The following is a 576,716-nucleotide window of genomic DNA, read 5'->3' on the forward strand; positions in this document are numbered from 1 at the left end:
TGGTGACGGTGCAACATCACAGCCTACTGGACGAGTTTACCTTTGCTTTGATTTTTAAGCACAAACGCAATTTGTTAAGCTGTGTCCGTGTAGTTTCTAATTTAAAATTATAAACAAAAAAAGTTAAAGAAAATGACTGAAGAAAGCCACACTCTTAATAATTAATTATGAACACATCATACACCTTCAAAACAGTGCGACAGTGTCGACTGCAAATGTCAAAAAATTTCAAATAAATCAAGATAGCAACATAAATGTCACGTTGGACATACTGCATTTAACTATGACGTCATCTCACTAAACTATGACGTGATTAACTATTTGACCATAGTTATGCGTGGTTAAATATGACATTGACATTTTGTGTCTTCAATCTAGGCAGGGAAATGCACTTTTCCAGACGATTTAGACGAATGGAAAATCAGTTTTTCTAGAAAAGAATATACCAAGGCCATAAATTTGTGAGCGCCATCTGACGAGGAGTAGCCAATCTGTTCAAATTGTTACAGGTATTTCATTTAGAAAAATGAATTAATCAAATAAATGTCAAAATGTATGCAAAATCATCAGTCTCGTTGTGAAAATTAGAAGCAGAGATTACAAGTCTATTTTAATTGTAGCTTATATTTATCGAAATTTAAATGTTGCCGTAGTGATCTGTAATCAGTCTCTCTTTGAACAACTATGTCGATAATACTCGACATAGATGGCTGTAAAAACTTGACAGTTCAGGAATTTCAAATTTCGCAAGAAAAATTCATTAAATATGTGATAAAAAAAACTATCGATGACTTTGGTGAGCTAAAAGTAAAGATCTTTGGTATTTACAATAACAATATGCAAAATAAGTTTCACCAGAACGATGATGCGCCCCGCACTTTCAGAACCCGAACCAGAAGATGGAGACGATCAAAACGAAAAAGAAGACGAAACAGAACAGCAAGGAGTTCTCAAAAGGACTGAGGAGAATAAGTTGAAATATATTTTTCTTCCAGAAAGAAAGACTTCACATTTAGTGTCTGAGAGGCCAGTGGAAATCAACATCTTTTGGTGATGTAGACATCTCAGATAACGGGTGACTATTAAAATTTTCACTTGGAGTTGGCTTTGAATGAGTTTTTATTTTTTCTGTTAAGTACTTTAGACACACGCAAGAACGAACGACAAATGTCAGTCAGTACAATTGAAAACATTTATTGAAATGTCAAACTTGTCAGTGTTTAAGGTGCAACGAAAAACAAAGAATGATCATCCATAGCCAACCCTAAGTGAAAATTTTAATAGTCACCCGTTATAATTTTTTTGATTATTGAGAATTGATAAGGAACAGATAAATTAAACACCTCAACAAAACGACACGTATTTTCAATTCACGGCCCTTTGGCAATCATTTCAAGAAGTCAAGAATCAACGGTCCTTCGAGAAAAATTCAACATTGACATTATACGTAACATAGACGACATGGTAAAAGAAATAAGTTTTCCTGGTGTAGACACTGTGATTTTACATAATTCATAATAAACAAGAATTTTCATCCTATAAATACAACATTGCTTTTAAATTAGTGAAATTGTAGATTAACTACGATTATTACTGTTGTAACAACCTAGATCCGATCTGTAGAATGGTCTGAATCGGATAGTTCAAGGCATTGAATGCCTTTTCTCCTAATAAACAAGCTTGAAAATGATGTTCATGACATCTTTATTTAGATTAAAAGTAACGATGAATACTGTGGAAGCCAGTTTTACTAATTCTAACAAGATTTCGTTTGCTGTTGTATCCTTCTTCGAATTTATTTTAATTCCCTTCTGTGCAAGTACAAGTTATTCAGTTAAGAAGTTGACTGTAGGCATCATACAGTATAATGAAATTTTAGTTTTTTATTTTAATTGTGGAGGACGTATTAAAATTCCGACGCGTTTTATTTATGTCATTTTTGCGTCTCCGGCTTTTAATTAAACATCGTAACTTTCGCAATGTTGGGAATAACGAAATTTTATTGAAAACATCAAATGGTAACTTTATTGTACGTACACAATACAAAATTTCTCTGTTGTCCTAGGCATCTGCAATAACATCAGCCTCGGGCACAACGCGCAATTACCTTTGACGTTAATTCACGTTTCCATCAATATCAATCGTAAAAATTGCAACACGAAAGTCGCGCTGATTCTCACCCGTCAGCCTCGAGTCTCCTCAAGTGTCAGACACCGGTTAAAGTTTAATTTTTTGATTCTCCGCCCTGAGCGTCATAATCGCCACTTCGGAGGAATTTGCGGAATATCATCGAGGGTGGTGGAAGTTCTCGCTCTCTCTTTCGCCCGGTCCATTTTTAATTCATCGACTTCCGACGAAATTTTATGTTGTGTTGTCGGCGCATTATTCTCGTAAACGTAAACTTTCTTCGGTTGATGGAGAAAATTCGCAAAATTGCGCTGTTTTGATAAACGAAAACGTAACAGTGAAATGAAATTCCGGCGCTGTAGCGGCACGTTAAACCGCATTTAAAATTTAAACGCGTCCAATTAAGTCGAGCAAATAACTTTATTGGCCAGGAATTGCGAAAATTCGCGACGTTATGGAATTCAGAATCTGGGCTGTTATAACAATGGCGGTGCGACGTGGTTCTTCGCGTTCGCCTTCGCTCCGATGGAAATTAATGTTTCTATTAATTCGGGTGCTAATATATATGATCTGACACCGACGGGAGGGCGCGCACAATGCCACATTGTGAAATCCTCGAATGAACATTGTTTCCCTTGACTTATTCGATCCACTCTGTATGGTCGAATAGTTTGTTGATATTGCAACAATAGGTCCGAATGATTCACTGGAGGCTTTGTACTATACGTACTACGGGTTACATGATTAATATTCGGCCAATCGCCTCGCCCCATTTGCTCTAATTATACGATGCTACACTAACAATGGAGATCGTTTTACAAAATTACGGCGTGCAGGGGCGGACTCGCCCCCGCACTTTCCATCTACGCAAAAAACACCACTCGCTTAATTTTTCACATTAAAAACGCACCCGTTCCGATAGCAATCCGAACATTATCCCCCTGGGAAAATCACGGAAAATTTCTTTTTAATCTGAGGAAATTACATGTTTTTCCTGATTTACTAAATATTCCCAAATCAGGACACCTACCGCTCGCTGAAATTTTATTAAAGATTTTTCCTTGGAGCACGGCGCATTTCTTTTTTAATAAATTTCATATTTATTCGGCGATTTTATTGAATTTAAAATGACTTTCCCTGATATTTTATATTGTATTTTCCTAGTTTTCCAGCCCGACGCATCTCTCACAATCAAAACTGATCCACGTGGCAGGTATTTAAACATTCAATTAATTACTGACGCTTTGATGTCTCTTACGTGAGGCATCGCTGATTTAGTTTCATTTACTAATGGATTAGTGGGCTCACTGAATAATTGAAAGCTTCTGTAAAACCAACTTAACAATCTATTTGAAAAGCTCCACACACCACCTACTTTAAAAAACCAGGTATCCTTTTACGAGATGCATCAATAATAAATTCCAACATCAAATTAACACTCGCAATGTTTTAATTTTCTTTCCAAGTAATCCTGAATACCCAACAATAATATATTTTTAAAACTGGAGATTTTCAGTTGAGAATAGCCATTCATATCACTTGATTTGATTACACCAGACATCGAGACATTTAACAAGCAAAACTTGTTCCATTATTTCCAATCACATAATTCTCAATACCAACAATTTTTTTTTAGAATAATCCTACGGCTCGAACGCAAATCGTCCATCAGTGTCATCCGATCTGAGTACAATTGACATCACATATTATTCTAATAAGTGAGATTATTAAGAGGGCTCAGGGCCCGATTTCAAGTCATAGTGGCAAATAGGTGGTGCAGTGCAAATGTGTAGCTATCTTTGTCCTACACATTAATTACCAATATGCGTCATCTTTCTCTATTGCGCCGTTACCATGACAACAACAAGTGTGACCGTCGCAAGTCAACTTGAAATCGACCTCTCAGATAATTTTTAATATTTCTACAAGCTTATTACGAATGAACGCTTTATTTTGCTCTACAGGCTTTCCGATTCCTGATTACGTAACATAAAACAGCAACTCCAAACAAATAAAAAAATAAACAGTTTTATTCCTATCCCCCACTTCTTTCCTTCTCAATCTTTCCCTCCTCTTCGCTTCTTCAAAGCTATTTCGAGATGGTCCGACTCTACTCTTTCTCCTATTCTAAATTCTTCTACTCTTTCCCACGCTTCTTCGTTCACTATTCCGTAGTCTATCAGTCTATCACTGTTTCTCCCCTGCTGTCTATATAGGTCCATTTCCTTTCTTCGTCCCCTTGTTGGTTCCCGTTCAATACCTCTCATCCATTTTCTTCGATCTATTCCATCAGTCTCTTCCCCTCTGCATTTTCCACCTTGTCTTTGGATTTTCTTTTCCCATTCCCCCTTTCCTGTTTCCAATTTCTTTCTCCTCTTTCTCCTATTATCCCGTTGAAGTCCCCTCCAAAGAGTATACAATCTTCTCTGTTTTTTTTTCATTGCGTCTTCTTCTTGTCTTTATCTCTTTACTGTATTTTGTCATTATTTTTCACCATTTATTGCATACATGAACTTTTCTTTCCTTGCATCCTTCTTCTTCTCTCTTTTCCTGTCACTTTTATTTAATTTCCAATTTCACCCTTGTTATTATTTCCCCGGTAGTTCTTCTTTTTTTCTTTTCTCTTTTTGCCTCTTGACTTTCACATTTGTATTCTTTCGATAGCGACTTTCCCCTTTGTGCTTCTTTTCGGGTTTCCGCTTTCTTTGTCCATGTACCTTTTTTTTACCTTCTCTTTATACCTTTTCTCGCCGGTTTGTCTTCCCTTCTTCTCTTCTTTTTCTGAAAATGTTTCTTTAGTGTCTTTTCTCTCTCATCCTATATAAACCATTCCCCGTTTATCTGTATCTTCCGGTATCCTATTTCAACCCTTCTTCCTCTATCTCTCTTTTCTCTAGCCACCTCTCTTAACTTCTTTTGTGTTTTCTTTTCTTTGTTTGTCAAATCCTCTCACCTTTTCTTTCCTTCAACTTACTCTTATTTAGCATACCTAATGTCCTTCTTCTGCTCCAAATTTTCTATTTTTGCATCTTATCTTTATTTATTTTAAATGCTTCCTTTACGTTCACTTTCATTCCTATCTCCCTTTCTAACCATTCTTTGCCCCTATCCCGGTTATTATAACATTCCCTCTCCTTCTTTTTTCTTTGTTCAATCTTTGCCTCTATCATTTTCTTCCTTTTTATCCAATTTGCCTCCTCCGCCTGTCATTTTTCTTCTCTTTCTCTCATATCTTCTCTCACTGTCGCTAATTCCTTTCTTAGTGCTTTATTCTCCTCTCTTATTCCCGCCGTATCCTCTCTTATTTCTCTAATCATGGTTTTCATTTCCTTATCCATTTCTTTACTTTTATTTCCTTCTTCGCTTCTACTTAGGGATCTTCCCGCTCTGGAACTCTTTCTAAATGGGTTCCTACTTTCTTCAGACGTCCTACCCTCCTCTCTTTCTTGCCCGCTGACTTCTGCTTATCACCTCTCACTCACACGTCACTGTAATCTGTAATCTCTGTACTTTTTTACCACTATCGCTGCCAGACCAGGAATCCCCTAGAAGTTTATTATAAATGTAGTTGGCGTAGAAAACCACACACATTTTGGATGTGCCGCTAGGCTCATAACAAACAGGCTATGATCGTAAATAGGTTGTCATGTGACAATGTATGCAGTATGCATATAAAGCGGCACACCTAAAATGAATCACCCACCCAACTACGATGTTAGAAACATTTTTTGAATTTTAAAATAACTCTGTATCAACTACACGCAGAGTAATTAACACTCACTAAAACACATTAATCATAAAATTGGTTTAAAATTCAGTAGTAATTGTGTTAACAACTACAATATCCTCTTTGGTTTAATCTAGTCGGAAATCCATTCCAGATATCCTGACGAACAATTTAATAACAATTGTTGGATGTTTCGCATTTTACTGACACTTTTCTTGTAGGTGTATATTTAAATTTAATCTGAAAAAATGAAGGTTTAGCTTGAGTGTAGATTATCCAGCCTCGTCTATGCATGATGGAGGAGTCGGCAAAACTGCGACAGTCGGAAATTACTGCTCCAGTTATTGAACCGTGCAGGAAGCTGGTGGATGGTAAACCACGAAACGCCTATCCCGTATAGTGTCCCAGTTTAGCCATTTTCGGTTTATTCACATCTGAGACTTAATCAAGTTTCTACGTTTCCACTTGAGAGATTCCTCAGATAAAGATCTAATCACAGTTGTCTTTTTCACTCAACAATATGGATCGAAAGAAAACGTTTTCCTTTTGGGTGGTCGAGTACCTTGCGAAATTGTTTTCATAGACGCTCCCAATTAATAAATCTAGAAAGTACTCCTGGGAGAGTGGCGATGATTTAATGGTCCCGTTCGAGACTCGTCCTGAATCGCATCATCATTCCAGGAGGGAGTCGGGAGAGAATATCGGACGCATCTGAATTTCTAGAGAAATGTGGATTTTCCGTAGAGGCTGTTTAATAACACGGACTGAATCAATATTGTGTCGTCAGTGCTCTCTCGTTTCTCTCCGGTCTAGTTTTTATTACCTTGTTACGAGTTTTCATGATCCTGGAAAACGCGCTAGGGTGGTGGTCGTTGTCTGTTACCATAAGTTTTCCCTGATCCGGCGTATTTAAAACAAGCATAAATAAGAAAATTAATCGTCGCTTCGGCTCCGCGGGCGTAATTGAATTGTTGCCTCCATTTCAATGCGCAAACTTTTCCGAAGAATGGAGAGCTTTTTCGTTTCGGTCCCGTTGTGATTTATTGTCTATACAATTATTAATCTTCCTCAAAACGGTAATTAAAAGATTTGCGGCAAAATATGCACATTTATTTAAATGAATAATTTCATTACAATCCGTTTGTTGGTAATCTCGGAGACTTGAATGAGCCGGGGGATTCATAATTTCTTTGTAATCCGAATAAAATATGAGGGTCTGCCTGAAGCTCAAGACTTGACTCTTATAAATGTAAATATTTAATGTTATTAAATCCGCTTACGAAATTTCCCCACGACGATACAAACAAACGATAACAATTATTTTACTTTACCGTGGCAGATTCAAATCGCCAACGCTGATGTCGTTTGGCGGAAGTTTGCCGCTTTATACGGGACCGCCTCTCATTTCTTAAACTTTTCTCCAAAAGCTTGACGGAGAGTGGGACTAAGGCGGCTTTTAAAAGCGCACGCACCTGCTCCGGATTTTCAACGAAAAAGGATCGATCGATGGGAAAGACATGGAAGACCTATGACCTGAATTAACTCGAACGCGATCCTCCGGGTCAAGAGAATCCCCGAAAAGAAAGGACTGTGCAGGATTTAGGTCAAAACAAAAATTCAGACAGACCAGTTTTAGTTCTGGCAAGATGTAGAAAGTTCTGGAACATGTCTGTTCTTAATTCATTTCTACGTCCGTTAATCGTCCTGACCGAAAAAAGGATAAATTGCGACGTGGCGTCAGCTCAGCTTACCAAAGAAAATTTCTTTTTGCCTCTTCTTCTCGTCCTAATCTCTGAATGATTAATTCTGTTTAAGACAATGTCAGTCTTATGAAATTAGGCGAACGGTGATTTAATATCACAGCTTCGTCAAGTGAAAGGGGTGGAACTCTCCCCGTAATTACTCTGTTCAACTAGTCACCATCGGAACAGATACAAGAGGGTGGCCACATTTCAGTCGACCGATCCTGAGCAATTTCAAATCCTGACAGGACAAATGACTTGTTCCAGTCAAAACATTTTCGTCGATTTTGTTGGCAATAATTTAAACGGGACAACAATACGACGGAGCGGCGTCCATTTTTCACATATCGGGAGGATTTATCGGCGATTTGTTTTCGGTAGTTTTCGAATTAATTCAGGACAAAGTGGGTGTCAGTCTAAACAGTTAATTGCGGAGGAGCTGAAATAATTAATCTCTAAAGTGATAACTGATGTTATATTTATGCTGCAAACAAATTAAACTCGTCATCCACTGGCTCGAATTTATCGGTTGCTATAAAGCACATCCGCACTACGTTATCGCTACCATAATTGCTTCATACATTTTCGACGGAATGTCACAATTGCATTTGTACATCCTTCCATCAACATGAATTCTTGGCCGTCTTTCCGGATTATCTAGTCGTGTCGGAGCAACCAGGTATTCCCGTTTCCGAACAGCTCCGGGACATTGTCGGGTTTCCACCTATTATGAGATTTAATTAAATTCCAAGGTTGTCACTTTAAATTTCGGCCTGGAACATGATTTACCTGTCGTTTGATCTCGACTCATAAAGAATTAACTACGCCCACCAGGCATTAATTAGGAAATGTGCAAATCTAATTGGCTGCTGATTACCAATGGATGACAAACAACAAAGCAGAATGTCGTCCAAAACGGGAATCCAATAGCAATTATTTTTGTCTTCTGTTATTAGGATTATAATGGATGGAAAGCATGTCTGTCAAATGATGAATGCGTGACCGCATTACTTTTCAACAAGTTTTATTTCATGCCAATTAACGGAGATTTAAGTAAAGCGGTTTTATTTACCATATTTGCCATACAAATTTTTTTCAATTTTAACAAAAATTATAATACCCCCTTATAATACATATCATTTTTATTGAAAACAGTTTTTTTTTGTAAATTTTCTAATACTAATACAGCTGTCATGTTTGTATTCGCTTTCAACACAATTTTTTACGGTTTTCCTTATTAACATTGGGTTGTTGATAGAAGAAAGAAATATTATTCTTTTCATGATCAAAAAAGCCAAGAAAATACTTCCAAAAAAGATTCAAAAGGAAAATATCTGCGATGTTGAACTTTTTTAGAAGAAACTTTATTTGGTTTTTCAGGTAGCAGATCATGAAAAAATCGTAGTTTCAGTATGCAATTTTTCTTATTCCTTCTGAAATACATACCAACATTTTTTTAATTCACTTAATTTTATAACAAAGATTTCGAGTGTTAATGAGCCCGATGAAATTGAAAATGCAACCCATAATACATTGGGAAGATAAAGCAGGATTTTTACCGCTTCTATATCCAGCTTTACGTTCCAAATGTATTGTGGGTTGCATTTTTATTTCCTCGGGCGTCAGTCGTGATTCGTGAAATACCCTGTAGTGTTCAAACAAATATATTTTACTGGAAATTATTTGGGTTGTAGCATTTTCTTGTTTAACAAGGGTCAAACTCCTATCGATAACGATGTTTGTTGGACTTTCTTAATTAGATTTGTTAAAATGTTTTCCTTCCAAGTAGAAATCCATCATATCTTGTTAGAAGAGGCGCTTTATAATCTATGAAGAGTTTTTCTTACAGTACTATAGTTTTCAAAAGAACATCTTTTGCTGCAAATTCTTTGGTTTTTAGTATTCTTCCACAAAATTGATATCGCGCGTTCAAATGAAATCCTGGGCTGAGTAGGCGTTGGAAAAAGTAAACCGTTTAGAACAGTGTAAAGTTTGAATTTCCCGCCGTTTGACACAAACGACATTTGTTTATGTTTAATCGGGACATAATTAAACATGTTTGTTTTCAGCAAAAGGTGCCCTTAAGTAATTCTATTTTAATGTAAAACATTGCAAAGAAAGAAAGATTTTCGGCTCTAAATTTTAGGTTAGCTGTCAACATGCTCTAATTAATTTACGCTTTAAAAAAGCACAACAATTGACGGTTTCTAACGCCTTCCCACTTTCTTAGCTAGACCTATCCTATCTTTCTAAATAGAAATCCATTCTACTTTGATAGAAAACAAAAAATATTTATTAATACGCTTTCTAATTTTCAAAGAATTTTCCTCATAGGGTTGTAATTTTCAAAAAAACATTTTACTTGCAATTTCTTTGGTTTTTGGTACCTATTCTCTAGTAGATAAGTATTTTTTGTTTTCCATTATTGATACTAGAGTGGACTTTCTTTCAGAATAGAAATTCATTCTATTTTGATAGAATTGGGAGCATCTCTAGAAGCTTTCTAATTTTCGAAGAATTTTTCTTATAGTGTTATAGTTTTTTACATTTTCTAGTAAGTACTTCTTTTTTCACAATGTCGATGCTACTATCTAAAAAGATTTTTGTTAAGTTTTCTTGATCAGATTTGTTCAATAGTAGGTATATTTTCTTGGTAAATAGAAATCCATTCTTTCTTGGCAGAAAATTAAGAATCTTCACAAACAGCATCGAGGTGCTTTCTAATCTACGAAGAATTTTTCTTTCTTTTATTACCCACGTACCAAGACCAAAATTTTCTCCAGCTATATGTTAGTAAAATCTGATTTTTGCTCCATTTTCTTGCCACCCATCGTTTATTATTTTCAAACTGTCTGTATTTTTCACCGCTTTCTTAATAACAAGACGCAAGACGAGGCTTCAACCTCTCTTCTAATAATATTTCGATACATTTTTATTACAGTTTCTTTCATGCTTCGTATTCAGACGGAACTGTTTCACTTTTTCGATTTCCAATTAGCTTGATTTTTTTTAACAACACTCAGGTGTCAGATTTCAGTCACCCAATTCATCTAAAAATTGAGACTTCTGCCAATTTGGACTTCCGCTTGGCTGCAGCGGTCGCTTCGCTGCATTCATTGATAATGAGCACGGCATATCTGTAACGGCTTCCTTTCTGCAATCTAATCTGATGGCAGCAAATGTAGCTTGTATTTCCGCCTAGAATGTTGCTGCAATTTCTCATAATCGATAGAGCGATATTATGAGATTTATGAGTATTAAGGATTTAAGGGTGCACTAAATTCTGCGGTTAAAAGTTTCCGGTTTATGTAGCCGGACTAGGTCTGACACCATAAATCGGCGAGTTAAAAGTTGGAAGGTACCAATTGGTAATATCGGCGATAACATTGTTTATGAGGTATTTTGTCCGGGTTCTGCTTTTTTTTTTCACGTTTCACAACGGGAATTATACGTTGTTGTTTGCGAAATGCCTTAGGCGTAAATGTGATGTGACACGAACTACTAAAACTCCACCGTTGAATCCAATTTGTTCTGCCTTAAAATACCTCGTTTCTGACGCCTGAATTTCTATTCCGCTACAACTATAACTTCGTTTCAGGGACGCGCAGTCGACTTTTCAGGAACAAGATATTTCTAGATACTTAACGCACAATTTCGTTTTTGTTGTGTCAGTCTTAAATCAGATTTTCTTATGTAATAAGCCATTGTGTAAAAGGACAAGAGTTACACAAGTTTATTTCTGCTGAAACACCGCCACTCGAGAATAACTCACACTCTTTGCTTCACCCCAATTCTTGACTCCCTCAAACTGTGCTAAGTCAATTAACCCCACTATCAAAGTAATACTCCGGACTTACCCGGGAAGTTTATCGCAGCCACCGCTTAACACCATATATGTTAATTTCCCTTCAGCCCTCACACTTTCTAATACTTATTTTCACTGTCAATCTGATTTCAAAACTTCACAACTTGCCAACTCCTTTGGCGAAACTTCGTTCTCGTAAACATTACTATTTTTCTGCGTCTCTTATTCAGCACAACTTTCTTCGCACTTCCACAATAACTAGTTAAACTTGGTTCAACAAAAACAGATTGTTTTTTATTTACCATATTGATCCGAGTTTCAGTTTTAATGTTTCAGCCAAGTTTAATTGACACAGAGAGAGACGCCATCGCAACTATTCGCTACGGTTTACACAAGATGAAAATTTTAGTATCACGAATACAATTGATCGATAGAGCTTCCCGTAGTAGCTAAGCTGCATTAATTATCCGATTTCCCAAAATACGTCTGCTCTCTATGCCCTCAATATGTACACGCTTGTCAATTCTACTCAAAATTGCAACACAGAGAATCGGGAAATGTAAATGAGAGTCGGTGCGAGAGCGTCCGATTCGCAACGGTTGGGCTTCCGCGGAGGGACTTGTTATTTAAATATTTCATTTTGCAGAGTGTATGACTAGTCAGAAACTCGACTAAATCAAATTCTCGTATTCTCTACTCTTCAGAAAGACAATCCGTCTTATTACAAAAGACGTTTTGAAATGTGTGTTATTAAATAATATGATGAATGTGAACTGAAGTAAATCTCAAAATTGGAACGGAACTTGTTGCATTGATGCAACAACAGAGAGAAAATCCTTTAAAACTGTTTAATGTTTTATTTACTTGTTAATTCGTGTTTACAGATTGGTTGCTGCAGTATTCTGACGTCACAAATCGATACAATTTAAGATGTTTGTTGTTCGTGTGTTGCATTAAGGAGTGCTTCCTGTGATCAATCCAAGAAATAAGATAGTGTAACGGGATTACAGGAGTACCACTCAGTCGGTTACAGCTTTTAAAGTTTTTGAAATTATGTCGGGCTTGAACGGAACTTCGAGCGTCTAATCGGATCAAGCTTTATTGATGATGAAAGAGTATAAAAAACAAACTGACTTAAAAAGTTTTTAATATAAAAGGCGAGGTAAATTCTACAATGTTATTAATTTTAATTTAAAACAATTTCACAAAACAAGTTCAAATGAAATCCTGGGCTGGGAAGGCGCTGGAAACCGTCAATTGTTGTGATTTTTTAAAGCGTAGATTAATTGGAGCTTGTTGACAGCTAACCTAAAATTTAGAGCCAAAAAAGTCTTTCTTTGCAATGCTTTACATTAAAAATAGAGTAACTTAACGATTTCTATTCTCGAAGCAAATATCTAAGGGCACCCTTTGCTGAAAACAAACATGTTCAGTTATATCCTGATTAAACATAAACAAATGTTATTCGTGTCAAACGGCGGGAATTTCAAACTTTACGCTGTTCTAAACGATATGATATAAGCATAGAGAAGACAAATCAATATTTTAATCTCCGTTTTTAAATATCACAAAATTTCATCGTCGTTAGGAGCAACGCCCGCCGTTAAGAGCAACGGCCGCGAAATTGGAATTCGCGGCCTGTTTCTGGGTACGCGAAATGCACGTTTCGCGTACTGTTGTACAAAAAGATTTTTAGACTTTTAGGCTTATGCTAATTGTTTTGCACAATTTTGACATTTTAATTTCGTCCTTCTAGACTGCGCCAACTCTTGTAAAGCTTGACAAAATTAAATAATTTTTCTTTGGAAACGGGATGGTTTCAGTCTTGACAGAAACGCGCATAGATAATTCTTCGATCGATGCTCGTTTATTTTCCTTTGGTACGAGTTTGAACAGATCCCATCTCATAACTAGCAGCTCTGTATTTGTTGTCTTTGTGTTTGCTTTGGTAGGAGGCATGTGAGCTTTTTAACGAAATTAAATCGAATACACCACTAAGTGTATCCGGGAGAACCGCATAACGTAAATAGAACGGCGTTATTATGTAAATTTATGTGAAAAGTAAACAAACCGTATCATCCCTGCGTAACATAAAGAGTTACTTTACACAATGCAAATAAAGTATGGCACCGAAATAGGTATAGAGAATCAGGAATGGGAAAGCTCTCGGATATCTCGAGTTCCGTATCCGGTCGGTCGTAACCACGATAAACCCCTAGATGTTACACCTACGAGCGACATGTGCCGTTGCCTCCCCGAGTACCCACATGAATACAAGACTCTTATCGTCAGGAAAGTGTCACAGTACATGGCAGCTTGTTATTACCTCCATAAATCAGCAGCCACCTTCTCTGCATCCGAAGATGGGGCTTAGGTACGGGCGCGTTCCCTGTTTATTCCAGGAATGTGCAAAATTTCGGCTCCGCGCCCGGATTTCGGACCGAATCGAAGGTTCGATGGCGGCGGCGCGCGTCCGGAAATTTCACTAAATATTTATCAAATTATTTGACGAGAAATTTGCAATTCAAGTGATATATTAATGGTCATTAGCATGCCGGGGCGAAATTATTGCCTGCCCTCGCCACTCCATGTGTCTGGGGGTCGATGCAGCCTGCAGGGTGTTTCATCCCTGCTCTATAAATAGCACCGCATATAGTTTATCGGACGCGGATTCGAGCGCCATAATAATGTAAGTTTAGCGCTTTGTTATGATGAGCTTTAGGAAATCCTGAGATAATCTCTGGATTTGTCGGTGGAATCCTGATGTGGAGTGGAAAGTCGAATCCGAAAAAATACGAAAAGCGTCAAACTACCCCATTTAAGCCGTAAACGTCAGCTTTCACTGCACCGCATTGTCGAGCTTCCTATTTCTTAAAGTACAGTCGATTCATTGTGCTTTCGAATGTCGGCGACTGTCATTTCATTACAAAGCTTGCGCGCGACCAACGCGGAATTTATTTTACTTAATTGCGTGGAAAAGGAAAAAAATACTCGGCCCTGGACTCGCACTCTTTCTTGTCCTGCGCTTTTTGTACAACAAGAATTCACACTTTTGGTATTTTCTTGGCAAATTTAATGAAACCGAAACAATTTATTGCCGCAAAAAATCATGTCAATAATCCCTACAATCTAATTCGTTTCATCTCGCCGTGTTTAATTAACATTTTTCATTATTACCCGGCTGATAAACCTCATTACGCCCTCGAGGGGGGTGTCGGGTATTAATTAATTTTGTTGGAGAGACGGAATCGTTTAACGTTCTCTACACCCTGACTGTGGAGTAAATGAATCCCGAGAGCCCCCACATGTGCCACTTGCCTCCTTCGTCCCACTTTTCCCACCTTCCCCTGATCAAGTCCCGATAAGCCTCTTCCCAACTTATTAATTGCATCCAGGAGATGACCTGTCCACCGGGACATCACTTGACCAGGTGCTGGACATCTTTCCCAACTTTCAAACCCGAGCACCATCAATCTTTGTAATTGGAAGCGGCCTAAAAAAGATGGACACATTGGCAAAGTTACGACGATTCATTATTCACATGATCCTGACGTTTTGGAATGTGCCGTCGAAATTGTCAACAAATCTGAACCTTCATACTTAAAACCTTGGAAATTGCACGTGCTTTTATTAGGAAATAAAGCTGAAAAATAAGCTTTTGTTACGAGTCCTGAACGGGTAGGAATGTGGGCGATAAAATTTCAGATAACATTAATAAACGTGTCCGACACATTAGCCATATGGGACGCGATCCAGATAAAAACAAATAGGTGAGGTGCACTGAAATGTACAAGTTAGGGCTGTAATAAGCTCTATCGTGGCGCATTTGCGGCGAAAATACTACGGAAGAGGAGCAAGACAACGCCGAGCTTTGATTCGCTCTAAAATGTCTAATTTGCGATCTGCTCGCTTCTATTTCCAGAGCGAGAGCCACATTGTCTAGCAAAATAAAACATAAAAACCAGCGACTGGACGTCTGATTAAAACGACGAAGACACAAGAGCTTTCGCTCGTTTCACCACTTGAACTCTGTGAGATTCAAGTCTGGAGTTGTTGACGGTCGTGCTTGCGTTTTTATGACGATGTTGCATTGTTGGTTTGGCAGCTCCGGGAGATATGTACTCACCTCCGGAGTTTCCGGTCGGTTGCGATTGGAGCGGCGCGTAAAAGCTCGTTTTACCCAAGTTACTTAAAACACTAACATGGGTATTAGGTTGCGTTTGGAATCACGTTTCCAAGACGCAAACATTTCCTCGCGGAGAAAATATTCGTCGCCAAGAGGAGATCCAGTGACAGGAGGTGAAGCCCCGGCGGTGTGCTTTTTTGTGGTCTGCCCCCGAATACCCTAATTGTACGTCTCAACCCACTTAATTAATCATTGTAACAGTGGCGGCGTGCTCTAACGACTCCACATAAATTATGTAAGATTCTTCACTGGCGGTAAACGGCTGCATTTGCAGCCTGAAATTTTTAGGGTCCGTTAAAGCCAAGGTGCGAGCTTCGGTCGTGCAGTCCGTGCACGATTCGTGCACTAATAAAACCCGAAATTAAAATGTCTACTGCCGTTGTGAATTACGGAGTGGCCATCAAGCCGTAATCATTACGAGATGTTGACGCTTTAAAAAAAAACACCCAAATATTATATGGAGCGGAGCCACATACGCGCAAAATTACTTTTTAAATTTTATTTATGGACGCGCGATTGTCAGTGAAATGCGGCCTCGGTGTGAATTTTAACAACACTTCTGACTGGGTTGCGATGCCATTTTTTTCCAAAGCGGATAAATTTTATTTGATCTTCGGAATACGGTGTGGATGCGAGGCAAATGAAATTAATCGTTTAATGTTGGCTTTCGGGGATAAAGATAAAGCTTGAACTGTCCAAACTTTGGCCAAAATAAATTTATGATGAACGCCACGAGCTTAAACACTGTTTCACGCACCGAAATTACACGGGTACCATGACATATTCCGCAACCTCCATCAGAAAGATGCTTCAGAAATTTGTTGTTGTTCGCTAAGAGCATTAATGTTTAATAGGATCAGACGCAAAAACGATAACGTTTCTTGACGAGGAGATGCAGACAAATCAAACAATACCTGTAGGGTGGTTGAATTATTTATTTTTGTACGGTTGAGTTTCGCTGTGCAAAACTTTGTGCGTCATTGTTTCGAGGAGAAGCGTGTTTACGCTAAACAGGGTCCACCCCAGATAATTTATTTTGCATTAAAAGACCTCACAATCGAGATAGCCGAAACGACCAAAATCCAACGATAATTTAATAATAGCGCAAAAAGTTTCGTCTTGATGGTGCAATTTACGGAAAAAACTTCATAAGCGAAAGAGAACGCGGAAAGTTAATTAAAAACTCATTTTCTTCAATCAATTATTGTTGTTGTTGCGGCCGTCATAAATTCGACGAGAAAATAACATTCTCCGACGTCCCCTCTGCAGATTTATTTTGAGGAAAATATTAAAAGGTATGTACACCGAGTTTTAATTGCAACATTAATTTTGCGAGTTTAGTGGTGTTTAAGTTGTGTGCACCTGCGATAGCAGCGCTTTTATGCTTCTTTAAACGACCTGTCACGTAAACTGCCAATTGAAAAGCTTCAGCCCCACGTTCGGGACTAATTTACGACGATAAATTAACTACCTATTGACAATTGCGTTTGCGTTCTTATTTTCTAAGTTTGCTGAGATGTCGAGGAAAGTGGGTGCGGGCCCGATCCAATCAATAACTGTGACCTTTCGTCTAGTCCTCCAGCGAAGAAAAATTAGCGAATTTATTCGCAATAAATTTTATTTATGACTTTTGTAATTTGTCCTGTCCGTTGCGATCTTGTGTAATCGGGACTGTTTAATCAATTCATTTAATCAGCTGTTGGGACACATCAAATAGACCGACATTTTTATGGACGCTATTAAAAACCTACACAACATGTTGAAGCTCTTGAACTAAGAGAGTGTGCTCGCGTGGCAGACAAGCCCAAAATAATCTAGTTACAATGGCTAATTAATTAGTATGCAATAAATTAAGCTCGACGGTGATGTTTGCATGAATGTTAATCTGTTAGAGATCTGTCTTGGAGTGCTGCGGTAGGTGATGTGATTATACAGAGTGTCCCAGAACTCGCGGATCATAGAGTGCGTTTTCCTTGGTGATAACTGAAAGCAATGGCGTTTAAAAAAAGTACAGGGTATAATCGATTTTTTGTAATAAATAACACAGGCCTACAAAACAAAACTTTTTAATCGTTGTTTTGATTTTGATAACTGATTTTGTATAATATTGGGTAATCTTGCATTTTAGGCACCTGAATCACTGCGCATGTGCCAAACTCGTGGCCTTCACTGTTCAAGCGTATGAACATGTCTAATTTAAGTCATGTTTAAATTTAATAAGGGTGTCGTGATACGGCTCAACGTATGTGAAGAATAAAAACAGGAGAAACGTGATAACAGTGTACCTATTTTGTGATTTTTGTGCTCGGTTCTCGCCCATGCGCAGTACGCATTTATTCAGGTCCCTAAAATGCAAGATTACCAAATTGGTTGTGATTCCGATTCACTTCACAGGCCGTGCACATTTATTTCACTTTTTACTAAGATTTTTAAGGTAGTAATATTTGTCACTTGACGCTACGTCGCCATTTTACCTTCCATCAACAAAGATTCAATTCATCATATGCCTCCCGTCAATTTGCCATACCCCTCAAGGATACAATTGCTCTGGAAATTTTCAGTCATAACAAACCATATTTCATTCATTACCGGAAGAAGAAACTTCAGAAACTTCTTGCGTTCCCTGGTGAAGATTCTATACATTTTTTTCTCCTGCCTTTGGCGAAATTATCCCAGTTTTGGTTATTTCAAAAGTAGCTGTCATTTTGACGTCTGTTCCGACCAGTCGACCAGATAAATATTGAAAATAATTTTATTATTCATAAGAATTACACGTTGGTTGGCAATTCAGGGAAGGTACTCTTTCTTGTAAAAGGAAAATTAGATCGAGCTCAATTGGTCAATTTGATTAATTCATAACTAAAAAGCACGGCCTCCTAGATATGACAAGAGACAAGTCTCTTGTGCGGCCCTGCGCGTCAGCAAAATCTTTGTGATTTCAAAATGACATTTAACGGATTAACGGGAGCACCTGAGCTCCCTCTTTTGAAACGAAGTTAAAAGCACAACAATGTGTAATATTGGTTGCATACTTATTTATACTCAAATCAAGCAATTAAACCCTCGTTAACTGTTGTTAACCTCTTTTATTAAATTTTACATTTTGTAGTTTCCGTTGTTCTTGTTTTGTAATTGCATAGATGGGAAAAAAAAATTGTTAAAAAAATAATGCTAGTAGACAACCAACTATGCACCGTACCGCAGCGCACCCTCAAAAACAAAAATAATGCCTTGAACTACGAATGCGCAATGCGCACGGCCGGATAGACTAAAAGTCTATCGTTATATCTAGGAGGCCGTGCTAAAAAGCTCCTTCATTAGCATCAAGGAAACCGCACTCTAAGTTTGATCCGCGAGTTCTCGGACACCTATATTTGAGCTTTGTTGGAGGTTGTCGAGTTGTTATTGTTGGAGCGGTGTCGTAAGTTTCTTTGGGTTTTTTAAAAATGGGAATTGGTTAATTTAGCGGCGAGCAAAGTTGTGTCCCCGTCGAACATCTGCGAACGCAACAATACGACAGAGTTTCAATATTCAAATGAAGTTAAGTTGGCAAAAAACGCTAATGATGACGGATAAACGCAAGAAACTTCAAATCCAGGCTAATTCTGTTTAAGACATGGGGTGACTTTTTGCGGCATTAAGACACCGAACGAAATTCATTTACATAAACGCCCCTTTGTCACTCGCATATTCAATTCCGGGAGTACCGGAGCTTTAATAAATTCGCACGGCTACCTTTGCGGTGGCGGTCCCGCAGACGTGTTGCATTTTTAAAATGCAGGGTCGGTCATGATTCGACTTTGGGGCGGTTTGATCGGATCAAAGCGTTTCCTCGTTGAAAAACGAGCGGCATTGTGTGTAAATTCCGGCGAAATTACCATCAAAAATTCCATTCCTATATTAATAAATTTCGGGGAAATGTTTGGCAAAGTCTCTTTAGTTGTAACGCCTCCATTGTGCCCACCGGCGTAAAAGAGGAGGGATGTCAAAAGCAGGGCCGCGCATTGTTTCGCTTCGGCCGACGTATGAAATATCGCTACTTCACAAAGTGAAAATTGCTCTCATGAACAGAGCTTAACGCTTGCCTATATGATCGGCCGGAATGGGCGACCGCAATATTTTGCCGCGACGGAAAAAAATTAATTAAACATAACGAGACCGGAGGCAATTACGGAGCATACGCGCCAGGCGATGTTAGACTGATTACGGAGACTTCACTCGAATGAAAATGGCCGTTTAGGCAGTTTTCATTTTGTATTCAGCTTGGTCGCTTCGGCTACTAATTACTCCCTGGACATTATGAGAGCTCGTGATTCTAAACAAAATTGCTGGGCCACGTATGACAAACGATCGCATCATACGTCCGAAACTGACACCGATTATAATAAATCAAAAAAATGGGAAATCATCGAATTTGCATTCGGGAGAGAGTCAGCTCTCTACGTAGAAATAAAAATTTCATTCCGGAGAGTTTCGATTATTCTGCTCTTGCCTCCGATTAATCCCCGCAGAGGAAATTGTTTTGGCTCGGGGAGATTGCAACTACCAACTTAAGAATTTATAGTTGTGCATAGCGGATTAAGAGCAATTACTCCATATGATCCTATTACTTTTGTCTGACTAACTCCACGACTTCTCCTATTGCATAATACGGAAATCACAGTTCTGACACATTTATCAAATGTCTAGGAAAGTCTAAGACCGATCTGCGACAAATATAAAATTATTACTTATGCCAAGTGTGTATAATTTTTTTTACAAGTGGGAAGTTACACGCACGAGCGCAGCGATTGTGGTAATCCCACACGTAAAACAATGCTTAACGCACAAGTTGTATACAGAATTTTTTTGTGAAGGTCTTTTTGTTGCTGAGACCTCAACTTCGTCTCGGTCTTCAATCTCTGGGCTTACCACAAAAAGACTCACTTCTGCTCTTAATGATATAATCTACTATTGCTACAATTCTTTCCTTAATCGTCTTCTACTACTTCTTTCTTCATTACACTAACGATTTCTGTAGAAATTTGTCATTTGTGTAATTTGTAAAAATTTCCAAAAGTTAAAATTATCTGAGTTTATTCTGTACAGAAAATTAAATAATGTTGAAGATTTCAGTTTAACAACGATGTTAAGTGACTACCTTTTTCTCTGATATTTCGGGCACATGGCCCCCCTTTTTGCTAACACAAGAACCGCAGTAAAAAAATATCTGGGCCAATTATGATGTTTACTTGTTTTGACCTGGCGCCTCCGCCATTTTGCACAATCTCTCCTGCCGCGTCTCATTCCTCCACCCCGTTTGCGTATTTCTTTCAATCTCTTTTATTGTGCTTTCGCTCCGGCAATTTTCATAAATAATTTATAAAAATATCATTGTATCCTCGAAGGACAGTGCGGGAGTAAAAGGTCGCAGCTAGACTAGTCGCCGCCGCCCCCATCACCTCCAAACAAATTGGCCGATAAAATCGGCATCTCTGTTGATCGTCTGATTAAAACTTCCCATTGAATATTTCAAATCTAATTCGATGACAGTCGGGAGGATGGCGTGACGTCTGCTCCAGCCATCCATACATCTGCATATTTCCCTTTGTTCCGGCATTAATCCGGGCTGCTTTCTGTTTAATCATTCGCCGAAGGAGATGGTGTTGCGATGTTACGTCAGAAATGAGCGTCTGCACGTTTTGCTGATTATGATGAGTGCTTCCTGAAACTGAAGACAATGTGCTCACCGCAATAAAGCGTCTTAAAGCGCCGTTATGCACATCGGCTAATATTTGATGGTGAATACGCGACACTCTTAAATCAGGGCGGAGGCGTTTCTATTGTGATGAAGGGTGGAGTGTGCCCTTTTTGCTGGGGATGCGTTCTTCCGTTTGCCAGACGCGTGTTCGAGCAGAAGTCAAATATTTATCCGCGATTTTGGTTATTGAGTTGGTGCTTACGCTGTCACAATCGAACGACAATCTATTCTTCACGACCCTTTTCGAGCACTCGACTCCGCTTTAATGCCGCAAACTTCCCACTTATGTCATCCGTGTGGTGCAGATTATGGCCACCAGGTCATAACTCAAACGCATGAACTGCGAAGACGGCGAATTTGTCTCCGGATATTAATTGATGATTCACATAGACGTTTCTAAACAGAAATCGCAGATAATATTGTTTCTCGACACGCATCAATCTTAATGGACTGACAGATTTCACCTCGAAGCTCTTATCGTTCTTGCTCTGACTTAATACGATTTTTTTTTACACTGTCAAGTTGTTCCACACAGAGAAATCACATATTTAACCTTCTCTGCCATATTCTAAACACACAAAAAAAATTCGTAAGCTCTCTCCTTTGAAAAATGTATTTTACAACAAATACAGTTGGTTTCGAACTAAAATCTATCGGAAGTTTTTATTTAAGAATGATCACACTGAAACAAGAGAAGAAAAAGCAGAAGCTTTAACTGCTAACATGGATTAAACAAGGTTACGAATACAATGAAAAAGGGAATAACTGAGCGAAAATAATATTTATTTACACTACGAGAGACGAAGGCAAAGCTTTCGTTCACGCGAATTGCACAGCTGAGTGGACGATGCAATTTAAGTGAACGAAAGCGGCCTTACCCTCGAGTGCTGTATTTAGTTTTGTTCCATAAATAAATAAATCACATGTAGATCTGTTGCCACAGAAAAAAATTAAAAACAAAATAAATAAAGTTCGGTAACATCAATAAAGTGATTCTGTGCACGTTGTGGAAATGGATGATGATGCAAGTTTTTACTGGAAGCGGCGGACCAAGAGTAGATCCTTCAGAAAACGATGATGGGCATATTCGGTAGCTAAATTATGTAAAATGATGAATTGTTAAACAAATTTTTACCAGTTATTATTTTCAATACATAGATATACAAATTCTTTTCATAAAATTTCAATTATGCGTGAGCGAAAGATAATGAGCGAAAGTGAAACCTTCACCCACTGGTAAATATAGATACAGACTCACTTTCTAGGGAGGTATCGAACACATTTCATTTACACCTAAAATAAAAAAGAAAAGAGATGGAGAAGTTGATTTAAATAACGGGAGAATATTATAATAAAGAAAAGGAACTGAAATGTGTAATAATCCTTGACCTTGCCTGAAACCTTCACAGACAGGCACCCGGGAACATTGTAATACAAAACTAATATTTAGAGAGTGCTGACAGACAAAACGTTGTCACGCATCTACTCTCTTGCATAAAATTTGGTTGCTTGAACTATCTTAAGGCCTCATCAAACTTCCTTGATTATTTCATATATTTTATGCCCGAGCCATTAGACCCTCCATAAATTGCTAACATTGTGGCCTGCTTTTGACAGGTAGTTAAGCTTCACGTAGCTTGTAGATTTGGCGCGATCTGGCACAAAGGTAAGTAACAATAATGGGACAAACTCGTTCGGAACTTTTTTAACCGAGTTAATTAAAACAAAGACCAGAAGAAAAAATAGAACACTTTCGCTAATTAAAACACCTCCAATTTTCCTGAAAGATTGCGACTTTCGCCGAGCTTTATCGGCCTTTCAGCGAGATTAATTTCGCTCCTCGTCCGAGTTAAACGCCTAATAAAAGTGGATATTCGCGTGGGCGGCCGCAATTTGTTTGCGTGTGTTTGTTTAATTTGAATTTGGTAAGTCGGTCATATTTAAAGCCTGGTTGGTGGCGGCGGAACGAGCCTCTCTGCAAAGTTTTTCTTATGAAAACATCAGATCCCAGCTTTATCAATTTCGTCGCTGAAATATTAGCTGTCACTGTGTCGATTCCGCATTCTCGTACGGAACGGCTCAAAAAATATATCAATATAAAGTGTGGAATAAAATATCCTTGGCACGTCCTTCCGCAGATGCCGTGTTTGGAATAACATGCGGTTTAAAGAGAAAAAAAATCACAAGGATCTGGTACGGAATTAATGGAGAGTTAAGAGAACTGGATAGGAAAACGATAAAAGGATATAAAAGATAAACTGTAAAAGTATTAAAAGGGGTCGCACATCAATAAACCCAAATGGAAACGTTTGAATACCTCCGGGGTCACATATAAAATGCACAAACGAGGAAAAATGCTCAAATGACGCGTTCACGACTCGGAAAACATCTTTTAGCCCATTTTCGCAACGATTATTTATTCATTATGTCGTCGTAAACTAAAAATTAGCCCGCTTTCGAACGCCCCACTCGAGTTTTCAACAGAATTATGATTTCATAAAACTATAAAAGTTGCACGAAGTAAAGGCGGCACGGGATGCGACGTAATGGCTACGAAACGGAGGTTTTACCGATTTTACGCTGCCTTCTTAACACACCTTTCAAAACCTGAACACTTTGTTTCAACTTTAATTCTCACCGCCAATTTTTAAACCTTCAAGCGTCACTCCACCAATCCCCGTGCTCCAATTTGGCGCTCCGCACGCACTGACCAATCGCCGTTCGTCGCATGCGTTGACCTTGATTCAAATCACGCCCACATCCTAACACAACGCGGGCTGGATTTGTCCAGACTCTGACTTTTTCATTTTTGGAATTAAATCATGAACATGCGAGTGAGTTTTTAATAAATCCGTTTCAGCGTGTTTGTTTAATAAATTAAGTTTGTTTCAGTGATTGGTGTACACAGCAGCGTCAGAGAACCAATTCCGGCTTTAATTAATGGCTTTGGTGTCCACAGTATCATAAATAATTAACAAATCATTAATAGATGTTTCGATGTGGAATTGACGTGTGCCGTCAGCAGATGTTGACCTGTGGGCGGCTGGTCTCCAATTCGCATCAATCAAAAGCAACGGCGGTTTATGAAGGCGTACAAGATCCGCCAAATTGAAGCCTGTCTATGACATCTGTAAATGAGCGTCCAGTATAAATAATCCTTGCCTGTGTTTTATGGCGACCGCGGTCGTTTATGTACTAGTCGCGTTTTCATAGCGTCCTCTTATGTGGACTCTCTTCTTGATGTTTATTGGTAGCTGCCAGTGATTTACGACAGTTAGGAGTTGAGTTAAAATAAAAATTGTACGATTCCCGAAAACTTGGAGTTTGTAAAGTTATTTTTGTAATAAATTGGATGTCTCGCAGGGATGATTCACGATTTTATTTCCTACATTTTGAAATACGAGGTCTGAACTCGCCGCGTCGGTTAAGAGCTTGTTAACATGCCCTGGCCAAAAATTATCCGTCTCTGTTTGCGTTCCGGTCATGTCCAGTTATTATTTTTGGAAATTGCAGGCGTGCTTTTCCGATAAATATCCCGGAGGGAAATTCCGACCCGGATCTCAAGGACCGGACCAGTATCGACCTCGGATTGTAATCGGACTTGCGAACTTAATTTCGTATTAAACACGAACTACAAGAGCAGCGAAAGCCTTTTACCGACCAACGGAATTGTGCTCACCTATAAAGTAGTTTCGAGCCTGGCTAGAGATCAGAATCGATATTTTTGTCTCGCGAAAGCCACCTAGCGATACGACCCGGGGCTTACAAACACACGAGCTTTATGAAACAAAACGGCAAAACGAACTCTTAAATTCGGAGAAGCTTCCTAGAGACGACACCGCAATCCCCGGATCCGGTCGCGAAAGATCGACTGACTGACACAAGACCTAAACAAGAAGCAAAGGATAGAGGTTGCGAAAAAAGCTCAGATTTCAGCAGGAATGGAAGTGTTGCCAAATTTTTTCGCCCAAAGAGGCGACTTCACATTTCAGTTAAAATTTAGAAACTGTACTTCAACAAATCTGAAACAAGAAGAAAGCCATTAGCAGTACTACAGAAAGCTCAGCTTGTGGCAAGGAACTAAACGAACACCCCGTTACTTCATTTAGTAAGCTCTTAAAGTGATTTTTCTGTGCTTACAAGCGATGTTCCATTTAAATAAGATTTCTAGGAAGCACCGGAAAAGCACAGCTTTTAGCCACAACTACAAATAATTTAAAACAAATTTCGCAGTATAATTTCGACACCTCCTTTCTCGTCAGCGACGTTCTCACTTCACAGTCTTATTATCACGTCACGTTTGCTCCAAGGAGTGCGGGGTCAAGTGTTGTTGCAGGTAATGATAGTGCGAAAATGTTTGCATATGGTGGTGTTTAGAATGGGGCGGTGCCGGGAGCCAATATCCGGGTCTGTTGCTGGTCAATATTTCGTCTTTGTGAAATTGAATTGGAAAAGCTTCAGACGGGCTTATTGAAAGACCCGAATGCCAAGCAAACCCACGTTAAACACACTGTCCCTGTATACTCTTGGATATGAATTTTCTTTTAGTCTTGTCGGGGCGAATAATCGAGCAGAGCTCTTCGTAATAGAGCGTGAAGTAAAAGCGTGACCTATCAAGTAATTAACCGAGCAAGTTACGTAAAATCGGCTGTTGTAGTCGACGATTGATCGAGAAGAAAGTGATGACTGATGGAAATCGGTTAAAAAATGAGAGGTTGCAAGAGATTACCAGCAATTGTGGGATTATCGCCACTAATAAAAACAGACGAGGTAATAACGATGTTGAAATTCAACGAGTGCTTCAACACCAACCGAGACGTAATGACTAGGAAACGGGAGTTTTAACGATTTTATGCCGTTTTCGTAACACACCTTAAAAAGATGACTTCTTTGTTTCAACTGTAATTTCCACCGCCAATTTTTAAATGTTTCAACGGCGATCCACCAATCCCGGTGTCTCAATTTGGCGCTCTACTCGCACCGACCAACCGTCGTCCGTCGCATGCGTTGACCCTGAGTCAAAACACGCCCACCAAGAATGTTAATTATGTGACTTGCACTCTGCAAAATTTTTCATAACTGGAAGCGATTAAGGCATTTGTTATTTATACATCGGTTGCAACATCGTTTCAACACTGCTGTTGACGTGACATTTAGTTTGGTTTGGTTGTCTTGTTTCCAAAGGAAAGAATTAAGCAAAAAATTGTTATTAAGGCCCAGTTTGTCCGATTCCCATTATCATTTCGTAGGAAGAAGACAAGCGGAAACGAAAACAAAAGTTCTTGACGGAACCCTTCCCTCGACGCCAATCCTTGCAGAAAATTTCTTTGTGTTTTTTTCCTCGGAAAACGTTTAAATAAGAGGGACCCGCCGTGACGAGAGCTTTATCCGAAGAGGAGGTAAGTTCGCGTTGTCACCGCCGTAATCTATTAAGCTTCATTACTCCGGAACTTAATATCGACGGTGTCTGCTGTGCATTTTAATTAAAGTAGCGAATTGATTTTGAGCATCTTTTAACCGTGTCGCTTCAGTATTCAAATCATGAACATTGTTCGAAAACTTATTAGAGCCCCACCTATTAATATGATCAAAATTTCAATATTCTCCCAATATTGGGGTTTATCATACTAACTTTATTAATTCACCTCGAGACGAGGGACTCGTTGATGAGCCGGAACACTTCATACATCCTGAAAAACTTGCATATTGATCGTGTCATTCGATCAAAGAGGAACTCATTGAATACGTGCGCTATCTCGCTGTTCAACCACTTCCTCTAGTGGTCTCCAGTTTTAGTTTCACTGCTAAATTACACACGTTCCGTATAGGATTACCTAATTTTTGCGATGCGATCTCAAGGTACGCCGCACATTTAGTTGCGTTTGGATCGGGTTTAAGCCGTCTTGAATATTTTACGAACGTGGGAGATCATTTCGCAGATAAATATAGAGCTCAGCCGGATGTGAACTTTGTTCTTTTACCACCGAGCTCTGGAGGTGGGCAATTATTTCATTAAAATCTCGAGAGTATGCGGTGCATTTGCACTTTTAATAACCTTTCGGCTTAATGGCGTTTCCCTCAGTTACCAAACAGTTTCGGGCGATTTTTTTTTAGTTCGCTGCATTCCAAAAACCTTGTTACAAGTTATTTATTTTATGCCGTTTTCCGGACTCCGAAACCTCATCATTTATCTTTCGATGCCCACGTTGTGAATTTACTCCAAATACCAAAATAAACGTTTTGGTGACTCGAAATCGCTAACCCAGTTACTGGCTGATCGCATCAATCTTTGCACAATTTTCGTGAATTAATTTTCATGTATTCAGTTTTTCACTAGTCCTGTGGCACTCGTAAAAAATCGAACGATTCATTTTATATCGTGCAAATATTTTTTGGCAGCGGGCCTATCAAAACACACTGTAATTCTGCTGCAATTCTTTTACAATGTACATTAATCACAATCATTTGTGTCGCTTGGAACCAACGATCCAGATAATTTTAGACGTTTTTACATTTGTTCCGATTTTAATAAATGTATCAGAAACGAGACCGTATTTAGTTACAGGAGTTCAAAGTAGTTCAGGATAGAAATGAAATTCAAGGGAAAATTAAGTCTCTTCTAGTGTGTACTTTTTAAAGTAATTGCTTGTTAGTAACGGATTTAGTTGAAGTATGAACGAACGAGACACGCAAATAGTAGCTTAGAAAAAGAAAAATTAAATTACGAAGACTGCAAAGAGTAAACAAGAATATTTTTAAAAATCGTTGGGAAATGAATTATTACAGAAAATATTTTTGAAATGAAATGTGTGAAAAATATTTGATGCTGAAATGCAATAAAACAATATTTATCGAGAAAGTTTTTAAATGGGTCAACTTTTGTTTGTTTGAAAAGTTATCTCATTTGTACCTGCCGCAGTTGAAGATGAATAATTGCAAACTTTTATAACTTTTGTGCTGTCCCTAGGGAAAATTGATCCAGTGTCGTAGATATTAATTAAAAGGTAGAACTATTGATTCAGATTTGCACATTTCATAACGAAAAAATGAACAGACTTCTATGTTCACAAAGGAGATATTTTTCAAAAATTTTAGAGACACATCCAATAAAAATCTTGTTATCCTATTAAATAACTCAACATGTAGTTGTAGTTGGTTGAAAATACATAATTTTTCTTTGACAGCTTGACATTATGTTGATGAAGTTCTTTAATCTATTATTAATTATATCGTATGTTCCTAACTCCCCGAAAATTTGTTTTAGCACGATAGAATTCGATTTCGTTCTTAACAGGTGACTATGAACTCTTTTTCTGAATGCGAAAGTAAAATATTCATAGGTTCTGAAAAAATGCTTTTTTCTAATTCAGTTACGAAAGGCAACCATTGTGATATCTCATTTTAGTTGTCAAACGTGCTTCATTTAACAACTAGTGAAAAAAAGTGACATTATTATCACTAGTGTTAAAAAGTGACATTATCCCGGAAAATTATTGAAATAGCAGATTTAAACAGGATTTTAATCAGAATGTGTGCTTTTCGTAACTAAATTAGAAAAAATCTTGTATGAAACACGTAGCAAAATGGCTATTTTTTGCACACGACATGTTGGACCACGAGTGTCTAGTGCTAAAAAAACGCTCATTTTGCAACTCGTTGCATAAATAGCTATTATCACTAATTATTGTTAACGCTGCTAAATTCTTTGAGAATAAAATTATACAACTGTTCTACTGTGTTTACAAATAAGAAGAAAGAGAAGGTCTCTGCTCAGACAACGGTAACATCATTGGAAACTATGTTTTCCCGTTTAAATCGTTACGATATGTGATAAAACAGTTAAATAAAAGTCACTGCATGTCAATTTTCGATATTTTTCTCTAGTTTACAAGTGTGAAAATTATCGACAGGTTGATAACCACGAGGGATATTTTGGTAGACTTTTTCCTGGAAAACATTAAAACTTATAAAAAAATTAATGTATGCATTAGTACGAGTACATTATTTTTTAATCAAATTTTTCATTTCTTTCCTTCACTAGTGCATTCGTTACCAATGTCATTTGCTTGGCTGAAATTCAAATTCACGTAAGATGACGACCTGACCTGGAAAAAATGCAACCCAAAACACAATTTATAAAGCTATCTCGAGTACTATTACATTATCATAATGCACATAAAACCTAGATAGCTTTTAACGTCAGTCTAATGAATAAACAGACAAAAAATAGCTCTCTCAACAAAGTATGATTTAATAACAATAATAAGTAATTAAAATCGCAAAGTAATGGGTAAATAGGATCATGTTGGTTCTGTCATCGTTCGAAAACATTTTAAAAAAATTCAAACTAATAAAATACTTGCTTGGATTCCTGATTTAATTTTTAAATACCAAAACACAATACTACACTATGTCCAAAAAGTCTGGAAACACTCAAATAAAAACGTAACGCATAATTTTTGAAAAAAATCTAGACAGGTAAATTAGTGTTTTAAAAAAGATTTGTGGTGATATTTTCTTTTTTGGTCTTTTCGATGACCTTGAAAAAATTATTATATAATAAAAAAAATTGTTATTTTTCAGGAAATTTCTTATGTAAATTGAAATTTTTTAAAGTCAGTTAAACAGCAAACAGATACCATCAACAGAAAGCTTTTTGAAAACGCTAGTTCACCTGTTTTTGCGTTTTTCTCGAAAATCATTGGTTTATATTTTATAGGGGTGTTTCCAGACTTTTTGAACACACTGCACATGCTTTGTAAAATGTATTTTGGGTTGCATTTTTGCCTGGTCAGGCTCGTTATTTTACGTGAATAATCCTGTACAGATATTCGGCATTATAACATACTAGTAAAGGTTACTAGAACTGTTTAAGTTCAATGTTGTTTTACGATTACAATTTGCTATCTCAATATTGTATCAAGGAACCTCTTTCATTGATTGTTCTTTGTAGCTTTATCAAAACATGTTTCAGCAGGTTTCTCGCTGTTTTTAAGCTACTGTAGATGACAATGAATGGTCTTTGAGGTATGTCTTCGTTATTAAGAATTTTGTAATGTTACTTTGTCGAAAATCAAATTTATACCCACCAATGTCTCTATAAAATTTGTATAACGGAGAGTGGAATTACCTGTTTATCAAGAAAAAATAAACAGAAGAAGCAGGAAATGACTACTTTTCCGATAAAGTATTCTGCAAAATTGTTACTGCACCTTGGTTTTTGTGTATTTTTTTACAGAAATTCAGTTTTTGTCTTCGAGTACATGAAGTTTAGAGAATATTACTGAAATTTTTTATATTTTTAACATTTAGATTAATATTAAAGAATATTTTTCAGTCCAAAAAACGTCGTAGACATAAGTATTGTTTTATAAATATACATATAAATAAAATAATTTTTGGAACGTATTATAAGGAGCGTTCAAAAATCTGTCGGCAAGCCGTCCATGGCTGTCTCTCTCTTTTACAAACGAAATTCGACGAAGCCGATATGCTTCGACATTTGGGAACATAACCTCACTTCCATCACCGGTTTATTGCAAATGAATTAAAGCAAAATTTGTATCAAATAATTCCAAAAAAACCAGAGAAACACTCGTAGGTAAGGTCTTAACATAATTTTTCGCAAAAGAAATGATTCCCACCGAGGAAATGACGTTTAACACGTACGGCTTGATGAAACGTGAACGAAACAAAAGCAAGCACCATCCCCCTTGATCACAAATTTTTTTGAACACTTGAGCCAGAATTTTCTCTTTATCTTTTCAGAAAGTTAGCGTGATCCCTGAAAACAACTAGACCCGAATCGACTCATAACCGGATAACGCTCCTTGCTTGTCAAATTATGAAGTGGAAACCCAGCCCCCGGTCCATTGATTGACAAAGAATGATGCAAGGGAAAGAACCGTGCGATGCGATAGTGGCGTGTCAGTATATCTAATGTCAGAATTTATTGCGTGGCAAAGTTCGACGTGGATATGGGTAGTGAAATATCGACAAAAACGAAATTTGCATTTAAAGGAAGATAAAAGGGGCAAGACAGGTGATATCGAATCCTTATTCGGTTTATACAGTTGATGCAATAAAAGCGGTATGAGTCGGCCGGGGTGGCTAATTCTTTTATCGGCGATAGGGATGAATGGGCGTATCGGCGAGTGTCATCCGCACGCTTGGTGTTAATGGTCTCGTAATTGTGTTATTGAGTGGAAAGCAGCCAGATAAGAATACAATGCCGACTGCGCCGGATCATCAATTATACACCTTTTTCGAAATCATATCGCTTTGTTGGGTAAGCACTAACGACTCGCGGACTCCATTAGTCTTATCTGTGCGTACACGTCCAATAATTAAATCATGCTAATGGCGAAAATTTTGATAATTAAATTAAACAAGATTTTTCGCGGAGTACCTCAAATCGATTTCCAATAATTCCAGGATGGAAACAGTTACGTATGCATGAGAACAAGATCATAATAAACTTCCACTCAAGTGCAACAACTGTAACTTAATGAGTATCTTTTATGCGACCAGTAATTACAGTACTGACAAAAACCGACCCCATTTACATAGAGGAATGCCTTTCATAACTGGACTAGACTGACGACCTCATCAGTTACCTCATCCACGAGTTTTCTTCCATTGTTAAGTGAAGCTGATGTATTGTTGTTAAATTTGAGTCCGGTGTAATTGACGTGCGACTAATACCGCAGCCGAGTTTCGGCTAAAGTGTAATCTAATAACAAAGCCGAGAAAACTCGAGTTGGTAAAATATTTTATGTACTTAAACTTTGTTAACTTGGATAAGAACTTTTCTGTAGATACAGTCGTAAAACCACTAAAACGAAAATAAAACAATGGGAGCGGCGCAAATACCTTAGTCGCAGAGACGGCTTCCGTGGGAGCGCCCCGTTTTTTGTCGGGGGCATTGTTTAAATAAATTTTATTTTAGAAAAATGGGCCCCGAGGATTTAAACGCTTAACAATGGAACCGCCAGTTTTGAAGAAGCTCACCTGCTCGTGCCGTAATTAATGAAGCTTTCAGAATTTTTCCAGCTCGTTTGTTATACATAAGAATGCGTTTTTTAATCGATCGCGGGTCACAATGACGGTCGTTAGGAAGTTTTGCAAAGAATCGCGACGATTCCAGGACGAGATGCCGTCGCAGCGCAACACTACAGCCGTGAAATATTGCAAACGACAATTACCACTCTTAAATAAAATAAAGAGCCGGCTCCCAGATAACGAGGAAGTTAGTACTTAGGCCTCCAATCAATAGACCCATTGTGTTACTCGAGACGCTCGTTGAATAGTCCTGTCCTTTCCAAGGAAGTAAGGATGATGCTCGACGTTAGCACCTGAAAATTCGTCGGCACACAAATAAAGAGTCCCGACGTCTTATTACGGCTCGTATTTTAGGCCGAGGATGTCGTTTGAAGTCTGAACGCGAACCAAGAAAAAACACGTATCGATTCAAGAGACTGTATTTTTTCCTGCAAGGCTTTGAAAAGGCCACTCGGAGATGCTTTCCGCACACAGGCGGGAGTTGACCTAACTGGGATTATGAGGTCCTGGGGTAATTAGCTGTTGACCATCGATCAATCCAGGATTTGCTCCTCCTGTCAGGAAATTTCGCTGGCGCATTAGCGGTCGGAATCCTGGAAATCAGCAATAATAATAAATTATTATCAACCAAGCTACCTAACAAGAATTAAATTATTGTTATGAAGGAATCTGCAAGCTAGGAAGTACAAATTTCGACACACAAACTACATAAACACCGTTCACGTTGTTTGGGCATCATGCGAGGCCATGATTTATTTTTTTAATGTTGGAGACACTGTTTGATTTCCGTGCGGACCTATCAAAATGAACATAACATGTTGCTCAATTTCCCGCGATGTCTGAGTATTCTGCTATTGCAAACTAGTAAAACTGACAACAATGCACTAGACACTATTTATCACCTCAAACTTTGAAAAACATAACCTAATTCAACAGACAGCTTTACTACCAAATTAAATGCAAAATTTCCATGACCTCCCATTATGCCAAAACAACGTGAATGCATTTTATAATCTCTAAAATTGGAGAAATTAAAAGAGAGTCATCATTAGATATGTATTGTTATGGTAATGAAAATAACACATTTGATGTGTCACGAAGAGAAATCAAATTTATATGGCAAAAGAAAGAGAACGTTCATAACCTCTAGTGGGAAGTTAAGACTATTAATAGTACCGATTAACAATGCAAGAAACTCAGTCATCAACTACATTATGGTTAACAAACAAAAAATAAAGGATCGTTATGGAAAATAAAACTTGTGAAAACGTGCCGTGTAGGTTCAACCATAATAACAACTACGAGGAGAGCTTTTCTCGAAACAAATAAGGTCAACATTTTCTTTGATCCCGTTTCGTACATATTTTGTATTCTCCAGTGAAAATAATTATGTAAACAAAATTCGCGTAAATGTCAATATTGACAGGTGACAGTTTATTAAGTTACGCCACATGTTTACGGAAATTTTGTTTTCGATAGTAGTCCATAACAGTATATTATGTTATGAGGAGCAAAAATGAAGTTTTATGTGCTGCGGCTGGCAGACTGGCCAAAACACATAAAACCATTTTTGCTCCGAATAACATATATTGGGTGATTCAAAATGATTGTGGCCAAGTATGGCAACTATGTACGAAAATTTATGTGGCAACTGTGTGGGTAGGGTAGAGTTGATATTTCTTTGACAGTTCATAGTCGCGCAATTTTGAAAACTGTCAAATCAATGTGTAATGATATCAAAAAAATCAAATGCACGCTTATGAAATGTCATACGAATTACAACTCTACCTCATCCACACAGTTGCCACATACATTTTCCTACATAGTTGCCATACTTGGCCACAATCATTTTGAATCACCCAATACTATTTTTTCTTCAAACCTTTATAACAAATTATTTAAGACATGTTAAGAAACAAGGTAGGAATTTCAAATAATTTAGCTAGTTTACTTTACAGCCGCTCATCAGCGGAGATAATAACTTCACGGACGCCCTCAGCGGAGATAATAACTTCACGGACGCTCCTCAGCGGATATAATAACTTCACGGACGCTGGTCAGCTCGTTAGATGCCATGACAATGAAGTGATACTTTAGCATTATCAATACAGCAGTGCAAGGTCATATTTTACGGACGTTTGAAGAAAAACTCTTTTTGTTGATCATATTGTTTAAATTTTTAGACGATGAGCATACAATAATATCTCAGTTAACAAAAAAAAAAGAAGAGGAGGGTCTATGTTGGAACCTTGAGCAACCCCTGAAAAAATTAATGAGAAAAATAATGATGATCTCGAACATATTGTGCGCTACGCAATATGTGTTACTCAAATAATTTAACGTCCACAGAAGCCGAAACTGTCAGCTTTTTTCTTCTTTCTCAAAATCCAGTGTTATGCCTTTGATTACAGACGTAACTCATTAGATTTTTATTTTTATTTTTTTAATATGAAAGGAAAAAGAGTAATACGAAACAACAGAAATAGCATTAATGTACACTTTATTTATTTCTTATTTGTACAAAAAAATTAAATAAATGTGTGATAGTCTTAGCCAGTCTTGGTAAAAAGAATCTTCATTTTATTTCTTATTTTGAATTTCTTGCAACTTGCAATAAACTGTCACTTCATAAAATAAATATTACGTATTGACCTATTTATAAAATACGAACACACTTTCTGACGTAAATTAACCACACAACAGTTTAATTATATAAAATAACGCTTTACAAAAGCTCATTCTCTGTCCTATTTCTCTCTATACATTTTCCGTTACACTTATTTTGTGCTAACGGGTGTTCAAAAACTAGCACATTTCAAATTGGCTGCAATGTAGAATACGTTTGTCGTTACTTAATTTAAAATTAAACTTATGAATATAAACAAAACGCCAAGCTTGACTTAAACGGAGAAACTTTCAAAAATACAGACTACCTACTCTAAGCGTATTCTTTTCTGAACACAGGTTAGAAAATTAATTTACTCTGTGAATGTTTCTTCCAAGTAAAAGTAAGAAGATGTCCCTTTATTTTCTTTTTTACTGTCTTAGATGACGACGTTGAGCGATAAAATTGTTTGAAATTTCTCTTTTTTATGCGAGAGACTGATGAACCTCCTTCATAGAGAAAATCATTTTCAAGTTTTCCTAAGTGTCAACCTTGCAACATTCAGTTTTTTATTTATAACGAAGACGGTTTGCAATTTATCATCATTTTTAAAGCCAACAGAGTTGAAGTAATGCACCAACTTGCGTATCGTTTGTGAAAGATTTTAAAAATAAGTGCAGTCTTCTCGTTACCAAAGGTGAGGAAGTATTTTTCACATTTTACAAACACTACGTCATTAATACGCAAATACATTTTCTATACCTACTTCCTTGTATAGTTAGTATGTCGAGTTCTTATCTAATGTTTTCTCCCAACAATAACAAGGGTGATAAACAAATCAAGAGTGCCACCTCATCTTTTGTTTTATCGAAACGTCTTTCTTAGCTTGATCGTACACATATGTATACTCGTACTTGCTGTACACAGTCGTTTTATTGGTTGCCTACCTCTCGAAATATCTATTATTAATTAATGCTTTATTTTAAATGGTATCTTCATTTTACCACTTATTCTGGAATAATCGTTGCTTACAATTAGGTACAGGAAACGTTCGTAAACTTTGCCGAAATCGAAAACTATTTTCAAAGTTAATATCAACACCGTTGCTTTAAAACTGACGTTTGTTTGACATTCCACCCAAGAATCTGCTCGCCAGTGGGGTCGCGTTTGGCAATAAAACTGGTAAATTACTTAGTCTTCGAATGTAAAATGTTACTCCTGTTTATTCTATAAATTCTCTCCATTATCAATAATAATCAAATGCACAATTTTAATTCCAACGTATAAAATTCATGAGGTATGATTTATTATAAAGTAGCGTTTGAGACCACAAATCGTCTACGCCCATGCATTGATCGCTTATTTGCATAGGATTCCGCTACGACGTGACCGATAATTTACTCTGATTTGTTTTCTTTTCGATCACTTTGTATAACGATGTCCGTAGGAATATTTTTTTTTATGTTTCTAACACTACTCCTTATCTTTCACCACTTCCACTAAATTCTAATATATTACATTTTGTTTGAAACACTTTATTCCAGTTTTCAACAAGACCAACAAAAGATAAATTTATTCAGGAAACATTGATTTATTCATTTAAAAAATCGCACAACTGCAATTAGTTACGCTTTGAATTATTCATCGACTGTGCATTTTCCAGTAACAGTAAATCTAGGAAACGTTAATTTCATATATTCAGAAGTAGATTCTTCATTTTTACTGAACATTAATTTTACTTCAGTGACTACGTTTAGGTAGAAATTTTTTCCTTTTCATCGCTATTTATTTAATTTCTCCTTATCTGACCTACCAAGGCTGTCAACTCCCGCTGTAATCAGTTGATCATCCATCAATCTGCAGGATTTGCTGTGCGCTTCAGTAAATTCCACTAGCGACACCGGAGCCAGAAAGCTGGAAATCACTCTCCTTCATAATCATAGTCGCTGTAAAGTCAACGAGTTTTCATTAATTTTAATTGTGCCGTGTTCGCATGCCATTATTTTCCGTGAAAATATAAACTGTCCTGTGGAGTATTCATTCCATTATCTGGTGCTGACCGCTTTATGATTTATTGCTTCAAATTTTGCTGAAGTGTTAGCTTTAATTGGTTTTTATTGGTCGCGGCCACTAATTCGCCACTGATTTAATTTGCAACTAATAGCTTCCCCCAATCGATGCTATAAATTATTCAGAATCGTCGCATAATAAATCGTCAACTCGCTGCAATGCAAATTCAACGTTCTTACTTGACCCTTTGTACTTGATGCGGTCAAACAAAAATTAAAAAAGTTTTGATTTTTCAAATTGCGTCGACTTGTCGTGCACAATTGACGACAGAAACGTCGGCAAAGCCACTGTCCCCATCATTATTGTCATTAATCACGACATCCAGCGCAGACGGTCGTCGACTTCCACCTCTTGTACGTCCCGCGATTGAAATTCCCTTTCTCGTTATGCACATATTTGCATTTTAAACGCCAGTCGTGATAAGATCTGCGATTTTATGATAATGCGGTGTGGCAGTACCGCTTCGACCTTGCCACTCGTTGCGGAGATGAACTCGAGAAAGAATTCGCTCATCTTTTCCGCATTAGTGTTGGCATGTCGGTGGAAAGCTCGCCGCTGACCCGTTAAAAAGGAAATATCAGCTTGTCACGAACAGCCAGTTGGAAGAAAGCTCGAACATTCCCCGAAACGATACAGTTTTTATATTTCCATGTTCCCGAATCGTTTGCAATTTATTTTCGGTGGGTAGTTTTAGTTGGCGGTGACAGGTCTTGGTACGACTCGAATTAACATCGATAACGCCGCCGCGGCGTTTACGCTCCCCGTGCTTTACGTCGGCGGCGACGACACAGCTTTAATGCTTTCCGCAACATTGATTTATCCAATCATACGAGACAGTTGCATCCGATCGATGCTTCGCAAAAAAGCTCGCCTGACAAACTTGCCGGCTACGTTTTAGGAGTGGCGAAGTTTTACAGGAATTTACTTGGTGTGCACTCTCTGCTTTTGACATGTTTGAAACTGGATGAAGACAATTCGCATTGTGACTGCTGTATGTTCGCTCCACTACCGCCAACACCAACAGAATGTTAATGAGTATTGTATCAAGTTCAACTAACTTCGTGCATTGTAATTTGATGTTTGGCACTACACAAATTTTGCATTAAATTCCGACATTAAACAACATGAGTCGAGTTTAAATTTATTAAAGTGTAACCGACACTTACCGGGTTCCGATCTGACGCTGTTTGCCTCCTGAATTTACTAATGAACCGACACCACCACAGATAACATCTAAATAAACACAGGCCCGGCCCCACACGAGCACAACAAACATAAACAACATCACGGCAACAGAATTATTATAATAATAAGTCAGATAAAGATAGTTTTGTTCGATACCTCCCTAGAAAGTGAGTCCCAGTGTGTGAAGATTTCTCTTTCGTTCACTACACTTTCGCTCATCGCTTTTCGTTCACTGTCGCTGGTTTTCATTCTCTCGCAAATTTTTCCAATTCTTTCCGATAACATAACCTAATTTTGATTTTTTAGGCAATATTTGGTACCTCGCGGTACTTGCCTCTTCCAGGACATCATCAGGGACATATAACTCTTCATTATCCATTTTCACAATTTCCACAACGTGCACACAACCTCTGTATTGACGTTACAGCACTTCATTTATTTTGCATTGCAGATCCGTCCAAAATTGTGATTTATTTTTATTTAAAATTTTGAATACAAAGTGACAGACTCAATTTCTAAGGCGGTATCGAAAAAACCAAATACAACACTTGAGAGTAAGGTCGCTTTCGTTCACTTGAATTGCATCGTCCACTCACCGACGCCTCGTGGACGGACACGCAATTCGCGTGAACGAAAGCTTTGCCTTCCTCTTTTTGCAGATCACCTGTTTTGGATGATTTCCTTCATCAAACTCTTAAATTGTTGATATCTTTGCCATCTTATGTGTCTGGAAAAGGAAACGTCTGAAATGATTTTGGAAAGTTATATTTTGTGCGAGAATTGTTGCTCGAGGACAATAGCGGCGTTGCATTATCTCTGGCTTCGCCATGTTTTTCTCTGGGCGCTTTACCTCGTTTGCATAAATGTTAGATGTCGGACTTAAATTCGCAATTCTGGCCGTAAAATAGACGTAAAAGCGCATTAAATAAGAGGCAAACCTTTGAAACTCGCATGATTTACTTTATCGCCGTCCCTTGGAGCACATTTCCTCCGGAATTAAATTTATTTGGGTGCATAAGTAGTTCTTCACCGCCGCAGCTCTTATACTCGGGGCCAAACCGAAATCAATTTTTCTTCGACACGTAATCCGGTCGGGTGTTCGCGAAATGTTTCGTCGGTGGGCCTTTTACGGTATTCCGATATGTCGGGCGGGTATATGGCATCCTTTATCCGTTCAGATCGCGACAATATTTCTAATTTCATTTCGGTTTTTATAGGTAAAGTGGGAAGTGCGTGATCTTTTCGCCGCCTCCTCTTTATGTTCCGGACGTGCCTTGTCAACTCGAAGGAGGCGGAGGAGAATGATTAAAACTTAGGCCTTGTTTACATTTTCTTATTGGTTTCTTTAACGGTGCTTAGCTTGGTAAACAGCTGGACTTTTCGGTAATTTATATTCATTAGAGCTAAGCGCGGGAAGAGTCCCGCGAGACTTCCTCTGGAACTTCTACAAACAAAAGCGATGTTTTTCTTCGGCGGAGCTCGCCGCTGCCATTTTACTTATTGACAATTTATTTAATTGCTCTGTCCCATTACTCCATTCGACAAAACTGATTTGTTCCCTCTGTTCAACTTTGTTAAGGTCTCATCTGAAGACTGTAACTTTATCGTCGTAATTTCTAGTCGAATTGCGATAAAATCTTCTGCCAATTTATTTTACAGCAAGAAACACGTTTGCAACATAAAGGATTCCGCTGGAGCACAGATAAACTCTCACATAAAAGAATTGCATTTCAACACATATTTCACCAAATTGTAGACAACTCGCACACCGATGCTCAAATTTACATTCACATTTAAATTATTCCAAAACATTTCAGGAACGCTTTTAAAAACTGTTGAACTTTTTTCTTAAATTATTCACCAACGCATCAAGACTTCGGTAGCATGCTCCACTTTCGTGACTGGAAAAATTTGAATTTATTTTCTATCTATTCAGGTTTTTCAACTGGCGTTTTCATGTTTGCAAATGAGTTCCTGTTATAATTTAAACATCAGATTATATTTCATTGTAGTTTACATTGTTAATGCATATCGACGTTTCGCTCAGGCTAAACTGATTATCCCATTAATAATTCTTTTCCAGTTATATTATTATTTTGAACATCAAATAAATATTTATTAATTAACCTACTAAAATATGGAAAACCAATATTTAAAAAACAATTACCTCAAATAACATTAACATCAAAAACAGCTTCTATGTATTTCTGATGTTGAGAATAGACAAAAAATCTGCCCAGGAAGAAAAAAATTTATTTACAGTAAGAGTGCGAAAGGCAAAGCTTTCGTTCACGCGAATTGCGTGATGATGCAATTCAAGTGAACGAAAGCGGCCTTACTGTCGGGTGCTGTATTTCGTTTTGTTCCATGCCTCCTTAGAAAGTGGGTCTGTAACTTTGTAGGTATTCAAAATTTAAAAAAAAATGAATCACATTTTTGATGGATCTGTTGCTATGGAAAGAAATAAAATACAAAATAAACAAAGTGGTTGTGTGCACATTGTGGTAATTGTGGAAATGGATGGTGATTATGATGATGAAGATTTTATGTTACTGATGATGCCCTGGAAGAAGCAAGTGCCGCGAAAAAATTATGAGTGAACGAAAACCAGTGAGTGAAAGACAGTGAACGAAAAACGATGAACGAAAGAGAAATCTTCACTCATATTGGATACAGACTCATTTTCTATGGAGGTGTGGTACAAAAGATAGATACCATCTTTGTCTAATTTTCAAAAAAAAAATGTTTTGGATTTAAATGATTATTTTATTCAAAAACCTGAATGTGATAATTTTTTGATATTTTGAAGGAATAATTTAATTTCAAAAATAGGATAGGTTTCTTGTGTAGGACGTATTGGGCTCTTATGGAATAATATCTTTGAATGCAATTATGTCGTTAAGTCAGCCGATCGTTTTAGCCTCCGCGCTCAGTTTCCTTCTTGAGATTTTAATTAACACGATACTAGCCAGACTTACGAGCCCATTTGCCATCGCATTCTAAACCGGTGTGAGTGATGATTTCCTTTATTTACGCGGACGTCTGAAACGATAATTGAAAACGAAACGTCAACCTTTACAGTATTTGATGCAGTCACAATTCGGCATATTCCACCTGAATAACGACGGCCGTAAACGTTAAAACATGTTGAAATTACTTTTAAAATGAGCGTAAAAGGCGCATTATTAGTCTTTTTATGGGTGAGTTGTGATTGATGCGTGCTGTTCTCTGCAATATCGCACGCACTTACTAACCCAACCTTGTAATTCAGTCGGAGATTATGTGATGTGAATTATTCAACGTCCTGTCGGTAACTGTTCTTCGACTCATTTTCCAGAAAACTCTTCAACATCATTAATACAAATAAGAAAAACACAACTTTTTCCGATCTTGTAACTTGTGGGACGAAATGTGTTCGGGGAAAGTTGGAAAGTTGTAATGGTCCCTGCGGATTCTGACAAATCAAAAGATTTAGTATTCGCTTGACATTCGCCAGACAATATTATCAAATTCAGAAGTCGCCCCTAATCCTGTTTATCTCGGAAATAATTCAGTTAAATTTAAAATAAATCTCGTTTAATAATCTCCGAAAGCTCACTAAAAATACGTGACTGGTTGAAAAGTTTCCTCCAGTTGGGTTGCACAAGGATAATTAGCAAAGTTTACAATAACATGAGTCTTAAGGGTTCAACAGACCGCCACGTGATTTCCCTTTAGATTGTTACGCGGAGCCAGACGAGAAACTAAAAACTCAATGATTTCAATGCCAAACAATCCCGGCTATTTTTACCAAAAATAACGAGGCTTCCCACTACAACACAAATCACATCTAAGTTACTCGTGTCGGTTTTAATGTTGGTGTTTTGTAGACAAAATGGATCCGACAGAGCTTACGAGCTGTGACGGGTGCTATTAATTCAACGGAACAAGTCTCGCCCTGAATTTTCGAAAATGGTTTGTAGTGTTTCGTGGTTTCCTTCATCAAAGAGAGAAAATGAATTACGTAAAGTCACAAACATGTTCAATCTAGAATCAACCGTATTTTGTAGGAGAGTTCGCAGTTTTCGTTATTAAATTCAGTTACGATGCAAATAAGGTTTGCAGGTTTCAGAGTCTGTTATAACGTTATGCAGATGCAAGTGCGTTTGTATCTTTAGAGCAATTTCAAGAGAAAAGTAATCTTGAAAGCCGAAATAAACAAAATTAAATTTTACGGAAATTGGGTTTTCAAGGAGAGTTGTGAAATTGCACAATCGACGGATTTTGCAGGACAGTGAAAAAGGAAGCGAAAAAAACATTTTACATTTTAAAAACGCAACAGAAAAACTACCTCTTCTAGCAGGTAGCTCGGTGGCCGCATGACTCTCGGAGACAGTGCTCCGAGGTCGCGTTCCCGGCGCTAGTGGGTTCGAATCTCACCGAAGGGGGAGGATTTTTTCCAAGGAAGGAACCTCCGCCGGGCCATGGATGTGTGTGTATGTCTTTCAGGGGCTGACGGTAGGGTGGTGGAAGGAAGAGAAACACTCTTCCGGCCACTTTCGCGAGGTCAGCAGGGTTCAAATCCCGGCCGGATGGGCCACCCATGGATGTTGTGTTGTGTGTGTGTTGTGTTGTGTTGTGAAAAAAGAAGAAACGAGTGGAGAGGGTAGGCATGAGTGGCCGGGGAAAGTACTTAGCCGATCGCAAGGTACCCGATAGACCAGGTGAAAGGGGAAGGCTGTGGGGAAAAAAACAACTACCTCTTCTACCTAAATCTAATAGGGATGGTGGTAGCAACCAAAGGCATAGATCATACGTTTGCTTGATAGAAGGTACTGAGGGAACATTAGTAACGTATGGACAGGGCCTATCCGCTCTCACGCTGGCATTGGCGGTCTTCTTCTGCGGTCAAATATTGAGTGGTTAAGGCCCTTGGGCAAAAACTAAGCCTTACATATGTATTTGCAAAGAGAAAAAAAATGTTTACCTACCGAAATAATGATTGGACACAGTGGAAACAACTTACTACAGATATAAATCGCAATTCGTAACATTTCAAGTGAGTGGGAGCCCAATATAACTTTTCTTGAGAATGAAGTTGTTATTTTAATCTGTCGAAACATAGGACTCGAAACAAAGCTGTAAAGTAGTAGCATTTTGTCTTTGCGCATAAAAATCAGATTTCTCTTGGAGAAGTGATTTAGCACGCTGTGTCCGATTCAAGTCCGAAATGAGAGTTTGGCCGCACCCAACCTGCCAATTCGTCGATTTTTCCCAGATGAATAATTTATATTACGAGCATATCTGCGTTGACCTCTTTCAAAATTATCTCTGGTGTTCTATATAGGGCCGAAGCCTTGGCCAAACTGCGAAAATTGTGGGTGTAAAATGATAAATGAGTGGACGCGGGTCGGCTAACCGGTGAAACTTTTTCCCAATAGAACTGCGTACTCCGATAATTGTAATTTCCCGAAACCGTTGTTCCCCGCAAACGGTCGTTAAATATATAAAACTCGTTAGTCCTGATCCGATCCTTTAATAAAGGACGTTCCTGCCCCTGACGAGCCCTCCGGTGTTCTTATATCGAGTACAAGAGATCGGCGTGGCCGCTGCGGGATTAATCTTTGAAAATACCGTAATCGAGGGGCGTACGTCGTTTTTGCCCCCGGTTTTGGCCGATCGCCAGTGGCGGGCGTCGCGGTGGTACAACCAGGCGCCGGGACGACAAAATCAATAAGATGCGGTCACGGTGCGCCCTCCAGACTCGCGGAATACTAATTGTACGACCATTGCCGTACAAAAGAACAAAAAATCGAGATTAGAGGGACACTGAAAGCCGAACTAGACAATAAATACAATGAACCGTAACAAAAACGTTTGGGGGAGTGACGGTTTTTTATTCTTTGGAGGGTGTAATTCAATCTCGATCCAGAAAAGGCGCGCACAATGAGGGAAATAGCGGCGAAGAGGTTGCCATTCTTTAAAGCTTATTCTAACAAGTAATTATAGGGCCGGGATTTCCTAATGGCCGATTTCGCAAACGCTCAAAGCCTCGAACAAATCGCGGATTAGCTTAGTAAATACGCCTGAAATTGTCCGTTCTTTAACTTCTTCGCGGCTCGCACAGCTCTTCAAAGCTCTACTTCTGCGGCTCAGACAGATTTTCCTACTAAAGCACATTAAGACGCAGTCTCACTTATTAATTTTCAAATCGTTTTATAAGCTTTCCTCCTTGTTTCCCTCAAAATGCTTTGACCTTTTCGTTATCATAACTCCTGAAAGCTCGACTCTGGAGAGTCTGAAAAAAGGACAAATGGGACTTCTACTCGAGTATTCGGAGGCACATTTATAAGGTAAGTTTTAAGTGATTGTAGAATTTAAATAATTGTTTATTAATTCAGTAAAAGCTCAAACTTTTGTCGGGTTTTCAGCTTGTGTAACATGACCTCATTCAGTAAAAAGTAAATTCTGTTGTGAGTATGTTCCCTATTAACTAATTTTGCAAAAACTTTTAATGGACCAGGTTCTTCTTCCGCTTCTAAAAATGCCGGAAAAATAATCATCTACTCATTTTATTAATTTTGAATTATTTTAATAAATAGCCAAATTACCCTGAGTTGATTTCCAACTAATTCAGTAACATGAGCTTATTTCCTAAAAAACAATTTTCAAAATTTAAGAGGTTAAACAAATTACGAATTAGTTTAGAAGATACATGTGCTAATTGACCTTTAAATTTTCTTGAGATTTTTACAGCTTTTGAAAGCTCTACTGCAAGAATTAAATTATGTAGATATAACATCATTTTATTAACTTCATTAACCTTCTTATAATAAATAGATTATATTATATAATTTGAACTTATTTCCTAATGACAAAAATCTCAAATTTTAAGATTTATTCTTTGTTTAGCTTTTTCATGAATTGATAATTTTTGCAGCTTCTGAATATTTTCAAAAATATTACATAAATGAATGAGGTGCAGCCCGATTTAAAATTTGAAATTGTAACAGAAATTTGATGGACTCTCTGTTGAACACCATTATTTGGTGTAATATGAATGCAGTAACGATGTAAAAGCTTTTGAAAGCTCCACTGTATAAAGACCTGAAAAAGTAAAGAACGCTGTGCACATCACATTAAAATCTACTTTTACCCTTCTACAGACAGCCTAAATTATCACTTTTCAAATTACAATCCGTTGAAATCGTCCATTTTACCATAACAACTACTGAAAACTAGAGCTAGAGGATTCGAGACTTATACCATTAGAAAATCTACTCAAGTATTTGGAAATACATTTCTACATTAATTTTTGAATTATTGTAAAAGTTACATAATTATTTGTGGCTTATTTGTATTAACTTCTTCGAAGCTCGCACAGCTCTTCAAAGCTCTACTGTGGCTCAGACCGAAATTATTCCTACTAAAGCACATTAAGACACTCCTAATTATTAATTTTCAAATTGTTTTAAGCTGCTTTTCTTGTAGCCTTGGAAATGCTTTGGTCGGTTATCAAGACAACTCCTGAAAGCTCAACCTACTACAACTTGAAAAAATGCTACAACATACTGAAGCATTTGAAGACATATTTCTGCATTAATTTTTCATTTGTTTGTTTTAATTTATTTGTGGCTAATTTGTAGCTTGTTTCCTAAATCAGTTTCGCCAAAGCTCAGACTTTAATAAACTTAGAAATTGTCGGTTCTTCCCCTTGTTCGCGCTCTTCTTTCATTAATTTCTAATTTTTGTAGGATTTAACCACCTAATTGTTCTCAATTTATAACCGTTATCTTGTGTAACATGGTCGCGTTAATTAAAAATTAAATCTGCAAGTTTCAAAGCTGAAAGAAATTTTAAGGTCTATTTTGGCAAAATGCGATTTCAAAATTTTATTTTCTATAAATTAATTGTGCAAAAACTTAAATCATTAAATAAAATTCGTTCTTTTTCAGTTCCTCCACTCCACTCTTCTTTTCTAAAAGTGTTGAAATATTTGTTACAATTAGGTGGATTATTCTCGGTTGATGCGCATCAATTATGTAAGACGAGCTTATTTAATAACGATCAGTTTTACAAAGTTTAAAAGCTCAAACAAATTACGGATTGATTTAGTGAATGTACTTTCCCTTTGTTGTGGTTTTTGCAACCCTCGAAAGCTCTACCACGGGATTTAAAGAAAGTTCAAGTATCGAAGCATGACATCACTTTATTAACTTTAAGATTAACTAGATTATTTGTAGTTGATTACGATTATTTATTCTTTGTTTAGCTTTTTTGTGATTTTTGCAGCTTCTGCAAATTAAAAAAATACATCAACACTGCATGGAGATACAGCTTCACGAGTAATTTTGAATTTGTAACAAAAATTAAATGGGTTCTTTTCATTATACGAATTGAGTCGTTATTTGGCAGTGATGATGTAAAAGCTCTCGAAAGCTCTGCTGTGGAAATATCTGAAAAAAATGACTGAAGCCGTGCGTGCTACGCTAAAATATTCGCTTCAATTTATTGAGGCAGAACCTCATGTCCAATTAAAAAATTGTTACAGAAATCAGGTGGGCTATGAGCGGTCTGTAGCGATTACTTGGTGCAATATGAGCTTCTCGACGTGGAAAATTAATATCGGTCGACCATTACGGAAATGTAAAACAATAAATCTGAGGCTCCCGACCAAACGTAACTAATTTATTCTGGTAGGAGAGTGCGTGCAAGTTGGGCCATTTTAGTTTGGTATTATTTTGCAAATGATGTATGAAGCGGTTCAGGTGGGCGAGTCGGAACCTAGTTCAATTTAATCTCTAATAATACAGTACGATCTGTTATTATTAGACATCACCCACACAGACAAGCTTGTTTGTTTTCACTTTTGTGACAAACATTGACTAGATAATAGGCTCCTTTACAACGCTAATAAATAATCGGGTCTTGGCTTGCATGTTAAAAGCCACACATTACGCCGTTACACACCAATTTATCATCGCGAGCTGAATGGAGGTTCTCGAGGGATTACTAGGCCAAATGTGTACAAAGAACCGCAGGGCCTAACAAAACACCACTTGGTCTAGGCCCAAATTAACTATTTGGCAAATTCTGTTGCGACTCGACGTGACAAAAATCGAAAGCTCAAAGTTGATTCTTCAAAGCTCGATCCGATTTGGAGTAGTAATGGAATAATGGTCACTTCCGTCGTTAATTCTGGACGAAGATCGTTATCCAATTTTCTATTAATCCGATTCCAAGTTAACAGGTAACTAGTTGGTGAACTTGGCAGGTCAGTCGCTGTGAACTCCGAGCAGATATTCCTGGAGCAATTTGTGTCGGTTCGATTACTCCTACAGCGACTCTCCTTTCATCCATTCCACATTTGCAATGGGGGACACAAGCAAAGGCAAATATTTAATTTGCCTAATCAGCCGGAAGTTTTCGATTTGGAATAATGAATCAACAACGGGAGTGGCTCGCCTAAAAGGATAAAGACCGACGAGTTTATTTATAATTTGTGAAAGCTCACTCAGACGTGATCTCGCTGAAAGTTCCCCAAAAGTAAAACACTGCCTTCTACGCAGTTTATTTTGATTCGCATTTAAATATGTTTATTTATCGCTGGATTATTGTTTCGGCGGTTCATCTGTGTGGGTTCAATTATTCTATTTTTTTTCCATTAGGTGTTCAATTAAAATTCACATTTTACCAGTCCCAATCTCCATAAATTAACGATTGGTTTCTTATCGCCGCGAGCTACAAAACCAAAAATAATTCCTACCTATTTGCATTCGGTAAAAAGCGGAACTTGTTACCCCCAAACAACCTCATCTCTTTTTAATGGCGACCGACTATTAAAACTTTTAAAATAATGATCATAATTTTGCAGACACCGGATCGGCTGATTTAAAATGATTTTCTCATTAAATCTGACAGGACGTGAACAAATTGCAGGATCCCGTCTCAATTTTTAAAGCAGTTCCACAAACAACCCTTTATCGACTGAACTTAACCCAGAAACTAATGACTGGGAGTTAACTTTATGGATGACTGTTCGCATTGGCCGGCGATAACGTCAAAAGATATCGCAGAGCTTATCCAATCAGGAGGGGAGTTTATTAATATGGCTTCTGACCCATTGCAGACGATCCGAAAAACCCTCGCCTGGATGTAAAGCAAAACCTAATGAAATCTCATAAAAGCGCGGGCTAGGTTACACAAAATTAAGATCAGCAGGAAATGTTTTCATTTTGTTTGAGGAAAAGTATCGAACAAATAAAATCCGTGTGAGAATCGTCGTAAAAACGGGATCACTTTCGCAGGTAAATAGTAATTGGGAATATTGTTCCTTGTTTTGAAGAGACCGTATTGTAAAATGGCTCCAGCTTCGTGCAGGAATGAAAGGAGATTGTAAATGAAAAGCAAAACAAATACCCTGCCAGAAACAGCGGTCGTATTTTACTCCCGAGGTGCGCTTTGTTCGTGGACTAAGCATCGGGAAATGCGGTTTGCATGAAACCGTTCAAATTTAATGCACTTTCATGGTCAATTTAAGTCCGGACCTGGAGCCCTTCTGCACTTGGCCCTCGGCGACTAATACAGTTCGATTTCTAAACGAATCCAAGTGTGGATAATGTGATTTGCATTTGAATATAATGGTGGAGCGTGGAAACGCGACTCGCCTTAAGACTCCGTCAAGTTTCACAAAATAATCCGAGTGTAACAATCTTCATTCAAGCGCATTGTTGTACCTTATAGACGCATTCGCAGCTTTCCGCAAATGGAGTCGTAACGCTGTTCAATGTTTCGAACGGAATTTTTCCAACTTAAGCTGTATGAGCGGGGGAAACGTCATCCTGGAGAATCTCGCCACCAATTTATTAACTTGTTGCTGTTTTCAATTAATCCAGATAAGGACACAATGGAGGACTGAGCTTGCTAAGCGACACCTAATCTGGGTCTTTCATGCAAATGACCAAGAAAAATATGCCAATTTGTTGAAAATACATGGCCAAGAGAAGATCAGGACGCGTCAGGATTTAGACAGTTTCGGGACCTCGAAATTAATTGTTCACATAAACGTATACAGGGTGTTTTTGAAAGTTGTGCAGATATTTTAATCCCGAGCTACTGGCTTCATGTAGAACTCAGAAAAAATATTTTAAAAATTCAATTATTCATTTATTTTTTGAGCTACAATCTTTTTAATTGCTTTTAGTCTTCTACGTTGTCAAACAACGTCGTAGGTAAAATTTCGGCACATTTTAAAAATACACCCTGTATATCGTATTTTATAAAACGTACACCAATGCAGTTTCCTTGTTTTAAAGCATATTTCCTATAGGTTACTTCACATTGGCGTACATTTTATAAAACATGATATACAAGGGTGTATTTTTAAAATGTGCCGAAATTTTACCTACGAGGTTGTAGGACAACGTAGAAAACTAAAAGCAATTAAAAAAAATAAATGTCATTTTATTTTTTGACATAATTTTTTAAATATTTCTTCCGAGTTCTACATGAAGCCAGTAGTTCGTAATGAAAATATCTGCACAACTTTCAAAAACATCCTGTATGTTATTTAAATGTCTAAATAGATTTCCAGGCAAGACAAAAATATTTTTACTGATGAAGCTTGGTTTCATGAAACTTGTGAACATGGAGTGCACACTCGGAGGAGTCCTATTTACACCCCGAGATATACCTTCTACAATAAAATACCATAAATTACTTGCTCCATTCCCTAATATAACAAGCTTTAATTTTTATTTTTATTTTGGGCGAAATAAAATTTTTATTTATATTCCATGTTTTGTTTTATTACTTTTACTACCCATCTTTATACTGGTACATTAGATTTTGTTTTAAATACAGAGTGTCTATAAAAGAACATACATCAAGAGTGCTGTGGAACTCGAATATATTTGATTTTTGCCGCTTTGTAGCATATTGTGGTACCAAATAGAAAAAGAGGTTATGTAACTTCATTAATGACAGGTTTTTCGATTTTTAAAATAAATTTGTTAGGTACAGAACACACCACATGCCATTGTATCTATCTTTCATTAATTACAGTGTTGTCTGAAGAATGATCACTTCCAATTTGTAATACTCGATGGACTAACAATAATTCACATTTTTATTCGGTATAAACTATCAAAACATAACTTCTGCAGACACCTCATAATGAAGATTCGGGGTAATTAAAACAAACACATTTTGGGGGTTTATGTCTTCTCTATTTCAAGAGTACTATTACGACCCAAAAGGCGGGCCGGCCACAAACAGATTTCTGGTCCTGATTGGAGTACGGAAGGGAGAAAGAGATGCCAAAGTTCAAAAGACAGCACAACATTTATTGGGTCCTGAAATTACAGGGGCGGCTTGCCCGGTCTCTGCACCGCGCAGGGTGCGATATTGCGAGTACTGGTCACTCCTCGTTCGGGCTTGAATGACGTCGCGTGGTTCAGTGGGGCCGAAGGTGGCTCGAGGGTGGACAGTAATAATTCGTCGGAATGTGTGTGGTAGCCGCCAACGGAGCTCCTCCGGAGTCGGGGCTCGCTTCCTCCCTGGTTGGGCTTCACTGAGGGGTGTCTCCACGAGGTGGTGCGACTGGAGAACTGAGTGGTGGAAGTTGAGCGACTCGAGGGAGTCGTGGGTGTTGATAAAATTGAGAGTCTCGATGGGATGTTGATTGAGACTGAAATAGAGTCCTGGAAAGGAGAGTCCTGCTGGTCACCTGTGGGAACAGTGAAAATTTTCTAGCTGCGAGAGTCACCATTTTGGTTTCGAGGTCGTACTTACTTGCGACTCTAGTACCGAAATTTCTCCGTCTTCGACGTTTCCGGTTCCGATCCCTAAATGGTCGCGAGCCTGTCTTTTCGCCGATTAATTTAATCGGTCCTTTGACCTTCGCCTCCGAGACGTTATTACACTGAACGCTCGGACACTAATTTTAACTCGGCGAAACGGTACTACGTGTTGTTCGGTGGACCTGGACCTTTGCACGGAAAAGAGAACGATTTCTTCCGTTATTCGTTGCGGGTTTTGCGTCGGCGCTCTTCACTAATCAGTGGGGACGAATTTGCGGGTGGTTTTACCGACCGATAAAATCGTCACAGTACCTACCCAATTTTACAGAAATTGTTGAAAGTGGCCCCCATTATGTTCTAAACATTTCCTAATTCGTTTCTTTTTATTGTTAAAGATATTGTGCAGCATCTGCTGGTCTATAGTGTTGCAGCAGTTTCTTATTTCCTCCATAAGTTCCTCCAAAGTGTGCATTCTGCTTTTAAAAACTTCATTTTTTATATGGCCAAATATACAAAAATCTAACGGTGTTAAATCTGGAGAACCTGGGGGAAATTCAGGATTTAATCTATTACTTATAATTCTATTGCCATAAAATTGTTGAAGATAAACCAAATTCTCTTGTGTTGTGTGAGCTGTAGCACCGTCGTGTTGAAAGTATCCATTCTGCAATTCTTCATCATCCAGCTGATTAATAAATATTTCTAAAATTTGTTCCCGGTATCTAGTGGCATTTATAGTTTCATGGAAAAATATCTGTCCAATTAAACGCCTTCGTGAGACAGCAATCCACACTGCAACCTTTACAGGATGCAATCGGGTTTCTACAAATGCATGTGGATTTTCTGAACTCCATATTCTATAGTTTTGTGAATTTACATATCCAGATAAATGAACCCATGCTTCGTCCGAAAAAAAACTGATGTCTAATAATCTGCAAGCAAAGTTAATATTAAAATTGTTTAATTCAATTCATCATTACAAACCTGTCATCATTCAAATTGTTTAAAAACCAATTGCAGTATTCTAAGCGCCTCTCAGAATCACCTGGTCAAAGGTCTTGAAGTGTAGTGATCTTGTACAGAAATAAGTTCAGGTTTTTTCTAACAATTTTTTGGCAAGTGGAAAGTGGTACATCAGCCTGAAGCGATAACTTCCTGAGAGATGTTTTTGGGCTTTGTTCAATTCATTGGCGTAAATCTTCAACAATTTCTTCATTGACTGGCGGTGTTCCTACACTTTTACCCTTTTCAACACTTCCAGTTGCCACAAATCTATTCACAATCCTTCTAATGTGTGCAATTAAATTTGCTTCCATGATGTTGCAATTTGGAAATTTTGCAAAAAATTCTTCCTTGCAAGCGTTTATCGAGTAAACCCATTCTCCATTCTGCAGGGTACCATTTCGGTAATACGACATCACAATGAAGGTGTTTTGCTCTAGCGATAAAACCATTGCGGTTTACTGAAAAGATTGCTTATTACTTACTGTAAACGTACGAAAATAACTGTCTTACCTTCGCAACTCCGTAACTTGTTTCTGGTATTATTCACAATTCACGCTTACGCGGAAAATCGTTTTAGTCTTGATAAAGATTGTTGAAGAAAATCACAAGGAAAACAACTAAGACACGGAATTCACAACTGAACTAAACTGAGAAACTGACGCTCTGAGTTTCTGACGCTAAAACCAAAACGTATTTATTTGACATTTGTCATTTGACATCAATGATATCTAATTTACCGGCTTCAACGGCTTGACATAGTTCGGTCAAAAAAAGTATAAAGCCGCACAATTCCACAGCACTCTTGATGTATGTTCTTTTATAGACACTCTGTACATTTTTGCTTTCATTAGGTTTTTTTAGTGAGTCCCCGGGCCCAGCAATCTTTCTGCTGGGGCCCCAATTTGATTTTGTGCGTCTGAACTGTCTCTTCCAGCTTTGGGTGTTGAATTTGCGAGTAAAAGTGTGTTGGTAAATTTTTCAGCAATGATATTGTCTGCAAAGCTGCAAATTGCTCAAGTTTAGTGCCGCCATCAATCACCATAATTAGGCATAATGTATGTGTTCCATTGCCAGTCCGTGAATAACTCATGTGCCGCTTAGTCCGGCCGTGTTCCGAGCTAAATATCCAGTCCAAAGTTGTTCATTTTAAATTAATACGGCTCGCCAAATGCGGTAAATAATCCCGGGAGTGAGATAATAGCCGTGCGGAATAATTAAAATTTGAAAGATTTAATTTCGGCAATCGCCGGAAATTAGTCGGAATATGGAGATGCAGCGATTCCGGTCAAAAGATCGGCGGATTCGGCGAGAATCTGTTGGTACAGTGACAGTTCGGGATGGATCCGGTGAAACTCCGGTCCCACCTCCGGAGCCCTTGGCTGTGTACCAGTTGCCGCTTCCACGTTAATCGATTTAATTTCGCTCGTCTGCTCGCTCTCTTTGAGGCCAAAGCACTTTGCTTATTTAGCCAGATTATAAAACCCAATTTCCATATTACATCAGTTTAAAATGTTTTTTTAATCCGTCAGTTTTGTTATTAAAAAACGGACCGGCAAAGGCGCACCAGGGGGTGTCTTATTTATTATTTAGGACAACTGGAAGAGTGACATAATTAAGTCTTATCGATGCAGAAGCAGGAATTTCACTTGAACAAATAAAAGTACAAAGCTAATCAAAAGTTTGTCAATTCCGATGTTTCACTCTTTCCAGATGGAAAGTGTTCAACTTGGATATCGATTCTGCTCAAGTTTTGTCCTAATTATAACTGCCGTGGATCCAGATAAAATTTTGCCAACGGTTCCAACCTTTCAAACGAAATCGTTTCTTTCAATTTCCGACGAATTTCCATTAATGGAGAATAAATGAACATCGAGGAGTTTCGACCAGCTTTCAGCAATTTTTCAAACAGACGTTGAAGAGTTAAAAACAAAAACAAAATACTTAGATTAAAGAGAAAAAAAAGTGTGTGCTCAAGACCGCACGACAAAAGTGAAAACTTCTATGACATTCGTAATTGATTTTAAGTAATAAATATTATTATTAAATACTACATCCATCTGTGAATTTACAATGGTTGTCGTTTCTTTATCATTTTTATATTATGGCTATTTCTGCAGCTCTACATTCGGCTAAACTCACTCCCCCGAACTTACTCGCATGAGCCTTTCACATCGGAGCGTGTGACGCGTCGTGCGTGACGGTTGAAAACTAATTCACTGCCCTGGAACAATAATTTATGAGTGCCCCTAAAGACGTTTTCACTTCAAAAAGAAATACGCGGCATTTGGTATTCAATTGTAAACGAAATTGTTGGCTGGTGTGGCAATTAGGAAGAGTCCTTGGTGCGTATATTATTTAAATTTTATGGAGCACATTATCCACATCAAAGGATTTGCCATTAGTGATGTTGCAAACTTTTATAACAAGTCTCACTGTTGGTTTATTGAGAGCTACACATCAAGCACAATTTGTACGTTGTAAAAGTCCAAAGCTCTCGATAATGTTGGGAAAGTTTGCAAGCTCAAGTTTGTAACGAATATGAGTCTTCAAGTGCGTAACATCTCAAGACAAGAACATTTTTATTTTTTTGGATGTAATGAAAAGAGAACCGAGTTAACCGCCATCCAATTTCGCCGCTCCTCACTAAATTATTAAATTCACATTCGACATGAAATGAAACGGAGGTTTATTTAACATTGTCGAGTTTACTCGAGCCTCTTCTGTAATAATGAAACCTTGAAGAACCGCGCTTCTCACTTTTCGAAACGCCGGATTTCATGTTACACGCGAGATTTTCCGCAGACTGATGAAAGCTTTTAATATAAATCTGAACGAAAGCTCGCACTGAAATTTTAATAAATTCGCTATTTGTACACGTTGGGTCACAGTTTGGAAAAATCTACTCTCATAAATTATTTCTCGGGGATTATGGAGGTCAGAAGTGTAAAATAAACCATCTCGGTCAGTAGCAGTAAACTTGGAGCGGTAAACTGCCACTTATCTCACAGCCTACATGCTGACATAAATTTATGAAGCGACCATTCGATAGTAATTGTATCCGAGAAAACGAAAAATACGATTTCTACTTGTTCCATTTTTAAAAAGTTGTCAATAGCGCTCACGACACTCTCGTAATTTATTAGAATGACGTTGCGAAACGACCTTACCGGCATTGTTTAGAGGAGATCAACCTCAGATCCGACCAAAAATGTTTGCTTGCACCGAAAATGAATGGATACATGCGCCACAAAAAGATACCATTAAGTTATATTGGAGTGATTGATGACCTCTCCACGTACGTATGCGAAAGGAAAATGTAAATATAACTTGAAAAGCTATTACTCATCCTGGTTACATGATATATCGAAATGATTATTTTTAGGAGAAAAATCGTTCGCAAATTCGCGATTTGCATTACCGAGAGCGTCACACAAAGAACAACTCTTGGACCTCTCTTGTCTCGCGATCTCGCAATGCACGGACATTAATCTGTGCAATAGAAATCGAAGTACAACCAGTTGATGTGATTTATTGTGGAGTCACGATAAATTTTATATGTAGATGTACATGACTGCCCACGCCGATATTAGATAGGTGTTTAGGTGGGCCTAGTGAAACATTAGCTTGTAAACAATAGGGAAGCAATAAATTAGCCACTGATGTACTGTTTTATTGGACATAATAGTTTGGGAACAACACAATTATTGACAATTTGTTTGGACAGAGAAACCTTCAGTTCAGATCTCACGTTTCAAAATGAAGATCAAAGCTCCCAAGAGATATTTTCTGAAGCCTGTATTAACATCGCTCTGAAGTAAATTAGTTGGTTGATCGACAGCTTCAGAATCTGCCGACAACAATTTAGAAAAGCGAACGAATTGCCAAATTGCACACTGCAAATGCTCGTATATTCTGCTTTAATAAACAGCGTGAGAGAATATTCGTGTATTTTTAACCAACAGGGAAACCTTGAAAGGACGTTAACATCTTATTAACTCACAAACGTAAAATGTCTAAATACGTTTCTGGTCGCTGAAGTCCTTTGACACAAGTTTTGTTTATTTCACCTCCAGTTTAACCTCCAATGTCTTGTTTGCGTCAGGGTCATTGTTTTTTCATCATGTGTTGCATTTTACCTGAGAAACATTTCTTTTTCAAAACTAAGATGCTTTACTCAACTGAGCAAAACATTTATTTTCGTCACGGTGGTAAGGTCAACGATGAGTGGTCGTGTTCAGCGCAACATTGTTTGCAAACATTCCAGCTTCAATTTCCACAAGTTGTTGATTATAAACAATTTCGGGAAAGTGTGAAATTGTTTCGACATCAACAACGATCCCACACAAAGATTTTAGTTTTGTGAATGGTTTTTAAACATCCTGCATGATGATGATGCAACTGTAAATAAAACTTTTTTACAGATGAAGCTTGGTTTTATTATAATTGTTTATTTTTAGCGAATTTCTTTTGAAAATGTTCATTGATTTAAAGCCTGTTAAAAAATTTAGAAGAGTGGTTAGGAGTTAAATTGTTAATCCGTTAAGTGCACGATCAGGCATTTGTATTTGAAGGTTTATTAGCGATGTGGTGTTGAAAGTGGGTCAAAGCTTCGGTGAAAGAAACCATGTGGTAGTAATTATCGATTAAATGAAAAGTCGTCGAATGTATCTAGTAACGAAGTATCACCCGCGTCATCATATTTCTCCTGAATCCTTAGAAGAGTTTAAGGATATAAGAGGATTAAGTAATAAGCGATGAAGTTACGAGTGAAGCGCGCAAAGTAGCGACGAAGAAGTTAATACGTACGTACGTTTCCTGGTCTGATCCGCGATAATACGGTTTCACCCCTCCCCACTTACCGATTTTCACAATTTTCCCTGCATATCGCCACACTCACATTAAACAGCTTTCATGAATATGTAACGCGGCTGAAGAGAAAGTGCCGAGTCGGCTTAATTGCGGAGGATCTCAAAAATTGATAAGATTTCAACACTACTTTTAAAAAAATTCAATTCCGTACGTGTTTACTCTGCTAGATATTTTATGCGGTCGTATTTTTATGGGGACACCCTGTTTCATGGAATTTTGTGTTCGTTCAGACGTTAAAATGATAACGCTGCCGACGACAAAACGATGCTTCCGGCGTGGTGCTGGCACCCACTGATTTTTGTTTGGATAACTTTATGGGACCGTAAATTCCCTGCAATATTGATATAGTTGTGTTATGGTGTGTTTTTCCTCGTCGCTGTTGTAGTAGCGAGTTTGCTGAATTTATCTCGTTTTGTAAACACGTGGCATTATTCAGGTCGGTCCTGGCGTCACCTGCCTCCAGGATAACCGCCAGATGAAATAAATAACAACAGATAAATATTTACCCGAATTTACTGGATGCATCAATCTCACATAAATTACACACATTGTATATGCAACACTTCAGTTGCAACACGTTTCTTCTTTTTTTGTTTGTTAAAATTCATGCAGCAGCTTTGATGGATTTATTTTCAGGACATCAAAGATCCAGCAGCTTACCTCCACCCACATTTGTAGGTTTTTTTTTGTAATTTTGCAAAAACGCCCACGAGGTTAAACATCGCCCTGATTGAAAAACTTCATCAATAAAAGCAATTTTTCCAACAAAGAATTAATATTTGATCTGTCAACTGTGCCGTTGCCCTTTGCAAAATGTAGTTGATTTAAATATTTGAAACATTAATGCACCACCGCTCGTGATCAAATGTCATATATTATAAATAGCACAATCTCCAGCTGTATGAAAAAATAAATTCGAAAGTGGCAAGTTGTGTTGTGGAGCGACGGATCGAGGTGGATATTTTTATTTCAGGAATTATCAGAAAATCTAATTAGACGGTTGGTTTAAAAAGCGCTTATCAAATTCGCTAAATATTTAAAACTGTGTCGACACGATTTCTGATGTAAATTTGTTTTGAAGAGGAAGTATTTGTTTTGTCGCACGATTAAGGGGAGATGAATAGCATAAAAGAAAAAAGTAAAATATTATAAATATAAATTAAACTTTTTGGAACAAATTCAACTACAACGTAAATAGTGCGTCTTATAAATAGGCATAAAATCCATACTGTTTTAATATTAGCTGCTACGTAAAATAATGTCTTAAAATAAATGTTGTAACGTAAATGAGTCTGTCATAACGTCTGCTATGGAGACTATTAGCACTGTTGTACGATTTATTTACGCACTGCATGCACTGACGATTTCGGGGATTAAAAATAAAACTGAAATCGAGCGGAGAGTTGATACAAAATGGACAGCAAACATATTTAGATTGGATCAGAACACAAAATTGGACAAGTCTATGTTTAATTTATTAATTAAAAAATACAGAGTCGATTGTGAACGCACCACTCGTCACTCTGCAGAGTAAAAGCACAAACAACGCAAAAAGTGAGGTTAAATTTAAACACTTAATCCGTGATCTGTAATCCATGGTGCGTTCACAATCGACTCTTCAACGCCCACTTCGAGGATAAATTTTTAAATGAACACCTGATATATCATACTTATACTTTCATAAACAACAAGTTGTATCTGTAGTAACAATTTTTTTATCTTTCAATATATCTAGAATGTGGTAGATTTAAATTAAATGTACTCTAGGAAGGAGTTCAATTAATTACGACCTCATTTATGCAAATAGTAGATATGTTTAAAATGTTCGCTGTCCTAATTCGCTGCTCCCGTTTGAAAAATATTTAGCTAATTAATTAAAACGTACCTTGAGAGTGGCACAGTTCAGGAACAAGAACCCGTATTGCCATTTTTCATCTAATCCAGTAATTGTCGTCTGTTAGTTAATTGATGTAATTTGGAAAATGCGCAGCTCGTAAAATTTTTATTAGTTCCATAATTATGAAATCGTGGGCGAATTACACTTAATATGAACGGTCGTTATAAATTTACAATATTTATTCGCGGTATTATTAGAGAAATATGTTAATCTGCATTACCATAAATAAACAACAGGAAAGAAATTATCTCATCGACAAGACATTTTCATGTTAGTGTGTTGCGTTGGTTCGTATTCCTGCATTATCATAAATGCATAACGAACAATCATAATTATAGTTGTTTTGGTTGAAAGAAAATTAACATACTGGTGAAATTTCCCCTCAGTCTGAATATTCATTTTTCAGACTCGCTCAATGACAGCGAAAGCGATAAAAAATTCTCTTCGTTACAGGATTCCAAATCAGATCAGAATCCCTTAAAAACACGTCAAATTGATTTTGATAAAAAGTTGAAGGCCTCGCTGTTGAAACATAAAGAAATGAAATATTCACTCGGCGACGCGATTGGTTGTCGTCAACACATAAATTTGTGCAGAATGTTTGAAATTAAAACAAGTAAATTGACGGTAATGAGAGAGGCAGTCCCGAAATGTCAAAGCTTGTGTTCGTCTGAATTAAAATTATTGCTGTTGATAGCATCTGTGTCGAAATTAATTAGATTTTCCACCGAACCAGTTTAATTATACACAATTTTAATTAAAAAATACTCGTATCATAATCAATCATGGATTGTTCATTGTTGTTCAATGAAAATAAGAGATGTCGTGTGGGCAGCTTATTAAGGCGAAATGCAAATACGCTCGAAAATCCTGACTCATGCCTGTGCAACTTACATATCATGGCTGACATTAATTTGTTATAATAACGCAAAATAATTATATTATTGCGCCCACTCTGCATTCCTCACGTGACTCGGCAATTTGGCTGATTGTCGTGAGGAGAAAGCTGAGATGATTTACGAAGACAATTCATTTCGCAATCGCAGCAGGAACAAAATTCACAAAAATATTTGGAACCTAAAAAAAACAGTATTTGAGAAATCATCCGGTTTTGGCGTAAAGATTGCTTGCAGGAACAGTGAACCTGTCGAGCTTAAAATTCCTGCCAGCAGGAACAGTATTCAAGAAATTTTTCGCCGTTTCGGGGTAAAAATGTGCTTCCAGGTACAGTAGTTATTCGAGGAAGCTTTCAATGTTTTCGAGCTTAAAAATTCCTGCTAGCAGGAACGATATTTGCGAATTTTTCGTTGTTTTCAGCGTACAAAATCTTGTAGCGTGAAGAGTATTTGATGAATTTTGAGTTATGCGCAATCCTGCTGGCAGGAACAGTACTAGAGAAAATTTTCAGTGTTTCGATGTGAAAAATATTGAGGAATTTGCGCGGCATTCATTCAGGTCTTGTTGCAAACAAAATAATTGTTCGCTCTTCGAAACTTCGTATTAAACCTTGTTAATCCAGGTGCATAACAAGTAATAATAACCAGGTTCGCCCGAGGCCTCAAGACTGGAGCTTTGTGTGGTTCTTTTGTAAATTCCAACTATGTACATAAATAGAGTATGTGCATCTTGAGCGGTATTCGCTTCGGTTAGTGAACGCTAGCGTCTACATTTTTCTGGCAGAAATAGCCTCGACCCTATCTAAACATCTAGAGATAAGCAGATGTTAATAGGGCCTCTATTCCGCTTCGCCATTAATTGGCAATTATCTTCGTGCTCTATCGTCAATTACAATCTCGATTGTTCGCCGGACAAAAAATATTGCTGAAGTTGCGGATTAATACGTCTGGAGCTGCACTTCCGTAATTAAAATTCTCAGCTGAAAAACACCGGAATTATGATTCATGTCCTCGACCGCGCCGCCACCGATACACATTCCTGCCGGTAATTCCCGGAACATTTTCTCCACTGCATATGTGGGCTTCGCAAATGACCGCAATAAATAAGCACGACTTCGAGTCGTTAATTACGTTGTGTGCAGCAGGAGATCAGGAAGTGTCCTGCTACAAACACTGCATTTTTACGGCGGCGTCGTAGGTGGAATATCAATGGAGTCATTCAACAAATTTCTCTTCGCACGGAAACCACTCTTGCAGTGTGTTATCGCTTGCAGAAAATTAATTTGTGTTCTATTTATGTAAACATATTTGCAGCGATCAATCAGGAACCCACATATACAGGGCGGGGCAACAAACGAGAGCCCTTACTAATTGAATAAATTACCATATGACCTCTTCATCACAATAACTCGGTACATTATCGTGTCGATCTTTCATTTCGCCCATAATGGGAAATGGGAAAGTGACGCTAACAGGTCCATTAATTAGATAAGTCTGGCACGTGGGCCCACACGTCAATCACCTATTTATCTGGGATTTTTTTCATTTTTATTATAAATGCAAATCAAATATGTGACAACAGCGATCTAAAATTCTCTACCTACAACAAATAAAATTTGAGTCAAGAGTCTGCAGCTTCTGGCACTTGAGATGCAGACACCAGCGCGATATTAACAGGTTTAGTTGTCTACAGTATGTACCAAGTTAGGAAACTCGAGGTGTAATTTACAGTGTTTCAAACAAGTGTGAGCGACTCCAAACAATGTACACTTGGTACATAGTGTGAGTAATGAACACAAACAAATTTTACAACCTCAATAAAATAAACGCACTGGAGAGCAATGTTTCTTGGTTGTTTCATGGACACTTAACTGCTGCGTTAATGAAGCAGCTCTTATCTCTTTGCTTGCACTGTATGGATCGTTTTCTAAGATATGTCAGGATTTTCATGACTGACATCAAAGTAGATCTGCTGCAAAAATTATCAATAATAAAAACATTCGAAATTGGTGACTCACGATGTTAGCACATGTGCTTGAGACGACATTTTTGGTGAATGTTGTCGTTCCATACAAATGTGACGATTCGCTGTTAATAACATTTTTATCAGTTGAATAATCTAGGTTTGAGTAATCCAGATTTCCACTGAAATTCCAGTAAACGATAGTTATATATAGATGTCAAGATAATTATGTTTATATCTGTGACATTTATAGCTAATTAGTTTGTAAATTAAGATAAAGATGCTTCACCACGATACAAACACAAATCGGCACTAAATCTTTTTCTATTTTTAACTCCCCACAAAATCCTAAATTTTAAATTTTCTACCAGATTTTTTTTTAATTTATGACTGAGCTTACATTGTTTACACATTTACTAATTTCTTTGTTAAAACGTGTAGTGGTTTACGCACCTGGAATATTGTGCTTACAGAATGAAGTGTTCTTGACTAATAACCACATACTTCTTGGTGAAAAGGCAAACACCCATCATAAAACCTAAGGAAAACATTTTTGTTGTTTTTATTAATTAAAAAATAAGTGTTGTTAATGAGCCTGTTCCGTTTAAGAGTCAAAGATGTTTAATTATATATCTACACATTTTTTGAAACTGTTAAATATGCTGTTAAAATGATAACACAGAAACACCAACGACTAGATTTAACACAACGATAATAAGATTGTTAAAGTAACGTTTGCTTCCGTTTAGTTTTGGCTTTGCCGAAACCGTAAATTCACCCCTTCTAATTAGTACCAAGGTGAATAAATTTTACATCAAAGAAGTGACCCTAACAAAAGTTTAAAATGAATTTATAAAGACACCGAAACAAATTTCGTTTGAACCAACACAATAAAAAATTTAACAAAACTTCATTGTTTGTATATTATGTTACCATAGTCACAAGGAGCAGAGAATTTGGACGAAGTCTACTAGTTTCGTTATTGTTTTTAAGACTCTTCTGCATTCATCATTTGCCTTGGAGACTAAGGCATAAAGCGTTCATTAATCAATTAGTTATTTCAGTCATAATAATAGACAAATCGCAGATAAAAAATGACACATTCGACTGTGAATATGTAAGCTACAATGTCCTAATGAAAAAGATTTAAATCTTGTCCTTTTTCAGGTTTTTGGACCCGGATGACATATCGATAGACTCTTTAAAGGTGCTCTGGTACGGTGGTTTTCATCCAGTCCTTAATCCAGTCTGGACAAGTTTCCTTCTGTTCGTAAATGTTTCACTATGGTCTCTGCTTCTGGTGTTAGCTCTAATTGGTGTTTTAACTTCTTACAAAACCGACCTCTTTTTTACAGCCGAGTGCTTGCAAACATGTATTTTAACAGTACATGTAAGTTTCCCAAACAAATTTCATTAGAAATATTGAAAATTATTTGTAGGTGATTGGAAAATTTTCAGTTTTGCACTTTCGCAAGAATACGATTTTGAATTTGTTGAATAAAAAATCACAATTTTGGAAAATCGGAGAGTTTGATGGACAGGTATACATCGACAGTTCAAAAGTGTCCCATTTCATTAAAAAAATGATCCGATATTATTACTGCTTGATATTTTCCGTTTGTCTGTTTTTTGATTTGCAACCGTTCTCCACTGGGCGTTTACCAACTGTATGTTATGTACCACAAGGGTGGTTCAAGTTCTTGACTGTTGCCATCTGGTACTTATCTTATACCGTCGGTCTAAATGTGGCAGGAACAGATGGACTGTTTTGTTCACTTGGAATCTCTCTCATCGTTCAGTTCAAGTTATTGAGCCATAAATTCAAAACTGTCAAGTTTTTTGAAAACGAATGCGAGACCAAATTGTGGAGTGAACTGAAAAATCTTGTTGACTACCACAACTTTCTATTAAGGTATTATTTGCACAAATTTACTGTTTCCCGAGACTCATTTAGATTTCAGCTACTGCAAAGAATTGAACAGAGCATTTAGAGATGTGTTTTTTGTTCAGTTCTTCATATCAATAGCTTCTGCTTCTGTATCGGTCTTTATTTTCATGCAACCGTAAGTGACTCTATCTTGTCAGACCGCATTGAAAAAAAAAACATTATTTTAGAGGTAACTGGACCAACAGAATCAAGTTTTTACTGTATTTTGTGGCGGAAATGATGGAAACTGCATTTTACTGTGTTCCGTTGGAATTTGTAGTCAACGCCGTAAGTGATGATGAGTTTAGTACAAAAATAGAAAGAAGTCAAATGTTTTGTAGGCACATGAAGTTGGTAAAGCAGTTTACGAATCAGAATGGTACAAAACAAGAACAATAGGTGTGAGAAAGTGTTTAACAGTTGTTTTAGCAAGAACTCAAAAAGCAATGATCTTTAGTGGATACGGATTAATTGACATTAATCTTCGGACTTATCTTCAAGTAAGACATTCAAAATCAATTGTTGATTTTAAGTTATAAATATTTTCTTACTTTGTAGATCTGCAAAACAGTATTTACTTTTTACACTTATCTGAATTCCGCAAAGAAGTTATAACTTAACGAGTGTTAAATTTTTAAATTTTTTAGTGGACAATGGATGGATGGATTAGTCTAGATACACTGCTACACTATTAGTTGTTATTAAATTATTCACATATTGGATTCTAAAGTTTCCAAACAATATTTACTTACCTGAATTCTGCAAAAAAGCTCTAATTTGGACGGGTTAGCTCTGGATATATTAAATATATGATATTGATTGTTTAAAAACAAGAAAATCATGAATCTGCTATATTTATACTTGATGCTTAGATAGTAGTTGTTTATATTACTAGTGGTATAAATGTATTATTATAATACGAGCGTGAAAGTTGTACGAGGTGTCGTAAACCGAGTAATTTAATCACACTAGTGCTATAATAATACCTTATCCCACGTGTGGCATATACAATTTTATTTTCGAATGCTTAAGATTTGTAGAAAACATTTTGCTTTTTTTTGTGAATATCAAGTCGCTTAATAGTTTTGATTTGAAATCAAGGGAACAACATAGATTTGTTCAATATTTGAAGAATCAGCCAATTTTGTTAATAACAAAGCTTCAGTTTTTGTTAGAGTAACTGTTAATTGAAAATAAGGGGCAGGTTTTCCATTAAGTAATACCAAATATGAAAACAGAAATTTCTCGAGAATTCTTCTAACGGACTAAATATGGTTGAAATAATTCGAAAGTATTTTGCACCACGCCCTAACCATACCGATCACGAACGGTTTCTTGTCAGATATAGAAATGGCAAATGTATTAAACAGCCTGTTGCAATAAATACATTTGGGAAGGTGCCAGAGAATATTGCTTCGTTTCTTAAATTATCAACTCCCAAATAATATACAGGGCATTGTTTCCGGAGATCATATTTCTGGGAGAAAAGAAAAATATAGAAACTTCAACGAGCATTAGCAATCATCAATTGGATATTGTTAAGAAACATTTGTCAGAGGTGACCTAACCCGGCATCAATTTGTGTAAATACAAAATCATTGAATTGAATTGAATTTAAGTTTTGTGTTATTTTCAGGTACAATTTGTATTTTTGTGTGGTTTAAATTTCAAATAAATTTTATAATTTTATTTTTTCAATTATTTGCGTAAATATAATGAATTCTGTAATTAATTCAATACCTTACTAGTGTGATAATACACTTCCTTACCTAATGCAAATGAACGTTATACCTTATCCAAGCCGCCTTAGGTAAAGTTTCTTCTCAAAGCCCATTTCACGAGAGTGCAAGTCAAAATTCATCACGATATAAAGGACAATATAGCTTTTTCATTATTCCACTTTCATTTATTGCAAGGAGATGAACGTCTTCAGTGACCCATTTTTTATTTAATTTCCAGTATCTCTGCTTATCCTTCGACTCTCGTCACGCCCGAGTTTACACGATGCAAAATTTAATTATCCTGGAGGTACCGTTAAATACTAGAGTAGAAGAGCTTTCATTTAAAAATTATCAGCTTATGCAAATTGATAAAGTTTTTGTGATAATCGATCGACTAAGGCAACTGGGTGGTAGTTGAAAAACGATATTCCTAATACATATCATTATCTGCATGAATTACCTCAGTTCATTTATTTTCAGTTAAAAGTATACTTGACTGGGGCGTCTCATTATGGAGTTTATTTAAATGTTTTAAAAATAACACAAAAATCCATTTAAATATTTTTAAAATTGTATTATACTCCTTATTACTGTATAAACATTGTACATTTTTTTTAAACAACACGTGTACGTTAATATACAAAATCAACAAAGAATATTTTTAATATATAATTTTAAACAAACACATTGCGCGATCCTTTAATCTGTTATTTAATCTGGCCTATAATTCAATTCTTATTTGTTAGTATTCCACGGATGTAAAAATTGTTCAGTCGTCCTTTATCGCTCTCGTGCATCTATATAATTCTTTCAGCAGAATTTCGCGGAAGTAGTCATTACCAGGATGACATCTAATTGCGTTAAAATGCAAAAAGCTGCACTCAGAAAGCTCTTCATCAATGTTTTAAACTTGTTTTTACTGTACAATACATTAACAAATGAGGACATATCTACCATTAAGGATAAATTTCAAGTTAAGTAATTTTATTCTAAAATCCCTCTCGTCAGTGCTGAAGTGAGTTTCTCCACGACACTTTTGGTGAATACTTTCGTTCGCTACAGACAATAATTTTCGTGTTAGTAATAATAATAACTATCACTATTATTATCTTTTGTTGAGTTTCAGTAAATGCTTCATTGTTGAATGTATGTATACATAATTATTTTTAAAACTATAACATTTAAAGCTAAATGATTTGTAGATTAAAATAAAGATGATTTACTGCGGTACAAACATAAATTTGCACGAATAGTTTTTTTTATTTTTATCTTTATTACAAAAACCTACAATACGATCCTACACCAAACACCCAATAATATTTTACTGAAACTTACAGAAATTTATTTACATGGAAAATCAAGCGTGTATACCATGAAGTATATTTTTTTAACAATTTCACATTGTTAAATACACTATGAAAATGATAAATTGAAATTGGTAATGTGATAATGCACTAACAAAAACAGAACACCAAATTTTATCAAGGACAGTACATTCCAAACGTCAACACAGAAACTTGTAATAAAAACACCAACGACTATATTTAACTCCGAGTTAAATTTAATGATAATACGATTGCTGTTAAAATAACTTTCCCTTTCGTTTAGATTTTGCTTTTCCGAAACCGTAAATTCACCCCTTCTAATTAGTACCAATAAATTTTACATCAAAGAAGTGACCCTAACAAAAGTTTAAAATGAATTTATAAAGATACCGAAACAAATTTCGTTTGAACCAACACAATAAAAAATTTAACAAAACTTCATTGTTTGTATATTGTGTTACCATAGTCACAAGAAGCGGAGAATTTGGACGAAGTCTACTAGTTTCGTTATTGTTTTTAAGACTCTTCTGCATTCATCATTTGTCTTGGAGACTAAGGCATAAAGCGTTCATTAATCAATTAGTTATTTCAGTCATAATAATAGACAAATCGCAGATAAAAAATGACACCTTCGACTGTGAATATGTAAGCTACAATGTCCTAATGAAAAAGATTAAATTCTTATTTTATCTTTTTCAGGTTTCTGGACCCGGATGACATATCGATAGACTCTTTAAAGGTGCTCTGGTACGGTGGTTTTCATCCAGTCCTTAATCCAGTCTGGACAAGTTTCCTTCTGTTCGTAAATGTTTCACTAGGGTCTCTGTTTCTGGTGTTAGCTCTAATTGGTGTTTCAGTTTCTTACAAAACCGACCTCTTTTTCACAGCTGAGTGCTTGCAAACATGTATTTTAGCGGTACATGTAAGTTTCCCAAAAAGATTTCAGTTGAAATATTGAAAATAATTTGTAGGTGATTGGAAAATTTTCAGTTTTGCACTTTCGCAAGAATACGATTTTGAATTTGTTGAATAAAAAATCACGATTTTGGAAAATCGGAGAGTTTGATGGACAGGTATACACCAACAGTTCAAAAGTGTCCCATTTCATTAAAAAAATAATCCGATGTTATTACTGCTTGATATTTTCCGTTTGTCTGTTTTTTGATTTGCAACCCTTCTCCACTGGGCGTTTACCATCTGTATGTTATGTACCACAAGGCTGGTTCAAGTTCTTGACTGTTACCATCTGGTACTTATCTTATACCATCGGGGTAAATTTGGCAGGAACAGATGGACTGTTTTGTTCACTTGGAGTCTCCCTCATCGTTCAGTTCAAGTTACTGAGCCATAAATTCAAAACTGTCAAGTTTTTTGGAAACGAATGCGAAACAAAATTGTGGAATGAACTGAAAAATCTTGTTGATTACCACAATTTTCTATTAAGGTATTTGTACAAATTTTCTGTTTCCCGACACTCACTTAGATTTCAGCTACTGCGAAGAACTGAACAGAACATTTAGAGATGTGTTTTTTCTTCAGTTCTTCATATCGATAGCTTCGGCTTCTGTATCGGTCTTTATTTTCATGCAGCCGTAAGTGACTCTATCTTGTTCGACCGAATTGAAAAAAACATTATTTTAGAGGTGACTGGACCAACAGAATCAAATTTTTACTGTATTTTGTTGCAGAAATGATCGAAACTGCATTTTATTGTGTTCCGTTAGAATTTGTAGTCATTGCCGTAAGTGATGAGAGTTTAGTACAAAAATAGAAAGAAGTCAAATGTTTTGTAGGCACATGAGGTTGGTAAAGCAGTTTACGAATCAGAATGGTACAAAACAAGAACAATAGGTGTGAGAAAGTGTTTAACAGTTGTTTTAGCAAGAACTCAAGAAGCAATGATCTTCAGTGGATACGGATTAATTGACATTAATCTTCGGACTTATCTTCAAGTAAGAAATTTAATTGTTGATTTTAAGTTACAAATAATGTCTTACTTTGTAGATCTGCAAAACTGTATTTACTTTTTACACTTATCTGAATTCCGAAAAGAAGTTATAATTTAACGAGTGTTAAATTTATAAATTTTCTTGTGGACAATGGATGGATTAAATTAATAAACTAGTCTAGATACACTGCTACACTATTAACTGTTATTAAATTATTTATATATTGCATTCTAAAATATTTACTTACCTGAATTCTGCAAAAAAGCTCTAATTTTGACGGGTTAGCTCTGGATGTATTAAATATATGTTAACACTCCTAGCTTCTCATAATTAGCGATTATTAATTTTTATTTTGTTACTTGTGTTTTCTGTTTAGTTGAAAAGTTTATTTAAAAGATAGGAACTTTTAAATTTCCGATAAATCATAGATTAAAAATATTAATTGTTTAAAGACCAGAAAAATATTAATCTGCTATTTTTATACTTGATGCTTCGATAATAATTGTTTATATTACTAGTGGGATAAAGGTATTATTATAATACGAGCGTGAAAGTTGTACGAGGAGGTCGTAAACCGAGTAATTTAATCGCAGCAGTGTAGCATATAAAATTTTATTTATGAATGCTCAGGATTTGTTGAAAAACGAATTTTTTACATGAAATAATGTATGACATTTTACCTTTTTTTGTGAATATTAAGTCGCTTAATAGTTTTGATTTGAAATCGAAGGAACAACATAGATTTGTTCAATATTTGGACAATCAGCCAATTTTGTTAATAACAAAGCTTCCGTTTTTGTTAGAGTAACTGTTAATTAAAAAATAAGTGAAATTGAAAATAAGGAGCAGGTTTTTCATTGAGTAATACCAAATATGAAAACAGAAATTTCTCGAGAATTCTTCTAACGGACTAAAAATGGTTGAAATAATTCGAAAATATTTTGCACCACGCCCTAACCATACCAATCACGAACGGTTTCTTGTCAGATATAGAAATAGCAAATGTATTAAACAGCCTGTTGCAATAAATACATTTGCGAAAGTGCCAGAGAATATTGCTTCGTTTCTTAAATTATCAACTCCCAAATAATATACAGGGCATTGTTTCCGAAGATCATATTTCTGAAAGAAAAGAAAAATATAGAAACTTCAACGAGCATTAGCAATCATCAATTGGATATTGTTAAGAAACATTTGTCAGAGGTGACCTAACCCGGCATCAATTTGTGGAAATACAAAATCAATAATTTTTTGTGTTATTTTCAGGACAATTTGTATTTTTGTGTGGTTTAAATTTCAAATAAATTTTGATAATTTTATTTTTTCAATTATTTGCGTAAATATAATGAATTCTGTAATTAATTCAATACCTCACTAGTGTGATAATACACTTCATTACCTAATGCAAATGAACGTTATAATAAGACCTTATCCAAGCTGCCTTAAGTAAAGTTTCTTCTCAAAGCCCATTTCACGGGAGCGCAAGTCAAAATTCATCTCGATATAAAGGACAATTTTTCATTATTCCACTTTCATTTATTGCAAGGAGATGAACGTCTTCAGTGACCCATTTTTTATTTAATTTCCAGTATCCCTGCTTATCCTTCGACTGTCGTCACGCCCGAGTTTACACCATGCAAAATTTAATTATCCTGGAGGTACCGTTAAATACTAGAGTAGAAGAGCTTTCATTTAAAAATTATCAGCTTATGCAAATTGATAAAGTTTTTGTGATAATCGATCGACTAAGGCAACTGGGTGGTAGTTGAAAAACGATATTCCTAATATCATTATCTGCATGAATTACCTCAGTTCATTTATTTTCAGTTAAAAGTGTACTTGACTGGGGCGTGTCATTATGGAGTTTATTTGAATATTCTAAAAATAACACAAAATTCCATTTAAATATTTTTAAAATTGTATTATACTCCTTATTACTGTATAAACATAGTACATTTTTTCTAAACAACACGTGTACGTTAATATACAAAATCTTTAATCTGTTATTTAATCTGGCCTATAATTCAATTCTTATTTGTTAGTATTCCACGTATGTAAAAATTGTTCAGTCGTCCTTTATCGCTCTCGTGCATCTATATAATTCTTTCAGCAGAATTTCGCGGAAGTAGTCATTACCAGGATGACATCTAATTGCGTTAAAATGCAAATAACTGCACTCAGAAAGCTCTTCATCAATGTTTTAAACTTGTTTTTACTGTACAATACATTAATAAATGAGGACATATCTACCATTAAGGATAAATTCCAAGTTAAGTAATTTTATTCTAAAATCCCTCTCGTCGGTGCTGAAGTGAGTTTCTCCACAACGACACTTTTGGTGAATACTTTCGTTCGCTACAGACAATAATTCCGTGTTAGTAATAATAATAACTATCACTATTACTATCTTTTGTTGAAGTTTCAGTAAATGCTTCATTGCTAAATGTATGTATAGATAATTATTTTTAAAACTATAACATTTAAAGCTAAATGATTTGTAGATTAAAATAAAGATGATTTACTGCGGTACAAACATATAAATTTGCACGAATAGTTTTTTTTTCTCTTTATTACAAAAACCTACAATACGATCGTACACCAAACACCCAATAATATTTTACTAAAACTTACAGAAATTTATTTACATGGAAAATCAAGCGTGGATACCATGAAGTAACAACTATGTACTTCTTGGTGACGAATCAAGTAGCGAACAAGAGAAAGATTTTTTTTTTGTATTGATTCGACTAAGAAAAAATTGAAAATTATTTAATAAGCTTGCTCCGGTCAAAGACATTTAATTATACAGTTCCTGACTTACTTGAGTCTTCCCATTTTCTCACATTGTTAAATACACTATGAAAATGATAAATTGAAATTGATAATGTGATAATGCACTAACAAAAACAGAACACCAAATTTTATCAAGGACAGTGCATTCCAAACGTCAACACAGAAACTTGTAATAAAAACACCAACGACTATATTTAACTCCGAGTTAAATTTAATGATAATACGATTGTCTGTTAAAATAACTTTCGCTTTCGTTTAGATTTTGCTTTTCCGAAACCGTAAATTCACCCCTTCTAATTAGAACCACAGCAAATTAATTTTACATCAAAGCAGTGACCCTAACATAAGTTTAAAATAAATTTATAAAGACACCGAAATAAATTTCGTTTGAACTGGGACAATAAAAAATTTAATAAAACATCATGGCTGTTTGTATTTTGTGTTACTATAGCCACAAAGACCAGATAATTGGGGCGAAGTGAACTAGTTTCTTTACTGCTTTTAAGATACTTCTGCATCTGTTACAGTTCGTCTTGGACACAAAGTCGAAGTGGTTTACGTTCAGTAATTAATTAAATATTTCAGTCAGACAGAGAGTGGTATTGCAAATAAAAAATGACACCTCCAACTGTGAATATGTAAGCTGCTCTATCCTCATATAGAGAATTAAATTGTACTTTGTGCTTTTTCAGGCTTTTGGATCCAGACGACGTTTCGATAGAATCTTTGAAGATGCTTTGGTACGGCCGTTTTCATCCAGCCCTGAATCCCTTCTGGACCAGAATTCTTCTCCCTATAAATATTTCAGTTTGTTGCCTGTTTCTAGCGTTAGCTCTACTAGGTGTTTCATTTTCTTACAAAAGCGACATCTTTTTTACAGCTGAGTGTCTACAAACATGTATTCTAATGATACATGTAAGTTCCCAAAAAACCACCACGTTAACTACTGACAATTATTTGTAGGCTATTGGAAAATTTTCAGTATTACACATTCGCAAAAAAAATATTTCGAACTTGTTGAACCAAAAATCGAAATTTTGGAAAATTGAAGAATTTGATGGACAACTATACGCCGACTGTTCAAAAATGTCTCATTTCATTAAAAGGATGATCCGTTATTATTACTGCTTGATATTTTCCGTTTGTCTATTTTTCGATTTGCAACCTTTCTCAACTGGACGCTTACCATCTGTATGCTACGTACCAGAAGGATGGTTCAACTTCTTGACTGTCGCCCTCTGGTACTTATCTTGTGCCGTCGCTCTAGATGTAACAGCAACAAATGGACTATTTTGTTCACTTGGAACCTCTCTGGTCGTTCAATTTAACCTATTGAGTCACAGATTCAAAACTGCCAAGTTTTTTCTAATCGAATCTGAGACAAAATTGTGGAATGAAGTAGAAAAACTTGTCGACTACCACAATTTTCTCATAAGGTACATATTTGCAGAAAATTTCTTCAATGACTGACTTGGTTTTCAGCTACTGCGAAGAACTGAACACCACATTTAGAAGTGTGTTTCTTCTTCAATTCTTCATATCCATAGCTGCTGCTTCTGTGTCGGTCTTTATTTTCATGCAGCCGTAAGTAACTTCGCCTTGTCGGACTCCAGTCAAGATTTTTTTTAGAGGCGATTGGACCAATAGAATCAAATTTGTACTGTATTTTGTGTCACAAATGACTGAAACTGCATTTTATTGTGTTCCTTTGGAATTTGTAGTCAGTGCCGTAAGTGACGTGAGTATAATGTAAAAGCAAAAAAAAAAAACAACTTTTCAGGCCCATGGAGTTGGAAACGCAGTTTACGAGTCTGAATGGTACGAAACAAGAGTCATGGGTGTACGAAAGTGTTTAGTTGTTATTTTAGCAAGGGCCCAGAAAGCTATGATATTCAGCGGATTCGGATTAATTTACATGAATCTTAGAACTTTTGTTCAGGTGAGATTTTTAATCGGTTATTTAACGATGATATAATTTACAGCATTTTATGTTTTTTAGATTTGTAAAACAGTGTTTAGTTTCTACACTTATCTGAATTCTGCAAAAAAGCTCTAATTTTAAAGAGTTACCTCTGGATGGACTACATACATTGCTTAATTTTTGTAATTCACTCCTAGCACTGTTCACTATTCACCGTTATTAATTTCAAAATATGTGAACTATAGATATTTAGAACCATTGTTATACAAAGTAAGGAATAAAATTTCTTAAATTTACATGTTTGATTTTTGCTAAAAACCCTGGGACAGGTCAGTTTGTTTTGCTAAATTGTCATCTTTCAGCATATATCTATTACACTTTTCTGTTCCACCCAGTAAGTAACAGCAGAGTGGGACCAACTTAGTAATCTTAAATGGCATCAGATGAAAAGTGTTATATTTTTTGAAAGAAATTTTTAAATTTAAATTTGTTACATTGTGTAATCGATCCACGTGTAAATTAATTGGTGGTAATTGAAAGACCCTAGAAAATAATTATTTGCATAAATTACCTAAGTAAATTTACTCTTTTTCTCAAGAAGGGTACTAACAAATTCAATTTTAATATTCTCTTAAATTTAGTTCACTTCTTGCCGTAACATGTTTAAAGATTACGTAAAGGACACGTGTATGTTAATCTACAGAATCAATAAAGAAAATTGCACGAAGAATATATTTTAATATTTTATTTTAAACGAACAGTTATCAGGAAAACTCAATTTCTTAATCTATCATTTAGTCTTTCCAATAATGCAATTTTTATTAGCTAGTATTCCACATATGTAAAAAAATGATCAGGTAATCTTTACTCTTCATTAATTTTTGAAGAATTTCTTATGGATTTTATAGACCTATGTAATTATCAGAATGACAACTAATTGTGGTCAGATACAAATAACTGCACTTAGAAAGCTCTTCATCTATGTTTCAAACTCAGCTTTACTATATAATGCTTGATTCAACACATGAGGACATCTAGTGCATAACACATCCACACTAAGCGTAAGTAGGGCACAGTACAAATTAAGTAATTAAAATCCCCCGACATTAGAACAACAGCACTTAACATCTTATTGTCTATTCTCTCCGCTAGAGTATAATCTGGTACACACTTTTGGTAAATAAATACTTTTCCAAAAAAAATTATTAGTTAAATATAAATTAAGACAAAGTGGAAACGATCTGAAACTTTTTTAGTTCTATTATTTATCAAAACACTATTTGTTAATTGAAAAAATATATGTAATTTTTCTAATAACCATTAACTAATGAAAAAGCAAAAATATTGTATAAAATTTAAGATTATGAATAAACTAGCATCCATAGGTTGTCTCCAAGAGTTCCGCGGTTTTGGAATATGACACCACCTGTCGTAAATATGTAAGGTAAGTTTTCATCCATAGAACGAAATAATAATTTGTGTTACATTCAGACTGTTGGACCCAGACGACACATCAATAGAATCTTTAAAGATGCTCTGGTACGGCGGTTTCCATCCAGTCTTTAGTTCCTTCTGGACCAGTTTTCTTCTCCTCGTAAATGTTTCAATATGTTCCTTGCTTCTGGTGTTGGCTCTAATTGGTGTCTCAACTTCTTACAAAACCGACCTCTTTTTCACAGCTGAATGCTTGCAAACATGTATTTTAATGATACATGTAAGTTTCCCAAAAATATTTAAGTTGAAATATTGAAAACCATTTGTAGGTGATTGGAAAATTTTCACTTCTGCACTGTCGCAAGAATACCATTTTGAATTTGGTGACACAAAAATCACGATTTTGGAAAATCGGCGAGTTTGATGGACAGGTGTACGCCGATAGTTCAAAATTGTCCCATTTCATTAAAAAAATGATTTGCTCTTATTACTGCTTGATATTTTCCGTTTGTCTGTTTTTTGATTTGCAACCCTTCTCCACTGGACGTTTACCCACTATATGTTATGTACCACGAGGCTGGTTCAAATTTTTGACTGTTGCCATCTGGTACTTATCTTATACTGTCGGGCTAAATGTGATAGGAACAGACGGACTGTTTTGTTCACTTGGAATCTCCCTCATCGTTCAGTTCAAGTTATTGAGCCACAAATTCAAAACTGTCAAATTTTTTGAAAACGAATGCGAGACAAAATTGTGGAATGAATTGAAAAATCTTGTTGACTACCACAATTTTCTATTAAGGTATTTGCACAAATTTACTGTTTCCCGACACTCACTTAGATTTCAGCTACATTATTTTAGAGGTGACTGGACCAACAGAATCAAGTTTTTACTGTATTTTGTTGCAGAAATGATCGAAACTGCATTTTATTGTGTTCCGTTAGAATTTGTAGTCAATGCCGTAAGTGATGAGACTTTAGTACAAAAGTAGAAAGAAGGCAAATGTTTTGTAGGCACATGAAGTTGGTAAAGCAGTTTACGAATCAGAATGGTACAAAACAAGAACAATAGGTGTGAGAAAGTGTTTAATACTTATTTTAGCAAGAACTCAAGAAGCAATGATCTTCAGTGGATACGGATTAATTGACATGAATCTTCGGACTTACGTTCAGGTGAGAATTAGAATAGATGATTTTCATTTATAAATAATTTCTTACTTTGTAGATTTGCAAGACAGTATTTAGTTTCTACACTTACCTGAATTCTGCGAAAAAGTTATAATTTAAAGAGTCATCTAATATGGATTACGGATGGATTAAATCAACGTTAACTAATCACTGCACTATTAGTATTAGTTGTTATTTGTTCATTGTTACTTGATATGTAATTTGCAAATATATAAAATATAAACAACGAATGTGTTTATTTTTAGCATTAACGAAACGTGGCAACAATGTTAAAACAAAACAATGTAGACGAAATTGTTAGTAAATCAATAAATTAATTAATTAGCATATTAGTAATAAACAAACAGCGCAAAAACCGGTCAGTTGAAATTCAAATTCATATTCTTTCAATTATTTTTACATTATTTTCATAAATTCATTCACACAAGAAATTAGTATTTTTATTTGTATCGTTGTTTGCCCATTTGTCTCACAATTGATAGTTAACCTTACATTTTCATGAATATTGACTTAGTAGGATAGACACATGGAAGTTATATAATAAATAACGCAAAATATAAAATTATTTAATTCATTATTAGACAGAAATAATAATTTTTCTTGAAGATTTTTATTCGTTAATAACAGAAGAGATCAGGATTTAAATTAGTAGACACAGCTTATGATTCAGTGCTAATAAATTACAAACTTGGTGTGAGGATAATGCAATTTAACTTGGGAAAAGATTTAAACTTCAAGTGCTTTTCAGAAAATTTGCATTAGAGTACGTACTTATCGTACAGAAGATTTTTCAGTGGTTTCACTCTTCCCATAACTCAGATGTCTTAATCTTTATCAAAATTTTTACATAAAATCTTATGAAATTGATTCTTTAAAAGTAGAATTTCCCCATTATCGTGAATTCTTGTTCCCATATTTTCAACATTATTACGTTACATCTCTTTCTCAAATTTCTTTGTTAATTAACTCTACAAAATTGGAAGATTAAATTAAAGTAAACTGAAATAAGTAATATGAATTCATACGACCAACTACAACTTATCAGTCCAACCATTGACTAATTCGAAACCTATAAACAGATAAGTTAAAAGTTTTTTCTCTCCCTTTCGAACTCTAATTCACCCCTTGTAAATACAATCAAACCGAATTAATTTTACATCAAAGCAGCAGTCAAATTTTAAATAAATTTATGATAAAGACACGAAAGTTAACTCTTTAATTAGGAATACAAAGCGTCCAAAACGCCGACATAAAAATTTAATAAAATCTGTTTGTATTATAAGTTGCTATAGTCGCGAAAGCTCACAACTTGTAAACGATTCTTGAAACCATCTGACCACTTTTTCGTCTGGTCTGCAATACTCAGCTCAAAGTAGCGATTACAGAAACGTAAGTTGTTACTAACTAACTTATAATAACATATAATTATTATCATAATTCCAGGACAAAATCCAAGTAAAACTTGGCTACATTAACGTTTTAAAAAACTACAAAGGATTCTCTCATTTTATCCTGTTTTTAAATTTACTGAATTGACAAAGCAAGAACATGAGTAGAATGGACATGTCAGTTCCTATTTTGTACTTTTTGCATGTTTGTAATTTTTCTTTTTAGGTTGTTAGACCCAGAGGATGTCTCCATCGACTCATTAAAAGTACTCTGGTATGGTCGTTGTCACCCTGCGCTAAAATCTCGCTGGACTACCATTCACGCATTTTTAAATTTTTCTGTCTGTTGCCTATTTTTGTTTCTGGCATTAAAAGGTGTCATCGTTTCCTACAACACTGATATTTTCTTTATGGCTGAGTGTTTGCAAACCAGTATTTTAATGATACACGTAAGTAGAAATTCCACATGAATAGATTTGCAAAAATTAATTATTACAGACAATTGGGAAGTTACTTTTCTTGAACATCCACAAAAACGAGCTCGAGAAGCTATTAAAACAAAAATCAAAGTTTTGGAAAATTAAAGATTTTGGCGGCGAGATACACAAAAAGTGTACAAATATATCCGACACCGGTAAAACAGTTATTCGCTATTACTACTGCTTGGTCGCATCCGGTTGTATTTTCTTTGACATTCAACCCTTCTCCACTGGGGCACTACCAACAGCATGTTACGTTCCTCAGGGCTACTTCACAGCTCTGACCGTTGTTCTCTGGTACTTGTCTCTCGTGGTTGCTCTCTGTATACCAGGCACAGATGGCTTCTTTTGTTCACTCGGAACTTCACTAATTGTACAATTTGAACTTCTCAGTCACAAATTTGAAACTATGAAGTTGTTCAAAAACCAAGAAAAAATGTGGAGGGAATTGAAAGAATTAGTCAACTACCACAATTTTCTGCTAAGGTACTTTATCACAACTTTTCGTTTGTCATTCCAACAAAATTTTTAGCTACTGCAACGAACTAAATGCGACGTTTCGAGGAGTTTTTCTCATTCAGTTTGTCATATCCATCGCATCTGCTTCTGTGTCAGTTTTCATTTTTATGCAACCGTAAGTGAAAATTATTTTCAGTGGCTTCAATTGAAACGTTTCGTTTGTTAGAGGAGCTTGGACCAACAGAATAAAATGTGTGATTTATTTTCTTTTCCAAATTATTGATAGCGCTTTTTACTGTGTTCCGTTGGAATTTGCTGTAAATGCAGTAAGTTCTTCCACATCTCCAAATCGAGTCTTCACGATGTTTATATTTTTAGGCAAGCCAAGTCGGTGATGCTATTTATAAATCTAAATGGTACGAGATCGACGTCGTCGAATTAAAAAAATGTTTAAGTCTTGTTTTGATCAGAACGCAGAAAGCTGTTATCTTCAGTGGTTATGGAATAATTTGGATCAATCTGAAGACTTTTGTTTCAGTAATAAATTAATTGAAATTATTTATGTACAAATAACGTTTGCTTTTCAGATATGCAAGACAATATTTTCCTTCTACACTTACTTGAATTCTGCAACAAAAATAAATCAGTAGTCTATTTTAACGCATTTTCACTGAATTTGTTTCCACTATTAGATGTTTGTGTCCTTGGCAATTAAACTATTACAAAATCTGGAATGTTCTACTTTATTAATAAAAGCATAAAATGTTCAATTTACAAAACAATTTGTCTTCACAGGACTGGATTTCGCCTTGTATAAATCTTAGGGGTTGCTATACTTTAATTCAGCAAACTCATTTCAATTTCCTAATTATCTCCAATAATTATAAAATCTTTGTATCGTTCTCTCCTCTTCCATTACCATTTATTTATCAAGAGATTCTCTGCTTTCTTAGAAAACAGTAATTCATCCACTTTACTTACAATCGATTGGAATTCATTTTAAAGAAATATGTACCAAAATTTTAAATAAATTATAATCAAGACACCAAAGTTAATTCCCTAACTTAAGAACATAAACTTCATTTAAACCGAGCGTCATAAAGAATTTAATAAACCTCGTTTGTATCGTAAAGTATATAGCCGTATATAAACTCTATAGCTGCAAAGACTTTTGGAGAGAAATCTTGCATTGCTTGCTATTATTTTCTTGATTAGTCTCATTCAAGAAATTTGTATTGACACACATAGTAGTAAAGACACAACTTGCTTAATTGCAGTTATCATTTTTAGTATACCGTGAGTTATCTTAGCTCCTTTTACAATAATTTCTTTATTAGTTAATACAAAAATTAGTTACCAGTTGTAAATATTTCTAAAAACAAAAATATAAAATAAAAAAGGGAAATAGCATTCTCTTTCGAGGAGTTTCTACAACTTTTTTTTCACAACCCAAGTAAAAATAAAGACGAAAAAGTAGTTTTTTCAAAACTTATATATTATGTAAATTTAAAAGATCGATGTCGAAGACTTTTTCACAGAAGAACCTGAAGAAATGATTGAACCAGCAAGTACGGCAATTGCAGTTTTGATATAATAAAATTAATAAACATGTAAAATTGCTTAAAATTTTTGAATTTTATTTAACACAATGAATTTTTTGAAAAATGTAATACCTAAGGAAGACTTTGATATTCGTGTAATAATTCTTGTATCTAAGAAAAAGACTGCTTTCTCAATTGTGAAAACAAGGAACTACATAATCCACATAATACAAAACGAAAAATAATAGTTATTTATTATATCTACAAGACGATAAAATTGTATTTTATCTTCGAGAGCGTTTTTTAGTTAATTAGGCTCGAGAAGAGAATTAAATTTTATCGTCGTGTATAATATTCTATTTTCTTCTAAAGCATTTTTATTTTATTGTTAAAACATTTTTTTTAATCATTGCTAATCGTGTCAGGTTTTAAAATCTCGTTAGTATGAGCGTTGTGAGGGTAATAAAAAAAAAATTACTTTATCCAATATTCAATAGTAATATCGTGTTTTACTAGTTAGTTTTAATTAAGTAAACTGGGCTATAACTAGTCTGTTTGTTATAACCCACGTTGTCATTAGCTCCGTGGGTTATTAACATCCATAACCCATTGTTTATCTTATAGGATGAAATAAAATTTAGGTACATATTCTGAACACTTTATTAAAGATACATCAAATTTGAAATTATTTTTCAGAATTCTGTGCAAAATAAAAATGAACATTTGAAAGTGAATTCCAGCAATCTCTCTGGACTCAACGACTTGCGAATCAGAAGCTTCATGTTTTAATATTACAGAATCACCTGTACTTGTGCTGGCCACCGAATTCTCATGGTATATTTTTCACCTTGAAACAAATGTTTTGGTTAAAGTTTTATGTAATCTTAATTTTAAAATTTAAAATAGAAAATATAGCTAACCTGGCAAATCATTGAAAGATCTATTGATTCCTATAATTGTCTTTGCTATCTTTATTTTACTGTTGTTTGAATCGGCAACATATTCTTCAGCTGTTTTAGAAGATCGCCATCCACCATGTCTTTTAAGATTAATGATATCTGCTCCACCTTCTGCAAGTAACGTAGTGGAGGATCGCCTTAAGCTATGACCTGTGTAGGTTTCAGGGTGCTCTAATTTCAGGTACGATGCGATAACATTGGGAATGCTTGCAATTTTATTAATTCCTACTGATTGAACGATGCATTTGCCATTTGCATAACGTAGAAAGAGTCTATTATGTTTGATGTTGGCTGGACGAAGAGAAATATACTTCTGATATAAAGCAATGGGATCTGCTGAACAACCTTCTTTAACAATGACGAACCGACGAGGTTTGTCCGTTTTCGTCATCGGTATACCTATGCTTAAATATGTACCAACCTCTTTAACATCATCTACACTAATTTTTACCAACTCGTCGCATCGACACGCTCCAAATATGCCCATTATTAAAACAATCTTCATCATTAGGTACTTGTTGTTATCAGCTTCACCCAAAAACTTATCAATATGTGTAATTTCAAGAACATTTGCTTTTTTTGCTCTATGATTGGAAGATTTTCTCTTCAAAAACGCTTGTAGCTTGGAAAATCTGAAATGTTTTATGGCTTAAAGAAAGCACTGCTTCTAACAGAATCACTTACCTCGATATATCCTCTTTTTCCTCAATCTTGAAAGTACTTTTTAGCATAGAGTACTTACACCATAAAGAGGACCCCACACAGGTATCAGAAAGGGTTCGAAAATAAGTCAGAAGAATGTCCTCGTTTGTTCCACGAACTCCTCTTGCTTTTCTCCAGGTAACAAAGTGGGCAAATTGCTTTTCATACTTTTCATGCGACTTTGCCGGTAGTAAATTACCAGCCACTTCTTGAGCCTCTTCTAACACATCTTCTGGCACAAATATTTCCATTTTCATGCCTTGTTTGTTGTTTATAAACAAATAACATCGCAACGGTTGTCATGTTTGACTTAAAATACACACTAGATTCATTAATCATCATAACCGAACACGGGAGCAGATTTTCGTTAATAATGTTATTATCTAAAATTTTTTGGAATATTGGATAAAACGTTGTATGGCATACGTGGGTTATTAAGTATTACCCACATGAGGTAATAACCTACTCGGGCAAGCCCTCGTAGGTTACAAATACCTCTCGTGGGTAATATCTTAAATAACCCACTTATACCATAAATAACTATTATCTACCCTTGCTGTTAAAGTAGCACTTTATCTACCCTTGCGGTTAAAATGCTACTTGACCTTTTGATTTGAATAGAAAAGCACACTTTAACATCTGCAATAAAAAAAGCTCTATTCAGACTACCCTTTTTATTTTAAATAATTGTTCTCGTATGGGATAAATACATGAGGACAACGCATGGCAATAGGACAATTTTTAGTAGACTAAACTGCTGTTTAAGTCAATTCAAAAGGATTCCCTGAAAGTTTTTCTTATAATAAATTGCAGACAAACTATTAATCACAGCATTATCTAAATCTGTCAGGATGTTTAAAAATATCACTTCCATTTTGTATTTCTGTAAATAGTTGAAAATGCTAAATTTTAATTCTATTAAAAAAAATTGACATTTTTGTCTGACTGTTTTATTCGACGTGAACTAAAAGAAAGCATTTTTATGGAATAAACGCGAAACATTTACAAAGAACGGAATTATATTTTGGAACAATTTAAAATAAATTGGAGTCTTCGTTCTTTTTTTTTTTCATAAAGAAACAGACAAAAGATGACATTTACAACGAAAAAAAATTAAATTATATTCGCAGCTTTTCGGTCATAGACCTATAAGTTTTACGACATATTCTGTTTTATTTTATTTTTCATTTTCTTGCAGACAACAATTATTTTTGTTCTGCAATGTAATGTACACATTCGCTCAAATATTATTTTGTTGTGATAAGAATAAAAAAACTTACCAAAAATAATAGAAATAAATAAATCATAAATATTATTACAAAAGTACCTTTCTTAAATTTGTTGCAACTAACTGATGTTGAAGTTGAGTGCTCTGCACAATGCACATTGATACATTCACTCTATATAGAATAGGACGGTTTAAATTGGAGAGTTTTTCTGCTTTCCTTGAAAACTATATAGAATTCACCCCTTTTAATTAAGATCAAATCGAATTAATTTTGCATCAAAGAAGTGATCAAATTTTAAATGTATTTATGGTAGAAACACGAAAGTTAATTCCTTAATTTAAGGACAAAAACTTTATTTAAAACGAAGGCATAAAGAATTTAACAAATGTTTGTATCAGAAGTTACTATAGTTGCAATGGTTTAAAATTTGGAGAGGAATCTCGAATACCTTTCCAATTAGTCTGCGACACTTACTCTTGATTACACCTCACATTACACCAACTAGATAAAACAGAACATATGTCGTGATGTATTCTAGTTACCAGTGAATAATTCTTTAAAATTTACTGTTTCTTTAAAAAGAGAGAGTTTCAGATGTCAATTATTGTAAACACTTGTAGAAATAAAATACGAAAGCAATAGAATTAAAGATCTAACTAAAGAGAAATAAAAAAGTTTCGTGAAATTATTGTAGATATCTCTCACAATAAAATCATGAGCCGGATAAATATGTAAGTTCTTATTTTGAATGTGTGTATTTTTTATTAAACACGGATTTCTAGGTCACTAAACCCCGACGACGCCGCTATAGACACACTGAAAGTGCTCTGGTATGCTCGTCTGCATCCAACTCACAAGTCTCGATGGACTCGTGCTCTTGCATTTATGAATTGTTCCCTGGTTTGCCTATGCCTGTGTTTGGCAATAAAAGGTGTTCTAGTTTCTTACAACAGCGATCTTTACTTTATGGCGGAATGCTTACAAACTTGCATTTTAATGCTCAATGTAAGTAAATAAATTAATTCAAAGTGTGTACATAAAACATGCAAAATATTACGTAAAAATCCTGAAACACGTCAATATTATTTTATCGTTCATTGTGCATCTTTCGCTTGATATCATTTAGATATGGCAAATCACCATTTCGGTTATGACGACCTCAACATTTATTTAATTGGGAGTTTGTATATTTATTCACTTTTAAGTGAAAAGTGGATTTGAAAAACCTACCACACTTTGTTGATAAGTTGGGTGCCAAGAACATATGAAAATGGAATAGACTAGCTTGTCAATACTGTTGTATCCGAAAACAAAACTTAGAAACATTTCTCTCATTTAATTATTATTGGTTTGTTAATTGTCAATTCACAGAATAAAAACACAATAAGAAGTATGAAGTATTTAATACTAAATGTTCAGAAAGATCCATAGGTCAATTGGCAGGGAGCAAAATTGAAAAAAAAATCGAGAAACCAGTCAATAGGTAATTTATCAGCTGTTGACGAGGATATCAAATTAAATATTTTACTGGCCATGGGAGGGAATCCATACAATAGGGTTCGCCAAGTTGGTCGAGATTTCTTTTACGTCTGCCCAGACAGTATTAAAACTAGAAAAAAGTGGGATCCTTTTGAAATACGAGTATAAATGTACAAGAATTATCTGAGATGATTTAGACATAAATATTTAAAGATATGTGCAATGACATATTCCTGACGAAAATTCATGATACCAACAAGATGGTGCAAATCCGCATCATGTGTTAGGCCACCAAGGTCACCGGACACCATCTTCTTAGATTGGACCTATGAGGTTAACTAAAAAGCACAGTGTACAAGAGTAAACTAGAATTAAAACAGAATGCAATAACATTTCTCAAGATATTGACAAATGGTGTTCAGGAAAAATTTACTAACCATTAAGGATACTATTAGGCACAGGAAGGACTTCAATTCGGACATTTAATGGAATAGCTAATTTGGTATGGTTGCTTATACTGGGTTATTTATTATAAATGTTTCTAACATCGTAGTTGGCGGTAAAATCTACCACCAATATCGCCACCTATCTGCGATACTAGTCTGTCTGTTACGACGCTAGCGGCACATCCAAAATTTGTGTGGTTTGCTACACAAACTACGATGTTAGAAAAATTTATAATAACCTTGTATTATTATTTATTGTTTATAAACCTAATAAATATTTAAGTTCAAAAAGATATTTTCAAATATCTTTAACTCCCCAATAAAGAACTTCATATTTTAAGTACATATAACTACATAGAACTTAAAATAAAAAACATATACAGGGTGTTTTATTAAGAAAAAGTTGGTGACGTCATAACCGAAACAACGGCGATGTCATAGGTAATAATATGAGATAAAAGATGTTCGAGGAATTTTACGAAACACATATTTTTATGTTCCGGACTAAAGAATTTATTGCATATTTAATATTCACTGTGTAACATTATTGACTAATTATTTGCAGACGATTGTAAAACTCCTTTTTTTCCAAATCCACAAAGATGCACTAGAAAGATTGTTAAAACAAAAATTGAAATTTTGGAAGATCAATGATTTCGATGGTACAATACAAGAAAAGTGTACAAAAATAACTTACTTTGGAAAAATGATTATTCGCTGTGCCTACTTTTCAGTTTTGCCGGGTACCCTCTTTTTTGACATGCAACCCTTCACCACTGGAAGTTTACCCTCAAGATGTTATGTACCTGAAGGGTGGTTCACTGGTTTAATTGTACTTTTCTGGTACGTGTCGTGCCTTTCTACTACTTCTATGCCAATGGCAGATGGACTATTTTTCTCATTTGCTGTTTCTCTGATCGTACAATTTAAGTTACTCCGTCACAAGTTTAAAAATATGAAATTGCTCAAAAATCAATCGGAGGTCAAGGTGTGGAATGAATTGAAACAACTCGTTGATCATCATAATTTTTTACTAAGGTACAAAATCACCAAGTTTCTGTTCTTCATTTTAACGACACTTTTAGTTATTGCAAAGATCTCAACGCAGCTTATCAAGGATTGTTTCTTGGGATATTTTTCATAGCAATAGCTTCTGGTTCGCTCTCAATTTTCATTTTCATGCAACCGTAAGTTAAATTTCATTTGGTGTTTTAATTCACATCCTAAATATAGAATTATTTTTTTAGAGGGCCTTGGTCTAACAGAGTAAAATTTGCAATTTATTTTGTACTTCAACTTTGTGAAATCACTTTTATTTGCATCCCGGTGGAGTTAATAGTGACCGCCGTAATTATTTAACATCACGAAGAGCAGAAATTTTAATTTGTTAACTTTTAGGCAAGCCAACTTGCCGATGCTGTATACAAGTCTCAATGGTACGAGACAAACATCAACGAGTTCAGAAGATGTTTAACTGTGGTTTTGATAAGGACCCAAAAAGCTATTCTATTCAGTGGTTATGGAATCGTCCACATCAACCTTCAGACTTTTGTTGTGGTAATTCCGTAACGGGAATCTCTACGTACAAATAATTTTTGTTTTTCAGGTGTGCAAAACAATGTTCTCATTCTTCACTTATTTGAATTCTGCAACAAAAATAAAACAATAAGCATTTTCAGAGTTTCGTCACTGTATTTTGCACTAATGTTTGTGTGTCTTCAGCAATAAATGCACAAGAAAATGACATTTGTGTCTTATTTCCTATTATATTATGTTATTATATATTTTCTTAAATTGAGACTCATTTAACAGAGATTATTTTCACAAAGTCTCCGATTTACGTAAATATTGTATTATTATTTATGCTTAAAATTAATATGTCGTGCAGTATGTTAAAAAAAATTCATCAAAAACGCCCTTAGATTTATAACATATCTTTTCTAAATAGAATTACAATGAGCAAGTGTCTTGTAAAAAACATTTTGCAAGATGGACAGCTTTAGAAAGGGTCCTTAAAGTCTTACAAACATGGTTCACCATAACAATCTGTTTTGAAAGTTTCTATTTGTGAAGTCGAGTTGTGCTTTAAGTAAATATATCAATAAAAACAATACAAAGAGCATAAAATTTCGAGGAAGTAAATGACAGCAAATGTTACGTTGTTATTTGAACATAAAACATTTACATCATAACTGAATAATATCTTGAAACAGTATTAAATGAGGGAGAATTTCCGTTCTGTTCTTTTCGTAGATCTAAATTGATTTTTTTTTCTTCAGTTATCAGTAAAATATGACATTAAACTGCAGGATTGATAATGCTAAAGTGTTACTTCATTGCCATGGCATCTGACGAGCTGACGAGCGGCAGAAAAAGTTAGCAAGCTAAATCATTTGAAATTTGTAACTCAAATTTTAACAAATTCGCACATACAGGGTTATTCACGAGAGACTTCCGATGAAAATTTCGTTATATGCAACCCAAAATACACGAAACCCCTAGAACTTGATATTTTGATTAATTCGAAAGTTAGCAATCCAAGTAGCTTGGCGAATAAGATTAATCATGACACTTTCTCTTTATTGAGGTTATGAGCAAAAGTTAATATAAATGTGAAAACTGACATAACAGACAATAAGGGCCAGCAATCGTTGATTTCAGTATTACTTTTTATAAATTTAGGAAGCTAGAAGCCATTGGAAATTGTAGTTGTAGCTGAGGTAAATAAACAAGGTTTAATCAAGAAACTTGCAAAACATACTTACAAAATCTATCCAATTAAATTAATTAAAACGATGAATAATTATAAAATAAAAATCGGATTTTGTTCACAGCGTCGCCTATACTAGTCATAGTCATAGTAACGTTTTGCAAAACGAGCTTAATTAATTTATCAGTCTACCCACTCTTCTATGTATCTTAAAATAATTCCTGGTTTCTTAACATCTACTACCCAGCCTCAGTACAAAAAACTTTATTTTTGCTCCTAATAACATAATATGCAATTAATTAATCATTATTCTACTGTACGAATAAAATTAAGAACATTATAAAAATTCATTTATAATATTATAATGTCCTTGGATCAACCGTTTTTTGTTAAATTACATTTTTGGGGTTGATATTTTTGATATTATTTTCCTACACATATTGTTTTGATTAAATTTTATTATCAGGATCGTGTAACAATGAATCTGTTAGCTCTACTTTTAAGAACTTACCCAGAATAATAATTATGTGCGTAAATAGATTTAAAATATTATTTTTACATCAGTAAAAAAAATCTATAGATATTATTTTAGTATTACCTTCTCTTCATGCATTATGAACAACTGCATTCTTATGATAATGATGAATGCACTACACACTGATTGTTCATTCACTAACAGACTCTAACTCTGTAAGAGGATCATTTGTCGGAAGGTTTTTCTGCTTCTTTAAAAACTATAATTCACCCCTTGTAATTAGAATCAAATCGAATTAATTTTACATCAAAGAAGTAACCAAATTTTAAATATATTTATGATCTAGACACGAAAGTTAATCACCTGACTTAAGAAAATGAACTTCGTTTCAAACGAATTCCATAAAGAATTTAATAAAATTTGTTTGTATCATAAGTTACTATAACAGCAAAGCTTTAATATTTGGAGAGGAATCTGAGCACCTTTTCGAGTAGTCTGCGACACTTGCCCTGAGTATTTCCACTTTAGAAATTTTATTACAACTAACTGCATAAACTGTCTGTTGTATTTTCCTTTCAATACGTTCTCTAGCACCTTTCAGGTGCATAAAAGTAAAATATAAAAATAGCAAACTGAAATAATAATAAATCAAATCTTTTTCAATTATCATACTACTGAAGTATAATAAAAACATGAGCACAATGAATATGTAAGTTATATTTTGAATCTGTGTAATTTTTATTAAAGTGTACTGATTTTTAGGTCACTAGACCCCGAGGACGTCTCTTTGGTTCCACTTAAGGTTCTTTGGTTTTGTCGTTTACATCCGGCTCTCAAATCTCGATCGAATATTGCTTTCGCATTTTTTAATTGTTCCTTGCTTTGTCTGTATATAGTCCTGGCCATAAAAGGTGTTCTAGTTTCTTACAACAGTGATCGCTTCTTTATGGCTGAATGCTTACAAACTTGTCTTTTAATGCTACATGTAAGTACCTAAGTAAAATATATGCTACACAATTGACAAAATTCTTGTAGGCAGGTGGAAAACTCGTTTTTCTTCAAATGCACAAGGACGCAATTGAAAATTTATTAAAACAAAAGTTAAAATTTTGGAAAATCAAGGATTTTGATGGCAAAATTCACACGCAGTGTACAAGAATATTTTACGTTAGTAAAATAATTATTCGCTATTTCTTCTGGTTAGTTTTCGCCGGGTGTGTGTTTTTCGATATGCAGCCCTTTACCACTGGAACTTTACCATCAAGATGTTACGTACCCGAAGGCTGGTTCAGTTCTTTGACTGTTTTACTCTGGTACTTGTCTTACGTTGTTAGTACCAGTATTTCAGTAACAGATGCAGTTTTTGGCTCATTCGGTATTTCCCTAATCGTGCAATTTAAGTTACTCAGTCACAAATTTAAAAATATGAGTTTTGTCAAAAACGAAATCGAAACCAAAATGTGGAATGAATTGAAACAACTCGTCGATTATCACAATTTTTTGCTAAGGTACACACTCAATCAAGTTTCTCTTTGTTATTCTAACAACATTTTTAGTTATTGTGAAGAACTCAATACAACTTTTCAGGCAGTGTTTCTTCTTCAGTTTCTCATATCTATAGCTTCTGCCTCCATCTCTGTATTCACTTTCGTGCAACCGTAAGTCAGAAGGCATTTTAATATTTTTGATCGATTGTACAATAACATTTGCACTTTTAGAGGGCCATGGTCGAACAGAGTGAAATTTCTAATTTATTTTCTTCTGCTAGTTAGCGACACGGCGTTTTACTGTATCCCGATGGAACTCGCAGTAAATGCTGTAAGCTCGGTAACACAAAAATGTGCAAATTCATGAATTCAACACTTTTAGGCAAGTCGAGTTGCCGATGCCATATACACGTCTCAATGGTACGAAATGAACAATAACGAATTCAGAAAATGTTTAGTCGTAATTTTGATAAAAGCACAAAAAGCAATTATTTTCAGTGGTTATGGAATCGTCTACATCAACCTCCAGACTTTTGTTGTAGTAAGTTTCTGATGCAAATCTTTAGGCACAAATGATTTTTATTTTTCAGATATGCAAAACAACGTTCTCGTTCTTCACTTATTTGAATTCTGCAACAAAAATAAAACATTGAGCAGTTTCAGGGCATCGTCGTTGGGTGTTGAATAAAATAAATACACTGTTGCACTTTAATGTTTACGTATTTCCAGCAATAAATATACCTATAGGAACATTATCACTTGTGTCTTATTTGGAAAAATTTGAACATAAAATGTTTACGCTTTAACATTTATTTTACAGAGAAACCATAGCCACAACGATAACGTAATAGCCATTTTTGTTCGACACTCAGAATTTCAGAATTTTCTCCTATGTGAACGGATTTTGATAAATGTCACAACTTGTCAAAACGAAACGTCAAACAAGTTTTAAAGATTTTAAGCGATTTGTAGCTTTTAAGGGGCTCGTCGAACAAAAAAACGTTGTATTCAACTCCTTCGTGTGTAAATTGGGCCACTAACGCCATAAAGAGTCCAATTTACTGTCGCGAGCAATAAATTTTGGTCGTCAATGTCATTTTAAAATTTGGTTAGATTGTCACAAATTTAAAAAATTTCCCTGTCTGATTATGTCCATGTCAACCAAGTGTCAAAAAAATGAGAAAAAAATGACAATTAATGTCATACAACGTGATGATAAGTTATGATATTTACGACTGTTTTACAATGGAACATTTTCGATTGCGTCAAAGAATGACCTTGACGATCAAAATTTATTGCTCGCAACTGTACATACGAACTCGTTGAATTCCCTAAAATACAGATCTTTTGTATTTTCACCATTTAGAGAACCAAAGTAAAATAAAACGTTGTAAACATTGTATATACGGTCGGTGGACAAATAAAACTGGGAAACTTAAAATTTAATCTATGTAAATTAGACCATTGATTTCTCAATATATTTGTCAGTGTCTATATAATATGTCATATCAAAGTTAACCTATTTGTGATAAAGCCGTAATTAAACGATGCAAATTTGTAAATTTTGACTTATGTGATTGTCAATTTTGTCCCAGTTTTATTTGTCCATCGACTGTACCACTTGCATAATTACGATTACATTACAGCCATATAGGTATGCAGTGCAACTTAACAATGGATATTAAATGAAACATTGAAAGATATAAAGTTTATATTTTTTTGTCTTTATATCTGTTATGCAATATGTTCATTTTTTTTTCCGTCAAAAATGTTCTTGGATTTATAACACGTCTGTCACTCAATGTAGCAATAATCTAAGCAAGTGTCATTAAAAATATTTTGCAAGATAGACAGATTTGGGAAAGATCTTGCAAGCAAAATTTCCATTTCTGAAGGACTGTAATGGTTTAAGCAAATGTATAAAAAATAATACAAAGAGCATAAAATCTGAAGGAGCTGGGTCGAATTATTATTTGAAGCAGCATTGTTTTTTTTTCACTTATAATTACACGAGAGCTTTTTTTGTCGAAGTAAACTTGACATTTCAATGAGAATTTTGTTGCCTGGCAATTTAACGAAAAAAACTACCTCTGAAAAAATTACGAGTCCGTAGGACGAGTAATTTTTTTCTGGCAGTTTTTTGAGTTTAATTACCAGACAACAAAACTCGAATCATAGATGTCAAGTTTACTTCGACCCAAAAAAAAAGCTTGAATGTAATTCGGTAAGACAATTTAATGAATACGTAAATCTCTATGATCCAGACCTACTAGAATCAGACGCTTTCAAACGTTAGGTTCCGTTTTGTCCCTGGAAAAGTTAGGGCAAACTTTTTTCGCTGTCATAGTGACAAAAACACCTCTGCTTATGGGATTTTTAGTGTATGAATTAAATTGTCGACATAAAATAATTCGATCATAACCGAATAACATCTTGGAACTGTTTTAAATGAGTTGGAAATTTCTATTCTGTTCTTTTCCTAGACATGAAACAAAATATACAGGTGTCTCAAAATTCGCGAATTCCGAATTCAGAGTGTGGCAGGGAAGGACCCAGTGGAGCCCGAAAAATACTTAGAAAAAAAAAATCGCTCTTCCTGAAAAAGATAAAAGCACTTTAATTTTATTCAATACATAGCAGCCTCACATCCACTGTGACAAAATACTATTCTAGCTACGTTGCCGTTCCATTTTTAAGAAAAATTACAAATATTTAAGACACCCTGTATATTTTTTTTTCAAATCTACTCTACGAATAAAATTAACAAAATAATATTCACGCCATAAACACGTATCTATAATATTGTTGAAGTTCTTGGATCAATAGTTTCTTTTCAAATTACAGTTTTGACATTGTGTTTACAAGTTTTCCTACACATTTAAATGTTGTTACGAATATCGTACAACAATCATCTTTTCTTCACCAAAATGTACAAAGTATCTATAAAAACCGTACATATAACAAGAGTCCTATGGAATTCGAATACATATATTTGATTTATGCCGTTCTGTAGTGTATTGTGGTACCAAATAGAAAAACAGAGATTATGTAAGTCCATTAATGACAGGTTTTTAACAAAGACTGTTGTAAGATGAAAAGTAATTAGAATATAGAAAATCTCAAGAAACTGACTACCATGACAACTAAGACGTCGAACTCACAACTGTCATAATTTTAGATTTGACAGTTGACATCTGATTTGAGGGCTTTAACGGCTCGATATAGTTCGACACAATAAAATTATAGAGCCTCACAATTCCACAGGACTCTTGATGTACGTTCTTGTATAGACACTTTGTAGCTTTACTTTTAATAAACTTATTCAGCATAATTATAATAATAGTACGTAAACATTTTTACATAAGTCAAAAATAATTTATGGCGATATCTGCAGAGCTTGTGGGCAATTAAATAAAAATCATTATTTTAATATTACCTTGTCTTAATTCCTTATGAATAACTGCATTCTTATGATAAAGGTGAATGCACTACACACTACTTGTTCATTCTCTAACAGACTCTAAATCTATAACGGGATAATTTGTCGGAAAGTTTTTCTGCTTCATTTAAAAACAACAATTCTCCCCTTGTAATTAGAATCAAATCGAATTAATTTTACATCAAAGAAGTAACCAAATTTTAAATATATTTATGATCTAGACACGAAAATTAATCCCTTGACTTAAGAAAATAAACTTCGTTTTAAACGAACTCCATAAAGAATTTAACAAAAGTTGTTTGTATTATAAGTTACTATAGCAGCAAAGCTCTCAAATTTGGAGAGGAATCTGAGCACCCTTTCGAGTAGTCTGCGACACTTTCCCTGAATAATTCCACTTCAGAAATTTTTATTACAACTAACTGCACATAAACTAAGATAACTGTCGTGTTTTCCTTTCGATACGTTCTGTACTCATGCTCTTCTAAAAGCACCTTTCAGCTACATAAAAGTAAAATATAAAAGTAGCAAACACAAACTAAAATAAAGGACATTTTTTTAATTATCATACTCCTGACGTATAATTAAAACATGAGCACAATGAATATGTAAGTTATATTTTGAATCTGTGTAATTTTTATTAAAGTGTACTGATTTTTAGGTCACTAGACCCCGAGGACGTCTCTCTGGATTCACTTAAAGTGCTTTGGTACTGTCGTCTACATCCAGCTCTCAAGTCTCGATGGATTATTGCTTTTGCATTTATTAATTGTTCTTTGCTTTGTCTGTACTTAGTGTTGGCCATAAAAGGTGTTCTAGTTTCGTACAACACTGATCTTTTCTTTATGGCCGAATGCTTACAAACTTGCCTTTTAATGCTACATGTAAGTAAATAAAATATACATTACACAATTGACAAAATTCTTGTAGGCAACTGGAAAGCTCCTTTTTTTTCAAATTCACAAGAACGCAATAGAAAAATTATTAAAACAAAAATCAAAATTTTGGAAAATCAAAGATTTTGATGGCAAAATACAAAAACAATGTACAAAAATATATTACGTTGGTAAAATGATTATTCGCTATTACTTCTGGTTAGTTTTGTGCGGTTGCCTATTTTTCGATGTGCAACCCTTTACCACTGGAACTTTACCCTCAAGATGTTACGTACCCGAAGGCTGCTTCACTTCTCTGACTGTTGTTCTCTGGTACTTGTCTTATGTTGCTGGTACCTGTATTCCAGTAACAGATGGCATTTTTTGCTCATTGGGTGTTTCCCTGATCGTGCAATTTAAGTTACTCAGTCAAAAATTTAAAAATATGAATTTTGTCAAAAACAAAATGAAAACCAAAATGCGGAACGAACTAAAACAACTCGTCGATTATCATAATTTTTTGCTAAGGTACACACTCAATCAAGTTTCTCTTTGTTATTCTAACAACATTTTTAGTTATTGCGAAGAACTCAACACAACTTTTCGGGGAGTGTTTCTTATTCAGTTTCTTATATCTATCGCTTCTGCCTCCATCTCTGTATTCATTTTCATGCAACCGTAAGTCAGAATGCATTTTAATATTTTTGATCGATTGTACAATAACATTTGCACTTTTAGAGGGCCATGGTCTAACAGAGTGAAATTTCTAATTTATTTTTTTCTGATAATGATCCAAACCGCGTTTTACTGTATCCCGATGGAACTCACAGTAAATGCCGTAAGCTCGATAACACAAAAATGTACAAATTTATGAATTCAACGCTTCCAGGCAAGCCGAGTTGCCGATGCCATATACACGTCTCAATGGTACGAAATAAACGTTAACGAGCTCAAAAAATGTTTAGTCATAATTTTGATTAGAACACAAAAAGCAATTATTTTCAGTGGTTATGGAATCATCTACATCAACCTTCAAACTTTTGTTGTTGTAAGTTTTTGATGCGAATCTCTAGGCACAAATAATTTTTATTTTTTAGATATGCAAAACAACGTTCACGTTCTTCACTTATTTGAATTCTGCAAAAGTAAAACATTGACCAGTTTCAGAGCATCGTCGTTCGTTGTGTATTGAAATAAGATAAATCCACTGTTGCACTTTAATGTAATGCAATAAATGTGTAAAAAAAATGTTACTTGTGTCTTATTTGGAAAAATTTGAAAGTGAAATTTTTACCCTTTAACGTAGAACACATTTTCAAAAAAATTACATGTTCCAGATTTACCTAACTAATCCGTTCTAAAAAATTTTAAGTTAGAATTTATCCTTGTGGAATTTGCCCTTCGTCCCCATCATAAAAAATATGCTAGACTTACAACATACAGTGTGTCCAAAAAGTCTCGAAACACCCCAATAAAATAACGAATGATTTTCGAGAAAAATGCAAAAACAAGTGAAAAGCGTTTACAAAAAGTTTTCCGTTGGTGGCATCTGTTTGCTGTTTTTGATGACCTTGAAAGAGTAATGATGTCATCAGAGGTTTTTTAAAATGGCAATGTTGTATTTTTACTACCGTTTTTAATAGATCTTTTAATTGTCTACCCGACGGTTAAAAAATTTTCAATTTAATTTTTTTATAACATATTTAACTTTTTCAAGGTCATCGAAAAGACCAAAAAGAAAATATCGGCAGAAATCTTTTTTAAAACACTAATTGACTTGTCTTTAAATTATTTTCAAAAATTATGCGTTACGTTTTCATTTGGGTGTTTCCAGACTTTTTGGACAAACTGTATAAAAATGTTCCAAAATGTGTTGTGGTAGGGTGCTTGAAACGGAACAACTAGTTTTCCACCTTTCAACGATTAGGTCCCGCACTACACTACACCAGACATAACCTCCAAGTCGCTGGCAAGTGTAAAATATCATTTTTGTCATTCATTGCCTGTTGTCAGTATTCAAAAATTCACAAGAAAGTAAGCTGATGCCTCGAGTTTACCAAATGAAATAAAAACTGGTGAAACCATTTTATTATTCTAAGGAATTGTAATTGGTTTAAAACTATTACAAACTGAATTAGTTAATATTGTTTGGTTAATAAACTTAACCTCTCTTATAACTGTCAGTTTGACGGTTGTTGATAGTTAGTATCACTTTTAATTTCTAGTATGCGTCAAAATTCAAAACACTCAAATTGTCAAAATCTATTACGATACCACAATCATTTTGGAACGCTTTGTATAAGCATTGTAAAGTGACAGACCTATTAAACGAAATACACATTTCATTTTTATTTTAATATGTCATAAATTTGTTTATTTTATTTTGGAACCATAAGCTTGTTTATTGGTCCTCGATAGCGGTGGTAATATATCTTTTATGGTCCTGAAGCTTATAAAGTTGCTAAGCAGCTGCTTACATTTTTTGCACATCGTCACACACAAAACTTCTCCTACTCCTTTTGACCTTTGACTTTACCGGAATTAATAATTCCTGCGCGACTACAAATTCGTTCAGAATTTCATTCGACTAAACTGTGGCATTGACGTGCTCGGCTTTTTCCCTTTTTATGTCAAAACTGAAATTGTTTGTAAAAAAACTTTTAGACAGAAATTTAATATCTAAATAATGGTATAGTATACAACAAGATTTATAAGCGGGACTTTAGTCACTAGTTTTATTAGGGACGAGCGGAGGCGAGTGTTTAATAAACGAGTGTCTAGAGAAGTTTATACACGAGTTGCATACTATACTTTTTCTACGACCAAATAAACAAAACAAGTAACTTCTTTATTAAACGTTAATTTAAACATAAAATTCGAAACTGACAAACGTCAATTGACAAGTGACAACTAACTTGATTTTAAGTGTCAGATGATTTTTGCGGTTACAATAGCTGGAGCTAACTTTAGCCCGCGACTAAAAAGACCGTTGCTAACTTCACGTCGTGACTAAAGTGCACAAAGTCACAGCTTGTCAAGGTGTATTTAAAAGATCACGGAAACAATTATGATTTTAAAAACTTAAGAAAACAACTATAACATAACACTTACCTTTACCCTTAGTAATAGTAGTAGGACACCGATGTTACTGCATACTTTAGCTATTCAATTAGCAAAATAATAAAAATGTTGAAACAATGACCCCATGAGCATTGAGTGTACGTAGAAAACGTCCTGTAATAATAATTATTATCAATTATTGATAATATTAAAAAAATTCAAAATTATCTCTGTACACAGTTAAAAAAAAACATCGCTGGCATTATTTAATAAATTAATAAAGAACAAGTCATTCACTGTTTAAATATACTCGTAGTGTAGAACATTAATTTGACGCCATTATTATTTACAATGCAAAATTAAAATTTTATTTGATAAATTAATACAGCTAGTTAAAAATTTCCCTCGATAAGACTAGCTACCCTTTTTCACAAAAATAAATATAGATCTAATTATAAATTTCTGGAATTTCAACTCTTTATAAAAGCAACTTAATTAAAAAAAATCAAAATTCCACATTGCGTATTGATTTTTATATTGTAATAATAATTCCACATTATTGCAGATATTATTTTTAAACGTCAATTAACTACATATTTTCCACCCACAGAATCATAACTGCAACTCACCCGAAGTAATCACTCATTGCACTTGCACTTTCGTCAACACCTCATTGGAACAGACCATTCCTCTACTGAACGTTGGTCTATTTAAGAAATGGGTCGCTTGGTTAAGTTTTTTTTGGCTTTTACACAGCGCATCCACCCCCTTTAATTAGAAACCGAATTAATTTTACATCAAAGAAGTGACCAAGACCTAAAATTCTAAATAAATTTATGATAAAGCCACGAAAGTTTGACACTTTTAATTCGCCCGAATGACTTCCATTCTAAATTAAACACTAAAAAATTTAATATAAAACCTATCCCCGCTTCTATTTAATGTCGCTGTATTAGTCACAAAGAGCATAAAATTTGAAGGGGTGTACAACTGTCCACTTACTGTTTTACCTCTGGTTCAGTCGCATTGCAGTTCTATTCAATTTATTTACATAAACTAAAAGAAAATTTTACATCTTTGTGAACAAAGAATAGTAGTCTGCATTTTAATAGAACAAGAACTTGAAGGCACTTGAAATAAATTGCAATTTTTTATACATCGTAAGTTACCTCGATTGCGTTATTATTTTTAATATTCTTTAACATTCTAGGAAGCAAAATTAATTCATTTCTTTGAAATAATTTAAAATACACAAATGGCATCGTCTATCAACATGTAAAGCGTCGATTGGTAAATCTCCAGTAAATCACAGTTTTAGTGAATTTCAGGTCTTTGGATCCAGACGACGTGATCATCGATACGTTGAAACTCCTCTGGTATGGTCGTTTCCACCCAGGCCTTAATCCCCGATGGATGGCCATCCTCATGCCAATAAATTTAACAGGATGTGGCCTTTTCCTGGCACTAGGAATAAAAGGAGTTTTAATTTCGTACAACAACGACATTTTCTTCACAACTGAGTGTTTGCAAACATGCATATTAATGTCGCATGTAAGCCGTCTAAAAACCTGATTGTACGAATTGTTTATAATAATTTTCAGTCAATTGGAAAATTGCTTGTTTTACGAATTTATAAAAGCGCTTTTCTGGTACTGTTAGAAGAGAAATCGCACTTCTGGAAGATCAAGGACTTCGACGGCTTAATATTTACAGAGTGTTCAAAAATATCTGACTTTGGTAAACAAGTTATTCGCTATTATTACATCTTGACCATGATGGCTACCCTCTTATTCGACATTCAACCCTTTATAACTGGACAACTACCCACAGCTTGTTATGCCCCTGATAAATGGTTCAATTTCTTAACTGTAACACTTTGGTTCTTATCCCATCCTGTCCCTTTGAGTATTATAGGGACAGATGGTCTGTTTATTTCATTGTCGATTTCTCTCGTCATACAGTTTCGCTTGCTGAGTTACAAGTTCAGAAAACTGGTCAAGAATCAATCAGAAATACAATTGTGGACCGATTTCAAAGAACTCGTCGATTATCACAACTCCCTGACAAGGTATTTTTTAACGATCTTAGAATGCTTTTTAACACAAAGTGAATTTTCAGTTACTGTGAAAAACTCAATCGGACATTTCAAATTGTCTTTTTTATCCAGTTTCTCAACTCGATAGCTTCTGGATCTATATCTGTTTTCATTTTTATGCAACCGTAAGTTACACACTCTCTAAAATTATTTATGTCTTGTTCTGCCTTTAGGGGATCTTGGAGTAATCGAATAAAAACTGCAACATATTTCTTGTTGCAAATCGCTGAAGCTGCTCTCTACTGCTTCCCTAGCGAACTTGTAACAAATTCTGTAAGTCATAAAGTCTCCCTGTGTTTTGGATTTTGGATTTTTTCTTTTAGGCGCGAGATGTAGGTGATGCAATATATGAATCTAAATGGTACAACACAACTGTCACGCAGTTCAGAAAATGTCTGACTGTCGCTTTAGCCAAAACTCAAAAAGTGATGCTTTTTAGTGGATTTGGGATAATTTGGATCAATCTCGGAACCTTTCTCACGGTAATGTTAATGTGTGTTACATATCCAATAAATGTTGTTTTGGTTTTAGATTTTTAAAACGGTATTTAGTTTCTACACTTATTTGAGCTCTGCGGAGAAAATAGCAAAATAATGAGTTAAAAGTTGTGAGCAGGAAATATTTTTAGAAGTGTATTGGTTTTCGGAAATGGAAGAAGCAAGGAGTTGTGTTTTAAAGATGAACCCCATGGAGCTCCGGAAATGTTTGAATGTTATTTAAATAAAAACTTAAAGAATTTATAATTTTAGTGATCATGAACTGTGTTGGAAATATTGTAAACCATTTACCTTAAAAAAGATTTCTTATTCGGTGGAACTTACAAAAAAATAAGTTGTAGAATTTAACAGTTAAATGTTATATCATCCTCATGATTATTTCTTGTCTGTAAACATAATCTTTAAACTGAAAAGATCTTGCAATGCACCCTTAGAGATTTAGAAATACATACTTGAAACAATAAAGCACTGATAAAATATTACTCCTATTTATATCTTGTTCTATTCATCATATACCTTTCGCAAAAGTTAATTTTTCGAGTCGATCAACATTGCTAAATTAAACAATGTTTGGTGATTTAAAATAATTAGTTTGAAAAAGAACTGAATCTTCTATAAATGTGTGTAAATTAATTTAAAAATAAATATAAAAGTGTTATAACATTATTCTTCCTCTCCTTCTTTTCTCTCTGTTCCATCTTTTCCTCTATCATTTTCATCCTTTTCATCCAATCTGCCTTCTTAAACTGCCCTTTTTCTTCTCTTCCTCTCATCTCCTCTCTCACTGTCGCTAATTCTTTCCTTAGCTCCCCATTCTCCTCTCTCACTGCCGCTAATTCCTTTCTTAGTGTTTTGATCTCCTCTCTCATCTCTCTTATCATGGTTGTATTCAGTTCCTTATCCATTTCCTTGCTTTGATTTTCTTCTTCGCTTCTATTTGGTGATCTTCTCCTTCTGGAACTATTTCTGAGTGGGTTCTTGCCTTCTTTCGACGTTCTACCCTCTTCTCTTTCTCTCTTGCTGCTTTCTTTCCTTACTTCTGACGATTTCAGCATATCCCCTCTTTCTTGCTCTCCCTCCTTCTCTCTCGCTGCCGCTAATTCCTTTCTTCGTGCTTTGATCTCCTCTACTATTTCCGCCATATCCTCTTTTATCTCTCTAAGCACTGTTTCTATTTTCTCCTCTATTTCTTTGCTTTGATTTCTTTCTTCGCCTCTACTTAGGGATTTTTCGGTTCTGGAACTCTTTCTGAATGGGTTTATGCCCTCTTCCGACATCCTACCCTCTTCTCTTTCTCTCTTGCTGCTTTCTTTCCTTGCTTTCGGCGATTTCGGCATGCCTTCTCTTTCTTGCCCGCTGTCTTCTGCTTATCACCTCTCACTCACTCGTCGTTGTTTACGTTTGTTATCGCTGAACTTTTTCCACGTCTGCTCGCTATTGCCGCTAAACCAGGAATCCCACTAGACGTCTTATATCCTTTCTGTATTCTTCAAAAAATTTCTTACTGTGAAAAGTGATGAACACTGGCTTTGTACTGTGTTACATTAATTGTCAAAGGAAAGAGGAACTAAGTAGAATCGAGGTGTCCTGTTCAATTAGAGCAACATTACTTCCAGATCTGACCCCAAGTGACTGACTACTTTTTAATCGAAGATGTTTCTTTTACTCGTAAGAACATCAAATCACTTCCGCATCGTTACAAAATTATGTTTCACATGAAAATGTTGGAAAATAGAATTATTTGAAGTCTTCTGCTTCTGAGTCAATGGTAATAAAACAATGATGAAAATAAAGTTAGTTTGTTTTGAAAATAAGAATTGTATCGAAATGTACATTCATTAATAAAGTTAATAAAAATGCTCACGAACATATAACATAGTTTTTTTTAACAATTAGCAAAGAACAAAAAACATTAAAAAAAAATCCTTGAAGAATCTAATAAAAATTGTTTTTGGTCTCCTCAACTCTTAAATGACATGTTGTCACATTTTGAACAGCTACAGTATCTTGATTCTTACACACTATCTATTATTTTACCGCACGGAGTGTATTAAATAACACGAACATTTTAAGCTTTCAAGACCTTCCAAAAAAAATCTTAGCGTATCATAAATAAAGTTCATTTATACTAAGACAAGATACCGCTATCATTGATCCGTTGAGTTTTCAAAAATGAACATAATTTAATTGTTTTCGTCTAACCAAGGTCGGTATAACTGACTAATTTGTATGGTAGGTTGCTCCGTTGAAAATTGGGGGGCGGGGGGAAAAGTATCTAGTGACGTAAAATCAACCCAGAAATTTTAAGTGTTCCAATAGAACCCAAGCTTTATAAGCTCCGCGGGGTTTATTGGGTGGTTTTTTGGGTTTTATTCTAGTGAGGGAACACCTCTGTAGTAGAAGTTTAGTGCATTATGACATCACGTGTAACTTTTGCGGGGAGAAAAAATTCAAACTATTGTTTTAAATGGGAACGAGGCAATCTACTATACAAATCAGTCAGTTCTACCAACCTTGCGTCTAACGTCTGATGGCGCCATCTTGTGGTGTAAATCGTAAGCATGTCAGTTATTGGTGTAGTAGATAACTTTCTGCCATTTCATTGATCAAATGTCAGTCTTTGACAGGTTTTGCAAAATTATTGTTTACAACACATTTCAAATTTGAGAAAAAGACTAATAATGGATAGTGGGCTAAAAAGATTAATACATTACTAATGCGGTAGGCATTTTACATCGCTCGCTTTACGGTCGTGTTTCAATCTAAAATCCTCGCGCTGTAAATATAGCCTACCGCATTTGTAATGTAAATAACTATTAGAACAGTTGTACTCGTAAGGTCACAACTCCTATTTTAATTTCTTTGTATAAAAACACTACATTTCAGTTTTTGTAACTAGTAAAAAAAAAAACAAAATTATTGAATTTAAGAATAGGAAGAACTGAACATGTTGGCAGGAATCATGAAATCTTCCAAGAGGAATAATTTTTTGAACGAAATTATATGAAAAGAGTGGAATATTTCGTAGTTTCCAGTAAATTATAACTTTATAAGTTTAGGAAATTAGATAAATTAATAAAAGAAATGTTTTTCTTTACTTTGCTTCCAGCTCTTATTACAAAACACATATCTTTATTTAACTTTAACTCATGTTTTGGTTGCTTACTAATTTTCGACCCCAAAAGTAAAATACGTGTTTAAACTTTGCTCTGACATTAATTAAGATGTTTTAGAAATGTAGTTTGTTCAGCGAGAGATTGAATGATACAAATACAAATCACTAAATTCCACACAAAGAAAGTACTACCTAGCGTAAATTATTCATTTATTTACCTTTTCCCTGAAATAATGCTCTAATTAATGTATTCTAGTGCATTTTGTAGCGTTAGGTTACAAGCTTACAATTTAAAATCTCCCAATCTTTCGTTGGACGAAGTATAGCAGTGTGATTTTATTTAAATCTTATAAAACTCACCTTACACCTAGCAATATGATTACCCTAAATCACTTTCTTTAAAGCTTTTTTGAAGTTTAAGACTCAGAATGAGCTTAATCTGTTCATTACCAATGTCACACTAACCAAGGACTGACTAATTCAGTTAAATTTTTTACTCTCTTAAAACGGTAAATCCACCCCTTCTAATTAGACACAAACTAAATTAATTTTACATCAAAAGAAGTGACCAAGAACTAAAATTTCAGATAAATTTATGATAAAGGCAGGAAAGTTTAATTTCCTGTTAAATACTAAAAAATTTAACAAATCCAACCCCGCTTGTATTTATTGTTACAAAGAGAAGGGGTGTGTTGAAAGCGTTTGATTATTGTTTTAAGTAACTTACTGCCATTCACACGAACAGTCTTATTCATCCTAATCAATCTAGTAAATGGAAGAATTATTATTATTACTATTTTATTATTGTTCATTTCATCTTGTAAATTTAATGATTCAAAATAACAAACAAATTTTCTTTTTTTAATCGTTTTCATCATTGAAAACAATGACGTCATCTACGATCACGTAAGTTGTTGCAAACTAATAACCATTCCACAGGTGTGTTAATTTTAGGTCACTGGATCCAGATGACGTCTTCACAGACTCATTAAAGATACTCTGGTATGGACGCTTTCACCCAGGACTCAACCCCCGATGGACTGCTGTTCTTGTTCCCATACACCTTTTTTTCTGCAGTATTTTACTAAGTTTGGGAATAAAATGTGTTTTGGTTTCGTCCAGCAGCGACATTTTTTTCACTGCAGGATGTCTACAAACATGTATTCTCATGATTCACGTAGGTTACTAACAAAATTTTCCTTGTTGGGGCCTTCAACACAATTTTCAGGCTATGGTCAAGTTTGCTCACATACACCTCGCTAAGAAAGCATGGCTGGCACTGTTACATCAAAAATCAAAATTTTGGAATATCAAAGATTTTGATGAAGACATATTCAGGGATTGTTTTAAAGTATTCACCCTCACTAAACAAATTCTACGTTATTATTTTTTTCAAACAGTGACCAGTTCTATTATGTTCGACGTTCAACCGTTTATGACAGGAGAATTACCCACAGTGTGTTATGTACCACACGGATGGTTCACTTTTCTAACTGTTGTTCTTTGGTACTTGGCTTGGGTAGTTATCATGGCTTTTATGGGAATTGATGGTCTGTTTTGTTCATTTGCAATTTCTCTGATGGTACAGTTTCGTTTGTTGGGTCACAAGTTTAGAAATCTGGTCGCGAACCAATCCAAAGAAGATTTATCGAAGCAACTGAGAGAACTAGTCGACTATCACAATTTCTTAATAAGGTAATAAACTCTTGACCATATCGAAGAGTTGTGCAAAAATGAATTTTTCAGCTGTTCTCAAAAATTGAACGACACTTTCCAAATCGTTTTTCTTATCCAGTTTCTCATTTCGATAGCTTCTGGTTCTGTGTCGGTTTTCATTTTTATGCAACCGTAAGTAGAGATTTCTTGAGTTTCATGTCAAGCAAAATAATGTTTTTAGGGGACCTTGGGTGAACAGAATGAAATGTGCAATCTACTTTGGATTTCAAATTTTTGAAACGGCACTCTACTGTATCCCTGTAGAATTTCTGATAAATTCCGTAAGTAAACACATACATGTAAAGATTACTATTACTTAAAACAGCTGCGCTTGTGCGCGTAAACTTCCCACTTCAAAGGAGTGGTGCTTTTTACACATGTTGCATTAACAACTATTGCAAATTTTCAGGCAAGAGATGTGGGCGATGCTGTATATGAGTCAAACTGGCACGAACTACCTGCCGCAGAATTCAAGAAATGTCTAACTCTCGTTATAGCGAAAAGTCAAAAGATATTTATTTTTAGCGGATATGGTATAGTTTGGATCAACCTTCGTACTTTTCTCCTTGCAAGTTTACTAACTCACACTGTACGATAAAAAATAATTTTTGATTTGTAGATTTGCAAAACAATCTTCACCTTCTACGCTTATTTGAATTCGGCAAAGAAACTTTCGCAATAATTTGCTGGATTGGCTAGTTCATTTTTTGCATATTGATTATGAAAGTTGACTTTTTTTAACGAAAAATGTAATGAAAGCAGCACTTTTTTTAACGATCAATCATAATGAAAGTAGTACTTTTTTAATCATTGTATTCAATTCACTCTCAAAGAATACCTACTATGCATTTCTGTTTTTTTTTTACATAAATCCTTTTAGGCCAAATTTCTCAACATACAACAATATGCAAAAAAATGTCGTGTACAACACGTTATGAAAGTCTCTTTTTTTCACTCATATGCTTGATTAACTCGGGCTCCGCCTTCGTTGATCAAACTGCAAATTCATGAAAAAAAATATGACTTTCATAACTACTTATAAAATATACTATTGTAACACGGGTATAAATATTTATGAATTAGAAAATAAAGGTTAGAAATGCATTGCTTTGTCTATTATTTTAACATAAAAAATCAAGAATTAATGTGGGTCGTGGAAAATTGGAAAAATGTGAAAGTTTATTGAATGTAATTTGATGTTAAATAAATATTTCTGACAGAGAAAAATTGCTAAAAAGAAATATAATTTAAATTAATGGTTAAGGGAAAAAAGAAGTAAGTACAGTCGAGCTATGCTGTTCAATTAGGGAATTAGAGCAACATTACTCTCCAGATCTGACCTCAAGGGACTACTTTTTGATTAAAGAGATTTCTTCTAAGAACATCAAATTACTTCCTCACAGTTACAAAGGTATGTTTCAGATAAAAATGTTGAGAAATGGAATTATTTGAATTTGCCTAGTCTTCCGCTTCTAAGTCAGAGAAAATGGGTAATAAATTAATTAATCATCTCATATTTCATCAAAAATCAAATAAAGGTAGTTTGTTTTGAGAATAAGAATTGTATCGAAATTAATTAATTAACCAATGTTAATAAAGACCCTCACTAAGATATAACATATATCGTGCGATCCATTGAATTTTAGAGTTGGCGCTGGAACTGTCAACGCATGTCTAACTTTGAATTACCGCGGCAAATGTCACATTGAATGACAATTGTAAAACAGAAAATGGCGAATTAAGGATTCGAGGGATTAAGAGAAAAATTACAATGGTAATGTTTATTTTATTAAACAATGTTACAACAGATGCTGAAAGTGTTCACCATTTTGTTCTAAGCACAAACGGGCCTTTCGTTTGACTCCATTTATAGCATTTTGTAACATTAATTTATACACAAATAAGTGTACCGATTCCAAAAGACCTACGGCTTCAGTTCCAGAGCCAACTTTAATAACAAATTCAATGGATCGCTCGATATTTCTTAACAATTAACGAAGAACGAAAAACACAATTCTTGAGCAATCGATTAAAATTTTAGTACTATACCTACGTTTTAATATCAGTAGGTACTCGTATATTGTAAAGTTTTTAGTTAAGTATGTTGGTTTTACGTTTTTTTGCGAAAGTGTTACTCCCATTTTCATTATGAAAGTTGACTTTTTTTAACGAAAAATCGTAATGAAATTAATACTTTTTTAGCGATCAATCATAATTGCTTTGCGTAAAAATATTACACTTGAGTTTTCGTATTCCACACATTAACTAATATTCCAGAGAAGTCAAATAAGGCGATGTAGTTAATTTGAAACTTATTGAACTTTGGAATTGAAAGAACTGACCACATTGGCAGGAAACATGAAATCTTTGACCGAGAATAAATTTCTGAACGAAATTAAAGGAAAACAGAGCAATATTTCGCAGTTTGCAACAAGTTGTACTCGTAAAAGCTATTATAAGTTTAGGAAATTAGATAAGTTAATAAAAGAAACGTAAAAAAATTACTTTACTTCCAGCTCATAAGAGAAACTACATTATCTTTATTTAACTTTAATTCATGTTTTAGTTACTTAATAATTTTCGATTCAAAAGATAAATAAAATACATTTGAACTTTGCTCTAATTAAAGTGTTTTAGAAATATAGCAGTGTGATTTCATTTAAATGTTATAGAACTCACCTTACTCTTAGCAATACGATTACTGTAAATCACTTTCTTTAAAAGCTTTCTTGAAGGCTAAGACTAAGAATGAGCTTAATCTGTTCATTACCAATGTCACACTAACCAAGGACTGCTTACTTCAGTTAGATTTTTTACTTTTTTAAAACCGTAAATCCACCCCCTCTAATTAGATCCAAACTAAATTAATTTTACATCAAAAGAAGTGACCAAGGCCTAAAAATTAAGATAAATTTATGATAAAAGCACGAAAGTTTAATTTCCTGTCAAATACTAAAAAATTTAATAAATTCTACCCCGCTTGTATTTATTGTTACTATATTAGTCACAAAGAGCATAAAGTTTGAAGGGGTGTGTTGTAAGCGTTTGATTATTGTTTTAAGTAACTCACTGCCTTTCACACGAACAGTCTTATTCATCCTAAGCAATCTCGTAAACGGAAGAATTATAAAAATAAGCCAAGAATTATTATTTTATTATTGTTTATTTCATCTTGTAAATTTAAAGTTTTAACAAATTTTCTTTATTAAATCGTTTTAATTGTTGAAAACAATGACGCCATCTACGATCACGTAAGTTTTTGCAAATTAGTAACCGGACCACAATTGTGTCAATTTTAGGTCACTGGATCCAGACGACGTCTTCACAGACTCCATAAAAATGCTCTGGTATGGCCGCTTTCACCCAGAACTTAACCCCCGATGGACTGCTGTTCTTGTTCCCATAAACTTTTTCTTCTGTAGTATTTTACTAGTTTTGGGAATAAAATGTGTTTTGGTTTCGTACAACAGCGACATTTTTTTGACTGCAGAATGTTTGCAAACCTGCATTCTCATGATGCACGTAGGTTACTAACAAAATTTTCTTTGTTGGGGCTTTCAACACTATTTTTAGGCAATGGTCAAGTTTGTTTACATCCACCTCACTAAAAAAGCGTGGCTGGCACTGTTACAACAGAAATCAAAATTTTGGAATATCAAAGATTTTGATGAAGAGATATTCAGGGATTGTTCAAAAGTATTCACCCTCACTAGACAAATTCTACGTTATTATTTTATTCAAACTATGATCGGTTCTGTTTTGTTCGACGTTCAACCCTTCATGACAGGAGAATTACCCACAGGGTGTTATGTACCACACGGATGGTTCGCGTTTCTAACTGTTATTCTTTGGTACTTGGCTTGTGTAGTTATCATAGCTTTTATGGGAATGGATGGTCTGTTTTGTTCATTTGCAATTTCTCTGATGGTACAGTTTCGTTTGTTGGGTCACAAGTTTAGAAATCTAGCCACAAACCAATCCATAGAAGAATTATCGAAGGAACTGAGAGAACTAGTTGACTATCACAATTTCTTAATAAGGTAATAAACTCTTGACTATATCGAAGAGTTGTGCAAAAATGAATTTTTCAGCTGTTCTCAAAAATTGAACGACACTTTCCAAATCGTTTTTCTCATCCAGTTTGTCATTTCGATAGCCTCTGGTTCTGTGTCGGTTTTTATTTTAATGCAACCGTAAGTAGAAATTTCTTAAGGTTCATGTCAAGCAAATAATGTTTTTAGGGGAGCTTGGGTGAACAGAATGAAATGTGCAATCTACTTTGGATTTCAAATTATTGAAACGGCACTCTACTGTATTCCTTTAGAACATCTGATAAATTCCGTAAGTAATATGACACAAACATACAAGGAGTACTACTACTTGAAACAGCTGCGCTCGTGCGCGTAAACTTCCCACTTCAAAGGAGTGGTGCTTTATACACATGTTGCATTAACAACTATTGCAAATTTTCAGGCAAGAGATGTGGGCGATGCTGTATATGAGTCAAACTGGTACGAACTACCTGTCACAGAATTCAAGAAATGTCTAACTATGGTTATGGTGAAAAGTCAAAAGATAGTTATTTTTAGCGGATATGGTATAGTTTGGATCAACCTCCGAACTTTTCTCCTTGCAAGTTTACTAACTCATAAAGTACGATAAAAAATAATGTTTGATTTTCAGATTTGCAAAACAATCTTTACCTTCTACACTTATTTGAATTCTGCAAAGAAACTTTCGCAATAATTTGTTGGATTGGCTAGTTAACTTGTAACATGGGTATAGATATTTATGTATTATAGAATAAAGCTTAGAAATGCATTGCTTTGTTTATTTTAACTTAAAAAATCAAGAATTAATGTGGGTCGTGGAAAACTCGAAAAATGTGAAAGTTTATTGAATGTTTTTTGATATTAAATAAATAATTCTGACAAAGAAAAATTGCTAAAAAGAAATATAAAGAAGAATGTAAATATGACGACAAATAAATGTAAAATGTTTGAGAAAAAAATTAAATCTGATTTAAATAAATTTTTAATTATTATTAGTACGAGCACGTTGAAGTTAGTAAAACCAAAGTTTCACGTAATTACAAAAAGAAATAAACAATGAACCATGAGTATTTTCCTTTAAGAAAAATTAATCACACACAACAAATAAATACACAGGTTCGTTAATAAATCCTTGCTCATGAGAAAAATGAAGAGAAAAAATTCAGTTTTACACTGACAATTTAATTAATCAACTTAAGTGTGTACATAACATTTTTGTTTTACAATACAAAAATTTCCGATAATAATGTGGAATCTGGAAAAGTGCCCCGAATGCTTGCAGCGTTCCACGTTGAATGGCAAGGGAAATCCTCTCAAAAAGGAATTTCTTTGATTTTGAATCGGCTGATTCAGTAATAAATCTGGTTCCGATGACATTAATGAAATCGATGGCTTGTTTTGCACCAAGGGTCTAAGGTTTCAAAGGCTAAACCTTTAAATACGTAATTTGACGAAATAATTGTAGTATATTTGCGTTTGCAAGACATGTCAGCGGCAAAACCTGAAACTTCAGAAGTTTTCAAAACGTAACTGTCTACAATAGTAACGTCCCAAACTAAAGGTTGACCTTTAATCCATGGTACAAAAGTCATCCCATCTGGGGTTTTTCCATTATCCCGAGACAATCCGTTCAGTTCTAAAGTTGAATTAACATGAATAGAAGTCAAAGACCGATTGATAATAGAATTAATTTCAGTGTGTCTGGAAAATCTGCCACTGCTTTTTGAACAACTTAGAGCGTGGATGCCAATTTCGTCAACTTTCGCATTGCATTTGCAATGTGTACAAAGATTACAACCCAATCTTAAACCAATACAAACTTGGAAGGAAGTGTTATCTAAAAGAGTACCAATATTAGGAGAAGGTATTGCAGGTAACCAAGATCCTGGTTCTCTGCATTGCCAAGCCTTAAAACGAGCCAAGTCTTTAGGTGAATTAAAGATTAGGTCATTGGCAATTATTCTTTTTATATTGATATTATCCCAATTTTTCTGAAATTGTGGGATTGTTGGTCTTTCGTTCTCATTTACTACATCCCAGACTGCTAAAGCTTCATCATAATGGTGAATAATAAGCTCATTATCCTTTGAATTTAATAATGGAGAAACAAGCTTTTTAACACCATGAATTAAAGATAGGAAAGCAGGAAGGCAAATGACGGAAATGCGGCGAATTCCCAGTCCACCAAATCTAATCGGTAAAGTGGACTGACACCATTGTAAATCAGTTAAACGTAGATTAAGTATTCTTTCTAAAGAAGACTTGAAAGAAGGATCAGTTGAATTAACATAATTAGAAAATTTCCAAAATGGAGTTGCTCTTAATAAAAAATTAAATTTTGGAATGAAAAGACAGTTCTTGATTAAAGTATAAGCCACGTGTCTGCTAAGAAGTTTAGCTTTGTTTAAAAGATTTTCAACTGTAATTATAGTTTTTTTCGGCAGTGTTTTTGAAACCTTTTATACATATTTGTACTCTAAATGTTTTGTATTTTCTTTTTACTTTCATTTTTGTTTCAGTTTATAGAATATGTATTTCTGAAGAAAACCATTGAAATTACTTTTGCGTTATTCTTGAAAAATATTTTTATTAACAAATAAATATTCAGCAGAAGTATTCGGAGTGCATGTCAGTTCGAGCACTTGGGAAATTATCGAGAATCTAAATTTTAAAACAATTTAAAATTGAATACGAAAATACATTACCAATTCTGCAAATTTTCCTATTATATTTTTCATTGAGAAGTGGTTAAATGATTCACTATTTAAATGTTGGGTTAGCAAAAAGAAACAGTTATCCTAAATTATTAAAGTGATTTTTTCTGTAATATTTTTCATTTTTCGCTTTAAAAAGTTGTCTAATTAATGCACTTGTACAATATTTAAGAATTGCTTGCACTAGTGCAATTACCGATATAATCTGCTTATCATTGGCTGAAAGTCAAATTTGGCAGCAATATGGTTGGATAAATTTTTTAAGAAATATTCTTAAATATGTATCATGGTATATTTTTTGTTTTACATTATTTATACGTACTAATAATTTAGATAAACCTTGTGGCAGTTGCTTTATTTATTTATAACTGGAAATAGGAGATATTTAAATAGTTAACAACTTACCAATTTTTTTGTTCAAGAAACTAAAACAATCACTCTTAATGATTAATAAAATACACCATCCACATCCGTAGACGTCTAATAGGAATAATCACAAATGACATAAACTTCCCCAAAGAAAATAAAACCATTACGACATTTATTTCTTTAAGTCCAATCCCTTTTAATTAGAACCGAACTAAATAAATTTTACATCAAAGTCCTGACTGGAAATTTATCATAAAGACGCGACCCTTCAATTAGAATTGAATTTAATTTTTAAAACAGATTGGATCAACCCTGATCAAAAATTTAACAGAACTTTTCGCTTTGCCTCGTGCTATTGCATATAACTAGCAGTCACAACGACTTGACCATCATTACGAATCAGTCCTCTGATACGCAACAAACCCAAGATGTGAGCAGAAATAATTCTTTGACTAATTTCATCCACTTAACAATGTTTTAGGGATATGGACGACATTCTCTCCGATCCTTTGAGAGTTCTCTGGCTGTGCCGCTACCATCCAGCCCTTAGTCCTTGGTGGACCACTGTAATGACTCCCATTAACGCCTTACTCTGTTGCTTAATTGTAGTTTTGGCAATCAAAGGAATTTTAGTGTCCTACAATGATGATTTGTTTTTTACAACTGAGTGTCTGCAAACGTGTATTGTGATGGTACATGTAAGATCAACGAAACGTGCGAAGCTCATTAATCATAAAGAAATTTTCAGATCATCGTTAAGCCAATTATCATGCACGTGCACAAGCACACCATGAGAGAATTACTAGAGCAGGTGTCAAAATTTTGGAAAATTAGTACTTTTGACAAAGAGCTTTTCACAGAGTGCCACTTGATTCTAAAAGTAGGTAAACTAATTGTTCGGTATTATTTTTATATGGCGTTTATTGGTGCTCTACTATTCATGGTGCAACCTTTTACAACCCATCAAGTACCTGCAGTGTGTTACACACCCGACGGATGGTTCATCTATCTGACTGGTATCATCTGGTACTTGACGTGTATTTTAATTTTTTTGACAATGGGTACAGATGGGTTCTTTTGCACCTTGGCTACTGCTTTAACAGTGCAGTTTAAGCTCTTGGGTCATAGATTCAAAGTTCTCAAGATAAGACCTGGACCCAAAAATGAACAACAAATGTGGGACGAAATAAAGGAACTTGTTGATTATCACAATTTTTTAATCAGGTACTTTTCAACAGGATCATATTTCAATAATTATCTTTTTCACCACATTCCTATTTGTTTATGTTTCGCACTTACTGAAAATGATAAAAAATGTTTGCCTTTTTCAGTTTCTGTGGCAAACTGAACAAAATGTACAGTGGTGTATTCCTAATCCAGTTTCTTGTCTCGATAGCTTCAGCATCTGTGGCAGTTTTTATTCTCATTCAACCGTAAGTATAGCAAACATTCCACTTTCTAGGATTGTTACACTGGGAATTTTAGAAGCCCGTGGGCTAATCAAATGAAATGTTTATTTTATTTTATGGCAGACGTTATGGAAACGGCTTTTTACTGTTTTCCGGCAGAAATGGTTGTGAATGCTGTAAATAAATTAATTAATAATGGTTTGTGCACTTGATGAAAACATATTTTAGGCCAGTCAAGTCGGCAATGCAGTTTGTGAGTCCAGATGGTATGAAAGCTCTCTCATCGAGCTTAGAAAGTGTCTTTGTCTTGTGCTGGCAAGGACTCAGAAAGGAATTCTTTTTAGCGGTAATGGTTTAGTTTGGATTAATTTAAGAACCTTCTTATTGGTAAGTTTGAAGCTTGCAATTCATAAAATTATTATTTGGAATTTTTAGGTGTACAAAACTGGTTTTAGTTTCTACACTTATTTAAACTCTGTGAAGAAAATAAATCCGTAATATTTCAGGCACACATTCCAATAAATACATTTATTTGGGTACAATAAACAGTGTTTTATTTATATTTTTTAACCCAGTACGACAACTTGTGTTCCTTGCAGAATTCTTTGTAGGTATTCAAGTACGTCCAAGAACGAGCAATTAAGGGAAACCATATCTTTCTGTCAAGTAATGAAAAAAAAAGAGCTTACAAAGTGAATTTCTCTGCGTAAGCGCATCATTTGTAGCTGTGAAAACTATAAACAAGTTTCTATTAATTAGGGTAAGACTAATTTAATTTTACACCTGACATGAGCAAAACCTACCGTTAAAATTAATCAGCGCTATTACAAAGACAGGAAACTTGGATTTCTCATTAGCTGGAGTCGATGGAAATTTGCTACAAATGGCCACACAGCTACTACAAAAACGTAAAACAAAAGACAAAATTTCGTCTGAAGGAATTAAAGATATTCTAGAAAATATTACAAATAAATTAGTTATTATAATGATCTTTGAATAAATAGTGTAAATTGTCAGATACGAGTATAATGAGCAAAACATTTAAAACACACCACAGGTTTTTTTTTTAAACCAACTTACTGACTTTCTTATCACACCAAAGATAAATTGGGATACATAAATTGTATAATCTCCTGAGTAGATTTATACTAAATGTTTCTAAAACTACATATTTTCCATTACCTGTTTACCTAGTTTAGTGAGATTTTTTTTATTTCGTTCGAAATAATTTTGAAAAATTTTTGATTTGCATAATTTTTGGCATAGAAACTTTAACTTTAATTTTAACTCAAAATGTGAATGACTTAAATTTCTATAATTTATTTCATTAAAAAATCTCACCTCTAACATACTCTGTTATTACTCTAAAATCTAGATTATCCTGTTTAATACTTTGAGAACCGGAGAATTACCTCCAGGTTGTTATGTCCTTGACAAATCCGCAGTGCTTTAGTATCTGCTGTTGACTTTTGTAGCTTCAAGTTGTTTGTTCATTTCATTTGCAGTTCTTGCAATTAATTTGTTGTTTCCAAGATGATTTGTCATACTTAAATAATTCTTTATTTAACAAACTGCTCAAGACAAATACGGGGTCATTATAAATGATTGTCTCATCGCAGTAGGCGTTGGTGACGTAGTTGAATGTGCCGCAAGCTTTATAACATGAGTGAGACTAGTATCGCCGATAGGTAGTGCTACTGGCGGTAGTGTAAATTTGTCTACTAGTTAGTCTAACGTTGCGAAGCTAGCAGCACATCCCAAATTTGTATGGGTTTTCAACGCCAACTGCGATGGAACAATCATTTATAATGACCCTGTATTTTCAAATACTGGATCATATTTACAACACTGCCAATTGTTTAATTATATTAATTTAATTGAATTAATTTAATTTTAACTGTTTATTTTTAAAATTTCCATTTTAATAAGTAATCGACTAAAACAAAAATTACAATAAACCCCAGAATAACCCATTGGGGTACTACTATTATAAAATAAATGCGCACTTTCAATGTTAGCGTTAATGTTAATACTGCCTATTACCTTAAATAAATGTTTATTCTCACCATTGTTTTTATTCAACCTAGCAACAAATTTTAAGAACCATTACATGCCGCGTTTCTTAAAACTCACAAATTACATCTCGTTAACTAAATAACTGTCAAAAGTAATTTACATTGCAGCAGAAATATATCATTTATACTTTTAAGGCCACACACATTTACCTATTGGTTCTAATCGAACCAAATTAATTTTGTGACTGACAAGCAAAGACACGAAACTCCGATTAGTGGTTAATTTAAAAAATAGTTCAAACAAATTGAAGACATTTGCTTGCACGATCTTTTTGTTGACAAAATTTTAGTAACCAAGATTCCAACGACATTCTCTTCGATTCTTTGAGAATTTTGTTGTTGTGCCGCTACCATTCATCTCTTGGTCCTTGGTGGACTAAAGTGTTGACACCCGTTAATGTCTCGTGTTTTTTATTTATTACAAGTTTTAGATTACTGCAAAGCAAATCATTTTGCACAAACATAAAGACACCATGAAAGAACTGCATATTCACAAGAGAAAAGAATATTCCAAATGTTAGCAAATCAATAATTTTAAGAAGAAGCTCTTTACAGAGTGCAGTTTCTGGTTTCTGTTGCTGCTGTGGTGTTCTTAATACAACTTTTAACATCGCACCAGTTCTTTTGCTCCGTCGGTACCTCCTTGATAGTACAATTTAAATTCTTAGGTCAAAAATCAAATTATATATGTATTTGAAACTAGACCTAAATACATTAAACAATATCAAATATGGAAATGACGAAATTTATCAATCATCACAATCTATTTAATTAATACTGATAAAATTACTTCTTTGTATGTAACATTTGACAAATAACTATTATTTGTTTACAAAACATTGTTGATGACTAATTAATTTAACAAATATATAAAATCACATAAAACATGTTCACATTTCAATGATCTCATCATAGACGAATTAAATTTCGATCTTTAATTTTTGTGAAAAAATTTAACAAAATGTCCAGTGGCGTGTTTCTGGTTCAGTTTTTGGTCTCAATAGCCTTCACAGCTGTCGCAGATTTTATTCTTTACAACCGTACATTTACACTACACCGCTTTCCAGGATTACAAATTTTACCCAATTCAGAGGTCCATTGCTTAATCGAATCAAATGTTTATTGTATTTCGTGGTTGACATCGTCGAATGGCATTTTACTATTTACCGCTTGAAATGGCTGTAAACTCGGTATTACGCAAATCAGTAACGAATTGCAAAATTAATGAAATCGTATATATTTTAGGCCAGCAAAATCGGTGATTCAATGTATTAGTCTCGCTGGTATGAAAGCTCTATAATTGGATTTAAAAATTGTTTAACTGTCGTGATGGTCAGTCAGAAAGCAGTTGTTTTTGATTGTTATGGCCTAATGTGGATCAATCTACGTACATATGTACTTTCGTGGTGGTAAATTTGAACAAAAGAATCAATGAAATTATTATTCAAGTGTTTAAGTTTGCAAAACCACGTTCACTTTCTTCACTTTTTAAATTCTGTGAAGAAAACATGTTCGTGAGTAAGGTATCTGGACAATTTCATTATGTAGGTGCATCATCTGCAGCTCCAAAAAATGTAAAGAAGTTCATTTAATTAAAACTACACTAAATCAATTTTACATCTGCCAAGAGCAGCATCCAGATTTAAAATTAGTTAATTACAATGCAATTACAAAGATAGGAAGCTTGTATTTTTCATTAATTGGTGTTCACGGTCTGGCATAAAATTTGAAGAGGTACTAAAGATAATGATTCAATATTTTGCAACTGTTAATGTAGATTCTACAAAGATCTTGGAAGCATCTTAATTTCCTTTTGTTTTAAATGCCAGGAAAAACAATGTAAATTTTTAATTATTCCATTTTCATTTTCTGCAAAGAGATAAATTCCTCGGTGATGCGTTTCTTGTTAAATTTCCAGCATCTCTGCTTTTGCCACTGGCACAACTTTGTTCACCACACAAGTTTACACGATGCAAAATTTAATTATCCTCGAGGTGCAGTTAAATAGTATTATTATTTTGTCGTAATAACGGAAATGGTTTTAGTTACAAATTACCAGCTTGTGTAGTAGATATATGCAAATTGACAAAGTTTTTATGATAATAATCGATCCCTATGTAAATGACTGATGGTGGTTGAAGGAAGCTAGAATGTCGTTATGTGTATGAACTACGTCAGTTAATTTATTTTAAGTTAAAAAACTATTTAATGAGGGTTATACTCGTATAATATAAAATTTGTTCTTTGTGAATCTTTTAACGCTAGAATAATTTTACATCAAACGTTTGGGTAAGAAGCTGTTGCGAGTTTATGCAGACAATAAACATTTCCCCAAAAACTCTTCGTTTTGTCACAATTTCATTTAACTAATCGAACGACGTTTATGTCAAAATTTACGAAATTGCATAGCTAACTATGTTTTATGTTTTTAAATCAAAAAACAAATGTCCACGTTAACTTTGCAAATGTATTGTGGGTTGCATTCCGTCGAGCTCATTATCACTCGTGAAATACCCCCTATACAAGTACACCATCAGCAAATTTTTGGAACAAATGTGAAAATTATGGAAAGCTGAGGAGAGATTTTCCTTTTATTTCTTTGGTGTTGGTGCTCATTTAATTTTCTTCAGGGGGGTATTGCAAAGGAAATAGGAACACGTTTTTGTTACACATATCTTGACAACTAAAAGGAATGTTGCGAAATTTTCTAGTTTTGAAAAAATCGTAATTTCCCTGGAAGATTTAGCACCGCTATTCCACAACTTTCATTATACATTCCACAAAGTTGCGAAGTTATAAATGTATAATTTACATCTCTGCACGATATAGACAAAAACATTTGCTATGCTTGAACAGATATTAGAATTATGACTCCACAAAGTGCACTGAATTCTAAAATTAAAAAATTAACTGTTATACAACAAAATACTGTTGGATGTAGATTAATATTCTTGACTGAAAATTTATTTGAATTTACGGTCATATTAATGCTTATTTCTTTTCAATCTCTTCAGCTCTACATTTTTTAACAGGGAGGAAGTTTACACGCACGAGCGTAGGCAATGAGTGAAAAAAAGACACTTCACCCACAATATTTTTTTACGACTATGTATAATGCAATTAGAATAACAATCAAATCAACAAACAATTAATTTCAAGTGTTTTAATACACTCTTCTGATTGGACTATTTCAGTGTATATTTGCGCAGTAAAAGTAATACAGTTTTTGTAGCAGTCATAGACATTTTTTTTATTTCTTTGGTGTTAGTATTTATTACCCAGTAATATTCTTTATTATTTATGCAACTTGTACAAAAAACACTATACACCCAAGCGTAGCGAGTTGTAAACCCACCCATAAAAAAGTAGTATAATTATATTAATGGTTATCTCTTTTCTTCATTCACGGTAAAATGACAAATTTAATTTATTGTAGAACCCAAAACGGTTCTCATTTTAAATGACACAGAAATCTATTATTTGTTTATGAAACGTTGACCATGAGAGAATGAAAGAGCTTTCTTACTTGCGTAGATATTTGAATAATAATAACGGTAGTTACTACTTACCACCCTAGCACTTGTGATTAGAATCTTTCCGAAATTCCTCTTAAAAACTGTCAAATCCAAATTTTTACCGTTTTTGTGAAGCAAAAGTGCAAAACTGATAACAATTTTGAGCAAGCTGACATTAATGCAAAGAAACTAGATTTGTAAAAGCAACGAAACAAAACAACTCAGTAACACATCAGCCCGCAATTAAATTTTCAGGAAAGTACCACAACAAGTGTTGAACATTACTAAAAACCCTGACACAAAAATAACGAAAGATATTTAATTTAATAAATTACAAGGCAATAATATATTAGTCCCTTTTAATTAGAATCAGACGCGATTAATTTTACATCAAAGAGTGGCAACCAAAGTATCGTAAGGACATGAAACTCCAATTAGTATTTATTAGGTCAATTTCCAGCAATGCTGTTAAAAAATTTAAGAGAACTTTACCTTTTGCGTCATAACAATGTAACAACCATAACGAGTTTAGCTTCATTGGTAATCACTTGTGCCACTCACCACTTTATTAAATGTAAAAAAAGAATTTTTTGTGACGAAATTTATTCAACATTATTTTAGGGATGAAGATTTCGACGACATTCTTTCTGATTCTTTGAAAATCCTCTGGATATGCCGCTACCATCCAGCTCTTAATCCCTGGTGGACCACAGTGTTGATGCCTTACGTCTCCGCATTATCCTCCTTATTTGCTGGTTTGGCAATAAAAGGAATCTTAGTTTCTTACAAGGACGATTTGTCTTTTGCTGCCGAATGTTTACAGACATTCATTATAATTTTACATGTAAGTAAAAAAAAAGACATGAACAAATTAATCCGTCGAAAAATTTTTAGGGCGTTGTCAAGCAAGTTATCTTACACGAATATAAAGACTCTATAAATGAATTATTGCAAGATAGGTCAAAGTTCTGGAAGATCACTGGTTTCGAACAAGAGATTGTTACTGAGAGCTATTTCATTTTAAAATTCGGCAAAATGATTGTTCGTTATTTTATTTGTTTAGCTTGCCTTGGGGGATTAATTTTTTTCGTACAACCTTTCACAATGCACCAATTATCTGTGGTTTGTTACATACCTGATGGATGGTTCGATTATTTGGTGGTCATCTATTGGTGTTTGATGTATTTTACATTTTTTTCGGCTATTGGTACAGATGGGCTTTTTTGCGCCCTCGCTACTTGCATAATAGTACAATTTAAACTACTGGGTCAAAAATGCAAACTGCTTGACATTAGAACCGAAGATCAAAAAGAAAGGCAAATCTGGAACAAAATTAAGGAACTTGTCGATTATCATAATTTTTTGATCAAGTACTTCGAATCTTTCAATATGACTAGAAATGAATTGAAATTTGTTTGTTCCAGTTACTGCGTTAAATTCAACAAAATATTCAGTGGTTTATTTTTGGTACAATTTCTTATTACAATAACTTCAGTGGCTGTGGCTGCTTTTACTCTCACTCAACCGTACGTCTTCGGCACCCGATCACAAAATTACCAATTTCAGAATGTTTTAGGGGTCCATGGGTGACTCGAATTAAATGTTTAGTGTATCTCTCAATTATGATCACCCAGATGGGTTTTTACTGCCTGCCGGTGGAACTGATTGTAAATTCTGTAAGTATCTATAATAATCTACGATTTGCAAAACCAGTGGGATTGTTTTAGGCCAACAAGATCAGCGATTTAATGTTTGAATCTCAATGGTACGAAAGCTCTGTCAATGAGCTTAAGCGGTCTTTAACGCTTGTCTTGTCAAGAGCTCAAAAGTCTATCGTTTTTAGCGGATATGGTTTAGTATGGATTAACTTAAGAACTTTCCTTATGGTGAGTTTAAAAGAAAACATCAGTACAGTTATTATTTATTATTTCTAGGTCTACAAAACGGCGTTCACTTTATACACATTTTTAAACGTCGTGGCGCAGAAGAATTCCTAATCTACATAATATTTGGTGATGGAATAATTATAGTTTTGGTTGTTGAAAATATTTGAAAGCACTTAAAATATAATATTGGCATGTACCTACTAAGTTTTTCATTCTACCAAAAAAATTCCAGTGACGTGTCAATTAATTGTGAGTCATTTTTTAAATCTTCAGAGCAGTTCTCAATCACTTGAATTGAATGTGAAAATTCGCCAAATATTTCATTCATATTCTTATGTATTTCAAGGATTCCGCCGTTTTTAGAAAAATGTTTCTTTTCTCAATCTTGAACAATAAACACCATAAAACGATAAAGACGTGTTTTTTATTCAAATGATTCCATAATTTAGCGTACACGCAATGAGTGATATATAATTAGAATCTCTTTTTCCATTTATTTAAATTTATTTGAAGCAATAAAAAGTTTTGTATTCTTGAGGAGACCCGGGTCAGATGCAACATTTTGACTCTGAGGACTTTTAACTTACCGAACATGAAAAAATAATGTTACCCATTTTTGAAAAATCCGGTTCCGGATCAGTGGAGTTAACACACATGGGACTAATAAATAATATTTTTCTGTTGATGTAAAATTAATTTTTCGCTTTTGTTGCTTTATTTTGTATTTAAAAGACATTTTTTCCACTAGAATCAATATCGCGAAGCTAAAAATTTTATATGAAAATCGTAATTTTTACTTACAAAGTTATATTCCATAAAACTGTGATTAACTGTAAATTCATTAATTTTTTCCCACTGAGTAGAATAGGAAAAAGGATTTCCTACTTATCAATATACTCGTATGTATTAATGCACACTACGTTACCACAATTTTTGTAAAACCAATGTATTAAACAAATCAATAAAACTGTCACTAAGAAAAATAACAAAATGTGTTTGGCTTAACGTCTATACGGTTTATCTTATAAAAACTATAAACCAGTTTCTCTTAATTAGAATCAGACTAATTAATCGATTAATTTTACATCAAGGAGTGAGAACTCAAATTATCGTCAAGACACGAACCATCAATTAGTATTTAATATTATTTAAAAAGTAATTTGGAGGAGCGCTGTTAAAAAATGTATTAGAGATATCAAATTTGCCCTCTTGTACTCTTCACTCCATTTACAAATAAAATCAGCAAATAAAAAAAATTAAGAAAAGATTTCCCTTTGACAAACATTATTTAGCAATATTTTAGAAAGGATGATTCCGAGGATATTCTTTCGCATGCTTTAAAAGCTTTTTGGTTGTGCTGATGGACTTCCGAGTCGAACTGTTTGTAAATTCCGTAAATAAGTAATTTGGAAATTCTTCGAAAACACCGAAAATATAATATCGCCTATTTTTAGCGGGAAATTTCTTTAAAGAATTTTAATTATTACCATAAATTTTGTACGCAGAACAATCAATCGACGAAATAATAAATTCTTTCAATCAAGCAGTGAAGAAAGACTCCTTAAATTCGGCTCATTAAAACTTTATTTTATTACAACCAAACAATAACAGTGTTACTTCCAGAAATACTCAGCCAACTTTTAAAAAACAAACAAAACAAAATATGGATTGTGTTTAATTGCGATGTACTCGTATTAAGAAATAAAATTGTTTAATTTTTTATAAAATCAAAATTTTCTTATTTCTAAGATATGTAATTGATTTGTTTTCTTTAAAACACTAATAACTATATGACACAATTACAATATGCCGTGTTTGTAAGACGCTTACAGTTTGTTACTTAATTTACAAAAAATAAATTTTCAGAAACTCTGCTGTACAGTGTTAATAGTAGATTACATACCGAGGTGGGAAGTGTTTCATTCCTGTCGAGAGCTAAGATAGTTTACCAAGGCGTAGCCGAGGTGAACTAATGCTCGAGACAGGAATGAAACACATTCCCACCGAGGTTTGTATACTATTTTATTCGGAATCATTACATTTTTAACAAATAAACAATTAATTTGATGCAGTTTCATTTCTACTGTTTTTCGACATTCAGTAAGTACGCCACTGGAAAAACCTTATAATAGGGCGGAAAGTGGCCTATTACTGACCAAGAGAGGGAAGTAAAGATAAAAAGGAATGGTTAACTTTCCGCCCTCGTAGAAGGTTAGGAATGTGCATATTACAATACGATTCCGAATAAAGTAGTTTATTTCATGATACATATTTTTAATTCTACACTTATTTGGAATTAGGGTTACATTGATGACTACTTTTTCTAACCATTAATTGGTGAATGGAAAACTCACAATTTGCCATATTCATTGTCAATAACAATAATTATTCCAAGTAATTGATCTCAGCTTAAAAGACAATATAAACTTTTTTCGTAAACTGGAAGTTTACTACAGTTAGGTAAGTACTAAATACATGCAATATCACACGAATTATTCAAGTGGAAATTTGTGTTTACCAGCTTGTGTAATGCTTTCAAAATGTCACTGCTTTTAAATTGTTATGTTATTAAATTAACTAAATAACAAATGATATTTTTGCACCTTATTCAAATGAACTTATACAGCGTGATGTCAAAATTTAATACATGTACTTTCGATTCTTTTCTTCAGACTAAACACTAAGAACCGTGTGTACTCACTTATTCACATCATCTTGATGTTTTTTATATGGAGTGGCAACCATAAATTTTACATTCTGTTTTTACACCTACTCGGACTACAATCATTTATAATAACTCTGTATTTACAACTGTGTACGTGGTCAGAAATCTTTAATTTAAAAAAATATGTTTCTTACCGTAATACGATTTATTGGAGGAGTTACCACAATATGTCTTAAACAAATATGTAGTTATAATAAGTTACTAAAAACTTTTGCCAAGAAAAATGATAGGGAATATTTAATTTTACATTTTACAATGTGTAAATATAATTTATTTCTTTAAGGTAACAAAGCAGTCCCTTTTAATTATACCAAACCAAATTAATTTTACATCAAAGACTTGACTGACAACAAGTTATCGAAGACACGAAACTCCAACTAGTATTCAATTCTACTTTAAAAATAATTTCGGGAAATGCTTATAAAAAATGTATCAGAACTTTTAGTTATGTCTCAAAGCTATACACTAATCACAACGAGTCGCCGATCGTCGGTAATCAGTTGTGCTCTCAATCGACAGTAAAAATGTAAGCAAACATTTTTTTAACACACTTAAGTAATTCAACAACATTTTAGGAAAGGCAAATCCGACGATATCCTGTCCGATTCCTTGAGACTTTTACGGTTGTGCCGTTACCATCCAGCTCTCAATCCTTGGTGGACCACTCTGCTTATACCTCTCAATGTTTCATTCTGCGGACTGTTTGCTGCTTTAGCACTAAAAGGAATTTTAATTTCATACAATGACGATATATTTTTCACGGCTGAGTGCTTACAAACGATAATTCTGATGGTGCATGTAAGTTAAACGAAACGTGAATGTAGAAATTAATCTATCGACGAATTTTTAGACCGCTGTCAAGCAAATCATCTTACACGTGTACAAACACTCCATGAACGAATTGTTGGAACAAAAGTCAAAATTCTGGAAAATTGGTAGTCTAGAAACAAACATTTTTCTTGAATGCAATTTGATTTTACAAACTGGTAAAAGAGTAATTCGTTATTTTTATTGTTTGGTTGGTTTTGGTGCTGTCCTCTTTGGCACACAGCCTTTTACAACACACCAGATACCAGTAGTGTGTTACATACCCGACGGATGGTTCGCCTATTTAACCGTCACATTTTGGTATTTGATGTATTTTCTTATTTTGTCGACTGTTGGTACAGATGGATTCTTTTGCTCTCTTTGTACTTCTTTAATAGTGCAATTTAAGTTGTTGGGCCATAAATTCAAACTGCTTGAAACTGGAATTGAACACCAAAAAGAAAAACTCATGTGGAAAAAAATGAAACAACTTGTTGACTATCATAATTTTTTGATTAGGTACATATATACACCTTCACGAAGAATGCGTTATCTTTAGAATAAAAACCTTTGCGTTTTAGATACTGCAGCAAAATGAACAAAATGTTCAGTGGCTTGTTCCTCGTTCAGTTTCTTATTTCTATAACTTCTGCAGCTGTGGTTCTCTTCATTCTAGGGCAACCGTACGTCTTCACAATCCTACTTTCCGGTATTGCTGATTTTAACATGTTTTAGAGGTCCATGGGTTAATCAAATCAAATGTTTGATATATCTCTCAGTTCTCATCGTCGAAATGGGTTTTTATTGCTTACCAGTGGAATTGGTTGTAAATTCTGTAAGTAAATAAAATAGAAACAATTTGAAAAATTACTGAAATCATTTCAGGCCAACAAAATCAGTGATTTGGTGTTTGAGTCGCGATGGTACGAAAGCTCTGTCATGGAGCTTAGGAAGTCCTTAATTATTGTGTTGGTGAGAGCTCAGAGAGGTATTGTTTTTACCGGGTACGGCTTAGTGTGGATTAATTTAAGAACTTTCTTAGTGGTAAGTTTGTATTAAAGTATCGATAAAATTGTGATTTACAGTTTTTAGGTTTACAAAACTGCTTTCACCTTGTATACATTCTTAAACGTCGTAACAAGGACACAGTCGTAAACACACATACTACATGTCACTAGCAACATATACATTTGATCTGTATAATTTGTAGAATTAAAAAAATACAATATCAACATCATCGAGGTAATTTTCAAGAGTTCTTTCCTCGGAGTCGTGAAAAACTACAAAGGAATGTTTAATTTTGTCTCGTAAGCATGTCATGTATAGTTGGGATAACTGCAAATACGTTTTCTTTAATTAGAATGAGCCTAAATTAATTTTACATCTGGCAAAAGCATAATCTAAAGTTAAAATTAATCCGTTTCACTGCTGTTATAAAGTGAGATTCTCATTAGTCGGTAAATCAACGTTTGATATGTACAAACTTTGAAACAATGCTCAAAATTTACAATTAACAACGACATTAACAAACAAAAAATTAATTTATTAGTAAAATGTTCTTTGGAATGCACTGACTGAATTGAAACTTTCAATTTCTAGAAAAAATTATTATTAAATCTACTGATTAATAAATAATTAAATACATATTTTTCTCGTTTCATGAGAAGCATAAAACAATTGTTTTTACTCATTTTTAAATTTCTGGTTATACAATTTAAATTCCTTCGAAGAGAACACGTTTCTTGTGGGTTGTGGTTAAAAAAAATTCGATTGTCACAGTACCTTGAGGCAACTTACATAATAATGTACAAATTACTTTCGTAAAACCGAAAAATTAATTGGCCCACACAAAATGATGTTGTGTGTTGTAGGCTGACAGTGAAATGTGCATATTAAGGAAAGCGTAAAGGAAACAATTCCTTACAAAGAATCAAATACAAAACGATTTTCATCAGTTTATTTTGGTTACAAAATTATAATTTATGGATATATTTACAATATTACAGATATTTTTTTGAGGATTTCTGAAACGCAGAACACGAACATAATTTATTTCTGCAGCCCTAGTTTATGTTTCAAATTCTCTAGAGAAAGCAAATCATTATTTTCAGTGTCATGGTCAATTACTATTGCTTTTATACAGTAGCGTGATGCTAAGAGACATGCACATGTCTATCGGAAGGCACTGTTTTGCAAAACCAGAAACTTTTCTCCATTTCATCATTCACCTTCTTTGTCTGAAATTCTTTTGAATTAGAATTTGTAGAACTGTGTTAAATTTAGTTCTAATCGATCTCGTGAAACATAAAATGTAAATCTTCTGCTCAGAAATTATTAAATACACTTTTAAGGAATTTCGTCTCCGAATTATGATTTAAGCGAGTCTACTAAACGTTTACCAAAAGATATTTTATTTTAATCTATTTATGTACAATGTTTGTTTAACTCCTTGTCAGGATGTACAAACTGTAATAAAGATACAATTTAGGCACTAGAAAGATATTCCACTGTCCGAATTCTGTCTTTATGTATTTCATATCTTGGACCTAAGAATAATTGGTTATTGACCGTGATGACAGGTTTCAGAGAACGAAAATAATTGTGACTAAACTGCCTTTGACAAAGATGACGCGCAGAGGCAATTGCTTTTTGCTGTTGTCTCTTAAACTAAATTTAAAACACAACAAAGCCCGTGGTTCACGATATTCCCTTTTCTTTTTGCACATTTAAATTCAGTCAAGAAAATATCTGATTACGTGAAAATGCAACAGCCCCAGCAAAGAGCTCACTCTCGGATGCACAAAGCGCAACAACTTTTGATCTCCCGAATAACGAGTCGCCCGTCTGCATTTATATTTACCATGACGACGAAATACTCTTCCGGCAATACCGACAATTATTTTTACGTTAGTTGTGCAAAAAACAAGGATCGTGCATTACCTCTTATAATTGAGTTCGTTACGATTATGTCTCATTATGAATATGTAAAGATACTTCCGGTCTGCACTCCCAACCGACTAAGTAAACCCGGAAACTGAAGTAAATTTAGTGAAACGCTTTTAAACACCTGCACCAGCCCATCTAATTTTTAATCATGAGATGGTTATGGATAAAGTTTCAAACAGACGAATCCCGATACGAGTTGGTTTTACGACGATAATAATCAAAGCGGCTGGCACAGATACAAATGTCATTTAATTCTGACAGTTTGTGTTGTTCGCAAAACTGAAAGGAAGTGTCGTAAACCGGTACGTAAAAAATTATTCATTGCTTCTTACATGCACTACTAGTCTTAAGACTCCAAAGATTGATTTTGTGAAAGAGTTTGGTATTTCGTTGCTACTTGGAGGTGCATTTAGAGTGCACAACCCACGTTAGGCGATAAATTAGTTTCTTTGAGTAGTTTACGTTGTTACGGGTATGTAGAACTCTACGTTTTGTTACAGGTAGTGTAGATTGCTGTTGTAGTTAACACGTTATAGTTGCATTTGCTGTCGCCATGCCTAAGAGAAGTTACACGTAAGTTACTTTCATTAGTGTTTTATTTGCGATCCCATTACGTAATGTTCAGAGCTTTACCGTCGCCTCGACCACTTCCATACTAGGTTGGTAACGTAAAGTAGTTATTTATCGTTTGGAAATTTTAACTCATCCACCCTTTTACCACTTGCAACGTCACGAACGTCGCTCGCAGTCGACGTTTGCTCCTTATCGGAGATGCAGTCCGTTTGATGACGTCGCTTTGTGCAAGATGTTTTGTTCAAGTCGTGATTAAAAGAGTTGTAATATCGGAGGGAACGAGTTGTCTATCTGGTGATAGGTTCCCTTCGGAGATGCTGCGTAATTTGGGTGCCAGATCTTCGTTTCTTGGTCGTTTTCCGGTGACCGGAAAGTTGGTTTTCCCCGAACGACTGTAGCTAACGTTCTTTGTTCCCTTTCATTATCGACAAGTTCCGATTGAGTGCTTTCGCGACAAACTCGTCTTCTTGAGAGCTGCAGCGGTGGTCGTTAACGTCTGCTCGTGGCCTTGAAGGTCTGCAATCAATTAACGAATGAAAAAATTTAATCACAACTGAAACCGAACACCACAAGAAACACTTTGTCCGATAAATCATTCACAGCACAGCAGACTTTCTTTTAGCATTAATATCCAAAAAATGTATACCTTCACCTTATCTTTTCCTTCTTTTTCTCTAAAACAACCCACAAAATCTATTCTTAACGCTAGAATACTACATTTTTAACAATAATAATAATACAGCAGCCCCACTACTGTGAAAACACTATCACCATTCAATCAGTGAAGTTAAGCAATGTCGAGCTTGGTCAGTGTTTGGATGGGAAGAAACCGCTTTCCGGTGTAACTTCAATATTTCGTAGCTTCATTTCGGTACGTATTGTATTTTAAATTTATCTTCAAAGTGGGCGTTGAAGAGTCGATTGTGAACGCACCACTCGTCAGTCTGCAGCGTGAAAACACAAATAACGCAAAAAGTGGTGCGTTCACAATCGACTCTTCAATGCCAACTTTGAGGATACATTTAAAAGAATACCCGATGTGATAGTACCGGGTGTTTTTTTAAATTTCACCTCATAGTAAGCGTTGAAGAGTCTATTGTGAACGGACTATACAGGTTTCGGATCGCGGATCAGCTGTTTAAATCTTACGTTTTACACGAGTGGTGCGTTCTCAATCGACTCTTCAACGCCTACTACGAGGTGAAATTTAAAAAAACCCCAGATATAAATAGTGGCTGCAAAGGAAATATCATTGCTTTATAGAAATATCTGTAATGATTATTGCCCATCAGAAGATTTATTTCACAGGACATTTTAAAGATAAAAGTAAATAAAATAAAATACAAAACAAGTTAAGTACATAATAATTACCCAAAAAAACATTTTTAAATATTGCTTGTTAATATAACAGGTTAAGCAAATTAGCCCATGGCTATACTTCGCTTGTTTTGTTCTTCCTTTTAATAATTTTATTATTATTATGTATTATTAATTATTTCTGTTCTGATATCCAGTAAACAACAAAACCTTAATTAAAACATAATTTAAAATCACATTGTGGAATAATTGCCTGAGTTATATCTTACAAGACTTTGCTCTGTTATAAAATACCTCTTACTTAAAAGACAAATCAACGAAAGATACTGCAGACTTGTCTTGTATTTTTTTATATTTATGTTTTGCAACTCCTCTTGGGCGTTCATCAAATATTTCAACGACTGTTGCAAAAACGGTTGTAATTAAAACCTTGAACTTCAGCCGTTTTACGGCTTAAGCCGATCGTTGCCTTCCGAGTTGAGGTCAACTGTTGGCCTTAGTTTTTTGCCTAGTGATGATTAATAGTTAATAAGTTTAATAATCCCGTCGTAACTACCGACAAGCATACCTAATATAGAGCACATGACGGTGACAAGCAAAGAAGTGCAAAAAGGTGTTTGTTAGCTGTTTACGCCATAACCTTGACTTAAGTCGTCCCGATTGTTACGCTTAAAAAATTCGCGTTTTGTCGAACCACCTGTTTAAAGAATATTATTCTTGTGTTTTTCGTCCAGGCGATCGGTGGTCCTTTGTTCCGACGACATTTTCCACACAAGGAGTTGTCACTTTCGCTTTCTTCTTCTTTTGCAATGACGGTGTGGGCGTCGTTTCGGGCCAAGATGAACTTAGTCATCGGCCTAATGTGGCATAAATAAACAAAATCCTTCGATGCGCATTCCGAAGAGGTCGGAGAAATTTCAGACCCTGAGTTTCCTTAAAAGATTCATCCCTGAACGTTAAACGATCTCGCGTTCGGGTTAATTAAATTCAAATTGTTGTAAAATATGAGCTTATTCATATTTATGTCAACATAAGCTTAAATTAAACGTTCTGGCAAGAGTGCGACTGCGAGAAAACATGTGGCGAACGCAGGAATGAGTGCTTTATCTGGAAACTTATATACCTCTAGTTGCGTTAATTATTATTAATGAAATTCGTGTCATTGAGTCATAACGATTTTCTGTAAAAAATTGTGTTGTTGTTGTCGCTTTTGTTGCATTGACCCAAATTCGTCCGCCTTTGAATTTATGTATGTACTCGTATTTTGGATCAAAAGTGTAATTTTCAGACGATCCAAAAACAATAAACATTGTTTTAATTTTGTTTGGCTCGAATCGAGGTGACACTATTTTCCACTCTGACTGCAGTTTAATCTTCAGTTTTCCAGGAGCATCTGGATGTCCTTATTTTTTACTCCGAGGAAAGTCAATAACGTCGTTTACTTCTCAAGATTTTATTTCTCATTTCTATTTGCACAAATGAAATAGTAATCTGGATAACTCAAACTCATTTCCCAGTTTCACTCAGAATTCATTATTGGAAAAATTATTAATTTGGAATTTTTAAAATCGGATGGGGAGATGCAATTTCGGCGGAGGTTCATTTAATACCAAGAATTTAATTTTGTAATCTTGAAATAAATTTTATTCGGGATCTTGACGCAAACTCAAGCGAGCAAACAGTGTGCAGAGTGATTATAGAATTTTAGCGACTCCACAAACTACTTATCACATTAGCAAACATTTTGTAAAATCATAAAAGCATGTAAATTTGCAATTATTTTGTTTACACAAAATTTAATTCTACTTGACGAATCAAAAATAATGACAGATAATTTGGGAATTACAGCTCCAGGGTGTTCAATAATTTAGAAAGACTGTAAAGCTATAAAACCACATACCTGCTTTTTAGTTAAATAAACTTTTGGTTTAAAAATAGATAATCCAAACAAACTGAAAAGTTAAATTTTTTTTTTGTTCGACACTGTCAAAATTTGAGAATTTTCGCTTGTGTGAACGGATTTTGATAAATTTGACAACTTGTCAAAACGAAACGTCAAGCTAATTTTAAAGATTTTTAGCGATTTGAAGCCTTTAAGGGGCTCGTCGAACAAAAAAATGTTGTATTCAACTCGTTCTTGTGTAATTTGGGCTTTTTTGGCATTCGTGGACCTTTAAAACTCTCGTTCACTCGAGTTTTAAACTGGTCCACTCATGCCAAAAAAAAGCCAAAATTACACACGAACTCGTTAAATAAATAACTATTATCAAATGTAGAATTTACACAACTACTTAACTTCCATTCTATTCTAATGTAATTTGTGGGACACTTTTCGTTCATTAAATAGCTGCGATATACCGCAGCAATCATTTTGACAACCAGTCTCGAGGTAATGAAAGGCCATTTAAGTTAAAGGCCAGCTAAATTACCATGAATTATTTTTAAATGAGAATTAACTGGACGTGTTTAACGTTGATACGAAAATGATCAGATGTGAAAGAGAAGTTGCGTGATCGGTATAAATTTTTTTCGAATTAATTCCGCACAATTTTCTGTTTAAAAATAGACGCAAAGTGTGAACACGGTGCAGTATGTTGCATATTTAACACACTCGTTCAGGGATCGATCCACCAGAAGCAACTTTGTGGTGAAGCTGTTACTTGCAGGTCCTCTAAATGCACTTTGCGAATTTGCGTTTTTACTACTGGATTAATTTTTGGATTGTCTTATCAAAGTTTGCCCAAATCCATTCGATTTCACTCATCTGCCAACAATAATTTGGAGAGTTTGCCAGCGTAACGCGATTAAGTTGACAGATGTATCTCTGGAGACGTTTCGGAAGCGAGCACAATTCATCTTCGGTCACGTAATCGTAATGATATGGATAGTGACAATTTTTACGACGCAGATTTCTAAAAACGCAGTCTAAAATTATGTCACATAATTTCCTTTGAAGCAAATCAAGGAGTTGTAGAGATTATACAACATAATTATAATAACAAAACTGCAAAACAAAAACAACATGTCCTGACGTGTCCTTCAAAATGAATGAACCTATAGGTGCAAGTATTGTACGTTCATTTAAATGCATGTATTCTCAAAGTTAGCGTTGAAGAGTCGATTGTGAACGCACCATTCGTGTAAAAACGTAAGATTTAAACAGCTGATCCGTGATCCGTAATCCGTTCACAATCGAGTCTTCAACGAAAGCTTTGAGAATAAATCTAAATGAACCCACGATACGATATCGGGCGTTCAAATGAAATTCCGAGCTGGGAAGGCGTTGGAAACCGTCAATTGTTTTGCTTTTTTAAAGTGTAGATTGACAGTAGCAATTAGAGCATATTGACAACTAACCTAACATTTCTAAACAAAAAAATCTTCCTGTTTTTTTTTTCTTTGCGTCAAAGGGCACCCTTTGCTGAAAACAAACATGTTCAATTATGTGCCGATTAAATATAAACAAATGTCATTCGTGTCAAACGGCGGAAAATTCAAACTTTACACTGTTTCAAATGGTTTACTTTTTCAACGCCTACTCAGCCCAGCTTTTCATTTGAACGCATGTTATTTTTACTTAAATTCAAGTAAATATCTAAGAATAATTCAATATGGACAGTGGTAGCTTCAGACATTCTCTAATGGAGTTTACTAGTTCTATCACATTAAGATTTGCCTGTTAATTTTTTTTGAAGAAATGGTCTATATTTCTAGAGATATGTACCTACATTTTTGAATTTTTAGGGTTCTGTTCTAAACCTTTGATCTATTTTGAGCTAGTCGTGTGTATATTGGAATCGTGTGGTCCGCGTGAAAGTGAAAACTTTGTGTTTTGGGTGGCGCTTTTAGAGTTGCGGGGCAAGATCTCGGTCCGATTGTGGAGAAGCAGACCGGGAGGAACGTCGTTAGGTCCTCCGGTAATAAGTTTAGTGTGGCTTTTTAAGTCTCCCGGTCCCCGCCAATACGTAATTCAGTTTGCGGAGTTGCCGGCTTAATAAACTGGAGTAATTTGTAGTGGGAAGAAAGTATAATGCGGAGTCCGGAACATCTGCGGCTCCGGTCCCGCCTTGTTGTGTACATGTAAAAGTTGTCCGCGGCCCGCGGATTCTGCCATTGTAATGAGATCCGCAGCCGCGGGTTGCGCGCGCGCCCCCTGGCGGCTCGGCCTTCGCTCGCACACAGGAACCAGAACCAGATCACTTGAAGTCGTTCACTTGACTGCTGCGGTTCAACGTCAGGCGGTTTTTCCGTTCGCAGAGTGTGCATCTCACGTGGCAACGCAGCGACCATCCAGCATCCGCGACAGTGCCATGGAATACCCGCAGTATTGTGTCTCAGTGCTCGGCTGGCTTTAGCGCAAGTGAAGTACTTGGTGGGTGAGTGCCGGTCAGTACTTCGGTTCTTCGGATACTCCGGTACCACAGCGGGCTCCCGGACTGTTCCCACGCTCTGCATGAGAGGCTCCTGCGGCTGACGCGTCTCGCCCTCTTCGCCGGTAAGTCCACAGGTGGCACGGATGCACCCGGAGTTGGCATGTGCTCCTGCATTCGCGTCCTCTTTCTCCGCAGAGGCTCCTGCTTCTCCTGCTCTCGACGATCGATGCTGCCGGTGCTTCCGCACGCAGTTTTCCTGACCCGCAGCCGACTCGCCTGCTTGCTCCTGCCATAAAACCGATCCTTTTACTTTCGAATGGTCGTGACTTTGATTCCGTTGATGTGGTGGTGCTGTCTTTGCCTTGGGTTAATAACCCAACACGCTGACATTCTTGACATTGCTGCTCCGGTACCGGAGCCGACACCGACTCACGACGGTACCACCGAAGCACCCCTTCTACATCCCACGTATTCAGATTAACTGTCGGTTTATTTTCAACCCAACGCCCCGACAAAGGATCCTGTAAATGTTGCCATTTTTCTTTATCTTAATTGAGCCAAGCACTCGCCAAGACGTATCGGCCTCATCATTCAAACAATTTGTAAGCAGTTCCTTGCGAAATAAAACAAAACGAAATCGATTTTTTTTCTGTCGGTTTGTAATTGTACAGACCGAGTCAGCAGTTTACAGATCTGGTTATCACGAAAAAACTCGTTCAAATCACTGTCCAGTGATGTGAAAAATACGAAATAAATGGCCGACATGAAGATTAAAGTTGTGCCACTCGTCTGCTTTGTGACTGTGGCAGGCAGTCTTTGTTATTGTGTTGTTACAACTTGTGACACGCCATTATTTTCGGTTGACTATAAATTACAAAGTGCGTTGTTTGTCCACAACTTACTCCCAAAAATACAGGGATTTGGGAGTCGAGTGTTTCGAGATGAATTAGTTACAGAAGCGGAACGAAAATGAAAACAACCCTCGTTCCTCGTTTGGCAGGGTTGCTGTGTTTTTCTCAGATGTCGCTGCACAAATTCTACAACTTTCTCCATTAAGTACTGCTTCGACTTTTTTCTGCTGTCTTTTCACAAAAATTAATACACATCACTGAGTACTCGTGTTTGCCCCAGCGCGTGAACCAAATGAAGTTTTATTTACTCCTAGATAAATACGTAAACGAAATTTTCTTCCAAAAATTTCCTATTTATATGAAATGTTTCGAATTCACTCCTCTTGCACACATTTCACGCCTCCGACTGCTAATCAAGAAGTGGACGCCAATTTATCAGCATTACTCGTTTTGAAATATTTAAATTTTATGACCGTAATAGCATAATATTGTTTGCCACCGCGAATAGCCTCACCTCCATAAAGCCGCCCCGTTTATTATTAAACCCCCAGTACGAAAATGTGGGTCGTGTCGGGTTGCAAAGCGAATTTTTTTCGTTAGGTTGCGAGGGGTGTTTATCTAAATCTGGCCGATAAGTATGCTAAACCGATGGGATTTATCAAAAATCGACGGAATTTTCAATTGCCAGCGGAATAAAATTACGAAAATGTTGTTGCTTGAGCAAACGATTTTCTGCTTGTTTTGTGTCGTTGGTGCAATTGGTTGTAAATTAATGGGACACTGAACCGCATTTATGACCGACATTAGATAATAAATCCCTGGCAGTTAAACAACCGAATTAATTGATTTGCGCAAGACTGTGCGTCGAAATAATACCAATTTGGGGAGGTTTTCATCGGTTTTGTATGGATTCTCCAAATGTACCGAGTGGGGGCGGCGTGTAGTGTAACTCGAGTCTATTCAATTTTGCCTAGATGGGGTATTAACGAGTGCTTTGAGGCCAAAGCTCTGAAAATGATTTCTAGACAGTACCGAATATTCAGAAATTCAAGACGGGATTATCTTTGTGCGCACTTGAAAAAATCCAATTTTCGTTTTTTTTACCAACACAATTTTCACGTGTTTACATTTTATTCGCACGTTGCCCAGAGCGAAGGTCTCAGACGTCGCTCCCTCCATCTAATTAAGTTTTCAGCAGAAGAGTATCGATTTTGTAAACAACAGTCGAACGAGATGTGGTCCATCAGGATCGTCGAATTTTTTTATCGAGTGCCGTGTGAAAAATACGGAAAGTTTTCGAAGAGTGGCTCCAGATGCGTTAATCTTTTCGACATTGAGTAATTTTGTTTAATAACAACACCGCATCACTCGTGCTTCGACAGACGACCGGTGAAGTTTCCAAAATGAAATCTCATTAAAACCCGGAGGATGATTTTTTCTCGGGAAGCTTTTTGTGCGAGCGCTGCCTGTTCGGACACGTCCTCAATTATGGAAGACCCATTCGTGTGCAATTTAACGTTGAGTTCTCATCACTTCCTTAAAAATAACTGTCAACGAGCCGCGCGCATTTCCATCTGAATATTTCATGCGCTCGTGCGTTTTCCGGAAAAAGTACGAGCTATTCGTCGCATTCATTACGACGCCCTCGTCGCTAGAATTCTCCAAACATACGAATACCGAAACTAAGCCGTAATTCTGTAATGCTGCGGAGCGCTGATGACGTTCAGAGCGAGAGCAAAACGTCGCCGCGTCAGTTAATTTCACCAAATATATTCGGAAATTCACGACTGTGCTCGTGCTTCTGTGCAGATTTATGGTCTCTTGATTGTCGAATTAATTTTAGTGGAGTCGTGTGGATCCACTAAATGGACCATGTACCATATGGGTTTCTATTTCGGTCGCTCCGTTTCCAATCAGGGAAAGTGTGCGTTATAAATAATATCGGGACGTGAAAGCTCCAATTTAGAGTCCTGCGCCGTGCCCTCCTCGCGGTAGCTTTTTCATTACCAACAATAAATTAATTACATTATCACGTTCGGCTGTTAAGGAAACGAGAAAATTGTTCCATTAAGTCGGAAGGAAATGTGGTGTTTTCCTGCGACGGTCATGGGAAATTCGAAAGCTCAGCAGGATCGATCCTGCTCGGATGCGTTTCTTGTTAATACTTCATTCAGATTTGGAAGGTGTTCGTTCGCGAGCGTCTTTTAAACTTCGGTTATTAGGCGAGTTCCATCTTTGAAAAATTAATGACCGGAATGGAGCCACCGAAGCCGGGGATATTAGTTTTAATGGAAGTTCGATGTAAATTATTAAATAATATTTAAGTATTCGTTAATTCGAGTCGTTGTCTCTCGCCGGGGTTATTAGCGGGCCTAATGGAGACGATATAAAAATTCCCTCGGGCCTCCGTAATTATTCTGACCGCTCCTTGTTCTCGTCCTGCTCTACGCCCGGTTGAAAATCGGGCTAACGATTTTACTGGATTTTATCGTCCAGTTCACTAATGTCCGAATAATCCGTTTAGGAAGTTGCGAACTTGGGGTTAGAACTTGCTGGAAGCCGCCGCTATTACAAGAATCCCTCGCAAATTCGGTAACATCTTCGATGGCCGGCCAACTATGTGGCAACTGTGAAGTTTTCCGGGGCCTCTCTTAAATTCCGGTTTTGTTCCGGGGGCGCCTGATCGAAACCGGAACCCGCCGAAATCGACTTTTTGCGGCATGCGAAATGTGTCACATTTGTGTATGCCGAAAGGGGGGAAATCCCTTAAGTAAGCTCGACCGGGTTAATTCTGGATTTGGCTAATTACCCGATAGCAATCTGTGTTTGTGTTTGAGCTTGCTCCAGAAGCAAAGACAATGCAGTGGATAAATAAAAAATTTATAATTCAAAGCTTGCACCGTGATCGCTCGGACTTACTCCGAACGGGCCCCCAAGGATTTCACACTCGAAACCGGTAGATCAGAGACACTCACAAGCTCAAATCCTTTTTGCGCTTAAAGCTCGGTCCAGTTTTGGCACCGAGATTAGTTTTTATTTGCGCCCAGATCGACGTATCTGTGAGGTCTCATCTGCATACATTAAAAATTCTTTTGATGGTAAAGTGTTCTGGAGCTTTCGGTCCGGGCCACATTTTGATACGCTCTGACGTTGGCCTTTAATTAAGACGGGAAAACGTTCCGTGAACGTCAAAAATATCACGTGACACGTGAATAATAAGTCGCCGACAATTACTCCCTCGTTGACATAAATTAAGATCGAAGGGAAAGATAGGTAGCGCTAATTAAAAAAACAAGGCGAGGTTTTCGGTCGAAACGTCAAATTTGACAGGTGCGTCTTCCGCGCAACGGATTGGAGCGGAAAATTGATTCGTTATATATAGAGTCGCTCGTTATTTTACCGAATTAGCGAGACCATTAATAACAATAACGATGCAGGGACACTCGCCGGTGGAAACATCAAGGTGGCGGGGCGCGGCATCAATTTTGTCGTCAACTGTACTGTTATTTATGCAAGTTCTGCACTGGGCGAATGCAGCTGTGTTTCGTAAATCACAAACACGGACGATTTGGAAAAAATTGCGATGTCGTCGGGTTTGGAAGAGGTAATTACGAGGCGAGATGTTATGATGGAAATTTTATTTAAATTGCCTTTCTCGGTCACATTTAATAAAACGATGTTAATTAAAGTGTGAAATTGTCCATTGTTGTGTCGGTTATGTGGATCGAGTGCCCAAACGAATGGTAAAATTTATCTGGAACAATAGCGCCGCTTTCGTCTGAACGAGGTGTTTACTTGCTCGTCGAAACGTGGAACTTTCTTGGACCAATTTAATCCCGAGGAGATTTTTAATTCGGGTGAAGCGTCCATGGAGATTTTTTCAGGAGACGACGCCAAGACGTGGGTTCGACTTGCAATCGACTTGACCCGATACAAATCTGCGTCGGATTATTTGCTGACAAACGCCGAGGGGCCCGCCGGACTGGCAAAATGTCCGTTTTCGCTCCAGTTTGTTGCGACGACAAAAAGTTAATTTAAAAGTGAGACCTTCCGTGACCGCTCCAACTATTTTAATTGGTTGTCGCAAGATTTTTTAACGAGATTTTTTCCAGATCAAAGTGTGACAAGTTTTCAATTTGTCCGCGTTACGAGAATACTCGGGCGGGGGCGGCGTAAAACCGATTTCATTGCGACACGCGAAAAATCGCTTTTATCACATTGAAATGCGTGCGCTTATTTGTTTAGTCCTGAGCTTGAATGTCTCTCCGAAGCTCCTTTCGTTGTTGGTAGCTCTCAATTAGTCCCGTTTCCTCCGATAATTAAATCACACTTTTATTTGTAGCACCTCTTTGTTCGCGGGATTGCGTTACCGGAAAAGGAGTTCGGCTGTAATTGATTACGGACATAAAGACATTAACTCCGGGCAAAAAACGTGATTAGAGGAAGTTACGAATGAATTGAAGTATTGTGGAGTTTGGGGCGATCTCTGCACGGATCCGACTTTTTCCGATGTCTAATTGGAGTCTGATTTTAATGATTCTCAAAGCTCTGCACGTCCGCTTTTCTGGCAGAGTTACGGTCAAGAAACGTCTAATTTCAGTCATTTCCAAACTTTCTGGATGTGTCTGCGAAGTGCAGGTGGACCGGAATCTTCCTCCTCGAAAATAACTCGGTAACAATTCCGAACACGTGTTCCTTCTTTATTCTTTTAGTTGTAATTCGAGGACGTGCCGGAGGATATTCCCGGTTCCAAATTGAAAAGTACAAAGCTCTCTCAAATGTGATTTGGTCGACATTCCTGTTGTTCTTTGATCAACTTGTCGCAGGTCAGGCTTCGTCGTAATTTTTCCACCGTCAGGTGTGCCACTCGACTTGTTTTTCTCTCCTTTACGTCACTCGGAACGTGTCGTGATTTACGCAATTGATAACACCCCGAGCAGCTGTCCTGCAGGCTGAAAGAGATGCCGTGACAGATCATCGAAAAGATTAGCAGGAATGCTTGCGGAAATAGTAACGAGTGCAATACAGAACCGAAATAGACGGGGAAAAATCGCTGCTGTAATATGTCATAATTCAGACGTGACCAGATGTTGCCATTTCTCCGGTTCAGATTGACGGTTTTTCTGCAATCTCACTTTGCACTAACGAGCCCAGATTCGAGGTTTCAAATGTCACAAAAAATCTATTTTAAACATTTTATGTGGATTTTGCTACGAGTGCTAGAACATCGTCAGAAACCTTCGAATTTTATCAAGTTTTGATGAAGAAAACGAGTCAGATTTTGGTCTCTTCTTTTGTAGCACATCACTATTCCTATTAGGAAGGAGGTCAACGTCAAGAAAAAAATAAATTGCATTTTCTAAATAGATTAAATTTAAATAATCTACATAAAAATCATATTCTTAGAACTTTCTACAAGATCTTGGGATATTGTTTTTAAACCAAAAGTATGTACATCCATATAAAATGGAGTAACTTTTGTTGAAGCATAAAAACTTCTTCGTTTTCCTTCATCGGGTTAACCCATAAGGGTACACTGGTCGAGTGTTGGATTTTCTCATGGGCTATGAGTCATATCTGCGCAAACGAGTATCGGTCTCAAGTAGGCGCTACAAGCCGACCGGAAAACATCGCCATTCATTATGTTAGTGGCGTCTCTCTCTCGTCTATGTGCGTGTAAAGTAGTCGACGTTTTTAGTTTTCATTTACAGATGTTTCACTGGTTTATCGCTCCGCCTTCGCGCAGATATTTCCAAGGTCAAAGCCCATGAAAGAATCAAATACCACTACACTGGTAATCATTATGCGAAGGGGAAGACAGTGTTGAATGTAATATGTTTAGAAACAAGCCTTAACTATTTTCTTACATTCGGCGTTATTCCACATTAGGAAGGTGTTCCATAATAGGGTCATGTTGTCTCCATTTTTATTGCCATTTCCAAAACGTAAATTTTTTTTGAACTCAAAATTTTTATTTCATATAATATATGTAAAATAAAACTGTACATTAAATCGTAAAATCCTCACATGCAAACGATAATAAAATTAAATTACGACCAACCTAAATTTTAATACTAATATAAAAATGTATAAATAAATCTTAAATTCCACAAACAAATGAGATAATGAGAAGGCTGATTGAAGAAAAAACTGAAACATGTAGATGAATTTCTCTGGCTTGTTTTTCTTCTGCACTTAATCTTCATCTTGCACATGTTTTAGTTCAAATTATTAATTTAATTTCACCAAAATGTCATAATTTTTTTGTCTCTATGTTGTATCTCAGTGGATTCAAAACTGAGGAGTAACCTCTGAAAAAGAAGCATGAATAATAATTATTTAAAACTCTCACTAAATATTCTCTGGGCAATAAACAAGAGTACAAACCGGTAGTAAAAAAAATGTTATAAAATCCCAGAATTTAGGATTCAATGTAACATAATATTCACAGTGAAGAGAAATAGAAAGAAGATAGCAAGGCCGCTGAAAGTAAATATGATGCCAGATTACTGTTGGAATTTAAAAATGAATGTGGGTGTAAAGTGTAAACAGTGAAGAAGCAAAAGCAAAACGTGCAACACAAAGGCATTGTTAAATGTTTCCACAACGTTTATTCGTAATTGTTGTTGTTTTTCTACTAGAAAAAGATACATAATGTGACCCACGTTAATTAAAATATTGCATATGTTCAAGTGTTTTCTTTTTTACCTCGTTGTTTCCACTCTTTGCGTGTTAAAAAAAAAGAACGTAGGTAGACGTTCTATAAGGCGCTATAAAACATTCTAATAGAGATGATTTAAAACCCCATTACTGAGTAATAAAAAAAAATTGCATTATCTGAAAGCTCCTTGTATTTAGGCAACCAAGCAGTCACGTGGATTTATCTTTAGTAGTATTAGGTTTACCTGAATTATATGTGGCAAAATTCCACAGCACACAACAATGTTAAAAGTAAAGAATGTACATCGTTGGATGATGCCTGGATTGATTGATGAGGAGTGGGCACCTTTTGGATGGAAAGCGTAGACCAGAGGATGATCGGCGGTCCAACGGCGGCGCGCATGCCGTGTTCACCTCGGTATTAACGAGGATTAGATTAGTGGTTGGCGGCATCAACTGCCCCATCCCGAAAGGTGTAATTGCGGCCTGGTCGGCCTTAATCGAGAGCTGCGACCCGAACTTTTCGAATATCCCTAATTTCCGATTCCGGCCGTCACCGGCAAACACTCGAAACTGTCGAAATTGTGAGGTGGGACCGTGTCGGAACAAAAGTTGCCCTAGTCCCGACTAAATTAAGCCCTCCGACTACTCGATTCGGTCGGGATTCAATAATCCGCAGCCACCACCCCGCACGGTGCGTGAAGAAAGGGGGACTTGATTAATTCCGGCTGATTTACGACGATCTTCAATCGAAATTTTGATTGGAAACCTCCGACGAAAGTCATTGTGGCGGACACCGAATTCGAATGTCCCTCCGACCCTCGACCGCCACTTGGAGCAGGGGTGCTAATGAAGATAAGAAGTTGATTTGTCACTGTCGTTTCGTGTCGGGGCGGTGATTTAATTAGCAGTTTTATGTACAACCTGTAGTATGCGGGTTGTTATCTAGATGGGGACACAAAGAAGTCCAATATTTTTCGCAGATAAGGCACGACCCAACCCTAATAACATCGGGGGACATCAATTGGCGCAGTATGCCGCATTAAACCACGCACAGGGTGGCCACACGAAATTCAAAAGTTTTTAAACTCCCCATCACCGTATACGTTTTATTTTTGGCGACTCGTGGTCACAACCTCGTGGAAATTATGTCGTGACGAGTATTTTTAGTCTTTCGCACGCGCTTTACGCTTTTTTTAACATGTATTTCGACGTTGGACACTTGTTCCTATGGCACTTTCTCATCTGCTGATGACTTCCCGCTGACCTGAAAAATTAAAAATAGATTGATTCATTCCTATTTATTGAAAACTTCAGCCGCGAGTCTTGGTCGCGAGGGGCGGCGATTTTAATCTCGTAATTCACCGCCTTTTCGGTTTAGCTTTCAATATGATTTATCGTGTTTGTACAGTTTATTCTGCATTATCTGGTATTTGTGTTCAATTTTTCAAATGTGCGGTTTTTTTTCTAAAAAAATCCCCAACACTTTGATCTACATCGAAACAGATCTATTAGGAGTGTCACAACAATCATTCATGTTATTTTTACGGCGCAACGTGTTTACAGGTTGCGAACACATTTTCATATTCGACAATTTTTTTTCTGAAGAAAATAAAAAATCAAATCCTGCTTTATCGCTTCTCTTGTATCCGAGATGATTTTTTTTCCATCGGGACGTCATATCGTCAGGTGTGTGAACTCATCACCCACAGTAAATATTTTATGAGATGTAGTTGTCAATAAAGCTCAACATTCGGAAGTGTTCGGTGTGCTTTTCTGTGTACCCAATAAATTTTACGAGTCACAAATAGTGACTGCAGAGAATAATAAACTTGCCGGTCTTAATAGTTTCCGTTTTTCGGTATTTGCTGCAATTAAATTCGAACGAGGACTACCACCAGTCATTTAATGGACTCACAACAAATAAAAGCTCTCCAGTCAAAAATATTCTCCACGGTGTAATTTTGTGAAATTAACAGCAACAATTTATACAAGTTTCAGCTTAATGGTCTCGGTAATATTTTCATAATGGTAAGATAAGGATAGTCGAGAAATTAATGTTTCACGTTCGTTGCACTTGCACCTTTTACCATTCCTCACACTGAATTAGCATTCTAGAGGCGGAAATAGTGTGCACAGTACATAAATAAAATAGGGAGACCGCTGATAAAGATAATTGACATTCAGAAAATGGACAGTTGGGATTGTCAACGATTTTATTTGAAATGTGGCAACCTAGATTGTACTAGGTGCGGCATTATTTCATCTTTCACATCATTAAATAAAACTATATAAATTTTACCATTTTGTCATAAATTGTACCATTTTGCCACAAATTGTACCAGTTTGCCACAAATTGTACCAGTTTGCCACAAATTGTACCATTTTGTCACAAATTGTACCAGTCTGTCATAACTTGTACCAAAACACAAACTAATTAAATTTGTGTAATTTTGATTGCTGAATCCATCAAATGAAGTAGATGGATAAATAAACAGGTTTTACTAAAAAAATCGCAAAAAGTGCTTCCGCCATATGCATTAACGCAAAATTATAAAAACACGATGCCCTTTATCATTATGTGTAGCATTTTGGGTTAACTTTATTTAATTAGAAGTTGTGCTTTTGGAAGTAAGACTTGCTGCCCCTAGTACATTGGTAAACAATTGTAGGTCTTGACGTGTTAATGCACCACTTCTTTGCCTTACACAACGAGATACTTCGAGTTTAGGAAAGTGGAACGCTTGAATTAATGAGAAATACTCGTTTCGATATTTTATTCATCGATTCTGACGCTCGAACCGATCTGATTTAGAAAATCTGTGGTTCGTCCAGGAACTCTTTTCATGTGAAGTGTCCTCAGTAGCTCGAGGAGCTCTCGGATTATCTGTAGGTCAACATCCAGGTTCCTATCGGTCGCCCTTGACACGTCGCAGATGCGGAATTGTAACAAATTGACGATTCTTGAACTTGATTGCATTTTTGCATCGGTCGATAGATCGGTCGGGATTCCACAACATCTGCCAAGAATGTCGTCTTGAATTTTAATTAAAACAAATTATTCGGCGTCGACACTAAACGTATGTACCGAGCGATAAATTCCGGCCGTGATAGTTTTGCTTGGTTTGCATTTGCTGTGTTTAGTTCGGGTTGAAGCTGAGCAATTTCCCAATTACTTAAATTTATAGGTGTAGTTAGGTCTTTATATTAGGAGCCATTATTTGTTCTACTTATTGATTGCGTTAGTGATTTATCGCGGGGCCCGCAGGCCCCAACGACCGTTTTTCTCGAGCGTTATGTACACCGTCTCCCAAAACAACTCATTGTCTCTTAACAGTCTGTTAAATGATGATGGACGATTATGTTTTTGACAGTTTTATCAACTCGTTTTAATGGACGATCTCGGTTATTCTTAGAGCCCGTCCTCCTTTCATCGTCCTTTTGATTGTGCGACTCGAATGAAAATTGGAATTACGTTTTAATGGCGCTTAATCGAATGAATTTCATTTTCCTCTGTCCCGAAAAACAACAACGAGACGAGTGTAGGCGCGATCTCACGCAGCTTCCTAAATCAATAAATCATTGTCCGTTTTCAATTAATGCTGCTATTACAGGTAGAGATTAACTCGACAAGGATTTCGTTGCGCAAGCGGATCGGCTCGAAACATGATAAACACGGAATGAAAGATTTTCGAACAAACATTTTTATCCACGGGAAAGGTTGAAGTGCGCAGGAGGGATGTGGTGAAATGCAAAACTTTTACGTGGTGATTTAAAGAGGGATTGGGATACATTATATTATCGCAAACATTTCAGTTTCATCGTGCAGTACGAATTGAAATACGTTTTAGTTGTCTTTTCAATATTAAAATCTCGTTGAATTTTACATAATAGAGGGACGATTCTGACGACTCAATTCCATCTCATCATGTTGTGACACTGACTGTTATTTTTAAATGTATTTTTAAATTTCATTGGACTTTGTGCACCATGCGATTTCAGTTTAAATTAAAAGACACTATCTGATCTGTGTGTTTAGCTTTCAAGAAACATATCGACTGTTCATTTAAATTTATCCTCAAAGTTGGCGTTGAAGAGTCGATTGTGAACGCACCAGTCGTCAGTCTGCAGAGTAAAAACATAAACAACGCAAAAACTCAAAAAGTGAGGTTAGATTGAAACAGCTGATCCGTGATCTGTAATCCGTGGTGCGTTCACAATCAACTCTTCAATGCCAAATTTGTTGGCATAAGATATCTTTTTGAATTTTTGATTGCACTGCTTTCTTCATTAATCAGAGTTGACAGGAAGCAATACTTATTTTCGGGGCCCCGTTATTACTGTTACCTTTTTGAGTTGTCTTGATGAGAATTAATTTTACAATTGCAAATGTGACGAAACGTCCATTTTGTTTAAAGTGAATTGACGTTTCCATCTGTCTACAATCTATATCATTAAACAGCAACCTTACCCCTACCTAGTTTCTGCTTCAAAGTAAAAACCACCGCGTACGGGAAATCTTTATTCCCGCACTCCGAGGACAACCGAGAAATACCGAGACCATGAGTACAAAAAGCTTTGTTTGCAATTTTTTCGACGATTTTATCATTTTATCACTTACAATGTTTTTCCTAGAAATCAATTTATTTGCGTTTTTAACTTTGATAATTTGTGAAACTTAAATTGGATACTTTCTAGACCCATACTGTGTTGAGAAGCATAATTGGATTTGTTGATTGGTAATGAAGGAACGAATTTTTTTAAATTGAAAAAATTCCAGAGGCTGTGTTATTTGCCATACTTATTCTTTATGATCCCACTTGATTATATTTTTTATGTTTTCTATGTTGGAAACAATCCAGAATCTCATCATACAAAAAACTTTTTCAATATTTGTTGCTGCCAAGGAGATATTAGGTTTAAAAAGCATTTTCTTTATTGCAGAACTGTTTTCTTTCTTTTTTTTTGTAATCAAATACATATTTCTGTAACTCTTATAATAACAAACTTCCGTATCATGATATTTCTATCTTTTTCTGTCACAAGTAACTTAACTTATTCACCCCTATTGTAGGTCTTTATCTTTCTGTCGTGGGAAAAATCTTTCAATTTTACGATTAAATATTGAAATCCAACTGTTTCCTTTAAATCTTACAGCTTTTCAATATTTTCTGTTGCTTATGTTTCATGGTAGGTTTCAGCCAGATACTTTGGTAAAGAAGTTATTGGAAAACGGGAAAACACGGCAAACTCAGTTAATTTTAGAATTCTCCCGGAAGGATGTGTTGAGGGTTGAGACTGATGCGACATAAAAAAAAATTGAAGTGGAGAGTTCCTCAGTTGAGTGGGGGTGTTTTGGCGGTAGCTGAACCGATACCTTCCTAGGTACATTATTACTCCTATTATTATTAATTATTTACAAATAAATAACTGGTTTAATAACAATCTGGCGGTGAGCGTAATTGGAGTGAAGTTGTTTTGTAACTTGACGTCGCTGGAATAGTACATATTAGCTCAGCACTAATGACGTTGATGCTTTAAATATAAAACTAAACCAATCGCAATAAAACTTCAAACATCGATTGATTCTTTGTAGCTTCAAATTGAGAACCAAGGAATAGAATTTCACGAGATCGACGAATCAGATCTCAGCTATAAAAGTTTTTTTTCACGATCGGGAGTAGAAATCAACTTTTCGGATGTCAATATCGTGACAGAAGTAGAGCATTTTCTCCCTAGGGAGCAAATATTTGCAAATACTTGCTCCCTAGGGAGTTTTCATTTTTTTGACAGTTGTGACAAAAATCTAATGGGAGTTTTCATTTTTTTTGACTGTTGTGACAAAAATCTAATTGTGTTGTCAAGGCAACTACTAATTCCATTAAATTCATCGAAAGATGACAACTCATTTGTCATCATTTTTTTATTCTTAAAATTTGAGATTTTTGTGCTGTTTCTACTCCCTACCGTGAAAAAAATAGTATATATACTTCTGGAGAGAATGCTCATTTTTCCATCGGTGCTTTGTAGCCCTCGGACTTCGCCCTCTGGCTACAAACTGCACCTTAGGAAAAATCATGCATTTCTCTCCCTCAATATATAATATACTATTTTCATTCATTCGAAAATAAAAACAGATCGGTCAAAAATTTAAAGTAATAAATCAACAAACGTTGTCATTTAAATGTAAATTGGCATTAGAATTAATCCTGCATCGGATTAGCCATTCCTGCTGGTTTGGACCGCACCCAAATGCATGCAAAAGCTCTACTCGCAACAAAAGTTCTATTTTTACAATGATTTGATCAACTTTTTGCTTGTAACAATTCTCTTGGAGTAGAGTTTTGCTTTTAAACTCGACAGTTATGAAACCTGAAATGTTATGCTTTCTACATCCAGTTTATGTTCAAAATGAACAGCCACAATTGGATTGGTCGATTGTAAACTACCGAACTTTTTCTTCTTTTATGTTCAGTGTTCCAAAGTTTCTTTTGACGGCTGTCACACTTATTCTTTATGCCACTTGATTTTTAAATCAAATTTTATTCCCATGATGTTTTCATGTTTTCTTTCACTGACACCAACTTTTTTTTTAATATTTGTTGCTTCCAACGAAATATCAATTTTCATTTCAATAATAGACACTTTCTTTTGACAATTTTATAACACACTCTTGTATCATTTGATTTTTAATTAACTGTTCTTTTATCATTGATTAGTGATTAAACTCTGTCTTCAACAATTTCCTCTCTGCAAGATTAAATTTTTTATCTGTTTCAACATCAGTTTGTCGTCTGCAGCACTAAGAGCTCTTTTCAACCAAGCTTTTCAAATCTTCCTTCTACTAGTCTACATCTTTGTTGTCTGATGCAGAACCGTTGCCCGAGCGATACTTTGATAAAAAAGTTATTGGAAAAAGAATCATTATGAAATTTATAATAATATGTAGTTATAATTAAAATCCCTGTGGTAATTTTTCCTGCAAAAGCTCTCGAGCTTTGGCCCTGTTCCTGTCTCCCTTGCAGCTCGGCATTTAAATCTTTCCTTTTCGCGATGTCGTATCAAATCCCTCGAGATTGGCTCCCTAATCGCTCAAACACATCCGTATACTCGCTTTATCAACCCTAGCAAACTCCAAATAACTGTAAATACCGAAAGCTTTGCAGGATCGCTGGTTCATAAATTAAAAGCATCTCAGCGTTAGATCTTGTGTATTTAGAGGTAAAAAGTGCCGAAATTAATTACGCTCCTCGTTGACACTCTCTAATCCCATCGGTATATCAGCGGTGCAGATTAGCTGCTCCTTGGTGTTGGCGCATACCTCCTCGTCCCACACTCTTGCCGGTGCTTTTTTCGCGCCGCCATTGCCCACGCACAAAGGATCAGCGTGCATTCGGCATTTCAAAAGACGGGTTCGTTAAGATATGCATCCTTGCAGGAGAAGAAAACGTTGGCCCAGTCGGTCGCTCGGTCAACGGCGGCGGCGACCATGCCTCTCTGTAGCCGGTATCGATGAAGGCCAACCACTCCCGACCAGTTTGTTTTTGTCCGCGACGGTGTCGCTCTTTGGAGTTGGGTTAGGAGCACGGGACGGGTGATTGACTCGTCGATCCTCGCCGAAGCCTCGCCAAAAACCTAATTGACGTTAATGATAACAAGTCAATCAAAACGTACAGAAATACCGAGTGCGTCGGTTCAAATAATTGGCTCCGGGTCCGGTGGAGCGTGGGCAAGGGATTCGGCATTGTTTGAATAATCGCAGACGTGTTTATTTTTCAAACAGTGCCAACAAACTACCGAGCAAATAGCAGGAGAAGTGTTAAGTTTGACAAAAAAAGTGACGAATTGCGCCCACGCATCGTGAAAAATCTATTCCCAACGGCACGTGGCGTTGTTGAGGAAAAATTCCGGAAAACATGGAAGCCAGCGACGAAAGACGCGCAGCAACACTCGCAACTTCTTCGTTGCGACATAACGTGCTGTGGCTAAAAAACACTACGTATAAAGCCATGTGTTGATATTGTTATTGCACAAACTGTGGAGTAATAAAAATTGTTTAATGGAGTAGCTTTCTTGTATATTTACAACACATCAAAGGTTTACATAAACAGTCGGGATTTGCAGTCATAACAAATAAGTGGAGTGATCAATGGAAAGCAGAAGGAGGAGATCTTCTGCCGTCTAGGTCTGCTGCACGATCTTTCAACAAGAACAATAGCGATAACAAAAATTTAGTATTTTTTTAATGGGCACGATAAAAAATTATGCCTGTTGCCAATGAATCATTGTTTTATTTGGCTTTTAATTAAACTACCTTAACCAGAAATTGGAACCGTAATTAATTCTGAAAATAATGGAGTTTTATGGACACAACATAAACCAATAATAATTAAAGGCAAAACTGCGCACAACTTCGACCACTCTAAATCCTGCATAGCATACTGCAATGGTATTAATCAAAAATGTTGATTTTTGCCTACTCTGCAAAATACAGAGTGACTTCGAAGGTTGTGCAGATTAACCTGTGATAGAACCTCATAAAAATGGGTCAAAAATAAATCATAGTAGACTTTTTTTGTTGTCATTTAATTCAAAATTAAGTCACTTTGACAAGAACATCAATCTTAACCTCAATTTAAATCACAAAAGTCTTTCACCAACCTGGAGAAAACCGATATGGTTTTTGATCTATTGCGAAGCTTGTGGACACTATTTTATCATAAATTCACGACGAGACTTAAAAAACTTAAACGATAAAAGTCAAACATAACCTCGAATGTCATAAAAACTTGACTTTTTAGGTTGGGCGTTCGACAAAACTGCCCGCCAAATTTGAAATTTTTCAGCGTTTCCCAAAGTGGTTCCTTTGATTTTCTTGTAAACTATTAATATTTGTATAAGGCAAGTCTGGTTATTTTACCACAACCTTTATCACTCTGTACATTTGAATTTCTAGTCAGAACAGTAGTTCGGTAATTGTGGCTGACTTTGGTGTAGATTTTCATTTAGCTGTTGCAAATAATAATTTATTCGTGCGTAGAAGTCATGTGAAAGGTGGGCGTATAGCAAAATCAATGATAATAAAAATGTATCCGAAATGATGAATAAATCCGGCCTCGATGTGTGCCCCACCCTAATTAATTTATGATTGCTAAAAATTACAAACATAATTGTACACTTGTCAAAGTAAATAATTGACAAAAAATTAATTTTATGATTTTATCGACTGAATAAAATGCATTTTCGATCAATCGAGTTTTTATTTTCTTCGTAAAACGAGTTTTCAGTACATAAATATCTCTGTATCAATTGGTCCTACGACTAAAACTCTTATTATCAAATATGTAGATAAATTAAGAAATTGGTTACAAGTTCAATAATTTTTTTTCGCACATTACTTGACACATGTATTTGATAATAAATGTTCCAATAATCGGATCAATAGATAAGATAATTTATCCAAAATATATTTTTGATAGTTCTCATGAGCTATAAAAAAATGTCCGTGTTATGAATTGATCGGTACTTTTGATGTGTTATTTATAACTATGAAATGAAAATCCATGTCAAATTTGAGCTAGCACTCCAGTGCTGTAGCAGCTAGACTAACAGGTTCTGTTTCCTTGAGAGATTCCCATTTGACTGTTTAATTTCATCGAGAAAAGCTTCAACACCCCTTTGCCCAACTCGTGTTGACTTATCAGTCAAGTTTTGGAAGTTTTGAAATTGAGGTGATGCGGATCCGGTTGCTTTGCTTAAACTTCCGGGCATTTCTGTCGATTCAACCAACCGGACCGATTTGACACCCGAGCGAACTTAAAATAATCACCGTTCAGCTTGACTGTTGTACGGTTGATTTTCGAGAAAAAACTGAATCAATTAAACGCGGTTCTATTCAGCAGAGATTATTGACCTCGTCGAAGACACCGGATCAATCCGGTGGTCAGACAAGTGCAAATTCGTCCGGGTGCATTAGCAATGCGCGTAGATCTCTCCGATCATTGTCCGTATTTAAATGAAGCGCCCCTAAACCGAGACGAAGTCGTCGCAACCCCGCACGCAATAAATTATGTATGAGAGGAGATCCGAAGCTTTTTATGTGTCTTTTGCGGATCCCCCATAGGTGGCGGTGGCGGTTATTGGCGGAGGTCATAAATTGTGAAATTCTATCGGATTTTCGGTCTAATCCGTGCAACTATTCCGTATTTCATGCACGTTTATTTCCTTTATGTAACTGCTCTTAAAACTTCGACATGAGCCAAGATTTACAGCTGAATATGAACCAGTAATGCGGCGTAACCAAACTGTTTATAAATCGTCGTGTACGTTCGTTTACGATCCATTAGCTTGTTGTTTTTCACCAGTAAAAACAGAAATTTCTTGGCCCTTCGACGACTTCAATCGCAACAGATATGGACACACCGCAGACGTACATCGTCAACATATAAATGCAGCCGTAAATGTTACAGATGCGGTTACAAGTCTAAAATTAATGTGCAGCTCTGGCAGAGCTTCCGATTATGGTGTTTTTGTTTTTCTTGGAAGTCGAGCCAAGCGGAAACGTCGAGGGACAGTACGAATCCACCCCCACCATTAACTTAAACCGCTTACCGATGCCACCAAACACAAACATAACGTCCATAATTAGCAATAGTATCGGCGATCACGACCGCAGGTTATTTCCGGTCGCCATAACATCTTTCGGATTGGTGTTCATCGGCGGTACAACATCAAACAAAATTGACCCGTCGAAGTTCTGCAATCTCCGGAGTTCAACAACTGTTCAAAATTCCAACTGCCCAATTGTTGTGCGACCAAAAGCACGTTATTGCTGACGGTAGATCCAACAACCCCGAACTGGAGAAGCTTTGGGCCTCACAAAACTTATACAACCCGTCAAAATTTGACTTTGTAAAGAGACTTCAAGTAATCTATTTTGCAATGCTTCATAGCTGCTCGGAGAACGTCCAGGTACCTTCTTTTTTGTATCCCGCAAAACGTGCCTTTTCATCTCTCGTGTAATTATAGCCCTCGCTGCGAGCATGCAATCCATTTTATACACTACTATTAAGCCATCTTTTTTACCACGTGCTTTGCCATTCACAAAGGAACTTCTATCAGGCAACTAATTAACTTTGATTGAGACAGATTAAGCAACAAATTAATAATAGATATTTATTTTTCCAATTTCGTTATATTTTTAACTTTTAATCAAAGGCACTTGACAACAGGTCTGGTGAATCAGACCCTAGATTTATGTCGTCCTGTGTTATCAACGATGTTTCCAGTAAATTCGCACCATTATCCTGCACATACTTGAGTTCGCTCCTGTGAGCCGTGACGAAATTCAGCTTTGTTAGTTTCCGTGTGTTCCGTGTTGTTGTCGAATCGATAACAACCCTCTCGTCGCAGATTGTTTGATGTATTTTACCGAATTTTATAATTCGTATTTGCGACCCGGTGCGATTTCACGCTCGCCGGATTTTCTCCTCTCCGGTCGGTCCGGCTCCGGACGAGCCTTTCTAAATATAGAGGCGCGTGTTTGTTTGCATCGGGAAAGGGTGTGTTGTATCGATAGGTAAGGAAGGTAATCGACCGAGCGGCTTCGAATTTTTATTTAACCCGAAACAGACGTCATTTAACGCGTTCCGTGTTTTCGTGGCTATCGGAAAAATGAACAGACAACAATGGAAACGTTTGATCGGGGAGATGATGTTTCACAAAAGCTCCGCACGAGCGAACAATTTCAATATGTGCGCTAATTAAATCGATGCAAAGAGTCGGAGGAATGCGCTCTGGCCGTCGGAGCATGTAAGTGTGGCGATAAATTCACAACTGGACCATTTAGTTGTCTGTTTGCAGTCTTTGATCAAGTGATTTTTAGAGGCACGTGTTGCTCCATTAATAAACGCAGCTTTTCTCCCGTGTGAAATGGCAGGTTGGGTCCCATGGGTGGCGGTCTCTGAAAATAAAAGCGACGATCCGTTCGATTGTTTCAGTGGCAGAAGGCAATTATTCGATTTTCCGTTTTTGGAACGGTGGAAAATGTCAAGTCTATAATTTGTCGAGGGACAGATGGAACGACCTTTTGTATATTCAGAGATTTGAATAAATCCGTCGTGTTTTGGACGAAGAACTAGTTCTCCAGATCGTTGCCAATTTTGCTTTAACCTGTTATAGGTGTATACAGTGACACGCTACATAAAATATTCACTATATATACCATTGACCTTGTTTCTTTGTTCATAATTTATGGAAGTTATTTTGAAGGTTAGAACGGTCTTTGTATGGTGGCCCCCAAGTAAACAACCTTAAACGGTGCTGGCCGAGGATGTTAAGAATTAATTGGTAGATAAGCGAAAAAGGACCGATAAAGCTCCACGCTGCAAGGATAAGCGTGGCGACCTGCGGGGATCAAATCCGAAACTACATTAATTAAAATCTAGTTGTGTGCAGACGACATACTTGGAACGTTTTGGTTGTTTTAATCTCCTGGCGTGCAGGGAAATGCAGCATTTATTGTTCGTCCTGGCATTTCAACCTATCGATCCGCACTATTATCCTGAGGCTCCCCGTGATGAATCATCTCCTATACGTCACCGGTCCCGATAGTTTCCGTCCTTATCCTGGATATTGTATCGTCCAGAATCCCCACGGTTTGTCGCGTAGACCTTTTCGATTTGCCGTCGATATTTTGTCATAAGTCTGCGTGACGGTTTACGACGCTCCAGACGCTTTTCAGTCGAGCTCTTCCCTTTTTACGTCCGCCTGAAAACACTATTCCAAGCAGAATGCTTTACGACCGTAAACTGAAATTCTCTTAACATTTTTGCCGTAATGGATGAACCTTCGCTTCATTGTTGTCGGATCCGGACGTTTTACATGATTGCGCAGAACTGGGGGCACATTTCGTACTAATTCGTCACGTTTTGGCTCTTTTGTTCTTCGTTGGTCCGGCGATTCTGCACCATCATGGATTTTTTCTTCGGTTCTGGGAAGTCCGACGCGACCTTGAATTCGGACGTCTTCAGCACCAGCAACAGGTTTATCACAAGCGCATTCTTCTTCGGCCGTTGGACAAACATCGCGCCACAATTCCCCATCGCAAGACGCGCTCCCCGATTTTATTTTCTGGATGAGTTGTGCGTCTCGAATATCGGGCCGCAATTCCATGCAGGATTCCCTAATGGCGACATTTAAACTTTCGCAGGACATTTGCGCCGTCGAGATTTCAATCGATCGTAATATACGGCGCGCTGATTCAGACCGTTTTCATAAAATATTTAGATGATGAGAGGCGGCGAGTCATAAGCGAAAGAGCTGTTAATAGTTTGGCGACGCTCCGAAATCATTTATTTTTATCATGAGGGTATTTACAATGCAAAACTGACATTTTATCGCCTCGCCTCGACGCACAATGTTCCGTGCGGGGTTTCTGCCTTTTGTCAAGGCTTTTTTTGTTTAAATATGATAATGATAACGTCAGTTGGAATGAGAGAAATTTGTGTTACTGCCAGGTCGCACACACAAAATACTAAAATTGATTTTGGCGGTAAGGAAAATATGTTAATTTTAGAATTGATCCAAAAGCAGGTGTTCGGGGTTTGGGAGTTTGGGACTGTGACGATGTGGAAAAAGTTAAATTGAGGTGGAGTGGGGGTGGGGAGGCAGCTGAACCGATACGTTATTAATTAATTATAAGGTATAAATAAACAAGTATGTAGTTTAATTATATGCTGGTAGTGCGTGTAATTGGAGTGAAATTGTTTTTCTCTGAAGTTTTATGAAATACGTCACTGCACAGAAATTAGCACAAAAAATACTTTTTTTCAACACTAGGTATTTCTGGATCGTTGTATTATAATGACAGGTTTGAGTATGTATACATATGTATACAAGTCGTAATAATAATTCGGTCGATTTTTTAGGTTTAAATAGAAATCTATAGAGTCCCTAAAAATGTACAGTAGCCGCTCGATTTTGTGAACTGTCCTTTGCTTTATAGTTCGTGCGGTCCCCTAAAATTTTTTACGTGCACCTCTGCCGAAACGTGCCTTTTGTCCTCTCCTGTTTTCAAGCCTCGGCTGCGCCTCGGCCAGAAAACTCAAACTCGGTCGAAAAAGATGCACTTTTTGGCCTTGGTACACAAATAACTATTATTTTAGAAATTAAATCGTAGACTTTAGATACAGCAATTATTATAAATGGTGCTTCTCTAGACGTCAAGCTCTTTGTCTAAACGTGTTTCTTCGTAGAATCTACAGTGATTTGCGGTCCAGATATTTTGATCGCAAGCTCTTTTTGCTACCAAATCCAACTTTAGTAACGGATGGATCAACTTTTTTCTGGGTTTCCTATGAAATCAATTTATTTTCAAAGTTTGATAGTTTATGGGTCCTTAAATTGTATGCTTTCAACATCCAGTTTGTGTTCAGTATGAAGAGCCACAATTAAATCGGTTGATGGTGAGCCACTGAACTTATACCGATTTTCAAAGTCTCTCTATTTATGACAGCCATTAATACTTACTATTTATGATTCTATTTGATTTTTGAAGCAAATGTTATTTTAATGATCTTTTCTCTGATGCAAACAATCCAGAATTGCACTGATCCTTAACTTGGTTACTCTCAACGACATATTAATTTTAAAATGTATTTTCATCGTGCCTTTTTTTTTGTAACGCTTTATTTCACATTTTGTGACAGATTGCTCTATCATGACGTTTCTGTCTTTTTGTGCCAGTAGCCATTATTAAAATTCAACGACTAAAGAAATCTTTCTACATATTTTAATTACTCAAATATTTTCTTTTCACAAATGTGTCAAATCTTTCTCTTCAAAACTAATACCATGTAACAACTGGGTGTGCTGTTTTTGAACGTATGTCTCGCATAAGCCGCAGTAGACGTTTTGTTCATGTTTGTAAGTTTAATCTTAGGACTATGTAGGTTAAGTAACGATAAACGTCTTCGAAACCACAGCCGCCTCCAAACGGGTTAGTTTTAATAATTAATCTCATTTTAAACAAAAATTTTATTTCACACCAGCTCAATGATATTTTTATGTTTTATCTGTTGGAGACGATCCAGAATCTCAATGTTTTCAAACTATGTTAATATCAACGAGATATTCGTTTTAAATGACATTTTATTTGCAGGTCTGTTTTTTTTTGTTTGTAGTTAACATTTTATTGAACGATTTGAACAGATTGTTGTATCATGACGTTTCTGTCAAAAAACAATGTTTTTTTTTTCTCAACAAAGCGTATCAAAAACCAACCAAAATTAAACTGTTTAGGGAATAAATTGTGTTAACGCATGAATTGTTCTTTTGCATGAGCCATGGAAATTGAGTAATATTGATCTCCATCCCACAGCGATGATATGGAGCAGAAAAAAAAACAAGCTACTTTAGAAGGTTTCCTCTTATCTATATCGGTAAATCAATGTCTACACTTTTCGATGTATCATGTCATTTTTCTACAAAATGGACGAGTTATACCAAGAAGACTCGAAAAGAAATCTGGGAGTTGCTCTGGCGTGTATATTATTAGAACCTGTACTTGGTTACGTTTTTTAGCAAGAGAACCAAAAAGAAAAGTTTGCACTTGAGCCTGAATGTCTTGGCGCTCCTCAAAGAACTGGCACATAGACTTGGATGAGTAATCTGTGCTGGATCTGGTTGTTGCTGTTATTCCAAGTTTCTCACTAAATAAATGTGAAATTTTGATGATAATAATAATTGTGTCCGTACACCTACATGTTTGTGTTAACTTCTCTACTGTACTCCGGGAGTTGGGCACGAGTTGAGCTCCACCGCAGATAACCAAGGCGACGTTTCCTTTGCCCGCGCCTCCTGATCCGATTGTCTTTATCTGTTGGACGCCTGCGGCAAGAGTGAGCCTGTTCTCCTCGATTCCAGCCATTGTGGGTGGTTGTTAAACATAAATATTATTGTGTACTCGCGGCTATTATTCCCGTTCATCGTGCACATCTGTATCGTTCTCTCCTTCCTGCTCCTTTACCCCTGTGACGGATCCCGCTACCTATATGACGAGTTCATCCCGTTCCGAATTCCTGGCTTCCGCAACACATCCAATTGTTTGTTCAGCTGATTGATGTCGACATGTGGTTTGCAGGATCGATCGGGAATTCGAGGCTCACATGGCTGTCACGGTTTACCCCAACGTTAAACTCGAGTGGTAAGTAACAGAGGCGGTCCTTCTTAACAGCCGCAACTTGGAATTCTCTAACTTTCAAAATAACGCCATCAGTTTTAACAACATCCGTCACTGGACACACACATACACAGACACGGGACGGGGTTGATGCCGGCCATTGGGAATGCGCAATTTGTACAGGAAGGAACGTACCAACTGAACAAACGCATCGATCAAATGGACAACCAAGTAATGAACATGCTTTGTTACGTGCCGGAAGCATTTTTGATAACGTTTAACGTCATTAATAATGGCGGACGTTTAAATGTACAAGAACAGATTAGGAAGGTCCGTGACTGTTTACCTAGGACATGGGATTCTGGGAATTTATTAAATTTGCTTAATAAATGGCGTTTGGGGCACTCCCTCGCAACGGGTTAACCTGAGACGTGACGTTTAAAACCCGACGCTCGGCAAAATTTGCCCAATATACCCAGCCAGGGATTCTTTCACGACCTAAATTATTGAAAATGACCCAAATCCTTTCACTTATATAACCCAAACTCGTAAGTTACTGTCGACTTTGAGATATCAAAAATCTAATATGCTGTCGAAAGAGATCATGGAATCAAAGAATGTACACACCACACACATAAATTTTACTTTGGGATTACAAAACATTAATATTCATCTAATTAATTTTTCAATCAAATCAATACGCTCGAAACACCTGTGGTGATATCGCCACGAAACTACTATATCGTCATCTCGGAAGTATCTTCAATTACATATTGAGTTTTAAATAAAAATCAGGTGAATGTGGAAATGTGGTATAAAATTGTCAAAATCCGGTGAAATAACCAAGACTCGCTAATGCTGCGAAAGTATGTTGAATATCGAATATCTCAAATGAGATCATGATGTGTAAACATGAAATCAGAAGTGTTTGGAGTAGCTTTCATTGGTTGTTTAGGTATCACAGTCACAAATTTAAATCACTGAACTCTACTTAAAGATGCTTTCTAGACATGTCATTGCTAAGCTACTGCTCGGAATGTTTGCTTATTATTACTGCTTCCAAGGCGATAAATGGTTTGTCTTAAAACTTAAATTATAGGAAAATGTAACTATTAGTGCAGACCTCATCAAAATCTGCTCAGAGGTTCTTTAGTTATAAGCGGGCAAGTGATACATACTTGCATACAAATTTTATAATTTATAATATTTTACCAAACACTAAAATTCATAGTTATTGTGTTTTTTATTTTCTATCAACTGTATTATCTTTAAAAAACATTTTTTTAGTTAAATTTTAGTTTAGACATTTCAAACGATGAGACGGTATTTTTTTTTTCGGTTTTTGTTAAGCTCTTCTATACAAATTTAGCAGTAGCATCTCTTTCTTTATTTACTTTTTTTATCTTAAATGGTAAATCCAGTTTAATCTGTAGTTGTAAATTGTACTTTCATTTATTTTAACAATGGAAAAAGTTCTATCATTTAGAGGGATAATCTTTATACAGTAGAGTCTCGATAACGTGAACCAATTAACGCAGGCGGTGTTCACGTTTCCGAAAAGTTCACGTTATGGAATACACAGACAAATCTAACCTCACTTTTTCCGTTCTATGTGTTTTTAATCTGCAGTTTGAAAAATCAGTGTTTTTAAGACGAGTGGTTCCTTCACAATTGACCCTTAAATTAAAAAAAAAAAAACACCTTTATGTACGTATGTTATTATAGGTATCAGAACATACCTACTAATTTCTGGAGAAAAAGTCCAATAAATTACTTTGCCGAAAAGTTTGTTTAGTTGAGAGTATGGTGCCCTTTTCACGTAAATTTTTAAGAGCCTAAACTTCTTCAAAGTCGGTATCATTTTTTTATTGTTCATGTTTTAGAGTATGAAAAGCCTCGACGTTCACGTTTTAGAATACGTAAATTTCAAACCTTCCGTTCACGTTTTTGGATGTTCACGTTATGGTATGTTCATATTATCGAGACTCTACTGTATATTTTTTTAATTTTGTGTTTCTTCGGTTATTGTTGAGGTCTTATTTTGGAGTTGCAAAATTAATATCCTCGAAATTATTTTAATTTTTCAATATATGTACTCCATTTAAAAATAAATACACTCGAAACACCGATGCTAATACTGCCACGAAATTATGTACTATCTTTTCGTCCCAGAATTGTCCATAATTGTCGAGTTTTTAAAAAAAATCCGGTGAAGCTAGATCTGGTGAAAGTGACGATGGGGAGATAGTAATTTTTTTTTTAAGGAGAAAATGTGGAGTATTGGCTTTCTTGGTGTTTTTTTTATTAATATACTTTTGTTTTTGTAGAATTTTTCCAAGACGATATTATTTTTCGTCAATTAATGTTGAGGTTTTTTCTTGAGAATAAAGCAAATCACCTGTTATAATTTAATTTTTTATTTTATAATAATTTTCATTTATTTTGCTTTTGGTTCAATCTTGTACAGTTGTTTGCAAAAAAAAAACGGGAACTGTCAGAATAAAATTGACACATTTTTACAATTTTTTCATAGTGTGAGACCTTCTTACGGGAGATAGGTTAGAATTAAAGTCAAAATTCAATGACATTTTTTAAAATGATTTGATAAGTATTGTCAAGTACACAATTAATTGACGAATGGACAAAATCTAATTTACATTAGGAAAATTTTCGTTTCCTGTGGAAATTTTGCATTTGATTTGGTAGTAAAGCCGTCTGTTGAATTAGGTCGTGTTTGAGGTTATACATAGCGTCAATGTCTAGTGCATTGTTGTCAATTTTACTAGTTTGCAGTACTCAGACTCAGACAACGCGGGAAATTCAGCAACATGTTATGTTCATTTTTATAGGACCTAGCGCATGTCAGTCACTTTAGTGACGGAAATCAAACAGTGTGTCCAACGTTAAAAAAATAAATCATGGCCTCCCATTAATCTTAATCTGAAATGTACCACTGTCGTACACAGTAATTTAATTTTTGATTGGGACTTATGCCCTGTAAAACTAGAGAATATTTCTTTTTCTACAAAATGAGACCGATCTTAATTAGTTTCTTGGTGAAAATTTGAAATACAATAATTTTCCTGAAAGGATATACATATAAGACAAAGCACAAATGAAACCACAATTGCACTATGTATATGTTTGGGAGTTATATTCGCTTCGAAACTTCTCGAAGAGACAATAGCTATGGATGACACGTCTGAACGGTGTCTTTTATGTATATTGCTAATATGTTCTGCGTCTCTACAAATATGTTCCGAAAATGCGACTTAGAGAATAAAATAGATTAAGTTTGCCAATACCTATTACAAAGTTGGATGTTTACCGTACAATTCTTTGATCTCGGTTCGCTCAAAGACAGCAAATTACAAGAGAGATTCGTCAGTATTTCGGGATGTTCCTTGATGTTGTCGGACGTTGACACAGCAAACATGTAAATCAATTCATTTTTGAAAGAGTTTGGAACTTCGTCAGTTGGTACGGATCCTTGGAAGTGTGTGTATGTCAAATTTCCAGTGGCCCATCGATCTCCGTCGACGAAATTTTATGTGACTTAACTGTACTCTATTATGTTATATACCGATTAATATTTTGTTGGCATGCTCAATTAATACATCACAGTTTTCACATGTAGCTTCCTCTATTATTATTATATTTTGGTCTAGATAGAATAGAGAGGTGCAAATGATGTTAAGACCATTGGGATAGTCACTTTATTGTACGTTATTCTCCTAGATTAGTTTGCACAATTAGGTTTATAGTTGATGGGAACTCCTTTGTATTTATTAATGTTATCGACTAACTGAGAAAACCGTACCCGGTTAATGACCATTGAAGAAATGCAGTCATTACCATCAATATTGATCATTCCCGTGAGACCGCCCGACGCAGCAGCGGCGGCTCGTCGGGCGGAAACTCCCCGTCTACTTCCTTTCCAAACAATAACAAAACTGATCCACACACTCGGTGAAGACGTTAGAAAACGTCCTATTGCCATCCGTGTTTTTATTAGTGTTAATCAGAGCGATAACGTCGTGCTCTGGAAACTTCGGCGAGATGACCGGCCGAAGCATAAACGACTTGTCTGCAAGTTGATTAACACTTTACGAGTGATCTTTCGACATTTCTCGCTTTTATTAAGTCGGAAATTGATTTTCCGAGCATTTTTCATAACGGTCCATAAAAGAAAAGCTCTCCGATTGGTCGGTCCTCCTCCAATGAATAATTCCGAAACTGGCGCTCCAAAGACAAACACTCCGTTCGCTTTTCCGTTTGTCTAAATTAAATGTTTTCGAGATACGTAAACAATGGCAAATCGAGCATGTTTCGTTGCATTTTCCGTGTAATTTCTGTTCGTATTTTAGTTGTGGATCGTTGACTTTCCTGTCAAAATGTCCCGATCAAAGGGATACACGTCGGAAGTCCGCAGGGAAAATATCTCGCTTAATGCGCGTGAAATTGTTTGCTTATACGCTCTTTTTTTATTTGTTTAAAAACTGTAAAAATTACCGATTACGTTTGGTTTAATGCTCCGACGGTTTCGCTCTAAACTTAAACCGGTTCATTTTCACCGTTTCCCAATAGTCCACTCACTATATTTAAAAAAGCACTGAAGGCAGGAATTTTCTGACAGCTAGGTGAAATTTGGTAAATATTTTCATTTAGTAGTTAAAAAGAATATATCAAAGGTATCCATCAATCCATCGTGCAAAAAAAACTTTACAACGCATAAAATCCTTCCACATTTTTTTTTTTGTAAATACCTATCTCATCTATTAATAGAATTAATATAAAACCAAAAAAGATCTATCGCCTTTTTTGGTCCGTTCCGAACTACATTTGTCAAATTTGACAGTTAAAGAAGGTGTACTGAGCATTGACAAAACGTCGCTTATGTAAACAATCAGTAAGTTAATCACAATAAAACAGTTTTCAAAATGCAAAGCCAGTGGTGTGGATGTTTGTGGATTGAAATGTTGCTCCTTATTCATTCGTGGTATGACTAATAATCGATGATATGACTCGTGAAACCGGAGCAGCACATCCAACTCTTACGGCCTCGTTGAATCTGCAGCTCGATTTCACTCACTTGATACCACTTGTTATATTAAAGCTGATACCAATAAACCAATAAATGAGAAATTTACCAAAAACATTGTTAACTTTCCTATGCTCTGCAACATTTTTTCCGTACGATGTATTTATGGACACTTTTGACAGATTATTCACAAAAATTAAATGAAAATATAATCCAGAATTCAGTTAGCTCACAGAGTATTCCTAGCTTCGATGATTTTTTTAAACATAGTCACTGAATGGTTGCGAAATAAATATTTTGTATTCAAAATCAATTAAGGGCTTTGATTTTTCTGTCGAAAAATCGATATTAAAATCTCCACTCCAAATCTAACTGTTTCTCGCTCTCTCGGCTAAACTCGGCTCTCCCGAACTCTCTGGAATGAGCCTTTCACCTCGGAGCGTGTGACGTGACGACGTGACGGTGAAACTAAATTCACTTTCCGGGAATAAAATTGCGGTGCGCCTAAAGAAGTTTTCACTTAAAAACTATACGAGTAGAACCTGTTTTGTGGGCAATTTGTTTTCTAATCTGCATCTATAACAATAACAATTGTAGCCCTAAGAAAATTCCTAAGGTAAATGTCGACGTTGGCGGCGTCTGTCGTTCACCACCCCAAGAAATTCCGGGTTAATTAAAATTCTGTAGCTCCATTTCCCCAAATTGATTAGCACGTGTGACTTGCGTGCCAGGGGGTGTAATTATATGTGTCAAACGAGCAGCGGCACAATAATGAAACCGTAACTTAGAGCTGGATGTTAATGAAAGCTTTTTTTATTTTCCCTCATAAATCAAACTAATTACAAAAACAAAGTCGACGTAGTTAGCCCCGCGACTTTTACCGTCCAGCGTTCAAGGATGCGCCATGGTAGCTGATTGAAGACATTTCATTTTGACGAACTTGATTGTGTATTGTGCAAAGATTGTGCGGTTGGGTGGTTGGTAGTCGGATTTCGAGCCATTGTATGTGGAACAGTGGGCTAGTTAATGGTTTAATTGAGGCATCGGAATTTAGCATTACGTGGACGACCTGAAAGACCTGTTTAAAGTCGGATCCCGACCATTGAAGCAGAAAATTGCTTTCTTCGTGGCCGTGTTGCCCGTGCGGTGCACTCCCGCTGTGGATATTTCAAAATCCCAATTCCTTCCCTTCATAATCCTCCGTCCAAATTAAAATTATCCCGGCACAACAATAAGAAAAAAATCGCCGACAGACGAGAAATCCAATTATTTTCCGCCGCTCTATTTGTCGCTTTCCTTTGTTGCCGTTTTTGTCGCCGCGCCATTTCTTGGACTCGCAAGAATTACGTTCCGCGATAAATACACCAAATGCAAGTGAAAATATTGACTTTATGAATGCGGATATCCTCCCGAAAAAACAAACTATCGTGCAGATTTCGTTGCGGCGCTTTTTTGCCGGAGTATTTATTCGCGCCGGTTTATTTTCGAATCGGTTTGTAAACATGGCGGCCCGCAGTTTAAACACTTTTCCATTAAAAGTGTTTATTACGGAATAATACGGAACTTGGCGCAAGAAGTGCTGATTTCACGTCGGCCAATGCAAGGACCTCGCTTCCTATTTCGCGTTTTTGTCGAAAAACCGGAGAAATCCGTGTTTGGCGCTTTTTCGAGGCCGACACGCCAATTATCCTGCGCGCGTTGTCTTATCCTTCGCATGCTCCTCGATAATAATTCTTTCATAAATATTAATACTTGCCGGTTCAGGTCCGGTAAGGATTTAACCTGGAAATCACACGAGGATTGTGTTGCTACATGAATCCTTGCTTCTAAACAATAACATCTTGGACGTTTGTTTGGACAGTCCTTCGGAGAGGCCCCTACAGGCCTACAGGAGCTTACCAAAATTACACAAAAGTCTTTAAAAACAAATTTGCTTCAAGCCTACCGACCTTGCCCACATTACAACAATCGTTCTCATCAAAGTATATTTGCTAATTCCAGTTATTTTAGAGAATCATTGAAATCGAACGAAAACACAAATCAATATTGATGATTTGCACGAATCAAAGAAGGGAACGCGCCGCTGGTTTCACACTTTGCTCATTTACACATTTATGAACTAGGGCCATCAGACTTCCAACAATAACACATAATTTGTTTACGTTCACATTGACCTTCAACTCTTTTGTGGGAAGCTTCTAATCTTAGAATTCTGCGAACAATTGCTGATAAAATGTAGACATTATTTCCGGTTTACCCTAAATTCGATCACAAAACGATTTTTACCACCACCAGGAAATTCCCAAAAAAAATTCTAATTTAAATAAGAAAAGTTGCTTCAGTTTTTTGAGTAAACACCTGCACGATTTATGACGAAGTAGTCGGCTCTACTCAACAATGGGACTTACTAATCATAATGGGCCTCCTTGGAACCGCTTATTACGTTTCCTAGAAGAGAAAACCGCGAACGTCGAGTAGTATCCAAAGTCATGTTTTTTAACCGGTGTTGAAGAAAAATAGTACCGTTGGGGTTGTGAGAAAATGTCGGTCAACTTTTGAGGAGGAGAGTTTAAAGAGACCGAAGCCGATCACTATGGTGGAACAACAAGAAAGCAAGAGTTGCTGCAGGAAGAGTGGTTACGGTATTTAATTTAGAAATTCTAAGAATCCACGCAAGTTGGTTAAACTATGCCGAAGGTTTCCAAACACCTGAAGAAGTTGCGAGTTTGGTTTGAAGGTCGCGTAATACTTCGTGCAAAGAGTGCGGATTTGTCGGGTGGATCGTATTTGAGTTTCCAGCACGACCAAAACCAAACAGATGGGCCTTCAAAAGCAGACTGACAATAATCTGGACGTAAACGTTTCGACCTCCTGGCCTAATTGCCATCTGCAGGTCTGGACAGACCTCCGACACACGATCCGAATCGGAGATTGTCCTGCGGGCGTATCGCTACTTGTTAATGGAAGTGGCGTAGGCGCGCCCAAAGTCGGTCCTCGACTGGTAATCAAGTTGAATATTTTAATAAACGTTGCGGAGAAGGGGAAGCGCCGGTAAAACCGTGATCTAATTAACCACCCACCTCCGAACGAAGACAATTAAATTCGGTATTTGCACCGGCCGCGGATCCCACGGCTGGCTCCCTTGCAAACAATGCAAGTAATAATAATTTTTAATTAACAATCGGCGGGAGCGAGCGTGTGTGGGCGGCGGGGCCCGTGGCGAGCGTAATTTTACCATACATGTTTTGACAGTAATTTTGCAAAGCGATCCGGAGGGCGCCGGTGGTGAGGTTCCCTGGAAGCTCTCGCGCGACGCCTTCATAATCAACTCCGATAAATCAAGAGGAAACAAAACGATCGAGGAGGTGACGCTGTTTATTACCTATAACGAATGACCCAAATCCCGGAGACTGACAGGTTTCAGAAGCCAACAGGAGGATCAAACACGGAAACCGTAGAAGTGGTGCGTTTCCGGTGTTTCCAGATCCGTAGAACTGGGGTAGAAGAGTTTTTCTTTTGTAGAGCCCTGACCGACAACTCTCACTAGTTCAGTATCATATCAACAGAAAAAATCGTATGTCGGAAATTTGTTTCTAATTTATCTAACTGAAAATCAATATGTTCTGTAAAAATCTAGGTTAATTCAGTTTTTACTTCCCAAAAATACAAACAAGAATTGATTTTCTGCCGATTAGATTCTGGCCGATTAGAGACAACGTAACGTGATGTTTGGTCTGGAAATACAACATTTTTACTTTGAGGAACTCATTCCTAACAAGAAATTTTAAAAAAATTACAGTTTTTTTCACTTTGTACATATTTTGAAGCATTTCTGAAGCCTTTTAGTAAGTGTACTCATGGTGGGTGAGGCGCTGCTTCACAAGTGAATTGGATTGGAGCGTTGTTCTGCCTCAGCTCAATACACCCTATAATAGAACAGTGGCGCCATGGGTACCACAACCGAGCACTGTGGCCAAGCGCCTAGCGCGCCACTTTGCATTCGAGAGGTCACGGGTTCTAACCCCGGTACCGCCTGATCTGTAGTGGGTTTTTTTCAAGGGTTTCCCCACTACATCACATCGGTGCATGAGCACAAGTCTCATATCACAGATAAGGCGAATGCTGGGTCAGTATGGTCAGTATTTACCCCTCAGTACCTTCCTTCCGCACCCATCCTCACCGCACCCATTCCGAATTTCCCGTCAGTGTGGCTGAAAAGGCTATGGAAAGCCTCAGCAGCCCGCCCTCCTGCGGGGGGGATGAAGATGTATCCTTTCCTTGGGTACCACAGATTTCAAAAGGGCACGTGGGGAGGTGAGGCATATTTTTGAGCTGCCTCTAGCGTCGCTCGTTACGATTTTGCAGATCCTCAAGATGGGCTTGTAAGTCACGTCGTTGGCAAAGATTTTAGGTGTCGCATTCGTCGTCCTGTCCGAAATTCGTTGTGAGATGTTTAGTCTGTTGGCACAAATTGTCGGGGAGCGCCTTTCGTTTTTATTCGTTCAGTCCGAGCCGTCGTCGTGTAGGGCGAGAGAAGAATCCTCCCGGACCCAATCAAGAATTACAAGTTTTGACAGTGACAGATGAAACGGAATTATTAAATAAATTCAATTAATCGTAGCCGCGTCCTCGTTCTTTTTCCAACGTCCGTCCGTTCAACCGACGCCTTTGCTACTAATTTAATTTGCCCGAAGCCAGGTTCGGCAATAAGCCGCTAATTTAATAACACTCACCTCAGTGAAACTTGCTAAAGCAGCATTCTAACCGAAACACAATCGAATGTAAGTTCGCAAACACCGCAGAATATTAAAATGTTTTCAGGTGGCAGGATTAGCCGGCAGGAACGAGCCCCGGAGCCGACGTCTGCCAGCGAATTCACTCGATTCTCATTTTTCTCGGCTTTGTGTCGAGCTCGCGAGGTCCTCGACGGCTTTAATTATTGCATGTTGGAAACGTTCATTAGTGACTCGCATATTTACAGGAACTAGAGACTCGCAATTGTTGACGTTTCCTTCCAAGCTCCACGTCGAGCTCACCATAAGTGCAAAAAACTCTCTGCTTTTTTGGATCGAGTTTCGTTTGGTTATCAAACAGTGTCCAGCGGAGATTTTTGCGTCAAGTATTTTACGTCAAAAATGTCAGGTTGGGGTGAATTCCCAGTTCGATTTGATCCGCCCTCGCAAATCAAACAGCGAAATGATTACAGCGAGTAAAAACGCTGGAAATATTGGAAAAGTTGTCGATCAAAACGGTGCCGGTTTGGATAATTTAAAATGGGGATAATGGGGATGAAACTGCTATTTTCTCTTTACAGGGAGGCTTCCAGCGTTGACATTTCATTGGCCGGACTCTAAGTCGAGTTTAATACTTTCTGAAACTAAACTAGCACAAATTGATTTTTTTTTCTACCACTTAAAAAATCTTGGGAGGGGATAATGATGAGTCACAAGTAACCTTTCATGAACAGTACTCACCGGACTTCTTACCAAACATTATTAATTATTAAGGGTGGCATTAGATATCAAGTGGTATTGACCGGACAGTTCCGTCCCATTCAACTGGAATAATTTATTTGCAAGTTGTTTCTGAAAAGCTCCACCACGAGGTATAAAACGTACCTAGTCGGGGTCAGAGTTTCGTGGAGTTGGCAACTGCCAAGTTCCAGCGGAGCATAATCGTGCCACATCTTCTGGGATGATATAGTTGCCGTTTCGTGAGTAGTTGAGATGGAGAGCTTTGAGTGACAGATCTGATCCTATTGTGGATGTTTACGTTTTCCATTACGCAAACGATCCCCGTCTTATTAGCTATGCAAATTCCGAAGCAATTATCCTATTTATTAAAATGACATTTCGTAACGTGATTCCGAATCGGTTCAACGTTGGCTTCTGAATGTCTAATCGTGGGCGTAAATGGGAGAAATGCGATCTTATTATTGAGAAACGTACCGATTCCGCTGTTCATGAGGTCGCCCAGAGTTCCAAACATATCGCAACGTAATAATTGCTCCTTTTGTCATTTTGAATAATGAGAGAAATCGGTGGTGCGACGCATTCACGATCCGCGATAACAAATAATTGGTATGGAGGGCGTGGGTCGGTGTGGTACGCCGAAAAAAACCCATCTCCATTCGCTATCTTAAAAGCTACAAATCTTACAAACATCATCCACAATGCCGTAATAAAAACATCACACGCAACATGAATAACTCGTTATCTTTTTTCGTACCGCAAATGACTAATAAATTTTTGATCTGTTTGACATTCCCGTGTATGGTCGGTATTGATTTTGATTTGGCGGAGCTTTCGTGACTTCATTTCCCACCGGCAGATAAATGTTCACGTGGATCGCATGCAAGAGCGATTTTAAAAATTTGAATTCGGTCGGTTCTTCCCCCGAAATAGATTATTGATACAACAGTGTAGAACATGCGATTCCAAGTTCAAGGGGCGAATTTTTCCTTGCGGAATTGGGTCGCTCTGGTGCCGCTTTGGTGGTGACCTCCTCTTCCTTCCGAATAAGAAAACACACTGCGGGGTCGTTGATGCGTGGAATCTACATAAAACGATTCTCTCTTGCGGAATTAGACATACAGTCGCCCGATAAAATATAAATGTATCAACAACGACCACCGAGGCCGTTATCTTGTCGTTTCTTTGCGTCCGAAGAAATTTTATTTTTCTCCGGGCAATAAAAATGAATAGGTGGTTGCCGCGCCCTTAACTGATGAGCGCTCGTGAGTTGTCTCGATGCGTTACACTCGTTGAACACGAAGTGTATGCATGAGAAGCTAAGAAATGGACGACGGATTATTGTGGAAGAAATCTTGATTCGATGTGAAAATACTTTGTAGTTAGTTTTCCAATGTGTACGGACCGTGTTTCCTCTTCGGAACCAGCGGGATGTGAAATTGTGCCGACCAAAAACTATAAATAAAGAAAACTTTCCTTCGACGTACCGAAATCCATTACATCCGAAACTGTGACAACAGACATTGTTGAAGATGGAGTGTTCGGTCTAGATAATGACGCTTTCTTCGGCATCTGTAATGTTGGTTGCAGAGATCGGATCGGCTCCATGGCGGCTGTAAATTTTTATGGCCCGCTCTAAAATCGACGGAACACATTCACGGTTTAAAGGATTCCGTATCGGAGGTGGAATCTTATTGAGAAGCTGTTACAATTACCGGGAATGGAAAGGTTGCGCGGTCGGAATTCGCGATTTTTATCACCCGGTAGAAATGTGTTTATCCATATATCCGGATCGTTGACAGACTCGACGGATTACTAGTTCTTGGGGTTAATCACCACAGTTGGGGGCTTCAGGAGGAATGTGTGGGTCCAAACAATTCATATTTCCGGTCTTGAATGATCAAAGATGTTGAAAAAAAATTAAGAGAAAAGTGGCTTTGCAATTCAGGATTTATTAACAAAAATCATTGTTTTTGAATGTTTTTTTAAAGTTTCAAAAAACAGACACTGGGAGCGGTTCAAAAGTCTCGAATGATTTGATATTATTATTACCGTAAAATGTTCTGAAAACATTACTTTGCTTTTGAAAATTTTCTTTTTTCTCCAAACAAGACAAATCTTAATACTGACACCTTTAAAATATTTTGGAAACGTTAGATTCCTTTTAAAAAAATATTTCATCATCAAATGGCAAGCGTTAGATTGTTCAAAAAATGTTGTTTCACGTTCAAGTGGCGAAAATCTTATTATTACTACCATAAAACTATTTTGAAGCCGACAAATTGCTTTTAACATTTTCTTTACATGTCCAAATGTCTTGCTTTTATCACCGTCGAAATATTTCGTAAGCGTTCGTAAACTTTCAAAAATTCAATTTCTCCTTCAAATGGCAATAAATCAAGTGCATCACTGTAAAAATGTTTTGGAAGCTGATATTTTAGAAGAAGAATCGCATATTTTCGATTGCTTTTGAAAATTTTATTTCACCCTCAATCGACAAATTCTCACTATTACCTACCTAAAAATATTTTGAAAGTACGAGTACATAATATGTATGTGATTGTTTTCAAAAATATTATTTCATCTCCAAATTGCAAAAGCCTTACCTTTATCTCCTTCAAAATATATCCTGAGTGCTAGATAGCTTTCAGAAATTCAATTTCATCTCGAAAATAACAAGAAAAACAAGTTTTTCTACTCCTATAGGATAATACTGTAATTATTAAAGTGTTTTTCATTGGATAAAAGGATTCATTACCCACGGCCCGTTGAAAAATAATTTCAAAATTCACTGCAAATATCTAGTACATATACAAAATATGTAATCATTTTAAAACGTCAGTTTCATTTTGTCTAATAATGAAACTTATTTATCAATTTCTCTTCATAGTTGTAGAAAAAAGTATAATATTCTCGCGGATAATGGCTATTACTCTCTCGGATGAATTCCGTAACTCGCTTACGGCTCGTGACACAAAATCATCCTCATGAGTAATAGCCATCATTATCCGCTCATTGAATAATATACTATTATCACTGTAAAGCGTGATTTTGTATCTAAAAATTTTATTTCAAGTTCAAATGGCACTAATCTTACTATTGACACCTTAACAATACTTTGTAAACGTTTTATTACTTTAAAAAATATACATTTTATCTTTGAATAGCGAAAAACTTTCTATAATGGCCTTAAAAATATTTTAGAAGTTCTAGGATTGCTTTCGAAAATTTTATTTCACATCCAAATGGCAAGTCTTACTATTATCAACGTGAAAATATTTTGGAAGCGGTAAATTGCTTTTAAAGTTTTTTATATCTGTCCAAATGGCAATACTCTTGCTTTTATCACCTTCAAAATAGATAGTTCGCAAGAGTTATGACCAGATTTATCACCCTAAAAATATTTTGGAAGCGTTATCTTGCCTTTAATGGCAAAAATCTCGCTGTTATCAACGTAAAAATATTCCAGACTCTCCGGTCTGCCAACAAGACTCACTAGAAAATTAAAAACTCCTTTTATTTTTTTCTTATTTACATTTATGAAATGACTCTTTTTTAGCTTGTTTTTTGTGTTCTGGAGCCGGCCCTGACGCAACTAATGGATTACAATTGGCAATACCGTCGGTTATTTTTAAAAGCGCATTATTCAAATAACCCATCATTCGGAGCTTTTACTCCAACGACTTGAATAAAATAGATTGTTCTGTTGGAAAAACAGGAACAAACATGCCCCAACACCATTAAAACTGCTACCTCAATTGTGTTTCGTCTTGGAAGAAATTTTACATGGTAGAATCCGAAATGCTAATGGAGCGCGCCTCTCGAACTTCATGATTGATAAATTACGTTTTGTAGCCATCCCTGGGCTGTACGTAGGCGGTTAAATACTCGGGATTCCATCTCTTTTATCCTCAGCAGCAACGATCATTTACTTGGTGCTTGAATAAAATTTATTGACGCTATCGATGTCACATTCAGATTCCCGTCGGGTCGTTCTCGGTGTAGTCAACAAACAAACCACTCGACCCAACGTGTTGATTAAATGCAAATGTTGCACTCGATTCTGACGGTTCTGGTGGCAAAATGGCAAAGTAACGAGGTGGTCGGTGTTGGCTGGCCCGGTGAAGTGACGTAGTGATTGACGGATCGTCGTGGCGCTGTGATTGGCTCGATCGACGTGCGAGACGGCGTGATTGGTCGCTTCCGGCACGTCCGTCAAAATTCGGACGAGTTTTTACGACAATTAGAGCAGGATTCGGTCCGTACGGACGTAAATTTCCTGCAACGATCTGGCCGTTTGCAGTTTTAATACGATTATGTAATTATCCGCGCGTTCGGGTTGCAGCAGCACCGCAGGACAACCCACAACAGATGCGACACCCCAGTCAAGCCTTTATTTTTGTCCGATGGAAAACAATTAAGTTCGATTAGCAGGCAGGATCATCTTTTTGGATTTATCCGAAAATTTAATTTCCTGTCTGCCGGTAGATGACGCGAGTTGAGAGTCGATATTCAATCAGCCGTTCGCGTTTTATCCCGAACATTAATTTTGTTTATCGGGGTAGTTTTAGAGTCCTCCGGCGGCGAATCGAGCAAAGGATTTTCCGGGATTTTCGCAGAGCACGCAATTATTCTCGTTTAGGTCCGAAAAACCGGCCATAAATCATAATGTGATGGCACGTCCGGATTCCGGACTCTCTGCATGCATGACCACCAGGTGGCGTACGCTCGGGGAGCACTCCGGGTTCCCTGCAACGAGTACGGACCGCGCCGGATAGGTGACAGCACCAACATGTCGCCGGAGAATATTGGGGGGCGCGGGTTTCACACCCAGACGTTTATTACACGGATCGGCTCGATCTTAATTTATTTATTTTGGTTAGTGTTCAACGGGAACACAGTCGATGATTGATAGGCACGTGGGATCACCGAATTCCCACAATGTTTGAACTTGTGTATATCGATTTAAGGGGGACGCAAGCGCGCCGATGCTCTCATTCGCCGATAAATTGTTACATTTATCTTTGCCAGATGCTGACAGCTCGAGGAAGGGGCACCGCTTAACCCCATCCCACGGTGATGTCTGTTTCGATGGTGCGAAACGGCCACCGATCGGACCAATAAACGACCAATTTTTCCCAAAAGCAAAAAGAATCAAGAGAAAGAAGTCAAAAGCCGTGAAAAAATTGGCAAGAATTTTTAAAATTTAGCAAAAAAGCTTCCCCTAGAAATTTTCGTCGTTTGATTCATCCAGACCAGGAGACAGTTTTTTATCCAAACACGAAATAAATCGAGTAATTTGTGATTTGGCTTTATCCTGAAAATGAGAGCCGAGTCTTGAGCGAGTTGGCGTTTTTGACAAGAATTTACCATTAGTGTTCTTTCTCAAGAGATTTGGATCGCAATAATGCGAAAGACAGAAGTGCAGACTTATGTTTGGAGGTATTTTTAAACTGGCAATGAAGAAATACATTTGGCGTGTTTGCGTTGTCCAAGTGCGCAACCACCACCGTCTTGCGACAACGAATCTCTGGGGACACGAGGAATTCGTATTATCCGGTTCGAAATAATTTGGAAGAATTCGATTTTCCGCGTGAACATCATTTCCTCGTCCCCGGAATTACTTATGGAATTCGCAACTCGCCCTAGATTAATTCTGTGAAATCCCAGCAGGAGCGGGACGTGCTCTATGAATATGCTAGGACCGGGGAACCCCCGAAATTTTCTTGCCGCCAGATCTGACAACGCCGTGTAAATAATTCAGATCGCTTATTTATGGTAATATCCTGTAAATAATGGAGACGAAAAAGGCCGGACTCCACGCCGCCCCCGACCTAATTCTACAATAGTGCGTCAGATTTAACGGCACCTGGCGGAGAAAAGTCTGGTTGGCGGCGATTAGAGGCGAAAATTGCCACATACATAATAATCAGCGTTTCGAATCGACCGCTTCCGAATTCCGCACATACCGAACGGATAATTTTTCCGGGATGGATCGGCTGCCGTCGAAAATGATGTTTTCCCTCTTGAGCGTTATGCGGAACATTTCGCCATCAAAAATTCATAATTTAGAGAGGATATCGGAATTTCAATAAATCCCAGCTGGGGACTGTGCGCGATGGCACCGACAGCAACCACGTGTATCATTCCCGGAGTCCCGGAGACGACTCGGAGCACGCCAACGAGCGGCGGTCACGCGAATTTCGACACGATTCCGTATAAATTTCCACCGGATCCATGTCCTGGCACGAACAATTGCAGACACCTCCGACGTTTACGAACAAGGCGAAAATTCATTTTTCGAATCGCATTGTTCTAGCCGCACAAACCAGTTCGTAGATTAGCTTCGTCCGGATGAAACGCAAATACTCTTCCAGTCCAGATTATTTATGGCAGCTTCGAGTTGGCGGACTCCAAAAACAGTTGAATTAAGCCGATTCCCATCGGTGCTCTATATCTTGAGCAACGCTCGTTTAAAAAGCGCACTATCTAGAGGCGACCGGAGGGCACACTACACACTGACGTGAAATACGACTCGTTTACCCATTTTTATTGTGTTCGCACGGCCCATGTGAACCTTAATTATGTACGAACAGGATGTTATCTACGACATTTTATAATGTGAATACAACGCGACGTGTGTATATTTATGGACACCATCTTTTAATGTGGGAAATGTAGATCACCGCTTCTGCTGCATTAAAGGAATTTCTTGGCGTTCTTTGGAGCGGTTTTGGTTTGATCGAGCGTAAACAGTCACGCGAATCGGTCGAACAGGCGTGAAATAACACACTCGACAAAAAATATAATTTTTCTGGGTATCAACCCCATACCCTTGAAGTAACTTCCGCAAGTTAATAAACCAAACACTCTGACAACTCTAGTTCAACGATCTACGACCCAAAAAACACAAGTCTGTCGCTGCGAACTTTTTAATTGTCCCTCCAACAAAATATTTGCATAGAGACCAACATCACAACGCACGTATTTTATCATTATTGTAGTGTTAAACTTTTGCCAACACAGTTTCTAACTAGTTTGTCACCGCTCAAACTCATTTGTGTTTTATTTGAGCTGCAACCAACAATACAGCGTTCCTCATTTTTAGTGCAATGTCAATAGTTCGCGTGTACAGTCCGCCCAAGAACTAATGATGCATATTAATAATGTTCAGTGTAATTTGTTTGCGTTTATGCCTTCAGTTATTTCGAGTCGAGTGTGTTAGCGTAGCTATGGCGGCATCTGTAGAACTCAATAATTCGCGTGAAATTAGCTGGAACTAAAATGTTTGTAGGTTTAACAACGTCAACAAATCATTCGACTTGGGGGACCTGACACTTTTGTAACATTTTACATAATTCTCGGCGAATTTCAAAATTTACAAAACAAGGCGGAACAGAACGATAAATTCTGGTGTCTGGTGCGACACAACACATTTAGTTGTTTCTCGTTTTAAATTTGCCGCGCGCCCGTAGCGCCGCGAGTTTTTTCCCTCGTAACTAACCATGTCGCATCGGATCTCATATTCTTTTACAACTTTCATAATTGTTGTGTCTTTGCTGCCGTCGATTGAGGATCATGGTTTCGTGTTACCATTTGACAGGTGGTGATTCAGGGCAGCTGTCAAACGTTGCAGCGTCTCCTTAATGGATTAGAAAGAGAGCGCCCGTGGCAATTCCTTTGCTCACCCCATGGAAACACCCCGTGCCAACAAAGGCCTCTTTCAAAGCGACATTTGAGATTCTCATCTCTTTGGAAGCACATTTGCATAGGCGCAGATCGTCGACAGACCGAAGGAAGTCCTCTCTCGACGCTGTCCACACTAATAACGTGTTTGCACAAATGCCAGCCAACAATTTCGATCTTTCTTATTGGGAGGCGAAAGAAGTGCGCCTGAGAGAGCAAATGAGGGATTTTGTCGGGACTTGCGATTAATGATGGTGCCCTCAAGCTCGCTCACATCGCGCCATACTGTTCAATTTTTTAGGCTGTAATTGGTTGCTTGTGAAGTAACAGACGCAAAAGTGCAGAATCTATACCATATCGATCGTCCAGAATAAAATCTTCGCCTTCATCTCTCAATGTTTTTTGCCCATCCCAAACGACTTCTTTACTTCTGTGTTTAAAAGCCGCCCTAAATTTCCACCCCAAGCGTCCGCCATTAGTTAACGTTAACAAATACAGAACTACTTTTACCGTTTACGGAGATGTATTTCGAAAGCAGTTTTAATCTCTCCATTTTACTTCACCGCTCAATTCTGTAGCTCTTGGTTAATCTAAGATGATAATGAAAGTGATTTCCGGCGTTGAGTAAAAATAAGGCTGACATCATAATCTTGATGGAGTTTGTGGGGCACTAAAGACATTTTATCATTATTGCTTTATCAGAAGTGGATTAATAGAATTATAAGGCGCCCTCTGGTTGTAATATAATTTTAAAATTACATCTCCGCCAGTCCTAAAATAGTCACACTTGAAGTCAGCTTTCTGATGAAGCCCCTTACTATTTTAAGATCTTTTGCCACACATGTGGATGGGGGGCTAAGTGAAGAATTATGCTAATGCGAAATAAGTGGGGCTTTGAACAGAATCACTCGGAGTTGTCCTGGGGTACTTAGCGTAAATTGCACAGCTACATTAACTTGCGTCCAGCTAAAGTTTGATGGGAATGATCAGAGTTTGCAAGGAGTCCCTGGGGACCTCTGCTCTCCGGACGCTCGTCTAGTTGAGAATACGGTATTTGGTTGTGTTGTGTGCACCACCTCCGCGTTGAAAAATACACAGGTGTGTCATATCTAGACGATAATGAAGTTTGCCGAGAGAATTCAAGACATTTTTCATTTTCCAGCTTCCGAGTTTGCGGTATTTCACCAAAAAAGTGCAATTACGCTTTTTCTGTCGCGGAAAAATTCAATACGTTTCTGTCGTAATTGTGGAATTCTAAGAGTAGGCGTTCACTAGCCGGCGTTGCACGCAAAGCACAAATAAACATTGTTTGTACCGCACAAATTTTTAGAGATTATTTTTGTCTTCATATTTGTAACATCTTATCTTTGAGAATGATGAAGGTGTGACAGTCCAGGTGTCGCGTTACCACTTTTTGTACCAGTTCCGCAGCAGTCGTGCTGGTTAAATTTACAACCCATCGGAATCATTTGAATGCTAACTCACTTTGCACCCTTCAAGGGTGAACCTTTCAACTGACCGAAGACAGACGAAACCGGATTATTGTCAAAATGAAATTAGGTCAAGAGTCCGGGGTATCATTCGACAATTCCATTTTGTTTTGTTGTGTTGTTTTCTAGCCGATTGAGTTCGTCTCGCTTTGTTTCCACTCCGGCACTGAACCGTACAAGAATTTTCAAATGTGTTTTGTGTTTCTATAGATAATACATTATATTTACCCATCTGGATTATGTCAAGTGTCGCGATAAGCATGTGGATGTCTGCATTACGTTGTTACGTCCTCGTCTACACACACCACTGTGTGGAATTTAATAACAATGAAAAACCAGAGGCGTCACACGGTGCGATCCGCGAGGGAGCAATGGTGAAAGTTTGTCGAAATGTTAAAAGCTCGCGGTATTTTTTTTAGCTCTCAAGTTGCCCAAAAAATTGTGTTGGGCAGTTTCATGGTCGTGATGAACAAAATGGAGACTCCACCTGAAACGTTATTTTTGTCGGAGAGAGTAAAAACGAAAGTGTTTTGTTTTAATTAGTTCTTGTTCTGGACAAGAACAAGAAAAAACAGTTTCTCCACAAAAAAGCTTTCTCTGGGAGTTCGTGAAGTGGTTCGCGATTAATTTCTGCGGTTGTGTCGCCGACAGGAAAGTGTCGCACGCTCCAACAGCTTGGCAAAAACCGAATTATTTTCAAACATGTTTTCGAATGTAGACTCGGATATCTTATCGTCATGAAAAAATATTACTTTGTTGAAAAATTTGGCATCTGCTTTGTGTAGAAATGCGTGTTTTTACAGTTTTTACGAGTGTAGTTAAATTAGAAGAACGTGTAAGCTCTGAAATTAAAAAGAACTGAAAGCTTTTTTTGAAAGAGATTTTAAATCATGATAATTTATGAAAGAGAGCGAAGAAAAAACATTTTCCTTCAAATGTTATTTAAAATGTCAGTTTTAACAACATAACACAGGCCTACATAAATTATTTTGTATGTAAATATTTTTTTGCCAAAGGTTTCGGACAATGAACTAAAAGATCAAATATCTTTTATTAATTTTGTACTTAATTAATCATTGTGAAATGTGGATTTGATTGGACAAACAAGAATGCCCTAAAAGAATTTACATAATCCTAGGATCAGAAAATACAATATATTAAAATTCAATACAACAGAAAAAAATATTATTCTTCACACGAACTTGGTTTACTGAAACAATTTACAAAGGCTTTCAACAAACAAGGTTTGTATTTTAGGTATTTTTGTCAATTCTAAAATTTAACTATCACGAAACTAGAAGTAGGTAATCATTTTTGGAAAGCATTTAAAACTGTTACTAAACATTTTCTAGACAATCATAGGTAAAACCCTTCATTGCAAAATGTTAATAGAAGAAATGTTACAAAAATCAATGTAAAACTAAGAATAGATTTTTTATTTTCACTTTTGGACCACTTTGCTCAAAAATCTTGGGGCTGTCAGTGAAGATATCAAAGAAAAGAAAACATTACCGCTGAAACGTAAATAGTAAATAGAATCAGATTATTGTTGGAATCTAAATATTTGCTAAAAGTGGAAAAAGTAGTGTTAAAACGCTTGTTTTACAAAAAGAGAAAACGTGCTACAACGAGGCATTGCTAAATGTTTACTTAACGTCCGCATGGTTGTTACGAACGATGTTTCTGCAAAAAAAAAAAACAAGACCACTGCTAATTAATTAAGGTAGAGTTCGGATCATTCGAGATGAGCTTGTTATAAAATTGTGCAGTGAATTTGGACGAATTCAAGTTGAGAATAAGGGAAGTCAGTGCATATTCGATCAGCGGTGTTGCGGGTTGCAGCTTGGTAAAATCATGTGTTGTGTCCACGTGTTTTTCTAGTATGTCAAACTAATTATTAACTTGTCCACCGTCATTTTCAAGCTAACAATCTCTGCCCCTGCAGTTTACGTGACCCACTGGACGCACAGAATGACCACGCCCACAGGTTCATCTCTATTGAGTCGTACTCTACCTAGACATTCCGTAGACAACGATAAAACCATGAAAAACCGGCACTTTCTAGAAGTGACAAGAAACCTCATCATGAATAATGAAATGTTCTAATCTACAGCTGAAAGGTTTTTTTTAGTGGGTTAATTTTACAAATGAGTGGAGGGTCGCCTGGTATATTTTACAACGAAAATTTGTTCTTCTTATCACGTTAATCAACACAACAATATTTCTGTGAGGGTCAGGGACGGGACTATCTCGACGACCTTGCCGATAAGATTCGCACATTCGTATTGAACATAAATTGGCACCTTTGTTCTGCTAGAAGTTCCACCCATGCCTCGAAAGCAAACCGCCATTCATGAACCTCCTGGCGCAGGAGGCGGTCTTGCTTTATCCGTCGATTGATCGTCGAACACCTCTTAATTTCCAATTCCGTCGCCGTCGACACAGCGACGGTTTCCACGTTACCTACATTCATAGACGACCGTGGTCTGCGGCCCCCTCGTTTCTGGGAAAGTCCTACTTGTCGGCGCCTATGCTCCGGTCGGAGGTGCGCTCGATGGCCGTCTAGTGGAGTGCATTGATAATGACCTTGAACCGGGATCCATTGGCCGCGACGACGTTGTCCGCGGCTCTCCGAGACTCCTTTGTTTACTACATGCGTTGTGTGGATGTGTAAGAGTGCAAGGAACAGTTTAAATCCTCTCCGACGAATGCAAAAGCGGACGTCGGTTGTATTTCTAGCGGCAGAAATGAAACGCGGAGGGGCGACAGCCGAACAGGGCCGCATTTAGGTGGTTTTCGATCGGCCTTTACGACCGCTCCGGCGTCGAGGTCGCAATGAAATTCTGAACTGAAAGAAATTCACAATTTGCTTAGGTGACGCTTGGGGGACTTTGTCGCTTTATCCACAAATTCTACCTTTCAGGGTGTTGCCAAAAAGTATTCATTTTGAATTTTTCTAATAACGATCGGTAATCGGTGACAGCTATCGCGTGGTATTAATTGTAATTAATGTGCCGCCCAAAATTGGCCACTTTCAAGAGTGTTACTGAATGGTAGCTAGAACTAGGACAAGTATCGACCTTTAATGTCCTTCAGATGATTAATTATTTAATTATTAAGCCGGACCTGTATTAGTGTACGAAATATAAACTTGTGGTTTTTGCAAATAAATACATATGTAATTGAAGTGCGTTGTCAATACGAGAAATGTAAATAAAGAAAAATAATCTTATTGTTATTGTTTTCGAAATTTGTTTTTCTTGAAAGAAATACTATATTTTCCCATTGTAAAATTATTGTTGTGTGTAGAATCCACAATTTTCAAAAAGTGACCTCGATACGTTTAAGCTTTTCAAAGTCCTGTACAAAAAAATTTTCAAAATATCTAGACAAGTTGATTTTTATTGTTGGATTTGACAGCTCGAAGACAGACAAATAAATATTATTTTAAATCTAGAGTTGATGTTGAGCTAAAGGACACGATTCCAAAATAACGAAAGTCAATATCTTTTCATTTTCACTCGTTTTCCCCGAAGCTATGAATTTGGTTTTCATTGAAGTCTTTGTGGATTCAACTCGTGCTTATTTGAAAGTTTTGTGTTTATTTGGCAATAAAGGATTGATCAAAACGATCTATCGCCGGAGGTTCGCCTCAAGCAAAATGTTTTTGTGCAGCAGTTCCCATTTTTTATTCGACGTGACCTCTGTTTAACTTAGACCACTGTCAAGAACGTTTTTTTTTTCTTAATTTTTAACACAATTTTAATAGTAGGTCTTGGTTGTTGGAAAAAACGTTTGTGGAATAAAACGGTATGTTTGTTAATTGTGTGTTTATTTGTCATCAAGGTAGTAATTAAAACAGTCTACGAACCCCAAAAGATCGCCACACGCGATCTGAATTTATTTATCAATTTCTGAATTTTTGTTGCAAAGCGTCAACCTTGTTTAAATTACGTTAGTGTCAAATTAATTTGGTTTTTTGTATAATTAAGCAAAATATATTGGACAAGTGTGTATGTTTAAATATGAGTTAAAATTTTTTCAGAGTATATTTAGAAACATCACACATTGTCAGATTGTAAGAATTTGGCCTGTCCTTAAAGTTGTTCACAAAAGTTTGCCAGCTTCCTGTAAAAATTTAGAAAGCGATATAATTTGAGGCATCGACTTAAAATTATTTCAAAAGAAGATATTTATTTAATGTTCTGTTACAAATTAGTTTGAAAATTATATATTTTACAAGTAGAATTTTACTCTTCGAAACGGAATGTTACTAAGTTAAACTAGCAGCAATTATTATTGTGTTGAGCAGGTAGCAACGCCTTTCGTAGAAGGATTAACAAAAGTACAGTTTTGTTAAACGTAACTTGAAGAAATCAAGATTTCAGTACTTAGTTTCTATTTAATTTTAATTTGCAAAGGACAATTTCTTTGTTTTTATTTTTACAATTTTCATGTAGGTATCCGTTAAAAATTATACATTTCATTGTTCTGTCTATAGTATTGCCGTTATAACTTTTTATCTGCTCCGCCCACATAAATTGACCAATGAGAATCAAAGCCAGATTCAATGGGTATAATTTTTCATCACATTTGCCACGTAAAAAAGTTAAGGTTAGAATTTTGCTGTCAAGTCCACAATTATTGTTTTAGGTTTTAAAAAATAAAATGTCATTAAGACAATTCGAATGTCAAATTTTTTTTTTGTGTAAATCAGATCGTCTTAACAACCTATGTATTTAATTGGTAACTAAGAAAATGTAATGGGCGGGGCAGATAAAATGTTACGTTGTCCTTAGTATAGTAAGAAGGTTTTTGAAAATTAAAAACATAAGATCGAATCTTATGTCGTGTAATAAAATATATCTTCATCTTGTCGTCTACTATTGTTCCTAAAGACTTTATTTAAAGATATAGCGGATTAAATTTATTCAAGATAACTGTGATAGAAATCAACATAGAGGATAACGTTATTTACAAAATCTGACAAAATGTCAGCTGAACGAGAAGACTTTAAACAGAAACTTCTTTTGTTATTGAGAATTCTCGAGTTAACTTTTGCAGAAATTATTCAAAATTTCTCTCTGATCTTTCCTAGTCAAGGATTTTTTCAAAAATTATTGGATATATCGGCTGTTCATTTAAATTTATCCTCAAAGTAGGCGTTGAAGAGTCGATTGTGAACACGAATTACAGATCACGGATCAGCTATTTAAATCTAACCTCACTTTTTGCGTTCTGTTTTTATTGGAGACAGGCGAGTGGTGCGTTCACAATTGACTCTTCAACGCCAACTTTGAGGATAAATTTAAATGAACAGCCGATATAGTACAATGTAAATATTATGTAATGACTTGTTCACTGTTCGTTTAAGAAAAATAGTCAAAGTCAAAAGTCATATGAATTTATCAAGAAAATGTCATCTGAATTCGAAGACTTGACAATTCTGGAGAAATCATGGAATATTTGTTTTGTTCTTAATTTTACATTTCTTTCTCAGGTCTTTCCTAGTGAATATTTTTTCAAAAATTGTCGAGTACATAGTACAGTAGAAATTTATAAATATCCGAATTATGAACATATTTATAGTGTTCTGCTGTCTAGTAAGGTTTTTGAACATTAAAAAACTTTAAATTTACTTAAGATAAAGGAAAAATTACATCTGAGAGGGTTAAGCTTTTTTTTAAAATCTCACAACAAAATGTCATCTGAATTCGAAGACTTGAGTAAAAAAAAAAAACCTTCTTTTCTGGGCACCCTTAATGAAAACGGTAATTTTTCATACTCACAAGCGGACGAAAAGCAACTCTTTTTCGTACGCTGACCGTGGCGCCATCTGTTGGTCTGTTTGGTAAGTTAGCAACGAAACCGCCACAACCGATAATGGTCCTGTCACCAAAAATTGTCTTATTGTCCGTACTTTGGAGTTTTATTTGTTATTTTTTTAATCGTCCTTTCTGGCTAGATAAAACATTACTCAGAAAAAACGATTCCAACGACTGAAGAATACGACAATAACGTCGAATGTTTCACTATTTGTCGACAGATTAAACGTGAACAAAACATTCATGATAGTTGTTCTAGATTTGTTAAACACGAATCACAGAGTTTCGATTGAACCCGAGTGTCATAAAAAGAGCGCCATTTACGGGGGTGGAGCGACGTAAAAGTCCAATTCGGCAAACGTGTACTTTTAAATTCGTCGATATCACCTCGACCTCTAGCTTTCCGTAAGCTCGGATGTGTAACGCAACGCGGGCCCCGATGGAGACCCTCGAACCTCGTCGAATCCGATCCTGCATGCAGCGTCAGGCGGGCAAGCATGTGGTGTGGTGGGTCGTGTCGTCGGTCCGCACGGCACAGCCGGCAGAAGGGCACAGCTGCAGTCGTATTCCAGCCGGCGAGGGTGATTTAACCAACCAGTTCGGTGGTATTCTTCGTGGGGTAAAGTTCGTACCGCGTTATAGTGGCTGTGAGACGAGACCATGCTTTTCGAGAATCCGCCCAGTGCCCAAATGTTCCCCGCATACAGCGTACCGCCCCCGATCCTGCCGCTCGCGCCGCCGCCCGTAGGGTAAGTCGTCGGAAAAATCCATCCATCATCCTCGCCTCTTAAGACGCATGTTGTGTTTACGCGAGCTTTTTCTCTGGAACGCGATGTGCGTAACTCGGGATGTAAGGGTCTAGTTGCACCCCGGTCTCTCTTTGTCTGGGGTGCATCGGCGAGGAGGCGACGATTCTCACAATGACTGGCGGTCCCCTTTGTCGCCGTTTGTGCAGACTGTACCTCGACGGTTACGGTCGTCTGAAAACCAGCATCTCGCATTGCGATTCACGCTCAACTTTCAGACTTCTCTTCTACCTGCTTGGTTGTCGGGTTGGGTGCCCGATGGATTCCTCCTTTGTGTAAAAATAATCCCTCAGTCCCTAGTCCCTTACCACCGTTCTTTTTTCCCTCTCGAAATATGTAAATATTGATTTATGGAGAGGTGTCTGGTTTGTTTTGTTGTTTTCAAGGTATACACTAACGTAACCTCCACTTACACCTAATCACTCTCATTCCTTCTACCGACAATTGTCGCTTCACTAATTGACCACTGATTAGATAAATAAATCGGGCACCGGAATTTTACCCAAACATTTCAACTACCTACCATTGTGTCAAATCCAATCGAATTCTTACAACTCCAACGCGATATTGTTAATCTAACCAACCGGAGGTGGCACACAAGTGACATGACACCCTGTATGTCATTACAAATTTATTCTTTTACGTCCGACCACTTAATTAAATAAATTGCGTTACGCAATGTCATTATTCATTATCAACAACACCTTACACTATGTAGATAATGCAATACTTCTTAGATTATGTTAATGGAAGATATATTACAATTTTATAAATAGATATAACAGTCATGGCCGAGTCCCAACTACCAACCACACTTCCAAGAACTGCCTCAATTGCTCATCTAACAAACAACACAAATTAGAACAAAGAGACTGGGATCAGGCTTAGACCTCTATGGAAACGTTCCACCTTTTCAAATCATCTGCAAAGCAACTTTTTAACATTATTTCCCTAGTTGTGGCGAGACTTAGACTTCAAGTTAAACACTGTTCTAAACGCCTCTCGAAATTGGATTTTAATTTTTAATTATGCAACTCGCCACTGAAGTAGTTAGAATGGAACAAAAATTTAATTTCCAAGTCGCAGTTAGATCTTTTTTGACGAGCATCTTGACACATTTGTTTATTTAATGAATCTAACCTCAAAATTTTCTCTTCAGATGCAAAGCTAGCACTGCCGCCATGTTGCTTGTGCGATCAAAAACAAATATTTTTTCCCATTAACGTTGATCGTTTAAAACTAGATTGTTTCTTGATGGACTTAAACATGTCTTCGCCGCTGTCAAACTATTAATATTTCGTAGGCGTCGCTCGTATTTTAAGTCACGATAATTCATTTCGTTAAATCCGGTCGCGTCTGCTCCTTCGTTAATTTGCATCGTTAGTCGTATCGACAAAATTTCTTATTACTTTTTTAATTATCGGAAGCCGGGTTTTTATTTTGTGTCATCTGGTGGTGACAGTTTTATGTGAATCGATCTACAAACGAGTCTAAACTAATTAGTAGCGTTCCCGGTTAATTGTTTCGCCTTTTATTCTTTGCCTCCCGTTCCAGACAGATCGAAACATTTTCCCAGCAAATTAATCACACTTTTTCATTCAAAACAATGGTCTTTGATAACCCACCAGACGGAAAACCAGTTCAAAATTGAACCTTTGAACACAGAACGGTAATAATGGTACTGTGCACCACCATTTTAATGAAGTTTCTCTTCTGCGAGCCTGCATTTGTGCTTCATTATCTCAATCAGTCGTTGTTCTGATTGTTACGTAACGGATCGGATTGCATTTTTGCCATATCCCAGATAGTAATGCATTCTTAGCGGAGCTGAGCGTTATTAAAAATTTGTTTCGGTTATTTTAATGAGCGTAACATCCATATTTTTCTTGCGTTATGAACACGACTTCGGCATCACGGTCCTTGCCAAATTAATTAAACGATCGAATTAATACGCTCGAAAATAAATTTAGCAGCTTAAGATGGTGGCGGTGTATGTGCCAGGACAGAGGCGAAAAATATTAATTTTAGAAAAGCGAAATACCACAGTCGATTTTGAAATGATCGATTGGTCGAGGTAAAAACGCGATTGCTTTTTTTTTCAACAGACACAAATAGATTTGACACGTTACATTCTAGTTGTAACAGGAACGTAGTTGATGCGGACAGAAAAATAGTAATTTAAATGAGATATTTTTATCTTTTCCATTTTTTAAACCTGTCGTTTCATTAGCCCACCTTGCTTTAGAATTTTGTTTGAAAAGGAATTAACACAGAATTTTACTCAACTCTACATTGACAGAAATACACTAATCAACACAGAAAATGCAAAGAACGCGTCATTTATTTTGCGTTGAGATTTAATTTAAATTCCGGTGTTAAATTTTATCAATAAAATGGCGTGTCATTTGCACGTTCAGGTTGTGCTAAAAGGTTTGCACAATAAGTAACGCGTTCTCTTTTATATTGTTCTGACATCTGTTCGCAAATCCATTAGGCTACTGCTATTTAATACACTAAGACCATGCACACACGCTCTACCTTAACACAGAATTTATTTATGGATTGTTACATATATTGAATCTTTACATGTTTCGATAAATGCCAACACATGCAATTTGTGTGCCTCACATGCATTCAAGTTTTGTTTTGTTGTTGTTTTTGCTGTTGTTCTCGTTCCATCTTCTCCTCCTCTTCACACTCTTTCATGGCTTCGTATAGATCGTACAGTTCTTGGTTCGGTTCCAACACTTGCGTAATGTGTAGCAACTGAAAAGAAAAAACAAATTTGAAAAGTGTTGATCAGATCGATCTCCATGTATGTACAGTAGTGTCATAATTATAGTTGTAGTATGTAGAATGCGTTCATTTGGTGGTAATCCTTTAAACGAGCGATTTTAAACGACTGGATCATTTTTCTTTTCGATCGAACGTCTATTTTTGTTTACCCGATCCATCGACATAATTCCTCCGATAACAATGTTATTGTTTGCGTCCATTATTCGATTACGAATTTTATATAAAGTAGAGCCCCGTTTATAGAAATTTATGTGTAGGTCCCCCGAATTATTGTCATTGTAGTTTATTTAACACTGTTCTAAAAATAAACTAATTTATTTTTTAAAAGTCCGAATATAGAGTTATTGTAGTCGATATGAATAGTTGGTAGGTTTTATCGAGTTGTGCAGATGGACGGTCGTGTGTGCTTCCGACTTCACTTCTGAAAGCATTGTCGGTCGGGGCGCTTTTTAATCACTCTCACTAGTACAAATCCCCCCAACAGTAACGACATTTTGGAGTGACTGACGAAACTAGTAGTTGGTGCGTTCGGAGGTGACGATCTTGGGACACTCGACTAACTTTTATTCTTGCTCTGTTATTAACAAACTCGATAAGGTACCACTATTAGATTAGTCCGGGAGTAGTCGATACTTAGCAATTTGTAAATGTATTAATATACCTCGATTATTTTAAGTGTTCATTGTTCGTAGTTCTTATTTTTTCCTAATTGTGGTGTGCGGTACTTTCCCGAAGGTCACAACTTCCGGAAGGGACCGTATCGACTCCTGTAAATTAATTGTAAAGATAACATGATTTAGTACTAAACTAGTGTTCGTCGCTGATCTTAGACACGAAAGATTTGTAGAAATCATCATGTTCATGCTACCACTTCTACTGACTGCATCACTAATCCGCCTTGCGTAGAATGTTGCACGCTCTCGAATACTGAATAAAGTCTCATGTGATTTTTTACTTCAAGTGTCGCAGACGTGTCCGGTTTCACAGTGATGAAGCCATCCAGAAAAAGGAGTCTTCCGGTACGGCAAATCGACGTCCTCCTGGACCGTCCGGCTATGAAGGTAACACAACGAAGTCTCCAAGTAGCAGAATGTAGAGCGTAGCGGTTCGGAAGTGTAGCCCATTGGTCATACACTGCCTGTTTTTTTAATTTTATTTGTATGTCTTTAGGTTGCCGTTTCTTGACCATCTCTTTTGCCTTGTAAATCTCGTTGTTCATGTGCCTACTACTAACAGACGGCAACCACGTGATTAGACTCTTAATTTTTTTCTCCACCACTCTCTGTTCTAGCAGGTTACTGAACATTGACCACGGTGACTACCCCCTCGAAAACTTTCCAACACGCCTAACACCAAGTGCATGTATTGATCGAACATTGTAATATTGTTCCGTAGAAGGTCTTCTCAGTTGTCTAGCTCACGCACCCCTTTTTCCGCCGGTTTCACTTTCGACAGCCGCCCCCGGCAGACGAAGAGGGGTGCGCGGGTGCGAATTTACGTGGCTTTTTGTTTTTGTTGTTTGTTTTTTTTTATTCGATCTGACGATGTAAGAATTGTAGTTGTCACTAGTTTTTAGTTAACTTAAGCGAGGAGATTAATTTATTTTCAGGGTGTTTTTTTTTTGTTGTTGTATAGACTTGTACCTACACATGCTAACTAACTACTTACTAACTAACAAGATAACGGAAGCCATTCAATTGTTCTGTGATGATAGTTTTTGGTGTAATTACGTCGGGGAAAAATCAATGTTTGCTCGCCCTCTCCCCCTCTCCCAGACAAATCGCATTGTTTGCCGCCCCCATCATCTTTATTCCGTTCGCATCCCCGTTCGGTGGTATTTCGGCAAGTCGCCGCCAGATGGCTCGACTTGACGTGGCGGGTAAGGGGCGCCGCGATGTTACATCCGCGAACTAAAACTGTTTATCGACCGGTCGTCACTCCCTCTCCTGAACACAATGAATTCGAGAAATGCCATCAGATTGTAATGCTCCTTTTATTTCGACACTGAATAAGATTACATCGAGTCAAATAATACAGAAATATCAGGTGCTACATACTACAACTATACATCTAAAGCGAGATTGTCTCCTTTGTAGCTGTCTATAGACGGCCAAGTGCAAAAAGAAATTGTGCAAACAAAGGGTTGTACAGTTCCTCGGGACGTACAGGACAATCGATACTGTTGATTGCTCTACTCTATCGTCTAATCTCTATTCTAATTGCATGATGGTAACAGCTAGAGGTGGACTAGGTGTACATACACAATCATAGTACTAAGCTAACAAGTGTCTACGATTAGTATCTACAAGGGGGCCGTGTATATACTGGGATAAGCAGCACCGCCATGTGCGTTCCCTTCCTCGTGGGGCAGCCGGGGCACCGTTCACACACTGCTGGTGGGGTCGTGGCGGCGGCGACGGCGGCGGCCCGGCCGTGGTCATGTCCCGAGGCAGCAGTAGCTCGAATCAGTACTGCTGTGACAGGACAATATCACGGCCGGACCGGGTGGGACGTGGCAGGAACGGTCGCGACGCGGACACTGACTGAGTCGAGGGGAGATGAGCAACCCCTCGCTCAATCGCCGCCATGGTAACCGGCCTGCGCCGCCGCCACAGCCGCGCCCCACATCACTAATGTATACACGTGCACGGGGCAGGGTATTGATCGCGAGTCGCGGTGCTGCGCCCTCTCCACATACACATTGCCATTCTGCTGTGGATAATACTCTCTTACCTTCCTGTCGCGCGGATGGATGAGCAGTTCAGTCATTTCGCCAGGCGTCCTGGTATTTCGAGTCCTGCAACACACCGTTATTGGGCACGGCGCAACGAAGGGCGCCGGTGGCGTCCCTCGAAAACATCCGCTCATTTTCGACTTGTTTACTCCCGCCGGACTCCCGGCGGGAGATGCCGGCTTGCTCGCTGCGGCAAACGGACCAAAAGCAAAGAGAATAAATTCTAATCACCGTGATGACGCGAAAATTTAATTATTTACAGAAATGAACTCGCCGAAAGCAACAAATGACTAGGAACGTGTGGGGAAACCAAGCTTGATCTCTTTAAATTTCTCTCGCACACATTATTCAACTTTTCACCGGTTGATCAACCATTTCGGAACCTCTCTTGGTCGTAAAAAACAAAAACCGACTCGTAGATTGACTCGTACGCCCATAAATGTCAAAATCACAAATGTCACTAATAATTTAGTTAGTTCATTAAAATTTTAAACAAAATTCTGTCGATCTCACGCCAGTATCGAAGCCAACACTCGTTTCTCTTAAAAAAAATCTTAATAAATATTAGGTATATGTAGTTCTTTTTTCAAAAATACAGTGAAAACTCGTCCTTAAACTGAATTAATGATCACTGATCCTCCCCTTTTGTGTTCCACCTTAGCTGTTAATTTTTTGTCAACAGATCGAAATCGGATAAATGAAACTAATGGTTGAATACGCAACAGTACATGCTTTTAGTGCATGTTTTAATCACTCGACGCTACGGGGCGTCATTTTTGTAGTTCAATATGACACAAACTAAAGTCGAGAAAACACTTGACTGTAATTAAAGCTGTCTGAACTAATCTACGAGTCCACTTTCATTTTTCACGACCGGTTGAGCTTCCGAATTTGTTTGATCTAGTGTTCGTTGTTTGTATCTACCATGTTCTTTTTCTATTGAACGTGATCTACTGTACTATGTTGGTGTCGCTTACAATATACAGTCGGTATTGAAGAGGGTCCTGATTGGCCAAAAAACCATCATGCAGACGTCCAAGATGCAAATTGAAAGTATCGGGATGAGCTGAAACAAGGAATGTTCGTTAAAGATGATTAACGTTTGTGTTTTTTTGACAGTTCCGCAATGGGAGAAGGCAACGGCCTCATCGAACACGACCTCCACGGTTCCTTGGTACCGATGAACGGTAGCCATTCTGGTTCCTCCGGTCGTAGCACTCCCAACAACTCGAACGATCCGGCACCTGGAAAACTGTTTGTCGGTGGTTTGAGCTGGCAGACCTCCAGCGAAAAACTGAGAGAATACTTTGGAATGTTCGGCAACGTCACCGACGTTTTGATCATGAAAGATCCCGTCACACAGGTACGACAAGTTCGGGTTCGTCTCGACGAAGCGTTGACATGTTTTGATTTTTTGCAGAGGAGTCGGGGCTTCGGTTTTATCACATTCTCGGAACCCTCTAGCGTGGACAACGTGCTCAAAGTGCCCATCCACACGTTGGACGGCAAGAAGATCGACCCGAAACACGCCACGCCCAAGAACAGACCGAAACAACCGAACAAAACGAAAAAGATCTTCGTCGGCGGCGTCAGCCAGGACACTTCTGCCGACGAGGTGAAAGCCTACTTCAGTCAATTCGGCAAGGTGGAGGAGACCGTGATGCTGATGGACCAACAGACGAAGCGACACCGCGGCTTCGGGTTCGTCACTTTCGAGAACGAGGACGTGGTGGACCGCGTCTGCGAGATCCACTTCCACACCATCAAGAACAAGAAGGTCGAGTGCAAGAAGGCCCAGCCGAAGGAAGCGGTACAGGCGAGCGCCCAGCTGCTCGGCAAACGTCTCATGCTCAGCGGTTTGGGCATGAGGATGGCCACTCCGACGGCCGGCGCGATAGCCGCCGCCACCAACCCGTTGGCCGTGGTGCAAGCCCAGGCGCACGTTCAGGCGGCCGCCGTCGCCGCCGCGCAAGCACAGACGGCGGCCGTCGCCAGTTACGGCAAGTTGTTCGGAGCGTACCCGCCGCTGGCGGGCTACCGGTACTCGCCTTATCCCATCCCCGCGGTGGGCGCCGGGGTCGGCGCGGCGGCGGCCGGCGGGAACCCCACGCCCGCCTCCGCGGCCGCCGCTCCCACTCTCGCGCCCCCCGTAGGCGCGAGTCCCTACCAGGGCTACAACCTCACCAACGTGGACATGTCCAGCTTCCAGGGGGTGGACTGGGGCTCGATGTACGGCGTAGGCATGTACGTCTGAACGTAGTTGACACGTAATTTTGCTCACTCTCTCGTTTTCTTTTTTGGGTTAGTTTTTATTTTGTCTTTTTTTCGATTGAATGTTTTCAAATGGGCCGCCGGCCCGCTGGACTTCCAAACGAAACATTTCCAATTGTCAATGGCGGCGTCTCGTGCCTATTTTGACTGTGCGTTTTGATATTTCGATTGAAAAAACAATGTGTACATAGATAGAATCTCATTTTGCATTAATGCTATGGGCAGTACAGAATAGCATCACACCGGCTTGTTTATTCCTCCTGATTGAACCGATGCCGCCTCCTGCTCATTTAGCATTTAGCAATAACTCGCAATAATCAGTATTAAAACGGCGTATAGACGGCGTTGAAATTTTCCCGTGTTGCTCTGTCCTACCTGTGTATTCCTCCTCAATGGCAATAAATTTTAAATTGTTTCCCTTTTCATTTTTTGTTTCGTTTTTGTGTCTTAATTCGTTTGTAGCAAGCGCGCCTATTTTGTCATCATGATCGGGTTGTGTTTTGACTGTACTTAAATTATTATTCGTAGGTACTTAATAATTTATTACCGACTTGACTGAAACGGCGATACTTTATTTATATTTTAATAATGCAAAAAGTGTAAGATGGTTTGTTTGCTATTTATTACTGTTATACTCTGTCGATAGATCTCATTGATGATAGCGAATAAGTTTTGTCCGGAACCGCCTCTGGAATTCGTTCCGCGACGTCGCACCCTCCGACACATCTCAATTATTAGTTTTGAGCGAAGATATTTTTGAATTTTGGTGGTGCAGCAGCGTGAGCAAAAGTTTCTCATCGTCGAGTTTCAGGGGCGAGTTCGCGACCCGTTTTTACTTGAACGGTTTAGTTTACGTTTAGTGCAGCTACGCCATAGTTTGCCCGTTCGTTCGATTCTGCAGATCTAGTCAAGGCGATGTCGGCCTGATTTTCACCACTCCTCCACACACACATAGACAGACCTGCCTACATTCCGTAGTAGCTGTGCATCGAGTTTCTCTCATAGTGTGATTCGCGGACCAATGCGTCTATCGGGTGGCCTTGTCTAGCCCCACGACGCAGCGAAACTAAGAGCACTAGCTCTCTGGCTCCCGCGGGGCCAGTGCAGCGTGACCGCCTCCGTTCACTCCCATCATCCCCGCCGTTGATCTGTTCAGTATTGCAAACCCGACTCTCGACTGACTTTTTTGCTCTTGGTTTCGCGTCGCTCATAGTAATTTTAAAATGTTCATACTGATGATGTTTTTATAATGTAAAATGCTTAGTATTAGGACTGCCGAAGGGACGGGCGCCGCTCGGCCTTGTGATAGTTGTTGGGCGCTCGCGGGGCGCCGTCCCGGCACTGCCGCGGGCAGGAGTCAGGCCATGGTCGGCGGTACAACCTCGACGGGTGGTGTGCGTTGGCGGCGGCGGATGTCGACGTCCATGGTCCAGGTGAGGCTCGGCCCGCGGCGACAATAACTTGTAAATTATATCCAGTTGACAGCAATAAGCGTTGTGAGACAGAATGAACCCTCTATTTTTGTATTCAATTATAAATGTTAAGACAAATAAAGTTTAGTTTCACTTGTTAAGTGAACCCTGCTGAGTATGTAAATACTGTAGTATCGAGAGGGTCTGTTTGAGTATGGCAAACTAAACGGTCAAAGCAACTACTTAAGCGGCACGGCGGAAATTCTGTGTTGCGCTGCCGCTCTGTTACATAGACATTTATGTTTAGCTGTTTGTCGTATGTATTTTAAAGTTACTGTAGCTACATAAGTACTGTATAATTTCATAGTTACTAGACTTAGTGTTTGTAGAATGTATCTCTGTGTGTAGTGTAGTGCGGCCGAGGTCGCGATTGCACTGTAGTAGAGCCGTTACGAATAAAGTAGTTTCATAAAGTAGAATGCTGCTTGATCAATCCTGACGATGCCGGACCGGCGTGATTGCTATTAACATAGTCTAGTCTAATCACCGCTTTCTGTGATAACAGTCTGGTCACTCACTGCACGGTCTGTGTCTGTAGCTGTTTCCGTGCCTTACCGCGTCGCGGTCCCCCCGACAATACGCCCCGAAGAGCGTCACCGGAACTCTGTAGTAGGACTTGGTGGTAGAGAGGTAGGACTGGCCTGTTGAATGTGTATGCAGTAGCTGTTTGTATACATCGTTTGGTAGCGCCCGGAACGTCGCCGCCGCAACTCCGGGGCCCGGGGCAGGGCTTCCAAAATCCCAAATCCATATCACTTACTTCCGTCGGGCCTCGAAGGTCGGGGGCGCGGCTCGGGCGCCGCGACACCACTCGACAATGATACGTCTGCTAGTCAGACTTGCCTTGTTGTCTTCCTTACTCGGAGTAGCCTGCAATGATTTGCTAGCTCGTGTGGGTAACATTCAGAATTTTTCATTTTCATATTCATAGGTGTGTTAGTTGTCGTAGTTGAGACAGGTCCACGTTAGATTTTACATATCTTCAATGGACTCTAATTATTTAAATGACGATGTAACTGGGCACTTTCCGATGGATCAATATATTTTCCAAAATTCTGTATATATTTAAAATTGCATATTTATATTCGAGGATTAAGATAGTTGTTATTTAAGCATTCCAGGAAAAAATGTAACTAATGTGATGTACAAATTTACCTTATTATTTATTAATATACAGAAATAAAAAGGACAATTGTTTATAAGAGTAAGCATGTCTTGTACTACTTGCGATTCGAAAAAGCTCAAATATTCAACAAGTCAACCTCCTCCAAACAAACCTCGATTACCCCAAGAGCACTCTTTCATACTTTCGCAATTTTATTCTGCGCCGGATTAAGCTGATCTACAATCTAATAAGAACGAAAGCATAGAGAGAAAGGTAAGTGGAAATACTGAAAATAAATTTAATTACGGCCATGTTACAACACTCACTTCAAAATTTTTCAAGTAAAATGCAGGCGAAAATGGATTTCTCTAAAAGAAAATTTTTAGTTTATTCAATTTGTTTGGTGTCTTCACTTTGTTACCTTTGTGTACTTGCAAAAGGGCCGGATCATCTTGACACAGAAATTTTGCAACACGTTTCACGAAGAATTTATTTGGGATAAGTGACGTGCGGTAACTAGGATAAAGCGACTCCTGTCACGGCTGATGAATTTCTCGTTTCTTCCTTATTTGTCATTCCTGATTCTTACCACCTTAAAAATGAAATCTTTTTGGAAGCAAAGTGAAAAATGTTCGGTGTCTGTCGTGTTAAAGAAGGCAGGAAAATGCGTGATATTTTTAAATAAGTTTCAACCAACTCGGAGAATTTACGTTTAAAATCAACAATCAATACCAATTCTTTTCAATTGTAAACAACTTTCGATTTCGTGTTAAAAAAATTAAATCAAAATAACATGTAAAGAAGCAAATATTAAATGGATAATAAGCGCAGCAGCGGAAAGTTTTCGAAAATTTTTAAATTTTAAACTGCTACCTAATAGTTATTTATGTATTAAGGGCGTAAGAGGGCTTTTATGGCCTGAGGTGTGATTTTGAGCCCGAGTGATAACGAGGGCTAAAAACACGCTGAAGGCCATAAAAGTCAGTTCACGCCCGCAGTACATACACTATTTTATGCACGATTAAGACCTAAAACCCTAACATTTAACAAAAATTAATAAATAAATGTCTGCCCCACACCACGGGATGTTTGCATCGCGTAGTGCTCCCGTCAAATTTTTAGTTTTGCGCGTAACCTTGGAAACAGTGAAAACACCCGTATGCCAATTGCAATTTTCGGTTATAAATTCATTAACGAAATGATAAACGAGGATGAGAAAACGGCAGAAATGAGTGTCCAGTATCGAGTAATCCCCATTCGGGATTAGGTAATTTACGTTAAGTGGCAATTTTTTCCCTAATTTCACCAAAAATGTTTTTGACTTTTATTTGACATATCTTTATGGCCCACGGGCATAAAGTGATCCGTGGGCCATAAAGAGACGTTTATGTCAAGAAAATTTGTGCATAATTGTCAAATTATAATATAATCGTGCATAAATTACTATAAAAAGCGTAAATTTTCCAAATTGACTGGTCGTTGCTTGTTTGAAACGTCATTTTGTCAAATTACTCTGCAAAACAATAAGAAGCTAGAAAGATGTACAAAGAAACCTCTCCTTGCGGAGAGTCTATCTCCTTGTCTCCACCTACGCATTCCCTACAGAGAATATTTTCTTAAATGGCTTAAATTGTTTAAAGTGTCGTCTTGTTACGGACCGTCTGTGCACCCTAGGGATCAAAGAAAAGGGAATTGTTTCAAATTCAAACATTCTACTTAATTAGATCAAAATAATTGTTAAACATCTAACAGTTCAGGGCACTTCATTAAAGTTCCCAGGAAAGACCATCGAAAGAAGTCTAGAAATTCTTTAAAAGGTGTCTTTTTTGTAAGTTTAAAGGGTTGGATAAGATCGATTCTTTCAAATCTTATTGGTTAATGACGGTAAATTAATACGACGTATGTATTTAGTAAAATTTGAAGCAGAAGCAGAAGACAAATAATTTACAGGATGGATAGATCCATTAGCTGTCAAAATACGAACGAACTAACGTGAAAACATTTTTTTAAGGTGATTCGGTATTCTTGAACAAAGAAGTGTGGTGTAGGGAAAATGGTAGAAAATTTTGAAATCTCCAAGACCTAAAATGTATTCTAAAAGCAGAATAAGACAATTAGGGAAAAATTAGTAAAGGAAAGTAGAAAGAAAATTAAATTAAAAATTGTATTATAAGCACGTCATAAAATTTCTTCCGAAGTAATTGGACAATAAAACAATGAAATTGTCAAATGCATTGATAGAAGGCAAAGGCATCATTACCCTAAACCTAAAAGTCATCGTCTAGATGTGAAAATCACAGCAAAAGACCAAAATGTTTCCGCAGATGTGGTGAAATATTGTTCTGGACACCATTTATCGTTGAAAAATCTGAAAAGATTTTAGGTTATGTTGTAGTTAATGATATACCTATTTTATTATTTTGTTCTCGTTCTATGAGAAGGTACTTCGTCTTACATAAAAGAATTAGGTAATTGTCGATAATAACGTTAATTTACGATGTCGAAAATAATCTAAAGTTGTAAAAATGTAGAAGCCTTATGTTCCACGAATGTTTTTAAATAAAAAGGTCATGGTGGTTAGAACATTGTTAACGATTGGGAAACGTGTTTAGAAGAGAATATTTCACCTGCTTTCTCTAAACAAAGCAAAATCAAAGACTTAGGTGTGTATAACATATGTGAATAAAACATTTATAATAAAAAAACAAGTAAAGAGACTCAAGAAAATGTGTTGTTTTTTATTTCTTATACCTAAGAGAAAAGTTTGGACTCTTTCATGGGACATTTGTTCTCTTTAATGTTGGTGATAAAAAAAGTTCCACTACAGTTGGTTATGATATGAGAAATATTTGCAGAATCCGTTACTTACAAGAATGTTTTAAAAAACATTTAATTTGACACATTGAGATAGTGCAGCGTCAAAAGAAAAAAAAAAACATTAAAAAAGCACATATCCAGTAAAGTGAGTACTGAAAAAATAAATTACTTTGCGCTATGTGAATTTATTTGCGCTGCTCGGACGCAAATGAAACATTTGCGGCGCCACTGGTTTATTAGACGAGAGCGTCGCCCAGCACATGCGTCGCGACGTCTTCCAGTCTCTAATCGACCGTCTAGACAGCCACATATTTACACAACAAACCGAGGTAAGTTTGTCACAATAACACCACTCCCAACTCGACTCATTCGTTCTAGAATGGTCGACTACCGAAGCACCTCTCCAACCTCTGACATATTTTCCGACGAGGTCGACTCGATCTCCATCCGAGACAAAGCTCTCCTGAAGCGTTCAGTTTCCAAACACCACAACAACAACTTCAAAGCGGGTTACGTCCCAGTCCATGAACAACACCTGACCAAGACCGGTCTGCGAGGCCGCAAAACCTTCGCATTTTGGACTCTAGTAGCTCTGCTCTTTATTCTCGCAGTTGGCAATTTGCTTTTGACAATAACAATCTTGGGGGTTCTGCGCTTGGGACAAGGAATGGAGAGCATCGAACTGGTTCCGGAAGAGTACGCCGTCAAGTTCTTCGGCGACACCGACTTGGGCCACATGTACAAACGCGACGGCAGAATTGAAGGCTTCAAAGACCAACCCGTGGAAATATCGGCCGATGAGAGTGCAATTCTGTTAAATCTGATGTCTTTACGCAACGGGCGACCCAGCAATCAGTTAAGAATCAACAAGAACGGAACTAGTTTTTGGGGGTTCGAGTCTTTTGACGTCAGGAACAAGCACGGAGCTGTCATATTCTCGACGAACTCTCCGCAGTTTAACTCTCTCACTGGTGCCAACTCTCTCAACGCTAAAAATGTCTTCACCAATCGCATCGCCAGTCCTGTTCACGGCAAGTTGAAAGTGGAGGGACGAATCTTGTCGCTTAAAGGCTCCGAAGGGACTAGAATGGACGGGAAAGAGATCGTGTGGAGTGCCGACCAGGACATTTACTTGAAGACCAACAATGGCTCTATTGTTTTGAGTGGAAGTGATGGGACTCTCATTGACGTCAAGCGGATCCCGATAGCCACCACGAGGAACAATAACTACGTCACTTCGCAGTATAAAGTGTGCGTTTGTATGCCCCAAGGTAAATTGTTTCGGATTCCGGTGCCCAGTGGGTCCAATCAGCGGGTCTTTTGCCACCACATCAACACTTCTCCGACGCACAATCCATGCATCTAAGCCAGCTTCCGGGTAGATATTAGCCTAACAGAATTGTAGAGAGAAATGTTTTGTTACTGTTATTGTGTAACCCTTCGCGACTTGTTACAATTACAAATAAATTTAAAACGGTGCCGCGACCTGTTGAAAGAAAAATATGAAGATCCGCAGAAGTCTTTATCTTGAGTAGCTAGAGTTAAAAAACAGATGTCAGTCGGAAATAACAACAAACTTGGCCTTCCTTGTTAAGAATTTATTACTCTTCAATATACAATAAGAAAAATTCCGTTATTCGGACGAGTTTCACTCGAATATGACGAACCTAAAGCGAACTTTCAATTCCAAAAATGATCTGGCCGCCTTCAGTTCTCGATTGTTTCCATACTCTCGTCTCCCTCCGCTTCCATGTCTTCATCTTCTTCTTCTCCCTCCTTCTTCTCGGGGGGGTTCTCGTAAGCCTTGTCAAGCGGCGACACCACCACTCCGTCCCAAACTGACATTTCTTTAGCTACTGACGCATTTCCTTCCAGTCCTAAGATGTGTTTGTACCCGCCGTGCGACAACACCCTCAGCAAAGTCTGAGCCGTCAGGCAACAAATGTCTTGTTGTTCTAACGTCATCGCGGTGTGTATTCGCAAGCTGACTCCCTCGCAGGGGTCCGTGATCCCCGCTGATCCCGGCAAGAACAATCCCGCCGACAACAACTGGAAAACTCTTCTGAACGCGACATTAATCGGTAACGCCTGTCTACTGGGATTGTGCATGATTGCGAAGTGCGCCAATAGATCGAGCATCCACGGGGTCAACGGCTCGAACCCTTCGAATCGAGTCCTGATGTCGCGCAACAGGCGGATCAGGACTTTAATGGAGGAGTGATGGGCGTTCTCTTCGAACCAACGGCTGTGTCGAATGGCCGCCAAGTGGCTCAACATTATTTTCTGGTCGAGATGGATTTCTGGGTCCAATTTACGGATGTTGTGGTGTAAAGTAGTTACCATTACCCGCACGCACGCGAAGCTGTTGCTTATCTCGATACCTCTTTCGTTGGTGGTGTGCGTCAGTTGCTCGCCTTTTGTCACCACTTCGCTTTTCATCAAGCTTTTCAAGTCTTCTTTGACTTTGTTGCCGAGAGCCTCCACCGCCTCTCGGGTGGGCAGCGTCTTGAGGATGACGACGATGTCGGCCACGTTGTGTCCCGTCACCATTGTGCCTTTCTTGAATGAACCCACCTGCCTCACCTCTTCTAATTGCTGCAGAAATTAACAATTTTTTATTAGTATGAATCAAACAAAAAATGTAAAAAAACACGTTCCAGTTTCGCTTTAGTATTTATTTATCTCATTTCGTGTTGTTTACGCTTTTATCTTCAATCCCATAACTTTTTATTTTAATATACCGACAAAAAAAATCAAGTCGACATAACCTCACTTTTTATAAACAAAACATCTAACTTTTAAATAAATATGGGCGTTTGAATTGTTAATCTTAGAGATAAGCGTTACTTACGCAAGCATCAAATGCTCCGGGGGCCACAACGAGATTGTCCAAAACTGTTTGAATCTTTGTGACGAGATTCAGAATCGCCGTTTGTTCAGCTGGTGTTGGGGACAGGTCCACATTACGTTTCAGCAGAGCTTGTGTGAAGGCAGTTTCGTCGGGGGCTGGCTTAACACGTGGAAAAGAGGACTCACAAAGGGCCAGATCGAAGGGATGTCTGGGTAAAAACATTTTCACTTTATATGGGGGTCTTCCAATGCCACGATTCATTCCACCTCTTCCTCTGATCCCACCTCTTGCCATTATATAACCTAAAACGCTACATATTACGCTTTTATGACAAAAATTGTATCAAATAAAATTACGATATCGACTTAAGACCGCACAAACACCGGCATCAGACGCAGACCAACAATCAAGTTATCGATTTCAGCGATGCCAACATGGTGACGGATAAATACCCAAGTGGAGGCGGGAAATTTGAATTAAAAAATACACAGTTAATTTATTATAAGTTTTAATCGAACCGAGGATTAAAAGTAGCTAGTAGGTTTTTTGCCGGTTTAACCATCATAACTACTTTTCTCAAGTGATATCCTTTCATATAAATGCCTATATCGTAACTCCCCCGCGAAAGAATAATCTTACGAAACAAACGATTGAAGTGCCATTCACCGCATCTGAAATTAAACAGTTTATATTTTGTTATGTCAAATATTTGTTCTTGATCACCTGCTGTACCACCAACCTTCATCGTCGCGTACCTTTTGCGTACAGTCTTCCGTTCTTCGGATATGATGATTTCTTTTATCAAAAGTACTGAACAAGGACCCATTACTAAATGGATACAAATTACTTGCGTTTCCTCTCAGTCCATCAACAATTATCTGATAATTGTTTTCTTCGGACAAAACACGAAACGTAGAATATTCACCCCAATAGTGACCTCCCCAAACATTGTCCACTTCAAATCGCAACATTAAATTTTTTTCTTGAGACAATCTGCTAATGAAGTCGTTTCCAAACCAGAAATCTTTGTTGAGATCGCCGAAACCGTTCTTGTAGTCGGACCAACTTAAATTGAAACTCTGCGGGGACGTGAACGCATCTCGTCTTTGAATAACCGTCCAAGAACCCTCATCTCGAATCTCACAGTATTGCTCATTGAATGTTCGATTCATTACATTAAATTCAGTGGGGTTGCCAAAAATGTAAATGCCGCTGTTGTGGTCTCGATCGAGGTCTTCACATCCTAATTTACCTGACTTGATCAACACAGCTCGTTTAATCTTTCCTCCACCACATCTAGTGCGACCCTCAACACCGCACGGAAAATTTCCCAAATACGTTTCTCGTCTGGCAAAATACTTGTCCACTAAAATTTCCATTTTTCCCTCGATGTCGTGCAGGCGGCACTTCTTGGACAGTCTGTCAAAATTCTCATTTGTCTTGTCCAAAATCTCACGCGAAATATTTTCGATTTTTGTAGTTTTGTCCAAAAGCTCTTCAATTGGTTGATTGATTGTTTGGTGGGTGCGAATCGCTCTCTTCCGTCTTTTCTTGTCGTTGCTACCAAGAGACGCTTCACTGTCGCCACTGCCATCAACGTACTCATCAATCCCATAATCATTCACATTTTCGTCCTTTCCGCTAATTCGATCAAAGATCACGTCAACCTTCGACGATATATCGTTAAGAAGTTCCTCCACGAATCGCGGAGTGTTACACTTTATTGTCAGCTTGGGTCTTTCATCCCCCATTTTACCCCGAAGTATCGAATTTTCTTGGGACAAAAGTAGGCGATCTAATTTTTTCTCAACCATTTTGATCGTGCTCAGAATGCCTCTAGTTGCGAACTCGCCGAACAGAATATCATGGTTTTTGTGGTCGCGTTGATTTTGTGTTTCTTCTTTTAAATTCGACAGACCTTCCTGGACACTGTCGATTTTTGTAAGAGCCTCGTCGAGCTTATATTCCATGTTAGCGATCGTGTTTATTTTTGAATCCAGAGCAAGAATTTTTTCTTGGCCCCTTTCAACATAAAATACAATCAAAGAACAATTCGAAAGATGGGATTTGAACACTTACTTGCTGATTATGTCGGCTTTTCGGTCCAGAGTGGCCAATTGGTCGTTCCAAGCTGAGACGTGCAGTTGAAACGTGTCCCAGACGTGAGCTCTCTCTTGTAAATTATTGATGTTGCTGTCAATGTTGGCCAAAGATGTTGCTGTGGAAGCCATCCGTGGCTCCAACATGTTTAGGAACAAGTTGTTCCATTTTTCCAAATTGTCTACAATGCAGTAATCCAAAAAAAAAATATATATTTATGGCTGACGCTCACCTGACAAGATCTTTGTTAGGTGCTTCAAGGTGTTGACTTCTTCGTGGTGCGTGTTGCGTGGAGTCTCTTCAGTAGGAACCAACAACACACATTTTGGTAGTAACAAGACCAATAACAGCACAATGCAGGTCATAGTTGTGGGATAAAGTGTATATAATGGCTGGATTTGGTACAAGAGTGACGCTTCAACAAAGCGTAGATATATGAACTAATAGGCGTCAAGGGCACATCTGCAGAGGCACAAAAAACGAGTTTTGTTTTCCAGATGTCGTAGTTGATCATAACATCGTTTCAGATGTTGCCGACGTCGCCATCAGGCACTTATTGACGTGATTTCTGTGATTTTTGCACGTTTTCCATAACAGACAGTAGAATAATAACAGTTCTTTGGGACCGTATCTACACTGATTTTATTGTTTTATGTACAGTACAATGAGTATGGTGCACTTATAAACATTGTATAAAATAATTATGTTATAATATGGAAAAAGATTTATTCAATAATATTATGAGCAAACTACAATATTTTATAAATGAAACAGCTTCAACATTATAATATTATTGATTTATCAAATACCGAGAGAGATGAGCCGTTTTCTGTTGTGTCAATAAAAAAACTACGTCAACATCATACGGCTCACGCCCAAGTACCATATATAACATATTATAACAATTACTATGTTAATGATTATCATCGTTATCTCAACTGAAGTCTTAATGGCAACAAATCCCTTCGATCGGAGGGACCTCAGTTTACAATTCTTCCGGTACCATTTTCAACAGAGCCATTTTCTTCTTGGCCACTTTCGAAATGAGCACATCTATGGGTTTTGTGGTGTCATAAAGTGATGGTGCATTGAAGATTATAAGTCCCGTTCCGACAACGCAAGCCAGAGTGAAGATCCACAAGAAGAGTCTGTCGAGTACCATCGCTACGTACTTCCAGTCTTCCTCTACCTGCAGAAAGAGAAAGATCACCGAAAGCAGAGAAGAATCTGGGGTACTTTACGTTTTCAAAAGAGTCCTTGTTTCTGACGTGCTGCGCGATGAACCTGGAGTCAGCTATCGTCCTCTCCATGTCGTGCATGTCCAGCTTGTCGAAGGATGGACTGGCGTCGCTGGTTCCGTCGAAGGTGTTGGTTCGACAACTAGCCGGACTGTAGAGATCTTCGTCGCCCCCTGAGAGTGGCATCGAAGGGAAAGGGGGTTCTCCGAAGCAGGGACCCATGCCTCCAGAAGCGGCTACATCGAATCTAGAGGGAGGCGGAAGACCCAGATCGAAGCTATCGAATGAAGTTTTCTCGAAGGGTTTACACTTCTCCATGATGGGGACTTGGATGACGTCGGTCAGCATGCTGTCTTGACATTTGTTGTCGTCATCGTCGTCCTTCTTGGGACGCTCGATGAAGAGGAACTTGGGGAGGATGTCGATGAAGAAGACGCGAACCCAAGGGGCGAGTTTATGCGTGACGGGTGAGCGAAAGTTGACGTTCAAGACGGCGATCGTGATGACGACGGACAGAGTGCACAACAACATTGTGAAGAGCAAATATTTACCTAACAGAGGCACTGTTATGGAAGTAGGAGGAATGATCTCCACCAACAGCAGGAAGAAGACGGTCAAAGAGAGCAGAATCGAAATGCAAAGTGACACTTTCTCGCCGGAGTCCGAAGGCAAGTAGAAGACCAAGATGGAAAGGAACGATATGCCCACGCAAGGTATGATCAAATTGACCGTGTAAAAAAGTGTTTTTCTTCGTAAAGTGATGTTGAAGATGATGTCAGGGTAGGGTTCTTCGCAGCAACTGTAAAACTTCTCGTTCCGCACCGCCGGCACCTTCATTATGTCCCATTCCACTGATATGTAATAATCCTGAAGATCTATGCCTACATCGATCTTGTTGGAGTCTTGTACTTGCGACAGATGGCGCAAATCAACCTGCCAGACACGTGTAGTACAGCTGTGATTAATTTATTGCCCTTTACCATGTATCCGTCGTACGTCCACGAGCCGAACTTCATGAAACAGGTCTGCTCGTCGAAGGGGAAGTACTCGACGTCTATCTCGCAGAAAGACTTGTAGATCGCCGGGGGTTTCCACACTACTTTACCCGTGTGATGCAGGATGGCTTTGGTCATTATTGTTACTTCGTAGTTGCCATCGGCGCTGAAAAATCACAAATGCCCATCCACTTACATTCTCCTCGTGTCGCTCTTAACTCCATTATGCTTTTATTAAGTCGCTTTGATCTCTATCCGCGGAAAATTGCATGCAGAACACGAGATAAAGACGCTCCTATTATTAGATGATATTAAAGTTGTTTTACAAAGCTGCGTACGTGGCTCCCTCTGAATAATTTATCCTGCGTCCTGAAGGAGGCGTGCGGGGCGTGTCCTTTCATAATTAACTTAATGATGGAAATGTACCAAATCACAATATTTCGCGTTATGTGGTAATTAAAAACAAACATTTGGACAAGCGATCCAAAAAAAAAAAAAAACTCAGGACGAAACGTGAAAGCTGAGCTTTCATCAGGCGAGATTCTTGTTGTGCAAGTCAAGGGTGCGAAATATATTTGTACAAACATAAAATCTGTTGCAATTAACGCAACTGGCATTTTTATGCCATCTGGATGTATAAAAACGTTAAAATAGTCACAGTTTGGGGTGCGTTTATCGCCGTAAACGTCACCATAAATTGTTGAATAATGTTCGGTTTTTCCAAATTCGTTCGCCTTCCTTGAGAAATATTCAAAGAGAAATGAGTTTCGTATTTTTTACGAGCGTGTTGTTTTCGGACTAATGGCCCTATTATCAAAACAATTTTTCTTGATTTTGTTAATTGCCCCGTTTTATAAAAAATCGAAAGTGGATGTATTTTTTAATAAGATGCCGCAGTGCGTCGGATCTCATTGTCTCGTTTGAGGCGTCGGCGCTCCCTTGTTGGGGTAAGCGGCCGTCACAATCATCCCTTAATAAAACGAGTGAGCAGAGCCGCTGCAAAATCACTCACTTATTGTAGAGTACAATATCTGGAAGCCAAATGTGTTCAGATGGAACATGGAGAGTTTCAACGCCGTTGTAATCGTCCGGATTCCACTTCAGCTTATAATCGTTCCATTCCTGAAATGCACAGCTGCGGATTTACACCTGAAATTGGACACGAACAGGTTCATACCTGTTCAACCCAAACGTTCGTGGTCATGATCTGATTTTTGAGGTTCTGAAATGAAAGGAAGGAGTTTTTTGAGACGTTGGATCGGGTGCTATTCAACTCACCACATCGATTAGCTGGGAGAGTTTGAGGCCCATTTTGACGGTGAGTCGGTCGGAGTTGTTGCCGACGGGTCTGATGAGGCGGTTGTAGTTTGACAGAAGATCATCGTAGAGACGTTTCGCGTCCTGGTTGCCAACAACGACCGGGCTGAAAGCTCCCAGTATCAACCATGAAAGGGCGAGCAACAGCTCCATCGTGCCCTCCTGCAAGAAATTGACTCGGATATTGCGTTAAGTGAACTGGTCAACTCCCTAATTGTGCGATCATAATTTATCATCCGAAATGTCAGTGCAAGGGTGGCTCGAAGGTAATAATTAATTAAGGGCCGTCTCGAAATTTACAGCCTTCTAACATCTGTCACAACTTTATTATAGATGAATTACGTTATTAATTTGTCTTAGTCGAACAATCTACATCCGCAACAATCCGCCATGTCTTGGCCGCAGCGTTTCATTTACTTCACACAAGAAAATTTGCCCTGTCATGACAGCACGTAAAAAATTACATCTCAAACTCCAACAACCAACATTTTAAAAATTGCTGAATATTTCATGCGTTTTTTTAATTGTTTACTCTCCGAACGAAATGTTTTAATTCTTCCAAGAAAATTAATTTTTGTTTGCTTCCGCTACAATTTACAAGACAAAGCTTAAATAAATCTCCTGGAGGCCTATATTTATGACAAAAGGATTTAAGACGCCGATGGTATGCTTCATTCGCACAAAAGAAAAATTCTACGATCCGATTTTTCTTCTGTAAGAGATGTACAGCTCTAATTTATTTCGAGGAAGGTGGAAAGAGCTGCAATATTTGATTATAAGTAAAGGAAAAGTGTGGGGGTGTTCTTTTTGCCTAATCCCCAGATACAATTTCTAAATTCAATTTTTAGTTGAAAAAGTTATGAATAAATTACGCGAAACTTAATCAATTAAACTAGATAATGGACTGGTGTAAACTTTACAAAATTCAATTTTAGACTGGTGCAAAACGCTGAATCAAGTTTTACACGTTTTAGCACAAGAGAAGGTTGTTTATTTAAACTTTTACATTCTCAACTGGAATAGTTGTTCAGTTGGAGATGTACTGCAAACTATGTTAATAAAAATTTAATCAAGCATCCGAGTAGTTAGGAAAGTTTTATTGAAATTCTCCCACTAGTTGAAAGTAATAAGAGCAAATGAAAAGTTCCTGAATTGACTAGCTACCAAGTGTCTAGACTTCTTGTAGTTTCGTCTCGAAAAATAGCAAAGAAACAAATAGCTGTATCGAGTAAAACTTGCGGATTAAAAATTATTTTTAATTTTACAATTACGAGTATCTTTTGTGGAAATCTCCGAAACAAAGAGTACGTTCCACGCGATTTAAAAAATGTCTTTTCTTGTTGCCGTTGTCGTTTGAACTTCCACTTAATCTCAGAAACGACTGAATCGGCTACAATCAAATTTTCCACGCAATTTATTAACATACAAAGACATAAAATAGTTTCCCTTTGGAACAGAATGTGTTTCAAAAAACTTAACTCAGGAAAACCAAAATATATTTATTGGTTTTTCTGTCTGAGTAAGTTTCAATTACATGTCACGTAAATAAACAAATAAAGAATTTCACGTTTCTTTTTTAAATGTGAATCGAACTGATTTAAATTTATTCAAACCAACCGATGGCTAAAGGCTGTTATTATTTCCAAGGCGAAATCACAAGAATTGGATTTCATTGCGATGCTTTTCCATAAATATTGTTTCAACAAGCAGTTTTATTTTTCTATGAAAATCATGTTGAAAAACGAAACGAAATCTTTGATTTGGAAGCAGCAATCTCCTGTTTTATTGTTCAAAAGTACAGACGTATTAGTTTCAGGTCGCTGAGTTGGTCAGATTGTTTATTTTGTGGAGCTTAGTTCTGCTCTGAACTCGGTCAGCTAAGCCAGATTCTGCAAATGAGAGTTTAATTGTGAAGCTCTTACAAATTTCTTTCTATTCAACATTTAGGATAATGCAATAAAATTAAATGTTGGCTTGATATTTACTGATAATTACTGTTTTAATCATTTTCAAACAAAGGAAAAAAAATAGTTGTTTTTGCATTCCAATAATAATAATCGCATGGCAAAATAATAGTATACAGGGTGTAACAGAAAAAAGTACATTAATTTTAACTGGTAATAGAACTCATCAAAAGCAACAACTTTTCTCTCTGCCATTTTGGCGAAAAACGTTGCGTAATGGCTTAAAAAAATACGAAAAATTTTCCTAAAACCGTTCATATCTCCAAAACTAAGCTACCTAAAAACGTGAAACAACCAGATTCTTACGAAATGGATTTTTTGCTATACGGGTAAATTTGTTTGAATTTCGATTTCGGCGTTTAAACACGTTTTCTTGATGAAAATGGACGTTTTTTTCATATTAGCGCTGATCTCAATTAGCCATTGCAGTATTTAGTGGCGTAGGGCTATTTTAGTGAAAAATCTCTTCAATTTTTTTTTTTTGGAATTAAACATCGCTTTTCGGCAAAATGGTAGATAGAAAAGTTGTTCCTTTTGACGAGTTCTATTACCAGTTAAAATTAATGCACCTATTTCTGTTACACTCTGTATGTATTACGAGTATGTTATGAGGAGCAAAAATGAAGTTTTATGTGCTGCGGCTGGTAGATTGGTTGCCGAACACAGTCAGCGGAGATAATAACTTCACGGACGCTCCTCAGCGGAGATAATAACTTCACGGACGCTGGTCAGCTCGTTAGATGCCATGACAATGAAGTGACACTTTAGCATTATCAATGCAGCACTATATATAATGTCATAATTTACGGACGTTTGAAGAAAAACAGATTTCATCAAATATTCACTTGGGGGTTTTCTTTTGGATTCTTCACGTGTATGTGAAATTGCCATACCTTTTTCCTCGCTTGGCACTTGTGCTTTCGCTGTTGCTCAGCAATGAAACACTGATCTGCGACTCGTGCTTATTCTCACAACGGTAAAAGCTTTCGTGAGCTCAGAAAAAAATTGTGAAAGAATTCACGCTTAGGAGATTATAACTGAAAAAAATAGGATTGAAGTTTAATTCGACCAAATTCATTTTAATTGACTAATATTGTATTTAAGCATAGTTTTTTATTTTTTCATGGATGTCGTGCTTTCGAAAATTATAAAATTAACCTTAATTAAGTGAACTGAACATGATCATGATTGTTTATAGTTTATTCTTATGTGCTTTCAGTATTTCGCAAAACGATCTTTCAACAAATAATTTGACCAGAGATGAGAAAATGTTTCAGTAATTGATAAAAATCTCGTCAACTTGTGTTGCAGCCAGTTCTTTGTGAGCATTTATTTATTTTGTTCGATAATAATCTCTCTTTGATGGTACAATTCAGAAGCGTGAAAAGAATTGGCAGAATTCAATTTGTCGCAACAAATTTATGTTATTGAATCTCTATTTCTCGAATCGAAGCGCCAGCAATTAAAGTTGGTGGGGGTTGTTTATTATCATATAGATCTTCCAGGACGCAAAAAAATATCTCGTCTAACGGGGGTAATTTTAAAAGGATCAATCTTCGAGAGCGTCCGAATTAATCAGGATTTGAACACAGCTGATGGAAAACTATGTTAATTAAGAATTGATCGGCGCTGATGCAAATTTAGTTGCGACTGAACAAAAAGCTCATTCGTAAAATTTCGGAATGAGATTGTTTTATTAAAAACAAACAGAATCGAAGACTTCTTTATGTAAATGGAAGAAGTAGCGTTTGTTAGAAGTGGAGTAAGTCGCTCAGTTTTGAGAGTTTGAAGTGGCGATCGAGTTCCAATGAAAATGTTAATCTTTGCAGTGTCTCGACGCATCAAGATCTCGAACCACAAAGATTCAAGATGACAAAGACCACTCGAGTCGAGCTTTTGTAAGTCAACTAGTGAACGCCCACTTTCGAATCTAAACAACAATCTGAAACGTGAGCTTTCGACCGGAAAGCGATTATCCATTTAAATTGGAGGCGCCACTTACCTCTTACATGATCTGCCCGTCGACTGTAAAAACGCACGTTGTCGATGTGGTCTTCATGTTATCACGCATCACCGTCACTGCGACGTGCTTGTGTTAGAGTCCTGCTGTCGGCAGGGCATCCCTAGCTACTGGGGTGCAGCATCCCTTAGCAGTTCTTTGATACGACGGAGGTTCGCGAGCGGATCCGAGGAAAGCCAGTCAATACCCGGTCGGAGACTCGATCCGGAGGGCGGACCGGAATTATCGCTAACACCATGAATGAAGGATTCACCAACAGCAATGCGATATGCCGCACCACTTCGGATTGATAACCACATTAATTAATTATGAAAAGTCGCCCCGACCCACTCGTTAGCCGCAACCGGAAGAGAAATTGATGGTCCAGGGGGTGAAATTAACATCCTGCGAGATGCTTCAATGCAGACTCCGGTGTGATTAAATCGCGACTTTCTAAAGCGCGCCCCTTAGATCTAACTAGGAATATTACACAAAATGGAGGGCGAATATTAGTTTTTCTTGGTAATTCGGGATAGGTAAATCGCGGACGGGAGATTTCGCTCGCAAAATGAGAAGAACTTTACATTTCAAATGAAATGACTTGGTGTACTTTGCCGTTTTCATCTTCGCCGGAGCGAGCTCCTGAATACTTTTGCACATTTTAGACCCAGTATTTAGGAGGCGGCACTTCCCATTTACAAGTGACTTGATATTCCCATCGCGATTTAATAAAAAACTTTATTATGATGCAGAACTACTTTAACGACTTTAGCTGAAGTTTGTAGGGCGAAAAATGGGGCGGTTTTTGCGCGTTTGGTGGAGGCGCCGGTTACTCGATCGAGTCTCTTTTTTACGCAGAACCGCTCAAAAATAATTCGCAGAGGAGAGACGCAAATAAAATAAGTTATGTGGGATTTTCTTATTTTTCATTTTATTGATTAGGAGAACGAGAACATCCCGTTCCAGATAGAGTGTTCGCATGTTGGATACATTTCAGTGCAATTATGTTGTTTGTTTGCTGCCAAGTCGTACTCATCCTTTTCTTCGTGACCTTCGTCTTCGTGATGTCTCACTCTGAAAACAAACATTGGAAAAAAGCTCTTGGGCAATTAGGCGGCGCCGCTTCGCGCCACACAATCTCGTAAATTTTCATAAAAAATAACGGATGCAACCCCTACCTGAATATGGCCTTGATGATTTCCGCCATGAAAGTGCCCCTGTCTCTGGTTGCTTTGCTGACTTCGCAAACGGCTTTGAGCAAACAAGCCTTGCCATCTTTGCTTAGTCTGTAAATAACTTTTGTTTAAACAAAGACACTCCCGAGGACAAACAAGCTTCTTATTAAATTACCCTCCAACTAGCAAATCCGAATCTACGTCCGTATTGACCCACTCGAATTGAAAAAAAAATCTCTATAATAATATTACTCACGCCGTGAACAATCCTTCGATTTTAGCATACAAGTCCCGTCTCGTCCTTCTGTAGACCTTGTGGTAAACAGGATGCAAATAAGTCGTGACGGGTTCCTTTCTCCTTGACTGCCCCCGAGCTGTTTGTCCTGTCCCATACCTGAAAAAAAAAATCTCAAATCCTGACCTCCAATCCACACAAATTCATCATTACTGATTGCGATTTTTGTTGGTCCGTCCAGATCCCTCGTAATATCTGTTCTTGGTTTTACTCTGAGCTCTGGTAAATCCTTGTGGCGCGAGCTTTTGGGAGAATTTGCTGATGGTGGTGTAACCAATTGGTGGCGGTTTATTGATGAGAAACGGATTGTAATAGGTTTTCTTGTAAGTGACAGGTGCCGGCGATTTGGTATTTTGTAGCGACCAACCGCCGGATGTGTGCTTTTCGGGCTTGTCAATACGGTGGAGCAGTTCAGAAGGCCTCCTGAAAGGCACGAAAGGATCATGCGGTAACTCCCAAGCCAACGCCGCAGTCGCCCCGACTGTGAATATTTGACCCACCCCTACGGACGGCATGGTGAAGCAAAATACTGCAACAAATATGATTTATTAATCAGGCAATTATCTTCGAATTAATTAGCTAGTCAAAGCAGACGTTCCCTATTCTTAGAAGCCTAGGATTATAGCCTCGTTGGAAATTCATGACAGTAAAGTGGTGATTTTCGCAACTATAAAAGCTTGTTTGCGATTACTAAAATATTAGCTTTGTGTCATTAGTGTTTGTGCAGAATTTTAGCGCTTTGAATAAGTCTAATTAGCACTTTATGCGAGAGGAAAATATGTCAGTGATAATAAAAATATTATAACAGAAACAAACAATCTAAATCCTGCCGGCGTGACTTTAGCCACGTTTCTCATCATGAAAATCTTTAATAACATAAAATAATATCTGTGGCGGTCGTGAAAAAGTAGGTAAGTCGAAAATGTTAATTTTTCAGAGCAACGATTCAAAATTCCACATCATTCCTAAAATCCTGTAATTAAATAGAAACTTCTATCTACCTGTACTTGCTTTCAATATAAGTAAATTTTAAACTGTGAAAATTTGAATTATTTAATTCCATGATTTATTATTAAGGTGTAAACATCGTTAACTCATTTTTGAAATTATTTGACTTACCTACTTTTTTACGACCGCCACAGATATGTTCTCTGAATTTAATTAATTTAATAATTTCCCAATTATATTTGGAATTAAGCGTAATAAATATGTCTTTGCGAACTTTTTTTGGTAAATCCGTTAAATGGAGTTGGTTCTTCATTTATTCCACCTTCCTGTTAATTTTTTTTTTAATCATACAGGTCATCTAGATCATTGTGTTTTTTTATGTCTTCTTGCACAATGGAAAGTTTTATATTTTTCTTATTTTATAACCTTCATTAAAATTTTCACAACAAGCCTACAAAGCATTTTTAAACTAAACCGCAAAATGGGCACAGCAAAACCTTCACTTTAGAGACGCTAGTACATGTTTCCGTTTATTTATGAAAAAAGCGCCTCATCTGTCAATACCCGGAAGTCCCAGCTTCTTCCAATAGATTTTTCAAACAGGAACAGGACAATTTATCTCTCCCGGCCTTTGACACTTGTTGTTTTAATTTTCCCGTTCCTTTTTAACAAATCAAACGGAATACTAATTTATGATTCAAAGCGATCGTCGCCAATTTGTCACTAATTTATCTGAAACAATTTCTTTGGTAGACTGAGATGTCTTTGAGAGTATTGGTGGAATTGTACAAAATTCTGAGGATGCTAACAGACGTTTTGAAGTAGCTTGAAAGTAGAACAAAAGCTCGAAAAATATTTCAGAAGCTCTTTGTACATTTTACACAAAACGAACGCCCCCACCGGTGAAGTGTAATAAGTTTAGCTTTATAAAAATAAATTACCTTCTTGTGTTTCAAGGTAATGCCTTATCAGTGTCGAGTTACGCAAAGCTCACGCAGTTGTAAATTCAGAGGATAATGGCGTGAGCTTACAAAGCCACCGGTAATAAAATGGTATAATAATAATTAATGTAATTCTTTAAAAGTAATTTTGTATTTAAAGGATTGAGTGTGCGGGTGTCACGTGGAAAATTTCGCACGTTCCTGTTGTGAAAGCTTTTAAAATGTTTGAAATGATATTTGATCCTCAATCAATCAATCGCACGCCTGATTGACAGGTTATGTGACGGTTTAACGACATATCAATGTATCTGGAACCACTTAACGCACAATAAAAAAATAAGTACTGACCTAGTTGCAGGGAGCTCCCCTCCGGAAAAATGAGATACCTCCTCTTCCTCGTCAAAGTTTTTTCGGTGGCGTTCATCTGCGCCGCTATATCATCTTGCAAAGTTTGCAGTGTTATTTTTATCATGAAAATAGCGACGAACAACGTACAAAAGGCGACTTTTCCGGCCATTACAAGTTTCGAGAGTTCGACTGGAATCACAAGAGACTAGAGTGATTTCGCTGATGAGGCGCTAATTGTTTCAACGGTGCATTTCATTGTCGAACGGTACTTGAAATTACAATTTCGGTTAAATATTTAACGACGACCTGATTAAATTATCATGGCTAGTCTAATTCCGGATTTTATTGACCGCAGTTTGCCCAACTTTCCCGACTTGTTCATACAGGATGGAGATCCCCTTGTATCTCGTAGGAGTTTTTATGTTGTTTGTTCCTGAAATAAATTCGGGTGGATCTAGAAATGACAGCGTTATTCTTTCGCGTCGTAAAAGATATGTGGCTTTCCCAGACGGATCCACCATGATCGTAAGTTTTCCCTTTTCTTTTGGTTTACCTTGAATGAGTCATTCCAGTGGGCGTTTTGCATGACCGCTCAAACAATCCTCCCCATGGGAATTTTCACCGAAGGGGTCAACTGGGGCATCGCCTACGACCTCCCGAACAAAACAACCTTCAGCGAATATTTCAGAGACAAGAAGTCTAATTTCATCCTCAGAAGAAGACACCGTAGGGACTTATACAGTAAGGCTGAAGTTATAATGGATTCGTAAGTGTTTACTATACATACATGCCCGTCCAGTCCCTCCAGAGGAACTGGTAGAATTACAAACTGGCAATGCGGCTAAACCCAGCCTACAACTTTCACATCATCCAAAGACATCCTCGCGGTTAATGTTTTCCGGTTCAGAAACTCCCCCAAGTTTATTTCATTCATTTCCAAACTTATTTATCTCCGGAAGAGTTTTTTAATTCAGAAACTATCAAACCTACGCCTCGCCGATTTTTGACAAGAGTTGAGTAATCTCATCCCGTCGGTTCTGTTATTTTTTATCTTGCCGCTTCTCATTAATTCTTGTCTATCTTTCAGGATGGGCTTCGACGGGCGAAGCTGTATCTTCAGAGCTTTGTGTGAAGCATCTCGTCTCAGTCGTAAAAGTCCCACTTTGTCGGAAGAACTGATCCGCCTTGTCTTCAAGTAAGTCATTTAAGGGAGCATCTCGAAAATGAAAGTCGTTACGAGCGATTTCCTCTTTAAGAGAGATAATTAATCTGTATTGATTGATAGGTTTCCGGGTTCGACCATATCGATACTGGAGCCGGAGGAGCATCGCTTGTATCATTCGGCGTATCGACGAGGACGAGAAAACAAGCAACAGGATTGCGCCGAGATGTTCCCGGCATGTTCAATCTCCCTCATAGATCTGGCTTTAGGATATTACAACGATTACCTAGAGGAACCTGATTATGCGGCATCAAGACCCAATCCATAACGGAAGTTTTTCGCGTATCTTGTTAACCCATTTATGTAAACTGCACTGTTAATAAAATTTTTAAAACTCGAGCCAATCTCGTAAAATATTTAATCCCATTTACGGAGTGCAGACTGGCTGGAAACCATATAATGCGATTCAGACACTGTCTGGGTCACATGATTATTACAAAGAAACGTTTTATTTTCTTGGTGCAAACAGTTTTTACCGTTAGCACTTCAATTAACGACCACATAACGAAAATAACTGTTGTTGTTTTCCTTTGAAGTGATTTATGATCGCGACAGTTCACAAGATGACAATCCCACAAATCGCATTTCTGTTCGTCACGATTCTGATGTTTGCAGACATCGGGAACGCTAACGATCCTCGAGATAGGATTTTATCCCGGAAAAAAAGGTATCTGGTGTTCCCCGAAGGATCGAGTGTATCAGTGAGTATTTATGGCGTCATATCTGTGCGAAGTCAGAAATTGTGGGTCGATAGGTTTTAAATTCAATTCGCATCGATTGCGACGGTGTGCTTGGAAATTGGATTGGAGAGGGCAAAGGGTCTTGTTTTAATTTTAGATGTTGAGATGCGAATTTAATTTCCAGATAGCAATATGTGTGACCTCTCAGATGGGAATAACACCAGGTGAAATATTCACGGAAGGCGTAAACTGGGGCATCTCGTACGAACTCCCCAATGACACGAAACAGTTTAAAGAGCTCCTAGATAAACCGAAAGAAGTGATGCAGAGGCGGCACCGCAGACAACTCTACTCCAAAATGGAGACTATCATGAGATCGTGAGTTGTACGGAATTTGGGTGATCAAAAGTAACGGGTGTTGTCTGACAGGATGGGGTACGATGGTCGCGACTGTGTACTAAGGGCTTTATGCGAGGCTTCTACTCGTTTGAAACCGAAAGGAGGGAGTCTCGTAGATGAGATCTTGCGAATCGTATTCAGGTCAGTCGTTACCGATAACTTATAATATTTTATAATGTTGGTATTTCAGATACCCGAAGAAGTATAATGGAGGACGAGAAGAGGAAGAGCATCAGTATTATGGGGCGGCGGAGAAAGCACGCGAGGACGAATGCTTCGAAATGTTTCCTGGGTGTCCTTTTTCATTGATTGATCTAGCTCTCGGCTATTATTCCGCTTTCGGGTATTATCCCGATACATAAAAAGCTCTTTCAGAAACACACTGTGGCCAAATTAGCAAATAAAGTCGACTCTTTCTATTGATTGAATCAGATTTCCTTTGACGACTTCCCCTGAAAGATTGCGTTTGTCTGACCCCGGTGTTAATCCGGAATTTGACGTGACATGTTGAAATACATTTATCACTGACGTGCTGAAAATTGCTTGGTACACTTGACGCCCTTCCAAATTGATTGTGGGTCAACAGCTCTTGATGGATTTTCAGGAACAAACATCTCTCGCTATTTTTTCATCTCGACAAAGTGCTCAAATTATAGCCTTCGTCTTAATTTTTGCGCTATTTCTTGGATACACACTGCAACACCCGTTACCTAACAGTAAATCATTATCTTAACCAGGTCTGAACTCCGAGTGATTTGCATAATCGCATCTCGCTTCGGGTTGTGACGATGCTGCTAGACAAGCATTTCAATTTTGCTCTAGTGTTTTTTGTGCTTTATTGCAACTCGCCTTGTGCAGTGTCTCACCAAAAACTCACTCAATTAACCAGGGCGAAAAGGACATTGATATGGCGACCGGGACGCAGCAGATTACAAGTCCGTATCAGCAGTTTTATTTCATTTCTTTACAAATTTGTTTGTCAGATCATCACAGGATTCGGCATTCCGCTTGACCTTAGAGTGGAGACGGCGATCATCGGGAGCATCATCAAGGGCTGGTATACACTCCCTCAGAACGTCTCCGACCTCAAACCCTTCGGTAACGTCTACTACGAGCGAAGAAAAAAGCGGGCGTTGTCCAGATGGGATATTTACGATCTTCTGGCTCAGTTGTGGCAAATGTAAGATTTATACTTCCGCGAGGTGAAAATGTATTATTCTGGTTTTTCCAGGCGTGGTTTCGAAGGGAAGTCGTGCATATTGAAGACCATCTGTGAGCTGTCGCACAGGCCTGTTGACAAAAATTATGGACTTTTTGATGAATTGATTCACGTTGTTTTTAAGTGAGCGGAAATGGAATGTCGTCGAGTGTGACGCAAATTTTTTCTGTTTTAGTCCGAAGAGTACAGGGGAAACGGCACGTCACCACAGTGACAATGAGTATTTTGCGGCTCACAAGTTGGGAAGGAAATCTGGAGATTCGTGCAAATCGAGATTCTACGATTGCCAAATTAATTTAGTCGATATGTTTACGATGTGAAAATAATTTCTGCTACCAAAACGACGAAATAGTATATTATGCAACAAGATTTATAAACGGCACTTTAGTCACGAGTTTTATTAGGCACGAGCGGAGCAAGTGTGTCTAGAGAAGTTTATAAACGAGTTGCATACTATACTTTTTCTATGACCGAATAAACAAAACAAATAAAACAAGCAACTTCTTTATTAAACGTTAATTTAAACATAAAATTCGAAACTGTTAAACGTCAATTAACAAGTGACAACTAACTTGATTTTGGCTGTCAGCTAACTTTAGCCCGTGGCTAAAAATCCCGTTGCTAACTTTACCTCGTGACTAAAGCGCACAAAGGCACAGCTTGTCAAGGTATATTTAAACATCACTTAGCGTCATAGAAACATGCGATAAATGGCATTTTAAACATGAGATTATAAAAACAATTTTTTCTACAAACACTAGTAAAAAGTCAATTTTTAACACGGCATACATGAGTTAAAAATTGTTTTTTTTTCACTAGTGTTAAAAGTAATGACAAGTCGTTTGTCACAATGACGTTTTGACAGAGCAGCACAGAAAGACCCATGAATACCAGAATAATAAGCTTTAGCTACCTACAATCAACGGACGGTGTTGAAAATAGGCAACACTCCATGACTCAATGCTCTTCTGCGTCCTGCTTTCAATCATATTTTTAACATAACCTCATTTTTTAAGTGTTTTAAATGGTGTTTGTACTGTTTGTAGAAAAAATAGTGTATGATACTCGTGTTAAAAGTGATTTTATTTTGTTCGAAGGGTTTCTCCACTCGCTGCGCTCGTTCCGAAATCTTCCCTGCTCTCAAAATAAAATCTTACTTTTAACACTTATATCATAAATAACTTTTGTTACTAATTTTTCAGGATTATGTGGCTTCATTCGGTTTTGCTTGTGATTATTTCCTTCATGTGTTTAGCAACCAATTGGGTGACAAATATTGACCAATCAAAACGAGAAAACAAAAAATAACCCGATAAAATTTCTCTAAAATGCACATGTGCAATAATCTGATAAGAAATGTCGGTAGGTACCTGATTTAAAAAATATATATATTTTGAATAAAAAGGATTGGAAATAATGCGTTTGGTTTCATTCTATTCAGGAAATAATCAGCCGTATACCCCTCGTGCAAATTTTTTTATCGGAAATGTTTTTGCTAATGAACGAAAACATCCATAAATGAGGTCAGAAGACCAATTATTAGCAAATAAGAGCACGAGACGAAGTCGAGGGCTTTTATTTGATAATAATTGGTCTTCTGACCGAATAATTTATGGATGTTTGAGTTATATGTTATGTTGTGGGATATAATAAGTGATTAAATTAGTGTCACTTCAATGACATTTGCATTTCCTTTCTATACACCTATATTGTATTTTTCTTGTAACTGTTTGTACGCAAACCATTACATCAATATTTATGATACCAGCTACACAAAAATTAATTATGTACTTCGAAGAATAGGTATTATTTATCTTTATTTTACAAAAGACGTTAATAAATTTTTGTGTACCTTGTTTTTTGCGGTCTTTTGAATGCTCAAATCAGTAATGAGTAATTACTAAATTAATAAATGTTTGGCAGGAAATTAGTCCCCGGCGATGAATATTAATTTAATGAATGTGAATGGCTTAGTAAAAAATTTCAATTGGTTGTTTTATTTTATTATCCAGGAAAAACATGATGGGAAAAAGAGAATTAGACTTCAAGAGATATCTCTTGTTGTTTTTGAAGTTACTGTTCCCAGATCTCAAATCATTTACTAATGTTTACTAACAGGAAGAGGAAAAACGTTCACTTTTTAGGTGAAATATTTACGAGCTTTTAGCTCAGTTGTGGCAAAAGATTTATATTTTTTATTTAGGTGAAAATCTATCATTCTGTTTTTCGCGAGGGCGTGGATTCGGCGGTAAATCTTGCATATTGAGAGCTTTGTGAGTTATTGCATAGGCCTGTAGATAAAACTTATGGTCTTTTTGATCAATTGAAACATGCCATTTCAGCGATTCGGGAATGCTGGAAAAAAAATTAAATTGACTTGCAATTCATTACGCAATTTTAACAATTTTCTTATTTACATCTTGTTGTTTGCTTCAACTTTTTGCAACAAAAGCAACAGTAAGTTACTATCATAAGACCAGAAGAAACAAAGAAACTTGTTGTTTATCTTTTAATTAATGCAGGTTGAGGTGTTCTGGGAACAAGGTGGAACAAGATTATTGTCAGAATTGATTTGTCTTCCCTCCTGTGGGTTTAATTGGTTTAGATTCGAGCAAAACTTGTTGATTGATAATAATCACACTTCACTACCATCAGTGCAACAATTAAACTGAACTAAATGAAAATTATGTAACACTAACTATCTAATTAATTATTTCTGTACTGTCAAATTCTCTACACCTGCTCTCCATCAAAATAAAATTTCCAAACAAAAAAAAAATCTGATTTTTTTAATTCATTCTAATTTAATTTGTGTATTAAAAAAAAGAGTGTGTGCTTGACCGCACGACAGAAGTGAAAATTTCTATGACATTCGTAATTGATACAGGGTATCAGGGTATACAGGGGCATTCACTAGTAATGGACTTAACAACGTCCCGACGCAACCAAATAAACATACTCGTATTTCTCAAACGAGTAGTTACCAATTATTTTTTAATGAATCTAAGACTGCTTTTATTAAAACAATTTTCAGTTGTCGTTACGTAACATGTATTTGCGTTTAAATAAAAATAACCTAAAAAAATTACATCAATTTAGATGTCAACTTCATGTTAAATTAGAAAGACTAAAACCAACTGTTTAAAATTTTTTTCAATAAATATAAATGATCCACGAAGGCGATGAATATGTATAACTGGTTGCGTCTCAATGTTTGTAAGGTCCATTATTACTCGTGAATAACCCTGTATAAGGCATTCACGATCTTTTTGGGACCAAGTTGGCTATGACCATCTAGTGATTTTGTTGGCAGTACCTCGGTGATAACTACATTCCCTAAAGGAAATTGACACTTTTTGTGTTAGGTTAGGTTGTTTTCAGTTTAGGATTATATTTTCTGAATAAGTACATTGTTGCCGGATCTCTTAAATCTGGTCTGTCATTTTTAAATTAAATTAAATCGTTTAATAGAAATTGTTTATCGTAATAAAATTATTTTGGCAATCTTGATTGTTCCTTTGACGAAAATTTAAATTATTTTTGCACACTTAATAAATCATTTAGTTTCTTACGAATATTAAAATAAAAAATCTGGCAATGCGGTGGCAAGAAAATGTCGAACAGACACTGACAGGAAAAAAAAATACATCCGTTGCATCACTGAGTCAATCAGTCCAACATGAAAAGAAAAAATCATAGCCAACTCGGTCCCAAAAAGATCGTGAATGCCTAATATACATTATACAGTGAGTTTTTTTTAAGACTGGCCATAGGGTTTTACATGCTAATTTTTCAACCCCCTGTTAACTTTTGTTCCGATGAAAATATTCAAACCATTTTTGGAATAAAGTTAGAAGATTTTTTAAACTATCGGATAGATAACAATTCAATATCCCAAACTGTCGAAAAAGTTGTGAAAAAAATATTTTTTAGCGCGCCGAAAACGTCCAAAATTGGAGATCGTCAGGTGCTGGTTGAGCCGACAATGGCGCTACTCTGGCGGCCGCTCGACGTACTATTATTTCGGCGCCCTAAAAAATATTTTTTCACAACTTTTTCGACAGTTTGGGATATTGAATTGTAATCTATCCGATAGTTTAAAAATTCTTCTAACTTTATTCCAAAAATGGTTTGAATATTTTCGGAACAAAAGTTAACAGGGGGTTGAAAAATTAGCATGTAAAACCCTATGGCCAGTCTTAAAAAAAACTCACTGTATAAATTATATTATTATGGATGATGGTACTTGGATAAATCAGGAACAACGGGCTTGTGATAGCTAAAATACGAAATAAATACTTTGGATTGTAGTTCCATTTTGTGTTTATTGTACTCTCTATTGAGTCATTTGACATATTTAAATCCAATGTTGTTTTTAAAAAGTCATTGAAGGGCTTTGATTTTTCTGTCGAGAAATATTAAAATCTCCACTAAAAATCTGACTGTTTCTCGCTCGCTCGGCCTCGAATTTACTTGAATGACCCTTTCACCTCGGAGCGTGTGACGTGACGCGTGACGATGAAACTAATTCACTGCCCGGGAATAATGTCGTGGTGGGCCTAAAGAAGTTTTCACTTCAAATATTCGATAAATCTTTGCTAAATTTCAAATTTGGCAACGATCTGATTGGATTACATTTTTTGAAGGTCACCAAAATGTGCATGAAATGAACAAATGTGACTCATGTTTCTGGTATCTCTTCTCCGACGGAAAATGCTAACGCAATGCTCTCACAAATGAAAAATTGGTATTATTTTCACGAAAAAAAAAACGAGCCATTACAAGATGCGATATTTACGGTTTATTACACCGAAGCTACTGAAACGTAAAAATATAATTTGCGAAATTGCATTTGTGGATCATTTTTTCTTTTATCCAGACAGAAAGGAAAAATTAGTGACGCTTTTGTCGAACGATTGATACAGCACTAAAATTGTTTGCGTTGCATCTTCTGTGCCTCTCATTAAAACGTTTTCTCGATGAGAAAAAGAAGATTATGTTTAATTATTGTGTACGCTGAAATACAAGGTAATCAACAAGAAAACAAATCAAGAGTGCTACCTACTCTTTGTTTTATCGAAACGTCTTTCTCAGCTTGATCGTCCACAGATGTATACTTGCACAGTCGTTTTATTGGTTGCCTACTTCTTGAAAAATCTATTATTGTTTAATTAATTGTTAATAATAATGCTTTATCGTCAGTGGTAAACCCCATTTTACCACTTATTTTTGGTTACAATGACGGGAAACGTCGTTGTTTTAAAATTGACACTTCACCGAAAAATCTGCTTACCAGTGGCGTTGCGTTTGGCAATAAATCTGGTAAATTACTCATTCTTACGAATGTAAAATGTTGTTCTTGTTTATTTTATAAATGTTCCTCTTTATCATATAATAATGCACAATTATAATTCCAACGAGTCTTACCTAAATCCAGGTGTAATGTAATTTTTGATAAAATTTTTCTCTTGGTTGTAGCTGTTGGTCGATGTTCCCATTGTGTTGAAAATTAGTGAAACCGCAATTTACTGAATCTACAAGTTTGCTGCTTGCTTGTGTGTCTGAAACACCACCTAACTAACTAACACTCATGTTGACAGGTTCACACCCTAGACACACACTAATTTCAATATCTAAATATTGGAACACACGTTAGACCAATTAAAAAGTTGTTTGTCTCATCTACATAACAACTATTGGCTCATTGAAATTCTCTGTCATAGGGGCTCAAATTGAAGGTATAATTACTTACAAAATACTAAAATAGAACTTTTCTGTCGTGTCTGCATCTATTTCTAAAAATGTCCCTACTACACTTGTCAGTAGCAATCTTCCTCTTTCATTTCTTATCTTCAAGCTGTGGTGAAGATGTGAGAGATGTCAGCAGAGAGAAACGCTCGTTAATTTGGCGCGAGGGTGCTTCCAGATTGCAGGTTCATCCTGGATTAATTTTTTCTTCAAATTGTCCAGAATAATTTTTCAGGTTATCACAGGTTTCGGTGTTCCCGTTGATCTGAAAAGAGAGACTGTGATAATCGGGAGTGTGTTCAAAGCAAATTACGGATTACCGACAAACTCATCGCATTACACCAACCCTTACGTCTCGTTCCAACGGAAAAAAAGAGCGGCAACGAGATGGGACATTTACGATTTATTGTCGCAGACTATTGAAACGTAAGGCCCCAATTGAAGAAATTGCATCCGGGAATAATTTTTTGTTTATTGCTAGGCGTGGATTCGAGGGAAAATCGTGCATTTTACGAGCCATCTGCGAAGTGGCGAGCACGCCTCTGGAGAAAAACTACGGACTTTTCCACGAATTGATGCACGTGATGTTCACGTACGTACCGGAGTCTCTTTTTCTTTAATAAGCACGTCTTCGCAGGCCCACCTCCACCAAAGAGAAGGCGAAGCGTCACGCCGACAACGAATATTTTGCAGCGCAAATGATCGGAGAAAAAAAGGGAAAATGCGATAAAATTTTCCGCGATTGCCCCACCAGCTTGATGGATATGCTCACGGTTTACAACACCGAAATTAACTTCTAATCAATGTGGAGAATTTCAAGTGGTATGTCTCGATCGACTAGTTTCTCAAATAAAGTGTTCTCTCGTTTGCAGCGGATCTGGGACGCTAGACGCATTATTCCCGCATCATTAAACTCGACGTTGACTGTACATTTTAACCTATAATTAATGCGACAGCTTCATTGCTGCGATCGATAGTGTCTTGTGCCTGTCACCATTTTGCCCCTTCTCACAGCTTTATTAAATTTTTAATAATGCAATGTTACCCCCAGAGAATAATTATAAAGTCCCTCTTGTGGTTTTACTTTTTGTAATTTATTGAACCATTAGCCTCCGGTGTTGACTCTATTTCGGTCCAAGCTTCAACAGGTGAGTGGCTCAGCACAAATGTTTTTGTTTACTGTACACTTAGCTGCTATTTGAGTGTCGTAATAGAGACATCAACAGATGACACTTCTTTGGAAAAATGTCCCATACATCGACCTCACACCTATTCCAATATTTAGACAGCGAAACACGTATTAGATCAGTTAGAGTCTATAAAATACAATAAAAATTTGCCGATTTAAATTGGGGATCAAAAGCGCTCAAATTGGATGTGTCATTATCCACGAGGTATTAAGATGACGTCTTTGACGTCACCCTCTGTTACTTTTTCGAAATGCTCAAGTGTGAGTCATTTTCATTGGTGGTGATTTTAATTTGTTCGTCTGCAATTTGCGGACAACACTTGAAACATGAGAGTTTCACCAGAGAGAAACGGACTTTGGTTTGGCCCCCAGGTGGCAGCAAATTGCTGGTTTGGCATCTCGTTTGTTTCTTTTTCCGGTTGTGACAAAAACCTTCCAGGCTATTTGCGGTTTTGGGGTTCCCGTCGATCTCAAAGCAAGAACTGTGATATTCGGAACTGTGTTTAAGGCGAATTACAAATTTCCTACAAATGCCACACAAATCACAAACCCCATCGTCACGTACGCTAGGAAGAAGAGGGCGGCGACGAGGTGGGACTTGTACGCACTGCTGGGACGCGCCCTGGAAATGTGAGTGTAAATCCAGGTCTGCCTCTGGCTGATTTTTGTTAATTAGGCGAGGATTTGTGGGGAAATCGTGCGTCCTGAGGACCATTTGCGAGGTGGCGGCGACGCCTCTGGAGAAAAACTTCGGACTTTTTCACGAACTAATCCACACGGTTTTCACGTAAGCATTCAACTCTGCCAAACTGAAATAAATCGGGAATTTCAGGCCCACAACTACCAACGAGAAGGTCGATCAACACTCCGACAACGAATATTACGCGGCGCAGTTCTTCGGCCAGAAGAAACGAAATTGCGGAGAGATCTTCTCCGATTGCGGTGCAAGCTTCTTGGACACGTTCACGTTCAACACAGTAGGGTAGATTAAATAAATATATCGAAAACGAACAAACAATTTATTTCGTGAACAATTTGCGAACAGAACTTTGAGGAATTTATGACAGCGTCCTGGTAAATTGCTGGATGAAATTCAGGGGACATTCCGGAAATAACACTGCGCAATTGTCAACTTCCTTTCCGAGTTTTTCCGCGGCATAATACTCGTTGTTTAAGTGATTGTCAAGCTCTTCCCGTGTCGTCGACGGTCTGAAAATTACACTTTAACGAGATTTCCTATGAAATCCTTATTACCCACGTCAGGATCGCGTGGACGATTTCCGCCAAGATCCCCGTCTTCTTGTCGAAGGGTTGTCTCGCCACCTCGCAGATGCTCCTCAAGAGACAGGCCTTGCCGTCGCCGTAGCCGTTCCTCTCGAAGAACTTCTCGATGAATCCGTAGGCGATCCACCTGGTGGCGGCGCGCTTTTTCCTCACGAAATTGATGGAGGGGTGGGTGAAATCGCTGCTGTTGGTGGGCAGTAAATAAAAGGCCTTCACCACCGTCCCCACGGTTATGCTTTGGTCGCGCAGCTCGATCGGTAAACCGACCCCCGCAATCAGCTTTCACCCGATTTTATTAATATTAATGGATGTGTCAGGATCAAATATTGCTGAAAAATTACCTGCACGTAGTTGACGCCTTCCTTCCAAATTAAAAATCGTTTTTGTCGAGATAATATTTCACCGCTCGTGTCTAGAAGTTTACCACAAACAGAATTTATGAACACTGCGTCGATTGCCAAATGCATGAATAGCGCTGAAATTTTCATGATTCACGTCTGATACGGACGCAACTCCCGGGATATTATTTATCGAAGATGAGCTTTGCAGATTAGGTTAAACGACCTTTACGACGTGATTTAAAGAGTAAACAAGAAGTTTAGCGAGTGGGTCCTAATTAGCATTGTCGCGCTCCGAATCAACTGTTGTCTTGAAGAAAAATTCACTAAATAATAATAAAAACAATAAATAATGGTATACAATAAAACCATGATAAACTGTCCTTACTGTTAGTCCTGAAAATAAAAATTACGCAGTTTCAATTGCAGGAAGAATTTTTTAAAGGTTTAAACTCTGGAAGGTTTGCAAATGAAGTTTTTTCACTTGTGGGATTGTGAAGGAGTTTTTTGCTCGACCGAACTCATCAATGGCGGAAGTTACATAATGCAGTTTGCACAAAAACTTGTCTCAAATCTGGCCAATCAAACGCCTTTTGGATGAAAAATATTTTTCTCATGTGGGAAATAAAGTATTTTCTAAATATCTGAAAATCTAGTAGGAAAGAGCAGGTTTGTACATAAAAAAAGGAAAATAACCAATTCTTCGAGTCGTTCAACAGTGATGTCCCATGTGGTTAAAATTGGAGTGGAACGGGAAGAAATAATAAAAGCCGTTGGCCATAACACTGGTTTTTCAATAAAGCTTTATTTACAATTGACAGAAAAACATTATCACGACACCGTTATTAAAGATAACTAAAATCGTGGTTAAAGTAAACATAAAACGATATAGATTTATGCAATTATAACCTGCGAGAAAGAAATGAATTCGTCGCCAAGGTAATTAGAGTCCTGATTAAATTTAATAAGGGTGTCGTGATACGGCTCTATGTATTTAATACCTGTACTGTAATAATAACTGTACGTTTAAATAATGAATTAATAAAGTTTCATTGTACTCGTATTTTGCGTTTTTTATCCTGCGACCCTCTAGATTTCTCTAGATAAATTTTTATTTACACACGCAAGCTTTGCTACTTAAGTAACAACATTCAAACTAACTGTTAGTTCTCGTGTTGTTACTAAGTTACGAAGCTTCTGTGTACAATAAAAATGTAAACACCGGTCACGTTGTTTTGGCATAATGGGAGGAGGCCATGATTTATTTTTTTAACGTTGGACACACTGATTTCCATCACTAAAGTGCCTGACATGCGGACCTATCAAAGTATCAAAATGAACATAACATGTTGCTGAATTTTCAGCAATATCTGAGTATTCTTCTATTGCAAACTGGTAATACTGACAACAATGCACTAGACATTGACACTATTTATAACCTCTAACTTAGAAAAACATAACCTAACTCAACAGACACCTCCCATTATTCCAAAACAACGTGCATGCATTTTATCTACAATATCTATCTTTATTGTATTGGGTGATTCAAAATGAATTGTGGATAAGTATGGCAACTATGTACGAAAATGTATGTGGCAACATTTCTTTGACAGTGCATAGTCGCGCAATTTTGAAAATTGTCAAATCAATATGCAATTGTATAAAAATAATCAAATGCAGGCTTATGAAATGTCATACAAATGTGAACTCTACCCCACTCACACAGTTGCCACATAAATTTTCGTACATAGTTGCCATACCTACCACAAAAATTCAACAGAGGCACTGATCGGTGAAAAAAGAAGATATGTTATTTCGATTTTAGAGAATTGACAAGAGTACCATTTCTCTTTTATTTTCTATAGTGGAATAAAATCATCGAGAAAATTACAGTCTCGAGGTTTTACTTTTAATAAACGAATCGTGGCAAATAGACCAGATATTTTAGTTGTAAATAAAAGCAATTGTGGTGCATTCCTTAGTAACAAACTCTAATTATATTAGCACTATAATCGATTCACCATGAATGTGGATAAGAGGTGGCTATGACATCTGGTAACATTGTTGGTAGTAGCTACAGAACAAATAAAATTCCCTAAAAGAAATTGATAGCTTTCGTGTTAGGTTAGGTTGATTTCAATTAAGGTTAAATTATATGACGGAAACGGTTAACATCGTTGCCAGCTTGAACGTATTTCGAGTTGAATGAGTTGAATCATAATTTGAGTATCAATGCCTCTGAAATTCGAACTTGAATAATTACAAAAAACAAATATTCAATTATAATTTTTGTCCAAATTTGAATGTCCAACCAATCATGTCATATTTCTGACAGGAAAAAATATAAAATTGAATCAGTTTATTCAATATGACAAAAATAAATCACAGCCACCCCTTATCCACATTCATCGTGAATCGATTATAGCAATAAAAGTCAGTGAAATTTAAATAAGACTACTGTGTTACTATTAATAATTTCAAGGACGGGCATTATGCCAAAGAATCTAAAACACAATTTAAAAGTATAAATGAAAACGTTATAAACAAATTCAAATAGCAGTATTATGTATTATCATCGATCAGTTAACCGGCATTCAAGATGTAGAATAAAGTAAGGTTTAATAAGTAGGTACAGTTGGTTGCAAAAAAAAAATGGGAAATAAAAATTTTCCTAATGTAAATTTGATTTTGTCTATTTGTCAATTAATTGTCTACTTAACAATTTATCTACCTATCTCTCGTAAGAAGGTTTCACTCTATGAAAAAAATGTAAAAATGTGTCAATTTTATTCTGACAGTTCCCGTTTTTTTGCAACCAACTGTATTGTAACTGTCAAACTGTTCAGGAGACTTAAAGATAATAAGATAAGTCGATAATGATAGCTAAAGAGTGTCTCAGAATGTGACAATACTTACTCCAGGATTTCTCAAAAGAACGTGGAAGATTATCAAGATCTGCTTCTTGTTTTAGTTTTGTGTTAAGAAAGTGTACGCAAGTTAGTGTATCGGTTATGATGGTGTAATGAGGTGATTTCTTGCTCTATTTACTTTTAGAAGAACTCTAGAATATGTCAAGATAACTTGGTGTGGTCATCTAGTGTTTATCGATTTATCGTGCAGTGGATCGATATTAAAAACAGATGGATTTTAGAAGACTTTTATTTTCACTTAGTTTTTGTGACAAAATAACATCCGAAACGATAAATTGGTTCGGCCTGAATGCCGTGTGACCGGACGCGATGCAGTGGACTAGTTAATAATAACAACTTATTTTTCATAAATAATTACATGATGCATCAGTAAATTACAATTGTTTAATATAAATAAAATATTTTTGACTAAAAGATGTACAGTCATGTTCAGATAAATCTGGGACAATTTTATTTTTCGAGGGTAATGTGGGTTGAACATTGAACAATATTTCCATTCCATTATACTTTTCAAAGCAATTTTACCGCAAAATGATAATAAAATAAGCATTGAATTGTTAATTATAGCCAAAATATTTTTTTAATAAAATGTTAATTAACTTCTTAAAGTCATATTTGAAACCCAGAAAAGAAGTTGTCCTAGATTGATATGAACAAGTGAAATTGAGAGTTATGGTTACGTTACAACAATTGTCCCAGATTTACTTGAATACATACATACATACATACATACATACATACATACATATTATATTGACAGCAACTTAACTCGTTTCTCCTAACCATATCTTCATTAAATTGATTGTTCTAATTACATTGATTTGACTCATAGCTGTGCAGCTTGTGTCGGTTTAAATTTGCGCACACGTGCACCCAACACTCCATAAATTTATGATGGATCGACTCTTTCAATTCCGCAGAAAAATAGCTGTCGACAGTGGGGATATAAAACTTTAACTATTTTTCACAGATACATTGTTACGTCGAGATGAATGCGGCATCCTGGAGAGCATCATCGACAAGTTGACTTGTGAAGATACGTTACGCTACATTAACAACAATAAAAAGCACAAACCAGCTCGTTCGATTGATTTATTTTACATTCTAGTTTAAACAAAAAATAACCGTCTCGCTAACCGTAATGGAGACTCGCGTTTTGTGGCAAATAGGGACAATTCTTCTTATGGAAGTCACATTTGTCTATAAAAGTCTTTAAAAAATCCGACTCCATGTTGGTCGTGCTGAAACAACCCACTTTAAGTGTGTTATTAAGAATTGATTATTATTAGTTACCTGGCTATGATTCTGCCGATGCCGCAAAAAATTCCGCACTTCTCTGCAGACTTGACGTTCGAGACGCTCTCGCAGATGTATTTGAGCGCGCAGGAGTAGATGTTAACAACTGATCTGCAACAAATAAAGGAGTCGAATGGAAGTTTTTGGCAAAATATGGACTTACTCATCTGTAATACTGTCTAATTCGGCGTGAACATCCCTCTTGAAAAATTGGTGTCTCCTGGGTATACTTTCAGGCAGATCGTAATTCATCCTGATAGACCAACCATGAGCAAAAAATTCGGTGTAATTCAACATGTTATCTTTCCCGTTCAACCTGAACTGCAAAACGCGATCTCTTCTGATGCCACTACACTGATGCAATACTCACGAAAAATTTGCTGCTTTTGCTGAACACGACTTTCCTCTTTGTCCTGTGCTTATATTCAGAATTTGCGCCGTTCGAAAGCACAATAACGCTCAAGAACACCAAACAACCCAGTGGGAATAAAAGTTTCACGATTGTTTCCTCCATTATTCCCGATCTGATATTATTTTGTAGATTTTGTCGTGCTGCTCTTGACACCGTGTACAGTAATTTAAATAAAGTTTACAGTTGAGTAAACCAGAGACGTAGCGGTATTTTTTACAGAATACAGATTAGGTAGTTCAATTACGTCCACGTTACCACGTATTGTCTCAAATTCGCCGGTCTGATCACATTCTCCCGGGTCTGTGCTTGTTTACCCAAAATGAGAGCAAATAATATTTTTATCCGACCCACCTAGAAAGTAATTTGTGATTCTCCTGGGATTTGCCTCGAATATTTCCATAATTAGATGACGTACCTTATCCTGAATGGAAGCGAATTTCCGGGCGGTGTATCCGCTCGTACTCCGGGATGCTGCAAATCAACATCGATTTCCACTTAATTTTTTTATCGCGAGGAGCTCGTGCAGAGAAAACGGAGAAGAAATAGAGAACTGTTCATATAATCGCAATTCGATTATTTTACCTTGTCACTAATTATCTGAGTGATTTGCGGACTAGACTGGATCCAGGTAAAGATAAAATATGACAAAAAATGGTAGTCTGGAAGATTTGTGTGTGATTACGGTACCGCAATTGTTGTGGCTCTTAAAAACCAATTTTATTTAGCAAATAGTTGTGAAGTTTCTTAGAGTCTCAACCTATCGAGCAAATATTTGTTTAGAGTTGGTCTTGGAATTGTGTTGGAAACACAACGGACAAAATGTTAGTGGCAAGAATCTTCTTAATACATGTTCTAATCGTTGTAACGTCGTCACAAGTTTCCAAAATAGTTAAACACAATCCGTTGCTGTCACGACGGAAGCGTTATCTAGCTTTCCCCATGAAGAGCAATTTCGTGGTAAGCAATTTTTTGAATTAATTTCCCCCACTCTGAGTCCCGGCAGAAGGAGCGAGGCGCTTTATTTTAAATTTTAAAGCCGTTTTGGGGGTTAAAATATTCAGAGAAGTATCAGGAGGGCAAGGATTCCAGGATGTGTTTATGCAAATTTTCTTCAAGCGTCTGAAGGCAAGGGTGCGTCAAAGACACCCCGGAACGAACGACGGCGGTTTGTTGGGTCAATAAATCATCGGATTGGTGTCAGGCCTGTCCTGAAATCCACGCCATTCCAGGTTTCAGTTTTTAATGATGATAAAGCTGCAGCAGTTGAATGGTTAAACCTTCGCTGTAAACCACAGCTCCAGACTGAATCGATAAAAGAGCGACAAAATCGCTCGGTGTGAAATAAAATGTTTTAAACTGATTAAAAATAATCGTCTGGCGGAATTTACGGTTCTGGTTTTGTTGTTTGTGAAATTAATTAATGCGGCGATTCTCTTTCAGATTACTCTTTCGTTTATCAAGCCTTTCATGGTGGTGCAGCCGAGAGGGTTCAATCTTCTGGGGGAGTGCGATATACCATTTGACTTACCAAGCGACACCAGACTGTTCAAGAAGCAGCGCCGCGATCACCACTTGCGGAGAAGAGATGTCCTCATGGAATTCGAAAATGCATTTTTCCAGTAAGTCGCTATAGTGTACTATATTATGCAAACGTCACGTCCGACGGAAACCCTTAGTTGCACTTTTCTTCGACTTATCTATTATACAGAAGCAGTTCCCAAGCTGGAGACGCTGAAACAAAAAGTTTTTTTTGTCATGTTTCAAAGCTGAAATCTTCAACTGTACAGATTGTTTCAGTTTTGTCTCTCCCACTCTCCAATACAGGAATTCATGAAACGCAATCAGCGAGGTCTGAATAGTTTTGAAATTTCATCTTTGCAGAGGTGGTCTGAACGGCAGTGAATGTGTGAGAAGAATGATTTGTGAAGCTCGAGACTACATTCAAGCGGGAGGTAAATCTCTAGTCAAAGACATTTTATCGGCCATATTCGCGTGAGTTTCTGATAATATGTGATTTACTGGGTACATTTTTTCGTTATTTATTTTTTAGGTCTTCTGAAATTGATTTGAATGTGAGATACGAGGATTCCTGTCATGCTGTGTTGCCCCCGGAATGCGATGTACCACTTCTTAGCTACATTTTGGGCAGCCTGTTTACACATGAACTTTATTAAAATCAGAAATATTGTTGCTTATTATTTAGTGTTTAGTGAACCCATCAAATCTCATTTTACTTTCAAATCTAATGTAGAAGGTCTAGGCGAGTAGTTTCTGAAAAATATTTGTCATACTTATATTGTTTTCGGGTTATTTTTTTTATTTCACTTTTTGAGAAAAATATTATATATTATACACTGCGTTTTTTAGTTCGCTGAACATACAATGCAAAATGGCTATGTTCAGTTCTAAAATGGACAAGTCAATTCATTTGAAATAGGCAACCAAACTTACAGATCCATGAATCCTATATTCAGTAAAATAAAAAAACTCACGGTATATTTTGTATAGTTTTTTTAAATAAATAAAATTTAATTTATTAATTGAAATTCGTCCTCGTGCTATTACTTATCATCACCTAAAACTAGGATAAGTATTCATTTGTACTATCGAATTAATGAAAAACTAGGACAGTAAAACGTCGTAGTTATGTCATCTTTTCAAAAATGTTGTAGTGTAACGTTTCTACGTACTTTATTTTAACTGGTTACTATGTTACTAATGTCCAACATGTCAAGTAGATAACATAATAGTTATTTATGTATTAAGGGCGTAATGAAGGCGTTTGTGGCCCGCGGCGTGACATAACACGCTAGGGTCACAAACGCTAATTATGCCCGTGGTACATACAAAATTTTATGTCCGGTCGAAGTTTTGAATTTTATAACAATTTAGGTAGATTTAATTTTAAAATAACGACACAAAAATCAGGAAGGTGGAATAAGCCAGTTATTGTTATGACTGTAGTAACGGCATAAATAAGGGCGGCAAAAACTTTTACAGCCCTGGGCTATAATATACTGAATTACGCCCTAAAAACTAGTCCATAAATAGGCAAAAATCGCCCGATCGGATATAAATACATTTGACGTGGGATTGAGCATTGCTAAATTCGAACTGTCATAATGACAGACGTTGATATTTGACATTTTCATGTAGTCCAGTTTACTCTAACAAAATTTTGTTGTACTAGTTTTTCCTGAATTCGATAGTACTATTCCGGACACGGAATCTTGGCCAACATTTTTTGACATTTCTATAAAAAATTATGTAAACCAACCATTAGTGTCATTAATATGACAATTATTAAAAATCACTTTGAAGTTTTTCTTGTGACATCAAAAAAGCATGGAAATGGCATTATCGAGTCAAAAGTTGAGTTATTTTCAATAAAAGCCAGTTCACACATATTTGTCAGTTAAATGTCAGTTGTTGCCAAGATTCCGTTACAAAAAAAAACACTTATGTTTATTTCCTCCGCCTAAAATATAATTCATGTAAGAACTGATAGGTTCGATTTGATTAACCTTCTGCGCATTGTTATATTTTACAACCTCTACGTTTGTATATAAATATTCTATGAAACTTCCACTCATGTTCAAATTATTTGTAGTGCAGTAACAGTTCACTTGATTCAAAAGAAACAATAGTAAATGATGGGGTTAGTTTTAACGAATGCATTAGATTCAAACGATATGTTTTTGCACCAAATGCACAATTACACTGGAAATGTTATTGGTGAGTGCCTAATAAATTTTGTTTCAAAAATTATTCCTGTATTAACTTTTTCCAAATTTAATTCTCTAATTCAACTTTGTAAAAATACAAAACAATTTTGAACATGAAAAGGACTCTTAGTTGAAGATTTTCGTCTACTTATTGAAGATAAATTTAGGATTATTCAACGGTATAATAAATATTATTTTTTATTTTCAATTCAGTTAAAGTAACCTGTGACACCTAATGTCCAATTATTTCGCTCAAAAGTGAAAAAGAAATAATTATATCTATATTGTTGAATAATCTCTCTAAATACCAAGCCAGATGAGAAGGACACAACAGTTTTAAAAAAATCTCACCTCTTGTGGTGTTACCCTGGACTATTATTAGAATTGTTCGTTTTTTTAAAAGGCGAATGATTGTTTTAATTAAGTTATTATTAATATTTTCTCAAGGACTTTCAGTTTAATATTTTAGATATTACATAATTACCTATATATTTTTTAAATTTTATATACTAGTACTTTAAATAATAGCTGACTGATAAAATAAAATAATGACTTCTAAAATAATAAACTTTTATTTCAGAAAAATACAATTACGTCTTTTACGACCTTGGTGGTAAGTTAAACTGAATTATCACACTGGATCTTTTAAAGAAAAATCTTTTTCTAGATCCACGAGTTAAAAATTGGGCCCCGATTTCTAGTCCTTTACCGACATTATTCCTTATTGGAATTTACTTGCTTCTCGTCTATGTAGTCCTTCCACGTCATATGGCAACAAAAAATCCGTACAGTCTGAAGACTGTTATTTATTACTACAATATATTCCAAATAGTTGCCTGCGCAACACTAATCTATAAAGTAATTTTTTTTCATCTTTTACACCAAAAACTTTGACTATTACTTTTTGCTTTTAGATTGTGACACCCCTCACAGAACCATCCTATGTTATAAAATGCGAGCATTTCAGTTATTCTCTAAGTACTAGGTCGATGAAGAGATTGACATTGTCCTACTACTTCTACTTCATAAAAGTGATCGAACTAGTGGAGACATTAATGTTTATCCTTAGAAAAAAGTATAATCAAGTTTCACCACTTCACGTTTATCATCATGTGTCAACTTTAGCATTGGCATGGTTTTTTGCCAGATATTATGCAGGTTGTAGTTCTTAGTTTTCTTGATAGAGATAACTGATATAATTTGTTGTTGACAGGAGGACTGGCGTCTTTCTCCATGATGCTAAATTCTTCGATTCATGTCCTCATGTACAGTTATTATTTCATTTCCTCCTTAGGACAATTTTGGCAAAAGAAAATAAACAAATGGAAACCTATTATTACTGTCTTACAAATGGTAAAGATTTTATTTATTACATTTATTTTGTGGAAAATTAATTTGATCGATTTTTAGGTCCAATTCTTCATTCTAGTCGCTCATGCGTCACAAGTATTATTTAATGAAAATTGTGGTCTACCAAATTTGACTTTTTATATTTACGGCTTCAATATCGTTGTTAATTTTTACATGTTCGGAAAATTCTTCAAACAAAACTATTTGCAGACCAACAAAGGGCATAAGAAAAACTAAACTCTTCTGTAGTTAATAAATTATTTTATAAATATGTAATTCGAAATAAGACAATAAAAACTTTAACATGGATTTTTACTGATTTGTTAACCATTCAAAGCTTTAATTACGAGTTTATGACTGAATTAAAAATAAATTGAATATTTAATGACGCATGCATTACGTCTGAAATAATTCATATTTCACAAAAGGATATATGCATTGACGGCAATATGCTAATCTTATTTCTTAGAACGGAAAAGGATTTTCGTTTATAAATGTAGGTAACAGTTAAAAATAGTAATAACAATTTAAATATTTCAATTCAAACAGTATTAACTGATATAATAATGTAGTTGTAAGTACATTCAAATGCGATGGGTAGTAATTAAAATATTGTAACGAAATTTTGACAAGGTTTTCAATGAAAATAAATTTAATGTTAGAGTATGCAACCCAACATGCACATGTTCATCTAGAAACATGATACAATTTTCTAGATTAAAAGCACAAACTATTTACTCAGAGCCATCCTTAGTGATTACCTAATGAATAATGATAATGTTATCTACAAGACAAGACATCTTTCAAATATTAAAACTATAAATAAGTGTCTAAAACTCCAAACTGTTTCTTTCTTTATCTCGAAAGGCACGAATGGGTCGTGGGGGACTGAGGGGTTATAAATCAGAAACAAGGGTGGAATGTAATGTACGAGTCATCTACAGAAGACTAGCTACACTTGAGAATGAAAAATTCATCTTTCAAAAATTTTACAAATCTCCAAAAATTCTTCCAAATTCTTTCATCTTAAAAAAAAAGTACAATCAAGTTTTGCCAATGCATTTTTATTTTCATGTGTCAACTCTAGCATTGGCATGAGTTTCTACTAGATATTACGCTTGATCCTCAACGTTCAATTGAGATAATTATATCTAACATACACATTTCTTTTTTATGTTCAATTTTGCATTCTAATTACTCATGCGTCACAAATAATAAAAACTGTGTTGACGGCTTCAATCTCTTACATTGTTTACATATTCTGGAATTTCTTTAATCTATACTATTTGCATTTAATTATCTACAAAGTAACAAAGAGAAGACGAATTCAAAAGTATTCGAAGTGAAACTTGTACTATAAAAATGTGGGTACTTCATCGATTAAATTACGCATTAGAGACAATACTGAAATCAACTAAGGTAGTATTGAAGTTACAACGGAACACGGCTTCCCCAGCGCCCGTCTGTCCAAATACTGACCACGGCCAATGTTGCTTAATTTCACTGATCGTATGATATGAATACTTTCATGGAAGTTAGAATTAAAATAAAAATATTTAGCAAGGGAGCGTTTAATGTTATAATGTGTGAATTGGTGATTTTTAATTTAATTTCAATTCGTGGTTGGTAAAAAATTCAAATTTCACAGGTAAAGCAAATAATCAAGTATGTAATAATAAAGCACTCAAAAATAGAATTAAGCGTTGGCTATGCAACCCAAAATACAATTTAGGCGTCCAGAAGCCTGATAAAATTTTCAATAATAAAGGCACAAACCTTTTAGGTTGAACTTTTTTATGGAAAGTCTAAATATCCTTTGTTTGGATGCAAAAATCCATTATTTTTGCTTATTTCTTATCTGTATCAAATTATCTATTGTCAGAAGCGATTAAGACTAAGGCTGGGAGTTTTTTGGATTGTGGTTTTCAAATAGTCACTTGAATATTTATTTGACTATTTAATTCATCTGTCACTTAATGTTCATTATTGACCTTGGTTAATAATAAAAAATTATTAACCGTGGGAGAGAGATTCTACTTTTGGGTTCGGTCAATACACCTTCTGAGACTAGTAGTGAAAAAAATAATTAATTAAAGGCGGTTCTTCATTTATTGCCCATTTAACAAAGTCAGTAGATTATGGAATTTCTTAAATTTTCCTTTCTCAGCGTACTTAATCAATTCCAAAAAAGTTTTTCCTTATCATTTCTTTTATGGTTATGCCTGGGATTATGTTATAATCAGGTATCAAAGGCCAAGGTTCGTTAAATAGAAATAAATATCCATCAACTTAGCAATTCCATGCCACTAAAACTATTAATGACAAGGAAAATAAATGATGGCTCACTTTTGTATAGTTAATCATTTACTTGCTAATTTTTTTTGTGTACATACATATATACATGAAAAATACATTACAATCGACATGACTTGCACGATAAGTTTTGTTTTGAACTTTGAAAAGCAGCATTTCAAATATGTACAGCAAAAAAGAAAATCAATTAAAATAAAATTATTAACAAATAAATTTGAGGGACGTTACCTCAGCGACACTTACTTGAAAAGGATAATAATTGTGTTGATAACTCTAAGACAAAAATATATTGCATTTTTTTTTGAACAAAAACAAATAATCAAAATAAATATATTCAACATGATTTCCATTTTGGAGAGTTTTTGGCTCAATTGTTCCTTCTTTCAGTTGCACCTGGCCGACGTAAATCTTGCTTTTGATATAATGCCATGAAAAATCTAGGGGGCTCAAATCTGGAGACCACCCAAGCCACTTATTTACCAATTCTACCAATCCGTTATTGTCAACTGATATATCGTAGAATGTTCTTTTAGTTTCAAAAATGCGCATTTTAGACGTCTTGTAACTTTGTTGTTTTAGTTTGTATATATCAAAATTACTTTGCTGATAGTGAAATATCGAAATTTATTTTTTGTGGAATTTCGGTGTAAAATTAGAATTTTACAGATACCCTGCTTTCACTTTTAAAGCCGTCAGTGTAAAAAGGTTACAGTAACTAACCATGAAGTAAAATTTATCAATGACATCATTGCGTGGAAACGAAGAGAGGCGAAAATTGAAAACGATGGGCAATGTTTCTTTTAAAAAAATTAAATTAACCCGTTCCAGGTTTTTTCAAAAGGTCAATGGAAAAAAATATTTCCACTGTGGCAAGCTTTCGGTACTTACTACATAGCTATACATTACATGGGCGGCGAAAATTCTGTTGGTTCTAGAATCTAAAAACTCCTTTTTAATTAATTAATTAATTCTTTGACAACTGTTAAAGCCACCTTTTACAATACAATACAATACCTTTTACAATAATTTTGAATATATTATAAGGTCAATAAAACACTAGTAGACTTATGAACCCATAATTAAACTGTTTTTATAATTAAACAGTTTAGAGAGAAAACTGTTACAGAAGGAAGTGTTGGATAAAACTATGTATTACACTCATGCCTTACCAGCAAATAAGTCACTCAGTCATAAGTCGAGCAAGCTGTCGTGGCTAAACAGTTCTTTCGTGACTTATTTGCCTTATAAGATACTTGTATAATAAATAGCTATAATCTACATATTTATAATATGCTTTCGAAAGAATCGTATTTATTAAACAAAAAAATTTAATTCTACAATGAAATTTTTCACAATTACGAAGCTTCGAGTAGGTCCTGATTCACAGATAAAATCTGTAGTACAAGTCAAGTCTCATTGTCACAGTTTTTGAGCTCCCTCTATTCTAGAATTAATGTGAGCCTCTGTATTATCTTTTTCGCTCACGAAGGACTGGGCGTCCGCCCCACCTCCCCATCTAGTCAGGCAGTACCTGCATGATTGTGTAGGTGTATGTACATATAAAGGGACTCCCATACATGTTGAAATTAGTGCTGTTTATTTAGTACGAAGAAAATTTTGTTTGACGTAAAAAATATTTTTGCGACAAATGTATAATTACTTAGGAAATTTTAATGGTGAGTTATAAATTGTGTTTAAATAATTGATTACTTCCGTAGACATTTTTCAAAATTGAAATCCTTAATTACCATTGTCACGTCACAAAACTTAAACAGTGATGTCATTTCAAATCTTATTTTTATAAGATAAGGCAATACAAAATAGTGTTCATTTAGTTGAGGATCGGTTTTATGTCAGTGTCGAAATATCAGTTTTTTTGTAATTTCAGACCAATATAATTATTTCTTTTATGATCTTGGTGGTAAGTTAAATTGATTTATCGCTTGGATTATTTAAAGAAGACACGTTTTTCTAGATCCACGAGTTGAAAATTGGTTTCCGATTTCTAGTCCTTTACCGACATTATTCCTAATTGGAATTTACTTGCTTCTCGTCTATGTAGTCCTTCCACGTCATATGGCAACAAGAGAACCATATAGTCTGAAGACTCCTATTTATTACTACAATCTATTTCAAATAGTTGCGTGCGCAACGCTAGTCTATAATGTAATTTTTTTGATCTGATACACCAAGAACTTTTACTTTCACCTTTTTACTTTTAGATAGTGACGCCCCTCGCAGAACCATCATATGTTATGAAATGCGAGCGTTTCAGCTATTCTCTAAATGCTAGGTCAATGAAGAGATTGACATTGTCCTACTACTTCTACTTCATAAAAGTGATTGAACTAGTGGAGACATTATTTTTTATCTTAAGGAAGAAGTACAGTCAGGTTTCGCCGCTTCACGTTTATCATCATGTATCAACTTTAGCATTGGCATGGTTTTTTGCCAAATATTACGCAGGTTGAAGTCCTCAACCTTCTTACTAGGGTTAATAATTATTTATCTTTGACAGGTGGTTTGGTTTCTTTCTGCATAATGCTAAATTCTTCGATTCATGTCCTTATGTACAGCTATTATTTCATTTCGTCCTTAGGACCAATTTGGCAGAAGAAAATAAACAAATGGAAACCTGTTCTTACTGTCTTACAAATGGTAAAAATTTTACTTAAGAAATTTTTTGTGGAAAATTAAATTTGTCGATTTTTAGGTTCAATTTTGCATTTTAGTTGCTCATTCGTCACAAATAATATTAAATGAAGATTGTGGTCTATCAAGTTTTTCATTTTATTTTTACGGTTCCAGTTTAGTTGTTAACTTTTACATGTTTTGGAATTTCTTTAAGCAAAACTACCTGGAAAATCTCAATCGGCACAAGAAAAACTAAAATGTTACCTAGTTCATCGACATATTAAGGGATATTAATAAATTTTTAAATGATTAAACGTCTATGACTTAATTAAAATTGGTCCAAATTTACTGATCTTTAAAACTGTTACCACATAAAATTATTACGAAAGAGTAATAATAAATTTCCTCTCAGATCTTTTGTTGGTTTTATATTTTTCCATATATAAATCATTTTTGTAATTTGCCTCCATTTTGATTCTCTAATAGACATATTAACGAACGCGACGTCATCATCTGGGATGTCCTTATAGCCATTATTTCACGGAACAATTAACGAAAATTTTTAGGTTGGCAAAACTTGATTTGTCATGCGTGTCAGTTTAAATTACAAAATGTGCAAAGAATTATTTATCAGGATTTATCAGGCAACAAATTCGCGACCCTATTTTTGGCAATTTCACGTATTTCAGCGGGCGTACATGAAAGATTATCTTCCATATTCGTGTTTTGTGACAGAATTTGGATAAAACAAAAGGCGACTTTGAAGACTTGATCAAATTTTCACTTTTAAAATTAAGACATTACCAACCGCCACAAAAATCTCTAAATCGAGGAAAGTAAACATTTTTGTTTAAAACGACTTAAAAAGGGCAAATTACAAAAAATAGTATAAAAAACTTGTTTCATAAGACCTTGAAGCACTCACTCTTTAAAATAACTCGTGGCTACGCCACTCGTTTTTTAATCTTGAATTCGTGCTTCAAGACTGGTCTTATGAAACTTGTCTTTTAATATACTATTTTAGACGTATTATGATGATTCAGATTGAGAAACCAGAATAGACAATCTACCGTTTTATCACAATAAGTCATAAAAATTTATGTGAAAATTTAAAAAATGTTTGTTAACATCTGTACGTTTACTTTTATCATAAATTTATTATTGATCTTAAGACTTACCAAGAAGGTGTTAACTTGTCGATAACAGCTATAATATTTAACCGAGAACATTGTCTTAATTCCTTCTTGTGTATACGATTAACAATCTTCTACGACAGTTTGAGAGAATGATATGCATTAAAATAATCTTGATTAGTTCTTTACTGATTCTATCAGATACCCAACAAACAAGAATAGTAAAAAAGAATGTGTTTTTGCACCGAAACAAGAGATATTTAGCCTTTCCGGAAAGGAGTAATTTTGTGGTAAGAAAACTTGTGTGTCGATATAATTTAACTGGTCATCTGGGTTGCAGATAACGTTATCTTTAGGTAAACCACTAATGATGGCTCAGCCTAAAGGGTTTGTACTTGCTTTAGAATGCGACATCCCCTTTGCTTTACCAAGCGACACGAGACTATACAAGAAAGAAAGAAGAAATTATGTTATTCAGAGACGAAAAATTTTATCCAATTTTGAATCCGCTTTTAACAAGTATGTAATCAGTTTATAATTAATCATTTCATTTAAGTGATCAGCTCAACTTCAACAGTACTTTTTAGGTATGGTCTAAACGGCAATGCTTGCGTAAAAAGGATGATTTGTGAAGCTCAACAAAACAATATTCCCGACAAATCTCTAATTAAAGACATCTTATCGGCCATATTTAAGTGACTATTGCCAACTGATCTGTTGTTAAAGCTTTGACATTTTCATTTTTCAGCGGATCTGAGTCTGATTACTTGGATAATGTCAATCCGTGCTCTCACCTAATATTTTCTGAGTGTCCTGTTCCGTGGTTAAATTATATTTTAGGTAGCTTAAGGGCTTCATGATAATGACAAATGAAAAAAAATTGTAACAATTTTATACTTGCAACAATAAACAGCATTCTTGCAAGCCATGCCATTTTTAACTGTTTTAAAATACCTATTTGTTACTTCAGTAATTGAGAAAATTGTGGCGTGCGTGAAATGGTTGTCAAACAAGTGTTCGAGAAGAAAATCTACTTATTTACTTATTCATGGTGAGCTGGTCCTTAATCCTCAACAAATCGTATTGTCAAATGATAATATTTGTTTTACAATTTTTATTCTTATTAAGTGTCGTTGTTTGTTTTTGCCAGCGTCACAAAACCGGTAATAAGTGGAAACGCAAAGAGTGACCATAAATAAAATCATTATCAATGAACACATTGTGTCAGAAAATAGAGACAAAGCAATAATCATATTAATTGTCCAGTGTTATGTCGAAATTTTACCTAAACTGTTTGCATTCCAATTTATTGGTCGTATATAAAGACGTTCAGTAATATTAAGTTCATTCATTCAATGTGCAGGTACAGTTATAATTTGCTCGTTCAATTAGGATATCAAAGAGAAATTATCAAGTGGAAGTCCATTCTTGCACTGCACACTACAGAGTGAGGAACAAAACGTCTGTCTTAGCTTAATCGTACACATATGTACACTTGCTACACACAGTCGTTTAATTAGTTGCCTACCTCTCGAAAAATGTATTATTAATTAATTAATTATTAATAATTAATGTTTTATCTTCAATGGTGAAAGTGATTTTACCACTTATTCTGGGATACTTGTTGCTTACAATTACAGGAAACATCCATAAATTTTACCGAAATCGAAAACTTTTTCTCAAGGTTAACATCAACACTGCTGCTTTAAAATGGACGTTTTTTTGACATTTCCCCGAAAAATCTGCTTGCCAGTGGCGTCGCGTTTGCAATAAAGCTCGCAAATTACCCATTCTTATGAATGTAAAATGTTGCTTTTATTCGTAAGATACGATTTATTATAAAGCCGCGTTTAAGACCACAAATTGTCTACGCCCATGCATTGAATGCTGATTTGTATTAAATCCCATTTTACAAACACTCGATGGACTCTACAGTACTCTAACAACAACTCGTCCATTTTTATATCTTCGGGAAATTTTTGAAATCTTGGTTATAGTTTTAACCGGAACTAATCATGAAACTGACGTTTGTGCATCTATATTTATCTAAATTCGTTATTTGTTCTAAAATTTATCAAACCAGTGTTAACCTGTTTTGTTGATATACAACCTGCGTATTTAACTGACGGTGTAGTCTTAGCACTCGTTTCTGGCATAATCTTACTCCTACAACATTCCGGTTGACAATGTTGTTACTGAGACTAATCCCAATCGGCATTTTACTGACTGCATCACTAGCACAACAAACAAAAATAGTAAAAAAGAATGTATTTTTACATCGAAACAAGAGATATATTGCTTTTCCAATGAACAGCAATTTTGTGGTAAGACAAGATATCTTCTTTACAATTTAGTCTAATTCTTGAATTCTAGATAACACTGTCTCTCAGTAAACCATTAATGGAGGTTCAGCCTAAGGGATTTAATGTTGTCCTAGAGTGCGATGTACCTTTCGCTTTGCCAAGCGACACCAGACTCTATAAAAATCTAAAAAATCATCTCATACAAAGACGAGAAATTTTCTCAAGCTTTGAAACAACTTTTAACAAGTACCAACTTAGTTAAATAACAATTTTTTTTTTAAATCTTAATCGTTACTGTTTTGTGAATAATTTGTATTTTTTAGATACGGCCTAAATGGCAATGCTTGCGTGAAAAGAATGATTTGTGAAGTCCAGGATATTGATCCTTCTAATAAATCCCTAGTTAAAGACATTTTATTTACCATATTTAAGTGAGCTTTATCAAAATTCTTTTAAAATTTTTGTATTTCTTTTACGTTTCAGTGTTTCGGATATCGATCATCTGGAGTATGCAAATCCATGCTCTCACCTAACTTTTTCTGAGTGTTCTATACCATTTCTGAAATATATTGTAGGAAGTCTGACAGACTCATAAAAATAATCATAGAGGAGAATATTTTAGGTCTAGATGGGTCCGGATAGTAAAAATATAATTGAGGCATATATTTAGAACTTAACAAAATATCCATCGGATAACACAAATAAATTAATGTGGGGTAATTAGACACAAAATAAACAATCCTAACATCACAATTAAAATAGTTAGGTAGCCAATGAAAATGAAGCGACATCTTTTATGCCACGGCCATTAGCAGAGAAAAGGGGTTGTTTCAAGATTTCTTGAAGTAAGAACATTTTGACAACGCCATCTGATGTTTGTGGATGTTCATAACTTTTTAAAAGTGAACTTTCTATTCTGAAAACAGAAAACATTTTAATAATGCTTGCTACATCACAAGTCTTCATAAAAATAAATCCAAACAAGAATGGTTTTAATTATTATTTTTTGTTGGTTAGTTTTTAAATCTAAGTGGAAAAAAATAAAAAAGAGAGGTGGTTAACTAATTTTCTATTATTTGATTTTGCTGTCTTACGGAATTACAAAGACACTTATCGTAAAAAAACAATAAAAAATGTATCGTGAGAGACAACATATTTACGGAAGTTTGGATTGAAAATTGTTTTGTATTTTGCAATAAATAACACTTTCATTTATTTTTATTAGAATGACACATCACAATATTGCGCAAATTTATTATTTTTAATTTCATTTAATTCATACATTTGTTATTTATTTTACGATTTATCAAGAAAGTGCTAAAAATATATACAGGGCCAGGAAATAACATTTTTAAAAGTTGTATTTGTACTTGGACTTTGTAATAGTGTCGTTTAGCAAACCCCAAAGAGGGGGTTGAAAGGTGAAAATAAAATCTGAGTGTAGGCAGGTGAAGACCTTTATTGGAAAAATTAGTAAACAATTAATTACAACCTAATAGAAAATCAGTCTTATATGATTTGTATACCAATGATCCAGAAAAACCGATCAGACGGAAGTGAATCTTTCGAAATCTGTATCTGGCTCACTCGGTATACGGCGTAGATGAGTATTGGATAGTGAGTACATAATTAAAAAAATAAACAAATCTATTACCACAATATAAATAAATGAGTCTAAAAATATTTGTTAGCTCTATACAAAACAACAATAATTTGTTAGTAAATAATACTTTAACAATTAAGACACTTATGCCGTTGTTAGAGAGTGAAGCGGCAGGAATCTCCGGATTCAATCGAAACACGTTGGTAGAGTCCTGCAAGGAGCGTACTCCAGAGGCCTGGCGCTCCTGTCACAGAAGCGGTCCGGAAGCGCCATCTCCTGTCCGTCGACGCACATAACGCTGCGCCTCTTCATCGCTCTCTCGCCCTGAAACAGAACTCCTTTACTGATTCTCCCCAGTTCCGGCGGCACTGCATAGATGAAGATCGCCTTCAGGACTCGATGCAGACCTTGTTGGCACACGTGACGGGACAGGACTGCCACGGTCCCACCCACCAGTGGGTGGGACAAGGATCGTCGTTGCACGTCCTGGACCATTTCTCCGGCCTTTCGGTGACGTCGCACATAACTTCATCGACGATGGTTGATGTGCCGTCGATAACAGAGGGAACTGCCCCCACCGTCGACTCCCGGCAGAGGGGCCTGCGGTGTTGGACGCCGCCGCCGCAGGTCGCCGAGCACTGCGACCAGTCACCCATTATCCACGTGTATTTAAGTTGGTGGGTGGTTTCGCGTTTCCAAATTGAATACTTGTATTCGACACCCGGATTGTGTACTTTTCCTCTGAAAATTACCTGCGAAATACAAAAGGGCGGAAATGAGTTTTCGATTTCCAGCGGACGATATAATGATACAAAGGCGCCTGGAGGCGGTTTACAAACGCTATCCGATCTAGTACACGTACTACAGCTGTAATGATCATTATCGATCAGTTTGGATTGGCGGCGGTGGGAACAAAGATGTTCAAAACGAGATGCACCCCAAGCTGAAACTATAAATTCCGGGCGGGCCGCATGTACCGACTATAATTTAAATTTCAGGAGCGTTGCAGAGATGCAGCGATAAAAGTAGTACTTAAAAATTTTTGAAGCTGTGTGCATTCACTCTACTGGACGCTAATATGATCAAATAAATTCTCAAATGTTTGAATAAAGTGGCTGAGAAGTCTGTCGCTCGAGTATCACAACAGATTCAGGTTCAAGGGTTAGTTTTTGAATACTTAGCTGAAATCGAAGCAACACCGTGAAATTTGATTTTTGCACTTTGATTTTGGGTCGACGGCAGCTTAGCTGCTTTTATAGCACTGTCAACTAAGCTATATTTCATTTTTATTTTTTTTAACGCATAGTAGTGGACAACTTTTTAGTAGATTCAGTTTTAGGAAGTATATTATAGTTTCTGAGCCGTTTATGACCCTGAATATATTTTATTTTAATATAACAATAAAAATAAAAATAATATTTCTGCTTTAAGTATTTAATTTGCCTGAGCAATCAGAAATAAGAATGCCTGTTTTGGGACTATTATATTATTATAGCAACCTATCGATTTTTTTTATCTGCATAGTACGCGTTACAAAAATCCCCGAGCATCCGAAATTTGAAAAATTTATACATTTTTCGAGGAGTAAATCGTAAGACAGTTTGCACTAAGAAATGTTTTCAGCTTGGGAAAACATGAAGGTCAAAGAGACCTAAATCAGGTGAGTAAAGCGGATGTTGCGTGCATCGTAATATAATTTAGCGATCTTTATCATGACAAGGACGCTTGTATGGGCACTTATATCGGGTGTTCATTTAAATTTCTCCTCAAAGTTGAAGTTGAAGTGTCGATTGTGAACGCACCACTCGTCAGTCTGCAGAGTAAAAACACAAACAACGCAAAAAGTGAGGTTAGATTTAAATCCCCGGTGTGTTCACAATCGGCTCTTCAGCGCCAACTTTGAGGAGAAATTTAAGTGAACACCCGATAAAAAGTGTCTATAAAATAAGGTATGTATATCAAGAGTCCTGTGGAATTCGAATATATTTGATTTTTGTCGTTCTGTAGCTGTAGCATATTGTGGAACAAAATAGAGAGGTTATGTCCGTTAATGACGGGTTTTTAATAGACTGTTGTAAGATGAAAAGTAATTAAAATTTAGAAAAACTGAAAAAAATCACAAGCAAAACAACCACGTCCTTGAAGTCACAACTAACGCCAAGATTTAATAATTTGACATTTGACTGTTGACATAGTTTGACACAATAAGAGCCGCACAATTCCACAGGACTCTTGATATATGTTCTTTTATAGACATTTTGTATTATTTTCATACAAAAACTCAATAAAATATTTTTAGGTTATATCGGAAACTTTAGAATTTTAAAAGTGTTTCTCTGACATAAACTTTGCTTGGACCTTCTATTCTATCAAACCGTTTCCAAAAATTACAATTTGGATTTAAATTTGTTTTTCTTCCCGTAAAAAAGTAGACTTGTAAACTTCTGTAACTCAAAAATCAACAACGCAACTAGCCTTGAGTACGCAATTACCAACTTAATGTGCTAACTTTTCGTAAACTTTACTTGCAGAAACAAAAAATGCGTCGTTATGTTCACAGAGTATTTAGTGCACTATTAATACTTTTTTTAACCCTGAAAATCGAACGAAAGTTAAACAAATTGGTAAAATCTTGCAAGGTCGAGTCATTTGCAACAGTTCGCACAATAAAACTGTAAAATCTAACTGTGGCGTTTTATTTGGTTGTTTAAATAATAAAAGAAGTGTTGTGCAAAATTAGAAAACGTTGTACACACAGATCGTGTCCTAGTTTTTAGAGCAAATAAAATTTTTATTGGGACCAGTCTAAGATAGATCCTGCGAAGTACAGTGTAGTTGCTTGACGTATAAATTCCGCACAAAATTAGTTAAATTGGGCTTTAAATTACATTTACATAAACCGACCATGCTAGCAGAATAATTGTTAATAAACCTTAGTTATAACATCGTGAAGAGTCGTAAAACCGCCTAATCCGGAACATTTTCGAGCAGCTGTTTAGCTTCGACGGTACCAGAAATGAATTGGGGAGAGTGGTGCATTGGATGAACGTCATTAACATGGGTGAGATTAGATTTTTTAAACAAATAAGAGATCGTCGAGGTTTGTAATTTATTTAAAATTTTCTTCATTAGCAGGAATCACACGGACGGATAGGTCGACGCAAAGCAAAATAGAAGGAGCGGCTTCCGTGCTCCCTTTTTTGTGTGTAAGTAAGGCAGAAATATAAAGAGTACGTGATTCGTAAAGAGCGAAGACGACCGAATTCAATTAAGTAAATTCCTTGTGTATAATGAATGAACACGCAATGTACCCTTAGGTAAGGTCGATGAGAAACGACAGTATAAATCAAGAGGAGAGAGGTAGATTTTCGAAGTGACTTACATAAACGACTATAGGTTCCCGTATCGGACCCGGTATTCGAATCTTCTCCAACTGGTTGTCCCTTTCGTAAAGGGCTTGAGCCCCTGCCACTGTATATTCCCCCGGCAACGTGATGTGCCTGCAAAACAAACAATACCTTGAATTAAATGACGATATCGTTAAGTGAAAACGTGGAGCACTGCCCCTCCGGACTTTTTCCGGAGAGATTAAGATGACGAATTTTCGGTAATTCGAACCTGGAGGAAATTAGTTCCGGGATCTTGGTGTATTCCAGGCCGGCATAATTAGCGAAACAATTTTCGAGCAACTCACCGTTTTCCATTGAGATAGAATTTCTTGGCTAGGGCGCTCCCTATGCTGATGTAGTTTTGAGAGTGATCCTTTTCCTCGATGCGGATATTGCGTGCACCGGGTGGTATTACAACGACTTCTCGATACCCCGGAGAGTAGCTTTGTTTGCTGTACAACCCCTCGATTTTGTCGCATTTCGTACCGTCACCTTGACAAATGCCGCAATCATCCTCGTGCGCCGTCGAATCCACCACCCAATCACAACCCACCTTCTACACACAAAATTTCAATTCGGATTAAAAAAATTACCAGTCCTACCCTGCAAATCCCGGATATGCACACGTCTCTCGAGCCGACGTTGCACGGAGTACCATCAGCTGCATACTCGCCCCAAGGAACAATTACTGTTTCATTAGCGTCACTGCAGAATAACTGGCAAGGCTCATCTGTAACCATGCCACTCATTATCAAGCCACTCTCATCAATATGCAACTAGCGCATTTTTGCGCCCTCTGGCTCACCCTAAGGCTAGGCAAGAGGGCGCACGGCGCACAGTTAAAATAAGCAACGCGAGTATCGTCGGTGTAAAACTGCGTCAATTTTTATTTTCTAACTCGGTCGGCATTTCTGAGAATTTCAGAAACACTGTAGACTTCACGGGTATTATCGCAGCTTTGAAATCCTTCTCACCTTGATCGAAGTAGGGTTGCCACTCGTACGTCCTGCCCTCGTAGGGCTGCTTATTGTATCTGGAGCACTGGACCGCCCGGAAAGTGGGGCTGTTGTCTGGACAGGGATCGGTGTTGCAGATGCGGTATCGTCTTCGTTCTCCCGTGCAAAAACGACCTCCGGCTGTCGGTGTCGGGTGGTCGCATTCTCTTTGTGTGACGGACACACCGGCACCACAGGTGCGAGAACACTCGCTCCAGGAACTCCATTCTCCCCAACCGCCGTCTATCGCTACAGGAGGCTCCATTATCGGCACGCATTTCTGATCCTGACACCACTGAAACCGATAAAACTATTATTAATTGCCCGTTTAACCGGGATCATTAGTCTTATGTAATATCGACACCAGTGACACACTGGTCCTAATTACGACATGAATAGATGTCATCGTCGACGATATTTATTGCCGTTTTGGTCGTTTTTCAATCGTGTCGGAGCCAATTTACAAATTTAGAATTTCTCCACAAAGCTGATTTTTATTTTAATTGAATTTATCATTAAATAAAGTTTGCTCGAGTTTTTCAAATCGGGAAGTGTCTTATTTGCTTTGATGTTCGCCGTATTTGACGTGGGATGGAGTTCTTGAACAGAATATAATAATAACGTTCATTAAAACTTTGTTGTGATGAAAAGGCAAAATTAATTAGTCTTCAGTTCACTCAATAATTGGAGAAAACTTATAAAATTCGCCGTGATTATTCGACGAAAACCATTTAGGAAATTTGTAACAGTCGTTGGTAAAATGAGCCAAGAAACTTGAACACCTTTCTCAACTTCTTTATTTACTCCAAGCAGTTTCTATAATAATTGCTTTAATATCATAAATGATTCACATTACTCCCGTTTATGAAGGAAGCAATTTATGTTTTATGTCTACTTAATTAATTTCAAATAGGTACAACGCTTAGGTGGTCGTTCCTCCCCAGTTAATCTACACTAGATTAAATATTTACCTCAAAAAAACTAAATTCTCACTTATATGAATAATCTTTTTGAAAAAATGACACCTTAATTAAATTCACTCAACATAATGTTATTTCCTGTAATTGCCAGATGATTGATTCTAATTTGGCGTTCATGCCCACTTATAAGTTTACACACCATTAGTAGACAAAGACGTCAAAACTCGAGGAATCAGGAAAATCAATTTTCGCTTGGAGGAAATTAAGGGAACATTTTTTGTAGGTGTATGCTTAAACATTTAATTCTGTTAAAATTTTGAAATAATTCTTTGTATATCATCGCCAAATAGTGCATCTGTTTCGCTGTTCGAGTCTGAGTTTTCTGGCCGAGGCGCAGCCGAGGCATGAAAACAGGCGAGGACAAAAGACACTTTTTGGCAGAAGTGCAGTGTGAAGTAACCTCTAGGGAATATGCTTTAAAACAAGGAAACGGCATTGGAGTACATTTTATAAAATATGATATACAAGGGTGTATTTTTAAAAGGTGCCGAAATCTTACGTAGGAGGTTGTGGGGCAATGTAGAAGACTTAAGCAATTAAAAAACATTGTACCTCAAAAATTAGATGCCATTTTATTTTTTGACATAGAATTTTTTAAATATTTTTTCCGACTTCTACATGAAGCCAGCAGCACGTGGTTAAAATTTTGCCGTGCATTTCAGGGACACCCTGTACATATTAACAATTTTTTTTATACTTAGTATTTGTGATCAGCTTGCCAACAAGAAATTATCGGTTTTGTCGGTTTCGTTGCTAACTTACTAAACAGAGATGGCACCACTGTCAGCGTCCGAAAAAGAGTTACTTTTCGTCCGCTTGTCAGTACGTAAAATTACCATTTTCAATGAGGGTGTCTAAAAAAGTTATTTGTAACCACAGAAAACATTTAAAAAATCATAGAATTCACTCGATTGTATGACTCGCTGGGAAATTCTTACTATTTTTAGGTAAATATGATAATGTAGAAGGAATTACGTCGATTAATTGGCTACAATAAAAAATTGACTAGACTTTCTTCATTTCATTCATCAAGCAAAGAAAAATAATTATTACTTATGAGGAATGTTTTCGTAAAAATTGAGTCTTATGAGTGAAAAGTGGCAATAAAAGGGTTTTGATGATGCTTGAAGCGTAATTCAAAAATGCTTTGATTTAATTAAAATGCGCCAGAACAAATATCTGAAGTTCTAAAATAAGCTCTCTCGGCCTTGCTTTTTTCCGGTGTGGATGTCAGTGGCGGACTTATTAAATAAGCTATTAACAGGAGTCGTTCTTTGATTATGTAAATGAATATTCCCGTTTGAAAAAGCTCCAATTAAAATTTATTTTGTTGGTGCTCAAAGGGGAAGTTTGTCGAACTTGCGCCCGATCATTGCTTTGTGAAACATCACCGAGCTTAACGAAATTCCGTTTAGTATTTTTGTTTGTTTATGATAATACAGAAGTACATCCGCAAACCTTGTGTTTTCCGCAGTTGGTTCCCGGAGCAGCGGGCCTCAGCTGCGTCGTACAAGTATCGTTCACCAAACACCACAACCTAGAGCATATCTCATCCAAGGGGGAACAGACAGTAGCTTCTCCCCCAAATTGAAACCGGCACTGGTAATCTGCGTTGTACATTGCTCCGGGGGGCAGTTCGGGATACTCGTACTCCTCGCTATCTTCCGGTTCATCTTGCAGGCATTGTCCGAGGCCCTTGCTTGAAAAAGAGTCACGTGAGAGGATAGGAAGTGTCTACAGTAAGTCTCGGCGCGGTTTGCCGAGATTATAATGCCGCCATAAATCCTCCGGGAATTCTTTTTTCCTCGTTATGAAGGAAGGTTATATTAAAAGGTAATTAGGAGTGTCTCTAAATTTATGGCGCTTGTAATCGGAAAAGAGGTACTTACTCAAGGAAGTTGGTGATATCTCGACGGCTACAACGAGACCAGCTGACCCCCACTGTGTCGGCTTCAAAGCTCGGTGTCATGATGTGTGAAGTGTTGCCCTGTCTGCCTTTGCAACCGATTTTTTCCGTGTCGTGGTACATTCCGAAGCTGGACAACAAACAACGCACGGAAATTTATTAGGAGCGTTCTCGATGCGGCCTTACTTAAAGGGTCGACTTTGGAATTGCAAGGTGTGACTGGAAACATCGATGAACTCGTGAAAGCTATTTACCGGAATCAACACGGAACGTTACGTAATAGATCTGCCATCTTACCAGGCGACAAGCGTAAATAAAAAATGTCACCTTTTACTTTATGGACTACCCCGAATCGCAAATATTCCAACGAAGAGGCGACACATCCATAAATATTAAATATTTTTCAAAAGTCCTCCCATTCGCTTGTGATAAAATTTACTTGAAACATTTTCTTCCGACTTGCTCCCTCGAGTCTCTCCGTATTAGTTTTCGCCACACTTTGCACAATTAAAAATGTACAAGTCGAGTTTAATTTTTATACTTGTGGGGATTGGGAACTTACTTGTGTCCCATTTCGTGCGCGATGGTGTGGGCCAGGGTGATCCCGTTGTCCTCGTTAACGCTGCAGCTCCTGCCGGATTTGCACATCCCTGCAACGTGGGCAACCCCCAGAGTGTTGCAGGGAACGTTTTGTCTGGCACAAATATCCTTCCGCGTGATGAGAATAGCGACGTCGTGGTGATGAGGGTGCGAGTCGTTTCCGGGATTTAAATTTTTTTGCCATTTGCAAAAGTTCTTTAAGGTCTGATCCGCGTTGACGGATACGTTTAGTTCCGGTTCCGATAGGGGATCGTCTATTAAAACGATTTTTACTACAACGACCTTTATCAAATTGCCTATACTCGGGTCCATGTAAAGGGACGACACCTTGGGTAAAAATCACATCAATTTAAACATCCTCCTCGGGGGAAATTTATCGCTAACTTATTTAAGCAGTGAGAGATTTTATGTCTCTGCATGAAAGGAAAGTGAGGACCGTTAATTGCTCAAGTCTTTCACTAAATCAGTTTTCGGGGAATAAAAATGTCACTGACAACGACTGATCGATTCGGTGGCGCGAACTGAATGAATAATAAAATTTTGTTATGACCGACAATAAAATTAGTTTGACGATTTCTGGAAGTTCCTAATTAATGTAGGTATTCGCAGAATCGAGATTGCCGAGATGGCGAATTTTACGACCGGCTAATTTGCAAAAACGCCGCGAGTATGTGATAAAATGCGACGGAATTTATGTATTTTTGGACGTGTGGCCCTGCAAATAATTACCATGTTCATTATGGTGAGTAAATAGGTCTCTATGTCGCCGTCTTCGTGAAACTCGACCATCGTGGGATCAGCCACGAGTAAAGTCTCGACATATTGCGGTTTGCTCACCGACCGCTTTTCCCTTCCATCAACTTTCTTATATTTATGCTTTTTCATTTGAGACTGGTGTACGCTTGGGATATCAATTTTGTGTTTATTCTTGTGCTTTTTCTCTTGCACCTTTACTTTGCCGAGCTGTTTCTGCCATTCCAGCCTGCAAAATCCGAATTATTTATTATTTCCTTAATTGTCAAGGGCGCCCTGTCCTTACTCCGACATTTTTCTCGGCTCCCTGGTGCCGCAGTCCCGAAAGTGCTTCCTCCTTTTCCTCTTCTTCTTCTTCTTCGAGTGGCCGGACACGACTGCCGACCTCTTGTAGATGAGATGGGGGTGTCCGGGGTCGATTCGTTTCATCGGATGATGCGAGGGTTCGATATAGTACTTGCCGTGTTCAGTGTGTAACATACCTGTCTTTTAAATATGAATTTTATTCGGGTTGTGTCAGTTTTTCGTTTTTACAGCAGCCAGCATAGGCGTCGGCATAAAAATTTATGGTTCTGGGGCCACGAACGCCGAACCTCCAATGAGATTTTACTCTTTTTATGCTCATTTGATGCGTTCTATTCGCACGACACTGACCGATTTTCTGGGCTTTCTCGAAGGTCGTTAGGATTAGTTCAAATAAACTCACCAGTCCATTACACGTCGAAACGGCCACCCTGGAATTCGGCTGACCATGAACAATGCCTTGAAAATGACAGTTTTTGGATTTATCGCTCGGTTTTGATCTCACGTGTGTGTCCCTTCTTCGCCTCTCGATCACGAGAGCGGGAGCTAAAAAATTTCGGACCGGTTCAAGTATCAATAGGTGTTCTTTATCGTGTAGGGATATGTTGAAGTGCACCTGACCGTCGTCGTGAAAACTTGTTAAGTTGTGGGAAATGTATTCGCCTCTGGGAGACACTTTTCTGGGAATCGTCTCGTGGACCTCGGATGACAAAACGCCGCTGTACAAACCTGAAACGGAAATTATCATTCTTCAACCCCCCGAACAACACGTCAACATCGACGACAACTTTTAACAAACATAACAGAAAAGAAAACGTCACCCGGAATCGAGGAAAATTCAACAGTTACATGTTCTTAAGTAGAGAATCAAGCAATTTACCAAAAGAGCCGTCATCAATCAGATATTATCGACCAACAAGGGCGTATTTTCTCTATTTCAATTTAAGAAAATAATGAAACAACTTACTCGTAACTAAAACTAAATGATGAGTGATAGAATCGCGCGTTCAAATGAAATCCTGCACTGGGAAGGCGTTGGAAACCGTCAATTATTGTGCTTTTTTAAAGCGTAGATTAATTGGAACATCTTGACAGCTAACCTAAAATTTAGAACCAAAAAATCTTTCTTTTTTTCATTCTTTGCAATATTTTACATTAAACTTAACGATTCCTATTCTCGAAGTAAATGTCTAAAGGCAGCCTGTGCTGAAAACAAACATATTCATTTATGTCCCGATTAAACATAAACAAATGTCATTCGTGTCAAACGGCGGCAAATTCAAACTTTACACTGCTCTAAAAGGATTAATTTTTCCAACGCCTACTCAGCTCAGGATTTCATTTGAACGCGCGATATAATTGTTTCTCTTATTAAAAATTACACGGGCTGGCGTAAATCTAAGGTTTGATTTACTATATCCACCTGTAAGCGCCGAGACCTACCTGGAATGTCCGAGGCAGGGGCGTACAGGATATAAAAAACTTGAGAGAAGTCAGTTAGACAGTTAATTAGAGTGATCCATAACGAATTATCGGTGATCAACTAGCGTAAGTGTAAGAGTGTGAATTTTAATTTAACTTTCTGTACTGCAAAGTCAGCTTTAAAGAAATCAGAAAAAAAGAGAAATGACAAATAATGTGTGGTTGTTAAAATATTGTTTTTATTTAAATAACTAATATTTGTATTGATCTCTACAACACATTAAAAATACTTTTAAACGCGAGTAGAGATTTATGTTTGATAGATTTGCAATTACTGCCTTGACCCGCTTTGTTCAAATAATCTCCAAGAGCAGACACGAAAACGCAATTTTTTCCAAATATTTACATTTGGAATTGATCATGTTTACCTCCAAAGAGGAATTTCCCTGCTAGCTTATTTGCCAAAACTGTGGTGAGGTTCTCTTCTAAATTGTAGACTCGTGGTCTGCCCCTTCTTTTTGTATAAATAAAATGTTAGTCCAGAATAGATAAATAGGAAAAAATGAAATGTGTGTCGATCACTGAATTATTTGGACAAATATTTTGTAAAACTGCACCACCAAACTCATATTTTTAATTTGGAATTTATTTCTACTGTTTGAACGAAATTCAGCTAATTTGCAAACCAGTTCACATGTCATGGGAGAATTTAATTATATTTGCGACTGCCCCAAAAATAAATAAATACATTTTGTATGGTTGTTGGGCGATAAAGTTCCATTATTACAATTATTAAATACGTATACGTATGAGGCTACATTTTGATATTATAATTTAGCGATAAATATTTCCATTCATTCGGCGTAAAAATAAAATAGTTTACAGTGTGCATCGCCACAACAGTTAATTATTTTATTATTTAGATAGTGAGTTTCTCTTCGGTATAATGTCACTGCAGTCCCATCATTTCCGGATTTTTTCGCTAGGTGTACCGTCGCGGCTGAATTTTATTGAGCAATAAATTACTCGTAATTCCTGAAAACGCGCCCCGTCTTCTCCTCCCCGGAGTATCTCGCATCTGAATAATTTATGGTAGGTTGCGGACAATACCGCACGCCAGAAAATTCTTCGGCGCCGTGCCATCTTTACCTGTCAGCATGATGCAGCATTGAAATCTCTCGCATGCTGCAAACGCTTGGCTAACTACGACTACGTGTTCGGAATAGCGTACGCCATTTGAATTTTATCAAATTGTGCAATACCTGAGACTACCCCGTTAAGTAGGTAGGTCTCAGGGGGAAAACTGGCTTGTTAGTAACTTCTGGAGCGGAGCGTGATGCTCGACAAAAAGTCGCTCGACGGATTCACCTGAAATCTGAAACTGGGAAACCCTGACTGTGTGCACAAATCTGCGGTTTTCGGGGAGCGGATACATAAAGCCAGGACACCACTTATAGCTCGCGGGATTTTAAGGGTTGGCGCTCACGAGGGCGTATCATGCGCATAGGGATTGGATGAATTTTATTTGTTGGAGGTCTTAGAAGTTGGAGATAAAAACATGATAAAGCACTGAGTTTTCTTCATTCAAAATTTTAAAAATCTTGTTTTTGAAGTAACTTAAAAAGTTTGGGATTTAGGTTATGAAAATAATTCCAATTTCACATTCGCGAACAAAAACTATTACTTTATGCACTTGTTGCATAAATTACTATTTTACACCACCATTAAAAATAGTTCTTATGGGTCTAAAGTGGACATTTGGCTATTGTGATAGATGAAATAAAACACTTTATTTTACAGTTTGGAAAACTTTATTTCACACTTTATTACATTTGCACTTACCCAGATTTTGTCTAATTGCTTCAGAAATTAGAAATAAAGAAAATACAACATGAATGTCTGGTAAAATACTTGGCAGTGCTTTATAATCATTATTTCACCAACTCAGATGGAATTAATTGTAAAACAACTCTAAATGTCTATTTGTATGTATTTGAATTTGGAAATAGTCGATTTTTCAACGGTTTATCACTCCACCTTCGCGCAGATATTTCCAAGGTCACAGCCCATGAGAGAATCCAACACCTCTAATAGTAAATAAATCCGACTTCAATGCTGCGTTCCTCTTTTTATAATCATTTATTTGCATTAATAATTAAAAAGAATGCTTATAAAGTCCATTCAAAATAAAAAACCACCAACGTCGCATTTTCCTCGATAATTAGAATCTGCAACGCTGTCTACTGTAAAATTTGGTAATAAATTTATCGAGGGTTCATATGAATTCTGTTCTGGGCATGTTTAACTAAAAATAATAAGAATTAATAAATAAATGAAACGTGCTGAGGGGTAATAAAACAATTTGAACGAAATTCAAAGCAACTGAATGTTATTTTAAATCCACCAACATAGTATGAAAAATTAACTACCTAGGGTTTTTTAAATTTTATCAACCTAATACAACAGGTGTTGATTTTTTTATTTTTGAATAAAATTTACACGTCCAAGCCAAAATATAATTTATCTAATAAAAACATGAATAGAAAATTAATAGTGAAATATGGTTTTAACAACCAAGACAGTAAAATTGTAAATCCCTTGATAATCATTTTTTATATTTTTTTTTCTTCTCTTTATTACCTTTCCATTCGTTGCCTTTACACTTGGCTAATTTTAAATACCCTCGCTTCATATCTGAAAAATTTACTCGTCAAGAGAAAAAATGTAATTACTAGTTTTTAGTTGCTGTCGGTGGAAATCCGATAAAACTGAAGCGTTATTTACCCTTTTCCTGCCACTTTTTATGTAACATTTTTCATCAAAATAAAATATCTGACCTGGTTTTTCACCGTAAACAACATTCTGAAATTTTGTAATTTTGCAACTTGGGTATTTTTACTGATGGAATTTTTGTAGAGGCTCAATTTACTGCGTATATTCACTCAACCGAGACGCAATTTTTCCACCGATTAATTAACACGCCGCAAAAACACTAAAATGTGTCCAAACGCGGGCAATTATATTAATAAGGAAAATAACAGCTTTTCGGTGAAGACCATCTTAAAAATATTTTTTGCCACCAACAAATTTTTCTCAGCTGAGTCACACTACTTAACAGCACACAACAACGCCAAAACCCAGAGATATTCATTTCCACCGCGCGAATTTTTCCAATTTATTATTATACAGTGACATTTATTTGCAATCCATATTTTTATAATTGTTGTCTGCGAGCAAGATTTTATGCAAATATCTTGACATATTTTTAATTGAATCGTTGCAATCGCTTCATCTGTTCACTTTTTCGATTTTTTTGGCCAAGCGACGAAAGAAAAAGTCGCTTGGATGCCAGTTTTGTGATTAAATTCAGTTGCTGATTAATATTGATTTTAAGCGTTCCCGATCGGCCTAATTAGGAGCCAGTTCCGTCAAAAAGATAAATAAATAATAAGTCGACAAGACCACAATGAAGCCGAAAGCTGAAACTGTGACTTGTTGATTTGTTTATCCGTCATACACAAGTTATTAATTAGTGCATGCAAGTGGTTTTTGATCTATCCGATAAAAAGACTTACCAACGACCAGTTTCTTAACTGAGAGAATTATCTTGAATGGCTTAATGTTTTAAACATGCTGCGACGCAAACAACGAATCGAAAAGGGTTTCTTGTATTTTACGGCGCGATAACTAACAATTTTCAAATCGGTAATTAGGACTGGCAAGTACCAAATCCAGGTGCACTTGAGCCGTCAAATTACTAAAATATGGGATGATGTGTAAGTTATTTAATTAAAATTGATTGGTCTGTCTTGCATTTAATTATAACTGAGATGAATAATGGCGGAGAATGGGTGTTTCCTTTCCAGACACGTTGTCATTACACTTTATAAATTCATACCCGCTCTACTATTAAAAACAATTAATTTATTGTTGCCTAGTTTAATTTGAACTGTACCCCCTAATGTCGGTGTTTAAATCATTCAGCTAGCCCGACTAGGCGTTATCAGGCCTGCAGGTATAAAAGTTTTTTTCTTTTAAACAAATTTAATTAAAAAATTATTTTGCTCGTCGCCTCATTAATCGCTAAAAAGCTTTAGGACGGTTCGAATTAATGCTCGAGATACTACATTACATTAAACATTACTGAAGAAACAGGAAATTAAATCTTGTACGGTACGCTAGACGAGATCAAACACTTTTATGTAATATTAATTGATAATTAAAAGTGTAATGATCTCATTTTTACCGAGTCTTTGATTCTGTATTGGCCATCACGTTTCTTTGTGTGGGAACATAAACTCGTTAGGTCTACCTATTTCGACTCAAAAAACTAATACAAATAATACGTGGGCTGCTATTCAATTACCAATAAAGGATACAACAATTTCCTGTCGACTTGATTGTGTAAAAAAATAAATAAAACGGTGATTCTCTCCGGTCGGTTTCGGTGAAAAAATTAATTTTATTACCTTTATTTGACATTTTTATTTCTGGATTATTTGATAGCTTTACAACTTCCTAAAAATGAAATATTAACAGCATTAAAAGAATTTTAAATGCTAATCGTGAGAGTCTCGGATTTATCGAGGCAGTCAGGAAGTGTAACAGCGGGTCTGGAGGCGTTAAAATTCATTAAAAAATTACGACGATGTCGACGGCTTTAAAATGTTTTTACCGGCGAAATGTGCTCGTCATTTCTTCCTAATTAAAAGACACAAATCTTAATCGGAACTAACGTCACATTTTTACACTATCTACAAGCTCGAACAGCTTTATACCTTCACGTAAAAAATATCCTTTTAACACAAATCATATAATTATGATTGAATCAAACTTTTAATTAACCTTACTAAAATTTAAAAAAAATTGTATGATGACGCTAACTAATTTTTCCTTTTTTCTGTTAAAAAACTTTTTTTAGTTTTCAGTGCAATCTCTCTGTTGATTGTCATTTCAGAACCTTTCACCATTCAAGGGTTGTCAACTAAGAAATATTTAGATTTTATAACGTACTTTGAAATTTAGAACAATTTTGATTTTCTTTTGCTATCCTTATTACACCACGTGTCAAGAGTTTTTCTTGCGTCTCAGATTTCCTAAACAAGAAATTCATATAACTTACTTTCTAAAACGAATTCTCCGGAAACCGGACGTGGATACCAAAACACCTTAAAATTGTCTCATATATTCCTTTATTGCGGAAAGTTTGTTTACCCTCCGGGAGTCGGGGAAAGGAGTTTCGGCAAACATCATAATAAGATTAAAATAAAAGCTCTTTTGTTAAACATTACATTAAGCTTTGTCATAATCCACTGGAAATGATGACTATACGAGATCTAGAGGAAATTATTTAAGAGGTTATTAATGATCCCTATGATGAGAAGGTAAAGCCTGTTAATTAAATGTGTATTATCAAATTAAGAGTATTTTTCTCGTAGAAAGTAGGAATTTTTAAAGAAATATTTGGAGGATTCAGTATTCAACAACAAATAAGTCTAGAAAAAATTACAGAAATTTTCAATATTTTATCAAATGTAGTGTGGGTACAGTTTTAAAAGCAGAAGATATTTTGTGACAAATTTTAAAAATTTACAAATTGTGACAAGGTCGTATTTAAACTTAAACAAAGGTCAGATCCAACAATACATTTCCATCTTGGTTCAAAGAAAAATTAAAAAAAAAAAATCCAAAGGAAGTTGCAAGAAAATTAACACTCGAAGATTTAGCGCTTCAAATGTTGGTTAGATAGTGTAAATAATTTACAATCCTGTATGAGACACTTTATGACTGACGTATTGTGGATCACTCGATGGCAAATTGCTTCCCTAAGAAAATTTATCAATTTAGAAAAAAAAACTGAAATTGAAGATGAAGTTGTAAATCATGTTGAGTTTTACGAAACTTATAAAGAGATTTACATCTTCAAAAGAGATGACAGTGGTTTCAAAAATTATTAACCATCTGAAAATATCTCTAGAACATAATACGTATATCAAAAGCTCATTACGAAACAAAGCAAAATGAAATGTTTTATGTACCTAAGTAATAACAATTATTTACGAGTATCGTAATATGAAGTTACGATACAAATATCGTATAAATGTTTTATCTATCCATTATTATGGTAAGAAATTATTAACAAATGAGAAAAAAACAATATTACACAAACCAAAGTAGTAAAGAGATAAACCAAGAAAATATTAACAATTTATGTTTCTTTATCGAATTAGTGCGGTAAAGTACCTACTTTGCGACATTCACATGAATGTCATAACGTTTGACATTGCCAGTTGAGAATCATATTAGATATAAATTTTTAAGGATAAATATTAATTTTACAACCAAAATAAACAAACTCTTCTCTTTTATTATAATATGTATTTAAGAAACAAAATTTAATTTATTATTATTATTCTGGCTTAGTTAAGTGATTATGTATATTGAAAAAGGTTTTTTGATTAATTCGAAAAAAGAGGACCTCGAGGTATAATAAATCTTGCTATAGATTCAACGTAAACAAAATAAGACTTTTATGACTACCAAAACATCAGAATGTACCTCCAGGAATGTAAATACACCAATATATCAAAAACCCTTGCATTCTCATGTGTTTTGGAGAAATCAGATTTGTTGAATTTTATCAGTCGACTCTAATTTTATTTTCTAAACAAACAAGTTAATAAAAGTATGACGCCTCCTAATAAATAGTTGTAGGAATAACTGACCCGATATGAAAAAAAATTTGTGTGTTTTGTGATTGAATTGCAGTATTCAAATAATAAACATTCTCATTGCAAGTCAGCTAGCGTAAAACGAATGTCGACACATAAAACAAGTCTTCTTTATCTTCTTTGATTGAAAACGGTACTGTACATTTGTGCCAGGGTCAAACCATTACCAGGAATAAAAGTGGCGTACGTCTAAGTCGAATTATCCAATTACGGTCATTTTCGAGCATTGTTGCTAATCTCACGCCATTTTCCCACAAGATGATAGCAATAAAGAAGTTTATTATTACTGTTAACGTGTCGGTAGAAATGATCAAATTGTTTGTTTTACAAAGCCTGTTGTACATTTCTAGAAGTAATATCCGTGAAATGTGCCAGAAAATACAGTTTCGGTTTAGCTCATGAGATGTATTTAAATTTCTGATTCGCGAAACAACTCTAGGAGCTCCTCTCACTCGACAACATTTCCGAAAGACAGCTTGCGCCCAAATGCACTCAATTCCTTTCCACCGATTAATTTATTTTCTTGCTTGTGTATTCTACTCCGTTTGTTTTCTTTGAAAACAATTAAGTCGGAAAAACAAAAGAATAAACAATAACAGTGTGTCTCTCGAGATGCGCCGACCCGGAGAGTTTCCCGAACTAATCACCGACCCGACTTGTACAATTCTCAGACTGTACAGACTGTACAGTTCTCAGACTGTACAAGTCGGGGGGTTGATGTACACACATGGTGGAGCTCAATCGTTCACAATATTTGCAATAAACACCGAAATTATTTACTTAAGCTTTCGTAAACACACTCCCGTTAATGAATTCAAGTTCTTTGTTACACAGTGAGGTGTAAAACAATACGGGCGGATTAATCGGAACGGCGTATAACACACTCCCATCGATCTACATCTGCGAATTCGACACTGTTATTCTAGTGGATGAAAGAGAACGGAGGAAAACACGTGAGAAAAGTCTCATTGTAATTTACAATTTTTGTCGGCGTGTCGTATGGGCATCGAGCTAATATTAGAGCAGTTGCTGGAATGGAGTTGGGCCGTGGGCGACCCCTGCCCATTGTTGTTACAGGTGCTGCGCCACTTGTTTCTCTTGGCAATCAACTTCCTTATCGTATCATGCTAAATATGAATCCTGCGGCTCTAATAACATGCGAGGAATTTGCATTGACAGTCGAAATCTTGAGGGGGAGCTGGTGTGGTGGAGTGCGTATAATTTTTGCCGAATTATCTGCTGGAGAAAATTCATTAAGGAAAAGCGTGGACTCAGGTAAACTGTGAAACTGATCACGCAGTCTCTTTATGGAGATTGATATCTCTGTCACGCTCAACCTCATTAAGTCCCGACTGGAAAGAATTGTTGGTTTTTAGGGTTCTCTAACTCCCTCAGGATTATTACATCTGTTCGGGACAGTTTCGGGGCTTTAACAGATAGTACCGGTGCAGGGAAAAAATCTGGAAAAAGGTGGGCGCCTTTCCACTCTTCAATAAACAACAAACCTACATAGAAGACGTGATTTAACAACATCTAAAAAGCGAGTTTCGGTGTTTAGTTACAAGTGTCGGTAGGCGGAGGAGTCGACCTCTTCATACAACACTTTGCGTCCGTTCTTTCACATTTTGAATGATTACTTTTACTATGCGCGTCCCACACCTTACGCTTGCGACTTCCCACTATGACAGCTTGTTGAATGCATTTATTCATTCATCCATTCATCAGCACCACTTATCCTCGCCATAATAGTAATTTATGGACATAATTATTTCGTCGAAAAATCGTCGCCGATTATTATCATCGCTTTTCGACGGCGCAATCGTTGCGTTCTGTTGCGTTACGCGTGTATCCGACTAGTTACACGTGTATGAGGCAATTAAGGTAGCTCCTGCGTTGTTTTAGTTTGAATTGGCTTGCGTAGGTTAAATGTTACTGGTTTTGCAGTAAACTTAATTAATCGGAAAATTTAGTGTGTGGAAATCGTGGACCGCTGTGGTTTATATTCATGCAGTTGTCGTTTATAATCGCTAAATTTAACGAAACTAAAAGAGAATGGGGCGCTTTTGCAGGAATTCGTTTAATTGGCCGCGTTTACGGCAGGGGAGTGCTCATTATTGCCCCGAAAACTTCCAAATCTAATTCGCGAATAATTGAAATTAATGATTTTTATTGCGGAAAAATGCGCTCCGATGCGGCTTAGATGAAGTCTTAAAGGGTCCCGCAACGAAACATGTAATTATTTCGGCGTTTTCTTGTAGCTCATTTGTTAGTGTCACCGTAGATTCCTAGATAAATCTGAAATGGTAATTCGACTTGCACTCTCCTACAATATATTTATTCCATTCCGACCTTATAAAGCTCGGAATTTATTCATCACAGACGCTCAGAAATAGCTCGAAAATACACTAATTAGACAAAACATTTCTGATTTAATCTGATCGAATGTCAATATCATTCATCGATAAACTTTCCTGTTCCGCAAAGCTTTTCTAAGAAATTTAATATTCAGACCAACCATTACCTGCAAATAAATTTCCGAGTTGCCACCAACAAGATACAAACTTGTTTTGTTGTGCGCCTTCAACCACTGGAAATGAATTCTAAAACTTTTCACAACGATATAAAAGAGTTCTTCGTCTGAATTAAAAAACAAAAATTATGTACAGTGTAAAACACTGTTGCTCCCTTGTTTGCCTCCAAGTTAATCCCGCAAGCGGGAAGTTTTAAGATTGTTGCACACTAAACTATGTGCACGTTTTGACAGCTTGTAAATCATCTCCACAAAGTTGGAACTGATTTTTATAAAATTAAATAACTCAAATCTAGACCGTCGAGAATAAAATTGGACGATTTCACCAACAACTTTTCTTGGGAATAAAACAAATGAACAGAATTGTCTCGAGAGTGGGGGAAGCTCCTGGAGATATTAAGGCAGGCGTCCACTAGCTCGAATTGTACGCACCAGTTTTCGCAAATATTTAACAAACTGTAATTTTGCAGTATCTTGTAAAAATTTTTTTGTTTGCAGTTGATAAAAAAATAAATGAAGGTTGTGTCACTTCCAACCCGGCTCAGATCTGCATCTTAAGAAATTAATTCTAATATATTGACGATGATGGTGACACGCGAAACCGCTTGCCACGTTCTTGTTACCCTTTTTTGTCATCACCTTAATTCGAAACAGCGGATTTATCCACGACGAAATGGAGATGTTTGCGATTATAATATGTTCATTTGATAGGCTTATTTGAATTTTATGCAAATATTGAAAGTAATAAGCTGTATTGATGTTTCGCCCACAGCCGCCGCCCACCTAGGGTCATCACAATCAGATGGATTGCTACCAGACGTACGTAACCGTTCAATTATACTCCGAATAAATAATATCCTTAAATCCGTGTTGGCGAGTCCTTAGTGGCACCCCCTGCTGGTTTATTCCCATTAAAACCTGTATTTATTGCAAATTACTCAAGAGATTCTTATTAAAGTGCGTCATGGGAGGCGCAGCTGCCCCTACGGGGAACTTCATTACACCGTGCCTCCCCTCTCGGGGCCATCTTGGCGATGGCGCTTCCCCTCTGGCGCCATTGTTGGGATTTAATTGGTAAAAATGAGCAAAATTGCTGTCCGTACAAAGGGGAAAACGTAATCGCAGTCTTAATGGTGCAGTTAATTTGTATAATTAATTACGGACGCGAGTGAGTGCTTCACGACCAGTTTATGTGCAGGATCTCTCGCAAGAACTGAAACACCTCGGCAAATAGATTTGTAATGTCGGTCGTAAATCGGCCTATATCATAAATAAGTACCTCATAAATGTTGCATTCGTGACGTATGGCTGTGGAAATTGTTTTTAAATATGCTCAGAATGCGTACGTTACCTACTATGTTGCAATAAGTGTCATTGTTTTATGGAGTGATAATTCACGACGCAAAGGAAATGCAGCTAACAAAGCAGTTCTTTTCCTCTTGTCGTCTCATGTGTTGTCGCTAATCTGTCGAAGGTGTTTTCCTAATAAAACCAAGAAAAGGACGGATAAATACGTATTGATTATTGAATTATCTCACATATCTGCTTTGGCTGGAGACGAGTATGCATGCAATCCTGTGCTATGGAATTCAGCCAAGAAAACTTAACGTGCAGGAATTTAGCTTCAAGACAAACTATAATTATATATAATTAAATTATATGAGTGTACGTGGTTCTGGGAAAAGTCAATTCGTAACCAATTTTTCCTGCAACAAAAACTAAAGCATCAATTGCTGCGCTGTTGCGGAATTCGAGAGTATTGTGCCCATTGTGGAGAATTTTAAAACGTTCGTGGATACAACTCCTTTTATTTTTACTACTGAGCCATAAGCTTGTTAAAAATTTCCATGTTGATTTCAATTCTTCAGGGACTCCTACGGAAATCGTTTCAATTAACTTTTTAGTCTTCATTCGAAAGTTTTATTTGTGAAAGGGTAGAAAAATTATTTGATAAAATGATCAAGGCGGTTGTAATTATTAATATTGTTATGCAGAAGTCAAAAATTCGCTAGTGATACATTAAGGTTTAAAATCTCTTTCCTTTACAAATAAATATATCTTTTAGGAACCCTTAATGAGAACGGTAATTTTACGTACTTATAATCGGACCAAAAGTAACTCTTTTTCGGACGCTGGCCGTGGCGCCATCTGTTGGTCTGTTTAGTAAGTTTGCAACGAAACCGACAAAACCGATAATTGTCCTGTCACCATAAATTACGTAAATAAGTAATGGTATTGCAAATAGTAAATTCCTAGTTTTGTTAGCAAGCTGATAACAAATAGTATAAAAAAATATGTTAATATGTATTAACAAATTTATCTGTGTATGTATTTGAAAAAGGTAGATACAAAATTAATTTGTAATTTTCCCAATGATGTCTTTTGCTTTGTAGTTCGTGCGGTCGCCTAAAAAACTGAATGTGCACCTCTGCCAAAAAGTGCCTTTTGTCCTCGCCTGTTTTCAAGCCTCGGCTGCGCCTCGGCCAGAAAACTCAAACTCGAGCACAAAAGATGCACTTTTTGGCCTTGATACACAAATAACAATTTTTAAATACAGGAAATCCTAATGGTGTTAATATTTGCATAAGATTATTTTCAAAACTAAACTCACATTTGTTTGCACATTGATTCATTTTTTATTTTTTTTTTTGTTCCTGGGAGAAATAACATCCATTGTGTCATTTTAAATCTCTCAAAAATAATTTGTTTATCTTAGAATTAATCAAAGTATGTAGTAAATTCGGAGTACCACTCATTAATTATTTATTGAGGAAAGGATACTGACATCATTGCGGTAAATAATTAAATCACTTTTCCTGTAGTGACGTCAAAACTGGACTAAATTAAGTATTACTTGGTAACGCACAACAAAGGCTAGTCGCTCTAATCCGCGACACTCCTTTTACTTTCCTCAGCCAAACATTTTTGTGCAATTACTTGAACGACACGTTAAATCTTTATTAAAGCTTCCAACGCCGATCACGTAAATTTATTATTATTTATTCATAACCAGTAATGGGGTCTATTGACGTCACCGGGGTAAATTATATCCGATTTTTAATTTCATTCCCTGACGTCACAACCTCACTAAAATTTAATGCAGGACCCAGGCATTACGGGAATTAACCTGTCGCGTACAATATTAGCTGATTTAATCTACGACTCCCGTTTAGTTGATCTTGGACGTTAACCACGCCACACCACCTAAACTGGGTCCGCATTCGTGATTTTTTCTCTCTCCGTAATAAATCAATAAAACCTTGAAAGATTTAATTAATTACAACAGATGAAATAATAAAAAATGTAAACAGTATTGTCACCATTGAGGATTCTGAAGCCGAGGGGTTGGTTGGGTAATTATTTATGAAAAAGGAGGGCTCTTGTGACGTCAGTGCCCTAAATATTTCTTTAACACTCTGACGTGACATCAAGGGGCGTTTGAAATTTAGGATGCGACACTGCGTCCGTTCTAATTGTCTTGGTGGCGGTCCGGTCTAATCCGCGACTTCCGTTCGGTTCATCACAGCTAAATGAGTTGTACAGTAATTTTGCAATGAATTAAAGCGATAAAAAACATAAATAGAATTTAGCATCATAATAAAGATCTGTGAGCCGACCGCGTAAATTAATAGTTACTCAAATAACAGCTTTTTAATTAATGTTTGACATTATTATTATCGTCGGAATTACTCGCAGTTTAATTTGTTACTATCAAATGTAAATAATAATTTCCGATCAGTTTTATTAATGTACCTGTTTGTGTACATTTCGAATGATTAATTTCGTAGTTTCGGAGGAGTGTCGAATGGAATTGTGCAAAAAATTGTAAAAACTATAAAGAGCAGAGACGTGCGCCAAGAGTTTTTCAGAGTGGGTGTGTATGGAGGTTTATCATACATTTTCATGATCTGCTAATAAATGTCTATTCAAATTAGCAAGCGAACAAGATAGCAAATTAACCAGTTAAAGAGCAGGATAATAATTTATACACGTTTTAAAGAATATGACATAATATTAGGCTGGACTCGGGAGTTAATTGATGATGGCTGATTTTATTTAATTAAGTGTGCGTAGTTTTTGTTGCAAAACGAGTGAATTCAGATGGTGTTTCTGTAATTCGATAAAATGGGATTTTTAGCATCCTGCATTTCTAAAAATAGGATTTATTAATAATGGGAGTAACTCGTCGGTCCTATTTATAAAACAAACGGTTACATTGCAAATTGTGATTGAAATGCTTGTTGTTGTAAGACACTCGTAAATTACATTTCGTATTTAGCGGTGGGTTAGGTTTGAGTCATGATACATTTAAAAATACATAAACCATAATTACGACCAATTATATTTTTATTGGTGCATAAGAAGGAGAGGAGCGAATAAATTATAAAATTTTCTATCTGTTTTCGTGTTTGTTTAACGTACTTGAATGGTTAAACATTAAACAGAAAAAGAAACTATAAATAATCAGATGAATCAACCGAAATAAACATCAATAAAGTTGTTTTCGGTTTACCTAGAAGTCGGGGCCACAATAAAATGTATTTTGAAAATTTTGCAAAAAGTGCCGTTCACAGGTTAAAGGAGTGCAATGCGTGCAACGAGCACGCACGCATTTGCATGGCGACTTTTCCGGTTGTTATGAATGGCGATTATAATTTTGAACGGTGGCGTTCGCACCTGGCAAAGTTTTTCCGCTTTTCCGCGCCCAATTAGTGGCGATTCAAATAATTTTTTACGTTTCGCACAATTTTAAGTGGCCATTAAAATGCTGTACGCGCGTTCTTAATTCCGGTTTTAGGGGCGCAACAATTTCGGAAGAACAATTAAAAACGCGCATCCACCTGCGTGCCCCAAATGAATAATAAGATACGATTTCGAGCTGGATTAGCCACGCCGCACTAATCTAACCTCCAATTAGAAAAAAATTATGTTTTAATTATCGACTGAATTAATCTAAATAATAATACCACTCACCTGTACAGGTCTTGTCCGCGTTGGTTGCGCAAGTGGCGAAGAAAAGCAGGAAGGAAATCCAATGCCACTTGAAGGGGTTGGGAGGGGCCCCCGGGCCCATTTTTCCTGGTGTTTAATAAGCCGAGTGTCGCACTTTGTCGCCGGCAAAAATCATGGTAAACTGTCGAAATAAATTGGAATATTAGCCGATGTGTGTGCACACTTGACCCATTGAGTGGGCGATTATCTGCAAAGTTATTGGGCCAATAGGATATGTTTACATGCCACATCATACGCAAATTATTAGACGGGTCTGCGATGGCCCATTGAACGCCAACGACACATCAAAATATTTAATCAATTTGTGCGGAATCGAAAACGCATTCTAATTTCGTTTCATTTATTTTAACACATCTCGCAAATTATTTCGCCGCTTTTAATGCTTACCACACATGACTGTGCACAAATGAAATTGCATTTGCTGCTGGAAAGGCCCCGGTTAAATTCGGAATGGTCCATTATCGCGGCTTTTTTGCCAACGAGGGAGTGCTGCTTTCCTTGTATTTTTGCACCATTCAAAAATTAACCTTCAGGTGTTCACTTTCGTAGAAAAATAGGTAAATTTTGAATGTGACTGGCGCTAAAAATTCAACGCGGGCTGAGATTGTATAATTAGTTTCGGTCGTGAATAGAACTTTAATGGTAAGCTATAAAGAGTCTGGTTTAAATTCTGATCAGTTGCGTGTTACGGCTTAGTTGGTTCAATTGAAATTTTGACAATCTCGAGTGAAGTCGTAAAAATTAATCTCAATGGAAAAATTGACCTTGCGGAGAAACTGGATGTAATTCCGGACATGTTTAAAACATTTTAAAACCCATTATTTTATCTATTTTAAATGACGGGTGGTACTGAAGAAAATTTTAATGAAGGATCCTAGTTTTCAGCAGCAGATCAAATTATTTATTTAATCCACAAAAATTTACATTGTTTCCTAAACATTTTCACTGCAGAAACATGTAAATTACTGTTCTGTTGTGTTTGTTACGAGTAAAAATAATAAAGACACATGAATTAAAATTTTTATTAATAATATTTTATTAAAAAAATATACATATGTATATAGCATTGCATGGCGTAGTTTTCTGTGATTACCCTTCTAGAGTATTTTGTAAGGATTAGGACCAGTTTTACATTTGTTTTTAATTTTTGATGTTGAGAATAAGGACAAAAATAGTAGATTACATAAATATCATTAAGAGTAATTCGAAAAAATCCTAGATATCGCTTTTCGATCCAAGAAATTCAAATATAAAGCCTCGAATAACACAAAATTCAAAAAAATCTACTTATCAAAATGCAATTAAAAAAGGAATATAATAGTACAGAGAGCGGCAAAAGTATGGAATAAATTCCTTAAAAATTAAACAATTTTTTTTTTCAAAAAATTTTTTGGACAAGTCAATTTTAGTTTATAAAAATATATGTTTTAGTACCAAAGAAAATTCCAAGCAGTCATTTGTTTTCGAGTGATGACGTCATCGCTACTTTTTTTAAATGGAAACCCCCTATTACTTTCTTGATTCTGATTGCCCTTTTAATTGTCTAAATGACAGTACATATAAAAATTTTGTTATCTTAAATTTTATAACGAACAAAAACAAGTCAAAAAAAAATAGGTAAATCAAACAGTCAAATGTTACTGTCAATTTCATTCGTATGTGTTATTTGTTTTACAAAACGTTTTCGAAAATGACTCAGTTAACAGAAACACAACGTATAGAAATTTTAATTTTGATTGGGTGTGGGGATAAAACTACATAAAACTAAAGCAGCGGGAATTTCTTCATAAACTTGCTTATTGTCAAGAAGCTGGGGGATGGCAATTCGAAGATTTAATTCCATAATTTTAAGTACTTACTAACACAGTTTTTGACTTGTTTTTGATCGTTATAAAATTTATTTTTTCCAACTTTATTATTTTATTTCTCAACAACAAAATTTTTATACTGGCGTCTAGACAATTAAAAGGGCTATCAGAATCAAGAAAAAAAATAGGGGGTTTCCATTTAAAAAAACTACCGTTGACGTCATAACTCGAAAACAAATGACTGCTTGGAATTTTCTTTTGTATTAAAATATGTATTTTTATAAACTAAAATTGACCTGTCCAAAGATTTTTTTCAAAAAAAAATGTGTTTAATTTTTAATGAATTTATTCCATACTTTTGCCGCTCATTGTATATTAAAGAACGAGTTTCATAAGGGTTGATTTAGCACACGAGTCCCAAGTGTAGAAAACGAGCCGTAGGGGAGTTTTCTATGGAACGTGTGAACCATTGCCCTTATAAAACGAGTTTTTTATGTTATTTTTTCGAATTTGCACCCTTTTTTAATTTCTAAATAAAAAAATGTAATTTTCAAATTCTAGTGAATTTTGTATTATGTAATTGGTAATTCAAGGTAACGGATGCAACTACATCTGCAACAAATGTTAAAAAGTAGAGTTTGAACATTAATATTGGAAGTTTTTTGGTGTAAATGACAATAATACACTGAAATATTAATACAAATTTTCTTAGAGATCTATTAAACAACGAGTGCTTTAATAGATAGCTATAAACGACTCCAAATTGAATACAATAATAGACCTATTAGAGACGCAAATTCTGAGAAAAAATAAAAAGGACGTTTGAGAAAAAGTAAGGCGACTTTCTTGAAAATTTCCTAAAAATTTTGACTATTTTAAAAAATTAAGTGGAAATTTTTTCGTTCATGCCATTGCTCAAAATATTTTTTGAATCGCGTTATGCGCCTTTTCCCTAGCTTTTCACTCATGCCTTTGTTGTTGTGGAAATAAGCACGAGTCGTAAAGGAAAATTTGTGAGCTTGGAAAAATTCTCGGAAAGAATTCATTGACAGGAAGGATTAACTGAATAATAAAAATCTGTGATACAAAATTTTTATTGTTAATAAAAATAATTACAATATTGGTAATCTTAACTTGAATGAAATTGTTTGTTAGTTGTTACAATTCGATATAATGTTTCAGAATTCGCTGTTTTTGCCTCATTTTTCCTTGGCTCACAGAAACTTTTTTTTTGGAAAATTTCCAAAAATTGTAAATGTCAATCAGACCTTAGTAAATGTTTTGTTTTTATTTTTATTTTTATCATAGGGTACATTGAAAGTAAAACTATCATTTTCTGAGAATTGGTATTTTATTTGTTGCTTTCATGTGACAGATTTTTATTTTTTACTAGATCCTCAAGGAATAGAAAAAACAAAATAATTTTTTTTCCAACGTATTTTTTGTTTTTGTACACCATTTAGAGCTCAATTCAATAAATAATGTTTAACTAGTAGGATTATGCAAGTGCAAAATAATTAGTGCCATCAAATACTCTTACCCCTGGTGAATTAATATTGGCAGCAAGGATTTACAGGCTTATAGAATGTTATGTACAAAACAAAAACTATTTTCCGCTTCACAGTCCAGCAATAATTTTCCCATCTCGTTAAAATTTTGACAACTAGTCCAGTCTGTAATTTTTCCGGATGACTAACTGCGACGAATTCAGTATTTTTTGACATGAAGTTTACATTGAAACCGAACAACCAGATGTCTGTCGTTCAAAATAGTCACCAGAGAAGTATTATATTTATTTGTTTTGTCATGGTGTCTATTAAAAGTTGTTAGTTTTCCACGTCTAAAATGGCACAACTCCATAATCTGTACAACCAAATGAAATTCGAACCCGTTCAATTTTCAAATATAGCTAAATCGGTGCAATAATCACGCGGCCTCATAAATTCTTCTAAACCCCTCGCCGTCATTATTAATTGATTCCAGTTCAAAATGAGATAAAGGGTGGTTCAGGAAAAATGGGTCAGGATGCTCACCAGACTCGTAAATCGCTAATCGCCGGCTCTAAAAACAATCAATTCCTGGAGCGGTTCTTGAGCGGTGTGCACGAAGGGCACGTCGCGTCCGATTGTCCCGGAGTCTTTGTAAATGGGTCACCAGGATCACGGTATCACGTAAGAGCACTCGCTGTTGCACCTGCACTCCGCGACGGTCTGCGTGTGACGGTCTTGTTGCGTGGTACAAAGTGAGCCAAGAGAGCAGCTTCGAAAGATCCACGGCTCCAGACCAGATGACTAAACACCTACGGCCGGAGGCATCGCCACTTCCCATCGCCGCCAAACTTGTTCCGGAAATCTGAACCGAATAATAAATGTTTTATGACAGAGAGGCGGTTTCGCGGTCCACTCCCGTTCTTGTTTATAAGCCTGTTCGAGTGGATTGTTTAATTTGTAATCGGATCCTCCGACAACTCATAAACAGATTCTTTAACAAACGTACACTCTGTTTACGCATTACTTAAACATGAAATGCATTCAACATGCAGATTATCGCGCCTCGCTGCATTTTTATCGCGCTCTTCCGCACTCGCACTCCTTATTCCCGGGTCCTTTACGGAAGAAGGTGCAACGTGCATGTAAGCATAATTCTATTAGAAAGTTGAAACTGCGAAGATTTGTCTGTGGGTTTTAACCTTCTATTTTGAAAAATTGATTGATTTCCAGTCGCCTTTTCTAGTCGAGTTGCAAAATTTTGATTTTGAAACACCCTCCTTCAAATGTTAATTTCTGCGAAATGTCACAGACTGGTTTTCCTAAAATTACATTTGTTCAACTAGACGTCGCCCTCTTTTGTTTTATTTTCAACAGTCTTATATTGTCAAAATTGTTCCTCTGACGTTTTGTTCACATAACATTACAAAGGAAATAGCTCCGCAGCGCTTTCATCTAGTAAGTCCCACAGTGCTTACTTTTGAATTACTTCCAGTAGAATGCAACAAATTAAATTAAAACACTTTTGTTCAAATTTCGAAGCAAACAAATGTCTAAACTTAGTCTGGCTATTGTTCCACGAATTCCACCACACTTTTATGGCTGTTATCAATTCTGGACTCGCACCGGGACATACTCGTACACTGTATTGGTTTTATTTTAATCGTCAATAAAATGTTTAAAGCACACGGAATAAATAAACGCGATCTATTAGATAAGAATTTATTTTTTATTGGACAATAAAAAGCGAAATTTAATTTTATCACCCGAGTAATAGTAGCGACCCCCAACAAATAGCACAGTGGCTCTCACATTACTCGTAAATCAGGGTCTGATTTATTTTCAAAATAAATGTCGTTATAAAATGGAAACTGTTGGACAATATTTCACATTTTATGCGACTAGGTGCAGAGCGGGTACCGAGCCCCATCATTAAACCAAACTTGGTGCAATCATTTTATTTTTGAAGAAAACATTTTTATTTTTGTTTTTCAAAATGTGCAAAATGTCAAAAAATTTAGCGGAAACTAACGATGACAGTTATTGCAGTGAAGTTATGAGTCAATTTGCAAAACAACAAGGATTCGTGTGGTAATCTATTAATAACAATTCTGTAAATTCGTATACAGAGTGGCCCAAAAATTCGTCTCACCATTTAAATTTGAATCATTTTTCTTGTACAACTTTCAGTTTGCAAATTCTGTCTCTTTTTACAGCATTTCTGATCCCAACGCTATTGTTGAATGGTCAGGTCTTCCAGTAACTCCCCAAAACAAATCTGGTGGTGCGAAATCGGGACAACGTAACGGTCAGTGGAATCCTAAATGTCGCGAACTTAATCCTTCGATGCTTTATCAGCTGCATTGAGTTTCGGACCTTTTCTCTACCGTGCTGCTGTTAGAGGTGTTGGATTTTCTCATGGGCTATGAGTCATATCTGCGCAAACGACGAATACGGGTCTCAAGTAGGTGCTACAAACCGACCGGAAAACATCGTCATTCATTACGTTATTTTCGTCTCTCTCTTGTCTATTTGTATTGAACGTAGTCGACGTTTGCAGTTTTCATTTACAGATTTTTCACTGGTTTATTGCTGTCCCTTCGCGCAGATAGGGGAGAGAGGGGTAAAATGATCCTATCAGGTGAAATGATCCCTCTCAATGACGACAGAATGGTTAGCGCAATCTAGCGGAAATTGATTACAACATCACTTACAGATGCAGTTGCAGTCAGGGCACCCAGTATTGTTCCAAAGCTAGCACGCATAGCGTCAGCAGAGTGAAGTATTTATTTTTTGTGACATTGATATAAGGCCAACCGGCTTTTGTTACCATTGTAAGTACACTTACTGCGACGTAGTTGTAAAATTGCATTCATTTGTGATTAGAGCATTTTGTAAACTTTCGATATACTGCAATATCATCACATTTTTTCGCAAATTTAACCTAAAAAAAAATAAGTAAATGTGAGACATGCGGTGTGGGGTAAAATGATCCTGCATAGTAGGGTGTAAAATGATCCCGGGGATCATTTTACCCTCCTCAACGATTTCTAAGTAAATAAGTTTTGTTTCAGTCTACACAATGCCTCGTACGTATATACGAAAGACCACAAGGCAAAATTGGTCAGAGCGGAGCATGGAAAGTGCAATTAACGCAGTCAAGAACCAAGGAATGCCAATAAAAACCGCTAGCAGAAATTTTGGAGTTCCTGTAATGTCCTTAAAACGTCGAGTGAGGAGTAGGAATGTTATTACTAACACTCACAAAAAAATATTGGGCAGCAGAAAGACAGTCTTCTCTGCTGAACAGGAAGAAGAATTGGTAAATTACATTTTGGACATGGAAGTGAGAATGTATGGTTTAACTACCCATGATGTTCGAAGTTTAGCATATCAACTTGCTGAACGAAATGGTATTGCTAATCACCCATTTTCACTTGAAAATAAAATTGCTGGTCGAGACTGGTTATTTGGTTTCCAAAAGAGACATCCTGGATTATCACTGCGTGTCCCAGAAGCAACATCGGTTGCTCGAGCAAAAGCTTTTAATAAACCGGTTGTTTCAAAATTCTTTGATTTATTAAAAGCTGAATACCAAAAGCACAACTATCCAGCTCATAGAATATACAATGTGGACGAAACTTCATTGTCCACCGTTCCCGGACGCAATTCGAAAACTTTTGCAAAAAAAGGTCGCAAGCAAGTTGGCCGTGTTACTTCCGCAGAACGTGGACAATCATCAACTGCAGTGATATGTATGTCAGCTGGTGGCATGTTTCTTCCACCAATGATTATTTTTAGTAGAAAGAGAATGAAACCTGAATTAAAAGATGGAGCTCCTCCAGGTACCATCTTTGCATGCAATGAATCTGGCTGGATGAAAGAAGAAGTGTTTTCCTTATGGTTTGAACATTTTTTGTCTTTTGCAAAACCTTCGCCAGAAGATCCAGTTCTTCTAATTTTAGATGGGCATCTGTCCCATACAAAAAATTTAAATGTCATCGTTAAAGCAAAGGACAATTTTGTTTCTATCTTATGTTTACCTCCACACTGTACGCACAAGCTCCAGCCACTAGATGTAGGAATTATGTTTCCACTTAGTACAGCTGTAGATCATGCACTTGAAAGATGGCTAAACAACAACCCTGGCAGGACTATAACAACCTTTCAAATAAGTAAAATTTTTTGTGAGGGATATCTAAAGGCTTGCACTCCAGCCAATGCGATTAATGCATTTAAAAAAACAGGGATTGTGCCTTACAACAGTGGTATTTTTAATGATTTAGATTTTATAGCGGCTGAAACCACGGATGAAAAAGAAACAACTGAGATTGAGTTATCTGAAAATGTTGAAGCAAATGCCACTGATTTAGGTGAAGCCAGTACAAGTAACACTAGTCCAAATAAGACTGAGGATGTTGAAATTGATAAGACTCACGATACGTCGTTTACCAAAGCCGGTCCTATCACACTTAGGCCCTTACCTAAAATAAGTGGACCCCGAGCACAGAGGAAAAGGAAATCTGTAGGTACCGTATTGTTAACCAGTACGCCTTACAAAGATAATTTAACAGAAGAAAAAAAACAAAAAGCTGCTAAGGAAGAAACAAGAAAAAACAAGAAAGGAAAATGCAACCCAAAAAAATCAAAAAAAGGGCCTCCCAAAAAGCTTGCAGAAAGTAGCAGCGAAGAATCAGAACAGGAAAATGGTGCACTCTGTATTTATTGTTCTGAACCCTATGGAAATTCTATCGAAGGCGAAGGGTGGATACAATGCTCACGGTGTCGTCAATGGGCTCATGACGCTTGTGCAGGAATAGATGAAAACGCCTGGGATGACTTCATCTGCGACCTTTGTCTAACAAATTCATCTCATAATGCTAATTCATCCAAACGCCTATTAAAATTTTGAAGATTTGGTATTTTTTTAACTTTTGTTCATCCAATATAACTTTTTTGTGCATTTATTAGTGTGGGATCATTTTACCCAAACCTGTGTACAAAATGATCCTTTTGCAACTACCCAATTATTTATACATATATATAAATTCAGAAGCTTGAAGGCGCCAATAAAAATATTTTTGAGTAGCTAAATGATGGATAAAAGCGATGTATATAGTTACGCACAAATTCACTCAACACGTTAAGAAAAATCAATTTTTCTTTCTTAGAGGGATTATTTTACCCCTCTCTCCCCTATTTCCAAGGTCACAGCCCATGAGAGCATCCAACACTTCTACATTGCAGCCAATCGTGACCTTGAGAAATTCTTGTTGGTAGATGGGTTTCATAGCGCAACTCCATATTGTGAAAAGTTTGGTTTAAATAAAATAAAAATGAAATGTATGTAACAGTTTTTATGCAATAATTTTTATGCATTCCTGCGTGATTTTTTTCGACAATGTATTTTCAAAATCTAAATTTATCTATTCACAGTATATAAAAAATAGCTGAATGTATCTAAAATTCTCAATTTAATATTATGTAATATGTACTTAATTTAACAATATTTCTCCAATCATTTTAATTTCTAATCAATTTTGCCTAATATTTAAAATTAATTAAATCTACCTCAGTAAATTTGCAGAGTATCGGTATCGGTTACTCTGCAATTTGCTAATCTGTTATATGTTTACCCAAATTATGTTTGTAAAATTTAATTAAAATTTAAGTCGATAATAATGAACAGCGTCCATTACATATTAAACAATAAATCGCTTTTATAACAAAATAAAATTATAAAATAGTGTTTTGTACTTTTCTCAACCATAAAAGAACTATAAAGACTTACTCCCGGCAGATTTTATGGACACCTATAACAGTACATTTTTCTTTAAACTTATAGCTACTTTCTATAAACTGTACTTTAAATAAAATTTGATTGCGTTATTATGGCAATTTTATTTTTGTACGTGGCCAATAAATAAATTTGATATAAATCGATTTCAGTTGCCGTCGCACTAAAAACACACATTCGACATGAAATTTATTGATGCAAGATTGATGAAATCAAGATTATTTCCATAGCGCTGTCGGATAATTTACGGATGGTTTTTCGATAAAAACGCTTGCCAGAAAATTCAGAGCTGGATGTTTTCCGCTGCTACAAGCCCCGATAAAACGTGGAAATACTTCATTATCTCCCTTAAACAAAGCTCGAAAGCTGTTGCGTATCAACGTGTACGCGTTTTCCATGCAAGCTCGTTATTTCGGGAAAAAACGTTCGTTTTTCAATTCATTCCAAATTTGAGCCGCGTCGCGGTGCCATCAATCCTTTCGTTAACCATATCGGTCCTTAATCCCGTGTTTGTAAATAAAAATCATGTCGGGACGGAGTTTATTTCATGGTCTGGGTATGTGTTTATAAATACGGCACTTAGGAATTTGTTTATTAGAATATTACACAAATTTTCAGCGGTATTATTTTTAAAAAATCCGTGTTGATTTTAAAAGTGACTCATTCCGGATCAAAACTACGAACAATAAATCGGCCAAGCACGAGTCGATTAGTGTAATGATACTATTAAATATTTAAAGCTCAGGTACGCACGTCAAGCTTATTCCCGTGTTGACTCATGTCATCTGAGCTAATTGACAATTGGAACAAAATATTGTTAATAATGATAATCGGAAGTACAGATATGTAGAAAATTTAAGTTGCAATCATTCCCGATTGAACCACCTTGTTTTTTATTCCGTTGCGCAACGGATTAGATTCCGGTTAGACGATTTATTTAAAAGTTGGTTTTGATAAATGGAGATATCAAAAGTGACATGTCTGGAGTGATATTTTATTTGAGTAAGTTGCGGCCTTATATGGGAAAACAATTTCGTCATGAATAATAAAATGATTATAAATCCACCTCGACCGTACAATATGTTAAGAAAACAGGCATAGTTCCCCACATAATTACTTGAGCATTAAATTGTAATGAGATTGTAACAAAGATACTGATTGGCCTTCGTTATGGCAGTATTGTCTCTGCCACTTTATTCTCTCCGTGTGCCATTTATTTTTTTGGACGCTCTCGGATATCTTACTTAATTATTGTCTGATTCTACACGATCGTATATTGCTTTAACGATTTTCGTCCGCATAAGGAGAGACGAGTTTCGTTGGATTTTTCCTTGTTAAACTGTGACGGCTATCACTCACTGCTCTCGATCGAGACGGGGTAAAAAATCTTCGTGGAAAAAAATTTAATTAATTTTTCTATCGGTTCGTCCGTTCGATCGAGGAAATATCCAAAAGTTGGACCACTTCGCCATGATTGACATGTTATTTGGAATATTGAAGGTTACAGTAATCGGCACGCCCACCGACACTTATCTGATCTTCGGGTAATTTGTTTGCAGTGACTCACTGTACCTAAACAAAAGTAGATTTATTAATATCGACGATTTTTTCGTAACTGGTAAAACTCGAAAGTCATAATTCAAACATCACCTGGACCTAGCCCCCAAGAAAGGACACGAAATTATTGATCCGAAACGATTCGTCGATTTAATTTATTCATGCGTCAAATCTAAATTTAAATTGTGATCCAGTTAATGTTTTAATACAGTTTCGATGTTTTCATGAATTAAATATAATTTTTAATTTATGCAATCCGACTGCGGTTTCACCCGCCCAGTAATCTACATTCGCAAGATGAAAATTATTTTCCATGTTGTTTCCGACGAATATTTTCCATTTCGGAGAAAAATTATAGAAAATGAGTCTCTCGTCGAGTATTTGAAGTAATACATAGTTCGTTGCAAGGAACATTTGGAAGGTTACTTGTTGTAAATTATTCTCCCAACACGCAATCTTAGAAAATGATCACGTACGCCGAGTTCTTATTTTGGTTTTCTTGTGGAAGTCTGTATTTATACACTTGTTCCATATAAATTAGAACACCAACAAGGAACAGCTCGATTCATTTCTATTTTTTTTATTTTGTAAAAGTTTTATTTATTACGAAGCAGTTTTTCGAAGACATTTTTTTTTTCTAAACATATGTTTATTAAATAAGAAACTAAGAGATTGAATGACTTTTAGTATCGACCATTCTACTTTTTGTAGAGTGACGTCGCGTATCATCTTTCTACAAGGACAAATTTTTGCTGTCTAGACTCTCTCAAGAGCTTTTTAGAATTTTTTGCTAACCATTTTTTCCTGAAGTTTCAAGCAATAAAATGCTTCTAAAACTAAAACCACATTTAGCTATTAAGGCGTTAGAAAACAAAAAAAATCCTTTGTCCACTTCAGATTAAATTAATTCACTTCATTTTTTCAATTTTTCTTTTTGAATTTCTCCAAAAATTTAAAAAAAACACAATTGATCGGGAATTCTTCTTAACGTAGAACTAAAATCAGTTTTTTTTACTTCTCAAAACCTCTTACTCATTTGACGGCGATTCCGTCAAGAATGCGTCTTGTAAACATCACAGTTTAGTTTTAGTGCAAGAAAAATTCTCTTGTATAAATCATTCAACAAAGACGCTAACTGTGAATCCTTCAAAATACCAACAGATAAAACACAACCAAAATTTATTGTATTTTAATGAAACTGAGATAAGCTAAGATAAAGAAAGAGGGAAAAAGTTTAAGGACATAACAGTTAATTCATTGCAGAATTTCCTTTTTTGTAAATTGTTTGAAGTTTTTTCATATCTTGAATGTCAAATCAGCAGAATTTATCCCAATTATAAATGCTAAATAACTAAAAATACTTTACTGGACGTAGTATCTGAATAATTGTGGAGACATTGATTGGAAAAAATTAATAGATACAAGTTCATGTAAATTTATATCGGGTGTTCATTTAACTTTATCCTCAAAGTTGGCGTTGAAGAGTCGATTGTGAACGCACCACTCGTCAGTCTGCAAAGTGAAAACACAAAAAACGCAAAAAGTAAGGTTAGATTTAAACAGCTGTCAGCTGATCCGTGATCTGTAATTCGTGGTGCGTTCACAATCGACTCTTCTACGCTAACTTTGAGGATAAGTTTAAATGAACACCCGATATTTAAAAAAAAATAAATAATACAGAGAAAAATAAAGCAGAATCTAATTATTTACATTTGTGAAAAGATAAATAACTTTTAATGGGTTGCAAGATTCCAGTTTGTTAAAATAATTTTTGAAGCATTTTAATATTGTGAATAACATGAAGGTCATGAAACTCTTAAATAGCTTGTTTATTCTAGTTTTCAGTATACTAATTTTAATAAAAATAACTAAAAACTTCCACAGATCGTACTATACTTTTGTAACACTCGAAGGATCTAATTCTTTTACAAGTAAAGTACATATTTTTCTTGGTTCTTCAAATTGTTCTGGTGCTTATCTTGGTGCTTGTTTTCTTCTTCGTGGATATACGAGTACCAGAATTTTTTTCTTTAATTTTATTAAGAGAGGATTATTATTTGACACTTTATGCCTGCAGCATAACGTTAGAATTTTTGAACGACTATACAACATTTTTTGAACCAATCAATATAAATTGATATTTTGAAATATCTAGTCGAGATTTTCACGTTTCAAAATAAATCTGAAACAATTTAGAATATTGTAAAATCTCTGAGTTAATTACGATGACACTTTGAAAAATTTCTCTTCGTGAAATGGACATTTTATGATCCCGGAATTGATTGTACTCACTCCTGACATAAATCTAAATAGGCTCGAGAGAGCAGAGGCCGTAAAGTAACAGATTACTGTCATTAAAGTCCGTATTTAAATTCCATTGTTATCGTGTTGATTACATTCTAATAAAATAAGAGCCATCAGCCGTTTCCTCTCAACAATCATGAAAAATCCCGGTCCATTTTTGCAACTACGCTTACTTTTATGCAAATTAGACTGTGATTCTGTTTGCACAGACGACGGTGGTTTGTCAGTCACAGTCTGAATAGTCTAGTACAAAGTGTCTCTCGCTTATGAATAGGCAGTGACGTTAATAAACTCGAGCTTTTTCTAGAGTGATCCAATTTGGGAGCTTTTTGATGGCTCTGCTTTGCGAAAGCAAAGTCCTCTTTGCGTCCCTCATTTCGAAACAGGTCGAATAGTGCTCGTCTAGTTTATCTTTCATAATGCAATTCGCACAGATTCATTCAGAAAATATTTCCTGCTTGTCCCGCTAGATAATATTTCAAGTTTTAAATTTAAATTTTTGGAATTCACTCGACCAGACTCCTATTACAAAACCGCAATCCCCAAAAAAATACAGAAGAATACTCGGAATATATGTTTAAAATATTCATAACATTTCCGCTCGCAGTCTCCGCTTAATATTTTCTGCGTAATTAATTACGGAAAAATGTCTTTCACGTATTAATTTCAGGGATCCTAGCAAATCAATTTTTTTCCCAAGCGATCTAACAACAATTACCATCAATGTTAGATATTTATGTGTTTTGTTTAAGAGATTGATGTAAAATATGGACGTGTTTACACTATTTTATTTCGCTATTGCTAATTAATGCACAATTGGAAAAAATGCCGATAAATGGGTGTTAACAAGCGCAGACATATTAATTAATTCTGAAAACCGTATATAGAGTGTTCGTTTGTGGGTAATTGGGCAGCTAAAGGCAACTGCACATTAGTCGCGTACAAATAAGAGCATTTTCTCATTACCGCTCGCATCTGAAATTTCAGTATGGATGACTCACTAGTCCTGACGCAATTAATTGAAATGCAAGCAAGTCTTGTTGAAATTTAACAATCATGCTCCAAGTGCGGTCCGATTGAAACGATCGTGTCGATTGACGCCGTTTTCCGGGAAGATTGTCGTTGAGCGCGATGTGCATGACGTACTTCCTGTTTTAAATTGTCCGATTTGAGCATGTTAAGTGGTGGAAGTCGACGGGAATGATTGATAGATGTGCAGCGAGCGATTAAACGTGTAAAAATGGAGTTCTTGGATTGGTGGAGTTGGAGTGAAGAGATCAGGCAGGTCAAGTTATTCCATCCGTGGAATGGCAAGTGTTATAGCAATATGAAAACGTATCCGTTGGACCAGCTGTTTCGATTTCACGCTTGTCTGCCTACTGTACTCACTCACTGGATGGGTATTTTTATAAACATACGCTGCAATGAAGTTGTATTACTATTACTAATAAAATATGGTCTGGCCTGTCGGTCCTCGGACTGGCTACATATAGACATTTTCATAAATTATGAACGAGCGTGACGCTCGATGGCCCACTTGAAGCGCTACCACGTACGACTATTTTTGAAAGGTGCTATCAATAATAAAGGCAAAACGTACACGAAGGGTGGATAAAAGTGAACATCGGATTAGAAGACAAGTGGCTATTTTTTCGCTCTCCTGACACCTAAAGTAATCGGCATGTTGCTGCAGGATTGTTTGCTTTGTGACGATTGTTCCTTTGATAACTACTGGACACTAAGCTTAAAAAAATAAAGCGCTATTTTTGAGATATTGTACTGAACAAACCTCGCACTCCACTGAAGAGCAGCTGAAAATATATCATGTTCTGGAAGTTGCGGAGATTCAACACTCTCTTGTCTGTGCATGTTTGTATTTAATGTTTAATGTTCTAGTTTCATTGATAAAATTCAGAATAATCTTAGCTCTCTTGGAATTGGAGTGTCTTACTACAAGTCATCGTAAACCACATGTCATTTGAAACTAGGTTAAGAGAATAAAAATCACATTCATAACTACGAGTGCTACAAGATCCACATTAACTCAACACTAAGAATATGAGAAGTTTTTCTCTCGTATTTTACTTCAAACATGAGTCAAGGTGTTTAAACAGAAGGAGGATGAAGATAAATTTCATCTACGAAGTTGTGAGGAACTTATTACTAAGGAGAATATTTAAAAAAAGCCAAACAATTTAGTAACAAAATGTTAGTTACCAGTGGGTGAAGGTTTCTCTTTCGTTCACTTCTCTTTCGCTCATCATTCTTCGATCACTATCTTTCACTCACTGGTTTTCATTCACTAGTAAATTTTTCCAATTTTTTCTGATAACGTAATTTAATTTTTTAGCCAACATTTAATACCTCACGGCACTTGCCTCTTCCAGGACATCAACAGGAACTCTTCATCATCCATTTCCACAATTTCCACAATGTGTACACAACTACTTTATTGACCTTCCAAACCCTGTTTATTTTGTATTTTTTTCCATAGCAACAGATCCGTCCAAAAATGTGATTTATTCTTATTTAAAATTTTGAATACAAAGTTACAGATTGACTTTCTAAGGAGGTATCGAACAAAACCAAATACAGCACTCGAGAGTAAGGCCGCTTTCGTTCACTTGAATTGCATCGCTCCGCTTCGTGAACGAACACGCAATTCGCGTGAACGAAAGCTTTGCTTTTTTAATTCCTACTGTAAAAAATGTTGGTTTATTTATGATTTGAGTGTTTACCAGAAATGTTAATGTGTTAGTCTGGTTTTAGTTGAAATCTTTTCATTCTTGAAACCAATAGATCCATTTATTGAAAATATATATTTAACAAAAAATATTGAAAACAAGTTCTGCAGAAAAAATTAGTAGTTACTTAAATAAAATTTCTACGCGTCTTTACTTGTTATTAATTTGATCCAAAATGTTTTGCTACAGGTTTTAAAAATGCAAATCTTTTTCTTTTCTTGTAGTTCTTTTTATTGCCATAAATAGCACTAAGTGAAAATTGTAATTCTTATCAACTACATATTAAAAAAAAAGAAATAGTAATATCCAGATGAATGAATAAAGACAGATTTAACAGAAATTTGTATTTTTAAAAAATCGCAATGGTTAATTTTAGTGTGCTGATTTGACGCCAAGTAAATATCGGGTGTTCAGTTAAATTTCTCTTCAAAGTTGGCGCTGATTGTGAACGTACCTTTCATCAGTCTGCAGAAACAACGCAAAAAGTGAGGTTAGATTTAAACAGCTGATCCGTGATCTGTAATCTTTGGTGCGTTCACAATCGACTCTTCACCGGCAACTTTGAGGAGAAATTTAAATGAACACCCGACAAATTTGTTTGTCTTGGAAATTCTACCTGAATGTGCACAGAAAAAAATGCAAGATAAGATAAATTTTGCTTTTCTTGTTTTATTTTAAATCGTGCAGAAAGGTTCTCTTCTTCTGTCTTGGAAACATTTTCAAACGGAAGAGGGAATTTTCAAGAGTGGAGTTTGAAATCTGACACTTTTTTCCCATTTGACATTTTTTTCTTTGTTCTAATTTATTTCTCTTGCCGTTGCCATAAATAGCCCTGATCTCAGAATGACGAAGAAAATGCAAATCTCAATCGTGAAAACTACCTATTTAACAACGTAATTGTTAACGTTTTGTTGTGGCTTTTCCAATTAACCGAAGCACTCATAAATCATAGCAAAGTTACAATTAAAAAGCAATAAAGATGCCTTCCGCTTGTCTCTCGTCACACACTGAAAACAATCCAGATATAAAACTACTTTACAAAGATGTGATCAGATTGTTTTCAATATCCTAAAAATAAATATCGTATTTTTAAAATCAAAATAATCAAATTTGTTATGGTAGAGAAACTGGACCGAAAATATTCCCAAAGTAGCTTTCGCTTCGCATTTAATATATACCACAATAATTGGATATTTCGCTTTGACAAATACAAAAACATTAAAATAATTTTTCCCTTTCAATTTGTCCAACACGTCCAATTATTTTCGTACATATTTCGCAATATGAAACAAACAGTAACGTGATGACTGAAAAATGTGCAACATAAATTTTGTGTGCACAAAACGAAAATGTGTCTGTTATTATTTATGAATATTATTCGTTGCAAAATTTAATGAAAATGGTGCATCAATACTGCTATTGCGTTTGTGCGGCGCAACGTAATGTACCGTAGTGACAAATTCAAAACAAATTATACAGAAATAAGAACAATAGCCACGAAAACGAGTGGAATACATTAGCAATTCAAATTCGTCCAATAAATAAAATAATAAAGACATTAGCGGTGACATACCGGAATCGATTTGTTTTTAATTTAATAATAAATTAGCGTCGGCAAACCAGAATTGTCCGAACGGGAGAGTTACGATTACGATCACAGAAACATTAATTGGAAAGTTTCCCGACGTTTCATTATAAAATTAAACATATTTTCGGCAATTTAATCTAATTAGGTGAGCCGTGCTTACTCCGCAACAACAATAACACGAACGAGGCCGGGAAGGGTTGCGAATTTATCTGATATTTGGCCACTTTAATTTTAGTTTGAAGTAAGTTAAATTCGGGTTTAATGTCGTTAGAGGGAAGAGTTTTGTTGTCGCGGAAATTCCGTCATCATCGAGTGGGGTGGTGGTGGCGATGCAAATTTCGCATTTCCATGGCATACATCTGCATCAGTGAAATTCCTCTCTCCAGATATACATATAAATCCATCTCAGATGCAAGAGAAACAACAATGAAGCTGACAGGCCGGTTGTCAAACTGCCGGGAAAGATATATTTGCACAAGGGCAAAGGTTCAGGATTCGATCCATAATGGTAAATCTAAGTTGACCTTGTAACCAGCAGGCGACCGTGTCTGGAGAGCAGATAAGCAAGATGGATACTGGATTAGAATTGTATCAAATTCGGTCGATTTGCATAAACACTCGCCGGAACAATGGCGCGAGTCCTTGCATTCTATTAGGGTCACGTGAAAATCTCCGAAACGAGCACTTTTCAACTTTCTAAACTAGTGCCATCGGGCGATCACGAAAATGCATTTTTCTTCGACTTTATTGAACCAATAAAAATCGGAACGGAATGTCAGAGATGCCGTCCATCTGACGCTGATTGGCGACTAACAACTTAAATTAACATAAATTTATGTGGTGTTGGATTATTAAGTCGCAAATCGCAAATCGAGACAAATTGACGATGGAGAAAGGCGGCGGACGGGGAACTCGTCTGCTTTAAATTAGTCTTTTATTGAATCGAGATAAAACTTTGTCCCGAACAAAAAAAATAATTGAAACGGTCTTTTCTTTCGCTTCTAATAACTTTGCGCTTTGATGAACTCCGACCCGGAGAGATCTCGCCGGCTCGAGTTGCCTCCAGATTCTTCCTCATAAATTCGTACGCTAATCACCGATGTGTCCAATTAATTAGCGAACCAACACAAATTGTTCGCCCATTCCTCACATTCTGCCCAATGTATCGGATTCCGTTTTTGCGCCGTTTAGACCAGTTCAGAAATGCCAAATATGCTTCTTCGCCAGGGTTACACTATTAATTAGCGGAAGCGACTTAGAAAATTCAAATTTTAAAGATGCCTTTCACATATTTTTCTTTAACTAGCATTACCCTTGACAGTTATGTGGCTGCGAGGAAAATTTAATGAACCTTCTTCAAAAATCCACAAAATCGCCGAATTATTGTTCACGCGCGATTGCTTTTTTACAAAAAACTGCAATTCAATCGAATCGAACCCACATAAAATGACATTAAAATAAATAAATGCACCGGACTCGGTACTTTTGCAAACGCAATTATTTTATGTACATATTTGGAATAATAACTCTCTAAATCACCACTAATAACCACTCGCACATAAACAGTATTCATTCAACAGAGAGCCAATAAATTTTAATTATTATTTTTATCCAAATTGTATTTGTTCAGTTGGATCGATTTTCACTCGCCGATTCATTTGGGATAAAATTTTCGGTGTCGAAATTTTGTTTCTTCTAATTCTGCAAAGCTCACCGAGGCAAAATCAATTTAACGATTCGTCGATGAGGAACACACACGCCTCGTTACATTTTACTCTTTGGGCTCGCCGCCCAAATTCCGTTTTATTTGTTGCCATCTTTGATATCATTTTTTGTGCAAAATTTCGCGGCAATTAAAGCATTTTTCGAATATCGCGGCGCGCCGAGAGGATTGAAATTGTTAACAGGAAAATTTGTTACGCTCGGGGAAATGCCGGAGAATTTCTAATTTTATGGAAAATTCGTTGGACTGTGAAATGGACTGAACTGTTTAGCGGAATCTTGTGTGGTGATTGATTAGTCGAAAGGTGTTGGGAAATTAATTATTCTCGATCGTAAAAATTTGCTGGATGCGTTTTTATGGTCGCAATTAAGAGTTTTGGCTTTGTACTCGGTCTTTGTCCAGATTAGTGGAAAAAATTAATTTATTAAAATTCCTGGCAATTATTATAATTAATGTGTGTGAAACGCCGAAAAGTGAGCAGATCGGCTGCGGTTGGGCAAAACCGGTGTTGACATTTGAGTTTTTTGAATCGTACTATAAATTAATTAGTATGCTGAGGCTCTCACATAAAACAAAATATATTTTATGTAATCTGATTCGGAGATGCGATAAGAGTTTGTTCTTAATTAAATTACAAAAAGGAATCCAGATAGAAAATGTCGAACGACGAAAACTGACTTTTTATAATAATCCAACTGTCAAAACAATATGTGGGAATGTTTTTACGTCTCAATTTTGTAATTTTGGTGTCTATTACTTTATCAAGTTTCCATCATAAGGCCACGATGGTCATTTGCATACCCACTCTTAATGGTAAGTGCTCGCATCTTTACTGTTTTTCGACAAATAGACAGCCAGATTGCCACCGATTTACATACTCCACCAGCCAACAGAAGGTCTAATTTACATGCTTTTAAAACTAAGAGCCACCAGTTTCGACATTTATATCTAAAATGGTGGAAACGGCACCATTACAATAACATTCTCGCCGGTTGGCCGACATGCCTAATTATTTTTTGTCCCACTCATTACAATCACAAACTAGCTGATAAAACTAAAATCTAATTGCATTTTTCAAGTGTGGCCGATGTTTTCATCAAAGGTTGTCTTAATGTATACAAATTGCATTTGCATTTCTTTCACGCGGCGTCCATGATTATTGCCGTGGCAGGCATCTCTTGACTGCATTTAATGAGAATTTATCTTAAGGCGCATTACAAACTCGTATAGGTGACAATCATTGTCGTTCAAACAACTTTTCACTTTGATTTGCTAAGAGAACGTGTGTTAAACTATGTCTGCCGAGCGTGCAGCCAATGAAAACCGAGTTTCCACCAACATTCCCGGAAATTACCACTTATTATTGCTCTAATCACTACGCGATAAATAAATTAGCCGTTCTCCTGTCTTGAAAACATGCCGCCGCCTAAATGAATGCATAAGTAATCGACTCGTTACGATATTTCATTTAATTGCGTACTTAGCATTGTTCCCAGCGACATTTTGTTTCAAAAAAAAATCTAATATCCATTTCTTCTTTCAAGGGCGCTACACTAGGGACATTGACAATTTTAGACTAACTGTCCCGTTCAAAGTCTTGGGCAATGGTGAGTTCACCTCATTCAAAATCCCTACTTTCTACAAGCAAAATTTCCATAAAGAGAGACGAAAACGATCCCTCGACGATCCAGAAGTCGTCCATTATATTATCCACTTGAATGGGAACAAGTACCAAGCACATCTTTGGCCAAATCATCATTTGGTCTCACCAGATGCGGTTTTCGAAAAGCGTAGGCCTAAGCTCAAGGTTCAAGATAGGATGATTCAGAAGTTGGATGACGAAAAAATGTGTCATTATACGGGGGAGATCAAGGGAGAAGAGGGATCTAGAGTGGCTCTAACGACGTGTAACGGCTTGGTATGAATTACTGTTTTATTATTTATTTAAAATGTATTTGTTACCAAATTTTTTAGTACCACATAATTTAAAAGAAATATGTTATATTTGACAATAAATATTGGGAAATATACCGGGTGTAGAATGGATTTTGGTACATAGGCAGTTAGGCACTTTACGTGTAAAAGTAAAAATCCTCGGATATTGGCTCCTCTAATTATTTTAGAACAAAGCCTTAAATACAAAAGTTGTGGAGTTTTGAATATGGTTCCCAATTCTATTTTTTTTGTGTGTTTTTTAACAACTTTCGGAAGTACAAAATAATGGAAATATACAGGAGTCGTAGTACTCGTACTTATTATTTTACTTAATATGATTTTATATACGAGCCAACACAGCAATAGCTAGCGTAAAGATATGTATGGGGTCTTCAGTTAAATTTCTCCTCAAAGCTGGCGTTGAAGAACCGATCGTGAACGCACCATAGATCACGGATCAGCTGTTTAAATCTAACCTCTATTTGGGTTGTTTGAGTTTTTATTTTGCAGATTGACGAGTGGTGCGTTCACAATCGACGCCAACTTTGAGGAGGGATTAAAATGAACACCCGATATAAGACACTGGTGTAAAAAATATCAATGGGCAATGACATATCTTAGAAAATTGTTTTATTCATAATTGTGCCATAATTAGTGTTAACAGTAATAAGATCTTCTAAAATTACATTTGTTCATTTATTTTAAATGCATTGGAGATTTATGAAACAAGAACTTTACTTATGTGATGAAGATTTTGCTAAGAGGCAGCAATAAAGATATGTACATATAAATGATTTTTTATTATACCTGAATCATAATTCCTGTTTTTGACACTAAAATGCGTGCGAAAATAGTTATTTGTACAACTAGTTATGAAAGTCATACTTTTTTTCACGAATTTGTAGATTGATTACGAGGGCGTAGCCCGAGTTAATCAAGCAAATAAGTGAAAAAAAGAGACTTTCATAACGTGTTGTACACACTATTTTTTGCATATCTATGTAAGTTGAGAAATTTGGTCCAAAAGGATTTAAAAAAAATAACAAAAAAAAATAGGTATGCTTTGACAATGATCTCCAAGGAAATGGAATAAAATGATGCAAAAAAGTACAACTTTCACTACGATTTTTCGTGTAAAAAAGTGCTACTTTCACTACGATTTTGCGTGTAAAAAAGTGCCACTTTCATTACGATATGCCTTTAAAACACTAGGGGCCAGTTTATAGAAAGAGAATTAAATATTTAATTCGAATTAAATTAAATTAAATTACATAATTAAATTAAATTAAAACACTTGTATCATAATACATATACAATTTTTTAATATATGAGTGGCAATATTTGCTCGTCAACAAGATAGTGCGTGTTTCAACACGGATAGAATTACCGCAAGGGATGTATTGTTCGTTTGTCATTGTAAAAATTTACTTTTGCTTCAAAGACTTTCATCATTGTCAATGAAAACCTTCTAAAAATAAATAAACAACTTTAGTTGAGACGTAACAAGCCTTATAACAGATATTCTCAGGCACTTCAAAAAAGGATAGAAACAAAGCAGATTCAATTTCGGTGTTGAATAGTCTTCGGAAATCCTTTTTGGCCAGTTTTTTAGGTTGCTCCTTTCATTCAAATCCGCTGGCATTTTTTTCTTCACTTTATCCGAATATTTTTAATAAAAAACCTTCTGAAAGCATACTTGTTATATTTCTAAAATAAAATTCTTTATTTATTTAAGACTTAACAAGCTCTTAACCTGTGTTGCAGAGGTAGATTTTAGCAGAGAAAAAAAAACAAGAGTATTTTTAGAGAATTTCTGTCTAAAACTTGACCAAATAAATGTATAAAGAAATTCAGAGATATTCCGGAATCCAATAAGAGAAATGTAACGTAGTCGAAATCTAAGTCAATAAAAAAACATTCCGGAAAAAATGTGTATTTTTTATGTAAGATATAATATCAAATGAAGTTTGTAGGGGCAAATGTGAAACCGATTAAGAGGAGGGATGGAAAATTTACTAGACTGATTTTTCCAATTTTAAAAAATGATTGTGTATTGTGTGGAGATATTTTAATATGTGTCAAAACTAACGGGTGTAATTTAGAATGTTGTTGTTTCGTACATGAAGTCGAGGCAAAAATGTTTCATTAATTAAAGTGGAATGGAACATTTGACGTCGAAAAATAATTAATATTAATTTACTGAAAACAGCATTAACATAGAATTGCGATATCATTAGCCGCCAAAAAATAACAACTCGCGTTCTGTTTAAATATGAAAGAGGAAACTGTGCGAGCATAAAGCGAGCGCTCGGGGGTTGACACCCCGCATGCCTCTCTTACCCCGAGCGTTTTTCCGGTGGTTGCGGCGCTAACAAGAAGAGAGCGTCTTTTTCCAGGCTGGATGTATTAATCACTATTTTCTAGGCAGGTTACATTACGATCGGGGGCAAACGATATTTCATCGAGCCGGTCCAAGAGCACGTCCCGAACGGAAGCGGTCAACACCTGCACGTCCTCTACGAGAGGTATCCGCGCGAAGACGAAATGCAGACGAACAGATGCGGCACCTCTTCCAATTGGGAGGAGGCGTGGAAGAGGAGGTTTGTACGTGAATACCGGCGAGGTGCCGAACCGGAGAAGAGAGGCACCGAGAGTCTCCACCGCTACCTGGAAACTCTGATCGTCTGCGACAAGAAATTCCTCGACTACCACAAGAACATCGATCAGGAAACTTACGTCCTGACAATCATGAATATGGTAGTATCGCTTGGAATTATTCCGGTTGATAGGGATCTCTAATTATTATTACTAAATGACGCGATAACATCTCTATTATGGCACGGAAATCTTAACTAATCAAAATTCGATGTGTTTCTAATAATAATCCGGATCGATAGGGCCTCATTAATTAAGGCGGCCTTATTAAACCGGATATTATCTGTTAGTGAGGGTAATTGGTGGACAAGGGAAATATGGGAACCTGTCAAACGAAAATGTTAATTTCGTCCGATTTATCGTAGTTTGTCGACGACGAAAATATCGGAAAACACGTTTCCATAAAATTGACGTGCTTTGTGTAATTATTCATTACGATATTTGTCGGTGCACTCCTCCCATACAAAATTTAATTTCGTCATAATTACCCCAGATAATTATTATCAGCGTGGAAACTGACATGTTGGCTTCTCCTAGACACAAATCATTAAATTAAATTCTCTAACAAAAAGGGGATTCTGCAGAAAATCAAAATTTTTCTGATGCAAGAAAATGCGAAATTGTCTGGTGGAACGATGTATCAGATTGGTTTCCACCAAAACAACAATTCCAATTTCGCTGGATTTTTCTCGTCGAGGTACTCGTAATGGACGCAATCTTTGCCAACATGGAGGTCTTAATAATTGAATCTGGCTTTATGATTAAGCTATTTGAAGGATTACGGCCTCCGAGTGGCTCACAACGATTTAATCATTATTTTAATGGATCGTTATCGCATTAAAATATTCAAAATAACTGGCAGTCGGGCAAAGAGAGCAGCACGAGTGTACGTATTAATTATTGATAAAAACCCCGTCCTTCATCGGTTCTGTAATTACATTTATTTATTCCTGTTTGTTTTATCGATGGAGCTATTGCAACCACTCGATCGCTTGTCCGTTTAATCATTTTATCGCGTTAAGGTGCGCACACACGGGAAGACTCACCACGAAAAATGGTAAACGTTTCTTGGCTGATAATTGTTGTTCGTTCAAACACAAAAAAATAATTGTTAGGATGGTTTGTTGAATTTACCAATTCAATAAATAAAATCAGTTTGGTAAGCTGATATCTGTCAAACGTCAAACAAACGACAAATATCACGTGATCTAGAATTGGAAATGTCGAAACTAACCAAAGATGACAAACAGATAATTCGGTATTTATTTCAAACAAAGTCTAGGTTAGAGGAATGTCACTAATAATAATATAATAATAAAAATAGTAATAATACTACTATATGTACAGTTATGGCCACGGAATTTCGTTAGGTATTTTACTGTCAATTCGAAAAAACTTGTGTAGCCTAAGTTTTATTGTCATTATGAATGACATTCAAAATTTTTGTGACAGAAATTCTGTCACGCACAATAAAAATCAAAATGCCATCAGTAGCATCCATGTCAAAAATCCAATGTGAGATTACAAATATACAGGGTGATTTACAAGGAATAATGAGCCCGACGGAATAGAAAATGCAACCCGCAATTCATCAGGAGAAAAACCCGTACATTTACCGCTTCGATGTCCGGCTTTTTGTTGCAATGTATTGTGGGTTGCATTTTCTATTCCGTCGGGCTCATTATTCCTCGTAAATCACCCTGTATAAAACTTGGTTTACAGCTCATGCCATTTGAATGACAACGACTGACGAAATTCCGTGGCCGTGATTGTACTTGTTCAGAACAAAGTTATTTTTAGGTCCATAATTAAACGAATTCTAGCCAAATTTCTATGGTCTGTTCAGGACAAATTGATATACAGGGTGTCCCCGAAAAAGAAGACGAGTCTATCTATAACTCCCTTATTTATCGGAGGATTTTAATTATCTATACACCAAATTAAATGGTTGTTCATAGGCTACAAAATGGCCTACTAAATTCACGTATAGCCCCAAGGGCTTCAAGACTAAACTGTCAAAAAATTTTTTTTCAAATGGGATTACATACTTTTTCGACAACTTTGACGCCAAATTAAAAAAAAAACACCCTTTATAAATTTAAGGAGAAAATTTTACCTACTTATAGAGTAAAATAATGATGAATAGTTTGAAATTATTCTTGATGAAAAAGAGAACTTGAGTAGTTACGAAAAATTACGATTAGTATTTTAATTTCAAAATCTGGTTTCACCAGTTCACAGTCTCGTGAAGATATAAAAAATTGTATCTATTAATAATACACATTTAATGTTTTGAATTTTTTTCTTTTAGTTTTTTTTTATAACTTATATTTTTATAATTATCTCTTTGTTTTGTCTCTATGGTTGTTGAATTATTAAATAACTCCCTTCTAAACTCTAAATCAAAAAGAAATGAACTTAATTTATTAGATGGTAATGAAACACCTTTGGTATGCAGAGCACTAGTCGCTTTCCAGGGACGCTTTAATTGCCTGTATGTTCTCCATTTAAAAAAAGAATAGACCTTCAATATGTTCACACCACAATTTGTTATTGGGCCTCTGTAGGCAATTGAAAACAAAAGACAAAATGATAAAAAATGTAACTGATTTCGCCTTTGACTCATCATGACATTGTATTATAAATCGTATGTACTTTTGTGTTTTCGATGAAAAACAGGATACATTACGACGGGTATTTTTTTGTCTAGAATTAGTTTCATTATGACTAATTTTAATAATTATCAAAATTATTGATTATGAAACCAAAAATATTTTTGTCCTGAACAGGCACAGTAATAATAATAATACTAAATATCAAAAAATCGTGCAGAAACATTTCTCGTCCATTACTACAGAGAAAATTTTAATTTGCCATAATTTACGCAGTGAAATCTAATTCAACAGAAATGAATAATGTGCTTAGGACAGGCAAGTATTTAAGATTTTTCCTGTGTACTGAGCTTAACACACATACGCTTCAAATTGTATTAACCAGTCTCAGCACATTCACTTCCTTTTTCCGTCATCTAATATATCACTGGAAATTCTTGGAAAATGTTGATCCCAATAAAAAGAATTGCTTTGATTTATCTTGAGTTATTTAAAAAAAATGGAAGTCTGTTGGTTTCGATTTTTTAATTAATGAGTGCGTGTTGTGTGAAAATGACCAGACTGGTGGACGAGCAGGCGATAATGAGTGGAGACGGTTTTAACAAGTTTTCTGCTTCAAAGTCGTTTTTAATCAATATTCTGGAAGCTCGGGGTAACGTAATAACTCTTGGATGTTCATTCTTTGTCGGGCCGAGTAAGTGACGTATCGATCTGACAGTTGGCTGTCCAGACATCGAACAATTATCACTGGAAATTTATTTTGCCACCTTGTAAAGCGACAGCTCGATAATTGCCTCGCAAGTCGGAGGAAATCATGTTTATTGAAATAGGAGAAAAGCAAAGATTTCACGGGAGGCGGCTGTTAAGAAACCAATTTAAGAGAAGCTGACTAAACATCGAACTAATCTCATTCTTCGTTTTAAACTGTCATAATGGAATGAAGAGGTTTAAGTAGATTATTGCGAAATTTGAAAGCTTTTGTCCATTCGGGACAAAAGAAGCAGTGGCCGTGGCGCCTCTTAAGCAAACGGTGTCGCTGAAAGAACACAGGAAGGAACGGGAATATTGTTGAAATTGCCGTTATCCAGATATGTTGTTGGCATCGGATTTGTGTACACGTAAAGTCGTGTATCAGATCCAGGAAATTAAGATTTTAATCGGGTTATTGTTATTACAAAAATAACAATTCGCGTGTAGCGATCACGGTTGTTTATTCAGATCGTTGTGAGAATTAGTCCGCGTACTAGAATATAAAAGCGGTATCTGATTACTTAGATAGGATTTATTGCTCGGCTATTTAAATATTTCCCCCTAACAAACGCCTTCAATCTAGATAAAATATTATTAATAGCCACATTATTGGTGGAAATAATTAAGTGCTCGCAGAAATGCGAGACGCATATTTCAGGAATAAATTGCCCAACGAAAGTATGCGAGCAATAGATTGCAATCAAGCAGATTTCCTTTTAACCGTTTCCTTCCATCCTCCAGGTGGCCGACTACTACCACGACTACTCCAGCGGCAACATGATGGACGTGGTCGTCGTCAGGATCATGTACCTCGACAAAGAAGAAGAGGACATCGATCTGGTGATAAACCCCAACGCCGAAAACACCCTGGCCAGTTTCTGCAAGTGGCAGCAGAAAATCAACCCGAAGGACCTCTCCAATCCCAACCATCACGACATCGCCGTGTTGCTGACAAGGTGAGGGGAACCGGGCGCCACCGGTTGTTGTGCAACATGCAAATGATCCAATTGAAAATGCAGTAGCAATGCACGCAAACACTATCTCGAGTGTTATTAATAAATGAACAGGGCGAGGGAGCTGCCGGTAAACATTTTAGATCTGCTGTCGTGGTCTGTCGATGGCACTTGAAATGATAACAACACAAAAGCTTCTTACGCGGGTCTTTGGAATGATTAAGAGCTCGTATGCTCGAGAATGCTTCTGTGTGCGGAGTTCTCATATAAAATTCGCTTTGTACGTGATATATACAAATTGGAACTGAAGTTTGTTGTTAAATTAAATTAAATTAGCGCACATAGTTCGGTAATTCCAAAGGTACACAAGGGAAAGAGATGTGACGGCAGGATGTTGCCGGGGAGATTTTTGGCGGCGCGTTTGGAGGTCGCAGGTTGTGGTGGCGGCAGAGGCGGCTCCGCAAAAAAGTTACAGGACTTGCAATTTTTTTAATCCTTTTAGAGAGTCCCATCATCTTTAGCGATCACAGGAAATGAAGACATACGTCGTAGTTGGTTGTTAAATTTGCCGTCTACGATGCATAGTGTAACTGTACTATGCTATATGTACTAAAGGTAAATTGAGGAGATTACGTGGTTGCCTAAAAATGGGGGGCTTCGAAACAATGTAATTTATAATTTAAAAATTAGTCACAAATTGGAAAAACAAGAGCACAAAAACAAATGTACTGTTTTCAAAGAAAAATTGTTCACTATCTTGCACGAGAGAGTCTTCAAAAAGACTCTTTTATTGGGTGAAAACTGAAAAGTGAGAAGTGTGAGCTTTACAAATCAAAAGGAGGCGGCAAATATAATATGCATATGCCATATGTCGCAGTAAGAAATATTTATGACAACCCCGTACATGTTTCCTAGCTACTCTTTTGAAGATCAATTTCGCAGGAAGTGCGAATAACTTAAGCTAGACTACACCTCGTTGCATTTGGAATTGTTTAAAAAGAGAGAAATTTGAACGAATCTGGTTTAAATGTGCAATTCCGGGAAGTGAGCATGTATTTGGAGTGCTCTAAGGGTAGGTAGTGAGATTCTCTTGACATGCTTTTTTCCGGAATTGACTGTAACTTTATTGGTTTGAGTGGCACGCCAATAGCAGTTTGATTTCTCTCGTGCGGAGTAAGTTTGTTGATTGGAGTGTGTTAATGGGGCCGTTCAGCGCCGCCCGGAGCCGGTCCTGTCCGTAGGCGCCTTAATTCGTTATTAGTGTCATATTGGAAGTTCCCTGTTTCAATTAAGGCTTGTCATGAGCGCGTCCAATTACGTCCGGAGTGGTCCCCGAGATGGTCGGCGGCAATAAGTGTCAGAAGAACCGTGCACATGCTTTTTTATTATGTTGTAACGGCCGAAGGAATCACGTCGTTGGCCCGCTCCCGGCGACATTCCTGCCGATGCGGCGGCGTCGGCGGCGCGTTTTTCATATCGCACGCGTTGCCCCCCCATAAAAAGTCATAAAGCATCTTCAATAAAGCAAAAAAGTTGTGCGGCGTTAGGCTGAGCGCGGGACCTTAAGGACGACGAGATAGTAAAGTTTTTTTATTGTTATTAGGTACGATATATGTTCGGACAATCTGTCAAACTGCGGCCTCATGGGATTGGCGTACGTGGCCAGCGCCTGCACCGGCAACGAACCCTGCGCCATCAACGAGGACGGGGGGCTCGTCCTGGGGATCGTCGTCGCCCACGAGATGGGACACGTGTACGTATTCTCTGAAAGGACTCTCGCTGCGCCCTTTCAGCGCTCGCCGAAAAAACGGAAATCGACCGATCGATTTTCGATATCGCCGCACGGCAATCTCTGAATATTTTGATTTATTTCAGAAGGAATACGGTGAACCGTTGTTTTTTTTACTTTCTGTTGGCAGGATGGGATGTGCACACGATAAGGAGGGCGAGTCGGATTGTCCGGCGCAGGATAAGGACGAATCGTATTTCGTAATGGCTCCTTCTGTGCACTTATACACCACTCGGTGGTCCACTTGCAGTCGTGGCTTTATGACCGCCTTGTTTGAGTGAGTATTTTTCTTTTATTCCACGGATTATTGCATTTTTTACGTTTCCATATATCATTTTTATTCCATCAGATTCCTTGATACACCACCACATATTAAATACCTCTCGCTGCAACAAACGACCGAGTCCGAACTGACCACCACCATTAATTAAACAAAAATGGAAAATATCTTTCACACAACATGTTGATAATATTTCATGGCATTCCATGTGCCTGTGTCTAGCCTGACAGTTAGGGGTTGCAATTGACAAGTTATAACTTGTCAACTGGGCGGTCGCAGTGGTGAAAAATAAATTTATCCAACATTCAATAGTAATATCGTGTTTTACTAGTTAGTTTTAATTGAGTAAACTGGGCTATAACTAGTCTGTTGTTTTAACCCACGTTGCCATTTGCACCGTGGGTTATAACATACATAACCCACGTTGCCATTAGCACCGTGGGTTATTAACGTTCATAACCCATCGGGAGCAGAATTTCATCAATAATGTCATTATCTAAAAATTGTGGAATATTGGATAAAACGTTGTATGGCATACGTGGGTTATTAAGTACTACCCACTCGAGGTAATAACCTACTCGGGCAAGCCCTCGTAGGTTACAAATACCTCTCGTGGGTAATATCTTAAATAACCCACTTATACCATAAATAACTATTTCGAGTCCATACCTAAGTATTAGATTTCCAAATACAGGCTTTGACATGCAGAGTTTGGCACTGATGCATTTATTCGTTAGTGAACAGTGATTATAATAACCATTTTACTTTAAAATGGGCCTATTATTATGTGGGATTTAACGCCGCACCCCACCAGAGAGGGTTTTAATCATTGCTTGCAACAAGTCTGTCTGTGACATCCATAAAATTACCAAGAAATCTTTGAATTTAATATTTTAGGAAAGGCAATATCATTCCAAATTACCAGATATTTCTTTTCGTCGCCGCTACTGTTCACTACCTGCTACAAAACCCCAAAATTTTAGACCGCCGGGGGGAACTCGGCTGCGCCCCCAGTAAGTTATTCACCAGAACAAAAGATGACTTCTTAGTTTTGATCGTGATTTATATTATCCAACTGGCAGGATCTATTTTAAGAAATAAAAGTGGAAATTGTAGTAAAAATTAATTGAGAAAGTAAGAAAAGCCACAAAGATGTTTCAGTTCAACATAAAATTTTTAGAATGAAATGTTGTAGATAGAGATAAAAACGAAACGGAAACTGAAAGCAAATAAGAGTCGCTGCCTATTATAGACTTTGAAATGAGATGAAATCAGATACGATAATGAGTAGGAGGAATGCTTGAAAGATCAGCGACAGTGAATAAAGATATTGTCAAATCCGTATTTAACGACGACAGAAAGAATGAATTAGTTGGCTAAGTATGATAAATCTAGAGGGTATTAAAAAATAATTGTTCACGCGAGAGACTTTTAAGTAGTCATATTTATGGCCTCCGCCATAAAAGCGTTAGAATTTTTTTAAGTAGATTACGATCAAATGTAAATAGTTTAAATTGAACGTGGCGTATGAAACATAACTTAGTTGTTTTTATTGGTTTTTGCTGTTTACCGAAGGCAACAAAATTTCTGTTCCCGTACAAGTACTTCTTGCATTTTAGTTGTCTAATAAACATAATTAAACTTTCAATTCCATGTCATATTTTAATTAAACGAGGAGACGTTAAGGTCAGTTTGAAGACCATTCTTGTTCACTAGTTAGCAGTTTTTTCCTTGTCGCTTAGCGAAATAAAATTCAACTAGATTCCCAGAGATTAAGCGGTTGTAATTTGTGTGAAAATTGACCTTTCTCTGTTCGATCGTCCTAGTTTGATTAGGTTTTTTAAGTGAGGGTTTGGTCCTTACACGAATTAATTAAATTTCGGAAATACCAGGCGAGTGTTAATTTTCATTGATGTCGACGCCCCTATTAAATTTAAGTTATCGCGTCTATGTGCAAATTGGAAACCTTAAAGGTGTTGCGGTATAATTGCGCAATTAAACCCGCTAGATTTTATTGGATAAATAAAGTTCAGCTTTATATCCTTCATGTTTCCGACGCAATTCACGAATTAAACACAAAGTAAGAAGGAAATTGTTTTGCCGGTGCACATCAATCATTGCGAGAATGGTGAACCTCGCATTAAATAAATTACGCCTCTTTCGCTCAGGGATAGGTTGAAAAAAATTATTAAATACTCCACTGCAGTGGATAAAGGATCATTCCCCTCGGATTTAAAACGGCGATTTCAACCGAAGTTGTTTTAAGCCTCCTCTGATCCAATTTACACAGCCTGCTCGAGGGTAAGACCCGCTTCCTCGGGCTCTTCTCGCCATCGCCGAATTCAAGATTAAGTGTACAAACATGGAAGCAATTTCGAATCGGAATCATTACGGCAGTTTTAATTATATCGGTCGTGTCTCTTAATTGATTTTCTTCTCGGCGACTCGGTGGGCACTGGAATGCTATTTTGTCCTCAAACACGTTGACGGCTTTGTTTCCAGCAACGGTCTAGGAGACTGCCTCAACGACGAGCCGGAAATATCTCTCTACAAAGGCAAGGAGGTCTTGCCGGGAGTTGTCTACGATGGCGATCAGCAGTGCAGGATCACCATGCCCAACACTACCCTCTGCGGATTTGGACAGGAGAATATCTGCGAGATACTGCTCTGCCAGACGACTCCCACGCAGTGCCAGTCCAAGGACGAACCCGCCGCCGACGGCACCAAATGCGGAGAGAATAAGGTCAGTGGGGGCCTAATTGGGTCCCCAAAGACGTACGTTAGTGTTAAATATATAATAAATAAAAATGTGTAGGATAATTTTTGGATGTAGAAGTTTAAATGTTCTCCAAAGTGAAGGATTATACTTTTTATAATACGTAAGATAATTGTTCCTGGTGTTGAGGCGTCGAGGAAAGCTCTTAAAGTTGTGCCATTTTTTGTGGGGTGTCTGTCAAAGCACCTGAAACTTTGAAAGGGGATGAAATAAAGCGGTGTACTTCCAGTGGTGTTACAGGAAAAAGTGCGTCCAGATCGGGCAACGTCCCGAAGCTATCAACGGCGGTTGGGGTAAATGGAGCCCCTTCACCGAATGTTCGAGAAGCTGCGGGGGCGGCGTCCAGATCTCGTCGAGAGACTGCGATAACCCGCCGCCCCAGCACAGAGGTCGTTACTGCCTGGGCGAGCGGAAAAAAATCAAAATCTGCAACATGGACGTGAGTTTCCCTCAGCAAGTAATAATTGATCTCGATATCAGTTGCAAATCTAGCCGTGTCCCGCCGGTTCTCCGTCTTTCAGGGAGCTTCAGTGCCAGGAGCACAACGACAAGCCTTTCCGGGACAAGGTGTACCAGTGGAAAGCGTTCTTCAAAGAAGGTAAAACAACAAAATTGCGAATAAGATTATCTGTCTGCTGCATCTTACGCAATCCTTTCTGTTCGGACCCGGAAAAAGCTCGAATTGTTTGTTTCGGCGCAATTACGAAGCTTTGTAGATAGGACTTGACTGAAATTGTGTGCTTCTCTGGGACTAATTGTTTAAAATTTTTCCTTTGTATTTATGACGTTGCGGGACTGGAAGCTTTTGCCGTGGTCGCTGCACCAGCGACACTCCCTCGACTGACTCCGCGCTTAAACAAATTAAGAAGCCTACAAGCCCTGTTAGGGAGTAATTCCACACACCCCTTTAATTAAACGTCCATTTTCGTTACTTCCGCGTCTGCTGCGCAACCACTGGAGACGAAAATTCCAGCATCCTCTCAAGGTGGCGAGCTTTGCATTGCACACAACGAGTGGTTTTTCGGGGACCATATTAGCAGCACATAAAGTCATGTTAATTTGCGCCGCAACCCCTATAATCCCTGTATTAGGTAAGAAGACAGCTCCGGATTAGTCGTCCTTGACTCTCCTGTTTCCGATCAGAAATTATAAAATAAACAAACTGCGTCGTAATAAATCTGCGTTAAAGCCGATGTGTTTGACGGTTGTAACGACGTCCTTAAGCTTTTTGTTTTGCACGGTGGCGTGTCGAGGTTTACATAAAGCTTTAGCTTTGTTCTTTAATGCAACTGCTAAACAAAACGACGTCGTTCTTGAATTTAAATTCGGTCGTAGACATGCACTTAATCCTGCATTAAAACCGAGTCGACACTCCAGAGGTACGACTGTGATAAGACAAAGTGTAATGTAAGAAAAAGGCCGCCAGGAAAAGCGTAATATTCAATGTAGTTAGCTGAAAATTATTGCTCGTAAAGCAGAAGCTTTTAAGTCTGTTGTTAAGGACTCGCCACAACTCATTATAATAAACCTGCCTGGAAAAAGGGAAAAAAACTCGATGCCTTATGCAAATTCCTCTTTTTAATGATGCAAAAGTGTAAACACCGAAACTGTGCATTCATTGCTATCGCAATTACCTCACGATAAATAAACAAAGATCGCTTGCGGTGTTGTTGCATCGTGCAACAAATCTATAAATCGCGGCACAATAAACCTGCAGGAACTTGTTAAAACACAACAGTTGTTGTGAGTCGAGCAAAACGATTCGAGAAATCAAAATAATCAAGAAACAATTCCTTTCTCTAGATGAACCTTGCGTCTTGTATTGCCTCAGCAATGCGAACTCATTTGCTAAACTCGAGCCCAGAGTCAAAGACGGAACGAAATGTAAGCTGGGAACTCGCAACATGTGCATCAGTGGCGTGTGCAGGGTGAGAAGATTGTATTTATCTCTTGGAATTTGTAAAATTGTTCCTATCAGAAAATTGGTTGCGACGCTGAGCTGGATTCGGACGCCGTCGAAGATATTTGCGGAGTTTGCAACGGCGACGGGACCCAATGCAAAGTGATCGAAGATACGTACACCGCCGCCGCCACCCCCGGTACGTATCGGTAGTGGGTCGATTTGCGATTGAGCACAGATCGTGTGCAGGTTATCAAAAAATTGTTGTGGTTCCGGTGGGCAGCAGGAACGTGCTGCTGGAGGAGCTGGCGCCGTCGCGGAACGCTCTGGCCGTGAGCGACATCACCGAGAAGAGATTTTTCCTGAATGGCAACAAGTAAGTCAACACTTTTGAAAAAAATTGTTAGTGATGTGGTGATATTTCCAGTCGGATAGAACGAGACGGGACTAAATCATTCGGCGAGACCGAAGGCATCTACTCGACTCCGGAACCCGATAAAGAAAAGCTTGTCATACACGGTCCCCTAACGGAAGATTTGGTTTTTTTCGTAAGTGCGATAACCTGATCAAAGCCTTTCAATAGGGGCGCACTCCCCGACCGATCCATCCGCATCGGTTCGGTGACGCTCTGCAGGCAATTAAGCAAATAAGCGAGGAATATCCGGATTAGTGGCGGCAAAGGATGCGATGCGGGTGCTAAGTAGCTTTGGAAATAAATTATGTATGAACTTTTCGCGAGCACGTGGGGACGCCGCTCACATACACACGTGCAAAGCTCCGATGAGCGCCGCCTCCGCAACGTCGCGATCTTAATTATCGAACGCGACCAGACCGCAGCATAAAGATTTAGTGGCGGATTAGCGGCTAGGATGGCGGCATTGTCGGGAAATTGTTGAAAGTTCAGGCTGCCACGATGGATGCGTGGTTTATCTCGATGGTGTTTGCGCCTGATAGAGGCCTGCGGGTGCGACTATCTGATCCCAGACGAGCCCCAAATAAAGACAAACTAGCCTTTTACGGCGACACCAAACAAACATTCTCCTGCAGCTTAAAGTGTTACAATTATTTCCGCAGGCGGTCTTTTTCAAGCCGGAGAACGTGGGCTACCACTACAAGTACGCGGAACCGTCTCTGGACACGTCGTACGTGCCCAAGTACCACTGGGAGCAGCTGGACTGGGAGGAGTGCACGGCTAGGTGTGGAGGAGGAGTTACAACAGCAAAGTGGGACTGCATCGAAGATAAAGCGGGAAAAGTGAGCGACTCCCTTTGCTCGTCTCTGGGAAAGCCTGAAGTTGCGTCGAAGAGTTGCAATACTCAGCCTTGCAAAACAAAGTACTGTCTGAAGGTTTGTTATCAGGAGTAGGCCTAGATGTTTTTGTGCAGGTGGAAAATCGGGAAATGGGGCAAGTGCCACGCTTGCAAGTTCAAGTCGGGGGTGCGAGTTCGGGAGGTGGAGTGCGTGAAGGAGTCGCCGCATGCTGGTGCCGACGACATCCTGGTGGAGGACGGCGAGTGCGAGGAGGCCAAGCCCGGGACCAGAGAGTTGTGCAATTCGCACAAGAAGTGCAAGACTAAGAGGTACACGGACGGGCTGGAGGATGATATGATGGAGGAAGTTTGGAAGCAGATTCACATCGGGAGGTACTCGAGGAAATCGGTGAGTCGAGAGGGAGTGAGGGTGAAAATTTGACGGTGTTTATGTTTGGGTTAATTCGAGCATCAGGGCGCGATAATGAAACGACCTCTTACCGTTCATTATGTACTTTTATATCTTAGGATGGGGAGGAGCAGTGGAGAGATAAAGTGGGACGTAAAAGAGTGTACGATAGAAAATCGTGCGAAGAGGAGGGCGGAAAAAAAGAAGCAAAACTTAATGTGGGGCAAATAGTAAAAGATGTGATTCCCCCAGAAGAGATTAAAGTGATAGAGGTGCCATTAAAACAATCTCATCTGTCCCTCAATTTATCAGACACGGCGTTCGAGACGATGGGAGATAGCGCAGGAGATAGGTTAGATACATCTTGTGCTAAGATTGCCACAGGTGAAGCCGCCGCCAAGATCCTGAAAAATATGCAGCACGGAAAGCACAAGCCGAAGAAGCGGAAGGGAAATGCATGATCGGCCCGATCGCTTTTTATCTCGTTTATACATGATTATTTCATATTAGTTTTATAAAGCAATAAATAAACCAATTTTGCCGACAAGATATTTTAATCCGTTCCTTAAACATGGGCTCCCGCTCGAATGCACTTTGTACATAATCGGATTTGCGAACGTTTTTACTTGATGCAGCAAAATTCTGTTTGCTCGTAATAAATACGGAATAAGATGGAGGAAGCTTTTCTTGGAGCATCCAAATTTAGAGATCCCTGTTGATTGGTCTGAACCGTTTGCTGAAGGTTCAGCAAAGATCATGTCTGGACCCGGGCACATTCGGCATTCATAAAGCGTCCCTCTAATCAAATATACCCGGTCAAAGATTAATTCCATGTAAAAACAGACAACCCGCTCTTTGATATACAAATAAGAAAACTCACAGCAATTGAATTGGATGGAGATTGCAAATTTTCACGTTGTCTTTTAGTGCGTTGCAAAATCGCTGTTAATTGTAGGGTCAACAGGTTGTGAAGAAAAACCGCGGAAAGGTGAACGACCCCGATTCGAACGAACCGTGTAACGTCAGTGATTCCCGAATTGTTTCAGAATTTCATAAACATTTCAGGCAATCTCGTGTCAAACCCCCTTTTATTGTCTCGTTTATCTGGCGGCGATCGGCGTATTTCTCTCTCGGTAATCAGCCCCCGGAATTTATGCGTCATCCGGATTGATAAAAACCGCACCGGATACACTCTCGCAGGTACAAATCTGCAGACATTTTTTCCAACCTGCTCCTACCAGGATCGCATAGGGATGAACATAACAAGCGACACGTTAGTAGTACGATGTAAATGCGGGATTTAAAGGGGGTATATTTCACTCCGGTGCTGCATACGTGATAGTGCCCGGAGTCGGCGCCGCTGCAGTGCTTGCTATTCCTCCGGGAATCACCGAGATTATCGCAGCCTGCTACAATTCAAACAACTTCCTTTCTCAGTAACTAGACGATATTCCGAAGTATATATATTTGTTGGCTATTATTTTCGTTTTAGAACGACGGAAGCGGAACTGGATTCCTCCTATTACGCCATATGAAACGTGTTCTGAGCTCTTCTATCAGTTGCATCTTTGCACAATCGCCTTTTTATTTATGACGAATTAGCCTCTACCCATCTATGGTCGTAATAAATTCCCTGCCAACGAACACGGTGTATTTTATTTAAATGATGCACATTGAAGCGAACGCCACTTAAATTACGTCCATAACGAGCTGTGTACATCAAAATGCTTGTTTCAGAATTGAAACTTTGTCGAAACAAGCGCAGTGTATAAATACGATGCCATTATGTTGTTGGTAAATAAATTCAACACGTACTTCTATTTCAAAATGTGCATTATGAGAATAAAGTTTGTATTTTGCAGCGTGATTTATAATGTGCGCGAACCAACAGCGAAGTCATCGTTTTTGCTTCTCAACTTTACGATATTGTCGCCAAGGTACACTAGTTTTCTCTCATTCTAACACACTACTTGTTATGGTCCACACTCGACACATTTTACTTAAAATTTCTAATGGTCACGTCAGAAATTACTTCGTTGCTTAATTAGTACCTAGAACTAGGCAACCAGTAAAACACACGTGGAAATCTAACGACTTCCTGGAGTTGTAAATGGAAAGAGTGATTAAACTGCGTTCTTAAAGTGTTTTGCTCGTAAACTACAAATGCAATGCATTTTTCGCGGCCAGTGCGGCAAAGTACAATTTTTATTTTCCTGAAAAAACATGTTGGAAACTTGACACGTAATAATGTTTCCTTAATGAGCTTTCCCTGTCTGTGTTTTTATTAAACAAAAAACAAGGGAAATTTTTTCAATTTTTCCGCTATTTCTTTATTCACATGTTGCTAGACCATAGAATTGTACTAATCAAATTAGTACTGCATCTGCAGATTTGCTTTTTTCCATTACAGATTAAGGACCAATACAAAAATGCTAAAAAGTTTTCCGATGAATGTTTGAATGCCGGAGCAGGTAATTTCTGTGACTTGCTCCTACTTTTAAAATGAACAAACTGTGCTTGGATTTAATTGTCATTTGTGAAGTGGTATTGTGGATTAGTACTCGACAAGAGGAGCTTTTGTGGAGCGGGAACCTGGACAAAATTGTTTTCGACGTTCGTTTTATTAGTATATTTTTTGTGTCATAATCTACATAATGTAAAGGGAGATAATAATCAGTTTTAATAATGGAAATATCCGTTTCGGTGCTCACAATGAGGGCGATTCAGAGCGTCGGATGGCATTTCTGTAATTTTCTCAGTTTCATTAGGCGAGATAATTACACGTGTAGATGTACGTGCGGAGCTGTTTCGTAATGGGATTGAACTGGGGATGGAATAAATCGTGGATAAGTCTGAACGGGATTGTATTTTTGAGTTGGAGATTTGGGTGGTCGCAGGGACACTTCCATTTCGGAATTATATCGACGTTAATTCCGGGGAATTTATACCGACAAGTTTGAGAATAATACGAATATATGGGGGCGAGCAGGCCAATCATCACGACAACGTAATTTTACTCACGAGATATTCCCTTAAAAAAATATCTATTAGGGAAAATCGCAACCTTGCAAAGCGAGAGAGGAAAGAACCGCAAAAGCAGACAGGCGATAACAGAAGCCTCCGCCGGAGCTGGGGGAGAAGTAAAAAAAACCCATTATGGGATGATGAGCCTCCTTCATTACGCTTCAATATCGGTACCGAGACTTGATTAAAACTATAAGATGGCAGGTTTGGGGCTTTTAGGGCCGCGCGAGAAAAACACCTGCGTATTATTTTCGCGGTGTAAAATTTTCACGGCGACTTAATTATGGGAAGGACGCGACGCCGCGCTACAGGCTGGTCCATTAGTCCTTTACGTGTGAAAAAGTGAATAATTTTACGCAGGCTCGGTTTCGGGACAAACAGACCGTATTTGCTTTGTGGCTACAACGCCGAGTTAAATTGCTCGCCACATGTGACAAATTACGAATTTTGAATAATCCTCACGCATGGTCGGAGGCTCATTACGGACAGCTGCGACGTGAACCGCAATTTTCAGGCAAACGATCAGTCGCTGACGAAGCCGATTGCAGCTACACATTCGACGTTGCTGACCGCAACTCTACGTCTATGGACAACCTCGCCACAGAATATCCCAACAGACGTGCCACTCCGCATTGCGCCCTGCATTCGATGGTAGATGGGCACGCGGCGGTTTCATCTGTTCATTTGGAATGTGGTCATTAAACCAACAAATACAGTTTACAAAATTTGCAGAACGAAATAAAGTTCTTGAAAAATGGTGGATGCGCCGGGAAAATAAAGACAAACATGTGAATAGCTGCTCTCTGATGAGTTATATAAATCTAAGAATTATGTAAAACATATTTTATTATAACAAATCGAATAAAGAAAACTATAAATTGATATCTCGACCCTTAACGTAGAATATTTTATTTATAAAAAATGGTGGATGCGCTGGGTTTTTTCTCTCAATGTTTTAAATCTAAGGAACTAACAAGACATACCCATAAATTATTATTAAAAATACACCTCAAATTAGTCTGCAAAACAAACAATTTTTTTTCAGTATATGGGAAAAATATCTTTTTATCTCAACTACGTCAAGTCTAAAAACTGTGCTTTTGGGTTCATACGACAAAAATATAGCTAAATCCTACTGAATTATAAAAATAGTATATGCGCCTGGAAAATGTAGAGGATTATTTGTTCATGTTTCAGTTGACTGACGGATTAGACTAATATGTAAAAATACGTCTGACAGATTACACTGTGATAAATGGAATGAATAAAAACCACAAATGAATAAAACATAATTTAGAACTGATAAATGAGGCGAAACTAATTGTAAAGCGATTATCAATATGTCTGCAGTCCGATGAACTAGATAATGTCTAAAAAATTATATTAAAATTAAAAATTATAAGTTTTGGTTTGATAAATAGTGCATGCGTGAAACATGATGAAGTGGAAGGTAATTACAAATTATTGAGTCATATAAAAATATGAGTAGGTTATATCACGCGTTCAAATGAAAACCTCGGCTGAGTAGGCGTTGAAAAAGCCAACTATTTGGAACAGTGTAAAGTTTGAATTTCCCGCCGTTTAACACGAATGACATTACTTGTTTATGTTTAATGGGCACATGACTGAACATGTTTGTTTGCAGCAAAGGTGTCCTTAGATATTTGCTTGGAGAATAGGTATTATTTTGAATGTAAGACATTGCAAAGACAAAAAAAAACAGAAAGATTTTTTGTTTATAAATTTTAGGTTAGCTGTCAACATGCTCTAATTACAACTGTCAATTTACACTTTTAAAAAGCAAAACAATTGAGGGTTTCCAACGCCCTCCCAAACCAGGACTTCATGTAAACGTCCTATAATTTACAACAATGGTGGATGCGCCGGGAAAATTGTAAAAGCAAAATGTCAATATCTTTCTTGTCTGAAGACAAATGTAAACAATTTTAAAGATATATCTTCTAGGTTTTGTTAGAAATAATCCCAGGAAGACATCTTTTAATAATCTTTGTTTCAGAATTTGGTTCTTGAGTGAATTTGAGAATTATGTTTATATCCTGGTTGTTCAATAATCTGCAAAAGGTTCAAAGCTAATGCTTAAAGGTTTCGTTCGGATATATTGCGTCAAACATATTCAAAATTCTTAGTTCTATTGGTAAAATAAATTACAGAAGTGGTGGATGCGCCGAGAAACATTAGCAGAAATAAATGAGTAACTGTCTAATAGTAGATAACATCTAGAAAAATATTTTATTGTTGTTTAATGAGTTTGAAAATATTTAAAGACTAGTTTTGTAGATGTTACGATGAAAACTGTGAAAATAGTGGATGTTTAATAGATTTTATTAGGCGAAAAAAATATTGGAAGGTTTTTATATTTTATTTTGTATTAAAGTAAGAAATTATCAATTTATATCTGAGAAATGTTTTTTGCATGAAAAGCAATAAATTGGAGAAATGTGTCCAAATCTCTGGGAAAATTGGAATTTGCCAGGTTTTCTTACTACGACTCAAAGTTTTTTATTCTAATGTGAAGGCAGAAAAAGAAGTAAATAATAAATTGCGCAAATGGTGGATGCGCCGGAAGAATCATAGAATAAAAATATATGGAGAAAATAAATACCGGGTGTAGAATTGGTTTACGAGACATAGGATTTTACATGTAAAAATAAGTTTCAATTATTGGCTTCCCTAACAATTTTATGGCAAAATAGTTAAAATGAAAGTTAGAGAGAATTAAAATTACTGTCTAATTTCAATCTTAATTTTATTCATCTTGTGGTACTGAAAGAAAGGCAAGAAAAGAGTTAACACAAAAATACTAAAAAGTACTTCTAGGCATGAATTTCTAATTCTTTCTTTAAATGGTATTATGGAGGATCTTCTTTAAGAAATTTCCAAGCAACATTTGCTTCAGGTTTCCCAGACCGACCAATTTCAGCCATAGAAACAATTCGAAGAATTGGAACATTTAATGGAAGATACCTTTTCATTCGTCCTGTAGTCCTGTACGAGTTCATTTGAAGGGCAGATCAAAAGAAAATTAAATAATAGTGGAACCACCCGACAAATAATTTTAGAAGTCAAATTTCATTGCTAGTACTGCTTTTTAGTATTTTTGTCTTAACTCCTTTCTTGCTTTTCTTTCAGTACCACAAGATGTTAGAAAAAAACAAAGAGTGGAATTAGACAGTACTTTTAATTCTCTCTAACTTTCATTTTAACCATTTTGCCATAAAATAATTAGGGGAGCCAATAATTGGATCTCCTTATTTTTACATGTAAAATCCTATGTCTCGTAAATCAATTCTACACCCGGTATGTATTTTACTGTTGTCTGATGAATAAATAATATCTAAAAAATGTTTATTCCCTTAGCCCTGTTTTACTTCTAATTTTTTAGTTATTACGATATTTAATAAGACTCCTTGTTTTCTGCGAACCACCAATTTTTCAGGAGCTCGATCCGAGAAAGCAGTTTTTCAGGAGTGGAACAAAATTAAAAAACATTAAAAATAATATTCATTAGTTGCAAATTTGCATTTCTTTTAAAGTCGCTCGCAAAAACGCCCCGTTTTAGAATACATAAATAATTTTCAATAAAGTTTCATCCGTGAAAAGATGAAAAATGTTTCACCCTTGTTTGGGTTAAGTTCTTTCAGGAGCCCCGTATAAATGAATCTCGGGGCCCAATTAATAATAACTCCTGATAAGAGAGTTTACTTTTTATGAAAGCTCCATTCGAACAAGTGAGTTATTCCAGGATGTAGTGTTCGTTTTCTACTAGAATTAATCTTGCCATTTCCGAATTCGGGATTCGACCGGAACCCAAACGCTGTTCAACAGATCCATTACTAAAATGCAAGTCAATCCTTTATGCGCTCCTGATAACAGTCTAGAACGTAATCAATAGCTATAAATGTACTGTGAATTTCCATTTTAACGACGATTCATTTTGTAAAACGGAAATCAATTCGCAAAGTAGTGTCGATAGAGAAATGTATCGGAGCGGCTAAGTAATTTATTTCATAGACGAATTCTCTAAGCGGAGTTTTAATTAACTTAAAAGTTGCTCCGGAACATGCACAAACCTGTATTAAATTACGAAAACGAACATGGGAAAATTTCCTTCACTGAAAAATGTAGGGGTTCACTTCACCTTTCAATTTCACTTGACTTTCTAACAACCCCAAATGGCTGGATTAACTATTAATAGCTAAATGTAAGCAACGATAGCTGCGAATGATAATTTATGGTTTAGGACTTGTACCGCAGAAGTGAAGTGAAACAAAATATATAGGTAAACGCAGTTGCTTTGAGTAATGGTGGAAGCTCCTTTGTGGTTGAAATATTAATCGCCCCGATGTTGCTTTAGTTGGTTACCTGCGAAGATTAATAATGGACTGTTAGGACGAATTTGCTAATCATTACTAAACAAGATGGTGCGCGCCCCACACTGCACCCCGATCGTGAGACGTTCCGCGGAGGAATTTGAGCGTTTTGATTTTAAAATTGTTTTCGGCGCTAAGTAGTTTTCAGTGTACAGAGATGGTGAAACTCGGCGAACTGTGGGGGTGATCAAGGGAGGCCGAGTCACTACCCTCGTAACATGACACATGACTGCGTGCTGAGCCGCCTCGACTTAAAAAAACATAAATGGCTTTTAACGCGCCATGTTTCCGGCTGCAAAGTGCCAACCGTGGCGTACACGGTGCCCACCTATGTCAGGACAATGCGTCGATGCGATTAGCGCCTAGAGAGGAGGTATAAAACTCCGTAATGGTCCTAAATAGTTCGACATTGGAGTTGTAGATTGTCCCTAGTAAGTGTAAATTTGCAGAATTCGGCTGTGTTTACCATAAACACGTCAAGTTGTTGCCGAGTTTAGTATCTAGGAGAGTAAACCCGACCTCGAGGAGGTCGTAATCAACAGTTAAGCAAATAGATGGGTAATCAGCGCTATCTGATGGAAAGCTGCACAATTATAGGGGAGTCCCGCGGGTTACACAACTATCAGCTCCTTCCGGTTCCATCTTAACATCGGCGAATTTGAGCTGTTATCGTGTCATTTCACACTTTGTATGCTAACTAAGATTTTAATTCGGGCAAAGTGTTGCACTTACCCTTGAAATTATTTTTTACTGGCCCATAAAGCCCGAACCGTGTTTCCGCCCCCCAGAAACTTATTTTTTATTTTCAACCGGCCGTAAAATTTATACAAGTCAGAATGTGTAACTGATCCTTCCACCTACTCAAAATTTAATGAGAACGAAGGGCGCGCCTAATAAATACGAATTTTATTCCGGGCGTGAGTGTTATTAAAAATGTGTTTTTCATTTTCCTGCTTGATTAAAATTGAATTAGGATAGCTTAAACCCGTAATCCTATCTAGACGCAAATTTCAGATAACAATTGTGCGTGCTTCCACCCTTCCAACCCTCCTCTCCCTAACGAATCCTGACAAAAATGAATTAGGACCTCACAATATTCTCCAGTTATATTGTGAACATACTAATTGCCTCGCACTGAATAAATATCCTGGCCCGAATGACTCGAAATTCTCAAATTGATGTGTAGTAAGTGCTGACCTGAAAAAATTTTCATGCACACGTCACGCCTGAAAATTTTACAGTGATTAATGGGCGACGGGAAAAGACCGCCTTCATAAAGAGTAATCACGATTTCATTTAAAAACAGGAACGAATTCGGCGTATTAGGATATTAGGAGCGTGATAATGCGATGAAAGCTCGACTTTCCATTTTGTGAAAATGCGAGCCGGATAAATAAAACGCGACCGCAGTCCGGAACACATGCATGTTTAAGTTTTCAGTGTTTTTTCAGGTTGCCGCATCCACCTCTGGTAATTTAGAGAGCTTTTAAATAGTGACGTTTAGACAGTTTCAGCCATCTGTCATCACCGTACCGTGCAAACGAGTGGAATTTCGAATATCCTATTGTCCTCGCAGGACGCTGCTCAGCATTTTGTAATTTACTTTTGTATTCAACTGAAAAAATACTATCGCAGCAGGAAAAAACGCGTCGCGATGAAATTGTTTAGGAGTTATTAGGGCTGAAAAATTACGCGAAAGACAGTAAAATATTTAATGAATAATGAATAAATATTGAATTCGTTCGAAGGGAAACGAAAATCCATTCAAATGTATGCGCTATCTCGAAATTAAATTTCACCCTTGGGTAAATTTGCATTAAAATTTCTCGCACAATTACATCGACGATTAAGATTACATGTCAATGAAAGAAAAGAAGATTAATATTCGGCTAAATTTAATAAGCACGAGTTGGGGAAGATGGTGGGGTGGCGGAGTACGACAATTAAGCAGTTTTTAAGGAAGAACCAGCGGCCTGAAAGCCACTGATAAGGGAGGCACGGCACGAGCCGAAACTCTTAAGCCACTCTCACTCTGCTCCCCTTACATATTTTCTAATTTATTTTACGATAATTTCATGCTCAACTTCATATAATGCCGCAGTTGCAAGTTACGGTCCACCTTGCGCCACCGAATCGCCCATTTGAATAAATAACCTCGCCCAACAAATCTCAACCCAAAAAAGAAAACCCTTCGAATATTCCGCAACCTTACACGAATAAATCAGATTTACAACGGAAATCTCGAAATTATTACCGTTTTTCGTTGTTGTGGCAAATTCCACCCAAACCGTCCACCCTACAATCCAAAATTGATAAAAATTATAAATGGGGCCTGTAAAAAATCCACCTCGGGGCTGATCTCCCACTTAATGGCTTCTCTATCGATGACGTGAAAGGAACTCGAGACACTGATCTAGTAATATTCTTTTATGCAAAGTCTGGCCCCGGCTTATTGTCATGCAAGATGTAGAGAATAATTTTCTATACAATTTTTTTTTTTAAATTGAACGAACTCAGAAAAATTATTTTGCGAGGCGTATTTAAAATTTAAATCAGCCCAACCAAGACGGTTTCGAATAATTCTAGATTGAATTATCCCGCTCTTATTGTCCAACTTTAATAAAATCTCGAATTATTTGTACCTTTTTCTCGAGGCAGGATTCAATTAAATTTATCCACCTAGTGTAACGTTATCAATTTTGGAACCTTATTCCGTGCAGTCTGCTACATTATCGCACAATGTGGCATAAAATGAGTTCCGTAAATCGAACAACAAGAATTTTAGAAAAATTGCGCAGAAAATGCAATCCTGGTTTTAGGGCTCGTAAAATGGGGTTATTTTTATGGGCGCTGTGTACGTTACGTTAAGATGTGGTGTAACGCAGTACACATTTTTTAAAATATGAATTATGTGACGCGGTTCCGAACTCTACTCCCAAGAAAGTGGTCTAGTTGTTTTAAAAGATCGAGAGATTGTTATTAGGGGTAGTTTAGAAAAATGTTTTCGGGGCGGAGTGAATTTAAATGAGCGCTTTTAAAATGAATAGTTTTAATTTCGTGATAAGAGTTTTATTAGCACATGAAACGGATTTAATTTAGGCGCTGGTCAAGCAGCGGACTTGGAGTGATATTTATGGTGAGCAGGTTAAGGTATAAGTTATTCCTGGGCGAGACCACTCGACTTCCAATTTGAATTTGTCGTGTGCAGGAAAACATTTTTCACGAAAATCCCTATTCCGCTGAAAGTTGTTAGTACGGTCGATAGAAAAAAAGCGAAATGAAATCTTGTGTTCATTTTAGCTTAAAATTGTCGGATTTATTAAAAAATCCCGGAATTTAGCACTTCGAAAGCTTCATAAATATTCAAAAGCGGCAATAAATCGACTTGTTGACAAATGTGTTAAAAATCTGGCTAAGTACACAATTAAAATTCATGGCATTATGAAATTAGTTTCAACGGGGCGAAATGTGTAATTATTAGCAATTTTCTTTTATACGGTGCATTTGCGTTTTATGCAGCTTTACGCGATACTTTACAGGATTTCGCGATAAGCCTCATGCACACCCTGATAAATATGCTCACATCCGGCTCTAATACCGGGAACAATCTAAGATTGTGTTAAATAATAATTTCGGTTTGAGTTTGTTGTGTTTAGAGCTTTTCGGAGAGCTTTTTGTAAATATTTTACGTTTTCCCAACCGGATTTAGTTTGTGGGGTAAAGCGATGCAAAGTCCGAGCAAGCCTCCCCGGAATACGGTCGGACAGCGGATATCCGGTAATTAGGACGAGTCCAGTGAAGCACGTGTCCGACTATTTGGGTCCAACGTTCAGGAAACGAGACCCAATCGCGACGTTGAATTAACTTATTTCGGGATGCGAATCGGGTTGAGCATTCTTATCTGAAACAACCCACGAAATCTGATCTCTTGTTGTCCTTTCAGACCGAAAATCAACGCAATTGGGATGATTAATTCCGTTTTTAATATCTTGGAGATCGGCTTCGCTGAAAAGGTTTTCGGATGTTTAAAACTCACTCGTTCAGGTGGAAATGTTAAAACTTCAAAGATTGCAGCACTTCATTGTGATAGCCGGAAAAGTACTCAAAGTATTTTTATACCTTTTATTCCAGTTATATCGCGAATTCATTGTAGCCACTTCTATCCAACTTCAAACAGTTTTCTCAATGCGGTGGAAAAATATAAAGCACAAATTTATTACCTCCGGTACTTTAATTTTTTTACATTTTTTAAAAAGAGCAACACTTAATAGCAAAGTAAAGTGTATTAAGTAGACGATATCAAAAGACGAAAACTGATATCTGTCTCTCTAGTAAGTCGATTGTTGTAAGTTGAAGGTCTTGAAATTCTTTGAGTTGTTACGATTAAAAAAATAATTTCTTTATTGTGTGAGTTTGTGGAAGGCTATACCGTTATTAAATCACGTAATAATAATTTTTTTTCTTGTCAATTAACAAATGAATTAATTTCTTTAAGAAAGACCATACAAATCATTCTGTAATAAATTTAAAACAAAGACTAAAAGTGAAACCTGACCAGAGAAATTAATTCACATTAAGGAGCTAGTTAAAGAGGAGATATTCTATCCCACCGATAGAAGATCCAGGAGAGATCTAGGGGAAGGAGATCCGGGGAAATACAAGAAGATCCTGGAGAAATACGAGGAGATTTTTGGGAGACCCAGGGTATATAGGGAGAATCGGGGTGGAAGTTGTATAGGAGATATAGGGAGATCTATAGAAGGCATAGGGACCTGTAGAGTAGATATAGGGAAATCCAGGGGAGATATAGGAAAATCTTGAAAAATAATAGTAAAATCCAGAATGGGAGATCCAAAGGAGGTATAGGGAAATTTATTGGAAATACAAGGAGATTCGGGGGGATAGAAGGAGACGATTAGAGCTATAAGGAGGTTGGAGGAGATTTCACAGAGATGTTTTCTTCCGATTTTTTTTTTATGATGAACCTTCTGACCATAGGAGTCACCCTTTTGACTGTTCCGAAGGGAACATTCATTTTGCTTCGATTAAAAATGTAACTACGTGAGTACCGATCATACCAAGCAATTACTTATTAATTTGCTTTTTCATTTTCATTTCATTTGCTGAAATGACCAGTCTCGTGATAATTGTTTTTAATTTTCAATACAATAATTGAATAAATCAAAATTTTATGTAGCCCAATACAGAATTATCCTTTGCATCTGCAACTTTAACTCTGGAAACCTTACGTTCTACAAGCTTTTCTAATTTTCTACTTATTTTCTTCAAGGATTTTCCTTCTAATTATCTCCGACTACACTAATTATTTCTCATCGCACATGCAAGGAAATCTCCTCATCGCTATACTGGATATTTTTCTAATTAGCAATTTCCCGGATAATTTTGACCAAATTTTAAAAATAATTTTTTTACTGTCAATTTTTACAGGTTAGTAATTATAACTTAGCTGCTGGTTTAAAATGACCAGTTAATAGCCATGCAAATTACCACGGTGTTTATAAATTAATCAAGTGTATACAAGTTGGGATCTAATGGATTTTCTGTTAATTAAAAACTGTTTTGAAAACTTTGATAAAGGGTGATCTGAGCTTAATTAGTAAACTGTCGCCGCGCGGCGCATTTTTAAACCCAAAAATACCCATTCGAACCTGTTGGGAATAATTAATCACAATTTAGCAAAGTGGTGCTTATTAATTAGCGTGAAATGAAATGACATACCTGAATTCTTTGGAGTTTTCCGGGAAGTTGTCGATAATTCACGTCCTCGACAACTACCAATTTATCAATTCGTTCGTCACTGGGATAAGAACTAAATTAGATAAACAAAGCAAACATTGACATGAGGGACCAATCACTGTGAAAACAAAGTAATATTAAGATCGCCGATTGTGTGTGTTTACAAATGATGAATAAAGAAACAAGAATCCAACCGGAAATAGAACGTGCAGGCGAGTGATTGCAGATATAAATAAGCAATTTTTAAGAGCCACCCTCTTGACTGGAGGCGCTCGCGAGCTACAGTTCCGAAGGGAACACACATTTTGCTTTGTATCCAGGAAGGGCGTGTAAAGTTCTTGGCTGACGAGTAAACGTCTTGCAAGACTGAACCGTCTGATGTTTTCCGAGAGTTTATGTAAATAGGTTGGCGAAACAGACCGCATTATTAAGAGGATTTACCTGTTTGGGAACACCCCAAATAGTTTCCAGTTTCTCCCTAACAAACTTTACCACCTAATCAACCAAAGTAACGAATTATAACCGCATTAACTCCGCTACATGTGAAACACTACGCCATTGTATCACACTGCCGGGAACTCCCCGAAAAGTGAAAAATCGCTCAATGGAGTTATCCGCCGTAACGACAACAGGAGCCATGGAAACCTTATACCCTCATGGTTCCGAGAAGACAAACAAGCTGTTAATATGGGTGACACGTGGTGCAATTAGCACACGTCATGTATTTCAGGACGCGGATTTTTGACAATCCAATTAAAAGTTTTGATTGCCTCTGTTTCGAAAACATAATTCGGCCGAATTTTTTCTCTCGTAGTAGCAACACTGCAAAAAATAAAGCTGTCCGAATACAACTTCCCTTAATAAATTGCAACGGAGTGCGAAAACTTCGTTACGTAAGCAGGCCGGAATCGCTTAACTAAATTAAATTTTTAATAAAAATTTTAATCGAAACCTCGTAGACTTGTTTTATTGTTTGATAAAAATATTCCCTTGTCAAAGTGTTTAGGTAGCGAGATTTATTCCTGCTGAAATTAACGAGTGATTTATTTCAACCAGGTAATTTATCGAGGCGTCCTTTAATTAAAACTTTTTATTATTTTTCGGGTCCGGTGCAGTTCTTGAACCGGAGGAATCACCGTTAGTTTTCAAACGCTAGTTTCTCACACAAAAAATTAAATATTTGCTCGGCTAATTGTGAAGGTCGATCTCAGAAGACGGAAGGTAAATTTGCGCAAGGTATTTTTACTGACTTGCTATTTCACCTAATTATAATTTAACAACGGAAAGCGCCATAGGCAAATCTGTTTTACGTTTTTTCGACATTGCAAGCGCGCTTCTAAGCACAAAACAACAAATTAGGTAGAACAAGCAGGGTTTTTACACACCCGACAATATTATCCCTTCACTTGAGTTTTTGTTTACGGATATTTTTGGGAAAGTAGTTGCGGAAAATTATAATTTTAAATGTAGAAACGAGAAGGGGGAATAAATTAAATTTCATAATTCCTAAAGTTAATCTGCTCACATAATAGACTTGGAAAGCTTGTTAATTAAGGGCTTAGATAAAAATCTGGCGGCATTTTTAGTTGGGAGAAATTTTGACAATGTTAAAAATGCCGAATTAAACTCTTATTAATATGAGGAAAAAGAGCATTGGGAGTTAAAGGGTAGATTTGTGGAGGACTCATCTTTGTATTTTACCACCTGTATTCCTAGAATCCAGGAATTCAAAAATATTTTGTAACCTACGAGTACATCAAAGTAAAAAAACTTCATAAAAAATTCTTTGCTGAGATAGTGTTAAGCTATACGGCAAATATTTTTGTTACTAGGATGTGGAAATGGGAAAATAAAAAAAAATTTAGATTATATCATTAAAAGTACAAGTGAGTCTTTTTGTGACCGAGGCGAAGTCGAGGTGGGCAACTGGGCGAAGCACAAAAGGACCTTCTACCTACCTATTTCAGAGGTTGATTTAAACCCTCCTATACATCTCAGCAGGAAATTGTTCCTAAGGGCGTATCTTTTTGTGTTTCAGAAGTCACGGTGTTTTTTTCAGCAAAAAAATATTCTAGATTAAGCCAAAAACTTTAGGACTTCAAGGTATGTTGGTAACAAAACTGTTGATCCCGAGTGATCACTTGATTGAGAATAACAAGAAATTAGAAAGCACTTGACATAGATTTTTATCACTTCTGTAGACCTTATTTAAATGAGGATGTAAAAAGTTGAACGCTAATTATCTCGTCTGAGAATTTACGAAGAAGTGAAGTCTGTTCAGTTTGTTGTCGCAAGTAATTTTCTTAATGAAAGAATAATAATTCACCTCTAGTAATCCGTTTCTGCAAAAAACCCTATAAATTAGATCGTGAATTAGACTTTCAAAGCAATCGCAATTTAATACGAAATTTCGTTTTAATTAAAGTTTTTCCTGTAAAAATTTAAACGAATGGTTTCTTAATTATCACCAATTGCATAGTAATTTTCCAATTTGCAAATCTCTTGCTCGACTCTTTTTGCGAGATTTCCTGAAACTGACTGAGCAATTAGAATGTTGCAGTTCCGTCGTGGCAGCTTCTATTATTTCATTTAAATATAAAATGACTGGAACATGAGGAAACAAGTGTGTCTACTCATAAAGACACTAATTAACAGAGAATCTGGGAGAGGAAAATTGCTATCGCTAATTAGATATTAGTTTAGCGAAATGTTGCAATGCCGTTTTGGGCAAGGGTAAAAGCGCAGAAATGTAATTATTCGTTGCACACGGATTAGAATCGGTCGGTGGAAATATTTGTATCGCTGCGGGAAATTTCAGGTGGGTTGGCGAGGCAGCGTCCTACTTTTCTTGCTTTCTGAGCAACATATATTTTGTATTAGGCAGCAGCGTTGGCAACTTTTCCCCGCCGACAAAGTTCGCCGTGGTCAATTTAGGGCATTGTGAGGGCCGAGATGGGTGGCGGGTGTTTGTTTGGTCGGGAACAACATGAAACGTACAACGACCATGCAGCTGGTATATGACCAAGAGATTAGGCCGGGCTAATTGATTTGTGTTGGTGAAAATCTCATCAACAATCAGCTAGCTGACCGCATTTTCGCAACAGGATAATTCGACGATCTAACTGAACTAACAAGACCCTAGCTCAAGGGTCTTTACAACGTCTTATCCCGGTTCGGTCGGCGTAATCAAGGTGGAAACTTGCGGTAATTCCCCGATCTCGTCTTTTTCTCTTTGGGGCGTCGCTCCTGCTCCTTGTTAAGCCGTTGAATTTGCATGACAGGTGGAATAGCAGGAAATACACGCGGAGGTATGTCGAGGGCCGAAATGTGCCGCATATCGGATCGGTTTACTCGCAGTTTGTATGCAATAAAAGCTCCCGCTGCATAATTTTACGTTGACTGGAATTGAATTTTTATTAGGTCGCATAGCTACCTCGCTGATCACTACACTCCGGTTTACTAATGCCCGTATTATTGCCGGCACTAAATCAAAACGTTATGATGCTTTATGTCGACCCATAATTTTTGCTCGCTCACATGATTTGCCGCACCATTCATATTGCAAAGCTTGCCAAAACGGCGTCGACAACAAATCGAACGATTTACATAAATTCAGACGCTTCACGGCAAAATTCAAATTCGTTCCTAATTTACTCCGGGCATAAACTGTTCTCCAACACAAAGAAACGAAAATAATGAAATTCTTGCCGATTCCGAAACGAACCGCTCTGTTCGGGCCGGATCAGGTAGCTCAGAAAGCCGGTTCAAATTCACCGCTCAGATTAAAAACTAATGGAATTAAGCCGAACCCACATCACACAAACGGGTTACTGATGACGTTATGACCGCTATTAGAATAATGGGCTTAAGGACACTCACCACACTGCTGTAAAAAGATAAGGCCACATACTTACCCACACTCCGATGCTGACGCGATTTCTAAAGGCTCACGCTCACAAACTCACTTCGTACGCAATGGAGACATCCGCTATGTGATTTCTTCAATTTCTTCAATCTTCTTATGGATTATTACTTACTAAAATGACTAAAAACGATTTTGATACTTTTGTATTTTTATCCAATTAGTTTCACTGCTGTTCTTCATTTTCCTATTTTTTTTTAAATGTTTTCTGCAAAAGATCTTTTCAGCCTTACTAACAGTCAACATGCATTATGCGACGTACTCACTTAAAATAACACAAAAAATATTTTGATGCCTATAATGTGGATCAATGGAGGCCTACCCGTATTGTACATTATATGTATTTAAAAATGGTTAAAATAGTAATTACATATCAGTTTTGATAGTTTGAGCATTATTTATTAAGTTGTCTGTCTAAAAACAAGAAATCATTGAAATGTTCTTGACCTTGACGTTTTTTTGACAATTTGAAATGTAAACCAAATTACTAGAAATGGCCGTACTGCCAACTTAAATTTGAATTTTCAGAGCCAACTGGGTCGACAACCGTTTTGAAATCTAATACATATATAGCTCGACAAAAACAGCTTGGCACATGGCTGATGGATGCGTAGTGGACTGAAATCCCTGCCACTAACAGAGCGCACTTGTTTGTTGCGTGTCGAAGTGTTTACAGTATTCTCAATTTTGTTGTAGGTCGTAAAATTTAAGGATCTTGCGGGGTTTATAAATTCTAGTTTACCACTAGCACCCAACCATTGTCCCCCTTAATCACTCATAATATGCAATAAAATTTTACGACCTACAACCAAATTGAGAAAACTATAGATCGTGTTAAACGGGCGAAAAATTATAAACAGAATAAAATGCTTCAAGCTTCAAGTGGACAGCATGTTCGGAATGCTTAGCAGATTTGCTTTATTAGTGTCTTACAGACACTATCTCTTTTCCTCTTCTGCGCATTTCATGTGCCAAGCTATTTTTGTCAAGCTGTATACATATTGAGTGACTTAAGTCACATTAGTCTAGCCTTGCCTCGCTTGAAAAGAAGTTGTTCTGTTTGTGTTTCCATAAAATGGATGGAAATATCAAGAGTCATGATAATATAATAATGTATTTGCGTGGTGTGCGCCATTAATTTCGAAAGGGTATAATATCCCCTTTATCTATTATTAAAATGATATTTATTATAATATCCCTGATGTGGAAAACACTCGGCTGTATTTACGTACGGATGATGAATTTTCGCAAAGGTTGCCTACCTGCTGTTGTAATTTAGGATGGTGGGATGAGCTTTGAGAGTTCACTATTTGTTTGTGTTGCGAGTGTGATGTTTTATAAATTTTTAATTAAGAAGGTTATTTGACACGGAAGAAATTTACACCTTTAATAAGGGTACTAGTTGGCAACTTGTCTACCGTAAATATAAAATATGCAAGAAAGCTGCATATGAGTGCTTTCCAGGCACAAAGGGATCAATAAAAGACGATATCCCTTTCCCAACTGTTCTTGTTTGGATAGAGCTTCGATAAACTGTCTACAAAATTCCAACGGCAATAAATGAAATCAAATAAGTGGGTAGCAAAGCTATCGCTTTCCTACCAATATTGGAAAATAAATATCCTGAAATCTAGACTCCGACACGAAAGCAATCATTCCAATTTGTTCTTTTAATGAAAACAATTATTAGTCTGTTGTCGCGTCTTCGATAAAACGAGACCAAACCGAAATGCACATTCCGTTCCCAGTTTAATTAAAGCGAAACGGCGTGCACTTACCCACTTTTTGAAAACGACAACTAGAACCTCACTAAGTGTAAGTTAAATTGCTTTTACCCTTAACCACCAATAAAGGCACTCGGTGGTCCAAGTAATCCACTTATTGTTATGCATAGAATATAAATGCATAAAATTAGAACAGTTTCGAATTGTCTGCCCCATTACAGAGTCCATAAATGCACTTCGTGCCTGCTACACCGTTTCATTATCGAATTTTTATCCCCGCGATTAATCGCCTCCACATCCTCCACATCTTGCGCAAGCACCCTCAATTATTAATTTCGCCCTGTTTGCAAACCAAACTAACAAAGACAAACTGTAACCTTGCTCGTATTTAATTCAGGATTATTACTCGTTTCTGACGTGCACCAACTCGCATTGCCTCAAATATTAATCGCTTTGCAACCGGAGCTTTCACTCAAAAATAAGCGCGACAGATTGTGACCGCCGAGCAATTGCAAATTGCAAACTTTGTCTATTCGGAAAGCGCAGGAACTAATGAATAGATTCGCATCAAATCCTGGCACGGTTGGGAGCAAAGACGCGGTTTATCTACTTTACGGCAGATTTTATGTGTTAAGAAGTGAGGCATAAAAAATTCGAGGTGACATAAAAGTCTGTTTATTACAAGGCGATAACCTCGGATTGATGCGACTTTTCCAGATTTTCGGATTTGAAGCTTAGCGACTCGCTAATTTTTCGTTTTTCTGTGGTGTCTCTCTGTGGAGCTTTTTGGAGAATAATAGGCGACGTGTTTTCAAGTGAATGAAAATGTGCTGCAAGTAATTAACAGAACGCACATACATTTCGTATTAATTATGAGATGGCTCGCATTAGCTCTATTGGGGGAAGCTATTTGAGCGGCACTCCACCTTATCCATTTACTCCAAACAACAATTAATTAGTCCATTAATGTATTAATTAATTGAAATTTCGTGTTTTTATAACGCTCAACGTGTAACTTTACTCCCACTTAATTAGTTAATGCTGGAACTGCAGAAAGGTGGGAGAAGAGACCGATAAATTATTCAGGAAGGGTGGTTGGAATTAAACACGCTTTTCGTATGAATCGTAAGTTTATTTAAAATAAATCAATGACATTTTATTGTTATTTTAAGAAAATTAAACACTGAATCCATTGACTATATTTACAGATTTACTATTACATATCATATTGAATGAAGTCGAATTCCCAAACAACTATTACGGTTGGATAATAAATTTCTCACTAAAATTTGGTCATTTATAAAACGTTCATTTACAGTTTAGTTTTTGTATCACACCAAAAATCACATGAGCCAACGGAAACATACAATGAATTTGAACGAACAGATATACTTTGATCAAACGATAAAACTATACATATTTACACCTTCATTAACAGTTATAATTATTCTGCTTAAATTAATTCATCGGGTATGGAAAGACTTTCGTTAAATAATAAGGTCGATGCGGTACGAATTTGCGTGTTATTAAAACTTTCCTCAATTAATAAAATTGCGGGACTGTCAACGCGAACTTGCACTAAGTGCCGCGAAGTTGTTCAGTTCTTATCGATTATCGGTTCCCGATTATTTCTCTGCCATTGAACAATGGTCGCTCCAGGAAACAAAACTGTCCTGTTTGCTCTCCCACTATTAAAACAGTTACATCACACAAACAAAAAAAAAACAATTAGGACGATTTTTTTTTAAATCAAAAGCTCGAATCGATTTGAGAGATTTGCTGGGGTCACAAATGGAAAAGTATTAATTAGAGTTGAAAAGTGTGTCTTCGGTTCTTCGCAACAGACACGACACCCTCGTGGCTTCACGCTCGCCGATCCTTTTATAGGGGACGGAAGAATCGGGCTTAAGAAAAAACCATAAAACTTCCCCCGAGAATGTTAAAGGAAGCCGTGTTAAATCACTGTCTAAAAACCGTGGAAATATCTCAGGCATAAACACTGTCGAAGCCGTAATTTAAAATGACCGCAAAAAATCGAGAAGGCTGTGTTTAATCCGGAGTTTTTTAATCGGGGAAAAAGTCCGGCTGCGACATTGTCTTTGGCGCAGAGAGAAAATGATTCCTTTGAAACGGGCGACAGGAAACAAATTAAAAGCATTTAGATTAGTTCACAATTGGTAGCGTGCCGGTGGCCAATCGAAATTGAAAATTATAAAATTTGGGTGACTGGGCTTCAAAGGGTCTCGTTTTAATTAGTTCACCTTGCGAAAGGGAAAAAGTCACAGATATTGATAAACAGGTGTAATTAGAGTCGCGGAGGAAGAGATCCAGCTCCAATATGTCGCCGTTTTATCATAATAAAAGCCAGAACGAGAACGGAAAAGTTCAATTTCCAATTCGACCATTCAAAAATAAAACTCTATCATGCTCGCATCAGAATTCATAACATCAATCACAAATGTCTTATGAAAATCCCATATCAGGCAAAAACAACTGCATTCCCCAGCCATTATTCTTGCGAGATGACCGCTTTCTGTTTCCCTAAGAAATCGGTTTCAGAAATTATGTTTACTTTGCTACATCTCGTGCATAATTAAGCCACGAATCAATTTATCAAAACTGGATGTTGGCAAACACGATCGACCCAAATAGGGAAACGCGACCATTGCCCAGATGGGTGTGAGGAAGTGTAAATTCGCAACATTTGGGGGTGAGGGACCAGAGAACTAACAACCCCACCGAAACACATTTACATCTTACTTATGGCAGTTAATGAGACGTCGGAAAAATTCCCATTTACTCGATGACAGTTATGTACAAAATTGAAACGACCTTACCTATATCAAAATTGTATGTACAAGAGAGACAAATCGTTGCTTTTCTTCATGATATGTACAAGACTCTGCGGCATAACCAATTATACAGCGCCCCAGAGTGTTATATGTGGAATTTTAGAATCAACGACTCCCCCGCATGAATCTCACCCCGAGCTGGAAAACATACTAATTAATTAATCACTATCGACAGTAGAATTACTGTCGGCGGTCAACTCTAATGAAATTAGTGGCGCAGCTAGTGCATTTACTAGTTGAGCTAATTAGTCAAATTGCATCCGAATTCCGTCAGAAACAATCGAGTGCACGTGAAATTTTAATCAATCTTCGTCTCCAATTACGATATGTTGAGATGTTGCAATTTATATATTCCGACATCTGGGGGGACGAGAAGGGACCACCTAGATGGGATGATCGATTTGACGGTGCGGTCGTTGGTAATGAAACGATTGCGTCGTGAGATCCATGCGATTACGGTCATACGTACAAAGGTAATAACTGTTATTAATGCAGTTCATCAATATCACTGACACGCAGTTTGTCGTACGTCCGTCACTGTGGCCGGCAGGTGTATACGAAGAGATATTTGAAACTGATTGTTCACTTATCGGTTTGTGTTCGACAGCAATGTCACCTAATAACCGTAGCGCTACGTGGGATGCCACAACACCAAATAGAACACCAAACTGAGGAGGATGGTGGCGTGGGAGAGCCGCGTCAAGGTCCCCTGACCGTGGTGCATGGCTGCTGGGTGTTCTCCTGGAACAAAAAGGCCTAGTAGTCAGTGCTACCTCCAATTCTATTCCTAAAATAACCCATAATACTACCACCACAACACATTTATCTACTATCTAGGCGCTAAGAGCAAAAGAAGAAATGTTTCTCCTTCTCTCTATCTCTTTTTGGTACGAAAGATCGAATAGCAACTGCACAACTTGTCTTCGTTAGTGGAAATTATCTCGTTTAATATACAGGGTGTATCCGAATTCGACCGACAAACTTTCAGGGCAGATTCTATGACCGAAAATAAGCATAAAACTTTTAATACATATGGGGTCAAAAATGATTAGTTTGCGAGATAATCGACTAAAAAGTTCTACCAGCAACAAAAGGAATCGGGTGGAATTTTTTGTAGAAACGTACAAAAATGAAAAGGAGCTCTGTACAATTTACAAAAATTGTCAAAATTTCGGCCCCCTGTTCAATGCACAGATAACCTCATAAAATCCAAGGAATTCAGATCGTAATTGTTTTTACGTTTTTCTTGATTATCTCGTAAATTAAGCGTTTTTGATCCCATGCGTATTAAGAGTTTTATGCTTATTTTGATCGTAGAATCTACCCTGAAAGTTTGTCGGTCGAATTCAGATACACCCTGTACATTTTTTATCGATTTTGAAAAGTTTTTAGACTGGTTCACAACTATCGTTCACGTTGTTTTGGCACAATGGGAGGCCATGATTAATTTTTTTACGTTGGATCATGTCACTAAAGTGCCTGACATACGAATCAATCAAAATGAACATAACATTTTGCTGAAACTAGTAAAACTGACAATGTACTAGACCTTGACGCTATTTATAACCTCAAACTTAGAAAAACATAACCTAATTCAACAGATAGCTTTATTACAAAATTAAATGCAAAATTTCCATGACCTTCCACTATGCCAAAACAACGTGAATGCGTTTTAGTTTAGATCATGACCAAAAATTATTAGTTGAAGTTTCTTGATTCTGAAAAAGCGATTGTAGTTTTGTTTTAAATATTCACGCTGCAACTTTTACACTTTACGTTTTGAATAAGTTCACAGGAGCTTGTGGAGCTTAAAGTAGGTACATGATCTTATTTTTGGGAATATAATGTCTTATTTTTAATTTAAATAATAAAACAACAGTTGGTAGCAGAGACTTCGAATTAGGAATCTTAGTTTAGAGTGATTTCTTTATAACACGGAATATTTTAAAGCAAATAAATGTGTTTTTGAGAATAATTCTCTTTTCGAGATTCAATACATATTGATAGTTTTGATTACAAAAGAAAACTGGTTGTAGCAGATCGTTCGATGCAAAGATTTCAATAATTGCAATGTGATCATGTTTCTCGCAAAATATGCAATACTTCTTGTAAAATAATTTTTCCTTTGGAACACTTTGCATGTGTTTTATTTTCTTTTTAGGAAGGTTTTTAATAAAGCTATTAAGATCTTTTTGAAAACACAACGTTTTCATTCTGGGAACAATTTTTCACCCGAAAAAAAACACAATATTTATTAGACAACTGGATTCAATTCAATTTGACAACTGTATTAAAAAGACGTCACAGTTACGAGTGTTGCAAAATTGCACATTTCCAAAATTAATTTATATTTTTATAATTTTTAATTATCTGGCATGCTTTTAAGAAAAAATGACTGTCTTTAATAAATGACTAAATGAAAAAGAATTAAATTGTCTTGCGTATTATTTCAAAGCACAAGATCTTTTTATTTGAGACCTTTTTGATAACAGTTTAAAATCCTTCAGCCCTAAGAAAACATTTAAAATCTGTTAAGTAATCTTTTTATTAAGTAGTATCTAATTATTTTTAAATAGCCTTTTAGTATTTAAGTGCTCTCTAATTTGTTACATTATACTCTTACTCGAGCACAATTGATTTTAAATAAAATATGTAGATATCTAGTCTTGTTTCCTTTCATAACTTGTTGAAAAGGCAGATAACAAAGTTTTGTACTTCATCATAACACAAAAACAGAGAAATTGAGATGAGATGCTGTTCACTATTGCAGGTGCGGTGTGGACACAACTCACTTTCTTTGCCACAGCTTGCATCAAAGCTCTTGATATCCTTTCTTGCGAGTTGCGGACAAAAACTAAAACGGTTCTAGCCATTTGCAATGTGTACTAAATTGTTTCCGGCAGCAACAAATTAGAGAACGTGTCATAAACCATTGTAATTTTTTGATTTTCGCAAACGTCGTGTATATTGTCGTGTTTTTTTTTGTTAAATTCGCAGCTTATTCGTTTATCGCCGCATAAAAACACGACCGTATGTTATTTTTTAGGGCAGTTCCATAAACATTTTTCATTCGGTATTAATGTATAACATATCTCTGTGTGTATCAAGTGGATAATGGCTTTTGCACGGAAATGGAACCAAAAATCGCAACCATGTTCCCAGAATTTACATCCAGAGTTAGGGAAATGTTTCTCTTCCGCATATGGTTTAAGGACCACAATTTACTTAACACTGTTGCGGTAATATAAACCACCGTGCGGTAAATACCGTGAATTTATAGTTCCTTAAAAAGCAATTATCCTTGCAAGACTACGGTTCTCGAACTATTAAATCAGGAGATAGCCAGCCGAGGCATTATCCTTTTGGTATTCTAATTACGGCGACACCTTGTTTAGGACTTGCACGTCTCGAGACAAAGCTGCAATAACAACCAGAAAGTGCAGAATTAATGCAGCGGATTTTATCGATCCTGTCGGTGCTTTGTTCGAAAAAATTGGTCTCTTTGTGTTTGGGACTAGAAATAAAATAGAATCTGAGTGTGAATGTAGTTGTGACCGTAGTTTCATTAACAAAGCCGTCAGTGCTGTGATTCTCAAGAGTAAAAAATACAGTGTGCGCTAAAAAATGTACATCTGTCACAGTTAATTCAAACTTGGAGAGACATACGACATGCAGCTGCCGTAAATTCGTAAAATAATTTAGTCGCGACTAGCATATTACGAGTGGATGAAATACTGCTGAATCCGGAAGTGTAAAATCCGGGCTTCCGGTAAAATTTCGGTCTCCTTTAATGAATAAAATTTTAAAATGGGTTGCAGTATATTCGGTTAAAGTTGGCGAGTTTGAGATTTATTTGTCGCTTGTTGTGCAAATTTATCGGATCAGTTCGGACCCTCTTGTATGTATTCTGTTTGCAGCAGCGGAGGCTTCACTACGACATTATGAAAATGAAGCCGTCCAGGCTTGGTGAACAAGCAGTAACAATAAATATGTAAACTGGCCGTCACTTTGTCAGTTGTACGGTCTGCCCATTCAAATATTGACGAAACCGTCATCCAAAAGTTGAGTTAGGGTTAACAAAGTTGTTATTTTGCATGACATCAAAATGTACATAAGTAAAGTAAATTTACATTTTTCGGGTCATTTGACAGTTCAAATTGGATGAAAAATGTTAGGACGACTGAAGCGCCCAACAAGGGTGCTTCGGATTTTTTATTTGGAAATAAACTTGTTCACTCGATGCGTGCTGATTAAAGAACGAAAATAGATTCATGCAGAAATTGTAATTTCATCGTTTCCAGGTTTCGTACACAAACTCGCATAGAATGTGCATTTCAACACGTAATAGAAATTTTTCATATTTTCATCAACATTCCGCTGTAAGAATTTCGGATTGCAACACTAAAAATATTTCATTCTGACTTTACTGAGATATTAAAAGAATATTAAATCACCACTCACTGTTAAACGTCTATGATATGAGAACATCTGGAATTTCTCGATTGCTGTTGTTAAAAGAAAAACAAGTTTGTTGTATTTGGATTCAGGCATCGTTAGTAAATGTGGAAACCTCATGGCATAATTGAAGTATTTTGAAAAAGTCCAAAAAAATAATATACACTAACTTTATATTTTGTGTGCATCCCAGACATTTTGCCCGAGAGATAAACTTGTTAATTTTCAGGTATGTTTGGTAATTAAACGAAGATTTCAAGCGGAAATTGCAATTTCATTTTAATTTTATAATATTTTTATTAAAATTCTGCACTATTCCTGATAACCACGCCAGAAACTAAACATTTTATTTCAGGAAAACACATTAAAAAATACATCATTTCAACTTGAAAAACCTGAAACATGCAAAATATGGTAGATCAATATGCTTTATTTGCCCTACGGGCTTTCAGATTCCTGCTTACAATATGGTAGATATCTTTATTTAAAAAAAGAAGACGATTCTATTGAATAGAGATAAATTTGCTGATTTAAGGAACATTTTTAAGTAAAGGAAACTGTATAATTTTTTCGCAGAAATATTAAAATTTTATTATGCATAAAGAGGGCCTGTAAAAAACAAAACAATCGAAAATCACGAATATCATAATAATAGTTTTGATTTGAGAATGGTTCCTATATGAATGAGTCGCCGTCTGGCAGATATGGTTTAATAACTCTCTAATCAGCAAATTTAAAGCTATGAGTTATGTGGCTGAGCCACACGTTTTAAATGCTTTTAATTTTTACAGCCGTTCTTGAACATATATTTTTTTTAAACATACTGTATTTAATTTACATTGTAGCAAAATATATGAAAACTGATATTTGAAATATATGTTAAAAAAATTAAAATTAAAGGACAGAATATTGTGAAAGTGATACCGGGTGTGCAAAGAAAGATCCAAAAATATCTGTCATAGAAATTTGACAATTCCTTTCTGCTTTGAATTGAGGTTTTAGTTGAAAATTTAAGAGAAAGCATTTTTTGCCCAAACTCAGTAATTTTTTATTATATTGTACTGCACAGGGTGTTTATAGAAAATCCTAAAAAAATTTGTGATGCCAGAAATACCTGAAACTTGTTTATTAACCTTTTTGAAAATTTTTGTTGCCTTTAAGATGAAAAAATATGCGAAGATGTAAAAGTTTTATAATTTTTGCACAAATGCCACTTTAGTAAAATGATAATTTTAAACATACATATCTATAATTATAATTGATTTTTTAAATAGATATTCGCAAAAAAAATTTCAAAGAAAATTAGAAATGTCTCGAAAATTTTGGAAATTTTTTATTTATTTTGCCGTCTTATTTGCTCTCAGAAATATTTAATTATCAATAAATCGCCAGTTAACAGAAGAACCATTTAATTTTCACTGTGACTCTTGTCGCGTTAAGCGCGCATCATCTTGTTAAAACAGCCCTTGCCGGATTGGGAAAGTGCAACAGGTTCTAAAATGTGCACGAAGACATAGTGCACCTTATATCAATAATTCTATTGTAAGGGTGGCAAGTGGTGAAAATCTCTCTTCTCCACACATAAATTTCTTTCCTAGTGCATTTAACACTACGAGTAAAATTAACACTAATTGCACTGTCGTATTCGCTTAATGCTTTGTCCAAACCGGTGCTGTCCTTGGAGAGCTTTAGATTGCAGGTGACACTCATGGGTTCTTTTTCCAGATTACGTGGACCAATACTATTATTTCGTCCCTATTTTCCCGCCCAAATAATTAAGAATTTTCTAATCGAAATTCCGGTCTCACCCACATAATCCGGCTTCGTTTATAAATACTCGTAGTTTTGTCAAGGAAATTATTTTCCGGGAGTTCACAGAGAATGTATGTAGTACCGGTTGTGAAAAATTTTTATTTACAGTGTATGTGATTAATTAATGGCGCTGGAGTCTTGGAAGCGAATTACTTTGGAGATAATTCTTGTAGTAATTCGCATTGGTGCAAAATTTGATGTAAGTTTTTTTATTGTCTGCGATAAATTAATTACCGGGGGAGAAAAATCTCCATATATAAAAATTAGCTTTGATAATAGAGTTGCTGGAAATGACCATAAAAATTCTGATGGCATGAACAGCAGCTAAAGCTAATTAAAAATAATTAAATATGGATAAAAGCACTCTTTGCGGGTATCCAAATGTTCCATTCGTTGCATAATTGGGAATAATGTGCTTTTTTGCTTGGACGTTACCACCTAAAGATAAATGATGTCGATGTTAATACAGAGGCTACCGGTGTAATGATTCACGGTCCACTGGCTGGAGACAATAACCAAACAGTATCACCCAATTATCGAAATGAAAGACCCATATCAGGAGCAATTTGCTACACAATGATATTAATAATTTCACCCTCTCGTCATAAATTTGCGGCCGCGTCCGAATCTCGAGAGGGTTGTTGTGTCGCTCCTCATGAATTTCAGACATGCCAACAAATCGTCCGCAACGAACGCGACCATCGGCTAATTAAAAATTCATTACCATTAAGGATATGCACTCTAACACTGGCGGCGTTAGCGTTGGACGGCGTACACGTATACAGTCCTGAATCACTCTGCACGGCCTTCTGGATGAGGAGTCGGCTTGTTGTGACTTGGCCCTTTTCAGTGACAAGGCTAATACCGCCCCTGGGAGAGTCAAAGTTGATAACTTGAGCATTGTGAGCCCATAACATACTGGGTGGGGGTTCCGGGGCGAAACGTACCAAACAAGTTAAGTTTATAGTTGAACCCATGTTTATAAACAAGTCAGGACCTCCCAGGATCTCTGTAATAGGCTCTGGAACAAAAAGACATTTCATTAATTATTTTGGTCACTCGACACGCTAATAATTTGTTAATGTCATCTGGGATTTTTTTGGTGAGGCAGCGTTCCAGCTGCATCATCAATTCGCGATCGGATCTTTTTTCCGTCCGTTTATTTATTTATGTTGCGAGAATAATCGAGAGTCCCCGTAATGGACTCCGAAGTCAAAAATGAGCTTCCGAGATCGATATAAAAGGGCTCAACTGTGAAGCGTCGGGACTTGATCTTGCCCCACAATAATAAGAGAAGAGTTATTGATACTATCAAGATCCATTAAATAAATTGCGTCCATAAACTTATTTGATCAGTAATGGATTGGTTCGCTGGAACTGTCATCGGAAAGCCAACCGAATAAATTTTTTCCCGACGAATTAAATTGCAAATTAAAATCATCTATCACCGGAACTTTTTGTTTTCCCTTCCTGCTACGCGCTCCATTAAATTAAACTATGAAAACGCGATCCGGAAAATTTTAAACAAATTGAACGTACCCCTGATCGCCCGGAACGTGTAGTCACAGAAGTCGGTTGATGTTACACAATAAAAAACCTCGAATTAAATGAGCTAGAAGATCAGAGGAGACATGCCAGGATTACCGTTTTTAACGGTTAACGTCTTTAGAATCTGAAATTACGGACATGCACAGCAACAAAGGATAAAAGACGGAGACACAAAGTTGGGACATTTATGTTTTGCCAGTTTTAATGATTATGGTTAGCAAACCGGAATTGTCTTCTGAAAAATGACGGTTTCCGAGCTTTTAACGACACCCTTACACCCGAATTAACATCTAATTTATTTTTTATGACGACTGGGACGAAATTGGCGACGTCAAACGTTATTACGTAATGGGTTTATTTTCGAAACTGTAACAAATTTCATTCGAAATCCGGCACAAAGGCGACCCGCCCGGAACGCGCGCCCGGACAAAGAAGCCATATTTAATTTTCAACTAATCTAAGCACCCGGAATGGTCGTATCTTTGTATCATAAAAGTCGAGCATAACATAATATTTTGACACGGCTAAATTTAAGCACCTGCGAACCTCGAAAAATACGCAGAACTGGAAAGAAGAAGAGCTGAAATAACAAAAGATTAAACAAGATTCAACAACGAGATCATTCCGGACATGAAAATTGCAAATGAAATATTTCATTTATCACTTCTTTGTCAATTATGTTTGGGATTAAACGAAACCAGATCAAAGCGACGCAAGAAGTGGACAATATGAGTAAATATCCGAGATAAAAAGATTTTACGCGGTCCGGAATATCGTAAAAAGTAAACATCAGCATAAACAATAAACTAGATGTGGCTTTAAGCGCTTTGCACTTGTTTATTACATAAGAAAACCTCTTCGCTATTAGCTTATATCTCTGGAAATTGCAGGGCGTGGGAATCTCGTGAGATTTGAAGTTATTTGGGCTTTTAGGGGAGATAGTGATTTAATATCGGGAAAAATCCCAATTTGTCCAAATCTGCCATGCTAAGAGGCGGTTAGCCGACGCTAAAAAATAGCAACAGGTCTTTATAATCTGTTTAACTTAGCCAAACAGTGAACGAATAATTGCTTTGATAATGTAGTAAATTTATGGAGAGAAATTTACATGGAACTGTTTATTCAAAACCTGATTTAACGTTTAGGTGTACAAGCGTAAACTGTTGATCAAGTAAATGTTGATGAAATGACCATCAAAAAGCTGAAGTACATATGTTTCGTGTATTTGTCTTCCATGGATTTGCTAGACCAGCAAATAGATTCCAAAGAACAAAAAATTGTCAACAATAAAGTGAATTTAAAACAACTTATAATGCAGAAAGGAAAATATAATATTTATTTTTGTTCAAATTTTTCTACACAGCCTCCTAATCTTGGTTAACACATTTTAGAACTAGTTCATAAATGACTCTTTAATATACAAAGTGATCACCAGTAATAATGAGCCTAACAAAATTTGTGATGCAACCAACAATACACGTCCCCCATAGTTTTTTAGTTTTGTGCACATAATCGGTGCAAATGTAATGTTTGCTGCATCTCAAATGTCGTCAAGCTCATTATTACTCGTAAATCACCATGTATTTAGGTCCTCTATGCATTTAACATGTTTGCACGAACGAATCTAATTTTAATGCTCCGAACGTGTCTTTAAAATACTCCTAAATGCTACCACTCCATTCACCCTGAAATAGCGTTGAGTTTAAGAAAAGAACATAAATCTTCGTTTCGTGGATAAAGTGTGGGGAAATACCGGAAGAGGAATTGGCAAAAAAGTCAATAATATGCTTTAAAGAAATTGTGGAGTATCACAAAATATCCAAAAGTCTCCCCAAAGAATTTTCACTGAACTTCGACTTTTAAAGGGTGGTATTTTATTTATGCTGAATACATTATTAAAGCAAAATGTTGTTTGACGTCTTAATTTTATCAGAACTCAGACGTATTCATAGAGACAACAAGGCAATTAATTTTATTCAATTTATAATCTAGAAGGGACATTAGGGTAAATATTGTTTTGTAATAGTAATGATAGACAGGACGTTAGTGTAGTGTAGTAATTTTTGCTATGATAGACTGAGCATTATCCTGTTGGATATCTCTACACTCAGCAAAAAAATTCAAAAGCTCCACCTAGGGTAATGCAACACTTTTTGAAATAACTGTTTCTAAATGGTTACAACGAAGTTATGGACAATTTACGGAGGAAAAATCAATTTCCACTAAAATAACTGCTGCATTGCTTGTATGATAGTTGATGGCTCAGGTCTCAAGAAAATATATTCTCGCTGAGTATCTTATGATTTAAGAGATGCTCTAAAGCAACAATGCGTTGAAGGGTGCAAAGAAATTCTAAAATAATTCTGTGATAAGCATTTCTGTGTGAATGTAGAAGACAATTGACTGCCAGTTCTTCCATAGACCACGATTAAATCAGAGTTAAGCAAATTGTCAGTTGAGGAAAACGATGCCTAGATTGAAAGAAAAACTATGCGGTTTGCAATTTTCAAGTCCTGACCAAATAATTGAAAACTGAAAACTAGATATCGCTCGTTCAAATGAAATCCTGGGCTGGGAAGGCGTTGGAAAGTGTCAATTGTTGTCCTTTTTTAAAGCGTAGATTAATTGGAGCATGTTGACAGCTAACCTAAAATTTAAAGCCAAAAAATTCTTTCTTTTTTTCTTTCTTTGCAATGTTTTACATTAAAAATAGAATCTTAACGATTCCTATTCTAGAAGCAAATAGCTAAGGGCACCCTTTGCTGAAAACAAACATGTTCAATTAAACATAAACGGCGGGAAATTCAAACTTTACACTGTTCTAAACGATTTAATCTTTCCAACCCTTACACAGGCCAGGATTTCATTTGAATGCACGATATAATTAATAATTCTTGCTGTGTTGGGCTGAGTATTGTCTTGCTGAATACTTCATTAGAAAATTCTATTTCCCTTTCTGAATGTATCTTGTTGTAAGTTTTTCGGTGGGAACCAGTGAGAGTGCAATGTTTTATTCAAGTTTGAAAGTGTTGAGAGAAGTCAAGATGTGTTGGTGAAGATTGAGATGTACCATGCATCAGCGCATACGGAATGAAGTATGTTTTAAGCCCAGCCGAGAATTTCGAGTACAACTTAGAAATCCATAAATAAAATATAGCCACTTTAAAGAAAGCATAAAATTCAAATAAGCCCCGTAGAGTTGAAATGTTTAAGTTTTACTTTCATTCCACAAGAGATCTTTATTAGCTGGTAATAAAAGTGTAACGCATTTTGTTGGAAACGTAAAAGCCCTTTCAGAATCTGCTGTACGTTTGAAGAATAAAGCATGAATAAAAGATCAAATAACAAGGCGAAAAAGAAAGGTGTCTCTATGTAATGAAGACATTGTTAAGAGCGCCTCTCTGGGCTTATGGAACAGGAATTTGGCAGAGAGAAGCGGGACGTCGTGGAAAAAGCGCGTTTTTCAGCGCAAACAACCCTCATTAGACCCGTTTAAATGCTGACTGGCCATCTTGCATTATCTTCCGTTCCACTATCCGGTGGAAAAAAGAGTCGGCAGGCCTCAAAGGGCATGCAAGCAAACTAGACAGACACGCTCTATTATTGTGTATTCAGGTCGCGCCCTCTGTACCGTCATCAAGACTCCGTAACGAAGCGGGCTGAGCCAGGAGCCCTCCGAGGGCGCACTCCGCATGCGAAAGAGCACAGGGTCTCATTAATTCAACGCGGTTAAGACGACAGCTATAGGTTATCGCATTAAAGCGACCACGCCGTATAATGACTTGGTCAAACTGTGATCTCGAACGTGCCGATTTCCGGCATATGCCACTTCGGCTTTAACGCACTTCGGGGAAAAAGAACAGAGGGGTAGTTAGCCGTTTTCGATTTAAACACGACCGATACGAAACGAACACCGATCTATTTACATTGTTTCTCCGCGTCTAAAGAATAACATTGTGCCTTGGAGAAATTGCTAATTTGGAACGCCAACGCGGTGCGGCGCACCGGTGAGACTTCCCAGCGACATCTGTGACACAACAAATGTAAATCGCGTGCTTTACATCATCTACATTGCGATACATAAATAAAATGAATCATTTAGGTTATTACAAAAATATTTCTTTGAAACACGCCGCCACGTAGAAATGTTTGCTGCTTCATTTATTTAATCTAATCATTTCCTTACAACAAATGGACGAATTTAGATTTTCGACGTTGCCCTCTCCGTAATGCATTCGAAGAAATCCTTGTACTGTAAGGTCACATATTTCCATGCAATTTAAAGTTATTTTGGTATGTGACCAGGTCGAGTGTATGATTAATATCAACGAGAAATTTTGGTCGAATTAAGCACCCTGCAAGTGAATTGGGGCTAAATATTTTGTAATATTCAAAGTTTGAATCGCAGCTAATTTGCAACAGATTGTGAGTTGCTGTTTACAATTTTTGGCAAATGAATTAATAAGAAAAGAAACAACGAAATGATGGGAATTATTGTGAAACTATTGTGTTGTAATAGTTTTTTACGCAACGAGTGAGATATAGATATCATTATTGCATGCTTGTGAAGTTTGCACAACGAGGCCGCAGTTGTGTGATTACATAAGTGAGATAATACGTGTGGAATGTAAGTCATTACCTGTCTGAAATGAGTGGGATAAGCAACTATAAAAAAATAAGAAGGCTGGGATCCAACGTTTGCCAGAAATTTTTTTTTAGGTTAGTGACTGTGGCGTCCTATTTTTATGAAATTAAAAATTCTCATTACTTTGAAACCTTGTGGGGCCGTCTCATTGGACAAAAATAATGTAGCTCTATTTTCTGTAATCAAGTAATTTATTCTTATTGTGTATCTTGGCTTCATTGAGCTTAACTTTCGCTAAATTATAAGCACCAGAAAGGTGAATATTTCTCTCAAAAAATGTGAGAAATAATTTCTTGGAGACGTGTTTAAAGCAAAGCTTTAGTTAAACTGAGAAAGTTTCTCACTGTTGAGATAAAAGTCATGAACAGGATAACGCTGGATCTCATTTGACACAAATGATTCTATTGAAGTGTCTCTTTTCGAGCACTTTCTATGCCCGTGTCTTACACAATAAATTCTTATAAATATAAATGACATAATAGTTATTTACATAATTAGTGGGATAAAAGCAATATTACAGGACTCGAGTGTGAAGATTTTATCTACGACCGCCCCGAATTTAAAAAAAGGCTAATCTTATTTATTTATCTACACCCGTGGGATAAATGACACTTATCCCACTCATTTTGAGTGGGATTAGAACTTCATTACCGTACTCAGTGGGATAAGTAAGTTCTTATCCCACTTAGTGGGATAAATATCATTTCAGGAACATACAATTATTTCTAAATTTATTTCTGGGACTTTAGTAACATTACCTATTACGATTTTTTTGCGAGGAGTAGAAATTTTCCGCAAACAAATTTCGAGAGAAAAATACTGTTATGAAAGCTAGTTGGGCAATAAATGTCGTTGGAAATAGAGCTTTAATTTGTGAATAAGTGGAAAGTTCCGTTGTTTGTGCAAAACAAGCTGCAAATCTGCCCAAAAAGTGATATTACATCACTTGTTTACATGAATAACAAATTTAATAGGTTTTCGTTTGTGGCGGTTTCGTAAGGGTTGCGGTGAAAAACTGGCGTGTTGGGAAACGCATCAATAATGTAAAATTAGCATTTAGCTGTAGAATGGATGGTAATTGTAATAACAAGCATAATCTGTGAGGCAAAAGACTTAAGAAAATTTAATTACCAACCGATTTCCGCGCTTTCTCCGAAACTTTCCTTGTAACACTTCGGTCTGAATAACGAGAAATATTAAGGATACAATTTATAGAACTACTTAAAGTAGTCAGATGTTTATTAAAGTTTTCAATCTTCCTAATTTTGTTCAACTTTTAATTGTACATTAAAAATTTTACGACATAACTTTTAATTTAAACCGTTGGTAAATTTTCCTTGTAAAGGTACCGGGAAGCTCGCGCTACTTCTTTTAATTAGATTACATAAATTAATATTTCGCTTCTTGTTGACGGCGAAGTCTCGAGCCTCCTATTTATTCCATTTATTCCGTCTGCTTTTAATAGCAACTTCCAAACAAGCAAAAATAGCTTCCCCACTTGCATCAAGGGTTGGTAATTAATGACTCTCTTTTACACTCACCTACTATCGTCAGAAAGACCGGATGACCTATGGGGGGCGTAGTGCTTATTTGACATTCGTATATACCGCTATCTTTTCGTTGAGGGTATCTTATTCTCAAGGTCCACTCTTCCGTGTGAGGCGTATGAATGGCTTCAAATCTTTGATCTGAAGTGTAAGTGTATCTCCCCACAGTCAACAGATGAATGTCGCGGTGCCTCACCCATGAAACCTGCAAAAGAAAATTTCTTTTACGATTTTACTCTACACACAAGAGGGGGAAGAGATTCATGAAATGTTAAGAGGGCGATATTTTCAAGTTAACCATCAAATTAAAAACCACATTACCTTCTGTTACAATGCCATTGGCGCCATTTCAAACGTTTTATGGCCCCTTAAGATACTAATCCGGCTACAAAGGGTGTAAATCTCACCCAACCCATTTATAAATGAGGAGGTTATAGCATTTTAAATCAATGTTTCTCTAGACCTCTTTCACGTGGGGTAGTGAATTTGCCCAGAACATCAACTGTCACCAAAAATGAAGAGGGGTGAAGAAATTGTTAATTAGCTTGAAGCACAAGGTTGTTTAGGTGATGGAGTATCGAAGAAGCAATTAGTTTGTAAAATTTTTGTAGCTGTTGCTTTGAGTCGGTTCCACGTGTAGTTTTCAATAAAAACAATACATTTTGTGGAAAAGACAGACAATGGTAATCTGGGAGCTTATACATCGAAACAGAAACATAAAGCTTCTCTCCGGCATTGTGTTTTCAGGTGTAAATTCAAGGAATAACACAGATAAATCAGCTCGAAGTCTTTTTGCAGACGCGGCAAAAATAATTTGTTTTTATTCCGGTGAGCAGACTACATAACAATAATGGCTTTTAGAACAAAACAGAAATATTACTTAATTTATATCAGGAAGTGTGTATTTTTTGGGTGGCACAAGTGAAAAATACAAATCTAGGGAGTCGAACATCTCAACCAAATCAATCAATCCCTCAGGAGCACGCGTAAACTTTCGTACCCATTAATAATGCAAAAACTTTATAAAAGAGCCTATCCGTGATTCAAATTAAGAAAGTTGCCGGTCTGTGGTGGAGATCAAGAAAATGGGGGAAACCGGCAAACGTTTTGTTATTCACAGTAAAGTTTGCCCTTTCTATGTAGTTTACGTGTAGATTTTCCGTTATAAATAAATAATATTTCAGGGGTAAACTGGTCTCAGGAATAAAACATGGCCGGTCTAAATTCTAATCTTAAAACTTGTTTCGTGACTTTAAGTGAAAAAGGAAAAGTGCCGTCTCGACACTTACATGCGGAAATTTCACACTAAATTTTCCTGGAAATATTCAAGCTGTCATCGTTTATTTTTTTTCTTGGTCTGCTTTCCGCCAGGAATAATCGAAGCAAGTTTTCGCGTGGACCGATATACGGCACCGTAAAAGATGACGGAATTGGATAATAATTAATTTATTATGGAAAATATGGGCCATTATGTGACCCAAGGTAATTCCAAATTGTCCACAAGTCGTTGCAAATTCTCTTCGGGTATCGACTTTATGAACTTTGTAATGAGTTCCCCAAAGTGCTCTAAGCTCTCAAGGCTCAGCTCATAGACTTTGTCTTATACATAATTCCATAAAAGAAGCCACAAAAGGTGAACGGATAAACGAGACGACCCCAAATTTTTGCCCACCAATTTATGTCCACCAAGCAATTCTCTCTCTTGCAACAATCTATACATCAATACGTATAAATAACTGACTGACTATCAAATTCTCGAATTTTTTCAAATGCAGGAGACATCTTAGCAGCTTTGTCTGTCTGAATCTCTGTTTGAATCTACTTAACTCAAAAACTAACCGATCGATTTTCCTTAAACAAAGTTTATTCGAAAAGGAAAGTTTCTGGTTGGGTTTTCCACTTTGTTTCATTATGACATGACGTCAGGGAGCTGCGAGTATGTCGCTCTGTAGTGAGCTCGCCTCGCTTATTTCTGTTTCGTCGATGCTAAGCGCCCTGTGGTCATGTCACCTCACGTGTTATGTTGCAATTCTAAGCGTCAGAAATTAATTTGTAATTAAATTCTTGTTTTAATTTCTCTATTTTCACAACGCTTCAGTAAGTGACAGGAGACAACTCAAGAGGGAGCTACACGACCCCTCAAGTAAAAATTCAGTTTTGTAATGACGTTGTTACATTCCTTGCGCTAGTTTTCTCTTCATTCTTTTCTGGAAAGCTTTTTAATTTTTATTTTGTGCAAGCACAATTCGGAAGGAGAAGCTTTTTTGGGGAACAATAACTCGAGCGAATATTTTCCAGAGATGCATCATTACTCATTAGCATACATATTTCAGGCGAAAATCTCCAGTTTTCCCCACACGAGAGGTCCCGAACAATAGATAATAAAATATTTTATATAAAATTCCGTAAATATTATCTCCGATTTCCGCCTTGCCAGAGAAAAACTCTTCCGCCTATCGCTTTTTATCATAGCATGGGGCGAAGCCACCTCCATTTTTGAATATCATGCAGTCTGATTAGATCTGATGACATTTTTACGATGCATCGGCAATGCGGGGGAGCATGTGTTTTACGAGGCGGCGTCAAGACAAATTTAATCAAAGCATTCCGCATATTACCCTTTCGCAGCGCCACAATTTTTCTTGTTGTAAAATATGCGATCATATCAATAATCCGTATCAGATTTTTTCGATGACACGATGCGGCCCAGTTCCAAAACACATATGTCGAAATCGATGCAATATATTGTCGCCAACAGCTTGGCTTTATGAGGAGAGCAGTTGAGGTAATAAAAGTTTATAGATAGGCAATGCGTAGGGAGAACATCTCCAAAAGACAAGTCTATTATCCGGAAGGGATCTTGTATTCTGTTGTTCACTTAGTTTGATAAGCTGTTAAATTTCTCCGTCTGATAATGGCGATATTCATGAATGGATTTGCATATTTATGGCCACCTTTATTTAACAGTTCTGTCAAATTAACCCCCGTCTTGGCCAGAAAAGGGATTATACCAACCTTGTTAGCTATCGAGAAATGGTTACACTCATGTTTGCAGACTTAATGGATTGTGTTATTGCATTAACCGAAATTTGCCCAAGACGTGTCTCGATACTTCGCCCACAAAGCTCCACCCGATCCACTTTATTTTTGAACTTGACTGGCAGCAGAGCTTGTTGCTGACAGTAACTCTTCTACCTTGGGCCCAACAACTGTACCTCTCTAATTTCGTTATTAAAACTTTCCAAGAAGATAAAGTAATTTGTCGGAAAGAACGTAGAAAAGCACTTATGCCGCAGTTTAAAAATAACGTTCATCAATATGTGAGCTTTCAACTCAAATTACTTTCATTATACGGTATTCCGACTTCAATAAAGTGGAAACTTTAATGCGTTTAGTATTCTCGTTTCGCCCCCATGCGAATGTCTGAATGGAATGTTATTAATGTTTTTTAAAAGTTTCTGCGGAACTTGCGAAATTTATTTTTAAACACGTGTTTACGGAAGTCGACGGACTGTCTAGGAAAAAATAAGCATTTAGTGCAAACGCGTTTCGTCGATTATGAGATTGATAAGCCGGACCGGTCTGCTAATTATTATTCACAGTGGGGTTGGTTCCGGGCAAAAACCGCTCTACCCGGACAAACTTCCAGACGAGCCAATAGGACATGCATGAGCAGAAGGGCCGGAAGTGATAGAAACAAATTTACGATCTAATTTAAATAATTTATCGTGGAAATATTGCGTCATTGGACTACAATCAAACTCTTTTGGGAAATATATAATTTCGTCCCTTCCTTCCGTTCGGTGAAATATTTTCAGTCATAATTCGGTGCAAGTAAAAACCCCCGGATCTGCTTTATGGTAAACAACTAAATATGAAAATCTGGCTGATGTTGTGTTAGAATATCGATTCCCTCTTTCGCATGTCCGGGTGCGCCAATTTCCGGGGGTTTCCACACATTGTCCGCGCGTAAATAAAAATTACAATCCTATTAGAGAATCACAAGGGTAGTTTTAAGCGAGTTTTAGCATATTTGCAAAATTACCGGCAAAATCCTTTTAGATTTAAAATTTCGCCAAAAGAGAATTACTTTCGTGGAGTTTGTAGGGCCGAAAGGACGGCGAAAATTTGCATATTGATTGGATATTATATCCGGGCAAAAATCCATTTGCCAAAAAATCTTTAATTATTAGTCCCGCCAGCACTTTCGTGATTAAGCACCAGTTTAAGCACGACCCTCTTCAAAGAATACATAATATTTTTAATACGCTTTTAGGGGATCCACCGAGGCGCGAATATTTTTACACGGAGATATCGACTGCTTTATGGTGATGGGTGCGTTTGTGATAAAAAATCACGCGAAGACATGATTTATCGCGGGGGATGTGAAGAAATCTGCCTGCGCCAAAAGTCCGGAAGGGTGGGAGTGGGTCAACGTGATTTGCGGAATCAGGACCGCTAATGAAACTGTGGAAATTATGTCACCAACCAGAACTAATGATATTCTAAAACCGACTCGCTGCTAGTCATGCTCCAATTATGCGCAATTAACAATATCGCTCTTTGCCATTAGCAGCCAATAACATTTGTCGAAATTAGGATTGAATTTGGGCGACAGTCGCTATGGCTGATCCTGCAGGAATATGTTTTACGCCGCCAACCTTAAACAAATCCCACGGAGACGGCGATGCGTTATTTAATCAAGGAGATAATAAAGTTGGATAGTTCGCTGACCCTCAAAATTAAATTGTGTCGAGCTGACGCTTTGCCAAGTGTAAACTCACCTATTTCTTCTTCCGAATCCGAATTCTATGATCCAGTTATGACTCGCATTTTATTTTCCCGCGAATCACCTAAATAATAAAGGAAACATTCGATTTAGTAGCCAGGATCCATGGATGGGTCGTAAAGTCGTTAACTCGGTCCCGCAAGCGTCGTAAACCGAAATATTTTTAAATTTTGCGAGCCGAACTGATTGACCCAAGATCCTGATCTGTCTCCTGTCGAATAAATTATAAACGTTTGGTGTAATCCCCGGAAGTCGAGGTGTACAACTTCATGAATAAATTGTAGCGCGAGTTTTATCCTGCGAAGTGGCGGAGGCGACGAATGCATCTGCTTTTATGGCGTGACAATATTTTATATCGGAGCGCCAGTTGGAATCCCTCAAGGTGGTGCTGGAGCCACTCCTGCGCCTAATTTATTTGCTTTATTTGTAGGAGTACTAAGCTCTGACGTTCGTTAACCGCCGATGTGATGTAATAAAATGGGAAGACAGGTTCGGAGCGATTTCCATCCTCACAAATTGCTGCGCTGTATGTGAGGAGGGAAGTCGAGTAGTAAGTGTTTGCTTAATATTCGTGAGCCACAAGCAACACCTGCCTCCTCTTGTTCAGCCCATCCACCCCCACTTTTATATTCAGGACCGTTCCGTGTGTTTTTACATTTTATGCTCCCTCTTATTAAAATGTAGATTTCCTTCTGAATATGTAATAAGCGTCACACATGGCTTCGCCTAATTTGTAATTGCTCCCCGATTTTACACACCCTTATCCTATTTTTTCCGAAGTTCGTGCAGGTTTATTAACCGCTTTAAAGTAACTTTTCCGAATAATTTATTAACTCGCAGCATATTCACGGAAATTAACACAAAGAGCTGGCTAACCGCAAAATACTCAACTTCGTCGAAAAGTTCCAGAGTACTTTTCGCTGCCATAAAGTGGGAGTGCTGCTCTACCGGGATTGCACCGAATTTGCAAAAAATCTACCCCCTAAACCGACGAGTTGCACAGTAGAAGACCCTGCTCACAACTTACTTTCTAACCAGAAATCCATTAATTATTATTCTGCACGTGAACATTTTAACGACTTCCCAAATACGTGATCTAATTGCCTCGGTTCCAACTTTTTCAACGCGGAAACATCAACTTCAAATTAATGGATCTACAACCACCAAAAATTCTAAATCATGAAGTAATAAAAATAAATTAAACAACAGAATCCACCTCTCGTATTAATACACCAAACGAGCTTTCAATTCGATCATCAATATTCCCTTGGGCTTGCTAAACCCGCAGACAATAGGTCATGAAAACATCACCTCTCCCGGACAAAGCTCTGCAGTTTTATTTCAGGATGTGCTCTGTCCTGCTGAATTAAATATTATTTTTCTTCAAATGTCAGTAAAATATGACATTATACTACTGGATTGATAAAACTAAAGTGTCACTTTATTGCCTTGGCATCTGACGAGCTGACGAGCGGCAGATAAAGTAAAGCAACTAGTATACAGGGTGATTTTGAAAGTTATCCAGATATTTTAATCACGAGCTGCTGGATGCATGTAGAACTCGGAAAAAATATTTAAAAAATTCTATGCCAAAAAATAAAATGAGATTTATTTTAATTTCGGCACATGCTAATGCGAAGTAATCTATAGGAAATATGCTTTGAAACAAGGAAACCGCATTGGTGTACGTTTTATAAAATATGATATACAGGGTGTATTTTTAAAATGTGCCGAAATTTTACCTACGAGGTTGTTTGACAACGTAGAAGACTAAAAGAAATTTAAAAAAATTGTAGCTCAAAAAATAAATGTCATTTTATTTTTTGACATAGAATTTTTTAAATATTTTTTCCGAGTTCTACATGAAGCCAGTAGCTCGTGATCAAAATATCTGCACAACTTTCTAAATCACCCTGTATGTTATTCGGAGCAAAAATGGTTTTATGTGCTTTGGCTGGTTTGTCTGCCTCATTTCATTCGACCAGCCTCAGCATATAAAACTTCATTTTTGCTCCTAATAACATAATATTCTACATCACAATGAAATGTTCTTAGTTTGAATCGGGCAAGATGCAATAACGAAGGTTAATCGATTGTGTCTGTTCAGTTTTGCCATTTTGTATAGTTCTAACGTCGCGCAAACAAAGTAATAAACAGAAAGTTCATGTAAAGTTTAATGCGCCATCTTAAATCAGCCGTTTGCTATAAATTTCAGCAATAAAAGCTTTTTTCACATACTAAAATGATTTCTCTTAAAACATTAAACGTGTATAAAGTTTATGGGGGTTAGTGTGAAGTGCGACATAAAAAATTCATTTGACCCAACGCTTTGGTAAAACACCGCAACACACCTGTTCGAATTGATCAAAAATGTTATTGTTTCGTTGTTGATTTAATTTTTGCATCGTCGGTGTTTTTATTTTATTTTTTGGCTTACCTGCGGTAATTTTCCGCAGAATTAAGTATTGGTTTTCAATTCGTCATCAAGTTTGACCGGTGCGGCCAGGCTGTGACAAGTGGCGGCAAAACTTCGCCCAGCCACCTAAAACTCGACGAAGTTGTCAACTTCCACCATAATAACTATTTAGTATTCTTAACTAACTGAAAGTTTGTTATTGCCCGCGCCCTGAATAATTTTCCATGTCGATGAATTATGATCCGTATCTTGAATATATTATTCTTGTCTTTCTGTTCTGTATTTAGAGCAGTTATGGAAAGTTCCCCTCTTTAACTATTATTTATACGGTACAATCTTGGGAGACAAGTTGAAAATTAAATTATATCCACTACCTGCTCATAAGCAATAACGTAAGAATGCCCTCGTTACTGCAACGGAGGAAATGCTACTTCAAACTTACACAACTTCCTTAATATGCAAATGTTTCTGTTGGAGTGCTAATTTTGACAGTGTTCAACACGTATTTGCCAAATTATTTTCCGTACAACACCCAATTACAAAGGCAGCGACGAAATTCGTCTCGACAAAGATAATTTCGTCGAAAGTGAAACAACAATCAATTATTCCAAAGCTCAATTGAAAGTACCTTAACAGTAGCCTCGGGAGCATCGGTTGCGCAGAAATAAAACGCAGCTGTTCCAAAATACAACTGTTTTTTAAATTAAATTTAAGCTAAAACGTGACAGTTTTCGTCGTGTATGTTGCGAACAATCGCCTTCAACTTAATTTGGAACGTGATGGCAAATTTTACACAACGGTGCGTCTAGTCAATTTGATTCGATAAGAATGAAAGATTTTCACTTGGAACAAATCTTCCGATTGGAATTTTTCCGTAATTATGCGACATTTGAGTGTGCGACCTCTTCGGCAATGCAATAACTCCACGTATCACTTTAACGTTGTAATTTCATAGAAACGAGGTGGTTTCGTTGTCTAACGAGCCAAAGAATTAAGCCGGCGGCGGCATAACTGCTTTCAGGGTCTAAATAGATGAAGAGGATAAACAGAGACTAGACCCCCAAGCAATATACCACGCCATCACGCAAGAAATATTTTACCATAGCCCACTTATTTCTAATCAGGGGAAAATGCAAACAGGACGAGGGACGCAGCGAGTATTAAATCCTGTCTCTCATAAAATGTAAGGATCAGGACCTCAATTGATTTTTTTGTCAAATCAAACTGACTTCAGCGATATTATTTTAACGGTCGAGTTTTCAAAGATATGGCCTGGATCTTTCATTTTAAGTTTCAATAACATTTACCCCATATTACGTCGATAAAGTTTATATCGAGAAGACTAAACTTATTAACGAGAAAATTTTCGTGTTTGTTTCAACACGATAACACAGTGTCTCACACGGCAGGTGATGAGGTATGAAGATTTTGGGAAATTGACTTTCTTTATATGTACATATAAATCCAGTTCTCAATAAGTTTTTATGTATTCGCATAATTTCGTTTCCATTATTTCGTCGAGATGTAGGTTTTGCAAGAATTTCAATAAAATCTGAACGTATCATTGAAATCGGTAGCTTTCAGTTGAAATTGTTTCCTTCTGCTTTATCTGTGTTTCGGAACATGCTTATTGCAGAATCAATAAACTATATTTTAATCAAGACCAAATAATGGTATAGCTTGTTGATTAAAACAGGAACGTGTGGGTAAAAAATTGATTGGGGTGGTTTATTGTCGTGTCGGGTGTGATTAATGAGTTCGATTCAATAAACCTGGCTTCTCAAAGATTTAAAAGGAAAAATGTTTGATTATTCGAGTACGAGGCGCGGTTAATTGAAATAAATAATAAATTGAAAAGAAATGAACGGTTCGGTGTTGTATCGACGGAAAGTTGAAAAAGTTTCCTGTATCGACGTCCTACATTTAGTAAGAAACACGAGCAAAAGGCGAAACAATTTACTCTACCCTCTGGAGATGTTATATATTTACCTGGTTCAGAGATGCACCATGGTATTTATCTTAGCAATCGTTTATCGGGAGCGCAAACAATGATTCGAGTCCCTTTAAATTTCCCGTCGTATATCAAGCTTAGTAACCTTATTTTGCACAAATCAAGATTTAAGACCTTAATCAGCACTGCGACTGATTCACCCTTGCCGTAGCAATAACACCACCTTCGACCCGATTTCAGTACACTTTTTCTCACGTTTGTTCGGATTGCAAGTCTGGATTTAATCTTGCAGCGATAATTTCTCGTTCTCCGTCGATGATTGCTCTGTCGATTAATTTTTGGTTCCAGTTTTGATTAGAGAGCGATAGCTGTGTTGAAAACGGCGAATGTAATCCTCATGTGGGAAGCGCTCTTAAACTTTAATCCTGTCATGATGCTGTTTGCATAACTTTACGAACGAAAGAAAAACACAGCAAGATAATTTGCCCAAGACGCTATATTTCTCTTTATCTTTATTAAGTTTGTTGAAAAAGCCAACACCAACTAGAACAGGCCTCGTATCGAAGATTAAATACGAAAAGTTGGACGCAGTTTAAGTTTGCTTTTTCATGTCTGGAGACTCTGAATTATTCACATACTCGTTCCAAATGTTTGCGGTCTCTGTAGAGTCAATCTGGAAATTCTCACCAAGACTGTCTGAATGTTTTATGGCAGTTTCTTTCTCTTCAATCACAGGGGATTTAATTTTTATGGTTGTAATTAACCGGTGAAAAGCGCTTGCACAAACTGATATCACAAACCTCATCACATAATCGACATAATAGAACTCCGCATTACCATAGTCTGTTGTTCTGAATAATGGTCATGAGCGGTAACTCCATGTCTAAAATAACATCGACGTAACAAGCGTGACATATTAAATAATGGTTCGTCGACATTTGCTGATGGTAAACATTCCCGTCCATTAAATTTTCATGAGAAAATTCTGCGGTAGACGCGAATAATATGCACCTAATGTGATTTCCAGCGGCTGCATTGCGGATGACTTTTACACCAGACAAAAGAAATTTGCGATTCAAACATCGCAAACGAAAATTAATGCGACCGAAATGTACAAATCGGGCATAAAGAACGGTTACTTTTAGCAGCGCTTGCATATTGGGTCGTTTGTGATTTATTCACGCGTTCCTGCGGAAAGCAAACCTGCAACACCCCAGGATTAAACTTTCAACCGTGTTTGAGGCTCCTGTCACGTAACGTTCAACGTTTTTTTAAATAATCACGCGGTATTGATTTTTGATGGCATTTTTAGAGGGCATCAATGATTCAAGAAAGGGGAGGCTTCGACATGCAAGAAAAAATGACGACATGAAGAATCGGTGAGAAATTAATGAAGTGGTTGGGAAATATAGAAATAAGTGATGTGGAAAAGAATACAGATAATTATGGAAAATGGATAACGTAAAATGTACAATTTTTTGTATCTTAAAAGTTAAGCTTGAAAGAAAAAAAATATACAATCAAAAATTATTTCTTGGAGTCTTGACATCCAGAAAAGAATCCCAGCTTACGAAAAAAAGTGTAAAACAAAAGAAACTACGGAAGAAATAAAGTTTTCTCTAAAAATTTCATTTCAAAATTAAATCATAAAATAAAGAATATAGGCAAATAAAGTTTTTGAAGATTTCGAAATACGAATCGAATAGAAACAGTGAATAAAATGTACAAGATTCTGGAAGGTGTGTAAGAAGATATCAAGAGGAGAAATTCAAAGACCAATGAAATTCACGGTATTTGAGCAAATGATTGTAAGATAAAAAATAAAAGAATATAGATGAAACAAAAATTCAAGAAGAGTTATTTCACTACAGGTTACGACTGCAAAACAAGAAAGGAACATCATCATTTTGTGAAGATACAAAAAATGAGATGTACCTAAGTTAATACTGCACTCTGAAAATGTGTGGAAAATCAAAAACTCAACAATAAGAACATAAACCAAAATACAACGATCCGGGATTTTTTTTTTATGTGGATATTTCAGCTTGCGAAAGGAAAAGTAAAAAACAAATGAGAAGTAAGAAAACGAGTTTTAAAAAGCAAATAAAGGAAACCATACTTTTCCAACTTGAAAAACTAAATAGAACTGAGATTAATGTAATATAATTACAAATTATAAATCTATGCAATGGTTGCAGTATATTTTTTATTAACAGAAATAAGAATTATGAAGAATAATGAAGGTGAAAATTGTTGGATGAAGAGTTTAAATTTAACCTAACTGATTCAGGGTAAACAATAGTAGAGAAAACAGTCTGAAAATAAAGAAATAGGATATCAAAAAAGTTAAAACTCTAGAAAACGTGTTATTTATGAAAAGAGAGAGCATTTGAGATTAATAAAAAGTAATCGAGGTAAAGATATCAAGTAGCACAAAAGAAAACATAAAATACTTCACATAAAACAAAGACAAAGTAAATTGTAATCGAGAATTAACAAAAAAGAAATATTTTTTAAATGAAAGAGAGATTTTGAGAAAAAAAAAGAATGTGGAATATAATGGTCAGTAACTTTGGAGTATAAGATGAACATATAATGCAAATAAAAATGATAGAGAAAAGAGAAATAAAAAGATATTTCCTATTAACAAATTAGGAGAAAAGAACATCAAGGATAGAAGCTTGTAATTAGTAAAATGCCTATAAAGAAATTCTTGATAGAATCATGAAGGATAAATAACTAAAATGAATTAAAGATTATCAAAGGAATATACAACATAAAAAGAGGAGAAATATACTGAGAATTAGACAAATGGCATAAATATAAAATCAGCTTTTGTAATAGTTATTTACGAACCGAGTGCGAGAAGACATTTTTCGCACATGAGCGGATTATTTGAGGCACAAGCGACGAAGGAGCGAGTGCTTCATTTGCGCGAATGTGCCGAAACGTCTTTGCGAATATTTTTTGAAACGAACATTAGCATTTTTAAATTATTACCCAATAGTTCCCAATTTAGTGAATAGATGGCGCTCGCCCAAGTGTCAATCGAATTAATAGCGATTTATTTTCATTCTGTCGAAATTTTCAACATCCAAATCGGAGAAATGACGTTTTGTAAACCAGATTTCATTTTTATAAAGTCAAATTATTTTCAGAATACTCAAAAAGGCCAATGGTTTTTGGATAATTTTGAAGCAAAATAGTAATTTACACAACAAGTGCATAAAGTACTACTTTTTTCTACGAATTACGTTGCATAAGTTCCATACAATATTTTTTCTACGATTGTCTGCAATTACAAAAACATCAACATCAAAACATAATTCTGAAATTTGATGTTTCTAAAGCCAAAATCGCGATACAACTCCAATTGTTTTCAGTGCACTCAATCAGTGATATAATTCGTCTATTTCGTTCATATATTTGCATAACGCCAAAGTGAAATAATGACACGCTATAGCACTTTTTTAATGGTTTTTACCTTTTACTATTTTACTATTACAATAAACAAATGTTTTACATACTAAAAATAGTGACATAAATTACCGTTTTATTGACAGTAGTAGAAAAGGCATTTTCATTATGTATAAAATGCATAATTTGACACTCCGGTGAATTAAAACCAGGTTTGTATTAGATCTTGTCCTGCTCTAGATCTACGAGTAGCTCTACATAACTTTATGTAAATTCTCCCCAATATTTTATATTAAAATTAACTGCGTTCCAGCTGTGAAAACAATCTCGATTTGAACCGAACAGCAGAACTAAATTATTTTAATTATTTTTGTGCTATAATTAGTTGTTTCTTTAGATGCGGCTGAAATGTAACGCCCTCAACGAGTCTACTTCGTTTTTCAAGTGCGGCCATATTTTAATTAAAAACATTAAAATTATTCGACGGCTGCCATAAAGCTAGGATGCACACGGCATAAATTAAATGAAAACCAGTGTAATGGGAGTCCCACCCGTGATCCAATATTCTTGGCATATTGCAATAACGCATCGTGCTAACAAATAGTGGATAACTCTGTAAGTTATGGAAACTAGCGAGTGTTGCGCCACATTACTTACAAGAAACTTGCCGGATTACAGCACAAAGTTAAACAAGGATTAGCAAGGATCGATAGGTGCGAATTCGGGCTGGCGATAATAAATGAATTGGGCTACAGCTTTAAAAAATGTCAACGCACAACTCGACTTTTTGCACAAGTCATTAAGCGAGTGCAGGCCCCGAGAAGATTAAATGCAGATGGTTCTGGCGCATATTTAGCGTTACATTAATCCTGCAAGAAGGCTGAATTGCGCTCATTTTGTTCCTCACCCCGCCTCCGGGACGAAAAAACGACACTTATTCTTTGGACGCACAAAAAGATGCTCCCATTTCTTATCTTGTTGTATCTTAATTTCAACAAAGTTTTATTCATTTCGCTAAATGAGATTTCTCACCTGATTATTTCTTTTGTTGGCAGACAGAGAATTTAATTTTTTCGCCTTTCGACTCGCGAAATATGCACTTTGAATTTGTGTTGACGTTATCAAATTACTTGTTAGTTCCGAACGAGAATTCAGAAAACTTATTTCAACTTAATTTACGACTGTTTCAATCCATTTTGGACGAACGCCGTTTTTCACACTTCTTCTCTCTAACGAACTTATCTCCTATATTACCGAAATTATATAGTTTCCGACTCATTGAATAATAGATAAGCTATTGATTGATCACGCCTGAAGGAAAATTCCTTATCGAGTGCACGCCTCTTCACATAATAACCTTCCGGGATTTTAATCGGTAAAAAGACGCCATTATTCGACTTCGTTTGTTTTTATTGCCTCAAATGTCCCTAACCAGCTCGCCGTCTATCGCTCACGTCTTTTATTTCCCCTAAAATATACACACCTCGCCTTTTCTTGACTTTCATTAAACAAAAACGATTTCTTTTCTGCTGCTACAATTTTTAACAACAAAAAATACAATTTTTTTTGCACATGGAAACTCTGATTTGTATCAAATTTTACTTTAACGCCGTCGTTAAGAGTAACGGCTGCGAAATTGGATTTCGCGGCCTGTTTTAAGTACGCGAAATCCTCGTTTCGCGTACAGTTGCACAAACAAAATAAACTTGTTTCATCGAAATTACACAAAACTGTTGCTGCACTCTACGTAATCCTGGACGGTGACCATTAATTGCGAAGCTCCATTTTATTTCGTCAAAGATAAAACCGCAATAAATCACGTTTTGCTGTTTCCGACCGCATTCTGCACTCGATGAAAGCTTTTAGTAGTTGCCACCTGTACCCTGCGCGCTTTGTGCACTCCTTTTTATGAAATTTTCCTTTGATTTCGTCATCGTCGAGAACGAAGCGAGCCTCGCCGTAATAAATTGTAGACTTCATGTCGAAGTCTAATCGTCCAAGATAAAGGCGCAATGAATTTGTATTGCAACTGTTATAAGGTATAAGAAATGGGCTCCTCGTCTGGAACATCCCACCATAACTTACGGAGCGAAAGTGATTTAATAGCTACACATTCGGCGAACAAATGTTTGCGTTTCTTTACTTGTTACGTCGAACGAGCAGTATCACGACCTCTATTTCTTTCTTGTTAAGGAATCGTCACGTGAACGGCCACCAAAAGTCCAACTTTTTTAATTTCGGCCTAATTCGCCCACCCCGTCTCGGTCTTGTTTTCGTTTAATTCCGGTTTCCATACTGACAACGTTCCACATCACTGTATCGTTTAATGTTGATTTATTTATGTGGGTTTAAGTGTAGCGTAAGTCCTTTGAAGAAAACGAGGATAAGACGTTGGCAGTTAATGATATGAAGCCCGGAATGGAGGGTGGTTTTGATTATAAGAAGGGAAGCGTCTCGTTTGGGGGAAGCGATCCGCAAAACAAAGAAACGGGAAACGGATACGTCCGAGTTGTTCTAAAATCATCGTTCATTTTCGGTTTTTCATCCGCCCTGGAAATCTGGAAGTGGGCCTTGGGGCCGACGAAAATTGGGAGTCGTCTGAGGAGCTCGTCTGTAACTGGAAGTTAACAGGCTCGCGAAACTTAGATACGAAATAAAAAGCGATATTATACATCGCCTTTGGCTGTAATTTCCTGCAGAATGCCGGATGTGAGCCAGAAATAAGGTTGCTCTTTGTAACTCGCTAAATGAAGTCCGACCGCTGAATTCCAGATAATTTTAGAGGAACTGGAACTGCACCGCTATTCACAGTTAGTTAGGTTCATGTTCGAGCATTTTTATTGTACTTCCGGTATCATTTCAAAAACCCCGACAAAAATTTTATTAGCATTATTAACGAATCCCTGAAGGGTTGCGTTCAGACTAATTTCGCAAATCTTGAATTCATCTTGATTTTAGATTAGGCCGTGGAGTGATGGAGGGTTTGTGTTGTTCTTCCTTTGTTGCAATTTGCTGATGTATAAGTTTCGCTATTCCGTTCTGACGAGCTAAGCATTTCGTGATGGGAAGTTAACTATGAGCCCCGGCCAATCTGTCTCACCTGGATAGTTCCATTTTCAGTATTAGGCAAAGTACGAGTAAATCAGTGGAAGAAGTTATTGGGTTAATTATTTATTGTGACAAATTGGATTTTCCCTCTCTTACGGCCGTATTCACCAACGTCAGTTAACGTTAACTGTAGGTTAAAATGCTTCGTTACTTTAGTTACCTATTGTTGTAAGAATGTTTTCGTATATTTTAACATACAGTTAACTTTAACTGGTCCGTATTCACCAACGCCAGTTAAAGTTAACTGTAGGTTAAAATATACGAAAACATTGTTATAACTTATAACAATAGGTAACTAAAGTAACGAAGTATTTTAACTTACAGTTAACGTTAACTGGCGTTGGTGAATACGGCCGTTAGACCCGTTTCAAAACGGAGATTAAATCTTTTCCCATATTACTTCATAACACAGAATAAAAAAGTAACGATACAGATTAGGAATCAAAGGAAACAAATTTTTTATATTCAAAAATACAAACAGAAATGGAAATTGAAAATAAATAATAAATTGTTGTGCTTTTTTAAAGCGTAGATTAATTGAAGTATGTTGACAGCTAACCTAAAATTTAAAGCCAAAAAAATCTTTCTGTTTTTTCTTTCTCTGCAATGTTTTACATCAAAAATAGAATAACTTAACGATTCCTATTCTTGAAGCAAACATCTAAAGGCACCCTTGATGAAAACAAACATGTTCAATTATGTCCCGATTAAACATAAACAAATGTCATTCGTGCCAAACGGCGGGAAATTCAAACTTTACACTGTTCTAAACGGTTTAATTTTTCCAACGCCTACTCTTTGATGTTTTTGTATCTCTACGGATCTTTCTCCTTCGGTCGGTTCTCTTATATCTCTTCCAGATCTAGTTCTTTCTATCTTTCTCGGATATCTCTACTTTCCTGTATCTTCCTTGGATCTCTTATTTTGGATTTCCCTGTATTTTGCTGTACCTCTCGGTTGTTCCATGGATCTTACCGTACCTTCCATGGATCGCCCACTGTGGAACTTTGTATTTCCCCTTTTCTTCTTGAATATTCCCATGTATTTCCCTTTGCTTTCTCATGCATGGGTTAGAAAATCATCCCTCTTGACCAGCTTCACGGTTCTTTCTTAAAATCCTCTCCAGGTTTCTTCCATGGTTGTAGAATTATTTTTGACGTTTTTGAATGCTTTTTTTTCGGGTTATCTTTTTCACTTTTACTGTCAATATTTTTTCATCTCCTTGCTTTCCTTTGATTCATTTCATTTTCATTTTTTCCTCTCTCTCTCTTTATCTCCACTTCAGTTTTCTTTAACTCTTGCCAAATATTTTTTCCCGTTCCTTTCATTCCTTCATTTCATCTCTCCCCTTGCCCTCTTTACTCCTTTTATATTTTTTATTCTCTCCTGTCATATTCTTTTTTTCTCTCTTTGCAATGTTTTACATTAAAAATAGGATAACTTAACGATTCCCATTCTAGAGACAAATATCGAAGGGCACCTTTTGCTGAAAACAAACACGTTCAATTATGTCCCGATTAAACATAGACAAATGTCATTCGTATCAAACGGCGGGAAATTCAAACTTTACACTGTTCTAAGCGGTTTAATTTTTCCAACGCTTACTAAGCACAGGATTTTATTTGAACGCGCGATACAACATTCTTGAAAGTGGGCAGGACATTGATGAAGTTTTAAATCCCATTATTATTGGAATAATAAAAAAGAAAATAGAGCAAATTATATAGAACATTTTTCTTTGTTGAATGTAATAATACTAAATGAACTAGTCTCCAGCAGACTCCAATGGGACTGTTTTAGATGAGGCCTTGAAGTTATGAAGGGTTTGTGTAGTCCTTCCATTGTTGCAATTTGCTGATGTATAAGTTTCACCACTCCATTCTGACGGGGTAAGGATTTCGTGATGGGAAGTTAGTTGTAAGCCCAATCCAATCCGTCTCACCTGGATAGTTCCATTACATTATTACGCAAAGCAGCTCACTGGAAGAATTTATTGAATAAAGACTTAATTATTCCGAGGTGAAAGCGAGAACTTAGTATTTTTCCTAACTCCAACTCAGCCCCGCTAAACCCGGTGATTAAATCTCTTCCCTCTCATTGTTTTAGGTCCGTCGTAATTTTTTCGATGGCTTTCAGGTTATGAAAATGCAGATGGGGCGTCGACGGCAGCGTAAGTTATAAACACGTCCGCGGAAAGTGGGGCTCGGGATCCCCAGAAGGACGGAAGCGAACAACAGATTTCATTACCCAAGGAGGCGCTCCATCAAGCAGGTGACGAGTGCTTCCTTACGGTGCGTCCTTCCGCCGTTTTGTTATCCTTGTTGGCCTGCGACACGGCACATTTCTGATATTTACTGCTATCTCGCCCTCCGGCAGAAATGGGACCCCCCAAAATAAACTCCTCGGCGATCGTAAATTTTACGACTCATATTACGGCGTAACAAAGATATCGCGAGTTTTACGTGGAGATAACATTTTCTTTTCGGGATACGACGACGATTCGTGTATTGGCTAATGTTTTCTTTTGCCGCGGGCACGCCAAATATTCACCCGGAAGCGGGACAAACCGAATTTCAACGCCAAACAATCCAGAATTGTTCGATATTTTCAACGGCAAAATGCATTTTCCAGCAAAAAGGGCGTAAATTGGAATTTATTGTTTGTGGTTTTACAATGTTGAAACTGCGACGAGAGATTAATTGTTAACAATGAGCACACCATATTAATGCACTCATTACAACAAATGCAATTTAAAATTGGTGGATGCGCCGGGGTAGCAAATATGTATCAATAGAGTAGGTGGCGTGGTTTATTTAATCTATTATAAACCCCACTGCGGTTTCCTTACATTAATTGAGGCTTATTTATTAGAATTTAATTAGACAGAATCTCTTTGTTACGTTTGGGTTGGGTTTGATGAAAACAAACATACATGCAAGTTCCAGCTTTGCGAAAGCCACCATTTCCACTCACACAATGAACTATTAACTATATTAAGTCTAAATTATAGTTATAGTTGAAAGTTTAGCAATTGCAGAACCATTCCGCTCTAAATTGTTGCATTAAACTATACTCAAATTAATCCACGGAAAGAGCATTATGCTAGCGGATATTATTGAAAATAATTTGCCACGCTAAGATGATTAACAACAGTTGCTACATTTTCGCGTGAGTTGTGACTCCACAAAAGCACAAAAGAGGTTTTTGATTTTTGAATGAACGTAAAGGATTTTTTTTAATAATAAAGAAATTTTCCTTGTCTGTTGTAATACCGTGGGCTTGGATTTTATACCAAAAATAATTGCCTCTTTGCCTCCGAAAAAAGTTTCTTGACCTTAATACGGTTTACAAAGTGGAAAATCTTATTACCCGAGCTTCCGATGAAATTAGCTGTTCCTTTATTCTTACGTCAGAACTTTCCGAAAGCTCTACTAAATTTTGTGTTATTGTTCTTGGTCGTCTTGTAAATTGTGTACAATTTCATTCTGGAAATAGTTATTTTTATACTTATTAAGTGCGTAAAATAAGTGTTTTTTTTGTGCATGAATAGGTCTTTCACTCTGAGACGCAGCTCGAGGCAGTAAAGCTTTTAAATGCACAAAAAACATCTTCACGCACGAAATCTAAACAATATTTTTTCTACAATTGCTTTCACAACTAAATTTTAAAAGTCAAATTTTTGTAGGAAATCTTAAGTGTCAACGCAGTGACCATGTTACTAGGTAACTAATAGAAAACAGTGCATGAAGTGAAAAACAGAAAAGCTTAAGTGTATTTCAATGTTACTAAGAGTGTAAAAAAAGTTATATGTTAGAAAATGACCTAGATAACTGTGCGTGAATATTAATTTTTTGAAGCAATTATAGAAAAAATGTACTTGTAGAGGTGTTCACGTTTATTGATTAACAAGGTTTTGTTTGTAAATTGATTGATTGATTGTCTGATACTTATCTCGACAGGGTAATTTGAATATTTCATCGAATATTCTCTCGAGACGCAACAAAACGGTTAGTTTTAATATCCGAGAGTTTCTGGTGCTTGTTTACATAACAAGAGGGCAAAAACTGTATTAATAAAATTATTTGAAAGTGAGTGGGACGATGAGAGCTTTACTAACACAACAAAAATATTGTTGAGGTAAATAAAATCTCAAAGGTTTGAAGAGTTTTTTGCAATTTAATATAATTAAGTCTTTCTACTCATTTTTTGGTAACCTATCTCGTTTGAAGTCCTTTAAAGAATAGTTCTGGATTTGAGTGTTACTACCTTATGGTTGTATCAAGTTGCTTTGTACCTACCAAGAGAAACTCAGTCGTATAAAATAAATTGCGTGGATAAAATGTCTCTTCTTTTTCACTCATAGGATTGCCGCACTCGCCTAGGACTCGTGCCGTCAAATTTCTTATTCGTGAAAAAAAGTACTACTTTATGCACTCGTTGCATAAATTACTGTTAGGATACGCTATGGAACTTTCTTTAGGACTGTTTACTTATTTCACACTTCACTAAAAATAGTGAAATATAGTACAGCTTTCAACAGTCGTAGAAAAAAGTGTATTAATAAAAAATTGATTTATTTATTGAACAAGCTATTTTAAGTACGTCGCAATCAATATCATTACTTTTTAATGATTTATTGATTAAACATTTTCATTGGATTGCGACTATGTACGGAAGCAACTCAGGTATGTTATAAAAATATCTAAATGAATTTTTTATTGAAATCTTTTATTTTTATTTTTTAAATAATAAATTATTCCGAATACTTGAAATAGTATAAAATATCTGTTTGACCTCTGTTTGGAAACTTGAAGTATTTCTGAATCGTGAGTCATCCGCTTGAGACCTTATGGCATCACCTCGGTTCGCGATACAGGTACGAATTCGGTGATTATTCTCCACGCCTTGCAGTACGTTACTCTTATCTGGGGAAACAATGAAAAAAAATTTGTTAGGGCGAATATTTCAGTTTTAGCAGTTTTTCGTGAGCTATCAGGGTTGTAAGTCTTGGGGTTGCGCGCTTAATAAAACCGGGTGTGGCCATCGGCGCGAACGCCGAAGGAGAAGTAATGGCCGACAGTATTTATGAATGCAATGCAAATATTTGCCGATGGATATTTGTAATTTATTGTGCGAATGCAAATTCGGCGACGATCTGATACTGGTGGGACGTTAAAATCCGTTTAGCCGGTTTATTTTATTTAATGGGTCCGCTCGTTCCGCCGTTTATCCTTTTACCGATATCTGTAGCTCTCGGAAGAATGGATCAGACTCCTTAACGCAATGAGTCCTCACTACTCGCGCCGCCCAGGATCTCTAATATTTATGCGATTGTAGCAAGTCCATGTTCGAACTTCCGCATTTGGCGAGGGGCCAAATAATCATTGCGGAAATCGAAAATCCTAAGTTATATCGCAAGGGGACGAAAAACGAGCCGAATGAATGGCCGCGCGTTATACGCCGATAGACTGGATAGTCACCATCCCTCATATCAACGTCGATCCTTGCAAGGGGGCTTTCTTCGTCCGCGATCTCCCGATTAATAAATGGCTCTCGTTCAGCCATCTCTGGAAAAGCAATTACCGAAAGGTCGATCTCGCCGGATTATTACCGGAGCGATAACAGGGCAAAAACAGGTGCTCGTTATTTCGCGGACACGTCCTAAAGCTCCCTAATTACGCTCCGGTTACGCGATCCAGACGATAAAAAATACCCGCCGACAATTCGAACTTCGCCTTTTTATCGCTCCGGAAGCGCCGAAGATTTCACTTTGATATTTTCAACGGCCCGAGCGCTCCCCGCCACAAAGCACTAAAGCTCGGATTTGTGACTGAGCTATTAATTCGACCAACTATTTTCCGGGCTTCATTAATGAAACTTTAACAGCGACCTTGGTTAGTTTGCTGTTTTCCTCTCGAGCTTAAACTATTCTGTCATTAATCAAGAGTGAAATTAAGTGGAGAACTTCGCTCAAACAAAATTAATAATAACCTTGTTAATTTAGTAAGGATTAAAAAGCACCAAGAAGGTGGGGTTACAAACACTCTCGTGGCGAGATGATAAAATAAAAGAAACAGCTCACGAGGGAATAACGACACGTGATAAGAGCTTTGCCAATATGCCTGTATTGCCACTTTATCACTTTGGTTACTGTTATGTTTATATCGCTAAAGATTTCTTCCACTCAATAGAAATAATTAATGGATGGGGAAATAAAAAAATATTTATTTTTCGGGTCGTGCATAAATCAATGAATTGTAACAAATTGGTTCTAAAGTTGAACATCTTTCTCAAACAGACGCGAACATTTTTCCTGTGTAAACCCTTTGTTTACATTATTGGGGTAACTTCGTAAAGATAAGTTTTGAATAAAGCGCTTCGTAAATCCTCCAAGAAAAATGGTGAAAATCTCGGAAAATCACAGTCGGAACACTGTTTCATAAAAAAAATGTCGCACGTCAATTTGCACCTAATTTTCAATAATCATGTTTTGTCTCGATTAAATTTTAACCAACTCATTAAAACTGTTTGCAACAATGAAAAGTTAGACCAATATTCCACCTCAAGCTATTCCACAAACTATTTAAGCAGATATCTTCTGCATCATGTATTCTGAATTTCAACTTTATTATTATCCGAAGGACACGTTGACAGTTTGTTGGAAACTTGTTTGAATGTTTAAGACTTTCTATTTTCCTTTTTCTTGGTATTACTTTACCATAAAATATTTAAGTGGTTTGGTGATGCTACGAAAGTCGACAACCTGTTTTAACATCAGAAATAAAAAAGAAAAATTATTTATGACGTGAGAAGGGAGGATGTAATCATCTGGAGTGATTTGTAATCCGATTGGCAAACACAAAAGGTACGTTTGAGATTGGTGCAGGTGACAGGTTAAATATAATGATTTAGGGGTTGTGGCCTAGCTGGTCCACGGGAAGGAGATAAATGCAGAAAAGTTGGTCAGGAGAATATATACGATAAGAAATAAAAAATAAGGAATCTCTGATAATATTTTTTGAGAATGTAGTGTGATGAAAACAGAAATGTGAAAGTATTACGTGAGAGGAAAAAAATAGGAAAAGAAGAATTTTCAGTATTGTATGAGAAAAAGGAAAAGAATGAGGGTTAATAAGGAAGGTAATTAAGTTATCATCAGGAGAGCGTAAAAAGATTGGAAAAAGAGAATCTCTTTCTAGTGTGTGGTGAGGGTAAGTTGTGAAAGGATGATAGCAAAAAAAAAACATAAATAAATAATTCAGAATTGAAGGAGAAAACGAAAACTGTAAGTACCAGGATACCAGAAGAGAAAACATAGAAATAAAAAATTCAAAATTGCAAGAGAGAAAAAAGAATAAAAGTGTTAATAGGAAAGACGATAAAGTGTTATGGGATAAGAAATGAGGGGAAGCGGACTAGAAATACTTCAAGTCCTAGGAGTGGAAGTGTCCACAGGCAGCTCGACCGAGTCAAATGTAAGGTCATTTGAAGCATTTGTCACGATTTATTTATCAATTACACGAAATATTTACTAATTTCAAAAAAAAAGCTTCTAAATAAGCGAAATAACGAAATTATTACCCAATATTTAACCGGTTCCACTGTGGTATAACAGGAGTGGCCCATCTGAATGAATGTCAGATGTCAAAATCAAAAATAGCAAGATGACCGTTCAGTATTAAAAAGGTAATAGTTGCCGACCTCAAGTTTGTCTCGATTTACAATCTCCTGGCTTAGCACAAAAAGACTGACTTCTATTCTTAATAATATAATCTACTATTATAACATAGTAGGCGGTTAAGACAAAAAGTGTGAAAAAATCGGGTCAGAAGATTGGAAATAACAATTTTTTTTGAATTGCGGAAACGAAGAGAGTAAGAAGGTGATAAAGTGGTCATCAGGAGGGCATTAGATAAAGATAAGAAAGAAGTTAGAGATAGAAAATCTCTGACAGTAACATTTTTATAGACGTAGTGTGTGTGATGAAAGCAAGATGTGAGAGGATGATAGCCGAAGAAGAAACATAAAAAAATTAAATTACAAAAAAAAAAAACGTGAAAATACTAATAAGGAAGAGGATAAAGAAGATATTGTTGAAGACATGTCAAGCTTTCAGCTTAGGCATTGTATGAAATCAAAGTAAAAAAGAATAATAAAATAAATAAAATGTGCGTGAGTGCCATTTAGGAAATATCTGAAGAGAAATATCAAAAGCGCATTTATGAAAGAATTTATTTTTAAGCTTTGTGAGTCCCTCTAATTTCTGTGTGAATTTGTTGCAAATTTCATAAAAGAATTCTTTGTCGGCTCTTTTTGATGAATTTTTTTGCGGTTTAGGTGAGCCGTAACAAATCATGAACCACTCCCGACTAAGATATATTCGCTGATTTAACACGACAAGCCTCGACCCATGTCGACTGACAGAGATAATAATTTCTTGTGAACTTTTTTGGCCCTTCCGAGAAGGGTTGAGCGATGATTGAAAAAGCCATAAAGTTATCAACTCACCGTGCGGTTTCCGAGATTTTTCACTCTGCAGTGTAGCAGGACAGTTTTGCCAACAAGTCCAGTTATGTTAGAATTTATCGACGTGTCAAAGTAAGGTCCGGTCCCTGGTGTAGGCCATTCCTGCAAGAAATCCCGGAATTTCCTCGAGCCGCCGTCTTCAGCACCTGCAAACAAGTTTCCACTTTGAGTCGCTGCGCTTTTTCGCCATGTTTAATTAATTCGGTTGACAGGGATGAAATGAAAATAAAAAGCGTATTTTGGGCGGCGGGCTTTTTGTCCGGCCACAGTGAATGCGCGCGGACTTTTTGCCCTCACCCAGTCTAATACCCTCCGAGGGTCACGTGCTACTTCTGGACACGGCTTAACACTATTGTGCGAAGCACTCTCTCGCAGATGTTACTCGATACTTTTTACCCTCGCCTCAAAAAGCTATTCGAATTGAAGTTTGTTTATTTGCAAACACTTCGGGCTATTTGTCGAGGTCGACTCAAGGTTACATTTTTCGCACTAATGTAGTCTGAAAGCTTTCTCATAAGCTCCACACAAAAACATTTCTTTTCAACGGGACCAGACGCGATCATCACTCGCCCATATTCTCGCGTCACAAAAACACAACAATTATTTCTCGAAACTAATAATTAGAGATTGTTTCGTGCGGCGCTTCTCTATTATCTCGAAATAGTTGGAGAGAGAGCGTTTTTAATTGTGTTATTTTTCAACCCTACATTACAGTTATGGCGGATTCTACAGTCACAGCTTTTCTTGATGATTCCCTTGGAATGATTTGTTGAATGCTCTGCACCGCCTGCTCGGAAAAATGTTTTGTCGTGAGTTATTATGAGTCCGTGAGGAAAGACTTAAATTACATCTTTCCGCTTTATGTTGCTTTACTTTTCTATATTTTACACAAAACATGTATACAGTATATTTCGAAGTTTCAAGGGTTAACACGACTTTTTATGTTTTCTACGTGCCTCCTAAATTTTAAATTAAAAAAGTAACTACCCCCATATACCTAATTCCCCACAAAAACATCTACTTTTTTCAAACTTAATTTAATATTCAATTTCCCACTAAAAATTCCCATTTCGGTCGCTCGATCCCAACAAAAGAAAAAATTTCAGTATTCTCTTTATACGTTCCACTTTGATTAATTTTGCTCATAGTCTCGAGGATTGTTTGAACTGGTTTGTTTTAATATTCCACATTTCGCAAAGAATATTCTCTCAAGGGTTAGTTGCGTTTATAATTACTGTCAGTGTAAGGAGATTACAAATTAACTTTTCATTCCACGGAATGTACACACAACAATTTTAAATTGGCTTGAAGGTTTCGAACGTCGACGTTCTTGGGAAAGTCTTCCGTCTCCTTTGCACTTTTTCAAATCCTCTTAAAACTTCTTGGGTTTAATTATGTTTATTATTGCGAATATTTGTGCTTAAAAGTTTAATTAGAATCAAATGCCTCGACCGGGATAGGTTTCATTATGTAGAAATACAAAGTCCGACTGGAAGTGGCGTTTACTTCAAAGCAAATAATTAACCTTCATTTAATCTTATCAGAATTGTAAACAGATTTGCGAAAATATCGAAATTAACTAAACTAAGCAGGATCAAGTCGCGGAGCAAGCTGCTACATTTTTTGCACCAACTTCACAAACTCCGTCAAAATTTTTTGCTTACGTGTTTAATTTAACTAATGAATTTACACAAGCTTGCCAGACTAATAGCGATGTAGCAGAAGTTACTCAGTTCTTCGCTTTTAATAATCAAATTTAATAACAAACATCATTTTAAATGGTGCTGCTTATTTTTTTATTTATGGAATAATGAACAAAATTTTACATCGCATTTTTATATTTATTTGGAAATATTCGCCGGAGAGGGTGAGCCACACAATAATACAGAATTCTCAGTAACTGTTTGATTTTTCTTGAGGACTCCCTTGCTATTTTGCTTATTTAGCAATTCAAATACACAAACTCTCTAGACAGTGGCGGATTTGATGTTTTACAGTCATAGAATAAACATGAAGTTTGATAAAGATTTCATATAAAATATGTTCGACTTTTATTTCATCTCCAGATTATGACAGCGACAAGTAAAAACTGCAACCAGAAAAAAATAAATCGTGAAAAAAAAAGAATTCGGGGGAGAAATTATTATCGAACATTCAGTAATTACCGCGCGATCTTTTAAATTTATAATTAGAGTAGGCTATGATTTTTAAATTAGATTGGCAGCATTGACTGTTGACAGCTTCATTTAAATTGTCAAAGTGACGCTTCAAAATGTTTACTTTAGAAGATAAAATTTTTCTTGCGGAGAGTTATTTTAAGAACGCTGAACGGCAGGAAAATGGTGTATTCCATACAAGCTTGCGTTCAAGATATTCCAAATGTATTCCACAATTTTCCGGTTGAATACCCAAAAACATTGTAACTTGTTTAGATTTTGGAAAATGGATTTGAAAATATGAAACGGCGAGTTACAAGTTGCATCAAAGCGGGGGGCGAACGCTTTGAATCTTTTATAATTGTTAATAAAACTGCATTATTCTCTAGTGCTTTATTTCCTTTAAATCACAGATTAAAATGATTAAACTTAAGACAGAACCCTAAACGTCAACATGTTTACATAACCTCCAATTTACACAGCGAGGCAATTGACAGAATCTGTACAATCAACTGTCAATGTTGCCAATCTAATTAAAAAATCATAACCTACTCTAATAAATTAAAACTGAAATAAAAAATGATAAGAGATAAATCTAATTTGAGGAACAATTATTGTCAGACCTTTAAATATTGTTATGAGAAATATTTATTCCATGGTAGAAAAATAAATTCAGAATATTCTCATCACAAAATAAATCTACTAAAAAATAAAACGTAAAGTTGTTATTAAATATTAAAAAATTGTGTTGGGAAGTATCTATTGAGAGCATTTTATAAAAATAACTTAATCAATTTTCCTTGATGAGTAAAACTGGAGAGATTCTTTTCGAACATTTAATAATTCTCCAGGGTCGTATTTATTAGTGCCATTTTATAAAAATCATTTTAGAAAGTATTGTCCTTTTTAATCCTCCTCCATTGAAAATATAAAAATTTAGCTTTCTTCAGGATAACAAATGATACGAAAGTCGAGGATTGTCAGCTCTTAACTAAGCCCATGGCCTCCAAGCCCATCTTTAACTGTCCGAATGTAGCTTTTAAAGTGAAAATTCGCGAAATTCATCATTTCAGACAGCTGCTGTCGTTAGCATAAACTTTCAGGAGATGTAATTTCGGGATTCTGACAAATATCTTTTGAGCTTCTATATCTCAAGTAGAAAAGTTTTCCGATGACGCATTTTACAAACAATTTGCAAGAAGTCAATATTTCCGCAAAATTTTAAAACTCACACACCTCTCCTGCGAAAGCTTGATCGAGTATTGTCACGGCTCATTTTTATTCGATAAACTTTTTCGTCAATAATTTTCACACCGACTCGCACCTACTTAACACTACTCTTCGCAAACTTTCGCCGCTTAATTCGACATTCACGTTTGTCCATCCATATTCAAACAACAATCAAGGAAGTGTATCCCCGAACGGCGATAAATAATTTTTGCGGGTCAATTTTATTTTGCACAAAACGCGCTTTTGTGCGGAATTATTTACGAGTGGAGCGGTAATAACCGCATTTGGTGACCTTTGGCCGAGAATTATGATTCGGCATAAGTTTTAACCAGTTTGTCGTCTAGGTATTATTTTTCCGAAAATGTTTTAAACACAGTTGAACTCTTGCATTTCGATGAGCTCATTTCCATATTTCGTCGTTCGATCGTTAGCAACGTTAACGAATCCACGTCCGTGAAAACTATAAACATGCAAATGTGTTTCGAGTTGTAGACAATGGACGTGGACAATGGTATCCTCCAGACAGTTCAATTTTACCATTATCCCGACAACTTATAGGAACCGGCCACTTCATAATTATTATTCGTCGCCGGAGCGCTCCCACGGGAACCGTTGAATTATTGAAAGTCCTGAAGAGTTTTCGTGTTTTGCTAGACATTGATAAAATGAGTGAGACTGGAACAGTTGACTGTCCCTTGACTGAAGTTTATGATTCCCCAAATCCACATCTCGACCGCCTTCTGAATAAAACAACGCCTCCATGTCCTTTCAAACCATTTATTTTTTTTGCCGTTGCTTTCCTTCGATTTGTTATCAGTGATAAGAATTTATTGAGGATGTATATTTTTTCGGACCATTGATTTGTATTGCGGATATACGTAAAGAGACGGAAACATATGGAATACTCGGATTTATGTTATCACACCAACGGACTCCCGACTCCATTTAAGGCTCACTCTGTATACACAATCCCGACGCACTCCCGGAATTACTTCCAAGTTTCATTAGTGCGGGGTATCTGTTTTACAGAATTTTACTCCAGTGTCAAAGAGAATTAACACCTTAACGTAATTTACCTAGAGCTGGATTAACTAAACCGCCAAGCAGATCCCGATCCCTATAAATTTTAAATACAATACAATACCGTGAGCTCGCTATCCATCTTGCTGAGATCGTCGAACGGGTCTCAGCTCTTTTTTTTTAATTCTCTTGTTGATTTCCTTTCCGCATCAATTATTAAAATCTATTCTGCGCAGCTCAGCAACGATAATAAAAATATGACGCTGCTTTAATAAAAATAAACCTGGAGGGCAAGGTAAGTGAATAATGGCGAGGCAAGTTCGGCCATAATACAACAACAATGACAAAACTTAATTATGTAAGAAGGGTTGCTTTGCTTCTTCGTTAAGAGGCGCGCTGAACATTTTTATTTTTGCTTTCATAAACCAGATGAATGAATCCAGACGTTACTCAATTTTTCAGCAGTGCGAATTTATGCCGGTCAATGGAATTTAAATGTATTCTTTCGGGGAGTCGTTTAATGGATTTGACAAAATCGAGTCCGTGGGGAAACCAACATGGATTAAAAAATAAATTATCAAAAACAAGACGTCGGAGAGTGTGGAGCAGACTGCAGTAGGAATATTTAACAAGATTATAAATGTCGGGCGTAATGCGAAATGCTCAGATTGTTAGATTAAATTTTTGATCTCTATTCTTATCCGCACAAGAGTTGATCCAGCAGTTTCGAGTAGTTGTTTGCCATGAGATTTGCATGCATAAAAGTCACGTCGTTGTTCAGTATCCCTCGTTATAGGCAATATTAGATAAATGACATGTCTCGAGTCCCGACTCTTGTTCTTTGTTCGTTGAGTGCATCAGAAATCTTAAAAATTATGCATGAAGTTGGTTGCAAACTTCGTGCATCACTGATCCTGGCTCATAGAATCTGTTTCTGAAGTTATTTTCAACCCATAATGGACTAAATAAGTAACATTGTCATGGGAAACCCATTTTTACCGAACGACATCAGCTCCGTTGGCGACACAGGCGCCCATCTGGAAGTGTTCCAGTGATTTGCAGTATTTTATTTACAATAATTTTCCGGTTCTTGCTGTTAAATACGCTGAGATTTCTTCAAACATCCACCCTAGCATGATCGATTCGGCAGCAGTCACATGACTAATGACTGAATGTCGCCCTCTCCCTCTGAATAAATATTTTGCGTTGTCGTTTGATGGAAACTTTAATGGAGCGCAGCATAGCTTATGTAATAAGAATGCGTGGTATCAACATCTGGGAAATGGATATGTGACAGAAATCGTTCAGGCACAAAGCTTTGACGATCTACGCACATCCGAAAACCCGCTCCTATCTCTCCGCACCGGCGAAAGAACATACCGGCAAGAAAATCCACCAGGAAAACTCATTCTCCTTTTTATGCACACGGACATGCCGAAAAATGTTTAACATATCTCGTCGATTTTTTTTACGACGCGAAAAACCGCACGCATGAAATATTAACAAGCTTTCTTAACAAGGAAATTTCCGTGCCAACGGACTTGTAAAATAAGCAAGTGGGAAAATGGGCGCAACGTGATCATTTCGATGTGATGAATTTTTGATCGGGATGTGTCTCGAGTGCATGGAGTTGAGCTGGCATTTATTCTGTTAATTGCTCGTTAGTGCACTCGCTACAAGAGTGCAGTTACCAGCCGGCGAAAATTTATAAGCCGTCTTATTAAATGTTTCACGAAAGTGTACCCACTTAAGGCTAAAAGCTTCGAGTAGAAATAGAAGAGTAGCCCGGTGCAGCTATTTTGTAAGTATCAAAAATAGATGAGTTGCGAGACATGGATCTGGAAGTAGATGAGCCTTAAAGTAATTAAGGTAGAAGCATTAACTCAGGTTTTAACAGTTTCGTAATCAGTTGTGTTTATTTTCAAGTAAAGTTTCATCACTGAGAACAATGCATGCTGAAATACACACATTGGTTCATTATAAGATAAGAAACCGGAAAAGAATAGTAAAAGAAGAACAGGAAATATGTAGATAAAAAGAAAACAAAGTTAATATAAACAAAAATTTGTAAAACTATTGAAAGAAAATATCTAAAAGCCATTCTTACGTAAAGAGAAATAAAGAAAAGAAGAAAAATTTTATAGCGACCAAGAGACAAATTGATGCGATGGTTGAAGAATAAAAGAAAATATTTAAGAGCCAAGCAAAAATGTTTTTAAACATTAAAAGCTACCGAAATCTTGTGGCAAGATTTTAAATAAAAGAAGAACAAGACTTGCTGAAAATATATTATGTTTATGGCGAAGAAGAATAAACTGAAAAGGGAAAAATAATCTGTAAAGAAAGGTACAAGGAGAGAAAATAAAATACGAAAAATTAAATTACATAAAGGGGAAGAAATATATGGAAGACTCTTAATAACAGATGGAAGGACGATTGTGATTATTTTAAGATGTATTTATCTATTAGAAATATGAAAAAACTAAAATTGCATACTTACTTCCTTAATCACTTCCTTACACCTTTTCCGGTGTAAGGCAAATAATATAATTATATAATATAATTAATATAGGACAATACAACGAAAATATCTGGAAATCAGAATGACGAGTAGAAAAAAAGATAATGGTAAAAAAGAAATATTTTATATACAATGATGACTGAAATAATAATAAGAAAACATGAAAAAGTCAAATAAAGATATTTAGATATAAATAAATATAACTAAATTAAGAAAGGTTTAATATGCCTATCTAATGTGAAATACAGATATCCAATGAAATAAGGGAAGAGCAAATTAGAATCGAACGACGGCGAAATATCTTGGGAGTAAAGACGAAGATGAGGAATGAAGTCGTAGTGGAGTGAGTGAAAGACTAATTTGATTTTTATTTTTTCGCAAAACGTCTAAAACCTGAGAAATATTTTAGAGACATCGGTGGTAACAAAAATTTAATTATAATTTGAAACGTGATAAAACGAAGCGCAATTTTATCCAGGAAAACGATCCTTCCATATTTGCACGAAGGTATAATCCTTCGAATTTTTGCCTGACCTGGATCTCGTAATTGCTGTGGCCTAATAGGGGCAGCGAACACCCTATCGGTTATGAGTTTACGAGTGAGTGTGCATTTCATAGTTTGATGAAATTTCATCATCTTCGCCCGTGATATTTGATAGATCCGTTGCAATGGCGGGCTTTGTGACAGCGAGTTAGAGTGACGTCGAGTTTACTATCTCGTAATATATAACGTCTAATCTCGGCAAATTATCTATAAATTTCCGGTTGTAGCAGATTACGGACCCCGCATTTATTAAAATAAATCGCAATATAATTCTGTAGAAATCTGTTCAGCGTTAAGCTTGATAAAGCCATCCCTATTAATTATCATAACACGGTTTATCAAAGAAGAGTGAGGAGACCTAGATGCGATTCGCTCTGATCCTTATTTAGTCGGCATAAAGGGACGAATCCAGATTTCACAGGAGCAATACATCAACTCGGAGCTTGATACTCCCAGACATATATATGTGGATGCTTTTAAATCGTATTAGGAGAACAAAAGCAGTAACTCCGAAGAGAGTTTCGATTAAATGTGTGGTTATCGAGGGAATGAGGGTGTAGTAGTTGAAAACGACATAGTCGAACACGGTAATCGAATGCGACAATAAATACCTCCCAGAGAAGGATACGCCAGGAGCTTCTAACCTGATATCTCCCATAAACATTGTTTTATGACGACCGACCGGCACCTGAATGCGTTTTATTATGCAAATAGCGGATCACGTTTTTATCGAGGTTAAAATTACAAAACTCCAGCCGGAACTAAATAAATAAATTGCCTATAAAACTACCCCGCAAAATTTAACTTCATCTATATATTTAAATCACGTTCCGAAACCACCCTCTGATTTATATTCATATTTTAAACGGCAATAAAGTCGAGTGCACCGCTCCCTATCCTCGACTAGTGCCCCGAAATCTCTTTCATTTGAACAATCCAATCACGACCAAAAATTACATTTTCGCGTATCACGATTACAAACACAAAGGCCTCTCTACCACCAGTTAATGCAATTTTTACCCTTTGATCCCGTTATTTGTAGCCAAGACTAAAAAATTGACACGTGCGAGGACTGACACCGTTTTTGTTACCGATTTTTGATGGAAAGTCCTGACAGGTGTAAATCTACACTCCAAGAATTAATTCCACCAGTTTGTCTATTTTTGAATGGGAATTTGAACTAGAAACTGGTAGTTTGGTTTTATTGCAGTTGCGTGGTCAGTTTGGGGTTTTCGCACAGGAACCAGTGTGATTTTTCAAGTTTAATGTGCAAAAAGCGGAATACCGGCTTGCAATATTTTATGTTTATTTCCCACCATAAAGCTTTTACTCTTGGAGGATTACCAATATTTATAGAGCGAAGCTTTGCAACATAAATACTTGGATTTATAAATCTAGTAAATCTTGGAGCGCACAGGTGGTTATTCAGATGTTCAATACATCAATATAGTTTTGAAACTGTGGTCCCAATAGCCGTTTCCAATTAAGCGTTGTGTTTGGAAAAACGACAAATCGAGTGGCAAACCGTAGAGTTGATTTCTGTTTAATGGCAGTTGGTCTAAACATCTCCTGAAAGCTATACATCACCGCATCCTTTACCCATTCAACTGATGTAATAAACCTCCTAACTTTCATATTTTCCACTTTCCCTACGCAGTATCATAAATTTGTCCCATCGCTGTTTAGGAACTATTATTTATCTCATATATTTGCCAGCATGGTTCCAGCCGCATGACAAATTTCTTAACATCACAATAAATTTCGCGGTCGTTGGTCACACTGGCAAAATTTGCCCCTATTTTGCGCTACGCATCTTTCACTAGGGGTAAATGATTTTAAAACGAGGTACGCAATGAAATCTACCGCATTGCGCTATTTCTCATTCAACAATGCAAGGACATAAATAGTCCCACATGTTTTAGGAGAGAAGAAGAAAGGGAAATACTTAATTAACCTTCTCAAAAGTAAGTAAGTCCTATTTGGCGTAAGAATTACTAATGTAAACAAAAAGAATGATAGTATTTTACAATGAAATAAGGACTGAAGAATGAAAGATTTTTTAGACTTCCAACAAAAATGTGCCAGGCAATAAAGAAAAAGCAATCATAGACAAAAATAATTGAGATTGACAAGAGCAGAAATTACATTGATATGTAATGTGGAGAGTCAAATGTTAATGCAGATATTGGATGAAATGGAGAAAAGGCAAAAAAGAATCGAAAGATGATGAACTCGAGAAAGCTCTTGGGAGTAAGGGTGAGAAATGGTGACGTAATGGAGGAAGTGAAAAACGGATTTCATTATTTTTTAATAAAATGCATTCTAGTGTTATTCTGATCATTCTGATAATAAGATGCTAAGAAGATTTAATATCTACAGTAGATATTGCAGCAGTAAATTGCATTGAGAATTAAACGAGAAAGCTCTCAGGAGTGAAAATCAGGGAATACGGAAAAATGATTTGTTTTTTAATTTTTTATGCGGAATTTACTTTGGATTAAATTTTCCTGGAGACTATTGGACGATACAATCATCGGTAAAACAAATTCAATTATGTAACGAAATAAACGGATTACTCAATTTTAGTATTGCAGTAATGTAATTATTTTTCTTTTATCCTTTGAAATATGTGTGGAAAATAAATAACAAAATATTCTGAATAATAATGATAGTGTTGGTGAATAATTTAATATGAAAGTTATAATGAATGAATTAGGAATTTTTTTGAAATGTGAAAACTATCCATAAAAAATTGTAGTTTTTTTTCTCAAAAATATCCAAGAAGAAGCCTTATATGAAATGATGAACAGGAGTGACCAATATGTTTGTAACGTAGAAATACACGATGGATATATAAAACAACATAATGGAAAATAAAGAGGAACAGACAGAAAAATGAACTATTTCAAAACAAAAAGTGCGACAGTGGAGGATCTTGAAAGCTAAAAAATGAGATGAATGTTGATTAATAGAATTAAAAAGTAATGAAAAATGTAGAAACAATCAAAGAAAATATCTGAAAACCATTCTTAGACTGAGCAGAAAAGACAATATAATAAGACTAATGTAAGACTAAAACAAAATGGTACAAAGAGACAAAGTCATAAATGCTTAATTAAAAGAAGGAAATGTTTTAGAGTAAAGAATGTGCACCGAAAACATTTGAGAAAAGGAGATGAGAAAATAAAATAGAGATGAGAAATATAATCATGTAAAGAGAGAAATTGTACAGAAATGTAATATAATACCTGTTCACGTTGGATTGAACATCAGTGGTGCAAATGGCTGACCTGTTACTATGACAACTCATATGAAAGTTAATGCCAAGTGTGTGCGATTTGCACCACTGATGTTCAATCCAACGTGAACAGGTTATAAAATACAAAATGATCAAAAGGAAAACAAATCAGAGCAGGCGTTGCAAATTCTAGGTCAGGTCGTAGCGGAATCTTATGCCAATAAGCGTTCAGTGCAATGCATGGGCGTAGACAATTTGCGGTCTCAAACCCTACATTATAATAAGTCATACCTCATGAATTTTAGACGTTGGAATTATAATTGTGTATTTTATTATTATTATTATCTGATAATGGAGGAAATTTATAAAATAAACAAGAGCAACATGGCAAGCAGGTTTTTTGATGAAATATCAAATAAACGTCAGTTTTAAAGCGACGGTGTTGATGTTAACCTTGAAAAAGTTTTCGATTTCTGCATAGTTTACGGACGTTTTCTGTAACTGTAAGCAACAATTATGTCAGAATAAGTGGTAAAACGTGTTTTACGATTGAAGATAAATAATTAATAATTAATTAATTAATAATATATTTTTCGAGAGGTAGGCAACCAATAAAACGACTGTGTATAGCAAGTATACATATTATGTGTAAGATCAATTTTCAATCTAAGAAAGACGTTTGGATAAAACAAAAGATGAGGTAGCACTCTTGACTTGTTTTCCTGTTGATCACCTCGTAGTAGGTTTAGTATAAAATAAAAATGAAAATAAGACACAAAGACAGTGAGAAGCTTCATAATGGTGTTTGTCTGTCTGTGTTTGTCTTGGAAAATGTATTTTTGTGAAAAATATTTGTTTTAGTAAGGATTCAATTGATTAATTCATTAAAGCATTTACTACGTCGAGGAAAAATGTTAACGCAGCTATTGAAGAAAGCAGGGACCTAGCTAATGAGAATTGAGACATTGAGAAGCTGGAAAAAGTTCTGGTCAACAAGGGACCGGAAATGGTAACATAATTGGGAGAGCAAAATTAATTAAATTTTTTAAATAAGTTTAGGCGAGCTGTAATATCATTTTTAGCAAAAATTCAATTTTAAAATTTTGTATTCTGTGGTTTTAGTCTTGAAAGTGATTTTGTCTTTTTGTACCAAAAATATAATGCTTTACAATTTTTTCTGGCTCATAAAACAATTAGAATTTTTAATAGCAACAGGGAACAATAGGATTGGTTATAAATTCATAAAATCAAGTCTCTACGAGTAAATCAAATTATAAAAAATTATAAAAACCGAATTTAGAGTTTAATTAAAATAACTGACATTAGCATTCGTACTTATATTAGTGGAGAAAAGAAAATTTATTAACAAAGCTTTAACATTTTACGTAAATTAATCTGCTTGGAAAATGTTTAAAACAGCTGTAATATCGTTTGCAACATCTCGATTCCAGTCACGCGTTAAATATTTGCTCATTAAACATGATTTAAATAAAATTATCGAAAATGAAGAGAAAGAGTCAAAGTCCCCTGACAAAAACATGCTTAAACGTCGCGTAAACAAGAGTCACTGATCAATCTTAATTGGAAAATATTTCGCTGAGCTTTAAAAAACAAGAGTTGAAATGTAAACAGAGCAGTGTTTTCTTTAATAACACACTTTCGTCTTTGGTGGGTTGCGCGTAGAAAAATAAAAATTTCATAAATAGACAGAAATTGTAATTCGAGAGATACATCTCCAAACCTGTGTTAGCGTATCATTTATTACAAAACTTGGTTGGTACAGCATCGATTCAAAATTAATCTTAATACTTAAGATTCAAATTACTTTACTTACGTTAAACGTGATTACTTGAAAAGCTTTTGGGGATTGGGAGTAAAAGCTCGTTAAACAACGTTAACAACTAAAAATAAAGTTTAGTTAAGTAAAATCTTTTCGTCTGAGATTTGAAATATGAAAGTTTTAATAAACGTGTTAATGTCCCAAGTGTGAGGTCCAATCGTTTTGGCAATATTTCAAGTCAACAGGTGATAGTTAACGTTTCGCATTATAAAACTGTCCGGATTTCTGCGATATTTTCCGGGGTCCGACTTCCCAACTTTCGAACGACGTGCCGGGATTAAGCAAATTATAATAAATGGACTGTCTTAACTGACATAATTCGCGCGATGGCTTGGAAGCGGATCCGGAAACTGCACAATTGCTAACAATCTACCTAATTGAAATATAAGTTAAATGCGCGCCTAGCTAATATTCTGATAAAGCGGATGTTCACATGGAAGTATGTGATAGGAGAGCGACGTTTATTGCCTCAGTTAATCAAGCCGAAACGTGCTTTAAATATCTCCCCGAAACAAGAAGAAGAAGTAAAAGAGAGCACCTCAATTCTTCGCAACTTACCCCCGACAGTTAAATAACGAAAGACTACCAGAGAATTTAATTGAATTCTAAACGTGATATTTACGAAATTTAACGATCGTCCGTTGCACATCAGCCACTCCGGCATTTACCCCCGAAACATCCCTCACAGTCAGCTGCAGACTTGCACAAAGTAACTGTTTTTGCCCTATTCTTTTCACTAATTCAACAGAATTGCCTCTTTTGTCGCTCTAATTTTGCTCCATATTTAATAAAGGCAAGGGAGAAAAATGGCGCGGGCAAAAAGGACGTTACACGTGAATAAAAGCTTTAATTGCACAAACGTCCCGATAAGATTGTCACTCCCTCACCAAAAGGGGTTGCTTCAAGTTTGAGGTTTGCAAAGAGAGCTGCACGACCTGCGCTACCATTTAAAGTGAATTTGTTTCCCAGGCAAAAAGCGTCAGCGTTATTGTTATTCTCAAGAGAAATCACGTACGTATCTGCGTCCATGGAAGGGCGCCCGAGACCCTCAGAACCGTCCTGAGTCCTTATCTATTCACGAACGCTCCTTTTTCTGGGTCCCTCCGTCCATTCATCATCCCACAATTTTTTTGTGTATTCTTCCAGGCGTCCACTGTCCATTCAGGCCATAAAAGCGTATTTATTCGTGAGTTTAAAGTATAAATTGTACGTTTTATAATCTCCAATGAGCTGATTTACCGCCTTCAAACTTCGACGACCTCGACATAAATTTGCAAGGCGCCTATCCGATAACGATCGGCCCTAATTCATATAAATAAGACGGTTTTCGCTCGGATTTATTGCAAGTTTTTCGAACGAAAGTGATGGTTTCTTTGGCCTTGTAGTTTGTCTTATCGGGGCGAAACTACTAATGGGACCTCTGGTCCCGATATAATTGCGTTGGGGGTACATCCCAACACTACATAAAATGAAATATGTAAATACGGACGGCCATACATTACCCATTCCGGCAGATAAGACTTCCTTTTCCCACATGAACGAATTTCACTAAATTCCCGGACTAATTAATTCGCTAAATTTGGATAATGCGTGGGTTGTGGTCGTGCGTGCGGCCACGTGTCCTTGTTTATCCTATACAGATATAAGAATAAAATTTGCAATAAAGGGTTTGGCTCGTTGCCACACAATCAAACCGCTCGTTTGTTCCCAGAAAATAATGGTTTTATTTTGAACAAAGCTGGAAATGTCCGAATGTCGGTTGTGGGATCCGCACCAGTCAATACCGCCATTAGCAAGACGTGCAGCATGCTGCTTTAATTAGGCGACATTACCATAATATAGAGTTCCAACTTGTTCCGGCCGAGAAAAAATTGTTATTCAAAGTTTCAGACGTTCATAATACCTTGTCGTGTCTAGATCGCTGCATGAAAAAAATCGACAATTAGAGCCATCGAGAACAGAATGAAATTCGTGTAAAATGACATTCGCTCTCAGCTAATTCCGAGTAGGAGTCCATTAGTTAACGGTAATGGAAATGTGCTTTACTTATCACGGAATCTGCATATAGGTCAAATAACAGGACCAATGAAACAGAGAACTCTTGTTTCATTAAACTGTCAGGAATTTGCGTGAATAATTACGGTTTTTTTGCACGTTATGCTTTGACATGCAATCAAGAAACGCCCAGCCAAGTTTAATGTTACAGGTTGCGCTGCACCAACCCATACCGCTCCTCCGCACAAAGTTTATTAATCCGGTAAAATATGGAAGTGGTCATGAAGTTTCTCGCAAAATTAAGAGCAAAGCGACTAGATGAAGGAAAAATAGAACTAGAAGTAAATGTGTGTATTTTTAAATGAAAAATGGAGAAGGGAGTTTAATAAAGAGAGGAAGAGTTTACTGGTAAAGCAGGGATATGTGTTGGTGTGGAAGATAAATAATGAGCAGTTTCTAAAATAAGGAAACAGACATGTAAAGAAAAGAGACAATTTGAAACAAGGGGAAAAGAAAAAATCACAAATAAAATTGAAAGGAGGAAAAAATGTTAAAATAGGTGATTATAAGCGACAGTCAATAATGAATAACAGAAGATTATTATAGTATATTGAAAGAAACGTTAATGCAGATATTGGAGAAAGCGGAGAACGGGCGAGTGAGAAACTAACGATGATGAACCCAAGAAAGCTCTTGGGAGCAAAGACGGGAAATGCTTACGTAATAGAGTGAAAACCTAATTTGATTTTCATTTTTTAAATAAATGTATACCTTAGGTATAATTTACTCCTGAGATTCAGTGTTAATTACTGATAAGAAAATTAATTTCAATATTTTGTAATAATGAAACATGATGAAAAAGGAGCTTAGTGATTTTATTTGACATTTAGCTATATGTATATACAGGGTGTATCTGAAGTACGTGTGTTAATTTTAACCAGTGGAAGAACTCTCCAATTTATGAAATTTTAATTATTTAATTGTTAGTACAACAATGTAATATTTTTGACGAGGATCCGTTTCAATCACAAGAAAAAATTTTCGCCTTTACCCATAGGCGGGTATACATTTTGATGGCTAATTTATTCCAAATTTTAAATCAGTTTGTAATGCTTTTTCGTAAAAAATTCTAATAGAAAAAAAGGTGCTTTCCAAAAATAATAAGTGAATAATTCGTTTTTTTCAAAAATTAATTAAGTATTATGCAGAAGAATTAGAACATCTGGCATCTGTATACTGTAATTGATATTTAAAAGGAAACACATGAGTGAAAGAAATGAAGCAAATCGAAGTTTAGAAAGAAGTTGCAAGTATTAAGGATTCTTAAAAAATAAATACAAATAAGAAGAAATTTGGGTAGCAAGAAAAAATTGTGCAATAATAAGAACATAAGTTCTGCAATACGTGAAGAAGATGAAAAATTTTAAATGAAAGTTCAAGAATATGACTGTTATAGTGAAAGAGAAATTTCAGATAAATTAACAATTACAAAGCAATTTTAGGAAATGTTAAATGAAGCTAGTGAAAAGCAAAAAAAAAAACCAGAAACGAATATTATAAGCGGTGAAGAATGGAACGATGATGAATTGGAAAATGTTTCTGAGAGTAAAGGAGGGAGAAAGTAAAACCATTTAATTTTTTTTATACAATTCATTGTGGCGTAATTTTCAAAATAATTCAACAAAATGTAAAAATGTTTCGGAAAACAGGATTGACAATAATTAATAAAAATATGAAGACAAAAGACTAAAGTAGCGAATATCTATGTATAAAGAAGAAGAAGAAGACGATGAAATGTTTTGGCAAAGGGAAAAGCTGAAAGAAAAATACATAGAATAAAACAAAATAGGATGATATTAAACTGTCACAATTAAAAAAAGTCTATAGTGCTTTGAGTGGAGAGAGAAACACCAGGTTACATCGTAAGGGAAGAATGTAAGAGGAATAGGCTGAGAGTAAAAGCGGGAAAAAGAGCGGCAAAATTTGGGGACAAAATCGATGGAAGGGAAGAGTGCAGGATATTGAAGGAGTGTTGGAGAGAAAAGAAAAAAACGCGGAGGAGAAGGAGAGAGAGAAGTACTACCAGAGAAACGGGTATGCCAGTAAAGAAGTGGAATTGCGAGCAAAAGAAAGATGGATGAATGTACAGGGTGATTCAAGTTTTACCGCCCGAGCGAAAACACACACTTCCAATCGATTTAAAATTCTGAAAAAAATTCAGGAATGATTGTGTGACGCTGTAGAATATTTTGCAAAAATTTCATTTTTTTTTAATTCAATAACCGCTACATTAATTTACATAATTTTTCACTGAGAGTCCTTTCAAACATTTAGGAAAAATTTGATGTCATTGAAATCATGAAAGCATCACCGGTTTTTTAAATAAATGGAATTCGATATTAAAGTGCAAAATTTAGCTATGATCTATTATTAAATTGGGCGGTCAATTCAACAATAGAGGTTTACGTGGGTTATTTATGGTACCCTTAAGGGACTAAAGAATTACTAGAAAAGTTCTCAACAGATGTTTCCCAACAAAGAGGTATTTATTTATGACACTGCAGTTGTAAATCTTGATCATTTTTCGCCGCTAATGTTAAAATTGGAATAATTCAAAAATCCTTTTCTTTTGATGCGAATTTCATAAATATGTTCTTTGAATTAATTGTGAATTATGAGTGTGCACTGAAAATTTTTTTTTGTCAAAATCTTTTTTTTTAAATTTTATGACTGAATGAATTGATACGGGAAAATTGACTGCACACGTTTGAAGCCTTACATGAAGGGAATGTAACCATAAAGTTTCGTACTCTTTACTAATTTTTTAATAGGGTTAATCGTGCGGGCGGTAAAACTTGAATCACCCTGTAGAGCTGAGTGAAACGGACAAAGACACGGACAAGTAAGAAAGAAGGGAGAGAATCAAAGAATTGGAAAACAGGATTAACAATAATTAATAAAAATATGAAGACAAAAGTCTAAAATAGTGAATATCTATGTATAAAGGAGAAAAAGAAGACGGTGAAATGGATTTGCAAGGGGAGAAGCTGAAATAAAAATAGAATAAAACAAAATATGGTGATATTAAACTGTCGCAATGAAAAGAAAAGTTTACAGAGATCAAAAACAAAATAAATAACAAAAGGTTTAATAAAAATTGTAATCGTTAATGAACGACAATAAATTGGAAAAAGCTCTTGGGAGGAAAGGAGAATGGACGGTTAGGAAGAGCGTTGTAAACACGAGTTTTTAATTTTTTTTTAAATTATTTTGTGCTAATTCTCTTTGAACATCGAACATAATTAGTGGCAACCGAAATTTACATCCAAAACTTTGAAACAGAAGCAACGTACAATCTTCAAAGTGATCGTTTATTGTTCACAAAACACCCACGCCTTCTTTTCAAGTAAAATTTCCCACGTCGCACTGCACCACTCCTCCGCAGAAATATAATTTTATTTATTAATTACGGATGTTGCGTTCTAATGGCGTTAAATATTCGAAGCGGATTTCAAGCTGAAGGGAGACCGAAATTAAATTTTGACGAATGATTTAATAAATGTCTGAAATTTCATCCGATTCAGGTGTCTGGATTTTTTCTTGCAAAGCCGACACAGATAAGTTTAATGGGTTCCATATTTGCGCCGTTACTTTGGGAGCTTAAATAGAGCGCCGTTAAAAACGTCGTTTCATTTGATGTCACGGCGGATTAGCGGGCTAAGAATTTCCGGCGATTTTCGATAAGGGGCCACCAAAGCTCTAACGACAAAATGTTGCTTGCACACATTCCTGTATAAACACCAATCCAATTTCTGCGCCTCTGAATGGAGTCATACATACTGCACCGTTATCCGATAGCTATTTTACGGTAAAACTCCGCTCCTAAAACGCTGCCATATTTATGGCGATATTGCCGGGATCACTAAAATAAAATAAAAACCGGAGAAAAAACGCTCTTGATCTGGAGTTATTTGCATATGTCGATATAGTTGTTTGCTCTCGCACTAAACCCGCGAATAAATTTTAAACGAGATGCTATACATCAACTGGCTCTATGTTTGGAAAAATTTTCAAATTTATTGCACGTATCTATCATATTTTAACACGCCGTTTATTTAGTTTTGTTTTATTCGTTAACTATTACATGTCCATTTATCACGGCGCAAGTGAACGATCAATTTCCCTTTTGTCGCTGCGCTCTGGTACAAAAGCTTCATAAGTTGCTCTTCCCGTTGATTTTTCTCTTCAATTCCGGCACGGAATTAAAATTTTCATTCTACTGACCGTGCAACACAATTAACAAATAATTTACTCCCGAACCTCAACAAAATAGTAAATTGGAGAGGAATCAAATTGTTCTGACAGAATCCAGACCGTTAACGTTTCATTACCAGCTAGCACCAGAGTAATTGTATTTAGCGATATCGTAATTGTAGCACTCGTCTATAATTATAGATATTCTGTGAAACGACATCGGCACAGTCTGGTGGCAATTGGGGTAACCGCATGTCCATTAGCATTCCGCTCCCGACACCACCCCCAACAAGATTATCGGTTTTTCGGACTGGCTTTTTAATTGGTCCCACAAAATATGAAGTTCTTGTGCGCGTCGGGGCCGAAGTTGGTGTTGGAGTTTGTTGTGCAGATTAATGTCGATTAATCACTTAATTCTTGACGTCGGGGAGGTATTCGCTTTAGTTAAACACCGGCTCGAACCGATTCAATAAACTGCGAACGAACTTACTCCATCAGGATTCCTGCACGCCCCAATATTTAGGTTATCTTAAGATTCTTTTGTGTCGCCGATGATGGACTGATATTGGAGTTGCGGCGTTGTAAAGCAAAGCGCGAGTGTTATTAGGTTTGTACACAGAGACCACTAAGGAGTTGGGTTGCATGGTGATGACGTTCTTTGCTCTTATGTAAGTGCAGGAGCGGATCGATGAGGTGTTGCCTCGCCGGTCTTATCGCTTTGCTTCCGCAAAATAAATCCCGCTGTGCATTCCGGATACAACCAGATACAGTACGCTACTTTGCACTCTAAACGAACTCCTGTCATTGGCTGAAAGAAGCTTCATTGTTCGAAGCCGGCTCCGAAAGGCGATGAAGAATACGCTCGTAATTGCTCTTAACCTGTGTAAATAGAGAGCAGTCGGGGATGCTTATTTACAGTCCGAAATTTTTTAAACAAGACGAAAATTAAAATTTATATTTTCACCAAGGCTTGAAATTTTAATTGAAAATTGTTGTGAAATTTTAATACACATGCGGCTCTCTCAAATCAACTGAACAGGGTTTACAATAAAACTTTGTTTAGCAATGTTTAAAAAATCATTAATACAAAAAAAAATCCAAAGAGGTGGTTTTATAAAAAAAATAATATGTATATTAAAGAGGGTTTTTTAAATTTATAATTATTAATTTATATTTAATCATTTTTAATACCAAGTGACAAGCATTTAAATATTTGCTCTAGGCGATAATATGTCAGTGTACGCGAGGGTTTTATTTGTTTGAAATTGTGTACAAGAGAGTTTCACAACAACGTATAAAAAACAAATGTACAAACGTCGTTAATAATCTAAACATCCAGATAGTGCCATCAAAGAGAAATAAATAATGTTTTGGAGTTTCTGCAGAAAACGTTTTGCACAAAAGGAAATTAAAACGTCAGGAACTCGTAGAACATACGAACAACGAAGAGTTTAGTTTACTCTTATTTTAAATGTCGGAATTCGTGTCGTTAAAAATAATACCTTTATAATGGCATGTAAGGAAGGGAATGATGGATCTTTTTCGGCGCCTACCTTTCAGTTTCAATTCGCATTCGAGTTTATTATGATAAAGAGAGAACTGAAATTAATGGTCATATGGTTTTGGTTAGATTAATACAGAATTTTAACCAAAACGTATGCGAAAGTGAAAGAGAAAAAATAAAGGAACAAAAAGAAATTTCACGTTTAATTAATAAGATTATCATTATCTAGTTCAGATTCTTTTCCCAAATCGCTTTCCCGATATCTTATTTGCGCAATTTAAGATTAAGAATTTAAGATCTGCACCTGTGTCGCAAACGGAGGTGATGTTCGGTCTCATCGTTGATAGAATTTTCAACGGTGTTTTCTGGATTATTTGAACGCGAGAGTCAACAGGGTACAAGGGTGCAAAAAGTTAATGTTTATTGTGTTGAGTTAATATTTATTTGCATACATTGTTAATTAACAATCGAATTATGTAGTTGTTTTCGTTTTTATATTTTTTTTTTAAATGTTTGAACTCTTAAATAGAAAATGTATTTTTATATTTTTATTAGGTATTAGATTTTCAACGTTGTAATCTTCAAATGCGATTTCATTTTGTTGTCGTTTTTGTGAAGCAAGCTTTAACAATTTAGTTTGATTAATGAAAAAAATTCCTGTTAGAAAAATATTAGTAGAAATCAGAGCAGGCGTTCCAAATTGTCGGTCATGTCGTAGCGGAATTCTATGCAAATAAGCGTTCATTAATTTGTGGTCTCTTAAAATAAATCATATTTCATGAATTTTAGACGTTGGAAGTACGAGTATAATTGTGCATTTAATTATTATTATCATATAATGGAGCAAATTTATAAAGTACACAAGAAAACAAGAGGTACATAGGTAATTTACCAGGTTTATTGCCAAACGCGACGCCACTAGCAAGCAGATTTTTCACTGAAATGTCAAAGAAACGTCAATTTTAAAGCAACGGTGTGCTGTGTTAACCTAGAAAACAATTTTTTGATATTCGCTGTTGTATTATACCTTTAATTTTATTGTCGTCTGTATGTGGGAAGTTTACGATTTAACATATACATAATTTTATTCACAACATGTCTCTGTTTGGAAAATATTTGTAATTTGAAAATGACAATAAAATTTCATCAAGTATTTCAGTCTGATTATTTGTTGGACCACCGTATTCAAGACATTCCCTTTCAAGGCCTCGAACGGCCGATTTTTAACGAAATTGATTTTATGCAGAATTATTTTTGACTAATTACCACTTTCACACGCTCGACTTACCCGTTTTCCCTTTTTATTTTAACCGGCTTTGATAATATCGCCGAACGTGTTGTTGTAAAAAGTCATGTCATTACAGTTGACTTAGTGGTATTGTGATCACGTATTATTTAATTTTCCCATTAATGGAAGCACGATATTTATTTAATAGCGTGCTCGACTTGAATTAAGTCATAAAAACATACGATCTACCGGATAAAACAAAGTACAGGTACCGACAATAAAAACAAAAAATAAAAACAATGGGACGTTTTATGTCCGCCGCTGAATATGTAAAAAGAAGACCGGAGATGTTCCATTAAAGGTCGCACAGATGCAAGTTCCTGAAAAATTAATTCCATCTCGTTTTCATTTAATTTCACTGCAGAAACGCAACCAGCTCTAAGCAAGTGCTAGTAAAATTATTTCATTACCAAGCCAGCACATCATGCAAGCTATTGTACAGTTCTTTACACAGCAATACTGAAAGAGGGAAATTTTAATTTAGTTCTATGAAACTTGCCCCAAACTACAGCTACTTAACAAGGAAAAATATTTTGAATTTTTCTTCGTCATTTCTTACAGAAATAATTATTTCTCAACATCATAACCTTGAAATTATTTTTTTTTAAATATTCCAATTGTTTACATCAAATTATCAGTTATAGTTAACAGCTTGTAAATCACATGTTCAAGCTTTAATATATCAAAGTTTATGTATGACAACAGCAGAGCTGAATGTAAACAGCTTATTAGTCCTTATTGAATCCTTACGTGGAGCCGCAGCGTCTGGTAAAGATAATTAGTTGTTCGGATGAGAAAAACATGATTGGATCAGCGTTAAAAATGTGTGACATTAATTATAATTAAAGAGGGATCTTCCATCAAAGTTCCTCTCGGAAAGTCTTACGCAACGTCGCCCCACATTAGAGGGAATTGAATTTTCTTTAACACTGTATGTGTCAACTATCTTGTAGTGTTTTGGCGAAGAGACGTAATGCAGAGTGACAGAGCGCTAATTTTGCCACTGATTTCATTAGAGGTGGGATGTGAGCGAATCCTGAACCAACGGCAATGTTACCTCAGTCATTTCAGAGATGAATTAAAATTTGTCAGTGTAGATAATTATTTTTGATGTGTTTGTTCGGATTGAGTGTTGTAAAAGACACTTCGCTCTTTAAAGTCGACACTAATTAGAAGCGAAGCGAGAAGAAAGCTGTGCAGAGGTGGGTGATAATAGTTTGAGGAAATGTGATACGTTTCGGGATAAGAAGCACCAAGGGTTGGAATCTTCTGGTGCACGATAGATGGTCATCCATCAGAGCTGCCATTCGGTCTGAAGTAACAATTAGTCTCCATTACACGCACCAAATCCTTACGGTTTTGCGCCATTACGAATCTTATATTTATCCGAAAACCGAAGTTTTAATTAACCACTCGACGTTACGGTTAAAATTTAAAATAAAGCAGAATAGCGCGGCGCGTCCCAATTTGTTTTTAATGAAATTTTAACCCTCCCTTAATTAAATAATCAAATAAAAGCATAAATTTTACGACGTCTCTTAAAGGGATATTTGCAGGTTTAAATTATAAAATATTCTCGATTCATTAGTTTTGTTGGTGGAGCATTAAGAAAGTCCGTTTCTTCGGAGCTTTTTATTCGAGAAAAGAAAAGGAAGTCAAGTCATAATTAAGGAAGTCATCCTTAAGTGATCCCCCTTTGAGAAGGAAAATTGACATTAAGTAGAAGCGAAACTTGATGTGATTGGAGTGGAAACAAATTCGCCAAGGTAACTGCACAACCCCATCAAGATAACAGTATCTTTCATAGCATTTAACTTAATTATTTTCTCTTGGCCGTAAAAAATATGTCTCCAAATTATCTCCCTTGACACCTGATACACTTTCAAAAACCACTTTATCTAATGTGAATCAGGCGTCAAAGCGTCTCCTTCCCTTTCTATTGGGACAGATGAAGATAAAGCAACACGGAAATAATTTGTCCGTTTGATTTATTAAGGTCGGGGTTATTAAAAAAACAAATTAGATATACACTGTGATAAGTGAAAACAATTACGGAACACAAACAGCGACTGAATGAAAATTTAAAAAAAGCCACACTGCATAAAGTCGCTCTCATTAGGCAACTTCAGGGTTTGTTTTAAAGTTAAATAAATTTCCACTTAGAACAAAACGAAGTGATTTTAAAAGCACATGTTTGTCCCCCTTGATTTAATAACGCATTTAAACTTTTGTGTGCAAAGCTTTGGGCCGTACGTTTGGTGAAACAAACCGGAATTAAAATTTTACAACGCCATTCTTGGCGACCCTAAAATATTTATCGATTTATTGAGCCGTCCCGTCTATTAATTTTCCACACCCAGAGACGTAATAACATAAATCGAACCCGCAGACGGTCGGTTCACAACACGAATAATTAATCGACGGTACTCGAACCGATAATTACGTAAGTGAAGAAGTTTTACCCGATTAAATTAATGTCGAAACTCTTATAAATAAGTGGAACGCACCAGTTCCTAGTCGGGGGTTGCTTTATTAAAATAATAACGGAAGCGGAGTCTGTTTCGTTATCAGAGGGAGAAAAGCGGCGGTCCCGTCTGGGGTGGCCGAGAGAAATCTTGAAACGGCCGTCATAAAAGCATGTGAAATACGACCGTTATAATTATCACGCGTACTTATGGCCCGAATTGTTTAATTAAAAAACTAGAATTTATGTAACCCGAGTCGCAATATTTCGCCCCGCGAACCGTCGGAGTTGCTTCCGCGTGACAGGATGCGAGAAAGCATAAATGACTTTTTAATTTCTCCCCCGGAGGATCGCTTGTTGCGCTTAAGAAAACACAGCCAACGATTTTTAATATTGGCGTCTTCGGCGAGTCCTTAAATAAATAAGCCCGTCAGTTCGAGCGTCTAACTCGGCCCTTATCGATCCGGCGATATTAAAATGTATAAATGCAACGAGAATGCAGTGCGATCTATTTTTCTCAGAATTATCTTGGTGGACCCGTGATATATTTCCCGGGAGCGTCTGCATGCTGAAAATGTAAGCCGATAATTTATCTAGTGGGATTAAAATTTTGCCTCTGCGGAGCAGATTTCCCAAATCGTTTTACTCGGACAATCGGGACGAGCGCTTTAAAGCACTTGCACAACTTCTCCGCATAAAAAATCGCAAAATAATTTATCGGTTTTTGTTGCGGGATGTATGCGACTCTCCCTCGACAGTTATTACTGTATTGTATTCCGGGCTAAGACATTTCTTTTGTAGTGTCTAGTAAACATTGCCCCGCTGATAAATGATTTCGGTTTTTTCGACCGACGAAATATTATCTTTATTTCATATAATGGGGCACTTAACTTTTTCATTTCCTTCCTTGTACAGGACTTTAGTCGGCCCCGAGATTTATACTTCTCCCGAATTAAATTATTATTAATTTTGAACTGATCAAAATTCACCAACTCCGAGTTGCAAGTCAAGAACTTATCGCAACTGCATCAAAATATCGTATTGCTAGTTTCAAAACTGATTTAAAGCGCAATTTAGCAAAACAATCCAATTTGGGAGTTACAACTTTTGAAATTAGCTCGGCTCCTTTACAAATTACGTTTTTCTCTCGTAGAAAATGATATTTCAGTTTGCTCAGATTCACGTGTTAGTATCGACAAATATGTCAATTAAGAGGGTGAAATGGCGGCGCAATTTTTGTACCAAATATTTTAAAATAGCGTCAAAATTCGATAAAATAGCAATTTGAAGCGAACGTGAACTGTCACAGACAGACTAATTGGCTTTTGAAATAAATCACTTTTTAGAGCAAGTTTTCTTGATGAGCTGACAAAACCGGAAGCGCATTAGCCATTTCCTTAAATAATACATTAAATTGTGTAATCTGTGCGATTATTGTTTTATTTCGGTATTAGCGGCGGACTTGTCGAGATTTTAATTTTTAATAAAAACTTTCCTCAAGATTTCGCCTCTGAAAGACTATTACTGCGGGAAATACATTAATGGTTTTTATAATCAAGCATGAAAATATTATGAACGCGATATAAATTTTACGAGGATGAACGAAGTAAAATAATGAACAAAGCCAGAAACTGGCGTGGTTAATGTACAGCTTTAAACAAATTCATCCAGTTTCGCTCTTAAAAATACATCAGCTTTTCTACAGCAAAATGGAAAGCTCCATGGTTTTACGAATAATTTCTGGAAGCAATTAACTTTTATTATGCTCATTTCGTAGCTTTAAATAAAATCCTTCAAGTACCTATGTAACGGCACCTATAGATCATCTTAATTAGACCTTTCGCACAAAATTGCCTCTAAAATCCTTAATTAAGACATTTCGCTTTGATTTGACTGTTAATGTGACCAATAAAAGCAAGAATTGACTTTCCTAGAGAAAATCAATTTAAAAAAAACAGCAAGCAACTTTCGGATTTATTTTTCTTTGTATTTATTGCTCTATTAATAGACGATAAAAATTAGTGCCACGATTGGAGAACTCACAGCTTTATTAAAATAGAAGTTAATAAAGTTTTCTTTTCTTCAGTAAAATATTTAAACTTGAACAGAAATTTTGGAAGCTTAAAGCTCGCTAAAGAGAGATGCATTTTTAAATTAGTTAATAATTGACTATAAACCTTCACTGTTTGCAAATAAATTACAAATTCACTACATTATTAATTAAAACCAATACTTTTGTGATATTTCAAATTAAACAAAATTGGTGGATGCGCCGGGCCAGTCATTTAAAGTTGTTAATTATTTTGCAACTTAAAATATGTATGTTCAAAAATATTTTAATAAATTAAATTAAATAGGTCCATGCGTCAGGTTTGACTTTCAATCCTTGGTTATTACTGATTGGCTTGTGTAGTTTGCAAATTAATTTGGTAATGCATATATTTACCTTAATATTTTTATTATTAATTTAAATATGAATAAACAACAAAATAACCGCAAGGATATTTAAAATAATCAAATTCCGAACTATGTACCAACGATAACTGGCAACGGACTCTTATAATTGCAAATAAACATGATACTTTGTTTGTCTGAATTTACAGTAGAATGTAAACAATTAAAGCCAATAAATTTTTAATACCGTAAATTAAATATAATTGCTCTGGGCTGGTATTACAAATGAGTAAACTGTTCATTATTGTGTGCAAATTAATTTTATTAACTGTTTGCTTGAATTTACAATAGATAATTTGTATACATTAGTGAACAAAATTTTTCTTGCAAATAAACGACAGTTTTTTTGAATTTTTAGTAGATTATTAATTAATACCAATAAAATTGTCGGATAGGCTGATCTAGGGCTATAAATTATTGGCAAATGGTTCTTACCGTTTGCAAATAATATCCTATAAAGACTAATTATGTTGATAAGCACTGCACTATTACTTGATAGTATTATCCGTAATAGTGTATGTACTTACTCCGGCAAAATTGCCGTGCCGCCAGGTGGTGGAGGGTTAAGAATTTGTAAATGAAACAAAATTGGTGAATGCGAGGGAGAAAAACTTAGCAATTTGTTAATTAAAATGATCCAAAAAATTTAAAAGCGTTTTAACAATTAAATACAGTTGAAAAATGCGCCGGATTACACCATACTATTGTGTTGACATAATGCAGCAAATGTCTTAATTAACAGACAAAACCAGTCGCTGGCTTGGCAATTTTTTGTAGCAAACAGTTTCATCCGGAAAAATCCGGATGATTTATGGCAATTCGGAGAGGCCCCTGCAGCGACTCTTAATATACAAAAAATTAATATTTAAAGCTCTTGGGTTAATTCTTTAGAATTATGGTAGCATAAAACGTACAAATATACAACGAGATTTGGAGCTTAACACGCGGGAATTTACAACTCGCGAAACACTGCAATGAACTCGTATTATCCCTAATGTAATAAGTTAAAATTAACTACTATTTTAATTAAAACTAAGAATTAACCAGCTTGTTGCACGGCGGTTGATGCCGCGAAAAAGCAAACAAACAAACTGTTCCTGCTTGCGCAACAATTATTACTTCTGCCGCTAGTAATAATAACACTTATCTTTTAAACCCGAGCTGGTGCAAAAGAAAATAGAAAATAAAGACGCTTCCGCGGAGAATTTTTGTTATTCGGGAAAAGTGAAGAATGTGGCGAGGAACGGGCCTCGTGTAATAGTCCCACAGCTGGCAACTAAGCGTCAAGACAAACATCTTCACATGTCGCGCAAATACGTGATTCTGCTGCTCCTCCTCGGCATATAAATAATTCTTTATCTGGCGGTGTAGCAGCTATTGGAGCCACCACATTTTGCTCATAAAATTAGGAAAGTTTTAAGCGAAAAACGCAAACCACAACTGAACATTAATTTCAAACGGTTACAACCTTCAGGACTAATTTGGCACACAGGGGCTTTGTGGGTAAATTGATGAATAAAAATTGAATCTCCTTCGCTTTGCATTTATTGGGGTACAAATTTCGCGTCCGATTTCTAGATCGATCTCCGACAAGTTTTCTAATAAATTCGGGATTATGTGACAGGTTTAACGGCGATTACCTGAGGAAGTAATGATGCGGTATTGATAAACTAGCTTCCGGTTTTATGAAAATGTAAAAAGTTGCGAGAGCGACGAAGCCGCAAGAAAGGAGGATAAATGATTAAAACATTATTTATTATTAGACCTCAACGTGTCGAGTCCGTGACACTTAAGTAATGTCCGAGGAATAATTCAGCTCCGGGCAAAATTCCGGTGACGTCTTGCAATGCAATTTGTTAAGTCGTGCGCGTTGAATAAATAAAGATAAGTCGTCTCACCGCAACTTTTCGACATAGCGTAATTCTCAATAGAATTCTCGAGAGTCAACTCATGTGTAATAAGTTGGGCAAAGTAGCTATGTAATACAAGTTTCCGTATCAAATTACATTCTTGCGAACGACCTCACTTTAGTTTAAAAGCAAGAAACGTTGACACGAAATCGTGATGAACAGCCGAAAGAGATGCGAGGAACGAGGAGGAAGTGCAAGGCTGACTGGTCAAGGAACACAGAAACAGAATGGAGGAGCCACTTATTGTAACACTCGGAAGTGGTCTTATCCTGGACCCCTGTACTAACTAAGAAGCTCTCCGGGAATTGTGGTAATCATTAATAGCCGCCGTATTCCGGACACGAACGGCACAAATGCACAGCACAACCGACATAAATATTGTGTCTTATACAACAATCAACTAAATCATAACAAAGTTGCTTTCGAGCTGTTATTACCTATTATTATTGTTTCGGTGTAATTGCCGCAATAAACTTTTTTAATGGTTCAATTAATTAAAAGCGTCAGTCAGCGTGACCTCCACGAAGGCGGATTTAACAATTATGAGAGAAAAAGAAGCGTTAATTGTAATCTGCGACCCTCCTAAAGCGTCTTCGGGCACACATTTCTCCTCCGAGACCTTCTAATTTGGTTTACTTTCACACAATACGGCGGCAAAAATGTCTCTTTTGCAAAAAATACCACACACCCCGGAACAAATTTAATTAAAAGTCGCCAATAGCCCGCACATGCCCCTGTTTAATATGGAAAGTCGACTTCATCTTTACGCAAATTAGATTTTAATTATTTACATCTTTCAAGATGATAAAATCGGCGCAAGCTGAAAGCTTTTTTTGCACAGCGGAAAAATGCCCTCGTAAACATTAACGTCTTAAGACAATGTTGCTGGGACAGGTTCTTCTTGACGCAATTAAAATATTTTTTAAAAGGACGGAGCTTAAAATGAAATAGAAAAACAAATCTTATCTGAGTCTCTTACATTCTCTGTCAGACGCAGCGCTCGGAACATCTGAGCTTAATAAAGGGTTAAAGCTATACTCGGAAATGTCGCTTGCAACAAATAAATTTATCCTGCTTGTTCTTAATTATGGTCTTTATTTCCTGTTTGCGAGGACAAATTAACTCATTCCATCGCCAGATTTAAGGCTGAAGGTAAAAGGCGCAGAATTGGTGTGCCCAGACGAAATATTCGACTTTAGATTTTACATTTATACACTGTGAAAGTAGATTTCTTTAATTTAGCCCAAACAACACATTTTAAGTAACGCTCAAAAAATCTTTAAAAAATTCTTTCAAAAAAATTGCAATATTTCTTTTATGTCTTGAGCCAAAGAAAATTCAAAAACTGTGTTAAATAAGTTTGTCAGTGGCAATTTAATTGGAAAAAACCGCATGATTGTAATTGTAGCAGCAGTTGAGAAAATAATACAATAATTTTTCAAAAATGGTGGAGGCGCCGGGATATTTTTAAAATAAAATAGCGGTATCTCTATTACTGTTTAATCTAAACCAAGTTCAAATACTGTCCTTCATAGACTTAATCATGACAAGTCGAATGCAGAAGACCTTGTAACTCCTTCTCCAACAGGAGCTAAGAAAAATGCAAGTTTTAAATTGCGAAAATGGTGGAGGCGCCGTGAGATTTTTGAACGGAAATAATATCTCCGTTACTATTTGAACCAGATGAAATCTAAAAACTGTTTTTAATAGATTTAATTGTTGCGAATCGAATGGCATGACTCTGTTTGTAAAAGTATTTTTATAAAATTATTTCCAAACCAATAAAAATATTTCTTCAAAACATATAAAATCTGTCTGGTCGTCGTAACACAAGGCAATATTAAAGTCTTAGATATCGAGTTATTACGTTTTTACGATTACTTGAGAGCCCAGTAGAAACAAGTCTCATAAAGAATTTTTATATTATGTGAAATGCAACCGCAAAGATATTGCAATGGTGAAATAAGCAGAGGAAGCCTTTCAAAGACGTATCATAAACTATCACTTCCGGGAAATATTTCACAATCTCGGTTTTATTTCCACCACAATCAGAACCAATCGAAGTTTGAATTGAGGCTTGTCTGTCGATATGTTGTTTCCACCTGTTCGATTGCACCGAAATCTATTATGGAGTGTTTATAAAAAAATAAATAACTATCGCTTTCGCTGAAAGAGGGAATCTTGAGAGCGCTCGAAATTTAAAGTCGCAGAATCGATCCCGAATAATAGAATGTTTGGTAGTTTTTGCAAAAGAGAATATTTATTGCAGTGAAAAAAGCGTTCCCTATGTTAATTTCCACACAGGTTATTTAAATTCCAAGAACAAACACGCAATGTAGGTCTAACTTCCGACAAGGATTATTCCGAATAATTTTGAAAACTTTCGTACTTCTTTCAGAAAGTTGGCAGCGACACGAATTAAGCAAGCACAAATGTTAACAATTTTAATAACATTATCGCACGACCGCGATGTTTAACCCCTTTCAGAAAACAAAAAATTCCAAAAGGGTTAACGACGCTTAAGCGGTGAAAATGTGCCGAAACAACGTCCAATTCAACAAGGTTTTTAATTATTCCACCTGTTCACAGGTGTTACGCAAATCTCATTATTTCATAGGGCAAAAAGTTTCCAGGTGGGCGGTTGGCAAATTAATCTGAATAAAACCAATTAGCCTGAAAAATTATTTAATAATTATTTGATCGGTAAACGATGATCCGTTGTGTGAAAGCAATTAAGTCCTAAATTAATTTTAGAACCCATTTCGTTATCGACGGATTTGTTTTAAAAATGTAATAAAAGGCACGGCAACGGCTGTCTCGAAAATCTCATTATCTCGTAAAACTTCTCACATTTTACAAGACGCAGGAATTCGTCCCATAATTTTGTTCAAACGTGATCGTAAATTATGATAAATATTTTTGGGCTTGTATATTTTTCTGCAAATATTTGCAGGTGGAATTTTTTCCAAAACCTTTGTCGATTAAATTTTAATTAAATTTTGTTGGCACTCATTTTCGCTTTCTCGGGATAATTTAAAAATATTTTATTCGGTTTTTCAAATCGAAGCCGATAGATACGATTAGTGTGAAGTTAGTGCAGCAAACTGGGTAATCTAAAAATGCAAATGGCGTGTAAACAAAATTACTCCTCCATCCTTCATGTATATTTTAAATTGTGTGATCCCAAACGAGCAGTCGTGGTTGTTATTTATTTATAAATCCACAGGAGGATATTACACTTCCTATAATTAGCAGAAATATCAATAATAATAAGGTACGAGTATGATAATAGTAGTTATTATTGTTTGGTACGAGTGGGCGGGAGTTGCATGTTATAACAATTTGGAGTTGTAACTTTGGCGGTTTATTATCTAAAAGTTTAGTAAACGAAGTTAGACAATAAGCAGAAAATATTATTAGTACCAGGAGGAATGGGCTGGTAACATCGAGAAGTTTGTCGTTACAATGACTTCCGAACAATGGACTAATTTAATCGTGAATTTAATTTGGACCCACCGAATTACGGTGTTGTCAACACTTAAATAAAAGAGAACTTCTCGGAATTTCCGCATTCAACACAGCGAAATATTCAAATCCGCCCCATTACGGGCCGATACAAATGAGAACTTTACCTGAAGTGTACACAAGAAGAAGAGCTAGGAGTAAGTAAGAGAGAGCAGACATTTTAAAAAGTACAGATCCCCTCTGACGGATATCGTATTAACAAGTTTTGAAAACTTTTCACATTTTTCACACGCCAACACAACTCCTGTTAGAAGGTCGCAGAGGGCGCGCTGGATTCGCCGACCGGCGACAATGTCATATTTGGTTCACTGTGTATATGTTGTAACGTCGGTGCATGACGGTAGCATCGGTGGCAGCGAGACGTCCGGCGTCGCGACGGCAGGATAACTGCGATCCTGTAGGCTAGACGGTCCTGCTGACATGCGCGCCCTCTATAACACCCTGTTCTGTAGGTGTGCTCACACACACATGCACGCTTCTTGCACTACAAAGTAGAAATATTTCAAAGAATCTCGTTTGAGCTTGAAGCACTGCGGTAACTGAGGAATTACCCCGAGCGACACACAACATGTTTTGTCATCGTCTCGGGAGTCAAAGGTGGAGAGTCGACGGTGAAACGTCGTTAAAATTTTAATCAGGAATTATCTCCCAGACGCGGTTTGCTGAAGGAGCTCAACATAGGAAAACAAATATATGTTTTGAGGATGGTGTAGTAAAATTCCAATGATAATAAGGTCATTGCTTGACGTAATTAATGTCGGTTACCGGCCACTAGACACGTGTTGGGGGACGCTTTACAAACACTAGTCCACGTACCTATGCCGTTACTGCCAAAGCAAATATTTGCTCCCTGACAGCGTAATATATGCAATGTGGAGAACAAGTTTTGGTGACAATGTAATGATGCTCCGTAAAACATTACGAGGGGTTATTACCAGACCTAAATGTTTTAACGATAAAACTCTTTAATGACAAGAAAACATAACACAACACCGGAAATAATAGCCAAACAAAGGTCCACACCGATTTTCATAAAAATTAACCAAAAGACCTTGATATCATTGATTATTCTAAGACTTCGATTTAATTTTGTTAAGGGTGGAATATATAAAAATGTATACAGGGTGTTTTTTAAATGCTAGTACAAAAAATACTGGTAATAGGTGAGGATTAGTAGAACTCATACACAAAAAAAATATCTAATGTCTTTTCATTTTTGAGATAAGAATAAATTAAATTTTGGTTGAAATTGTGCTGAATTAAAGGTAATTAAAAACGTAATTGGGGTTGTCAAGCAACAATAATAATTTTGTTGTATTTTTTTTCCATTGTCGGGTTGATGTAGTTTTAGATTAAAAAAAAAGGTTTTCTGAATTTTTTAGAATATCCATATAACCCAGTTTATTTTTGTACTAGAATTTAAAAAACACCCTGTATTTGGTTAATTCCAAAGATTATGAAAATTGCTAATCGGAGAATTATCAATAGTACGTATTTTTCTCTTTGAGTTAGAAACACGAGAAATATTTATTTCGAAATGATGATTAATAAGGGAGGTATGGCCGTTTAAATTTTTTTCTTAAAAAAAAAGAGCCAAGAAACCTTTTGTCTGGAATAGGATCCAAATCGGAGTTAACTTAATGGACTGGACGAGATGAATTCAGGGACAGGGAAAGTTCCGGCCCCAGAAGCCATCTTGTGGTGTGGGAGTCATAAAAGGGCATCCTCAAAATTAATTTCAAGGTCGTTTTAGTCAGCAACTGTAGGTCCTAGGTTGGATTAGTTTACGGATAGTTAATCAAGAGAACGAGAGGAATCCAGCGGTGCAAGAATCATTGCCGTATCTTCAATAATAATAAGCGAGATCCTGTGCAAACTGAAGCTGATCTGGACGAAATTCGAAAATGTTTAAAAATGCGAATCAGACCAAAGCAGAAGTGGTCTACGTAACTGAACCCGGGGAAAGGTTTCCATTGCCGGAAAAATCATCGCCCTAGAGCCACTCTAAAGAAAGCGCAAAAAATCAGTTTTTTTTTCTCGAAAATGGAAGGAGCAAGGTATATTTTTTTAGCTCAAAAGAATGGCCTTGACGAAGGGCTCTTTATTGCAATTGTATGCACCAAAATATAGAATTTAATTTCGGACGGCTCTGTTTGCAAAATGTTTGATATTTACAAAATCTAATATGTACTAATAAAATGTCTGCTTGGAGATACTTGAAGATATTTTTAGAGCTGGATGTATAAAAGCAAATGCCGGATAAAAGCACTTTAAGAAAAAAATTAATTAAGCAAAGCTACTCGTACCAGAGAAACATTATATTCGTTAGTTCATAGTTGGTAGTTTAATTTATTTTCTAGGAGATGAAACAACATATTTCAACGGTTGATACTTAGCTAATTGTGTTGAAAGTTGGTTAATTTACATTTACTTAGGGAATAACCACAAAGGCTATAATACATATTTATAATTTATTGATTTATACAGGAATAATTAACCAATTTTGTTCTTTTAAAACTTTCTAAGTAAAAAAAGAAATGGGGAAATATACGTACAAAGTTACAAAACAGGCATTTATATTTGCATTTTTTTAAAATTTGATTATCTCATTCACTTAAGGAATAATTGGACCCTTAAAAAATAGAAATGGGTTTTTCTATTGTGTCAACAATTTCAAAAATAATTATCAAATTACCAAAGGATAATTACTTTGCTGTATGTTTTACTTGTTCATACCAGAGTGTAAATCCTGACAAATCTAATGAAAAGCATATTTTTTTCGCTTAAAATAAACTTGGTAAAATAATGAATATGAAAACAAACAACATGCCGTAAGTAGCAAAAAAGATGTCTTTTAAAAAAATAATTGAATTTAATTTTTTACGGACAAACATTTATTTCAGCTAAGTAATTTATATTAGTTGAAAAAGCCATTTGAAACCTAACGAATTGACTGTTTTTTATGTTAGAAATGTTAGAAATATTTTTAGCAATGATTCTATCTCGCAAAAGCCTAGTAAAATCACAATAATAGTGTTGTTGATAAACTTAATTCAAGTTGAAGAGATATTGTTGAAATGTATTTTACACATGCTGTTGAGTAGGATGGGAGGTCACTTTTAATAATACAGTGTGTCCAAAAAATCTGGAAACACCCCAATAAAATAGAAACGAATGGTTTTCGAGAAAAACGCAAAAACAGGTGAACTAGCGTTTTCAAAAAGCTTTCTGTTGATGGTATCTGTTTGCTGTTTTTGATGACCTTGAAAGAGTTATGATGTCATCAGAGGTTTTTTAAATGGCAACGTCGCATTTTTACTACCGTTTTTGATAGATCTCTTTTAATCGTCTACCGGACGGTCAAAAAAATTTTCAATTTATATAAGAAATTTCTTGAATTTTTTTTTTAATAATATAATAAGTTTTTCAAGATCATCGAAAAGACCAAAAAGAAAATATCAGCAGAAAGCTTTTTTAAAACACTAATTGACCTGTCTTTAGATTTTTTTCAAAAATTATGTGTTACGTTTTCATTTGGGTGTTTCCATACTTTTTGGACACACTGTATAACATAGACTCACACATCTAGAGGCTGTATTCGGTCACTTCAGTCACCCGATTTGTAGCCAATGGAAGATAACTGCAGTGCACTTAAATAACACAAGCCTGCACTGATTTCGATGTTTGCATAAAATTGACTGTTTTTGAACAATTTCGACCCCCTGATTACGAAAATGATTTTGGTTTTGCGCTATCACGTCTAGTTTTTTCACAAATCGTTTTTTCTTAAAATTGAAATGTTCACCTAGAATGAATGAATTATTTCAAAATTTCGATATTGTAATATCGGACAACAATATGGATATTCGAAATTTCCTTGTTTTATTTGCGAGTGGGACTGCCGGGCACGAGACAAGCATTGGACTCAAAAGAAGTGGCCTTTAAGAACTAGACTTGTACCGGGAAGCAATAATAAAAAATAATTTAGTTGTATCCTAAAAAAGTAGTATTAGGTACCACCAATGCATATCAAACTTTGTTTGATGAAGCAATTTGTAAAGCCTCTTGATAAAAATGGACAATGTTTCAAGTATTAATGTACAAAGTTACCAGATCTCTCCAATGCCAAATGAAAAGAGGTTAGGACCTCAAATAAGATCTTTGTACAAAGGTAATGATTTTCAAAATTCTATGAATGTTGTTGAAAGGAATGCCTGGACGGCATTTAAGAACGTCATAGAAAAATTGCTTGGAAATCACAAAGATGAAGACTACGAAAATATTGTAAGAATCATGTTTAAAAATGTTCACATCTTGGGATGTAATATGAGTTTGAAAGTGAATTTCCTCTTTTCGCACTTAAATCTTTTTCATAAAAATCTTGGTGCTGTCAGCGAGGAACAAGGGGAGCGTCTTGACCAAGATATAAAACAAATGGAGAGGTGATATCAAGGAAGATGGAGCGTATCAATGATGGTAGACTTTTGCTGGATGTTACAGCGCGATGTACCCAAAAAAAAAAAATACAGCAGGCAATCAATTAAAAGAAGTTTCCTCACAAAGCGTTAAAGATGCCATTCTCATAAGGAATAAAAAATTTAGTTAGATTATTAACCAAGAATTATTATAAACATCTTATTTTCCTAAATAAATTGCTTAAATTTTTTTTTTAATTGTGAAAAAACCTGACGTGATACAAAAAAATGAATTGTATTTTTGTAATCAGGGCTCCAATGTTATACAAAATCAGTTATCAAAATCAAAACATCGATTAAAAAGTTTTGTTTTGCAGGCCTGTGTAATTTACAGATGCAATGCATGCCCAATTAACAAATATTTTAAAATCAAATCTCAGTCGAGAATTTCTTCGTGATTTATGTGTAAATTTCCCTTCATTTCCATTGTCAAACCTGGTAGAATGTAATTCAATTCTAGTCAATACTTTTGGAAATAAGGTCCTGAATTATTATTTCCATCGAGAACATATTTGCCCACTTTATCTTCCCAGATAGAAAAATATATGTAGTTTTATAGCATTCGCCTGACAGGTGCAGAGTACCCATCCAAGTCGAGATTTATAGCAGACGAAGTCAGCGTCATCAATATCCACTAAGTTTGTAATAGTGTGTGTCAAAGTGGATTGAACTGCGTGTTAGATGATGGATACCCCAAGGACTCAATTACAAATGGATACAAGAGCGTGATATGTGAGAGATGTAAAGTTGTACTTCGTGTCTTATTGAACGAGCCATCCGAGACAGACATTTATATAGTGCATCGCTTCTTCGGTTTCGCTGCTTTTGGATGACCCCACACGTTTGATAAAAACTCGTCTGAGGCTATGGATTAAAAAGTCCATCTGCAAAATCTCATATTTCAAGTCAGACCGAGCTCTTCTCTTATTATGGACAATGTTTCATATTTATGAAAGAGCGAGCATGTCATGTTCCATTATGGAGATTCTATAGAGTCGTCATTAATTTAAGTGTAGGGTAGATAAGCCGTACACAACCCTTACAGATTCACCAGACATACTCCAAAAACGGGAAAAATTCAAACCCCACCGGTTGATTTAATTAGGCCTTGTCGGCTCGCCTAAGAAATTTGATAAAAATTTTAATTAGCCACTCTAATAGCCAATTTAAAACATAATTTGATCGGCGATGTGGCTGCGAAGTTTTATCGAGACTCAATGGAAGTTGTCGAGTCGGGAGGATGGTACAGTCACCCCACCACATTTTCGTCTGTTCTAATTGCCTTTCGGCCAATCATGCGAGTGAGGCGCAATAAATGTCCATAATAGTCCAATCCGTTAAATTAATGTGGCATTCAAATACCACATTTACATTTGTATAATTTATTATCCCTAATAGCTATTGACAATAATCGTAATGGCGATTTTATTGTGGTCAATTTTTTATTTTATGGTCGCGACTGACGGAGTGGCTTCGTCGATTGTAACAATTGTGCAGTTCGATTCAAAAAGGAGAAAGAAAAATATTTCAGTGGTGGTATTAATAACATTTCCAGAAGAAGTGAAATTAATATTTGGTAGGCACGATTACCTCCTAAATTTCAACATTTTTGGAAGTTCTCCCTCCTGCGGTTCACATATTGAATTGAAATGTATTACTTTGTTTTCAAGAAGTTTAGTTTAGTCACGTTTAGACGTTTAAGCTCTTGAATTTTCAATAGCCGTCCCCGGAAAAAAACTAAATTGCCTGTCAGTCGTAGTTTTAAGATTTTTATTTCCCCACTCGGGGAAACATCAAGACACGTTTTAACAAGAGCTTTTACGGCAGAAAAAATGTTGTTTGCGACTTGTTAAATTTCGAAATCAGATCCGAACGAGATGCAAACAAACTGGCTGATTTTAACAACCCAACGGAAAAGACGTCAGTAATTTGCAAAAGTTTCAAAATTTCATCTGGGTGTCAGGAACAAGCCCAACTTGTACACATTTACGCTGCTATAATTATCTGTCGAATAACTAGAACCCTAGCAGGGAAACATTCCAGAGCAGCCCACTGGGAATAGAGCAATTAATAAAATACCTCCGATTCATTGTCATATATTTCGGAATACATTAATTAGAAATCTCTAAGGAGACGGGGACTTAATTATCCTTGCAGGATTCGGCTGCACGTAATCAATAACCGCAAAATGTACCAATATCACAACGACTCACCAATTTTCTAATTACTTCCAGGATTAATTCTAGGCGAGCTTTAATCACTCTAATGTTGCAAAAAACTACGAAAGCTCGCAAAATCGATGCCGGTCAGAATTTACGTTAGCTATCGCAGCCATAAAATGACATTGACATTCAGCAGCTGAAAACTGTGCTTTCAGGAAGCGCTGTGGGCGCTACACAGCTAACTCATACAGCGATTCATGTTATGTAACGCAATTTATCAGATAGCTTTCAAAAACAAGCTGTACACGAGCCAAAATGCTTTAAACCTTCTGATGATCGCATAACACTTCGCTTTATATTTGTGTTTACGGATCAAAGCTTTACGCGTGTAACAACAATATCTGAGACAAAGACATGATTCAATCAATGTATGTTAGAGCTTCGCAATGATTTAAACGTGAATGTTGTCGGTGTAATTGGTAAAGAAAGCTAAGACGGGAGGAAGTCATACATCGCGCTTTATCTGCAATCTCCACGCTAGCGGGAAGCGCCATTTCAGACAAGAATTAACGCTATCTGTGGGGATGATTAGTGATCACGATTTAATGGTGTATTTTTGCGAATGTGGTAACAATCAACCAGACACCACCGGAATCGGTAACGACCCCGCTGCAGTTTTTAATGTTGTCCGTGTGCACTGTCGATCGTTATGACGCCTGATAGGACTCGGAGGTCCCGAGGGAATGCTGCTAGTCGTTGATGCGTGTCCGTTTTATCAATCCTGCCAACTTAATTCGCAATTGTCTAAAGATAAGCAGACAAAGTAGCCGCATAAACCACACGCCAAGGCGCGATTGCACCAGTTGTAAAGGTCTCAATGCAAATCTTTTATTAGGAAAGGGTCTGAATGTCTCCTGATGTCAACTGGAAAATTAAATAAGTTCGGATTAGTTTGTAACCTACTTCTCTTTGGTGCTTTGTAGAATGGCGGAAATGAAGGCGGTGAATGCAGACGTCTCATGAAAAAATGTGTCAGCGGCAAGGAGTCAGATCAGAGATGGAAAAGCGCTTTTTATTCCATTGAGTCAACAAACTGACCACTGAAAGGAACGGAATCGACTCAGCGCAATTATTATATTGAATATCGACCCACTTCCGGCAAAAGCCAATTGAAACTAATTCAATTCGCGCGCAATTTAACACAATTAAGCGGAAAATAAATACAGGAGGTGTCACCGGAGCGCACTGAAATAGTCGAGGTAATTAATTGGTGCTTAGGTGAAGTCGCTCCTGGACCACTACTGCAGATTAGGAATTATTTTCACCGTTTCCAGGTCACACCTGAGTTAGGAATCTGCTTTGTCTTCAGTCTGCATTTGAATTCAGAATGCACTCCTGTACCAACATCCACAGCAGTCGTGTTGCACTGAATTGATCTAGCCGTTCGTGTTATATGAAATGTGATTATGGCATTTTATGGTCTGTCTTGTATGAAATCCGAGTTTTCGCACGATTTCCACATTGAGATTTTTGCTTTATGACGCGTTTTACCTTCACCTCCAGTAAACAAATAGTCGACAGTTTGTCAATGGCAAACGAGACAACTTCCGAACCTACTAATAGACCCGAGGGCTTCGATAAAGAAACTACAGGAATATGCATATGTTATGTAAGCAAGGGTTACATGCTTGGTTAAGCCCGAAACCAAAACTGTTCGGTAATTAGAGCACAAGGGTGGATTCGGCGTTAGATCATGTTCATGATAATAACATCACAAAGTTTTTAATTGCTCGTCGAACTACTCATGCTTTGTTTGATCTTGACAGACTAAATCCCTTAAGGAATGAAAGAAGTTTAGAAAGAAATCTAGGAAATCAAAAAGTTATAGATAGGTACAGTCTTAAGCAACTCTTTGTGTGAAAAATCGACAAGATAGAAAGAGTGAGGCGAGCTTACTACAGCCCAATATAGTTGGCACAGATTTATCGTTAGAGCGCTGATCGCTGACGACAAATCTTGATGAAACAAAGAGCAGAAAACAACCAGTAGTTTTCATTTTTTAACAAATATTGGTTGAAGAAAATTCATTCAACAGTTTTTGAAATAAACTGTAGGAACTTTTTTAGGCGCCCTTAATGGAAACGGTAATTCTACGTTCTCAAAAGCGGACGAAAAGTAACTCTTTTTCGGACGCTGAACCATGGCGCCATCTGTTGGTCTGTTTAGTAAGTTAGCAACGAAACGAACAAAACCGATAATTGTCCTGTCACCATAAATTATATAAATAAATTATTGTATTTCAAATGGTAAATTTCTCGGTTTGTTGGCAAGCTAATAAAAATTACTATAAAAATATGTACATATTAATAAATGATGTATCTATTTGAAAAAGGTAGATACAACATAAATGTGTAATTTTTTGCTTCGTAGTTCGTGTCCTCGCCTGTTTTCAAGCCTCGGCTGCGCCTCGGCCAGAAAACTCAGACTCGGGCGAAAAAGATGTACTTTTGACCTTGATACACAAATAACTATTTTGGAGAAATTCTATTATCAATCAAATCTTGTCGATGATGCAGCTCCAGATTCATTTCTGTGAAGAAAAAAATGTAAAATACATTTTTAAAGTTGGAAAATTGTAGTTAATGTAAAAGATAATATAATTAAATATTTCTTGACGAAACTTGTATAAATTTTTCGACATATTTTTCGTTAAAAAAAATCACTTTAGATTGGTCTTTACTGATTCGGAACTGCTGACATTATCGATGCAATTCGGTGACTGCTGCTGTGAGCGGAATAATCGAATGACTGTCAATAGCAGAAATGAAAAAGCTCGATGCTTATCGAGGGATTAAACAAATTGTAAACAGTAGTATTGTCGGTGGTGTAGATCTTGGGTAAATAGCCTTAATGCGATTTGGAGCGTTTGTCGTAGGTATTAATCAAACAGCGACGATAAGACAAATATAAACATATTTCTTTCCGGAAGCAAAAGTATAACATAAGTTATATTTTTTCATCTAAAGTTGAAAAGGTAGTCAAAAGCAATTCCAAGAGTGAGTCCTTTGGGACAACTTCCAACTTTTAGAATATTGTTTACTACATGTTCGACCAACTAGACGTCTCGTTCTATCATCGAATAGCGACTGTTTGTTCGACGCTTTTACACATCCGGAAAGTTTGCTCGATCATGAACTCATTCGAACAATTAATGAAAGCTATTCAAACATAACGTTTTTCCCTGTCGCTGTTATTCGTTTCGGAATAAACGATTTATCGGATTTATTCGAGCAGGCATAAAATGCAATTCATCCGCTACTGTATATCTAATAAAGTTTTATATTGGCTCTACATATTCGCGGGGAGAGATTCAGAGCGTCGTCAAATAGGAATATGGCCGTCTGCAGCTTATTCCACTTTTTTTCCCACTAAATGCGCTATTTCATCTCGCAAAAATGAAACAACAGACGCATCAAAAGTCGACGAAACTGTTCAGAAACTCGAACGAGCTTGAATCGGAGATGGTGTGATAAGTACGACGAAATTAATATTTGAAGATAAGGAAAACGAAAGTGCTTATGTTTTCAAACTCAAAGGGCGATACGATCGGTTCGGAACGGTTGGACCAGAATTGCAATTTCCCCAAATTGTTCTCTATAACACATTCTATTTGCCAAAAATGGGACTTTATGCCTGCCGACTACAGAGAAAGGTCGAAAAGTTCCAGACCGAACCCCGAACTATCAATGGCGGGGACAAATGACTTCGTCCAGAGTGGGGGAGCGCACCGAGGCCAATAATTACAAGAGAGAGCGTTGGCGTAAGTTTTCTTCTACCAGATTAAATTTATATATAAAAAACATCCCAAAGCTTCTTATTTCTTTTTATTTAAACGGTGCTATGTTATCAACAAGGTGACTCCTCTACAACTCATAATTTAATTTTTTTTTTATCTTCCCTCAGGACACATGTTTGTCCTATGTCTTGTCACTTGGGAGTAAAAGTAACCGGATGATAATGAACTGGGTCACATAATTTATTTACGCTCATTTATTTGTTTCTCACTCTATTTATCTTCTACAAAAAATTGTTTAAACAAAAATTTATTTTCACTTTCACTGTCGTTGATTTATTTGTTTTAGTTGTTTGGACCCAAGCTACTAATTTTTGTTAAATAATATTTAAATAAAGCACCTATTCTTTTATTTAATAATCCTTCTAACGAAGAACCTTCACAACACAACACAAGATAAATTAATTAAACTCACACCTGTTTTTCCCTATACAAATTCCTCCACCATGATCCCCAGGGTTAGAACGTTACACTACTATTTTACCTTAGATAACAGTTGAATAAAAAAAAGTCTTTCAGTTTTTAACTTAACAATTAAAAAGTTTTGGACTGGATTCCACAGGTTCGTTTTTAACACACCAGTCGATAAACCCTCCCACTATTTGTTTAAATTAACATTTAATTAGAGCCAGTGCGGCTACAATGTCGTCATTAAGCACTATTGTGCTTGTCTACAAAGCAATTCTATGATAGGTAAAGCAATTAGTACTAACAAAACGTAAGATATATGAACCCATAAACAATTTACAAATTGTTTGCAAATTAATCGCCCAAATTAATTAAAACCACCCTCTAAAACCGATTAGTCTTAGCGGTGCAAACATGTACAACAAGCAGGATCATGCGTGTGTTGCAGATAAATTAATTTAATTCAGTCGGTTCTGAAAGGAAAATCCGATGTAAAAAATGGTTTCCATTCGGGGCCAGCTTCTTGGTTTTCTTATTACCGGTGCGCCATTTTTTCTTTTTAATTCCTTCCGGAAATTTAGTTTAGAGCTTTCAGAAGCGTTCATTAAATTACGCCGGTGCAGACTTCAAGATCTGATCTACTTTTCGTGAATAATTTAATTCGTGTGCATATCGGAAGTGACATGTACGAGAGGAATTATCAACCTCCCCCGCATTGAAACATTCATGAATAATTTAAATTAAGAGTTGAATGTGCTTTATGTAAAACAACACCTTTCAAATTTATGTTAATTATTCGTTCAAACTGAATGGTTTGTTACGAGAAGTTTAGATTGTCCATTAACATAATTATTCAGAAATTTACAGCTGCATTGAATCGTGAAACGTTTAAGCGTAAACGACTAATTAGGGATGCTTGTGGTTCATTTAAATTTCCCGACGCTCTAATAAGTTGTTACACATCTGGAATATCACGAATGGGTCGGATCCGTTTACCTATATTAAAATTCGTCCCGTTTAAAAGGATTAAAAGTGTAGCTCTCCGCATCACATCAAAGGTAAAACTCGCTTCTTTCAAGACGGAACCAGTTAATGCGTTAAAGTGAATTGGGTCGGTTTATTTCCTCCTATTTCGTTGACAACTCCTGGAGACGTATGCGTGAATTTCCTCATCGCGGAAATTTATGACGCCTTGGGAAGCTGCTGAACCTGATTCGGTAATGCAGCTGATAAAATCTCGCAGGAAACTGACGCGATTTGTACTGCATAATCTAATTTGTATTATCTTTACGTGGCGAGAGACCGATGGCCGTTACATGCCCCCACGTTAAAATTTCCTCGGTGTTTTTCACGACGTCGGTGATGTATCTCCCTCATTAGATCGAAGCATTAACCCGGATATAACGTCATGTTTATCTAATAAATGGACGAGAAGGAGATCTTTTTATTTTGTTATTCGTGTGTGTTTTTCAAGTTTTGTTTTCTTTCCTCTAGTCTCTATCGAAAATGGATACAACAAAGGAAACGTTTTAGTAATGGGTACACAAGTGAAACAAAATTCACGTATATAAGAAAAATGTGATAAATAAGAGCTAGCTTCATAAATCAAATGTGAAAAATTACTCCGCTGACATTAATGGACGCTTTTAGATATAGGATTCAACGTCAACTTAAAATGCTGACATTTTAAGCGTGCAACGGATTATATCGCAAACATTTACACCTTATCAACAACAATTTACATCTTTATCAATGAATTTATTTCAACGAATTTCCTTAAGGGGCACTTGTTAAGTCACCACACAAAAACTCCAAACGATAACATTTTCGGATATCTCGAAAGATATCAGACACGACACTACCGGACTAGTTCCACTGTTGAAAGACTTAAGCCAAGCAAAATTTATCTGTTTTTAAAAAACTCGTCTTTGTATTACAAAATGGTATTCTGCCGGAGCTGTGAATTATGGCTTTTTAGCATAAATTGCATTCAAGCACACCTGGCTCACTTGCAGCTCTTAAGACTAAAACCTGTCTCGATTCTAGTATTATGTTGTTACGCTACATTATAAAGCCATAAATTATGGATTACTATTCTGGTGATTAAATAAATCTCTCTTAGATTACTCCAACCATTTCTTGAATAAAAATACCGTGAGATCGAAAAAAAAAAATAGTGGGCTGTGACCAAAAATTTCAGTTGGCATTAAGATTTCAATTATCAGATGTCAGTATTAAAAGTTAGGTTAGTGATTTTGAAAACGTTGAAATCTTGATTTTCATAAAGAAGTGAATTATGTGTGACCTGTCAGATGGAGAAGAATTTCTTCAGCTAGTGTAATTAAACAATGAGATTTAAAACTCCCGCGCCTTATGTTTATTACTTACTAGATCAAACATTGTGCAAAAGGGTTATACATGAGGAGCTCCAATCGTATTCTTCACAAGAACTGGAGTAAATATTCGAAATGTCTGCCTTCAGCTTCCAAACATAATATACCTCTTCGCTTCATGTTTTCAAATGACCTTCGCAAAGTCGGGACATCAACAAAATAATCAAGGCAAGTTGTTGGTAAGTGCCTTGAAAGTCCGGAAACTTTTGTTGGAATTCCTCAAAAACTCGAGGTGTCGAATAGGACCATTCGCCATTCTCAAGTCTTTCTCCATTTCTGAAGTAACTTTGCACAATGAACATTTTTTGCTCTAAAGTGAACATATTGTAATAGCAAATTTTAATAGTCAATAATTAATAATGACATCTGATGACATTTGAATTAATTTTTTTACGTGTTGCCAACTCAAGCGCATTAATCACGGCTTTCTCGTTTTTTTTTTCGATCGCACGGTATATTCTAAAGTTTACGCCCATTGAATTATATTCATATTTGTTTATAAACTCTTCACAAGTTGTAGATATTGTGAAAAATATAATAATAAGAATCACAGACACACAATCTTAACAAATTTTTATTCTTCCACTTGATTGTATTTGCGCTCATACTCTTCAATTTCTTCGATGTTTTCGCAAGGCGATTTTTCAACAGTTTCCCCATTTTCTGCGAAGATACACCTTGTACCATTCGAATCATTTTCAATACCTGTGTACTTCTCAGGACATATACATTGCGGAGGAAAGGGTTTGTCACATTCCATTATCAAGCGTATCTTGTTACTGGTGCAAACTACTGACCCATGAAATTCTGTTGGTACAAAATCAGGTTCAAGGCAAGTACAGTTGTCACTATTTGACCATACTGATTTGATAAAGACAAAAATCAACACAACAAGAAACGACACTTTTTGCCTAAAAATGTAACATAAAACAAATGATATTTGAAATTTTTTACTCACATTTTGACAGCAAGCTTCTTCTGATCAAACTAGAAAAATGAATAAAAATAATTTGTTCGGCATTTTTATATGCGTTGATAATTTGCTTTTCAGTAACAATTGCGATAATGTTGTGGTGTATTACATTACACAAGTGAAGGAAACAGGAAATAATTTATATTACTTAACTGTGTCAAACACATTATCAGGTGATGATCTACTTAGGTGCGACAAAAACTAATTAGATTAGCAAAGCGAATAGTTTTAACAATAAAACTGGTCCATAATGTTTCATAATTGTTTTTACGATTTTTATTTTTGTCAAATTCGAAAATGACAGTAAATGTTAATACAATATTCTTAGCATAATTATTTCAAATGCAAAAAGAATCAGGTTTTATAAATCAGTTTATCTCTTACTATTCTAGGACGTCAGTGGTTGTTGTTGTCGTTGAGCCGAATTTTGGTAAACTTTTATGTCAATAAACAAGTCTTGATCTTTCGAACTTCTGAGATAACCATTATTCACACAAATAATTTAAACCACGGGCTTGAGTCTTCACTTTATAACACATCGAAATATTATTATCGTTTTTGAAACTTATGAGACGAAAGCTTGGAAAACTGAACTAGAAGCTATTTGAAACAGCTTTGACTGTTTTCTCAGTGAAACCTACTGATCTAATCTGATGATCTGTGTAGAAATGTAATGCAGCAAATAAAACAAAATATTTTCAGTATTGATTCTACGTTTAAAAAAAAAAGTAAAATAAAACTCATTTGCACAAAACTAATTTTCATATTTTTCTGTAAATTCCTTGTAACTCTTTCTGTACTGATTCCAATCTTCGGTATTTTCACAATTCCATTTTTTCAACTGGGTCCCATTTTGGTAAAAAGCACACCAAGTTCCTTCTGCGTCAATCAATTTTGCGGTAATATTGGTACATTTACAATCGGGAATTACCGGTTCATTACATTTATGATCCTTGTTGTAGGTCAACCATGTGACACCAAGACAGTAAGAATTATTGGTAACTTCGTAACCGTCCCAGCATTTGCATTCAGACGACGTTCCATCTTCTTGATAAGCTAGTTGAATGCAAAAGATTGCTGGGATTAATAAAATGATGGGACGAAACCTTAAACATATATTGGCAATGGAAATATAAGAAGGAAAGTGTACTTACATCTTAATCGCTTTGATGTCTTATAGAGAATGACTCAAGACTGATTAAACATTGTAAATTATCAAAAGTTCAAAGGGTCAAACGAAGAATTGTTGCTTGTTGATACTAAACTTGCTTAACAGAATTTATGCAGACACAGTCATAATAAAATGGACACTAAATAATCGTACCTGTGTCGCGAACGGAAGTGATGTTATTGGGTCTCGAAAGACGATTCAGATGGAGACAACAGAAAAAAAAAGAAAAAAAAAACAAATAATAGAGAATCAGCAGTAGTTTTAAATTTGTGGGAAACTGATTTATAAAAATTACTTAAATGTATTTAAATTTTTTTATGAACCTAAGGGTGGCTCCATCTGACTAGAACGTCCCCTTTTGTTCGCATGTCCCTCCATTTTGACCACGCTTTGCCTCCGGAATCTGTCTGATGCCTCTCCTTCGGAATAATTCCGGTAATAAATATGCACGTTCCTCGTTCGGTGTTAAAACGGCTCGACCGCGCTAAATATATCAGTCTGGTTCATAATCCCCGGCAAGTGCGTAATCCGGGAGTCCGGAGGCCAGTTCCTCCCGGACTATCGTAATAAATACGTACAGCCCCATGGGTTCGCCGTCATCACGCCTTGGGAAATTATGCTGATAGAGCGCCGCGATAAAACCTACTCCTCAGTGATGCCAAACACCACTAACCTATCTCAACCATGGGAATTCCTTCGGCTTTGTGTTCCACCAGCGAAACGAATCCCGTCTTAAATAAATCCAGCGCCCTGGGATTCGCGACACCTGATATTTTTAATTTATTTACGCGGGACGCCGCCATTCTCATAAATAATTCGCTAAAATTCGGATTGTTATGAATGGACCGGTGAAAAACCGGCCGGAAATAAATTTTGCACGGAAATGAATAATTATCCACCGAATACATTGTCTTGCCGAAACGCCAACAAAACAAAAAGTGCGCACGGAGAAGGATTTAATAAGGCCGAGATGGACACCGGAATTTACGAGAATTACTCCGGAATTTATTCATATGCAATTTATATTAGGAGATCACAGTTGTGGTCTAAAAATAGTTAATGTCTCCTATTTCAATTTGCATTTAAAGTGAATACCTCTGGTGCGCTATTCGCAAAGATTCCGTTAAATATGCACAATTCGCATTCACAGGTTTTTTGTTCTCTTTTTCCTTTTATATCATAATCGTAAAGAGGAAAATGTGTTATAAACGATAAAAAAGGGCGGTGATAAATAATTCCTCAACGTAAAATAAAACGGATAAAATGTTGCAGTTTTTCAAGTATGTTTATGACGACTGTTTTACGAATTAATTACAGAAAGGCGGGTAATCTTGGAGATAATTGACGGATAAGCTGCGCAACCCTTTAAAAATAATTTCAAATGGCCTTATTTTTCAGCTGAATGTTCGTTGTATTTTATTCCGCCACGCCAGGCGCGGTTTAAAGATGAAACCTCGACCTTAAACTTTGATAAGTTATGGCGAAAGCTCTGGTGGCAACGCGTATGACGGTCAAGGTCGTGGTATTATTGTACTCAGTTGGGGCCTACGTTGGAAGGGAAGCTTTTATTATTGCGTATGATTATTATTAGATTACAAAAAAAAAAAATCATATATTTTTTGAGAACAAGTAACCATGTACCATAGTGTTTAGAAAATACATAAATTTTGCGTGTTAAGAAGACAAGTTGGTCATTATTTATGGTAGAAATAACATAATTTACAAGAAAATTTTCCAAGAAATTTTTATTGTAAAAAGGTAAGAAGAGAAAATATGAATTTTCTTAAGAATTATGTGAAAAACTTATCTGTGAAATTGTTTTATTTATGTTTTTCTGTTACCCAGCTCAATGTTGATTTTTTGCCATAAACCTAGAAAGAATTGTAAAATGAAAAAAGACCGAAGAGTGATTAAAAAGAAATAGATGAAGAGAGAAAGTCGACGAAAAAGAGTCCAACAAATAATGTTCATATATAATTTTACTTTCCAGCTTATTTTATTTGAGTAGTTTTGGGAAGAATTGATTTTTTGAAAATTTTTAGATCTACTTTCTACAATATTTCCCCAATTTCTCCCAATCTTCCTGGCTTTCTCTGTACCTCCCCCGGGTTTCCTCTGAAGGTTTCCAGGATCCCCTATTTTTCTCCAACATCTGTCTATCTATATCTTCAACAGATCTTCCTGTATCTTCTTTGCCATCTTCAGATCTTTCTATATTTCTACGATTCGCCCATCCCAGATCACTCTCTATCTGCCCCTGATCCATAGGTATCTCTTCTATGTTCTTCTTCTTTTGATAACGCTTCTCTCTTCTTCTAGTAGTCGTACTGGCTCCTTTCGTTCTGTTATTCTATACATGAAGATGATCTTACGTCTTGGTATTTTTATTCTCACTCTTTTACTATTGTTTCTTTTCTTCTTATATGCTTTACTTTCTGGTTCTTTATTTACTTCCTACTACATTTTTTTTTAAATCGATCTTTTCCACATTATAAATTACCAGCTCCTTTACATTTAAAACCAGTAGCTTGTCCTTGTTACACTTCTTGTTACTTACTCCCTACTACTTTTCCACCATTTTATTTCCCTTTTCAAGATTCTTTCTTGTTTAAAATTAGAACAAACGTATTTGATTTCTTAATTTAGTTTCTTTAAATTCTATTACATACAGGGTAATTCACGAGTGAATTGAAATTAAAATATCCTGCTTTTTTTCGAAAATGTATTGTGGGTTGCATTTTCAATTCCGTCGGGCTTATTATCACTCGTAAATAACCCTGTATAGACATCTTTCAGTATTTTTTCTTTACATATTACCAGTTTTTTTTAGTAGATATCAAGGACTTTAGTTGCTTAATACATTTCGTATGTCATTGATTTTGCATTATTTTTTTAATTAATCTGTGAACGTCATTAATAATTTGACTTATAAATAATTATTGCATTTTCTTATTTTATAACTTTCTTGCTACTGCAATAAACGAAAGGAAATCTGACGAAAACAGAAGTTCTGATCCACATACATAGGCACGACCTAACTTCTTTCATTTTTCATTTGATTTTTATTAGATTATGTGTAAATTGTGTACATTCTTTCAGTCCAAGTTATTAATGACGTTGTACGTAAAAGGGCGCGCTGGGATCCGTTCATTTAATTTTTAACCGATTGATTCCCGGTACCATTATTTATTTTGATGAATTACCCCCAAGCCAGTGTGTTGCAGAAAAAAAACGGTATAAAAAATAAATCGACACAAGCGATGAATCGCTGAAGTGCACTTGGGGAGATTAATTCAGTCAACAAACGCTTTAAACCCGTTCCAGAATAAAAACGTGGAATCCGGTTCCATTGAAAATGGGCTCAGGAGAGCGACCCAGAATCTATACGTTCAAGATTGTAAAGATTATAAAGGGTTGGAATCGAAGGAGAAAAGGGTCACGACCAACTGCCATAATTGAACTTCGAACATGTATTGATGCCATTTACCGCTTATCCTGACATATTGGATCGATCACGTTCATCTCGATATGCAGTCCTGGCCGTGTGCTAGTTAACCCCGTCCGACAATAAAAGAAGGACGAGCCGCTTCGTTGTATCCTTGAGGTGAGTGCATATCTGATTCGCGGCCGAAGGGGGTGGGTTTTAATTCACCGGTTATAAATCGTGACGATATATCTTTTGGTCGGTTAAGCTGGGACAAAGATGCGGCGTTGAATGCGGTGACGCGGATCTCAAAGCTTACCTTCCCCCAAATTAATGACGACTGCATAGAGGCCTTCGTAATGAACCACCCCTTCGCTCGGTTTCCGAACAAATCCCTAATGGAAAAGATATAAGCCAGAAACTCGTGAAAAGGGTTGGCGACTCAGCAAATAATAAAATATTACTGGGCCGCCGCTCAGCCACAATTAAAAAAATTCCAAAGTACCTCGTTCTCTCACTCAGATGTTGACCCGGAGGCTAACTGGACACGACAAAAGACCCACTTTTAAATTGGCACTTGAGTCAACATGCAACCAGCAATACACCCGACTACGTCATTTTTAATTAACGACAACCGATTTCTCCTTTCTAGATTTTATCTAACCGGAGGACTAAAGTTATTTCCTCATGTGAAAGCAAAGGCTTAAGTGAAAATTACATTTGTTTAACCGGATTAAAATTTAGGAGCTTTAAACAATTTTTACAGCTGTATTTGGAATTCTCTTTGTGTATCCTCTTTAATGACGTTTTTATTTGTCGGTGAATTTTTTTATCCTACTCTAACTCTATTATTTGACATTCTTCTGTCCCACTTGTCGTATCTTGTTATCATTCAGGTTTGCTAGAGCTGGACATTTTACGTTTAATGTATTTGTGACAAATACACACAAAGCTGAATTAATATTTTTCGCTCACTTGCACCGCAACTATACATTGAAATATCTTTGTGCTCAGGTAGCAAGATTTAATTTTTGTACGCTTGTCAGTTTGTTGAAGAATGGCTGGCTTGGAGGCGTTTTTCTCAAAGATTTGTTTGGTAAAAATAAGCAGCGACAAAACTGAGAGAAAATAATTTCATTCTTTGTCGTATTTATTTAGTTTAGGAATGAAGCAGTTTTCAAAGCGTGAATGTCGTCTCGTCTGGAGTCAGTAAATAGTTAAATTCACTTATAAATTATAAGAATTTTCAGGTGAGTGCTTTCCTCTTACAAAGAATATTATTCCAGGCAAGTTCTCTGCAAGGGGGTTTTGTGTGCATTTGTTATTAGAAGAACGTTAGGCGAGGTCTCACGAGATTTGCTTTACGTGTTTCGGTTATACACACTTCTTCTTTATTTATTTTGTCACTAAACTACAAACAAGATCCAAGTATAAGTAAACATAACGTTAAAGTTGTGTAAACGCAATTCTGCCAGTTTCTCGAAATAAACGTCTCACTTGGTCTGAAATATAAATGAGAAAACCCAAGAGGAGATGAGATAATTGAGAGTGTTTACTGGTTTCATAAAAACGGAACAGTTATGCGGAGGGATAACAGAATGCTCCAAACTGACAACCGATACCTGACCGACATGGATTGTTCCCGCTTTGCTCCCCTTCTCCATAAAAAAATGGTGGATGCGCCGGGCTAACATTAAAAAATTCTACAACAAAATTTAGTCCAATATAATTTATTTCCCAGCTCAGTGTTGTTGATTTTTTTGCAATAAAAACCTAGGAAAGAATTGTGTGAAAAGTGAAAAAAGACAGGCGATTAAAAAGAAATGGAAGAAGAGAGGATATCGGTGAAAAATAAGGCAATAAATAATTTGCAGGGTCACTTTAAGGAGAACACCAATAAAATTGCGCAGTAGACGGAATACGTTAGTCGAGTCCATTTTTCAAAAGCTAGGGGTAGGAAAGTACGAACCGTGCTGCCTCAGCGGCGTACGTTAGTGCTCTTTTGTGATTTCCATTGGCAGTATTCGTTTCGTTGTGTTTCGTGATTTCTGGATTGTTTTCTATTACATGAAAATCAGTTCTTTTCTTCTATTCCAAGGCTGAATATATCATAATCATAATAATTAAAATAAAAGCGTATTTACCATGCCCCCATTTCAGAACGCCAATGATTCGCAGTGAGAGATTTGGATGACTCAACGTGTTCTCCTTAAGGTGTTTTCACTCTATATTATTTTACTTTCGTTCTTACTTTATTTGCGTAATTGTGAAGAGTTGATTTTTTGAACATTTTCAGAAAAAAAGATCTCTGTACAATATTTCCCCAATTTCTTCTCCCCGTCTTCCTGGCTCTCTCTGTGCCTTTACCAAATTTCCTCTGTATATTTCCAGGATCCCCTATTTTTCTCAAATACCTTTCTATATCTTCAACAGATCTCCTGTATCTCCTTTGCCATCTCCAGATCTTTCTGTATTTCTATGATTCGCTATCTACACCTGATCCATAGGTATCTTTTCTATGTTCTTCTTCTTGTTATAACTTTATGTTGCTGCTTCTAGTAGTCTTCGTTTTGTTCTGTTATTCTATTCATGAAGATGATCTTACGTCTTGGTATTCTTATTCTCACTCTTTTACTATTTTGACATGTTTTTTCAAATTTATCATATTGTTTTCTTTCTTCTTATATGGTTTACTTTCTGCTTCTTTACTTCCTACTATCTCTTCTTTTTTAATCGATCTCTTCTGCATTTTCTTCGAAATCAATTACAAACGCTCTTTGTAGACTTTGACAGATTGTCCTTGCTACAATTCTTGTTGCTTACTCTCTAGCACTTTTCACCATTTTATTTCCCGTTTCAAGATCCTTTCTTGTTTAAAATTGAAACAAACAAACAATATGATTTATTTTATTTTTAAGCGGTTGCAGCTGCACCAATTCCCCCTGTTTTGCGCTAATACAAAAATGAACTAGAATATTTTCAACGAAGTTGTAATAGGCGATTTAGTTAACAAATTCAACAGGACGCTGTTAATTTAACGCTCCAATGAAGAGCTTTTAAAATTTCGCAATAACTAAACTAAACAAAACATTTGTCAATTAAGCCGGGTAACCAAATGTGTTTTTGTAATCCCTGAAGGATATCTGTGATAAAGGTTGACAACTCCCGGGATCAGAGTTTAAACCAAGTTTACTTAATCGATTCCGAATTGTTACATTAATAATCGCGGACCTGTTGAAGCACCCAAAACTTTCTCAGTGTTTTTTTTTCTTGTATTTTCTTCGGAGTAATTAAAACAGTGCAACTTTGCGAGTGAAATATTTACCGCGCAGTAAACACCACCGAGTTATAAATATTCCATGAAACTTGCACCGTATGAGTCCTCGGGGGCCAGCAACAAGAAGGAAAAAAAAGTGTGTGCTTAAGTAATATGTACCTATTCTATAAAAAATATATCATCATGGATGACTTGGAGGAATAAGGAGCAAGGCATAAATAATTAATAATATTTAAATCTAATGCTGTTTTTAAAACATACAAAATCTGTATTTTTCAATAGAAACAGCAAATACGTCCACTTTTAGAGGTACACTCTAGCAAAATTTGTGAGGTTAGGTTTGGATGTTTAAGTTTTATTTTCTTGACGATGATGAACACAAGTATTCATAGCAATACCAATACCCTGTATTATAATAATTTGTCCATTTTCCTCTTCACATTTTGCTACACAAATTTTTCCAATAGATGAATTGTTGAAGCCATATAATTGAGAATTACGTACTATTAAATCCTACATTCATCTGTAAACTTACAATATTTGTCGTGTCTTTATCGTTTATATTATATAAAACTATACAGGGTATTTCACGAGTGAGAATGAGCCTGACGGAATAATAAATTCAACGCACAATACATTTTCAAAAAAAGCCGGACATTTTAATGACAGTAGCCAGCTTTTTTCGGAAATATAATGCGGGTTACATTTTAAATTACGTCAGGCTCATTATCACTCGTGAAATATCGTGCATATATATATATATACAGTTACTCCTGGCATCTCCGCACTGAGGTCAGTCAGGTCACAACACAACGTACAATGAAAATTTAAAATTTACAAGTGACGCACACTTGATTGTTTTTCGCTCGCCCCGCTAAAAAACTCGATTCCCTTGATTTTAGCTTGCCGTGTCGTGCTGCGAACGATTTTCGCTTGTATTTTACCGTGTCGCATGAAACTAATTCACTGCCCGGGAATAAAATGTATGTGGCGCGCCTAAAGAAGTATTCACTTAAAAAAAAAATCTTGTTGGTTCTGGGCGATCCGTTGTAGACCAACCGATTGAAATGCAACTGCTATATGGAAATTTAATATGACACTTTAAAATTAATGAGGCTAGGCTGTACGGTGGCAGACACACAGGACCCCTTTCACTAGAGAATCGCGTTACGCCTAATTACCCCGTGTTACTCCGAGTGGTTCCCTACAAGGGGAATTTCTTACTCGTGACGGAGATTGCTGAATTATTCTGTATTATGTTCTAACAATGGCTTACTCGCGATAACAGAAGCCATTTCTAGACTTCACTGTTTCAGTCTTTAATTAAAATGTAATCAAGATGATTTTTTTTACACTTTGGCACATCCAGCGACACCCCCTCGTCTTTGTGGATCATGTTCCCTGCTCCAATCACACCCTCGAGCCCGAGTCGGCCTCACACGAATTTTCCTTTATCTACCGAACAGGGTGTGACAAGTGTGAAAGGTAAATCGTGTCATAAAGCAACCCCATCAGACGACGCCACAAAAAGAAATCCCCTAAAAATGTCGATTTAATTTCGACGCTAATTCCTTGTACACAAGAGAGAGTGGGGTCGGTGAAGAGGTGCGATAAAGGCCGGGCTTTCGCCAGTCGATTGGAAGAGTCTGTGTTAATTCGGTATCTTATTTAAATAAAGAGATTAAGGCAGAAGAAGAGGAAAATCACGTGCGTCCGGGGAACCTTGAACCCTTCAGCTTCTTTGAGATAAGTCGAGCAACTGAAATAATACACAAAGAATAATTTGAAGGGCCCGGCAAGAACGAGGATTTTATTTGGGGCAGGGAGCAAAATTAATTGTGAATAAAACCCGTCGGCTAATATCTTTCTGAATTTTACAGCTACACAATCGCAATTTGGTATTTAAATAATCCTTTAGTTTATCTCGCCGAATTATTTATTATTCCGAGAGCTGTTGGAAAGTTAAAGGAATAAACCAGGGGACAAAATGTGTTCTCCAATCTAGTTCTATTTATCTTACCAGAAAGTAAACCGCAGAGAGCAAGAAATGTAAACTAGAATGTTTGAAATTCAAATGCATATACCTTTTAGCAGTTGCTTATTACCACACTTTTCGAACAATTGTTGCGCTATTTTTTGCCACACGAATAATTCGTCCGGATAAAATTAGGCAAATATTTTCCCTTGTTATTAATCTCGGCGCGCATTTCCCTATGAATGGAAATCTCGAGGGCTGCTAAAGCTTAAGCTCCATTAAGTGCCCCTTCATTGTACGTATCGGACGCGCGTAATTCTTGTCTTCAGTTCTCGGCGATAAATCATCAAGGTACTTTAAGAGATGAGCAACGTAATGACAATTCGGTTAAGTGTTTTCGAAACGAACGCCATATGTTGAGTGCTTCCGGCAATAACACTAAATTCCACCCCCGAGTCCTGCAAATTCTGCATGACTTTGGGCCGTTTTAATCGATATTCTTCCCCGAATGAAATTCTAGCCGCGATCATTTCGCAATTTATATTGTTAAACCGTTGCGGTAAATTCGAAATTACAGGCTGGGGCCGAAATCGCTAATTAAATTTTAAATGTAAACTTATTGTTCAGCGTCCAATTGAAACCCTTTTGGCTCGCCCCCAAACAACTCCATTAATGATGATTTTAGAGCAAACTAGTCCGAACAATTTCTCTTTTATCTAGGGGGTCGATTGTCCCTCCCTCGCACACCTGGAGGGACTTATTACGGTATTTTCGGCCACGAGAAATGTCGCTAAAGGTTATCGTTAAAATTAGAAGCATGAAATTTTGTTTTAAAGATTATGCGATTAGAGTATCGTTCCGAGAGCCAAGTCGTTAACAACATTGTTACAGTTAACGACGTCTATAATTTAACAATCATCAATCACAGTATTATGCAAATGAACGAAAAATATCGCTGCTATATCAGGTTAATTTATCTTGTACTTTCTGCGAGAAATGGTTTGAGAGAGAATGAATAAATACGTCAGTGTTGAGGAGCGTTTTTGATTCAATAAACTTCTAGTGTTGGCTTTAATTTTAAGGACGTAGTCAGTTTTATTGGGCCTTTTGTCTCGAGTTGACTACAACTGGCATTTGCTCTAAATAACTGAAAAGTTTTAATGTTCTCTCCGCTAGAACTGTGTGTGGGTAAATTTATAATTTTGATAAACTAATAAGCTATGAAGGGATGTCGAGGTTTCAACTACACAAAGCATTAATTCTAACTTCATAGCTCAAAACCACATCTGTGTAAACAAATGGGGAAAGCATTTTTGTGTGCCAGTTGACAACTGATATGCCCAAAATTAAAACGAATGTATAATTTAAATCCGCATTCCGAAACACGGTTTTTTATTTAATTTGCGCCCAGAAGATTTAGGCTTTTTGGTGGAATCGTCCGCTTATGCGCAATTTAAATTAGGCCAACAAATAAAGATTCTTATATTTTCAACACTTAAATAAATTACCTGCGAGCTTTCTTTCACCGCAATCAGCTTTACAATAGAGGCTCCCCAATTAAGATTATTTGTGAGTCTAGACTAAATCCTTCTTAATGACAAAAAAATAAAATTGGCAATTTTCTTGTTTCTAAAAATGCCAGACTGGACACAAAAAATTTGAAAGTGTACGAGGGTTGTTTGAGAGAAATCAAAGAATAATACAAACATTTTACTTGGTAGTAATTTCAGTTTTTTCCCGTTGGCCTGCTTGCAAGAGATGTTCAGTAAATATTTTCTGTAATATTGTATTGCACATTCTGGGAGCTTTACTTATATAGTAAATAACTGTTTCATTCATGTTTCAATTCCAAATGATGGTTTTGCGGCTATATACTCGTAAATAAATGCTATTACATATGGAAGTTGTTTTCAGTATGCATTATTGTTAATCTCTGGACATCCTAGTAAGTAGTAATACCTACTGAAATAGTAGAGCATGTGTATGTTCAAATCGAAAAGTACATGGGCGGTCGTAAGATTAGCATGATAATCAGGAGGATAGAACCAAGCCCCGCAGTCCAGTGCTTAGCACGCTGACTTGCGATTTCGGAGATAGTGGGTTCGAATCCGGCTGCAGCTTGCTCTTGAGTGGAGTTTTTTCAATTGCAAAAACCTGGGCTGTTTAACAGTTCTACTAGGCGAGTACCGGAGCAATGTGATTTACCCAGGATCCTATTCTAGTGATATCCTTCAAAGCGAAGTGTTTCAAATTTGAAGCGTGGGAAAGTTTGCTTTGAGGGACCATGTGATGTGTCTTTTTCCATTTGAGCGTGCTCTGCAATATATTTATTGATTGACCTTTTGATAAATAATCTATAGTTAACCCTAAACACATTTATCTAATCTTAATTAAAGGATCTTTTCCTTGTCATTCTTTAGATTGCTTTTATCAAAGAAAATTCTACTGCTATTGCTACTTTTCCTCGAAAATACAGTATTTCACGAGTGATATTGAGCCCGGCGGAATAGAAAATGCACTGGAACGTAAACCTGGACATGGAGGCGATAAGTATTCGGCTTTTCCGCCAGATGTATTGTAGGTTGCATTTTCTATTCCGCCGGGCTCATTATCACTCGTGAAATATCCTGTATAGCCCAGATTGCACTCTTGAGCAGCTGTTTTTCCTGATGCCCAAGCGGTCATGCAAACTGGCATATACTATTGTCACACTAAATATTTTTAACTTTGTTTTCTCTCCAACGATATTCTTTTTTCTTGAAGCAAATTTTTTCCTGGGGTTTTTTCATTCTCTTTTCATTCATGACACTTTTTGATCTTCTGTTTGTTGTCTTTCTTGGTGAAACGTTGGGTTCAAGCCTGAACTTCACTTTCAATGACAGAGATATATTTCAAAAACTTTATTGGTAATTCAAAATTTTTTAAATTTATTTATGCTGCTTCAGTTTATAGTTTTTCACCACTTACTGAACAGCCTTGAGAAGATTTTTTTACACTGCTTAAGCTCATAAATAGAATTAGGAATCCGCAAAAAAATAAATTTCCTTAAAAATTCGAATATTTGTTGTTTTTGTCTTTTTTAATCTCTAATTGCTGCTCAGTTTAAGCTGTTCCATTCGCTGGGACCCAGGGTATTTCACGAGTGATAATGAGCCCAGCGAAATTGAAAATGCAACACACAATACATTTGGAAGGTACAGCTGGACATTTACCGCGTCCATATCCAGCTTTACCTTCCAAATGTGTTGTGGGTTGCATTTTTTATTCCGTCGGGCTCATTAAGACTTTTGAAATACCCTGTATAATGTTTGCGATTACATTTTAGTTGATATGCTGAATGGTGGATTTGTTGGTAAATATTTTGCTGAAAACATTATTACTAATGTAAATTTTACATGCAATGTATGCAACACTGTTACACTGTTAATTAAATATTTGCGTTATTATGGGGTACTAATGTTGTCTGAATGTTTGCATAAATGCGTAAAAACTAGTCTCGTGTGAACAGCACGAAGGGGTGAGGCCCAGACTGGTGGTGAATATTGGAGCTATGAATGAACCCGAGGACTTGAAGCAAATTTAATTATCGAATTGAATTTCCCAGAAACATAATACATATGATCATGTAAGTGGTTATAAATGCAATTTTAATATGAATGGGGCTTTAATTTTAATATCGTAGCCATTGCCAGATAGAAATCGTCGATTTTACGCTCTTTTAGCTCTTTGCGCAATTATGCTAAACCAAATGCAAATTGGTCGCGGTGATATTTGCATAGTACGGTTCAGTCGGAAGAACCATCTAGCGATTGTTTAAAATAATGCGATTTGTTGGCGGGGCAGACCTTTTGGGAAAAAATAACACGGGGTAAATAATGGAGGGGTGAAATTCGGCGCCCTCGCACTTAATAGATCACACTTCATTTTAATAAAGACCGGAGCGTTCGGGCAATTGTGTTTATAGACGTTAATGCGGCCGTAAATTTTATATTAACTATTTTTAGGGTGGATAAGCATCCCGCGGGAAATAAATCTGGCTGTTTGTTCTCGTCCCTTTCGATGTAGAGGGTGCGCGCCCTCTCGACACTATACGAGGCAGATTGACGCGAAGATTGGCAAGGAGTAGTAACGACGTACTTCCCATTGATTTGCAGTGAGCCAATCCATTATTAAAATGTAAGTACGTTTTAGATTTGGCGAAAAAGCCATTACGAACATCCCACGTTGGCGAGCGGTTGAGCAGCGAGTTTCGCAGATTAAGGGCGGTTCTCTTAGGGATGTTCTCTGGTTTATTACAGTCACACTTTCCGATTGTTCCGGGAGATCCTGACCGTGTTCGGTTCGAGTTTTAAATGTTGTCTTTCCGGCGCCCACAGGTCATTTTCTCCTCGTCCTGCGATGTTTTTCCGATCCGTTAAAAGATGGACGAAGTGCGGTTTTTTCTCGAGCCAATTCAATTTTCTTTGAGACGGTGTCGCCGCGGTTCGGCAGCCCCAAAAAAATTTAATCAAGGACTCGAAAAACACTTTTTATGGCGTATCCGCCACCTCACAATCGCAACGGTTTACAAAACACTGCCACCTAATAATAAGCCAGACAATTTGCATTAAATTGAATTAGGGGCGGCAGTGTGGAACACGAGGGTATCTGGGTCGCGTCGCAGCGGAAAAATTCAAGATTTCAAAAGGGCAAAAACTATTCATTCTTGTTTAACTTTAAAAAACACACCTGGGACTAATGCATTATGGAACCGCCTCAACTTCACTAAATAAATAATGCTCAACAATTTTTTCGTTAAAATTTACTTGCACCGCTGGGAGTTTACTCTCACACCAGCGAACATGCGAAAGATAACAGATAAGAATTATGCAGTCGGGGCAGACATTAATTGCGATTTTTCTCAAATTTATAATGTAGCACTTTTGGAGTGTATTCAATCGACTCGCGAAACTTCCGTCGAACAAATTCTAATTTAAGTTATCACATCAAGATAACGAGATAAAGTTATTTTAAAAAATTTCGCGTATGCTTTTCTATGGACCGCTATTGCGCTTTTATACGGAAACTTACAGAACTTATTCTGCAACTTTGCCCAAAGAAGAGGATATTTTGCGGAGGCAACGAAAATCTCCTCTCATCTTATTCCACTTCTAAAATCATTCAATCGTGAAATATTAATTAAAATATTAACCAGTTTTGGATAAACAAATTTACTAACTTTGAAAATAGCCTGAACTCCAAAATTAACGGATCGATTTGAATTTTTTAATTAAAAAAGCACGTTCTGAAACATTAAAACAACATATTAAAAACAATAACAGCTAAACCATGAGAAATATTTGTTTAACTCGAATGAGCCTTTCACCTCGAAGCGTGACGGCGTGACGCGTGACGCATGCAACTAATTCACTGCCCGGAATATAATGTATGAGGTGCACCTCGCGACGTAGTATCGGGCCTTCAAATAAAAATATATTTAGAGTAGGCGTAGGCGACATTCTAATTCTGTTAACAGTGTAAAGATAATTTTTGTAGCTAACCTTTTATTCTCCGGAGTTACACAGGTTGCATAGTAACCTTTTTCCCAATTTCATATTGTCATATTCCGTGGAGGGAGAATAGGGAGAATGCACTACAAAAATTAAAAATATTTTCTAACCTAATTTTATTTCGTTAAATGTCAGACGTTTCTTGTGTCATTTTCTACGCTGGAAAAATGTTGCAAACAATTGAATTTCCATAGGTTGCTCTAAATATAAATTTATTTGAAGGCCCCTTATATTTTTTTACCTCGAACGGTTTTGTACCACTCGGTAAAAAAAGTTACACTTACATCACTTGGTGCATAAATAACTATTACATGACGCATCTGGATGAGAACAATGGTGTAACGGTTCTGTTTTGACTCATTTCAATAAGCTCTTGTAGGTCTTAGAATTAGTATAAGAAACTCGGGTCGTTTACGTGTTTGTTTTATTTTCACGAGAAAAAATAAACTAGAGTAGATTTTTTTTGGATTTGCCCTCCCACCATATTAAAATCAGTAATGTAGTTGGCACCGTCCTAATGAAAAAACGCGCGCCCCATTACCCCCAGAAATGCCTGCTATTATTTTAATGGTGTCTGTTGTAAACGAATTGGTTCAATTTGCTATCGGCCCTTGATACCATCCCACGCGGACCAACGTTGTGCCAGTTAAATGTCCTCTGCTCAACGATTCTGCAGTCCCGACACACAGGGCCGGACACTGTCAAGGGAAATTTACTGTAACGACTAGTAAAATGCTAACATGATGTGTTACTTCATCGTCGACTAACCCTCCATGCACGCCACGCTTATTTTATTTCGGTCAATTTGTATTCAAAGACGGTGGATAAACGGTGGCGAAACCGCCCCCGTCACACACATAACTCACGTCCGTAATTGATGGACAAGAGCTTCTTCATATTCGCGGATGCACCAGATTTGTAACTCCGACTTGATTGATTCTTCCGGGCGCTTCGTAAATTCACTCGAGTTTTGTTGTTCGATTTGAACGAGGCTTCTTTAACGCACTGTGTATTTCATCTTGAGTAAACCTCAATCGATGTGGCCTAGCTATCGGAAACAGCAAACAAGGCGCTACAAGATATTGGATTGAGATCAATAGGTCTAATATATTACTGAATATTATTTTTCGTAGACAACCTTGTAAAATTGCATTTAGGATGTAATCTATCAGTATTATCGAAAACACTCAAGAGAATAAGCTTCCATGTAGTTTATGTAAGCCATATCTTCTCTGCTCCGGAAGCCCTTTTAAATCAATTCGGGGGAAGTTTACTGCAAATATTCCAGGTCATCATAATTTAGACAACGGAATTATTTACCAACCCTGTTGTGTAAAGGATCTTAAATACACAGCTTGGTTAAGTTGCATCCACCAGATCAACCCTCGCGTTATAACACTCGATCGCAAACGGATTAAAGCCCTAATTGAATATTTTCCAAATTTGTAAATTGAGTAATTGGGGGTTGGTATTTTAAAATGCATATTTTTGATACTAAAGCGTTTCAAAAGCAAAGTAACCTAAAATATAATTGCAATAAATTATCTGTGCATGAATAACATATTTAAACGTGTTACTCCAAATTCGGAGCATTATTTATTGGCGATGCGCAATGCATGTTTACAAAATAATTGAACTGGAATTGAACCGGTTCGTCGTTAATTATTATCGCTTGTTTTGAACACAGGTTTTAGGTCACTTTGAATAACATGTGAAAAAGTTTTCAAAAGCTCAATCGAGAATCATGATTATGTGAATATTAGAAAAACTGTTTAAAGTAAATAATTTCATTGCCGAGAATTATTACATAGCTTTAAGGATAGTCGAAGGTGGGTGGTGGGGAACTACAAAGAAAGTGAAACAAATCATGAAATGTTTTTTACATCACAGAAGACGGCAACCTTAAAAAAATGATCTAACGTTCTGAAAGAAAATAGAGATATTTTGTTTCAATAGTTATTTACTGTAAGAGTGAGGAAGAGTTATATGTTCCTGATGATGTCCTGGAAGAGCCAAGTGCCGCGAGGTACCAAAAAAAAATCAATCACGTTATCAGAAAGAAATGGAAAAATCTACGAGTTAATGAAAACTAGTGAGTGAAAGACAGTGAACGAAAAACAATGAGCCAAAATGAAGTGAACGAAAGAGAAACCTTCACCCACTGGTAACTATGAATGTAGACTCATGATGAATTAGATAGACATCAGAACAAAAATTACACTCTTTTCAAATTATTCAGACACAAGATTCTTTAAGCCACTGATTTTGTCTTTTAATTGAAAGGACCAAAGGAAATCGCAAATCGGATGTCTTGTCATTTTACTCTTGAAGTGTCCAAAGTTTGCCTTATTATTGCACAGATGTTGTCATTTATGTTCATGTAAAATTTTATCCGATGATAACTGATGAGAGTTATTTACGCAACAAGTGGGATATAGATATTATTACCGCACGCATGTGAAGTTTGCACGAAACGGAGGCCGCGTTCCTTGAATCGTAGTTTTCGTAACTGACAAATCACAAGTCAAGTATCAATTTGTTTTTTTTTTTTTCTATTATTTACGTGAACTTACTTATCCTAAATGAATGGGGTTAATAGGATATATCACGATGTCGTAGATACGAGTAAATGTTATTTATGTCTTAATTATTCTTACTTGTCTTTTTTAATTCATGAAACAATTCGTCTTGTTGCTTCTTTCCACCCAACAAATTCTTTTATAATTCACAAATAAAATTAAATCTCTGACCCTCCTGCACATCTGTAACCGCGGTTCCATTTTGTGACTCTTGCGACACCTATTCCTGCGACAGCGAGAATATGATTATTAATATTTCTGTGCTTTTAAGAGTTATTCTTAAGAAGCGCCAGCCCTGCAAGAATAAACTGGGGCGCAAAATGCACAGCGATGCATTTCCGGTTTGAGGTGCAGTTTCGGCCTTAATTCATCTTAATTAAAAGTCAATGTGTAGATTAATTCGCGTTAATGCAACGGCGGGAAGTTATTTCTGGTTAGGTTGATTGAAATTTTTAATGAAATTTTTCTCAGTGGCGAGCGGCTGAAACGTAATTACGCACCAACAGATAGTACAGTTGAAACGTTGTAAAATACATAATGGGGTTTTGTAGTTTTATTTAGAAGTATATCAGCCGACTTTTGTGCAATACCGTTGGGAAATTTACCATGACATAGCTGTGCAATAGCATCATCGCCCTTGTTGGAATTGAACTGCGATATACTTAAGTAATTTGGGTCGAATTTTAATGGGGATGTAGAACAATTCCTCCGGGTTTAAAATTGAAAACATCGATTTGTAATGGCCTCATTATAGTGGCCGTCAAATTGATTTATCTCGGCCGTTATCGAAGATTTTTCATATATTTATGGCGAATCCGATGCTGAGCTTCGCAATATATAAATGGCTGGAGGTAAGTGCAATTCATCTTTTCTCCGTTTCGCGATTATATTGAAATCGAGCGTTCAATTTCACATTAGATAAAGGACGACTGATATTAATTGTCGAGTCCTAGGGGCGGATTAACTACGGAACTAGGACGATTAAAACGTGTCGACAGTTCCCAAGTAATTCGTAAATATTATCGAATATACATTGCAAATGAATAATGGGTCGTGATCGATTCCTGGAGTTCTCCTCCCTTTGCATGTTTTCACCCTGACACATGATTAGTGAATGTGGCTAACAGGATTGATCGCGACCATTCGCCGACACTTTAATAACACCTTTACGGCTCATCCATTTATTAACTGTGTAATAAATATTTTCAATGGGCTGTACAGATTTCACTAACACGGCACCTTCAGATTTAATTACTTTCATTCACACTACTGCCAAAACTGAATTAACTTTAAGTGATGAATCGCGTGAGCAATCTTCCCTTAAATAAATAAACACACCTCCATGAGCATTCCGAACAAACTTCTTCTTTCCACGGTCAGCACGCTCCAAGGCGTTACCCACTGCTGCATATTCAACCATATTCAAAGAATTGCTTACATTACAAGTGTACAATGTAATCCCGCCCCCAACACGCGATATACCCAAGCATAAACCCGGCTCCAACCAACAACTACAATTTGCACATTTGGACCAAAAGCTTTCCACCCAACTTTAATCTAGCACACAACATACAAAAACCTTTGTACATTTGCATTCACTGGTCAGCATTGTGGCCGAGCGCGTTACGCGCCCACTTTGCACTTGGATGGTCCGGGTTCGAATCCCAGAACGGTATGACCAGATGCGGGTTTTTTTCATTGATTTTACCGCATCATAAATCTGGGTATGTGCCATTAGCAGGTGTGCTGGGTCAGTACCTACACCATAGAGATCAGTGGTACCTACCCTCCATCTTTCATCACACCCACCCTAAATTCTTCCATTGTGACTGAGAAGGCTGTAGGAACCCTACAGCAGGCCTCCTCACGAGGAAGCGAAACATGCAACTTTTTTCTTTTTTTATTCTTTGATGTTGACGTCATAAATTCTGTCTTTCGGTGGTCACCTTCTGAGGTAATCATTTGTCTTGCAGTATAACTTTCTTCATCATTCTGACGTTTGTCATAGTGATGAAATTCTAAAAAGACAAATTAGATTTTTGACACATTCTATGTGTTTAACCCACTTTGCGCTTGCTTAAAAACTAGTATTTCAAATGTGTAGGGTGAGCTTTCGGAAAAAAACGAATTATGTTTAAAGGAGAGATGTTTCATTCATCATAGGAGAAAAAATTGCTGTATTCGAGGTTGAAAGTAGCAAGTTTAAGATTCATGATGTCGCCACCTGTTGGAAGCGCAAGAAACATTGTCAGTCGAATAAAGAGAAATGAGTGTAAAAAATATCGCTGTATTTGTTGGTGTGAAGGGATGTTTCTGGTTCGATACTAAGAGGACAGGAGATATGTTAGAACGTGACTTCCGCCAAGTGGAGGTAGTTGAGCGTTTAAATTTTAATCAGTCTTGTCTCGCAACGCCAACCTTGTCAGAGGTTCATATATCCAGAAGTAAAGGAGAAGGACCAGGTGAAAAGGGAATTACAACAACAAAAGAATATCGTTTGTTAGCCGGAGGTCAGAGAAACTTTAATCTAACAAACCCAACAAGATATTGTAATTTGTTCGGGTGTTGCGTTGCGTAAATACCGTTTTCACGCCACCACACGTCCTATTGATTTATATCTTAAACTGTTGGTATTTTTCAAGATGGCGCCGCGTGTTTTGCTTCTGGTGCACGTCTTGAATTAGTGCAGTTGTTGCCGGTTAAGATTCTGCTGACTCAATTTCGCCTACCTCTCCCTCCCTGATTTGAATATTTTTCGTATTTCGGTGCCTCATCCTTCACCCTTTAATAAAGTTATCTGCAATTTTTCCTCTGTTTTTCTTTTTAATATCGCGACGGTTGAGTCGCATCCCCGCGCAAAACCCCATCGAATTGTCATTATAAGTTCATTAAAGTGGAACATCCGCCGTACTGACCACGTCTGTTTGAATTGTGAAGTACGCTCGGTCGACTTTGAATGAATAATTTTCATGCATTTGCACATTTCGGGTCTGCAAGCACCCTCTTCTTCTGATATTTTGCTGACTAGGAGGAGGCTGAATATTCCGCATTCAGACAGATATGATTTATATGTTGGGCTCTGTGTCAACAACTTACGAAATAAATAGAATAGCCTGCCTTCCAGATATATGCTAAAAATGAATAAAATATGAAGGCCCCACTGTAATGGAAAACGATTTTAATAAAAAAAGTGACAACACTACAGAGTTTAAATCGCCGCCACCGTGGAATGCATTTTTGATGTGTACGGTGTGTGCACGACGCGATACAAAATGTGTTAATATCACATTTTTACCGGGGGCCTCATTTATTTCCATAAAAGTCGACAAATGGTACGTTCGGGCACGCAGCCACATCGCAATCATTCCGAAAGAGGCTCACATTTAAAAAAAAAATCAACCCCAGATTCCCATCCAAACTACAAAATTCAAACAAAAAAATTGTTTCAAATTTAATGAAGTGCGAAGAAAAGTAAATCAACTGGAAGGGATTTAATCTCTAACAAGATTTTCTCAACAGTAAGACATAACCCAGAACAAGTGCGACGTTGCCTTAGGTATATCTACAAATTTTACGCCTTCTCCTGATCTGACACTGCTTGATTTTGCACTATTTCCACATTTGGAACACCAAGTCTTTAAATAACAATTTGATGAGCCTTATCAGGTGGTTTCATTTCAATTATTTGTGATATTTCGTTTTATTTTAAAATACAACATCTAAATGCCCCTGGATTTTATGCAACCAAATAATCACATCAATTTACTTTTGACAGTATTGGCACAACAGAATTGTATATGGCACATTTCCACACTGTAGCGTTTTATTTCGGAAACACTGTGTATATATTGGCGGTAAATTGCTGTGATCGAGACAACTTATCGGAGGGAGCATCACACATAAGTCTTGTGTGATTTATGACGTGAGGACATATTGATGCATTCATGAATTGTAATTAGGTCATTAAAATCGTTGCTAAAGTTGGTTGCTGCTAATTAGTACGTGAAATTTATTGTTTCGGTACATTAACTGCGCAAAGTTAATGGCGGCGGTACCGTCGAGTGCAGTGTTGTGCTCGGCATTTCCTGCGGAATTTAAATTCTCACGCAGAACTCTGATTGACTTCATTATCGTTCCGTCATATCCATCGTTGCAGTAGTTACATAAGTGACATCGTTAATTTAGACATGTTCGGTTTGGGTCTTTCATCCCTGAAGTAAACGGAATTATTGAATAGGTGGAGGGAGCCCTTAAAAACTGTACTTTTCTTTGCAATTGGCTGCGATACTGTACACGCTTTGACTTTTGAAGTTCGAGCCTGAGTAAATATCGTTCTCCGATGGCACAAAAGGAAGTTAAACAAACACATGCGATTTTAAAGTCGCAGACATCATCGTTGAACTAATTCCACTCAGAGTACTAGTGGGACTTTTAAGGCTACAACTGGGAATTGTTTCCGACTAAAACGTGGTCTACGCTCGAAACTATCGCTTACACTTGGAAGTGGTATCTGGAAAATGTTTCCCAGTTGAAAAAGACCGCCGCCGAAGAAATTGCTTTCATAAAACTGTTTACTTATAAGAAAATAAAATCTTGATCTCCATTATGTCGAGATATTGTCACGTAAACGTCTGCGTTGTTCACTCCGAATACTTTATCATCAATCTTACAATGCAATTCCCAGTTATTCTACTGCACTTGGTGCGCTTCTCTCGCGAGATGACATTGTAAAGTTACGGAACAAAATTATATTTGAAAATGTAATTCGTCTAATACTGCAAGCGACAAGCCACGTTACAACTTATCATTTTAATTCGGTTTAACTTTTAAGCTAATCACAAAACTGAGATTTCATGAACTTTATGACGTTTTGTTGCAATAATTTTATTTTTCTTCGAGAGAAACTTCCACGCCATATCAACTGGTTTTATGGATTTGTGAACTTTTTCAATAGATCCAACTGCAAGTTGGATGACCTAATGCTTTTACAAACTTCTTCAGCGCATATATGCCTTGTATTGTATAAAATAAGAAACTGAAAAGAAATCTAAGTGGACTTTTAGTTTAATTTATCACCTTGTACAGGCAGTCGGAAATATTGTAATGAACGAGGAATAATAACGCGCCCGGAATTCTTCCGAAGCCGCACCTGTGTCGCGAACGGAGGTGATGTTATGGAGTTTCGAAGACTAAGCGTCCGAATGTGTTTCTTGAGACAGGGCAGAATGATTTAAAAGGAGAGTGCATGACACATACACACATTACAAAAAAATTGTGTCAGAAAACGACGAAACAAAGGATGGATGTAAAAGTAAAAGAGGATTGTTAGCTGACAAGGAGTACTCGAGTAGAATACAATAATCGTCATGTGTTTATTCTGTTGGTGTGTGATTCCATCAAGATGGGGAACATAGGTCAATGACGTAACGAGCGTTTCGAGATGACAGCGTGTGTATAGGCACGTGCAGAGCATCGTCGAGTTCCTGGTAAATAACTAGACGTAATAATAGGGCCAACGCACGTCTATCTGATGTAGACATAGGGCGTAAACACAAACAGAAGTTGCGTTTGTTTTAGAAGTGGCTGCATAAGATTAATCAAGGCACGCTTCGGCGGAATCATTAACACCCCACATACCGAGTTAGCGAGTTATAATAAAATAAAGCTCATCCGCCGACGTCGGGTGGGTTGTCAGAAGGCCACGGTTATCATTAATCAGGGCAGAACTGAACCGGCCGGCAGCTGGTAATTCAGATTGGGGTGTAAATTCGAGCAGGTTCGCGGCGAGGGTGTCCGATCGTTGCGGTTGCCGTCGGCTGTCACCCCCGGGGTCATGCGGACACCCAGCATTGCGGCCTCGTGATGGATAGTCGTTCAGTTTTATCTCTCCGTAGTGCCGGTTTTAAATTCGTACAAAGTCACGTTCGAAAATGCGATTTTGTCACACCTACAAATATCGGTAATTTATACGGCGGTGCCGCCCCCTGCTAGCAGGACATCACGCACAGTGGTGCAGACTCGCTCTATTCACATGTCAAAAACTACACAAACAACACTCTATTATATGTCAGTTTCAGCCGCAATTTACACTATTTTTACAGTCATTGAAAACAACGAAAACATGGCGTTCGGAGTTGTGTTACAGTTTCACAATTATTTAAGCACTACCAGCTACGTTGTCGATTCCAATGGAAAATTTCAAAATTGAATTGGATAAATCTGGTCAGATTTATACGCTTTGATTTCAGGATGTTTTATGTCTACTGTCTGGAAACTCGAACGGCCAAGACTTGGTCGGACTCAAACCTAGAAAACTCGGAGTGTTTTCGTTTTATGAAAGTGAAATATAGCGGAAGCGCGGCCAATAAATATGTTTCACATAATATAAATTGGAACACCTAAAATAATTTTACAAATAGTCAAAAACACTTTGGGTTATAACTTGAAGCTGTTGCAACTCACTTCAATAAATCTTACTTTGTTTCAGAATTCGCGAATCGTGCTATAAAATCTCAATCAAATGTTTGACACAGAATTGTTAGAGCTCCTTGCCAGAAAATGCTACTCATTGAGGTATAAACTGAAAAGAATTAATTAAAATAAAAAATAAATTTTAGATAAAACTAAATATTTATGTACAGCGATGGACAAATAAAACTGGGACAAAAATGACAATCACATAAGTCAAAATTTACAAATTTGTATCGTTTAATTACGGCTTTACCACAAATAGGTTAAGTTTGGTATGACTTATTATATAGACACTGACAAATATGTATATTGACAATTCAATAGTCTGATTTACATAGATTAAATTTTAAGTGTCCCAGTTTTATTTGTCCATCGACCGTACATTCATTATACAGGCTGTCCTACACAAATCACAAATATTTTCCCTCGTGTATATCTCTCAAATCCGAGAGATTGCCTATCTCTTCTGGGACAGCTTGTATAAGAGTTTAATATCGAGTATATTATTCACGGCCGTGAGTTATGACTTATTACTCCACGAGTTGGAAAAATAGAAAAACTGCATGTGTCAGATACGCTATAATATCATCATACATTTGTTCATTTGTTCATTTGTTCATTTGTCATAATTATTATGAAACGTCAAAATTTGCAAGTTTGTGTATGCCTTTTTTATTAAAATGAAGAAATAAATCAATTCTAACAGTGAAGATGAAGAAATTTGTACGTCGCAGGAAACGCTATGTATTATACTCGCGTGTAATGACTATTCTATTACTCGCTTAGATTATTACAGCAATTACGTACGGCTCGTGCCGCAAACTTTATCTTCGTGAGTAATAGCCATCATTACACATCATTACATCAACGTTTGTTGAACAATACACTACTTTTCATCAAATATTTTATCTGTAGTCATGTCGTAAAAGCTTTGAATTTATCGGTTAATTTACGATAACTTGTATAGTGAGGAAAGGAGTTTGATAAGTATTAAAAACCCGACAGGCCGCAGCACTTGACGGATTTTATTGTCAGATATACACGATTGGACTCGCTGTGCAGAAAATTTAAGTACATTATTCATTTATAATTCAAAGCTGAATGCTATTGATTAGATTATTTTATAAAAACATACCATTTTACGTGGAATTCTAAATTAATGTACTTATTTGGTTTTTTCAACGCTATTTTGACGTTATTAATAAATAAATACTGATTGAGCAACAGCGGTTTTATCGAAATTTTGTCCCTATGAAATCATATATAGGGTGTTTATTTAAATGTATACTCAAAGTAGGCGTTGAAGAGTCGATTGTGAATGCGCCACGAATTACAGATCACGGATCAGCTGTTTAAATCTAAGCTCTTTTTTTGCGTTGTTTGTAAAACACAAACAGTAAAAAACTGTGCGGACTGACAAGTGGTGCGTTCACAATCGACTCTTCTTTGGTTGGTAGATTTGTGTATGTGTAAAGTAATAAGAATATTGGCGTTCCTCAGAGTGACTTTCTTGGATTCCTGTTCTTTAGTTAGCATAATACGACATAAAAAAGTAGAAATTAAAAAAGAATATTTTTTTTAAATAGCTTATTTCTGTTGGTCTCTAAGTAAAGTAATTTTAGTCGACTTAAGTGATTTTGCGGCGAATTTTTATTTCAAAAAATGTACAATTTCGAATTTAAATCTTGGCACTAAATTCTGTTCGTATCTTATACCGAGGTGTCTGGCTTGGAGTTACGACCCGAAATAAGGCAAAGTGTCGCAGCAAGAGCAGAAGCTCTGATAGCGTTATAAATTCAATGGTGGCTTGTAGCAATAGAGTGGTTATCAGTGGCATTTTTCTCCATTTGAGGTTTAATAGTATCGAGGGATGATTTAGTTAGGATGAGTTGTGGAACATCCGTAGCTTTCCGATATGTCGTCGGTCGAGTTCAGTCCTGCCACATCGCAGCCGATCTACTGGTGTAACTACGTTGATTTATTATGAACCCAAAACTACCGCAAACACAAATCAAACACTTTGATTTATAGCTCTAATAACGTATATCTTCATTACGTCGAAGAAGTACGCGTTTGCCATCGCTACGACTTTTCTACTTGAGTATTTCATTACGCCACTGCCTGCGACACACGTCACTCTTCGAAACGTGACGATACTGCTGCACCCGCTTCCTGCGGAAATTTCCTGCACCAGAATTAAATCCGGACAAATCAACTTCTTGATGGGGCAGTCTGGCCAATCGAGAGAGTGGAAGTCGATGGAAATCGAATAACCGATCGTAAATAAGTAATTGTGATGGAGTTGACACGCCAGTTGTTGCGCGCATTGTCCTTTATTATCAATCAATAGGAAGGACTCGTGAAACATTTATGGCGACATTACTAGATAAAGGAACTAGTTCATTTCTTCGGCGGAAAGGTAATAAAGAGGAAACCCTAAATTATGGCTCTAATTCAATAATTGCGTCTCACGTTAATTGGATGAATTTTCTGCAGCCGCTTTTACTATAATTGGGTGACATTAAGATCGTACGAGACCTCATCGGAGATGTTATGAGTGATTGTTATCCGTGTTGTGGTATAATAGGGCAAAACGGCACAATCTGAATGGTCGCTCTCGGTATTGACGTTTGTTTAACGAACCTATTATCCAGTCAAGTCCATTACAAATCACCCCAACACATGTGCACTAACAAGCAAAGGAAAGCTCGCTCGGCAAACGCAATCAGGATTACCGTCTTTGTTTATGGCGTTTGCAAAAATTGTCCCGAATAAATGAATCTCAAAAGCGCTCTATAGATTTTACGAGCTGCTTCGAATCAGGACAAACAACAAAGTAGGTATTTTAAAAGACCATTCCGTTTAAAAGAAGCGTCTAATACATATTAAATTGACTATAAATCATTACGACCCGTTTCCTGTTTTTCCTGCTGGATATTTTATTGTGTTGCGTTTGCACCAGGCCCAGAAATTTCCAATAAAACTCCAGGATTAAACCCGTATTAATTACCTGGATGTCCCGAAAAATCACGGCTCCGAATGAATTATTAATAGGTCTTTCAGAAAAAACGGTGGCGTTAACAATGGCTTCTCATAATTTTTGTTTCGTCGGTAGCGCGCAAGCAAAAAGTTATTTGGAAACGCGCTTGCTAATGGAGATGGGATTTGAAAAAAGGATAATAAAATGTTCATCCATCTACAAACGCCATCTGAAAACGATTATCTCTTTCAGAATCATTTCTCATTTCGAAGACATTGGAAAACTTCCTGAAATTCAGATCTGAACGTTTTACTTTTTAAATTAAATTTCGTACGTGACAGGCATGGAATTTTCGCACTTTGCAATGAAACTTTTTACTTCTTTTGCAAAATATATCATTGTCCGTTCAATTTCCAAGACAAATTTTAAACCTGAATTATGTCCTGTCCCGATCCACAAACTTCCAAAAATACAAAGCCCGCAATTAAGCTCGTCGCCATCTTGATCCTTTCACCACATTTCTCCGCAAGCAATAGATTCTTATTAGATTATTTTTATGCAAGAACGTCGACAGGAATGCATAATGTATGCACCTGCAGCCCGACGATATCTTCGAGAGCACTCGAAGCGCCGTGTTTTTCTCAAAGTTTTATTCGGAACTGCACAAAACCGGCTGCATTTCTTCACGTTAATGACATCATCCCCATCGAGACATTGAGGTCGTGCAGTTTTATAGCCCACAAATATCCTCCACCTAGACGATGAGTATTAAACTTAAGCTCCCGTTCGACTGCTCTTCTTTAACTTACTTTTCATAAAACAAAGCTTTCTTCAACGCTCTGAAAGCCGGCCGCTATAAAGCTGTAATAAAGCAATTTTCTTATTTGAGGGACAAATTTAGGAAAACAAATGGACATTTTGTTTCTTTTCAACTGTGTTATAACACTTCTTTGTTTTTCGTAATTGAATTAGGTCTTAAACGAAAAGTCTAATAAGAACCCACGGTCTCGAATTATGACATGAGCTCCACAAAAGGGAATCGTTGACGTTTTGCAAACAATGTCAAGCTCCTAATTAAATCCACGCGGTTCTTCTCGCCAGAGAGCGCGGATTTATATGCAAAACGTTGCGACAAATATGCAAACATTTTTCAAAATATGCAACAAAATGTCCAAAATATGCAACAACAATTTCATTACTTTACAATTGTGTCTATAAAAATTCACCCCGAAATTAGGAAAATATGCATGAGTACGTATTAAAATATGCAAAAATATGCAGCTTGCATATAATCTGAGCTTTACAAGTGATTTATGATAAATTTAAATTTAGATGTGTGTTGTTTTGGAAAGTAAATTTTGCAAGACAATCGGGTTAAAATGTCGTGGAATAATTTAAGTTTGGAAATTAAAGGTCTCCAAAGCCGAGATTATGGGGAGCGATGCGATAGTGTAAACGGTTCATTGTGAGTTTACGAATGGGCTGATATAACGCACGCAAGCGACTCTTTAAGAGCCTTCATTAACATACTTTTCGTCGGCCTGTTTGGAGGAAAAAACCGAAGAAAAAGCTCCCGGTGAAAAGCGTCCGCTTTATTGCACCTCGTGCAATTAACGCATCAATTCCACGTCCCAGTTCATTACGGAATGTCTAATAATGAAAGAATTTGAGTGAGAGTGTGTGCGATGACTTCTGTTCAGCAATTTGGGTAATCAAATACGAGCAGGAACTCGAAAGTGGGAATTGATCCAGCCGCAAACAAACCAAATGAAAAAAAGTCCGGCCGGGAATAATTGATTCGTTTATGATCGTCGATGTTGTGCCAATTAAAAACCGCATAACTCCGAATTTCGGATTGCGTTTTGATTTTTGCTATGCACCGCACGTAACTTATGAGGAATGCGGATTAAAATTCGCGCTACATGCACAAATTTATCACTGGTTTTTGCAATTAGAGCTTTTATTGTCATCTCCCACAATTCATGTCAATATTCTGATAATAAATCGTTCCTGATGTTTATATTCCGTGGATGTTTCGCATGTTCAAAGCAAACATAGCTGTTTTACATTTATTGATACAGCAAACAAACACATCAATTTGACTTGTTAACGCACTTTTACAAAACCGAAGGAATAACGTCTGTTTGCCACAAAAATTAGAACTGTTTTGTTTTACCATTCGCACCCATTAATACCAATTAACCGAAGTTTCGATTTCCCGAACATTTTTCGAAACGCAGTTCTGACTGGTCGGAAATGTGTGAATTGCCTTAATATGTGCAAATTTCGTTGCGTAATTAATTACCGAATTGCGGCTGTGATAGCGCTGCCCTTAAAGTGTTAACTTCTAAGCCGCTAGGCTTGAGATTAAACCGGAATTTCGACGCAGCAATTTTCTCAATAACTATCTGCTATGCCATCCCGGTTTGGATCCCACGTAAAACAATAGGGCTCTCTAACAAATACCCTCTGCCACGTCACCATCAAGCTGGATAAGGACTCGTCTAGATAAACTAAATATGGTACCTCAAAATATATTTTGCGGCATTATTCCACGCTCTTATTTAATTAATTAAGAAGCCGAATCTGGCGGTGGACGTAATTTTCCCTCTTAACTGCTAGAGAAGAAATGCTTGTACCCGCAAGCTTATTATTATTTTTCAAAAATTAAAAACAAAATTTAATAAACACGATTTTCATTACTTGGCTTAGTTATGATGAGTTTACTGTTCGCATTAAACAAAATGGAAATTTGCTTCATCGTGATGTGACGAAAATTAAAAAGTATCAAATGACCAGTTCAATAATTTGGCACAATATGCGTGTTTTGAAAACGAATTAACCGAAAATTAATTTTGGACTAGCTGGTACAGTTGGCTAGTTACACAACAAATGATCAATTTACAGATGAAATCGATACAATTCTATACAAAGTTTTAATCAAACAGCTTCTAGTGTAAACAATTTTAATTAACAACAACGACTGAAAACACTGAGTTCGATTAGTGATTTTATTATTCATCAAAAATGTAACGTGGGATGGTAAAATTGAAGTAAAAAGAGAACCAGAATAATTTGTCAAAACAGCAAATTTGAATAAAAATTAGACCCCAATGATTAATTGTTGCACAATTGAGGATCATCTGTTCTCTCGCCGAGCAACGTTCGTTGCGTGTACCCTATCTTAAGATTTCAGTTGTCTTTTTTTTTAATTCTTTTGTTCGATACTTCCCTAGAAAGTGAGTCTGTATCCATAGTAGCTGAAGGTTTCACTTTCGCTCACGCATAATTGAAATTCGAATTTATGAAAAATAACTTGTATATTGAAAATAATAACCAATACTATAACAATTCATCATTTTACATAATTTATCACAACGACAGCCGCCGAATGTACTCATCATTAGTACAACTTTCTGGAGGATCCACTATTGATTGGTCCTTCGCTTCCAGTAAAGATTTGCAAACACCGTTTCTTGAAAAAGTTGCGGCTTTTTTCGGCTGATAGTTTCTACACTTTGTTTTCAAAAACAAATTTGTTGATTAAGCATTTACACTAAACGAACATTAACTTTAAACTGCAGAAAATTAAACAGAGATTCGTGCTTGTTAATCACCGTGTTGGTTCGCCAATATTTTGTTATCGTTAACTTTCATTGACTCTCGAACATTCCGGGTAAGCCTCGACACTTCGTTCCAATTATTCTTCGCTCCTAAAAAATGTTATTCCACTTTCTTACTCTTTAGTTAGTGTATTCATCGTTTAACTTCTAAGTATTGTTACATATTTTAGATTTGTTTTCATCATTCAGTAACTTGGACAAAATATTCGCATCTTTTCCAATAACATTTCTCAATTAAAAAAAAATCTATATTATCTTCTTCACAGCATATGAACTTTTTTTAAACCTACAGCAAAGTAGGTAGAATGAGAAAATAATGATTCAGATTTATTTTATTTTTGTTACTCGCATTTCAAACAAAGAGTCTTTTGTAATAGCATTATACAAAAAAATTACCTCGCGGCACCAGACAATGACAAAATAATATGAAACTAGTGGGTGTCAATGTTTATTTCAAATCTCCCTAATTTATTTAAACCCCCGCAGTTGGTTCATTCTACTTATTTTACTCTCCACTCTTTTAACAACAATCCTTTCCCGTTTCCCATTTCAATTTCAATTCACTACACTATTTATTTTTAATTACGCCTGCATTTTATTTGTTTACTTTTTAAATTAAATATCTCCTATCCCACGTATCGGTCCTCAGGCTCAATTATAATCATTTTAGTCTCTTCTCTATTCCCGCAAAATAACATTTTTTATGATAAAATGTATGTATTAATCTTCTTGACACCACATCCAACAATTTTTTACCTCGTAGTAACCTGTCAGCAGAATGAAAAAATAACGTTACTGGTGGGTGTAATTTTTTTTATTTAAAAACTTCTTCGACCCACAGAGTTTACTGGTTTGTTTATTTTTGATGACTTGTCTTTGACACTCATCTGAAATACCAAAGCACCATTCTCGGAGTTTCTAAGTGGGTGAAAGTTGCCCTAAAAAAATCCTTATTGTCCAGATTGAATTTATTTTCGTATTCCTGGCGAAAATATTTCTGCAAAATGACAAGCACGGTTTGGGATTGGAGGAATAGTTTTAAAGAGGAATATGATAAGTATGGCGAGGAGAGGTCATTGGGTCAACAGGATACGGAACAAATTCCTCATTTTGGCTCCTTTGTACTCGGTTTACAGATCTGCGAAAATATCGCCGAGTTGGCAATCACGAAAAGGTAAGTGATGTCGATTTTACTTACATGTGGTCATCAAATGCTATTGACATAGTTGTATTCGAGGGCTTATCGGTATGCTAGACACCATAAAGGGCACACGTGCTCCGCATTTCAACCCCCGACCACGATCTAACAGCAGACGTTCTTTAACTTGATTACATCCACAAGCTCCGGTTTCTTTTATCTCACAACAACACCGGTTCTACTTATTTTTTTGGTTTGTGCCACAAACCGCACTCATTTTCTCGCCTCCATATAGATTATTGGATGTTTTAAACATGGAGACGGAACGTTCCGGCACCGCCAAATTGATTCCGGCTAATGATTCGCTCCGGTTTTCCGCACCGGACTAATTGTTTTCAAGTCCGTCGCGTAATCGCGCCGCGGGTGTGGAGGGAAAAATTCGCATAAAGCCAGGAGACACTAAATTCAACCCCCATTTACTTTAATTCATTATATTTTAAATTTTATCACGGCTGAATAAATTCCGAGTAATTGCACATACGTTTCAAATAATTACGAGGATAAAGCACGAGAGGCGCGAATTGCCTAGCCATGAAAACAAATTAAAAACTGCAAAACGCATGATCGTATTGTGAAATATTAGATTTTCGTGGTTTTTCCGTTTAAGCTGATACCCGCGCGATATTTATTTTCACCGGAAGCGTCCAATGCCGACGATAATACAATTTATTGGCAGAGATGGATCTGCGAAAAATTCAAACCAGCTTCAATTATTTACCGGCCGTCCCGAAACAAATTATTATTACAAACACATTAGAGATAGCGTTGATTAATACTTGCACACATTTTGCAAATAAAAACAAACACTGCTGCCCCCAGGAATTATTCTCGTACAGGTGTATTTATATTTCATTTTAGTTTCATCCGCTTTCCTGATTAGTAATTACGTAATGGCTGAATTTTACTTTGTATCAAGATACAAATTGCTAGTACGACAGAGCTAGATTACACGGTGGCCGTAAAATTATACCTAATTAATATGCCACATTCTGTGTGATTGTTAATCATGCAATAAAGTGTAATAGCCGTTCAAAGTCTTCTGTACTGATACTAGTGCTGGATATAAAGCTGTATAATGCACATTAAATTCAACTGTCTAGCAGTCACATGCATTTACTACAAGTCCTCCAACTCGAGATTGACTGAAATCAGTTCAGTCCTTAATCAAATAATAATATACTTGAGTTGGTAAATGCGAACGAGGAACAATTCGAGAGAGAGTGTTTAATGCAGCACGAAGAACAAGAAACCGGGGCAGCCTGAAAAGCGAAAAAGATTGGGTAAAGTTGTGATCATAAAAATAATTTGTAAACACATTTGATACCCGAAAGCAAGATTTTGTATCGGAATTGAAAAAGAAGATGTTGAAATAAAATCCAGCTTTTTGGAAATGTATTGTTGGTTGCATTTCCAATTCTGTCAAGCAAGTATTTAGATGTAACGGGAGTTTTAATACGAGAATACGCAAACATTGTACTGGGTGAACGTGAAATACAATTTTTGACATAAATTTAAGGAAAATCCATTGTGGAAGTTCAACGATAAGGAACGTAGGAATATATTGAATATTGAAATTTTAAGAGAAGTGTATTAATTTTTAAAGAACGTATTTCCATTGAAATCTTTTAGGTAAAATTTTACACACAATACCGCATTTATTCTTTTCAGAGGAGCCAACGAACCGAAGGGTGCTTTGTATAACGACTCACATTGGAGTAGGTCCAGCCGAGATTCAAAAGCAATCTTGACTCTTTTTAGCCTCATTGTGTACCTTAGTTTTGTGTATGTAATAGTTGAGGTGATCTAGAAACAAGAGTCGCTATTGGCCGGACCTTGGTGAAAAATGATGTGCATGAGCAGGATAATTTGTTATCTGTTTCGATACGGCAACAGTTTTAGAATGAGCGTGCGGATTTTGTTCCGCTTGAAAGTCTGGTGGCTGGCTTTATGCAGTACCATTAGTTTAAATTTGCGAAATATTCGAGTATGAATAGAGGAGAATGGCAAAGTAGGGTAAGTCTCCACGGTGAATATAACACACAGATATCTCCATCAATCAACATCACCCCGGTTGTTTCACAGACTAGGGCCAAGAGCGACGACGACATTATGGCCTACCGACTTATACAGTCTACAACCTAAACTGGCAGCGTGTTCTTCTTGATTATCTCCGAAGTCAAAAGTCGCTGGAGAGTTTCAGTTTATGGAAACAAACTTCTTAGACAGGTCGCTTGCACGCGCTTTATCTTCATACAAAACCAACTTTGCATACCTATTTATGGAGCCCCTCCGCTAAAAATTTATCGCCCGCGATATAATTTAACCGAGATCGAAACTTCATTTTAAACCGGCACTAAATCTGCCCCCAATAATACGTCCCCTATTACGACAACAGATGTAGCACGATGCGACTCCGGGATCAATGGCTGTTTATTTGACTCAGTTAACAGGATGTCAGATGGCCAAAAGGCGATATCATTAATACGGTTACTCGAGCCGCCAATTTGCGTCGACCATTTGCATTGCAAAACACATTGTTGCCAAAACAAACGTCCACGTCCGATAGACCCCGCATAAACTAATCTGAATTCTAAGGGTTTTTCAAACGATCGCAAGATGACCGGAGATGTTTCCGAATCAGGGAAATTTAATCAGCTCAAATCGCCCGGAGTGAGGCGAGATGCTCGCTTTTCCGTGTTTTGCTCCAGACGAAACATGTTTTTGCCCGCACCGCCTATATTGTTCACATCGAGCCGTTAATCCACTTTAACCTCCCTTAGATTAACTATTCCGTATAATCTTGCGATAATTATCAAGCTCTCCCGCAAATAATTACTAATTTAAATAAGGTCCACAGAGAAAGGACAGCGCACGTATGGATAACGTACAGCGGTGAAGTGACACCACCACGCACCCCCGCACTCGTACAAATAGAAAAAAAAATGGATGTATTTCAAAGCAACGTATTCAAATTACTAATGATAATTGAAAATATCGATTTCACAAATAAAAATAGATCGATCGCACAGCAGTTTATTTTACATTAAAACAAACATTATACAAATTAACATTATTAAATAAACAGAAGATATAAAAATGCGTTGTAATCATTGCAAAATTTGTTCCCTACCTATCCAATTTGACATTGAGGGTGGTTTATCATTCAGTGTCATAAAAAGCGAAAAGAAAACAACAAATGAGCATTTATTGATCGACTAGTTTTAATTTTGAATGGACAAAATCGAAAAACAAATAAAAAATTGTCAAAGTAAGTTAAGAAGAAAAAATGTATAAACACCGTTCACGTTGTTTTGGTATAATGGGAGGCCATGATTTATTTTTTTAACGTTGGACACACTGTTTGATTTTCATCACTATAGAGCCTGACATGCGGAACTATTAAAATGGACATAAGATATTGCTGAATTTCCCGCGATATCTCAGTATTCTTCCATTGCAAACTACTAAAACTGACAACAATGCAGTAGACATTGATGCTATTTATAACCTCAAACTTAGAAAAACAACCGTAGCTTCCCATTGTGCCAGAACAAGGTGAATGCATTTTAAATTGACTTATTTGCATATTTGCCTAATGATACGAGTACTATCTTCGAATAAATGTGATGTTATAGCTTCCGTATTTTTCTTTGCATTATCTACTACCTCGACTGTTTTTCTTGGTTTTCCGCTACCAGTTTTTTTTCAACACTACTAAAACTTAGTAAACGTTGTCATAACAATGGTTTCCGGAAAATGCTCCTAAAATTCTTAATAACAGACAACAAAATTAAACTTAGGGAAAGACATGGAAATTTTGCTTTATTATTAACTTTGACTGTTGTTATTTCTCCTGTAAAGAGAATCTGCGCTATAAGGAATAAATAAGGAACTTTGTGAAATATTAAGAGAATCTACATTTGCATATCAATATTTAGAGTTTGGTCGAGAAATTTTAAATTTATCGAAGTAACCTTCATACTGGTCAGAACTATTACCCTTTGATTATTGTTTACTGTCAGATTAAAAGTAGCATCTCTCTGGTAGTAATTTTCTCGACGTAACGACAAAGATAAGTTGATTCAATTTTTTTCTTAGGCGATAAAACATCTTTCAAAATCTTTAGGACAAATAACTTTTATGTATTTTCTCTACTATGCAGTACATAATATCGCGCATTTAAATGAAATCCTGGGCTGAGTAGGCGTTGGAATAATTAGAACGTTTAGAACAGTGTAAAGTTTGAATTTCCCTCCATTTGACAGGAATGACATTTTTAATCGGGACATAATTGAACGTGTTTGTTTTCAGCAAAGGTTGGCCTTAGATATTTACTTCCAGAATAGGAATCGTTAAGTTATTCTATTTTTAATGTAAAACATTACAAAGAAAGAAAAAAAGAAAGTTTTTTTTGGCTCTAAATTTTAGGTTAACTGTCAACATGCTCCAATTAATCTACGCTTTAAAAAGCATAACAATTGACGGTTTCCAGCGCTTTCCCAACCCAGGATTTCATTTGAAAGCGCGATATTAACAAATTTTTTTTTTTTCAACACTGTCAGAATTCTAAAATTTTCTCCTGTGTGAACGGATTTTGATAAATGTCACAACTTGTCAAAACGAAACGTCAAGCTAATATTCAAGGTTTTAAGTGATTTGGAGCCTTTAAGGGGCTCGTCGAACAAAAAAACGTTGTATTTAACTCATTCGTGTGTAAATTGGGCCTTTTTTGGCACTCGTGGGCCTTTAAAACGCTAGTTTCACTCGCGTTTTAAAATGGCCCACTCGTACCAAAAAAGGCCCAGTTTACGCACGAACTCATTAAATAAACTACTATTTTTTCATTATTTTCTTTCTGGGTTATTGACAACAAATGATCTACCATTGTCGTCAAAACCTTTTACCTTTTCCACTTTCTTGAGATTAAAAAGGAAAATTTAATGTGGAAATTAATCTTCACGATATACGTGAACAATTTTTTTATAAACATCACTAAATAAGATACCAGTCAATGTTTTGATTCGCATTTATTTATGATAACAAAAAGCTGCACAAGTTTAAAAAATCTTTTCCGACTTAATGTGTAAACATTTATATCTTTAAATTATTAAATGCAACGGAGAAAAAAATCGCTAAATCTATCATGAAAGAACTGACCTCTTAATATTTTTCTTGAAATGTGCTGTTATGAATACAACATTTCACAATGACAACGCGTACTGAAGAAAAAAGTTTCTGAGAGCCAAGTTCCGACTGGATTGATTTTTTAAACCCCCTTTTGTGGCATTTTATCAAATCAAGTTTATAATAAAACTAATCTGGTTTTCAAATCATTGGAAAGTTATTTCAAAATTTCAACAATTGATGATGAATTTACTTAAGCTCTATGTGGTACCTTTTGTGCTTAGTTCTTGTTATTTTCTGTGAGTGTTTTTAATAAAATGATATGTCGACAAAAAGTGAGGAAAAGGAGCAGGAGAGATTAGCCCTTGGCATGTAGAATAAATATTGTTATCGTAATATTTTTTCCTGAAAAGACTTCTAAAAACAAACGAAAATCTGGCGTTTCGCTTGTCTTATGAAGCCAAAGAATTCAATTGATATCCGATAAATATTTATCATCGTTCAAATAGTTTACGGCCTAATTTGCTAAAAAACGGGAAGTACTAAAAAAGTTAATTGAACTGTTTTATCTTTATTTTTACAAATTTTTTTTTCGCCGAAATGTACAAATTCAAATTAGTAGAGTACAAAAATGTTATTTTACCCATTTCCTCGAATTCCTTCAAGAATATCAATTATTAATACGTTGTAACTTATGAATAATGTAGATAGATTGATATTCCTGTTTACAAAATGTTAATACATGGCCTGATTGCAACGTCTGAATATTGCACATTGATCTTGCAACTCGGGATGAGTTTATATTAAATGTACATAACTCTACGTCTACACAATTTGATCTCGTTCCAGTCCAGGAACAATATTCAAACATTATTATTTCCTACCTTATCAGTCCATAACATGAATTCTAATTTTTTCCCCTTTCTTATTGCCCCATTTTATTGTTTTACTCTATTCATGTCCCATGTATATTGCAATATCTGTACTATTAGTCGCTTTATTCTCTCTCCTTTATTTTTATGTGGTGCTTCATTCCGTCCCTTTTCCATTTTTATATCAACTAACAGTAGCAATCACATCAAGATTATTTCTTGTAGGTTTAATCCATCCCATTAATCCGATCTGAATTTCTCGCTCAATAAACAAACTGATAAATCGCTCTGTGAGAATTTATTTTCCATCCCATCTAGTTACATGCAAGTAATAAAAACGCTCATCCGGCGAGACTCACTACTTGCATTATTGATGGTGGTTAAAATTTCCACGCGACTTAATTAACCAAATGTAAGACTCCTTCCAGACGTTTTGTAGGAGACAGCTCTAAAGCCGTTCGTTTTTGTCTAGGGAAAACTAAAATAAAATCGCGGCCGGTCCAATTTATGTTAGGTGAAATTTTCCACGCCTTTCAATTTCTCGCTTCTCAATAAAATCCTCAAACAGACTTCGCCGAGGATAGGGTTTCATTGGAAATCTTCGTGTGACACTGTGGGAGGCACAATAGGCCCGGCGGTGGCCTGGCTGGTAAAGGTCTGAATAGGCACCCTCACTCCTAATCGGACATTTCCCACATGTCTTAAGCGGCCTTATTCCCGACAAAATCCCCATTTTCGCATTCCGTGTCCTATCGATACCCTTATGGGATACACGGGAAGCCGAATCTAAATTCGGACCAGACACATTTTACACATTTTCAGATTTCGCACAGACAACTTCATTTATTTATAACGAGTCTTACAATCTAGTCAAGAGTCCTAAACTAGGAGTTGGTGTTGTGATAGACACCCACGAGGAAGACATTGTGTTTTTTCTAAATTTCCAGACAAATATTATTATATATAAGGCAACTTGATACAGCCGCGGGTTATTCATAAAGTTTACGATGAACGAAGCTTTAAAATTTGCGTTTGATTCAAATAACATAAAACTTTATCCGGCATCTCCTAACGAAATTAAATGGAAATTTTATTCTTTGACGCACGACGTTGTGATGTAATATTTTTGTAGCTCAAAGCAAATTAAATCCTGCTCTTATTTTGCTCGGTGAAAGTGGAACGTTTTCATTGTTGCAAATTTATTCGTCCAACAAGGAGATCATGTCCAGGAGACCATCTCCATGGCAGTCTGGATAGAGGGAGGCGCAGTCCACCCCGAACTCTCCCGCTTCCTTCGCCTCCAAGTAAACGGGATCCAGCTCCGGATCCGGCTTGCCGTCACCGTAGTCTGGTCTGTAATTGAAACCTATTTGTAACAAAGTCAAAGTTTACTTCCGGCTTGTCGATAACACTTCAAGTCTTACGTTAGAGCGATGTGGAGGAGATGGCCGTACAATCCATTAGCTTCGTGGTGAAGGTTCTCCATCGCGTTCTCGCATATACTCCGCAGAAGACATGCACGTCCGTTCAAGCCGTTCCTGAAACATTTCCCGATCACACAACTAATAGCACCACTTCCACCAAGCCTACATGTGCGACATCGAACTTCAAATATTCAGTCCCAAAGCGCAAGCATTTACTTCACTTTTATGTTGCGGAGTTGCGGCATCGGTGCACGATTTTAATTTCCCACCACGCAACGAACTAAGATAAGCTTGTTAAAGTGGCCATCAAGGATTTAATGGTTGACCCTAAATTATTTCACTCGGTATTAAATTTAATGGATTGGGGAATTAGTCTAGCTGATTGCATAGCCTAGCGTTAATGATGGCAAATTTGCATCAGTCGAAAATTCTTCCACACGAAAAAGTCAAGCGGAAAATGTACAACAGTTCCGTTGATGAAATCATATTTGTACAAAGAGTTGACTGCAAATTGGTCTAATCGTTCGGCAAATATTTGTGCGTGTACACAGCCGTAAAGTCTTCAGTTAGTTGCGCAATTAGCTTTGAATTTTTTCAACCACCCCCGGCTGCAGCGCGCAAAAACTGTCTTTAATTTATCCGGCGAGTATTGAATTTGCAACTCCTCGACAACTTTAATACGAATCAAGACTCACTTGAACGGAGCCGTTCGATTGGCGGTTTCTTCACCGCACCGACTAAAATTTAACAGTAATTTGACCCGACTGGCTAATCACAATTTGAATGGAACTGCTAACTGCCGAACTTAAGATATTACAATTCGTTTGATTAGCGTTGGTTCAAGTCGCACAAGATGTACTTACCTGTCAAGAATGGCCTCGAAGCCGGCGTAAGCTAAGGACCTGTCGTTCGGAAAACTGTCGCGTTTTTTCCGCGATGCGCCAACTATCGATGGATAAATTCTGGTGTCGTTAGTGGTCTTGGGCTCGGGGTATTGAAATTGAATATTCCAACCGCAGGCCATGGATTGCCTCAGACCCAATTTAATTGGGATTGCAAAACCCAATACGATCTAAAACGAAAAAACACAAATTTTCCGTTTTTGAAATGGTGGATTCGTCAAAGCTAACAAGCAGATTGGGCGGCGATTCAAACTAGGCCAGTTGCAATTGATAGTTGCGACTGATAATCGCATCATGCTGGCAAATACGTATTAATTAATTATGCCCCTTGTCTGTTACGTTCTCTATGTTTCTCTTGACATCCACGTCAAATGAAATATAATATAGTGGGACGAGTTCAAATATCGCCACATAATTCTAGTACCAGGGAGAACGGTACCGTAAGTTTTGTGTCCTGACAGTTACAACGATTACCTTAAATGTGCCTCCGTTAGGATAATAGAGGAACCTTTTCTGGCGGTGTAAAGTTTTTTCGAAAGAGCACAATGGAAACACCGACAAAAAGATTACCAACTGGAACAAACCGAAATACTGCGGCGACATTAATTAATAACTCGACTGTTATTAATAAACATGAAATAACCACAAGCTCATGCAGCTTGGCAAAACGTGTTCGACTCCATACAAAACGCAACGCAAAACTTTTCGATGTTGAAGCCGCGAGATTTCTGAGGTCACTAACTGTTTCCCATCCAAAAAGACTCTGCAAATATTGATACTTCTCTTTAGATGTTGTCACTTCGTAAAGACTTTATTAAATACAGTCTCGGAGCGGGTCTGAGTGTTAAATAACTGATTTAAACAAATATTGAATGTGTAGTGTAATAATTTAGTGGAGATGATTCGATGATTTTATTTTGACGATGACTTTGCGTTTCGCTGTTTATCCAAAAATAATAACAAAACAACAAACAGAGAAATTTGGTGGTACCATAAAAATGTTAATATTTGTGTTTGTTAATTTATAAAAAATGTGTGGAAAATTCGAAATTTTCGGGGCTCGTGTGGGCTGGATTAATTAATTTAGTAGGTTTCGGTATCGTTTGTCCAATTTTTAATGACCCAAAAAATATTAATTACCGGCCATATTCAATTCAATACGGCGAAATAAAAATGGAAAGTAGAAAAAAATATTGAACAAATTAGGAAAAGAGTGGACCTAAAGAGGGGAGAATATGACAGGAGAGAATAAAAAATATAAAAGGAGTAAAGAGTTAAAGAAAACTGAAGTGGAAATAGAGAGAGAGAGAGAAAAAAATGAAAATGAAATGAAAATTATTAATTGAAAGAAAATAGAAGGGTAAGAATATTGGAAAGATGTAATTAAGTGTTAGATAAAAGATATGATAAAAAACCGACGAATCAAAGGAAAGCAAGGAGATGAAAAAATATTGAAAGGAAAGGGAATGGGAATATCCAAGAAGAAAAGGGGAAATACAAAGTTCCACAGTGGGCGATCCATGGAAGGTACGGTAAGATCCATGGAACAAACCGGAAAATACAGGGAAATTCAGGATAAGAAATCCAAAGAAGATACAGGAAAATAGAGATATCCGAGAAAGATAGAAAGAACTAGATCTGGAAGAGATATAAGAGGACCAACCGAAGGAGAAAGATCCGTAGAGATACAAAAACATCAAAGAGTAGGCGTTGGAAAAATGAAACCGCTTAGAACACGAATGACATTTGTTTATGTTTAATCGGGACATAATTGAACATGTTTGTTTTCATCAAGGATGCCTTTAGATGTTTGCTTCAAGAATAGGAATCGTTAAGTTATTCAATTTTGATGAACAACATTGCACAGGAAGAAAAAAAAAGAAAGATTTTTTTGGCTCTAAATTTTAGGTTAGCTGTCAACATGCTCCAATTAATCTACGCTTTAAAAAAGCACAAGAATTGACGGTTTCCAACACCTTCCCAGCCCAGGATTACATTTGAAAGCGAGATACAGAAATTGGGGCGCAACAAACGTAAAGGTAGACAAAAGATACCTATGTTTATTGTTCCTCAAAAAAAAAAAGAAAACAAGAAGGAGAAAAAGATGGACTTAAGCGCTGCAGAGATAATGAAACTATAAATCACATAATTCGAGTGGATTTAAGAACATTTATGCTATTCAGATTTTAAGAAGATAATAAGAAAAACTAAAGAATAGAGAAATTAAATTTTGTTATTTTTTTAACGTTGGACACACTGTTTGATTTCCGTCACTAACGTGCCTGACATGCGGACCTATCAAAATCAACATAACATGTTGCTGAATTTCCCGCGATGTCTAAGTAGGTATTCTTCTATTGCAAACTAGTAAAACTGACAACAATGGACTAGACATTGACGCTATTTATAACCTCAAACTTAGAAATATACAGGTGTCTCAAAATTCGCGAATTCCGAATTCAGAGCGTTGTAGTGTATCACTTCAGTAGTGCAGATGATTGTGGAAAATAATAACGTAAAACAATTTTTGAAGAATAGCTTTACTTTGGAGTAAAAATTCTTAAATTTTTGTAATTTTTCTTAAAAATGGAACGGCAACGTAGCTAGAATAGTATTTTGTCACTGTGGATATGAAGGCTGAATGTATTGAACAAAATTAAAGTGCTTATATTCTCTGAATTCGGAATTCGTCGCGAATTTTGAGACACTCTGTATAACCTAATTCAACAGACAGTTTTACTACGAAATTAAATGCAACATTTCCATGGCGTCCCATTATGCCAAAACAACGCGAATGCATTTTATAAATATTTTGTCACCATTTTCATTAAAAGAAATGGTTTTCAGAATGAGCATACATTTAAGAGGAGATAAAATTAAAATTAAAATAAGAAGAAGACTTTGGAGTAAATAAAATGGTGTCTTACGGAGACAAAAAATTGGCCGTGTAGATGTCCAGAAAATTGAAAAAAAATTAGAAGATCACACAAACGAAATTAAATTAAAGCAACATTTTGAACAAACAAAATGGTGATTTTAACAAAAGTGCTCATTTGTGTTTGTAATATTTACAATTTACATTTCCAAAAAATTTTAGTTATTCCATACTAATAGAAAATTAAATATTGCTGAATTAAAAACGTATGAAAAATTAAAATATTTTTGGTCTGGCGAGCGCTCAACGTGTTGTAACACAAATTTACAAATGACTTTTTAATTACATATATATTAGTAAAATGTTGGAATCCTTCCCGCCAACCAAAAACTCGGATTTATTTATGTTTGCATCATAATGACAAATTTTATCCATTTCGAGTCGCGTATGCGCTTTTGTAATCCCGGCATGTTAATTAAAAATACCATTCCGTAAACAAGTTTTTCGCAGAGCAATCGTCGCACCCCTTGCGACCAATCGGAGCCGTTCGAACGGAAACCAGGATAGAACTGTCAAAAGCCGTGCAAATGTCAGCAAGGTCCCGGTGCAGCTTTTCCCTCCTCGTTCTGTCGTACAGCATTATCGATTGCATTTCGCCGTCGACAAGTCAACACGTAACACTATCGGCGAAAGAAGATCAGCAGCAATCAACGACAACGGTAACAAACGCATTTACTTTGAGCGACGACAATACCACCACGCCCTCGTGGCTGGCTGAGGCTCTCAAAGATATCGCTTATTACTTGCGAGCGCACAAATTCAATGAGTACGACCGGAGATACGAGCCCGATGCAAAGTTGGCTCGCAGGGAGTATTACAAGGGATTTCCCCGACCACCCTTGCGATCGCTACACTGGGAGGTGCACAAATACTGCGAACAATCTCTAGTCGAATGCGCGAACTACTTAAGAAAGAGAATAAGGCACGCCGGAATGAAAAGAGTTGACGATACGGCAGTTGTCATTCATGAACAACAATGGGACTTCGCGAACAACTCGAAACAAATAGAAATTGTCGATAACGACTGCAGGAAAATGAAAGAGGTAGACGACGTACAAGCCAATCCGTTCGAAGGTAAGGACGTGCGCGAGAACACCAACCGCACTGTCTGGGGCGCTTCTTAAAACAGGGAACTTGTAACTGAAACTTCAACAAGAACTCCCAACAATACGGAGAAGTGGGTATAAATTTGAGAAGCACACCATTTTGCACGAATTAACTGATGACATCAAAGAAAAAATTTCAAAACTCGCCAAATACAGAGAAAGTTTAATTTTACTTCTTTGGTCGATTGATAATTAGAGCTTTGAGGTGGTAAAGCTGCTGCTAGAAGGATTTTTATTATATTCTAGGCATGCTCGGTGAAGTGGCGTTCAAGCCTAATTATTAATCCATCATTACAGATAGTTTCATATAAAAATTATTCTAAGGTAAGGTAAAAGCGCTATTTATATTATATGAGGTAATGAAGTTGCGAAGTATCGAAGTTATGATGAATCGGGGTTTTCTTGGCGGCCACCCATCCAAACATTGACTGCTCCCGATGTTGCTTCACCTCACTACAATAATTGTTAGAGAAATATGACAAAGATGTTTGATTGTCCAGGTCCTTTGGAGAGGTTCCAGTGGCGCACCACTGCCAGCTACTTCCTGTGTTTGTTCACGATGCGCTCCGACCCCGCCTTGGAGCATCTCTCTGACAGATGCGACAATTTCGCCAATTGTCTGGACCCCGATCTGGGTCCGAATAACGAGGATCATCGCGCCGATGATGCAGTCCCTTACGCGTGTGCCCTTCACAGCTTCTGTCCGGATCCCTGCTGCCCCATGAAGCACCTGACTAGGCCGGAAAACTGCTGGAACACGCCAGATAACCCCTGCTTCGAAGCTAATCCTGCGGGTCAGCGAGAATGTGTCGTGAATCGTTCCCAGAATACGGACCTAACGTAGGTACTTAACCAATTACCGCCAACAACATCGTGCGGGTCCTCACACCATCTGATTTTTAAATCGCGTTTCTCACTTAAATCAGGAAAAGTGTCGACGCGGCTCGTCGTATTTCACACCGGAAGCAAAAATATCTGGCACCGGTGAAAAATATCGTGGGTCGCTTTTACGAATTTTTCCAAATTTCGTTTCCAGCGACATCGTTCTGAACAGATGGAACGTGAGTTGTACGTGCGCTCGGAGGGGGTTCGAGTGGAGCTCCTTCTACGGGATATGCGTGGACGTCGATGAATGCGCCACGGGGAGTCATACCTGCGATCCAGAAAATGAAGTGTGTCTTAATTTACCTGGAGAATTCAAATGCGCCTGCAGATGGGGACACACCTACGACTCCAAAACGAAAAAATGTACACCGAGCGGGGCTCTCCTTCATCTCATCTTGCACACCGAAGAGACCGAAGAGGACAACAAGAACACGACAATGTGGGCGAAGTTTTTGCAATTATTCGCATCGGAGAAATCTTCAAGCAGGAAATTTACTTCGCGAACTAATTTAATTATTGCATCTTGTATTTTACCCTATTTTCGTTCCTCATTTACTTAATAATAAGGTATTAACATCTCGGAGAGTAATTCGATTTAGTTTGTTGTAGCTCTTGAGGTAACCCGAAATTGACAAACACCCATCCAAACAGCTGCAGCTGCTATTGAACGCCATCTCCAAACCCATTTTCATTACAAACATGTGCACCTAGCTACGCTACTATTATTACAACGTAAGCAAAGCTTGTCGCAAGTGGGAAAGACACCTCCTTCGCCCCATTATAACTGTTGTAATTATTGAAAGTAAATCTGGTCCTAACTATGCTACCGCCTGGTCTTAATTGCGTGTCAGATTGTGATAAGTCTACCCAATTCCAGCGTTGCAACAAGATGCAGCTCCCCCGCACCAGCACAATATGAAAAAATATTTTTTTATATTTTTTTTTCCAGTTCTTGTTTGGTTTTGTTGTTGCGTGCAGGTGCCCCAGTTCAGGTCGTAAATTCAACATGTTTCTGCAGAGCAATAAAATTAAGCATTTATTGGCGTGTCAGTGCTTTAATTAACGCTTCGTGTGTCTGGAGCTGAAATATATTGGAGTTTCTTGAGATTTTTGATTGTAAATCCAGGAAAATACGATCTGTTGCGGAGTTTGTAGTTCGAGGGAACAAAGAGGCGAGAAAAAAGGGAGCGAGCGGAAGTTGTATTTAACTAATATCGGATCGGAATAATTATTATGAAGTAGAAAAATGCAAAACGCGCCTCTCGACAGTCGAGTTTTAATTAAAGGAAGTCTTAGTTGCCATAAGCGTTGAGCCAAAGTTGAGAAACGTCCGAGTAAGTTTATTTGAAGCCGTAATTTTTCTTTAGAATTGAATCGTGTGTTGTTTACAGAGGGGTCGTAATGTCGATTCATTTTCAGATACAAGAAGTCTTTTATCGAGTCGAGAGTCGCGGTAAATGGGGCCCCTCAAGTTGGAAATCTTGTTCGCAAGACCGATAGAGGAGGAAGCGTTTTACCTGGATGAAAATATGAGAGTGATGAAATTTATAGGTAGTGATAGTCGACAGTGTGAGGTGTTCGTTTGTGTCCGGGATTAGAAGCGGGCGCCATTTTTGCGGGAAATTTTTAATCGATACGACATAAATCTGGGGGAATTACCGAAAATATATAAGACAATAAATCAGGGCGGGAAGGCGGCAAGGTGGGCCGTCCGAAGAGTAATTAGAGATCGATATCCCGTAAATCTTTATGGCAATATTACCGTAGGTTATGCAGCAAGGGCGTCGGTGCCCTTTCGGGGATGACCGACTGACCCTCGATCGTCTCTCTTGCTCGGATTGGGACGACATAAACGCTTCCCGACTGGAATTGAGCCAGCAGATAAAGAATTAGAGAGCCTGTCCCTAAAACCACGGCGATTCAGGTAACGGTAACTGCCACTAAAGTGTCTCATCTGCAATTCCCTCTGATAAATCACCTGGCGATAAATTTAACCCGTCGTTCTATCCACCTTAATGAACTACTTTACACACCACTGCTACCACAGAGATGGCCAGACGGTGCATTGGCTTAGACGCATCGATTACCATCCACCGGAGGTATTCTTCGACGCTTCGACAGCCACATCGGCCATCTGCATTAATTATGTGAGCACGCACCTCGCATCGCAGCTTCGACGATCATTTGCATCGTTTTGCATAAATACGCGAGACAATGCTCATCTCGGGCTTGCTTGTCAAGCTTTTACATCGGCCCGAACGACCTGCCAAAGCTCCGTTCCTGCAACGTGTCAGACGTTACACGCGATGTTGCTGTTTTGTAACGATTTTTCGTCTTTACGTGTATGGTTTAAACAATTGTGGCGTACGAAAACCAAAGAAGGTTTTAAGGTGTGCTGAAGGTGCAGAAATATAAAAGAAACGAAGAAAATCAAGAAGGTACGACCAGGGAAATTAAAAATATAAGGGAACACGAACCTTAAAAAATTTATGATATTATGATTAATGACAAAAATATAAACAAATCTGTCTTATTCTACCTATGAAGGATGAAATAGTTGTCCGAGGCGCAGCCGAGGCTTGAAAACAGGCGAGGACAAAAAACACATTAAATTTTTTAGGCGACCGCACGAACTACTTTTGAAGTAATACTCTGAGATGCACTATACAATATAAATAAATGTACTGAGGTTCCGAGAACACAGTGAAGTAACCTACTTTGTACTGATAAGCATCATCATGATATAAGCATCAACCTAAGTAGTGCTAACAAGGGAAATTAAAATAACAAATATTTGGCGTAAGACCGACCAGTACATAAAAACCATTAAAAACAACTCTATTTATTATCGCGTAATTACGTTTGTATTGTTGTGTGTACATATTATACAGGGTGTTATTGAAAGTTGTACATATATTTTAACCACGAGCTACTGGCATTATGTAGAATACGGAAAAAATATCTAAAAAATTCTATGTCAAAAAATAAAATGACGTTTATTTTTTGAGCTACAATTTTTTTGAATTGCTTTTAGTCTTCTACGTTGTCAAACAACCTCGTAGGTAAAATTTCGGCACATTTTAAAAATACACCCTGTATATCGTATTTTATAATACGTACACCAATGCGGTTTCCTCGTTTTAAAGCATTTTTCCTATAGGTTACTTCGCATTGGCGTACATTTTATAAAACATGATATACAGGGTATATTTTTAAAATGTCATTTTATTTTTTGACAGAATTTTTTAGATATTTTTTCCGAGTTCTACATAAAGCCAGTAACTCGTGGTTAAAATATCTGTGCAACTTTCAATAACACCCTGTATACACATGTTCTTACTCTTTAGCATCATAAATAAAAATAAATAAGATTAACTAAAGTAGTGAAGAACCTAAGAGATAATAATAAAAATATTTACTTTAAATTATGTTGTATCCTGTTGTATACTTTTTATTTATAACAAAAAGCTAAAGAGTTCTTTGTTGAGTACTTTGCATATCCATTAAGAAAGTTTGAAATATAAGCAGAACTTATTATTGTTTATGTGCTTCTTAATGCGTGTTGACAAGCACAGGAAGAAATGCATTTCATAACTGCAGGTGAGGTTGCACACATTACTCAGCCCAACAAAAGAAACAAGCAAGCTCGATTTCCGCCTCGCGAGGTCATGATGGATGGTGGAGGAGCAAATCTTATATCTTCAGCCCTAAGAGTCAACTAAAAGAGTTTTAAAACATATTGCATCTTGAGACAGCGTGACATAGAACTATGAACACCATCTGATGCAAAAATCAATAAATTCGAATTGAAATTGTTAAAATATAAAATGAATTGGATTGGTAATGAATAAATGATGACAGTGTACTCGTATTTTACTCATAATTTATTCAGTCGTTGTTACAATATTTAAACAAGCGCAGCGCATTATCCATAACGAAATAATATTCGAATCGAGTTTCACATAAGCTTAACAAAGTAAAGTGACATCGTCCTGATCAGTGTCAATTTCGTAAAAATGTGCAGGATACCAGCAAACCTGTTGCTGTTGAAATTCAATTATCGCCAGTCGACCGTTTATATTTTTAGATAAAATTTATAAAGGGCATAATAGACACATTAACAAATTTGGTCGGGGGTTGAAATTCAGTAGGGCGTCGAATCCAGGCCCGTATTGAGCGAGTAGTTCCTGTACATTCCCGTCTTAGCGAGGGCTTTGCTAAATTGTTGATTATTAGGAAAGAAAGACGTGGGCACTGTGTGTATCGTCGGTGGATACCTGAAAATTAATAATAAATAGTGAATTCACCCCGACCGTCTTTTTTTATTTATTTACCTTCCGTAATCGCTAGAAGTGGTCCTATAAAAAGGATGTTCCGGCGGCCTCCGCTGAATCCCATATCCATAAAACCAAGAAGGATATTCAAATCTTTTCGGTAGTTTGCAAGTACGGTAAAAGTCCGAGGTTTTGAGGACGGCTATGTGGCCGCCTTCCGAATTCCCGCAATCCATCTTGGAAAAGCTTTAAATCCCGGGGATGTCTTCGCTTAATATGGACTCTTGCAAAATTCCATACTGTGAAATTTTCACTGACACACGTCACGGAGGTTTAGTTTATATTGAATAAACTTGCCATGGAAACGGGTGCGGCGCCATCATCAAAAATCTCGTTTTAATTATTACGTAAGACGACGTTCGGGACATTATAGGAGACGATGCTTTACACGCTTTCACTTTAAAGTAATTACGTAAACATTTAATAATTACAAAGGGAAGCTGCAAGGGGTCTCGAAACGAAAATTATTTAAAAAGGTGTTGTTTACAAAATATTCTTAAATGCTGTGCAAGCAAGGGTCCAAGGGATGAATGTTAAATTCAAACAAGTGGAAACATTCAACAAATTTTAACAGTAAAAAATGTTAATAATTATTTGAGATTTACGTGTCGTAATACGAAGTTATACAAATATTCTACAACGTTTTATTTACTGTAAATTGTTGTCGTAAAATGTGTTAATAAATGATAAATAGTTATTTTCATGTGAGTACCGCTGTCAGATCACTTTTCAGGTATGAGGCCGAAATTTGAAGCACGAGGCGTCAGCCAAGTGCTGCAAAACAGGCCGACAGCGCACGAATATTGAATATGTTTCGTGTTCGTTCAAGCAGTCTTAAAAAACATCAATTTATTGTAAATTTTGAGGTTATCTTTGACAGATGTCAAGTTAGGTATATAACCGGGAAAGTTTATATAAACTAGGCAAAAATGAATAGGGAATTCCAAAATTTGTCTTGGAAAGCAAAATAATTGCCCCAATCGTCCCACGTATTCTTAAACACTAGATAAATTTTAAATGTTGCAAGTACTTGAAACATTACATTTAATGTAATGTATTATATTTCTATCACGTTTCGTTGCAAATTTTACACTGTATTTATAAAAAATTCAAAAATGGAAAAAATCCCTATTTATTTTTGCCTAGTTTATTTAGTTATGTACCACTTTCCCGGTTATATATCCCAGGAAACGAACACGAAAATTAATATCACATTAACCATGGTAGGTTGAAAACATTTTTTACTTCTGTCACCATACTAGTTTACCACACTAGTGCAGTAAAGCATGTCATTTTAACATTGGAATGAGTTTTATCAAATTTGACATTACGAATTGATACTAGATAAATTTGAGTGTGAACAGAGCAAAATTTGATCGATATTATTTTACATATTCAGTAGAAAGACATTTCAGAAAGTAGATTAAAAGATAAGAAGAAGTAAAATGTAATCTAGGATGGCTGAGTTGAATTGGATTAAAAATTTAAAGACGTACTCGGCTACAATGGGTCCTAGGCGCAACTATTTTACATAAAATTCATCAAGAGAGCAAGATGAATCCAACGAGTCGAAAATAATTCCTGTATCTCGAATAATATACGAAGTCCTGTGCCAATCCTTATGTTAAAGCTAAGATAAAAACCATTCTTGCCTTGATTAAAAAATAAATACGCTAAACATTTTTGACAGGATTCAAAGCATAATTCGTTCTATTTTGATTTTTAATTGTTGTATTGGCCACATCGACTTTCTTTAAATTTAATCCAGTCTAAAATATTGTCCAAAAGAATTGAATACTTGTGTTCTCTAGCGCCATCTTCCTTTCAGTAGTAAATATTTAAACCAGAGAATAAGGTTTGCCAACGGACTGTTTCACAGGATTTTATTCTAGGATCGGGTTGATCCTAGCTCCTGCAAATACCAGAACTGTGCATTTTCAGTGGGTTCAAGAGATGACGCTGCCTTAAAGTGTGTTAGATTTATTTTCCTTGTAAAAATACGATAGGAAGTCCTAACAATTTATAATTTTGTACCAGACAATAAATGTATGTTCATCAAATTCTATACTGGTATAAAAATTAGGTCTTAGATAAAGTATCGCAAGATCTCGACATTGTTTCGGAGTACTCACAAGGTGGCACTGGATTGAAAAATAATTAATTAAAAATAGCAACACAGAATAAATATTTAAAATGTAATGTACAAAATACATATGTTACTGTATAAATAAAAAGGATTAAATAAAATTGTCATAAATCTCTGTTATAAAATTATTGTTAAAGAAGAGAATGAAAAAGCGGACACTGTCAAGGTTCGGAACAGTGCAATTCACATTCTCGTCGCGACTAGTTCTAATTTAAACACGACAGTGTTATAAATGTGTGCCAAACTCGTCCGATAAAACACCGAATGTGATAAATGCATTTGTTTGTTGTCTTAATAAAATGGAAAAGTTGCACCTGGACAAAATATTAACGTCGGCGGGGAGTTGGGGACAATTTCAAACACGTGTCTACGTTCCTCTTTGTTGTGTTATTATTTTCTCAGTTTTCCAAACGAGTTATATTTTCGTAGCACGAGATACGAAATACAGGTAGATTACAACAAAAGCAATTTTCTTCTCAATTTACTAACACCCAAATTAAGTATAAAAATGTCTGTAAATGTCGTGTAACAAGTACAGAGTGATCAACAAGAAAACAAATCAAGAGTGCTACCTAATCTTTTGTTTTATCGAAACGTCTCTCCTAGCTTAATCATACACATATGTATACTTGCTATACACAGTCGTTTTATTGGTTGCCTACCTTTCAAAAAAATATACAGGGTTATTCACGTAAGATGACTAAGTAAAAATGCAGCCCAAACTACATTTTACAAAGCATACATTATGTTTTGGTATTTAAAAATTAAATCAGGAATCCAAGTAGATATTTTATTAGTTTGAAAGGTATATCTGTCTAAATTCATGAGGTATTATGATTTATTATAAATTTATAAAGTAGCGTTTGTCTACGCCCATGCATTATTGAACGCTTATTTGCACGCTACGACGTGACCGATAATTTGCAACGCCTGCTCTGATTTGTTTCCTTTTTGATCACCGTGTATAATTTTTGTTATTTATAGATGCAAAATCAATCAATGCGAAAATGAACCGGACAAATATTACCAGGAATGGTTGCAAAATGCAGTTCCTTTTAACGAGGACACTCCGAGTCGATGTCTTCATTATCAGTCACAAAACAACGACACTTGCTTTGATTTCTTCAAAAATGAAACGCGCACATGCCACGAGTTTATTTTTGAAAAAAATCAAACAACTATTGTACAGGATGTAAAATCTATTTTTGTACAAGTACCGAGTACTGACTCCGTAATTTTTAGTTTGGAATCACTTGCGATGAAAACTTGTGGAAACTGACTCTCGCCGGAACTATTAATGCAGGCGGCGAACTGGTGTGTCTTCCTCTGACCGGATTTTTATCAGATCGGTAAAAAAACCAACATCCTTCCATACCTACTTTGAACCAAACTATTACAGTTTCGGGAGAAAATTTACAATAATAATTGGTACATTCCTTGGTACTATTGCAGGACTGCTAAGGTCACTTTCACCATCATATTATTTTTATCTATCTTTTGAATTTCTTGATACCGCTCTAGGTTCAGGAATTTACAGCGGAGCATTCATTTTGGGTAAATACAAACAAACACATCTACAGTTGATTTTAATTCATTTTTAGCACTAGAAATAGTGGACACGAAGAGACGTAGCACAGCCAACACTATTATCTGCCTTGCTTACGCTCTTGGGCAAGTAATTCTTGGTGTAGCAGCTTGGCTATGTCCTTCGTGGCGAATCCTTCTTCGTATCTTGTACGCACCTGGCTTTTTAATTACTTTGTCCTTATGGTACGTTCCCGAATCCATAAGATGGCTTGTTTCAAAAAACAAGTTTGAAGAAGCTTGGGAAGTTTTAAATTCTACGTCAAAACAGAACGGAGTTCATCTGGAGCGAACTGTTCTGGACGAATTGTCACAATTAAGTAAAACAAGAACCCAAAGTAAAAAAGAGAATGTAGTACCGTTCACCAAAGTGTTAAAATCAAAGAAGCTTCTCCTTCGAATTATTCTCTGTTCATACACTTGGATCTGTTGTAACTTTACTTATTATGGTTTAAACATACACTCTGTGGCCCTCTCTGACGACATTTATATTAATTTCATCCTGATAAATTTGATTGAAGTTCCTGCGTATTTCTTGGCACAAGTCACCATGGATCGCTTTGGTCGCAAGAAAACACTGAGCTTTAGCTTCATTTTAGGTGGAGCGGCTTGCATTTGCGTAAATTTACTTCGCACAGGTTTAAAATTACACTTTTTTATTCATAATCATAACTACAACCTATTGCAGAATACTGGCTAGTTATTGTGATGTTCCTCTGCGGAAAATTCTTCATCACGATCTCTTACACCACTCTTTATATTTTGGCAACAGAAATGTTTCCAACCAAATCGAGACATTTCATTTTTGCAATTTGTTCAATGTGTGGACGGTTAGGAAGCATGACAGCCCCTCAAGTTCCCCTACTGGTACTAATCTTTTTTAAATTATCAGTTGAATTTTTATCGTTTGGTTTTCAGGGGAGATTGTTTAAATCCTTACCGTTAATTATTTTTTCCGTGATGGCATTCACAAGTGGTGTGTTAGCCTATTGGTTCCCCGAAACGTTGAATTCTGAACTTCCAGATGAAATCGATGAGGCTGTAAACATTGATGAAGAAAGACTCTGAGAAAATCGCTAATTAAGTAAATTATATTTGCTATAAATAAGACTGAAAATAGAAAACCGACAATAAAGAAAGTTGTTAATCGCTTTACGTTTATTTTTAGAATGAATGTAGACTCCTCGACCTTTCTCTTCTTTTATGAAATGTAATTTCTCAATTGACATAATTAATAAGGACTAATTATTTATTACATAATAATTATACCAATATAGACAATCTAAATGTTCTAGATTCTTTAACGTTTTCAAAAATAAACAAGAGTGTTTACAATAACGGTGTAAATACTAAATATTAGTTTAAATTTTAAATCTTTTATAAAAAAAAATCCTCAAAACATCGACGAAATTTTGAATCTGCATAGAACTTTAATTTGTTTTTCAATTTTCGAAAGAAGTTATAGCGAATAAGCGAATTCTTACTTCTTGGTATAGAAAGCTAAGTGGTAGCTTTTGGAATGTGGATAAAGAAAATTAAATAGCATTTTATGTCAATAATAATTTCATTGAAATCAAGTAGCGTCAATTTCCCTGAGTCATCTTGTATTAAATTCGATACATTCAGACTGAATGTTGAACATCATAGTTCAATGTTTACTTTTACATGGCATGTTACTGCAGTACTCACAGGTGGCGTTGATAAATAATTAAATTAATGACATACAAAAAAAAAGTTTGATAATTTTTAAAAAATTCAACGTACGCCAAAAATATAAAATTGTCATTTGAGATACGTTTAGTTGTAGAAGTGTAGATAAAGATGATAAAAATGATGGCTGACTTTATCAGTGAACTTACAGTCTGTTCTAATTTAAATACAAAAGTAAAATGCATGCTAGACTGCCACAACAAATAACGTGATGTGAAATATATTTCTGTACAGATATTTCTTCATGGTGTTTATTCTCTACATCGCAGGAGCTTTAATTTTCTTGAGTTTATAGTACCAGGATAGAAGTAATAGAACTGATTTATTCTCATTTTAAGTAACAGATTATTTCACTTTATAATTATATAATTATGAAGTGAAATAATCTGTAACATGGAAAATATATTCTCTGGAGTGAAATGTTATCTTCTTGGTTCCCAAAAACCCTAAATAGAAATTTAACGAAGACGTGATCACTTAGAGATAAAGTTTGTAATGTTGCCCTTGTTTACAAAGAAATCTACTTTTATAATAATCCAAAAAAAAAAAAATGAAAACAATATCCAGTTCAACACAAAATAAAATTTTTAGGACGTTTGGCATTTTATTTTAAATTGACTGTTGTGTGTAAAGCAAAAATTAGCGCCGCTTATTGTAAAAAAAATCAATAGAATCAATTTCCAACAGGAAAGCCATCTCGTGTTAAACGTTATAAATGGACAAGGTCTCTTCAATGCTACTTTCAGTGGACAAGTTTCAAGCAGCACTCACGAGGTGGAGCTATAGTGATTGATTATTATACCAGTAGAAGCATTTAAAAAACTCTATAAAGCTCTTGATTGTAGAGCACAGATATAGATAATTAAAAAAGTGCATTTTGTGGAGTTTCACAGCATTTTAGACACAGTTACTTCTAATCTGAAATTTCTCCAATAAATCCACTCAGTTACGTTGTGCAAATTCAACTGCATGATTTAAATTTATTAATTGTTTCTTCCCTAAACTGAATGGAAGAGTTGCATCTAGACTAATTATTAATTTTGGCAGGATTTCAAACACGTATCTACGAGCGTCATTATTTTTTCAGTTTTTCAGTTAAGTTATTCTAGCAAGGAACACATTTCGTGTTCAAGTAGATAATGTATCAGTTAGGACATGAATAAAATTATTACTTCGCAGCGGGGAATATAATTTTTGTAGGTGTAGAATCGAGCAATGTGATAAACAACCGGAAAAATATCGCCCGGAGTGGTTGCGGAATGCAGTTCCTTTTAACGAGGACGCGCCGAGCGGATCTCTTCATTATCAGTTTGAAAATAACGATACTTGTTTTGATTTTTTCAAATATAAAATACGCACATGTCGCCAGTTTATTTTTGAAAAAAATCAAACAACTATATACACTGTAAAATCTATTTTCTTGCAAGCACCAAATACACACTCTCTAATTTTTAGTTTGCATGAAAACTTGTGGAAACTGACACTCCCAGGTACTATCAGTGCAATGGGTGAATTGATGTATCTTATTCTAATCAGATTCTTATCAGATCGGTAAAAATCCTGCTCCCTAGTTGCGGGACAAAATTTACGATAATATTTGGTACAGTTCTCGGTACTCTACACTACAGGTCTATAGTTTGTCCAACGAGAGATTGGTTGACATAAAAATTACTAAATTCTACAGTACCTAGCACACGTAAAATTTGAAATACAGGGTGTTTTTAAAATGCTAGTATGAATTACGTTTTTAATTACCTTTAATTCAGCCTCGTACTTGACAGTTTTAACCAAAATTTAATTTATTTTTATCTCTAAAACGAAAAGACTTTTATTAGATCATTTTTTGTGTGTATGAGTTCTACTCATCCTCACCTATTACCAGTCTTTTTTGTACTAGCATTTAAAAAACACCCTGTATATCCTTCAAGCAGTAACATTTTTGCCATTATTAATGCATTCTAGTGCATTTTCTAGTTGAGTTACAAACCTACAATTTAAAATCTCTCTCTGGACGAAGTATACTAATGTCATTTTCACCTTCACATTATTTTTACCTAACTTTTGAATTACTGGATATTACGTAAGGTTAAGGAATTTACAGTAGAGCAATCATTTTGGGTAAATATAAAGATATTTTTGGAAAAATTGAATACGAGAGAGTTGACAATCAAAGTGAACTGTTATAGTCGTGATTTATTTTTAAGATTTGTGTAGACTCATCTACCTCCCAGTTTCCATGTAATTTCGAAATAGACTTAATTAGTCAGAATTAATTTCTCCCATTAAGCAGGACCGTTTTACAGATTGTTTAACGTCTTAATCGATAGGTGATAAAATATGAATGCTTGGAAAGATTTGCGGAGCGACATCTTGTGTACACTAGCCGCTTTCTGTTTATTCTTGTATTGAGCTCTCCTACCGCACTGTAGTTGCCTGCAATACGCAAAATCTATCCAATAATAAAATTGTTAACGTGATCATTGTTGGAGTTCATGGGCATAACGAACTTGATTTAATCGACCGGTGAAGGTAAGGGGAATTACAAAGTTCAATATTTATTCTCCTCTTCGTAGAATTAAACAAAATTAAAAAAAAAAAAAAACGTATTCCGGCTAACAGGTTGCTTAAGGCAGTCACAAGTTCTTAATTGAAAACATGTTTGTTTAAGAAACATTACAATAATGTTGGCACCTTGGACAGGAGTGTCGAAAAATTATATCACTTCCGAGTAATTAGTATTTTTATATGGACGACCTTATTTGAAAATGACAAACTAGGACGGCTGCATTTCTAAATGCAATGCTGACTTGAAACAATGACCTACAATTTATCAAGCTGCACATTTTTATTAATGTCTTTGGAAGTAGAGGAAACAATCACTATTTAAATTACAGAAAGAAAAACTCAACCAAGGATCTACCGCTCAGTCGCACGTCTCGTCCATAAAAATCTTAAACATAAATCTATCCAAGTTTTATTGAGGCGCAATTTTTCAATAATCTGAAGAAGTGAATAGTTGTGGCTTTGTGATGTAAAATCCCAGTTCCAAGAATTTTACTCTTACGTCGACCATAAAAAACCTGCTATCGAGATTGAACGGTTGTCTGAAGGGCATATAACGTCATATTATGTACATGTTCAATCCTGATTTGAATTTTTCTCTTAACGAAACTAAATTCTATCGAGACGACATTCTTATGTTGTGATAGCAACACTGACGCAAACAAGATTTTGGTATTATTTACATATCATGTGATAGAATATAAATTTATTCTTCGGATGGATTTGCATCATTTACTTTCAATTAGATTGTAAATAATAATTCATTTCGTCACATTCGCGTCGTCGAATAATTAGTCCAAACGCTGCGTATATTTGCAAAGCTTTCTAATTTAAAGAATTAAACGTTCGATGAATTTTTAAATTTTCCGTTAAACAATTCGTGGAATTGTTGTTGAATTGCACAGTATTAAGCAAATAGCAACAATTTTAGTACAACAACTTTTATTACATCCGGAGATTTTACACAAAATCACATAACGAACATTTTTTCGGGTGTTTGTTTCTATTGTTGTTTCTTCTTCCTCGCACTTTGCCAGTAATCATCATTTCGACCATTCAGATGACACCTTGTACTTGTAATGTCTATTATTAAGCCAGGAAAGTACTGACAAGATTCATCTGTAATTTTCTGAGTGGATTATGATATCACTTATGTAATCGAGTTATTGTTGATCTGCGCTTCGCTGTAACTTACTTAACATCATTTCGAACGAAATACCACAATGATCCTACTTTTCAAGATACTACCATTGTATGGAGTTAATTAAAGTTGTGTTTATTAGAGACGTACACTGATAATTACCATGTGCAATTTCAATCCGAATTCTATTGCTTCAATGCATAATGCATAATGCATAAAGTTGTAATTAATGTTTCCAGAATAAACTTTAAGTGTTATCATCATTATTAAAAAGTACTTAAATCTCTTTCCTTATTGGCTTTGTTCGAATGTATTCTTTCCCCAAGGTTTCTTTCCCATCGCTATATTTTAAGATCTTCTAAATACAAAGCGGGAGGTCAGCCAAGTTCAGTTAAAAAAATATTTTTTTCGACAGAACAAATATCGCGTGTTGCTTACCGGACATGTTGAATTAAATCAATTCGATTCAAGTATAGGTACTTTATTGTTTGAAATGAGTAAATAGTCCCTCTTTCAAAATTGGTACCTCGCGGTACCACACTAGTTTATCTTATTCAAATCAAATTTTGTTTGTTTGTGTTTTCAAAATGAAATGATACTGCAGTAAATGCACTTTTTGCAGGTGGTTGAGTGGAAAACCATGCATGGGTGAGTATCGACTTGTGCTAGGCTTCGCACTTGTGCGATTGTTGCCACGTGGTCAAGAGTGTTAACAACGCTGATTTGTAGATTTCCGGAAAACTATTGAAAATCACGTCACACTATCTAATATTATTTAAAACAGTGAGACAACCTTGACAATCAATAATCTGAAGCATAGTAATGAAAGCATCAGCAAATACGATTTTTTAAGTAAAGTGCTGGAAGTACTCGATGTGCTAAAACAATTCCAAGGTATCAGTATACTATATTATCTTGGTGGCTACAGTTACCGGAGTCTCTTCCTTGCAAAAGATTGTGAATGAAACATTATAGTTCCGACAAGCCGGCAAGTAATAAATCGCATATCAAAGACGTATCCTCGCGGGGATTAGTAGAATGTGAGTACCAAGAAATTACTTTCTCCTTCAGTTCTGCAATTTTTCCGAGAATGTTCACGCTAATACGATGTGCAAAATGTAAACAGCAAAACTTTACACATGCAATTTGTTAGTGAAAAGCTGACGTGTGACTTACGCACAGAATTTAAGAAGAATTGGTACGTTAAAAATTATTTCTTGTTGTATAAATTCATTTTTATTTTGTATTACATGTTTGGGTTTGAGTTTCTTCACTCACTAAATTTTCAGTTGTAGAAATAGAAGATATTTGATATTATTCAAATTTAATTTTATCCTTGACTCTAGTGTACTTTAGACGACGGTGCTAACAAAAGTTCCAGATTTTCTCAATAATTATCTTTCATTTTTTTATGAATATTTAAGGAATAAAACCGGATTACTTAATACATTATTCTTTAGTTTTTTTCTCTTGTCACTGATATGACTCATGTTACAACATTGACCTTGTATAAATTGCTATAAGACGCCATTGAGCGATTTGATTAATGGTGGAACGTTAAATTTATCAATGTTTTTCAATAAGTGACTATTTCACAAAAATATTTGCTTGTTGTCTCGAATGAACAATAATTCATAATTTAAAAATTAATTCAATACGATGTTTTGCCAAATTTACATATTTTGAGAGCTTCATTTTCCTCATTTATATTTATTAGATTAGTTTTAGGGGCCATCTCCAGGTTTATCTATTTTTTTTTGTGTTAAATCGACGACAAAAAGAATCTTTCCGACTATTTAAAAAATACCTGTATATTTTTGTTTTAAAAAATCTTTTCAAAGAAAGATTTTTCTTCGTTATTAACGTGAAGTTTTCCCTCGAGTCTTCACATTTCACATTAGGCTGCATTAACTTTTATAATATTTAAAAATTTTAAATGGATTTTTTTTCTATTTTTTTAATTACTGTTGCCATGAGAACTCGAAAATTGCAGATTTGACATTTAAAATAAATACATCTCAAGTAATTATTTAAGGACGTGTGATTTTTTTGTAGAATCTCCCGCGTGCACATCAATTAGTCTCCGTAAATTATTCCTCGCTCTTGACTTATGCCGTTGTTGTTGTTCGCAAATAAGCTACTCCTCTGCAACTCGTGCTTATCTCCACAACAGCGAAAGCATTCGTGAGCTCGGAAATTTTTTCCGAAAATAATAGTTTACATCACATCGACTCAAAAATATATTTTACAAAAATTACATTGTCTCATTTCATTCTTGCAGAAGCCACATAAGAAAAATGAAGATGCAATTATGTCTATCTTATGCAAAAATTATTAATTTTTCACAATTATCATCCTCGACGGCCAAATCATTCCCACTTAGCCTTTGTCGATACTGATGATGCCTCGACAAATAAAACGAAACCAGTTTATCGATCCCACTAATTAAGTCATAGTCGGTTTTTGCGAAACCCGTTTTGCTCAATGACTTGAAAGAGATTTTCAAGGAGGTAGAGGAGTACTAGAATCCTGTCTCGGTATTTTTTTATTCGGCCCCAAAAAATTATCTCATTGTTTGTATTATTCCGGGACTTTCACAAACAAACCAAATAAAGCGTGTAATCTCAATTTACCCACTGGTCACAATACCGGCCCCTGACGCACACGATAAAGGTGAGAAGAGTGGGTTTCGACTGAAGCAATTTGCATATTCAACTGAGTCCTGTATGTCGATTTTTCTTGATATTTAAATTTCACCACTGCTGCAGTTTGTTTACCAACAGAGCCAGTGCAAAATCGATGAGCTCAGTCTCTGGTACTTTGCCATCTTCGTAACAAACCAGTGTATTTATGCTAATTGCATCGCACCATCAAGGTATTTCCATTTCCTTTATTTAATGTATTAGAAATTTAACCACTCCGGTTTCGGAAAGGCATCATAAAAAATATGAAAATTTTCACTCATAAATTGAACTCGTGAAACTGCGTCTCGTCGGATTTTTCTCCTGAAGCTCGGCGCGATTCCGCCAACATCTCTATAAATTAGATTCCGTTTGACTTCAGCACTCATTATATTTGCAGATAAGCACGTCCTTCCATTGAGGTCAAATAAGATTGAAACTCGTGCCTAATGTTTGAAACTGTCCGCTAGACGGTGACCAATAATCGCACTTTTTGAGCAGTTCCGAAGGCGGCTACATATACAGGTAATGCCATTTTTTGCACCACTCCAGATCCGACATTGCCGTTTGTAAGACTGCTTGTTTATTCAAATAGAAATAAATAATTTGCTCATACCGTCGCGTCACACTCAACGTGAGCCAAGAGCTATAAACAACCGGTTTAATTTTTTTCATCGTTTTTAAATAGGCAAACAATTTATTGGGTTTGCATGTATGCATTTTTAGTGAATCAGTCTGTTTTAGTCGTTACCACTCGCACAAGTCTCCCGGTCCGGTGCTAAAGATGAAGAAGTTCGATCTCGACGAGATATTGATATCGCTCGGGGGTTGGGGAAAGTTCCAATCTCTCTACTACCTAGTGCTATGCAGTGCCATCATTTTCTCCGTTTTTCCGGCGATGAACTACATCTTCGTCGCCAGAGACATCAAATACAGGTTGGTACTTTTTGCTTATTTCGCAAAACAAAACGCACAAGACGCTTCCTATCTAGATGCCAGGTAGACACATGCGACAAAGAAAATGGGGAGTTCAATCCGGACTGGCTGGAAAATGCAGTTCCCTTTGAACAAAACATCCCCAGCAAGTGTTCCTACTACGAACCCCAAGAAAACGACACTTGCATCTATTTTAACATGAGTAGTACCTTGACTTGCCATCGCGACTTCGTCTACGAAAGAAACGAAACCACCATAGTGCACGATGTAAGTTTCCTTTGACTCTTTTTGTGCAAAATTTTCAACTGGAGTTGCAGTTTGACATAAAATGCGACGAGAACCTGTGGAAGTTGACTATAGTCGGAACTATCAATGTCGTAGGGAAACTCCTTTGCCTCCCTCTCGCTGGATTCTGCTCTGATCGGTAATAACCAACACTTAACCCAAAACGTCTTTACTCCAACTAACTAATTTTAGCTTTGGTAGAAAATCGATGATAATAGTTAGTGTGTTTTTAAGTACAGTAGTCGGTTTGATAAGATCATTCTCACTTTCTTATTACATGTATGTAGGTCTGGAATTTCTTAATACGGTAGTTGGTTCCGGAGTGTACAGTGGCGCATTTATTTTGGGTAAGAGTGTTTTTGACCCCAATGCCTCACCTAACAGTACCACTTCCAGCTCTCGAATTGGTCGACTCGAAAAGACGAAACATGGGCAACAGTATCATATGTTTTGCTTTTACCATAGGTCACATCCTTCTTGGAGCTGCGGCTTGGGTGTCGCCTTCTTGGCAATTTATGTTGCAAATTATGTACGCACCAGGTCTGCTGGTGACTGTGCTCTTGTGGTTCATACCCGAGTCGGTACGGTGGTTGATTTCCAAAAATAAAATCACAGAAGCTCAGGAAATCTTGAAGAATATAGCTAAGATAAACGGGAGCGAGCTCACCGAAGAGACTCTCAAGAGCATTCCGTACATTGAGCAAACGGACAAAGCTGAGGAGAACGACAAGATTCCTTTGATGGCGATCTTGCGCAAAAAGAGTCTCCTCATAAGGATAATCCACTGCTCCTTCACCTGGATCTGTTGCAACTTTCCCTACTACGGGTTGACCATCCAATCAGTAGCGCTCTCGCAAGACATCTACGTCAACTATATGTGCGTCTCTGTGGTCGAAATTCCCGCGTACATTTTAGCCTACGGAGCTTTGGATCGAATCGGCAGGAAGAAAACCCTCGCGTTGAGCTTGATCCTGACAGGAGTTGCTTGCATCAGTGTGGATTTCATCCGGCCAGGTAGCTACTGCAACATTTCACGGTGGCAACATCTGAGATTTGTTTTGCAGGAAGTCCGCTGGCACTCGTGGTCTTCCTCTCCGGAAAACTATTCGTCACAGTGTCTTACATGACGATTTACATTTACACAGCAGAATTGTTCCCAACTAGCTCAAGACATTCCGCTTTCGCAGTTTGTTCGATGTTTGGGTGTGTGGGGTCGATGCTGGCGCCTCAAGTGCCCCTACTGGTAAGAACTTGCCGTACTTCTGGTGAATAAATTAAGCGTGTTCTTCCAGGCTAAAGTGTACAAACCGCTCCCTTTGATGGTGTTTTCCGCGATGGCCTTTACAGCCGGATTCCTGTCGTTTTTGTTTCCCGAAACGAACGAAAGCAAACTTCCTGAAGAGATAGACAAGTCGTGAAAATACAAACGACGTTTATTTTTAGTCGACGTGTAAATAGATATTCACATTCTGTGGAAATAATTATAAAACTAAGGATTACCTAACCAACGGTGCAAGTATGTATTTATGTTTAGCTTTGTTCGAGTGAGGATCGAATCGGGCACCAGATTTGTACCTAGATTACTTTTATACAAAAACAATAAATGTGTAAAAAATTCGTAATTAATTTAATTTGCGAATTTAGCAATGGATTTTTCACGGTCACCAGATACCCTTAAGTAATGACATCTGCAGAGTTCAAACCTTGAATAATGTAGTTATCGTTTCGATTCCAGTTTTAAACGACTTCACGTTTAATCGGTTCCGGTATCGACCTGGAATGGGAAATAGTGCAAAATTTTTAATGTCATCGAACACGCGTTCAATAAAATTGCGCTGAGGCCTCTAGACTTAATAAGGAAGAAGTAACTACTTTTGTGATGCAAAAACATGAAGATTACTCATTTTAAAAGTCGAAGATCACGTTATTGCCTTTAATTATATTGACATAACTGTGGTTTAATGTTTAACGTACGTTTATCGTTTTGATGGAACGACCTCGACTGCACCTCCGTCATTTACTTAACATGCAACAACACTTTAAATGTAGTTTTATGTAATTTTTATTTGTCACCTTAACTAATTAAAACAATAGTGTTCGTCAAGGGATGTCTTGGCTCTTTATATTTCTGTTACATTTTACCCAAAATAAATGATTTTTTCGATTTTTTCTTGTAATTATATAACGGAGTGTCATCAGTCATCACGCTGATGCAAATCGACCTTCAGAAAAAAAAAATTGTCATCGCCACACTAGTCTATAATTTTATTGTCTAATGATTATACTTGGGACGTTTTTTCGGAAGGTATTTAAAGTTTTCCATGTTTATAAATTCCCAGTAGGATAATTTGACATTTCCGGTAAGTAACAATTTACACCTGAAGAAACATCATCAAAATTATTACATGACAAATATAGACAAAAAAATTCGCTCGAGACTTTCGAAAAAAATCTGCATTCTAATTACGTCACAGCTTTCATTTATGAATATTCTAGAATTTTTCTTTTCATGGCTAAACGATGTAAACACTTGCGTTGCGTTGCAGAAACAAAAATGAAAAGCTTGCCCAACCCACTTTTAAGAATTTCATATGAATGCTAATTGACATAAATATGAGCATACTGAGCAGGGTATGGTGTAATGTTTACGAATAAAATAGTTGTTATATTTTTTGTGAAAGATTGCTCACTACAAGTTCTTCGGTGAACAAGCGACACTTCCTCTAGTGATTGCTAGGTGGCGCCGCTTTAGACGATTCGAAAAAAGCTCTTTGAATGAAGCTTTTTCACCTCGGGCACAGTTGCGCTTATCATGTCTTTGAATAAATTTCAGTTTCAATGGAACGTTCATTTTTTATTCATTCATTGCTGGTGAAATTTCTGTGCATTTAGCAAGTCTCATATTTGCGGTGTTACCGCAAGATATTTGCATATCTCTGTGTTTCCATTCATTAAATACAGAGAACGTCATGTTCTACGACAGTGCAGGTATTTGAAAAAAATGTGATTTAGGAAATTATCTGTTTAGAAAATCATTTGGAGTAAGCGATTAGCTTGGGTCCTAATTGTCACAAAATCGTCACTGCAACTGAACCAGCATGTGCTGTCAAAGGGATTTGTAATTTAATGCAATGTTAATGCAAATTTAATGGATAATTGTTGATTGAATCCGTATGTCAATTGGATGAATGTGCAGCACGCAAAATGGTATAACTCTCAGTTAATAAGCCATAAAGCCAAAAATAACTAAACTAATTCAAAATTAAAAATTCGCATCGTCTGGGAAAATTGCTTCGGATTATAAACACACCAAAATTAGATTAATTAGTGGATTCAACATTGGTTCGCATTGGTGCACATTAAAATAATTTAATTATCTTCATTCAAGTGAAAGTGAATGAGAGAAAATCAGACAGGGTGAAATGAACACGAGAGCCGTCTAACTGATACTTGGGAGTACTTTAATCCTAGGAATGGGAGCTTCCAATGTAAAAAACTAAATAAAAACTTTAATAGTGATCTTGTCTCGCTCTGTTTGACATAAACTCCGCGTTATCCAAGGTCATCGACGTTGGTCAGAAAGACAATAAAAGCTCTCGAGGGTCTTCGAGATTTAAAGAGATACTTGCCGTTCAGTTCGTTTGAATTGCAATTTCCTTTGAATTATATTGATTCTGCATTGTCTTAAATGGAAAAATAGTTCAAGATCGATCAAACTGGCACTGCAAGGGTAGGTGATAAGTATGTAAGATCTCCCTCAGGGACAAGGGGAAGATTTTCTCTCTCATGGATGGAAGGTTCAAAAGGATAAGAGAATATCTGGGATAGGACCTATAGAGAGATCGATGGGACATACGACGAGATCTGGACGGAGATATCGAGTGATCCGTAGGAGATACAAGGTGATTCCGGATGGGAGATCTAAGAGAGATACAGGGAGATTTATGAGAGATACATGGAAATCTAATATAGATACTGAAAGATAACGGGGAGATACAGCGATATCGAAAGAAGCTAAATTTGGGGGATGCAGGAGAGATATATCGAAATGAGAGATACTGGGAGAACCAAAGTAGTTACAGAGAAATTAGGAGGAGATACAGGTGCCCCAGGGTGGGGCATCCAAGAGAGACACAGGGAGATTTATAGAAATTACAGGGAGATCCAGGGAAAATTCAGGAAGATAACAAAGTGATACTGGGATATACGAAAGAAGTACAGGATGGGCTCTACTGTAGTAGATTCAGTAAGATTCGACCAGATATGGCAATATCCGGGATGGAATGTTCAGAAGAGATACAGGATATTCCGGAAATAGACAGAAAGATCCTGGAGAAATGCATGGAGATCTGGGGAAGGTACAAAGAGATCTAGACAAATAAAAGAACATTTGTAGAAGATGTTTTGACGCAAAAATTTTCTAAGGATAAACTCTTCGGATCTCCCTCTCTCTCTCTCTCACTCTCTCTACCTCTACCTCTCTCTATATTTATTAGCACTAGTGGAATTTCGTCAAGCACTCTTAAATCATTGAATATAGTTAAAATGGATAAAATCGAAAAAAAAAGAAAGGATACATCTTTCATTCCCTCCGAAGGGGGGCGGACTGCTGAGGCTTCTCAGAGCCTTTTCAGCCACACTGACGGGAAGATTCGGGATGGGTACGCTGAGGATGGGTGCGGAAGGAAGGTGGTAGGTACTGAGAGGTTGATACTGACCCAGCATTCGCCTTATCTGTGAATGAGACATACCACCATGTGATGGTGTGGCCAAACCTCTGAAAAAAACCCACACCTAGTCAGGCGGCACCTGGGTTAGAACCTGCGACCCCGCGAATGCAAAGTGGCGCGCTAAGCGCTTGGCCACTGTACTCGGTGATAAAATCGAGATCTGATGAACAGTTATATAAGGAAAGTATCTGGTGTTCATTACGAACTCTGAGCAGTCGTTTAAATCTAACCTCACTTTTTGTGTTTTTAATATGCAGACTGACACGTGGTGCGTTCATAATCGACTCTTCAACGGCAACTTTGACGGGAAATTTAAATGGACACCGATATTAAAGGAATATGTACTGTCATATGGATTGTTCTAGAGATTTTAAACTTGGCAAAGAATCTTGTCAACATGAAGCAAGTGCCAAATGTCCCAGAACTATTATGACTAAGAAAACATTTTTTCTACCCGATATGGTTCTTCATGTCCTCAGTAGCTACCACAATGAAAATAGAGAGTTTAAATATTCTGTAGATGTACAAAATTAGCACAATAAATTATGTTATGGCTGTTCAAGTTTCAAAAATGTTAACATCAAGTCCGAGGGGTTTCAACAACATTTGATTTTCTTTCAGAAATGACGTAAAATGAAGTAAAATTCAATAAAAAATTTCTTCTTTAATTTATAAGCACATTTTCTGTAAAAGGAGATTATGGTATCATTTGTCAGTTGTACAATTTTTTTCTCAAATAAAATTGTCCTGATGTTTAAGGTTGTTGACATTTATTTAATCGCTTTATTTTTGGCATTTTTATTCTCACAAATATGTATCCGTATTTTCAGTTTATCATTTTTTTTTCGTATTTACAATATACTTAAAGCTTTTTTAAGCTAAAGAATTTGTTTATATTTAGAGCAAAATTTTCTAAGTAAACAATTCTGAAAAGAATCAGAGAAAAAAGAAATTTAAAATGTTTGGGAGCAGGAATTTTAACAATTCAGATTTTGTAGATTAAACTCCAACTTCTCTAAACTCCATTGATCCGTACAGGTTTTATGATAAAATATTAATTTTCCTTGACAATAAAACAACTTTCCAACAACCTCAAGCCTCCGACCGAATTAACTCGAGCCCGCCCGTCGTTCGTCTCGATATTAAATCGATTCTTTATTAACAATATCAGTCAGAGGTGTCAAATTGGTAAACGTAATGTCGACAAATCTGTAATTATCCGGAATAGGTGTGCGCGAGCCCCCCGAAAATCTTTTAATAAAACCGGCAATCAAAACACATTAGAGGCTGAAAAATTTAAATTTACGTTCGACTATTTTATCGTAGGAACGTGTACCGAAAATAAAACTTTGTTGAGTAGCAGTAAAATTTATGGTGAAATTATACGGCAACAATAGTGAGCGCACAATGTATAAGAGATAATTTAAATTCAACGCTTGTTGAGTATAACAAGTAGTATTGTTGTGCGGGGCGACGGTCAAAAGTCGTGTTAACAGGTATTAGAGTGGGGCCCTAATGTCCCATCCTCGGACGTCACACCGCGTTCAGACAAGGTGCTAAAGTGGAATGCTTTTGTGGAGTCTCGCAGAACCGACAGACGTCTGGCGCCCCCTACGGCTATCTATGTTTTTCTTATCAGATGCATCGCCGCCCCAAAACGAACACACCACGGCTATTTTATTATGCAGTTGATTATCAATACGGAAATAAATTTCAACAACTCGAACGAAACACTTTCCACAGACGCCGCCAGCTTCGTCCTCGCCAAAAACGAAAAGCTCCGCCGCATAAATAAATGCAGAAGCTTACCCAAATCCTTCCGATACATTTTCACTCATCTAGTCGCGAAAACTAATCGGAATCAATTCCACCCGATATATCAGCGCATACTACTTGCAAATTGACCTTTTCAAAACAAACCGTCCGTTTTATCCGACAGAATAATTACCAACAAACCAATCAATTTTCCGCAGAACTTCCAAATGGAAACCGCATTTAATGCTCGATAATTGAGCGCCATAATTTTATTGAACATGTTCGATTCAACTGCATCTTCGCTGCTATTTCAATTTATAACGAAAGGGAAGAACAAGCTGTCTGTTTAATGACGCGGAATAAATATCCACTAACAGGCCGAACACAGAAAAACCATTTAACTTCGCCTGGAGCATGCTTGAAGAGCAGGTCACGAAACGAGGAGAAAAATTATACCAAGATCGTAATTATGACGGTGAATAATAAATAAAAACGGAGAGATTCAAATTTATTTCGAATTGATTTGATTTGTCGATGCTACTGAAAGCTGCCCCCTCAAAAATACAGGGTGTCCCAAAATTGGCGTACCAACTGCTTACTACCTTATCGAGGATGTTTAAATGTACATGAAAAAATATGGAAAAAATGTTTCCGACAAAAAAATCAATTTTTTTTATCATTATTATTAACGGTAATAACGGGTGACTATTAAAATTTTCACTTGGAGTTGGCTTTGAACGAGTTTTTATTTTTTCTGTTACTTTAGACACACGCAAGAACGAATGACAAATGTCAGTCAGTACAATTGAAACATAGTTTTGAAATGTCAAACTTGTCAGTGTCTAAGGTGCAACGGAAAACAAAGAATGATCCATAGCCAACCCTAAGTGAAAATTTTAATAGCCACCCGTTACAATGTAAACAAAGATATATTCGTACATTATTACCTTGTAATGTCACCGTAGTGGCTTTAAAATAATATTTTCGATTTCCAAAGCTTCTAAATTGTCTATTATGCAGGACTAGATATTGATAGTGAGTGATCTTGTACTTTGTGATAATATATACGATTAGACGTAGCTGTCATGACAATTTCATACGTAACGGGCCTTCAAATAAATTTATATTTAGAGCAACCTAGAGCAGCGTAGAAAATGACACAAGAAACGTCTGACATTTTAACGAAATAAAATTAGGTTAGAAAATATTTTTAATTTTTGTAGTGCATTCTCCCTATTCCCCTCCACGGAATATGACAATATGAAATTGGGAAAAAGCGTACTATGTAACCTGTGTAACTCCGGAGAATAATTGGTTACCTACAAAAATTACTTTACACTGTTAACAGAATTCGAATGTCGCCTACGCCTACTCTAAATATATATTTATTTGAAGGCCCGATATATTTCAGTGTACAGTGCCACTTTCAAAGATAGCCAAATCAACAAATAAGTCCAATGGAATTTTTTTAACATTTTTCTGACGTTTACGGCAATCTCTTCTACACCGTAGTGCACCGTTAGTACGCCATTTTTGTGACACCTGTATATTCATCATGCGTTTCAAGCTCAGTTAAAAGTGCACCGACAGTAAATTGTCATAGACGAGCTGGAATCAATTCCAATTGTCATTACACCAGTGTTATAATTTTAAGAAATAATCGTGTCATTTACCAAATGTGTTTATGTTATTTCGAGATAAATCGCACTTTTTACTTATCTTGATGGTTTTGACGATAATGGCGAACCAGTTGGAATTTATGTTCAATGGTTTATGTCATCGTATGCATGGACCTAATAGACTAATGGAAATATGACGAGTTCTGCAATATCAGTAAAGTAATGACAATAAATGAGATGTTTATTTTACGACTCTATTATGAAGAAATGGTTATGGGGGCTGTGAATACATATATTCCTGCAGCGAATTTACGGGTAATAGTTTTGTTTCAAGGACGTGGTAGTTATGTCATGGGAGATTTTTGGGTGGATTTAGAAATAGACGTGGTGAGATGTTAGGAAACAGTCAAAGAAAATAATGAAGTGGGATGTCAGCTCGTCGTTGTAATTTGGGTCGTGGGTGATTAATATTTCAGCAGGAAAATTGAAGTAGATGTGGTGCAATAAAGCCGTTGTGGTGGTCAGCAGGAAGGTGTTTATGGGTGTTGACGGGCGAAGAAGATGAAGAGGCGTCGTAAAGAGGCAAATCGACGTCGGTGGCCTATTTAGCGTGTAGTCCTGGCCTGGTTCGGGCCGCGTTAAAAAATAATAGCCCTAAGAGCTTCGCAGATGTAATGCGAAGCTTAAACGTGGCGTTAGTTGTAATAAATCGGCGGGTAGAAAAGACGAATGGCGGCATTAAATGCGGTAAGCAAGTAGTCTTCGAGTGCTATTCTCATCCTTGAAACCTAACACAAGGCGAACTGTCAGAGAATAGAAGCAGTGGTGGTTCCTGGCTTGAGCCAAACGCACGTGCGTTTACCCGCATACCAAAACGGAAATCGCTCCCCGTATTTAATATAATACATTTTCCGCCCCCGTCATGTTTGCCCCCGTTTTTGATTATTTTAATTAACAGCGACACGTCGAGGAGCGACTCCTGAAGGCGGCGTCCTGAAAACCGAACGAATCATCGCGTTCGGCCCAAATTGGAAGCTAAATTATCCTTACCTCGACAAAGTGTATCCGGAGCTCTTTTGCCTAATTCGGTTAAACCGTAATGCATGCACTGTGACGTTAAAATGAAGTTTCATCACGGTGAAGCGAGTCTGAACGCAGTTTAAATATGAGTGGTGTTTGCAGTGAAGTGCCTTTCAATGTTCTCAAACTTTTCAAAGTGTGGACGGTTCTATTAACGTTCAGTCCGACCATGTCAGGTTAGTTATTTGTTGTAAGGATTAGAGACACTTCACGGTCCTTCGCCGCAAAACGCCAAACCACACAGGAATTATCCTTTGCACAAAAAAACATGTACACACATGCAAGCCGCCAAATATTCATCTCCCAACATTTCTATCAAATTATTAGACGAGTAGTGTGGAGTGAAATGTGTTGCAAAAGAAACTTTTTGTTTCATTTGTGATTCATTACTGCGGATTTGTTTAGTTTTCAGCATTAGACGGCTGAAACAATGAAAGCTGGCGACAAATGGAGCGGCTGCATGTTCGCGCCGTTTTTCATTTTTATTTTCAGTAGTTGATACGATTGTTCCAATGGAAGAGTTTATGGTTTTTAATATTGCCTTTATAAAGCTCCTTTTCATCATCGCCGCCACAATCGTAAAAGAAAATGTATCTAATGTGACACTAACGGAATCAGTTTATCTCGTACACAATGAAGTTAATTGCGATAGAAGCGAAGCTGTTAAAAATTAATTTTGTTTAAAATTAGCATCGTTAAGCAGTTTGCCGTTGACAGATGCGGAAGTTTAGCCAGATAAAAAACATTTCAACAGAGCAGAAACTAGGAAGGAAATGTTACAATGAGGCAAAGTTTTGTCGTTAAATTAGTTTTCCCCAAGGGTGTTACAAAGAATCCATGGCTGTTTAGGCTCACGCCTCCACAGAAAAACATTCGGTGGTGGAACCCGAGCAAATTCGGTATTTTTAAGCTTCCAAACACACCAAACTCGAGAACCATTAAATTTTACCTTCGTAAAAATTTAAACGGCTGTTAAACACGCACCCAATCATTCAATTAAGAAACCCATTGCGAGATACGACTCGCGTTTTTATGGGCAATTATGGGGCACTATTCCGAGAAGTCCAATAACCAACAATAGTAAATATTATTGTTATTTCGGTTGTTTTAATTCCGATTTCCAAACAGAACACCTCGGCTCCCATCCGTCCCTCCGATTCTTTGGACCGCAGCCATTCCAATTTTCACAAAAATATTTTCGAATGGAAATCGCCATAAAACTTTTCAGCTAGGATCAAAGATGTTTATGTACCCCAATTTCGACAAAAGCTCTGGCGCACTCCGGTGAAACAGATTTTCTAAATATTACATCGTTCACTGGAAATTTAAATCACTGTGAAAGCTCGTACGTGGGACAAAGTGGTCGAAATATGTTTGACATTTATAACAGTTAGATGCTTTTAACTGTACAAAGTAACGCAGCTGTAATGGCTTGAAAATGTAAATCATAAACGCAGGTTTATTTAAATTTTTGCGTTGAAAGCTCCGACCGGCGGCTTGCTTTATTGTCGTTGGCATTCCGCAATGCATATCGGTCTTTCATCTATAAAGAAGACCATTTCAATTATTTTCTGCATGTTTGAATTAATGCGCTGGAAGAGTTATGCGACGCCTTCAAAGTGCGAACACCTTTTTATTAATTTGCATCACCTATTTAGAAGCGGCTTTTATGAAAAAGCCAATTAGCACCGACCTATATTTAGTTGCCAATTAAGAGAGCGCTATTGGAAAATATTATTAGCTTCGAGTGCTCTCATTTGCGATTTGTCAGCAAAGGTGCTAATAATCAATTAAACGAGGAAGACATTCAATGTTTCTGGCACAATCTGTTATTTTTAATTTAGCAACGAACCTTGACCACAATTTTTTTGCAATAAAATTCGGATAATTTTGGATGCGCCTTTCATAAAACGAGCTTTCAGCAAACTCCGAGCAAATAAACTGTACCTGTTTTCAGAGAAGTAAAATTCTTTTGTTGGATGTGTTGCCGCAACTGCTCTATTTATATTTACAATAGCTTGATTACATTTAGAAAATTTAAATTTAGCTGCGCCCTAGGTATGCAACTACGTGTTTAATTACTTTCCCAGAAAATATTTATCGGGACTTGTTTACGGCCACAAATTATTTATTTTCAATTAAAGTTTCGCCCTGGCAAAATAATATTCAAATTAAACGTCAACAAAACATCTTCATTTGTTCGCATAATCCATTGAATAAGAACAGACGTGTTAAATAACCACTTGGACATGACACATTTTCTGCTAATGATTTTTTTTCGTTTCATTGAGATTTTTGGCACGACATTGTTTCTGGAGCCATTAAAATGTCTGTGCGGAGTCGAAATACCCTTGCGGTGGAGTTATTTAAGATGCAGATGCCGGCCGGTCTGCGTTAAAAATGTGTTAGGAATTAAGATAATGAAGCTTGAAGAGGAGTATGTCTGATATGTAATTAAATGGCGTTTAGGATCTATCCGGAGCGTTAAGCTAATAGCTGGAGGAATGCAGAGCGACTCCCAGATTATTAATAATCCACATATGGAGTAAATGAGGTGCAACAGTGACAGTTGACGAGGAGAACAGCTGATTTTGACGTCGCCGTCACCGCTTGCGTAAACAATGAAACCGTTCGGTAACTGTGGCGGCGACGCCGTCTCTCCTGATCTCGTTTTATTAAGGCTTTACGTTCTTTACTCGAGAAATATTTGCCTTAGAAAAAAACGAGACGAGCCACTTGATAAATCCAATATTATTGCCGCCGCCACTGATCTCGACGTCAAAACCGGAAATATTTTTGACATTGTCGAACCTGAGTAAGTCGTTCGGTGTTGTTGAAAAATCAAACACGTGCACTACACGGCTAAAAATACCGCGACCAGTTAATAAACTCAAGTAATAAAACCGCAACAATTATTTGTTTTAACACGACTATTGCTTCAGGATGTAAACGATACCGTTGACAGTCAAAGCTGCTGCGGGTTGTCCAAATATTTACAAAGGACGTCCTGTCGTCGTCGTATTATTTTTTACTCTAGGTAAAGGATGTGAGCGTTTCAAAAAATAATGTCGCATCTGTGGCGAAGAACACAACGACCTATAGCACCGTCTAAATTGTTGACAAGGCGCCAAAGGACCCAACACAATGCCAATACATCCGTCACAGGACAAATGACCAGATCTATCGAGAGCAATACTCACTTGCGCTGCACCAGAACAAATCGCTGGACAGTTGCTAACTACCGGGTGGCTAAAAAAGGAACTGCTCGTATTTTTAGACAAAAAATGCTACATTTGTTATTGTTTGCCGGTGGAAATAGTCCTGTGCGGTGCTGGAATAGATTTAGCACCAATGCACCACATAGTGACGTACTCACCGGTCCAGATTCTTCATTTTCAAATTCTTATCTGCATCTGTTCGAGAGAGCTTTGATAAAAACTTGTTTGGTATTCACATGTGCAAGTTGCAAATGAAATATGAATTTATTCCGGAGAACTGATTGAAATTATCAAAGCGCGACCCAGGATTTTGTTGTTGCATAAATGCACGGGAATGTTTTAAATGTATATGGAACAGCATCAAAGAGGAATCTATATTTGTGAGCTTTCATGCTCCACTATGCAGACATCACTGCAATGCGTATTGACCAATTGAAAATGTTCCGAAAAGTCGTGGAAGCTCTGACAGCATCAGGATTTCTGAAGGAGTAAAGCAAAGCTAAAATTCAGTCAACAACGTCAAAATCAAAAGTTTCTTCCTTTAAAAGTGACTTAATATCTTAGTGTGCTGTGGAAATTTGCCTCCTGGAATATCTGGTGTTCCTACATTATTAAAAAATAAATCGATGTGATTATTTGGTTGCCTATGTACCAGGGGCTTCTAAAACGGAGAACTCTTGCGGCTCTCACTAATCCAGGACACCGTAATTTACACTTTCACCAACGAAATTTATAATGTCCTTGTATTTAGTAATAATTTTTGTTAGAATAAGTGATTGTACAAACCACTGACGAAAGTATAGCGTCAAATTTCTTTTTTTTTAATATTTAAACAAATGTTTCAACTGTAGGTCATGTTTGAACAGCGAGAGTTTATTTTTTTAATTACCAAGTCTACAAAATCCCCTGCGTGGTGATGTCATAAATCATGATTTCTCACAACAAATAATGTTGTGGTGTACCACAGCATGTCGTAAAGAGCGTACAATGATCTGTGTGCGCAAGAAATTGTTATTATATGCTTTTTATTTTATGGTTAAACTTGGAGTTGTATCTGTACAAACACAGTTAGAATAAGCAATTATTACGACAAAAATAGTTGTAATTGTTCCCAGCTCATAATAAATTACGTGGCGTGTCTATTCTAGGATCATCCCATTAGAGCTCCCTAGAAGCAGCTTAATGACTTCATAGGTAGAAGGTTGTGAATAAATGAAACAATCTAACATAACTAGACAAGGTTAACTCGTCTAATTAGTACCCAGAATAGTAATAAAATATTTGGTGGGTGGAAGGAAGACTTGGGAAAGATTCACCTATAATGGAGCGAGAGATTTCCTTCGGTTCGGATAATATTCGATCAATTGTATTTGGTTTGTCGTCCTCTTGATTAAAACAGTTTGTCTTCGAGAACGTGACCCATGAAAAATAGTAGAACATTTCGCGATTTCCTTTTTGACCGAGTGTTTACCAGTAGGGGTCGAGGAAAAATAATCGTACAGTGTTCGGTGGTGGCCTGCACGTCGTCTACCCCTGTATTTATGTTCGCCGGTAATAGAGTCGAATAGCCGTTCTATAAAATAATTGCTTTGGTGAACATGCAACAATAAGAGCACTCTATCCGCTTTGTATTTACGTTCATTGTTATAATTATACCCTAGCTTGTTTGCTGTTTAGAAAGTCAACACAACTTGCAGGTTAATCATGTAATTGAATACACACTGTACCACTGACAGGGTTTATTTTGCGAACGATTTTAAAGATCTGTACGAGAATTACTTGGCTGACAACGAAAATTCATAACTATCGGATCAATTGATCAAACATGTTGTTCTATCGTCATTACGGGTACCAGATCCCGAGTAACGATAGTTAAATATCTTCGCGTCTACACGAACCGCAAATAAGTTGATCGAAGTCAATGGAAATTTACATAATTTGCATAACCATTACACTGGCGACGCAGACGTTTTCCCGATAAAAATTTCCAGGAAATTGTTTAATCAGACAGAAAAAGCTCGAAAGCTCCAGTTTTTGCAAGTGTATAGGAAGTGCGTAGCACCACAGGTTGATAAAACACTTGGGATTTATTTGAACAGCACGAAGCTCCGGAATTGCCGGTACTGGCTCAACCGCAGTTGCTTACCTGATAATAATTACTCGTGCTTGTGGTCAAATCCGGACTAAATCCGGTGATTTCTATGTAAATTGGAATTGTGCATTAGCCGCATTGCGAAAATTACAATGCAGATTTTACTTGGACTTGCTTTATTACCGCTGATAACCACATACACTTTATCATATTTAACAACATACACTTTTTTCGGTCTCATTTAATTCTTCAAGCTCACTCACAAAATGCTGAGCTTTCGGTAAGCGCGAATTCTGACACCACCAAAACATATTTCAATTAGTTTCCAAACAATTCTGAGGCCAACGAAACACGCCAAAAGAGTTGTCAAAAATTCAATTTGTTTAAATGCAGTAGGGCAAAATAAGTTGAAAGAGATGTTTGAAGATTTGACGAGTGGGGGAGAAATAATCGTGGCGAGTACCTGCTGTGCGTGGAAAGCATCTGATAAAGCTTTGACGTTTATGGTCTTAAGCACTTTGCGATAAATTATCCTGCACGGTGTAGCACGTCGCTGTTGATTATTTTGAAATAAAATTTGTGTCCTGTGCTTTTTGTGGGATCGTTTACAGTTCGGAATACACCGAAATAAATACTGTACGTTTGAAAACCGGTCGTTAGTACCATCACTTAAATTTTAACTGACACTCCGCTACTAAACTGCGCTTAATTGATTGCGTCCATTCCGAATTAAATTCCCGGTATAGATTTATAGCCAGGATTTAAAATTTGTACTTTGGCATGTTTCACACATTCATTATACTTAAACTCGTTTAAATCCCACATCGTGTTGAAAATGTTCCACTGTTTTATATTTTATTTATTTATTTTTTCGTAAACTGTATATATAGCAAGATAATACAATAGCTGGACCTGTGCCAGACATGTAAACCGGTGAAACTGATCCTTCCTCCTCTTCAGTGACTAGCTGCTGGCATTAAACAGCCTAACGATAAATCGTCTTGTTTCAGGATACACTTGGTCTAGCACTGCAAAAAGTGCGCTAGACCACAATTTGGGTTTGTCGCCAGTCTTCGATGATTTTACGATAAGAGAAGTGGAAGCCACCGAGGGTCAAACTCTTCTTTTACCTTGCACCGTCAGATATCTCGGGGATAAAGTTGTAAGTTTTATGGCCCGAAAGGTTGTTTTCCACTTACGTCGAGACCCAATTTTCACTAAATCGAGCACGAAGTTATATTTTATAATTTGAGGTGTCCACACCTCATTGTAAAAGCAGACATTTTGGATTTGTCATCAAGTGAAATTTTTTCAGGGGCCCTCTGGCTGGGACGGCTGCTCAGAAAATAATTTGAAATTATAAAGGTCCACAAGATTTCTGCTTTTGTCATAATAATGGTTATGTCTGTGCTCGAATTATCAAAGCTGAAATATTAAATGGCTACAGCACTAAGAGAATAAAATATTAAATCCTTTAGAAATATCTTTGTAATAAGTTTTAAATGCGAAAAGATAAAACGATACGCGTTCAACAGTTGTCTTAATAATAAATGGAGTTTCAAACTCGTGTTATTGTAAAAGGGCGCTTGTAGGGCTTTTAAAGTAATAAATTTGAATTTCAATTGTGATTTTACAATGGGTTTATTAGAAAAGATTTTCTAAGTAACTTAATAATGAGTTGGCAAAGTCAAAGAAAATAATGCACGTTTTCCGGTCTCGTCTAGATGCAGTTGCAAACGTTCCGGGGATTTATCAGGTTGAAATTTGAATAAGAGCCTCGGTTGCCTCGTGAGGCGAAAAAGTAATATTCCCGGCGAAGAATCGATACAATCATATCGGATCCTTTATTGAACTTACGCTGCCGAGCAATAATTAAATTTCAATTAACTTATAATTAAAAATCCACCGAGTTTTCATTACACTTTGTTAACTCGAATTTATAGCAGAAATTTAATTATGAACGGTCCAAAATTAACTACGTGCACTCGTCGCATAAAACTCTTGACCAATAAACCAACCAGTCACTCCTGTAAATACGACTGGAACAAACCGACGTTTATCGGGAAATCTGCTCCAATGATAAATTTCGCTTATGGAAACGTAATCCTTAAAAGCATCCGTGTATTCCTCAAAGAAAATCGCCTGTTACAGGTGTCCTGGATTAGAAGCCGGGACTTGCATATCCTGACGTCAGGTCCTTTCACGTTCTCCAGCGACAGCAGGTTCGAACCCGTGCCCTCCTCGGCCGGAGATTTCTGGGGACTCAGGATAAGAGGTGTGCACTTATCTGATACGGGACAATACGAATGCCAGGTCAACACCGATCCCAAGATGAGCCTGGCTTTCAATCTCACAGGTACTACAAGTCCGAATCAATTTTCCCAGGAACAAGGGTCAAAATAATTTTATTCACGATTTTGTCCCACGACAAGTAATTCTTTACTTTACCGCACGGCGTGCGGTAATACATGTTTTACCGCACGCTGCGAGGGATACTACTCGGCCGCGCCTCGTTGTGCGATAATAATGTGTAGCGAAAATAAGTATTGGATCGGGATAGAATTTGGGTGAATATTTTTTGGTTGGGCTGGGAGCTTAGAGGAGGGCTTCGGGAAAAATCCCTTGTAATTGTATCGTTTCAGTTTCAGGTGGCAGGAAGTTGGAGGGCTCTAATTCAAAATGGGTTGGGCAAGCTCTAATAAAAGGTCCGAGCGAAGTTTACGTCCGGGATGGGTCCCTGGTGACCTTCACATGTGAAATATCGCCCTTATCTGTGGCATCTTTGCAATCTGGAGCGCACGGAGTTTTCATGACCGCTAAACCGAAAGTGCGGTGGTTGCACGACAACAAAGAACTACTCTTTGAAGTTAGCATTCTTTTATTTTATTTGACGACACCGACCCGGATTTACTGCAGCCACCTTCGGGACAACTTCGGAATTCAATAGGGGTTTGCAATTTGCCATTGCACACAGAACAATACATTTCCAAAATTGGTAGTTGTTGAACGAAATTGTTGCGCCATAAGGAAATTATTCCTCATTCGCATAACCGGAACAGGTTCAGCTAATCCACAATGCGATCAACAAAACCCTCGGTGAAATTAAAACTGCCAACGAGTTTCTCATTAGTTGGACTTTGTTGCAAATAATTAACCCAGAATTTAATCTCACCCCTTAAAACATACTCCGGCCCAGTTTGAATTCTGCTTCTTTTTTCCGAAGGCTGGCGGATAATTTACCGCTTTAATTGCACATTCGCTCGTGCCAATTTCTTAATCAATTCTACCCCCGCAGGCGTCAGACCCTCATATTTCCATGAGAACCCTCTACGGGGAAAGGAGTCTGAAGGTGATTGGCGTACTCAAGATTTCAAAGGTGTCGTGGAGGGATAGCGGACAATATACCTGCTTACAGATGTCAGTTAAACCCGATTCAATCAGACTGTTTGTGGTTGAAAGTAAGTTTCGTTTTCACTAATTTAATGTCGATCAATCAACCTTCCCGAACAGGGTCTCATTAACAAAACTTTATTCGACCGACACGCGTCATTATTATATTGCCCGGGGGCGATTTTTTAAAAGGGTTTTATCAGTCACGCCGGTAAATTGCTCCGAATAGGAAGAACAAAAGTGAATAATGGCGAGGGTCGCCACCTAAGTGCAAAGGTTGATTGAACATTGCGCCACAATAGACAGAATCGCAAAAAGCTCAACTATCACAATCTATTACGAATGTCTTGGAACACACCACAACAATTTCTTGTTTTTACTTTTCAGGTGAACACTCCGAAGCCATGCAACGAGACTTTCCACCGCTCTCTTCCGCAAATCAATATCTCTTCAATTTTGGATATATTGTCCTATCAGTATTACTTTGTTTGAATTTCCCCACCTGATGGTGTAAAATATACCATATGTAAATAATAGACTGACATATTTTCTACACCGTTGTTTCAATTTGTATTCACCATGCACGATTTGGTCGTTTACAAATATATTTGACGTGTCTGCGGCTTACAATTTTCAAATGCAATTTTAATAGCTTTGATCGGTACTAGGTACATGTGGGTTATAATTTATTTATGCAACTGGTTGAAATGTAGATACGTTCAATGCAAATCCATTGGCATTAAATATTACAGTTGCAATCTCTAGTGAATATGAATGTGTACGATTTCCATTTGCAGTTTCTAATTGAATGAACATGGATCCCACTTTATTGCAAACTTGACAGACTTGAAATTTTAAAGCGAAAATGTGGAACTGAATTTTCGCCATTTTAAATTGTTTTAATGAGCTTGGAAATAAAACGAAAACTCGTACTTCGCAACGAATGAAATAAAATACTTTATAAGTTTTTTGTCAAGACATTTTGTTCCTGTAATGTGAAACATTCAAAAGAGAATCTCTAAAAATGTAGCTTTGAGACATTCATTTTAGGTGTTGTACATTAAATAATTTCGTCATATTACCTCCACGTACTGAATGTAAATGGATTTACATGAAGAGAGACAGAGACGAGTCACCACACAAATTGCATGTTGTGTTCATTTTAGCCATAGTGCATTACGTGTCTCAGGTAGAGTAAGGCATTATGTTCCTTCTTCTCAACGAGGACGTAATGAACGTGGAGAAAAAGTAATTAAACAAAAGTAAAAACAATTTTAAGAGAAGATGCGACAGAGTGTAAACATTTCAGGAAAGATTTATAGTAAAGCTTGCAAAAAATTCAATTTTCGAATCATGATTTGTCTGTCGCAAGTGAAATATTCTTTCAGCTGAGACATACCCCGACGAAAAATTTCCCACATTTTATGCGACACATAAAAATGTTTCATATGCATAGCACAAATTCCGCGTATTATGGCACCCGATGTGTTCGCACGATTGCGAATCTACTACCCTAATAGAGAGGAAATTTTCATAAAAATAAACAATATCTTAAAACTGCTGCTAAGTACTGACGTCTTAGTTGACGATTACGGTCGAATTTCTTTTATAAGCACCTCGACTGACCACCACCACCTCGGCAGCAACATTTATTTTGCAACGGCTTAGGTATATCGGGCGTTCAAATGAAATCCTGGGCTGGAAAGGCGTTGGAAACTGTCAATTGTTTTGCTTTTTTGAAGTGTAAATTGACAGTTGTAATTAGAGCAGTTGATAGATAACCTTAAATTTACAAAAAAAAATCTTTCTGCTTTTTTTTTCTTTTTTGCAATATTTTACATTAAAAATAGAATAACTAACGATTCCTACTCTCGAAGCAAATATCTAAGGGCATCCTTTGCTAAAAACAAACATGTCAATTATGAGTCGATTAAACATAAACAAATGTCATTCGTCTCAAACGGCGGGAAATTCAAACTTTACACTGTTCGAAATGGTTTACTTTTTCAACGCTCACTCGAATTTTTCACTTGAACGCATGACACATAAACATTAAAATTTGTCTTTTCTCAACTCTAAGTAGATCTGTGTCTGGAAGTCACAAACATTTTTTTTTGTGAATTAAATCCATTTTCTAATATACAGGCTGATTCACGTAGCCCGTTCGTTAGAAACTTTTTGATTTCCCAAAATCGTATTAATATGAAAATTCGTAGCCGACTATAATCGACTGCTCCAAGTTTAAATGAAATATTTTCAAAATGGCGACACTTCCGGAAATACCGAAAATCGACGCCATCTTTGTTTTTTTAATGGCATTTTGACTTCATATTTCAATTCTACATTAAAATTTGAGTTTATAACATCCTTTTGTTAACATTTATCTGTCATTGTTTTTGACCTACGAGTATGTCATCTTTTTCGAAAAAAAGCCAAGTTGCAGGGCTTCATTAAAAAAATTATAACTCCTGAACCATTGGAAATAAATAATTTATTTTTTTATAATTGAATTGCTAAGGACTTGGATGATCATTTGTGCCATTAGTGAATTTTTTTTATGTCTCATACGCCTACTGCAATTTTTCAAAATTGGTAATCAAAAAATGTTGAAAACTTCATTTTTTTTTAATGGCAACTATAATTTCTGACAACAGATATAAATGTAGATAAGAACAAAATAAAAAAAATAAGCAAATTAAAAGAATATATTTTCAATGAAAATGGTATTTTTTCTACAACTGTCAAAAAAACGTGACATTTATGCATCGTTATCAAGTCGCAAAGTATGTCATTTTTGATAGTGAAAAAATATTTGTCAAAAAGTTTCCTTGGATGCTAAAATAGTTATATTTTAGCACCCAAGGAAACTTTTTGACGAATATTTTAGCATCCAAGGAAAATTTTACAAAAATTAAAAAATTCAAAAATTTTAAAATGCTGTTGTAGAAAAAATAGTGTTTGTATTTCGTGCGCAAGATGATTGTTTTGTTGGCGCATTCGAATGAGTTTGAAGTCTCGACCTGACGGTCTCGACCAAAAACTCATTCTCATGCCCCAACAAAAAACAATCATTTTGCGCACTTAATACAAAAATAACTATTTTATCATTCTGTTGTTATTAACTACATATTTATTGCAATGGTATGTTTTGAATAAAAATTCAAATAAAACAGTTGCTTGATAAAAGAAGATTTTATTCAAAAAAATGAAATTACGCCAAAACGGCTGGGAATACCCATACACAATGTCGATAAAAATGGCCTTAAAATTAAATTCTACATTTATATCTATAGTTGCCATTTAAAATTATCAATTTTGAAAAATTGCAGTAGGCGTATTAAACACAAAGCAGAAAATTGGTCAACTCTTTGGGAATTCAGTAAAAAAAAATCAATTATTTATTTCCAATAGTTCAGGAGTTATAAATTTTTTAATGAAGCCCTGCAACTCCGCTTTTCTGCGAAAAAAATGACATAGGTCAAAAACGATGACAGATAAATGTTAACAGAAGGAAGTTCTAAAATCAAAATTTAAGGTAGAATCCAAATATGAAATCAAAATGGGGTCTTTCCATTTAAAAAACAAAGATAGCGTCGATTTCCGGTATTTACGGAAGTGTCGCTATTTTGAAAATATTTTGTTTGAACTTGGAGCAGTTGACTGTAATCGGCTACCGATTTTCGTATTAATACGATTATGGAAAATCAAAAAGTTTCTAACGAACGAACAATAGTGTTTTTTGGTTGGTCAAAGCGAGGTAAGCCCAGTGACACCGAGGCGCCCAGCCCCGTACCGAGGTGGTGCCGAGGCGGCGATGGTCAGTCGAGGTGCTCACACAAGAAACTCGCCCCTTCCGCTTGAATTCCACATTCAAGAGAGCAGAAATCAAGACCATCCCACTATTTCGGTCTCGCACGACACAAACAGCCTCGACTTGCACGTTTGTGACGTGATGAAGGACGATAAATCTCGTTGTTTTGGTCATAAAAGTCGACCGAACGAGCTGTACCGTCACCACAGTCCTCCTCGAGACTGCTCATTTTAATCGGATTCTTGGACTTTTTGTCAGTAATTATTGTGCGAGCGAGCTGAAACTTCCATAAAACAATCAAACTAAGCTCTTGACATAACTTAATTCGCTCAGAACTGAGAGCAAATATCTCGTTGCCCCGGGCGTTTTCTGACGCCAGCAATATGATATTCGTATTTCACAAATATTAACTTGTAAACATGTTCGTCAGATCCTACGGATGAGACACAGTAGTTAACAGGTGGTTCGTAATGAGTACTGAGTGCAAATGCTTCCATTTAACCAGTTTAAAGAAATTTTGGCGCACAAGTGGTACTGCTTTGATCACTCTACCAATTAAAAGTAACCACCCACTCTTTTATGTTGATTTTCCGAATACACCAACTGAATTAAAACACACTGAATAATTAAAATCGCTCTGACAGCATTTCGTGTCATAGGATATTACAAAACTTCGTGTAATTTTTAATACAATCACGCCAGATCTCGACGAACATGTCCGCCTAATAATTTATTTAAACACGCGAATACATATAAAGCCAGGAGAGATTCAGAAGAGAACAAACACGATGTACAAGAACGTGGACAGGTCGAGACGCAAGAGGTCCAACTTCTTGCGGTCTTTTTACGACCATGTGGTATTCACGTTTAGTATTGCCACAATGCACGGCTTGATCCATGTGGTGCGGAGCAGACGACATATCTTCGAGAGGCAAGTGATGGATTGCCTCCTCAGAATCTTTCACTTCAATCAGTTCGTTTTTCGGGACAGATTATTATGGATGGGACTGGTGGTGGGTGCATTTGGGATTGCAACCCAACAAGCTCTGGAAGCGTGGCGTCGGTATGAAACTAGTCCCGTTGTGATCACCATCGAGAAGGACTTTTTCAACTGGGACGTCGAAAATCCGAGCATTTTAATTTGTTTGAGGGACAAGCCAGCTTCGTCCTACAAAATCATGGAGGACTTCATAAAGTATGGAACGAGCGAATACTTCTGTCACTGTTTGGGTGGGTTTCAGAGAGTACAAAATCACCGCAGAAATAAAAGAGTTGGATGAATACGTCAACGATTTACTCTTCAAGACTTATTACACTTACTCCAGTTTGGAAAAATATGCGAACGGGTCGAAGAAGGAACTTGTGTCTCCTGATCTCTACGTAGAATTGATCACACGGGTATCTGGAAAATTGGAAACGAAACAGCAAAAAGTGAAAGGGACTCTTTGGCCCAAGAATGTGGACAGCAACTATACCAGGATTTTGACCGAGTTTGGCTTGTGTCACAGTTTCCACTCTAAACTGGCTTATTACTTTGAGATAACGTACTTAAGTAAGGTGTGTCAGTGATCTTTGTAAAAGTTCTGTTGTAGAAACTTCACTCGTGAAGTCCCACAGACCGAGTCTGACTACCAGTCGATCACAAAAAACTACAAAGATGAAGTTTTAACATTTTTGCAACCTCAAGTCTTCGTCAAATATCTTGTAAGACAAATTGGCTGTTAGTAGTGATCCCGAGCACTTCTTTCAGGTGTTCGTAACAGATTCTCACGAGATGATCGACATCACTTCGCATTACCACACCGGAGAACAAACAACAACCGCGTTGTTGGCGTTCAATGTTATCGATATCATCAGCGACGAAGCCATCAGAGATCTGTCCCCAAAACAAAGAAATTGTAAATTTAATGATGACCCACACGATCTGAAGCACAGTCCTGTCTACACTTACAACTTGTGCAGGATCGAGTGCAGGATAAATCTGGCACTAAAATATTGCAACTGCACGCCCCACTATTACAAAAGAAACGGTGCACAAGTGAGATGCGTTGTCAAAATTTAATCTGTTGTTTTTAGCTGGCGAGCAGATATGCAACATGGCTGGAATGTACTGCTTGTCTAAGCATCCTGGTATTTGGCTAGATTTTGGGTCACAGTAGAATAAATAAGTTTTTCAGAAGTGGTATCGTTGGTCGACCCAAAAACTGAAAAGAGTTTGTGTCATTGTTTACAAAATTGTAATCTTCAAGCTGTTACTACTGAAGTTGTGTCAAGTGGCGGCTGGTTCTTGACAACAAGATTGAGTGTGGAATTTCAGTCCTTCCCCAAAGAGAGGTACCGCAGGACCTTGATCTTCACAAAAACAGATATTTTGAGTGAGTGAAAATTTCACAATTTTTTTACCATGAAAAAGGTTGAGATTTTTAACCAATATCTACGAGTAAAGTGGAAATTCCTTTCTTGGAGTCAAATAAAATATATTATCTACGTGCGATATTGCCTATTGCCGTGCGGAAATAAATGCTTTACGGCACGTTCAAAAATAAATACTTTACTGTACGTCGTGTGATAAAGTAAGCAAAGGAAGAAAATTAACCATGAAATAGTACTTTTAAAGAGTACAAACGTGTCGATTAAAAAAATCTGAGCTGTCGTAAACAAAATTTAGTACACAATATAATATATGTCGTTATTATGTGCGATAATAATTGGTGCAATATCTCACTTGTAGCGTAAATAAATATTACTTCACAGTTTAGAGAACTTTAATTTACACTTGAAGTTAACTAACCTTAGATTAATTTCTTAAAAAAATAAAAAGTTACGAACATTATTTATCACTTTTAACACCATATTCACTTACATGTTTTATGGAAATACATCATTGTAAAAAAATTCCAAATGTGCAAACTTTACTCTTAACTGATCGCATAAGTTACGCAAAGACAGCAGAAACACAGTTTCACAATTGACATTACAACACTCGTGTGTAAACCACCGATTGTTCAAAAATATTGTACTTTACACACACGTTGCATAAATAACTCTTGTAAATGTGTTGTTTGAATTTCCAGTCCAAATCGGAGGCATCTACGGCTTGTTTCTGGGATGCAGCGTCCTCAGCTTCATCGAGATTTCGTATTTTTTCACCCTGCGTTTCATTTGGGGCGTTTTGGGAAATCGCCGGATCAAGGCGGAGATATAATGAAGTGATAGATTTTTGACACGCCTAAGATTCTCCCGATAATCACATTAACGCACTAATTAAATTTAATATCATTACAATGCTTCCTCATCCTACACTTAAGTTAATGGAGCTTTCTCTAACAATATTCAAGATTAAGGAGTTCCGTCCTGGCTAAATTATTAAGGAGCAATCTAATTTAGATATCCCACAACTGGTCCAAATCGAGCCACAGCTAAGCAGAAGTAATCGCATTGAAATGGCTGCAAAACTGATCCACTTACGAGGTCCTATACCATTAACGGGAGGGATTGATCCTGTTTTGGGGAATTATCGAATAAATCACTAATCTATATGGAAATTGAAGACGGATAAAACTATGCCGAGTTATGTGATTCAATATTTGTTTTTGCGATTATCTCAAAAGGGGTGTTTGCTGAAGGGGAGACTCACCTGTAATCAACTCCCGGACTGCCGAGTGCAACTCTGAGATGAGTGATTAGCAACTATTCACAAACACTCTGCCATGCGACAATAAATGTTTTACGCCGTTTCAAGTCAATCCATCGAATCGAAAATAAAATCCAGTCTAGACGAAATCGAGTGAGGAATGTTTACATTTCGCAAATGGCGTTTTAATATCGGCGATGATTTAAAAACACCACGAATAATCTAAATTTTTTATTTCTGTTGGTTCGCTACTTAAAAAGATGAAACGTGGGGGCGTCCCTTTAATCCAAATAAAATTATGATGTTAGGACAAGTTGACGTTTTTTGCGTTTTCGCAATATTACTCCACAATTCCCCGAAGATTTTTAATGCGGTTATACCGGAGCCACTTCAGTTTTATTTAAGGTGAGTTTATTTATAAGCGGGGTTGTCGCGTGGGGTGCAATTAATCGGCGAACGTCGCGCGATGCAGAAGTGTGGTCGCCCCCTCAAGAAAAATCCTCAAAAGCGAGCGAATTATTAATGTGCAATTTAAGATATTTCGAGTTACGTCAAGCATGAAACTACAGGGAAATCAAAGACGTTCTGTCGACTGCGTTTACCGTTTTTAATACAAACCACAGCAGCTTAATGAAATGCATTATTAAAGGCGCATTCGTACCTCGGAATTAAAAAAAACGTTGCAAAACGACCTGAATAAACTTTGATTATTCGTTTATTATGCGGCTGTGCCGTCGAAACTTTAACAATTTGTCTGCAACTTTTAATACGCCGTTTGTAATTATGTTGTGGGTGTTGTGGTCGTGCAAAAAGTGTCCGAGACGAAAGCAGGATGGTTTTGCGACCCAGTAGCCTTAATCTGAATTTGACGGGAGCTTTAATCAAGTGCAGTAAGTAATGTACAACGTGGAACCCTATCATATCTTTTCTTTCTTTATGTGCACTTAAACTTAATGAGTTAGAATGAAATAGATTTTAGCTGTCGTAAAACGGTTATAGGAAAATACTTAGGGAGAACAGATCTTATCCTTTAATCCGTTTTATGGAACCGATAAAGAAAACGTGCACATACCATTTCATTCCGCAGCCGAGCTTAATTTATTAATTGAAACGGTTAAAACGGTTTTACATTTTTATCGATTGCTCTGTTGGCCACCGTTGCGCAAAAAATCCCAAGATTCTAATCTGTCCTGGGGCTCGATGTCGGTAATAATCTTTTAATCGCGACTTGCTACCCAATCGATACCGCATGAAATCAAGTTTTGTTTCAAATAAAACCCAAACATTGCACCGTTTCGCTTCGAGACATTATGTTTGTGAACAGGGAAAATCATTAATATTGCTGCAACGTCGAGCAAACGTATCTGAATGCACATTATAATTAATGATTATAAATTGGGATTATCAAGGCGGGTTTGGGGAAGCACTTCCCCTAAAGATGAATGCAAAATTTATTCCCAAGATGTACAGTATGCTAAGCAGGTGTCGCTGCAGCTTTAGTACTTCACACTCTCGTTGCAGTCAATGTCCGTATTCTTGAAAGCTCGTCTATTCGTAGGTGCAGCTATCCATTTCTGGGCATGCTTAAACCCAAGGGCTTTTCATGTGACTGAGATAATAAAGACCAGCAGCACCTGAAAATTATTCAAATAAAATTCTCTGACGTATTTGGATTGTTTTATTACCCTACTTCCTTTTTCAACAAGATTTCATAAAATCTTAAATTAGAACAGCGAAATTCTTCCATTTTTAAAAAACAAATACATGGTTTTAAACAAACCGTAGTTCTCGGTGAAGCCATAATTTACATTAAGATTATTATTTTGTTCTCTTCGTAAGTAGAGCAACGTGAAAATCAATAAATCCTCTTAAAGCACCAGGAAGAACACTTACATAGCTTAAATTTCTAGTACCCTTAATAAACAATGGAGTATTGATTGGCTAAAGTATGTATTCGTTAAAAAGAGAAAGTTTTTGTCAACAGAATTTACGTAAATCTGATTTGAAAATTTCATCGTGAGGTACTCGTTTTATGCTATGGTTAGTTCGGTGAAAAGCTCTTACTTACATCGTTGACAAAGGAAAACTTTTTTAATGCAATTAATCAAGATCAAAAGAACCCAAGAGTACTTTTTTTAAGTCCAATTATCTCCACATAAAATAAGAGATGAGTAAACGAAGTCAGAATAAAATAAATTCAGAAAAAAAATAGAAACAATTTCAGGAGGAAAATAATAAAAATGTCTGTTGTTACCTACTTTTTTGATATTCGTCGTTATTTAATATTTGGATTGCTTTGTAATATTTTTTGTTATCTTTCAATTCACGTTCTTTTAAGTTACAAAATTATGTCTGCTCTCTAGGTAGGTATCGGGTGTTCATTTAAATTTATCCTGAAAGCTGGCGTTGAAGAATCGATTGTGAACGCACTACTTGTCAGTCTGCAGAGTGAAAACCTTCGTGAAAACGCTAACAACGAAAAAAGTGAGGTTAGATTTGAACAGCTGATCCGTGATCTGTAATCCGTGGTACGTTCACAATCGACTCTTCAACGGCTACTTTGAGGATACATTTCAGTGAACACCCGATACTATATTCATTAATGATTCTCTTCCACAACAAAAATGAATCTAAGAAAAGAATCGTCATTTAGCCTTTGGCTTTTCATTTCTTTTATATTCGGCTCACATTTTCTTGTATTTTAGTCCCTTACATTTTCTTGCTTTTAAAAATTACCACTTTCAAATCTCGTGAATATTCCCTTTTTTCATTTTATTTAATTTAGAATTAAAAGAAAAACATTTATTTGTTTTGTTTACAATCTTTTCATTTTTTACTCACTCTATAACTTATTAATCTTTCCTTATTGCCTATTATTTCCTTAACTTTTTATGCATCTTTTTTCACTTGTTTAAAGAAATTGAAATGTATTTCCATTTATTTTGTTTCAACCTTTTAAACTTGTTCATTTTCCTTCTTTTTGTGAGCAACCTCCTTGACAATAACTGCCAAAAAAAAAAAAATCTAGTATAGAGCTCCAGAATGAAGACAAATGAAAAAATGTGTCTACTTTTTAGTCTTCATTTTCTTTACATTTCCATTATTATTCATTCATTCATTATTTTCGTCGTATTCTCCTTTTGTCTTTCAATCGAAATCACAACTGCGGAAGAATGAATACAGTCAGAGAAAATAAGGAATGATATCTATTTTACTTTAATCCTTTCATTTTATTTTGTATAGTTTTTTTTTAATATTCTGTTTTCACTCAGTGCTTTCTTTCTATTTGCTCCCTCCTTTTCTTATTTTTGAAACTCTTTTTTTTTTAACAAATATTATTTCTTTTTTCTTATTCATTCTTTTCACTTATTTCATTTATTTTGTTTCCATCACCAAAGCTTGCTGATGTTCCTTCTAACACTTCATCTTTTTTATGAGAAGTTTAAATTCCAATAACTGAATTAAGAAACAAGTGTGTACTTACTTACCTCTTTACTCTTTTATTTTGTCTTTCATTACTACATTTTTCCAATGTACTTACTTCTTTGTCTTTAACGCTGTACGTTTGGTTTAATTTTCTGTCGCACTTTTTTATGTTCTACTTCTATTTTAGTTCTTTTTTTAAATAATTCCCTCATTTCCGCACATAAATAAGGCGAGTGAAGTGTGAATATCATTGATTTTGGAGCGTTTCGGCAACATCAGCGATAATACATAATAGTTATTTCTGATTTAATTTTATGTTGCAATAAAATCTAAAAAATCATTGGTCGAACAATTCGGAGAATTAATTCCAACAAATCAAGTTTCACCGCACAACCCCGGGTTAAAAAAAATGTGTACTCCTATTCCTAACGGTGCATAGTTAAACTTTAATTATGTTGCGGCACGTGCTGCTGCTGTTACACCTGGGGATATGGAGTTTGTAGCTCCAGATTCCAACCGGTGATGTTCTATCTCCCGGTAGCGATAACACAACTGCAGACTCTCCATTTACCGAATCGATAACAGTGCATCCATAAATTGGCCGGCAAAAATTGTTGCCAAACTTGGCACATCCACCATGTCCTGAGCTTCGATTAAGTAAATTATCCCAACCCCAAAAACTTGAGGCCGGCCCGGTGAGCAAGGGCCGAGCTCCCCAAGGATATTGATCATCTCATTAATAGACGTAAATAAATGAGGGAATAAAGAGCAAAGTTTAGACGCAGCTGAAAAATTCGACGAGACTTTTTACGACCCCTATTAATGAGGGTTAACCAACATGTGATAATTTCGTCGAATGGGACAAGTTTGCGGGGGTGATTACGGAATGGTATAGTGCGTGTGTGAAGTTGTATTACAGCTTGTATGAGCTATGGTGTGTAAGAGTCCAGTAATTAAGTTTAGGGTACCCATCTTGTAAGTTAGTGTTATTGTTAATTAAAGACAACCAGGGTTAAGTGAACAGACTATTAATATCAACTCGATGGATGCATATTGTTCTTTATTACTCGCCACCACGCTTATCCTTCCATCGTAAATCTGTTAAATCGCCACAAAAAATATTGTACTCGGACCTGAACAAGTAATTACAAGGTCAAAATCGATACACTCACTAGCAACACTCGTTAAAAGTAGAATTTCCTTTCAAAAGAACCTCTCATAATAACTTAACTTTATTTATCGTCGAGGAACTATAAGGAGATTAATTTGTATATCTTTTACGGCCCACCACAATGAGAGAGCATTTGTATCTCGTCCCCAGCAATAACACTAAAAGATTTTCTTTTGAAAACGCTTTTGTTTTGCTTCCGTTTTGTAAACCTTTTTATTTAGGCGCTTCTTTTTGGTCAATTTACGGTCTTTATAATCTACGAGATTTTTTATTCGGCTTAATTTAACTCAAAAGAAAATACTCCCCAACAATCCTTAAAGCGCGATCCGAATTATTGCTTTTGCTAACCAGTCCATTTCACACTCTAATTCATTACACAAATTCTCTTGTCCTCGACCACCCGACGGACTGGATTTACCCGAAGGGTATTTATCTTACGCAACGATTGTGCCGCTTAATTTATTTAGAAAATAAACATATACGCCATGGCAACAAAATAGTTATTATGCTAGATGTCTACGCACTACTACTTTTTTACAAGTTTGATGTTCACATGCTCGAGGGCAGCGGGCGCTGTAATCCCACGCCTAAAAAAGTGCCGTATACACCACTTGCATACATTAAACAATAATAAAGCAATGAAACAGCAAATTTTGAATTACCCAACGTTTATTTTCCGCTGTCGAGTAATTGCACCGTTACTGGACTTGGTCGCTCGCCGCAACTTCTTCACACTCGTGAGAAATTGGCACTTTTCCGCACTAATTACACAATATACTATTTTCTACGATCAATACTAAAAAATACATTTTTTATGCTCTACATGACAATATAAATCATAGAAGCATCAGCACGTAGAAATTACTGTTGGCAAAAATTTTCCTCTCATATTTTCGCACACGTGCTGAAACGATTATTTCTCATTTGTGTGATTGCTGCAAGGGACGCACATCTGTGAGAAATTGATACTTTTTCACACTTAATACACAATATACTATTTCTTGCTTGATTTTTTTTTAAATGTACATATTTACTTTAACGCACGGTACTGTAAATAAATAATGGAAGTTTTTTTTTATCTGAAATACATGAGACAAACAGACAGATAGGTATATCGCACAGTCGAGGCATTTTTTGCTTTCTTCATTTTTGTATTCTTTTTTTGTTATTTACTTGACAGCACGCCGTAATTACCTCTCTGATGTGCGTGGGATAAGTAGGATATATCGCACAGTCGCGATATAGTACTTTATTTCATTATAAAAATGTTGGTTTTATTTTTTTAATGGTGGTGTAAAAAATTTAGACTACAATTTTAAACTGCGATAATTGGTCGGTCGGGTAAAAACCACCCTTAAATCCAGTCCAAGTGACATAGTATACCGAAACTGGTTGCAATAAATTAAGCCGAATGCGCGCTCTAAAATGGTAAAACGGGGCCGCAATGCCTCGCAAGACACTTAAATTTTGTATTAGTGTAGAGCGTGAGCATTAACTAAGTTCCTGGTTAAAATTTGAAACCGAATTTATTTATTTGACGGCTTAAATGCGCAATTTTCTCCCAGAAGAATAAATGAGACTATTTCGCTAGTTTGGAACGGGCGTTATTTGCACCTGAAGCTATTTAGAATGAGCTTTATAGTAGGATTTCAACGGCGTCGCTGCACTTCTGCACTTTAACCGCTTCATCAATTTAATTTCAAAGTGAATCAGTTGACAAAATGGTCGCGAACGAAAAATCCTTGTTTAATGTCGTGATTGGGTCTGCACTGATGACACCGAAACTTTCCATTGTGGCTGCGAACAAGAGACCTTCTTTGAATGAATGCTATCCGTTTCCGCAGTGACAGATTCAATCTCCGCAACATCACATGCAAAACAATGAAATACTGATTGGAAGCTTCCTCTCTTCGTTCTTTATTTTCCCCGTTCGTAATCTTACAAAATAATGAATACTTACTTGGATATTCCCACAAGTTGATGTCTCTTTCATGCTGAAAGCTGGGGTTTGGCAAACTATTGTTGTGCCACGAAATAAGACACAACTGGAGATATATTGAGACAGGAATGAGCTACAGACTTGATATTTGTGAGCCATAGTGTTCCGGTTTTACACAAAAATAATCTCAGATAGACGTTTCTAGTCCCCGAGTATTGATTCGTTGAGCTTGTTCAATTTTAATTCGTTCGGTTTCGTTGCTATTTGTGCTTAATCAATTATTACGAGGCTACAATGTTCGTCCCATTAAGTCTATTAGTTTCACATTAATAAAATCATCGAGCGCTGTAACACTCGTAAACTCTATTAACAACGACACAATCGATGGTACAGTCTTATTAATGGAGTTATTTGTTGGACTATCAAAAACAACATTTACGTACCTGCGATAAGAAAGCTTATCAGAGTGGAAGCTCCTCGTTTTTCAAATTGCTTGAAGACGTATCAGTTCCCTTTGACAACTCTCGAATTTTCCAAAGATCAAAGGTCTTCTCGCGTACATTGCTGTTTATTCGGTCGGGAATAAAACCTGCCAGATGTGAGAAAAACGTCTAATTGTTTTCGTTTTTGAGTCACCTGTTGAGGTGAAGCCGTGGCCGAGACGTCAACCGGGGGCGCAAAAGCGTCTTTTTAGATAAAAGATCGCGATAATCCATCAAGTCGGAAAAATGGCGAATTTCCATGTTGTTTCCGCGTGATCCGTCGAAAACAAGTTGACGCTTTTCCTTGGTGCTTTGGTGTGTGTATCTTTTTTACGTCGATGTTTATGCGCCGGCCTTTTCAATGGATTGTAATGTGGAAACACATTTTTATTTTTTCCAACTTGGTCCTTTATCCCGTGCCATCCATCTTTAAAAAAGCGAAAACACGGATACATGATCCGTCAAAGTGAAACTCCAAATTTGAATACACCAAATTCGCTGAATAATTTCCTTTTCAGACCGCAAAAAGACGACCCGAGCTTTTATATCAAAAACAATGGTGCTTAGTATTAAAAGGCAACTTTTATCTTTCAATTACTCTGTTAAATTCGGGTTCTTTTGGTGGTGACGTCGCCGCGAAGTGTCACTTCACAATGAACTTTATTAGGGGAAGCTCTCGACAACAGCGACTAATCAGATTAATTGTTACCGACGGAATTAATATTAAATATGAATTGCGACCGGCGAGATTTGTTCATAATTCGGAGTACGCCGTTTTGATCTCGCTCTCAGTTGCCATTGTTGTTTGCTGATGTTGCATGATGCATCGGAACTAATTGCCCCCGAATTTACTAAAATTTAAAGAGTCTAATTGGCTGGAAATAAATTCGATAACAATGGAGCAGGACGGGATTCGGCGTTAACGCGAAAATGTAGCGAAAGTAAATGCTCTTTCTTTTCGCATGCACCATTACGTCATATTAGAACGTTTTATCGACTAACAACCTCAATCAAAATCCATTGTTGATGCCACCTTTCAAATCGAACTGAACGTACAAGAAGCCACCAGGAACTGTTCCAAACACAACCACCTTTCATAACCGCAGCTCGTAATCATTCGTTATGGAATGTTGCCACGAAATGTTTTCTCCCGCCTTGCAGCCATTGACGACCGAGCTGACATCACTTCTTGGAAACTTCACTCAATCACGAACATCGACGCCGTTCTGTTTTTCCCAAACTCTCAAAATTTAGACGTCTTTTCTTGGATGTCGTCGCGTCATATTAAACTACATAGGCAACCCTCAATACAACACGATGCAAGCATATGCTGACTTATACCTACGAAAGATAATTGAAGCCTGAAATCTTTTTCAGAAGAGAGAAGTTTACACTTCTCTTTTCCATTGACTGTTACGGTTAGTTCGTCGCGATTAGTCCCGCCCACTACACCTGCCATGGTCTCAGAGGAGCGGAAATTGAATCACGCTCTGGCTAGATACGCGTCGGCAATAGTGCAATGTGTCATGATAATTTAAAAAAAGTTGTCCTCGCTGTGTCAATTTACGTGATATGTGACAGTCGTAATTAGTTTATTGCATGGTCCCCGTGGGGCAAGTTGCGTTGTTGGCAAATAGAAATCAATGTGGAAACATCGTCGATTTTAAATAAATTATTAGCTGGCACCTTTTTGTTAAGAGTAAATCTATGCAATATTGCATAATGACACATTATACACGGAGGTTTGCGTGCTGATAACGTGGCACGAAACATTGTAACGCACGATATTCTCGAAATGTATGTTTGTGGCAGTTTTCTAAATGGATGTTTTGGTGGATGCATCGATTCGCGATAGTATAATAGGGGCATAGTCTAGGCGAATAAACAAGCAATATTAGCTGATTTCATCAAACGGCGGAAAATCGTTCGATTCCACCTTTTAAACGTGACTTCCCTCTATCACGGAAAAAATGTTCGTTCTTTTGTCGAGAGTCTTTCGCTTGTTCTATTCCTTTATTTGTAAGAAAATTTTAATTTCATGCTTTGGCGGGGAAATGAAATTGTTTAATAAAAAATTTGCCAAGTTCTCTCTCAGTCGTTTTTTCACGTTACGCACCGGAGTTCGTGTCGTGGAAAGATTTACGCCCGGAAAATATGTAGATAACGTGAAAGTTTCGACGGGAAACTTGCTAACAATAATTACAACTAAAACTGGAAAGGTTTAAATTTTGAATGAGAATGAATCATAAGCGGTGTGAGATGACAATGGCGTTCTCCATTTTCATCTTTTCAAGAAAGGCTTCGTTTTTGTCAAAGCTCTACGCTCCGATACATGCAAAGCTTTTATCTTTTACAATTCCGAGAGGGACCTTTCCGGTTGCCGCAACTACAACTACAACATGATTTTATCGTAAGCTTGTTCCTGAAAACGCAATTCCATCATATGGATGCTACATACGTAGTGGGTGAAACGGTCGGTGCAGAATGATCCGGGCTTTGTTAACAATCAAATAAAGGGGAAAAGCATCAAACGAACTATTTTGTGTTTTATTGTTGTATGTACAAGATGATAATTACAAGTTGAGATTTTTCTTAATTACACTGTAGAACGATTTTATAAAAATATGAATAAAATGTTAGAATAGTTAACAATTTTTTTTGAAGTAATATTGCCAAGATTTGATTTTGAAAGTTACGAATGCGAGCCGCATTATTACATTTCAACCAAGTTTGTCGTTGCATAAATCAGAAACTACACAGTTGTTGTAAGCGAAATGTATTCTGGTTGGACAGATTTTAAAATTTCACGTGAAACAGTCTGACTCGGCATAAATTCTTCAAAACAAAACTTTACAGTCGAACGTAGAGCGGTATTGAAAGTTTCACATCGAGGGTGGTGGGGACAGTCGAGGAGCAAAGACAAACCGTGGGTGACCCAACACAATTCAATAAAAGTTTCATAATTATAACAATAAATCTACATAATATCAACATGTAATAATAATTGTTACAATGAATAATGCTAGAATTATCTAGAGTGCTTGTAGTCTATTAAATATCAAATGAATCACACTATATACAAAAAATGGACGTTCATCGAGTCCTTGTCACACTCACAACCTTTATCGAGACATTTTATGTCCAGTTTAGCACCAGAAATAAAACAGATAACCGTCTGCGGTCCATCGATTTGGATAATATATCACCACCTGAGTTCACTATAATATTGTTCCAGTTTATTTACACCGAGTAGTATAGCACTAGTTCGTTACATGAGCGTATCGTTGATTGATATTTATTAAGGACATCGTAATCATCTTACTGCGGTGACCACCAGCAGAGAGAGTGTCGCCAAAAGCGCCATCTGACGTGGGACACCCGCCCGACTCGTCTGCATCGCCGCCGGGTGCTCCCCTAGAACAAATTACCCTCATTTATTACTCCGATAATAAATAAATTATGTTGAATGGACAAGCGAGATGAGGACGCGGACCTCCATTGCTCTTTTATTGAGTGTTTTACTGACCTCAGATTCGGCGTGAACACATTTTAGTTGCGAAGGCGAGCTATTTATTGACCCAATTGCCAGCTTTAACCCGCACAATGACTTACAATTTTTCCACAAACGCCCATTCGAACACCTCGACGAACGTTTCCGGCCGATTCAATTCTCCACATCGGGACCCACCCGTTACTGACCTCTCTTATACATTCTCTAATCGCGTCGACACCGCCGATTATTCAACAAGTCTACGATGAAATTAAAACCAATCGGATTTGATATCATCATCATCCCTCAAGCTTTCGCCCGGGTTCAAAAATCTACTTCTCGTAGGTTGCGGATGACATTCTCGCCGACCCTATCGGTGAATCTCACGGGCCTCTTCTTCCAACCACCTGGAACACCTTAATACCGTTGCCGTATTAAGGTCCACGGGGTTGTTAAATTTCTAATCGAAATTCCAGCCCCCGTCATTCCAATAATCCGGGCTCGCTTTGGCCATTTAGTTGCTGATAATTTTGACGTCATCGTCCTCCGGAGAGTTTCAAAAATATTCAGTCGCTAAAAGCCTCCAGAATATTTAGAACGGTTCTAAGAAAAAAAAAAAAACAAGCAAAAAACCAAATCCTCTTTCAGCTTTCCTTTGACAGCTTTGGTTGACGTAAAAATTTTAATACAATCGATCGAGATTTTACTTTTGAAGGGATGTTCTAATTTGAACGAATAAATTTATTTCTAATAGGATTTTCTTAAAGAATAGACTTTCGAAAGAATGTGTCTAAAATCTTCATCGGAAATGATGAAAATTTACAGCGGTTTGAAAAAAATATTCCTTTGAAAATAATAGATACGAAAAAACTTCCAAAATATTTTTTTAAATGGCTGCCATATCTCAAGATCTACGGCACCGATTGATTTCAAATTTGGGGTGTACCTTCAATACCGAGTGGATCAAAAAGAAAACACGTCAAGAGTGCTAGAATCTCATCTTTTGTTTTATCGAAACGTTTGTCTTAGTTTGGTCATACGCATAATTATATCGTGCGTTCAAATGAAATCCTGGGCTGAGTAGGCGTTGGAAAAATTAAAGCGTTTAGAACAGTGTAAAATTTGAATTTCCCACCGTTTGACAAGAATCACATTTGTTTATGTTTAATCTGGACATAATTGAACATGTTTGTTTTCAGCAAAGGGTGCCCTTAGATATTTGCTTCCACAATTGGAATCATTAAGTTATTCTATTCTTGATGTAAAACATTGCAAAGAAAGAAAAAAAGAAAGATTTTTTGGCTCCAAATTTTAGGTTAGCTGTCAACACGCTCCAATTAATCTACGCTTTAAAAAAGTACAACAATTGACGGTTTCCAACGCCTTCCCAGGATTTCAGTTGAACGCGAGATACTTGCTATGCACAGTCGTTTTATTAGTTGCCTATCTCTCGAAAAATCTATTATTTATCAATTAATTACTTTATCTTCAATGGTAAATCCCCTTTTTCTGTGATTTTGCCGAAAGCGAAAAGTTGTTTTCTAGGTTAACAAGAGCACATTTCAGCAAAAAGTCTGCTTATCAGTCACGCCGGCGTTTGACAATAAAGCTGGTAAATTACCCATTCCTAGGAATGTAAAATGTTGCTCTTCTTTATTTTATAAATTTCCTGCATTATCACATAATAATAATAAAATGCACAATTATAATTCCTCCAATGTATAAAATTCCTGAGGTATGATTTATTATAAAGTGGCGTTTGAGACCACAAATTGTCTCTGCTCATGCATTGAATTCTTATTTGCATAGAATTCCGCTACGACATGCCCGATAATTTGCAACGCCTGCTCTAATTTGTTTTCTTTTTGATCACATTGTACCCATATCGTTATCGCTGACAGCAAATAAAAATGTTCTGTTTTTTAGATCCCAGAAATTAAGCAAAAAAACTGAAAACATCAACAAACAATTTTCAAGACGCCTTCGTTTTTTGTCTTCTTGGTACCGATGCTACAGGCGTACTTATATCGATTAAGTAACATAATTCTTTTCTTTTTTAAAATTACCAGAACTACTAAAATCATGGCAACCCCTTTGGATTTTTTTTTCGCGGGGATGTACCTAATCGCTTATAACAAGCTCGATTGCAATTTTCTTTGTTTGAAAAAATGTCCGTGCTGTCTTAAAACATTAATAAATTTGTACACAAAAACCACAGCAAAATGTTTTGTGCTTCTTTTTAAATCCACAAAAACGATAAAATACCCTATCCTAGACTAGAATACTTCCTTAATTAAAACATTCATAAAGGCGTACACAAGAGAGCGATAGTAAAATTTTTATGGATTCTTTCACAAAAATGATGAAAAAAATTATGAAAAATAAAATAAAAGAATTTTTTTGTTAGTTAGCAGTCTGAGGTTTCGCATTTTACTCTTTGACTTTATGAGCAGCGAACATCTGGTTTCAATTGTAATTATCCTTGTAAGTTTTATTTTCTGCGTCGTAAATAACGTGGTTTTTATTTATTTTCCTTTATCTGCGGCGAAGCCCGCCTTTTTGTCGCATCCTCCTGGCAGTGCTCATTTGTCGCAGGACTCAAATTCCTGTTGTCCTGCGACCTTACACCCTCTTCCTTACCACTTCTCCAGTTGCTCCATCAAAAATCCGGCGTGAATTTATGTCTGGGCACCTAGACGAGCCCCCTTTCAGATTGATAAGGTCCATTCGGCGAGGACGTGTCTGTAACGGCGTCAATTTTCGGCTTAAACGCCGATAAATCCGGCGACTCGGCCGCTTCCTAACCTAATTTCTGTTTTGAAAAGGCAAATTGGAAATTCCCCGAGCCGATTAATTTCTGGATTGAAACTATCAATTCTCGCTTTGGTTACGCACATTCGACTCTTGTCCTCGCCGTGAAAAACGCTCCGGCCGCAGGATGTTCCGAAAGCTCGGCCGGTTGATTGGCTAAAGCCGCAGCTTCGAATGAAACGAACATATTACAAAGAGTGATTACCATTGAGGACGTGAACAACGGCCGATGCGGGACTAGCGTTGGACGGCATGCAAGTATAATTTCCGGAGTCAGAGAGCAGAGCTTTGGTGACCAGTAATTTGCTGGTGGTGCCGGCCTCCGTTTTCTCCGTTTCCAGACTAATTCCGCCCCTGGGCGAGTCGAAATCTACCACGGAATGGCCGTGATACCACAACACAGATGAGGGCGGCGTCGAATGGACATTCACCGAACACGTTAGCGATATCGTGCTGCCCTTCTTCACGTACACCTCCGACGGACCGGATATCGTTGCCTGGGCGTCTGCAACAACAAGAATTAATCAAACTCTTCACCTGAGTGGGCGGGACGACTCCCGAAGCTCTCCATCAACATACAATTAAGACTCCACCGACCCACTCTCCCTATCGATTTTTAACACACCTACGACTACATTCGACTCCGCTAATTAGCTCCATTATAATTTCACCAAACGTTCAGTGTACTCGATATTGTGTTGGCAGAATTGTGCGGTTTCGGCGCAGAAAGACGCCCCTCACATTATTACTATAAACGGTTCCTGCTTTTAGCACTGTATTATTAATCAAACAAAACTGCCATCGTCGATCTTTATGCTTATAAAGCTTCCTACACAAAGAATAAACTCAGCACAATCCAATAGTATGGATTTATGGCCGAAGATACGCACCGCTTGCCTCGTCATTGTGAGCTTTGACTAAATATAACTTTGTGAAAAGAATTTCAAACACCAATCGATTCCACGAGCTTTCACATCAATTAAACACAAACCCTTGACCGCACCCTATTTTTCAATCCAAAGCACTTTCTCCCCGAGATTATCTTTAACAACTCACAAACTCCCTTTAATCTAGACTTCCTAATAAAAAAATAATATTTCGCAATAAAAATGATGGATTACTTTATTTATCCCCATAAAATCTTTGCATGTTGTAGCCGACGCGCAATAAAACAGTCTCGAGATTAGACGAAAAAATAAGTTTCGGCCAATTTGTCCAATTTTCGAATCACCGATCAATATGGTGCCGCCCATGGTGGTGATGCAGTAAAGCCGACTCGTCATGATAGGTGAGTAGCGGAATAACTGATGGATTTATGCTCGTTATGCAAATGTGGAATTTACGCCGACATCAAAACGTCCTCCTCTCGTTTAAATTTTTTACAATAAACATCCCTCCCCTGTTGCAATGATTAGAGATAAAACGAGGTCGAATAAGTACGCTTTTAATCGCCAGCTATTTACCGGAGTCACTTTTACTTGGGTATTTAAGATTATTTCCGAGTCACGTTGCGCATACAAATTTTTGTCCTTTGTAACAATTTTGTCAAACATTTTCTCTGGGAAATAAAAAATTATATGGTCGGCACATAAAAGAAACGTAAACTTTTCTTTAAAAGAAATGAATAATGAAAGTTTTAAGCCGAAATTTCGCCCTGATAAAATACCAACGAATTTTTTTACAGCGAAATGTTAAATTACACGCTACATTTTTATAATTCTGTTCCACAATCTTACGGTTTTTATTGGCACTGCTGGCACTGTAAAATTTCGTATTTTGCGTATTTTTCACGAATCCGGTGCATTTTCTGGTGCACAATTAGACTGAAACGTGACTGCCCACACAGTTTTACCAAAAATTAATTAACTGGCACAAAAATATTTGTTTTGCTGAAAATATTTTATGTTAATCACTCCGTGAATATTTATTACGGGGGCACGTTTCATTAAATATTGAAAAATCCAATTTGTTCCTTTTATACGCTGAACGAAACTGATTTAACGAGGCAAAAATTTTGCAACCGAATCCTCGTTACTTTATGCAAGTTTTTTAAGTGGTGCTTGTTAAAAACTCATTACAATATTATTTTTCCCAGCACACTTCAAACATCGATCAAGTAGCTGGTCCAATCGAACCCACTAAAAGCTCGTCTTTAATAACTGAACCTCTTCATTGGTAATTCGAGTGGCGATACTGAAGTAACAATATACAGCTTCCAGGCTGTTCTGTGAAGTTGTTGCTCGTTACTCCTTACGCCCACAATCGCACAACTTTCGGTAATCAGAAGCGGTCTACGTCATCAACAGACAATTAAAACTTTTTCTTTGTTATTCCGGTTAGACCGGAACTAGTATGCAAAAACTTTAACTGCACAACAAGTAGCAATTTTTAGTTGGCAACTTTAACAACGTCCTGCTGCGAAAACTTGTTCGAGACTGTTTGCATGGGATTCACATTTCAAAAAGACTATTAAGCTACAAATTAAAGTGCACTGAATATATTTTATTTTTAAGCGGGGTAATCCTGTTTTACAAGTGACTACATATTAAATCCTTACTAACGGGAAAGAATGGAAGGATAACAACACATACATTGTTTTTTTTTTATATCCGGTTGAAGTAACTTGTTGTAAATATGTTTAAGAGTTAGGAAAGAGTTAGAAACAACAGAACAAAAATAGTTATTTACATTACAGTACGGTAGGGGTATTTTACAGGGCGAAAATTAGGTTTCACGCTCGAGGCGAAGCCGAGGGCCTGATTAGTTTGAGCGCTGTAAAATATCTACCAAACGACATTTGTATTAGACTTTTCGGCTGACCGTTTTATTTTGCACTTTTACAGATTTTTATGAAAGAAAAATAATACATGTAAATGTGTTTTTTTTTAATCTAAATTAAAGTAACGTATGAATACTTTAATTTTAAAGTAACTGTAAAAAGAGTAATTATCCGTAAATTTACCGTACTCCCCCAGAAATTTACAACATCCGTAGAGACATCGCAGCTACCTCAACCTAAATTGAAAGGTAAAGGTGTGTTTACCAGTTAGGGAAGATTAAAAAAAATCTTTTAATTAGATACATTTTGAAGATGGTAGCAATTCCGTAAATAAAGCCTTGGAGCTTTCATGTCGCTTGGTCAGTTGGGCACGCACTGATAGCGTTGAAGGTAGTAAAAGGGCTCTTCCCCTATATTTAATTCCAGTGCAGAATAAGGTATTTAGGGTTAATACCATAGAAGCATTTAGCAAATGATATTATCTCTCGGCTTCAGCTATAACAGTTAGAATGAGCTTTTGGAATTCTGTTATTACATGATTTCGTTGACTAAAAACGCTGATCTATGTGTGGCGATTTCTGCCTCGATTAGTATGAATTCCGCGTAGGAGAGCAGGTGTGTTTAAGAGCAACTTTGTAAATCGTAGCTGAAGATGACAATAAGCAGAATAAATTGTCGGAGCATTCTAAAGTAAACGGAATAATGTAAAGTTTGTATCGAATTTGGAGTTGCGTTAGTCGCGTAGTTAGTGATAAGGGGGACAGGTGGTTGTGCGGGTTTTTGTTAAGTTCGACGTATCCAATTTCTTTTTTGATTAGAAAATCAATTTGAAGCGAGCACAGTAATAATGATGAGAAAGTACTTGGTACGTAAACTTAATGCCGCGTAGTAAATCAGTCATCTAATTAGGACTCTTGTCCTTACCGAAATATAATTAATTAAACAAGAGAGTGGATCGTATTACCTTAAAAGATAATGGGTAAACAGTAATAAATTACATGCAGAAATGGCTACGTAACGGATAACGACTAAGAGAAGAGACACAAACTGAGAGAGTTTAGTTCGAGATGGATGAAAAGTGAGACCGTGTATAATAAATCATATGCGATAGTGCGATGCGTGACAGGGATGAAGAAGGTACCTTTGGAGCGAGGGTCCGGATGTGTTGCTGCAAGAGAGGACGCGTCTGGAACAAAGGAACAAAAACACTAATATGTCCTGGTTGCTTCCCACTGATTGCTATTAGTAGGCACAGCACAGCGGCATGCATGCGACAATTGTTTTGGGGGGCGGCTCATTGCAAAAAACATCGATAAGGGGGAACAGCGATAACGATACGGTTTTGCTGCCATATATTACGCCGTTCTCAAGACCTACCGACAAATTCCTAAGTAGATTAAAGCTCTTTTTGCCCCCTGATTCGCCAATTGCCGCCAGAGCGGAACGCGATCCAACACCTGAACAATTTTTTTCCCTTCCATTTCGTCCTCCGGCGCAGATAATTGCCGAGGATTTTCCTTTTCATTATTGCCTCACTACACTCAACTTCCCGATCCGAAAAGCTAATTAGCTGCCTACTGCAACTTCCCACTAATTACATCCCCTTCTGATCGTTTCATTTTTAACTCTCCCACCTAAAAACTACCCACAGCTTAATCTCCAATCAAAATAAAAATCTCCCGACCAGCTTTTCAATCGATCGCACATTTAAACTACCCCGAATTAATATTGTACTCGTGTGCAAACATTTTATATTCACCGCAATTTGCCGCTATAATCTGAATTCACCCCATCAGTTTCGTAAAAGTTACCTACACTGACAGATATTATTAATGATATTGGATTAGCAACTTTCCAGTAATTCCCAAGAGTAATTTCTTACACAAGATTATAAATTTAAATGCGTTTACATTATACGAAAAAGCGGTTTTCAATAACCGTTTGTCAGATTTATGACATCTCATGGAGATAAATTGTACTGACCCGGCGCATCCACCATTTTTGCATCCCCGATTAATTTAATTCTGCACAGTGAACTTTTTCATTTAATAAGTTTCGAGTAGTTTGATAGAAAACCAAGCACATCTGCCACGTTTCCGACGTGTTTTAAATCTCAATCTCATTTCAGGTAAAAACCCCACTGCTTTAACTTTGTTAAAAATTAAGCATTTCGATACATTATTCAGTTGTGCAGTAGTGGAGAAAAAAGCTTTAACCCGGTGCATTTACAATTTTTACCGGACACATAATAATTATTAAAAATAAACAAAGAGTTTTATTAATTAGTAGAACGACAGGGGACCACAGAGAAAGCATGATCAGAGGTAGTACCGAGAATAAAAATGTAGTTGGCCCGGTTTTTGCCTCAAAGCTTCCGCACCGGTGTGTCAAAAAAGCCAAATAAAGTTTTAATTAAGCCGGTGTCTATTACAGGAAATGGCATAACAAAAATACGTAGGTGGGTATATTAAAATTCCTTTTCATCCCTCCACGAGAATTTTGACGCGATGTTTCCCACATCATCCTTTCCACGCTTTTAGTCGTAGACACACACCATCTGCGATCCCTTTTACTTTTCATTTATTCCAGATCCAATCTAGCCCTTAGAAACTTCATTTTCTACTGACTGAATTATGTTTCCTTATCTCGAAGTAATTACTCACGTTTCGCTCCCGTACTGCGATTATTTTGTAAAGTTTGGAACGTGCCTCATTTCTTGACTTGGCCCTTAAACACCCTTACGCAGCGTCACATGTGCCTCCAAATTTAGGTAATTCCTCTCACAATCGATTCGTACGAATCGCAAAAAAATGTGTTCGTTTTGTTTAACTTTGTATTGACATCGACTCGTTCTGTAAATATTGCACGAGATCGTTTCCTCTGTTTTACATCTCAATACGATCATTATCAGTCGCGAGGGAACGGTTGAAAATGTAGAAATGTCGAATGGATTTTTATAGTAAACTCCGAACTAGCTCTGTCAGCATAGTTATTCAATAAGCTACATTTATGTTGAGCGTTATTCGATAGCAAACTCCGGTCTAGCAGACTGTCAGAGTTATCCTTTTTTGAATTTTAACGTGACTTCCTGCAAATATCTATGATCCCATCAATACAGAGGGGTTAACGGTGTGTGTGTGGATGTGTTTGAACGGCGTCATGTTTACAGTCTTTTTGTTTGGTCTGTTTGCAGTATCGGGTTAGGAATAATGTATTGGATCGGTATTTTTTAATTCTGATTTACATTTCATTAAAATTCGAGGGGAATACATTTTCTGAATAATCAGTCGACAAATATTCTTTTTTGTGGTTGAAGTTGTGAGCTAATTGACCTCGTAATTAGGGTTACTTTGAGTAAAAATTTTAATAGCGCCCGTTGAAAATTATTCATAACGCAATTTGTGAGTAATTTTTAAAAGAATATGCAAAGTGAGTCCGCCTGCAGCATGCAGATTTGATTTGGCGTCTTGGAAAAAGTACCGACAGCAGCAAAAAAAAAATCGGTCCATCGAAGATCTGCCTACGAACACATAAAGCTCGGGTGAAGCGATATCGCAACTAATTGCAAGCTTTGTTCGAGCTCTTGAACGTAAAGCGGGCAAAATAATGGTTATGTTAAGGTTAAAGAATGTGTTTGATGAAACTAATCGACTCCTTCTGCCCAATTAAGTGTGGCCGTTTGCGGCGGCAAATATTTTTTCGTCGGCCACAAACAGTCGAAAATTCGCGGCGACGATAAAATATTATCTTGCGAATGTGTGACGTTTACTATGTGAATATTTCTGCTTAGTTGGGTAGAACGAGGCGTTATCTTGTCATTTATTTTTGGGATGGTAGTGCATAATATGGCGAGTGAGTGTTCTTACCCTCGACGTTCAGCATGATAGCGAGATTAATCTTGGGTTCCGTGTTCACCTGACACTCGTAGACGCCGGCGTCTCTTTTCTGCACGTAGGCAATGCGCAGATCCCAGTCGTCGCTGTGCTCCGGATGGCGCACGCTGAAACGGGCGTCTCCGGTGTATGTGTGGATGCTCGAGGTCAGGATGTGGAGGTCGCGTTTACGCATCCAGGATACCTGCAACAAAGTATCCCGAGGGCGATGAGTCTACCGACAATTTACACGGGACGCGAAATTAACAGCCTCTTATCGTCACGACGCAAATTCCACGCAGGATCGATGCGATTTCTTGCAGGTCACGAAACGCGACACCCATTCATTCGACGCCTTCGCTGGACGGTTTACCAGAAAGCGATTTCTTTGCCGCCGGGGTTCGGTTCAGGACGAGGTGGCAACGGACAGGAACGATTGTCCTTTGCAAGACAGAAACCGAGTGAATTTCTTCACCGGAAAAGTCGATCAAATACGCTGAATGTAAATACGTTTTAAAACACAATACGCGGAAGAATGGAAAGAAAAATAAGAACTTTCCATACGAGACATTTTTTTCTCTGAGAACGGCGCAGATCCTTGTGAATACAATAATCCACGGAGGACCAAAAAATAGGAATAGTAATAAATGTCTAATATTGACAGCGAACCTGAGAATATTATTGAAAATCCATTATCACACCACAGCCTTGGTTCGAATGAGATATACAGGTGTTTTTGAAATGCGTACACAAATTTTAACCGCGAGCTACTGGCTTCATGTAGAACTCGGAAAAAATATCTGAAAAATTCTATGTCAAAAAATAAAATGACATTTATTTTTTGAGCTACAATTTTTTAAAATTGCTTTTAGTTTTCTACGTTGTCCTACAACCTCGTAGGTAAAATTTCGGCACATTTTAAAAATAAACCCTGTATATCATGTTTTATAAAATGTACGGCAATACGAAGTAATCTATAGGAAATATGCTTTAAAACAAGGAATCTCCATTGGTGTACGTTTTATAAAATATGATATACAGGGTGTATTTTTAAAATGTGCCGAAATTTTACCTACGAGGTTGTTTGACAACGTAATTAGCTAAAAGCAATTAAAAAAAATTGTAGCTCAAAAAATAAATGTCATTTTATTTTTTGACATAGAATTTTTTAGATATTTTTTCCGATTTCTACATGAAGCCAGTAGCTCGTGGTTAAAATTTGTGTACGCATTTCAAAAACACCCTGTATACTAAAAGAAATATAAATATGTATTTATCAATATTTAATATTACGAGTGCTTATGAATTTATTATTATCTTGCTATAAGGTATTTCTCTGAAATTATTCTCCACAAACAACAAAATATTCGACTAATAATTACACGAGGGATTTACTTTTTTATCCGGTTATTTCTTGTTTTCAACGAAAACTCAAAAATTGGCAAGAAAATCTATCCCAACAAAGTTTTTAATTTTGTCAAATGAGAGTTTTTTGAGACAAATTTCTGGGAGATTCTAAGCGTTCTTTTATAATTTTTTTATTCTTAAATTATTAAAATACAAAATTATCTGGAGAAAACAAAGTTCTACGAGATAATTTGATGAAAAAATGTAAAATATCAGTTTCATTTTATAATAACTACATATTTGATCCCTCGTTGATACAAGGTGTCCCCGAAAAAGAAGACGAGTCCATAACTCCTTTATTTATCAGAGAATTTTAATTATTTATACACCAAATTAAATGGTTGTCAATAGGCTACAAAAAGGCCTAATAAATTTACGTATAGCTTCAAGGGCTTCAAGGCAAAAGCAGATAATACTTATTACAGAGAAATAAAATAAAAAAATTCAAACAATTAAATTCCTCAAAAGATGTAATTTTTGTATTGTTTTACAATTTAAGATGGTATTTGAATTGTTTGTGTTAGAAAAAATTTCTCATCAGAAGAGCGTATGTGTTACAGACTAAACAAAAAAATTTAATTTCAAGTACTTAAATAAATTATTTTTTTTCTATAGTACAAATATGTAGTTTTTAGAGTTTGTCACAATTATTATCGGAAAAAAAGAGCCTCCAGCTTCGATGTTAGAGATGATGAAATTTTAAAATAATTGTATCTACAGGTGTTTGCACGAAAAGTTCAGAAGGTCTTATTCTGCTATCACAATTAGAACATTTATTAAACTATCGACTTCATCTCATGGGAAGGTGCCAAAATTTTCGATAATTTTTGTAGTTTAGAAAATATTTAAATAGGTTTCAATTAATAATGTGGCTCTATAAATAAATTGATAAATTCCTAAATTAATAAAAATCCTAAACCCTTTTTACTCAACTATCGAAGCAAAAGAAGTGATGTGTTTTGATGCGAAGTATTTTATTTTTGTTTGTTTGTGCCCCTTTGTACACTAAAATACTAAACCGATTTCGACGGGACTTTCACTGATGGATGGCTCATTCATCCAGGCGTGACATGTGATATATGGCATCGTCCTGTTTCATCAGTAGTATAGACAAAAATTAAGTAGAGAGTTTTAGGTACGTACATTTTCTTGCATCTACTGGTGAATTCTCCGCAGTTGAAAATTTATAAACGAAAAATACACAAAGAAAATGTTTTATTTGTAAACATCACTATAAATCTATTTTTGTATTGGTTGAAGTGTCTCGCGTGGGTGGAGTGGAATTTCATCAATACATATTTTGTTCTTGCACTTTACCAACGAATTCCTGTTCGAATTCCGAGTCTCTTTAACCAAAACAATAAGTTATAAAATACATAATAAAATACAGTCGCAGGCAGAAAAAAGTGGGACAAGACTTATTAATAAATTTAGCTAAAAATGAGTTGGCTAAACCAGGCTTACTATAATAAATAAATAAATATTTTAATAGTAACCATAGAAAGAGTAAGAAGACTTACATTGGCGAAAAAACATTGTCCTACTTTTTTCTGTCCCTAACAGTATATACTCGTACCTATAGATCACTTTGACATTAGCAAGATTTTAAACAAATGTGACGTATTGCAGGCGTACCAGTTTATGGATTATCATGGAAAAAAAAGAAAATTAAGATAATTATTTTACATGTAATTGGATGTTTTTTTAATTGTACCTAAGTAAATGTTGAAATGTAATCCTTATTTTGGCTAAATATGGAAGCCAAATATACGTTGACAATGGAGTGAAAAAGTAATAAAAGAGTCACAAACAGACGATTAAAAAAACTTAATGGAAAATATCACGTTGAAAAACTGTTAATCATCGGTGTGAAAAGAATGGTTCGGATTTATCTATTCATGCACATCGCAGATTTTCCTACGCTTTTTAAGGAGATTATTTCCTTTCCTCGCTTGCAAAAAGTTGAAATGTTGAATTTTATTTAGTACCGTGAACGGCTCAGTTGATGCAAGTGCTTTCCGGATTTATTTCATCTCTTGATACTGAAAGATTTATCAATAAAGCCACGGCATAGCAAACAGACTAACTAGGGAAATTGATATTTTCTGAATCGACATATTCCACATCAGTTAACTCAACTAACATTGTGACAAAGTTATGTTTTATTATTTTGCAATTTATAAAATACACAATATTTGCAATTTTCACAGAGAAACGGACGCCATAATGATGGAAAATTTAAATAACGGACGCAATTATCTTTTTCGGTGCATCGTGCACAAAATTACACTTACAAATTAGTTATTGCAAATGTCAAATTCATTCTCTCGCATTCAAGAATGAATAAAAATGTGAAAACTTTTACTAAGCCCGTCGAGGATGCACTCCAGAAACTGCCATTTATAATTGCAATCACCTCGCCAACAGCCATCAGATGCACAACTGCACCAGGAGACGTCGCAAACACTTCGACGACCACGAGGTCCATTTAACTTTCACGAAATAGTTTAAGTTTGATGAAGATGTTCTTTGACCCTCGGCGGTTATTATAGGTTCATTAAGGAAACAGTCTTAATCGACAATGAAATTCAGAAACTTCCCTGACCTGATGTAAACTTGCAGTTTAACCCCACAATGTAAACTCGGTTCGGTGGTTATTGAAGACATCGGAGAAAAAGGATGAAACATGAACGAATGGCTGAGGAAAGGCGAGAGCTGCCATTACGGCGAGGAAATTCGGTTTCTGAGCCAATTCCGCCAGAAATTTACATCGTAAAACAAAATTGCGTTATGGCAATAATTAACAAGAAGTGAGGGGCGCGAGGACGCATAATAATCAGGAGAATCACACTCAATTACTGACTGTTACTTGTTTCGAATATTTCGGTGATCTTGAGGATGCTCTACTGGAAGGAACCAATTAGGCAACGTTCACGCAATAATTGACTATAGCAGAAAACTTCATTATAAATAAACTGTAGGTCCATTAAAAGTTTCCATGTAATAAAACAATTTTGGATGCAACACGCTAAACTTTTCATAATAAGGAAAGACTTGGAAACTTTTAGCTTTCAACCAAATGATTCTATTAATTCTGTTTATAGCCGAGACTAATAGCAAAATATCATGAGCATTTAATCTGGCGCGACAAAAGAGTACAGTCTAGATCCGGTTAAACGTAAATCATATTAGTCTAGTCGGGGTACACACAGACGTCATAAAAACCTCTGATTTATATTTCAATTTTGTCTTAGCCGGCTGTAAACGTAGCAAAGGTATAATAAAGTTGTTATCTTATAATTAAATCTAGCATTTACGTAGCGAAGAGATTAAATTTTTAAATACATTTTCGCAACAAAAATAATTTTTCCGAAACAAAGACTCGTGCATTGCCTGGCTACATTTAAAACGAAATTACTGAAAATGTAAATGCATCAGCGGCCTCGGATGTTTATTTTTCATTTGAAATTGTATTTTTCGTGTTTGTTTGTCGACATGTGAGGCGACTTCTCCCGGAAAATGCGCATTCGTGGCCGCAACTCCTGTTTGTCGACCTCGACAAAGTCGGATTAAGTCAAACATTAACAATCGAACGGTCCTGATTGAGCCGGGACGGGACCGCCGCAGCTGACACTGCAAAGATCCAGCAGTCGAAATGAGTGGCGGCATAATTAGCAGGTGGCGGCGGGGGCGGGTCGACTTGTAGGGCTGTTAAATGCAGGGTAACTTTAGGAGGAGCGTTGTTTTCAGGCTGTGCAAGCATGATTAAAAGTAAAAGCAGATAACGCCGGCTTGTTACAAAGAAGAGAAGAGCGCCATAAAGTTGCAGGATGCAAATGGGACCGCAGAGGGCGCGCCGTTAACAAGCAACCAGCAAACACCCACATCAAGTCGACAATGCAAATAAGCACACATGTCCAGGCTTTCCCTCAGATTGATTGTGTTTGTATGCTAAAACCACGTAAAAACAACCATATTTGGACAGAACAGAACTGTCAGAGTGATAAATGCCCATACCTTCAACAGTATATTTGTTCCCGAAACATTTTTATTTTCCTCACATACTCACAATCCCACGCAAAAAAAACACACCGACGAAATACAAACAAATTCAAGGGTTTCTGCCGGGACCGACGAAACATTCTAATTTCACCTCCACCCCTGATGCACTTGATGCACGACTTCGATCAAATTTTATATCAACCAGTCGTAGTAAAAAAGCAAGATGAAATTTGGTACATATACAGGGCGGATAACAAAATCCGTCGCGAGTTGTACAAAGTGATCAAAAAGAAAACAAATCAGAACAGGCGTTGCAAATTATCGGTCATGTCGTAGCGGAATCCTTTGGAAATAAGTGTCCAATGCATGGGCGAGACAATTTGTGGTTTCAAACGCTACTTTATAATAAATCGTATCTCATGAATTTTAGACGTTGGAATTATAATAGGGCACCACCACTGGTAAGCAGATTTTTCGGTGAAATGTCAAAAAAACGTTAATTTTCAAGCAACGGTGTCGATGTCAACCTTGAAAAAGTTTTCGATTTCGGTAAAGTTTACGGTTCTAAGCAACAATTATCCCAGAATAGGTGAAAAATGAGTTTTACCACTGAAGACAAAGCATTCATTATTACTGTCAAAATGATCAAAGATATGATTCAAGTTTATTTTGAAAATAAAATAATTATTCCTTTACATTAAAAGCGTACAGAAGAGGTTACCCTAATTAATCAAAAGAAAATTCAGCCAATGATAACCAAATTTGCATCAAAGTTTATTTTAACGAACGAGTTGAATACAACGTTTTTTTTTTGTTCGACGAGCCCCTTAAAGGCTCCAAATCGCTTAAAATCTTTAAAATTAACTTGACGTTTTGTTTTGACAAATTGTGACATTTATCAAAATCCGTTCACACAGGAGAAATTTCTCAAATTCTAACAATGTAGAACAAAATAGTATATTTCAAACCAAGGTAAGAAAGTGCTTTCTTGCAGACCGCAGGCAAAGATTATAAACCGAGCCGTAGGCAAGGTTTGTAAGTGCCTAACTTTCTTAACAAGGTTTGAATACTATTTTCTTCCCTACAGGCACAACTTCGTTGAAAAAAGCCAAAAAAAATGGTTATATTCCTGATTTTGAGAATTGAATAGTAGGCTGGGTTATTTGTTTAATTAACTTGTCATCGCATTTGAAGATTTGACGTTTTTTCGAAAATTTGAAATAAATAGGGTAAAGTAATCTACCTACCTAGCTTATCTGTTTATTTTCCAGATTATATGATTGATCTACCAACTTGCTTTATTGAATTGGCTTTCATTTATCAATAACTTATTTCACTTTCGACACTTTTGACATTTGTATTTTGGTACAGTTTTACCATAAATATTTCATGATTAACTTTCTTACCTTAGCGAGAAAGTTGAATTTTCTCACCTCAAATGAGGTATCCACAGCCTACATTTCTAACCGCTAGGGAAAAAAATATTTTTTTTAATTTAAATTAATTAGTTTTGCTTATTTTTTAAAGCAACATCTGCAGATACATATTGCCAACTATGTACAAAAATGTATGTGGCAACTGTGTGAGTAGGATAGACTTGACATTTCTTTAACAGTTCATAGTTGCGCAATTTTTAAAATTGTCAAATCAATGTGCAATGGTTTAAAAAATCAATGCACGCTTATGAAATGACATACAAATGTCAACTCCACCCCACCCACACAGTTGCCACATAAATTTTCGTACATAGTTGCCATACTTATTTATCCACAATCATTTTGTATCACCCAATACAAATATTGAAATTAATTTGTCATTTTTTATTACTTTAGCAATAATAAAAACAATCTTAAACAAGATCAATTTGTTGTAACGTCTTAACTAGGAAGAATGAATACGTTAAAAAAATTTTCAATTTTATAAAATAAAAGGAAACGTTTTTCGTGGTTCATTTTAGAGATGTAAGCGTAGGAAGAAAAATCAACTGAGACAGCTGTGGAGGATCAAAGAAATAACTACTAGAGCACTAGAGCAGTTTTTGGATATTTTAAAGACCAACATTGGTCAGTCATTGTGGCAAAATATTCTTGAAAATAAATTGAAAAGACCAATTGAAGACAATTATTTTGTACTGTGTTGCGTTGTTGTTTCTATTATTTTGCAACACAATTTAAATCATTTGAACAAACGAAATTTATTGTGAAGTGATTTAATTTTAATTTTCCCTGACAATTTTAAATTACATTGTTTTAAAGCCCCTTGTTTTTAGGCAGCCAACTAATCATGTCAATTTACATTTAGTTTATATAGAATTGTACAGTATTGCAGCTGAGGGAGATTACGCTACATGTTTTCATTCCAATGTCATTAAAGATGTTTCTCGCTCATATTTGAACTTCGTAATATACCTAAAAGTTTTTGTTACACACGAAAAAAATCATGAGACTTTTCCGTAGGTAGCGGTTTTATCCACAGGACCAATAGATTACCGGACTGAAATACACTGACGCAAACTTGACGGAAGAGTTTATTTTTGGATTTTTATAATAACCTCTTCCTCATCTTTTGATTGCATAAAACTTTAAACTCATGAAACTCTTTTGAAATTTGCTTTCGGCTTTATTATCTTCCTACGAGTTGATGCTTTTCTTGATGAGTTTCTTATCTTATTATTTGCAGCATATTGAATTTGGAAACCGGACGTATTCGTTGTATATTTTTAAAGTATAACGAGAAGAATTCGCGACGAAGATAATTGCGCTACACAAATACACACCGAGGACGACTTAACAAGCAACAGCCCTCTGGCTGTACAAGCTAGATACACAGGTTAAGTGGCAAGCTCCGGAAAATAGGATTTCCCCGGAATTCTGGTGTAGCCGAGCCAATTTTATTCATAACAATTTTAACTAAAACCGAAAAATATGGACGCACAACACCAAGAATAATTTACTCGGGGCCGATTATCACGTTTAAACTGGCGGACAGTGGCCGCGCGGATAATTTTAATACCGTCGACAGCGTAATTACCCCGACTGGTAATTATTCATTTTTCGGGGATTTTTAGATTTTATTTGCAACATTAGCCCCTGCAAATGCGCGTAATAACCATTCATTATTTCTACATTTAATAAAGTTTAGTGTCGCGATGTTAAATGCGTGTAGGGCACGAACTTCCAAACTTTCCCCAATAACGCTAAATCATAATTTTTCAAATTCTAGCGAAATGTTGACTTCATCTTCCAGTTCGTTTAAGGTATAATTCTTAGCTTCAACAGCGATTTCTCGAAGAATTGCGCGTAATAACGCCACCCCTGATTTTTTTTTTTTCAGCACTTCCGCCAACGTTTGCTTATTTTATCTCGTTTTTACGTTTCTTGCACCGCAAAGAACAATTAAAACTGCCCTCGCTGCCAAAAAGTTGCTTACTTTCCAGCGCAAAATACACATCGGCTAAAATTCTAGTTTTAATTAGAGCACTTTAGGCTGTTGAAAAAATTTCACACAACGTTTACACTGTTAGATCGAGCTTGTTCTGAATTTTTATTTTATTCATGGTAATCGACGCTGTATTAAATTGGACATGACACGATCAAAGCAAAAATGTTCAAATATTTGTGACCGCTGGACCTTCGTTAATGTCCACTTTGCGACTGAATTTGACTGACTCCAGTTTGCTGGGTCTTCAGTTAGTTTCTAGTTTCGATACCTGGAAAATTTACAACACCTTAAGCTACCTAACATTGCACTGCTTTACGTTTAAGTCAGAAGATGTAATAAGAAGCCTCGAGCTGTACGAGCTGCAAACCCGTTAAAATGTCAAACTAAATAAAGTTTTATAAGATGTTGGATGCAGTTGACATAATTTCATTACTTAAATAAAGCAGTTTCTTTCCTCCCGTTATGCCTTTCGAGAAACACTACATAAATTTCATCTGATAACCGTTGCGTCGAGTGAGAAGATGCAGATCTGCACCCTCAACACTGGTATTCCCCTCGTTGGGGGCCCAGCAGATCTATATTTATAATGGAAAGGACGATTAAGTTAATATCATAACCATTATCGCCCCGGAAAACGCCGATTTCTTTTAACGAATCCAATATCGACTTTGAGAACGCTTGTTTGGTTTTTGTAAGCAACAGCTGTTGGTAACAACACCCTAAACATCATTTGTTACCCCATTATTTTATAGCCCGGCCTCCGGATTAAAGAACATTTATTTCGGCCCGATTTGCTGCATTAACAAAGATTATTTTTTCATAAGGTCGAGCTGCTAATATGTAAAGTATTATTTTGCGAGGCTTCCTAATAAATTTAGGCAAATCAGATGCTAATTTTGCTAATTTGTTTTATGCATAAATAACACCTGAATTTATGCCCAACTCGAAAGCCTACAAGTTATTAAATTATGATATAATAAATCACACTCGGCTCTGCTGCAAATCTTTTTTGAACAGTTGCATTAATACTGTTCCACTCCATATTTTGTGGCGTGTGCTGCGATACACTGTCTGTCTGAAATTGGTTTCTATTTCATCAATCTTCTCTCGTGATAATGACTATATGTCATCGAGGTAATGATATGTATGTTATCTGATATTTGCACATCCCGAAAATAATATTCTATTTGCCTCTGAAACACATCCAAAATTCCTTACCCTTCTTTGGATCGTCTCTCTAATAAATATTGTTATATCGTACTGGTCTGGATAAGAGTAGAAAAATATGTTACAGAAAATTGCAAAGGAAAATGATTCACAATCACTTTTGTTTTTATTTGTTGTAAATTTTAAATTTGATACTTTACTAAATAATTCACGGCATCTTGCTTCAAAGACGCGCCTAAGGGGTTATCACCCAAATTGAAATTTCCCCACCGTCTTAGAAACTTGCAAAAAAATTCTACGAACTCTCAGTACCTAGTACTTTTTTTAAATCAGAAATGTCAGCAAATTTCGAAATAATTGGAAGATTTATTTTCATTTTTTAAAGCTTCTTACGTCTAGGGATTGTCTGGTCTTTATTTTTCTTTCATTTTCTTATTTGTTGCTGTCAAATTTTCTTAAATAAAGTTTAAATCAAAATGAAACTCTTCTGGCGAGAAAACAATAAGTCTGCCGAGACAAATGTGAACGACCGACATCGGTTAAATACAAAAGCCCTTTCCTGTTTATTTTTAGCGATGAAACTTCAAATATTTTTCTTACCAGGAAGAATCAGATTCGTTATCTGTGGCTATTCTAGTTTGGCAAATGAAAGGAAAAGCTTCCGACACTTTGAGAAGAGTATCAATGCGGAAATTAATCAGCTCATGTTTTGTCAGAAGATACGTTTGTCTCGATGTTGAAAAAATCAGTGAAAGCGGAAAATTTATATTTCTCGATTATCGATCAGCACAATTAGCCCACTCGTTATGTTTGCATCATTAACTTTGCACTGCACAAAAATTAATTGGGAAAATAAATCAAAAAGACATCATAAATGAAACACGAATCTTTTCCAGAATCTTTGAAACATGATTCAGCCAAGAATATTTCCCGATAAGTAGATTATGATTGAATTTTGTTTGAATGTCACGAGCTTCCTGAGCGGTAAAAGCGACTCCTTCGAGTTGTTTCACTAACACAATTTTACAAAAACAGAACAGTCTAGTGTAGTTTTTCTTTTTATTCCATTTGCAAGATTGTGTAAGTTTCGAGTCAACTTTCAAACTGTGGAAATTTAAATTGGAGGTTTGACTGGCAAAAACCTTTTGCCTCTGTTTATATGGAAGATTAACCTGGAGTTAAAACAAGGCTGAAATACTTTCACGAACAATACTAACAACAAATCTAGGATTATACCAACTAGACACACAACAAGTTAGATGGCGGGTCCCGGAAAATGGGATTTTACACCGTAATCCAGGTGCAGCCGACCCAATTTTATTCATTACAACTTTCAAATAAACTCCATTCTGGCTTCGAAGTTATTTCTAACAAATCTGACCTCGGTGTAAGATTAACGCGGGATTGAATACGCAGTCTCACTTTTGGAATTAGCTCAAAGATCAAATGTCACCAACGCTAATTAGATTCGAAGACGCGGATGTTGTCGACGAAACGCAATATTTTCGAGGATGCATGAAACACAACTACCTGACACGATTCATTTTGTGTTTTCCCCCAGATATTATTTATTCAGTTGGTCATAAGTAAAATTTCAGTGGAAACAGCGGGACATTAAAAATTCATAGATTCAGGCGAAACCCTGCGTGCAGCGTTATTACGCGAATTAGTTGTGTTTTATTGTAAATCTAAACGAGTGGGGAATCGCTGTCGGATATCTTGGTCGTATCTTCACGGGCGATTTCATATTTCCATGTAAATAAAATAGCTAATAGGTAACACGTTATACGGCATGAATATTTTAATAGGAAAAGGGAGGAGTAATTCGAGGGATGCTCCGTGAACTATAAAAAGCGGCGCAAGAGAATACTTAAGGTTGTAGAGAGTGTTTGCGGCGTACGAGGTGACATGAAATACACGGTAGATATTTTCAACAAGGAAAATGAAACACATTTCAGGGAGCACTTTCATCTTGGAGGGGTTGTTCCACGTTATAATCATTCAAATATAAATTTTTCCCCCGTTCTAAAACCATTACATCCAATCATCATTACGGGGGTTGTATTCGTTTTAATTAAAATACTTCCATCATACGTCCATTTATTGTTAAATTTGGCGTTAACGAAACCACCGGCTCATGAAATCGAATCCGCTAACTCAATTAGACTTAAAACCTGCCTTAGCGCGGCGCCCCAAGAACCCTCTCCCTCGCCGCCGCAGCCTAATATAAATACTGCCACTTTTTTTTTTTTTTTTTGTTTGACGACGTTGCTGACAAGTGCTCCCTGATATTTTCATTGTGAGGTCTTTGCGTGATCTTGATCCGGATTATGCTCTAGAGTGGTTTTAACTTAGCGCATGATACTTACGGTAAATTGCTTCCGATAAAATGCCGTCCTCGTTCGTGCTTTTTCACTAAGACGTGCAAATTTAAAACATGTCCCGGAGGCATTGTTGTGGTTTAAAGTCATTATCGGGTGGCGTGTGTTAGAACAGAGCCACTCACATACTTGGTGGCGATCTCGAGTATTTTTTCCATGTTAAAACGAAATAAATAAAATTCAGGCGGCACCGACAAACACTCCATTGGTTTCTATTTTGCTCGCCTTGCGCGATTCAATTTGCAATTTTACGAATATTTTCTATCAACTTAGGTCCCACAAAACCAAATAAGGTGCGCTGCTTTGTTGCCCAAAGAAAAGATTCAAAGGGGAAAACAAGTTCTTTCGCGGCCGCACTACCCGTTCGGTTGAAAGAAATTTATTAATTTAAAATGTAATTAAATCAAACTTGCTCCAATTTTCACTTGATTAAACATTTCACTGTAGTTTGTGCGGTTTGGATGTGCCGATACAATCAAAACTGTGAAACTGTTTAGTGTTCATTTACAATAATGACTGGCTGACATTTTACGATAATAAAAAACCATTTCAGAAGTTCAGTAAAAATAAAACTTTATTGTAGACATAAATGATAGTGACAAAATGTTATTAAAATCCATTACCGCCTTTTACTTAGTTAATCGTAAATGTGTTTTTTATTGTGTGACGCTTTTATATTTTCTGAACAAAATCAGATACGTTTAATGACTTGTAATATTTCAAATAATCAACACACCAATAGGACTGCATTCATGCACGCAAATTATTTTACTAGATATATACAAAGCTCTGTATTTCAGCATTCTGTAGCTTAATTGGAAGATAATTTAGTCTAGTTATTTGCAGTGACGTAAATCTTCCGAAGTGCTTTAAGGCGCCTCCACCATTTTTAAAAATAGACAAAAATTGGTTTATTTACTACTTAAGGTTTAAATTTACAATTTCCTCTCCTCTTGTGAGCAATGTTCTCCATAAAATGTAAATCTTATTTCTTGCCCTGGTGTTATCAAATTAAAAATATACAAATAACAAATGTTAGAAAATTTTTGTTTTATAATCTGATCCCCAAACAAAATACAAGGTGATTCACGAGTAATAATGAATCCGACGGAATGGAAAATGCAACCCACAATACATTCGGAACGTAAAGCTGGACACGGACGCGGTAAATATCCAGCCTTACCTTCCAAGTGTATTGTGTGTTGCATTTTCAATTCCGTCGGGCTCATTATTTCTGATGAATCACTTTGTAAATTGGCCGTTCTTGTTTATCACGTAAATTAAAAAATTTGGCATTACATATTTATTTATGTAAAAGCAATTTGTTGAAACAAACAGTAATTAAAAAAATGTGTAATGGAGTATTACCCGATGCATCCATCATTTTTTCACTTTTAATCTTAAAGCATCATATTACCCTCAATCGCGTTAGCAATTTTGTCTTAACAAATACATCGCTCGATCTCAAGAAAAAAAGAAATGAGCAAATAATATATATACAAATGTACCCGGCGCATCCACCATTTATTTAATTGCTAACTTCCAGTCTACTGCAGTTTATTTTCATAAAACTTAATCTGACACGTAGATCAACTGCAGCAACGTCAACAATAATATCGTAGAGCTTTGAGAATGCTCCGGAATATCGCGGCAAATGGTACATTAACGTTGTTTATAGTTGACTTGTAATGTTCACTACATTCTGAAACGTAATTACTTGTTAAAAATTGCTTCTGCTCTTTCATTAAACATATAACTTTAGACTAGCATAAAAGTATTTTCAGTATTTTCCAATAAAAGATTGGATGATATGAATAGAGTAATGACGTTTTGAGCTTGAGAGCGATCGCTATTCAGTCAACACGTATTTGTCTCGCTACAATTGAAGTGAAATCAGTTGGTTAAATTTACTAGCGAGCAATGTAGATTAATTTAACACCATGTGCTTTAGTCAATGGTCGGGACCGAATGCTCGAAGTGATTCAAGTGGAACGTCTGGAGGTCAAAATCTAAAAAACTGTTGTTACGCAATGTTGTAATTGAAGATTGTGCGACGGGCATAAATTTTAATACAGTTTTTGCGTGGGATGAAAGTAGAGCAGAAGCTTCGAGAAGATTACGCACATCTGTGTTTTGGTAGCTCCTGCGGAAATCAATTTCCTTGATTCAAGTAGTGACATTGAAGTATGAAATCATGTAGGAAATTGCAGTATCTGTTTATCTTGTGATGTTGTTTACGGAATGCGGCAGCTGTTATAGCCATAATTAGACAATATAATCCTGGATATACCGAACATCAATCCGCCTCACACCCTAATAAAGGAATCAGATAGCATGCGATAAATTAGGATTCAGGTCCACGGGACAGAACTAAATCTCGATAATCCAACAAAGTTATATTGACCTTTCACTAATCCTCCTTTGCCCAGACCGGGATCCGTGTAACACGTTTCTTAGTTTATGCAACTAGAGTTGGAAGTGGGTCACGCTATCCGTCACAGGGGATACAGATGCGTAACCAGAAACTATTACTATAATAGCGTGCAATGGAGCTTAATGGAACGAGCTCGACTCTATGTATTTTAACTCGCCTTTTAAGCCCCGCAAGCTGTTTAGCGACTTTTCTTCTTCGCCGCTTGAAATACAACGCGATGCACTCAACGGCAGAATGATCGAATTCGACTGCAGATTCTCTTCCAGAGTCGTACCTCGACATCGTTCCGGTTGAAATATATAGACATGTTGAGATGCCAATTGCAGTCGGTGCATCGCCGTACTCATTGTGTTCAAAAGGGAACGACACTCTGGGGAAATATGTTATCTGCAAATATGCCGGCAAATGTATTATATGTATATTTCCAACATTCTCAATGGCCTGTTTTCACTTTGAGAAATATATTACAGGTGAATTATAACGTGTGCAAGGCGAAAAGGATGTTAATGGAACACAGAGAAACCCTCTCTCCGCTCCCTCAACAAAATCTCTTCCAATAAAACACCTCAAGTATGTTAATAACACCGAATTATTCCCAAGACTGCTCGCTGCCATGAGCTCCCAAGCAGCTGCTTAATAATTACGACCCATAAAATTAAAAGTCTCATATAACCTTTCTACATTTTCTCGAGCTACAGACGGAATCGAGTAACACAATATTCAGATTCAGAATTAATTCGACTCAGATAATCACGAATTATTGAGTCGACTTTTCTGTGCCATCGCGCAACCTCAGATTCGAAAGCGTTAACAAATCTTCCTTCGGAATATCGGAGAAGCTCCCACGCTCGACTGATTCCATAAAGGCTGCACGGGTGTCCTGGATAATTCTGCACGGTTTTCCGTACCTGTTAGTGTATTACCCGCCACTTGACCGGTTTAATTAACCCAACGATGCCAAGGAGATTAATCCGCTCGTGCAAGGTCTGAGAACTTGCCCTGGAAGTGGTAGTTTCGCGTTTATAACGAGATGTAACCTAAGAGAAAATTATTTCGTTTATGACCCCCAAACATACTCTACGATGAGTCGATTACGAAGTGCATTTGCTAAATGATCGCCGCAAAGATAATTCAATAAAATCGTCGTTAACAGAGCAATATAGAATTCCAGATGATTTGATTCCATTCCCTTTCTTGGATCTGCTATAGTGGGGATCGAATAAAATCCCCAAGACTTAATCGCATCACTCATACAAGATGATTTTGAGATGTGAGGTAGCGGCACATAAAAATGGAGCAACTTACTAGTAACGATGCTGTTCTTTGGGAAATACTTCGTTTCGTTCTCATTCGGGATAATCATTTGTACACTATTTTTTTAAGCAGGAAGTTTACACGTATCAGTGTAACGAGAGTTGTGATCCCATGCGTAAAAATGTGCATTACACACATAAATAATAAAACATTTTTTTAATAAAAATTCAAAAATATGTACAGGGTATTTCACGAGTGATAATAATGAGCCTGACGGAATTGAAAATGCAACCCACAATATATTTGCAAAGTTAACGTGGACATTTTCCACGTCCAAATCCAGGTTTACCTTGCAAATGTATTGTGGGTTGCATTTTCAATTCTGTTGGGCTCATTATCATTCGTGAAATACCCTGTATTGGCATTAATTTTTTACTGTGCTGTCACAGTGATGAAACGTGCACATTTAGGTTTCTTTACAATTATTTCAATAAAATAAGTGATAATGAAACAGTGTCAAGTACATATTTTACCAGAAATCCATCTTACATTTTCTTTATTTCTGGAGCTAATTAAGTAAAATTTGATTAAGTGTAAAGGTACTAAAGCTTGTAATAATGTTGGCCAAACTATAAAATAATAGTTATTATTGCACGATTGTGTTTTTTCACGTATTTACCAGCGTCGTTGAGAGATCATGTAATTTGCATTTCCTAAATCGGAAGGTTTTCATAGAAAACAAAAAAGGTTAGTGCGGTACTGAAATATAACAGCACTAGTGATCTAATGTAAAATAAAAAACAACTATTTAATTACTAACAACTGCAACAGATTCCTTTTTGTGAAATAGCTCAGGGTTAGATAGTTTTATTAAAAAATATATATTTATATAAATTTGATTGGGCGAAAAACAGTATACGCTCCATGGCATAGTATAAACCTTTCCAAGATTCTATTCTAGAAAAGTCCTTACCTGTCTGAAATGCGTGGGATAAATTTAACGTACTCACAAACGGACGAAAAGTAACTCTTTTTCGGACGCACCATTTTGGACGCTAACCGTGGAGCCATCTGTTGGTCTGTTTAATAAGTTAGCAACGAAACCGACAAAACCAATAATTGTCCTGTCACCATAAATTATGTAAATAAGTATGTAATTGTATTGCAAATAGTGAATTCCTAGTTTTATTGGCAAGCTAACATATACTATCTATTTGAAAAAGGTAGACACAAAATAAATTTATAATAATTTTTCCAATGATCTCTTTTGCGTTGTAGTTGCACCTCTGCCAAAAAGTGCCTTTTGCCCTCGTTTATTTGCAAACCTCGGTTGCGCCTCGGCCAGAAAACCCAGACTCAGACAAAAAAATCTGATTAAAAAAATGAACAATTTTTTCCATGGTGTTGCAAAAATATTAATATAATTTTTTTTATTATACAAACTTGAATCAGAAGCAAGACCAACAACTTTGTGGTGGCATTATTTTTTTTATCCACTTTCACCACTTTTTTATTCATTACCTACATGTTTCTTTGCCTCGTTTCTCGTTATTGCCTGTCCTGTTTTTATTTAAATATTTTCCTCGGAATTTCATTCTTCTCTGTATTTCGTAAACATTCTTGATCATTTTATGTTCTAGTTTACATTGTCTCAAATTGTTTTTTAATTCCAGTATTTTCTATATCTTGGGTTGTTAACGTTACAAAACACTAGCCATTACGGTAATGCCTTCTTATTTTCCCGTTGGGGAAGATCAAAGATGATGAAAAATATCAGTCATTAGTAGCAATTGACCGAATTTAGGGGTGCAAATTGACCGAATCCCCCAACGCGACAGAGGGGGAAAACCTTGATTGTTATTCATCAGTGTTTTATCTTCTAATAGGGCAACAAAGTGGCATCCGTGTATTCTTTGGGAATTTAATTTGCATTTTAAAGGCCCCATAAAGACAGATTAACATTTCCGTATCTTTGCCGAATTGAATGACAAGTGACTTCCTTTGTGCAAAGGAACAGCCATCACATTACGTCAGTTCCAAACCGCATTTTATAAGGGCACCACCGTCACTTTCTAAGACAAGCTCCTTCGGTCGCTCAGTTACTTGTCAACAAAGCAATAAAGATATGATTGCTTACTCACCGTTCTGTCGCCGGGGTGTTTCACGCGACAATTGAGCAAAGCAGACTGTCCCACGACGGCGGTGACGTTTCTAGGACCGACATCATCAAAGTAGGGCCTTTGCACGATCGGTTTCACCGACTCCACGAATCTCGACTTGGAACTGTCTGGGACTCCCGCAAGAGCCGCTGAAACTAAACAGAGACCACTAATTAGATGCAAATACGCCACACTTTTACAACTATTCGAATATATCACGACCAATTTGCCTCTGGCTTTCAGCATCGCCCCCGGTACTAATTAAGGGCTGAAAACTAACCAGTCCGGTATGTGAGATCTTCCAGATTTTAATGTCTTAACAACAGACTCGTCATAGTGTTAATCACATTGTCTATGAGGAAACGAACTGTACACCCGTTATTAATAAAGCTTCTCTAACATATTTACAGTTTCCCGGCGCATCCACCATTTGTAATTTACTTCATACACATACAGTTGCAATTTTACATTTTGCTACAATTTCTGCAGCTCTGTAAAATGCAGCTTACAATTTTTTCTAATTTAATAAAGGAAGAGATGTAAAAATGACGTAAATAAATATATTAACCCTGCGCATCCACCATATTTTCATAAAAAATTTCACGTGAATTACAGTTCCAACATTTATTCTGATAAAACAAATAGTTTAATAAAAGCTACGTCAAAAGCTCTCTGTGAATGTTCGAAAATATCTAGGAATAGTACATACTCGTAAAGTCACTTTACACTCGTGATATTTCATATTTCCTGAAATGAAATTTATTTTATTTTTGTTTTGCAACGAGACCAAATGTGAAAATGTGTAGCTGAGCATAAAGAAAATTGTTTTTAATTTTTATTCGCTACGTTGATGATGATAGGAGAGTTGAAAGCTATTGGAGTCGGTCCGTCGAGAATTAATTAAAACGATTGCTTTGATTCATCTGGTTGTCCAGCAGTGTTGACTGTTGGGAAACGAAGTGTACAAGGTAGCAACTAGCATGTCTGCCGAAATCCTGCTTACATGTTTAGCAGAGACATGTGCAACCCGGCAGGTTTACACGTTATGTGCATTGTAATTTATTTGCTAATTTCCCTTGTATGACGCTCCACCATGTTAAACTAGCAACGTCTGTTTTCTCTCATGAAATTTACCACAATCTTCTAATACACTCTATTTGTTTGCAATAGTTCCATTCTGGTGGATGCGTATCTAGAGTCTTTGTACGTACTGATGTAAGACCGATGTAAATCAGGATCAGCATAAATGAGATAAAACCACACGCAGATCTAAATTTACATATTTCCCATGGCGCATAACTGGGATTCTACTTCTGTGCCTTCCATAAAATATGAACTCGGAAAAACTTTTAAAATTAAACAGGGGAATCGAGCGATTTAATAATGCCCGCCTAATGGATAGTTCAGTTGTTTTAGGCATTTTATTGGTTTCGAAAAAACACTCGGAGCGATTTCCATTAATAGACGGATGAAGCTCTTGTTGGAATTACAAACAATAATTAAATTTTTGTTTAGTTTTCGAGCGAGTTCCCCCACGAAAGTCGTTTTCCCCCGGATTTTTGCTTTTTAACTCGAGAATCGGCTCGCGTGTATATCATTCGGATCATTTGTTGTATTTTCCTGATTCTTTCTCTGATATCTCGGAATTTTTTAAGGCGAGTCCTGCACAAGCGAAGGAGCTTCAGTGAATCGAAATAGAGCTTTTTATTATGCAAATCGGCTCTGTAATTACCTCATGAAATACGATTTATTGTTGCGATTTTTTTACGCCCTTTTTTGCCTCTGTGTCATACCCAATAAAAATGTACAATTTATGTCCGGCCGTTCCAGTATCATTTGAATATAATTACCCTCTCGTTATTCGCCTGGATTTTTCGACGCAACAAAAGCAGATAAACAACTCTTAATAATTCAAAGCTCGCAAACGAAATCGTTCGATGTTTGCGTCTCAGTCTTTGTGCATTAATAAGACAATGCGGCTAATATGGTAGGAAAAGTGGGTCGGTCTGCTCGACGCGGAAATTCGTACATCAAGACTTGCGAGATGGAACCAGGAAAATGCTCCATTGTTGAATACTGCACCAGAGCTATGCTACACCAGCTCTCTACAACATCTCCAGCTTTTAATTATGCAAGCCCACATGCTTAAACCCTGATTACTTATTTATGAACTGCCATGTAAAGTTCTCATCCTAAATCCTTTCCTCTTCCATTATGTAACGAGCCGGAGCTGGCACACTACAAACGAAACTGCGACCTTGTTTTTAATCACACAGCACGCAATTAATTCTTTATGGCTTATAAATTACAATGGAAATATTCCACGCAAAAACACTCCCGGAAACAACTCCTTCAGTACAAATTGTAACGACTTTATCGCACCAGACCAAATGAAGTCTTATTACTTAAGAGCCAACTTTAAGTCGAAAATGTTCGCCTCCGAGGGCCACACAAGGCGTCAAAAATTTAAAGCTTCTTAGGACGAGCCGGATCCCGCGAACAAATCTGGTCAACTCCTTCAAATTTCAGGACTTTCTACAACTGCACTGAATTATCTAGTTTCAAGGGGATTGCCTCAGCAAGAAGCGTATCGTTCCCGATGTATTTGAATATCTCTCAAAACTCGATTCTCGCCATTGGCACTGAATTCAGACCCAGTCAATCAATAATAAACCGATTCTGTGTAAACAACGAATTCTGTAAATATTGTCAGTTTTCTGAATCGTACCTCATTTCTACAGCGCACTGATCATCAAATAACAAACGTATTGGAACAGGTTCAACCGTTAAAAATTCATCAACTGTCGTCTTTGAGGCAAAGTGTAATATTCGCCCGGCGCCTCCACCATTTTTGCCAAAACCCGAAGAATGTAAACGATCGAAAATAATTAATCTCTTCGTGCAAACATTCCCAATTTCTTAATTACAGAAATCAGAGAATGGTAATAATTGGCAGGCTCGTATCTCAGGCTTCATCTCTTAATGCCACTTTGAAAAGCGCAATTTTCCTGATTAATAACGTCACCATTCACAAACTCCCCCGACTTTATTCGACCAAAATGACGCTCCTTTAAAATATATTAACTTGTAACAATAGTCCCGCCCACATTGCTGTGCTGGCTTCCAAACTTTAAATTATAAATAAAGTATTGCAGTTATAAATTTATGGAAAAGTTGGCGCTAGAACGGAACTAAATCATAGATCAAGAGCACTAGTAATTTATACTGAAATATTGCAGCTAGGACAAGCTAAATAACAAAAATGCGGTTAATATCACAACTGCAAAGTGGAAAAGCTCTGTTTGCAAACCCGCACTTTAATTAAATGTCGTAATGACGATATCTTACTAGAAAGTAATTTTAATTTGTAATTAGTGCAACTTTATCGTTTTTATTTAGTCAGAGTGGGGCTATAAATAAAACGCAACATTTGTCGTCGTCCTGCAATAAATCCCCGGTCTTGTAGTTGATTTTTTGATGTATTTTTTGCGCGGATAATAAATGCCAGTCTAACATGCAACTGAAAAAGTGGAGTCTTTTATTTGCAGAAATACATTGTTATTCACGAGAGGGGTACTTCTGATTTTTTTTACCGCAACCAACAATACCAATGGCACTAAAGCAAATGTGCTATTTCTCTTAAATTAGAAATCAAAGTAAGTCAGAAATGTCAGATTGACAGATAACCTGTATTTAATCAAAATTCAACAAATAAATTAACAAATTAAGCCATTGTGGATTAAGTTATAATTATTTTCAAAATTGGAAATCAAGAAATTGTTGCAATGTGTATAATGGGTTGCGGCAAAAAAAATTCAATTATCTCTTGAATAATTCTGTATTAAGAAGGAACTTGTCGCAACAACCTCCTTAAATCTGACAAATCTACAAATTGAAGATTATTTTTAAAACAGACAGGACCTGACGAAACGTGACTAGTGGGGCGGTTTCAGAAGGGGTAATTAGAGCGCGCGCCCACTTGCGCGATCTGAAATCGGCTCAGGTCCATGTATTATTTTATTTAGAGATGAAAGTTGTCAGGTTATCGCGAGAAGGGGTCCGTAAGTGGCAAGAAATTTTCTAATCAGGTTCGACCTTTTTCCCCGTAACACGTAGCAAATTGGCTCGTAAAACTTTTTTCTTGGGCGAGTGGGGTGAGCGAGTCATTTTTCTTGATAATACCGACCGGTCCCTCCTTAATTACGCCGCGATTTACATGATTTTTCGGCGTCCCTTTTAAAACGAAATGACACATTAGAGTCGCCGAAAAAAAGTTATTCATACATCACATGGCTGACAGCGTGTGGGCAGTTAAAAACACATTACACTCGAGATAAATGAATCACGACGTGGCCGAATTTCTTGCATTATATTTATAAACAATTCATACTCGTTAAACTGTATCACAATATCCTCTTGGTTTGGTCTTCTTTGTGGCGGGGCTCGCTTTTTTCAAAGAGAACACCGCCGCCTCTCCGGATATAATAATTGTCGACTATAAAAGGCACATAAAACGACGGTCACGAATGAAAGATGCCGTAATTTCGGGATTCCATGAGTCAGATAAAAGTATGGCTGTTCGCAGCGTGACCTTATCCAGAGCTTAATGCGTGTTTATTACGTAGATGACGAGCTTAACGCGGCTTTTATTTTTCGATCCCCAGAACTAGCACGACCGGCAACTTTACACCTATCATTTGTGTAAAGGGACACTAATTTTATTAAGCCACACCTTCACTAAAATAATTTAGAGGATCGAGGAGATTCATTTTAAACACCATAATTAACCTTAAACTACCTATTTGTCTCGACGGCACATTATACGAACACGTCTAAGGCTTCTCTGAAACACTCCATTTTCAGGAATGTGCTCGCGTGAATATTTCATCGTACCCAGCCGACTTTTTCCGTTTAGAAATATTTATCCAAGAGCTCAGCCCCGACGCTACGACATCGCCAATACGGTCAACGAATAATGTTCTTTTAAATCCTTAAGGGAACATATTGCGGATTTTTTAGTTCTGCCTCATGCACAGCATACTCGAGTAAGAGAATGAGCCGGAAAATATGAAGTCGTTAGTCGGGGAAAAAATACAGCGGCTTGCTTAACCAAATATCCTTAATAAAAAATGAATCGGGGGCAGGTTTCCGATGCTCAAGACTACGAGTACATTACGCACTAGAAATTATTTACGCGCAAGCAAAAACTTCCCAACTACTTAAGCTTGCGGTCATTAAAGCTTCATTAAAAGAGTTGTGTGCAAAGTTGGCAGTGTGTTTTAGTAGTTGGTAAGCTTTACAAAGGGCCGAGGATGGAGGTGCGTATCGCCGCAGTTTGGATGGAAGGGATGTCACATGCCCATTTCAATTTGTCAGCCTCTCGATTTCACGAGCCGTCTGAAATACACCCGCAGGAGTTACCTTGTAGGCCCATAAGTATAAAACTTACCCGAAGGGACGACCGTCCTATACAGTCAACTTGGGTCTAAGCTATTTTCTACTCTGATGGAATAAATCCATTCATTGTAACCGGAAACGTACGCGCTCAATAAAACGTTTCTTATATCTTTACAGTTCAACCGATTTTATTAGATCCCATAATTGAGGAGAACTGACAAGAATGCCGTCACTCGAATGGAAAAATTGACTGAAAATATTTTGCTTCACTCAAAAAACGACTCAGTCTTGTTCCTATTTCTATTAAAACAATACCTTCCATTTTCCAATTTCTTTAAAAGCATCTGTATTCCTTCAAATCCTAACGGTTTTCTATCTCCTGCGAATTGCGGCAATTCTGATGTAATCTCAGTTGTAAATGCAACTGAGGATGAAATTTTACAAAGCCTTAAAACTTTCACAAACTCCTTCACTACAGGACCTGACAGTGTATCGAGTTTGATACCGAAGAACTGTGCTTGTGTATTTCTTACACGTGTTTTCGCATTTTTAATCTTGTACTAACGTATAACATCTAGCAAAAAAAACGCTGTTTCTTCCGGCCACCCATCCAAACTCTAACCGCCACCGACATTGCTTAACTTCACTAATCGAATGATGAGCCGCAGTATTATTATAAGAGGGCATGGCATCCAGGCCGGATTTATTTGTCATTACAGATATTTCTACCAAGTAATGAGAATTCCTTTGAAAGCACATTTTTTGTTATCATTTATTTTTATATGCGCCCAGTTTTTTACACGACACCATGCCGGAGTTTATTATTATTAAAACAATTTTTCTAAATGAAGCAAAAGATGGGACAGAGAAACGGGTAGTGGTGGCGGTCGGAGGAGCCCCCTCCGGGATTCATGCAAATGGAGCAGAACTCCGATATGATTGCATTGGTGTACTCTTTTATTTTCCATCAAGATCAACTCACACAGGCATAGGTAATCTGGAAATTCGCCGTCGGAAATTGTTGGCTGATAGCAATGTTTTATTAATGGGGCACTTTAAGGGAAAAAGTCGTGTCAGATAGAATCCGAGCTATTTTTGCGCTAGCAGGACTATAAATAAATGAGCCGGTCTTTCATTACCGTGAGGAAATATTAAACAACTTCTGAATTCCAAATAAACCGAATCGATACGCCGCGGACATGCAAGCACTAGTGCTAGAACAATTGCACTTTTTACCGGTGGGATTTGTATCGCTTTTAGCCCCGTGAATATTGAATTGAAATCCCGGAGAGTTTTGGCGTCTTCACGAGGTGTCCTTTGTGTCAGCCGGGATAATCCAGTCACGTCCTTATAGCTAGATTTCTCCTAGCATGGCGGACAGTGATTGAACTGCAGGACTTAAAGTAGCCTTATATTTTATTCACCAAAGGACATTCGTTCGAAATTTACTCAGATGTCAAGTTGAATCAAGTGGGCCAATTTATAGATTTTCGAAACCACCGGGGCCTACGTGACGTTCTCCGATTCCGGGATCGTACAGCCATGAAATGTCGACGGAGAAAAAAAGGAAAATAACGACCAACACACTTAAGTAAGACTTAAGACGAAACATTCGCGCGTTGCTGCATCGAGCTGCATCATACAACTCCCCGATCTTATCCTATCCAATATCCACTACATGAAAGATGATTTAAACCCAACACCCCGAGGCTCAACTCGCGTTTATTTTAGGAGATAAGGTCCTTTACCTTATTACGAAATATTGCTTTCGCCACCAGACGTCGGGTTTTATCCAAAGGAAGGACCACCACCGGTGCGCACATAATTTATTCTAATAACAACTCCTGAAAGGTAATTTCATGTGTTTCCGAGATTCTGAACAGTGTTTATTATGCAGTTTATTCTTCTTGAATCATAAAGCTAGGGTTAATTTTCCGGTTCGACTAATACAAATGCACTGTAGCTCCTTTCATGCTGAAACGTTAAGATTCAAAATATCTTTCGCACACATAATAAAACGCAACAGAACATTTTACCTCTGAACAATCTCTCTGAATTTCAGATTGCGCAAAATGTAGCTTGGAGCGCTCCCAACAATGTGCATTATTATCAAATGCATTCGCGATCCGTCAAAATTATTTCAGTAGTGAGATTACAAATTATACCATTGTGTGGTAAACAATATAAATTACTTTTATTGTTGATCTCAGAGAAAAGGTTCTTCTATCTTTATTTTAACCTCAAAAGATTATAAATCATTAGTAGTTCTAGTTCTAAAGGGCCTTCAAATAAATTTATATTTAGAGCGACCTATGGAAATTCAATTGTTTGCAACATTTTTCCAGCGTAGAAAATGACACAAGAAACATCTGACATTTTAACGAAATAAAATTAGGTTAAAATATATTTTTAATTTTTGTAGTGCATTCTCTCTATTCCCCTCCACGGAATATAACAATATGAAATTGGGAAAAAGCTTACTATTTAACCTGTGTTACTCCGGAGAATAATTGATTACCTACAAAAATTACTTTACACTGTTAACAGAATTAGAATGTCGCCTACGCCTACTCTAAATATATATTTATTTGAAGGCCCGATAGTTAAGCAACCAACAAGGACATATTTTACCCGGCGCATACACCATTTTTCCAAAGAGCAAAAATTATTTTTAACCTCTTTAATCCCGGAAACTACAAGAATTTTGTACGTGCTCTCTGCGTAATTTATTTTGCAAGCTCTCTTATTTAACCTACGCGCTTTCCTCTAATTTTTCCACGCGAACGTAGAAAACACTTCCATTGTAGTCCTTACGCGGTACAATTTCCACTGTTATTTACCTCTCTCCGAGTATGCTGCCGTTTAATTTACAACTAACAACAGTCATGTTCGTTTTCTTTTCATCCGTTTAATTTTCATTTGTCCGAATATTTGGAATAGAAAAATTGAGACAATGGATTTTTCAGGTGTCGGTGAAAAATTAAGTCGGCGGAATAAATGCCATTTGAGCAGATTCGTTCCTAAATTATTGCTAAAATAAATTTGAAGAGTATGATTGTATCCGAAGTGCAGAAACAGTCGGTTCAGAATTGATTACCTAATGACAAAGGCGCTGGCAATTTTCAGGCTACGTCGAACACTCAGAAGCATACTTTGCAGCATCGTTCCTTAAAGGAAAGTACCAAAATTAACTTTGGAACGTCCTGAACGTTTCGCAAGTGCAGCCCGGTTTAATACTTGTCCTTACAATTTCGGATAATTTATGTTTCGGGATCGGAGTTTCGGGGGCCGGAGGATTTTCCGTAGTAATTAATTAGCGCCTGGAATTTTTTTCGAGCGCTTCTGTTGCCGATGGGCTATGGCTTTACGGTTAACTAACTCGAGCGAACGTTTTGACGCGGTCAATCCAACACTGTCGTCCTGCAGGAGCACCCTGAAAAATGTGGGTCAGATTTTCGAAATAATCAATATGTGCCTTAAGGGAATCCGCATTCCATTACAAACATATCTAGCTGTGGCAGCAGATAGATGGCGCTGTCTAGGAGATGAGGCATTAGTTTTTAGAGTCGGTATTCGCGCTACGCTCTGTCGCCGCCGAGGAAATGATTTATCTTATAAAATCCAACCGCCCCCTATTCCCATATACGTACCTAAGTGTGAACGCTTTTCAGATGTTATTTTTGCTATTTTATGGCCCTCTGTTTTAACTTCCGCGAAAATTTTATTTCGTTCGTCTGGTCGAGAGGTTCGCGATGCCACAGACTTGTTTTTCGTGAGACAACAACTGAAAAACTGACATAAATCCAGAGTTTTAGAAGGGACCTCAAAAAGTGCAATTTAAACTTCGAATTGAAAGTGGGAATACAACTCTCTACTCCAAATTTCCGGATTTGAATCAAAGCGATATAACAAACGTATAAACAAGAAAATGTCGCCAGATGGAGGACGGATTTTTACGCTAGACTTACCAGAACTAGAAGGACATGAGGTCACGTTCAAGTGCTAAACTTGAATTTATCAGATATAAAAAATTTACGGCTATGAGACTCGCATTCTTGTCCTATAAACTTCGGTGCAAAACGAGCGAGTTCAGTGGTCTAGAAAATTTAAAAAAATGGATTCAATACACCAAGAATCTATTCAGATTTTCTCTAATTTACTCTAATTTATTAACACTGGTCCTTCCCATTAATACTTTTTTTAAATTTTATCTTCTCAGTATACGACAAATGTGATGATATGAATCAGATTATTACATAGAACAAATATTTAATTTTTAGTTTTTTAGTGGTTCTCTGTGAAAGAAAATCTTATTTCCTTTATTTTACTTGCTTGAGCGACAGTTCAAAAAAACTTTCAATTTTTAAAATTCTCTGATTAGATCCTGAAATCTTCACCTTTTACACCGAATCAATAGAAAAGTTTCAATCCCACTTCTCGAGAAATGTCGAATTGCGACGAATGGCTCACGTGCTTGAAATAAAATCTATGATGCCTGATTTGTTGTAGTTGGGTAAAGTAAAGCAATAGAAAAATAGTTTGCAAACATTTTTCGATGAACATACACCAAATCTCTAATTTCCCACTTTTTCAAAGCTATCATGAATCTCTTGTTTGTCTTAACGAAATTCATCAAAGTAGTTTTTAAGAATCAACTAAATCGGTAAATAGAAATAATGAATAGTTATTTACATTAAAGTATGATAGGGGTATCTTACAGCGTGGAAACTAGGTTTCAGGTACGACGCGAAGCCGAGTGCATAATTAGTTGGAACGCTGTAAAATACCTACCGACATTTGTATTAGAATTTTAGGCTTACCAAATGTTTTTTTTAGTACTTTTGTAGATTTTTATGAAATAACAAATGTCAAACTTTTTTACATGCAGAGTTGCCAACCCGATAATTTGAATTTTCCCCATGATGAATAAAAATTTCAAAAGACATTTATCGGAAAAATAATACACTAACTTAAAGTAACTGTAAAAAGAGTAAATTAACCGTACGTGCTACCGCACTCCCCCATAAATTTACAACATCATCCGTAAATCGCAGCTACCTTAACCTAAATTGAAAGGTAAAGGTGTGTTTTACAGTAAGGGAAGCCGAAAATTATTATCCCGGCGCATCCACCATTTTATAGTTTATAGTTTCCAATGGTTTATTATTTTTTTACTTCTAATGGTAAATACTCCTTTAACGCTTATCTTGTAGAGAGAGCTTTTCTTTCTTATTTTTATCATCAGAAGATTTATAAATTTTTAATAATACCTAATTGTAACTAAACGGTAAAAAATGCACCCGTCGCACCCACCGTTTTCCTTAACAGCAAAAATTAATTCAAAAGAAAAAATCTTGTCTCTACACTGTTCGTTTTATTGTGACTATCAGTACAAGTCATGAGCCCATAAATATTTAAATATGGTTTTTTTAGCATAACATTTCATAATATTCCATCCCTTTTAGACTGTGAAAGTTTGATGCCATAACTAAAACAGAAACATAACACTGGCATGGTGTAATGCCAAATTTATGCGCATATTGCAGCAACATAATAAACCGTCTTTTGTTAAACTAAATAGGTTAGTAATGTTATTTTAAAGAGTTCTTGTATGAAATTCACGTAAATTTCAGTTCCATTCTAGCTTTCAAGTCAAAAACGAATTTAATACATAATCATAAAAGATTACTTGCTCCACATTTACTTTAACAGCAGTTAGAACAAAAAACTTTTTTTTCTGAGATCACAATCATACTTAGATCCCTACTGATATCTTCATCAACTCAATGAAAAAATTGTAATTCCATTCCTGCAAAAAGATTGAGTTTTTTAGATAACGATTTAATAATCATGACAAAATATCTCACGTGTTTGCGAAAATAAAATTAAATAAAATAAATTTTAATTAGGAACATATTTCTTTCTTCATTTTCCACCATCCTTGTTCTAGTAACTTTTCAATACCCGTTTTATAAAAGTCTTTCGCTTTGAGTTGAAAAATCCTGCTACGTTCCTCATTCCATCAAAGAAGAGAAACTCATCGTCTGTTGATCAAATATGAATGTTTTTCTTTCAACACAAGCTTTAAATAATGCACCCGCTGAGGAGTCCTTGTATAATTGTACGATTATAATTTTCAGAGCTTAAAATGGATAATTTTGTTTACATTTTTCAAAATCCATACAAAAAAAAAATGTGTGCTCTTAAATATTTAATTTTACAATCGGAACCATTCTTCACAACCGATTGTAGTAAATTCTTACAACGCGTGAGTTTTGCTCTATTATCCACTACTTTTTCGCACACATTATCTAAGCTTTTTTTGTAATCGTATTTTTGTATGTACGCATAAAAACGGCACTTTGTAGATACTTATAGGACAAGTTTTTGCGTTGGTAAATAAACCATAGGTTCCACGACTTCTACTTTCAGTTGTAATAAATAATGTGGCCATAAAATACAGGTCCCTATAATTTTATGGGCATCAATTTTTGTCTTCATCTCGGTCACCGCGACCGCCATAACTTAACTTTAAAGAAAATTGTTTCACGTCTAAGCTGTGCGTGACGTTATACATTAAGGGAAATTCCATTATACATATTGCCTCACGAAATAGAATTTTTCCGTTATGTAATATTTGTGAAAATCTAATATATTTCGTCCTATACCCCACTAGTAATAATCGCGAAAGTTTCACTATTAAACAAAACAATAGCCCGAAAACATTGTTTCAGGCGAAGAATAATAGATTCACCGTTCCTTTTATGGCACCATCGCTAATTCAAAACTTTTCCGACAGCTGTTCGTTATCGCCGACATAATTTACGCTCCTGATTGCCACCTATTGTCTTTTTTGTTATCGGCGATAATCCGAAACGAACACTTCCCGCGTCACCGAGTATCGATACATATTTTGGAATGTTAGCGACGGCACAACCTCTTCGAAACAAACAAGAATAACATCAAAGCGACTCGTGTTAATCCTGGGGGCTTGCGACTTTGCCGTCTTCGATCTATTGAAATGTTCAAACTTAATGCGTCCTTTGTTGGTAGATTTTAACCCAAAATACACAAACTTAAGACGAACACATACAGGTATTATTGATTCTGATTGCTTAAATCACGTTCTTGGACTTCCGCTCCACTTCTCGTTCTCCTCCTTTGCAAACCCTTTTATTGGTCTCACCTACTTCCTCAAAAACGACATCTTCCAATCGATGACGACATAACGACGCCTCTTAGCGCCAAAAGGAAAGATGAAACACTTTTATTAGATTTCGGCAAAACCAAAAATTTGCAGTTCAAGTTCCTTCGCAAATCTTTACAAAATGTTGTACACTCTATGCAACAAGTTTCTTTTTAATTATACAACAAGAAGTTTTTGGATTTTTTTTCTTCAAACGTCAGTAAAATATGACATTGTCCTGCTGGATTCATAATGCTAAAGTGTCAGTTCATTGTCATTGCATCTGGCGAGCTTACGAGCGGCAGATAAAGTTATTATCTCCGTTGACGAGCGGCAGATAAAGTAACAAAAACAAAAATTGCCTGTTTCAAAATTCTTTTATTTTTTCACCTCACCTCTAGAGACAAACAATTGAAATGATATTTTTTGAGGCTCATCTTAGTAGAGGATTTATACATTTTTTGTAGTTACATAGAAACGACAAAATATTATTTCATCCGGCGCATCCACCATATTTCTCTGGAGCAAAAATTATTATCGAGCAAGTTCACTCTTGCTCTTTTAATTTCGTTCCAGACTTTTTGGCCAATTTCGTGTTAAAATTTCCGTAAACCCTTCAGGTAATGCGTTTAACGAACGACCTGTAAATAGCCTTGGTGAAATTAGATTTTTTTCGAATTTCTAGCGTAAACTGTTTTCCTTCTGGACTAGGAAACCCATCAGGCTGCAACGACAATTATGTGCAGCCGATCATAAAAATCTGAAAGAAATTTTTACAGTTGGTTCGGTGATTGATCGGATGCCAGAAGCGATATGCAATAAGGGAAAGTAGGGAAGTTTCCGGTAAGTCCCTTAATTCGGTAAAAACACAGCGGGACGGTGGCACACATGATAAATGAGAAGGGCAACAGTTAGGAAGGTCAGTCAGGTGGGGCGCAACAAAATAGCTCTAAACCTCCACTAATGAATATAAATCGGTTCCGTACGTTCGACTTTATTAAGACGTGAAAAATTCGTCCGGCTCCTGTTTCTTGCGCCGTCTATTGATTTATGTAAATGGAGGTAAAAAAAAAATGCTCGAATCAACAATTTATTTTCGCGAAGTAAGTAAATTTACTTTGTCCGGGACTTTTTATCGTTTTGTCTTTCAAATATGATTATTCTTAATGTTTGCTTCGCGCCACCGCTCCGCTGAATAATGTCGGCCATTTTTAATTGTAAGTCGGCTGAAATGAATATCGAGCGAAACAGAACCGGAAGCGATAACTTAAGTCCCGATCTCAATTCCAAGCTCCGACACTACTTAACACTATGTAATCACTTCATTAAGAAGGTAAACTTGTTTACGTGCCTTATAATCTGAAACTTTCATAACTGTAATATCCAACACAGTGTTAAATTAGAATTATACCCGTTTAATAATTACGAATGATGTTACCGCATCGTAAAATGTATTAATACAGCACCTCCGAGCGCAATTCTGGAATTCGAGGAATTTGCCGGAACGATTACCTAATGCACATACTCCTTGTGCAAAGTCACCGCCCCATTATAAAATATGGGTATGGAGCTGACGCAGTTCAGACATTTTGACATGTTTCGACACTCCAATATCCAAAATTCCCGCAATTAGCGACCTACCCTCCTGCAGATGTCACGTAGATCAATAAAAATAAGTAAGGGAACGTGAAGAAGGAGAAAAATAAAATGAACATCTTTCGGTCTAGCAGCTGCAATAACGCTTTGATGGCATCGATTTTCCATCCTGTGATTTGTTGGACGGAAAGAGCTGACCCCACTCGATTTTATTCGTCCCGAAAGGACTAATTTGCAAATTTTCCCACTCAAACCGACTTAATCACGTTCACAACACAACAACCGAAATGCAGCGAAGGGGTAATCGTGTTTTGCGCACACCTACTTTGTGATTCTCTTTGCTCGTCTCTTAATAAGCTCGCAACAAACAGGAGTTAAAATGCACACGTAGTGGAGTTCCATTGTGGTTCGAGGAAACCTTGTTACGATTTAAAAAAAAACTCGCGCACGTCGATAAATAAAATTCAATACCGAACCCGCAGAAATACCCTATAAATTATTGTAACATAAAAACGTGACAAATTTTCCACACGAGCCTCTACATTTGTGACAAATCCTCCACCCGAAACAAATCAACAGCCTTTGATTCATGAAGGACCCCTCCAAGAATCGCATTGTTCGCCAGCACGCATTGACCACAACAACAAAGACCCGAAAGCTCAATTCCCTGTTTATTGTACAATTTTAAAGCTCGCTCTATTTATGATTGTGCTCAGAAAGTGGACTCTCAGCTCGGCAAATTGCGTCAAATTAGCTAAACAGGAAATCATTGTTTGCACGTGTATTATGATCTAATTAGCGCTCATGTGTAACAGTTAGTGGTGTTTGTTTTTAGTTGGATAGTTGGCCGTCGACAGTGTTGCGAAATTGTTTCAGGACCGCATCGCTATTTTCATAGTGCATCAAGTTTGCAGAAGGGTGAATTTACGGTTAGATAAAACCACGAGTAAAATATTCAATGAGGTTGTTTAGGAGTAGAGCGAGCCGGTTGCTGAATTTATTATATCCATTTAGTGTTATAAAATAAAATGTAAAATTCCGCCTCCCTTCCAGACGGTTTTCTCCAGATTTCATTAAAAAATAATCCCGGCTATAAAATCTACCATTCGGAAATTTTTACAAATTTCCCATCTGATTTTTTCCTGACCTCACGCTATCAAAAGTTAATTATTAATTAAATACTTTAATAAATTCCTCTAATTCTCAGATGCTTAAATGAAAATTTTTCGATCGACATTTATAAAATGCATTTTCTATTTCTCTTCAAACACCACATACATACAAACATTTGAAAAAGAAATTCTGTTGCTAAATATTTTATTATACAGGATGTTCCAAAAGTACCGCCTTTCCTTGAAGGTACGTCGTTTAGGGATGTAGAGTGCTGGAAAAATATTTTTAAAAAATCCTGACCCTCCATTATTATTTTAGGAAATATACGCAATTTTAAAATATAAAAAAGGTAACGCTGTAACCTAAGAATTATCTCTATAGTCCATTTTTTAATTATAGTCCGATGTATCAATTAAAAAGCAGAACAACTGTCATATTGCTATCTCTTTTCAACATAATGTAAACAAACTATTGAATTCTTGTACGTATTGTATTAAGCGTGTCCCACTATGCATCTCGCTTTAGCATGTGTGATTCGAGCAAGACACGAGTTGTACGTTTATCACATTAGCGACGTCAAATTTTTAGGTTACGTTTTAACCACATTATTTGTGATAGTTTTGTTTAATTTTGCTTGAAATGTCCTCCGTATGATGCCGACGAAAAGCATGTGGACAGATCCTTTTACAGAATTTGTAAATTGCAAAAATAATATTGGAATTGCGCGGAAACTTGCAAGACTGGAAGTTAACAGGTAAGTGGGTAAATTAATTCATGGCGTTGCCGAAACAAAATCAAGGAAGAAAGAAAGACAGTCTAAACGTGGTTGTTTAGTGCTGTTTTCAACAATTTTTAATATATCTGACCTATTAGTTGATAAGTATGTAAATAGTATGTAAAAGACTTCTGAAGGGAGCGGTTTTTTGAAAGACAAAATTAAAACGGAGGAATGAATTTGCAGAAAAACCAACAAAGCACGAAAGAACACAACTCAAAATCTTAAAAATTTAAATTTGTTGTGATATCTGTCTCATGTTGCCTAAATAAATTTGCAAATATTGGTAGAACCATGCACAGCTGTCAAATGTCGAAAGCAGACGCAGGTCATGTCGACTTCTTGATTCGGACTAAGCTCATCGGACTATAATTAAAAAATGGACTATACCTAGAAATATGTAATAGCATTGTATTATTGAATACCTAAGCAACAATTTTAATGGGCTTGAGAGGTAACACAACAACCAAACGCTTCAACAAAAATGATTTTATTAAAATAAATTTTGAAAATTTTGCATTTCAAGAGTCACCGTAGAAGTAGATATTGAATTTTTAAACTATTTTTCAGTACTTCATAACACTTCTAGATGACGCACCTTCAAGGAAAGGCTGTACTTTTGGGACACCTGTATGTATTGCATTAAACTCTGCTTTGTTTGCATTAATGCGGAAGTTTCTTAACTTAACATGGTAAGTGATTTAATTAAAAATTACTTCATCACTAATCTTGGTACACGTTTCATCCATTTAAATTTACTTATTAAATTTGATACGTTTCTTTGAATTTATTATCTACAACGTCAACAAATCTTTTAACTTTATGTAATTTATATTTTACCGACTTATAGGTTTTAATGCTAGTGTGATCCATAGAAATATTCACTTTTGGTTTTAAAATTGTCAAATTAAACTTTTTCGAAAATAACAAAAATCGTAAAAATTTTCCCGCGGCGCAATAATCCTTTCTGCAACCAAAGAGCGGCAGTTTTTAAAGAGAATTTAATTTGATAATCATAATTTTTTCATTTCTTTCGTTTAAAACGAAGGGTAGATTATATTCTTTGAAATTCATAACAAAAAACTCTCTTTTCCAAATCTTTAATTTTTTATTTTAAATTCACTACAGCGACACATGCGAACTTTTTGCATTAAACAATTAGGGAAATGTGTTCTCGACCTTTTTAAGATTTTTTATTAATTATTTGGTCCTTTGGAGCTCCTGTCGTCCAGGGGAAATAAGTGTTCGTCGTACTCATTTAGTTAAAGTATATTTTTTCTAGGTGGACGGTTGCGCGCGCCATTTACGAAATCCTGCAACGAAATGCGACCTCCCTATTGGTTAGTGGAATAAAGTAACCAATAGGGAGTTAGCATTTCGTTGCAGGATTTCGTAAATGGTGCGCGCAACCGCCTACCAGGAAAAAATATACTATAGGGAACTCGACGCAGAGCACAAAAAGCCATCGTCCCACCCTGCTCCAGACTTGGCCGGGTTGTTCCATACAAATTTTCGTAAGGGACTAAATTCAACAGGAGAGATAATTCAAATATTTATAGAATCACATGATTAGCAACTGCAAATACAATTTAGAGTTAATTGTTTCATGTTTCATACATTTATTTATTTATTATACAATAGACATTTTTTTTTCCAAATAAAACTTTAGGAAAGTGTGTCAATTGTCTTTTGAGGAATCTGAAAGACACAATTGTTATTTTCTTTCAAACCTTTTTATTTCACTTTTGTGCCAAAATATTATTGGAGGAGAAAACAAGAACACGTTAATTTCCTTGGTCCTTTTTCCAACAGTAGATGATTAATTAATTTTTCATCAGTTGAACTTCACTCTTTCTGGTCCAATTCTGCAGTCAGAAATTGTTTCTGCTAATTGAAGAATAAAAATACTCAGTCTTGCATAGTCCTTTCCGGACGTCTTTCTCCCGATTGCATAAAATAATTTAAAAATTTCGCATATTTCTTGTTTGATTTGATCTGACCTGGTGCCTCAAAAGTTCATTAAGTCCCCCAACAAAGTGGCATCTTAATGGCTCTCATCCGCAGCTGGTTAACTGATAAATTTTTCGATCCGGTTGTAAATTTGGCGAACCCGAACGGTAAATAGCGAACCGGCTAAAATTTGGTGTGATAAATTCAGCGGCTTCCATAATTAAATTTAATGTGATTCCTCGCGATACACACAATAGGAGGAAGAAACAGGAAAATTATAACTTCCGTTCCGCGTCCTCCCAGTGATAATAAAATAACTCTGTCTCCTCCTGGAGGAAGGTTATATTTCTTGGAGGATATACGAGCTTCGAACAGGTAGGTAATGCATATTAATTATTTCTAATTACATTTTAGTTGGTTCATTATGGAAACTCACGGACACGTAACACAATATACCGTCTGCACCCTCCGTGAAAGAATGTCACCCTTTGAACGCGTGCACCCTACAATTTTTTCGTTTCGTTTCTTTGATTTCTTTTGCTCTGATCGACGCGTTCTCACGTGAAGCAGTTTTAATTGACACCTGATAAAAAACAAGTCCCTCGCTAACAAACGCTCGAACATGCACCAACAGGATCGAAAAAAGATAAGGATGCAGCTCGACTCGCACCTGTCTCAAACGAAGATATTCATAAGCTCCGCGTGATTAATGAGGGTCTATCTCGTTTCAGAAACTCGCTTATTTTTTCGTCGTTTGTCTTTTTATCTTGATTCCAGTTCCAAACCTTTTCGTCGTTAGTGAGATATCCAAAGTTTAATGTCAAAAGCAGCTCAGATGGAGCAAACATGACTGAACTGATTAGTCGTGAGTCGATCTTTCCAAATAAAAGCTGGTGATCTCGTTCCGTTCTGAAGAGATTTACTGCCCAAATTAAAATGCAGTGATTAAGGAGTGATGTTGCGGGCTGGGCTATAAACCGGAAAAGGGGAAAGATCCCGTCTCCCGGTTTGCCTTCCGGTTTACAAGTACCAGTCTTTCCGTAAAGTGCGTGACTCTCATGGCATCCCTAAATGTGATGCGGGGAGGAAAGGGATTTCCCGGCAATGACTGTAATGGGTCCGCAACAACGGGACTTAAATATGCAAAACTGAAATGCATCATGATGACGAGTTATACTTGAGAGAACACATTCATGGAACATCCAAATTATTACCTTGGAACACGTACATTGATAAATGAATCACTCGGCACTCACGCCACAACTTCACTAAATACATTTTTTATTTCTCACTAAACACCAGACACCAGTATTCAGTTCCTTTTATAAATACAAGAACTAGTAAATTACTACATCTCTCATGTTGCTGTTGCCGGAACGTTATAGCTGTGGATTGGGGACTTGTCGTTAAGTTGGCACTACCAGGAAAAGTAACTAGGCGCGCTTATAAGGTACATGAACTTTATGACAGATTTCTCCTGGAATTTATTATCTGCAGCATCTACCAACAAACCCTTCAATTTAATTTACACTTTACAAAGCAACAGATTTTATTACTAGTGTGAGACAGATAAATGGTTAATTTTACTCATTTGCGCATCCACAATTTTCAACCAACGCAACGTATCAATCAATTTATCTAATTTTTCTCGCTGTCTATCAATAAATGATTAGTTTCCAGCTAATATCTAGATATCTAGTAAATGTACAAATTCCGTAGTTTGAATTTTTTACTATTAATAAGAAAAAAAAATGCAATCTTACTTTGATTTGTCGTAATGAATGAACAGATAAAGCCAAATTTTTTAGGTTTAGATTACCCAACCTGTCTGGCAACAAAAAAATCGAAACATTGGAGCTTTTACTTTCGACGTTAAGCTATAGGAAAAAATTAACACACTAATCCTGGAGATGAAATGTTTATTTTATCTTACTACAAATATGTACATAATTTTATTCTGAAATTTTTAAAGCTCCATTCTAGCTAATTAAAGAGTAAATTTTCTCCCGGTGCAGCCATTTCTCCTAAAGCAAAAGCACTTTTATTGTTAATCCTATTATAAAACTCAGACTGGTGTTCTATTATAAAACAACCAACCAAATGTTACATTATAATAGATTTAATAGAAATATAAAATTCATAATTATTTTTGTAAGTTGAGTTAAAATTAAAATCCACATATTCATTTCATAAAAAATAATATTCCAGATAAATTAAATTTTCGATCTAAAAATCTCTGTCTAAACCAAAATTGTTATTTTGCAACAAACTTGGTCTAAATGATTTAATACAAAATAATTCAGTTTGTCGCTAAGCTTGATGTAAGTAATAATGAAAATGGAAAATCGAAAAAATTATTAAGAGCTCAACAAATTTTCATATTGCATAGAAACATTTCAAGAAAAAATTGCGAAAATGTGTTATATTAGATTCAATTTAATATCTGAGTGTTAAGAGATTTTCAAAATTATATTGTTTTGAAAGAATTATATTGTTAACATAAAGATCACAAATGTATAGTTTTCTTATTTTAATTCACTACGATTTTTTATTTTTATATCAAAAAAGTAACTTCTGTAGTAAAGGACATATTATATTTTCCTTCTCAAGCTTTTTCAAATCATCTAACCGCTCTAGTAACAAAGCACTTTATTATTTTCTTAACTTATGTCAATTGTCAAAGAACAGCATCATTAACATCTTTTAATGTAAATCTCAGAGACGAAGGTTTTATGTTTATTTTACTCTCAGGAAGTTTGTAATGCTCAATTCTAACTAATTAAACGACAAAGGTAAAATATTTCCTGGCGAATCCACCATTTTTGCTAATTATAAAAAAGTAAATTCTGTGTTTTATAAAAAACTTGTTGTTCAATTGCGATTATCTGTTATCGCATTTATTTGTTATTAACAAAACATGACACAATTTTCTGAAATTATGATAGTCTTGAATTAAGCAAATTTTGTCATAAATAAATGCATGTGTTGCACCGCACGATTTAGTAAATTCTCGTGTGAATTTCAAGTAAAGTTGACAGCTTCATTCGGATTTTCATCCGGAATTAGTGGCCGGATGTAACAATCGTATTCTAAATCCAGATAAGCGTTAAATTTTCTGTTGCAACATGCATGGCATTTATACAAGTCAAACATGAAATAATTTTCCTGCTGCACAACATGTAATTGCAGTCAGCTAATTAAATTTCGCCACCCAATTAGTCTATTAATTAGTTGCGTCCTATAATCAATGTTCATTTGCAACGCTTTAAATTTTACGTATTCATTTTGGTCGAAGCAAAAATCATTTCGTAATTAGATGTCGGTAACACAGTTTGTCGATAAGTGAGTTGTTCGTTTGGTCGGTAAAAGTTGGTAGTTTATTATCTTTCTTGGCGCGAATCTGGAGGAGTACAGCGTCGCAGCTAGTGAATAGAATTCGAAATTTAGTTAGCAAAAAGTTTATATTTGCTACATATATAGACGACACCTCGCAGCTAAGCTAAAACTCCGTCGTCAACTTTATATTTCTGAAGTTAGCTGTATTACTTGCAGGGCCGGAAGCGACAAGTGACGTAGTGAACCGGCGAAAAATATCAGGAAAACTTCAATAACCTACACGCTGCTCGGCATTAATTATAAAATATTCTTAAAAGTTTCTCCGGGGAAGTCACTTTGCCAAATCCAATCAAGACGTTACGAATGCGAATTTCAAATTTCCAAGCGACTTCAATCTCGAACGTAAATAATATATTCAAATGTGATTTGTGCGAATTTGTCCTTATTTATACAGTTGTGCGGTACCGGTTCAAGAACCCTCACATTTTTAAATCGTCCGTCTAATTTCCTCTACCCGGACCCGCACCAAGAACAACACCAAATGCAGATGAGCCCCGAGCGTTGTCTTCGGTTCAAATTAGCAAAATCAAGCGGCCAAAATCCGATGGAAAAGCACGAACTGGTGACTATCTGCTTAAATCTGGGCTCATCCGATGGTGATCGATCCAGCGTGCGGTTGTACATCCATTAGGTGACCCCAAGACTTGGACTTGAGAGCTTTTAAGCTACAATATGGGAAACTCAACACCGCACCATGTGTTTGAATCTGTTTTAATCATGGACGCCCCATTAATTGCCACCAAACCCTCCATTATGAGTTTCTCTTCCTATTTACCTGCATGAATAGAATACTAAACTAACCTTCCCGGATCCAGCTTTAAGCATGCTGCTTTAATCTGATAGCTTTCACTTCGTTACAGACAAAAACTGTTGCACGTACCTCCTTGTTCGGCACCAATTTTAACATCCCGATCGGACGAAACACAACTCTCACTCCATTAAGCTCCAAACAAAGCGACTCGTCGCGGAAAAGCAACAATTTCTTATAATTTATTGTTATGCCTCGGATATTTCCTTAATTTCGTTTGATTCTCGACTCGGATAACTCTTAAAACGGCTAAACAAATTATTTCAATTCTGCCTTTCGCTCATTTCTCTAATCAGTATAATTATTTCCGCAGGGAAAATAACAGAAACACCGAGATAATTCCAAAAAATAATGTTCCTTTTTTGCGCCCAAATTTACATTTAAATACACTGCTCCTGAAACTGATACTTTCATAATGAAACAAAACAAACGCCACAATAACAAAACTCTATAATATCTTAATTTACAATACCGTTACCTCCACTCGAAAGCACATTAGTTTCACGTAATTATGGAGTATATAGACTAAACACCTCGAAGGTGTTTTAATATCATATTCTACGTGACGTACATTTCACAAAATACCGATAATAATTGGAGTTTTTGGAATAAAGTCTTAAAGCTCTACGGAGTAAATAATAATTTGCGGCTTCCCTAACTGGTAAACACACCTTTACCTTTCAGTTTCCCGACTTTCTGGGGTACGCAGTAGGTATTTTCCAGCGCTCAAACTAATCAGACCCTCGGCTTCGCCTCGAAACCTAGTGTTCAAGCTGGAAAATACACCTACCGTACTCTAATGTAAATAACTGTTAAAATGTAAGCCTTTTCAGATTATTTTATATACTGTATCGTAAAAGTGGATTGGATTTACAAGATCTTTATAAAATACAAGGAGAGCTGGGTAAAATCAAAATTGTCGATCTTGCAACAGAAAAAATCTTTCCTGGTGAAATCCTGATTAAACCAAAAACCTATGGATTTTGAAGAATTCGACTATACTGTGGACATCTCACACACAAATGCTTTAGAAAAAAATATTCAGCGATTATTCCACAGAAAAGAGCAAAATAATTTTTGATATGTCCCATAGTTCTCGACGCCTTGGTCTTGGAAAAACTAGTGAATAAATGTAAAGAGAGAAAGATTTGGTGTAATAATTCCGTATGTAAATTTTTGTTTGTTGTGGTGTAATAATTGTTTTGTAAACAATAAAATATTTATGCAATTAGAATGAAAGCAACATAGTATTTACTAAAATAATTTCCCGGGTCAATGCAATTATAAACAATTATTTATCGAAGTTTCGTCGCTGCAATCACTGCACTAAACAGCGGTGATCAATTGTTGTCCAAACATAATTAGGTATTTTGCTTTGTGTGTTTTATGAAGCGCCTCAGCGTTGATTAAAATAATTATTTCGGTCGACAAAAACACTGTCGAATAAAAAGCTTATTTTCGAATAAACTACAACCGAACCAGTGAATCGGTGTAGTAGTTAATTACATTTTTAATGACATATTCCGTCGGAATAGTGCAATCAATCGTGATGGTGTGCCTGTTGACAATGCAGAGACTCGTTTATTGACGACAATGTGGGTTAACTGCCAATCATTGTTAGGCCAAACTGCTATCAGACACGCACTGGCTCACTGCATGATTCGGTTAACACACGCTGCACTCCAATACCTGACAACCGACGACATCCACGAATTAAAAATAATAGCTTGGATGAAGGACGTGACCGATAACTTCGTCGCTCTTTTCAAACTCACTCAAAAACAAAACGAGCAAAATTGAACTGAAATTATACAAAAGCAATACTTGTAAAAAGAGAAGTTTATGGCCCGAGCGCAGCGAGGCCAATGATTACACGAAAGGTGAAAAAGCACCATTACTTTGAATCTGGTGCTACAGTGACAAAGAATAAGTTTGTTAAAAATATTTTTGACAATGCTTCAGGAAGAGCTGTTCGGAACTAACAAAGCAAATTCTTCATCAGAAACGAGCAAAAGAATTAAATATTTTACCGCACAAATGTAATTTTTTTGCCTTTACACCCAATTTTTGTGAAATGACAGGAAAAGGGTGGACGAAATTTTTTGGCCGGCATAGTACTTAGACTATCTTGCTTCCTATGTTGTGTGAACGATATCAGTGCAACTCAAAGTATAGAGCGTTCAAAAAAAAATTATAGTCAAATGATCTGGCGCTTACTTTTGTTTCCGCCTGGTGTAACTTCATCAGCTGTCAAACCGTAGACGTCAAACGTCATAGAAGAAGCCGGAGTCTGAATTATTTTTTTGCAAGTAACAGTTCATTTTAGAACTAACCACCAACATGATGCTTTTTATTTTAATTTATTAATAATTTAATAATAATTTACAATTATTTGATGACCAAAATGAGGTTATGTATCTAAAGAAAATGTGAAACACAACCAAAAATGACCTGTGTTGACAAAGGAGAAGGGAAACTTGCCCACAATTTTTCTGAACGCTCGTTAATTAATTTGGTTAGTGAAAATACCATCAGCTAAAGAGGTTATTTTGAATAACAACGGAAGAAATGAAAAAATAAATGTGGTCGAGGAGGAATCTTGTGGTATCAGATATAAGAGTTGGTTAAAGGAAATAGAGGTTTCCTTGAAGAATGGTAAGTTCTGTGGAGTTTGTTAGTTGCGCGTGGTGGTGTAAAGTTTGTTCAGGATGCGAAATATTTGAATTCGCGTCTAGTTGCGAAATTTGAATCGACAAGAAATTATCATTGCAAATTACCTTACAAGTTAAGAAGCAGATAATGACTTATAAAAGTGTATTAAACAAGACCACATTAAGCCGGGCTTAATCTAATGGAAGAGCGACTTTTGTAAATTCGGTGTCAGAAGCGATAACGGAGCTCTGATTGCTCCCCTAACAGGGCATCCACGTACTAAATTCAGTTTAAAGTGTTGTCACGATAAGGCTTTATAAATATCCTCGTTAAGTTAATTCTTTGAAGCAAAACGAACATTCACTTAACTGTACTCCGCTTTAAGAATTGTCCAAATACAAATGGTCCATCCATGCAGAAATTACGGCTTTTTTAAGCCTTAATCGTCACATTTTTGTCAAACGAATTTAATGGCATCTGTCACCCTCTCTCATCCGTCTCTTGCTTCGACGAATCCAAACACGGACGTGACTACCGGAAAAAAACCTGCTCGGAGCAAGGTTTTAGAAACAGAATGCTCAGGACGCAAATCGTCTTCTCCCTTGCTTATCTGGTGTTAGATCGGGGTCGGAGGAACAGCGCGAGAACAGATGGCGTCGGCATCGACGATGCCTCCAGCGTATAATTACCATAGTCCTTAGTTATGGGCACGTAGTAGCTGTTTGATTTGCAATCGTAATAAAGGACGATGGGTGCACCATCGGCCCGTTCGACTTCGCCGTTAATCGAACCGTTTAATAAGATTCGAACGTCGCTATTATTTAGATGTATGTGCCAAATTGCCCTGTGATTGTGGATCGCCTCCATTGAATGTCAATAGGGACCTTACGCCTCACCACACGAATTATTATTGTCGATGTGTGGTGGGCGTTGTTAATTTAATTTAAGTCAGCCCGACGGCCAACTATTAGCGAGATGCCGATTGGCTCGTTCACAACTCCCAACTCCATCGATTAAACCAATTTACATCTTCATTTTTTAACATGACCGCCACGGGAAGTCCGCAACCGTTCGCATCACAATTTTCAGGTATTAAACCTCTTTGTGAGCCAGAAGGGTCGACTTGTTTATCGAAATTGCGATCCGTGTGCCCCACACATGTTACGAGGAAAATTCGTGCGGAAATATCGAGTTTTGGCCGGCACACCCGAAAGAGTGTCTCCCAAGAAAATTAAATTTTACAACAAAATCAACACAATTAGACCCACATTGTACACATAAAAAAGTTGTGCCGCTGCGGAAGCAGCTTTGAAATTTTGCGATTGCTGTTTTCCACTCGACGATACAATTTCGAGACGTTCACCTGACGAATTCCGCGTTTTCCTTTGATATTGTTTTATTGGCGGTTAATTTTGTAGGACTTGGCCGGGTTTATTGGATTTTGGTCATTAACGCGACGCATCTGTGAACGAGTCAGAGGCGAAACAATCGCGTGAAATGTTGATATTAGACTCCTAATTACGGTAGAGATGAAACCAAAGCGAATTATTGAAACCCTTGCCGGTGCTCTAATTTGTGTGATAATGGCGTCAAGCGAACGACGCAATTTCGGCTGTTCGCAGAAAAAGGATAATGTGATTGTGTGTTAAGTGCGAAGATTACGGAAAAGGATCACGCCGAGTCGAATGAGAACTATGCAAGCAGGGAGATCAAAAACTAAACAATAAAGTGAAACATGTGTAGGTTGGAAGGGGTGCAGCTAGGCTTAGAAATTGACTAGGAGGTGTAGTTTATCAAAGAAAGAAAGTGATCCAACACCTTTCAAGAAACAATAGCCTCTTAAGGGTTTCTCAGAACAAGAATTCGAAAAAAGTCTGATAGTATTTAATGGTTCGAGTAAACACGTTAAGTAGATTATATCATTAAGAGTAGAAGTCAGTCTTTTTGTGCTAAGCCCAGAGATTAAAGACCGAGGCAAAGTCGAGATCGCAACTGGGCGACTAATATCAAATTCGTAATCACTACCCCCATTACTAAATTTCATTTTGAATCCGCCATTTTGTTTTTGAAAAACTAATAACAAATTCGTAATCAGTGACCTCAATTTTCAATAAATATATTTTGATTCTTTCGTCTTTTGGTCAGCTTTTCGCGCGCCTGTGTGACACTTCTACTCCTAGGACTTGAAGTACTTCTACTCCGCTCAGAAAAAAATGCCACTTTAACCGTTTCTATGGAGATACACAAAGGAGCTATTTTCGACCGATTTAAGATAAAATATATTTAGGGACAGTGAGTCACTGAAAAGATCCTAAGTAGTTATCCCTTAAATGTTTAAATCTTCTTAGTTTTATAATCGGAGATTATTAAGAAGGCTTATATTTAGAAACTGAAAAACATGATTTAAGTAACTGAGAATTCAGCTCAAGAAACAAAATTAATTAATAAGTTAGGTGGCAGGAAATTTCAAACTCGGATATTTGTTAGCTTTAAATTTTTATAATACTCGGATTTTCTCAAATTGTTAATTGAAAATCGTTAAAAATCATTATTATTCATTCTTTCCTTCATAAAATGGTAAATTATTCCCTTTGAGAATTCATTAAAAAAGATCTTTCTTTTCTAAATCTCTCACTTATTTCTTTTAAATTCACTACAGCGAAATATGTGATTTTTACATTGAATAATTGAGGAAACGTAATCTCGCCAAGGAGATTCTTCCAAGACAATTTTAAAAGATTTTTGTTCATTATTTGTTATTTTGGAGCTCATGTCGATACTGTCCAATATGCTTCGTACTTCGATAGGATTCCGACGTAGAGCATAAAAAGCCATCGTCAAATTCAGGTAAACCCAACTGACACCAACAAAAATAGCGTCTCACCTTCTTCCAGACTTCACCCAGGGGGAGTCAATTTTTATTCATTTAGATCCATCTTAAATAAAAAATCCATCAAAAACAATTTATTAAATTCTTTCGTTTGTTTCTAAATTAATTTTTTTTGTTGAATAAAATTTAAGTGAAGTGTGCTGGATCGTTTCATTTAAATAACTCTTCCAACGGTGCAGACTTTCAAAGAACCTGAATTAAACAAAAATAAAAACAAATACATGTAGAAAATAAATGTAGAATCAATTAAGTAGTTTTTCCTTTGTCACAGGTTTTTGTTACGATTTGTTTTTTGCAAAATATTCCAGGAGAAAATAAGAATACCTCAAACGACGAATTTTGTTTTAAAATTTTAACGAAATATATAATCGATTAATTGATTCAAAATATTTCTTTCATTTGAAGAGTGTCAGTTATTGACAGTTTTTTTTAACTATGGTAGAAGCACGTAAGGGAAGCTTCACAATTAATTATATTTAGAGAAATTCCTCCGAGAATTTTCGCTTGGACATATAATTCACTATTGAGTCACACATTAATTCGCGCTTTAAAAATACTTTCAGTAAATCAAATATAATTTTTATAAAATATTTATCAACAGAGAAATTTTCGTTGATTATTTCTTCCATGTGTTTAGCAACCAATTGCGTGACAAATACTGACCAATCAAAACGAGAAAACAAAAAATAACCCGATAAAATTTCTCTAAGATGCACATGTGCAATAATCTGATAAAAAATGTCGGTACCTAATTTTTTGTTTTAAATTATTTTGAATAAAAAAGATGGGAAATAATGCGCTTGGTTTCATTCTATTCAGGAAATAATCAGCCGTATACCCCTCCTGCAAAATTTTAATATCGGCAATTTTTTTGCTAATGAACTCAAACATCCATAAATTATTCGGTCAGAAGACCAATTATTATCAAATAAAAGCCCTCGACTTCGTCTCGTGCTCTTATTTGCTAATAATTGGTCTCCTGACCTCATTTATGGATGCTTTCGTTCATTAGCAAAAAAATTTCCGATAAAAAATTTTGCACTTGGGGTATAATATGTGATTATTTCCTTCAAACATATAAAAAGCCGTAGTTGCTATAGTTTTTCTGGGTTTTATGTCGGTTAAATTTGAAAGGTCCAAAATTTAATCGGGTAAATATCTGTGTCAAAATTTAATCGCTTCTTGATAAAATCTATTTGTTCATAATAATTCAGGAAATAATCATTCCGAATACCCCGCGTGCATGAAAATAACCTGATTTGACGTTTTTTGTCGCAACGTTTTGCTTGAAGAAATATTTCTCGTAAATTTTCCACCCAAAATTTTGTTACGTGGAAAATTTACGCGACATATTTCTAAGCAAAACATTTTGACAAAACGTCAAAATTTAATCGGTTATTTTCATGCACTTGGGATATTACTGTTGATTTCATGATCGTTTCATTCGATTCTCCAAAGTACGATTATTATTTTTTTGTTTAATTTTTCACAAATTCTTCCGATATGAAAACTCGTGGCCTGAGAAATATAAAACTCAGGTCATCTTGATACTCGCCTGGAATCCTCCAAGGGCGAAAAATACAATTTTCAAATATTCGAAAACAGATCGAATAAGTGTATCCGAGGGAGAGATTGATGTTTTGGGGCGTCGAGCAATTTAGATGTAAAGTAGACAATGTGTCGATTGTAATGTGAGTTTATTTTAACGTAGTGTCGCCGGTGAGAGCTGAAATTTGGAGGATATTGTATATGTAAGAAGTGGAGATATATATTGGGAAAGTTATTTCGGTAGAAGCACGGCAAAAAGGCCATGTTAGATATTGTGGACCGCCCCATAAATTCTCGCCCTCTCTGAACGTCGTCTTGCTCATCAACATAAACCCAATATAAAACCAATATCAAAAGACTCACAATAAATTTTGTCATGGAGTCAGTAAATTGAAATTTATATTGTGTACTTGACGGGCGCCTGAATGATTCATTAGACTACCCCTACTATATGAATATTAATGAGTCCTGTGGCTCACCCCTTTTCGTTTTCTTTAAAACGGCGACTTGCCGCGATATTTACGTATACATAAACAAAACATAATCCATTTAACTGTGGAAATCATTAAGAAATTTCTTAATAAGATTTAAGTTATTAGCATTATGAAATCTTTATCTGTCTGCGTATTTAAATTGCAAATCTGACCGGCTTTTTAAATTTTCCCCCATAATTAAGTAAAAAAGTTAATCTCCCTTTTGCATGTATACTAATGAACCGATTCCACATTCCCCAAAATTAACATCTTAAACTTTTATGAATATTTGCGGATCGTTAACTCGGCCGGCGAATTAACGATCCGTCCGGCTGTATCTCGAGAAAAATCACGCGACCACACGTCCACCACCGTAAAAAGGCGTGGACGAAGGCAACGTCCAGGATAACTAAACTGGACGACCGATGTGGTGTTCCGGAATGGACCTAAGACCAAATTAATTGCGTCGCGGTCGCCCGCCCCCTGAGAGGAGGTTTTTGTTAAGCCGCAGCGGCCGTTAGATGAGGAGGATTTTGCCGTTCATCGATTTCCCGTGAGCCCCGCTTCCGCTGCACCAACACCACCCCCGACACGTCACCATTCTCACTGTTAGTTCTCCTACCTAATAACACCCACTTCCGATACCGGACTGCTGCAAAACCGGGACGTCGGGACGTCCCTTTATTAAAACTATAAATAAGATGGGAAAGGACTGGTCCTGAAAATTTACGCGACATGTTTGTACTGTCATTTTCCCGGCACATGGGAAAACATCTCGATTCACTTTTGTCGACCCTCGTTATTGTCAATTCAATTTTAACAAATCGTCGCCCCTCGGAATCACACCGATACAACGATCTGAAAAATTCACAAGGACCCTCCGCGACGAACTAGGACGATCGTAATTATTCTACAACAATGATTTATTTTGAGTTATGCTGCCATTTTATCCAAGACCAAACCAAATCCGACCTCATCTATCAACTCCTATTCAACACGAGGGAAAATCAATCCAACTTATAAACTTACCTTCACGCGATGCCAACCTCCTGACTAACAGCTTATCCTTCTCCGAATAATAGAAATCCTTCAATATAATCAGCTCATCCGCCGTTCAATAGCAGACACGTGGAAACCATCGAAACTTGCTCGGGAATTAATAAACAACCAGATAAATCTAATCAGACGAATTTGTTTATAAAGTAGTGATCACTGACGAACAAATGGGTTGTAGTTTTCCTTGTGCGCCATCTTCTTTGTTTATTTTGCGAAATCAAAATAAATGATTGTTTTATTATCTTGTTGATAAGAATCGTTAATGGAGTGCCATCAACATATATCTGCAGAATAATGAATGGTATATTCGAATTTAGTCGCAATGAAAACAGAACGATAACAAATCAATGGTCGGAGCAAAATAAACCGGCGACAAATTTACATTTTAAATGAAAACTGATAAACTGTTATCAAGAGAAAAATGGGGCCTGGCCAAATGTTTGCCGATAGATTATACGAGCACTTGCTGCAAATATCATTCGAAAATACATTGGAAAATGTGCCCAACTGCACGACGAGAAATCTGCAAAAGTGGGCAATCACGTTTGTTATTAATTTATGCATCGACGAGTGAAAATTAGAAGTGAGCGGAGTGATCTGGAGGCATAAAAGGACGAAGTTTTATCATAATTGATTAAAGCATCTGTATTCCTATAACGAATTGAGCGTTCGGATGAACTTTACATAAAATCAATGAGCAAATTTAATATTACAATACACGGTTCACGACTGAAATATAAATGTAATAATTACTTTTATTGTACGTTTCGAGGATTTCTGGACCGGAGGGCGAGTCGCGGATAATAAAACATTCGAGGGGTTGTGGATGGTAATTCGGTATTAATATAAAACATGGCGGGGGATTTTTAATAGAGGCAAATGAATTGTAGCCACTTTGGCACGGCGCCTGTGAATAAATCTTAATTGCACTAGCATCATGGAGTCGAGGGTACTTTATGGTCTTGCTGGTACCGAATTCAGGGCGTCGCGTTAATAAATCTGCTCGACTTTTTACGGCCCGGAGAAAAACGCCAATTCGGCTGCTAGTGTAATGATTTTATTCATGTTTTTGTATTTCGTGTCAATAAAGGTAATAATCGATGGATACATTTTCCAGTCACGGAGTGACCCCCCTAACTTTCCTCATAAAGAAAATATCCAATCTGAATTAAACATGAAAGGCATTCTGAAAGGACCGGGCATCAGCCACCAATTCTAAGAGAGATTTATTCGGGGAGATCTCCGAGATTTATAAGTTTACTGAGTCATCCGCTCTCGTCTAAGACAAGACATATTTATATTTTTATCTGTGTAACAAACGGTTGAGAAGTAAAGAAAATATGAGATATCTGTCGAAATGTGGACGTTTCTAAGCCTTTGCTTATGATTTATGCCGCTCCTCTGGCACGATGTAATTCTCGATCCTGGTTATCCACCCGACGCTCCAGATCAACATCTAAATGCTCCAGGATCAAGCCTACACACCATGCGATTCCAATAATACAAAAATACGACTTACACAAGCCAACCGAATTATTCAGTGCTACTTAAGTGACACTTTCACCATCGATCAATCCACGTTCTGATTGCCCAGATATGAGATTTCAAATCTCTTGCAGATTATCGATTCGGACAAGGCAAACCATTTTTTAAAGGACGTAAGCCGATCCAGACATTTTTTATCGCACCCTCGGAATAGGATGCACGAGAACACATGTGGGTCGCATAAAAAGTGCGAGCTTTGAGCTTTCAGGAAATTAAATCGTTCATGCGGCGACACGTATGCAACTTGCACCTTCAGACTATCTCAGCTTAGCGATAATGACTGGAAGCAGTTTACCGGGTAATAACCAAAACCGATATTCATCCAGAATTACGTTATCGCTGCAATATTAGACTCATATATTTCAGGAACGGTCGTTTTCAACTTGGGGTATTTAAACCTTATCGTCGGGCTCAATAGACTCATCGATTATACCGGCGATTCATTGAATTAAGCCAAAATACAGCGGAGCTTTTGTATCGGGGCCCGCACGCTCCGTACGTTTCTTCGCTTTATTGGCGCTTTTGTAAAAAGCGCACTCGCTACGAAAACAATCAAACCAGGCAAAAATATCGTTATCTACGGCGAATAAAACATGAACATGTAACGGTGAAAAAGCGGCGACAAAGCAAAAATTGCAATTCAGCTGCTGATCTTTATACCGTGCTTTTTTGCGCCGAGCTTTCTCATTTTCTTTTCACTACAGGGCGGATTCTATATCGCGATTTGATCTGATGAATATTAATGGGTCCTAAACGGCCGTAATTTATCACCCAAGCAAGTTTTTTGTCTTTCGGGAAAAAAAAACATATTAATCGAAAACTAATCGCAAGCTCTTTTAATATTTCACGGATGGAAAGTTCCGCGTTCGGCCAGACGCCGCTCGCCACCTGGGGATAAATGAAGTGCTCTTTACTAATTCGATAAATTACGAAGGTTTCTTGGGTAAACGCTCTCATCAGATTACGGAGAGTGTATTCACGTCAGCTTGCACCAGGATTTACTTTGATAACACAACAATACGTCCCTCACGCACAAATGATTTTACAAATGCCGGGGTAATTTTGGCGGAGGCGCTCGCAGAAAAAGTACAAAAAGGAATCGCGATTTATGACCCGGAGACTGCAAATTTTTAATTTATTGCTCCTCCCGCACCTTATTTAACCAGAGAGAAACGACTGTTTGCGATTATTTTCCGCCAAGTATTTTCGTAATTTTAAAATAAAATAACGACTCGGGGCAAAAGCTCTGTCAAAGCATTTTTCGTGTCGTGTGATTATTTTGCATAAAAATCGTATTTCTTCGAACGTGCTAACGAGGTTTAAAATTTCACTCGTCACGCATTTTCATTAACGGAACGCATCATCTAGGAAGGGTTCATGGAAAGTCATGCGATGTCAGACACGTAAAATAATGAAATTAATTATTACGTTTATACCCAGCCGTTACGTTGGTTAAGTGGAAGCAATTTATGTAGCGTTGAAAATGACAGAGTATAATGAAATTAACCTGACAACTCGGTAAAATGATTAATTTCGAAATAAAAAACAAATCTGACAATACCACGGTGCAAATTAAATTCACATTAAATGAGAGATTTGGAAAATAAAAATTTTACAGTGACGAGTAGAGGGTAAAAAGGTGTCGTTAAAATTTCACAAGAAAAAGCTCTGCACTTCGATTTTCCATTTGCATATCGGTGGAGGGAAATTGTGAATCGCTCCGTCCGCCATTTGTGCAGACGATATGGATGGTAGAATTACGAATTTAATTATTAAGTAATTGCAGTTCCCTTATTGGATTAGAAGCGCACAATGGTTTCGTGCAAACGGCCCCAAAGCACAACCTAATTTGGAGCTAAATAAAGTTTAACAACTTTTCCTCACATACGGTACATTGATCAAGTGGCCAACAATTACTAGCCGCCATTAATAGCCACTTCGGCCTAATCACAGGTTTCGTGTAAACGTACGTAATCGTCGTTCACGATCTACACGAAACGAAATTTCTCTTGTATCGTTCCATCCAGAACGTTTTAATTCCGTATTAGATTGGTAATTTTCGGGGGTTTCATTTTTCTTTGGATCATGTTCGAAACATTTCCCAGTGCTGCAGTTAGGTCTGTGAAGCGCGCGTGCTTTTAACTGTTGTCCCGGAGGAACGCAAATTTGCTATAGTTCGTGATTCCGCCAGTTGTAATCCGTAAGTTATGCAAAACTATCATTTGAAGTGCAAATTCGTTGTTCAAAGTTTCGCCCAAAGTGAAAGTAAGTAAGGCTTTGATGGAACGGGCAAAGTTAAACCGGACGGGCTAATTTGAATGTCCCACCGGCGACCATTTTGTCAATTCTTTGCCGGACGAAATCTGACATGGATGCTCATTAGACCGGTAAAATGGCGACGCAATAAAAATTACGAGTCCGAGTGTGTATTTTGGTGGGTCAATAAAAAACGGTCGGCTTCCCTTTTGTGTCCTCAAGTAAAATTCCAATAGAATTTTTATTAACCGTATTTTCGCCAAGACAAATATCTTTTATGGTATTTCCTTGCATTCTTCTAATATTATGACAAGTTATAAATGAATTCTTTTCCTGCCTGAGGGTTATCAAAAGTCGATAAAAGTGTCGTTATTAGCATAGACGGATGCCGATATGTGTGTACCGATCTGAATATGAATCCGAAGAATGTCGAGCGACGCCTACCAACCATGACCTAAGGATTGAAAGGAGTTCCCATTGTCCCCGTACAAAAGCTGGAGGATTATCCTGCACGCAAGCGACTCATTCGTAATCCCGCTAAGTCTCAAGGTGTATAATACTCCACCTAATACTCCCATTGTTATTTATAACTTATAAAGGTAACGCTCTGCACCACCCGCTAATTCCCTTGTACCCGAAGACGTAATTAAAAGCGTCACCATGTCAAACTGATCGATCACCAAATGCGATATTAAGCTCCAAGACTAACGGTGCGTTTATAAACGCCACAACGGAATTATGGCCCTCCGATTGTAATTTACACCCGCAGGAATATTTTTTATTGCGGGGGTGTTTCCATCTCCGATGGGGAAAAAGTAATTGTATAATAACGCAGCGTTTGTACCCCACTTGATTTGCATTTCAATTGCCAAGTGTCTAAATTAGTTGCTAGAGAGCAAGATCTGTTCCCCAGAAGTTCTTGGCAAATAAACGTCCTTATAATTGGTATAAGCAATTAGACATTCAAACTAGTTATTTCTTTAGAAAGTGTAAAACAACAGTGGCGTGTGGCAAATGGTTTGAACCTCAACTGAGAGGATAATTCTGTAAATTTACGATTCAGCTAACACAATTATGGCGAGATGGGATAACAACCTGAAGAGCAATCGCTCATGCGATCTTATATCCTCGCCGAATAGGCTACGCTGCGCACAAGATGGAACACACATTTTAAATCCATTCGAGAGCACCACGAAGCACAACGCAATATCCATAACTAAAGTTCGCACTATACGCAAACTCCATTATGTTTGCATATTTTACATGTTTATTGCACGGTCTGCATATTTTACAGCAACGCACGTATCTGTGCATATTTTCATATTTTTCCAATATCAATACTAACAATTTGTCCATCCCAATTTTTATTAAGAGTACCAATTTCAATCCCCAAATGTTGGTCAAGGGGGAGATTCTTTGTCCCATTGATGAGGGATGAGGAACATTTCGAGGTGGAGATCCAGTTATAAGGAATCTGGAGAAAAACATGAAGAGCAAAGATCGGGGAGCCAGAGGAGACACAGGGAGATCGGGGAGATTAGGGAGAGGTGCAGAGGCTCTGGACAGAAACATGAAAATCCAGGATGCGAGATCTAAAAATGCGTTGAGGATGCAAGAAGATCTGGAGAAAGGTCCAAAAGATAAGAAAATATTCACATATAATAAGACGAGTATGCAAAGTTATGTCGACTATTTTTGTGGTGCTGTCACGAATGCCACCCACGCTTGAATTTGAATATCACGAGTGCGCAGCACGAGTGGTATTCTCGAGCTTGGGAACATGAGTGACAGCACCATAAAAATAGTCTACTTAACTTTGACTTAGAGTGGTATTCAAGGGACTGTTCGCTGGAATTTGCTGTTGCTAGGCTACTATTTGCTGCTATTTTATTGGTTAATATCTGAAAAATGACAGGTGAATTGAATATTCTACAGAGAAGATCTCTTGTCTCAAAAATCTTCTAATTAATGACGAACCCGGCGATTTTTCCTAAATTTCATTTATATCTCTTACAGAAGAAGATTTTTTTCTTGTGCATATTTATTCTTACACCATAATATACTTGGCTGCATATTTTAAAAGCTGTACTTTTGTGTGCATATTTCTGTTTTGCATTTGAATTCGATTTTTATTCATAACGTTCATCAAGTCCACATTGCAGTGCAAATTTCTAGCTCGTGTAAACATATTCGAGCTATAAATAGAGATAACAATTGAAAAATTTCGCAATTTGTTGAAACACAGCAAGAATTTGCATTTTCGCTGAAGCACAACAGATTTAAATTTGCAAATAGAACACTGCTATTTGTTGTCGGCGACTAGAGTTCTATTTACGAGTATTTTTAAATTAAAATTTTTGCCTGTTTTGTGAAGGTTTATGGAGTCGAACCTTTTCGTCGTATTATGTGGGGGTTTGAACGCATGAACAGTTTGGTAAACATCAAAAACGAAATAATTTGTTTTATTAGAAATCGGAGTGAATTTCGACGTGAAGAGAATAAGACAAACAACGAGAGTAGGACCGCATTTTGAACAATGACCGCAAGGCTTTATATTCTCAACATTATAATGACACGGCCGAAACCATAACTCATTAAATATTGTGGTCCAGACGTGAGAGCCGCAGATAATTTAAACATTTGTGAGCTCAACGAACGAAATCCCGTAGTTGCGTAATATGCAAATATGCGTGATAAATATTACATAAGTAAAATTTGAATGCGGGCGCGTATGTGCGTCACGTGACCGCGGTCCTCGGCCCACTTGATGTGCCGCGCTAAAAATTCAATTTGCGAATTCAATTTGTCAAAAGCGCTGCGGTCATCAGGATTTGTTTAGAGCCTGGTAGAAAATTATAACGGACCAATAACGGCGTAGAATGGCGACATAAGCTTTTCACAATGGCCGTATGCGTGGCGATCACCATCAGCCCGAATGAAAGGTCGTAAATCATGGCAGTCATGCATATTGCATTCTGGCGGATTGAGGGCCGCCATTATCTACACATATATTTCATACATCATCAGAGTCGGCGGGGCTAATGGAGATTCGCGGCAATTGTTTCACTTTATGGGAATTGTTTATCCCCCAGCCGACTTGATCATACATGGTGCAGCGGAGGAGTGGACCGACGCGCCAACTAGGACCGCATAAAAGCGAATTTATACGTGGAAATATCGCGCATTAAATTTTATGACTTGTAAACGACCGACATTATACATTTTGTGCACTCCCGGAAATCGATAAAACATCCACAATTGCCCCGGACTTACAACAAATAGATCTCCGAACGAGTAAATAACTCACCGGAAAAATTCCCGCTTTCCAAGCGGCGTGAAAAATGCTAAAGCCATCAAACCCTTAATCATCAAAAAATTAATTGGAACAGAGAGACTTTCCATTTTTTTTCGCTGCTCGCGAGCCCGTTCAGCTTTTAACCAGATTTCAGTTTCGCGCAACAGCTAAATACGAACGCAAAACGAGTTAAAATGAAACGTGCCAAAAGCTAACGCCGTATATTTTTTATTTTGTAATCATTACCGAAATAACAACATTATCCACCGAAAACACCTCTCAGTCCTCAACTGACAAGGTTTCAAGCAAAACGAGCACATTTTATGATCTATAAACAAGCTAAACCCTTGCGCCATTTCAAGCGGTAAGAAACACACTATTTATTGTAATTTCAAAAGTTTTTCACAACCAAACAATGTATCTAAAACTTCTTTTCGTAATAAAGCTACTTTTGTAAAAAATCGTTCAGAACTGGTACAATGAATTTAACTTAAAATAATTATATTATTGTACCATTGCGACACAGTCCTGACCTAATACAGATTAAATGATAATTGACTTAAGGAGAAGCAAACTGTAGTAAACTGAATAGCAAATGTAAAAATAAGTATAAAAAACGGCATTTATCCATTCTCAAAATTAGAAGGTCCAAGTAAGCACACTTGCCGTGAGCACGATGGCGCTTTATAAATTAATATCCTCGGTGGGTGTCTCTCGTTTTTACAAATTTTTGAATAATAGATCTAGGGAAAGGTATAAAATGAAACAATGACAAAAAAATGACAGAGAACGTCGGTTTGACCTTGAAATAATATTCCCCAACACTGTTGGCAATTAATGGGGAATTAATTAATCTAGAATTAGTTTGATTATGTTCAAGGCCCTTCTGGAGCACTATGCCCTATTTAACAGTTTTCTATAATGTTACACATTATTTGTAAATTGTGCGGAATGCTGGAGAAGTTTCTGAATAATGTAGACCGTCTGGAAATGTTTCGAATCATGTAAAGCCTTCAGGAATATTATGAAATTATACATTGCAGAAATGTATCCTTCCACAAAAGGATAGTGAGGCAATTACATGTACACAGGTATGTAAGGCAGCTTTGTAATGTCAGATATGATTCTAAATACAAGCAAATGGGCAACAATTCTGCCAAGTACCCCAATTTGATGTTACAGTATGTATCTACAACCCCAACTGGAATAAATAAATAACAATGTTTAAAAACTCGCAACAATACCGCAACGAGTTTCCGTTTTATTGCAGTCCATGGACTAAAATAAATGCAGAAATAATTTCAATATTTAATATGTAATTCTAAATTTACCTCGTAATAACTGAATTTAT

General features: G+C 36.6%; 29 protein-coding genes and 8 long non-coding RNA genes across 67 annotated transcripts in view; 20 read left to right on the plus strand and 17 right to left on the minus strand.

Annotated features, from left to right (window-relative positions):
* Positions 1-50,550: 50,550 nt before the first annotated feature.
* LOC138135627 (uncharacterized) lies at positions 50,551-53,431 on the minus strand. The gene is made up of 5 exons (XR_011161033.1): positions 52,770-53,431; positions 52,543-52,709; positions 52,012-52,490; positions 51,020-51,959; positions 50,551-50,954 (listed from the first exon to the last, which is right to left on the minus strand). It is a non-coding gene; the product is annotated as an uncharacterized lncRNA (long non-coding RNA).
* Positions 53,432-55,686: 2,255 nt separating this feature from the next.
* On the minus strand, positions 55,687-57,979 carry LOC138136001 (uncharacterized). Its single transcript, XR_011161137.1, has 2 exons — positions 56,892-57,979; positions 55,687-56,430 (listed from the first exon to the last, which is right to left on the minus strand). It is a non-coding gene; the product is annotated as an uncharacterized lncRNA (long non-coding RNA).
* Positions 57,980-62,751: 4,772 nt separating this feature from the next.
* On the plus strand, positions 62,752-65,223 carry LOC138135010 (odorant receptor 4-like). Its single transcript, XM_069053639.1, has 7 exons — positions 62,752-62,774; positions 62,825-63,047; positions 63,097-63,569; positions 63,619-63,720; positions 63,773-63,872; positions 63,926-64,084; positions 64,143-65,223. Exons 1-7 carry the CDS (start codon positions 62,752-62,754, stop codon positions 64,197-64,199), a joined length of 1,137 nt encoding a protein of 378 aa, XP_068909740.1. The 3' UTR covers positions 64,200-65,223.
* Positions 65,224-75,570: 10,347 nt separating this feature from the next.
* On the plus strand, positions 75,571-76,071 carry LOC138134384 (uncharacterized). Its single transcript, XR_011160723.1, has 3 exons — positions 75,571-75,689; positions 75,742-75,900; positions 75,953-76,071. It is a non-coding gene; the product is annotated as an uncharacterized lncRNA (long non-coding RNA).
* A 1,672-nt stretch (positions 76,072-77,743) lies between these two features.
* LOC138135011 (odorant receptor 47a-like) lies at positions 77,744-78,891 on the plus strand. Its single transcript, XM_069053640.1, has 6 exons — positions 77,744-77,752; positions 77,802-78,079; positions 78,315-78,416; positions 78,468-78,567; positions 78,620-78,778; positions 78,829-78,891. Exons 1-6 carry the CDS (start codon positions 77,744-77,746, stop codon positions 78,889-78,891), a joined length of 711 nt encoding a protein of 236 aa, XP_068909741.1.
* A 1,535-nt stretch (positions 78,892-80,426) lies between these two features.
* On the minus strand, positions 80,427-81,987 carry LOC138135767 (uncharacterized). Its single transcript, XR_011161070.1, has 3 exons — positions 81,426-81,987; positions 80,703-81,373; positions 80,427-80,629 (listed from the first exon to the last, which is right to left on the minus strand). It is a non-coding gene; the product is annotated as an uncharacterized lncRNA (long non-coding RNA).
* A 3,182-nt stretch (positions 81,988-85,169) lies between these two features.
* Positions 85,170-89,822, plus strand: LOC138135024 (uncharacterized). The gene is made up of 2 exons (XM_069053662.1): positions 85,170-85,635; positions 89,657-89,822. The coding sequence occupies exons 1-2, from the start codon at positions 85,304-85,306 to the stop codon at positions 89,820-89,822; spliced, it is 498 nt and encodes a 165-aa protein (XP_068909763.1). The 5' UTR covers positions 85,170-85,303.
* Positions 89,823-132,569: 42,747 nt separating this feature from the next.
* Positions 132,570-192,529, plus strand: msi (musashi). 4 transcript variants are annotated; one of them, XM_069055098.1, is made up of 5 exons: positions 132,570-132,949; positions 156,480-156,542; positions 186,595-186,694; positions 189,487-189,730; positions 189,788-192,529. In XM_069055098.1, exons 4-5 carry the CDS (start codon positions 189,494-189,496, stop codon positions 190,619-190,621), a joined length of 1,071 nt encoding a protein of 356 aa, XP_068911199.1. In that variant the 5' UTR covers positions 132,570-132,949; positions 156,480-156,542; positions 186,595-186,694; positions 189,487-189,493; the 3' UTR covers positions 190,622-192,529. The 4 variants fall into 4 exon arrangements, with proteins under 4 accessions (XP_068911199.1, XP_068911200.1, XP_068911198.1 ...); XM_069055097.1 differs by lacking the exon at positions 186,595-186,694 and having other exon boundaries at positions 132,571-132,949; XM_069055099.1 differs by lacking the exons at positions 156,480-156,542; positions 186,595-186,694.
* LOC138136044 (uncharacterized) lies at positions 183,576-184,439 on the minus strand. The gene is made up of 2 exons (XR_011161153.1): positions 183,811-184,439; positions 183,576-183,759 (listed from the first exon to the last, which is right to left on the minus strand). It is a non-coding gene; the product is annotated as an uncharacterized lncRNA (long non-coding RNA).
* Positions 185,373-193,820, minus strand: LOC138136043 (uncharacterized). Its single transcript, XM_069055101.1, has 5 exons — positions 193,637-193,820; positions 193,542-193,583; positions 189,345-189,433; positions 188,367-188,430; positions 185,373-185,603 (listed from the first exon to the last, which is right to left on the minus strand). The coding sequence occupies exons 1-5, from the start codon at positions 193,664-193,666 to the stop codon at positions 185,472-185,474; spliced, it is 357 nt and encodes a 118-aa protein (XP_068911202.1). The 5' UTR covers positions 193,667-193,820; the 3' UTR covers positions 185,373-185,471.
* A 2,435-nt stretch (positions 193,821-196,255) lies between these two features.
* On the plus strand, positions 196,256-197,668 carry Scgbeta (sarcoglycan beta). The gene is made up of 2 exons (XM_069055100.1): positions 196,256-196,361; positions 196,411-197,668. The coding sequence occupies exon 2, from the start codon at positions 196,412-196,414 to the stop codon at positions 197,396-197,398; it is 987 nt and encodes a 328-aa protein (XP_068911201.1). The 5' UTR covers positions 196,256-196,361; position 196,411; the 3' UTR covers positions 197,399-197,668.
* On the minus strand, positions 197,616-199,373 carry LOC138136038 (interleukin enhancer-binding factor 2 homolog). Of its 2 annotated transcripts, none has more exons than XM_069055094.1 (3): positions 199,240-199,373; positions 198,884-199,185; positions 197,616-198,627 (listed from the first exon to the last, which is right to left on the minus strand). In XM_069055094.1, exons 2-3 carry the CDS (start codon positions 199,175-199,177, stop codon positions 197,740-197,742), a joined length of 1,182 nt encoding a protein of 393 aa, XP_068911195.1. In that variant the 5' UTR covers positions 199,178-199,185; positions 199,240-199,373; the 3' UTR covers positions 197,616-197,739. The 2 variants fall into 2 exon arrangements, with proteins under 2 accessions (XP_068911195.1, XP_068911196.1); XM_069055095.1 differs by having other exon boundaries at positions 198,884-199,193; positions 199,240-199,368.
* Position 199,374: 1 nt separating this feature from the next.
* Positions 199,375-201,412, minus strand: LOC138136036 (uncharacterized). The gene is made up of 4 exons (XM_069055092.1): positions 201,216-201,412; positions 200,963-201,164; positions 199,607-200,905; positions 199,375-199,554 (listed from the first exon to the last, which is right to left on the minus strand). Exons 1-4 carry the CDS (start codon positions 201,346-201,348, stop codon positions 199,392-199,394), a joined length of 1,797 nt encoding a protein of 598 aa, XP_068911193.1. The 5' UTR covers positions 201,349-201,412; the 3' UTR covers positions 199,375-199,391.
* A 189-nt stretch (positions 201,413-201,601) lies between these two features.
* On the minus strand, positions 201,602-208,644 carry nAChRalpha1 (nicotinic acetylcholine receptor alpha1). The gene is made up of 7 exons (XM_069055093.1): positions 208,500-208,644; positions 204,495-204,695; positions 204,394-204,438; positions 204,229-204,338; positions 203,202-203,382; positions 202,225-203,154; positions 201,602-202,172 (listed from the first exon to the last, which is right to left on the minus strand). Exons 2-7 carry the CDS (start codon positions 204,684-204,686, stop codon positions 201,969-201,971), a joined length of 1,662 nt encoding a protein of 553 aa, XP_068911194.1. The 5' UTR covers positions 204,687-204,695; positions 208,500-208,644; the 3' UTR covers positions 201,602-201,968.
* Positions 208,645-209,400: 756 nt separating this feature from the next.
* LOC138134883 (uncharacterized) lies at positions 209,401-221,332 on the minus strand. 2 transcript variants are annotated; one of them, XM_069053464.1, is made up of 5 exons: positions 221,151-221,332; positions 210,120-210,495; positions 209,928-210,065; positions 209,675-209,782; positions 209,401-209,570 (listed from the first exon to the last, which is right to left on the minus strand). In XM_069053464.1, exons 2-5 carry the CDS (start codon positions 210,479-210,481, stop codon positions 209,435-209,437), a joined length of 744 nt encoding a protein of 247 aa, XP_068909565.1. In that variant the 5' UTR covers positions 210,482-210,495; positions 221,151-221,332; the 3' UTR covers positions 209,401-209,434. The 2 variants fall into 2 exon arrangements, with proteins under 2 accessions (XP_068909565.1, XP_068909564.1); XM_069053463.1 differs by lacking the exon at positions 221,151-221,332 and adding an exon at positions 212,204-212,372.
* Positions 212,586-214,932, plus strand: LOC138134884 (uncharacterized). 3 transcript variants are annotated; one of them, XM_069053466.1, is made up of 7 exons: positions 212,586-212,728; positions 212,776-212,969; positions 213,291-213,398; positions 213,489-214,126; positions 214,290-214,483; positions 214,535-214,645; positions 214,695-214,932. In XM_069053466.1, exons 4-7 carry the CDS (start codon positions 213,968-213,970, stop codon positions 214,864-214,866), a joined length of 636 nt encoding a protein of 211 aa, XP_068909567.1. In that variant the 5' UTR covers positions 212,586-212,728; positions 212,776-212,969; positions 213,291-213,398; positions 213,489-213,967; the 3' UTR covers positions 214,867-214,932. The 3 variants fall into 3 exon arrangements, with proteins under 3 accessions (XP_068909567.1, XP_068909568.1, XP_068909566.1); XM_069053467.1 differs by having other exon boundaries at positions 212,776-212,944; XM_069053465.1 differs by lacking the exons at positions 214,290-214,483; positions 214,535-214,645; positions 214,695-214,932 and having other exon boundaries at positions 212,591-212,728; positions 213,489-213,764.
* On the plus strand, positions 215,082-216,219 carry LOC138134886 (uncharacterized). Its single transcript, XM_069053469.1, has 4 exons — positions 215,082-215,439; positions 215,488-215,684; positions 215,736-215,846; positions 215,899-216,219. The coding sequence occupies exons 1-4, from the start codon at positions 215,293-215,295 to the stop codon at positions 216,041-216,043; spliced, it is 600 nt and encodes a 199-aa protein (XP_068909570.1). The 5' UTR covers positions 215,082-215,292; the 3' UTR covers positions 216,044-216,219.
* Positions 221,333-221,524: 192 nt separating the features above from the next.
* LOC138135026 (uncharacterized) lies at positions 221,525-222,271 on the plus strand. Its single transcript, XM_069053663.1, has 4 exons — positions 221,525-221,656; positions 221,707-221,897; positions 221,953-222,063; positions 222,109-222,271. The coding sequence occupies exons 1-4, from the start codon at positions 221,525-221,527 to the stop codon at positions 222,269-222,271; spliced, it is 597 nt and encodes a 198-aa protein (XP_068909764.1).
* Positions 222,272-222,345: 74 nt separating this feature from the next.
* On the plus strand, positions 222,346-223,667 carry LOC138134887 (uncharacterized). Its single transcript, XM_069053470.1, has 4 exons — positions 222,346-223,049; positions 223,100-223,290; positions 223,337-223,447; positions 223,493-223,667. Exons 1-4 carry the CDS (start codon positions 222,912-222,914, stop codon positions 223,644-223,646), a joined length of 594 nt encoding a protein of 197 aa, XP_068909571.1. The 5' UTR covers positions 222,346-222,911; the 3' UTR covers positions 223,647-223,667.
* On the minus strand, positions 223,661-224,432 carry LOC138134885 (uncharacterized). Its single transcript, XM_069053468.1, has 3 exons — positions 224,286-224,432; positions 223,919-224,223; positions 223,661-223,869 (listed from the first exon to the last, which is right to left on the minus strand). The coding sequence occupies exons 1-3, from the start codon at positions 224,430-224,432 to the stop codon at positions 223,719-223,721; spliced, it is 603 nt and encodes a 200-aa protein (XP_068909569.1). The 3' UTR covers positions 223,661-223,718.
* A 3,858-nt stretch (positions 224,433-228,290) lies between these two features.
* On the minus strand, positions 228,291-229,558 carry LOC138135202 (uncharacterized). Its single transcript, XM_069053869.1, has 5 exons — positions 229,336-229,558; positions 228,879-229,271; positions 228,672-228,829; positions 228,506-228,619; positions 228,291-228,453 (listed from the first exon to the last, which is right to left on the minus strand). The coding sequence occupies exons 2-5, from the start codon at positions 229,020-229,022 to the stop codon at positions 228,345-228,347; spliced, it is 525 nt and encodes a 174-aa protein (XP_068909970.1). The 5' UTR covers positions 229,023-229,271; positions 229,336-229,558; the 3' UTR covers positions 228,291-228,344.
* Position 229,559: 1 nt separating this feature from the next.
* On the plus strand, positions 229,560-232,655 carry LOC138135201 (uncharacterized). Its single transcript, XM_069053868.1, has 4 exons — positions 229,560-229,877; positions 230,361-230,539; positions 230,802-230,912; positions 230,971-232,655. Exons 1-4 carry the CDS (start codon positions 229,740-229,742, stop codon positions 231,092-231,094), a joined length of 552 nt encoding a protein of 183 aa, XP_068909969.1. The 5' UTR covers positions 229,560-229,739; the 3' UTR covers positions 231,095-232,655.
* Positions 232,656-240,454: 7,799 nt separating this feature from the next.
* LOC138134802 (uncharacterized) lies at positions 240,455-240,845 on the plus strand. Its single transcript, XR_011160820.1, has 3 exons — positions 240,455-240,594; positions 240,653-240,770; positions 240,824-240,845. It is a non-coding gene; the product is annotated as an uncharacterized lncRNA (long non-coding RNA).
* Positions 240,846-241,375: 530 nt separating this feature from the next.
* Positions 241,376-243,374, plus strand: LOC138134801 (uncharacterized). Of its 3 annotated transcripts, none has more exons than XR_011160818.1 (5): positions 241,376-242,399; positions 242,449-242,624; positions 242,702-242,809; positions 242,862-243,094; positions 243,141-243,374. XR_011160818.1 is itself a non-coding variant. In XM_069053300.1 (4 exons), exons 1-4 carry the CDS (start codon positions 242,262-242,264, stop codon positions 242,971-242,973), a joined length of 534 nt encoding a protein of 177 aa, XP_068909401.1. In that variant the 5' UTR covers positions 241,376-242,261; the 3' UTR covers positions 242,974-243,374. The 3 variants fall into 3 exon arrangements, 1 of the variants encoding a protein (XP_068909401.1); XR_011160819.1 differs by having other exon boundaries at positions 242,862-243,089; XM_069053300.1 differs by having other exon boundaries at positions 242,862-243,374.
* A 445-nt stretch (positions 243,375-243,819) lies between these two features.
* On the minus strand, positions 243,820-272,742 carry AdamTS-B (ADAM metallopeptidase with thrombospondin type 1 motif B). 2 transcript variants are annotated; one of them, XM_069053298.1, is made up of 14 exons: positions 272,445-272,742; positions 268,565-268,724; positions 253,311-253,636; positions 252,891-253,090; positions 252,581-252,833; positions 251,814-252,178; positions 251,235-251,381; positions 250,804-251,044; positions 248,345-248,660; positions 247,973-248,100; positions 247,676-247,926; positions 247,364-247,481; positions 244,389-244,733; positions 243,820-244,305 (listed from the first exon to the last, which is right to left on the minus strand). In XM_069053298.1, exons 2-14 carry the CDS (start codon positions 268,662-268,664, stop codon positions 244,168-244,170), a joined length of 2,928 nt encoding a protein of 975 aa, XP_068909399.1. In that variant the 5' UTR covers positions 268,665-268,724; positions 272,445-272,742; the 3' UTR covers positions 243,820-244,167. The 2 variants fall into 2 exon arrangements, with proteins under 2 accessions (XP_068909399.1, XP_068909400.1); XM_069053299.1 differs by lacking the exons at positions 268,565-268,724; positions 272,445-272,742 and having other exon boundaries at positions 252,891-253,086; positions 253,311-253,434.
* Positions 272,743-274,507: 1,765 nt separating this feature from the next.
* Positions 274,508-276,865, plus strand: LOC138134985 (uncharacterized). Of its 2 annotated transcripts, XR_011160850.1 has the most exons (3): positions 274,508-274,571; positions 274,627-274,732; positions 274,973-276,865. It is a non-coding gene; the product is annotated as an uncharacterized lncRNA (long non-coding RNA). The 2 variants fall into 2 exon arrangements; XR_011160849.1 differs by having other exon boundaries at positions 274,510-274,732.
* An 11,340-nt stretch (positions 276,866-288,205) lies between these two features.
* On the plus strand, positions 288,206-305,467 carry LOC138135326 (A disintegrin and metalloproteinase with thrombospondin motifs 7-like). 3 transcript variants are annotated; one of them, XM_069054024.1, is made up of 17 exons: positions 288,206-288,424; positions 289,156-289,218; positions 289,273-289,529; positions 291,971-292,303; positions 296,305-296,519; positions 298,120-298,269; positions 298,436-298,582; positions 301,088-301,328; positions 301,591-301,800; positions 301,854-301,959; positions 303,165-303,289; positions 303,340-303,460; positions 303,511-303,637; positions 303,689-303,809; positions 304,336-304,595; positions 304,647-304,920; positions 305,040-305,467. In XM_069054024.1, exons 1-17 carry the CDS (start codon positions 288,328-288,330, stop codon positions 305,379-305,381), a joined length of 3,189 nt encoding a protein of 1,062 aa, XP_068910125.1. In that variant the 5' UTR covers positions 288,206-288,327; the 3' UTR covers positions 305,382-305,467. The 3 variants fall into 3 exon arrangements, with proteins under 3 accessions (XP_068910125.1, XP_068910124.1, XP_068910126.1); XM_069054023.1 differs by having other exon boundaries at positions 289,156-289,529; XM_069054025.1 differs by lacking the exons at positions 288,206-288,424; positions 289,156-289,218 and having other exon boundaries at positions 289,443-289,529; positions 291,975-292,303.
* A 19,392-nt stretch (positions 305,468-324,859) lies between these two features.
* dpr8 (defective proboscis extension response 8) lies at positions 324,860-397,348 on the minus strand. Of its 3 annotated transcripts, none has more exons than XM_069053787.1 (5): positions 396,855-397,348; positions 364,787-364,950; positions 340,592-340,802; positions 333,582-333,878; positions 324,860-327,346 (listed from the first exon to the last, which is right to left on the minus strand). In XM_069053787.1, the coding sequence occupies exons 1-5, from the start codon at positions 396,904-396,906 to the stop codon at positions 327,222-327,224; spliced, it is 849 nt and encodes a 282-aa protein (XP_068909888.1). In that variant the 5' UTR covers positions 396,907-397,348; the 3' UTR covers positions 324,860-327,221. The 3 variants fall into 3 exon arrangements, with proteins under 3 accessions (XP_068909888.1, XP_068909891.1, XP_068909889.1); XM_069053790.1 differs by having other exon boundaries at positions 324,860-327,328; positions 396,855-397,346; XM_069053788.1 differs by having other exon boundaries at positions 324,860-327,331; positions 396,855-397,344.
* Positions 397,349-410,596: 13,248 nt separating this feature from the next.
* Positions 410,597-412,316, minus strand: LOC138135292 (uncharacterized). The gene is made up of 3 exons (XR_011160918.1): positions 412,166-412,316; positions 410,997-412,117; positions 410,597-410,949 (listed from the first exon to the last, which is right to left on the minus strand). It is a non-coding gene; the product is annotated as an uncharacterized lncRNA (long non-coding RNA).
* Positions 412,317-448,937: 36,621 nt separating this feature from the next.
* LOC138134930 (uncharacterized) lies at positions 448,938-452,405 on the minus strand. Its single transcript, XM_069053527.1, has 4 exons — positions 452,055-452,405; positions 451,542-451,750; positions 450,679-450,792; positions 448,938-450,607 (listed from the first exon to the last, which is right to left on the minus strand). Exons 1-4 carry the CDS (start codon positions 452,181-452,183, stop codon positions 450,454-450,456), a joined length of 606 nt encoding a protein of 201 aa, XP_068909628.1. The 5' UTR covers positions 452,184-452,405; the 3' UTR covers positions 448,938-450,453.
* Positions 452,406-454,950: 2,545 nt separating this feature from the next.
* LOC138134929 (uncharacterized) lies at positions 454,951-457,385 on the plus strand. The gene is made up of 3 exons (XM_069053526.1): positions 454,951-455,589; positions 456,122-456,461; positions 456,658-457,385. Exons 1-3 carry the CDS (start codon positions 455,043-455,045, stop codon positions 457,064-457,066), a joined length of 1,296 nt encoding a protein of 431 aa, XP_068909627.1. The 5' UTR covers positions 454,951-455,042; the 3' UTR covers positions 457,067-457,385.
* Positions 457,386-460,372: 2,987 nt separating this feature from the next.
* Positions 460,373-461,141, minus strand: LOC138135046 (piercer of microtubule wall 1 protein). The gene is made up of 2 exons (XM_069053684.1): positions 460,841-461,141; positions 460,373-460,783 (listed from the first exon to the last, which is right to left on the minus strand). Exons 1-2 carry the CDS (start codon positions 461,014-461,016, stop codon positions 460,651-460,653), a joined length of 309 nt encoding a protein of 102 aa, XP_068909785.1. The 5' UTR covers positions 461,017-461,141; the 3' UTR covers positions 460,373-460,650.
* Positions 461,142-463,144: 2,003 nt separating this feature from the next.
* Positions 463,145-465,721, plus strand: LOC138135625 (organic cation transporter protein-like). Its single transcript, XM_069054403.1, has 7 exons — positions 463,145-463,434; positions 463,971-464,178; positions 464,229-464,335; positions 464,386-464,540; positions 464,588-465,208; positions 465,259-465,437; positions 465,489-465,721. Exons 1-7 carry the CDS (start codon positions 463,286-463,288, stop codon positions 465,636-465,638), a joined length of 1,569 nt encoding a protein of 522 aa, XP_068910504.1. The 5' UTR covers positions 463,145-463,285; the 3' UTR covers positions 465,639-465,721.
* Positions 465,722-470,700: 4,979 nt separating this feature from the next.
* LOC138134871 (solute carrier family 22 member 21-like) lies at positions 470,701-476,049 on the plus strand. Of its 8 annotated transcripts, none has more exons than XM_069053445.1 (9): positions 470,729-471,023; positions 473,065-473,189; positions 473,399-473,600; positions 473,657-473,867; positions 473,918-474,024; positions 474,078-474,232; positions 474,282-474,899; positions 474,950-475,128; positions 475,178-476,049. In XM_069053445.1, the coding sequence occupies exons 3-9, from the start codon at positions 473,449-473,451 to the stop codon at positions 475,301-475,303; spliced, it is 1,548 nt and encodes a 515-aa protein (XP_068909546.1). In that variant the 5' UTR covers positions 470,729-471,023; positions 473,065-473,189; positions 473,399-473,448; the 3' UTR covers positions 475,304-476,049. The 8 variants fall into 8 exon arrangements, with proteins under 8 accessions (XP_068909541.1, XP_068909546.1, XP_068909542.1 ...); XM_069053441.1 differs by having other exon boundaries at positions 470,731-471,023; positions 473,409-473,600; XM_069053443.1 differs by lacking the exon at positions 470,729-471,023 and adding an exon at positions 471,054-471,181 and having other exon boundaries at positions 473,409-473,600.
* A 6,340-nt stretch (positions 476,050-482,389) lies between these two features.
* On the plus strand, positions 482,390-492,322 carry LOC138135295 (lachesin-like). 3 transcript variants are annotated; one of them, XM_069053992.1, is made up of 6 exons: positions 482,390-482,736; positions 489,390-489,541; positions 490,531-490,735; positions 491,022-491,245; positions 491,675-491,837; positions 492,157-492,322. In XM_069053992.1, exons 1-6 carry the CDS (start codon positions 482,664-482,666, stop codon positions 492,273-492,275), a joined length of 936 nt encoding a protein of 311 aa, XP_068910093.1. In that variant the 5' UTR covers positions 482,390-482,663; the 3' UTR covers positions 492,276-492,322. The 3 variants fall into 3 exon arrangements, with proteins under 3 accessions (XP_068910093.1, XP_068910094.1, XP_068910091.1); XM_069053993.1 differs by lacking the exon at positions 482,390-482,736 and adding an exon at positions 482,763-483,245 and having other exon boundaries at positions 490,531-490,654; XM_069053990.1 differs by lacking the exon at positions 482,390-482,736 and adding an exon at positions 482,767-483,245.
* A 3,757-nt stretch (positions 492,323-496,079) lies between these two features.
* LOC138135321 (sodium channel protein Nach-like) lies at positions 496,080-500,881 on the plus strand. Of its 3 annotated transcripts, none has more exons than XR_011160935.1 (8): positions 496,080-496,775; positions 496,822-497,124; positions 497,173-497,284; positions 497,331-497,610; positions 497,657-497,710; positions 497,758-497,955; positions 498,655-499,619; positions 500,773-500,881. XR_011160935.1 is itself a non-coding variant. In XM_069054016.1 (8 exons), exons 1-8 carry the CDS (start codon positions 496,369-496,371, stop codon positions 498,783-498,785), a joined length of 1,425 nt encoding a protein of 474 aa, XP_068910117.1. In that variant the 5' UTR covers positions 496,087-496,368; the 3' UTR covers positions 498,786-500,881. The 3 variants fall into 3 exon arrangements, 2 of the variants coding, with proteins under 2 accessions (XP_068910116.1, XP_068910117.1); XM_069054016.1 differs by having other exon boundaries at positions 496,087-496,511; positions 496,572-496,775; positions 498,655-500,881; XM_069054015.1 differs by having other exon boundaries at positions 498,655-500,881.
* Positions 500,882-508,763: 7,882 nt separating this feature from the next.
* dpr7 (defective proboscis extension response 7) overlaps positions 508,764-576,716 on the minus strand; it is a 164,174-nt gene continuing 96,221 nt past the window's right edge. For 4 of the 5 annotated variants that reach the window (XM_069053428.1, XM_069053424.1, XM_069053429.1 and 1 more), the window contains 5 exons: positions 537,412-537,584; positions 519,179-519,389; positions 516,454-516,498; positions 512,739-513,038; positions 508,764-509,646 (listed from right to left, as the gene is read on the minus strand). In XM_069053428.1, coding sequence (XP_068909529.1) covers positions 509,546-509,646; positions 512,739-513,038; positions 516,454-516,498; positions 519,179-519,389; positions 537,412-537,584 — 830 coding nt within the window. In that variant the 3' untranslated portion in view covers positions 508,764-509,545. The remainder of the gene's footprint in view (positions 509,647-512,738; positions 513,039-516,453; positions 516,499-519,178; positions 519,390-537,411; positions 537,585-576,716) is intronic. The other variant, XM_069053425.1, reaches the window with a different exon arrangement.

This window comes from Tenebrio molitor, chromosome 7 (genome assembly GCF_963966145.1).
Source record: "Tenebrio molitor chromosome 7, icTenMoli1.1, whole genome shotgun sequence".
Lineage (NCBI taxonomy): Eukaryota > Metazoa > Arthropoda > Insecta > Coleoptera > Tenebrionidae > Tenebrio > Tenebrio molitor.

Excerpts from the sequence above, each read along its gene's own strand:
- LOC138135010 (XM_069053639.1), top strand. The coding sequence starts at position 62,752 with ATGACACATTCGACTGTGAATAT. Across the intron at positions 62,775-62,824 it reads ACACATTCGACTGTGAATAT|GTTTTTGGACCCGGATGACA; the intron begins GTAAGCTACAAT and ends GTCCTTTTTCAG. Across the intron at positions 63,570-63,618 it reads TACCACAACTTTCTATTAAG|CTACTGCAAAGAATTGAACA; the intron begins GTATTATTTGCA and ends TTTAGATTTCAG.
- LOC138135011 (XM_069053640.1), top strand. Across the intron at positions 78,080-78,314 it reads GCTCTGACCGTTGTTCTCTG|CTACTGCAACGAACTAAATG; the intron begins GTACTTGTCTCT and ends CAAAATTTTTAG. Across the intron at positions 78,417-78,467 it reads GTTTTCATTTTTATGCAACC|AGGAGCTTGGACCAACAGAA; the intron begins GTAAGTGAAAAT and ends TTCGTTTGTTAG.
- LOC138135024 (XM_069053662.1), top strand. The coding sequence starts at position 85,304 with ATGATTATTCGCTGTGCCTACTTTTCAGTTTTGCCGGGTACCCTCTTT. Across the intron at positions 85,636-89,656 it reads CATCATAATTTTTTACTAAG|TCGAGTTGCCGATGCCATAT; the intron begins GTACAAAATCAC and ends CTTTTAGGCAAG.
- msi (XM_069055096.1), top strand. The coding sequence starts at position 182,692 with ATGCTTTTCGAGAATCCGCCCAGTGCCCAAATGTTCCCCGCATACAGC. Across the intron at positions 182,781-189,486 it reads CTCGCGCCGCCGCCCGTAGG|TTCCGCAATGGGAGAAGGCA; the intron begins GTAAGTCGTCGG and ends TTTTTTTGACAG. Across the intron at positions 189,731-189,787 it reads TGAAAGATCCCGTCACACAG|AGGAGTCGGGGCTTCGGTTT; the intron begins GTACGACAAGTT and ends GATTTTTTGCAG.
- LOC138136043 (XM_069055101.1), bottom strand. The coding sequence starts at position 193,666 with ATGATCCGGCCCTTTTGCAAGTACACAAAG. Across the intron at positions 189,434-193,541 it reads TTTACTTGAAAAATTTTGAA|CTCATCCCGATACTTTCAAT; the intron begins GTGAGTGTTGTA and ends TCCTTGTTTCAG. Across the intron at positions 185,604-188,366 it reads TCCATCCGCGCGACAGGAAG|TTGCTACACATTACGCAAGT; the intron begins GTAAGAGAGTAT and ends TTTTCTTTTCAG.
- Scgbeta (XM_069055100.1), top strand. The coding sequence starts at position 196,412 with ATGGTCGACTACCGAAGCACCTCTCCAACCTCTGACATATTTTCCGAC.
- LOC138136038 (XM_069055094.1), bottom strand. The coding sequence starts at position 199,177 with ATGGCAAGAGGTGGGATCAGAGGAAGAGGTGGAATGAATCGTGGCATT. Across the intron at positions 198,628-198,883 it reads CCGGAGCATTTGATGCTTGC|CAATTAGAAGAGGTGAGGCA; the intron begins GTAAGTAACGCT and ends TAATTTCTGCAG.
- LOC138136036 (XM_069055092.1), bottom strand. The coding sequence starts at position 201,348 with ATGACCTGCATTGTGCTGTTATTGGTCTTGTTACTACCAAAATGTGTG. Across the intron at positions 201,165-201,215 it reads CCTAACAAAGATCTTGTCAG|ACAATTTGGAAAAATGGAAC; the intron begins GTGAGCGTCAGC and ends ACTGCATTGTAG. Across the intron at positions 199,555-199,606 it reads GAAGGTTGGTGGTACAGCAG|ATGCGGTGAATGGCACTTCA; the intron begins GTGATCAAGAAC and ends GTTTAATTTCAG.
- nAChRalpha1 (XM_069055093.1), bottom strand. The coding sequence starts at position 204,686 with ATGGAGCTGTTGCTCGCCCTTTCATGGTTGATACTGGGAGCTTTCAGC. Across the intron at positions 204,439-204,494 it reads TCTCCCAGCTAATCGATGTG|AACCTCAAAAATCAGATCAT; the intron begins GTGAGTTGAATA and ends CTTTCATTTCAG. Across the intron at positions 202,173-202,224 it reads ACAAGGACTCTTTTGAAAAC|GTAGAGGAAGACTGGAAGTA; the intron begins GTAAAGTACCCC and ends CTCTTTCTGCAG.
- LOC138134883 (XM_069053463.1), bottom strand. The coding sequence starts at position 212,372 with ATGGCCGGAAAAGTCGCCTTTTGTACGTTGTTCGTCGCTATTTTCATG. Across the intron at positions 210,496-212,203 it reads GGGGAGCTCCCTGCAACTAG|TATTTTGCTTCACCATGCCG; the intron begins GTCAGTACTTAT and ends TATTTGTTGCAG. Across the intron at positions 209,571-209,674 it reads ATCATCAAGGCCATATTCAG|AGTGAGACATCACGAAGACG; the intron begins GTAGGGGTTGCA and ends GTTTGTTTTCAG.
- LOC138134884 (XM_069053465.1), top strand. The coding sequence starts at position 212,591 with ATGGAGATCCCCTTGTATCTCGTAGGAGTTTTTATGTTGTTTGTTCCT. Across the intron at positions 212,970-213,290 it reads GCTGAAGTTATAATGGATTC|GATGGGCTTCGACGGGCGAA; the intron begins GTAAGTGTTTAC and ends TCTATCTTTCAG. Across the intron at positions 213,399-213,488 it reads CTGATCCGCCTTGTCTTCAA|GTTTCCGGGTTCGACCATAT; the intron begins GTAAGTCATTTA and ends ATTGATTGATAG.
- LOC138134886 (XM_069053469.1), top strand. The coding sequence starts at position 215,293 with ATGCTGCTAGACAAGCATTTCAATTTTGCTCTAGTGTTTTTTGTGCTT. Across the intron at positions 215,685-215,735 it reads CTGGCTCAGTTGTGGCAAAT|GCGTGGTTTCGAAGGGAAGT; the intron begins GTAAGATTTATA and ends TGGTTTTTCCAG. Across the intron at positions 215,847-215,898 it reads TTGATTCACGTTGTTTTTAA|TCCGAAGAGTACAGGGGAAA; the intron begins GTGAGCGGAAAT and ends TTTCTGTTTTAG.
- LOC138135026 (XM_069053663.1), top strand. The coding sequence starts at position 221,525 with ATGTCCCTACTACACTTGTCAGTAGCAATCTTCCTCTTTCATTTCTTA. Across the intron at positions 221,657-221,706 it reads AGGGTGCTTCCAGATTGCAG|GTTATCACAGGTTTCGGTGT; the intron begins GTTCATCCTGGA and ends ATAATTTTTCAG. Across the intron at positions 222,064-222,108 it reads TTGATGCACGTGATGTTCAC|GCCCACCTCCACCAAAGAGA; the intron begins GTACGTACCGGA and ends ACGTCTTCGCAG.
- LOC138134887 (XM_069053470.1), top strand. The coding sequence starts at position 222,912 with ATGCTCAAGTGTGAGTCATTTTCATTGGTGGTGATTTTAATTTGTTCG. Across the intron at positions 223,291-223,336 it reads CTGGGACGCGCCCTGGAAAT|GCGAGGATTTGTGGGGAAAT; the intron begins GTGAGTGTAAAT and ends TTTGTTAATTAG. Across the intron at positions 223,448-223,492 it reads CTAATCCACACGGTTTTCAC|GCCCACAACTACCAACGAGA; the intron begins GTAAGCATTCAA and ends CGGGAATTTCAG.
- LOC138134885 (XM_069053468.1), bottom strand. The coding sequence starts at position 224,432 with ATGAAAATTTCAGCGCTATTCATGCATTTGGCAATCGACGCAGTGTTC. Across the intron at positions 224,224-224,285 it reads AAGGCGTCAACTACGTGCAG|CTGATTGCGGGGGTCGGTTT; the intron begins GTAATTTTTCAG and ends ATCGGGTGAAAG. Across the intron at positions 223,870-223,918 it reads ATCGTCCACGCGATCCTGAC|ACCGTCGACGACACGGGAAG; the intron begins GTGGGTAATAAG and ends TGTAATTTTCAG.
- LOC138135202 (XM_069053869.1), bottom strand. The coding sequence starts at position 229,022 with ATGGAGGAAACAATCGTGAAACTTTTATTCCCACTGGGTTGTTTGGTG. Across the intron at positions 228,830-228,878 it reads GCAAAAGCAGCAAATTTTTC|TTCAGGTTGAACGGGAAAGA; the intron begins GTGAGTATTGCA and ends CGCGTTTTGCAG. Across the intron at positions 228,454-228,505 it reads ATCGGCAGAATCATAGCCAG|CACGACCAACATGGAGTCGG; the intron begins GTAACTAATAAT and ends GGGTTGTTTCAG.
- LOC138135201 (XM_069053868.1), top strand. The coding sequence starts at position 229,740 with ATGTTAGTGGCAAGAATCTTCTTAATACATGTTCTAATCGTTGTAACG. Across the intron at positions 230,540-230,801 it reads TTCGAAAATGCATTTTTCCA|AGGTGGTCTGAACGGCAGTG; the intron begins GTAAGTCGCTAT and ends TCATCTTTGCAG. Across the intron at positions 230,913-230,970 it reads ATTTTATCGGCCATATTCGC|GTCTTCTGAAATTGATTTGA; the intron begins GTGAGTTTCTGA and ends TTTATTTTTTAG.
- LOC138134801 (XM_069053300.1), top strand. The coding sequence starts at position 242,262 with ATGTTGTTACTGAGACTAATCCCAATCGGCATTTTACTGACTGCATCA. Across the intron at positions 242,400-242,448 it reads CAATGAACAGCAATTTTGTG|ATAACACTGTCTCTCAGTAA; the intron begins GTAAGACAAGAT and ends CTTGAATTCTAG. Across the intron at positions 242,810-242,861 it reads ATTTTATTTACCATATTTAA|TGTTTCGGATATCGATCATC; the intron begins GTGAGCTTTATC and ends TTTACGTTTCAG.
- AdamTS-B (XM_069053298.1), bottom strand. The coding sequence starts at position 268,664 with ATGGGCCCGGGGGCCCCTCCCAACCCCTTCAAGTGGCATTGGATTTCC. Across the intron at positions 253,637-268,564 it reads CGCGGACAAGACCTGTACAG|GTTTGTACAGCGGCGTTTTG; the intron begins GTGAGTGGTATT and ends TTTCCGTTTCAG. Across the intron at positions 251,045-251,234 it reads GATATCACCAACTTCCTTGA|CAAGGGCCTCGGACAATGCC; the intron begins GTAAGTACCTCT and ends CTCTTTTTCAAG.
- LOC138135326 (XM_069054023.1), top strand. The coding sequence starts at position 288,328 with ATGTTTTTACGTCTCAATTTTGTAATTTTGGTGTCTATTACTTTATCA. Across the intron at positions 292,304-296,304 it reads TCCTGACAATCATGAATATG|GTGGCCGACTACTACCACGA; the intron begins GTAGTATCGCTT and ends TCCATCCTCCAG. Across the intron at positions 298,270-298,435 it reads GCCCACGAGATGGGACACGT|GATGGGATGTGCACACGATA; the intron begins GTACGTATTCTC and ends TTCTGTTGGCAG.
- dpr8 (XM_069053787.1), bottom strand. The coding sequence starts at position 396,906 with ATGTCTGCTCTCTCTTACTTACTCCTAGCTCTTCTTCTTGTGTACACT. Across the intron at positions 364,951-396,854 it reads TCTTCTTGTGTACACTTCAG|GTGCTGAAGACGGCGGCTCG; the intron begins GTAAAGTTCTCA and ends ACTTGTTTGCAG. Across the intron at positions 333,879-340,591 it reads GGTCTTTCTGACGATAGTAG|AGCCTATTACAGAGATCCTG; the intron begins GTGAGTGTAAAA and ends TTTTTGTTCCAG.
- LOC138134930 (XM_069053527.1), bottom strand. The coding sequence starts at position 452,183 with ATGTCGCCGCAGTATTTCGGTTTGTTCCAGTTGGTAATCTTTTTGTCG. Across the intron at positions 450,793-451,541 it reads TTCGAGGCCATTCTTGACAG|GAACGGCTTGAACGGACGTG; the intron begins GTAAGTACATCT and ends GAAATGTTTCAG. Across the intron at positions 450,608-450,678 it reads CTCCTCCACATCGCTCTAAC|ACCAGACTACGGTGACGGCA; the intron begins GTAAGACTTGAA and ends TTTCAATTACAG.
- LOC138134929 (XM_069053526.1), top strand. The coding sequence starts at position 455,043 with ATGTCAGCAAGGTCCCGGTGCAGCTTTTCCCTCCTCGTTCTGTCGTAC. Across the intron at positions 455,590-456,121 it reads ACAAGCCAATCCGTTCGAAG|GTCCTTTGGAGAGGTTCCAG; the intron begins GTAAGGACGTGC and ends TTGATTGTCCAG. Across the intron at positions 456,462-456,657 it reads TCCCAGAATACGGACCTAAC|CGACATCGTTCTGAACAGAT; the intron begins GTAGGTACTTAA and ends TTTCGTTTCCAG.
- LOC138135046 (XM_069053684.1), bottom strand. The coding sequence starts at position 461,016 with ATGGATTGCGGGAATTCGGAAGGCGGCCACATAGCCGTCCTCAAAACC. Across the intron at positions 460,784-460,840 it reads ACTTCTAGCGATTACGGAAG|GTATCCACCGACGATACACA; the intron begins GTAAATAAATAA and ends ATTAATTTTCAG.
- LOC138135625 (XM_069054403.1), top strand. The coding sequence starts at position 463,286 with ATGGAAAAGTTGCACCTGGACAAAATATTAACGTCGGCGGGGAGTTGG. Across the intron at positions 463,435-463,970 it reads GCACGAGATACGAAATACAG|ATGCAAAATCAATCAATGCG; the intron begins GTAGATTACAAC and ends TGTTATTTATAG. Across the intron at positions 464,541-464,587 it reads CAGCGGAGCATTCATTTTGG|CACTAGAAATAGTGGACACG; the intron begins GTAAATACAAAC and ends ATTCATTTTTAG.
- LOC138134871 (XM_069053440.1), top strand. The coding sequence starts at position 470,945 with ATGAAACATTATAGTTCCGACAAGCCGGCAAGTAATAAATCGCATATC. Across the intron at positions 471,024-473,398 it reads CTCGCGGGGATTAGTAGAAT|TCTGTTTTAGTCGTTACCAC; the intron begins GTGAGTACCAAG and ends TTAGTGAATCAG. Across the intron at positions 474,900-474,949 it reads TGTGGATTTCATCCGGCCAG|GAAGTCCGCTGGCACTCGTG; the intron begins GTAGCTACTGCA and ends TTTGTTTTGCAG.
- LOC138135295 (XM_069053990.1), top strand. The coding sequence starts at position 483,155 with ATGAGTGGTGTTTGCAGTGAAGTGCCTTTCAATGTTCTCAAACTTTTC. Across the intron at positions 483,246-489,389 it reads GTTCAGTCCGACCATGTCAG|GATACACTTGGTCTAGCACT; the intron begins GTTAGTTATTTG and ends GTCTTGTTTCAG. Across the intron at positions 489,542-490,530 it reads GATATCTCGGGGATAAAGTT|GTGTCCTGGATTAGAAGCCG; the intron begins GTAAGTTTTATG and ends CGCCTGTTACAG.
- LOC138135321 (XM_069054015.1), top strand. The coding sequence starts at position 496,369 with ATGTACAAGAACGTGGACAGGTCGAGACGCAAGAGGTCCAACTTCTTG. Across the intron at positions 496,776-496,821 it reads ATCATGGAGGACTTCATAAA|AGAGTACAAAATCACCGCAG; the intron begins GTATGGAACGAG and ends GGTGGGTTTCAG. Across the intron at positions 497,125-497,172 it reads GCTTATTACTTTGAGATAAC|AAACTTCACTCGTGAAGTCC; the intron begins GTACTTAAGTAA and ends GTTCTGTTGTAG.